The 527955-nt window shown below is 40.2% G+C and overlaps 17 protein-coding genes, 3 long non-coding RNA genes and 3 other non-coding genes across 46 annotated transcripts; 14 read left to right on the forward strand and 9 right to left on the reverse strand.

Moving 5' to 3' along the window:
• Positions 1 to 9397: 9397 nt before the first annotated feature.
• Positions 9398 to 66390, reverse strand: disc1 (DISC1 scaffold protein). 5 transcript variants are annotated; one of them, XM_077581946.1, is made up of 15 exons: positions 66115 to 66390; positions 64859 to 65026; positions 58616 to 59442; positions 57030 to 57099; positions 54915 to 55071; positions 52644 to 52728; positions 51899 to 52131; positions 49379 to 49433; positions 45082 to 45184; positions 43464 to 43652; positions 31221 to 31281; positions 24438 to 24681; positions 21356 to 21400; positions 14925 to 15049; positions 9398 to 11852 (listed from the first exon to the last, which is right to left on the reverse strand). In XM_077581946.1, the coding sequence occupies exons 2-15, from the start codon at positions 64929 to 64931 to the stop codon at positions 11663 to 11665; spliced, it is 2457 nt and encodes an 818-aa protein (XP_077438072.1). In that variant the 5' UTR covers positions 64932 to 65026; positions 66115 to 66390; the 3' UTR covers positions 9398 to 11662. The 5 variants fall into 5 exon arrangements, 3 of the variants coding, with proteins under 3 accessions (XP_077438072.1, XP_077438070.1, XP_077438071.1); XM_077581944.1 differs by having other exon boundaries at positions 14925 to 15052; XM_077581945.1 differs by lacking the exon at positions 66115 to 66390 and adding an exon at positions 65103 to 65400 and having other exon boundaries at positions 14925 to 15052.
• Positions 66391 to 67555: 1165 nt separating this feature from the next.
• On the reverse strand, positions 67556 to 83702 carry tsnax (translin-associated factor X). 3 transcript variants are annotated; one of them, XM_077581609.1, is made up of 6 exons: positions 83605 to 83702; positions 74287 to 74376; positions 74091 to 74205; positions 73523 to 73653; positions 70559 to 70668; positions 67556 to 68054 (listed from the first exon to the last, which is right to left on the reverse strand). In XM_077581609.1, the coding sequence occupies exons 3-6, from the start codon at positions 74195 to 74197 to the stop codon at positions 67677 to 67679; spliced, it is 726 nt and encodes a 241-aa protein (XP_077437735.1). In that variant the 5' UTR covers positions 74198 to 74205; positions 74287 to 74376; positions 83605 to 83702; the 3' UTR covers positions 67556 to 67676. The 3 variants fall into 3 exon arrangements, with proteins under 3 accessions (XP_077437735.1, XP_077437734.1, XP_077437736.1); XM_077581608.1 differs by lacking the exon at positions 83605 to 83702 and adding an exon at positions 74826 to 75265; XM_077581610.1 differs by lacking the exon at positions 83605 to 83702 and adding an exon at positions 74844 to 75263.
• egln1a (egl-9 family hypoxia-inducible factor 1a) lies at positions 76655 to 100375 on the forward strand. Of its 2 annotated transcripts, XM_077581605.1 has the most exons (5): positions 76656 to 77695; positions 93579 to 93698; positions 97698 to 97834; positions 99631 to 99698; positions 99827 to 100375. In XM_077581605.1, the coding sequence occupies exons 1-5, from the start codon at positions 76988 to 76990 to the stop codon at positions 99880 to 99882; spliced, it is 1089 nt and encodes a 362-aa protein (XP_077437731.1). In that variant the 5' UTR covers positions 76656 to 76987; the 3' UTR covers positions 99883 to 100375. The 2 variants fall into 2 exon arrangements, with proteins under 2 accessions (XP_077437732.1, XP_077437731.1); XM_077581606.1 differs by lacking the exon at positions 93579 to 93698 and having other exon boundaries at positions 76655 to 77695.
• Positions 100376 to 101211: 836 nt separating this feature from the next.
• On the reverse strand, positions 101212 to 109062 carry gpr137ba (G protein-coupled receptor 137Ba). The gene is made up of 7 exons (XM_077581604.1): positions 108407 to 109062; positions 106246 to 106295; positions 105942 to 106164; positions 104894 to 105040; positions 103847 to 103975; positions 103476 to 103597; positions 101212 to 101735 (listed from the first exon to the last, which is right to left on the reverse strand). The coding sequence occupies exons 1-7, from the start codon at positions 108770 to 108772 to the stop codon at positions 101621 to 101623; spliced, it is 1152 nt and encodes a 383-aa protein (XP_077437730.1). The 5' UTR covers positions 108773 to 109062; the 3' UTR covers positions 101212 to 101620.
• A 3117-nt stretch (positions 109063 to 112179) lies between these two features.
• trnaq-cug (transfer RNA glutamine (anticodon CUG)) lies at positions 112180 to 112251 on the forward strand. The gene has a single exon. It is a non-coding gene; the product is annotated as a tRNA-Gln (tRNA).
• A 2775-nt stretch (positions 112252 to 115026) lies between these two features.
• Positions 115027 to 133119, forward strand: nid1a (nidogen 1a). Its single transcript, XM_077582868.1, has 20 exons — positions 115027 to 115337; positions 116704 to 117006; positions 118201 to 118427; positions 118509 to 118834; positions 118924 to 119064; positions 121306 to 121557; positions 121708 to 121908; positions 121984 to 122220; positions 122325 to 122462; positions 123876 to 124004; positions 125242 to 125385; positions 125690 to 125809; positions 126227 to 126454; positions 127365 to 127537; positions 129111 to 129237; positions 129347 to 129518; positions 129602 to 129759; positions 129835 to 129958; positions 131984 to 132096; positions 132607 to 133119. Exons 1-20 carry the CDS (start codon positions 115134 to 115136, stop codon positions 132735 to 132737), a joined length of 3648 nt encoding a protein of 1215 aa, XP_077438994.1. The 5' UTR covers positions 115027 to 115133; the 3' UTR covers positions 132738 to 133119.
• Positions 133120 to 135231: 2112 nt separating this feature from the next.
• On the forward strand, positions 135232 to 194718 carry lyst (lysosomal trafficking regulator). The gene is given in 53 exon segments (XM_077581710.1): positions 135232 to 135653; positions 145394 to 145482; positions 149460 to 149658; positions 150490 to 150580; positions 151201 to 153295; positions 154063 to 155002; positions 155089 to 155250; positions 156938 to 157103; positions 159387 to 159595; positions 159713 to 159779; positions 159972 to 160081; positions 161128 to 161504; positions 161506 to 161730; positions 161817 to 161990; positions 162068 to 162228; positions 162703 to 162893; positions 163274 to 163519; positions 164250 to 164423; positions 164752 to 164901; positions 166163 to 166300; positions 166382 to 166580; positions 166654 to 166782; positions 168353 to 168974; positions 170314 to 170494; positions 170577 to 170746; positions 170841 to 171071; positions 171153 to 171319; positions 172143 to 172295; positions 172973 to 173164; positions 174398 to 174609; positions 174697 to 174906; positions 175939 to 176115; positions 176189 to 176265; positions 176357 to 176545; positions 177291 to 177436; positions 177513 to 177609; positions 177764 to 177825; positions 177958 to 178013; positions 178386 to 178538; positions 179987 to 180231; positions 182825 to 182891; positions 182975 to 183131; positions 183524 to 183664; positions 184526 to 184743; positions 184819 to 185049; positions 186855 to 187044; positions 187122 to 187258; positions 187348 to 187446; positions 189137 to 189273; positions 189350 to 189447; positions 189561 to 189717; positions 193194 to 193265; positions 193349 to 194718. Coding segments are annotated over 53 exon segments (11550 nt in total). The 5' UTR covers positions 135232 to 135578; the 3' UTR covers positions 193488 to 194718.
• Positions 194719 to 196438: 1720 nt separating this feature from the next.
• On the forward strand, positions 196439 to 210306 carry gng4 (G protein subunit gamma 4). Of its 2 annotated transcripts, none has more exons than XM_077582752.1 (3): positions 196439 to 196895; positions 198409 to 198515; positions 208144 to 210306. In XM_077582752.1, exons 2-3 carry the CDS (start codon positions 198417 to 198419, stop codon positions 208270 to 208272), a joined length of 228 nt encoding a protein of 75 aa, XP_077438878.1. In that variant the 5' UTR covers positions 196439 to 196895; positions 198409 to 198416; the 3' UTR covers positions 208273 to 210306. The 2 variants fall into 2 exon arrangements, with proteins under 2 accessions (XP_077438878.1, XP_077438879.1); XM_077582753.1 differs by lacking the exon at positions 196439 to 196895 and adding an exon at positions 198085 to 198324.
• A 2652-nt stretch (positions 210307 to 212958) lies between these two features.
• b3galnt2 (beta-1,3-N-acetylgalactosaminyltransferase 2) lies at positions 212959 to 226863 on the forward strand. The gene is made up of 13 exons (XM_077582717.1): positions 212959 to 213923; positions 214314 to 214440; positions 214712 to 214812; positions 220306 to 220505; positions 220587 to 220682; positions 220744 to 220854; positions 220939 to 221017; positions 221377 to 221560; positions 223568 to 223693; positions 223815 to 223974; positions 224048 to 224104; positions 225436 to 225574; positions 226045 to 226863. The coding sequence occupies exons 1-12, from the start codon at positions 213812 to 213814 to the stop codon at positions 225571 to 225573; spliced, it is 1491 nt and encodes a 496-aa protein (XP_077438843.1). The 5' UTR covers positions 212959 to 213811; the 3' UTR covers position 225574; positions 226045 to 226863.
• Positions 226864 to 230923: 4060 nt separating this feature from the next.
• On the reverse strand, positions 230924 to 240017 carry ggps1 (geranylgeranyl diphosphate synthase 1). Of its 2 annotated transcripts, none has more exons than XM_077582897.1 (4): positions 239691 to 240017; positions 238873 to 238966; positions 238537 to 238607; positions 230924 to 232794 (listed from the first exon to the last, which is right to left on the reverse strand). In XM_077582897.1, the coding sequence occupies exons 2-4, from the start codon at positions 238943 to 238945 to the stop codon at positions 231997 to 231999; spliced, it is 942 nt and encodes a 313-aa protein (XP_077439023.1). In that variant the 5' UTR covers positions 238946 to 238966; positions 239691 to 240017; the 3' UTR covers positions 230924 to 231996. The 2 variants fall into 2 exon arrangements, with proteins under 2 accessions (XP_077439023.1, XP_077439024.1); XM_077582898.1 differs by having other exon boundaries at positions 239603 to 240017.
• Positions 240018 to 240336: 319 nt separating this feature from the next.
• Positions 240337 to 295108, forward strand: arid4b (AT-rich interaction domain 4B). 2 transcript variants are annotated; one of them, XM_077581697.1, is made up of 24 exons: positions 240337 to 240546; positions 242273 to 242321; positions 259831 to 259941; positions 268325 to 268390; positions 268651 to 268741; positions 270264 to 270343; positions 271618 to 271709; positions 278053 to 278194; positions 279298 to 279377; positions 282102 to 282178; positions 282601 to 282749; positions 282830 to 282902; positions 284043 to 284137; positions 284231 to 284328; positions 284458 to 284656; positions 284746 to 284972; positions 288302 to 288484; positions 289371 to 289455; positions 289534 to 289744; positions 289822 to 291012; positions 291118 to 291228; positions 291345 to 291569; positions 292044 to 292190; positions 292905 to 295108. In XM_077581697.1, exons 2-24 carry the CDS (start codon positions 242316 to 242318, stop codon positions 293051 to 293053), a joined length of 3888 nt encoding a protein of 1295 aa, XP_077437823.1. In that variant the 5' UTR covers positions 240337 to 240546; positions 242273 to 242315; the 3' UTR covers positions 293054 to 295108. The 2 variants fall into 2 exon arrangements, with proteins under 2 accessions (XP_077437823.1, XP_077437824.1); XM_077581698.1 differs by lacking the exon at positions 288302 to 288484.
• A 257-nt stretch (positions 295109 to 295365) lies between these two features.
• On the forward strand, positions 295366 to 298613 carry LOC144061052 (uncharacterized). Its single transcript, XR_013296070.1, has 4 exons — positions 295366 to 295502; positions 295969 to 296087; positions 296531 to 296642; positions 296929 to 298613. It is a non-coding gene; the product is annotated as an uncharacterized LOC144061052 (long non-coding RNA).
• Positions 296134 to 296268, forward strand: LOC144062015 (small nucleolar RNA SNORA14). Its single transcript, XR_013296332.1, has one exon. It is a non-coding gene; the product is annotated as a small nucleolar RNA SNORA14 (small nucleolar RNA).
• On the forward strand, positions 296686 to 296817 carry LOC144062014 (small nucleolar RNA SNORA14). The gene has a single exon (XR_013296330.1). It is a non-coding gene; the product is annotated as a small nucleolar RNA SNORA14 (small nucleolar RNA).
• Positions 298614 to 304930: 6317 nt separating the features above from the next.
• LOC144061053 (uncharacterized) lies at positions 304931 to 310163 on the forward strand. The gene is made up of 4 exons (XR_013296071.1): positions 304931 to 305373; positions 308780 to 308824; positions 308899 to 309482; positions 309987 to 310163. It is a non-coding gene; the product is annotated as an uncharacterized LOC144061053 (long non-coding RNA).
• Positions 310164 to 335818: 25655 nt separating this feature from the next.
• irf2bp2a (interferon regulatory factor 2 binding protein 2a) lies at positions 335819 to 338924 on the forward strand. The gene is made up of 2 exons (XM_077582378.1): positions 335819 to 337613; positions 337823 to 338924. The coding sequence occupies exons 1-2, from the start codon at positions 336776 to 336778 to the stop codon at positions 338539 to 338541; spliced, it is 1557 nt and encodes a 518-aa protein (XP_077438504.1). The 5' UTR covers positions 335819 to 336775; the 3' UTR covers positions 338542 to 338924.
• Positions 338925 to 385258: 46334 nt separating this feature from the next.
• Positions 385259 to 403016, reverse strand: LOC144061987 (uncharacterized). Of its 2 annotated transcripts, XR_013296327.1 has the most exons (4): positions 402872 to 403016; positions 394399 to 394429; positions 390403 to 390473; positions 385259 to 386632 (listed from the first exon to the last, which is right to left on the reverse strand). It is a non-coding gene; the product is annotated as an uncharacterized LOC144061987 (long non-coding RNA). The 2 variants fall into 2 exon arrangements; XR_013296328.1 differs by lacking the exons at positions 385259 to 386632; positions 390403 to 390473 and adding an exon at positions 392778 to 393236.
• A 23914-nt stretch (positions 403017 to 426930) lies between these two features.
• eif2ak2 (eukaryotic translation initiation factor 2-alpha kinase 2) lies at positions 426931 to 433767 on the reverse strand. Its single transcript, XM_077582803.1, has 20 exons — positions 433585 to 433767; positions 433379 to 433492; positions 433112 to 433226; positions 432875 to 433020; positions 432692 to 432806; positions 432107 to 432168; positions 431883 to 432026; positions 431657 to 431780; positions 430568 to 430626; positions 430411 to 430495; positions 430227 to 430258; positions 430085 to 430121; positions 429938 to 429999; positions 429733 to 429852; positions 429530 to 429640; positions 429235 to 429439; positions 428747 to 428881; positions 428095 to 428196; positions 427903 to 427965; positions 426931 to 427781 (listed from the first exon to the last, which is right to left on the reverse strand). Exons 2-20 carry the CDS (start codon positions 433477 to 433479, stop codon positions 427656 to 427658), a joined length of 1944 nt encoding a protein of 647 aa, XP_077438929.1. The 5' UTR covers positions 433480 to 433492; positions 433585 to 433767; the 3' UTR covers positions 426931 to 427655.
• Positions 433768 to 436015: 2248 nt separating this feature from the next.
• Positions 436016 to 438973, reverse strand: gpatch11 (G patch domain containing 11). Of its 2 annotated transcripts, none has more exons than XM_077582090.1 (8): positions 438794 to 438973; positions 438270 to 438496; positions 438142 to 438183; positions 437936 to 438056; positions 437761 to 437851; positions 437500 to 437610; positions 436437 to 436518; positions 436016 to 436344 (listed from the first exon to the last, which is right to left on the reverse strand). In XM_077582090.1, exons 1-8 carry the CDS (start codon positions 438841 to 438843, stop codon positions 436289 to 436291), a joined length of 780 nt encoding a protein of 259 aa, XP_077438216.1. In that variant the 5' UTR covers positions 438844 to 438973; the 3' UTR covers positions 436016 to 436288. The 2 variants fall into 2 exon arrangements, with proteins under 2 accessions (XP_077438216.1, XP_077438217.1); XM_077582091.1 differs by having other exon boundaries at positions 438270 to 438491; positions 438794 to 438956.
• A 61-nt stretch (positions 438974 to 439034) lies between these two features.
• heatr5b (HEAT repeat containing 5B) lies at positions 439035 to 456776 on the forward strand. The gene is made up of 36 exons (XM_077582089.1): positions 439035 to 439437; positions 439642 to 439817; positions 439885 to 440096; positions 440885 to 440993; positions 441461 to 441610; positions 441848 to 442019; positions 442105 to 442262; positions 442340 to 442589; positions 443299 to 443454; positions 443585 to 443835; positions 443961 to 444072; positions 444166 to 444318; positions 444402 to 444501; positions 444608 to 444717; positions 445292 to 445455; positions 445535 to 445710; positions 445854 to 445959; positions 446055 to 446245; positions 446423 to 446582; positions 446731 to 446920; positions 447088 to 447257; positions 447410 to 447554; positions 447646 to 447825; positions 447929 to 448180; positions 449069 to 449250; positions 449343 to 449411; positions 450143 to 450322; positions 450426 to 450660; positions 450848 to 451084; positions 451325 to 451452; positions 453457 to 453598; positions 454143 to 454415; positions 454607 to 454831; positions 454913 to 455064; positions 455177 to 455390; positions 456077 to 456776. The coding sequence occupies exons 2-36, from the start codon at positions 439692 to 439694 to the stop codon at positions 456382 to 456384; spliced, it is 6138 nt and encodes a 2045-aa protein (XP_077438215.1). The 5' UTR covers positions 439035 to 439437; positions 439642 to 439691; the 3' UTR covers positions 456385 to 456776.
• A 746-nt stretch (positions 456777 to 457522) lies between these two features.
• On the forward strand, positions 457523 to 485219 carry LOC144061360 (striatin-like). 2 transcript variants are annotated; one of them, XM_077581736.1, is made up of 17 exons: positions 457523 to 457870; positions 472037 to 472140; positions 474176 to 474249; positions 476273 to 476351; positions 476877 to 477047; positions 477296 to 477425; positions 477502 to 477664; positions 478620 to 478730; positions 480113 to 480256; positions 480365 to 480501; positions 481275 to 481450; positions 481888 to 481935; positions 482018 to 482139; positions 482226 to 482393; positions 482476 to 482616; positions 483490 to 483678; positions 483772 to 485219. In XM_077581736.1, the coding sequence occupies exons 1-17, from the start codon at positions 457658 to 457660 to the stop codon at positions 483939 to 483941; spliced, it is 2340 nt and encodes a 779-aa protein (XP_077437862.1). In that variant the 5' UTR covers positions 457523 to 457657; the 3' UTR covers positions 483942 to 485219. The 2 variants fall into 2 exon arrangements, with proteins under 2 accessions (XP_077437862.1, XP_077437863.1); XM_077581737.1 differs by lacking the exon at positions 478620 to 478730 and having other exon boundaries at positions 457524 to 457870.
• Positions 485220 to 485280: 61 nt separating this feature from the next.
• Positions 485281 to 507498, reverse strand: vit (vitrin). 11 transcript variants are annotated; one of them, XM_077582537.1, is made up of 23 exons: positions 507130 to 507498; positions 503216 to 503297; positions 501825 to 501890; positions 501187 to 501343; positions 500972 to 501105; positions 500798 to 500875; positions 500428 to 500631; positions 499932 to 499970; positions 498534 to 498572; positions 498396 to 498446; positions 497994 to 498056; positions 497477 to 497539; positions 494830 to 494904; positions 494613 to 494678; positions 494221 to 494283; positions 492847 to 492909; positions 492624 to 492671; positions 491427 to 491495; positions 490421 to 490568; positions 490223 to 490326; positions 488782 to 489008; positions 487236 to 487749; positions 485281 to 487136 (listed from the first exon to the last, which is right to left on the reverse strand). In XM_077582537.1, the coding sequence occupies exons 2-23, from the start codon at positions 503247 to 503249 to the stop codon at positions 486958 to 486960; spliced, it is 2484 nt and encodes an 827-aa protein (XP_077438663.1). In that variant the 5' UTR covers positions 503250 to 503297; positions 507130 to 507498; the 3' UTR covers positions 485281 to 486957. The 11 variants fall into 11 exon arrangements, with proteins under 11 accessions (XP_077438663.1, XP_077438652.1, XP_077438653.1 ...); XM_077582526.1 differs by lacking the exon at positions 499932 to 499970; XM_077582527.1 differs by lacking the exons at positions 499932 to 499970; positions 507130 to 507498 and adding an exon at positions 506967 to 507091.
• A 720-nt stretch (positions 507499 to 508218) lies between these two features.
• Positions 508219 to 514146, reverse strand: opn6a (opsin 6, group member a). Its single transcript, XM_077581117.1, has 6 exons — positions 513928 to 514146; positions 513445 to 513650; positions 511402 to 511501; positions 510527 to 510631; positions 510228 to 510451; positions 508219 to 508828 (listed from the first exon to the last, which is right to left on the reverse strand). Exons 1-6 carry the CDS (start codon positions 514064 to 514066, stop codon positions 508358 to 508360), a joined length of 1245 nt encoding a protein of 414 aa, XP_077437243.1. The 5' UTR covers positions 514067 to 514146; the 3' UTR covers positions 508219 to 508357.
• Between the last annotated feature and the right edge of the window lie 13809 nt (positions 514147 to 527955).

The raw sequence follows: 527955 nt of genomic DNA on the forward strand, positions 1-527955 counted from the left end.
TCCTTTCCTCTGTCAGTCTCAATTTCTTCCTGTCTTTCTCTCCTCGCTTCCGCTTTTAATTCTAAATGGCACTAATGTCCTTGGGCTGCTCGTCTTCATTTATTTGTGATGCCGGCACGGGAAGGTTTTGAAATGGCCTACAGAGTTGCTCTTTAAACATTTAGTGAAGATTTGCGCTCCTCTAGGCTAACGTAATCAAAGTGTGTATTGTCAAGAAGACTAGCTTTTGCAGTGATTGTGGTTATACAGATTAACAAACTGTAAGTAAGAAGATTTATGCATTTAGTTGATGTCGTTTGACACTGGGTATTATATTTTCACTTAGCCATGACCCATTTGAGCAGGAATGAATTATGTCAGCATGTTATACACATTGTTTGTATAAATATCGGCTATCAAGTATGGAAATACTATTTTTTTGGTATTTTTTTTTAATAGGGCTGTGCAACTAATCAAAATTAAATTACAATTTCAATTGTTACACTCCACAATTACAAAATCAGCATAATTGTAAAAAAAATCAAAAAGATTATTAATACTCATTTTTACTAACCTAAAAATTTTGTTTCATCCAAAAGGAACTTGCATAATTATAGTGTTTCAAAGAGTTGTATTTGTTTTAAGATTTTATTATTTATTTATTTTTTACCTTTAATATGATCGTCCTACTGCAAAGTGCACATGCTGCACTCCAACTTAAATAAATAACACTTTTTTTTTTAATTGGTCTTAATATTTTTAAATGCTTAAACATTTTCTTTTTTTTTCTGTACCAAAAAATAAATAATCATTTGAATAATCGCGAATTCAATTATTGCCAAAATAAATGTGATTATTATTTTTTCCATATTTAAGCAGCCCTAAATTTTGGTATCTGCCTTTTTCTTAAAATGTGTCAGTAAATCAGCCATAACATTTCTAACACTCAGCAGCCAATCCAGATTTATTTAAATCGTAGTGCTTAAAATTGTGTAAATTTATCATATTATGTGCTGTTTAAATGTGGAAATGGTTCTGAAGACCTTAGGAAAAAAATAAGAAAACGCTCATACTCCTTGGTTCAAAAGGGACTTTAAAAAAACACACACAGAGCAGACGGGCTTTGATGGGCTCAAGTTTCACACTTGACTGCGGCCCGTAAAAAGCATTTTATTTCGCCGTTTAAACGCGCACGTTTAGTTAGCGACGCACAACGCTTCCCCTTGGCATATTGTGTTACTGCACTCGTAATCCGTCTTTCAGCCATTGCCTTTGATGACGGCGGCATAGATTGAGCAAACCGTTCGCTCGGCTTTGCTGCTCACTTTTATGATTTCTTTTATGAGTATGTACAGCCTAAATCACATAAATCCACCATAAGTAGAGCCACTGTTTTATGCCGTGAGAAAACACACTACAATTGTTTTGAAAGACGTCTTAACTGCAAATCACGATTTAACAGTTGATCCTGTTGAAAAGGTGAGGTATGGTTAGCATGTGTGATTAGCATGAAGCCTCACAGTCAAAAGGTTCTGGGTTCAAACCTCAGCTCAGCCTGGTCTCCTTATACTTGTGTGGGTTTCTTCTGGCTTCCTCCACGTTACGCAAAATGTCAATGAAGTCATAGTAAGGTGCGTAAGACAAAATATATTTTTTGCTAAAATTGAGGCTGGTCAACTCAAATGTGCTTAACGAGCTAATATTAGCATACAGTATGTGTACTAGGCTTATTGCCCGAAAGGATCAGACAAAATTCTTCAATAAAAACAGTTTTTTAGTTCATACTGTATCTGTTGTTGTCAAAATGTTTTGTTCTTTTTCTATCTAAACACCAGGTGATGTTATCCTATCCTAGCACGTGTACACTCATTTACACTCATGTTTTAAAAAAATAAAAAAGCTCTCTTATGAACATGTAACCTATACTATACTGAAAAAATGGTAACATAAATTAAATTTAATAGGTTTGATATCAATCCCGTTTTTTATAGATATTCAAATTAAAGTTAATTAAAAAGTACAAAGTTGATAGAATTACATTTTGTTGACAGGTTTAGATGATTTCATCCAGAAGATTAGTTTTGCTATTTAGGATGGAGGCAAAGCTCATCTGTTTTCTGAAGCTCTGCTGTGATTAGTTGTTACGACCTGAGCAACATTGATGTCATCTTCAGTCGACAGCAAGTGGCAAAATGGCCGCCCCCTGAAACTCATAAAAACGGCTGGATTTTGCTGCTTAACTCATATTCCACTAACGCAAAAATTAACCAGAATACCATAGTTAGACTAGTGGGGCTGCATAGAACATATTATTGTCCATAAAAAGTTGGGAGGTTGACTTCCCCTTTAATCACAGTTGCTGCTATCTTACATTGCCACTCGCTAAGGTCACCTAATTTGAGTACCGTACATTGATTTCTCCGCGGCGTTTTTATAATTCTTACCATCTCTACAGCAAAAATGGCAGTATGTGGTGTACGGTCGCGTTGTTTAAAATATTATTATTATTTTTCCTTATAAGGTATATCTATGAGTGTTACTCAAAACCATCAACAATCAGATGAACGTAAAGCCCATCAGGGGGGGAAAATGCTGTGAAATGTAAACCTCTGTAAATCACGATTCACAATACCAAGTTAATATAATCTGAATGGCCAATGCAAACAGTGAAGCTCTTTGAGAATCCTTCATTTCTCCACACAGGGATTTTAGCATAAAACCTACACTGATAACAGTTTTTTCAGTGAAAAAAAAAAGAACACAAGTTGTTGGTAACAGTGGCAATGTAAGATGGCTGCCCTGATATTCATTTTTGTCTATGCTGCAGGTCACTAAAAATTAATGGTATCTTGAACACACTTGTTTTAAGACATGCATTTTTTTTTTTACCAAAATCAAGAATCATTTGGAACCGGATTAGAAATGAGGAACTGGAAATGATCAAATTGAACAAAAAAATCAATCAAATTCAAATGAGCTTGGACACACTTTTGGTTGAAAACTTCTCACATCGGCATCTGTGCGTCGCAGCTAAGACTGCTAAAATGTAACGAGCCTCCCTTAGCAGAAACTCCCCATCACTCACCGCCTGCCATCATTAGGAGTCTTACCCCCCAAAAAAGGGCACCCAGCTCCATCCATCAGATGTATTGATGTTGTCTGCTCTTCCCGCGGTGTCTGTCTCCATCCCAGACAAAGTGCGGAAGACATTTCATCCTTCCACGGGTAGCCGCCGTTCCCCAGGGAGGCTGCGAGGTGAGCCGCTGCTCCTTAAATGACCGAGCACTCCCTGGAGGACGTACTAACAATATGTTTTTACTGCTTGGACATGGAAGTGATCAATTCTCTCTCCTTGGTGGCTGCAAAATGGGCCACGCCACGTTCTGCTGGACAAAAGCAGAACAAATGGCCCTTCATGCTGGAACGTTGTATGTCCAAATTCAGGTTGGGGCTCAGTTTGTGTTTTTCTTTCTTTCTTTTTTTCTTTCTTTCTTTCTTTCTTTCTTTCTTTCTTTCTTTCTTTCTTTCTTTCTTTCTTTCTTTCTTTCTTTCTTTCTTTCTTTCCTGATTTGTAAAAAGGTCCAAGTAAAATACTATAATACTAAGATATGTTATATAAAGATCAATATATTGTGATAATGCAATAAATTGCATGCTGAATCATTTTGGGATTAACTGCAGACGTCAATGTCATTGCAGTACTGTTCATTCTAACTTTTACTGTGGCAGGTTTTTATTTTTTTTAGTTTCTGGAACCCTTCTCTAACCTACCATTATTTTTTTTGCAAACATCCAGCTCAAACAGAAATCCAATGGAGTGTCCTATCGAGAAGTTCCGACTTTGACAGGATTACATCATAACTGTTGTTGTAGAGGATGAGCTTAAGCTGTTGAGTGTCTGTCTTTCACACAACCACAAACACACGTACACACTTCGCACAACCACAGTAAATACGTGCCTTTCGAGCAATTTCCTCCAAAGTGTGTTTAGAAACGTTTTAATTCCCTGTAACGAGCGATAAATATTTTTAAGTAAGGGTTTAAGCGTCTCCTAATCCCATGAACATTCTCTACCATTCAAAAATATATATGGTATTTAAAGATGCACGCTCTTGATGCTATAACCATATTAGAAAAGATGCATGAAAGGAGATGTGAGGCAAAGAGATTAGAATAGATCGAGAACGGGCAGATGGCGGCCATTCAGAGTGGCCCTTGATGAACTATTGAAAACAAAAAGGTTTACTGTAGCTGAGCGGTTGAAAGTTGGATGGCATACATGTAGACCGTTCACTTCCCCTGCTCTGAATTTAGATCGAATGAGAGAAGCCACTTCCATTAGCTGGGAAGCAAGTCGGCTGTGAGCGTTTATGAAAATTCCAAAGGGAAGAAAACTTCACCCATGTGCACAAAAATAGGGCCCTACACCGCAAAAGGGACTGTAGAAAATTTAAGAAAAAAATATAGTAAAATAAGAAAGTTATTACTTCAAATAAGCAAAATTATCTGCCAACAGAACAAGAAAATTTTACTTAAATTTACCTGTAAGATTTTGAAAAATAAGAAAATAATACTAGGCCCATATCAACCACTGCGGTCTTGAAAATACTATTTTCAGACTAAAAACAAGTAATGTCGACTTTTTTCAAGCTGTAATAAATAGAACTATTTTCTTAAAATACATGATTTTTTTTTTTTTTTTTACACATGGGCAACTTAGCCTGAGTGTCAAGCAGGGAGGTAACAGGTCACATTTTCTTTGTCAGGACCTAGCCAGGAATTGAACCCACAACCTTCAAGTCGGAGGATAGGCACTCTACCACTAGACCACTGAGCTGGTACTGAAAGAACAAAAAATGAGCTTAGTAAATATAACGAAATGAACCATATTGCAATTGTCTCTTTTCGTACTTGTATTTTTTTTTTTTTTCATTTATCTTATTACTAGATTATGCAAAATCTTAAAATAAGAAAACTCATGAAACCTAGTTCAGGGCCTTTGATGTTGGTTAGTTGTCATCTTAAAATGTGGGAAATGCTTGTTTTAATCCTCACAGTACTTAAAACTGGCTGTTAAAACTCAATGCCAAGACTGCTTGATCAAATAAGATAATTAAGTAATAAGTATCTTAAAATATAATGCAGTGTAATTGTAAACATGTGAAAGTAGTGTACCTTTGTCACCGTGGTGTTCTTTCTGACTGTCTGTTAAAAAAAAAATCCACAGAAACAGTGAGGCTGTATGAAAAATAATAAAACAAGGAGCAGCATAGTGCAGTATCCCAATTCTGTTTATTGAAACAGTAAATATTCCACATTGTCTTTTCATCTCATCTACAGTTGCTACCTCTTATCATTTTAAGATGTTGAACAAATAAAGTTGCGTCGCAGTAAAGGATCAATGTTAGCCTGCAGCTTTCCTTGGTTATTTACACAACATTGTTTTTAACTGAAAACAGGCAACAACTGTGTGCTGTTGGCTGTTGATTTAACAATAGCCTGAAAACACGAACGTCTCAAAACTGTTCTCAAAGCGGCTTACTGAGAAGACACTGTTTTCATTACAAACATTATAAACTGTCTTCTGTGAATATGAAGGAAATGTGTCATGTGACTACATCACAGCCAAAACATTAAATGGTTGACAACAGCGCCTATTGATGTGTTTTTAGCACAGTTAGTGCATTGCTATTATGCCCAGTGGAGTTGCAAATGAAAAAAAGTCAAACAGTTACATTGATTAACGCAAAGTGAAATATTTTATGATTTCTATCATCCATTTGTTGGACCTATCCCAGATGACTTTGTTATGATTTTAGATTAAAGTTAACAAAAATCCCAAATCCAACAACTCAGGAAATTGGAATATTAAATACACCAAACAATCAAAATGATTGAAATGGAGGTTTAAAGAAAGTAAGTAAAGACCATGTGTTCTCTAAAACTATACAATACGAATTTCACCAGAGGTGGCAAATCCAGGTCCAGAAAGTAAAAACCCTTCCACAGTTTGGCTTTAGTGCCAGGTGCTAGCTAGCTAGCTAGCTCCCACGGTGCTCATTTACCTGCACGGGAGCTAGCTGCTAGCTGGCATCAATGGCTAAAGCCAATCTGTGGCAGGGTTTTTACTTTCTGGACCTGGATCTGCCACCCTTGAATTTAACTTTTTGAATTGAGCCACTGAAATGAACGACGTTTTCCACAAAATTGAAATGTAATGAGAGGCACCAATATGTCAAATCTGAACGCAGACAGTTAGCTAACGAAGGAAATTCAAGAGAGGGTTTCAGGGAGGGCTCTCCAGCGCTTTATTTTATTTGACCCTCCATGGGTCAAAAGTTCACCACATTTCTCACTCACTACTGTTTTTATTGCGCTGGGGGGGTTGAAGACTCTCGGGTCGTACACCAGATGGACAAGACAGTGACTGCATGCTCTGGTGATCCTTTCTTTCCCCCACAAAGACAAGATGAGAAAGAACAATATACATGACACAAGTTACAAATCTCCCCCCAATTTTATTTTTTTTGTGTGTTGCCATTCCCTGCATCCTTAAATAATCCTTTTCGATCCAATTAATTGAAATTGGATTATTTTCTGTGGCATACCTGATGATATGCGAACGTCACGTGACCAAATCCAGAAAACAAGTGAGCCGTAATGTTGGCAAATTAATACAACAGCAGGTGGCAGTAAAGGACAAAATGGCCGACCCCTGAGATTAATTAAAATGGGTGGATTTATTTATTTATTTATTTTCTTCATTTGTATTCCACACAATATTATTTAGAATCCCGTGTTGAGACTAGTGGTGGCACATTTTTAACTTGACTCCCTCTTTAAGAATAATTGTCCTCCGTTTGTTTTGACCACAGAAGAGAGTTCCTGCTAATTCTTGTTGCCTCAGCTGTGTTTTTCCAATTGCGCCAGTGCCACTTAATAACAACTTCAATGAGAAATATGCAGATTTGGCGTGGGGACACTCTGCAATTCAATTATTGAAGATTCTTATTGATTCTGCATAAATTTTCTTCCTGCGTGATTGCACAGCGTAATTTATTCAGCAGCTTAGTGATGAAGCCGGTAGGTTTGAATTCACGTGGAAAGTGAGGTGATCAGACAACTTTCTCTGGAGAGAAATGGTCGCCACCAAAAAACTGGCTAGCATGCCGTCACTCACACAGAAATGCAGTATCTACAGTATAATTTTCAACATCCCAACTTGAAAATTACATACCTCATTTTTTCATTAAAAAAATAAATTAAAACATGAAATTACTATTTTCCTGCATTTTAATTTCCAATTGGTTCATATTAATATTGCAATATTGTATGCCAGTTTGTGTGTGCGTATTTGTTTTGTTTTTTACGTTTGTCAGTTTGCATGCTCTCCCTTTGCTTACCTGGGTTTTCTTCAGGTACTTTCCATTCACTATTGATTCACATTCACACTATATATATTTTATTCACATCTGTAAGATTATTTGTAACAAATTGATTATAGTTAAAATTAGGGATGTTTGATACTACTATTTTTTTTTTTTCAGACCAACGCCAGTACGTACTCTTTATAGATAAAAGTTCCCCAAAAAACAATGACAAATCATTTTAAAGCATGACATATATATCCTCACATAGCATTTTTCCTTAAAAATACATGAAATTAATGGCAATTTTCTATCATTTGAATTTTTAATTCCTGACCACAAGAAGGCAGCCAATACAAGGCCCGCAGAATATTGTGTTTTATTGCTATAAAAACATGGAACCTACCAAAAGAAAGATTAGAGCCTCTTCTTTCATCAGGAAAAAAAGTATATTTCTATCCGTTTCCGTTTTGCAGTAATTAGCATTAGAATATAGATACGTTTCATCATTATTCACAAATCTGTTTAAAACAGTGGGGAAAATAGCTTTTCGCAACATGGTTGACACCCTGATCGATCTCTTATACTCTGCTGCCACCTGCTGGCCGTTTTTTGTAACAACTACCATTGCTTCAAGCATTCTCTTCAGTTTAGAGACTGCGTCAAAGCCTTCTGTATGCTCTAGCATTAAAAACATATAAATATGTCGTTGGGACCATTGTAATATTTAACTATTTAACTGCCATTGACGCTTTTAGACGTCAAAAATTAATTTTAACAATTTCTATTAGCTTAACGCTTTTTTTCCACTTTTGTTAACAAAGGTATGAAAACCTAGAATTTAGAACAGATATAAAATTTGCTATTAATTGTGAGTTAACTAGTGAAGTCATGTGATTAATTACAATTGTAAAATGTAATCACATGACGCCCCTAATTTTTAAATAATCTTTTCTTTAAAAAAAAAAAATATATATATATATATATATATAAAAAATTAGGGGCGTCAGGCAATTCAAATTTGACATCGTAATTAATCACATGACTTCACTAGGTAACTAAAGATTTTATATCTGTTCTGAATGTACAATAAAAAAAAATCTAGTTTTCATACTCTTGTTAACAAAAGTGGAAAAAAACTTTAACTAATAGAAATAGTTCAAATGAATTTTTTACGTCTATAGCCGTCAATGGCAGTGTATGAGTTTTAAAATAGAACATATTAATACATTTTTGGGAGCAAATGGGTTAAAATAAGGCCTGGTATCAGTACTGGCTCATCCCTACCCATCCATCCTTTTTATGTACTGCGTACCCTCATTAGGACGGGTGAGCTGGAACCTATCTCAGATGGGTTTAGGTAAAAAAAACATCCTGGACTGGTCGCAGCCAAACAACCATTCAAAACAAAAACACATTTTCATTTTCTTAATGATTTTTCTTAATTTACACATTTCTGGTTAGTAGCACAGCTCTTGATCCTATTAGAGCGTGTATGGTACCTGCTGACGGGTCCAGCGAGTGGTGTACAAGGCAGTAATCCCATACAAAGGCAATTTCATCCCAAGTGAGTATACATATTGTCTGCTGCAAGTTGCAACCCATGTGGATTTTTTTTACCTCGAGCCATTTTATGAGACCAACTGCCTCATGGGGCTCAGTGTGGTGCCACCACGGATTCGGTTATGAGGTGGGCTCATTTCGGTGGGAAGTGTGTGTGTGTGTGCCGACTGAGTCTGTAGGCTGCCTCAAGCTGATAGATGGTGGAGTCTTCTGGCTTGGAAAGTGCTTTTCAGCCTGTCAGCAGTGTGAGGGAGAAGCACTGTGGGGGGGGGGGGGGCACCTCCCGAACACTCAGCTGTGTTTACAAGGCAAGGCTGCACACTGAGGATGAATCCGCCCTGGCCCGCAACACAAAATGTATCGGGATCTTATGGACACAAAGCAACAAGCACACCACCTTCACCGCACGCCATCCGCCACTTTGTCTTCCAATTAGCCACAGCGCCGCTGCCGAGGTGAGATAACAAAAGAAGCTTGTATCCCCTACAGACCTCACTAGAAGGACCTTTATTAGCGTATTGATAACGCCGACATGTCAACACTGCCCCCGCTTGCCTGGAAGGATGCCCACATGGTCTCCGTGAGGGGCCTTCAACAAAGTGGTTACAAAAAGAAAACAGCAGGACACATCATCAGGCAAGACGCTACATGCTGTAATTAGTGAAACAAGATGGGCAATAAATAAAAATTATGGGAATGCACAAATCCGAAACAAGATTATCCCATTAATAATCTACCCCAAAAAATATTTAGCATAAGTCATCATGCAGTCAGTTATGCAAACAGCAGGGGGGTTTTATGCAAACTGATATTTTGTCCTTACATTTTTTTTCTATGCGTGCAAGTATTTAAATAACAAAAGCATAATTAAATTATTGTATATGGTTTAGTATTAGAGCCACACTGTTGCTTACATTTTAACTTTCACTGCCATTGACGGCTATAAACGTCAACATTATATTTTAACTATTTTCATTAGTTTAACACTTTTTTTAACAAGAGTATAAAAAACCTAGAATTTTTTTATTGTAATTTAGAACATATGAAATTTCTGATTAATCGCAAGTTAACTAGTGAAGTCATGTGATTAATTACAATTAAAAACTTGAATCGCCTGACGCCCCGAATATTTAAGAATTTTTTCTCTTTTTGAAAAAAAAATCATTCACTGCCATTGACGGCTATAAACGTCCCAAAAATATTTTAACTGTTTTTAATAGTTTAAAATTTTTTCCCACTTTTGTTAACAAGAGTATGAAAACCTAGAATTTTTTCATTGTACATTTAGAACAGATGTAAAATTTGTGATTAATTATGAGTTAACTAGTGAAGTCATGCGATTAATTACAATAAAAAAAATGTAATCGCTTCTTGCCCCTAATTTTGAATAGTATATATATTTTTAATGAATTTATGGCAGTGAATGAGTTAATACTACAAGATTTAAATTGTAATTTTCATCGAAAAAAATATTACTGGTAAAATCTTTATACTGTATTATGAGAAAAGTCATATTGTATCAAATATGAGGAAAAAAATATCTAAAATAATAAAGTCATATTATATATTTATAAGAAAGAAAATTATATTTGTGTTAAGGATGCTGTCAAGTTCCACTTTAGTACAAGTTTCACAACAATAAAAATCGATGTTTTGGCACATAAACATCAACATCGTTAAATGTTACGTGTAAACACTTGTGTGTCTGTTGCTGGAAAGAACTAACAATGAAATTGATGATTTTTTTGATCGTCAACCATAAGTGTTTTTAACAATATTTAATGTCACGTCTCATACTGTAGAATTTAAGTATTTGTAAAAGTTTTGACAGTTTTGGATTTATTCTTGTTTCTAGAGATGATACCAGGTTATCGGGCCGATGCCTGGTCTTATTTTAAGGTTTTCGGTATTCGTGACGGTGGATCTTGTGGCCGTTTTAGGAACTACAAATTAGAAATCGGAGGAATAGAAAATTAACATTAATTTCATGATTTTTTTGAGGGGGGAGGGGGGGGATTTTATTTATAAAAAATATTAGTGGTATTGATACTTGGTATCAGTGACTACTGGTATCGATCTGAAAAAAGTGCAATCAAACATCCCTACTCGTAACTCTACCGTTCACATAAATGTACTCTTTTTTTTTCTTCTTTTTTTTTTTATCAGTGTAGCCCTGATACTCCTTTGTAATTTCTCCTTCAGTCACAGACCAGAAATATTGCATTTTCACAACAACAGTGTTCAAGTTAGCACCACACACACAAAATGACATAAAAAGTCACAAAACACAGAAAAAGCCACAGGACCTCAAAACCAAAGAGTTAGTTTATGTGCTTGAATCTCTGAGATTGTCTTCTTGGTCCCACATATGATCAAAAAGAGGTGCAAATTTGGGGCTTCAGCGTTTTACATTCTCTGTTTTGGTCACTGAGTATACGGGTTTTTACCTTCAATTGAAAACAATACTTGCAAAATGGTTTCATGTCTTGTTAGCTGAAGGGAAAGTCGACTGAGAAGCCGAAAGGCACATTTGAATTAACAGGTTGTATCCCTGCATGTATAAAAGAAAAATAAGTTGTTTTTGTAAGTAAAAGAAAGCCACAACTGGAGACTTGAATCAGTCCCGCAGGGGGGTCTGCTTGTAAAATGCGTTGAATGTGGCTTTACGTTAAATAGGGACGGGGTCAGTTGTACTGCAGAGCGCAGGTCAGGCTCCCAGTGTGAGTGCTCGTAAACCACAACAAGCGTCTGCTTCAAATGTCCCAGCTGTCACTGAAGTACTGGTCCTCTTCCTCTTCATCCTCCTCATCCTCCTCCTCCAAAATCCCATTTCCCGCAGGGTGGTCATCATCCTGCAATGCATGAACTTGCGTGTCCTCCCTGAGCAGGGTGAGCATGTTTTGCAAAGTGGCTTTAACTTCCTGAACGTGCCTCTCCAGCGACTGTGCGGCGGCAGTTAAGGAAGACTTACACACTTGCATTGATATCAACATAAGTGGCACAAATATCAGGACGAAACATGTAGTGCTCGATGCTTAACAATAATGCGGTGACCCGATGAAGACATCAAAGTCCAATTCGGCCGGCGAACTGATTACTGGGACAGATCATCACGCCGTAGTCGATTTAACCCCGTGCACTTGACGAGTGAATTGCGGCAATTGGCTATTCATGATCTCATCAGTGGTGCAGGGTGGCAGGCAGGACCCGAGCAAAGCTACTGTACGGCTGCATTATTCATCAGCCATCAACGGACGGGATGGAAGCCATCGTCACGGGGGACTTGTTTAACCTGCTTGGAAACCCAAATCAAGCCTGCGAGCGTCCGGCTTAAGCGTTAAATCAAAGGGGCGGTCTGATGGCAGATGGAGCCCGATGGCTCGTTTTACAGATTCAATGGACACAGATTGTCTCCATCCATAATTAAGCGGCCGTTAAAAAAAAACTGAATTCCACAGAAGGTTCGACATCGCAGTGAAGGTTGTTGAACGTGCACTTCAACCACAAAGTCTACATACACTTTAAAAACAGTTGGGTCAAAAGTAACCCAATACATCTACTACTTCCTGAATTTAACACCACTCCTTCATTTCCTGTCATTCATGAGTGGACAAGCTGATTATTCCAGGTGTGTCCGACCTCAGTAACCACGACGACAATGGCCAGACACACCTGGATTAATCAGTTTGTCCACTCATGAAAGACAGGAAACAAAGGAGTGGTGTTAAATTCAGGAAGTAGTCAAGCTATGTAAAGAGCCCGTGTCAAGGTCAATTTGACCCAACTTCCTGGGTTGTTTTATATAAATGACCCCAATGTTTGACCCAAGTAAAGGATCTGTTTAATATTTATGAGTTGTTTTACACTAAAAGATCCATTCCTTGACTCAAGGGAGAGGATCGGTCCATTTTTGACCCAACTGTTTTTAGAGTGTAGCATCCTGAGCCTATTTGATTGCTAACAGGGCACCACAAATGCCAAATATAAAAACATTTAGCTCAAAAACATGCTTTCTGAAATAACAGGCATCCATAGACAGCGATTCGGCACCGGACGAAAACAGCCCGGCCAATCAAATGTCTCTATTTGCGTGACGTCGTCTTTGTGAGCATCGTCACTATTCCGCTCTTTAAGTTATTCCTGCAACAACGACATAAGTTATTCACGACTGTGTTGGATTTTTACTCTGTCTCTGGAAAAAAAAAAAAAAAAAAAGACTTCAACGAATCGCTTTTCTGACGTCACGTCCGCTCTTTGCTCATTGGTTCATTCGACTGTCTGTTAGCTCAGGTTTGCTTTGCCTCAGAAATGCAACTGATAGGGCAGTTTCCAGGCTAATGAACCTCATTTTGCCATTGTTTTTCAGTCCAGTCAGCAAGGCAATTGTTTGGGTCATGTGTATTTTGTCAATCACACAGTTCTCATAACAATTCATACGATAAACTAATTAAAAAGGAATTTAACTGTTGAATTCTCATTCTCAGCCACATCTAATAGCTTGCAGGCATGTTTTGGCATACCAGAACTAGATCGACATCCTACTTCCGTGTCTAAGAATCATGGGAAACGTAGTCCTACTAGCCTAATGCTACGATTGCCAGTCAGACCAAACGCAAGCTTATATAGCTGTATATTTCCAATGATGCAATGCGGAACCAGCGTGAGGTCAAAGGTGCAGCCAGCTCTCAATAGCTGCTGAGACCCAGCAAAAAAGGTTGGATAATGGTGAGTGCATTGCTTTGTTTAGCGCTGTTGAACTGTCAACCAAGATAGATTTAGCTGAAGTAATAACACAACCACCGGTAATCAGATTGACTTACGGTTGAATTTGTTATAAATTTATTGTATATTTGATGTCCAGCGCCATGGTTTTTAATTTGGAAAATCTAGTCACCCTATGCTAACTGCAAAACCACTTTGCTGCCTAAACCATTGACCTAAAGAACAGTGTGTTGGAATATCTATTTTAGATCTACGGTTTATGTCACAAATGGCAATGATGAGAATGGTGGCAAACATGACAAATTTCTCTGGATCTTCGTATTTCTATGGTGCCTGTAGCATCATCATCGGTTCCTGTTCAATTTCTACAAACAAACAATAGCGTCCAGTTTCATAAGTGACCTCAAATATTCACACTCATCCTATTTCTATGAATACAAGAAGCAAAGACGAATGGCACTGAAAACAAGCAAACACAAAGTCCGAGAAGAGTTGAATCAGTCTTTGACATCTTGCTAACGGGGCAACAGGACGTACCGATCCTGATGACATGATGGAAGACTGAAATATCTGATTGAACTGATTGAGTGCAGAAAAGAACAAACAGGAAAAGTGTTTTCAACGGATCTTTGATGGAATGTACGCTGTCTTTTGTACAAAGTAAAGACATTAGTCTCATCTTCAACCCCTTATTGGACTATCAATGAATGAGGAAAACACACTAATCTACATCCAATTAGAGTTCTAATTAGCACGAAAAATGAAGCATTGTGACCTGTAATCAGCTTCAACCCTTCCATGTGACTCATTACCATGGATATTATAATGTTTTCCAAGCCAGATCCAGCAGGCAAGAACAGGTGCTGGGCGGATGGATGGTGTGTGTGTGTGTGAAAAGATGAAGTTGAAGGCTTTGCAGTCGCGAAAGTGACATTCCACTATTTGCCAAAGAGCTGCCCCTGTCTGCCTACTTTAATCTCGGTGCCCGAGAATGGCAGCCCGCAACGGCGGCCCTCCAATAACCTCACTTGGACTTTTACCGTGTTATTTTCTAGGTGGCACATCCTGCCTGTCAAGAGAAACGCGCTGATCCTCGCTCAGCTTCAATTCCGCTGAATGTCAGATACGACAGCTTGAGCTATTTATTCTCCACCAAACATTAGAGAGCTCACATTTGGTAGCGCGCAAGTTGCTAAGCCGCCAGGAAACGGTGGATCTCAAATCTAAATGTTGAAAAAAGAGAAACATTCCGACTGTACTTTTTAACATCTGTATACTTGGAGTGAAAGGATATCAGCCAGGGCCTGATCCCGGTTCAAGATGGCCGTTTGTAAGTCGTCCTCCAAGGTCATTAGTCTGTCACTGATCAGCTCGCAGCGCTCGGCGAGGTCCGCTGCCTCATCATCGCTGGACACATCCTGCTGGGAGAAGGCAACAATGGAAGAAGGAACGATGTTTGAACCAAAAAATCAATTCTTCGTCCTGCTTGATAAGGATAAAAATATTCTCATTATTTCAAGAGGGATACTTATGGAAGCGCCAATGCGGAGTAAACATTTTTGACTGTCAAACGTGTTCAAACGTATTTGCAGATACATTTAAACATATTTAAATACCTTTGAACATACCTGTAGGCTAAATGCTAAAAACATATAATTCCCGACCCCCATAATGCAACGGGGTACGGACTTGCGCAAAACCTGTGCCATTTTGAAGAATGATTCAGAATGGAAATCATGCATTGCAGACATAATAACAAAATGTTGAGGAGGCAGATCTTTTCCTCCGCGTGTTTGTTTTCTTTCGGGTAGTGAGAATGTTGGTTATCCGAATGCAGGCTGGAGATCGATGAACAGTTACTTCGAAGCTTTTATTTTTACAGAATATTCCGGGCACAAGTGAGTTACAGACAATGGGTGCAGCCTCTCACATGTGCGAAGATTACAGAGGACTTACAACATTCTTATACTATCTTGAAGGGCGGTACTACAAAGCCCCCAGCAAACAGTCCACCTGGAGTTCACCGGACATGAGATAAGACTTCAATGACATCATTCAAACACATTGACTTCAAACACAGACAACCATTGCTGTGGAATAGAGGAGGTTTTTCAGTCACGGACGGCGCCTGGCAGAAATTGCACTCACAAAGATACATCCGCAGAAAAAAGCTCTACTGAGGAAATAAGGAAATTAAAACAGTTATGACTAAATCTGGCAGAAGCTCCTCTTCAAAAACCATAAAAATGACTAATAAAAAATGTTTACTTGCTCATAACATATTGGTATATTGTAGGCCACTCGTGCGCAAGTCAACACGCTGTGGCATTATGGGAAGAAATGCTATGTTTTTAGCATTTAGGCTACAAGTTCGAACGCACTGTACTTGCAATGCATTATTTGAAAATACGTTCAAACGGGTTTGCCAATCAAAAATGTTTACTCCACATTGGCAGTTCCATGCTTCGGTAGGATACGCAATTTCCACTACACTACAGTTTTCTCACACATGTGTATGCGCATATATGCAGTACATGCAAATACAGAGGAAATGTGGTGGTGCATGTTGCTGCCTTTCATACAGCTAGCGTGGGTTGTTTATTGGCTGGAGGACGTGTCCGGCGTGTATAGTAATGACACTTTTTAGAATTAGTCTATTTCTTTGAATTCACCTGCATTTATTAAATAATACAATGCAGTACTGTTTTCATTATGAAACATAAACATGGTGGGTGTTTTGTTTTTTTGTTGAGAAGAAGAAACAATGCCTGGAAATCTCCTTTTACTGCCTGTATAGATTGACCAATCACAACATTTTCATCACTTGCACAATCTAATGCGACCAATTTAAGAACGTCTGCCAATACAAAGGATAATAACGTTCACTTTTGATTGATACTCTGAAATGTACAAACCTAACCATATTAATTAATTATTTTATAGTTTGCATTATAATTGACAGAGAACTGAGTGTAATAATTAGAATCTGTCATGTCGCTAAATGACAACCACGGTTTTTAACATACTGTTCAGCTAATACCTCTCTGATTGTGTCAGTTTGAATTTGGTACATGTAGTTGTATTTTTCAAAGAAGCTGTAATGATCCATGGTTATCCGGTACACATCGTTGAAATGTTAATAAGTAAAGTAAGATCCCACATAGAATGTAGCGTACAACTGTGAATCATAACAACAACAACAAATGTTCACATTGTGGAATAGCTAACTAATTTGCTCCCAAAAACATATAAATATGTTCTATTTTATATATTACCATACTCCCAAAGACATATTTATACGTTTTTGTTATTTATTTATTTATTATGCTAGAACATAGGCGTCAAACTCCGGACCTGGAGGGCCGCAGTCCTGCAGGTTTTGGATGTTTCCGTTCTCCAACACAGCTGATACATGAGCAGCTCATCAGCAAGCTCTGCATAAGCCTGAGAACGATCCTGCTGATTGGAATCAGCTTGTGTTGGAAGAGGGAAACCTCCAAAACCTGCAGGACTGCGGCCCTCGAGGACCGAAGTTTGACACCTGTGCGCTTGAGCATACAAAAGGCTTTGATGCAGCCTCTGAGCTGAAGAGAATGCTTGAAACAATGGTAGTTATTACAAAAACGGCCAGCAGGTGGCAGCAGAGTATAAGAGATCAACCAGGGCCATGTTGCAACAACCTCTTTTCCCCACTTTTAAACAGATTTGTGAATAATGATGAAGCTTAATTGCTTCAAAACGGTGCTAATTGCGGCAAAACGGAAACAGATAGAAATATACTTTATTTCCTGATGAAAGACGAGGCTCTAATGTTTCTTTTGGTAGGTTCCATGTTTTTATAGCTATAGAACACAATATTCTGTGGGCCTTGCAAAATCAATCAAAATCCAGTAAAACAGCCGGGAGCGAAGGGGGTTGCTTTAGTGAAAATGGCTGTGAGTGAATGAGTTAAGTAATAAAACTTCATTAATCTCTTTAGCATGGATTTGCATTTTTGTCTGGATGAATGTGCTCTAACATGAACCCCTAAGTGCTTTGATACGTTAACCAAAAGAAAAAAGGAACTTTTTTGAGCCATGTGTCCTCAATGTTTGTGGCAGGATTTACATACGCTTTGTTGCTAAATAAAACGCCAGTTATAAATGAATTATAGTGCTTTTTTTTTTGGACGAGAATATATGGTTGAGATATCTCTGGTAAGATGCCAAGGTCATAAAGTCCACAGTAAACATCAAGGTTATGCGGCACAGGTGACCTGGCCGTGCTGCGGCCGAGTGTGGAGCAGTGCATGATGGGAAAGTCAGTTTAGATGTGGGAGCAAAGTGCAGTAGGGCACTTAAGCATTGAGGGAACAGAGCTGGCCATAATTAGAGCAGCCTCTTTTGAAGACATCGTGTCCTAGTTTTTTTTTTCTTTTTTTTTTATCGGGCAAGAAGAACACGTACACACAAGAGTACACACATACACTTAAATCAAACACTGTGTTCCCGTCAAAGGAGTTACATCTGACTCATGGCTGCAGGTAGAAAATATCATCTCCCTGCAGCTCAAAGGTGTCACAACAATGAGAGGAGAGTCCATTCTCGGCATTGCGAATAAATAGCACTCCCAACATAAACAAACAACTAAAAGCCTAGAGGCACTACATGGTGATGTACCAGCCACCTCCGAAGCAATTGAGATTAACGAACAAAAACAGCCCAGGTAATGATTCCAGATAATGCCTTCAAGATAACATTCTCCTTCGTGAGGCACTTTAAGTGTATGTCAGTCCTCGCAACATATGAAACTAGGATTCATGTCCTTCATCAACAAAAGGAAAGCCAGTCGAGCTAAAGCGCCGCTTTGCTGTTTGTTTTCAGGCTGTAAAGGTTAGCAGCTTCTTTAGCAGATAAGAGCGCCGTGTTTGTGTAGCTGATTGATTCTATTCTCCAGCCTCCAGTCGCTCTTGCTGAAAGTCAATACGACCTGAGGAGAGAAAGCTCAATGTACACACTGTGACATTCTTGATAGGTTTGTTTGTCACTTTTTTCTACAAAGGAGATATTCACCCGTTCAACAGCCGTCAACGTCATGCACACAATGCACTCTTCTTGCTATTGACGAATGTGATTTCACTGTCACTGGCATGTCACACTGTATAAGTGAGACTTGCCAGCGCCGGCACTGCATAGCGGCGGCTTGATGAACATTAGTTTTAATGCTCAGGGACCCCCGGTAAACAAAGCAGGCGTAATCAAATTATGTAGAAACGCAATACTCGGAGATGCACGCAAGCCTTGTCATCGTTATCTCGGCAATCAAGACTCCAAGGCAGCACGTGACTGTTGTGCCCCTTCAGGGGGCTGCAGTCAGACACTGTAGAATGCAGAAACCTTGCACCAACATTCATAGTCAGGTTGACTTAAAAACACAAAACAATTATACATGGATACTTGACTCATTTAACCATTTTCAGCAGTTAATATTTTTGTTCAGCAGTTAAGATTTTTGTCCAGATTGAATTTGATAACTTCGTTACTTTTCATGTGCAATTAATACCTTTTAAAAGCTATTTTTTTCTACTTGCTGTCCACTGAAGATGACATCACCTGAGGAAGTAGGTAACGACCAATTATGGCTCTGATTGGTTTTGTTGACCAAACCCCAAAAAAACAGGTGAGCCATGATTGGTCGTTACCCACTTCTTCAGCACAGGTGATGTCATCGTCAGTTTTTAAAGGTATTAATTGTACATGAAAAATAATGACGTTATCAAATTCATTCTGGACAACAAATATATATTTGTTTACTGCTGCCCCACTAATCTAAACACAGCATTGTGATTAATATTGTGTTTGAAGAAAATAAGCAAAATCAACCTGCTTTTAAGTAATCCATCTCAAGGGGCGGCCATTTTGTCACTTGCCGTCGACTGAAAATGACATCACAGTTGCTCATGGCTCAGGTACCGGCCAATCACCGCTCAGCTTGCAAACATCACATGACTAAACTCAGAAAACATGTGAGCCGCGATTGGTCGTCACCTGTGGAACTGTGATGCCATTTTCAGTTGAAAGCAAGTGGCAAAATGGCCGCCCCTTGAGATAGGTAAAAAAAAAAAAAAGGATTTTGCTGCTTAATTCATATTCCACAAACCCACTATGAATAGGAATGCCATCTTTAGACTTGTGGGGTGTGTCTAGAACATATTGTTGTACAGAAATTTTTGACTTCCATTACCAAAAAGTAGTACACATTAAGTACATAATATAGAGTATACTTACGTATACATAAGTTTATTTTTCGAGTGTGCTTATTCTTGTACTAAAAGTAAACTATTTTAGTCCTCTTAAAAGTATACTTAAGTATATTATAAAATATATGAATAAATACACTTAAGCATACTTTCAAGTACACGTTATAGTATATTTAAGTACACTATTAAGTATACTTGAAAGTATACTTATGTCCACAGCAAAAAAAGCCAAGTGATTAATTGACTGGGATCGAACCAGCATACACCGGTACTTTAACCTCCAGGCTACTCAGCCACATGATCCTTAGGGCTTTATAAATAAATGTAACCTATAATGTTGGTTCCTTACCGAGTGCCTTCTAAGTACATAATAAAGCAGGGGTGCCCAAGTTCGGTCCTCGAGAGCCCCTATCCAGCCTGTTTTCCATGTTTCTCTCCACTAACACACCTGATTCATGATCAAGATCGTTATCAGGCTTCTGCAAAACTTGCTGATTAGCCGATCATTAGATTCAGCTGCGCTGCAGGAGGGAAACATGGAAAACAGGCTGGATAGGGGCACCCCTGTACTACAGTATGTGAACTTTTAGTATATGTTTTAGTATACTTACAAGTACACTTAACATTTACTTGGTGCAGTATACTTCAAATAAGTACAAGAAAAGCAAACTGGATGTATATTCTCCTAATTTTGAGCCTACTTCAAGGATACTTAAATATACTTCTTTTTGGTAAGGGTTCCCTTTTACCACAAGCAAGTACTGCTTTCAGTATCACGTGTGCGCTGGTGCTTATCCAAACTGACTTTTTTCAAGAGGCACATGTGGCTATCCAAAAGCAGGAATCTAACGATACCACGTTCATTTGTAAATAATTAAAAGTGTTTCGTTTAGATGTGTAACACCAGAATCCCATCAAAGCAAATGGTCACTTCATACTTATTGCCAGTTTGCCACCGCCGTGCAAAAACGAGGAGGGTACTAAAAGAACCTTGGGAGGATAAAAGAACAATTAGAAGACATTAGAAGGAAATTGAGTAGTGCTGAAACACACACGCGCACACACAAATCAATCTCCATTGCGGCGGCGGGGCAGCAGCTTGGCAGCAGCTAAGTGGAAATCATTTACTTAAAGTCATTACGGAAAGGAGAAAGAGGTCAGAATGTGTTCTTGGCAGAGAATTCGGCTCTGCCACAAAGCCGATGTCGTCAACACCACCAGGATCAAGTTGGCAACTCAATAGTGTTAGATTTGCATTACCTGAACTACAATTCACATTTAAAATATGAACTTGTAAAAAAATAAATGAAGAAAAGTCTTTAAATAGTAAAAGACAGAGTTCACCACAAAAAATTCACAGAGGTCATGTTTGAGTCAAGGTCAACTCGTGGATTGATTGTTCAGTGTCCCGGCACACGACCATCAATAAAAGTTTAATTAGAGTGAGAACATTCAGGCACACAGTGACGCAATTAACATTACCAACCTGTGGGTTGTTATCCTCCATGCAGAACAAAAACTCCTCCAATTTCTGCAACAAAAGGGAAACGTTTGTTGAAGCCACACGGACGTAAATCGGCTCATGAATTATTGAAAATACAATTTACGTGGCTTGCCGACTACGTGTGAGCAGCAGGGCATCGTAATGATGTCGGAATTATTCATCAGCAAATTGTGACGAGAGAACAACAGACTAAATGGCTCATCTGGACAGCAGATTCCTTTGTTAGTATTCAAAGTGAGGTAATTATCTCACGCAGGCCAACATATTGTTTGTGGCTTCGGGCTATATGCTCATACTGTATGTAAACGTATAAGCAAAGGTTCAATTATAAGTTTTAATTAAAAAGTTGTGCGACAAATACTGTACAAGTCATTAAGGTTATATTTTTGAATAAACACGAGTGAAGTTCACCTGCAGTTGGGCGGAGCTGTTTACTATGGTCACGCCAATTTATGGCATTCCATTTTAATGTGTTTATCGAGAGTAAAAACTGTAATTTTGCTGTCATCCAACCAGATGATTTCACTCATTAGATCCTATCCCACAGCAGCATAATCTGTCACATAGTGTTTTGTGGAACTAAAAAAATGAGACTAGCTTTGAAGACAGTTATTATTTTCTTGCATCCAAGCCATAATAATCTATCAGGATAAAAACAAAATGTTAAGGGCTTTGATCTAGTCATGTTGTCATTCAAGTCAAACAGCAGTAATTGAATTAAACATACATGAAATGGAGGAAGCAATTATTATTTTTTTAAATCAGCGCTACACACTTCCTAACCAGCCGTATGAAGAAAAAATTCTATTTTTTTCTTTTTACATTTTCTATATATTTTTATATTTGTTGTAAACCAAAATATTCTTCAAAAAAATGCTGATAAAAATCAATTATGTGTTTCCCACAAAAAAACGGAGGTTAGATCGGCCAAAAAATAATGAGAATGAGTATACAGCGTGCATTCACAGTCGATAACATTCTGACATGACATGTCAAGGAAGCTGAAACATACTCAACGTAAAACTAACCTAACAAAATAAAGTTGACCAAATACAGTAATACATTGACGGCAATGCAAATAAATAGCCTTAGTACTTTTACTTTGAAGTTCACCCACGTCGTGGCGTGATTGCTAGCTTGACTTCCCTTTTAGACGTTTCTTTGATTAACATTATAGTTGCGACCAACATCAACACAACGCTATCCCGGACTCGTGTTCAATCGCTAATTTAGGACGCTAAGAAACCGCCAATTAATTACGCTGTCATTGTGTGAAACGGCAGAAGTCTCCCACGTAAGCGGCTAGCGGTTAGCATGAGTGGCTAGCTGACGGCTGGTTAGTAAGTTTGACAGCTGGTACCTGACTTACACATTTGCCCTTTAAAAAAGAAAAACATTCAACTCAAAATGTCAAGTTTAGCTGTTTAGATTATAGAAACTTAACTTTAAGCCATTAATACCTTGTTATTTTACACATGAACCATGTAGAAATAAGAATGTTTTCTGCCTCATATTGCACTTAAAAATTGTGTTCCTAAATCCTAAATTTTAACATTTTGAATAGATTTTTTTTTATGGAAAAAGCGCTTTACAAAATAAATGAAGATAAAGTACTATTTATCTTCTTTTTTTTTCTTTTTTTTTTGCTGATCCGAAAAACGATCCGATCCATGACTCAAATCCGTGATCCGATCCGAACCGTGACTTTTGTGATCTGCTGCACCACTATTCTATTACAATTAAATGATCATTAAATTTATATATTTTTTAATGAATGGAAGGGTGACTCAGAGTGTGGGCTTCCATTTAGCTGCCCATCCCTGCTATAGGGTTTGCGCACGTACAACCTAAATCTTGTTTATAACTTGGGGGGCTGAGGAATGAACTGTGCACAGCTTGGTTGGCTCTCTCACCTTCGACTTCTTGGAGAAATGTTAGGAGAGGCTAGGCTTTAGCAGGGAAACAAAAGCAGAGAGAAACAAAAGGAAAGCAGAAAGTAGATTCGTGCGGTTCATATAATGCAGTCAGGCAGTGCAAGGTAAAGAGGACACTAGTGCAAAATGTAGATTTCGGGTTGTTATACGCTACAATCGGTGGAGAGTAAGAATCTGTAAAGGGATTGTCATTCATACATACTATTTCAATGGGGTAGGAGAATTTCTTTTAATGATCTGAAGTCCTGTTCCAATGCCAGTGTTGTTTTGAATAGAATCAAGTATGGATGGATGTAGCTCAACTTCTCACAGCGAATAATCAACAGTGCCTCTGCTGGTTGCAGTCAATTAGTGCACCGCCAATTTTGCCACATAGTTAATCAACGCCTTTCAGTAATCAGTTTCAGAAATTAATTGATTGTGCCCATCCCAAGCCCTCAATGGCAAAACTGACACACTTATCACATAGCCCAACAACACATGCTGAGATAGGCAATTTGAAATTCAGAACATGAGCTGCTGCTGGAAAAACTGCAAATATTGCATTTCTGGGAGGCAATGTAGCAAATATAGCCTCACCCAAAAAACAAAAAAAAAAACATGTCTGGCATGTTTTTTTCCCCTTTTTTTCTTATTTTGATAGCTGCCGGCTATGTTGACTTTGTTCTTATCTCAGACGAGACTGTCAGACTTCGTGGGTGGAGGCAAGTGTGAGGAGAGGAGTGAATGATTCGATCTCTGCCCTGGAGCAGCGGCTTCAAATCACTTGTGGAATAGTAACCACGCACGCACACGCCCACAAGCATCCTCACTAACAACACACGTGATCATGAACAAAATGGTAACATTTGTAAAATCAAGGTTTGCCTCTCAAATGTCTTTTTTAAGCGCTCATCTTAATTAGTGTTGATGTACAAAATGAACGCGTTTATATGTGAATCCATATTTGACCTTATAGAGGCAAGAATGTGTGTAAGGGACATGCAAAAGCTGAAACGTCACAAAGGGCCATGTTATGAGATGTAAATCTCATTTTACATGCGTGGGAGGAACTACATGTAAACACAGGCATGACATATATAGTTAATAATACATTGCCTCGTCAACACGACATGGAGCGGTTGTGTTACCTTGGTGAACTCTGAGTTCTGTAAATTGGCCTCGGGACACCAGCGGCCGCCTAAAGCCGTCAACATGGCGCTGTCTTCTTCCTCTTTGGCGCACACTTGAGTTAAAGCGCTGCCGGTCGTGGCGAGATGGTCGTCCGCGTCCGCTCCGCTGCAGATAGACGTCCGCAGCTGCAGGCCTCGCAAGAACAAGTGACACGCTTCCAGGTCGGCTTCCCAAATCCGCTCCAAGCCCGAGCAGCTACAGCTGACATCAAATGAAAATGTGAGACTGTGTCGTATTTTCATTCAGTAATCTTATCCAAGCATGGTACACAAGTCACAAATGGCATTATCATTATGAGAAAAGCAAATTGTATTTGTGATTAAAAATGTAAGCAAATACAGTGAAACCATTCGCGTATTCACCTTAGCACTGATTTTTTTAGGAAAGCTCACTCTTTGTTTTTTGGTGAAAAATTCACATACAGTGATACCTTGAGATACAAGATTAAATTGTTCCATGACTACACTCATAAGTCGTAACTCACAAAAAAAACATACTGCAAATCATATTTCCCGCTGAAATGAAAAAAATCTGTTCTGCTTCACCCCAAAAAAATCCAACAAAAATGTTGTTTATGTTTTCGAATAAGAAAAAACGTATCACTCTATAATTTAGTTCATAAAAACAAACAGCAGTGACATAATTGAATTTAATGTAAAGACTAAAACGGTTTTTGCCATATTTTTTTAAATTCAAATGGCCATTGTGCAGCTCCTTCTGGTGTGTGCACCTTGGCCACATGGGGGCAGTGTAATTCAGACATAAAAATATACATAGAGCCGATTAACCCTACAAAGCCAAACGTATCATTTTAAATACTCTCTTTCAGATTTTTGGAAATACTAATATGTTTGACATGTCTGTTAGTGTTTATTATTATATTTTTGACAGTAATAAATGTACAAATTTAAATTTAAAAATGAAATTTTCTCTTATATATTTCATGGTTCCAGCTTTATAGGGTTAAAACGCCTCAGTACGTCGCAGTATTATTAGCCATTCTTTGCAGAGGATCAAGAATATATAATTGTGATATTATGTCAATGTAGCTGACTACATGTGTTGCTCCACTGTTTATCTTCAAACATTTGTTGCTTTAAGGATTATGACACTATTAAGAACTGCTGCTTGTTATGAAGTGAGTTGAGTTGACTGACACTATACAGTGCTTGTATGTTGCATTTTTACTCACAAGTCAAGGCAAAACAATTGGAATAAAAAATGGCTGGTATCTAAAAACACACAGTCAAGTCAAGTAACCACAAAGTGCTTGGCCGCCGTTTGTCTTTTTAGGCAAATAAACAGTTTATGGGGGTTTTCACTGTTTGTTACTGTAGTGTACATACTGTAAGGTGTGCATTTATGGTCATGAAACAAAAGTTGTGAAGAGTGGCTGAGCCAAAATGAATATTTAAAAACAAACAAAGTGATGACAGGGAAGATTATGTTATGTCCTCGATGAGGTCAGAGTAGAAGTTCAGCTTGAGGACAAGAAGACTATTGAGTTCCAACACCCCCTTTTTTTTTACTCTCTCTCGTCCTGACCTTGTGACTTCAAACACATTGAAAAGTCATCCATAAATGAGCAACATAGTCATTGATCAACTGCTGGGGTTTCCATTGTTACAGCAGGAAATCCAATACATTCACATAATAAACATGCATCCATCCATTTTCTAGACCGCTTGTCCTCATTAGGGGGAGCTGGAGACGATCTCAGCTGACGTTAATCGACATCAACTTCCCTAACTTTGTTTCTAGGTATACGTTTTGTTACCATTTAATCTCCAGCATTACCTTGGAGTTCATGATGGTGATGTATGCAAAGCTAAATTTCCTTGAAAGAAAAAAAAACATCCACACATGATTCACCTCAGATCTCTGACCTTTTTGTGAGCTTTTTATTTATTTTTTATTGCCCTTTGTCTTTTCCTGACCTTTAGTCAATGCATCATTTCCAAAGATGTGTGGCCGCAGGTGACATTTTGGCAACCAAATGTATTGACCTTATTTCTCAATATTTTTTAATCTCACTCCAAACAGAATGGGAAAATGTCACACTCAAAGGAAAAGACGTATTACTTCAGCCATCCAAAAAAAAAAAATGTTTCTAGGATTCCATCATGTGCAGGAAACAAATGAAGGGTGACAAGATGTGGGGAGAAATGTAACTGTGATGCTCCGAGACATCATGTCAGTTGAAATGGCCTCCATTTCAATAAACCCATTTCTATTTTCAGCCCTGTCGCAAACTTTCAAAGGGAAAATGATGGGGGGGGAAAAGTCCTCCTCCAAACTAACAAACTTTTATGCTAGTTTGTATTTTACAAATAACGCCATCAAGATTATTCTACAGAGGCAATTTCTAAAGCAAAATGTGTGCGGGCAGTGTGAAATCTCTTCCCCGTATTTGGTGGGCTTGGGTAGTAATGAAGTGCCTGAAAATTGAATTCCACTTCTTTTTTTCTTTTTTTACAGCTCATCTCCAGGCTGAAAAAGGCTGCCAGCTCCGTGCCCTGCCAGTGGCCTGCCCATCAGCCCTCGCCGAACCTTCATTTTGGCACACAGGTGAGATAGAAAAACTGCTCATCCCAGCAGTCCTGCACTCAGCGATTTAGCACTCAGCACTGCTTCTTCTCAATTGTGTGAAAGTGGCCTGCACCCATTGAGCCATGCCATTGTTGCGTTTTACCTTTTTTGTATCGGTACGCACACACAAATAATTCGCTGTGGGGAATTAATTAGCAAATCTTCTCAAAATGTCAACGCTGGGTACGTCTATGACAAAATGTCCCCTCACTGTGATTGCTGCTTTGAAGGCTTTGTGCTAAATAGTCAAACAACACAACAGCCCCTGAGCATCCCTGTGAAGGTGGCGTCCTGGTGTGTATCCGTATCAACTCCTAAACAAGGGGTTAATTGGTGGCAGCAACCCAGCCCGATGTCTGACAGTGACTGGGTGTGGGCGTGTTGCTTCGTTGTCTTTGGTCCCCAACTCCTTAAATCTTTTGTTTCAGGCTCTTAAGGTTACACATATGAAAAATAAGAAACAGGCCAGAAAATAGAAACTTGTACTCACACAGTGCATTTAAATAAACAAGAGCATGTGGTTATGGCACGTAATATTTTGTTGGTGAATTATCTCAAATAAACTATTCTTATGCTGTATACTGCTACTTACAAATTTTATTTTTCCGCTTCTTTGTCACATCCTTTGAATGTTTTTCCGTCAGCTTTGACCAGTTAGCTTCAAACATAGACTGAATTACGTTTTCCTAATCAGCAGGAAAATGTCTGCTTCTTTTTTCCCCAGAAGTGTTCGGGATTGTTTGGCTCTTAATTTTTATTGATTTATTTTTGCAAAACCGTAAGCAAACAAGAAGAGAAAATGTAGGATATATTGGTGCTAACCATGTTGCTGTTAACTAACACCGTGACTGATGTTGAACGTGAACAACGCATATTTATGGCCGGTTTGCTAACGGCGGGTTAACCAGTGGTTATAATAACCAATAATGTGGTAGATGCCACGGACTTCCAACTTCCACACATCAGCGTAGTTTCCGGCCACTGATGGCCGCATTCCAACACTCGCACCTCCACCCCTGCGCCCCCGCCCCCAACCGCGCGCTCCCAGGGTGTCTCAACTCTTTGAAATGCTTCGGACAACTGAGACGGACACACTTCACACTCCGCACCCGTCGACGTGAACGCGCAAGAACTGGGACGTGGCCCACAAAGCAGGAAACGGAAACAAAGCTGATGTGTGAAAACCAGGAAGTCGGAAGTCCCGCCTCCTCCGTGGCATACACCCCATTGAATTTGAAGCCAAAGATTGTACGTATTTCTTCGCAGCAGATCAAGATTGCAATCAATGAAACATCCATCTTTTGTCCTCCACTAATCCGAGTGCCTTTCACGGGGTGTAGCAGACAAAGCAGTGATATCCAGACTTTCCTGTTGTTGACACCTTCTCGAGTTCCACTGGGAACACTGAGGCATTCAAGGTGCTTTACTGTCATATGTACAGAAATGTGTTGCCTGCATTTAAGGTGCAATATCTCTGTGGAGCAGTGGACGACTACCGTGTAGCCACTGGGGACCAAATTCAGATTTTTGTTCAAGGTGTAAACAAATAAAGACTTTCTAGCAGCAATGCTAACCACTTACATTAGCTAAAGGTACCAGACTTTGAGGGCTCTATTTTCATAGATGCTAAATGCAGAAATGCTGCCGTATCCTGATTTCCATGCATGTGCAAGCTTTTGAGCTTGTTTGGGAATTTGGCGGGATAGATGCATGAGCCCTGCATCTTATTCTTAATGAGGGAACCTGCTTATATTGTCTTGTGCCCCATGAGCAAAATTGCTCCGGTCACACGTAGATCGCTGTGAGTGCACCACATTTTAGCCAATGGAGTCATCTGTGCTCACACCCACAATGGCACAAGCAGCCCTTTTGTAAACGCACCAGCTTCCAGCGCATCTTTGACACTGCCAATAGCCGGTCTATCCTGCCTCTGACGCACCAGTCACAGAAATAGAGCCCTCGGTGTCAAGTGGGCTGTAGCACAGCACAGATTGCCAAGTGTGGGTACATCCGAAGGGCGGGTCCGGACAACCCGCAGAAGGCAGACATTTATTTTCCTTTGCTGTATCCTCAACCTTGTCCTCTCCTCGGCTGCGCAATTTTTGTGATGTTAGTTGAGAGTAGGAACATTGATCAACTGGGAAATCATTCCTTTTGACTCGGTACAGTGACCACATCACTCACACTCTGTCCTTCACCGCAACTTGTGAATCACACAATTTTTGAGTCACTATTTTACTCCCTTGCAACCTTGGGGCAAGATCCACTATTTGCCTTCAATTGTATACACACAAACAACCCATCCACAAAACATTACAACATTAGACGAGATTACAAAATTGGTGGCAGCCCTGGCAGTTGCGTTCATGCAGATCCCTGAAAACTGTGCCTTTAATAGCGCCTTTCATTTTACAAAATCCATAAAGTGCATTCAAATGTGTTAATTTGTAAGGAATGGGAGAAGGCAGACTTAATTGTGTCAACATCTCACATAGCAGCCACTGAGCAAGAGGTGCTAATAACATGGTGAGAAGCAAGGCATTGACTATGGGAGGGAGTGTGATGGATGATGCATAGCGCGGTGAAGGCTTGGTGAGGTGGACGGTTTGATTTCTGGGAGGTTTTTAAAGCAGCCATCCGAGCAACCGGGGTTGCTCTGTTCGACACAATTCACACGTGGCAGATGCTGCTGGGATGCTCCCACAGCGCCCTTAGCTTGAACTCAAAAAGCATGTTTTTTTTTACTGTTTTAATAGCCTCATTCTTTGTCATTTGCATTACAGTTATACCACAGAAATAATTAATAGAACCCAATCTTATTTGAAGATTATTATTTTGTTCAGTGTGCATTTTGTCCATGTGCATTGACATTAAATGACTGAGCGGCTCCTCTGAATACAATGTTCTTGTCCTAGTGACACATTTGCAACATCGGTGCAGCGTTGACATCCGGTTTCAGTCTTTAGTAAGGAAGAGATAATTGCCTTCTTTCAGCATCCGTCGCCACGGAGACCAGACGTCTCACCAGCATTTCTCCCTCCCCCCACCTTCCTCCCTATCCTCACTTCCCGTCACCGCAGCACTCCATCATCAGTGATGTACATTGAAGCAGACTGATAACATTTACAGTGGATGATGGATGTGCTTGCGTGTGTAGAAAGAAAGACGTGTTAATGTGCCAGACGGGAGGGAGTATTATAGGAATCCGCTGGGCCTTACCTAGAGCTCTATTGTTATTTTTGTGGCTATGTTTGCTTCACAGGACACAAATCTATCAAATTACTGGCTTGAATGAAATAAATGTTAGATTTTGTATCAAATTGGTGAAGATACCGTTTGAAAAAAAAAAGCTACTGTAAACTGCACTGAAGCAAAGGCGTCAGCTGCTAATGAAAAATTTATTTCTGAAAAACACATTTGAGCAAGAGAAAAGTGACTCAAAGTTACTGGCTGCTGCCGTTAAGCAGATGAAAGCCGTTGTCAGGGGATTTAATAATGAAAATGTATATAAAATTTTAAATGTAATAAGATCACAGTACTAGACACAAGGTCTGACAATATAATCCTAATTCTTAGCTGGTGTTACTTTATCATGCTTCGTCCATCTTGAGCAAAAAAAAAAAAAAAAATCCTACTTTAGCAATATTTTGTAATTTATTCAAAGTTATTGAAATATTCCCCAGTTTCCTCCCACGTTCCAGAAATATGCATGTTAGGTTAATGGAACACCCGCAGGTGTGAATGTAAGTGTGAATGGCTGGCTGCGAGTGTACCCCGCCTCTCGTCCAAAGTCAGCTGAGGTGACTGACCTAAATGAGGACAAGCACTATAAAAAAAAAACTGACTATTGGTGGAATCATTTTGCATCACACTGCTTAAAGACAAGAGAGAAAATTTACAGGGGGGGTGGAATTATTTACTGTAAATAAAGGTAAAGGAAATCTGTAGCAGCTGGGGTAGAAGCTGTCAAATAACCCATTTGAGATATAGAGAGAAAAGTGAGAATGGCTATGAGAAACAAATCACATGAGAGAAGGTGTGAGAACATGAGGTGGTGAGGACAATGGAGGTGAGTCCTTGGGGGAGGTTCTTCTTTTTATGCCTTTATCCCCCCCCCCCCCCCAGTTCCTGTATAAAAAGGGCTTGCTTACCTGTGCAGTCTGTCTTCCAATAGCTCAGTATACTTGATGGCATTGTCTTTCAGCTGGCTTTCTATGTGTAGAGAATACAGGAAGAAAATAGCACATTAATTTACAATTTATTTAATTCGATGACACGGTATATCTTAGCAACAAATCACAACTCTAATACAATTAACTCATTCACTGTCATTGACAATTTCAGATGTAAAAAATTCATTTGAACTATTTATGTTAGTTTAACATTTTTTCCACTTTTAACAAGAGTATGAAAACCTAGAAAAAAGTTGTTATTGTACATTTAGAACAGATAGAAAATTTAACTATTGAAGTGAATTAAAATGTTAAATTTTAATCACCTGACGACCTAATTTATAATTTTGTTATTTTTTATAATATTTTTGAAAAATCTAATTTTTAATAATCTTTTCTTTTCGTTTTTAAAATAATCTTTTTTCAAAAAAAGAAAAGATTATTAAAATTAGGGCATCAGGAGATTAAATTTTTTAATTGTAATTAATCGCATGACTTCAATAGTTAACTCATGATTAATGACAAATTTTATATCTGGTCTAAATGTACAATATTTTTTTTCAGATTCTTGTTAACAAAAGTGGGAAAAAAAATGTTAAACTAATAGAAACCGTTAAAATGAATTCTTGACGTCTCTAGCCGTCACTGGCAGTGAATGAGTTAAAACCCATTGTCCTGAAGTATATTGTGGATCATCACAGTTGCTGAGGCTATTGTTTGAGAGTGCAAAAGAAGATAATCTGTCTTTCTTTGTCTCTGGACGAGCACATACTGTACTTGAGAAAAGACAGACTCAAACTTGAGATGGCTAGAGGGCAAGAGAAGATTTGATCAGTGTCCTCATATCGCACCAGTCTTTCTGCAGGGCTTTGAACCGGACGGCGAGCGCGTGTTGTTTCCTGTAGCCCCCTGTCAGCTGTGAGCTGTGCCTGAGGACGCAGACGCAGGTTTGACCGAGCATTAGTTAGGGAGCTAGCATGAAGGCGAAGGCAGACTGAGCGTCGTTAATGAGCTCATGTATGAAACATGAAAGTATGCCCCCCTGCAGCAGCACATCTTTAAACACAATGGGAGCCATTTATATCCAATTGCTCCCTCATTTGAAGAGTTTATAGCGAAATGATTCAAGGACGGTTCGATTCTCTTATGATACGGCTCAGTTCCGGAAGGTATGATGCAATGACTTTTTTTGTTGTCACTTAACATACATTTGAATGAACTCACTGTAAAATTGTTATTTCCTTTTAAGCTATCTCTCTCTAATAAAACATGATTCGATACATATCTCAATATATTTCAAAGCGGAGAGATAGAGTTCAGTATGAGAATTTCTTTTAGAATGTCTCTCACTGTTGTATTGAGCAGAAAAATGCTGCTCAGAGATGAATGGAAACCAACTTCATTGAAGATTTGATGTTGTTCTTCCTCAGGGACTAATTCAAGACATGACATTCCACACAATTGTCAGAATTCTTAACTATCTATAAATTGTTTATTGTGCCCATGATTAAACAGGACTAATATCAAAGTGCAACTAGTTTTCTCTAGTTCATATAACTTTTGAGTAAAATGACAAGGGTATAATTACACTGTTACATGACTAATAAAAATACTGCATAAATCCTGTAGTTTACAGGCATTAGTTTGGTACAAAGTTTTCCAATTGTTTTGATGAGCTAATTTTAGCTGACAGAAGGGTCATTTTGAAGCTTAGAAACTTAACATTCCTCCATTGGTTGTCACCATTTGTCTATACTGAATATTTGTCTATAATCCTCCAAACTATAGTTTTTGTTTGGGTAGAGTGAAATTGTCAGGACATCCAATCTGTTAATTTACACTGCAGTCAAATTGACAGACATCTGATTCATATCAAATTTTCATCCATATATGGCCATGGCCTGAGGATGTAGTTTTTTTTCCCCATTCTCTCATATGATGCATATCTGAACTGGACCACTCAGCCATATATTCAATTTTCAATCAATACAAACAACCATTCACAAAGCCTTCCGGTTGTTCCATACCAAATCACCCAAAGGAATCTGAGAATTTTAACAGGACAGATTTGGATTTAATGAAACTTGGTACAGTCACGGATTATGATGGAACTTCATTAAATTATAGGTCAACTAAAGCCGCGGTTTGGGATGCACATCCTTTTTGCCAAAAAGGTTAACATTCGGTGGGCCGTAGCTCCCAAACCCTTGCTCCGATTGACCCAAGATTATAGATTTAGTGTTGTGCCATCACTATCAACAAGTGCACCAAATTACATTAAAATCTAAATTTGCTTGGTTGAGTGATTTGGCATGAAACAACCCCTATAGCTGTTTTTGTGTATGATTTTGTGGGATGAAAGAATACACACAAGCACATGGAGAACATGCAAACACACACGAGGACCTGAGCAGAGTTCAAATCCTGGACCTCTCAAATGTGATACACATGTGCTACCCACTAACACACTGTGCTGCCCCTGTTAGATATGATTAACATTTTAATTCTTTATTTCATATATTAACCATGTTGAAATGTTTTATAGATGTTTAAAGTAGGTGAAATAGTGTTGAACTCAGTATAATTTGACCTTAACCTAAACCATACACTTTGATTAGTCTAAAATTCCTTCTCAGTGTGCGAAAACACATTCTGTTCGTGAGAACAGAATCTGCCTCGAACACACACACACTGACTCTGTTGGCATCATCGCTCACGGCCACTCTAAATCTAGTTCAACTTGTTTGTGAGAGATATTGTTTTGAGAAAAAGTACCCGGAGAGTATATTTTGTCTGGAGATCGGCACAGCTGCAAATCTGTTGTATAACGTGTTTTAAAAGGCGTTTCACTTTCCAAGCTCGATACTATAAGAAGCCATCTTCCGCAAAGGAGGGGGCACAATGGGCACTCTGAAAATTCCACCTCCTACGTGATGTTCAGGGTCGTCCCGATGTCCGGAGATCTCTGTTTTAATAAATCATCTTTACAATGGTGTTTTTTCTTACATTAAAAATCTGTCTTCATATTTTTGGAACACGCAAAAGAGGACAAATATATTTAACCTCTTCACCCCACAGGAACCACGTGGTGAATATTCCCTATGTACTAATTCTAACTCTATCACTATCAGAGTGAGCTGAAGGTCAGGTACCAGCGCTTCTATTTAGATCTCACACCGAACGGCGACAAGAAACCTAATTGGTGTTCTGAATCATACCGTAGTTTGACATGCAATTTGTATTATTGTCTCGATGGCGGTTATTAGACAGTGTCAGCTCCGGTATGAGACGGGCGACAGGCAGACACAGCAGGGAGAAAGGAAAAATGGTTCAGTAACACACAAACACACACTTCTGTCCACACTTCTGTGCAAACACAACGCAGATAGCCCGGCTATTTCGAGACGCTGCATGTGTATGGAGAGGGAGAGAGCTCGCCTGAGACACTCAGCGTGGCCAAATCTCCTCATATGGTGCACGTGGACAAGGCCGTTCACTTACCACCTCTTTAATTGCTCCTGTGGTATCATATCATGTCTCCCACGTCAACTTTCATCCATGCATTCATTCATTTATTATGCAGCATGCAAATAGATAGCCACTGAATTATACATGGGGTAGGCTTTAAGCCTGACTTTGGATGAATGATGGTATGTACGAATGAGAGATGACAAAGTGGGCTTAAACAAGCGCAATAGACACATTTAGATAGGATTTATTGCAAAGGATTGAAAAAGACACAAGAAATGAAGATAGGTGATGCAGACATATTCATATTTCCTCCTATGCGAATCCTGTTATGTGCTGAGGAGAGTCAGCGCGCCATCTTGTCGCTATGCCAACCGCCAGCCAAACTCGTGAGCCTTTGTAGGTATTAGAGATGAAAGGAAGCTAATAGAAAGGGTCCAGGCATCAAGCAGCAAAAGCTACCACTGTGCGAAATGAACCCAAGCGATGGCCGATATTACCACTTCCTGTAAGTCGGCGGGAGGCAGTGTCATTTGGCAGACCATGCGAATAAAATCAGTACTAAAAAGCCATTGAAGATGAAGAGCCACCGTTGTAGTCCGTGATATATGAGGCCAAGCTCAGCCTCCCATTGTGACCGTGATCTCAGCAGGTGCTCAAAACACTGATTCCAGATCCCAAAGACTGGCTCCAAAAAGCTATCCAAAAGCCATTTTCACTGAAGCAACCCCCTTCGCTCCCGGCTGCTTTACTGGATTTTGACCGATTTTGCAAGGCGGCGGCCCACAGAATATTGTGTTCTATTGCTATAAAACATGGAACCTACCAAAAGAAAGATTAGAGTCTCTAAGTATATTTGTATCCGTTTTGCAGCAATTAGCATTAGAATATAGCTAAATTTCATCATTATTCACAAACGTGTTGAAAACACTGGGAAGAGGAGCTTGTTGCAACATGGCCCTGGCTGATCTCTTATACTTTGCTACTACCATTGCTTAAAGTGACCTATTCATGCCAGAAGCTGTATCAAAGCCTTCTCTATGCTTTAGCAAAAAAATAAAAATAAAAAAACATTTTCAAAAAATGTGTTTTTGTGAGTGCAGGACAAAGTATTAAAAACGTATTTATACGTTTTGGGGTTTGAATGAGTTCATGTTCCAAATGAGCCATTTGCCCTGACATGTTTCAATAATAATTTCTAGTTGGAGTGTCTCAGTAAAAAAATCAATTAGCAAGACGAGACAAAATTTGACGTTGATTAAGAAGTAGATTATAACGCATCGTATTTATTGAGACAAAACAAATAGAGCAGATTTATCGCACAGCGATACACAAAGTTAACAATGAATTATACGAGCATTCGAACAGCGCAGTAATTGAAAATGAATAATACAGTAATTTCCTGACTGCCTCGTAACAATACCGAACATCTGTGGGGCTTCTCTTCTATATTGTCTAACAAATTAGAGGTGTCTCTGTGCTAATGCAGCAACAACGATATGCATGTTATAAAAGCCCGCGCATAATAAGACAGAAGAGCAATTGTGTGTCTTTGTAACTGAACTGAAGGCATTGGCTGTGATGAATGTGTTTAAGCAAAACGCTGCAGGTAACACGAACGCGCTCTGCATTATGCACACGCTCGAAACGCACAGTGTGGATGTGTCTGAACGGAGCAGCCGCGCTGGCAGCGCAGGCTGGTATAGCGCACGCTCAATAAGCCATGCAGAGCACAGCAATACCCAGACAACAGCTGGCACAGAGAACATATTGTGCGACTGTATGCATGAATGCGCACGAGGAATCCAAAAGGAGTCGTTTGACAAAAATGTCTGTGTACACATGTGCATGATTGGAGGTCGTTTTTATTTTGGCAATGCACCACACTCCAACAAGGATGTTTTTAGTGAGCAGGGTGATGCAGAAAATATATAATTTCTACTTGTTGGGTCAAAATCTATACTCTCTATAGGCCTAACATTTTAAGCTCGCATAAATAACATCATCATGCTTTCTTCACCGCAATGTAAATTGCTTTCAGCAATCCCTCCCCGTTATATTCCTTGTTGTCACAAATTGGTCACTTTGCAAATCGATTGCCGCAGTTCCTTTTTTTTTTTTTTGTCTTCATCCCTAGACTCTCAACTGGTCCAGAATTTAGCTGCTGAAGTCATTACAATATCACCCCAGTCTTACAACAGCTATACTTTATTTATTTATTTTCTCTTTTTTTTTTCCCCCTCCCTTTTTTCCTAAGAGATTTAGTGGCAATCCATATAATGTATGACAGATATTGCAGTAGTAGTTGATGTTATGGATGGCCCTTGAAAGGGGGCATTGAGGGTTTGAAACATTCTAAATTGAAGCGGTAGTCAGTATAGCTGTTGTTGTTTTTTCCTAAGAAAAAAACAAAACAACAACAGCTATACTGACTACCGCTTCAATTTAGAAGAATTTTCAAGGGCCATCCATAACATCAACCACTACTACAATATCTGTCATACATTATATGGATTGCCACTAAATCTCACACACTTCCATCCACATCCTCTCTCCACCTCACTTTTTTGCCTCCCCACCTCATCACATCGCTCTTGTGGAACTCTCTACTGTCTAACCTGTGCAACACGAACTCCATTTCCCTTCTCAATTACTCCTCCAGGTCTTGTTGTTGAAAGTTAGCTTTAAAAAAATATATTATAGTGAAACCATTCTATACATCAGTTATTATTTTTTTCATTTTGAAAAAGTCTTTTTTGGCTCAGCTACAGAAATAATAGTTCCCAAAGTGAGAATATACTATATTTTTGGACTATAAGTCGCTCCTGAGTACAATTCACACCAATCAAAAAATGCATTATAAAGACGGGGGGCGGGTCGGACACAGACTGTATACGGCGCACTTATAGGTCACCTTTTTTTTGGGGGGGGGATAATATATTTTACATAAACCATGACCAAGAAAAATAAGAAGGTGATGGTAATACACCAAAAGTATTTTCCAACGGCCAAAAGAAAGTAGAAGAAGAAATAGAAGTAGTCATAGCAACGACAATAGCAATATGTTGTTACTTTGCTACAAACGAGGGAACCGTCTTCCCACTCCCTACTTTAGCATGCAGCATCCGCCACCACTATTTTTTATAGCACCAAAAGGCCTTTGGTCAGTGATGCGGGATTCTAGTTGAGGTAAGCCATTTTAAACTAAAAAGGACAACATTTTCGTAGTTAGAAGCGGAAGTGTCAAATCCAACCCGAGCTCACTCGCTGCCATCAACATGAGTAGTGATTGGGATTTGGGATGAGAGTCTGAGCTCTAATTTTAATACGTACAAGTCACACTTGACTATACATCGCAGGACCAGACAAACTATGAAAAAAAAAAAAACGGACTGCCTGTGGTCATTGTTGCATGCTGTTTGAATGTTGATAATTACTGAAACATCTATGCTAATTTCCGTCTCCAAATTAAAAACACATTTTTCATATGTGCCCTTTAAGGTGCATTCATTTGTCATTTCGCAATGAATAGTGCATTGATTCATCTTAATGACAAATTTCCGGCATAAGCAAGAAATGAGTATCAGAAGGAGTACAAATTGGTGCTGATTAAAATTAGAATTGCTCAGAGGTGATGAAGGACGACACTAGTTATTGCTATTGTTGAAGACAAGGATCTGATTTGTCAAGAGTAAGACCTCACTCGTATGATTTGCTGTTACGAATGCAGAATACAGTTCTCCATCACTCATAATTCAAGCTTGCTCTACAAATGTTCCACAGTCTACATTTTGTCTCATGCTAACTGTGAATAGCAACAACAAATGACCACAAAAGGTAGAATTCAATATACAAGATTTTACAGTTAGCTCTCCGTTTAATTAACTTGCTCACTACGCAGTGTCGTTTGAAGCGAAGACATTGATTGACACTGCGGACTTGTTTTAATAGTGATTCCTTTGGGTGCACATACATTGAGATATACAATGGAAAGTTCCATAACCCATACTCAAATCACAGGAAGAAGGAATCGGGCCAAAAAGAACTTCAGAAACAAAAGGCCGGAAACACTCTCCCGGGTCCACTTAACCACTTTAGCACTCTCAATCATACCGAGCCTTTTTTGGGGGGGGAGAAGTCCTGTCATACCTTCCATCAAGTTCTTAATAGAAGCACCCTAAAAGTGGCAGGGTAATGAATAAATCATATATGAATGCCCTCGGCGTTACTATCAGCACTCCATTAAGAGGAAAATCGCATTTGTGTAATAACTCTGAGTGGCGGTATTTGGATGTGCACTTCCATTGCTTGATACAAGAACGAGTGGCCAGAGTCCAAAAAAAAAACTGCTGCAAAGTAGAATGAAGGTGACGTGGGTGGGGGTGTAAAGAGTAAGACTGAGCACAACAAAAAGCAATTCATTGACTGTGTTACAGAATGTTCAACATTGGCAGCAGCATACTGTTTATGTCGAAACGCAAATGACTCCACTCGTACCCGAGAACACCACATGAATACTAAAAATAGCATTAAATAAGCATTACCAGAGTTAAAGAGAACGCACAGTCAGCGCTTTCACATCTCATTGTCCACACTCTTGGGGGTCATTTACCCTGCTTGTCCGGGTCTTTCAATTATTTATTTGCAAATTTAGCATCACTCGAAATCTCTCTTGGGGACAAAATTACTATCTCAGCTGGGAGTGAAACCTCTGGCTGTAATGGATTTCGTATTCATCAACACTCGTGCCAATGGCAATTAAGGACATAATGGCTCGAAAATTTCAAAAGCCCCGCCCTGAACATGAGGGGAAAGATGGTCTCAGACACTCGAAAAAGATGAAATCATTTCATAAGTGTCTTGTTTTAAAGCTTTTATCATCATCATGGTGCTTTTTTTTTTTTTTTGAAGCACTACAGTGCTTTTCAAAGGATGTACATCCAGTTTTATTGCGATGAGATGTTTCTAGGGGAGTAGGGAGTGCAATAAATACAATCAACAGGGCTTGAAGCGGTGAAAAGCCACAAAGGTCTTCTATTGACTTTCATATTAATTTTCTTCCCTTGTGTCTTCAGTCATTTTTTTTTTTAAACCAATTTTGAAAATAACAACCCCACGACTTCTCACACGCTGCTACCTGGATTTAATATTTCGTCCGGTTTTGTCATGAGGGCTCTATTTTCGTGCCCAGTGCAAATCTAGCATGAGGAGCGGTCTAAATCTGCGCAGGGGCGGGTTTGACTGGGTTTTGGAATTTTTGCAGAAACCCGCAGTTTGGCGCAGTTAAAAACAGGCGTTTTTTGCTTTGCTGTGGCCGTGAACACAGCCCACTTCATTCATCAGCAATTGAAAAAATGACGTCGTCTACGAGTATAGAGCCCTAACATTTCTATCCCCGAACAGAGGGTTGATTCCTGAGCACTAGAGGAATGAAGTGAATGAAATGAAATAATTTCCGAAGCGTCCTGCTTTAGAGCTTTTGTCATGACTTTGCCGTTTTTAAAGGATGCACTGTACATCCATTTTCATTATCATCAGATGTTTCTTGTCTTATAGGAATGCACTAAATACAATAAATTTCAAGTAAAAAAATATATATTTCCAACCCTCTCTAGCCAACGACTGCTAATGTGCTGTTTGTAGACTATCAGGTTCCAGCTTTGTGTGCGCCAGACCCTTATTACCAAGTTGGCTGACAGTTTAATGAGCCCTTAGCTTGGTGTCAGCAACACATAGAGAAATTGCTGCTGCTGCTGCTGCTGCCATATTGCGTGCGCCCACTTGAGCTTTTGAGCAAGGCGAAAAAAACAATCATTAGCTCGCCATCTCGTCCCACGTAGTGATGTGTTACGCACCTGACTCCGATTCCTTTGTCTAGCCTGAACATCCTACTTGGCTTCTTTTGTGTGGAATGTGCATTATCAGACACAACGTGTATTTAAGATGCAAGCGGTATGATGTATCGATTGCTGGGGATGTCAAATCTTTGTCCCGTGATCGATGTGGGCGTGAATGTCTTCGAGCGGCTAAAAGTATTACATCTTAATTGCCACTATTATTACGACTAAATATAATTAATGGAAATGTGAAAGAAGGACCATTTAAAAAAAAAAAAAAGGAGCCTGTAACAATGAAAGTGTGCCCCCTAGTGACGAGAGATGATGCATTCAAGAGCAGACAATGGCTCAACACTAATGGCCAGGCTGTAGTCACTAATGATCTGGATAAGAGAGGACGTTAGAAGGCTGACTGAACATGCAGGGTTGCTGCAATAGCTTCACTACCTGCACTGGTGTCTCCCCCCCTCATACTCCCACCTCACACAGTGAAGTGACCTTTATAGAGATCTGCCTGTGACTGATGGATTGGAGGAGCACTGCGGGTGGTGCCATCAAAACGCAATGCCAAGAGGCCAAACCCTTTAGTTAGCACTCCAAAAAGGCAAAGGGTTGTTTTAAGCATCATTTAGGTCTCCTGTAGCGCTGAAACGTCATATCGACAAAGTGTGACTGGAAGGTAATTGGCTAAAGTGTATTTCCCTCGTTCGCACTCCACATCCTCTTAACAGCTGCCAATTCTGATGCAAACTCATTTGATGTAGAGTCCCCAAAGACAGATGGCAAATTTTCTGTTCCTTTGCGAGAAAAGTCACCATTCTTTGATGTTCTAGAATCCCAGCATGGAGCCACATAAGAGAGGACCACTCTAAAAAGAGCGATTCATTTTGCTATTCATATTTAAAGAGGTGTTTTCATTGCCAAAGCGATGTGCCAATCAAAAATGGAACAAACGTTCAATGTTCATGAGCACTGACCTTTAATTATTATAATTGTATCATTACGGATGGATTTTAACTTATTCACTGCCATTGACGGCTGTAGATGTCAACAAGAGTATGAAAACCTAGAAGTTGTTATTGTACATTTAGAAAAGATATAAAATTTGTGATTAATCGTGAGTTAACTAGTGAAGTCATGGGATTAATTATGAAAAATTCCAAATTTTCAATAATCTTTTCTTCTTCTTCTTTTTTAAAGCAATTCTTTTTTCTTTTTCTTTTTAAATTTAATAAAAGATTATTAAAAATTAAGGGCGTCATGCGATTAAATTTTTTAATCATAATTAATAGCATGACTTCACTAGTTAACTCATGATTAATCCCAAATGTTATATCTGTTCTAAATGTACAATAATAATAAACAAATTCTAGGTTTTCATACTCTTCTTAACAAAAGTGGGGAAAATGTTAAACTAATAGAAATAGTTCAAATGAATTTTTGACCTCTATAGCCGTCAATGGCAGTGAATGAGTTAATTGTTATGCATACATATTAGTCAGAGCAATAGTTGCACACAGTACAAATTGGGTGTATTAATTATCCTATCATACAACTACTACATGATTATACTTCCCACTTTGTAACCTTAATACTGCCTATCTATCTATCTATCTATCTATAGCCAGCCATTCATCCATCTATCCATCCATGTTAAATGTAAGAGTGGGCATGCGTGTTATATGAGCATTTACTGTGATTATAAAGTCCATAGACGTGCACAGAGTAAAAATCGACAACAGAAATAAATATGTCAGTGATAAAACATGAAGTGGCACATCTGCTTCGAAGAGTTATGTTTCCGGTAGTGCACACTTTGTGTGACCACATTTATACTGTACGCATTTAGTAGTTTATTTGTGCAGATGTACAAATAAATTCTTAAATACAAATTTCTAGGGGTGTTAGAAAAAATCGATTCGGCAATATATCGTGATATAACAGTGCGCAATTCTTGAATCGATTCGATATGCGGCCGAATCGATTTTTAAACATCTTTTTTTTTTTTTATCAACAAAACGTCTTACTTAGGATTAGGATTCACGCATTAAGCATGGAAGAATGTTATATTAATGGAACATTAAGCCTTAATATTTTATTTCAGTGCTGTTCAGACATGAAACAGACTGCAACCTGTTTGTTAAATGCAGTGGCTCAGTTATAAGCCTGAATTTTCAAATAAATAAATACATTTTCAAACAAATCTTACAGTTTATGTGTACAAGTTTACAAACAAATCTTACAGTTTATGTGTACAAGTTTACTGATTAGTATTTTCTAGATTTGAGTAAAAAAAAAAAAAATCACAATAATCAATTTATAGATTCGCATCGGGATTAATCGGTATTGAGTCGAATCGTGACCTATGAATCGTGATACGAATCGAATCGAATTCGCACCCCTACAAATTCCAATAAGGAGATTATATCACAAAGGAAGGAAGAAAAGCCGACAAATAATTGGGGACTTGCAAACCTGGGATACAGTACCTTTCAAATATGCCCTCTAAAGAACAATGAGGAGCATTGTTGATGACATCATAGCAATCTGATTGGATGTTTGGTAAGTGCTTGAAGGCAATTACATCACTAGCACAGTGTTTTTCTTCACGATCTTCTTTTAGAACTCATCGGTTGAAAAATCACACTAATAGTTTACTTTGCTTTTCAGCATTGACACAGTCCATTTGAATTTTTATCAGGGTATGTTTTGACCCTTGTCTTTGTGTAGAACCACTACGCAAATGAGCAGCTGGAGGTTATGAAAGTTTGCCGTAGCCTTGTTGACTTTCAAAAGTCTTCTACGGTAACGAGCGGGCTAAATCTGCTTGATTATTGTTTCCTCAAGTTATTTCCTCTTCCTGCGACAGCCTTCCTCCTAGGGGACAAAAGTCTAATCTGAGTGCAGACAGACTCACCGTGCTGCACCTCCCTCTGCTCCAGCTCCTGTCTGAGCTGCTGCCGCTGCTCCTTCATCCTGGCCAGCTCTTGGCTGCTACCTGAGCTGAGGCTGTGCAGTCTCTTGGCCAGCGCCTCCAGCCGCTCCTGCTCCTGGTTGACCGCCTTCATCGCAGCTTTCAGCTCCTTGGCACTGCTGAAGTCGTTACCTGCAGCGGTGTGCCACAGAAACACATTATTGCCTACACCGCTCATTAATGAGTGACTTTTTACATTAATGGTGTAATTAAATGAGGTTGATGGTGCTCGTATAAGTAGAGTGAATCCCACAAGGATGAGCGGATTCCAGAGCACTGGTCATCCTTTGATGTGTTTGGATTTAGAATATATTTTCCCCATGGGAAATAATGGAAATACAATGAATGGGTTACCAGGGTCAAGCTATTACCATCATAAAACCGTTGTTAAGCGTGCAGGAAAGTAACATATAAAAAGGACCATTTAAATTAACACCTAACCTGTGATGAATGTGCACAGAGTTTATTGCTTGTGAGGTGAGTCACATTGAAAATGCACAGCATTCCATTCTTTTATTATTGTCGAATTATTGCTTTACAGTTGAGAGGTCATGGGTTCGAATACGGGCTTGTTTGCTTGTTCTTCCTGTGCTTGCATTAGTTTTTTATGGGTACCGCTGATCCTTATATCAGGCCTACTCACTCTGTAGTATAGGACAGTATAAGATTACGGTGTAAGAACAACTAAGCCCTGTCTGCCATCTAGTGGTGAAGGGTGATATTACAACTTAACCCTGGAGAACCCAAGAACCCTTTTCTTCTTTGGAAAATTATGAATTATACATTAAATGACTGCTATAAGTTCACTGAACACCAAAATATATGTTTTTACAATGTTTTTTTCAATTTATTCCCTAATTTAGGATTAGGGCGAAATTTGACTCTTTGGGATTTAGGGGTATCATTTCGAAAAATCTGAATAACAAATACTGTCAGTAAACTATTTAGAATTTAAGAAAATAATCAATCAAATACACAGGTACATTGAACAATATAATTTTTTTGTTTTATTTGTTGCATTTTAGCCATCTTGTCACCACCACTCTGGCTCATGTAAGTGCAATATTCATCCACTAGATGGCCCCATGCAGGGGTCAGAAGTGGCACTCTGGACTTTTGAAGTTAAATTTGGAAGAAAAAAAAAGGTCTTTGTTATTTGAGTAGCAGAATTTATAGGGGCCAAATTTGACCCCGTGGGTTCTCCAGGGTTAAAACTACAGTCGAACCCGGCGTACTCACAGTTGGGCAGCCGCAGATTCACAAATTCATTTATTTTTTTCTTTTGTCTTCAATATTTAAAATATATATTGAATTTCTATATGTGTTTTTTTGTAATTATTTTGGGGGACTTTGTAGGCTTTGTTTTGTTGTTTGTTTGTTTGTTTGTTTTGCGCCGCCAGTTGCCTATCCGTGGACAAAACACATATAAACCAAAGTAATCTGTTCTCATAAAATATGCTGAAATATTCCACCTCTGGATTTCTATGCAATCTCGCAGCCGTATTATTAGAGATTCCACTGTCAATTAAGGCATGACATTGGCGGGAAAAGGCGGAGTCACCTGAGATGGCGGCGAGTTTGGCTTCATGCAAAGCTAAGAGCTGAGTTTCAGTCTCACTGACTTTCCTCCTGAGGCTGCTGCCCAGCTTCTGACTCATGACCACCTAGCGAAAGGAGAAAAAAAAAACAGGCAGGGAGAGGTTAGTCACTAAAAGACACACAGATCCCAGAGGATGCACGGTTCATTTGCAGCTCTGTTCCAATGTTCTTTTCCAACTCATTTTCACAAGACGCCGCCGATTCGTTTCGGTCTTCTATACATGTTTTACATGCCTCTAACCTTTAGGAAGACAAAGACCTCTCCGTCTTTCATGAGGATGTGTGTAAATGTGAAATCTCCATAAAAGATGCCGTAGTAATGTCAGAGAGGAGAGAGACACTGAATGTCATGGGGGGATTGCGACACCACAGCTCTTGCAACCTGTGTGGCCTCCATCAGCCCCTTTCAACTTCTCTTTTTATACAGTGTGGAGTAGACAGCCAGATCCAATACCCACAATGCAATTCTCATCTTATGTGGAGCTACTCCATTCATGGCTCTAAGGGACGTGGAGCAGGATTCACCTTCATGTTTCCTTCTTGAACCTGACACAGTTTTGTGCTACCCTTTGAAAATGTTGTCAAATGGATTGGTTTTTCTGCGGCATAGCATCTCCGGGGGGGGGGGTCTTCTTCACACAGAAATGTAGAAATCTGTCAGGCTTGCATAATTCTATTTAAAGCTTTACACGAATTGGAAGCTGCTTCCAACATAAAAGCCATTTATGTAACTAGTGATTTAATTTCAAGACACATTTTAAAGCGAAAGACATTTATTTTCTTTTATTTTCTTTTTTTTCTTTTTTCTATGGAGAGCTCAGTATTGTTCATTCGATTTGACATGTCATCATTGCTCTCCTTTTTTTATTTATTATTATTTTTTTTTTAATATATATATATATATATATATATATTTATTTTATTTTTTTTTGTATGTGTGTGTGCGTGCGTGCGTGCGAGCGTGTGTGTATTCATTAGTTCACCCAAAACCTATTAAAAAAAATCCCATACTAATAATATAATATAATAATAAATTGCCAAATGCAGAAACATCAATGTAAGTTATCACGATGTGGTGGCTCTCGCTAACAGGCAGAATTAAGTAACCAGAATTAGGTTAAAAAAATGGCGAAAGACATTTCTAATGGACTGAATGACTTTTTAATTAATCGTTCTTTAACATCAGGTGTACAAAAAAAAAGTTTGAAGTGCCGGTGAAAGTCTCTGATGGTGGACTTTTAAAAATGTCCAACCATTTAATGGCGTATTTGTCACACAGAAACAATAAAATTGCCCCCACCCCACGCCACACCCACCATCCCCCCCAACCTCCAATTAGTCTTTTCAAATGTATACTGCCTCTAGTGTTTTCCACATTAAGCATTGAGATCAGTCAGTGGGAAACGCAAACCTATGAGAGGCATGCAAGGTCACTGCTCAAAGTGAAACCGCGTAGCCATAAAGCAGGACTCGACTCGGTATTCATGACAGGATGTAGATGAGGTACCACTTAACAGCAGTAAATAGGTTTTAAAATGGAGGTATTAACTCTGCCAGTAACAAAAGAACAGTTATGCACGCAGCATGACTTTTTCTCACTACTGTCACACTTGAGTGAAATTTCGGATCCGCGGTTTGCCGGTCGCCGCTTCTCGTAAATAAATAACCAGTAAAGGGAGAGGTGTGCTAAATGTCAGCGCACTATTTTTGGAAAGAAGTAGGTTTTCTTATCCAGTGAGTTGAATCAGCATGCTATGATTATTTTTTTACTTGAATGCAATTTATCAACACTTAAATTCTACACTTCATTGGGACTTGACTTAACACCACCACCACAATTCAATTAACAGGTCCTTGGGGGCTACCTGTTGCAAATAGGCAATATGGTAGGATAATTTTTGTTTCTGGCATTTTAAAGGTGAAGTCAACCCCAAAATAATTTTTTTCTTGACAATAATATGTTCTATTGCAGCCCAACTAGTCTAAATATGGTATTCTATTCTAATATTGCATTAGTGGAATATGAGTTAAGAAGCAAAATCCAGCATTTTTTAGCAATATCAGAAGGTAGCCATTTTGCCACTTGCTGTCGAGTGAAAATGACATCACAGTTGCTCAGGGCTCAGGTGAGAACCAATCACTGCTCAGCTTCAGAAAACAGGTGAGCTGTGATTGGTCGTTGCCTGAGCCCTGAGCAACTGTGATGTCATCTTCAGTCGACAAAAAGTGGAAGAATGTCAGCCCCCAGGATTTTGCTGCTTAACTCATATTCCACAAATGTAATATTAACTCATTCACTGCCATTGACGGCTATAGACGTCAAAAATTCATTTGAACTATTTCTATTAGTTTAGCATTTTTTTCCACTTTTGTTAACAAGAGTATGAAAACCTAGAAAAACAATTATTGTACATTTAGAACAGATATAAAATTTGGGATTAATCCTGAGTTAACTAGTGAAGTCATGCGATTAATTACAAATAAAAAATTAAATCGACTGACGCCCCTAATTTTTAATAATCTTTTCTTTTTTGTAATCTTCATTTTTTTTAGAGATTACAAAAAAGAACAGATTATTAAAAATTAGGGGCGTCAGGCGATTACATTTTTTAATTGTAATTAATCGCATGACATGTTTATTTTATGGGTATTTCTTTTTGGGGATTTTGCACTTTACCAACTCTGCTGTATGGATGCTGTTATACATTATTAACATTTTGAATTCTTTATTTCATACATTAACCATGTTGAAATGTTTTATAGATGTGAAGTAGGTAAAATAGTGTTGAACTCAGTATAATTTGACCTTAACCTAAGCTGGTACACATTGTTTGGTCTAGAAGTTCCTTCTCAGTGTTCTGTGCGAAAACACATTCTGTTCGAGAGAGAGAGCGCGCACTCCTACAACTATACTACATTAGGAGCTGTCGAGTTCAACTTGTTTGTGAGATTTTGTTATGGGAAGAAGTACGAGAGGTGCCCTGAAAGTATATTTTGTCTAGAGATGAATACAGCTGCAGTCTGTGTACGAAAATAATATTATGTAACATATTGAGTGAGAACCAATCTGTTCTACTCATTCTTAGTAGGAGGAGAAGGGGCGTTTTACTTCCAAAACTCGATACTATAAAAAGCCCTCTCTCCCAAGGGAGGGGGCACATGGGCACTCTTTAATTCCACCTTTTACGTGATGTTGAGTATTGCTGTGACCGGAGAATTCTCTGAAATAAATCATCCTTGCGCAGGGACTCTGTTCATGTCTTATCTCATGATTTGATTTATTGGACACGCAAAAGTATGGATTTTTAAGTATACTCCTTCAATGCTTCAAACGAAGTTTCGTTGTTCCCTTGTGACAATGACAATACATATTCTGAATCTGAATCTGACTTCACTAGTTTTTTTTATTTTTAAGAAAAGATTAAAAAAAGAAAAGATTATTAAAAATTAGGAGCGTCAGGCAATTACATTTTTTAATTGTAATTAATCGCATGACTCCACTAGTTAACTCACAATTATACACAAATTTTATATCTGTTCTAAATGTACAATAAAAAAAAACTTCTAGGATTTCATACTCTTGTTAACAAAAGTGTGTGTGTGTGTGGGGGGGGGGTTTACTAATAGAAATAGTTCAAATGAATTCATGGCAGTGAATGAGTTAATCAGAATGTCATGGTTAGACTGGTGAGGTCACATATAACATTTTATTGTGAAGAAATAATTAAGGTTCACTTCCCCTTTAAGGTTTAAGTTTCCTCACCATCTCTAATTTTTGCCTGCTAAATTTGTCTAGTTGCATACACACTCATATTTCTAAAGATTATGTTTACAAACCAACGAAATGTGATTATATATATATAGTTAGTTGTAGCGTGTCAAAAAAAAAAAAAATCCAACAGAGTCTTCCTTGTCATGTTCTACACATGTGATATAACTTAAGAGTGATTAAAAAGTTTGAGCACTCTTGACTTCTGTTTTTTTTTGGGTCACAGAAAAAGGTCTCACACAGATACAATGCATTTTTGAACAGGACACTTTCAAAACAACATCCTGTGCTGATTCTGACCCTTCCACTTCAATTGTGGAAGGTTCACTGCCTCGCCAAATAGAAATAACCGCATGAATACAAACGCTGACATTTAGCATGCAGATTTATCACGCTGAAGCTGATGCACATCCTTTCAATTTCAACATGCCACTCATTGAAATTCATACACGCTCGCTCCCCAAAAAAAAATAAAAAAATAGGGGCTTACTTTGGCTGTAGCTTCTTTGATGGATAGATTCAATGCCTGCTCCTGCTCCTGAAGCCTACAAAAGGAAACAAAATGTTACCGCACAATCAAACGGATAATTTCATTGTTTTGTTTTCTCCATCCGCAAATGATTTCGTCTTACATCTTCCCATCTGAAGGTTGAATGAAATATTCTCCTTTAAAACAGTTGGTGACTTTTAAAACTTTCTTAAAGTTCCAATAAAAGTTTGATTGCACTTTTTACCCAGCAGTGATCCCTGTAGACACTGAAGAGGAGTTTTTACACAGGAAGTTTTTGAGCACTGCCACAAAACTCATCAAGCATGTTTAATACTCTTTAGTGACTCATTCTTTCGATTTCTGTGGTGACGTACATGGACTTTCCTGACTGACCTATTACTGTAGATAAGTGTATGAGTTGCATTTTTCAGTTGATCAAGTAATAATTTAGTAGTTGTAATAAAGGAGAAAGTGTTTATATCACACAAAAAAAAGTGTTAAACAGTGGTAAGGTGTGTCTAAACCACCATTTTTATTTTTATAGGAGCAAGGCGACTATCCTTTACCAAACAGGGAAAAATAAATCTTGATGGACATGACCTGCTCTTTTTTTCCATAAATGCAAAACTGCAACACAATCATCTTGCTGACCTGAATCATCACGCAGCAAGATTTGCAGCTGAATGCCCTATCCGGGGTGGAAATTTCAATCAGTTCTGAGAATAAATGTATTCCGACTGAGGTGAGAATAAGTCAGATATCAAATTATACCAGTGATGGCGGGTCACGCCACCGGGAAGGTGATAAGTACAATTCGCATGTCTTTCTAACACGTGGCGAGACCGAGAGGCCTCGCAGAGTGCTCTCTCGTGAGCTATTATCATTAGATATGCAAAGTAATCATTTGCATTTGAGGAAATACATTAACATTCAGAGCAGTTTCAAGCAGGTGTGAGAGAGCAAGATGCTTGGAGATGTAAAGAAAGAATAGGGTTACTATACAGTCACTCTCCATCTGAAATGAAATCTATCCAATTAGATTCAAGGGTATATAAAGTGTGTCAAAAAAATGGTGTCACAAAAGATATAGCGAATTTTTATGTGTCAATGTTAATCCGCCTGGAGTCTAGCCCGCTTTCCCAGACTTCTTTTGCCATCTTCAAACACTCTTGGAAGGATTCTTCTGGCATCACATCCATCTTGATATCGTCTCCATTTTCAAAACAAGTCCCCTTAACTCATTCACTCCCAGCCATTTGCGCTGAAGCAACCCCCTTCGCTCCAGGCTGTTGTATTGGGTACCTGGTACCTGGCGATTCGATTCGTATCACGATTCATAGGTCACAATTTGATACCAATTAATCCCTATATGAATCTATAAATTGATTATTGCGATTTTTTTTTCTTCTCAAATGTAGAAAATGCTAATCAGTAAACTTGTACATGGACGTAAGAGTTGTATGAAAATGTATTTATTTATCTGAAAATTCAGGCTTATAACTGAGCCACTGCGTTTCATGTTTGAACAGCACTGAAATCAAATATTAAGGCTTAATGTTCCATTAATATAACATTCTTCCATGCTTAATGTGTGAATCCTAACCCCTAACTAAGACGTTTTGTTGAAAATTTCCATAAAAAATTGATGTTTAAAAATTTATTCGGCCGCATATCGAATCGATTCAAGAATTGCGCGCTGTAATATCGCGATATATTGCCGAATCGATTTTTTCTAACAGCCCTAGTTTTGACTGATTTTGCAAGGCCCACAGAATATTGTGTTCTATTGCTACGGAGCCAGGTCGGTTGAGTAGGGAGGTCGGTCTAGCATGACGATGTTCTGCATGAATTGGCAGATGCTCAATGCATTGTGAGCAGGCGACACGGTGAGGCAGCCAAAGTTGCCTCTTCTCGCGCACTGAACAAAGCAAATGGCATAACTTTCTGGAGATGTGCCAACTGATAATAGCCACATTTTGTAGTCTGGGTTTGAAATGTATGTTTTGTGACACCTTTCCTGGAGGTTTACTCACACTCCTCCTAAATTGTGCAGGAGTACCTACACTTTATTGAATCAAGTGTATTACGTGGATTAATGTTGAGTGTATCTATATGCGCAACACATCTGTTTTCCCCTCTTCACTTGTCTGCGCCATCATGTTATATTATAATTGATTAGCAAAAAACAACCTCATTATAAAAACACTGTCTTGTGGATATTAGATGAAAGTACCAGGGAAACAATGATTCAAGCTATATACTGACGCATAACCAACTAAGCATGGTCACATGGTGATGAAAATACAGAATGACGCAAGGGACAGTTGTCACCCAACTGATAGTTCTCTACCACCATCATCTGGTGGGTGACAGTACTGCAGGAATTGTAGTAATTTCACGGTGAGGGAAACAAACTGAACTTCGGACATTTGACTGTGAAATGCTATCACTGTTCTTTGGCATTGGTCAAAAATTCAAATGTGCAATTTAACATACCCACATATTTACATTTAATCTAACCTGATCATGGAGGGAGGCGGCGAGGCGGAGATCTGGAGGCGGTTCTCAGACATGACAAGATCCTGAAGTGTTGCGCTTATGTCTCTGAGCTGGGCCGTGGTGCAGCTCCTCAGCACGGAGCCCTCCAGCTCCTCAGTCTCCATCTGCTGCTCCTCCTGCTGGATCTGCTGCTTCAGACATCCACTGCGATCCTTTAAATCCGCCAGTCGTTGCTGCAGCTCCTCGATTTCCTCCTGCATTGCAAACATGAACAGAACTTTATCGAACCATAGACATATTTTGTTTTGTATACTCTCAATGCTGGTATTGGGTTTCATGTAAACTAATTGTGACAACAAGACATGTAAAAATAAAAAATAAAAAAAAACCATGTCTGAGGTCTGAGGAGATTTTCAGTTTTTCACATTTTGGCACATTTTTCAAATCAGAATTCAAATTTGCAAAACAGCAAGTGCATTACTCAAAAGCCATTTTCTTTCTCAAAATTCTTGGTACGTCTCTCAAAAGTAAATATTTGTCACTGAACATTTCAGTCATTTTGTACCATAAAACAGTCACATTTCTTAGTCATGTTGTCAATATAATAGTGAAATGTAAACTGCTGTTTCCGTTTTGAAGCCAAATTCAGTATTCTAAATTGTGACATAAGCAAATGGAAAAACGTCCAACATGCAAATTATGTAAATGCCACAAATCACATTTAAAAGAGCTTTTTGGCAGTCTGTCTTATTTGAACTGAAATTACCTCTACTGTTCGTTTCTCTTGCGTGAGTCTATCTCGACGGCGCGTCGAGTCTGACGGCTCTCCTGCATCGGATTCCGCTCCCAACCTGCTCAACGAAACAAAGAGTCACTCGGGGGGGTCATCTAAAAAACAGGATCAGGATGACCTCCCTGCTAAGCTTTGTTTAGCATTAGCGTGATGTGTAGTCATTTCAACACAGCATCTCTGATAGATAAGCGAAACATTATGTTTGAACTTTAAACTACATTTCAGGATGTATGCAGCAGCTCTCCTGCTAGATTTCTTTCCTGTCACCAGAATTATGTTGCACAACTCTCTTTGCTGAAGGGAAAAAGCATCTTCTTGAACATCATGAAAAAAAAGTAGGGTACATTTTGGACTACAATGTTTTTTTTATTCAAAACCACCGAGTGTGGTTTATACTGTGATGAACAACAACTGAAAACTTGACCCTGTACGTGGGTTAGGGTTGAATATCATTGTAGTGAAAAGATCACAACGTTCCTCTTTGTGAATGATAAAAGACTATTTTGATGTCTATTCTGGGAACTTCAACTTGAGAACTCTGTATGGAAAGATTCAGGAATACGGTTTCTGGAAATTTAGGGCAGCATGGTGCACAAGTGGGTCGCATGTTTGCCGCACTGTTCTGATGTTTGGGGTTCAACACTCAGCTAATGCTTACTGTGTGGAGTTTGCATGGGTTGGTTGGTTTGTTTGCATCCTTGCTATCTTAAGGGTAATTAACTCATTCACTGCCATTGACGGCTATTGACGTCAAAAATTCATTTGAACTATTTCTATTAGTTTAACATTTTTTCCACTTTTTTAAAAAGAGTATGAAAACCTAGAAAAAAATGTATTGTACATTTAGAACATATATAAAATTTATGATTAATCATGAGGTAACTATTGAAGTCATGCGATTAATTATAATTAAAAAATGTAATCGCCTGACGCCCCTAATTTTTAATGATCTTTTCTTTTTTTAATATTATCTTTAAAAAAAAATTGGGAAGTCATGGGATTAATTACAATTAAGAATTGTAATCACTTGACGCCCCTAATTTTTAATAATCTTTTCTTTTTTGTAATCTCTAAAAAAGTAAAGATTTTTTAATCGTAATTAATTGCATGACTTTATGAAATAACTCATGATTAATCACACATTTTATATCTGTTCTTAAAGTACAATAAAAAAATCTAGGCTTTCATACACTTGTAAACAAAAGTGGAAAAAAATGTTAAACTGATAGAAATAGTTAAAATGAATATTTGACGTCTATAACCGTCAATGGCAGTGAATGAGTTAAAGGCTTGTCTGTATAGGTGTGAATGTGAGTTTGAAATATTGTTTGTGCTTGAAAGTTGACATATTGTACCTTTGGGGTATGTAAACTTACCGTATGAGTACAACTGTAAATGTACAAAAGCTAAACGTCGCTTAATGACACAAAAAGTGTTCAGTACTTCTGCTTTTACCACTTTTTAAACTCTTCGTTGGGAATAGTGGATTACAAGGTAACAAGTCAGCTTGAGGCCACAGGTTTGTGCCCGCAATTAGAGACATATTCTACCATTCACAAATTTCACACTCAAGTCATTTTTTATGCACCTGGCTTGTGCACTTTCAGGATGTGACAATTCTCCTATTCAGACTTCTGACACATCCACGATGCATATAACCTGATTCGGTGCAGTCTAAGGGTGGCCCTAAAAAAATAAAGTATGCCTTTTCCAACTTAAGCACATGAGAAAATATGCCTCTAAGAGTCCCCCGAGTGCACGACAAATGATTGACACCTTGTAAGTCACACCTTCTGTCTCTGATTGGTCATTTTACCTTTGCCGCTGCGGTTTCTTATATATCAAATGAGAGGCACTAGATGGTGCCAGAGATGGCTTATTTTTTATGTTTAAGTACTACTGGAATGTCATAACATGTTAACAAAGATGGCTAAAAGTTTGTTTGTTTTTACGGTAATTTAAATTTTCCCCTTTAAGTACCGTTTACATCCTACTACTTCCTCAGTAGTTTTATACTAAATATTCTTCATTGAGGCTTTTGATTAGTCAATTAAAGAACTTGGAAAAAGTCTCCAAGTTTGAATTCAAAACTACCCAGGAAACGTTCCCTGGTTTCTGTAGAATGTCCTGAATCTATAAAAAAAAAATAAAAAATTATCTGAAATAATTACAATTCCATGGTGTAGACTGAATTGACAAAATGAGTGTTGTTATTTACATGAGACTGATCCTTGGTTGACCGACCTGTGCTGACTGCTGTCTCCCCTGTGGAGGGCGCTGTGCACCACTTCTCTGAGCCTTTGGAGGAACAAAGCCACGCTCGGCTGTCTGGATGGTAAACCGAGCTTCAGAGCTTCGCGCTCCTTGCACAGCTCCTCCAGCTTTTTCCCAAATCGCTCAGCTGAAAAGACACACACATGCCAGATCTTGAGCTTCAACAGTGAAGTCGTGCCAGAAGGTAAATGAGGACACCGCATGCAAGTTTGCTTTTGCCTAAATTTGCTGATATACTGTACTACAAGACTTTACACCTAAATTAATTAATTGGTTATTTTCTACGGAAGCGTATTGCATTCATTTGAGAAAAGAAAAAAAAACTCCTGTTTTTCTGACAAATTTTGGGGGGAAGCTTTGTTTTTTTGAGTACTTATTTTCTGAATATTATTTTCTGCTTTACTGAATATTTTTTCTGTCCAAAAATATTTTGAAAAACAGGCTGAAAAAAATATTCAGAAAAACAGGAAACAAATATTTTAAAAAAAACAGAAAAAATATATTTTAAAAAACAGAAAAAATATATTTTAAAAAACAGAAAAAATATATTTTAAAAAACAGAAAAAAATTCATTCAAAAAAACAGAAAATAAATTATTCCGAAAAACAGAGCTGGTGTTCTGTTTTTCTGAGTATTTTTAATTTTTTTTTTCCTCTGAACTCCAAGTGACTTGTTGCTAATAGCGGAAGCGGCCACTTTCCCGCATACCTCCATATGCAATAAGATGGTCATGTTTACTTACTGGCTCTCAATAAAGGAATGAATGTGTATACTGTATTGTGGTTTGTTCTCTAATCTCTGAGGGAAAACCCCTTCTTTTTTTTTTAATATTCAGAAAAACAGAAAAAAAAATATTCTGAAAAAATATTATTTTATAAAACAGGGGGAAATTACACACAGAAAAAAAATAAGAATAATATTCTGAAAAACAGGAAAAAAAAATAAACTGAATTTTTTTTTTAACTGGGCACTTTTTTTAAATAAAACAGGAAAAATTAACTCAAAAAAACAAAGCTCCCCCCAAAAATTTGTCAGAAAAACAGGAGTTTTTTTCCAAGTGAATGCAATATGCTTCCGTAATTTTCAAACTGTGCATTGAGCAATATTTCACATCTAAACAAACACCAGCCCATCCATTTGCTACACCATTTAACCATTGCACATCGACAAACATACTGCAGTGCACATACTGAAAATACACTACCGTGCAAAAACACTGGGTCAGCAATGGCTTTTCTCCACCAATGATTTGACATAGTAAAACTGCAAATGGAAAAACTGGTATCGTTAGCAGAAATGAGCAAAAATAAAGCATACCATGTTATGGAAAAAATATTATGGCATCCAACTTGACTATTACATGTACAGTACTGGTAATAATTAAACCGAATGCTTTGTGAGTCACAAAGGTATCTGCAGGATGACAAGAGCAGATGTTGGTGTAGCTATTTTAGTCACATGGTCCAAGAAATAGGTCAGAAATGAGCCCTTTCCTCCATGCGTCTCTTGGGCCATAACTTGGTTAAACAAGGTCTTTAAAATACAATTGAATCTTGTTTGATTTGAGGACCCATTAGACATATTTTATGATAAGAATTGAACTAGTGCACCACAAGGACTCCTCTTATAATATACCCGACTGCCCTAATTCAGTTTATAAATGTCATCTTGGTCTGTTTTTGTAAGTCAAAGAAGTCTGCCAACGGTTAAGTGTGTCAGGACAATATGTCCTCAGATTTGTTAGATTTTTTTTTTTTTTTAATCAAATCATGAAACAATTTCATCCAGCAAGAAATCACCATCCTTTTTTCCTCATCTTTAATAAGCACATCTAAATGTTTGGATCTAGAGTGAACACAATGTTCAGTCTGGATATTATTTATCCCTTTTAGCCAGAACATGGCCTTTTTTTCTGTGTTCTGAAATCCTTTCAGTAAATCTAATTCGAACACACAATTATAGCAGAAAGAACAAATTGTGTACACAAATATAAATATAAACAATATATTGTTACATTCTGTCCTTATAAAACCATAATCTTCCTTTAGCTTTTAGGCCTGCCTTAGTATTGACTGGAAAGTTCACCTGCATCATAGTCATCATCCACAATGGCCTTTTGCTGCAATCTCTGGAGCTTTGACATCATGGATTCAATCTGAGGAGGAAACATGAAATCAAGAAGAATAAAATTAACAAGTGGTCCAGAGGGCAATACCCTTTTCACGTTCAACGAAGGGCCAAAAAAATGGTAAAAGGCTAATGACCGGCAGATCACAATACATAATGAGGACGAAATTCTTGAGTCAATCATTTAACACTAACGGCAGATTCTCTCTCAAGAGATGGAAAGATTTGATATGATTTACTATGTAAACTACATCAGCTCAATGTCAAGTTGAAGTTCAGAACCATTGTGTCATACGATTAATTCAAGAGATTTTTAAATATGACACGTGATATTCAGGGTAGTTTTTCTTATGTTGTTCATAAGTGCAATTGTTACTGGAACAATGTTTATTTTACAATCTCATTAACATGGTAAAATTATATATTTTGACAAATGTAGCTATTTGGGGGATTAAAATTGTATCTATATATATATATATATACACACACACACTTGTTATACTTGTACATGTTTTTTATGTGAATCTGAACTATCGACAGCCGTTAGCTCTTAGTTTAGCTTAGCATGACACAGAAGCGTGACAATGACTACCCTTTTAAACTACAGAGTTGTGTTTTGTTTTCACATACCGTATACAATATCTTATTATGAACTCCTGTCAGTAATTAGAAGTTAATAAGAAGTGTTGTTTTATACAAGCCAAGTATGAACCTGGTATGAACTATGCTAGTCTGGTGCTAGCTCTAGCTAATGCTGCATTTGAGGATGGTCGGAAATCGGATTTATCCGAGTTGGTTTTCCCCAGTTCCGACTTGAAAGCGTTCGAGGCGAATGTAAACAACCAAAATGGCGGATAGTGATACATTGTTTTTTATTTTGGTCCTCAAAACTCATTTTGACCTCCAGCAAACTTGCCTTCTCGCAATTTTGCTTCATTTATTGTTTTTATGTTATTTTATAAGCATTTCATACAGTTCAGTAGTGCACTGTATAATTTCATGCAGGGAGATAGCGGCTTACTGTCACGTACGTTGTGTTACGTCAAGTTATGTCAAATATTTATGAATGAAGAAAGCTAAAGTAAATTGTGTTTTACCATTTACGGTCTGTGTTTCCAAAGGGGTCGCCATTGTAGAGTGACGTCACCTTGTAGTCCGTCGGGGTACTTTTTTTCCCCGACTTCACAAGTGAGATTTCCGAGTTCAAGGGGGCGTTCCTGTACACACTTCCTGGTTCCTAGTCGGAAAAGTCAGACTTCCGACTATCCTCGAATGCAGCATAAGACTATTATCCAAAATAGCAGTAATTTTACATTAAGTCAACAAATAAAGCCACATCGGTTCAATTTTGTGGCTATATGTTAATTTTGAAGCGTTTGCAATGAATATTGTGAAGTAAAATTACATAAGTAACTTTATTGTCAAAATATTACAGTCAGTGTAATATTTGGGTGTTTTTTGGAATTAGGCTATCCTTAAAAAGTGACTGGGCTGAGTGATTACTATTGGCTGCAAACTTCAAACCAAACTAGATATTCAATCACCTTAGTGTGCGTGCGGTTGTTTTGGAGACAGTCTTGCAGCACGTGGTCGTACTTCTTCACCAAATTGTCCCAGCCTTGGTCGGAAGCAGGCGTGCCGCTCTCATAACCCGACGTGACTGATGATGCAGAGGCGGTGTCGGAGTCAAGTGACAGTGAAGAGGTGATTTCGGAATCCAGACACTGGAAGTCGCCATTTGGCAGGTAAGACGACACCTCCCTGCTGCCCCACACCCGTTCCCCCCAAAATCGTGTCTCCTTTTCTTCATGGCTGCTCAGGACAGAGTTGGATGTGACCTGGCTGGACGGTTTTGACTCAGGTTGACCAAGAAACGATGCTGGTTTCATTTGAGAGAAGTTAGGCACTTGTGTGGATTTCGGTTCTGGGTCATGTGCTGGTGTGGCAGGGGTCGAGAGAGTCCTGAGAGACTGTTGAATGAAACTGAAGCTGGAATTGAAAGAATCTTCCGGGGCAGTTGAAAGCGGAAGTATTGGAATGTGGTTTGAAATGAGTTCACTTGATTGATTGGATGTAGCACTGACGGCACTGTCATTGATGGAGGGAGGAGGAATTTCATGAGAGTTTTTGTCAGGTTGTGCCATTTTCATTGGAGACATTCTGACAGCAGATGTTAGACTCATCCCATCGATTTGACATCCACTTTTCCCATTCATGCAAATTGCTCTATCTTCTCCTTCTTCCTCATCCTCCTCATCTTCCGGTTCCTCAGTAGGGCTCGGAGATCTGGATTGCTCCCCTCTCATGTAGCCGGGCCTCCGGTGGAGCTTCTTACAGTAAACGCTGCCAGCTGTCCCTGAGGCTCTGCCACCTGTCGACACACAGATTAACCATTAAGCTGGACAACACGGTCAAGAGGAAGATAAAGAATGGCTCGGAGACAACATTGAGGACACGCTATGCCAGGAACATGTGGCGCCATATTACTCGCGGATGGGAATTCACAACATTGTTCAAACTAAATGGGAGATTTTATGGTCAATGATGAGGCCCTTAACTCCAGTACGTTTGAAAAGAAACACACGGGCAGATGTGTGAGAGTTCCCAGGGTTCTGTTCCAGCTGTTGGGAAATACCAAAAACATACAGTCATCTCTAGTTAAGCCACGCCTGCCAGCCAGCTGAGACATTTGAATGTGTTTATTTTAAAAGCGATACAACTACAGAACAGAGGTTTTTCTATGCAGTAAAAAAACACACATTTTCCCACTTATTGTCGACTGAAAATGACATCACGCGAGCTGAGGAAATAAATAGCGACCAATCACGGCTCACCTGCTTTCTGGGTTTGGTCAGCAAACTGAGCCATGCTAGGTGGTTACCCGTTTCCTCAACACAGGTGATGTCATCTTCAGTCGACAGCAAGACCCCCCCAAAAAAATTTTAAGGTATGAATAATGAAAAAGTTATAACATACAAAATATTATTTTCTTACTGTTGAAAATGGCTAAATGAGTCAAGTATCCCTTTATTAACTCATTTACTGCCATTGACAGCTATAGACGTCAAAAATTCATTTGAACTATTTCTATTATTTTAACATTTTTTCCCTCATTTTTGTTAACAAGAGTATGAAAGCCTAGATTTTTTTTATTGTATTAGAACAGATTTAAAATTTGTGATTAATCGTGAGTTAGTGAAGTCATGCGATTAATTATGAATAAATAAAATTATCGCCTGACGGCCCTAATTTTTAATAATCTTTTCTTTAAAAAAAAAAAAAGATTACAAATTAAAAATATATATATATATATATATATATATTATTTATTTATTTATTTATTTTTTTTAAGATTAAAAATTAGGGGCAGCAGGCGATTACAATTTGTAATTGTAAATATTCGCATGACTTCACTAGTTAACTCACGATTAATACCTAATTTTATATCTGTTCTAAATGTACAAAAAAAATCTAGGCTTTCATACTCTTGTTAACAAAAATGGGAAAAAAATGTTAAACTAATAAAAAAATAGTTAAAATTCATTTTGGATGTCTATTGCTGTCAATGGCAGTGAATGAGTTAATAAAAGTCTGACAGAGGTAAGTTGATCTGTAGTGTTTTGTTGAAACTACCGCTACCACTAAACCCTTATTTACATATTATACAGACTTATTGTTTACCAAAAATAAAGGCCATGTACAAGACATTCTTAACAGTTGTAGGTCAAAAAGTTTGTCACATTGTCAAACGCAAAACGGGATTTAAAACAAATCTCGGCTTTAAATGACAAAAATTTACCGTGAAGGCAAAATATCAAAGAACTGATCAAAATGCTAAATCTCATCGTAGGTGTGATCACGTCCTTCATCCGAAGGAGGGCCGAGACGATAAATAGCCTGACTTGTCCTGACACCTGCTCCTTCCACACGATTACACGTTATGTGTAGGATTCGGACACAAGTCTAAATGGCGAGAATCAACGGGCTCTTTGTGTGCAGCTGCACTCTTTTATTTCGGACTTCTCTACCCAGTGCCCACTCTCGCACATTCTAAAGACACGGAGAGACTTTTGTGCTGGATACAGAGGGGGGGGGTAATTCTGTCATTGCAAAACCCTCCTTTAAAACTCAACTACAATTCATTTCTAGAACAGATGATCCATTTTCAAATGCCAATTTTAAGTCATATATAAGCATTTACTGTATATGTGTGCGCTTTGACTGAAACTAGAATAGCAAGTTATAGAACAACAACACCCCCCCACATGATGTCACTGCTCAACCATGTGACTGTGAGGAGCTAGCATGGGCAACAGGAAGCAGCACTTAGGGGAGAGTCGGGATATGACATTGAAATAGGAGCGCAAGTGAAAGGGTTTGAGCCCATTGTCCTCTTAAGTCCACTGGGACCTCAAACTCAAGCTCAGGTTACCCACTCTTTGTAAACGCGGCCACTGTCCCATAACCATTTACGTAATTCCACACTTAGTTCTCAAGTACAACTAGCCGCCATCTGTTGTGATATTTGTATGTATCCCCCACCCTCCCAAAAAAAAAACTGTGTCCTAAAAGGGGAAGGTCTTTTGATCGCTGCGACATAGCAAAACTTCGATTACACAAAGACGATTCTTCCCAGTAAAAAAGGGAAGGAAATGCCTCAGGGCCTCTTGTGTGTTGTCCGTCTTTGCTAAAGCCTTTTGGAGTTATGGCATTCACTGTTTCCTGCCGCTAAAAAAATGTCTGCCGGGAATCCCGACAGAAAAGTGAAAAAGGAAGACGCCCGCCAGAAGTGACTTCCTCATTAGCAGACGTCTCAGTGTAAGTGATTGCGGGTCCCAGAACGAGATGTGATCAAAAATTGCTTGTGTTTCAGACAAATGGGGCCTGATTATTTACTTTTGGAGATAAAAAAGGCCCGGTTTGCAGGCCTCAAGTTAAACACCGCGTCCCGTTGGTTGTTGAAAGTGCTTACGACCAAAGAGGGGAGGAATGCAGCCGATCTCATAAAAACACAGTCGTTTAAGGAACAAGCTCAGCAAGACACACATCAGCAGTTCAGCAAATCCACATGTCAGCAGGCTCCTGAGAAGCAGTGTGCCTCTGCAGATGTGCAACAACACCACATCACTTGTGACCCCCCCCCCCCCCCCACTGTCCGTCTGTCCGTCTGTCTAACTGTCATGGTGTGTTATGAGGCATTCCTCCAAAATCAGCTTTCCACTTCCTGTATGGTCACATGAGGGTCACAATCTGTTTTTGAGTATTGGGTGGCTAAACCACAGAAGCACACAAATATTTTTTGATGCGTTCCTGCAGTCTAATGTTGCTTGCATGACCTGATCATTGATATACGGTAGAAAGTAGGGGTGTGCCAAAAAATAGATTCTCATTTAGTACGATTCAGAATCAATTTTAAATGTCCCAAAATCGATTTTTTTTATTTTAATTATTTTATACTGTCTTCCCTTTGTTTGTGTGTGCCTTTATTGGGAGCGCTGTTCATGTTGGACCCGATTTGGCCACTTAGGGGCAGTGTGGTTCCATGCGATCTGATACACTGTTAAGTTGTAGCCACATTAAAGAGTAGAAGGGAAAAGTCACAATCAAGTTATTCCAATAAAAGGTGTTTTTTTTGCAGCGTGGAGCCATTCTTTTGAGTGATAAAAGTGCCGCGAGTAGCGCGCTAATTAGCATTAGCGAGTCAGACTGGAGTAAATCATTACGATTCCTTGAACATCAAAAAATTTAAGCAAAAATCATTGTCAATCAAATCATTTTGAATCAAAAAGCGTTCTTGAATGAAAATCGATTCTGAATCGAATCACACACCCAAAAATCGGAATCAAAGGGTCATCAAAATTATATTAGATGTTTAACAACCAAAAAATCAAGTAAAACAAATTGTTATTTTTGTAAATAAGCGAGCAAAATATTTCAATTGGATGTGGACGAAACTGTCAAAAATCCAGTTGCCGACGTGCGTCTTAACTAGATCTAATAGGAAAAATATAAATAGTGCCGTAAATAAGGGAAACCGCACTATTTATATTACATAAAATAGTTAATATGTAATTATGCATACAAAAATAAAAAGGTGCATATTGTAATGTATTCAGAATGTAGTAAAAATTGACATAGCAGTTAGCACTTTTGCCTCATATGCTTCTTCAGTTCCTTTATAAGACTCTAAATTGTCTTTTGGTAGTCTGGTGACCACTCCAGCGTGAACCCCCACCACCGCTCGTCGATAGTCAGCTGGGATAGGCTCCAATTAACTGAGACCATAACGAGGACTAGATGGATGGATGGATGGATGGAACTTTAAGGGACAGAATAAAAATGCTAGTAAATCCTGTCCTGTAATATACATAAAAAGTAATAAAATGTGGAACTATATATTAAAGATTGACAGTGAGCTCAGCCTTGTAGGTCAAAATTTAACTCATCAAAGTGTGGGAGGGGTTGTCTTTACCCTGTGACACACACTGGGATGCCTCACGGCTCATACGAAAAAACTGACACATGCATTTACTGACACATGCATTTACTCAAAAGAAGTACAAAAGTAGTAGTAGCATTTCTTTCCTTCAATGGCAGTACACATAACAACACATGCAGTACATCCATCCATCCATTTGCTGATGACCTGGATGGAGTCTCCTCTAGCCCATATCTGACTTTGCGTGAGCGGTTGGGTACACACAACACAACCATTCCCACCCACATTCACAACTAAGTAGACAATGCTGTTGTGAGATTGTTGGGTTGTTGGGTAGGGGTGGGAATCTTTCAATGTCTCACGATTCGATTCCGATTTTTGGGTCTGCGATTCGATTCAGAATCGATTTTCGGTTAAGAACGATTTTTGATTCAAAATGATTTGATTGCCAATGATTTTTGCTTCAAGCTATAGATGTGCAAGGAATTGTAATGATCTACTCCAGTCTGACTCGCTAATGCTAATTAGCGCGCTACTTACTGCACTTTTATCACTCAAAAAAATGTCTCCCCGCTGGAAAAAAACCAAACTTTTATTGGAATAACTTGATCATGACTTTTTCCTTTTATTCTCTAATGTGGCTACAACTTAACAGTGTATTAGACCGCGTGGAACCACACTGCCCCTCAGTGGCCAAACCGGGTACAACATGAACAGCGCTCCAAATAAAGGCACACACACAAAGACAAGACAGTATAAAATAATTTAAATAAAATCAATTTTGGGACATTTAAAATCGATTCTGAATCGTACTAAATGAGAATCTATTTTTTTGGGCACACCCTTAGGGGTGAGGCGGAGAAAATCCAAGCAAGCATGAGAAGAACGTGCACAAATTTAAACCCTGAATCTCAGAACATTATCTTGCCCTCATTAGGGTCACAGGTAGCCAGAACTGGAAGGTGGAAGCCGACGTCCCAAATGACTTTGGGCAAGGTACTGTGGTACACCCTGGACTGGTCGCCGATCAATCGCAGGCCACACAGAGACAAAAACAAACATTCAAACTCACATTCACAGCTGTGGACAATTTAGAGTCTTCAATCAATCTAACATGAATTTTTTGGGAATGTTAAAGGAACAGGCAAGCAGAAAATTCCAATCTCGAAACCTCAGAAATATGGGTTATATTTTATGTAACCACTAACCTTACATTATATATATGGATGGCGCTGTTACCGTTTTAACACATTTATATTTGCCCTATTCAGCCCTTTTTGTCCCTCCCCAAACCTGCTTATTGCTTTCTCCATAGCTTCAATAAGAAGGGGGGGAAAGATATTCTTACCTTCCATAAGTGCTTGGCTGGGGTGATGCAGAGAGTTGCCGTGGCATTTCAAACCCAACAATCCAGCAAACATATCTCCATGAAGAGGACGAAGAAGCCGACCGTCCCACAGCAGTGTGACGTCCAGCAACTACGCGCTGACACGGAGCATGACTGAGCTCACTTCCGCTGTGGAAAAGTCAAAGAGACTTCTTTGTTTAAAAACTAACCACTACTACACTGCGCAACTCTTTTTTTTTTCTACCGTCGTTGTTGGTTCTTTGTAAACATTTGCCCAATCGGAGAGTTTACGGAGTTTCTGATGCAAACGTGTCGTCCGGTTGCGCGCGAGCGGCAGTCAGTGCAAAGAAAAAATGGATGATCTTCTAGGAACTGCGTTCAAATATCCGACGTGGGATTGATTGACTGATGAAGAACTAAACGAGTTTTGCGTTGATTGTCGATCATGCGGATCAATGATCGGTCGATGCGCGCGCGGTCCGTTAGTCGCTGCCCTGTGTCGTGTTGGAGCTCCTACGCGGTGAGGAATTTGACTCCAACCTCCTTCAGACCGCCTCAATTCCACAGCAAGCATCCTATGAATGTTGGGAGACTCATCGCCGTATTTTACGCACACACGTTCCAACACACACAGTTACATTCATTTAAAGGGTTTTGGTGACAGTGGAAAAACGTTTTCTTTTTTTTTATGTTTGAAAAATGACATCAAGATATGTGATTTTGGCCAGTCCTTTCAATAATTTCAACCTATCAATTTAGTTTATGCACTAAAATAAAATAAAGACTATATTTATATTTTATTTTGTTCCTTGCTTTATTTTAATCTGATGAATGAAACGTTCTTAATTTACTAGTGTGCGCATGCGTCAGGTGGACGGAAAAATGCATTGAGACAAACTGCGTTGACTACATTTTATTATCAATATTAATTAATTTATATAATTATTTGTAATGCAACATTCATATATTTGTATTACTAAAAGTGATTTTATTGAATATTTTCAACATAAATACGTCATCAAATTTCCATTTCTTTGAGCGTGTGTTGGACAGGTACACTGCAAACTACCAAACAAAAATATATATATGGTTCAATAAATACCTCACTGGCACTTTCAATCAAAACTATAACTTTGAGGCAACTTTTATAAGAGCACAATTACATTGATACTTTTGGATATTACTGTTGCTCGTTCAATTCAAAAAGAGAAATTATTGTAAAGATGCATTGAATAAATAGGAATATGTATACTTGCCAGGAAGTCACTTCTCATGCAATATTCTAATTTCTTGCGATGGTTAAGTTTGGATTTTCATGGTGCTGGCGGGCACCCAAGGACTATATGAATAGCATCGTCCGTGGGATGGATGGTAATTTAAGAAAATGTTATTTCTGAAGTAGGCATACGTATCAACCACAATATTATAATCAAGTTCCACGCCCTCTCTTCCCTGCTCTGGACAAATAAGTGGTATCTCAACCCAGCACGTGCTGCATGCACTCCCTGGCCACACTATGTTAAAGGAGATGTGGGCCAGTGCCCCAAAAAAATGCACTAGCATCGCATGTGGTTACATCACCTGCTCTGTAGATTAGAAGCACTTAATGTCATTTGGCAAGCAAAGGAGCTAACTGCTTACTTAGAGGACACCTCATGACCCGAGAGGTTATCAGGTTTAAGTAGCCCAAACAGAACACATCACAACATAATTAATCCCTATATCCATTTAGTAAATGAATGGATGGACTGGTTGAAACAAATGATAGAAAGGTAAGCGTTTTATCCATTTATGAGTGAAAAAGAACATGTCAAAAAAAAAAAATTATGATTAGCCTCAGCGATTTTTTTTTTTTTAATATCCCATTATTTTAATGTTGCAATTTAAGTAAAACAGTTTCTATTGTTGAATCTCATGTTGGATAATTATCACATCTAATGAGTTTAATACATTTAAAATGTTGAAATAATTACCGTAAATCAAACCACATACAGGACAGAAACACAAAGTACTAATATTTACCAGCAGATGGCAGACTTAACCTTTTTTTTCCGCGCTGCCAGATGCACACCCAACAAATCGGCGGTAAGAAAAATATGCACAATTGGATAAAGACGAAAACCATTCAACACATTAATAAACTGTTCTTTTTTTTTTTTTTAACTCTGCAAGTTCTCAGCCGAACGCATAAAAGTGAAAAGCCCAAACATAGTCGATTGATAAAACAACAGTCATGTATGAACACAAGTGATGTGTCTCTTGAGTGAATGAGATAAGGAAGCGTTTTTTACTTATATATGTGTGTATGTATATGTTTTATATATATATATATAAATAAATAAAAATATATATTAAAAAGTATATATAAATATAAATATATATAAATATATATATATATATATATATGTGTGTATGTATGTTTTATATATATATATATATATATATATATATATATATATATATAAAATGTGTGTGTGTACATCAGGTGGCTGCCAGAAAATGGGCCTGAACAAAGGTCACATGCTCTACCTTAGATTATCTGTGTGTGATAGGGGAAGGGGAGGGCTGAGAGCGGAATAAAATAAACACACGCTATCAAAGAAACCTCAAGTCTTGCAAAGCATGGCATACTTGCTGCAAAACTTTTATCCATATAAAACAGCTGCAGTAGTCAGAATGAAAAAAAAATACAATGTCTACTATTGTAACAATACTTTATTATAGTATGAAAAAGTAAACCATGTTAAACTTGTGAAGGCCAATTATGAAAAGGTTCAAACTTTGACAAAGGTAAAATAAGAAGAAAGGTAGCAAGGACTTAGACCACAGCTTCTTCTGTGTCCATGTGAGTGTTACGGCTGGAGAAGACATCGGCCAGCATATGTTTGGGGATCTCGGAACCGCGAACACGCAGGGCGTAGCAGGCGTCCTCCACTTTGCCCAGGCTCTGACGCAGTGTGTGCAGCTTCTTGGACACCTCGTAAGGGCCCGTGTTTCCGATGTAGGAGAAACCGTCGTGGATCTGGCGCAGGAACTGGCTCAGCTGGAAGGGCGTGTCGATGTCACCGTTGCCCACGCTACTAATGCACAGGCGCATCAGCTCTCCGGTCAGGTCGGCCACACCCAGCAAGTAGTCTGCTGGCATCACCTGGAAATTCATGACCTGAGGCTTTGATGACAGGGTGTCAGCAGAGCCCTGAGGGAACAAGTGTAGAAAAAAGGGGAAAAAAAGGTAATACGTTAAATAACTAATATGTAGCATTTCACTGTTTTCACACAATTATGATATAATGATACTATCACAATTATTATTAGTATTATATTTCACCTACTCGCTGGCAAAGTTGAGATTTTTAGGCAGTGGTTAGCTTAACTACCAATTTGTCCTACCGGATCCGACTTGACTGCTTGCTTTAAGCAATGCAGCTCAGGGTTCACTTACTTTTGCACCTACATGAATTGACCAAAAACTCTTTTTAATTTACTTTTAACTACACAATTAATAAAAAAATTAATTAAAAAAAAAAAAAGAACAATGCATTGAAATGCTAAATCTACACCTGTTATTTTATATAAAATGTAATGGTTCAAATTGAACAAAATCAGGTTGAAACAATTGGAAAGTCCAAATTGCTTATATATATATATATATATATATATATAATATATATATATATATATATTATATATATATATATATATATATATATATATATATATATATATATTATATATATATATATATATATATATATATATATATATTATATATATATATATATATATATATATTAATATATATATATATATATATAATATATATATATATATATATATATTATATATTATATATATATATATATAATATATATATATATATATATATATATATATATATATATAATATATATATATATATATATATATATTATATATATATATATATATATATAATATATATATATATAGATATATAATATATATATATATATATTATATATTATATATATATATATATATATTATATATTATATATTATATATATATATATTTATAATATATATTATATATATATATTATATATAATATATATATATATTTATAATATATAATATATATTTTATAAATATATAAATATAATATAATATATATATAAAATTACCATTAATTTCATGCAATTTTAAGGAAAAATTCTATATTGTGATATTTAAGTAATTCGTTAGAATTATGTCATTGTTTTTTGGGGGGAAATATATCATAAGTCAGGGTTTTTCCTGGTTAAAATTGAGGCAGAGGTGGTATCACTCTGACCAGGATAGGTGACTACCGATACCAGGTATTATTTTTAGGTATCGGTACTCACAGCGGTGACTAATACCAACATGGGCCGCCCTCCTGCAACCATTTTACGATCCGGGACTAGAAATTATATGAATCCAAAGTTGCTATTATTTTTTTCACTAAAATCATTTAAAATTCATCCACTAGTACATATTAAATTGTAAATATAGTTCAGCGTTGTTGTAAAAAAAAAAAAAAAAACTATTATGTTCATTGTATATACTGTGTTTGTATAACTTTGACTTTCTTTGTTGCACCTTCCCCTTTATGATGCGCCAAATGTGCTCTAGAAGTGGACTGCAGGCCATTTCAAGACCCGGATCCTTTTCCTACGCAGCCATGATGTTGTCATTGGTGCTGCATGTGGTCTGGCATTATCGTGTTGAGAAATGCGAGATCTCCTCCTGAAAGTGATGATGCCTGGATGGGAGCATATGTTGTTCTCCAATCTGAATATACCTTTCTGCATTGACGATGCCTTTCCAGATGTGTTAGCTGCCCATGCCACACGGACTCATGCAACCCTATACCGTCACAGATGCAGGCTTGTAAACTTGAGTGCTGATAACAACTTGGGTTGACCTCTTTAGTCAGTATGATCTAGCGCCCCAGTTTTCCACAAAGAACTTTGAATGGTGATTCGTCTGACCACAAAACAGGTTTCCACTTTGCCGCACTCCATGGCTTCTTTTTTGTACTGTCGAGTTTCATCTGGCAACGGCGGCTGGCACGGTGGATTGTGTTCACCCACAATGTTTTCTGGAAGTATTGCTGAGCCCTTTCTGTGATTTTCCTGACAGTAAGCATTCCTGTTTGCGATGCAGTGCCGTTTAAAGGGCCCGAAGATCATGGGCATCCAGTATGATTTTTTTCGGCCTTGACCCTTACACACAGCGATTGTTCCAGATTCTCTGAATCTTTGGATGATGTTATGCACTGTAGATGATGATTACTTCAACCTTTTTGCAATTTCTCACTGGTAAACACCTTTCTGATATTTCTCCACCATCTTCGCTTCTGAGACACTGCCACTCCGAGAAGCTCGAAGAGAGAAGAGAAGTTCCCAATGGACCTCGTTAGTGGTCACTGGTCTTCCAGCTGTTTTTTTTTTATAGGTGCAATTGACTTAGCCTCTTATTGCTACCTTTCAAACTTTTTTTGAGATTTGTTGGCACCATGAAATTTACAATCAACATATTTTCCCCTTAAAATGATACATTTTCTCAGTTTAAACTTTTGACCTGTCATCTATGTTCTATTCGGAACAAAATATTGAAATTTGGCACTTGCACATAATTGCATTCAGTTTTTATCCACAATTTGTTCAATGTCCCAACTTTTTGGGAATTGTGTTTGTACCTCATCTCCTGTCGTGAACACCAGGCTGGCGTTGATCTCCTCCAGGCTGATGAGGGAGCGATGACGGATGTAGTGCTGGAAGGAGGCGGCCTCCACATACTCCTGGATTCCTTGAATGAATCAAACCCACATTGAAATTAATGACTCACACCAAGCAAAGCTAAAAGTAGCGGATATTGAGCTTTCACAATGAATCTAAAGTGCACGACAATCGTTAGAGGCGAACAAAAAAAAAAACGTTCTAATGTCTGTATCCAATTTTTTCACTGCTTTTTACACCAACTGATGGTTCTTCAAGGGTGGGGGCTAAACTGCAACATTCAAACAGGATGTTGTCGGAGGGAAGTGGCCACTGAGCTTAGTGTCATCTACAGGTTGCAACAGAAATACAGAGAAAGTGGAAGAGTGACAGAAAGGCATAAAATTGAATAGTTGGACATGTGCAAAGGTTTAACAAAGTCAAATTAAGTTCTCCTATAAAGATTATACAGTACTGCATTTTAAGATCATTCTAAAAATTTCACCCGGAGGCCCAATATCCCCAACGTTTTCTGACTATGCAATGTTGCAGAGGATTTACACACACACACACAAAAAAATGGCAGAATGCATATCAAGCCGAGTGCGAGTAAACACTACAGGCTATCTGCAGCGTATAGATCACAGATGCAGATAGTGATTCAAACCTGTTTCCTGCAACAGTCTTTTGATTTGAACAACAGTGGCCATTTTTTTGTGGCAGGCTGAGATGACCCCCTCATTTGTTTTCTGGCCCTGTATAAACAACAATCAAATAATCACAGGACGGAAGACTTTGTGTCTGAAGTTTACTTTTGGAGCGGCAATTGAACTTCAAAAGGGCCTGCTATCTCGCCCGGGCTAACCACAGCGAGCTACGCGCAGCTGGGACGAGGATGTGTTTAGTTTGTACTTGCACTGCTTGCACTTGGTGTCAAACGTACTCACAGCAATTTGTTTTGTTTGCTTTGTTTGGACAGTTTACAAATACCGGGTAAAAATTTTTTTTATGGTTGTTGAGGTAATGTTCTCTTTATTTACATGGAGTAAGGGAATAAAAAAAAATGTTGAGTATTTTTTTAATGAAGTAATTTCTACAGTTTTAAACAAGCATTACGATATAAAGGGTACAAACAAAATGGCAAGGCTTTGTTTATCCATCTAACAAACAAAGCTTGAACCCGCACCACATATCACCAGTGCGCTTAAAGTGGGAGTCAACCTTAAACATTACTTGACAATGTTATAAGTGACCTCACTAGTCTGAACATTACATTCTGATTAATATTACATTACCAAACAAAATCCACCTGTTTTTATCCAGGTCAGGGGGCGGCCATTTTGCCACTTGCTGTCGACTGAAGATGATGCCACAGTTGCTCAGGTCTCAGGTAACAACCAATCACAGCTCACCTGTTTTTCTAAAGCCCAGCTGTGATTGGTTGTTACCTGAGACCTGAGCAACTGTGATGTCATCTTCAGTCGACAGCAAGCGGCAAAATGGCCGCCCCCTGAGATGGATAAAAAACGGCTGGATTTTGCTGCTTAACTCATATTCAACAAATGTAAAATTAATCATAATGTCATGTTTATACTATTGAGGTAACATATATTATTGTCAATATTTTTTTTTGGGTGGGGATTGACTTCCCCTTTAAGAGTTGAGCCCACTAGCCTATCCGATAAAAGCCCAGGCCCATTACCCACCGGCTAGCGCAGCTTTACTTAGCGTACTTGTCACAGCCGTTACATTAACACTGCCAGGAGCTGTGACTCTGATTTGGAAAATCTGTCATAATCTGATGATGTGTACGACAATAAATGGGTTAAGTGTGCATTAAGACGGGTTCAGATCATCTCTACCAAGAAACTACAGCAGTTTATCTTTTACAACTATAATACAGAAAATAAAAAAAACAGCAGATGATCAGGAGCTTTTACAGTATAAACAATCTAAACAACTGCACGTCCAATGCTCAACAGCATATGAGTACGCCCCAAATAGATTTGTTAGAAAACCCTGAGGTTTCTTTTAGAATGAAAATTTTCTATAGAATATTGGTAGAAAATATTCTCACAATTGTGGCCCATTTTGGGGGACACAATATGCATTGTATGTCCATGTATGCTTATAAAAATGTTGTTTTTATTTAAAAAACAAATAAATAAAAAAGTCATTCACGGGGATTCTGGAAATTCCCCACCACTTGCTTATGCAGATCTTCAGCTAAAGAGTTTATCAAACTGAAAGCGTTGACCCGTTATCAGCAGCAATTTTGCCCTCAATGTCATTAAAGGCCTCTCTATGACAAAAGTGGCGCCATTACATACTGTATGCCAGGAGACTCCTTGTTCAGATTAACTGCAAATCCGTTACACTGGGCTCTAATAAAGATGATAAAAACGGAGAGGGGAAAAGACTAATTGGTGGGAACTGCCACTAGTCACGTCGCAGAGGATGCAAAATTGATTCAAGAGTGACTACAATCTAAAAATGACACCCCCCCACCCACCCGCGAGATAACAGCTCACCATCACACAAATTTGTCTCCAAACTCTGCAGACATTTTGGCTACGCTAACAAGAACGGATAGTGATGCAAGAAGTGGGAAAACAACGTTATCAGAGGGTGTTCCTGTTAATGCAGGCCTGCACCAAGGTCACGGTCTCACACGAACAGTTATGTCACCAATGTAACACACAGGAGGAGACACTGGTGTGTACAACAGGCTATTTCTCCTAAGTAACTTTCTCATGTTTTAGGGTTCCGAAGTTGATAAATAGAGTACTACTATACTATAGCACTACTTTTTAACATTTTGGATCAAGATTCAATAAAAACATGATTGCGGGGGTTATAACCTCCGCCCTCCCAAAGGAACCTCCTGCCACCCCATGTAAAGAAAACATGTCTAGAATCGCCACTGGTGTGAAGAGAAAACTCACCTGCAGTGAATGCTCTGTGGAACTGATAGATGTCCTCTCCTCGAAGCTCTTCTGCAATCTGACCAATTTTTTGCCTCACACCACAAAGTTTCCCATCGGCCTCATTTAAAATGGCCTCTGCATCTGGAACACTTCCAAATGAAAAGAGAAACCCAGAGCACAGTAAGAATGGACTGTTCATCTGCAGTTCATCTTATAAATAAACATTGGACCTTGTGCGTGGCTGCTTTAGTTTTTCCTCTCCTTGCGCAATAAAGTGAGAAGGAGAAGGTAAAAGAAATCCTCAGGGTGATTCATGAAACTCAAATCCTCACAACCTAATAAATGTGACAGATCTCTCCCCAAAAAATATTGTGAGGTGATACATTGGTTAGGTTAAGAACAACCTCCTTTTGTTAACAAAAAAGTTGGGATCTGCAACCATGTAATAAGTATTTTTTACATTCATTAAATCAGTTAGGATCATTTGACCCTGCGCCCTTGCGTGTGTTTTTTCCATTAAATGTATTCCTATTTAGAATTTACTGTGAAAATCACTAACATAGTAACAAACGTTCATCATACATACCTTGTCACTCTGTGTAAAAGAAAAATTGTCCTCTTGCTCTCAATGGTGACATCTCGACTGAGCTTAACAAGACGCTCGTATTTGTCGTGCTTGGTGTCAAGCTCCATCTGAAAGACTATAAAAGAAATATGTGTAAATAACAAATACCATACGCATCCGGGTGAGAAATGGCATTGATACAGAGGATGCAATTTACCTTTGAAGGCTGCGATGACAGGCGAAGACAGATCGGCACCTGCCTTACACTGCTGAGCTGCATTTTCATTTTTCTGTGGATGTCCTTCAGCTATAAATGATGCAGAAAAGAAACAGATGATGATGTGTTTTCTTCAATGTCAAATTCTTGTGAAATTCTCTTAAACGACTCTCAAATCTCTGTGGCTGAGCTGCAGAGCCATCTAGTCAGTTAATTTTGCTGTTGTTTTCAGCTTTAGTGTGGAAAATAATGACGTGACCTGACGTGATGCATTGTCCTGCTGATTACGTTTGACTGTTTTTAACATGTATTGCAATTGTTCTCATCGTCACACTGTAAAATAATAGCGACCGAGACGTATCAAGACAGTTGAAATACAATACTCAGTAGTTAAAGCAATATCCTTTTCACTAAGCCTAATGGAAAAATAATAAGCACACGGATGGTAAACAATGGCTAACGTAGCACCTAGAACCAGTTACACGTGCGTCTAGCGTCTCCAGACCAAAATGAGTTTATGATGATTAGTCCAAACTTACCTGCTCGCTTATTCATACCTTCAGCGTTATCGTAAAGTACAACTGAAGCTGAATTGTGATTATTTTTGGCGATCGCCTGTAGTGTACAGTGTGCTCCAAAATATATGACACGCCGCACTTACAGCTTAGCTTTACTGAAATATTTGTAAGTGGTTCAATTTGTATTCAAAGGACAGAATTAATAGCGCATTTAAACGAAGGTATGATAAATATGCACTAATTCTACGCGAAATAATTCCTATTAAGTAGTTATCTTTTCAGGCAGTCGGGCTGTCTCGTTTATTGCGGGGCTTTAGTGATGTTCGTGCGTAACCGGAAATGAAGGGAGCGGTGCATTGTGGGATATGTAGTCTTTTAGAAAAGTAGGCCGTAGTTCATTCGTCCAAGTGGCGAGTGCAACTTATTCAAGTCAAAAGTCATCTTTAAGTAGGTTACAGGTAATATTGCATCGGCGTTGGTTTATTGATTATCTCTGCCTTCCTTTCTTATAATTCAAACAGGGATTACTAAAAATAAATTGGGTTGCTATGTTGTGTTTTTGAGGCAATGACGTGGGGTGACTCATGACTGGTGGTGAGGCACTGACTCCTCTACAGTTAGATATAAAAATATGAATCCAAAATAGAAGATTAGGCTGGTTTTCATTCATGACCTTTATTGTAACATTCGTTTTCAAAGCTTAAATAAATTCCGCATTATTCAACAATGTGATAGCAAGTGTTTTTTTGTTTGTTTAATTAAAAGTTGGTCTTTTTTGGGGGGGGGGGGGGCATTTGGTCTTAATTACCCACATGTCTGCTAACTGCATGCCTGATGTTTATAACAAATGAATCCATGTAAAAATCTGTGAAGAAGTTACTGGAGCCAAACATAGTTACCGCAATACAAGTGAATTCAAGAGCGATATCATTCTTACATTACATTACATTGGACCCTAGTGCAGACAGTCTTATAAATTTAAAAAAAAATAAAATAAAACTGTTGTACTTAGCCATTGTCTCTACTCTGGACTACTATATGTGCCATTCAGTTTCTTGATCATCAGATACTCAACTTTCCACTAACCCCTCCTTCCTCCAGTGAATCCTGAAGACTGTCTACGTGCAGTTTGACTAGTGCCAACTTAATTCTGCTCGCAAGCGCGAATGATGACGTCCAAAAACCCGTTTACTTATTATAAATAAGGGTGCGTGATTGTGCCAGCTCGGATATGCATTGGACGCGTGACATTTACTGTATTGTAATATATGTCGTTGTTAAAATATATTTGTAAGAAATTGCACTCTAAAATCACACAAATGTATATGTTGTATGATATGACATAAGGGAAATGTTGACATAAATATTGTGTCGTTTAAGTGAAAGGAATTTCACAAATGCCAGTCAAGAATGAGGACGACACGCTGATGTGACGTTCAGTGTTGCTACGTTCGAGGGCGGTCCACTGGCTTATATCTCCGACGTTTCTCACTAGCTTATTGTTGTTGTTTACAGTATTCAAAATTGTGTTTACTCAACGTTGCAAGTAAGCTTCCACATTTTGATGCTTTCAAAAAAAAAATGTCCGTACAAATATGTTAATGCTAAGCTTTAATGGCGCTGTCAAGGAGGTATTAATTTAATATTGTTTAATATTTTTTTGCTGATGTTTAGTTGTCAGTTCCTTTTCGGCTTAAGACAAAGAGTCAAAAATATAAGGGTATTACATACTTCGCGTATGAAGATGAGAGTAGCCGTGACACAGATTGACCCGCACGTGTTTTCCAGCGTCATCAGCTGTCCGATAACCATGAACATAACACATGGGTTGGGGCGTGGCTTCCGCCTGACGTCAGAGCGGGCGGGCCGGGGACAGGCTGGGAACAGTGAGCGTCGCCATGCACGACCTGCGGGCCGACAGCTAGCTTGCAGAATGCCCCATGAAGACCTCGACGCAAGCCGTTTCGCTCGCTCCGGGCAACACGCTGTCGCGTGATTTCTCAGACTCAACATGTGGAGAAGTAGCGGATGTTATGGAACGAACGGCTTTTAAGTTTTATTCCAGGGTTTCGCTCGGCGTAGCGTGGCAAGAGGCGGTGGACCGCTTCCAAAGTTGTCGGTTAGCAGGGCGCGTGTGAAGGATTGGAATTAAAGGCGCCGCGCACCCGTTGTTAGCGGCAAACATGGAGAAGCAACAGACCGACTTGGAGCGAGAGCGCCAGTACTGTGAACTTTGTGGGAAAATGGAGAACCTTTTGAAGTGCGGTAGGTGTCGGAACTCCTTCTACTGCAGCAAGGAGCACCAAAAACAGCACTGGAAAGAACACAAGCGCATTTGTAAGGAGGCGGAGAAGACGCAGCCTCCCAAACAGAAGCCCGAACCCGAGCAACCGCCCGGGGATGAAAAGGCGCCGGAGAAATGCACGAAGAAGAACAGCCCCGAGCAAGCGGACACCAGTGAGCCTTCGGCACAAACTACAAACACGGAGCCGGCGCAGGCGGTTGGAGAGCAAGCGGCGGAGGAGGGTTCCAACGACACCACACCTAACGGACAAACGAGTTCATCCCCGCAGAAACTGGCCACGGAGTACGTCATCCCGTGCATGAACAAGCACGGCATCTGCGTGGTGGACAACTTCATGGGCGAGGAGACCGGCCTGAGCATCCTGGAGGACGTCAAGGCCCTGCACAAAACCGGCCGCTTCACGGACGGCCAGGTGGTCAGTCAAAAAAGTGACTCCACTAAAGACATCCGTGGGGACAAAATCACGTGGGTGGACGGGAAAGAGGCCGGCTGTGAGAAGATCCGCTTTCTCACAAGTCGCATGGACGATCTGGTCAGACATTGTAACGGCAAACTGGGCAACTACGCCATCAATGGAAGGACAAAAGTAAGTAGAGAAACAGGTGGGCACTGTCAACCATTCTCTTTTTTTTTATTGCATGCATGCTTCATACCAAGAAGTACCCGACCAAGTCAAGAAAGTCAGTACAGTTCTGACACAACCTGCAACTTCCATTGCCTCGCTCAACTTTGTCACGTTTCACTAATACCAACTGTGCAACGCAGCACTCTACAGTAGGTTCTGTCCCAGATATATATACATATATAACGTTATGTTAGGTACATATTATGCAACCTATACAATAAGACAATGAAACAGATGCACAATTTTGGTGTGCTTAACATCATTTTCTTCATGCTGAGTTGAAATCTGGGTAAGTCACTAATTTGCTTAAATGGGTCTATGTCTGTATGATTTAGAAGTAGGGGTGTTAGAAAAAATTGATTGGGGAGTGTATTGCAATATTACAGCGCACAATTCTCGAATCGATTCGAAAAACATCAATTTTTTATGGGAATATTCAACAAAACGTCTTACTTAGGGTTAAGATTCACACATTAAGCATGGAAGAATGTTATATTAATGAAATATTAAGCCTTAATATTGAATTTCAGTGCTGTTCAAACATGAAACAGACCTCTAACCTGTTTGTTAAATGCAGTGGCTCAGTTATAAGCCTGAAGTTTCAGATAAATAAATACATTTTCGGACAAATCTTACAGTGTACATGTACAAGTTTACTGATCATTATTTTCTAAATTTGAGTTTAAAAAATCGCATTAATCAATTTATAGATTCGTATCTGGATTAATCGGTATCGAATCGTGATAAAAAATCGAATCGCTAGGTACTAGGCAATTCACACCCCTATTGAGAAATGTCAAAATTTACAACTAATCCATTAACAATTTAATCGACAACTATTTTCATCATTGATCCATCCTTTAGAGATTGTTGAAATCCTCTTATTTCAGCTTCTCAACAGTAAATAATTTCTGATTTCTGCAGTGAGCATCTTTTAACTCTTTGACTGCCAGACGTTTTCAGAAAAGGGATGCCGTGGGTGCCAGCCGATTTAAGCATTTTTGACTGATCTTTCAAGGTCCACAGAAAATTATGTGTTTGGACTATGGAAACACACATACTACCAAATGAAAGATTGTACTCTCATCTTTCAGTTTGTTTCTACCTTATTCCGTTTTTCAGTAATCAACAATAGAAAATGGTTAGTTTCACCTCTGTTTTGAAAAAAAACCCCGTCTTTTAACGTCTTTGGCACTCATCCATAGGATTTTATTAAACGTTATTTAACGTTTTTGGCAGTCAAAGAGTTAAGCATCTTCCACTTTGGAAAACAATGATCACCCTTTTCTCTGTTTTCTGGTATGTTATGGAACAAACCAAATTGAGTAAATCAATTTATGTATAAAAAAACACACACACTTGAATCTATTAGTGACAATCATTATTTGGAGCCATTGTATGACTAACCTAGTTATACCCGGAGCTGCCTCAGAAGTCTAAATCAAACAAGTAGCCTATCACATGGATCAGTTCTCATGAAGTAGCTGAGTTTCAAGAGGGTTGGTGAAGACAACATGACTCCCTCTTGTGTGGTATTGCTTATTTGTCGTTTATTCCATCTTGTTTAATCGCTAAAATAGGGAAGCGCGAGTACGATAACAGGTATTGTTATCAGACTAATACTCGGCCTTATTTCAACATTTTAGGACTTGTAATGGTGGCCGGACGCCGATACTGTGCCACTGTACGATCAGGAGCTAGAAATGAGAAGAGTAGGAAAAAAATGCCATTAATTTCAGTTTTAAGGGAACATTTTGTCATGGGATATAATAGGTCTTTAAAATTGTCATGGGGGGAGGGGGGTGGGGGGATCAACTAGAGAAGCATTACAAGTAATGGGCGGGATCTGTATTAATCATCAATCAATCAAACTTTATGTAGCACTTTTCAAACCCTCCCGGCTCCCGCTAATTGACCAAAAGTATAGTGAGACACACACACATACATACATACAGGTTAAAAATAATGATGGAATGACCTAAAGACCCGATGACTTGTACTGCTCCTGCCTCAATATAAAGCATCTGAATGCTGCAGCTTCTTCATCACGTTCTTCAATTGCACTTTTTTTTTTGTTGTTGTTGATGAGAGCATAGCAACTCACAGCTTGACTACGTTGAAGTGTCCGGTTTCTATTCTGCCAAATTGTGGTTGCCTGCCACTTAAACAGTTCAGCAGCATTCTAAATAGATGCTGGAAGTCAACTCTAGTATTTTTTATTTATTTATTTATTTGACTACACTGGGCTTTTTGGTCACAAAATGAAAGGCGTTTTAGCACTACTTAACTGCTGTGAATTTCTAAAACAAGAATATGAGTCATTGGCCGGATCCATTTTTAATGCCTGTCTGCTGCTGCAGTTTGTCCTCCATGCACATACACAAAAGCTAGTTTGAATCTGTCTGCACGCTCACCAGTCTAATATGTGCAAATAAACAGCCATGCGGTATGCAGAATTCGACTTGTTTTTAACATGTTGGTCATACTTACAAACGGTTCCTTTAGAGGGATGATTTAGACAAAGAGAAAGCCCATATTCTCAAAGCTCTTCTCTGTATAATGCGCTCAGAGGCAACAAACTCGCTACCTATAAAATGTGTCCGATTCGGAATACTTGTTTAGTCGTCAGAAGGGCAATTCTTGTTTACGTTCAACCTGTCCTTCATAACATCAACGACGACCAGACCTTATGAAATAGGTTTACATTTTCCTTGAGAAATTGTAGGAAGTGTTAATCATTTGGCAACTCAAATAAACTATTTACCGTTAATTCAATTGAGTGTATACCTCATAGGCACGTAGGCAGGGTCAACCGCTTTTCCATTACAAGGCTGCAGAACGACCCCCGCCGGCCCTGCCCAAATGTGCCCCCAGCCTCACTTGGCCCGGCATAGTCTCTGCTTCTTCACCATTACAGCGGCCACCGATCAATTGAGCTGGGATCAAGTGAACTGTGCGAGTCTCCACTGCACACTCACTCGCATAAGATTTCACGAGTGGCTTTTGCGGCGCTTCGTAATATGAACGGGCGTTGCACGATGCGGCAAATTGCTGCCCCTCAAATGCACGGAAGCTTTCACACAGACCCAAAATCCGGTTGCGGGTTTTAAGTCATCAAGAGACGGACGGTCGTGGCCGCTTCAGGCCAACCAACTAAGTTCCTTGACGCTGAAAATTGCAGTGTGAGTGGATGCTGTGGAAGGCGATATGGACACTGTCACACTTTCAACCTTGTACTGATGCTAATATATATATATTTTTTGTCATGTCTTACTTGACATCCCTTTTGCGCTTTGATTAAAACTTTGCTTGCTCTGAACTCCAATGTTAAGTAGTGGTTTGTGGCACCATGACCCTGAGCCAAAATACTGAACCAGTGAGCTGCTGTCAGTGTTCCCTTTAAATAGAAATTAGCGGTGATTTGATGCAATATGTTGTTGTATGCTCTCCGTAAACACACATTTGAATACACGGCAAGCGTGTTTCGCTCCGCGTCAAGCACCGGCGAGAATGTAACTTCCTTGCCTACTGCCCCAGTTGCCCTAACAAAACACCCGGCTTGGACTGTGACCAGAGAAAATGAGCATGACTTGCATAAATGTGAAGGCCGTCCGAATCAATGGACTCAAAGGGGGCTGACATAATGTAAGCAGATTTGGCTTTGGCGAAGATAGAGGAGAAACATGCACAAAGCGTTATTTGATGTAATTGTTTCCATTTCCCCTCTTCACTCGATAACATTGTTGGGGATTGCAGTCAGCTGAGCTTGTTTATATACATGCCAAATGCGTTTGGGTTTCTCGAATGCATTGATCATTGAAGTTCATACACGAGACTTGTTTTGGGTTTGCGACTTTTCGTACTTGATTATCCTTTGACCTTCTCACTGCTGACCGTGAGCACGGACATCATGTTGAAAATGTTTAGTGCTTACTTAGCTCAGGCTATTCTCATTACAGTGTTAAGGAAAAGGGGAGGATATGCCGCACTGCACACAGGCCGGTCTCTAGTTGGCTGCAGGCTGCAAATTACGAGCTGCTGGTGATTGTTTTTTTTTGTTTTGTTTTTTTGTGATCAGCAATGAAAGGCGTTGAGTAACGTACGCTGATCACATACATTTTCACGGAAATCGTCCGGTCACGATCAGCAGCCAAATGACAGTCATAGTCAAAATAACAAATATGTCCAAATATAACTATGGCCAGCAGATGGCAGCATTGTATCTCTTTTCAATGGGCTGCCGTGTATCAAATTGAAAAGATTAAGATTCACTGATTGTCACACCCACCTAAGTGGGGCGAAATTCATTCTCCGCATTTGACCCATCCCCTGAGGGGGCGGTGAGCAGCAGCAGGAGCTGCGCTCGGGAATCATTTGGTGATCTAACCCCCCAATTTTAACCCTTCATGCTGAGTGTCAAGCACAAGGCAAATGGGTCCCATTTTTATAGTCTTTGGTATGAATGGTGAATCTTAGGAAATAGAACGTTTTCAAGAATAACATGAATAATCAAAGCGTTTGTCACATTAAATCTAATTCCCAGAGCGTTTGCCTTGAAAGATGAGTAAAATTGCTCGAAATCGGCTCGCACTGTAGGTGTTGTTTTTTGGATAACGTTTGGCAGTAAAAGAGTTAATTAGGGCTTGGTGAAAAAGTCGACCAAGTCGGATAAGTCGACTTTAAAAATAGGCCGACTTAAATTTTCTGCTTTGAAGCTCCACCAGAATCACGTTTGGGCCATCCATGTTTTATACATGGACATTTATTTATTTTTTTTCTTGCAGATGAACACGGTATTGGAGCGGCGGCTGTGATCTGATCTTTATTTCTTCTGTTAGTGCACCATCTAGTGGCCAGATGTTATTTGTCTGCTACCTACAAACTTTTCAACCTTCCAAAATATTTTCATAACTCTTCTGATGAAACATTGACTTACAGCTAGTTGAATGGTGCCTTTATCATGGCCTGAGGGGGTCCGTATCGCTGTCACTGGCACTAAGCAAGTACAACATGGGAAAAAAGTACAGACATGCAGACTACGTCACTTTACCCCCTTCTCCCATTTCTTACAAAGAATGGAAGTCGATTTGAATGTATACGTTTGATTGTGGCTGTTATGGCAGAAGCTGCAAAACAACCGAAAAGTTTTATCTGAGGAGACAAAAGGGAGGCTACCTGTCCTGGATAAAAGGACAGTCAGGAATCAACATTGGCCCGGCTATCACTGGCTGGCATGAGCTCAAAGACGACGCTATGCGCTGGTCTTCCCGGGAAATGTCGTCTTGCTGCAGGCAAAACACTGCCGCTTTTGTCCATAAGGTGCCGCCATAGTTAAACGCAGGCATGCAATTATTTCTTGTGTCCTCATTAATAGCTATCATGCAAGAAGTCTCTGGACTGCTCAATGAGTGTTGTCTGACGGTTTAAAATGTAGCCTAGCATTAGTGCTAATTGGCGTTATTCTGTACAATAGCGTTTTCAGTTATTTTACGTGCCCGTCTTTGTTTGAAATCACAGGTGCGAGTGACAAACCTAAACTTGTATCCAGTGTGACGCCGCTTTACGATAAATCTGTATTCCAACATCAGCAATAGACGAAAAAGGACAAAGCACAGAATGGCCGCATATTGAACAGTTAATAGGAGACAAAAAACACAAGTGAATACAAGAAGTTTCTTGTCTAGCCAGGCAAATTAAAATGACACTATACTACTTCTATATTATAACAAGCTAAGGCTAACATACCTTTAATGAACCTTTCATGCTTGTCAAACTTGATCATTAATACACGTGACGCCAGTACCAAAAGAAACTACCATTTCGCTGCCTCACTTCAAAACAGATGAAAGTAAGATTCTTTAGTGGCCTACCTGGTCTCTAGAATGCAACCGATTTGGGTATGCAGCCATCCTAATTCATTTCACAATGTTGTAACTGTAACAAATCAACCATCAAGGGAGAAAAAGCCTTCTCGACTCACAAAGCCTCAAAGCCTCACTTTGGTACATCAACGGATGCACGTATCACGGTCTCGACCAATCAGAGAATGCTGAAGGGCGGGAACCTCCTCTGATTCGATGTGATCTAGATAGTCTTGTACTTTTTTTTTCTCCCCCAACTTTATTGAACACTGGGGGGGAAATCTGAGAATTTTGAGCATAAAATCCTCTTTTTAGTGTACACGAATCGTTTTTGTGAGTCTTTTCCGCCGAGTTCTCGCATGCTGACCTTTGAAGATGAAGCCGTCGAACCAGTGAAGAAGACGTGCGCACGCGAACATGTGGAATACGTTCACTGAAGAAAAAATAACTGGCTTAATGACCAGTGTCCTCAGTGCAACGCTTGCAATAGGATTACAGTACAGTCCCTGACAAAAGTCTTGTCGCTTATCCATTTTGTAGAAACACCAGCTTATAACCTGACTTTTAATTAACCCATTGGTTTTGGAAATGGCTCATATAAAAGCTAAAACCCTCCCAAATGATGTTTAACTCATTCACTGCCATTGACGGTTATAGACGTCAAAAAGTCATTTGAACTATTTCTATTAGTTTAACATTTTTTCCACTTTTGTTAACAAAAGTATGAAACCTATAATGTTTTTTTTTATTGTACATTAAGATCAGATATAAAAATTGTGATTAGTCGTGAGTTAACTAGTGAAGTCATGCAATTAATTACAACTACAAAATGTAATCGCCTAATTAAAAAAAGATTATTAAAAAATTAGGGGCATCAGGCGATTAAGATGTGTAATCGCAATTCTAAATGTACAATAAAACATTTTTCTAGGTTTTCATACTCTTGTTAACAAAAGTGGAAACAATTTTAAACTATTAGAAATAGGTCAAATGAATTTATGGCAGTGAATGAGTTAATAGACAAAAATAAATTTGCTTCACTGAAGAAATTTTGATCATTTAATGAACACAGAAAGGTCAGATTTTGGCAAGACAAAAGTTTTGTCGCCTACAAAAAGTCATGTGAAAATGGAACAAATAATTGACTTCAAATACAAAAAAAAAGTTACATAACATCAGAGAATGAAGTAGTGGTGCTGTGAGATCCATATCTAATATCTTGTATGACTTCCATGAGCTTGAAGGACTGCATCCATGCGGTTCGGCAATGATTCATACAAGTCATCAGGAATAGCAAAGAAAGCAGTCTTGCATGCCTCCCAGAGTACATCAAGATTCTTTGGTTTGCTCTTCCATGCTTCCTCTTTCATTCTACCCCAGACATGCTCAATGATGTTCATGTCTGGCCAGTCTTGGAGCACCTTGAGCTTCTTGGCCTTGAGGAACTTTGATGTAGAGATGGAAGTATGCGATGGAGCGCCATCCTGCTGCAAAATTTGACCCCTTTTATGGTTGGGAATGTAAGAGGTAGCCAATACGTCTTGATATTTTAGGCTATTGCTATTGCCTTCCACCCTGCAAATCTCTTGGATGTAACCCCAGACCATGATTTTTCCGCCACCAAACTTAACTGTTTTCTGAGCAGAAGGTGGATTTCTCTGATGAATCTTCGGTTGAATGACATCACAGCCACCGCAAATATTGCAGAAGACCTCTTGGAGCCCGCATGGATCCGAGATACACCCAGAAAACAGTTAAGTGGGTTCTCTGGGGTAGAATGAAAGAGGAAGCATGGAAGAGCAAACCAAAGAATCTTGATGAACTCTGGGAGGCATGTAAGACTGCTTTCTTTGCTATTCCTGATGACTTGTATGAATCATTGCCGAACCGCATGGATGCAGTCCTTCAAGCTCATGGAAGTCATACAAGATATTAGATATGGATCTCACAGCACCACTACTTAATTCTCTGATGTTATGTAACTTTTTTTTTGTATTTGAAGTCAATTATTTGTTCCATTTTCACATGACTTTTTGTTGGCGACAAAACTTTTGTCTCACCAAAATCTGACCTTTCTGTGTTCATTAACTGATCAAAATTTCTTCAGTGAAGCAAATTTATTTTTGTCTATTAAACATCATTTGGGAGGGTTTTAGCTTTTATATGAGCCATTTCCAAAACCAATGGGTTCATTAAAAGTCAGGTTATAAGCTGGTGTTTCTACAAAATGGATAAGCGACAAGACTTTTGTCAGGGACTGTATATTGTGCAAACTAACGTGGATAAACACCACTGGATAGATACAGGGTGTAGAATTCTACATGCCCGTTCCGTTTGTTAGCCCGCTTTGACCATCATGCTTTGCATCACAATGGAAAAAAAAAAAGTCTTATTCCCACAATGGGCGAGTTTCTATGCATGCTCCACCAATGCCCAGATGATTACAAAGAGCCCAGTTTTTTTTTTTTTTTACCTGCAACTGCGCTATATCAGCTTGTATCTTCCCTTCAATGCTCGTCCATTTGGCTTTTTAAAATGTATTTTAATTATTTCTTTCATTTTAGAAAAACTACATTACCTGTAGGTTTAAAAGTGACATTTAGTGATTTTCATACCTCTAAATTAAAAATGACTCATTACTTTGTCTGGCCTGCAGGCAAAAATGCTGCAAAAATTCTCCTCCTGCAGGCACACCGCTACTGTGCTTTTCCCAGCCCTATCTGCGTAGCGATGTGTGTTCGCGCATGCGTAGTCAGTTTCCCGGTAGAAAAGTCCTTGGCGCAAATAGGCAGATCGCTACGCAGCCTTTTTACGTCGCCGTAGTATTCCTGCAGCGCATTTATGAATTCAAAACACACTTAGTGCACAACAAAGCGATAAGATGACGCCACTCTGGAGAATATAAAACTATTTTCACGCCTTTCTTTTGAGGGAAAACGCCATCTTTTGAAGGATGGGAGACCAGCGCCTTAGCTACCGGATCTTCAGCAAAGTAAGGGACAAAGAATGATTCGTACTTTTTACAAAGAATGGCGCCAAAGGAAAGATTGGCTTTGTGGATGCGCTTCGATTAACTGGCTGTTTTCACTTTACATGGTTGCTATTGCTAGCTTGATTTTGTGAGGAATTAGGCTGTTTTACAGGGAGATGTTCACTTTATTACATTCTGTCCGGGCGGGTTTGAAATGGTCTGTTTTCCGTTGTGCGGCAAATGGGAGGCAGAGTGCACTGCCATGTTTACTGCGCACTGGCTGACGGTGGCCCAGAACTTTAGCTGAGTGGCAAGTGTTGAGCTGCCGCACCGGAGGCGATGGGTACGAATCCCGCTCGAAGTAGAAAGAAAAAAAAGATATTGTGGAGCAAAAAATGGAAGACTTCAAAAGAGAGTAATGTTTTTTTTCTACCCATACGGAGGAGCCATATGTTAAAATAGTTTCAATGTATGGCATCTTGTATTTAAGTATCAAGTATCTTGAGGTCAGGCTGCGTGTCCTCTTTTTTTGGAAATGAAAATATGCTCACCCTAGGATACGTCGCCTGCCGACGCACAAATTTGTCATTGGTGTGTGCGTGGCAATTTGCGACTGCCTGCCTACCCGAACCTCGAGCTCACTGCACGTCACCGCCTCGGACATGCAGTGTTGTTAGCTAGCATACGACACAATTGGGTCCACAGTTAAACCTAAGATGGCGGGTCAACTGAAATGAATACACTCCCAAGAGAGTATTAGTTGCGCTTACACAGTTGCACTTAACTTAATGATGCAATTAATCTTTCAGTCCTAATATACCACACAAGTATTTTTTTCTTAAAGGCTTATAAAGACACTAAATACAAAATCATTACTAATAATTGAGGTATTTTATCACAAATATATGGGGCCAGTACTGGGTCCGACAGGGCCAGGGCCACCTCTCAAAAAGGGCCCAAGTGCGTCACTGAGCCCCGTTTCAGCCATGCCCAAAAGATCCAGAAAACTGAGATGGTGGAAAAAAAGAGCTTGATGCTTTTAGGGGTGGGCGATAATCATCGTCATCGATGTTATCGTCAATTTGGCTTTCACGATGTCCAATTTTACATGATCAAATTTGAATACTATCTCTAAATGTGGGGAAACGGCTCAATTGATTGGCTGCAAATATGAAAGTTCTCATTTGGCGAATCAGCGTGCATCGACGGCAGAGGAGGAAATGATACGTCTTCATTCCGCAAATTAGCGGGCATGATTCAGCCACGTGACTCGGCGGCGCCAGCCGTGAGGAAGACGGGACCGAAGTGTTCACAAGTGAGAACATGAAATCCAAGTCTTGTTTTAATGACTGATTTAATAAAAGCTTAGCAAGACTTAAGTACACGTCCCTAGCAAGGAAATTATTTGGGGTTGACAAGACCAAAATAACATCATAACGTGTGCCGGAAAACGTCTGTCGCGATAATCACAATTATCAATCTGGCTGGCGAGGTTAACGGCTTTGGGCACCAAATGGTGGAGTTAAAAGCGCTACATAAAAAGCAGTCCATTTACCATAACTGTTATTATGGAATAATAAAAGACATTTAATTGACAAAGATACTGAAAAATCCTTGAAAACACCCCAAATAGCCTGGAAAATAAATAATAAAGCTTTCATTGTTAAATGTTGCCATAGAATATCGTAAAATGTTTTGCAGAAGGTGTATGAAGCAAAATAAGATATAAACAAAAGTTGTTCAAAAACGCTGTCTATAATTATTCTGTAAAGCGTAAAGATTTACACAATTTTTTTTGTAGAATATTGTAAAAATATCGTTATCAAGTTTTAGGAACAAGAGCTGTTGTTCAAAAATGCTTTCTATAATTATTCTGTAAAGCAAATGCAGATTCACACGATTTTTTTTTGTAGAATATTGTAAACATATCATTATCAAGTTTTAGGATTTTTTTATTTTTTATTTTTTTGCCCATATTGCCCAACCATAAATGCTATATCTCAGCAATTTGGTACTACCTTGTATTTTATCTTTGCACATGGTTTTAGGGCTTATCTTCAAACTATTGTATTTAGAAACAAATCACAAGAATGACGTCACCATGAAGATTTCTCTTCTTTTTTTTTTTAAGAAGAGGTGTTGATTCATTTGTTTCCTAATATGATATAGTTTCGATAGATTCAGTGTCTGTGGGTCTGACTCCTCTGAGGAAGTTGACCGTTGACCTACATCTTAATGCTCTATAGAATGAGAAGGCTAAAGGAAGTCATGTGTTGCGCACTCCTCAAAGTGTTGGATATTCCGCTGTAGGTGGTGTGAGGTAGCTTGTCGCTACAATACTACAACGCACTCCTCATATGTCCATGGCACCACCTTTTTTTCCCGGCTTATTGTTTGCACGTCGTACAACGGTGCAAAAATATGACATCTCTAGTACAAAACTCGTACTTATGGTGATGTATAACTTGAGTGGTGAGGTGAGTTCCAATACCAAATTAATGGTCAACATTTTACCCTTAATAAGCAAGAAACACTGATTGGGGTAGCAGCCTATGAAAAATCATTGTCAAACCGCACACCTTCTATTTAAAAAAAAAAACAAAACAAACCTTTATTCAGTGGATTTGACCGCTTAGGGGGCATAGCTCAGTGGTAGAGTGGTTGGCTCCCATTCGTGAGGTTGTGGGTTCGATCCTCACCCCTAGTGACCATACATGTTGAGGTGTCTTTTGAGCATGACACTTAAGCCAGTTTCAATGTATCGTCACAAGCTTCTTACCGTTTAGGTTGTTCGTCCACACGATGGCGCGGTTTCGGAGCTTGAAACCGATCACTTTTGAAACCGGGCTCCAGAGTGAAAAGATTTCAAAACCCGTACGCGTCCGTCTGGACACCATATGTAGGATACTCCTCGAGTGATGACGTAATGGTCGCACCTCGATGACGTCGCATTTGTTAGCAGTTTGATGACGTATGAGTGCGCGCGAACCGTCAGTCTGTCAACAACAATGGCGGATAGCCGTGTGGTAGTCGTTTTGCGCAGCCTCTTTAGCTTGCTTATGCTTTTGCCGCAAAATATTTTGCTTCTTTATTCCCACGGTCAACAAGCGGGTTTTTGTTCTTGAATCACCCGCCGTTGTCACTTCTCCTGTGTTTGTCTTCTTCATGTTGTTTTGATACATGTAAAGATTGCAATGAAGTTAGGAAAAAAAGTGTCGTCTTCGCTGATTCTTCTTCTATGCTTTCCATTCTCCCTGTGGCTGCGCTACAGCGCCACTCCAGACTTGGCATAGACATGACAGCCGTTAAACGTCCTCAGCGTCTTCTTTTGGACACGCGCAAGTCTTGAAATTCTTCTGCGTGTACGAGATTTGTTTGAGGAGCGAAGCCAGCTTTGCTTCCGCCTGGACGCGGGGCTTGAATCCCAATTTGCTCCCATTGGACCTGGCAGCGCCCTGCATGGCGGCAGCCGACCATTGTAAAGGGCACCATAGGTTTAATTAAAAGCGCTATATAAAAAGCAGTCCATTTAATGTGGTCCGTAAATATTATGTTTAAAGATATAATCAACGCAATTACTCAACTGCTTGCAAACTAATATACTGATGTTATGCTTATAATTGAGCATTTTTCATCTAAAATGATGTTTGAAATAATGCTCTAAGTAAAAAAAAAAAAAAATTAAAAAAAATAAAATTAAGAGTTTAAGGGAGAATCTAGTAGATTCTTGGTTTAAAAAGTGAAAAGAATGAATAAAGAGTCATTTCTTTACGTTACAGCCTATACTGTATAAGTCATTTAAGTTTCTGTCAACCTTATTGACCTTTGACTCCAGATGGCATTCTGGATTAATCTATATTCAAGCCGTGTTCTCACCAGTGTTGGGCAAGTTACCCTAAAAAAGTCATTACAAATTACTTCTTGCAAAAAGTAATTCACTTAGCAACCCAGTTACTGCCTTGTATAAGTAATTAGTTACTCAGTTAAGTAACTGATCTTTTTCTGTTCTCTGCATTTGTACATTAGTGCACAGTAAACTGAGTTTAGACAACAGTTGTCGAGCACAGCTAATCAGTGATTGCCACCCATATCACCCACAAATTACACAAAAATCTTTTCATACTTCACATACTTGTATCATTGCTTTTTTACTTTAGGTTTGTTCTCACCTGTGCCGTGAATGTTTTGACAATGATTTTTAGAATCAGTTTGTTCTCTAAAAGTAAGAGTCGGCGTCAGTGCTTCCACACTGGCTATGATGTCGCAATGCGACAGAATGCACTTGCTGACGTCGCAGCGTGACCGACAGCTGGACTTTGTAGCACTAATAACGTGGCGCGTTGCTGTGAGCGCAGTTGCCCTTAACGCCGTTTATTCCCAATTTTCCAACACTGGATCTCACTCATCTCCCACCTGCCGACAGGAAAAAGAAGAAAGTATCAGGGGCTGGTCCCATTACAGAATGCACTCATTTGACTCGCCCTCGCACAAATCTTCATTTTTGCCAGCAGTCACTAAAAAGGGTTAAATGCAAAAATTAACTTTTATCTCCTAGGGTTTTTGGAACATTGAGCCAACTGGCTGATTACACCGTAATTTGTGTTGCCGTGTGGTGTTCGAACCTTGCTTTACCAGCTCAGTGGCCGAGTGGTTAGAGTGTCCGCCCTGAGACTGGGAGGTCGTGGGTTCGATTCCCGGCCGGGTCATACCAAAGACTATAAAAATGGGTCCGATTGCCACTCTGCTTGACACTCAGCATTAAGGGTTGGATTTGGGAGGTTAGATCACCACATGATTCCCGAGCGCGGCGCTGCTGCTGCTCACCGCTCCCTCAGGGGATGGGTCAAATGCGGAGAACAAATTTCGCCCCACTTAGATGGGTGTGACAATCAGTGGATCTTATCTTATCTTATCTTATGCATTCACTTTCAATTATATCTTTTTTTTTTAATGCATTTGAGATCCAAAATCAATCTATTCTCAAATTAGATGATATAAGACTATATTGTTGTAGAAGATAATCACATGGCTGTCTGGACTAAATATATAACTACATGACAAATTTTCCTCCCTTAATCTGACCTTTCAAACATTTCAAAACAAATGCATTTCCATGGCATGAGATTTGTGTGTTGGGTGCACTATACTGCCTATAAAGTTAGTTCTCTGGAGGGCATCATAACGGTTTTCTGTTGAATGGGCTCCCGTGTGAGTTATTAATACTACAATGGTGCTTTTACAGTCATCTCAAACTGGGAGTGACAAGAAACATCTTGAAACAAGCACATTTGGCTTTTTTTTTTTTTTTTAACTGCTCACTATCTGCCAAATTGTGCAGAATATCATCCGCTTCATGTCAGCACTCATTTTATTAGGAGACCTATGCCTAGAAAAAAAAAAGCTCACTCGCATGTCCAATTTTTGTCCGCAACTTGTAAATATTTTTTTTAATTTTTTTTTTTTAAAGTGCCCCAAAAATTGAGGCTCATCCGTCTTCCGATTGCCACTGTCTACAATTTGGTTTGGCTTGGTCAAGTGAAAATAACAGGTGGACTGAAAATCTTGTCTTGTTTTCAAGTCAAGTGTCTTGCGGTTTTGCTTCACTTCAATTCAAGTCTGCGTGGACCAGCATTGAAACGACAGCAAAAGCATACAAAGTATCTCAACCCTAAACAATATCCGCGTATAATTTAGCATGCACAACGCAATTCATCATTTGAGCTCGTTGCCAGTTCCACTGAGCACATTTTGGTCAGATATGAAAATCAGTTGATCGGTCCGTTATACTCCGTATCATATCCATGTCTAGTTTACCAACATCCTGCTCGTCTCAAATTCACGGCAGTTATTTGACTTCAACAAGGCAAAAGAAGTGCAAAGCAGCTGCGCGCGTGGAGTTCACACCTACAGTCGTAAACGTGCTCCAAGCAGCATGTGCAGAGCTCAAGTCGGGGGCGGGGGGTGGGGGGCGGGGGGCATAAAGGAGAATCAAGCAGCCCTCCTCACGCTCTGCACGTAGCATGACCATTAAAACGTCTGGAATGACGCCAGAAGTCAAAGTTTACTGCAGTTCAGATTGCGCTTCTACTTTAGCCTTAGCCATGCAAGCATGTACAAACATACAGCGTCTAAATGCCCCCCAATTAATTCCAACCCTGCTGCAAGTGTTGCACTAATGTTGCCGCGCTTTGTTTATGCAAGTGTTTGAAGAGAGTTGAGGAACCCGACGTCCTTTTTGCCACACGACTGCTCACAATAGGACAAGGGGTGAATATTTACAGTTCAGTTGACTTTCTTTATCCTCAGAAGAGAAGATCGTTGTATGCATTCAATTGTGAATTGGAAAGACGCCAGCTTTGGAACGGTGTCAATGTATACTGTATATCGACTTAAGTACTCAAGGTGATTTACAGAAAACACAAACATGGCTTGTGTAAAGCTCAGGTCGGTAGGAGAGTATAAAGAGAAAGATCTGCTCTTTGCAGTTGGAACATCTGGACCAAAAATGTCTTCGCTGGTCATAATTCACACAAAATGTGAGATCAAGCAAAATGAATGACGATTGTTCAAATTTAAATGCATTTGCACAGTCAAGCATGGATCGGTAATCCCCCTCACCTTAATAAACGTCTTACCCCTAAACGATGTCTTGCGCACGGTCAGCTAGTTTCCGAGAGACCTGCAACGACAAAACGGACACTTTTCAGCCACAAAAGCATTTGTAAGCATAAACGAATGGATGGAATTTGAAGTTAGTGAATTTGGTTTATATGTGCAGCAGAGTTTGACAAACTTGAAATGTGACTGCGACTCACCTCACTTCCACGCCTAAGACTGTAAGCCACTTTACTGTCCTGGTTTTGAGATTTGCAAACACATTCAAAATTTTAAATATCACTTTTTGTCTTGATACTGGAGATAAAAATTACTTTCTGTTCCGATACTTGCTTTTTGGCACTGTCTATTTTTTATTTTTTTTTACTCATCATCATTTTGATCTTCTTGTCTTTAGGCAATGGTAGCATGTTACCCTGGAAACGGGACCGGTTACGTGCGCCATGTGGATAACCCCAACGGCGATGGACGTTGTGTCACATGCATATATTACCTTAATAAAGATTGGAGTGCCAAGGTATGTGTGCTTAGAAAAAACTAAAACATAGCGATAGTGAGTCTAATGTTGGAAATTGGAGTGATCTACTGTATAAGATAAGCATGTCGGGGGGGGGGGGGGGGGGCTGCAGTAGAGTGCACAACATGAAGGACTTGACTGTGATTGAGATTTGTAAATGTGAACACTTTTTTTTGTGGGGGGGGGGGGTTCCAACAAATTAATTTAATATTGCAAACATACTATAGGAAGTCTAACAAAGCAACATTTTTAATAAATAAATTGAACAATATTTTGAACTGACCTGAGTCTTATCATCAAAGTTATTCCTTGTGATTACTGATGAGTGAATTAAAAATGTTTGCTTTTTAAGCATTTTGACTGATCTTTCAAGGTCCACAGAAAAAAATTGTGTTTGGACTATGGAAACACACATACTACCAAGGCTTTCCTCCAAAAAAAAACAAAAAAAAACATAGTTAACGACTTTTAACGTCATTGGCAGCCCTCCTTAGGATTTTACTAAACGTTATTAAACGTTTTTGGCAGTCAAAGAGTTAAAGGCATGTTACGCAATACTGCAGTAAGATTATTACATTGATATGTTTTATAAATTTGAGTTGTAAATTGCACAACCCGTCTTAGAATTAGATTTTAAAAACTTGACGTTCATTCCACAACTGATGAATATTTTTTTTCCCCCCTCTAATTTATTTCACACAAATAATTGACGCCCCTCCTAAAAAGCTTTGCAAATCCCTGCAGATGCCACACGAGGGCGGCAAAGTACGGATCAATTAGCCACGGCTGTAAACGGACTAAATGAAAGCTCCGTTCACTTCAAAATGGTTCCTTGGCACCAAGATGCTAAACATGGTGTTGAAGCAATTCTCTGATATTAGAGGGGGTTTTGTCCTGAGCACAAAAAAACGAAAATTGGTGACTTTTTTTTTTTTTTTTACTAGTGGATGGATGGGCTCTAAAGAAAAATTTGGTGACTAGATGAATTTGTCCTTCAGTGTTCATGTCAAACAAAATCGAGTTGAGCGAATGAGTTAATGTCGTTAGAATGTATCTGAAAGCTGCGTTGATGCTCTGAAAGTGTACATGACCCCGCCGGTGGTCATCGTGGAGGTGGTCACGCCATCGCCGCCGTCGTGTTCGCGCACAGGCTGGAATTCTTCCAATGGAAGCATGTTCTGAAACCTGGTTGGACATGGCCGTCATTCCATCAGGCCCTCTGATTGGCTGCTTTTTTGACGAGCCTCCTTTCATAGGATGTGGTTGCCAGGATACCATGGCTCCACGAGAGAAGGTCGATAATTCCCAAAATGTGCATCATGTTATGCAACACTGGAATTTAAAAAAAAAAAAAATTTATCAGTTAAATTCGATTTTTATGCTGATTAAAATTAGGATGCTGATTCCAAAATTGCATCTGTTTTTTTTTTCTAGCACGTCAAGTTTTTTTCTCCACAGTTTACCCTCCTGATAAGCAAAAATCCAATTGATTGGTTGTAGTAAGACTGTAGTAAGAAGAGCTGCTAACGATTGGACTCTACAATTACGTGGCGACTTGTTCGTGCCGTCACAATGGAAACCGTGAGGTGAGAGGTGTGTGCGGCTCACTAATATCAATATCAAAATATAGCTCAAAAACTCAAAAAAATGGAGATCAGTTACACCCAAAAATGAGCTTAAAACAGCTGTCAGACCGAACTCAACAAAATTGTGTTCCCCAAGTTTATAGTGTATCATATTCAAAATGTTTGTAGTGGCTCCCTTATACCATTTACCGTCTGTACTTTAAGTCTCAATATGTATTAGGGATGTAACGATAACGGCGATATCGTGATATCGCGATATTAAACCTTGCCACAATATATCGTCGTCGTCATGTCACAATATTTGGGTTGATTTCCATTTGTGCGGTTCTGGCACCCTCTGGTGGCTAGTTTTTTTTTAGTGCAGTTTAATTTTCACAAGGCATGTTTTGGCCCTTCGAGGTTTAAAATCCACGCTAATTGGTCAGCTGAAGGGGAAGGTCGTATGTTTGTGTGCGTGCATTAGCAAGTGCCTCAATATTAAGTCTTATTAGAGATTTTAAGTTGTTTATATGCATTGCTATAATGTACAAAAGCTCAATATTGTGATGTTTTTTTTTAGTATGAGCTCTTTTTTTTTTTTTTTTACAATATTCTGACTTTTGTTTTTTGTTTTTTGTATCGCCGACCTCCCCACAATATTGTGATGATTAGCGTATCGTGTTGTTTGGATATCGTTACATCCCTAATGATAAATGCGTCCCGCCCAAACTTTAACCCCCTCACCCAAGGATGACAAAAATGAAGTTGAGGAACAAGTCAATATGTTTTACAATTACTGTTCCCTGGCTATCGCCTGGTTCAGCTTTCGCGGACTTTTTTTGCGTGCAATTTTGCATATATTAAAAAATAAATAAAAATGTTAGCACGAGTGTATGTATTTTTTAAAATCAATAAAGTTTTGAAATTTGACTGTGTTTAAACGAGAGAAATGTGAGAGATGTTAATGGCTGTCAGTGTCAAATGCATGAAGTATGTGGTGAGGGGTTTACAGCCATGGGTTTATAGGTGACTACTTTTCACCTATTGCGAGTATTTTTTGGAACGCAACCCCAGCGATAAACGAGGTAACACTGTACACAAAGTGCCCGATGCACTGCAATATGCAGTCATTCACTGTTTTACACTCTAAATGATATTTGCGTTCTTATTCACAACAATAATAGTCAATTTTGTGTTGTTTTAGTGACTTCAGTGTAGGGCTGGGCAACAAATCGAATTCATTCGGTTAATCGTCATTTTGAAAATCGAATCGTTTAAAATTTGCTAAATCGTGAAATCGAATTTTGTCTTTTGGATTGTTAAAAGCTGTTATGTTCTTGTGTTCTGTTAGATCCAGATGTTATTGTGAATTGTAATTTTGCTAACTGAATGTTAAGTTTGTTAAAACTGATTTAAAATCAGTATGCATTACTGCACAGGAATTCTTTTTGAATAAATGAGACCTTTAAATAAACGATTTATTAGATTTAAAATCGTAATCATCCTAAATGACTGGAAAAAAATGTGAGATTTTATTTTTTGGGCCATATCGCCCAGCCCTTCTGAATTTCTTTTCAAAAAGGTTTGATGATTTAGTAAATCTGTATTTGTTTGGATGATATCATATTAGCAAATGGTGATTAAAGTTGAACTCAAAGGGTTCAGAAAAGCTGCATGATTTAAGAAGTTTATGTTTTTTTGCCACAATTTTGCTGGAAGTTCAAAATGTACAACATTGAGCTGTATTCAATGTTTTTAGGCTTCCATTGGAAGGTAGAATATCAAATCGAACCGTGAGAGTTGTCGTGAAATGAGCTGGCCGGGTTGTGGCGCGTTAAGAACTTTCCCTAACCTGCTGCACGTTGTTGCTTTGAAGCAACAACAACAAAACAGACCCCTCCCCCTGCCCTCGTTGACCCAATTGTGTTGGTTTAACCTTGTCACACCGCCGACATTCTCCCTTGGGTTCAAAAGAAAAAAGGGGGAAAAAAAAGGTCAGGCTCGCAAGCGTGCGTGTGAATAAAAGGGCCTATCATATCAGCGCCGTGCGGGACGCAACGGCACGCTTAGTTGCAGCAATCTGCTTTTTCACTCTCCAGGTCCTTTATCCAACCGCAGCACTTTTCCTGTGGGTTATTCTTCCCATCCCTCCACAGGAAAGCCACCCCACAGCCCCCCTCCCTCCCCGGTGCCGTTTCCTATCTCGAGCCCCCGGACAAGCACGTCCAGTTGAAGCCCGCGCGGGGATATCGCAGGGGGGGATCTTTTTATGAGCCCCCTTTTTAAGGCGACGTCATGCGACGTGACCTTTTCAGCGGGACAAGCGATACCGGCGGTGCCCGGCAGCGGCACGTGCCAAGCGCGGGGCTTTGACTTTTTGTCCCGACTTGTCAACATAATCGAGACGTTTGTCCCTTTTGTTGTCATCTTCCAGGAACACGGCGGCCTTCTACGAATCTTCCCAGAAGGAAAAGCCCAGTTTGCCGACATAGAGCCCAGATTTGACCGTCTGCTTTTTTTCTGGTCCGACAGACGGAACCCCCACGAGGTTCAGCCCGCTTTTGCTACCAGGTGAGCTTTCGGCCGCGGACATCCTTGCCTGTCGTCATATTTGTCTCGCCAACGCTACCCCGGTCATCAGGACCGCTTTGGAAAATGTCACTTGATTGGTCTAAAAGTGATTTAATTCTTTGACTGCCAGACGTTTTCAGAAACGGGATGTCCCCAGTGCCAGCCGATTTAAGCATTTTGACTGATCTTTCAAGGTCCACAGAAAATGATGTGTTTGGACTATGGAAACACACATACTACCAAATGAAAGATTGGACTCTCATCTTTCATCAGAAAAAAAAAGTTTGTTTCTACCTTATTCCGTTTTTCAGTAATCAACAATAGAAAATGGTTACTTTCACCTCTGTTTTGAAACAAACGTCTTTTAACGTCTTTGGCACTCCTCCCTAGGATTTTACTAAACGTTATTTAACGTTTTTGGCAGTCAAAGAGTTAATTACTACAAAATGGCAGCAACTTTTTGCGATATTCCGTGAGACTTTTTGGCTCGAGGGAGGTTGGGAAACACTCGACACTCCCACGCTGCAATTTGTAACACGTCCGGGAACACTAGACAGCCGGAGTACACTTCTTTTGTTAGTAGTGTGAGCACTTCCTGTCCAGGTTCAAGCACTTCCACAGTCCCAGTTATTAATGATAACCGCCACCTTGCCTAAACACACCCCCCCACCCCAAAAAAAAAGAGAAAGATGTGGGCTCGTATACAGTCAAAATAATGTGTCCCAAAAAAAATCTCAAAATCCTTCCCTTTCCTAAGTTGTAATAAATATTATGTCCTTACACAAATTTATTGGAGACAATTATACGCAATTTTACAGTTTTAAATTTGTGAGAATTACCTCAACTTTGAATTAAGATGTCCACCGTTATTATGACTTGAGATAGACCGATATGTTTTTTTCAGGCTATTAGTAGTCGAGGAGGCCGATAACCGATATTTGAAGCCGATGTTCATTTTCAGTAAAGAGGGGGAAAATATTTTAAAATTCTATTTTTTTTTTCAATAGAAATCTTGACTCTGTTGTAATGTCTTTAAGCATGTTTATTGAACAAATTTTCATATTTTCAAAATTTAGAAATTATATACATTTCTTAGATAATTGACATCCTTTTAAATTTCTAACAAAAAGTTCAGGGAGCTCCCAAGGTTATCAGTATGTAGCTCTCTATAGTTTTCTACAGTAAATATATATTTTTTCCCCCTCCAAAATGTAAAACGACCTGTAATCTTACTTAAACATTCTAATTTCTTTGTTTTAAAGTCTAACAAAAACAACCGGTTCAGAAAGTTCCCCGGGGTCTTTAGCATCTGAAAGTGTAAATAAATAGCTCCCTGAGATATTAAAATGGTTTTAGACCTTTTATCAGCATTCAGAAAATAATAATAATAAATTTTAAAAAAGGCCAATACTGATATTTGTCAAAATCGGCGTCGATTATCGGTCTATCTCTTATTATGGGTGGTCAAACTCCGAGGCATTTTTTTTTTTTTACTCAGATTTTTTGAGTTGAAGTCCGATTTGTACAAAGTTCCGAGACGTTCAAACTCCGAGGTTCCACCGTAATCCTACAAAGTTATGTGTCATATAATCGATGCGATCCTTCCTCTCACCGGTTATTGATAACTGCCTTGCACAATACAAATAAGCAAAGATGTGAAACAATTGTCAAAGTCAAAGGCCAAGGTGCAGTTGTGTGATCAATGTGCGTTAGAAGTGATAACCGCCACGTCGACATAAACTGTGCCCAGCATCATTTTAGCAGTGAGTCATTATTGTGGTTGTGTGTGTGTGCAGGTATGCCATCACCGTGTGGTATTTTGACGCGGACGAGCGAGCCAGAGCGAAAGAAAAGTACTTAACAGGTAGAGTTGGACGCGCACCCGCGAGCGTCTTCCCTAATGATTTTTGGCCGATGTGATCCTTCTCCAGTCTGCGAAGACTCTGAACAAAAAACGTGCTGTTTTTGTTTTTTTTTGGCCCGCGCGCGCAGGTGCGGGAGAAAAAGGAGTAAAGGTTGACCTCGGCAAGCCGTCCGATCCCAGCTAGTGCAAAAGCCCCTGCGTCCGCTCCAGGAAGAAAACAAGTGCTCCGTCCCCCGGAAAGTGGCCCTTAGAGAAGCATGCGTGTGTTTGACATGAGGCGGTGGGAACGTGGATGGCTTTTGGAAGGAAAAACAAGCCAAGTGTGTTCATATTCTGCCAACCTTGACGGCCCAGCGGACCTTGAATGTCATGAAAGGGATGGTGTGCGTGTGTGCGTGTGTTTTTTTTTTTTTACTTCCCTCTCCCGGCCGGCCCACCGTCTTTTTCAAAAGGTGAACTTTTTTGCGCCACGACTGACACTTTGACACAACTCACAGGAATCAAGCTCATCTCTCAGTGAATTCCTTCAAGGTACAGCGTTCTGCATCCACTCGGTGCGTTACGCTTTTCGCACGGAATCATTGTTTTTATGCTGCTGTCTGGAAAATGTGCTTGAGTTTGCAACAATGACAAATGAGATGGATTAAAAACACATTTATCCTGACAGAAACAAACAATGGTCTTAGTTTGAATTTCTTGCCCACAAAAAAAAAAAAAAAGCTGTTTGAATTCATACACGTGCTGAATGGCGTCACCCTTCCAAGCGGCAAATCTAGTTCTATGCTGCCCCCTGCAGGAGGTTAATGGTATCGCATTCTTGATTTTTATTATTATGTTTTTTTTTAATCTCAACATTGACCTCAATGCATTCATCTCCATATGATGGAAGTCAAATTACTCACAAAAGGTCACAAATCGAGTCAAAGCTTTACATTGAGTAGAGAACCCGTTTTGTATAACAAATGATTTTAAGTCTTTCCTTCATTTGGTGACGAATCAGCAGTCAAAAAAATGTCTTTGATAAATTACTAGATAGTGTTTAATTTTTCCATTTTTAGCACAATAAATTTTAAGGTACAATCTGTATGCATATCGCTAAACATTTTGGACTTCAGCGTTATGTTAATAGTGTCAATAAAAGGAGTGAATTTATAAAGCAAATGTGGCCTGTTTGGTCTCCTTCCTCATCCCAGTTACCAAAAAACACTGTTTAAAAACATCCTCAGTTAAAATTAATTTGATGAACTGGATTGTCGTCGTGGTGTAGAACTACATATTGATCACACTCTAATTATAGTTTCACCGTAACGAAGCTGAAAGAAGAGAAAGCTATCTTGATATAGAGAAACTCGCTAGTATCTCTAAGCGCACCTGTTGCTGTAGGTGGGCCACAGGGCACCGTGCCCACCCACCAAAACTTTTTCATGTGAAGTACTGAAAGTTTGTATGAAATGCATTTATTGGGATGCACCTGTATATTATTACATGCACAAATACTATCCACTTTTTCCTCTTTAGTCATTTGTGTCCATTTATCACACACAAAAATAAGTGTGGTTAAAAAAATAAAATCAAATTTACTACAATCTGACTGTTTTAACGATTTAAACTACTTTATCTATATTAGCAAATCTGTATGAAAAGAAACACACATACAGTACATAGGAATACAGTGCATAATGTGAAAGGTCAAGGAAATATATTAATCACATATCAATATAAACAAAAAATAAGCAAGTTTGGGCCCTGTTTGTACATGGATTGTGCAAATCATCTTCCCATAAGTGGTCCTTCATATACTGGCACGTTTCTGAGTTCTTTTCCGGAACGAATGCAAATGTATCGGGTCCAGTGTGCTTCACGAGGATAATAAGTGTGTGCAAAAAACATTTGGAGTCGAGAAAGTCATTGTGAGCTCATGATCAGTAATGGTTGAGCTCCTCTGGGGGGGGAGGCAGGTGGTAAATGTCGTCCCCTCCGACATACGCGCTGATGCTGTTGCTCTGGCTCCCCCACTCGTAACTGTCGGCCACCAAACTGGTACAAACACAAAGGTGGGAAAACTTGTGTTCTCAAGGGCTACATTTGGTTTTGTTTTGTTTAATTGTATTATCATTTGTTTCATTCGCATTAAAAGGGGCTTTGGCATTTTCAGATTCAGAAGCGACACAGAATTATCGATCTGCTCAACAAGTGCGTTTATCACCTCTTTTTGACTGGATTGATAGCACACTTTAAAACAACAACACTTAAAACCAATAAGTTTAGTGTTATCATGATGGTAACATTCTATTATGAATAAGTTATGCTCCCGCCGTTGCTAACATTGGCTTGTTGACAGTGCTAAATGCTAGCATGGTATTGCTACGTTATAGTAAAGTAGGGCAACATTTAAATCTTGCTAGCAATTTGCTCAACAGGTGCGTTCAATTTGCTCAACAGGTGCGTTTATCACCTCTTTATGACTGTGAGTACATTTAAAAATAATTTTAAAAAACTAAACCAATCATTTTTGTGTTGTCAGTATAGTAACATTCTATTGTGAAAAATTCTCCCGCTGTTGCTAACATTGACTTGTTTACAGTGCTAATGCTAGCTTAGTATTGCTACATTATAGTAAAGTAAGGCAACCTTTAAATCTTGCTAGCAATCTGCTCAACAGGTGCGTTTATCACCTTTTTTTTTTTTACTATGAATTGATAGCACATTTTTAAAAAAACATACTTAAACCAATATATTTTGTTGTCAGTATCTATAGCAACATTGTATTATGAATAAGTTATGCTCCCGCCGTTGCTAACATTGGCTTGTTGACAGTGCTAAATGCTAGCATGGTATTGCTACGTTATAGTAAAGTAGGGCAACATTTAAATCTTGCTAGCAATTTGCTCAACAGGTGCGTTCAATTTGCTCAACAGGTGCGTTTATCATCTCTTTATGACTGTGAGTACATTTAAAAATAATTTTAAAAAACTAAACCAATCATTTTTGTGTTGTCAGTATAGTAACATTCTATTGTGAAAAATTCTCCCGCTGTTGCTAACATTGACTTGTTTACAGTGCTAATGCTAGCTTAGTATTGCTACTTTATAGTAAAGTAAGGCAACATTTAAATCTTGCTAGCAATCTGCTCAACAGGTGCGTTTATCACCTTTTTTTTTTTTACTATGAATTGATAGCACATTTTTAAAAAAACATACTTAAACCAATATATTTTGTTGTCAGTATCTATAGCAACATTGTATTATGAATAAGTTATGCTCCCGCCGTTGCTAACATTGGCTTGTTGACAGTGCTAAATTCTAGCATAGTATTGCTACGTTATAGTAAAGTAAGGCAACATTTAAATCTTGCTAGCAATTAGCTCAACAGGTGCGTTTGTCACCTCTTTTTGACTGTGAGCACATTTAAAAATAACAATTTAAAAAAACTAAACCAATCATTTTTGTGTTGTCAGTATAGTAACATTCTATTGTGAAAAATGCTCCCACTGTTGCTAACATTGACTTGTTTACAGTGCTAATGCTAGCTTAGTATTGCTACATTGGTAAAGTAAGGCTATATTTAAATCTTGCTAACGTTTTTAAAACTACAAACTCCCCCTTTAAGTAAATAAGTTGAATCAATTGTATTTTCAATAAGTAATTTCAATATTTTTCATGATTTATCTACAAATAAATAGAAGCAAACAAAGAAAATATTTTAACTAACCAATTTAAGGGAGAAAACTGCTCAACTACATTTTTTTTTTTTAGAAATGATGATTGACTTTTATACCTGGCTTGGATGTTCTGAGGCATGACGCTCCACGCGAGATCGTCGTCACTGTCGTAACGTCGAGGGTTGTCGAAGAAATAAGCCCTGGAGGAGAAAACATGACTGGGAAGCCCAGAGCCGGTCTGCAAGACAAAGTTGGACCCACGTTTCTTGTTTTATTGTTGCTTCAATGAATCATCACGTACAGTGTCCTGCTCTCCTTCCAATGAACGTCACGCTGATAGAAGTTGCACTACAACTTCCTCTTATTCTGAGGATTACGCTTCCAGTATTGCACAAGGTGAAAGTGTCATCTGCTTTGCAGCAATCGACTTGTGATGTCTGGAAGATGCGAAAGGGAAGCAAATGGCACATGCCGAGCGATGACTCACCCTGTCCAGGTTGGGTTGGCGGACTCTGAAGAAGAAAACCACGAGAGAAGTGGGGAGCAGCTCCCATATGAACAAGATCACCCCGAAGACGACGTAGCCCGTGTCGCCCAGAGTGGACTGTAAATCTGCCTGAAAGAAAATACAAACAAGTAGAGAATAATTGTAAGAATTTACACTGTTTGAATTTTTGCTATATAATTTAATACAAGCAAACAGTAGGAGTGGCGTAGCTCAGGTGAAGCTGAAGGTCGTGAGTTTGTTCCTCAACCCTTGTTTAATTAAAAAAAAAAAAATAGAGTAAAATTTTGTCTAAATCTCTCCTTGCAAAATGGACTTTTGAATTTCTGAGTGAGAAATCTTTAATACGTTTTTTTTCATGGGATAGGCAAATTCTCTCACAAACTTTCTCATACAAACTTTGAGTAAATATTTTTACTCTCTTGGTCTAATACAATAGGTTAGCCTAATGCTAAAGTAAAAGCAAACGTACCATAAATTAATATGAAAAACAGTTGATCTACTTCAATTAGAATTAACGTACCAAACACAATTTTTCGTAAAAATAAACAAAAAAACACTTTCAAAAAAAAAAAAAAAACACTGATAAACATCCAATATGTGTTTTCCACAAAAATCAGTTGTCTTCCCGCCATAAACAAAATATAAATATATATATATTTAAATATTGATAAAAAAAAAAAAACTGGTATATCCGCAACTAATGAAACCGCCAGAGTTTGTTTGGGAGAAGAAAAAAAAAAGGTTATTAAATGAAATAATTGAGCGGCCGCTCAAAGTGTGGCCGTGGGCCACTGCACATCCCTGACATATATGGAAGAAAAAAAGCCTAAAGACCAATCAAAAATATTTGCTTTTTTTATATACTAATAATAATATCCTTTTCCTCTTCCAAATCAATTTCCGAAAGTAAGGATATTTGTTTCTATCTGTCAAAATATATTTTTTAAGTGAAACCGGTTGTGCCACGCACAAAAAAAGGTTGCTACAATATATCAGATGTGCTTAAAATAAAACTCAGATGCTTACCTGGTCAGAAACGTTGTACCAGTCGTAATCAAAAGAGTTGATGCTCTTATTGGAGAGTCCCAGGACCACCAAGTTGTAGCATGCCCTGGACGTGTACAGGAGGATGACGATGGCTCCGATAGCACTCACCTGGCACACCGACGTTCCCTGAGATGCCGAAAAGATTCAAAAGGACATTAGAGATAGACCGATATGCTTTTTTCAGGGCCGATACCGATTATGGAAAGTCAGGGAGGCCGATAACCGATATTTGAAGCCAATATACATTTGCAGGAAGAAAAAAAAGTCAACATTTTTAATAATAATATAATAATAAAAACTCCAGCACTTGACTGCTTAAATACCTTCAAGCACATGTTTATTAAACAGCTTTTGTGATTTGCAACATGTTTTGTTTTTTTGTCATCAGCTTTTGCACCAACTATAATGCCAATTCCCAAATAGCCACTAATTCACGGGCTAACTGTTAGCTCGCGGGATAACCATTCACCCACACGCTAACTCCGGGGTAACTCCCAAATAGCCGCTAAAAAACGGCTATTAGGTTAGCGCGCGAGCTAACCGTTGGCTCACGGGCTAACCTAATAGCCGTTAATTCGTGAGCTAGCCGATTATCTCGCGGGCTATTAGCCGCTAATTCACGAGCTAACAGTTAGCTCACGTGCTAACCTTATAGCCGTTAATTCTCAAGCTAGCTGTTTAGCTCGCAGGCTATTAGCCGCTAATTCGCGAGCTAACGGTTAGCTCGCGGGCTAACCGTTGACCAGCACGCTAACTCCCAAATAGCTGCTAATCCGCGAGCTAACCGTTAGCTCACGGGCTAACCTAATAGACGCTAATTGCTGCTTATTAGCTGATAGCACTGCCTGAGCAACCAATCAGATAGTGCTGTGGGCGGGCCAATGCTGCAGGGAGTCAACAGCCGCTGACTTAGAGCAGACATAGGAGAAAAGCGCCCATCGGAGCAAAAATAAAAAAAATTAATATATCGGCCATCAAAACAAAAAAAGAGGCCGATGCCGATATGCATAAAATGCTGGTTTCTCACCTTGGACTCCAGATAAATATTAGCCAGGGACATCTTTGCGATCTTGTAGAGACACAGCGAGAGCGAGACGGCGCACAGGACGAAGAGGGTGTCGTTGATGGCCACCCTCACCAGCACCACGATGCGGGCGTCGGCCGCCGCCGTCCTCACCAGCATGGCGCACACCAGGTTGACGGTTAAAAACAGCACGCTCATCAACAGGAAGACAAGGTACAGCGGCAGCCTGCGGGTACACGGTGACAAAAGATTTCCTTTTTTAAAAGTCCATCTCCGAATATCAGTGGCTGTAAAAGTAATTACTTACCTGTACCTCAGAAGCTCAGGTGCATATTTGGACTTGGCCTTGAACACGACCTGCCGTGAGAAAGAGTAAACAGCAAATTGTGAATGCCTCGTTTTGTTGCAATGCAAGTTCACTTCTCTATTCACATTCCAACAAGAAAAATCACCAAACAGGAAGCGAGTGCTGCTTTTTACCACACACATTTTCTACTGCTGCTAAGAATAAGCCTTAGTTAGCGGCCTGAGAAGAAGCTTTTGTTTGATATGCGAATTATGTAAGCAGATGAGGAATGAGTCAGTCCTTCACCCCTAAAAGCTGATTGGAACGGAGTGTGTTATCTCACAGGCGCCTCGGTAGGATGGCTGTCGTCAATAAATTGATGAAAATAGAACCTCGGTATTTTCAGATTTTCATCACTGAGCATGTCGACCTATACACATACTGTACGCAACATTACACATTTACAATCTAATAGGAACCTATAAATATTGCATATTTTGGATGTAACGTGCTATGGTCTCATTTTTTGTCAAATATTGTGCATGTTTTTGCCAAAACACGTGATTGGCAATCAATCAATCAACATCAAGCTATACACCAAATTTACCATTCGGTACGTACATTCATGTAATTTTAAGGTCATAGTTCAGTTCATGTTTCGTACAGTAAGGGAACTAAATGCAAAACAAGTTGATTGTCATTTAAATACATGGGAATAGATTTGATGAACTTTTTGTTTTAAAACATCTATTTAGAGACAATTGAACTAGTGATGGGAAAATGAAGCCTCATGAAGCTTCATGAAGCACTTTTAGTATTTTTATTACTCCTCTAGATGGTGCTCGTGGTTCAAATATAAAGCTAGTGCAATGAAAATGTATTACATTTCCACTGCCTTTTTAAACCAATAGTGCCATCTAGAGGAGTAATAAAAATATCACAAGTGCTTCATGAGGCTTCATTTTCCCATCACTAAATTGAACCATTATCTAATTACCGGTATTTATTTTCTTATATTTAAATGCAGTAAAAGGGATACTTGGCTCATTGAGCTATTTTCAGCAGTAAAAAGTTACTATTTTTTATTATACTTTATTATTTTTTTATGTACAATTTTTTTATGTACAATTAATACCTTGAAAAACACATTTTCCCACTCGGCACAGGCGATGCCATCTTCAGTCCACAGCAAGTGGGAAAATAAATTCATGAAAAATAATGAAGTTATCACATTCGTTATAAAAAAAATATTATCTTCTTATTGCTAAAAATGTCTCAATGAGCCAAGTATCCCTTTAATATTCAAACTGTATAGTATATAATGCAACACTGGCTTAAAAACAATAAAAGATGTGAATTTTACTTGTTACATGGTCATGCTCATAACTCAAAACATTTGTATCTTAAATCATTTTTTCCCATTGAAATGAATGGAAATGCCAATAATTCGCTCCAGCCTCCACCCCAAAAACAAATGAAATGCTTGTAATGTTTTTTTTAATGAAGATGAAGAAAAATATAGCAGTCAATAATATTGTACTTTATAAATAAATAAAAATAAATAAATATATATTTTTGACCTGTAATCATCTGATAATACACTACAAAGACAAGATATTTATTGTTGAGTTTTTGGTGGTTGTTGTTTTGTTTTTTTTTTGCATTCCTCAACATTCATCTTTTGCTGCCCCTGTCCCAAATTTTTGGGAATGTTTCGCAGGCATCAAATTCAAAATGAGAGAATAATAATCAGTTCGAACATGAAATATATTGCTTTTGTAGTATTGTAAAGGATTTGCAAATCATTGCATTCTGTTTTTATTCACATTTTACACAATGTCCCAACTTTATTGGAATTGGCGTTTGTACTAGAAGCCAGTCGTAGTAATATTTGTCATTATTCACAAAGGGAACACAAAATATGTTTTAGTGTCTGTCCACGTGTGTTACTGCACCGTTTGTGTTCAAATATTTGTTTCTTGAGGGTTATAACGCTGCAATACTGATGCTTTTCGTTCGCCTGTCTATGGTGTTTAGCATCGTTTGTTAGCATTAAGCTTTAAGACTTATGTAGGTTATAACAAAGCAATGTGGTCGTTTTTTTTGTAGTTCATTTCAGATTAATGTGCAGACATTTTGTATGCCTAATTTTGCAAATGACAGCATCATGCTTGCCACTCACCTGTGCAAAGTAGAGGTTCATGAGGCTCAGTGTGAAGAACTGCAGGCACACGGGGAAGCAGTACAGCAGCCAAAAGGGAAAAGGCCCCAAAGTGTTGGCCGTCACAAAGTTCTTGAAGTAGAAGGAGAAGAGCACCGTGCGCAGGGCCGACCACAGCAAGCACAGGAACAGGAACACGGTCTGGTAGCTGAAGCGCTTGTGCCGGTAGCGCAGCACCAACCACAGTTGGACGTAGATGAAGATGAAGAGCAGCGAGTAGAAGGCGCTGTAGACCACCGTCAGACCCAGGGTCACGTAAGGGGGCACGGCCGGCGTGAGAGTGGGCAGGGGGAACGACTCCCGAGCCTCCTCCGCCGGGGCCTCCATGAGCTGCGACTCCGCGAGGAGCAGGAGGAGGAGGAGGAGGAGCCGGCTTCCAATCGGAGACCGCGTCAAAAAGCTTCACAAGCCGGCAGAGACGAAGCGACTTAACGCGCTCGCAGTCAAGAGGAGGGAAGCGGCGGAACGAGGCTCACTTCCTGAGCCTGACACAAGCGCAGGCACATGATGGGCGGTGAGGATGGCGGCTCGCTGTCGGAGCTGCACAAGCAAGCGGCGGATAGGAAGCTGCACGGGACCCGAGCCTGCCTCCCTCCCTGCCTGGCCGGATGGCTGGCTCTCGCTGCATGGGCACGCCCCCTCTGCGGTGACGTCACGAGACGCATCAGCTGACGCACGCTTGCTGTACCTTTAACCCTGTCATGGGAGGGCCTCCCACCAACAGAAAGGGTCCCCGGAGACAAGTGCCGTTTCGCACGTACACCCAACAGCCACAACATTGGGTACAGCGATGATGATTGTTGTTAATTAAATATTGTAAGATACTTGTAAAAAGTTATGAATGTTTGACTTCCGGTTAAAATTTCAGGATGAAACTCACATGATAACCTTTACAGGTGAACAGGAGAAAATTGTGTTTGCATTCTGATAAATATTGCGCTTGTGGAATGTGAATTAAGCAGCAAAAGTCACCTGTTTCATCCATCTCAGTAGGCGGCCATTTTTCCACTTGCAAATGACGACACAGTTAGGCTCAGGAAACAACCAATCATGGCTCAGCTTGCGAAGGTCACATGACCAAACTCAGAAAACAGGTGAACCGTGATTGGTCGTTAACTGAGCCTGAGCAACTAGGGCACACCTTCTGAAATACGCTACAAACGCACACTGGTTCACTCTGAGATTGGAAAACTGCATTGCTCGAATTTGCCGTTCGGAAATTCAGAGCACCAAAAACAGAGTGACAGCGCACACTAGGTGCTCATTTTGGGTAAATGGTCCGCATGCGAGGGTTGTGGCCTAACTGTGATATAAACGTCCACCATTTGTGGACTGTGGATACTTCTCAAGTTGGTAAATTGTGAGCTTTTTTTCCTGGGAAGTTTGTGGTTGATGTCATTGTCAGTCGACAGCAAGTGGCAAAATGGCCGTCCACAGGGATGGAGAAAAATGGGTGGACTTTTGCAAGTCAAAGTGCTGTCTTTAGACTAGTGGTGGTGCATATAATATATTATTGTAAATATTTTTGACTTTACTTACTCTCTTACTTTACTTCTCTAAACTTTTGAATGCATGTCCAACTATTCAATATTTAAGTAATTTGTTTTCACAATTACAAGAAGCTGAAGTACGAAATTCACAACGAAGATTATCCAACCCCCCCTCAAAGAAATCCATTTTTATGCCTCGCTATCATTCTTCCAGTTTCGGTGTTTCTGTCGCAACCTGACGATGACACTCAGCTCGGGGGCCACGTGCATCTGACTACATCCTGTTTAAAGCCTCACAATTGTGCTGTATTGTTTATCAGTTGTTAGGCGTTTGTCTTGGTCTCATGGTGATGTCAACATATTAACGTGAATGACTGTTCAAATACCAGTATGAACTGAATCGGGGGGGGGGGGGGGCGGGAATCGGTCAATTCATGGATCGAAGACTTGTGGATTTTGCTATTCAGCTGTTATTATTACCCAAAACACATGTGATTATATGTGCCATGGAAAAAAGATCAGTATTTTCCCCATTTCATTCTCATTCAAATTGTTGTTTGTCAATTAAAAATAAAGTATATTTGAAATTGGACATCAATCTATGACAACTACGTTACAGGCAGAACAATTAAGTGCTTCCACTAGGTGGCAGTACAGGTATAATCAATCTGTTACCCGCTGCTGACAGTGTAAAGAGTGATTTATCGTTGCAAAGGCAGACTATTTGATACAGCTCTTGTAATAGATTTGATTGAGCAGGATCAAATGTATATACTTCATATGTCCCCTTGTTTGAAAATGTATTGTTCTAGCACACTGTTAACCCGAATAAGTGAGCAGAACTAAAAAAAAAAATTGAGGTAATCGGTTGTTTCACTTTTTTGTTTTGTTTTTGTTTTGCAGAACTTGAATGGTTTGATTACACCAAATATATATTTTTTAATATAAATAGTTACTTAGAAGCTTTCTGTTACAGCAACTAAATTATTTTTAGCTACTAAAATAAATTGTGAAAACATACACAAAACAAATATTACATTACATACATGTTTACTTTTTGTATGTTTTATATTTTAGTTGTAAATTTTCCCTTTTTTGAAACAAGGTTTTAATCACGAAATAACTCAATTTTATTAAGTTACAGCTAATTTATGTTTTTAAGTTACCCAAAAACTAGTATAGTTCAATTTAATCAAAACTTTTTAGTACAAATTACTCATAAAAGCATACAAAGTTTCACCAACTTAAAAAAGTTAAGTTAATAGTAGTTTTCATCAAACTTTAAAAATTATGTAACTAATCTTTTTGATTATTTTGAACGTTCGAGTTTACAGTGCAGACAGATAAGCAATGCTGTCGATGCAGCCTCAAATAAATTAAGGAAGCAAATAAATAAATAAAATAATTAAGAAAGCAATAATTCAAGCCATGTTTAGCTCCTACATTTCCTTATCTAAACTTTAACCGAATCACACATATTTGCAGACGTAAACAAATGTGAACTTTTAAAGGATATTTTTAATATGGAATGTAGTATGAAATCATAAGAAGCAGTTCTCCTCTGGACAGTGTCTCTCAAAACAGCACATTATTTTTAAGCAGAAGAAGACTCTGGATCAAATGCTGCTGTGGAGAATTGAGGCCAGCGTGAGAGTTTGTTTACTAAAAAGATGCAAGGCCAATGTGCAGAATTATTCCATCAGAAGGCTCCTTTTTATTATTAAACTTTACAGTTAATATTTAACGCACCATTTTATGTGAAAATGCATGCAAGATATTATGAACTTTGAACTTTTTGGAGCTTTTAGCCATGTTTAATTAACAACTCCGCAGTCGTCAAGATGGGAACATTTCAGGAGCTGCAGAGCTTTTCATATTAAATAAATGATAATAAATATAAATATATATATATATATATATATATATATATATATATATATATATATAAATGCCGCCTGTTTTGGTGAGAGATCTGACTGTAAACACAAGATTGTCCATTATTCAATATTTATCAGAAGACCTTATGAGGGTAAATCTCTTGCAGTAGTGTGATAAGACAATAATGTAATATCTGAGTGAGGTCTGCAAATTGGTGACAAGGGTGAGGCTGGAGGTGTTTTCACATCGCTGGGCATGTGAAAATGCTAGAGGCCAAAAAGGAGGTCATCTCTATTGACCTGCCAAGCTGCCATTCGTCACTCAACACCTTTGTAAAATTAGACATACACAGTTATGTGGGCCAACGGTTCCATGGTGTAATGGTTAGCACTCTGGACTCTGAATCCAGCGATCCGAGTTCAAATCTCGGTGGAACCTGTATTTTTTATAGTTATGTCACACTTCAAAGGAATGTACATTAGGTATAGCTGGAAACTCTAAAATTGCCCATACTAGATGTGGGTGTACCGTGAATAGTTGTATATCAACATGTGACTGACTCGTGGTCAGTCCAAGGTGTACTTTAACTCTCGTCAAACGTAATCTGGAATAAACTTTACTTCCCTGTAATAATCAACAGGAAACTGTAAAGAAAACTTCGAGATGGACGGTTAAAAAGTTTTTTGTTTTTTTCCTTCAGCAGATTACCCACAACGGCCAGAGGATGGCACTGTTAAGCTATCAAAAAAAAGAAAAGGACAAAAATCAAATAAAAGCCTTTTTTTATGTTGTTATGCTATGGTGTTATTTTGCCGATACACTGTAAAATGTAACGCTTTTAGTTTAGAAAATTGAATCTCTTTAAAATTCTGCATTCCAATATATTTTGTAGTTCGTGACAAGACTTTTCGACTTCCATCCATCTATCTATTAACATTTTCCTCATGCCTATCCTGATCAGGGTCGCTAGTTGCTGCAGCCTGTCCAAGCAGACTTCCGGTAAAAGGCAGGCTATGCCCAAATTTGGTCGCCAGTCGATCACAGGCTACCATTCGCACTCACATTCATACCATCACTGAATAGTAACTAAACCCTTGTAGCCCGCATATGGCTGTTCATTTTCAATATATTGTCATCCATTCATCAGTTTAGAAATGGAATGGAAATTGAATTTATTGTCATTGCCATGACACAAAAACAGACCAATGAAATCAATTTTACAGATTCAACCTAGAGTGGGAAGGCTGACGGGTAACCATGTAACGGTTGTAACCATTATTATTATTATTATTATTATTATTATTATTATTATTATTATTATTATTATTGTTATTATTATTATTATTTATATTTATATTTATATTTATATTTATATTTATATTTATATTTATATTAGTATTAGTATTAGTATTATTCCTTTTCTTCACTGATTGGCTGGGATACATCACGTTGTTGTAGTGCCTTACAATAACATTACTGTATCTTACCGTACTAAGTTCCTTGCCATATACAACTGGGCGAAAAACATTCATTACAACAAATTGTGGACATTAACCTTTCATAAGTCAGTCATAAGTATGTTGTTTGAGAATTTTGTAAACAGGGAATAACTAAACCAAATATACTCTGAACACTAAGAATCTCGCCTCATTTGCTTACCAAAATTGCATGCATGTAGTCAATAATTTAAAACAATATTGATAAAAGCTTTTTTTTTTTAACTCAAAGCTCTATTTTTATGTCATTCTGCCTGAGGTATACAGTACAGAAACAAAATGTGGATATAGCTGGCTCAGCTATTGACAACAAAGCAAAGAAGAATGAAGAGAGGAGGTCAAGAGGGGGACACATACAGGTTAGCTGGCTTCATTGAGACTTCTCCTCTCCGACAAGTCTCTCGAGACTCAGTGGCACATAGTTGAGTTAACAAGATCACGTGGCTGCCCATCCATGAAACAATAGAGAAAAAGTTTATTCTCAAAGCCTACATGTTAAGGATACTTGTTTCAATCCAAATGGTCGCCAGATCCTGTTGGTGGTCACTGGGCCATGCAGTGATGTCAGCGCCTCGATGGGCCTCTGGCTTGCCTCCAATTGCTCTAATATGGCTTCAGTGGAGCACCATACAGTGGATCCTTTATTTGGATTCTTCATAATCCAAACTGAAGTGGATAATTCAGCATTCAGAGGGCAAAAGATGGAGTTGAAATGAGAAAAGCCAACTTTAGTTTTTTTATTGGAAAAACAACCTTCAACCTTTTGTGGTAATTGCCCTTGTAACCTCAAACACAACAATTGTTTACAAACATTCTGAAATGTCTGTTGCAATGATTCTCAAATTGTGGTACCGCTAGTGGTATGTGGGCTCCCTCTAATGTTTTTCTTTTTTTTTTGGGTAACTCTATACATGTTATATGTAATCAAAGTGACAGTGTGTATTATTTAGTGCTATCTAGCGGTGAACTAATATAATGCAATGATTTTGAGCATGCGCACTACGGTGCCTCACAGAGACCACAATTAGCAAGCCTACCACCAATTACTGCCAATTATTCTTTGGAGTGAGCGAGTGAGCGAGCGGTAAGCAAGAGTGGCTAGCAAGAACTTCCTGGACTGGCTAACCGGAGTGGCTAGGCGGACAAGCTAGCAAATGGTAGCGAGGCATGGAAGCCAGCGGTGCGTCCTATGTAATATTAGCAATTACTAGACCTACGATTATACCAAACAATGTACATCGACGTGACAGAAGTAATCTGTATACATTTGGCATATTATAGTGCATTTTTAAAAATAGTTAATTAGTATCGGTAATCCACCACTAGATGGCACTAAATTCCACACCGTGCCATTTAATTGAATCATTTATTTTTTAATTTTCATATACATTTTCAAGTTGTACACAACATATTGGCTTATAATAATATAAAATGTGTTTCTTGAAAATAAAAACTTTATTTTTGTTGTTGAATACTATTAAGCTAAGTGATATGGCAAGAAAGGAAGCGCTTCATGTGAGACTAATTACGTTGGGGGGTTTTTTCAAACTAATGTTGAGCAATCTGCTATAAGATCGACATGAAACAGTGAAGTATCTGGCCCCCTTCTCATTTCCTTTTCTAGTATTGCTATTTGATGAAAGAAGCCCGGAGCGCCCCCCTCAGCCCAACTCAACTCCGCCCCAAGTCCTTCAAACTCTGCCTGAACTTTCCTCACTGGAGGCCGGGCGTCACTCTTCTCCGTGGACCTCCTTCGCTCCGGTCTCGGCGCTGCGGACTCGAGCACATTCAGGACTGCGCCGAAGTTCCTGTTGAACGCGAGCAATGGCTTGTCGGGAGCAAGCGTGGCTCGTCTGCGCCTATTTCATCGCAATGGTGGCGTCGGCACAAGGCTTAACGCGAGGAGACTTTTTCCCGTTCGGTCCGAGCGCTGGAGACCAACAGTTGGACGCAGGCGATGACTTCACGCACACACTTAAACTGGAGAAACCCGTGCTCTTGTATGATGGCTCTTTTAACAGCATCTTTGTAAGTAAATCCAGATTTTAGCGTTAGTGCCACATTGGGGGGAAACAGCAATGCTGTATAGCTTTTGGTTAGATTGGACTATCTTCTAAAGTCTTGCGCAATTATTCTACTCTCTTGGAGGACACACATTTTTATCAGACCGCAAAACATATATGGGTGGAAGAATAATGTCTTTCTTCGTAAATATGTATTTAGTTATCACAAAGATTGCATGAATCGTGTGGAATGCATGTGTCCTCACATTCTTCCAGCCCGAGGTTATCAACTTTACTTTTGACCTACAGCCCAAAGTACATCACATATAAGTAGGCTATATAACATTGAAGTGGGTGGGTAGTCTCTTGTAGTTGTTTCAATGTAGACTACTACCCAAAAAAAAGTAATGCTGTTTTCTGCTGTTTCCTGTCCAGTCACTGAAGTTCCATGAATGTCCCCCCAAAAATGCAACAATTCAAATGTATGAAAGCTGCGCCATTGTGTGGGACACACAAGCAACCCTTTATATTCCTCCAATCTGCTTTCAAAGAAAAGTGCTGCATCTTTGTTTTCAACTGTAATGCACAAGAGAATAATGTATTTAACCAGAGGAATTCATATACGTAGCTACAAATGTTACATATTGAATTTTTTGGCTTCCGAGTCATGTGGGAGTCTTTTTTTTTGGCATATGTTTATCTTAATTTCAGAATAAATATTGGCTTTCTTACTAAAACATAACTTGTGCGGGGTTTCCCCTCTGTTCCCTTTACATCACCCACCACAAACATTAGTCAGCTCAAATTAAGATCTTCCATGCAGCAGATGAACCAATGCTATGAACTAGTGTCTGTGTCTGTGCCCTGAAGGGGAACACGCACCTCTTTACACCTGAGAAGCTTTACCAACAACAAAATCAACACTTTTCTGCTTTTAGTGTCTCAGTAGCACTGTGATTCGATCAAAAAGCCTTAGTAAAGATCTGAATCACACTCCGACTTGAACTTATTTCCCAGCTTTATCTTCCATTTGAGCCAGGAAGTGCCTGTAATGAAGATTACTTTGGGCTCTCTGGGGCTGTTGGTCAGGGGCAAGGACAGGAAACGTAGCGTTCTTGTTCCCTCCGCCGCCCACCCCCGATCAGGAAGTGGAGGAGCCCCATGTGCCGGAGGCGTCTGCGTGTGTTTTTGACATGAGCCCGGCTCCTCTTTTTGAAGTGTGTAAAATCTTTGCCGAATGGCAACATGTTCATCGTGTGACGCATAACAGCAGCCTTGGATCGTTAGCCTAATGAGTTTGGGATTGAGATCAAAGTGGGACTGGAACAGTTCTTCACGTGTCTGTCCTAGTTCTTGTGAACAAAGTCATCCTCCTCATGTTGTCATTTCAGATCAACACCAACGGCTTCATCGCCACGGCACAGCCCAAAAGCGAGTCGACATATCTAGGCAAAATGCCCGCTCCCTTTGGAATGATCGTGGCTCTGCACGGAGATCTGGACACGAGCGATGCGGAGGGCAAGGTTTTCTTCCGCGAAGACAGCAGTCCGGACGTGCTGCGTCGGGCTGCGGAGCACATCAACAGGGCCTTCCCGGACGACCAGGAAGTCAGTCCCACCCACGTGGTGGTCGTCAGCTGGGTAGACGTCGCCCGAAAGGAGCCTGACGGCACTGGAGATAGCGTCGACAAAAAAGTGAGGTTTACAAATCCGTTAGCATATGAAAGATAGAAGATGTGTGGGTGGTTTGGGGGTGTGAACTTTGAGCCGATAGGGACGCTTAACCTCCAGTCACAATGCCAAGCACACCATGGAATCAGTCAGACCCGCTTTGAGCCTTGGGTCACTGTTAAATTCCTACTTGCTGTATTTAGTTTCACATTCATGTTTGCGTTTTCATTCTCATCTGCATCTAGTCGCTAGCAGGCTTCTTTTTGCCATACCGGAACTAGAACTTCTTCCTGTTTTTGTGTTAAAGAATCATGGGAAATGTAGTCCCACTATCCTAATACTGTGGTCGCCAGTCACATGTATGTCAATCACACAGTTGTCATAGCGATTCATACGATAAAATGAATCTAATTTGGTGAGAAATTATTGTAAATTTAATTTTTAGAGGAATCCTTGTTTTTGATTTAGAAAACTGGTCACTAAATCTAAGCAAAATTAGTTTTGGGTCCCTTTAAGTATAGTTTACAGTGTTTAGGCAGATCACGTTATACTATGCTGTGCGTTCCGACAAACCAAGGGCGCACTTGACAATTTGGGGACAAAAAGTAGACTTGACTTTAGACTAGGTAAAAGCAGGTCTAAGATGTGGCGCATGTGGCGTAACATGATTTTGCTGGATTTGATTGAGGCTCAGGCAGACAGAATAGGGCCCTTGGCCTTAGAACTACGTATAAAATAAACAACCGCATTCCTAACATTTTTTTTATTTTTATGTTACTCAGTTTTTCTTCAATCAATTCATCGTAACATTCCATGACTGAAGCAACTAAATAAAAAATGTAGTAAGGGGGGGAGCCCTCCCGATGACGCCCAAAATCCCCGGTAATCAACCAGATCACCCCACCTGCGAGTCCAGTGGAAAAGAGAGCTTCCATCAGCGTGGAAAGTCTTAAGGGATCGCATATACATATTGTCCTATTGTTGAATCATGTCAGGTCAGAAGCTTGCAAGGTGACTTGTTGCTAGGCAGATTTCATAGGGCTCAATCATAACTTCACCATTAGCCATGAAAGCAAATTGGCATATGCCAATTGCACGCCTCTCATCTGTTTAAACGGCAAAGTAGATACTGAAGGCACCTCGCAAGACACTCGCTAGTGATTTTCTTTTTTTCCCAAAAGCAATTGCTCATGTCAACACATCATTTTTCCCTAACAGAGAAACACCTTCCAACTGGCCATTGCATCAGTGGGGTCTTCTTCATATGCTATAATGCTATATGCCACAGATGGGATACAGTATACTAATACTCCCGTAGGGGAAAATAGCGTCACCTTGCACGCTGGCTTCAGTCAAGGCCTGGTTCGAGGCTTCCTGTTTTCCAGTCAGGGCCAATACTACCGCACCACCAATAATGAAGACGCATCCATTCATGCTTTAGCAGAGTAAGTCATGACGCGTCATACCGCCATTCCCTTACCGTTGCTGGTCAAGTAACGTATTAAACTGTGCTTCCATGTTTGCAGGCAGACCAACGCAGGCCTGAGGGGTGTTTGGGTGTACGAGATTGGCACGTCGCCTTATTTTACCAACGTTGTTCCAGGCGAGGTGACCCAGCTGCCCGAGCTGCCCGAGCTGCCCGCTGAGGCAACTCCTTCCCCCCCGTCCTCCGGCGACGCAGAAGAAACCCCCGACTCCAGGAGGGTAGTCTATACTAATGGACAGCAAGAAGTGTACCCTCCTTTTGAACCAGACGAGGGTCAGATCCAAGTCGAACCCGTTCAGTACCAACCCCACCAACCTGACAACCCGGAAGTGGTGGTGGTGGATGACACCGATATCAACGTAGATGGTGCGTTACAATGCTGCGCTTGTTAACGGCCTGCTGGTGTCATGAGATTGAATTGACATGACTTTCTTCTTGTGCGTCCATGTTTTTAGTGTTTGCATACAATCTTGGGACATGTGCAAACAGCAGAAATAAGTGTTCCCAATTTGCTGACTGCAAGGACCACTCTAGTGGATACTGCTGCCACTGCAGGCCTGGTTTCTACGGCAACGGGATACAATGCGTGGCAGAGGGTATGACCACATTTCTTTCATGCACGATTAGTAGAATTAGCGCTTTTAGACGGAATGAGACTTTCATTCATTCATGGGCATATGTAGCTCTGATAATGTATTTTGCCTTTTTTTTGTGATTTGTAGGGATATTCAATGCCGCTTTTCTTCCCCCAGACCGATACAAGTATAAGTATTCAACTAGTACAGATTCCACTAGTACTTCTAATATATAACATTTCCGCCAAAAAAACAATGATAGATAATTTTAAAGAAAAACCTACATATCCCAATATAGCATTTGACCTTAAAATTGCATGAAATTAATCGCAATATTCAAATTTTCTAGTTTCGGATCGTAAAATGGTCACAAGAGGTCAATACCTTAAAATAAGGTTGGCACCGGCACCAATACTGATACTTGGTATTGGTCCATGCCCATCCCTAGTAATTTGTAATTTACTTTCTAAACTAACGTCTAAATTTCTCAATCTTTCTGTCTTTTCCGTTTAAATTTAAAGTGCAGCTTTAAAGGGAAGTTAAACATCAGTTAATGTCTTGCAGTTCATCGGCTATGAAAAATCCTGCTCCAAATTTTAAAATCATAATAACAAAACACGGAATAACAGCTGAAATACATCATTTATCCTGTAGGAAATAGTTAAATCCGCCAATGTTTTTCATCGCTCTAAGGGTGGACTCACTTGCTATTGTTGGCATTAGTGAAATATTTGCTTTTATTTGAGCATTCATTGTTATATTTTTAGTCAAAATGTTGACGTTTTAGCCGGTTTAGTTTGTGGATTGAGTCAGGAAGGGCATCCGGTGCAAAAACCAAACAAATCATGCAAGTGACTCTCTGTGGTGACCCCTCACAGGACAAGACAAAAGTCAAAACAACCTCTATTTAGGTTTGTACTTGCGGAGCTGATAACATTAGCAGTACATTTAGTCTATGTCAAAAAGTTGAGCTGTATGAAAAGAAGGAGGCAGAAGTCAAGATGTCAAATACAAACGTTACTCATCATACAGGGTTTCTGCGGGTCATTAAAAAGCATTAAATACAATGTCCAGAGGCATTCAAACATTTTAAATATAAATGATGTAAAAACAAACATTGTTGTTCATGCTTTGTTTTACAGACAGCATTGCACAGAGGAGTCACTATAACACAATTTAGCAATAATAAATGTGATCAAATATATGTATTTGTGGGGACTGGTGACTACTTGTAATTTACAATGAACTCCACGAGCTTTTTTATGTTCCAAACACCAATTGCTCTGAATTTGAAAATAAAAATGTACCGTTTCTGTCACCAATGTCCAACATGAAACACCAATGCCATCTAGTGACCCAAAAATGACTGCAACACAAATCTGACTCCGTGTTTCACATTTCTTTTAACTGTATATATTTTGAACTTCAAATAACTTAATAAATTAAATAAAAATGTCTGTATCAATGAACTAAAGGTTAAAACCCCATTTGTGTTTGGTAACCATAGTTGTCCATTTTTATGTTAACTCATTCGCTGCCATTGACGGCTATAGACGTAAAAAAATATATTTGAACTATTTTTATTAGTTTAAGATTTTTTCCACTTTTGTTAACAACAGTATGAAAACCTATAAAAAAATATTTTACTATTAGAACAGATATAAAATGTGCGATAAATTGTGAGTTAACTATTGAAGTCATGCGATTAATTACAATTAACATTTTTAATTGTAATTAATCGTTTTTTTTCTTTAACTTTTGTAAGTTATAGGTTTTCATACTCTTTTTAACAAAAGTAGAAATAATGTTAAACTAATAGAAATAGTTAAAAAGATTTTTTGACGTCTATAGCCGTCAATGGCAGTGAAAGTATGAAAAACTTGAAAAAATATTTTATTGTACATTTAGAACAAATACAACGTGCGATTAATTTGCGATTAACTGTGAATTAACTATGTAAATCAAGCGATTAATTATGATTAAAAAATTGTAATCGACTGACAGCCCTATTATATAGTTTGTTTATGTGTGCGCGCGTGTGTAAGACATGGGCATTAAATTCATTTTAAGTTGCATTTAAACGGCATTAAAAAACATGAAATTAGATTTACTAATACCTGCAGAGACTCTATACTAAAAACATTAAATTTATATCAATACATCATTGCGAGACAGGATGAGGACATAAGATGATAGGACTTTCCTGGATATTCTTGCGTAGTCCACGGATTGGTGATATTGACACAACTCTTGTATTGACAGGAAAACCTCAGAGGATGAACGGTAAAGTACATGGACAGGTTTACGTGGGCAACTCTCCCACTCCAGAGAGGTTCAACAGCAACGATCTGCACTCGTATGTGGTGGTAAACGACGGACGCTCCTACGTGGCCATCAGCGACATCCCCCAGACTCTCGGACCCTCCCTGATGCCCCTGTCAGCGCTGGGTGGCGTGATCGGGTGGGCCTTTGCTCTGCAGCAGCCCGGCTTCAAGAACGGCTTCAGCATTGTCGGTGAGGGAGACATCCATCACAATGTCCGAATGTCACAATTTGTCACGCAGCTGCAGTTTTGCTCGCTCAAATTCCCAGAAATGACCTCAGCTGAGACCCGAGGCGAGGAAGCTAATCTATTACTGTGGGGGGGGGTCTGTTAACTCCTAGGGGGAGTTTTCACGCGGCAGGCTGAGGTCACCTTCCTGCCCGGGAATGAGAAGCTGACGATCCGGCAGGAGTTTAAAGGCATCGATGAACACGACCACCTGGCGGTGAGCACCACGCTAGAGGGCCGGGTTCCCGAAGTGCCTCGCGACTCCACCGTGCAAGTCGAGCCCTACTCTGAGATCTACCAGTACAGCAGCAACTGTAAGAAAAACACCCGTAGCAGAAATGTCAGCGCTAATTTAAGAAGATGTCAAGAAAATCGTTAATTCCTTTCAGTAATCACCTCATCCTCCACACGCAAGTATGTGGTCAACTTGCCCGACGGCTCCAAGGACGAAACGAGGACGTACCAGTGGCGTCAGACCATCTCCTTCCAAGGTTGTCAGCACGATGAGTCCACCAGAGACATGCGACCCACGCAGATGCTCAACGTGGACCAGGTCTTTGTCATGTACGACCCCAAAAATGAACTCATCCGCTTCGCCATGAGCAACAAAATCGGAGACATCAACGGTGAGCTCCTGGAGATTGTCGTTGTTTTTCCGGCCTAGCTCATTTCCTGCCCAATCGCAACCTACGACACAATCACTGTTCTAAAAGTGGGCTTCCTTTCTCAGGAGGACAGCCAGAAGAGAATCCATGTTTCACTGGTAGACATGGCTGCGACACCAATGCTGTTTGCCGGCCCGGGGAGGGGACGCAGTTCAAATGCCAGTGCGCTTCGGGCTTCACCGGAGATGGACGCACATGTTACGGTATGCTCAACTTTAGTATTTGCTAGATTACTTTCAAAATTTTTGTAGTACTCCATAAATTATTTAAGTTATCAGTAAGTATTTTTTTGGTATTACAATACTTCTTCTTCTTTTCCTTTTGCCTTTTCCCTTCAGGGATTTTAATTATTATCTATTATTTCTGCAATTTAAGACATCTCTAATTTAAGACATACATTTATCATGGAAAGCTTTCTATAATGGTCGCACCACGTAATAGTTTGAACTTAAATCAATGTTTTGAGGCTAACAATTAGCCATCTAAACCAAACAAGCTATCTAGCCACACTAATAAAATTATAACGAATATATATATATTTGTTGGACAAAATTATTTTTCATTATTTTTTTCAAGTCATACCACATGATGGTCAAATATGAGCAGTACATACCAGTTGCTAAAATGTTGCTAAAACTCTATTTTACATACCGGTAGTTGTACAAACATGATAGCTGCTATCATGGATTCTTGACTGTGTTGTGGATGATACAAACTGCTGTCTTTAACTCATTCCCAGCCATTTTCACTGAAGCAATCCCCTTTGCTCACGGTTCTTTTACTGGATTTTGACTGATTTCGCAAGGCTCACAGAATATTGTGTTATATTGCTATAAAACATGAAACCTATTAAGAAAGATTAGAGTATTTTCTTTCATCAAAAAAAGTATATTTCTATCTGTTTCAATTTTGCAGCAATTAGCATTAGAATATAGCTAAGTTTAATCATTATTCACAAATCTGTTTAGAACTGTGGGGAAATCAGCTTGATTTCAACATGGCCCTGGTTGATCTCTTATACTCTGCTGCCACCTGCTGGCCGTTTTTATAATAACAACTATTGCTTCATGCATTCTCTTCAGTTCAGAGGCTGCATCAAAGCCTTCTGTATGATCTAGCATAAAAACAAACAAACAATAAAACGTATAAATACGTCTTTGGGACACTTAAAACGTTGGGACGTAAATATAACATATTTGTATGTTTTGGGGAGCAAATGAGTTAAATGTATGTTTCGCACCTCATGATAATTCATAAACGGACAAACATACCTGTCAATGACCCTTATACAGCTTTTTATTTCAGGACTAGGATGGGAAATCACACATGGTAAACAATGTGTCCCATGCTTGCAAACCAGGTTCTATTAGTAGTCATTGCCCTTTCCGACCAGGGTGAGGCAGGAAGCACTCCAAGCCATACAGTACAAAGAGGAAGGATGTATTTCAGACAGATGCTATCTTGAACCATTTGTAATTATGAAATTGTTGTCATCTGTCCTCTCCAATCTAAAGTCATTTGATAATTAAAAGACACAAATTTGACAAATCCGGACTTTGGAGATTTGATCTAAGTGTCAAGTTATTAACATGATTCTTGTCTTTGATCTCCATTAGACATTGATGAGTGCAGAGAGAATTCTGAGATCTGTGGCTCACATGCTATCTGCAACAATCAGCCGGGCACCTTCCGCTGTGAATGTGTCGATGGATATCAGTTTGGCAGCGATGGGCAGACATGCGTTGGTAGGTACTCGCCAAATGAAATGACTTACACATAGGCAATGTTATTTCAAGTTAGACATTTTATTACAAAGGCTTCTTATATCCGGATTACGTGGGTATTGTAGAAGTGTTTTATTTAACAGGCCTATGTTTTCAATACTGTAACATCAGTTTTAAAATTAATATATGCACTACTTATACTTATTGTGCTTAATCATGCAAAAAAAAAAGAAGAAGCTAAAACTTGTCAAAAGGGTACAGCATTTACCATGGCAAAAAACATTGAGTCAGTTCTACAAGGTTGATCTGGATATTAATATAGATTACACCAAAATTGTCCCACCCTTCAAGAAAATGTTGTGCTTAGTTAAAAAAATACATTTAAATGCTATACATTTAATTACAATTTTGTTAAAGGGCAATTCAGCCCAAATATTTCCTTATGTTGTATTTCCCCGCTAGTTTAAACACGGCATTCTGATTAATATTCTATTTGTGGAATACGAATTAAGCAGCAAAATCCAGCCATTCTTATCCATTTCAGGGGGCGGACATTTTTTTATTTTTATGAATTGCTTTATTTAACAAATTTAAATCAAAAGCCAAACATGGCAAACCTTAAGCAAACAATCATCATCACAGTACACAACAATCTCACAATAACAGTAAAGGAAAAGGGGAAAAAAGGAAAAAAAGAAATATGCCAGGGGTCTTAAACTAAGAAATATTAAAAACACCAACATGAGAACACAAAATTAAGTTCTTGAGGGGGCGTCCATTTTGCCACTTACTGTTGACATCACAGTTGCTCCGGCTCAGGTAACGACCAATCACAGCTCACCTGTTTTCCGAGTTTGGTCATGTGACGTTCACAAGCTGAGGCGTGGTTGGTTGTTACCGAGCAACTGTGATGTCATTTTCAGTCAACCCCAAGTGGCAAAATGGCCGCCCCCTGAGATAGATAAAAACGGGTGGCTTTTGCTGCATTATTCATATTCCACAAACACAATATTAATCTGAATGCCGCGTTTAGACTAATGGGGGGGAACAATTGGGTTGACTTCCATTTTAAACATTTTTGTTAACTTTCATAGCTACTGAGTAAGACAAATTGATTAATTGCCAGTGTAAAGACAGAATTTTGGATACAACTCTCGTGATAGATGTGTGGGTGATTTGTTTGGCGATCTGCTTTGAGTCACAATTCTGCCTAAACATGTACTCCGCCGTATTTGTCTGGCCTCCTTCCCCACGTCAGCGGTGAGTCGACCCGTGGACGCGTGTGAAGAGGGCAGCCATACCTGTGACATTCCTGAGCGCGCTCAATGCAGCTACACCGGAGGTTCCTCCTATATCTGCTCCTGCCTGCCAGGGTTCACAGGAGATGGAAGAGTCTGCCAAGGTAAAACCTCAGAGACACAAATCCACTATACGGCCCTTGAATTGTTGCACCATCTGCTCAAGAGCGGGGGCGAAGTGAGCTGGGTTACATCATGTATTTGCTGGAACTGAAAAGCAAAACATCGAAAACAGATGGACATTTCAGAGTATAGCTTCTTTTTTTGGCTGCTGCTCACTAACTCTCATTGATAGTATCCGAGTCCTTGCTTGACTTTCTACTCACCGACCCAAATGATTGTCTGCGCCGCTAACCATAACAGGAGATAGCGTAGCATGATTTCTCATGGGTTTTTTTTGCCTTGAAGACATAGACGAGTGCCAGCCGGGCAGGTGCCACCAGGACGCCGTGTGCTACAACACCCAGGGATCCTTCACCTGCCAGTGTAGGCCGGGTTACTACGGCGATGGCTTTTACTGCTCCCCAGGTACGTCTCGAAGGCACGCCGCCAACTTTTTGCCTCGCTAGGCCAACGAATGACTTCAACAGCAAATGTGATTTTACACTCCTCGGTGGACTGACAGGAAACATGTGTTCCGTTATGTGCGCTAACATCCAGCTGCTCCGTTTTGGATGGCTGCCGCTGGAAAGAAGCCAGTTTGGTAATAGTGTTCATAGTTCTGCTTACAAACTAAATAGTAAAAATATACCCACGATGGATCATTCACATTCTCACCATTGTTTTATGAAACCCATCTGTATGTAGGGAATTTCTGACAGCTGGCATCTGTTTTTATTGGCCTCTGGGTAGCGATTATGACTTATGTGGGAGTTTTTGTGTAATTGAAGATAAAACAAGGGGAAAGGAAATAAAGATGCATCCGTGTTCATGAACTTCTTTCAGAGAGGACAAAAACGCAGTGTGAGACCCACAGGGAAAGTCTGCTTGGTGTGACTGAGTTCGGGCCCCGTGGCCCGCGACCTCCTGTTGGCCAGTATATCCCCACGTGTGACGAGCACGGCAACTATGAGCCCATGCAGTGCCATGGCAGCACAGGACACTGCTGGTGTGTGGACCGGAACGGACAGGAGATCCAGGGGACACGCTCTGGGCCTGGTGGTAGACCCATGTGTGAGTTCATTACACATCATGTTATATCACACGCTTTCATTCCATGCTTTTCAAGAAGTTTAAAATCTGTGTGCAGGCTTGCCATGTGAAATTATTTTACGCTTTAGCCTCAAAATGGAAAGTTTTGCTTCACTTTCAAATGCTAAAATGCAATATGATAACATGATTATGATGATTCATTATTATGAATGACAAATACTAGTACACATTCACAGTTCAGCAGTCACAAATTCCCCAAAAAATTAAGGTTTTTTTTGGGCGAGAAAGAATCATCCATTATTCGCTGAAAAATTCATATATTTGCTGTTTTTGTGCTAATCTCAAAGTAACAAAAGCATTACTTTGGCACCATCTTGTGGCATCTTGAGGCCAATGAACTATGAAGTGAATTAAGGAGTGCCATTTAGACAAAAGTAGTGCTTTGCCAAAATGTTGTGGCATCTATAAGGAATTAGAAAGCTTTTGTTGGGGGATATTTGCATATTTTGCTATTCACGCAGTCCCTATACATGATCACACTGTGTGCTTAGATGCTAAGGTTTGTGACGCTAACATTTAGCAAGATAACAAAAAAGGAGTGGGGAAATGCTGACATACAGGTACATACTGTAGATAAGGATTTTTTCCCCTGTTGGCTGCCTACTATTTCCAATGAGAATCGATAGAACACTGACATGCTAATAGTTGTTACGCTAATGTTTAGGAACTTAGCTAGCGTAGGCTATAGGAATAATGCACTGAGGCAGATTGCTAAGATTAAGGTACTTAAAAAAGAGAGAATAACTCATAGGCAGAGAAAGTACTGTGGCAGTTCGATAAGGATTCTGTGGATCCTGTGTTTCTGTACCACGTCCTAGGAGAACTGATACAATGCTAACAGTTTGTATGCTAACTTCCAATTATCCTTTAGGCATTGACCATAGTGGGGTGAGACCACCCACTGGACCCACCCCTCGACCTGATGTCCACCCCTTACCCCCTGGCACGCACCTGTTGTACGCCCAGAGTGGTAGGATAGAGCACGTTCCACTTGAAGGTTATGATATGAAGAAAGACGATGCCAAGGCTATCCTCCATCTACCTGTGAGTTAGTTACTCTTAATTTTTTATTTTGTTTTTTTCTGGAAAAAAAAAGTTACTCTTAATTAACTCCATTGTGTTTGGATTCACGTGGTCAAACTATACCAGGGGGCGGCAACCTGCGGCTCTGGAGCCACATGTGGCTCTTTAGTCCATCTCCTGAGGCTACCTTTAAAATTCCAAAAAAAAAAGAAGTAGAAATTAATATACATATATTTTTACATATTTGTTTTTCATATGAAATATTCTTTAAATAAAAATAGTCAAGGTCCAAATTTTTAAGTTGTCAGAAAAGGAGAGATGAAAGGTAGATGAAAAAGGTTTTAAAATAGCTTAAAGATGTACAAAAGTAACCATAAATTGTCCAAAAAGAAAGAGGAAAAGCAGAAAATGACCATAAAATGTCCATGAAATTGCCAAAAATGTCAGAGAATTGAATAAAAAAAAGGCAGAAAAGAAAACGTTTAAAACACAACTATAAAATGGCCGAAAACAAAAGAAGAAATCCCGAAAATGTAATTATTAAATTAAATTAAATTAAATTAAATTAAATTAAATTAAATTAAATTAAATTAAATTAAATTAAATTAAAATGTCCACAAGCTTGCCCAAAAAGTTCAAAAATTGATTTAAAAAAAAGGCTGGAAAGAATTATGTTCAAAAAGTAAACATAAAATGTCCCAAAACAAAAAAAATCTAAAAAATTACCATAAAATGTCCACAAAATTGGCCAAAATGTCAGAAAATGTATTTTAAAAATGCAGTAAAAACCCTGTCAAGCCATAAAATGTACAAAAAAGGAAAAAGAGAGGTTTATGGTAATTATTATAAATATATATTATAATTAATAAAGATGAATTAGGAAAAATTGCACACACAAAAAATACAAAAACAAAGACGAAAGGTAGAAAAAAATTAATCTCTATGTATTGCAAGCTGTATATTTTTCTGTTATGGTGCAGCTCTAATTAGCTCCTCAGTACATTAGACTCCGTTTCCTTCATTAGAACGTTCAAATGTTTTGCGGCTCCAGACAGATTCTTTTGGGTTATTTATTTGGCCTAAAATGGCTCTTTTGACAGTAAAGGCTGCTGACCCCTGACCTATACCACGACAGTTTATATGAACAGCTGCTAACAAGTGCAACGGGATTCCTGTGGACTAATGAGTTGTGTACATTTTTTCCACCGCCACAAAGCTGTTATTTTAAAGGCGTCAGGTGAGATGTCTCATAAAGTGCTTGTAAAAAGCTGCATGAGTCTTGTTGTATTCTTCCTGCTTCCAGCGCGGCTGCATGCATTCTGGGCCTGCGCTTTTTTGGAGGCACATGGTGATATTCTCCCTAATTACAAACATCAGCTCTATGGAACTGTAATCGGCATTTCTTGCGCGATCGTTTTTCAAAACAGCTGGCCTGAAGTCTGGCCCAGCTTCTTCTCAGTGTGCGGCGCTGTTTGCGTTGATTCATGTCTCGCCATTGATGTCAGAAAATACATCTGCTTCGTGTTTGTACCTGCAACCGCCGGTGTTTGAAGCTAGCACAGTTCAAAGCTGTTGTTTGGCGCCTGCTCCACAGGAGAAAGTGGTGATTGGAGTGGCCTACGACTGTGTGGACAAGATGGTCTACTGGACCGAAATCACGTCTCCATCAATCAGCAAGGCCAGCATCGAGGGGGGAGAACCTGTGGCCGTCGTTACATCAGGTAAAAACCTCCTTTCGCTTTCATCTCTCACTCATCTGGTTCACCTCTGTCAGAAATGTTTATGGTGTGGACTTGCCTTTTTTTTTTTTTTTTGGGGGGGGGGTCAAAGACTTGCAGAGCCCAGAGGGAATTGCAATCGACCACCTGGGACGAACTTTGTTCTGGACCGACTCTGTGACGGACCGCATTGAGGTGGCCTCGCTTGACGGCTCTCAACGACGTGTCATCGTAGACTCCGGTCTCGTCAACCCTCGCGCTATTATCGCCGACCCCCCCAATGGGTGCGTAGAAACTCTATAGATGGATGATGTTCCACAAACCTGTCAAATTTTAAGGCTTCAATACCACATTGTGATTGTGACAGTAATCTGTACTGGGCCGACTGGAACCGAGACGCTCCCAAGATTGAGACCTCCTACATGGACGGGTCCAACAGGCGGGTGCTTGTTAAAGACGATCTGGGCCTGCCAAACGGCTTGACCTACGACACCCAGAGCTCTCTGCTCTGTTGGGTGGATGCAGGTAAGTCGGAGGAGGTGACTCGTCGATAAAGTGACATTTGGTGAGCAGCGCTGACTGGAGTCTCTTTGCATGTAGGCACACATAAAGTGGAGTGTACCAACCCTGGCCGAGGAGACCGTAGACAGATCATGGAGGGCGTTCAGTACCCGTTTGGAGTCGCCTCATTTGGGAAGAATATTTACTACACGGATTGGCGAAGGTTTGAATCATCTGTTTCACTTTGAGGTGTAAGAGCAAAGTAACATGATCATTTTTTTTGCATACACAATATTTGACCTTGCAGTACATTGATGAATGGTCATACTGCTGCCATCATAAACGGCATTTTTTTTAAACTAACCTTTTAAGACTATTAAATGAAAATTTATAATAGTGTGTTGTATGGGCCCGCATTAGTGTAAGTCAAGGTTATTATAGTTTTTGAATTTTCAATTTAGTTTGTTTTTATTTCGTCTTGAGCTTTTATTATTTTATTTTTTTTATTGAGTAAGTTTTAATTAGTTTCCAGGGCGGTCCTGTTAGTTTTTATTAGCTTTAGTTATTTTTCAAAAAAATGATTATTTTTAGTTAGTTTCAGTATTACTTTTCGTTACTTCTGTGCAATACTGTTACTATACACCATAGTAACGCATATCTTACCTAACGTTGCATTTTGGCCGCCGTAAATGAAAAAGCAGGCGAGCCGAACCATTGGAGCCAAAATTCAAGCACGCAAAATTGTCAATCTCAAGGTGCTTTTCTATTGGCTGCTGTTAGATGATGTCACTTCTGTTTTAAACGTCCTTATTACGGTTAATATCGAAATAAATATACTTAAAATCAGATTCAAAATAGAGCTGTCAAACGATTACATTTTTTAATCAAATTAGTCACATCTTTGAATTTTGATTAATCACCATTAATCGCTTTATTAAAAAGCTTTTTTATTTGCCTGCCAAATTTAAAGAGCACCTGTTATGTGTTAATTTTTTTCATGTTATGAGGACGTCTTTGACATTTTTTGATCCCCTGCACACGCTCATCATCCTCGTTATCTAATCAGTTAATGACTTGCATCATTTAAAATGGAAAAAAATGACACCAATAGTTTGACATGAACAAATATTCTGAATGCCAAACCTAAACATTTATTAAATGCTTTATTTTAGTGCATGTTTATTGTGTTCAAACGCAACCTGTGCGAACCATCCGCTGTCAAGCGAAAGAATCATCTACGGTCAAAATGAATAGTGTGATTAATCTGCATTAATACATGATTCATGCGATCATTTTTTATTTAAATTTATTTAAATTATTTAGTTAACGCTTTAACTTTGACGCCACTAATTTAAAATCAACCCCATATGCTCAAGTATTAAATTAATTACCAAAGAGTAAAACAAAGTACATTTTCACTATAATTAGAGTTAGTTTTGTAAACGTAAAATGTAATTTCAAATAGTTTTTGTTTTTTTAAAAAGCATTTTCATTCTTAATTGATTTCATTAACGAAGATGGTTTCTGAATTTTTGTTTTAGTTATTTCGTTAGCTAAAATAACCTTGGTGTAAACACGGCACTCACAATATTGCAATTGTGGAACAAGAACGAAGCAGCAAGAAGCACCTGTTTTCTCCCCATCTCAGGGATCGGCCATTTTGCGGCCCGCTGTCAACTAAAAATATTGCTTAGGCCTCCAGGCAATGACCCAATCATGGCTTAGCTTGCAAACGTCACATGATCAAACTCAGAAAACTGGCGAGTCGTGATTGGTCGCCACCATCTAAACCCTGAGCAACTGTGATGTCAATTTCGGTCGACAAAATGCAAAATGGCCGCCCCCTGATATGGCGAAAATGGTGGATTTTGCTGTTTAATTGCTATTCCGCAAATACAACATGAAGAAGAATACCATGGGTTAACTCATGTTTTCCCATCCTCGGACACTCAACAAATTTCTGTGTTTGGGCAGTGTTAGATCGGCGGGGGTTGGGATGTCTGTTTTTGTATGTGTGTGTGTGTGTAAAGGCATCCTAAAAAGTGGCAGCTGCTTGCAATTTCTCCACCTCAGTTGGGGGAAGGTATACACTTCCACAGTTGGACATCAACAAACTCCGGCAGGCCCATCTGCCCGCACTTAGTCACTCTTGACAGACTTTACACAAAACACAGACACTGGTCACTTTGAGGAGTTTCTCGTCCGCGTGAGTATTGCATTGCTCACTTTTTTGTATGATTTACAACAGGGACGCCGTGATCGCAGTGGACCGCTATACTGGCAGGGAATCCGACGAGTTCCAGCCTCAGAAACGCTCCAAGCTATACGGGATCACCACAGCCTACGCCCAATGTCCTTCAGGTGAATGTCATGACTGCAATATGGATTCATGTTGCCATTTTTCTCTGTCCGGTGTTCAGTGATCAAAGTTCGCTTCCTGCTCGCCGTCCTCCTCAGCAGCCATCCTTAGAAATGACTTGACCCTTGTACTTTTGCTGGCTTTCCTCGAGTCAAGCCTTTAATCTATCGTTGAATGAATCCCCTTTTTTGTTAGCACTGACGCATTCCAAGTGTGTTTTCCGACCATAAAAAGTGTAGCTTCCCTCTTTGACCTAAAAGCAAGATAATTTGCGCATCCATCACTGAACACATAACAGCCCTAGGCTTCATCCTCCCTTCTAGATAAGATTGTATGTGTGAAGCCAGGGAATGTGCAAACCAGAGGGGGGGGGGGGTCCAACATCTGCTGTTAGCTATGTGTTTTCTGTAAGCGTGTATACATCCACCACGAAGAGGCCGTTTCCTGTCGCTCCCTGCTATGCTCATTTATTTTAAAAGGGCCTTCCTGCGTCTGTATGCTTCCTCCTCCAGGACAAAACTACTGCGCGGTCAACAACGGCGGCTGCACGCACCTTTGCTTAGCAACACCGAACGGTCGCTCCTGCAAGTGTCCCGACAATGCGGTTGGCGTGGGCTGTGTTGAGAGGGACAGCGGGTATTGAGACGTGGCAGCAAATTAGCGGCCACTCGGCGTTACTGTGCTGTAACTGCTGAAAATGCCACTGAGGTGAATTTACTGTGCCTTTTATTGCTCATTGCTATTCTTATCTGCATTTTTACATGATAAAATCCCAACAGAATTGTAAATATGAACACTATTATGTTGACGTTTTTTTTCCCCGAGTGCACATAAACTGAGATGAAAACTCAAGGGATTAGTAATTTAATGTGAAATACGTTATAGTAACACATGACACTATTTCCTGTTGGTTGAGGCTTGTTTGTATTAGTATTATTGCCAGATATGACTGAAGTTCCTGTACAAGTATTGTGGGATGAGTTTACATGGTGGGCAGCAACAAATAAAACGTTTTTTTTCTAACAGGTTTGTTTGCCTTGTCTGTGGCTTTAGTGTCGGGATAGTGACCTCGTGTGTTTAGTAGGGTGCATTACAACTACAATCCTTGGTCAAATGATAAAGTAGCATCGGAGAGCTCAAAATGTGTTTTCTTTGTGAATGTTTTTGTGATGATGTACAATTCCACTGTATTGTACTAGAACTGCATATATATATATATATATATATATATATATATATATATATATATATATATATATATATATATATATATATATATACAGTGTATGTATATATATATATATATATATATATATATACAGTATATATATATACTGTGTATATATATATATATATATATATATATATATATATATATATATATATATATATATATATATATATATATATAAATATACACTTTGGGATGACATTTCAGGGTTTAATTTAAAATGCACTATAATCTAAAGATTTGAATTCACATGTCCAACATGGATCAGTGCTTTAGTGCTTTCTATTCTCATAGAAAAAGCTGCCAAATTCACAAGTGTTTTGAAATTCAGTTTCCAAGGACCTCCACTTCTATGCCTTTCTGTGACTCCTCCAGTCTTTGTATCTGTTAAAATCTGCCAGTGACACTGAACTTCGTGGCTACTTTCCTCCATGAATACACTATTTGAAGCCTCCCAATGGCGAGGTAGAAGTACTGTTGATCACTTGTTACAGTGTTGCTGTGCTCTCATCAAAATGTCACAGGAAGATGAAGAAGACTCTTCAAATATAATTTCTAATTGATTTGAATCATGGATCAAACACCGGTTGTTAATTTTGTCGTTGTTGGAGAACAGCTTGTGCAAGAAAAAAAAAAATACTAGTTGAAACACTGAACAGTTAGATATTCAAAAGTTGTTAAAAATAAGTTGACCTGTAATGTACCCGAAAGCCCGTAACATTTTAGTGTACGTATAGAATGACATACACTTCTTTCTTTTTCTTTTTAAGGCAGGCATTTTATACAGGCCCTCTTTTGGATATTTACAGTGTACCTGAATACACCACATTTAAGCGTGATTTGATTTATGCGGAAATAAATCGTGCGTCATCCAATGGAAAAAACAACAATAGATACGTCATAATACAATGAACTTTTCCCTTAATGTTGTTTTAAGGAACATCACTAATTAACTCTAAAAGGCGCCCAGGCACTTTTATCAAGGTACATATGCTGTAGTATATACATCTTATTGTGATGTTAGCATTTTACTGTCCAGTAGTGTTATTAGTTGAGCTTTTTCATTCAAATTACACGGGTGAGTTGATTGTTCTTGATAATCAATTGATTTTGGAAAATACTTTAAACCTCGAGCCAAGTGGTATATTAAGATATAAAGATAATACCTGTCAGCCGTGTGTTGCCCCGTTAACGGGTGCGTTGTGCCTTACAGTCAAACCAAAGGGTTTAATTTGTTACATATATCGGCGAGCAGGAGCTTTCTTTAATTTACGGAGGAAAGTACAGGTATGGTGGAAAGAATTTCATACTATTTTGAATTAGACGTTATGCGTGGATACATGAATTCCGAACTCCGTTAGTATTTTATTGAAGGCAAATAATTCTAGACCCAACTTTAACGCTACACGAATTGTGTTGACAGCTGCCATACAAATACAAACAGTAGGATGCGACACGTCAGAGCGGAATTATATCAGCTAATATCACCAAATATTTAGACGCGTGGTATTGGAAAGTACTGCTCATTATGCCAAACGGCTCTATGGCTACTGAGACTTGTTTTATATAAATATTATGGTTGGAAATACTCTTTTTTTCTTCTTCTCCTCATTCACCGTAGTGTAGTCAAGTGAGTCAAGACATATCAGACATTGTCCATGAATAATTTTCAACGTAAATGTCAATAGATGAACGCCTCGAACAATTCTTCATCAAACAATAACTTTATTTTAATCAAATGTCTGGTTAAGTTTGTGTTTTTAGGAGCTATTTGGGATTTCAATGCAAATTTTGAGCAGTCTAAAAAGAAATCAACGGATCGCATTTATTTTGTGAACACACTTGGAGCGGAAATGAGCATCTGTAATATTTGTACCTTGTCACCAGCTCCTGTCACATACCAGCTAGGCTAGCTTGCTAGCTAGTTTAAACCCTCGTATCCGTGTTGTTTTGTTTATGCTCCGGTTTGTCGCAAATTACGGGTCCACTACGGGTACAAGTGCGCCAGCCTGCTGTAGTGTGGACATGTTTGTCAGCTAAATGTATACGGGTCATGTGGTACCTCTGCAGATGCTGAATGAAAAAGTGGGGGAAGCAGTGCAGTAAAGCATGAATCTGCTATGAACGAGAGAGATTATTTGGGGATTCGGTCAGCGCCAGTCCAAGAACTCTGGAAGAACTGGGAATGGTCGTTTCACTATTCCTGGCTCCCTCAGCACCTTGATTGGCGTTCTACCTGGAGGCGTGGACGTTATGGCCAGTCCACAGCGACTGTCCTATGCGTGGGAAAAGTATATGGACTGCAGGTTTCAAGGAGCTGATCTGCAGGTAGGTGCTGTGCAGTGCACAACACTCAACTCAACTCATCGCAGCTAGAATAGATCAGTATCTGTACTTGTGATGATGTTTTCTTTACATTTGAGCACTATTAGGGCCACTTTTCTGGATTAAAGCTTTGCAAGTATATCCAGTTATCACCACACCGTACACCATATAAATATGAATTTAAATAAAGAGCTCGTATGGTTTTGATTGCAGTATTTTCTCTTAGATTTGTAGTTCTACATAATAGTTGTTGTAATAGTTGATACAGCATTTCGTCCATGGCAGTTTTATTTATTTATTTATTTTTATTTATCCCAGCTGACTTTGAGTTAGCAGCATGTTACACCCGAGACTGGTCGCAGGTTACAAATCAATAAAAAGCAACCACGGACAGTGACGCACATATTCACACCGGGACAATTAACAGCCTTAAATTTCCCTAACATGCATGTTTTTGCCATGTGGGCGGAAACTGGAATGCCAAAAGAAACCCCCTTAAGCATAGGAGAACATGCTAACTCCAAACAGAAAGGCTGGAATGACGGTTTGAGCACCAAACTTAAGCCCATACTTTCCCCATGATCTCTTTCCTGTAGTATAATTTTCAATTTACTGTACTTCCATTTTAACTTTGCTTCTTATTTTGCTTTTTGCTCTTTCACAATGACCGATCACTGAGCACAAAATGTAAATTGTGCAATTGTAACCAGTACAGACAAATTCTGTGTGATCTCTTTCAAGTTTTTTGGCCTTAAAACAAATCACAACAGCTGAACTAGTTTAATTTGAGAATGAGAGGATTTTGTGTGTGTGTGTTTCTGTCGATTTATTTATTGTCGTATGTAATCTTGTGATCGAAAGCTAGATTAAAGTCATGCAGCGTTTGTCATGCTGTCTGATGGAGAGGACGGACTGAAACAAACTGATTCTTCATGTTGCCTGGTCGAACCTTGGCCAGTGGTACCCTAGATGTCATAAGGCTGGCACAGAGTGCGCTGATCTTAGGTTGAGGCAGGAGTCTTCAACCCTGTATTAGAAGAGATTGATTTTTAAATCGGTCAACATGCTGCATCTGTCGGTTGCCCCCTAATCGGCTATTTAGCAGCAGCCTGATCACGAGACTTGCGTTAAACCATGGATGATCTAATTTCACCACTATTTTAAGCCATTATTAATTTTTTCTCCCTCTTTTTTTTATTAAACAATTCTTTTAATCAATTATTTGACATGTTTGAACAATCATTTAAATGCGAATTTTCACATTTTATGTCAACAAGTCCTTTTACAGTAATACAATGATGTCTATGGAAGTTGATGCAAGTTAAAGGAAAAGTCAACCCAAACTTCTTTACAATAGTATGTTATAATATGAGCCACCACTCGACTAAACCCGGTATTTTGATTAATGTTTCATTTGTGGAATATGAGTTGCGCAGCAAAATCCACTTGTTTTTTAATAATAATAATAAAAAAAAAATCAACAGCAAAATGGCTTACCCCTGAGATGGATAAAATGGGCGGATTTTGCTGCGTAACTCATATTCCACAAACACAATATTAATCAGAATGCCGTGTTTAGACTAGTGAGGGTTCATAAAAAAATTAGGGGTGGGAATCTTTGAATGTTGAATGATTTGATTGACAATGATTTTTGCTTCAATCTATAGATGTGCAAGGAATTGCAATGATCTACTCCAGTCTGACTCGCTAATGCTAATTAGCGCGCTACTTGCGGCACTTTTATCCCTCAAAAGAACGGCTCCACGCTGAAAAAAAAAAACCTTATAGGAATAACTTGATCGTGACTTTTTCTTTCTACTCTCTAATGTGGCTACAACTTAACAGTGTATTAGACCGCATGGAACCACACTGCCCCTCAGTGGCCAAACCGGGTACAACATGAACAGCGCTCCAAATAAAGGCACACACAGACTAAGGCAAGACAGTCTAAAATAATTGAAATAAAATCGATTTTGGGACATTTAAAATCGATTCTGAATTGTACTAAATGAGAATCGATTTTTTTTGGCACACCCCTATACAAAATATTGTTGTAAAGAAATTGTTGTTGCATTTTTTTTATTTTGTAAACTTAAGCAAGGGATGTAGACGCAAAATTAGGTCTCTTGAGTACATACAGACTTCCTCTTTGATTCTCAATGTGGCTTAAATTCCCAGGTCAGACAAAAACAGAAGTGGCATTTATCAAAGAAAAGCTGCAATTGGACATTGACTCTATGGTCACAAACTATTATTTTAGCCTCAGAGTCTTCCGATTCAAGGCTCTCCTTATAGCGTCCATAAGCTTAAAGTAGCGTCAAATAGTGTGTTCTTCAGCAAAAGCAAATGGCCTCTCCTCTGCATAGCTGAGTGAAGGCTGCTTTCCATGTCTACGTCTCGCTGAATTTTGATTAGGAGAATCGTTTTAGTGGAATGATTCTCTGGCTGCTGGCCAAGAATGAGAATGCACGTGGGTTGTTGAGTTTCATTTTAAGTCAAGAGGATGTTTCATAAGACCAAAGGAAGGCATTTAAAGCGGAGGATTTTCAGTCATACTTAAGGATTAAAGCTTTGTTCTCTGGTCGGTCTACCTCAAAAATAGTTTTTTTAACTTGTGGAATATGCCTTTTCGCACTAAAAATGGATGACAACCACATAGCAGATCACCGTCTTTTTTTTTTGTAAATATTATTTGCAATCAGTCTCAAATCTCATGTAGACTGTTTGAACTCAATGAAGATGAATATCAGTTGATTGGGTAAAAGGTGTTGGTGGGCAAAAGCTCATCTCAGAACCGTTGCCCACATTACTTCAGTTTTTTAACCGTGACTACGTTTCCAGGAATGATTAAAATGATCACGCGCTCTGTGAAATATTAAATTTCTAATTCTATTAGTAAAATTAAATGTGTTTATTATCTCAGAATAATCAAGCAGGTTCCCGTTAATACAATGAAATATCCCACATGTTTAGAATCAATTATCTTTGGATTATTAAGAATTTGGATCATTAAGGATTGGAATAATTGAGTAAGAAAATTTATTTGCATTCATTCAAATGCATTGCAAAGTATTATTTAAACTCTTTATTAACCAATCATTGCTCTTTTATTTGATATAGTTTAATACCAATTAACATTCAAATTATATTTTTCATATCATGTGGGAATGTTGGGAGCAGAGGAATAGCGAAAAATTAAGGTTTATATGTGTAGACCTCATGTATGACTTAAATTGTTTCTTTTATAATTACACTAACTGATACATTTTTAGGAATAAGTGCAAATCAAATTGTTCCAATTGATAATTTTGTTTTAATTGCTTCAATGTAATGTCAGCGAAGGCACTCGTTTGAAATGTAATAAATGTATTAATTTATTTATCAATTTTTTTTTAAGAAACATCTTTGTCGATGGAAAACTATAAAGACAGCAATCTATCTGCAAATAGCGTGCTTTCATTTTTTTTCCCATTTTTTTTTTTTCTGGAGAGCTCAGTATTGTTCATTCGGTAATTTTACCGATTTGACATGTCATGATCATTGCTCTCTCTTTTTTTTTCTTTTTTTTTTATATATATTTTTTTCAATTAATATTTATTTTGTATGTGTAATAGCGTGCTTTCATAATGACAAAACAGGAATAGCACTGTTGACCTGTTATGAAAATGTACTTTAGCACTCTAACCCAGTCAATTCAGGTTTTCATGTTTGATTCTTTTTTTTGTTTCAAATTAATTTGAAAAAGGAATCCCGACTGTCATGACAAGTTTGCTTTATATTATTTATTTGGTTGTAACTAACATAACTATGAGATTAATTTTTCTTTTTTTTTTTCCCAGTTTAATATATTTTGTAGGAACATTATTTGGACGTACGCCGCCATTGTTATTTACGTCGCAACGCATTCAGTGCGTAGTGACGTAAAATGGCGGCAGGCTCTCTGCCGAGCAATGTGAAACGACTATAAAGAAAGTGAGGTAAGCCTCGTAGCGTTCCTAAAGAAACATTATGCGATCGGGAGAGTCCCCCTCCCCCATGCTGTGCTCTCGTCATTCACCAGACGCATTCAAGAGTTTTGATCGTCTCTTTAGGAACGCTACGGAGGCTTACCTTATTGCTTTCATGATTGGCGTTCCACATTGCTGAGAGCCTGCCGCCATTCTACGCTGTACGTCCAAATAAAGTTTCTACAAAATGTAATAAACTGGAAATTATTTTTTGAAAAATTAATGTTATTGTTATGTTAGTTACACCCAAATAAATAATATAGAGCAAACTTGTCATTAGAGTTGGGATTCCTTTTAATGAAATTTGAATTGATCAGTTCCAAGGATTGCCGTGATATAACAGTAACGTCATTGTTATACAAGTGCAAAGAGAACCTAAAAATAGTTTCATGTAAACCTTATTGTTCAGTACAAAATCTTTTTTCCATGATATCTTTGCGATATCATTAATAGCCTGAAAATTGGATTTGTACTACATTCTAATACCCAAACAAATGCAGCTTTGAACTCAAATCCAAATCCAGAGGCAAAGAATTGAAGGGGTCAGCTTTGTTTTATGTTGCTGCATTTTTGTCAAAAGAACTTACAAATGTTATGTTGAATTTCATTGTTTGGCAACCAAACTGTTTTAGTTGCACGAGTCTGTCACAGACTCAGTTCATTGACCAAGAAACTTGTCCCGATTTTCTCTAGAAGAAATTGTTCCCTCTGCTTCAGGTCTTTGCCTGCTCAATGAGGGGAAATCTACTTGAAGAAAAACATGAATTCAGACTCGGACCGTTCTGTCTTGTGATCATCACACGCCATCAATTGAAAATGGTTGGTCATCGTTTATGAATGGCGGGCTACCAGGGGTCGAAATCCCCCATTGAAATGAATGGCCGGGCGACAAGGGGTCGAAATTCCCCACAGGAATGAATGGCCCCATTCATTTCCAATGGCCGGGCTACCAGGGGTCGAAATCTCCCATAGGAAATGAATGGCCGGGCTACCAGGGGTGCAGTACCACCGGCCACCAGTTTGACTGTGATGATTTTTAGTTGGCTCTTTGTGACACTGTTTATCAAACCTTGGCAAAGTCACTTACTTTTACTGGCTCGACCACAAGACTTTTTTTCATATCTGCTTTCGTTACACACCGTTTCAACCTGCTCCAAACAACCACCTGAATAGTTGAATTATTCATCTGGTGGCTGTTGTGTTGAGGCGGATTCAGATTACAGTTGTGTCTCTGTTTTTCCACCTGGAAGTTTGTTGTTAAGACTAGTCCAGAAAGCACTGTAACATATGGACTCTGCGCTATCAAACCATGCTCAGGCTAACAAAGGGCCTGCTCTTTAGGCAGTCACTGTCCATTGACCAATAATTCTTCAATTTGGCTGCCCAAGGGGTCAACATGAAATGTGCTCTGTTGATGGAATTACTGATGAGTTAAATGACGACAATAGCTTTTGCTCCACTAGCTTTTAGCCAACAGAGAAGAGATTTTATGCAGAGCAAAAGTGACAATGGTCTTGATATTTGGTTGCTAGCAGGTGACCACAGCCTTCTTTCCAGCTAAACTGCGACCCCCGCTGTTTACCAAATGGTGTAACTGTACATTACTTAAACATTTGTGGTTGTCTGAAGCGGAGACATTTTCATTTCCTGCACAGTGTTTGAGCGTAGATAAAGGACAAACACGCTTTATTAAAGTCGCCCCTTGACATTTTACCTCAGCGTTCTCATCTGTGACTCATAGCTTATAAGGAAATGTAGAACGTTAGGGGCTCCTCATGACGCTCATCACCCAAATGTCAAATTAGATCAGTCGTGATGTCAAACTGGAAGAACGGAAAAAAACAAACATTGCGTAACTTACACTCCATCGTCCAATCTCACGAGGAAAAGATCACGTCCCTTTCACTGCCTCGCTGCTAAGTTTTATACCGGCCGCTTTATAGGAGAGTCTGGAGCAGCTTGAGTGACTCAGCCGCTACACTCCCATGACTTGGCCTCCCGTGATCACCCGTGTAAAGACGCAGGTCCCAGTAGTGGATGTGCAGCAGTACTAAATCTCCAGAAACGAAATCCAAAATTATAGCTGAAAATAGTATTGTCAAGCGATCATTTTTTTTTTTTAAACTACATTAATCACACAATTTTACGTACCGTAATTAATCGCGATTAATCACAATCTGCTTGTACTTTTTCCTTCAACGCTTGTAACAGATATTTAGTTGAGCGAAATATTTGAATTGTGTTACCCACAGATTGGAAATCTACTCAGTCCTGTTACTACGTCTTCTCTAGCCTCACGATCTACAAGTGAGTGACGGCGAACTAAAGTTAAATGCGGTATATTCGTTTTTTAATTTTTTTTATATATTTATAATATTTTCTTGAAAACTTCTTGGGTGGCCCGCCCAAATATTAACATGTTGTGGGAAACACTGTTAATGTAAAATTTTCAAATAGAAACTCTATCATCACAGTCTGTTTTAAGAGCTTTCTTTGACCCTTGAATAGAATACTTCTGTAAACTACTAATGTGAAACAAATCAACCAAAATGGACTCATCTTTTTTTTTTTTTCATTGAAACATTTCCCAGAACTTCACACTTCCTGGTTTAGTTGCGCTCACAAGCAGCACACTTTAGGGTTTATTTGCGAGGCCCCGTGGAGGGAACTTGGAACTCACTATTGTGCTCTGAGATGATACGCCGAAGACGTACAACTAATATGCTATTTGAAGTTGGCTTTTAAAGTGCACAAATTACTTGAGATTTCTCCAAAAAGCATCAAGTTAAAAATCAAAATAAAACTACCTATATGTTTTTGTCTGCCAGTGACTAAGTTTGACTGCAGGTTATAGGCCGTAACAGGAAGTAAATAAAAATGAGTTGATAATTCAATTCATGTTAATCAGTTAACGCTTTAATTTTGACAGCCCTAGTTGAAACTGACTGTACTGTAATATAGCATTTTTATGAATTCTGTGGTATTTCCTGATCAGAAATGTTTGCCCAAATAATACAAAAAACTTATTTTAATGTCAACTAGAATCTTTCGGTGAGTTATGATCAATCCAATTCCAATGCAAATTGTAAATTAAACATTATAAGCAGCACAGTCTCAAATGTCAAACACGTTTTTTTGTGTGTTTATTTTCAGAGGGTGTTCTCTTGAGTTCCAACTGATGATTTCCCAAGCTGTATGAACACTTTTGGTAATCTCTCCATTATCAAATCAGCCTGGCTGGCTGGTGCACAGAGCATTATAAAATTGGATTAAAGCCACCAGAGGGGGAAAAAAAGAAGAAGCAACTCCTGCTTGGAAATTGGCATTATCTTGCACCACTCATTTTCCTTTTCCCATTCGAGGAACCCGTGCGGCCACAACCACTACATTGACGATAGACTTAGTGCACAAGTGCATTGATGCTCCAAGGACTATTTTTCAATATAATATAATTAATATATTCATATATAATAATAATGGTAACCATCCCACCGAGCCAGCCACCTCATTTGGGTGAAATGGTCTCACCTGCATTCCCTGCTTGAGTGTGGTCTGCATCCTCATCCACATTTAACTTGGTAGACACAAAGACACATTTTCTTCAAATCTTAATTCATAATGCCAAATAACATGAAAAGCAGACTTGCTTTCACAGTTGCGACACAGGAAGGAAGTTGACACAGATTCCTTTGCAGAAATCAGTTTCTCAAATATGTCTCGCTCGTAAACAAGACATAGTTGTTTTACTCGTTTTCTTTCAACGGTGGTTTTACGTCACTGACTGTCAGTTCTGTCAGCAGTCAGTTGTATGACAAAAGAAAGGGGGGGGGGCGGTTTAACAGATCACAGTATCATATCAGAAATAGCTCTACTGTAAGAGTTACTGTCATTTCTTTCCTACTTACAATCCTATACTCCAAATGTCAAATTATTGGATTGCGATAACAAACTTTTCCAGAGCCAAACAACTACAAACATGTTCCCGATCTGCAAAAAAACAAATGTGAAGGGTACAGGATTAGAAGTGCCTTCCACCCCAATGACGAGCCATTGTACCCTAAATGTATATAATACATTTATTTTTGTATAATTTATATTTAACCCGCCATGCAAAAACATTCACATGTAAAACAACAGATACGCATCAATGCATTATAATAAGTAGGTCTGATGGCTCTAGTGAACCCGCTTCTTTCCCAGATTTAATCGCAACGCATCACTTCATACATCATTACAATTGGTAACACTGATTTTCTGTCCTTTTCTAATTGCTATAAAATCCATATATTCCGCATAGATAGGCCAATAATTTGTATCCAATGATTGAATGATCGTTTCATCCATTCAGCGGCCAAAACGCTCACAATTCTTGGCCAAAATGTGTGCCATTGTGAGGCTGAGCAATCTGTACTGGTGTGGAGACTGAACTATTTATTTACTTATTTGCCTTATGGAATTCATGGCCATCTTAATTCTTTCCCCTCCTGTTAGCAAGTTTGGTGCCTCACCAAATAACTTCATGCCGTCTGATTTATTGTCCTGCTCACTGCATTCTCTCTTCTTTGGCTTCATGACAATCCCCATCAGTCAAGGTCAGCACAGTCACTTCAGTGGTGTCAGATTCGCAAAGTGTTAGTGGATCACACGTTCTGACGCACCTTTATTAACACACTACACGAGAAGTAGGATCAGGTGACCTGTCACCATAAATTGAAATATTTTTTTATGTTGTTTTTGGGTCAACTCTGGTTGGTGAATTGCACCACGCAACAATCCTTCCTACAATAAATGGCAACCTATTCTACATGACTGTCTTTGCCTCACTGCGTATGAGTCACTACCTTGACCCTGGCATGTGCCATGACTAACCTCATTAAACCGTACTGGTGTAATAGGTCCATGCTAAACAAGAAGTTCCTGTTACATTGGTAATATAACAACATAAAACAGTGGGGTAGAAAAGAACTACACACTATTGTTTTTGTGTGATACAGAAAATGAGACTAACAATCATTTGAAAACGTTTGTGACCTATAAACTTTGCAGTTTGGTTGGAACCCCCCAAAAATCATTTCAAGATGGGAAATAACAATAAACAACTGATTTAACTCATTCACTGCCAATGACGGCCATAGACGTCAAAGATTGATTTTAACTGGGCTGGCAGTAAATGAGTTAATGTAGTTGCACAAGTGTGTTCAAAATTAACCAATCAGATTCAGCCTAATGTTAAATGGGGATAAGCACACATCCGCACATGCATAGCCCGGACGTACCAAGTTGATTGGAAATTATCGCAGGCACTTACAGGTAGCTGCCAGTTCTTGCCAGCTGTTCCTGCAGCTCCTTCAATGTTTCTGTCGGCCTCTTGGCAGCATCTCTGATCAGTTTTCATCTCGTCTTTTAAATGATGGCAGGTATGTGCTGATTTCCATTTAACTTGAGCTTAAATGTGATTGGCTACATCCCAGTTGTAAAAGAGGATGTGCAAGTGTGCACCACATTTTCTCAGTTCTTACTTCACTTTACCTACTTCATAAGTTGGGGAAAAATAATTGCCTTTGTATTATTTTTGTTTCATATCACATAAACCTGGAACAAGGACATGTAGACTTTTTACATCCACTTTATGTATTGGCCAGTGTGATACGTTTCTTTTCAATCCTGTCAAGAATAGGCACGGTTTGATTTGTGATGCTCCGCTGACTTTTTATCTGTGTGTCTGTCTCATATCAGGTCAGCCTCCAGAGTCTAGAGAATTTCCTCTGTTTCTTCCACTATGTGCAACATCACCCTCATCACACCAAAGATGCCCTGAAATTCTGGTAGGTGCCATTATTATTATGGTCATGTGTGCTTTTGCTGTAAAAATGTCGAGCTTGATGAAATAAGGGCATTATTGTTGTTGGTATTATTATTACTATTATTATTGTCTTCATTCAATTGTATGTACTTGAGTTTGAGTCACTGTGAGGTTCGGTGTCAGTACAGTGTGCAAGTGCAGCAATTCAGTGTGGGTCTGTTTATGAATCAAAAGCAATTGAGATTAACATCATTTTTGCATTGCTAGCTAGCTATTCATTTCTGTTTGAGCTCAACAGTAGAGATAAATCTAACAGTTGTCTAAATTCCTGAAATTATGTACAGGACATGAAAATGTTCTTGTTGAATGACAGATTATGGTACATTGTGGAATTCAAGTGCCTCTGAGTTATTTGTTTTGTTCAGGGTAAATCAGACAATTGATTTGTGTACGTGTATGAGAAATCTGTCTCTGTAGACATGCTGAAGAGCTGCAGGCAACTTAATATTCCACTCTGCAACATTAGACGATTTAATGTTTTTTTATGTTGTTAATGTAACACACCACAAGTCACAACAATCATCTTGTCTAATCTATTGAAATCTGAGAGTTGTATCTTGTCAGTGTTGTGGTTTAGAGTGCTGTTGAACAGCACTGCATGTGTGCATGTATGCAGCGGTTGGCCTATTATAACTTACGCAAATAGCTAACCAAAATGTTGGAAAACATCTCTCATATAGAGTAGCGACATTGTAAACTACGATAACAAATAAAGCACCATCAATCAAGAATAAGTGTTGAAATGTTAAGTACTTTATTATTATCTTTAAAAAAAAACTGAAATTGAGAAATGAAGTGTAATGTAGGCTTCATTGTAAAAGAACAGATAAGCTCTACTACAGTATATGTTGACAAATTGAATCGGCTGCAGTTGTATTTCCGATAAGCAGACATCTGGAACAATTACTAATTGCTACTCCAAAATCCTGTCATTTTCTTGTAGATAGCCATAGCAATTTAGCGCTTGTCACCATCACAGTTGTACTGGAGAATACAAATGCAGGTTTTGTGAGTGATAGTCTATTACAGAGGTCCTCCGCGGGTCATTGCATGCTCTTGAGTATTCCCAAGGCCAGTCCCCTTGCCATGTGACATCACATGCTTTCATGTGATACGCTGATCTGCTGCGAATCTGGAAGGCTTCCATTTGAAATTCCAATTTAATGGAATTTGCTCGGCAGAACAGAAAATTCAGTCAGTCGTCGTGCCAGAAGGTATGCAGATACAGCCGGCAGTCGAGCTGCAGTCAGGCTTGGAATATACACAAGATGACTGGAAGGAGACTGTCTTTCCCAGTAACATTTGGTAAGGCAATAAAAATACAGTATGTGCGCAAAGAGCTAGGTATTAGCTGCATTGTTATAAATCCGATTGTCGTGTTGGTGATTGTCAAAAACAGTTATTCTCCGATGTTACTATATTGTTGTTAAGTACTTCAATATGATTTATTACAGCAATTTGTATGACTTTAACAGAGATATTTGTTTAATTCTTGTCTGGGATTCTGTGTAGATGACTGTGTGTGTCTCGTATTGGATGGATGTCTTGTGTTGACGCCTGCCTGTTTTTTTTTTTTTTAAATTACATTTGGTGAAACAAAATAGAAATAATAAGGGTAAAATGCCACTTGTAGAGTTTTGTAAGTGGCGCGTTGATTGCTGAGTTTGGCCATGTTGGGACAACACAGTTTCTACGTGAAAGTAGCTATAAATTAGTTCTGGCTTTTAATACAGTTGTACAAAAGGGATTAAGTGGTGACCATAAAAGTACCACTCAACATGGTTTAGCTCAAAATTTTAATTTCACATTAACTGCCGTGTTTCACAGAAAATATGTTGTCTACTGCTTTCCCATAATAGGCGTGTATAACTGTTGACTGTGTGTTACACGGCAAGTCTGTTTCTGCTTGTTGTTTCCCTTTGAACCAATCCACTGTGGTAGATTATCATTTCATTGATTCCCCCATGTGATAAAGTCACAGTCAACTGTTTTACACATCCAGTACTGAGCCACTGTTACTCCCCACCAGTTTATGTAAACAAATAGAGAACCTAGAGTATGCCGCTGAGGAGTCTGTGATGATACAGAATCACTGTGTGAGTAAATGGAACACAAATTGAGCTTATTCTGTAGCTTCTGTCAAGACCTGTGATACACTGCGGTGGTACCCACAATCACAACAGCGTTATGCCAGGAGCTCACAATGCTTGGCCAATCTTACATTTTACACCACCCGGGAGGACTGCACCTGTACTGATTGAAGACGGTGAGGTTTTGTTGTCTTGCTTCGACTATATTCTGTAGCCCAATTTAGACAATAACTTACAAAAATACACAGTCAATTCTGTAGAGTAAATTTGACTCTATGTAGAGTGGGACCAAATAGACTCCGTTTTAGAGTAATATTTACACTTGGCAGAGAGTAAATTAAAGAATTGAAAAACAAACAAATAAATAAAAGTCACTCAAGGCTTGAAGAACGTACTCGCGACCTTCAGCTTGGGAGACAGCCGATCTACTCCCTGAGCCACGCAGCTCCTGCTGTGTGTTAATTTATCGCTCATGCCAGCTGGAATTTTCCTAACTCCAAGAGACCAAAAACGGTCATGGAGGGGCATAGCTCAGGTGATAGTGTGCCAGTCTCCCAAGCTTAAGGTCGGGAGTTTGTTCCTCAACGCTTGAGTGAGTTTTATTTTTTCAATTCTTTATTTTACTCTTGTCCAAGTGTAAATATTAGCCTACTCTATTACTGAGTCTATTTGGTCCCACTCTAAATACAGTCAAATTTACTCTAAATAGAGTCAAATTTTCTCTACAGAATTTACTGTGTAAGTATGCGGTTCAGAAAATAGATGGATGGACATATAGCCTTATGTTGATTTTACATTGTGGGTCTAAATGCCCAATTTTCAAGTCATCTATGACAGTGGTCCCCAACCACCGGGCCGCGGACCTGTACCGGGCCGTGGGCACCTTTGGATCGGGCCGCACAGTTAAAAGAATAAAAAAAAAACTTACTGTACTTCCGGTTAATTGATTAGCCGAGGCTTAAAAATATTTTATTCTGAAAAGTGACCAGATTCTCTCTGTTTACAACGGACTCTTGACACATGTCAAGATGCTAATTATCTCAGTCGCGTTTTGTTACCCTTGTTATGGTAGTGGACTTGCGTTTGTTGTCGTAGCCTTTTATTAATCAGCTGACGAACAGCCAAGCAAACCCCCCAACCCCAACCCACTGGGTTGCCGGTCCGCCAAAGTTGTGGACATATATGAACCGGTCCGTGGTGAAAAAAAGGTTAGGGTCCACTGATCTATGAGATCACGGAGCTGGCGAATATTTTAGAGTCTCAAGACCTATCTTGGTTTCATCAGATTTCAGGACATGGTTCCAGTAATCCGTGTCCTTAGTCTTGTCTTCAGCAAACTGTTAGCATTTTAGAAGAGGCTTCCCTCTAGGACGGGAGCCATGCAGACCAATTTGATGCAGTGTGCGGCATATGGTCTAAGCACTGACAGGCTGGATTAAAAAATGGTGTAATTCCCATGAAACACCTTGGGGTGGTCATGAAGAATGAGGAGTGCTTGAGAGGGGAGAGTCCTTGGGGCCAATTTTCAATTGTTCTTGCACTCACTATTTCCTACAGCCAACACATTTTACAAAGAGTATACGTACTGAAATAATATGGTAACTTCAGTCTGTATTGGTAACTGCCATAGTTTGTGTAATGGTCATGCTCTTCTTGATAGGGAGTGCATGTCAAATATGTCTCAATTTGATTTATTTTTATTTCTGTTCACTCATTATTTGTGATTTGGTTTGCTTTTGTGCTAACATTGCTCCAGTAGAGATTTGTAGCTTTTACTAATTAGTGAGCAGCAGATATAATGAATCCCTTATGATGATCATGCTCTCTTTCTGTTCCTTTTCGCTTTTAGCTCAGACATGAGTGGGGCCAGTAACACGCTGGCAAGGGAGTTCCTGACTGATGTACACCAACTATGCAGTGCGGTGGCACAGAGAGCGGAGGCACGGGAGGAGGATGAGGAAGAAAGTCATATGGTTGCACTAGGAGAGTACCTCGTCAGAGGGAGAGGATTTCTGTTGCTTAGCACCCTGGATTCCATCATAGACCAGGTGAGAATGTTCCTTGGTCACCACTGCTACCTTGTGTTCTTGGTGATGTAAACAAATGTGTTTGTTCATTTCGATATTACTTTTGGGTGGCACACGGTGGTAGGAAGCTGGGGGTTCGAGTCCTAGCTCCAGGAGTTTTCTGGTTCTTGGACCCCCTACATTTCAAAAATATGAATGTTAGGTTCATTAAAGGCTCTAAATTGTCATTAAGTATGAATGTTATTGTGAATGGTTGGTTGTCTATGTGCCCTGGGATTGGCTGTCAGGTTAGGCACACCCGCCACACAAATGAGGATAAGTAAAACAGAAAATGGATGGATGTTACTTTGGACATTACATTATCTGCGCCTAATCTCACCAATTTCGAAGATGTTAACATACTGAATAATATCATTATTGTGCATTTTGACCTGGGAGCTGATCATTGTTTATGGGCACTGGATGAATTTGGTTGATTGCTTTTAATTAGCACATGGAGGAGTTGGTTCTCTCTGCAGTGAGGAATGCCGTGTGCAGACATACGATCCTCCAGGTCTCGGAAGCAAGACTCTCATGTAGATGCTACATTGCTTCCCCGCTGAAGATTTACCGATTAATTTAGCCAAAAGCATAATAAGGCGGTCTCTCATCTAAAAATTCAGTATAAACAGGTTCATTTTACTTGTCAAATTAATCTAGACTCTTTGTTATGAAAATCAAGTGGATATTGGAATTGCACTCAGTGTGTGTCTTGATTGGGTGTGTCCTAATGTGACATAAGAGTGTGACCAAAAGGAGAGGAGAAGGGAGGCTTTCGAGGTAACCCCGGTGTATGTGTGTGCGCTCACTCAGGAGCTGACTTGCCGAGAGGAGCTGCTCACTTTGTTGCTGTCTCTACTCCCACTAGTGTGGAAGATCCCTGTACAGGAAGAAAAAGCACCAGGTTTGTACTCCTCATAATCAATTGTTCATGCTGTAACAAATTACAAGGTAACTAACCATTAGGAAGCTTTGTTCTGTTTACACTCATGTAAATTGTGCAACCAAAGCGTACAGCAGACTTCATTTCATATCATGTTTTCTGTGAGAGCTTTTTGTTTAATGTCATTCTTAGCGTATGCACTCTTTGAACTTAGTAGAGAAGCATAAAGTGCAGTTAGATATGGCTAGTTTTTGATTGCCATACTACAAAAATACTTGTTTCCCCCTTTTTTGACGTGTTTGTAAGGCTGTAAATCAGAACTGTGTGAAGTGAGAGGCATGAAATATTGAAGAGTGCTTACAGGAGCCTTTGACCTTTGGACGGCACTGGTATTTAGTAATGGACTGATGATCCTCTGTGGCATGGACGCTCAACATTTTTTTACTTTAATTATTTTCTTACTCACTGAATGTGTTTTAACAAGTAGGTAATAGTTTCTGAGAATTACCTGCATGTACCGGCACCACCTAGTTAAACGCTATGTAAGATGGGTAACTGTGTAATTTAAATTCTGTCTCCGAGAGGTCCATTTGTTTTGTAATTCCAGAAAGCTCACAAACGACAATTCTCTATGTCGACAGATTTCACGCTGCCGTCCTTATTAGAAGTGTTCCTCAGCCGGGAGGTAAAGGCCGCGCCTCTTAGAGCAGGACAGAAGACTGGAACAGATGAACAGGAAACTGGAAAGAGGCCGCGTGTTGGCAGTGGCACCTGGAAATCAAGGCGGTCACGTAGGACAGCCCAAAAATACAATGTAAAGGATGCTCGGCGCTCGCAAGTTTCTACCTCAGATTCAGAAGCCAATGCTGAGGACAAGGCAGGCCCAAGTGGCACACGGACCAGAAGGTCGCATGGCGCTACCATCCGTGTACATCATCTACATCATCGTTTGGAAGCCACACAGTTAACGGACACAGCAACCACCACCACAGAAACCATGAGTGTGCCATACCCCCATCCAAGAGTCCCTGGATCGCACACAATGGACAACGAAACCCTGACGGACCCAGCTGCAATGTCAATATTCAATCGCATGGAGAACTCACCCTTTGACCTCTGCTACGTGTTACTTTCATTACTGGAGAAAGTGTGTAAATTTGATATGAGCATTAGTCACAATCCTGGCTTGGCAGTCAGTGTTGTACCAACTCTGACTGAGATCCTGACTGAGTTTGGAGATTGTTGTGGTCCAGGAGGCGGTGGTGGAACAGGGGCAGAGGAGCTTGCTGGTGGGTGGACCGAAGAGCCAATTGCACTGGTCCAGAGGATGCTTCTGCGCACAATCTTGCACCTGATGTGGGTAGATGTCAGTCAAAGTGAAACCCTTCCAGATAGCCTGAGGCGCAGCCTAACCGACCTGCTACGGGCCACTCTAAAAATCCAAAGCTGCCTAGACAGACAGACAAATCCATTTGCTCCTCGGCCAAAAAAGACCCTGCAAGAAGTCCAAGAAGATTTTTCTTTTTCCCGCTTTCGCCACAGGGCACTACTGCTGCCTGAGCTTCTAGAAGGGGTATTGCAAGTCCTTCTGGGCTGCCTGCAGGCCTCAACACCCAACCCCTTCTTCTTTAGTCAAGCGCTAGACCTCATCCATGAATTTGTCCAACATCGTGGTCTGGAGCTCTTTGAGGCTACTGTACTACGTTTGGAGGAACTTGGGATGGCCAGAGATTCAGAAGTAGGAGGCGAGGCTTCAGAAAGGCTACGAGGTCTAATCGCAGGGGTCTTCAAGATTGTGAGTGCCGTCAAGAAAGCAAAGTCTGAGCAGCTGCATCAGTCTGTGTGCGCTCGACGTCGTCACCGTCGCTGTGAATATTCCCACTTCCTTCATCATCACAGAGATCTATCGGGTTTGCCTGTTTCGGCTTTTAAGATGGCTGCCAGGCGTAACCCCTTTGAAGAGGATGGCGAAGGGAAGGAAGGGTTGGAGGGTGATGCAGTGCGTTACCCTGAACGCTGCTGCTGCCTGGCTGCCTGTGCTCACCAATGTCTGCGGCTCTTGCAACGCTTGTCGCCCAGTGGACCAGCCATATTGCAGGTGCTAGCCGGGGTGCAGGCTGTTGGTATCTGCTGTTGCATGGACCCTCGCTCGGTGATACGGCCACTCTTGGACGCCTTCCAAGCACCAGGTCTACGTAGTTACCAGTCTCATGTTCTCAGTGTTCTCGGAAGACTAATTCTAGACCAGCTTGGTGGAGGACAGCCCTCGGAAAGAGCGAAGCTCGCTTCATGCAACATTTGCACTTTGGACCACAGTCAGTTGCCAGGCCTTGAGGAGACGCTACAACATGGGGAACTTTCAGCTATATCCACCAGCCTGTGCTACCGCTCTCAAGGGATTCTGCCAAGTGGAGGAGGTGCGGAGGACATGTTATGGAAGTGGGATGCCCTTGAGGCTTACCAAGAACTAGTGTTTGGAGACGACTGGCACCTGAGCCAGCTCGTAGCTGCTCACGTGTGCCACTTGACACTGCGTGGCAATGCTGTCGTGCAGTGGCAGCTCTACACGCACATCTTCAACCCTGTGCTACAGCGAGGGGTCGAGCTTGCACACCATGCCCAACAGCTTGGAGTTTCTACAGTTTGCACCCAAGTCTGCAGCTATCACTCGCAGTGCCTGCCTGTAGACATACTACTCGTATATCTGCAAGCATTACCTGCTCTTCTCAAATCCAGGTAAATTATCAGTTGGATTTTTTAATACTACTTGGGGTGTTAGGTGACTTAAGTCACACAAAGTTGTGTTATTGCGCTTAAAGTGGGAAGAAGTAAACTGTTTTAAGACCTTTAAAAAAAAGAAAAAGAATGCTTAATATTTATTTGAAAATGTGTAATGCATGAAATGATATCCTGTACTCATTCATATTACCAGATAATTAAATCCATCAGATTGTCATTAGATCGGTCCCACCTTATCATTGCTAATTGATGCTAATCCATAATTTAACAAAGCTTTGTGGATAGCAAGTGACCTGAGATACTATTGTTGGCTTATTTGACAAGAGCACAGCACTGGAGCACCAGAAGAGGCTATGTTTACCTACAGCTGCATAGAATACAGTTACAGTTTGACTTTGTTAGGATACGATGGGTAACTCATTTTTAGTTTAATTTACCATGTAACATAATTTATCGTTCATCACTGCCTGGTTACTTACTGTTTGGCATGCATTGTAATTCAAAAGTCAGATAAGGGATTAAAAAAACAGAAAGGGTTATAAAGTGAAAATTCTCAAGATCTGTTGTGTCGCAGTAAATGCAACCATTATTTTAAAATGGCACTAGCTGTTACCCTGCAAGCGATGATACATGTGACCAGGTCTACAAAAGCAAGTATTGTTTAGAAAAAAATATTTTGCCGTCTGGGAAGTGAAGCACTTATTTTTTTTAAACTGTTTTGTAAATGAACCACAACCTTCTACTCATAAATATTTCTATCACAGGGTTATTCGAGATCTTTTCATCAGCTGCAATGGCCTCAACCAGATGACAGAACTGGTGTACCTTGACCAGACGTGCTCTTTAGCTTTGAAGGTATTTGAGACCCTGATAACCAGCTTCGGACACCAGCATGCTGACGGCGCACTCCAGGAGCTGGAGATCGCTGTTGCCGAAGAGAAGCAGACAGTCTCGAACCTGGCTGAGGATCTGGCCTCTAGGGGATCTGGAGAGGGTCCTCAGAGCCTCAGCAAGTTCTACGAAGTGCTAAAGGAGGCATATCCGCGCCGCAAGAGTCGTAGCGGGCAGGGCCGTGGAGCGGGCCGTAGCCAAGCAGAGACGCACCTCCATGTCATTAACCTCTTCCTCTGTGTTGCTTTTCTGTGCGTTAGCAAAGAGGCTGACTCTGACCGGGACTCGGCTAATGATTCTGAGGACACTTCAGGATATGACAGTACGGCTAGTGAGCCCCTTGGCGGGCGCTTGGCATACCTGTCGCCAGACAGTGTGACCCTGCCATCCAAAGAACAGATACGACGGGCAGCTGATGTTTGGTCGGTGTGTCGTTGCGTCTACCTGGCCAACCCTTTGTTCCAGAGGCAGTTTATCAGACTAGGAGGCTTGGATGTTTGTTTGCGCCTTATGAGCATGGTTATTCAGAAGCTTTCCTGTAAAACCAAGGATGGCAAAGCAAAGAAGAAAAAGGAACTCAAGGTCAAAAGTAGTCCAGAGTCCACAGTCCCAGTCAGCTCGCTGGGAGTAGATGAGCTAGGTCAAGATTCAATTAAGTGTGGTCACATTGAGGGGAAAACCAGAGATCCAAGCAAGCGGCTGGAGGAAGAGTGGCAGCTACAAAGCATTCGTCTTCTTGAGGCTTTATTGGCTATTTGTCTGAACAGTGCCAACTCAGCCCTGCAGAGGACAGACTCGGAGCTTACCCATCAGGTATGAAATTCTTCTTCATCTATCAAACAAAATACAAATATTCTGGTATTGAGTATCTCAAGTATGGTATCATGTCATCTCTGTAGCTGCAGTCAGTTGGAGATACCCTGTTAGAAGTGAGAGACCAGCTATCTTGCTCAGGGGTGGTGAACTCTGACCTCGCCGTGCCACTCTTTGATTCTTTGCTGAGAGTGGCTTTGGCTGACGTGTCATCTACTCCCGATGCCCCTGAGGAGAAGCTAGACAGGGTGAGTCCTGCCTTTGGAGATGCTGTAAGTGACATTATGCATTTTTTAATGCTATACTGTTTTGTAGTGTTGTTCCGATACTGATACTGCTATCGACAGAGGCCCCGATACTGCATTAGCCCCTGGGCGTTATTTGACCATTTTTTGGCTTTTTGTTGGTTCTGACCAAGCCATTTCAAAATAAAATAACACCCAGGTGTTAAAACAGTAGTATCGCTATCGGTGAGTACTAACAAGTAACATGCCGATACCATTAATTCTGACGCTTATATAGGACTTTGGATGCAGCATCTTGTGTCTTGCTCATGCACGACATTCCCTCATGTGTGACATGTTTACTGCATGCCGACCTAAGATATCCTATTGGCCCTTGAATGCTCTGAACCAAGGGCAGGACATCTTTTTCATGTTGAGAAAAAAACAACTTGGGTATCGGTATGGTATCGGCATCGGCCGATACCGCAAAGCTGGCTATCGGTATCGGGGGCCAAAAAACGGTATCGGAACAACACTACTATATTGTATTGTAGTGATATTAGAACACTAAAGAAAATAACGGCATGAGATAATCCCGTTCCTTAATTTTTCCACTGATCAAGTTTTGCTTATCCTCAACAAAGTCGCCTTTTGGTGAGGCTATAAATACGTTTTTTAATACTTTGTCCTTTACTCCCCAAAACATATTTATACGTTTTATTTAATGTTTTTATGCTAGAGCATACAGAAGGCTTTGATGCAGCTTCTGACCTGAAGAGGTGGCTTGAAGCAATTCTAGTTATTACAAAAAAACGGCCAACAGGTGGCAGCAGAGTATAAGAGAACAGCCAGGGCCATGTTGCAACAAGCTCTTTTTGCCAGTGTTTTTAACAGGTTTGTGAATGATGATGAAACTTAAATATTATTAATATTCTAATGCTAATTGCTGCAAACAACAGATACAAATATACTTTTTTTCCTGATGAAAGAAGAGACTTTAATCTTTCTTTTGGTAGGTTCCTTGTTTTTATATCAATAGAACACAATATTCTGCGGGCCTTGCAAAATCAGTCCAAATCCTGTAAAACAGCCGGGAGTGAAGGGGGTTGCGTCAGTGAATATGGCTGTGAATGAGTTAAAATGCCTGTGTGACTCAGCCACAGGAAGGTTCATGCTTTTATATAATAGATTTTACCTAATTCTGAGGCACGTCGTCGTTTCGTATTGAGTCATGCAGAGTGTGGCTATCACATGATCCCTTTGAAATTGTTCTGTGAAGCTCAAAATCCCCAGAGTCAAATGCTTTTTGTCACATGGATCCACGCAATGTCTTGTCCTCCGACTGGCAGCTTCTTCGGTGGATCAGTTAACACTTAAGACTTGTTTACTTGAGTGCACGTGTGTGTGTGTGTGTGCGTGCGCACCTCCGTTCCCTTATGATGACAAACTATACGAAAGTAGGAACTCTGTTGCCTGAGTGCTGTGCGAGTCAGCTGATATTCACCTTATTTGTACTATAGTATTTGGCCTTTTTTTCCCCCTCATCAGTTAAATCATTTTAACTGGTTGGCATTTTGTTCACACGTGTCTTACATTTACTTTTGAGATTGCATTAATACATTAAAAATAATTTTCTCTCTCATTCTCTCTCCTCATTTCTCTTGCTTCCTCTTCCCCCTCTTTTTTTCCCCTCTCGTCGTCTTTCTGTCAGAAGTTCCAAGTGTTGGCGCAGGGGGCAACCCCAGCAGGCGATCTATCGGAGGAGGTGGACGGCGTTCAGAGCTGCGGCGTCAAGCCCCCTGGGGAGGAGGAGGAGGAGGAGGGCTACGACGCAGACAGCGAAAGCAACCCGGAGGACATGGCCAACCAGGAAGAGGGTAGGAGCTCACTGCACCTCACTGATCCTTAAGAAAGCAACACGTCATCATCAGAACATATAGCTAAGCTGGTCAAACATCATTGGTGATATTTTTTTATTTTGAAACACCCACTACAACAGTCATGGGAGTCACTTAAGGCTTCAACTATAAATCATCTATGTTTACTTTCCTTATGTACTATTTTTGCGTTTGTAATAAATGTCAGCAGATTTAGTCTTGATGGATTGAGAAGTTGTATATTTTTCCTCAACCTTGAAACCTATTTATTTTTAACCTTGGGAAACCAAAATTGTTTAGCCTACTCCATCTCCTGGTAAAAATGTTTTATGATACTTTTCCCATTAAGGACAAATAACTTTTTCTATGCATTTTTAACTGCGATGTGTAAGATAGTCAAACGTGTTTTTAATGTCATGTTCTGTATAATACAATACCACATCCTCTATGATGATATTTGGCAATAGCAAATTCTGAATACTTGCATGACATTGCAGAATTATTCCTTCACACATTTTTAACTCCTCTAGCAAGCGCGTATGCAGTATAACCTCTGCATTTCAGCTTTGTTCTAATAGGTTTCAGACACAGCCTGATTATACACATTCTCTCTTTCACCTCCTCAGAATACAGTCATTGTTTTGTGTTTTACAACTGCAGGCTAATTTGCTCATTGTACCGCATGAGCTGGATCTTGTGATTTGTTAAATCTCCATTAAATAGCTACTTCCTGGAAAACATTCCCAACCTTGGATCCAAAATACTGGCCTCATTCTAGACCAGTTGTTTTAAAATTCCTTCTTCTATAGTCTTTCCTTCTTAATTGATGTGCTATCGCTTTAGTTGTTCACTCTTGACACAATCATGAGTCAAAATGGGAAATTCATTACGCGGACGAAGTTAATGTACAGGCTATTTATTCCTTTTAAAAAAGCAACATGTTTATGGTATGGTGTCTGACCCTGGGTAATGTGTAGTGGTTTCCTTAAAAACAGACTACTCCCTAATGACTTTTTCTTTTTTCTGCTCTGCACTCTTTTTTTTCTTCTTTTTTTTAGCAGACAATGGGGAAAACACAAATTGTCACTGTCTAACACTGTAAAAAAAAAAAAAATAAATAAATTACAACAATTGCAACAAACTCATGACCTTCATCTTGGGAGACAGCCACTCTATTACCTGAGACATGCCACTCTTCTATTTGCCACTATACTGCATTGCCGGTGTGTCCAAACACAGACCAAAAACGGGTCTCTTGGAGGTACAAGGATTCCGCCTGACATCATTAATATATTAACACACAGAAGGAGCGGCATGGCTCAGCTGGTAGAGTGGCTGTCTCACAAACTGAAGGTTGTGGGTTCGTTCCTCAGCTCTTGAGTAGCTTTTTTTTATTTTTATAAATTGGTAAAAATGTGCTCAAAGCTCTCCTTGTAAAATGTACTTAGAATTTCTGAACGAAAAATTTTTACAATTTTTTTTTTTCGAGTACGTTTTTCCACAATGAAGAAGCTCCCAAATTTTAGTTTAAGGTATTCAATTTATTTAGCACTTTCCCACCTTACAAGGCCCACAAAGCATTTTACATTTTGTCTACTCATTCACCTACTGATGATGCAACATCAAGAGCAACTGGTGATTCAGTTATTGCTCAGGGATACTTTGACATGACCACAACGGCCTGGAATTGAACCCACAAGCTAAGGGTTGCGAGACAACCACTCTACCACTGATTCATGCCGCCCCTTATTTTCTTAATATTTCTTTTGAGTGTCAGAGAAAATGAACATTTTCACCAAAATTTGAAATGATATTGGACAGTTGGCATTTCATTTAGGCCCACCTTTAAACTATGGGTAACCTTTCTTTTTAAAAACAAAACAAAACAAAAAACAGAACAGTTATCTAAATTTGTATTTGCATCGAGCTCAAGCTTGAACCAGATCCTGATTTGGTTGTGCAAATGTGGAAGAAAATAAAGCAGTGTGAACTTCAGGGGATTTATCATCACTCGTTAATAAAAGGAGCTCTGACAAGGCACGTGAGAGTCTGCTGGGCTGCTCCCATGAAAGCAAAAGCAGACTCCCATGCTGCATTTTATCAGCTGCTACCAGGACATCTGCTTGGAGTCATCGCAGGCATTGCTTCTGGATCGTGAAGCTGTTTAAGCAGCCGGATGGTGTTGTTCAAGTGTGGCGTCAGTCAGCGGGAGGTTGAAAATTTGTCCATGTTTGAGTGTTTCTCCTCAGGGTCTCTCATTGATCTCATTGGCTGTTCCCTCAGGATTGAAGGTGGAGTCTGTGCAACGTGAGTTTGCGACAGTGGCAGACGGTCCCGGGCGGGGCGGGCTGCTTTTCCCGGAGATCTGTACAATCGAGTTGCAACTACTGGCCACCGGCTCCCCAGACCTGGATGTAGTGAGTCATGTGTTTCACAGCCTGCTCAGTGCAGTTCGCGCCAACCACCGCAATGCCGCTCTACTCTATGACCAGGTCAGACTAACTTTTCCCTCTATTTCGTTGAACTTTCCCACCAAAATTCCATTTTCTACCTTTTGCTCTGCTACGGGACTCTCAAGTATAACTGACGTCTTCCTTTTATGCACACAGGGAGGAGTCAAAACCATCTTGTCTGGCTTTCATAAAATCCTTAGCCAAGCGGACCATTCTCTTAAAGGTTTGTTACAAACAAAACATTTTTTAAACAATTTATTCATACCAAAAACTGTTGCTATGGATTTCCTGTATACTTTTGTGCGGCTATTAGACTTATGTCAAAGGAGTTTTGACATTTAGAGACGTTGTGAGGCGCAAAAACTCTGCTTGTGAATGAAATATTGTACAATCTTGCTAATTGGTTTGCGTTCAGACTGCCAGACTGTTATAGTGGAGCTGCTGGTTGCCATGGTGAGCCAGCGAATCACAGCAGAGGAACTGGCCCTATTGATTCGTCTCTTCCTGGACAAGTCCCCACCTACTGTAAGTAGTAAACCCTATCTGTCACATGTACACGTCTGCTGCTAGGTTGCATGTGCTTTGACAGCTTGGATAGTTCTTGAAATACATCAATGCATTCTGCTCCCGTGGGCCCTCCCCCAGTCCTCATACAATTAACACCCATGTGTGTAGAACAGATGTGCTGTTACAAATTGCCACCACAGTTATGTGCTATCAGGCAGGAGACATCATTTATTTATAGTCTCCACGAAACACATTTCGTAAAAAGAAGATTGGAATTCAGTGGCATGCTGTAGAAGCTGCAACGCTGCAGTTGTCACATAAATTTGCTTGGTAATTTGTATGCTGCTGTGCAGAATTCAAGGCTCTTGGGCTCTATATCACTTTTTTCTCTCTATTTTAGTTAGTTGTGATGTATAACACTGGTCCTACTGTTAATTTTTACTTATACGTTTGATTCTATTTTAGCTTACGCTCAGTTAAGGCTGAAAATGACTTGCTCTAAGTTACTTTATAAAGCACTCTGGCCTGTACCAGTGTCCTGAATTAAAAAAATAAAATAAAATAAACTAAATCACATTTTATTTTTCAATAAAGGAGGGTTGTGTGAATCCGCATAGGAAACTGGTGGGGTTCAGTACCTCCAGCAAGGTTAAACGGGAAGTCAACTCAAGAAGTATTTCTTGACAATAATATGTTCTATGCAGCCCCACTAGTCTAGGAATATGAGTTAAGCAGAAAAATCCAGCAGTTTTTATCAATATCAGAAGGCGGCCATTTTGTCTCTTGGTGTCGAGTGAAAATGACATCACAGTTGCTCAGGTCTCATGTAACAACCAATCCACAGCTCAGCTTCAGGAAACAGGAGAGCTGTGATTGGTCATTGCCTGAACTATGAGCAACTGTGATGTCATCTTCAGTTGACAGCAAGTGGCAAAATGGCCGCCCCATTCATGTTTCGACGAGTGAGGTCACATATAACATATTATTGTTAAGAAATGTTTAAGGTTGACTTCCACTGCTCTCAAGCATTTCTCTCCTTTCATATTCCTAATGTTGCTTCCCAGGAGATTTTACTGAAGGGCATCTTACAAATTGTTGAAGCCAACGTGAACATAGAACCCCTTCACCTGCTGGACTTTCCAATAACCCTTTGGGCCTCAACACCCGGAGGAGTGTCTCCTAGTTCTAGACCAAATGGTACCGCTGGAGGGAAAAGTGTTGGTCTGCTCTGGAAGGGCAAACTGACTCCTGGTCGCAGAGAGGGAGATGGCGAGTTCAGACCGAGTCACCTGCGTTCCTCTCCATGGCACACTGCTCCTCTCCACTTGCCCCTGGTGGGGCAGAACTGCTGGCCTCACATGGCCAGTGGCTTCAGCGCCTCCATGTGGTTGAGAGTGGTGGAGCAAGAGGAAAGAGCAGGGAACACAGACAAGGGTGAGAAACGCATCATTTAGCAAGTCATTGATACGCAGTCTGAACAATTCAGTATTTTCCTTTTCTCTTTTGCCAGAAAGGAGGAACCCTCCTGCTGCTGAAACTCACCACGGCTCGCCTCAGGCTGGAAAAAGAGTAGCAGAGGAAGGCCTCATTCATATTCTATCCATGGGCTCAAAAGCACTCATGCTCCAAGTGTGGGCGGACTTCACTACCGGCTCCCTCACATTCAGGTGAGTGTTCTAATAGACTTGGAGTTCCTATGAGGCACATTGTAGTACTTTGTAAAGTTTTAAATTTAACTACACTGCTCCCACAGGATTTGTATAGACCCAAACGACGAGATAAAAGCGGGGCTGTTGGCGCAGGCAGACTCTGTTGAGGGACTTCTCCAGTCCGGCCAATGGCAGCACCTGGGCCTCACTTACACCCAGCAGCCTGAGGGCAAGAAAAACATCCATGGCCGCGTGGTTGTCTGGGTGTGTGGCATCATGTGAGTATAAACATGTTTCGTTATAAGAATTTGTTGGTAACCAAAAGGGTTCATCATAAGCCTCCTCTCTATTTCAGGAAATGTGAAGTTTTCTTGGACTACACCTTACCCCGAAAATCCAGTTTATCTTCTGACAGCAACAAGACCTTCTGTATGTTGGGCCATTGTATCCCATCCTCTGAGGAGGTGACCAAACAATGTTTAAACTGGAGCATGGGAACGGTGCTCCTCTTCAATGGTAGGACCTTCTTTTATTCATTCGGTTTAATGTGGTTGGGTCTTTATTGGCATTGCACATGCGCAAGTCCAGAGCAACGAAATTGACTTAATAGGCACGATCTGTCCAAAAAAACATGAAGAATGATAACCAACAGAGGGCGACTGATAAGGAAGACACTAGAAAGGGGGAGGAAAAATAAACAAGGCTTTTTTCCCTGCTTCTCGTGTATTATCATGATTGATCATTTAGCAATGGAAAATTAAGCTTAATGAAGCACATTGATGTTTTTTTTTTTTTACTCCTCTAGATCACCAAGAGTTGCAGCTAAATTTGGGAGAGGACACATAGCTAAAAAAAAAGCAATACATAAGATTAAGATTTATACTGTCGTGTAAATAAAATAATAAAATATGTAGTAATTATCTTTAATGTTGAGTCATAGTCTATGTTGGATTTGTCCCTCTCTGAAATTCACTTTTTTTTTTTTTTCAGGGGCCAGAATAGGGTCCGAGGAGGCCTTCTTCCTATACACCAGCGGGCCTGACCTCACCTCAATCATGCCCTGCAATTATGGCAGACCTACAGGGTCGTTCTCCAAGTTTGTCACTCAGGAAGGACTCAAGTGTGCCGGAGTGCGGGAACTTCTGATGAAAAGCAAAGATGTCGACACAACAGCTTTGGTTGTAAGTCTTTATACTGTGAAACAACACTCAAAGCAATCTATCTGTCATTTATTGTTGAATTTGATGGTTTGTGTGGATTGTCCCTACTGACACACCGCACGCAGGAAGTCACTTTTCCTCAATGGAAAAACATGTCGTAAAAACCTCCGCTATTTCATTGAGAATGAAAACCGTTCCCTTGTAGTAATTGTTAATGGTTTTGTGGTTAATAGCTGTGGTGATTTAGAAAAGGAAAAAAACTTGAAGCCAGAGTGGAGTAAGTTAGAAATAATAGCAAGCTTTCTTCCAACAACAACCCTACATCAGTTCTAAAAAATAATGAGGGTTAGATGCACTAGTTTCAATGAAAGCCAATTTGTCATGAATCTGTTTCATTACAGGAGAGCCTGGCAGTTGTGTACGCTCCCAGCAGTCCTAGGGTCTATACTATCTATGAACCTGTAATTAGACTGAAGGGACAAGCCAAGACTGTGGTGACCCAGCGGCCTTTCAGCTCCAGAGAAGTGCAAAGTGTTTCTTTAGAGCCCAGCGCTCTCAAAGCTCTGCTGCCCACTGAAACCCAAGGCCTGCAGAGTGTCCTGCATAAGATTGGCGGGACGGGAAATGTTGTCTTCCTTTTTGCACAGGTCAGAGAAAGCCACACTTTTAATTCATTTGCTGCCATTGACGACTATAGACGTCAAAGATCCATTTTTCTGGATTGGCACTGAATGAGTTAATGAAAGCACTTTATTGTATTGATTATAGTATTTTTTTTTGAAGCGTGTTAAATAAGTGATTGTGACCCAGCATGTGGTGCATCTATTAGGGGTGTTAGGGGATCAACATTTTTAAGCGGAATTAATCGCATGACTTCAATAGTTAACTCTTGATTAATCGTAAATTTTCTATCTGTCCGAAATGTACAATTAAAAAAAATCTGCCACTAGATGGCTTACTTGCATTTGTAAGAAATTGGTGACAGTTCAGTGCATTTTTCTTTTCATAATAAGAGTTATCTCATCTTTAACATGAAGTAACGTAAATTGTAAAATACAACTTGACCCCAGTCTCCACAAATATATGCATTATCATTTAATTTGTTACTACAAAATTTTGACGTGGACGTGTCTGCTTCGTTGCGACTGGAATTCCCCCAGTACAGGCTTTCCAAGTAAAGGGCGGTCATTAATTGCACGTAAAAAAAAAAAAAATGGTGGCATTAAAGGAACTTTAAATTATCTCACACTAATTTTGACAGCCCTAATAATAATAGAAAAAAATCCTCATAAAGGTCCAATTTTCATGACAAAACATGTGATTCTGTGTCTTGATCGGGAAGAATTGTGACTGTAGCTTGGACTATCTGTTCCTTAGACGGTGGAGTTGAGCGACTGTGAGATGACCCAGGCTTTGGCCTTGCAGATACTCTTGTCTCTGTCCAAGTTCAACCAGCATCGCATCCATGAAATGGACTGTTACCATGGCTACTCGATGATACACCAAGTGCTGATCAAGTCCAAATGTATCGTTGGCTATCATATACTGAAAGTGAGTCTTGGATCTTTGTCGTGAAACGGTAACATCCACGTCGGTGAATCTGACCCTGGGATAGTTTTTGGTTACCTTACTGTTACTGAAGACTCAGCGGATATGTGCCACACTGTCACACAACACCTCTAATTGCCCTAATTGCTTTTGGTTTACAGATTATACACTGATTAATTGCATCAATGGCTCTTTATTTCACTTAAATTGCCCTATTGTTTTTCTCCCCCTCCCTGTCTGCGCTTTAAGGTTAAAAACATTTGTTCTCATTAGAGTAGGAAGCATGCCAGAAACACTGTCTAATTTGACAGCCACTTTATGTCTGGTCTAGACTCTGTTGGATGGGTGTTGCAGCGGACCAATCTTAATCCTGGCAGATGACGGTCAATTCCGTTTGGACACAGAATCCATCGCTGTGGTGCAGGATATCAGGCTGCTCTCAGACATCTTGTTGGACTGGAAAATCTGGGCGAAAGCGGAGGTAAACACTCATAAGTGCTTCCATTGTACTGTAGCACGCAGCAGATACAACACAACAAATACGTATCTAAAAAGAGAACAAAAGGAAATGTGCTATGCGTGAAAATATCACCAAATTGAGATTAATCTATGCCGGTAGCCTTTTTAAAGATGGGAGCTACTTTTGGGTACTGGTTAATTTTAAAGGCCATCAGTTATCACTATGTAGTGGTTCATTGTTACTATTACAATTATAATCTTTAGTATTATTTTTACTAGGAGTGTGCCAAAAAAATCGATTCTCATAAGAATCACGATTTTCATTTAGTATGATTCAGAATCGATTTTAAATGTCCCAAAATCGATTTTATTTGAATTATTTCATACCGTCTTGCCTTTGTCTGTGTGCGCCTTTATTTGGAGCGCTGTTCATGTTGTACCCGATTTGGCCACTGAAGAGGCAGTGTGGTCCCATGCGGTCTAATACACTGTTAAGTTGTAGCCACATTAGAGAGTAGAAGGAAAAAGTCACAATCAAGTTATTTCAATAAAAGTTGTTTTTTTGCAGTGTGGAGCCATTCTTTTGAATGATAAAAGTGCCGTGAGTAGCGCCCTAATTAGCATTAGCAAGTCAGGCTGGAGTAGATCATTACAATTCCATGCACATCTATAGATTGCAGCAAAAATCATTGTCAATCAAATCATTTTGAATCAAAAATCGTTCTTAATCAAAAATCGATTCTGAATTGAATCGCAGTCCCAAAGATCGGAATCGATTCGAATCGTGAGACATTCAAAGATTCCCACCCCTAATTTTTACCATACCTGTATAAACTAGACAAAGTGCAATTTCTGCAAAAATTGCGTGGGAATGCTAAAAGCTCATTGCTGAATGCTTATGAAGTAAATTGAAAGATAAATTATGTGAAAGTTACAAAGTTTAAATTGAATAAAGAAGACAACTTGAACTGTAACCTGGTGAATGTAGGATTTGAACCCTCGCCTCCTGTTTACCGGTCAAAGCTCTGCTAAACTTGGGCCATTGCTGCCTTAGAGGAATCTGTGACATTATATGTATTTATAGTGAACACAGGTAAGAAGCTGAAAGCTTGTGTTGAATTTGAATTTTGAATATATAACAGTAGTTAAATGCGTAATGACGTGTAATGATGTGTTCTTTTATTTCTTTTCTTCTTTTTTTTTTTTTTTTGCCTCATTCAGAAACGATGAGAAATACATCACCAAATGGTCACATTACTATAAATTGTGTTGTTTTTTGTTAGTGTGGTGTGTGGGAGACACTACTGGCTGCTTTGGAGATCCTGATTAGGGTGCACCATCCTTACCAGGTCTTAAATATCCGTCAGTTCCTGAAGGCTGAAGTGGTGGGCCGTTTCCTGCTAACCTGCCAGGTTTTACAGGTGTGTTTAAAGCACAAATTTTGTACTTATAGTGCCCTTTGATTGCACCTGACGATAACGAAGGATGCTATTTGTCTTCAGGAGCATCGGGACGAGCACCTGACGGCCATCCCACAGGAAGTCTGTTTGTCTTTCGTCAAAATAATCCAGGAAGTGCTCGGCTCGCCACCTGATCTCGACTTGCTAAAGCTGATCTCTAATTTCCTGCTGGCAGTTCACCCACCTACTAACACCTACGTCTGCCATACTCCGTCCAGCTTCTACTTCTCACTGCACATAGGTGAAGTCAACCACAATATATGCCACTTGTATTTGTTTCATTGCGCTGAGCTTGTTTTAATATCATTTGTCAGATGGGAAGCTGTACCACGACAAGGTGCAGTCTATTATGCACCTGCGGCATTCTAACAGTGGAGGGAAGTCCGCCAGCAGTTCAGTGGTTTCTCTTTCCCCGACCGTCTTTGCTGAAGCTCCCCATGAAGGTACGCATGCTTCAGTTGTATTAGTAATATTGTGAATACAACTCCAGTGGGTTGTCGGAATAGCATGTAGCAGTTTGTATAGGTTCTCTTTTGCCCGGACATGTCCACTTTCTTTCTTTTTTTAATTAAAAAAAATAATAATTTACATCCTGTCCGTTTTTGTGTGTGTTAAAAAAAAAAAAACTAAATGTATGAAAATGTCCAGTTTTCATTGCGCAACAAATGGGGGACGTGGAGTGCACCGTGGAGTGCACCGTGTTGTTACCGCGACTGTTAAACCGCGGACTGCTCCCAAATCGATCGTGAGTGGTGTAGGGAAAAAAGAAAGGCAGGTTTTGCGTGTGCATGTTATTATTGTTATACAGGAAGTCCTCGAGTTACGTCGCACGCGACCTACGACGTTTCGACTTTACGGCGCCCGTGCCTCGTCCGTAGCACTTTTTTTTTGTTTTGTTTATTTCCCACATTAATCACACCATTTTAAAGTTATTTGATGTTGACGTCCATCGAGCAGGTCGGCTCGCCATCAGGCGCGTGACAATTCCGTGTTTATAGCTCCGCTTTGCTGTCCGTCAGCAATGAATGTCCGCGCGGAAACACAAAATATAATGTTCCGGCTCTTCCTGGTCGTGCAAATTTGCATATTTGATGTAAATATTAACTAATTCACTGCCATTGACGCCTATTCATTTTAACTATTTCTGTTAGTTCAACATTTTTTCCCACTTTTGTTAACAAGAGTATGAAAACCTAGAATTATTTTATTGTACATTTAGAACAGATATAAAATTTGTGATTAATTGTGAGTTAAGTATTGAAGTCATGCGATTAATTACGATTAAAAATTTGAATTACCTGACGCACCGAATTTTTAATAATCTTTTTTTTAATGAATTTATGGCAGTGAATGAGTTAATAGTGTGATTAATGTGTGTTAATACATGATTAATGCAAACAGTATGCGTTATTATTATTATGTATGTGTTATAACTTCAGTGCTTAGGGGACCAAATTATATGATTAGTGGTGACTTGTCCATTTAACTTATTTTTTTCCGAAAACATATAAGTACGTTTTATTTCAAATGTTTTAAGTGTCCCAAAAACGTATTTATGCATTCTTTTAATGTTTTTTTATGCTAGATTATACAGAAGGCTTTGATGCAGCCTCTGAACTAAAGAGAACGGTTGAAGCAATGGTAGTTATTACAAAAGACGGCCAGCAGGTGACAGCAGAGTATAAGAGATATATTCTAATGCTAATTGCTGCCAAACAGAAACAGATAGAAATATACTTTTTTTCCTGATGAAAGAAGAGACTCTAATCTTTCTTTTGGTAGATTCCATGTTTTTACAGCAATAGAACAAAATATTCTTTGGGGCTTACAAAATCGGTCAAAATCCAGTAAAACAGTCAGGAGCGAAGGGGGTTGCTTCAGTGAAAATGGCTGGGAATGAATGAGTTAACGTACATGTGTCCTGCCCCAGTTCTATTAATTGACACACGCAACTGTCCTTTGCTGCTGCTGAGTAGAAGATAATTACAAAATGCTCACCACGTTGTCTCCCAGGCCATCTCCACGGTCCATCGCCTGAGCACGGCGGGAGTGAAGATCAGTCCTTGCGCCCGCCCAGCCTCGCACCGTCGCCCTTCTCGTCCCCTTTACTGACACCCCGCCTCACTCACAGCGGCTTGAATGAGACTAGCGACGGCGAGCGGGCGTCGCTCACCACCCAGCTGGCTCTGGGCAGTACCGAGACGCTCAAGAAGGGTGACGAGCAGCTGCTCAGCAGTTGCGAATCCGCAAAGACCATATGTGACTCGAGGGACGGCGGCAACGAAGGAGCTGCCCGCACCCCGTCCATCAGCGTGGAGGAGGAGCGAGACGAGGCCGCCGAGGTGGACAGCCTGGCGGAAGGGAGTGTGGGCGTGGCCGAGTCTGAGGACAGGTTTGACTCGGCCAGCGATGAGGCGCCTCGACGTCCTGACAGCCTGAAGGGTATCCAGTCCTTCCAGAGGAGCCACAGCAACCTGGCCAGTCTGGGATTGGCTTTCCCGGCTCCAAATGGCTCATTGGCAGTCAGTCGCTGGCCCAGTGCAGCTGATCGAAGCTCTGTACCTGAAGACTGGGAAAGTTACACCTACTCACCTGGCTATGAGAGGATGCACAGCAAAACTGATTCCAATGACCGGTATGTAGCAGTGCACATATATGTGTATAACAAAGCATATTTATTTATATAATTGTACAGTATAATGACATTGGGATTTTTTTTTTTAACTCATTCACTGCCATTGCCGGCCATAGACGTCCCAAAAAAATTTGAACTATTTCTATTAGTTTTACACTTTTTACACTTTTGTTAATAAGAGTATTACCCCCCCACACACACACACCATTTTTTTGTTGTACATTTAGACAGATATAACATTTGTGATTAATCGTGAGTTAATTATTGAAGTCATGTGATTAATTATAATTAAAAACATTTAATCACCTTGCTGATTTAAAAAAAAAAAAAAAGAAAAGAAAAGATTATTAAAAATTAAGGGCAAAATTTTTCATTATAATTAATCGCATGACTTCACTAGTCTAGTCTAAAGAAATAGCCTAGTGGCTAACCTAGTGTTTTTTAATTTTTTTAAAGGAACGACTGAAATTTAATAAAACCTGTGTAGTTGTGAGATAAAATTATTAGGGATGGGCGAGTACCGATCACAGGTATCAGTATTGGTGGCAATACCAGCCTTATTTTAAGGTAGTGGTACCGATATCAGTATGTGTAAAAATAGAAAAATATCATAGAAAAAGTGCTATATTTGGATATATAGGTCTTCGTTCGAAATGATGGGTTTGTTTGTGGAGATTTTGTTTATCAAAAGTACTAGTTACCAGTGGTATTGGTACTTGGTATCGGTATCCGTGACTGCTAAAGAGTTGAGTACTTGTACGTGTATCGGTCTGAAAAAAAGTGGTATCCAACATCCTTAATATTTATCTATCCTGACAACTGTTATTGATTATATTGTAAAGAAAAGCTAGACTCTTTCTTATGTCACGGTAAATTCAGATTCTTCTTTTTTTCTCTGCCATCAGAACTACAACACTAGCAACATGACAAAAATCTTAAAGAAAAAAATTAAACACACCTGTCGTAATACTTTCGATGCTCACAAAATTAACACGATGTCACACATGGCAATAAGATCAGAGGATTTGTTCATACTCATACTTGTGGGAAAAATGTTAAATAGAAATAGTTCAAATGAATTTTTTACGTCTATAGCCGTCAATGGCAGCGAATGAGTTAATGGGGGTTTTAGCCTCATCTAGTGTAGTTTTTGTCCGGTGAAAAATGTGCATTCATGAAAATATTTTGGTTAACAAAATTAACACAAATGCAGGATTATCATTAGCATTTATGTGACACAAACACCAAATCGTCAAATTCTGTAGTAAATAATTCCTTTTTTTTTTCTCCTTTTAACTGTATAAAACTTGAGTGGTGAATCACAAGCTGGATGTTGCAGGTCCAGTACGGAGGACTGCCTAGTCCTCATCTGCTGTGGCCTCTATGACCTTTTGAGGGGCGTCCTACTATTGCTGCCAGACCTCATGCTTGAGGAGGTGATGGACAAACTGATCCAACCCGAGGCCCTAATCGTCCTCGTCAACCACTCATCGCCCCTCATCCAACAAGGGGTCATGAAGGTTAGCCCCCCCCCCTCCCTTTTTTTTTCTTACTTAACATTTGCTAGGCCACTCCTCATGGTATCGCGTCTCTCTTTGCTAGCTGCTGGATGCATATTTCGGCAGAGCCAACAAGGAGCAGAAAGAGAAATTCCTGAAGAATCACGGTTTCTCCCTGCTGGCCAACCAGCTGTACATCCACCAGGGCAGCCAGGGGCTGATCGAGTGCTTCCTTGAGATGCTGTTTGGACGGCCGGTGGGCCTGGAAGAAGAGTATGTTTCTTTGGCAGTATCGAATGTACTAATGTCGTCCATAAAACACCAAGTGCTCTTTAAACTAATGCATTTGTACTCTGTGACTGTCTAGTCTGTATCTCGAGGAAATGGAAAGCATCTCACCTTTCACAAAGCGTTGCATCATCCCAGTGTTGGGTCTTATTGAGAACTCGCTGTGTGAGAACTCGTTGGTGCACAACATCCTGTGCATGCTACTGCAGCTCCTCAACGCCTGCCCTAAGCTGGCAGACATCCTGCTCGATCACGGGCTGCTCTACGTGCTTTTCAACACACTCTCCACCCTCAATGGCATGGAGAGCTGGTACGCCAGCTCCAACAATGAATCTCTCCCCCAAAAATCAATTCATCATTTAATAGGTTTAATTTGATATTCTTCTTGCAGCATTCCCCTGAATGATTACAAGCTCCTGGTGTGCGACATCCAGCAGCTGTTAGTAGCTGTGACGATCCACTCCTGCAGCTCTTCGGGGTCGCAGTACTTCCGCATCATTGAAGACCTCATTACCTTGCTGGGTTACATGCAGACCAGCAAGATGCGGAGAACGCAAGGTAAGGGCGGGATTCTTGAAATGCGGAGCACATGCCCACTTTCATCAGTGTTCAGTGGACGTTCCACACTGCATCAAGCTGTCGAGCCTCGCCGCACAACAAAGCAGGGCTCATTATCTACAACTGCAGGGGCGGAATATCAGTCCTCCGTTTTTGACAGTTTTCATTTCTGCTTAATTATTGTATTGCTTTTTTATGGCTATTTTCTTCACATGTTGTGTAATTGATGAATCACCCTATTGTTACTGAGGCCTTTTGAAAACGTTGAAATGTATGAAGATTTAGAATTGGAGCTGTCAAAACTAATCGATTAATCGACAAGTAATCAAAGTTAATGACAACTATTTTGATAATTGAGTGATCACTTGGAGACATTTTTTTATTTAAAATTGTCCAAATCCTCTGATTTCAGCATATCAACAGTGATTGTTCACTGATTTCTGTAGTCCTTCATGAAAAAAGAGTGATTATTTTCTGTCTTTCAGCAAAATAAGACATTTGCAAACATCTGTTTTTACTTTGGAAAACAATGACCGAACCGGGAACATAGTACAGCATTATTAATTTAATTATGTTTTTCATTTTAATGTTTTAAAATTTTTAATTATTATTTTTCCTAGTCAAAAGATTCAGTATTGACCCCCCAAAAAAACTATAATTAATTATTAATTATTATTATTAATTATTATTTAAATTGATTAATAATAATATTAATTAATTAATTTTAAATTAAAATGTTATTTCTTTAAATTATTATTCATTATAATTGTTGCTCACATTGTCATCTGTGCGTCACAATGACTGTTTTCCGCTCACTTTCTAGAGATGGCGGTCGCTTTGCAGTTCCGTGTCCTTCAGTCAGCTATTGAGTTCATAAAGACGACAGCCAATCAGGCACCTCAAAAGCTGAGCAGCTCCCACAATACGCCGAGCTCCCCGCATCACACCATTTACCAGAAACGAAAGAGCATTGCAGGTGAGTGCGGCAGACTGGAACCACAAAGTCACCCCCCCCCCCCCGCCCCATTTCTGTTTTGTTTAGTTAATCCATGTGTAGGTAAAACTCCCGGCCACGTGTTTTCACCCATCTCAACTCTTCTCTGTTCGATGATCCTGTCCTCATCCCAATTTGAAGGTTCCATTGCCTTGAAAGACTCCATTATCCCTCGCATCCCCAGGCAGCACTACTGCTCGTACGGCCAGATCCCCTTGCCCTCCCCCTTCAGCTTCCTGTCCCAGGACTCCCCCTTCCCCTCCCCCACTGGGGCTCCATCCTACATGCTCCACTGTGATGCAGGTAGCTGGGACTGCGGTCCGCAGCAGAGAACATCGTCCCACACTTGGGATGACATGTTTCCAAACGTTGCAGTCAATCTCTAATCTCCATCGCCATTTTTAATCTGCCCAGTGCCTTCAGTCGCTACTGGTGCTGCTTGTTTGTGTGCGTGTGCATGTTTCCGATGAATGAATGCTTCACTAAATCAGTGTTAAGCATTCCTGCACAGACGCTATTTTGATCACCTAATTTTCACGCTTTTCTGTGTGCAGTGATTTTCGACATACATTTGATCTGCACCTTTATAGAGCATGTGTGCATTTATTTCCTCAAGTCTCCGATTTGTGCGCTCTCACATGCTCAAATCATGCTGGCAGGCCGGCGACGCTTTTCTCTAGCGCAGACAGACTCCTTGCTGATGCGGATGCGCTCCGTAGCCAGTGACGAGCTCAACCAGATGATGCAGAGGAGGATGAGCCAGGAGAATCCCATTCGTGCCAGCGAGACCGAGTTTGTGCAGCGGCTGCAGAGGCTTGTGGTGCTTGCCGTCAACAGACTCATTTACCACGGTAGAGTGAAACTTTATTTTTCATTATCCATGCTCCTCTGGCAGGTTTATTGATATTCTTAAAGTGGAAGTCAACCTTAAACATTTCTTGACAAATATGTTTTTATATGTGACCTCACTAGTCTAAATATGACATTCTGATTAATATTAGATTTGTGGAATATGAGTTATCTTAGAGCGGCCATTTTGCCGTTTGCAGTTGCTCATGTAACAAGCAATCAGAGCTCACTGGTTTTCTCAAGCTGCACTGTGATTGGTTGTTACCTGAGACCTGAGCAACAGGTAACGACCAATCAGAGCTCACCTGTTTTCTGAAGCTGTGATTGGTTGTTACCTGAGATGAGCAACTGTGACGTCATCTTCAGTCGACAGCAAACAGCAAAATGGCCGCCCCCTGAGATGGATAAAAACGGCTAGATTTTGCTGCTTAACTCATATTCCACTAATGCAATATTAACCATACTGTATTTAGACTATTTTAGTAGGGCTGCATATAGAATATTCTGTAACAAAAAAAAGGGTTGACTTTCCCTTTAAATGGTGGTGTTAAATTTTCAAGGACATTCACTGCCATTATAGACATCAAAAAATCATTTGAACTCTTTCTATTAGTTTAACATTTTTTTTCTACTTTTGTTAACAAGAGTATTAAAACCTAGATTTTTTATTGTACATTTACAACAGATATAAAATTTGTGATTAATTGTGAGTTAACGATTGAAGTCATGCGATTAATTCCGAGTAAAAATTGTAATCGCCTGACGCCCCTAATTTTTTATAATCATCTCGTCAGGCCATTTAATTATTTTAATTGTAATTAATTGCATGACTTCAGTAGTTAACTCACGATTAATCACAAATTTTATATGTGTTATAAATGTACATTTTCATACTCTTGTTAACAAAAGTGGGAAAAAAATGTTGAACTCATAGAAATAGTTCAAATGAATTTTTGACGTTTATAGCCGTCAATGGCAGTGAATGAGTTAATTTCTATGCCTCAAAATAAAAACTGAAAATCTTTAATAAAATAATGTGTTTGGAAGAGGTGGAAGGGGAAGATATGCTAAATTGGGAAAAACTGTTAAGGTTTTAGGACACTACAATATATTTTTATTTGATAAAGTCATATAAACATTTTAACGACCCACAGGTATTTCATTACCACAGTGCTTCATTTACATAATAATCGTTGTTTTTTTTTAATGTGTAATCCGCTTGTTTTCCCTTTAAGATGTCAGCCAGGATTTGTTTGACCTGCTCAACATCCCCGACTCCCCGGACCAACAGCTTTTCACACCCGAACTGGGAGACCATTCACACGAAGAGGGCAGCGTTTCCTCCGCCCCACACTCACCTACTCCCTTCACACTGCCACCTGCCAGCAAAAAGAGTTTGCAGAAAGACATTCTCAAACTCATGATGGACGGAATCAAAATCAGTCTGGTGAGATTTAAAGCCACTTCTTTGTCATTGGGATCTTTTTATAGTCGTAGTGGATTCATTGCGATTGCCACGCGTGTGGATTCTCAGGGCAGTACCGGTCGAGGAGGCGCTCCACATCAGCAATGGCGAAGGATCCTGTGGTCGTGTCGGGACACGTTCCGGGTTCAAATCGGTCGCCTGTTGGTGCACGCACTGAGTCCTGCTCGTCCTTTGTCCGACAGGAAGGAAGCGTTGGAATTTGTGGTTGATCCAAGACATTTGGACATCCTTAAGGAGAGCCTCAGCCCTGGCCTCGAGGTACGTGGAAGTGTCTTGTTGATTTGTTGCTTTTTCTTTTTTTTTTTGTCATAGAAAAATCATGTTTGGATTCTCGAGTCACATGTTAGTTATACTGTCTGTACCTTTTTTAATAAGATCTGGTGAGATGGAATAACTCATTTATGTTTGGTATGTCTGCATGCAAATACATATTTTTTTAAATAACGTATTATGGAACTTGACATTTAAAGTCGGAACGCGTTTCAAGTCTTTCAATTTGGAGTTCACCCCAAAAAAATCTGTGTGTGGGGGGGGGGGTGGGATTTCCATGTGTGACATTGTGTTAATTTTGTGAGCATCGAAAGTATTACTACAGGTGTGTTTAATTTTTTTCTTTAATATTTTTGTCATGTTGCTAGTGTCGTAGTTCTGATGGCAGAGAAAAAAAGAAGAATCTGAATTTACCGTGACATAAGAAAGAGTCTAGCTTTTCTTTACAATATAATCGATATAAACAGTTGTCAAGATAGATAAATATTAAGGATGTTGGATACCACTTTTTTTCAGACCGATACACATACAAGTACTCAACTCTTTAGTAGTCACGGATACCGATACCAAGTACCGATACCACTAGTGACTAGTACTTTTGATAAACAAAATCTCCACAAACAAACCCATCATTTCGAACGAAGAACTATATATCCAAATATAGCACTTTTTCTATGATATTTTTCTATTTTTACACATACTGATATCGGTACCACTACCTTAAAATAAGGCTGGTATTGCCACCAATACTGATACCTGTGATCGGTACTCGCCCATCCCTATTAATTTTATCTCACAACTACACAGGTTTTATTAAATTTCAGTCGTTCCTTTAAAAAAATTAAAAAAAACACTAGGTTAGCCACTAGGCTATTTCTTTATTATTATTATTATTATTGCATGCTCTCGATCAAGCCACTCGTTTTGCTGACTTCGCAATATGTCAGTCAACCGCAAGCAGCTCGTAGTCTCTTCAAGCGCCGCATGTGACTCATATGCAAATTGTTCCGTCTCTCATAGCACGGGCCCAAGTTGTCACTGTACCTTTACGAAATGCTGCAAGACCACAAGGACAGCCTCTCCAAAGACGAGCAGAATGCCGTAGGCGTTTTCATGACCTCGCTCAAGCTTTGCGGTCACCGCTGCATCCCACCCAACGTTCCACACAAGCAGGACTTGCTCAAGGCCATTAAAGAGGCGAGCCCTTTTTAGCCTGCCTTGTTTTAGTAAGCACAAGTGTACTTGTTTACTCATAATTGACTTTGTACAGGAAAAAATCAAGTATGAAGCAGAGGAGAATACAAGCAAGGTAGCGTGGGAAAAGAAAATGACCAACACTCAAAAGAAGTGAGTAGAGCGCCCAAAAAAATATTTGAATAGGTAACTCTTTTCCTGCTTTCTATTAATGCAACTACGGATGACTTTCTCTCCTCTGCAGTCTCATCCAGAGGCTCGACGGGAAGTCCAAAGACATTTCGAAGATCGCCGCTGACATCACGCAGAATGTGTCTCTGCGGCAAGGCATGGAGAGAAAGAAAGTCATCCAGCACATCCGAGGCCTCTACAAGACGGACCTGAGCGCCAGCCGCCATTGGCAGGAGCTGGTGCAGCAACTAACGCATGACCGGTAGGCACAGACGTGCTAGAAAATAACGTTTCCATAGCAACCAAATTAAAACAGGCCAAAGTGTTTTTCCTGACTCATTTTTTGGGGAAGTTTTGTTTTTTTGTGTATTTTTTTCTGTCATAAAAAAAAAATCAGGAGAAAAAATTACTCAGGAAAAAAGAAATATTCTGAAAAACATTGTATAACATTTGTAGTAATGTCTTTTTTGACCTCTGAACTCACTAATGGCGGACACTTTCATACAATACACTTCCGTAGAAACGTAACTGTTAACTAAAATCACGCCGATCGATTGACATGTTTGTATTCCTTACATGCTCCATAAACCTATCTTATATTAGAATGATAGTATACTGTAAAAAAGCATAAAACATTACCAATACAGTGTGAGTTACTAATTACGGTACATGCCTTACCCTAACTGAGCCAGTAAGACATATAATTGAAGGTACGTTGGAGGTATGCGGGGAATTTAGCTAGTCTGCAACAAGTCACTTGGAAAAAAAACTCAGAAAAACAAAGCTGTTTAAAAATCAATTTTCCTCTTTTTTCCAATTTTTTTTTTCTGTTTTTCTGAATATTTTTTCCTCTGTTTTTTGGAGAATAAAAAATTTATGACAGAAAAAAATATTCAGTAAAACAGAAAATAAAAAAAAAGCAGAAAATAAAAAAATAAAACGCCAAGTGAATCCAATACGCTCCCATAACACCTCATATATTGACATGATTTGTTTGTCTGTCCCAGTGCGGTTTGGTATGACCAGACATCCTACCCCACGTCCTGGCAGTTGGACCCAACGGAAGGGCCGAACCGTGAGCGGCGACGACTGCAAAGATGCTACCTCACCATCCCAAACAAATATTTGCTCAAAGACAGACGCAAGCCTGAAGGTGAAAACTTCACAAGTGTGTTGAATTTCTTTCCCATTTTTCGTGGATCTCATTCTGACCCACTTGCCTTATTTAGACGCAGCGAAGCCGCCACTGTCATTCCTGTTTGAGGATAAGACGCACTCGTCTTTCTCCTCCACCGTGAAAGACAAAGCCACTAGCGAACCCATCAGGTACTGTATGTTTTCCTTTTCTCTCATCTTATTAACAGGATGACCCGAGGAGGACAATTAAATATGTAATCAAGCTGTTTTGCTTCCGGACATTGCATCACCACTTTATTCAGATGCTGTGTAGATATACGAAACATCTTTTCATTTCTCCCAGGTTTACCAGGCGCTGCATGAGCGTGGCCCCCTCCAGAGAGACAGCAGGGGAGCTGCTTCTAGGTAACGACAAAGTGTTTCTGTGCGCTCAGCTCAAGAATGCGTGTGGTCTCTGCTCACACACACGGGGGGAGTTCGTCATCGCTTGGCATTCGCCTGTTGCATCAATCTTATTGGCCTTGTGCTGTCTCACAGGGAAGTCTGGAATGTACTTTGTGGAGGACAATGCTGCAGACGCTCACGACGGCCAGGTAAGGCCTGAGGGCTGCCATCGTCTGTTGCAGACCAAAGCAGATGGCGGCAGCAATGTGTGTTTGAGGAGCTGTGTCAGGAATGAACAGAATGATGGTTGATTGTGCTTTCTGCTATTATGCAGTAGTTTAGGATATTATATTGCTATTTTAGTCGTGCAATGCCGCATTTTAACCTTGTCAGTTGAATGTCAAGCTTTGCATAGAATTCAGTTTTTTTGTTGTTTTTTTTGCTTGGGGTGAAATGTGAAGTTGAACTCAAAAGTAAGACAGCAGTGTGAACACATTGGAATTCAGAGATCGTGATATTGTGTGCAAAAAAAAAAAACTTTCACAAGACATTTTTGTAACTTGCCCGACACTGTTGAACAGAGCCTTCACGGTGAGACAGAAGCGCCGTCTTTCTCTTGGACTTATGAGGAGATCAAAGAAGTGCACAAGCGATGGTGGCAGCTGAGAGACAACGCTGTGGAGATATTCCTCACCAACGGTCGAACGCTGCTCTTAGCCTTTGACAACAACAAGGTAAAAAAAAAAAGTTATATTCTATCACACTATAAGTATAAACTTATCCCATTAAATGTAAAGATAGACCGATATGCTTCTTTTTTTTTACCGATACCGATTATCGGTAGTCAGGGAGGCCAATAACCGATATTTGGAGCCGATATACATTTGCAGGGGGAAAAAATGGTGTCCAAATTTTTAATAACAAAATAATAATTAAAACTCCAGCAGTTGACTGCTTAAATGCCTTCAAGCACATGTTTATTAAAACGTTTTTGTGATTTGCAACATGTTTTTTTGTTTGCCATCAGCTTTTGCACCAACTATAATGCCAACTCCCAAATAGCCACTAATTTGCGGGCTAACCATTCACCCTCACGCTAACCCCGGGATAACTCCCAAATAGCTGCTAAAAAACGGCTATTAGGTTAGCGCGCAAGCTAACCGTTAGCTCACAGGCTAACCTAATAGTTGTTAAAAGTTAGTGTGCGGGTGAAAGGTTAGCCCGCGAGCTAACCGGCTAGCTCGCGGGCTAACCATTCACCCGCACGCAAACTCCCAAATAGTTGCTAATCCGTGAGCTTGCCGTTAGCTTGCGGGCTAATAGCCACTAATTGCTGCTTATTGGCTGTTAGCACTGCATGAGCAACCAATCAGATGGTGCAGTGGGCGGGCCAATGCTGCAGGGAGTCGCTGACTCAGAGCAAATGGAGGAGAAAAGTGGCCATTCAGAAAATGCTGAATAGCGGCGCCGATTATCTGCCGGGCCGATTATCTGCCGGGCCGATTATCGGTCTATGCCTAATTAAATAGGATGAAAACATCCTTAGAGAGCTCTGACACGATGAATTTGAACTGTTCGGGCTTATGGCAAAAGGCAGAGTACATTTTTGGACTGGTAGTCAAGTAAACATTTATGCACGTTCACACCTACGGGCAGTCTTACGTTAACCTAACATACATGTGCTGACTTTTGTGAATAGATTGGATGAAAATGCATAGGTTGAAAAAAATGTGTAGAACAAGTGATTTTAATGGGGTTTCATTTCCAGCTCACTTCAAGCCTCTCTTCAAAAAGACAACTTAGAACCGCAAAGTTACCCCAAGATCAGCTGTGCTGACCCAAGTTCTAACTTCATTCTTAAACTATTTACATACAGTGTAAAAGTGCTTTCTCCATTGGTGGATAGTTTAATAGAGAAAGTGATTAAACCACTCAGGGGTAAAATTGGTCTTGCATCCAGCGTGTCAAGACTGTGGTCCTCAAGGAACTCAATATTTTAATAGCGGGCAGCATAGTGGACTGGTGGTTAGCACGTCTGCCTCAGTTTTTAAATTCAGGATTTGTTTGTGTGGGTTTTCTCAGGATGCTGCGGCTTTTTGTCACATCTCATAAACTAGCATGTAGGCTCCAGTTGACACCTAACGAGAACGTGATGTCACTTTGCATTTTTTCCTTTCCAAAGTTCCGGGACGACGTGTACCACAACATCCTCACGTCCGATTTGCCCAACCTGCTGGAGCACGGCAATATCACGGCACTCACGCAACTGTGGGGCTCGGGGCAGATCTCCAACTTTGAGTATCTCACACATCTCAACAAGCACGCCGGCCGCTCCTTTAACGACCTCATGCAGTACCCCGTGTTCCCTTTTATCCTGCGAGACTACACGAGTGAGACGCTGGACTTGCAGGACTCCAACATCTACAGGTCAGTGAAGTTGGGTAGGGATGAGCATCAACCCTGACTATTTCTAAAATGTACTTGTATGCATTTCCTGTCAAATGTTAGTCTTTTGGTGATAAAATACCTAATAATTCAATTGTCAACATTCAAAAACAACGCCATTATCGGTGAGAGAATACAAAGTATTGTGGTTGCTAACTATTGCTAATTGTTAACCCATTTGAACTAAGACTTTTTGTAACTACACAGACTTAATTGATTTAATGTTACTGAACACAGCCATTTAAATAAAAGGAAAAAAAGATTTTACAGCATGCATTATATAGTATTTAACTCATTCACTGCCATTGACGGCTATAAACGTCAAAAATTCATTTGAACTATTTCTATTAGTTCAACTTTTCCCCCCACTTTTATTAACAAGAGTATGAAAACCTATAAAAAGAATTAATTTTTTTCTCCCTTTCCTCTTCCGTTTTTTTTTTTTTTTAATTTTCAGACTTCGTTTTTCAAAAATGTTAGACTTTTCCGCCTTTCTGTCAAATTTCTGAATTTTTTGACAATTTTATGGACATATTATAGTCATTTTCTGCTTCTCTTCCTTTTTTGGACATTTTACCTATAAAAAAAATGTATTGTACATTTAGAACAGACATAAAATTTGTGATTAATCGTGAGTTAACAAGTGAAGTCATGCGATTAATTACAATTAAAAAAATTTAATCGCCTGACGAGAGGATTATTAAAAATTAGGGGCGTCAGGCGATTAAAAGTTTAATCGTAATTAATCGCATGACTTCAATAGTTAACTCACGATTAATGACACATTTTTTATCTGTTCTAAATGTACAATAAAAAAATTCTAAGTTTTCATACTCTTGTTGACAAAAGGTTATAATGTTTATAACCGTCAATGGCAGTGAATGAGTTAATGCTTGTTTTTTGTTTTTTTGCATGACTTTCATTTAAATATTATTATTGACTTTTTTTTTATCCCACTATAGAATATGTACTTTTTTAATACTCTGTGAAAACTGAACAAACTATTATAGTTTTATTTAGCAATGTTTTCTACATTCTTTCTCATGACCTCTCATCCTTCGTAAATAATTTATGGATTAAACTTTTAAAATATTGTCCAAACACAAAATATCTAAAACTTGTCATAAAAGAACACATTTTGAACTGAATAGCTCCAAGATTAAACTTTGTGAATATATCAATATTTAAGAATGGTAGCCTTTGTTCTTGTTTAGTTTACAATTCCCCGTGTGTAGTCATAGAATATTTAGAAACCTCTCCTGAGCTTTTGCTGCTTTGATTGTTGTTGACAATGCAGTGCAATGCTCCTGGAAAGGAAATTGCTTTTCTTGGTGGTGTTGATCAAACGTTTTCAAGGCCTTTGGAATAGGTGAAAAACACAACATAAAAATATGAATAAAAAAAAAAAGAATATTTAAATGAAACATTCATATCGAAGGTGACGTATTATGGAGACGAATTGTATCATTCATAGCTGTTTTCAATATAGTGGTCTGCAACCTGCGGCTCTGGAGCCACATGTGGCTCTTCAGTCTCTCTCTTGTAAGTCCCAATTAGTCGATTTTTTTTTTTAACATATTTATTTTTTAGATAAAATATTCTTTAAATGATTTCATGATGTAGACTTAAAATGGATGATTACACTTTTTTTTATGTCAGAAAAAGAGATTTTAACATATTTATTTTTTAGATTAAATATTCTTTAAATGAATTCATGATTTAGACTTAAAAATGAATAATTAAACTTTTTTTTTTATGCCAGAAAAAGAGATGAAAGATAGATGAAAAAGTTTTTTAAATGACCTAAAAATGCCTAAAAAGAAAGAGGAAAAACAACAATTACCATAAAATGTCCATGAAAATTCAAAAAATGAGAATTGAATTAAAAAAAGGCAGAAACATTCAAAAAAATTACCGTAAAATGACCAAAAAAAGAAAACTCAAAAATTACCATAAAATGGCCACAAAATTGCCCCCAAAAAAGGCAGAAATGTTATTTGTTAAAAAAAAGCAGTGAAGAAAACGTTTAAAAGGTGTCAAAAAACAAAAAAAGAAATCCCCAAAATAACCATGAAATGGCCACAAAATTGCAAAAAGGCACACAAAAAAAAGACAAAAGAAATTGCCATAAAATGTCCAAAAAAGGAAGAGAAGCAGAAAATTACCATTTGTCTATAAAATTGTCAAAAATCTCAAAAATTTCAGAGAGAGGCGGAAAAGTCTAACATTTATGAAAAACGAAGTCTGGAGGAAAAAAAAAAGGAAGACGAAAGGGAGAAAAAATGAATGTTTACGTATTGGATGCTTCTCTCCTATTTTTGTGTAGTAGTGCAGCTCTAATTAGTACATTATACTAATACTAACACTGTTTCCTTCATCACAATCTTCAAATATTTTGCGGCTTCAGACAAGACTTTCTGTTATTAATTCCGTAAAGGTTGCTAACGTTTGCGTTAGGGTTGATGGCATGACTCATTACAATCTTTTACCACTTTCTTGCGTGTCGTTTCTAATGTGAAACTCATTTTATGAGCAACACTGACTTTTAACTGCTTTGTGTGTTGCTGCCATGCAGGAATTTGAGCAAGCCCATTGCCGTCCAGTCCAAAGAGAAAGAAGATCGCTATGTGGATAATTTTAGAGTAAGACTTGTCCAGTGTTCATCAACGTTTATTTTGTTTTTGTTTTTTGTTTTTTTAAATGAGCGTGTGTTTTCCTTGCGTAGTATTTGGAAGAGGAGTACAGGAAGGGCATCCGGGAGGACGACCCCATGCCTCCCGTTCAGCCTTACCACTACGGCTCTCACTACTCCAACAGCGGCACCGTGCTGCACTTCTTGGTCCGAATGCCGCCTTTTACCAAGATGTTTCTAGCCTACCAGGGTGAGTCACCGCTTTTAGCCCTTGTCATCAAGGATTTCGCTCTTTTACAGCACGTGTAGTTGAAACTGCCCCCCCCCCCCCGTAAGTGTTCACGGTTCTTTAATAGCAGCGTTGATGGAATCTCACCCAGTGGTGCTTTTAGCGCCCGGTTCCAGCTGTGCGCAACCACAGCCATGAAAGCTTATTTTGTCTTTTATACTTGTCCTTCATCTCATCTTTTCCTTTCTGGATCTAATGATGTTTTTTCATTCAGCCGATCTCTCCTGTGATCCTCAGACGCCTTTATGCGACTGCAAATGTATTCAGCGGGCGATGGTGTCTGAGGTCATGAAAGGGCGCCGTTCCAATCACTGAATCGGGTTTGTAATTAGATTGTCTTTGGTCTTAATCAGATCAGAGCTTTGATATCCCGGACCGGACGTTTCACTCCATGAACACCACGTGGCGGCTCTCGTCCTACGAGTCCATGACGGATGTGAAGGAGCTTATCCCGGAGTTCTTCTATCTGCCAGAATTCCTGGTCAACAGAGAAGGTCATTATGTTTACGCTCACTTTTAACTCATTCACTGCCATTGGCGGTTATAAACGTCCCAAAAAATATTTTAACTATTTCAATTAGTTTAACTTTTTTTCTCTCTACTTTTTTTTTTCTCAATTTTTTTTTTTTTAAGGAGAGCTCAGTATTGTTCATTCGATTTGACATAATCATTGCTCTCCTTTTTAAAAAATAAAAAAATAAAAAATAATTTTTTTTTTTTTTTTCTCATTTTTCTTTCTTTTTTTAATTTTTTTTTTCTCTCTACTTTTGTTAACAAGAGTATGAAAATCTATATATTTTTTATTGTACATTTAGAACAGAAATAAAATGTTTGATTAATCCTGAGTTAACTATTAATTACGATTAAACTTTTAATCGCCTGACGCCCCTAATTTTTAATAATCTTCTCGTCAGGCGACTAAAAATTTTAATTGTAATTAATCGCATGACTTGTTAACTCACGATTAATCACAAATTGTATGTCTGTTCTAAATGTGCAATACATTTTTTATAGGTAAAATGTCCAAAAAAGGAAGAGAAGCAGAAAATAACCATAATATGTCCATAAAATTGTTAAAAATATCAGAAATTTGACAGAAAGGCGGAAAAGTCTAACATTTTTGAAAAACGAAGTCTGAAAATAAAAAAATAAAAAAAACGGAAGAGGAAAGGGAGAAAAAAATGAATTATTTTTATAGGTTTTCATACTCTTGTTAATAAAAGTGTAGGGGGGGTTAAACTAATAGAAATAGTTCAAATTAATTTTGGACGTTTATAGCCGTCAATGGCAGTGAATGAGTTAAAAGCATTTGATCTCCTCTCCTCAACGTCTTTCTTGCTCTTTCCCCTCAACAGGTTTTGATTTTGGCGTTCGTCAGAACAGCGAGAGGGTCAACCATGTGAATTTGCCTCCCTGGGCCCGGAACGACCCGCGTCTCTTCATCCTGATTCACCGTCAGGCGCTGGAGTCGGATCAGGTTTCTCAGACGCTGTGTCAGTGGATCGATCTGGTGTTTGGACTCAAACAGAAAGGAAAAGCTGCCGTCCAGGCTATCAACGTCTTCCACCCAGCTGTAAGAATACCTCATCACGTTGAATCGAAGATATGAGGACTGACGCTTACAGCAGGTTTTTATGAACCTCCACAGACGTATTTTGGAATGGACGTTTCGGCAGTCGAAGACCCAGTCCAGCGAAGAGCGCTTGAAACCATGATCAAGACGTACGGGCAGACTCCCAGGCAGCTTTTTAGCGCCTCCCACGTCGGCAGGGCCGGCCCCAAACTCATGATGGAGGGCGAGCTCCCGGCCGCCATGGGTCTCCTGGTTCAGCTCGCCTTTAGAGAAACCAGAGAGCAGGCCAAGGAGATCATCTGTCCGGTAAGCCGCCTGCCATAGATTGATTCCATTTGAATGTATTTAAATACGTTTAAATCTATTTCCAAATACGATATGTTGAAAAGTATTTGGCATAGACAAATATCGGCCAATAATCTGTGCCGATATTTGTAAAAATGCCAAATATCGGCATCGTCCTTTTTTACGAATCTGATAAAGTTGGTATATCACTGAGCGGTGAATTCTTGCGAATGTAGCAAAATTTCATCAGGATTTGTAAGATGTTCACAGACCGTTTTTACTTGTCGCAAAGACATTGCGAACATATTCAGTCCATTTTTTACCGTCTGCAAAAATCTTTTGAAACCTTTAACGAACCCTGTCGAAAACCCAAAATGAGCTAGATTCACTTTTATTTGCCGCTCAGTGAGATACAGGGATCTTTTCATTTATGGCTTTATTTAAATTTCCACTTTATAAAAAAATGAGTGCTGTCAAAGTTAAAGTGTTAACTCATTGATTAATTATATAAAAAAAAATTTTATTGCATTAATCATGTATTAACACACATTAATCACACTATTAACTTATTCACTGCCATAAATTCATTTAAAAAAAAAGATTATTAAAAATTTGGGGCGTCAGGTAATTCAAATTTTTTCGTAATTAATCACATGACTTCAATACTTAACTCACAATTAATCACAAATTTTATATCTGCTCTAAATGCACAATAAAAAAATTCTAGGTTTTCATACTCTTGTTAACAAAAGTGGGAAAAAAAAGTTTAAACTAATAGAAATAGTTAAAATTCATTTTTGACGTTCATAGCCGTCAATGGCAGTGAATGAATTAATTTTGACAGCGGATGGTTACGTTAAAGGTAGCACAAGTCAAGAAGTCATCTTTAGTTATGAAGGTTGCGTTTGAGCAATAAACATAACTCCGTCCGTCCGTCTTCTTCTGCTTATCCGGGGTCGGGTCGCGGGGGCAGCAGCTTTAGCAGGGAAGCCCAGACTTCCCTCTCCCCAGCCTTTTCAGCCAGCTCATCCGACGGGACCCCAAGGCGTTCCCAGGACAGCCGAGAGACATAGTCTTTCCAGTGTGTCCTGGGTCGTCCCCGGGGCCTCCTGCCAGTAGGACATGCCCGGAACACCTCCCCAGGGAGGCGTCCAGGAGGCATCCGAACCAGATGCCCGAGCCACCTCAACTGGTTCCTCTCAACGAGCACAGAAGTCCAATAACAAAACACCACTCGGGTTTCGATCGGGGGGGCCATAATAATAATAATAATAGTAAACATAACTATACACATTAAAGTAAAGCATTTAATAAATATTTGCGTATGACATTCAGAAAAACTACTGGGTTCATTCTTTTCTTTTCATTTTAAATTATGCAAGTAATTGAATGAAAATTTGATTCAATTCATTGGCAAATAAAAAATTCAACATGGTCAAAAAACAAAATTAATTAACAGATTAAGAGAAATTAACAGAAGAAAATAAAAAAATGTCGAAAGAATTAACACCATGATATGTGCTACATTGCAAATTTTTTTTGATAAGAAGCCTTTTTAATTAAGTGATTAATCGTGATTAATCAAAATTTTAAGATGTGATTAATCTGATTAAAAATGCAATCGTTTGACAGCTGTAAAAAAAAAAAAAAAAAAAAGCTGACACTGGGAACTCCCTACACTTTTAATTTAAAATAAATAAATACATTTAAGAAATGATGTTGAAATTTTGGAAAACTTAATTTTGACGATATTTTCTCTTTTACCGTAAAAGAATATCGGCTTTAAATTTCGAGTATCGGTCTCCTTGACTCTGTCTTTCCCACAGAGCCCACTGCCATGGATCAAAGGTCTGAAGTGGGGCGAGTACGTGGGCTCTCCCAGCGCTCCCGATCCGGTCGTGTGCTTCAGCCAGCCTCATGGCGAGAGGTTCGGATCGCTGCTGGCTCTGCCCACGCGCGCTATCTGCGGCTTGTCGCGCAAGTTCTGCCTCCTGATGATCTACAGCAAGGAGCAAGGTAGGCAGACGCGCGCCTGGCACGCGGGACGGCTCGTCCCTACAGCCGACTGATTCAATACCTTGTGCCCTGCGCAGGTGTTCGCAGCATGCACAGCACGGACATCCAGTGGTCGGCCATTTTGAGTTGGGGCTACGCAGATAACATACTGAGGCTGAAGAGCAAACAGAGCGAACCGCCCATCAACTTCATTCAGTGCTCCCCCCTGCATCAGGTAACCATAAGCTAGCAATTGCACCGTCGGCCACCGTCCAATCAGATGCCACGTTTTCGTCCATCTCACGACCCGTGCGTCTCGTCCAGGTGACCAGCTGTGCTTGGGTGCCCGATGGCTGCCAGCTATTTACGGGAAGCAAGTGTGGAGTCATCACCGCCTACAGCAACCGCTTCACTAGCGCCACGGTGGGTAACCATGGCGACGGCCCCCTCTAAGCCCTCCGCCTCCACATTATAACATTGCAGGCCCTCCTTCCTCCTCATCGTTCTTTTCTTTTCAGAGCCGTGCGGCGCTCGTACGCTCGGCCTCATTAGTCACATCACAGTTGCCCTTAAAACACATTTCCGCAGCGCACAAGTGGGATTAAAGGGTTCAAACAGGGATTCTTGTTTCCCCCTCTCTCTGATTTGTCATTTTAACACCAGCTAAACCATCGGTGGGCAAAAAGCATTGACATTAGAGTCCTTTAACTCATTCACTCGCAGCCATCTTCACTGAAGTAACCCCCTTCGCTCCCGGCTGTTTTACTGGATTTTGACTGATTTTGCAAGGCCCACAGAATATTGTGTTCTATAGCTATAAAACATGGAACCTGCCAAAAGAAAGATTAGAGTCTCTTCTTTCATCAGGAAAAAAAGTATATTTGTATCTGTTTCCGTTTTGCAACATTTTGCATTAGAATATAGCTAAGTTTCATCATTATTCACATTTCTGGCAAAAAGGAGCTTGTTGCAACATGACACTGGTTGATCTCTTATACTCTGCTGCCACCTGCTGGCCTCTGCAGTTGAGAGGCTGCATCAAAGCCTTCTGTATGCTCTATCATAAAAAAAAACATATAATTACGTTTTCGGGAGTGACGGACAAAGTATTAAAAAAAATTATTTATATATTTTGGGGTTTGAATGAGTAGAGGAAGTCAACCTTAAATATTTCTTGAAAATAATATGTTATATGTGAGCTCACTAGTCTAAACATGACATTCTGATTAATGTTACATTTATGGAATATGAGCGAAGCAGCAAAATGCAGCCGTTTTTACCCATCTTAGAAGGCAGCCATTTTGCCACTTACTATCAACTGAAGATGACATCAATGTTGCTCTTTCGAAAGCTGAGCTGTGATTGGTTGTTTTCTAAGACCTGAGCAACATTGATGTCATCTTCAGTTGATAGCAAGTGGCAAAATGGCCGCCTTCTAAGATGGATAAAAACGGCTGTATTTTGCTGCTTCGCTCATATTCCACTAACGCAATATTAAACAAAATATTGTATTTAGACTAGTGGGGCTGCATAGAACATATTCTTGTCAAGAAATTTTTGGTTGGGTTGAGTTTAACTCATTCACTGCCATTGACGGTTATAGACGTCAAAAATTAATTTGAAGTATTTCTATTAGTTTAACATTTTTTTCTACTTTTGTTAACAAGAGTGAGTATATATATATATATATATATATATATATATATATATATATATATATATATATATATATACATTTAGAACAGATATAACATTTTTGATTAATCGTGAGTTAACTCGTAAAGTCATGCAATTAATTACGATTTTAATCCCCCGAAGCTCTTAATTTTTAATTGTAATTAATCGCATGACTGTTAACAGATAACTCACGATTAATCATAAGTTTGATATCTGTTCTAAATGTCCAATAAAAATTGTTTTCTCGGTTTTCATACTCTTGTTAACAAAAGTGGAAAAAATGTTAAACTAATAAAAATAGTTCAAATGAATTTTGACGTCTATAACCGTCAATGGCAGTGAATGAGTTAATATTTGTTGCAATCATTTCCCAAAGCATTTTCTATATAATATCCCTAATGAACGTTGATCATCTCTATGGTTGTCTGTGCCGCAGTCGGAGATGGAGGTGGAGTCTCAGGTTCACCTGTACGGACACACAGGTGAAGTCACCAGCCTGTTTGTGTGCAAACCTTACAGCATCCTCATCAGCGTCAGTACAGACGGCACCTGCATCCTCTGGGACCTCAACAGGTGGGCGTGGTGCCCATCCAGGCTTAGGCCCGCCTCTTTGTATGTGCTTGCTAATTGAGATCATGTTCTGTTACAGGCTCTGTTACGTGCAAAGCCTCACCGGCCACAAAAACCCGGTGACGGCAGTTTCGGCCAGCGAGACCACAGGTGACATCGCTACAGTTTGTGACTCGGGTGAGACTTCTAGTGGTCCGCAGTTTTGCTTTTTGTTCTACATATTCGTTGAGTTCTTTTTGTTGTCGTTGCCTTAAGCGCGGTGTTCACTCTGCCGCTCGTTTTGTGTTCAGTGGGCGGAGGTAGCGACCTGCGCCTGTGGACCGTCAACGGAGACCTCATCGGTCACGTGCACTGCAGAGAGATCATTTGCTCCGTCGCCTTCTCCAATCAGCCGGAGGGCGTATCGGTCAACGTCATTGCCGGCGGGCTGGAAAATGGCGTTGTCAGGTGAGGTTTTTCGTAGGGATGGGGTATCCATTCCAATTCCCTCAATCGATTTGTTTCAATTCAATCCAATATCGATTAATGATCCAACATCAATTCTTCTTAAATATCAAGGGCATGATACAAACTCCACAAACATTAAATTCCAAAATAAATTTTGCGGAGGCAGTAACTATACTTTTATAATCACTTCAGTGTTACACAAATATTGACATCAGCAAGGATGAGATGAAAATATTTTCATCATTCTTTCTTCATTTATTTTTTTTAATTCATTTCTCATTTTCCATTTTTCCCATTACAAACAATAACAATACAAAACAAAAAGTGTACAAAATAAAAATAATAATAATAAATGAGTAAATAAATAGAGCCATCTCTCCACAAAAGAGTGATACAAGTGAAATGACACAAAAATCAATAACCTGAAATTATATCCAGTCCAAGTCGATTCAAAAGTCTACTTTTCCTTGAGTCGAACACAATTTTTTATAAATATTTTGGGGTTTACAGTGTAAAAGAAGTTTATTAATCTAGTGTTTTTTTTCTAGTTCTTAACAATGCATTTCTTAGCAGCAGTTTTTGCAAGTAATTCAAAAAGTTTTTTTTTTATAATTAGAATTCAGTTTTAGTAGAGTTACATCTCCCAACAAGCAGGTACGAGAGTCAGGTTCAAATATCTTCATAATTCTAATTCAATAATTGTAAATATAGATTTAAAAAGATTCAATTTTGTCTTGAAGTGCAACAAGTCAGGTCTTTCATAAATTTAAAGGTGCATTGTGCCGTTTAAAAAGGTCATGTTAAAGCTTTTTCTACATCATGCATGCTCCACCAATGCCCAGATGAGTACGAAGAGCCCTGTCAGCTTTTATCTGGGGCGGAGTTTTTCTTACCTCATTTGAAGTCATGTCTTCCTTTGTCAAGTGTGGCTGTCGCTTTAAGATCGTGCTCGTACTCGCACCATGAACGAGCCTGACACAGATGCTGCAGTTACGTGTTGGACCAGAGGTGGCACTCGCGAGTAAAAAATTGACAAACTGCACAAAGATCCTTTAAATTCATGTGAACAGTAAATTTCAAGAAAACAGCAAGATACAAAAAAAATGAAATTTTATTTTCTTATGAAATGATGAGAAAAAGAGAGATTAAATTAATCGATTCATGGTTTTATGAATTGATATCAGGTCCCAAAAGGAAAATCGATTTGGTATTGATTATTCGATTTTTAAAAACCCAGTCCTAGTTTTTGGTGAATACTGTATACTTTATGATTCTAAACAGCAAGATACAAAAAAATAAGTACTTAATTTTTTTTATTTTTATGAATTCCTGAAAAAAAGAGATTAAAATAATCAATTCCTGGTTTTATGAATTTATATCAGGGCCCAAAAGGAAAATTGATTTGATATTTATTATTCAATTTTTCAAAAGCCAGTACTAGTTTTTGGTAAATATTGTATAAGTTATGATTCAAAACAAGAAGATAAAAAATAAAAAATAACATAATTTTTTATTCATTTTTTTTTTTTTTAGGAATTCCTGAGAAAAAGAGATTAAAATAATCGATTCATGGTTTTATGAATTGATATCAGGTCCGAAAAGGAAAATCGATTTGATATTGATTATTTGATTTTTAAAAACCCAGTCCTAGTTTTTGGTAAATATTGTATAATTAATGATTCAAAACAGCAAGATACAAAAAAAAAAATACTTTAAATTTTTTATTTTTTTATGAATTCCTGAAAAAAAGAGATATTAAAATAATCGATTCATGGTTTTATGAATTGATATCAGGTCCCAAAAGGAAAATTGATTTGATATTGATTATTCAATTTTTCAAAAGCCAGTACTAGTTTTTGGTAAATATTGTATAAGTTATGATTCAAAACAAGAAGATAAAAAATAAACATAATTTTTTATTACATTTTTTTTTTAGGAATTCCTGAAAAAAAGAGATATTAAAATAATCGATTCATGGTTTTATGAATTGATATCAGGTCCGAAAAGGAAAATCGATTTGATATTGATTATTTGATTTTTAAAAACCCAGTCCTAGTTTTTGGTAAATATTGTATAATTAATGATTCAAAACAGCAAGATACAAAAAAAAAATTACTTTATATTTTTTATTTTTTTATGAATTCCTGAAAAAAAGAGATATTAAAATAATCGATTCATGGTTTTATGAATTGATATCAGGTCCCAAAAGGAAAATTGATTTGATATTGATTATTCAATTTTTCAAAAGCCAGTACTAGTTTTTGGTAAATATTGTATAAGTTATGATTCAAAACAAGAAGATAAAAAATAAACATAATTTTTTATTACATTTTTTTTTTAGGAATTCCTGAAAAAAAGAGATATTAAAATAATCGATTCAGGGTTTTATGAATTGATATCAGGTCCGAAAAGGAAAATCGATTTGATATTGATTATTTGATTTTTAAAAACCCAGTCCTAGTTTTTGGTAAATATTGTATAATTAATGATTCAAAACAGCAAGATACAAAAAAAAAATTACTTTAAATTTTTTATTTTTTTATGAATTCCTGAAAAAAAGAGATATTAAAATAATCGATTCATGGTTTTATGAATTGATATCAGGTCCCAAAAGGAAAATTGAATTGATATTGATTATTCAATTTTTCAAAAGCCAGTACTAGTTTTTGGTAAATATTGTATAAGTTATGATTCAAAACAAGAAGATAAAAAATAAACATAATTTTTTATTACATTTTTTTTTAGGAATTCCTGAAAAAAAGAGATATTAAAATAATCGATTCATGGTTTTATGAATTGATATCAGGTCCGAAAAGGAAAATCGATTTGATATTGATTATTTGATTTTTAAAAACCCAGTCCTAGTTTTTGGTAAATATTGTATAATTAATGATTCAAAACAGCAAGATACAAAAAAAAAAATACTTTTAAAATTTTATTTTTTTTATGAATTCCTGAAAAAAAGAGATATTAAAATAATCGATTCATGGTTTTATGAATCAATATCAGGCTTGAAAAGAAAAATCGATTCAATATCAATTATTTGATTTTTTTTTTTAAACCCAATCCTAGTTTTTCATAAACATTGTATAATTATTATTTAAAACTGCAAGATACAAAAATATTTCGGCCTTTTAAATTGTATTTTCTTATGAATTTCATTCATGGTTTTATGAACCGATATCAGGTTTGAAAAGGAAAATAGATTCAATATTGATTATTCAATTTTCTTATATATTTTTTAACCCAGTCCTATTTTTTTTGTAACCATTGTATATTTACCAGCAAAAATCATCAGTTAGCCCTTAGTGGCTGTTCACGTGACAACCTTGTCATCCTTGTCATATTTCCAAGATTGTATTTTATTTTATAACCCATATTGTCAACAGAGCGTCTTTTCAATCTCATAACCATTTCAAGAAGACATAATTGTGTCGTGTCTATCTCTCCTCACTTTCTTCCCTTTTCGTCTCTAGACTTTGGAGCACGTGGGACTTGAAACCAGTGAGAGAAATCACCTTTCCCAAATCCTGCAAACCCATCATCAGGTAGCACGTTAGGCGGCGTTGCACTTTCCTGGTATCTTCCTTTTGACGAACGAGCACCTTTTGTGTCGGTTTGTGTGCCTCAGCCTGACGTACTCGTGCGACGGCCACCACCTGTACACGGCCAACAGCGAGGGCACGGTCATGGCCTGGTGTCGGCGGGACCAGCAGCGCATGAAGCTGCCCATGTTTTACTCCTTCTTGAGTAGCTACGCCGCGGGCTGAGTGCGTGCGTGCGTGTGTGCGTGCGCGCATGTGAACAGGTGAGAGAGATGGTCGCAGGTGTATATCCTGGCGCCGCCTCAGCAAGAGAAGCTGCTCCTCCTCCCGTATATATACAGTACATAAGAGGAATGTTTGTGACCATGGCTGCAATAGACACTTTATTCCCCCCCCCCCCCATCTGTTGTTTTTTTTTGCCTGACGTTTAATTTTTTCCTGTTTAAGCTGCTAGCTCGGCAAAAAAAAAAAAAAAAAAATCTCCTCCAGGCTTTGGGCTCGTTTCAAATAAACGAGCGAGAGGACGAGCCAATGACCGCATGCCTGCCACGATGACGCTTGACTGTGCGGAGGGTGACGCGCTCCTTGGAATGTCACTTTTTATGCATTGTGGAATGGCTTTTATTTATTGGGAAATGGGAAACGACGCAGTTAACAGCATTCATTTGGGCCTTTTTTTTTTTTTGGAAAGCTTCACACGGTGGCGAAGTGTGTCATCCCCCTCACGATCCTCCTGTCTGCTCTCTGAAAGGCGACCAAACGGCTCCCTCCTTTCTCGCAGCTCTTATCATTTTACATTCCCTCACTACTTTGCTGCACTTTGGCTTCGTCCATTAGCACGGCGCTTTTTTCCGCTCGCCCGAACCGCCATTTTACATTTGACGTCGAGCCAATCGTCCGTTTCATCTGCAGAGAGCAATAACCGATTACATGCAATAGGTCATCATTTTTATTCTTGTACTTTTTTGCCTTTCGAGCCCGCTGCGGCGATGTCTTAACATTTCACTCTTGTTTACAAGAAAGGGAATATTTGTTTATAATTGAGACTTCTCCTTGTGATGCCATTTTGTGTTTCATCCTTAAGACCCGTCCTTTGTTTACTTTCTCCTTCCATGTACATTCATTTTCCACGATGAAACCTTTTATAAAAATCATCTTTTTTTTTTCTTGCGCGATGTCTGAGAGTGTGACAGAAAGCAGGAAGGATGATGTGAGATTTTTTTTGGGTTGCATTGAAACGGACAAAAAAAGTATTTTTCTCTCGATAAACTTGAGCTATGCATAAATGAAGTTTCTGATGATGTTGGATCTATTTGACCTCTTTGGCCTGATTGTGCAGTTTGGACTGAGTTTGAAAGGTCATCTTTTGTTTGTATATATGTATGTGTGAACAAACCAAGTGATGAGCATATTCTAAATATATAAATATATATATATATAAATATTTGAAGACCTGCCTTGTCTTGTGTGTCACTTTCATTGTGCATCTGGGGGAGTCAGATTAATTGACTCAAGGGCCTGACATTTAAAAACGCAAAAAATCTAAGTTGCCGGCGAAACGGGATAAAAAAAAATTTGAGCCGTCTAGTAAGGACAATTTTGTGGTATGGTATAAGCTTCTGTTTACCGTGCAGATGGTGCCGTTTTGATTCTCGGACAGTGACCTAAATATCAGCTACAGTACGTCTCAAGCTCTGATTTAAAAAAAATAAAAAAATAAATGGTGCCAAACAACTTGAACCAGCGACTCATCTTTGAGACCTTGTAATAGGACAAGCTGAAAGTCTCAGCGACAACAAAGGTCATTTGAATATTTTATGCTAAATTGTTGATATTATGATAGGATGACATGGAGCTTGTCGTAAAAAAATTGTCATACATTATGGGAGATGTAGGTTATGTGGAAAATATTTTCTTGATTACACTTGAAATTTGAACTACAGCAGTAAATTATCGTAAATATGTTGACACTGCATTTAATATGAATAACTTTTAGAGCAGGGCTGTTTTTTGCTCAAGGACATTTGATTGTTTGAACTGGACGGGTGAGCCAAGTCATTTGTCCAATAGCGAAAAGCTAAAACTGAACCAAAAAAAAAAGAAAAAAAGTCACAGTTAATGTAAAATAGCTTCATTCCAGAATACAATTATTTTTTAATTTATTTAAATTATTTTTCTAGACAAACAACCATTCTACAGTCAATTTAGACTTGAGTCTCTATTTAACCTACCAGGCACGTTTTTGGACTATGGGATGAAACCAGAGTACACCCATACAGACACAGGGAGAGCATGCAAACGCCACACGGGAAGCCTGGAGCCTGGATTCGAACCCACCACCGCTGAACTGTGGAGTGGATGTGCTCACCATCCGTCCAGTATGCCACCTTAACTAGAATTATTTCATAAACTATTATAATGTGGGAGATGAGTTTAAATGCCTGTTTATAGGTGACTTTTCGAATGAGTGATTTTCAATGTTGTAAGAATATAACAAAGTCATGTCTATTTATTTTGAGTTCATATTTGTATTTCTAATTATTTGCAAAGTAGCATATTTTGTTTAATTTGAGCTAAAAAATAAAATAAAATAATGGCCTAGTATAAAATGTTGAATGTTAAAATTAAGGAGACCAAATAAAATGATTTTCATATAATCACCTGATACCTTCTAATTTTAGATCTTCAACACGTATGAGGTGTTATTCATGGTATGACGAAAGGGTTAGGGGTTTACAAGACAAAAGGTTGGGAACCACCACAAAAAAAAAAAAAAATCGTAGTCATAGTCAAAATCTCATCAATTATTTTCTTTTCTTTCAGCCTATCGTAGAATTAGGATGAGGAATAACACACAAAATATAATTAATAAATGGTGCCAAATTAAACTTATATTCGATCCAATTTAAAGCGGGTACTTTAAATCACTCTTTTACATTGTTTTGAATAAATATGCACTCAATTCAATGTGCAAGACACTCCGCTTCAAGAAATGTATTTCACAGTTAATTTCCCGGGGACGTTAATGCCCCGTGTAAATACAGTAGCGAAGTATTTGTACTTAGTTACTTCCCACTAATGACGACCCTTATATGCAGGTTCACGTTAAACGTGTGTGTACATTTCCGGTTGTTCCGATGAAGGAGGGCGGGGCTCTGATATCAAAACTGAAGTAAAAGAGGAAAAAAATTGGGGAAGCCTGCAGCTCGTTTTCATGTCTTCTGCTGCATCGAGGAGCCATCGTTGGTGCGTTCACGGTCTACGCACAGGGTGGGAGAAAGCGCACTCCGCAGCTCCTGCCCCACACGGCGCCGTGAATTTCGTCGTCACGCGGAGGTGTCCCCCCTTTTGCTAGCATCTCTCCGAGCCCCAGCCGCGGTACTCCTCATCTTTTTCCTTGCTCCTTCCTCACACGACACACGAAGCGGATCTGCCGAGGCCACATCGCCGCGTTCCTGCCGCGGAATCCACCGCGACGAGGCTGGGGGGGTTCTCCTAGCTTTTGACATTTGACAGATCCTCTTTGTGTGTGAGCGTGCGTGAGCGTGTGTGACTGCGTGTGTGTGTCTGTGTGAGCGTGTGTGTTGGGTGGAGTCAACCCGGAATTCTCCAATTTGGAAAAAGCACAATCAGGTAAGCCTCCACATCAGTGATATTTAGGCAACATGTCCATTCCCCCCTTGCTATCTTCTCTCCAGACAGGCCTGCCGCTCGAGTCTATTGAAATGCTGCTCGTGTTTGCGGTGTTGTGTTTTGAATTCAACGAGACGGTTATCATAAATTAAGAAGGGGGAGGAAAGGCCCAGAATGGAGAGCAAATACATTGGCATCAGGGGAAGAACGAAAAAAAAAGCACCATTTTGTGTCTACGGTTGCGATAATCATGACCAGACCAAAAATATAAACACAAAAATGGATTCAACAGCACCGCACCCATGATTATAAAACGCATTTGTGATTAAGTGTCATTTCCTGGGGATGGTCTTGACCACGTCCTGGGGGGGTCAACCTTGGGCCTGCATGTCAGAGAAGCAACATGATGCAATCATCTCACACTTTTGTTAAACACAGCGACAATATGGTGTCCATGTACAGCACAGTGAATGATATACAAAAAATCTACAAAACTCTGTGCAAATGCAATTTATTACAATGTTTTTAAAAAGAGAGATATGTGGTTGCACAAGTGCACACCTTAGAATTTGGGATGTGTCTGTGTTTAGAATTAACCAATCACATTCAAATTCTTGTTTAAATTGGAGCCAGCGCACACCTACCTGCCTCTGATTAACCCCAAATTAAGTTAAGCTGTTCTAGTTTGCTTTCCCTGACATTTTAGGAGTCACATTTTACAGCACAAGCCGATGTATTGTTCAAAGGTATCAGTCAGAGAAAAAGTCTGTCATGTGCTGTAAGATGTAACAAAAATGTCAGGAAAGCCTACTAGAACATCTGAACTTTAATTGGATTTAAAATTTGTTTTAAATCAGCAGGTGTTGTTAGGGCACAAAGTTCTTAGCGTTTGCATATTTTATTACGTGTTTGTCCCTGTTACACATAGATTATTTATTATTTTGAATACAATTATAGTGGTTATAGGCCAACCGCAAATAGCAAATTTCTACAAATAATTGACCCTAAAAGTGTTCATAATCGTCCATAATAATAGTTTCAACTATAAATATACTACAAACTATTATCCCAAACCACTTTAATAGCATTTCAAAGGCTTGCAAAAATCTTTAAACATTGCTGTACCTTTAAAAATACAGTAAACAACTTACAGCTATTTGTAGCCCGCTGTCCCATACTAGCATTTAGCGCTTTGGTGTTTACCGACCCACCGCTAGATTCATGCAGTGACAACATGAACTGGTAGTCATAGATAGGCTTTGCACTGTTCCGCTGAGGTGTGGTAAAAGAGTTGACTGGTTTTGATGCCATGTTTAGTCCTAGTTTGGTGAAACTATTGTGAGCTAAAGAAGACATGACGCCGCCATCTTATCTATCCCCTCCCAGTACTGTCAGTTGGTACATTTTCTAGAAAGCCCGAACAATGAAGGTACCCTGTAGCTCTCTGCCTATACATAAACGGTTGTAAAGTGCTCATTCTCAATCCCCTAACCTCTGTTTGTGGGGTTGACAGGGAGCACCATGAAAGACGGCATCGCCAACAACAGCACAGCCAGCATCTCCCAAGCCAGGAAAGCGGTGGAGCAGCTCAAGATGGAGGCCTGCATGGATAGGATAAAGGTATGTCACTTAAGTGTTTTTCTCTTCTGTTAACACAAATGATGTCAGCTAAGACACTGAAACATGTGAAATATGTATTTGTCTGCTCCATGAATGTATAGTAGTGTTTGAATAGTGGTCATGATTGTTGCTTGCCAAGCTGTGCCTAGCCTAGCCTAGCCTAGCATAGCATAGCCTTTCAAAAACTGTGTGAAAATAATTTCCTGTTATGGGAGCACATCTTTAATTATTTTTAAGTTAAAAACAAACAAAACAATTAAATGGTTAAAAATGTTCATCTTTTCTTCAAGTTTATACAGTCATTGTTTTTTTGTCATTTGTTTACCAAACAAACCCTTTTTGTCTTGACTGTAAAACAATTAAATGCTTTTGTTAGCTGCCTGTTTAGCAGTGGGGCTAATTTTACATAACGCTGGCATTGGGCTGAAACCTCTCATGTTGTTGTTATTATTTTATTTTAACAAATCTATAATATTGGTTAATTCACACATTTAGGTGTGTGTTTTTTTTAAACACATTATAGAGTGTCGAAAATGTTTTTGTCCCTTTGATGATGCAATGTTAATGGATGAACAAACATCCTTTTTGGGGGCTTTCTGAAAAAATGATACTTTTGGAGGTGCAAGGATTCTGCCCAATACCAGCGATAGTCACCGTCCCCCAAACTGAGGCTTCTCTGGCCACGACTTAGTAGCTAGGCTTGGCGGAAATCTGCCATTACCAAACCACAGCCAAACTACACTATCAGAAACTATCAAAGCCAAAGGTAAGCAGAGCTGCATGGAGTTTTGTTAAATGTGCAGGGTAGCATTAACTGACGGTGTTAGCTTCAGATAAGTGGCACATTGACTGGCCAGTAACGTTGTTGACGCAGAGTCGGTGTTGGGGTTATTTGAGGTGAGTGGTGATGAAGTGCTGCATCCATGAGTGAAAATAAAATTGCTGATTTTTGTTGGGAGCTTAGTTCGCTTCACAGTTTGCGGTCTCTATTTTAAACTTTGAGCTCAACTTGCCCCTCCTACTTTGGGGTGTTATGACGGAAACGTGTCAGACATTTTTTAACCTGAGATCAGTTTTGAATTGTAAAACAAACAAACAACAAAATACAGAAAGGCTTCTTTACTACAATGTTAACAACGGACGTTTTAGTCCTTTGTGGATTTTAATCAGCCATCGTTTTCAAATGCTTACAATAACACTGCCATAAAAAAAAAACTCCTGTGATATTGTTTTTAAATGTGTTGGATGGAGAGACTTTAAAGTTTGTGTCATCAAGTCGTTCATTATGGTCTCCGCGTGCTCCGAGAAAGATTTCCCCACAGTGGAAGAGAGTTTGCTCGCATCAGCACGGCAGACGAGGCTGGAAGCCTGCCACGAACCTTCATCGCTACTCGTCATCTTTCATCCATGCTCAGCGCTACTAAAGCTGCTTGCGAGGAAGAAAACCTTCTGTGCATCAAAAACATACATCTTTTATCCAGCGTCTCATAAAACATCATATGTAAAAATTAAATTGCTGTGTTTATTCATAATATATATCGTAGTCTTTATTTTTAAGTCGGTCAACAGTTCCACTTGTTTTATAAAACTCTCTAGTGACATTTTTTTACTAGCAAAACCGATACCATAAGCTAATGCAACTGCTGGTCTCTCATTGTGAGAAAAAATGTCATTTTTCTACTAGCAAAACCGATACCATAAGCTAATGCGACTGCTGGTCTCTCATTAGTTGAGTAGATTTGTCAATGTAACTTCTGTGGTTAGAAGTCTATAAATGACAAAAAATAAATACTCATGCTGATAAATTATACTCCACAGTCGCCATTTTGTTGTCGCATACCCCCCCCCCCCCCCAAAAAAAAAGTTACATACACAGTGTCTCATTATGATTGATGCGTTCAATGCAGCTTGTTTTTCTTAGAGCCAATGCATAAGATGCTTGGCGGAATACACCGCCGTCATCCACAACCCGTGGCATTGGCTGGGCGTATAGCGCAAGGCTCGCACATTGCATTTGAACCTCCTCATGAAAATTCATGAAGTATCTCCATACATTCACCCTCACATCCACCCTTTCATTCTTGCTTCAATCCAATCACACGCAGCTGGATTCAATGTCTATGGGACTCCATTTTTATTTTCAATTATGTTCTCTGTGATTATTGTACCGGCCATTTTTAGCAGAGCCGTAAATAGAGAGAGTTTGGCCAATTCGGTTTCAGAGCTACTACGCTGTGATTGGTCAACTGCTGGTCACATGACATACGGAGGCCATATTGTTAAACTGCTGCTGGAATAGGTGTTTCCACTTTCATGTTCCAAATCATGCCTTGTTGCCAGAGGAGGAAATTGTGGGAAGTGGAAGTCAAATGAGAGGACTGCAAAACAAATAACACTTTATTATTGTGCAAAGTAAAAAAAAAAAAAAAAGAACACAACTTTTATCAAGAGTTCTTATTGAAAATAAAATTGATTTGAATTATAAGCCTGTGCAAAGTGAATGGACTTAAAATAAAATGATTAGAGATTTTAACTATTGGTAAAACTAGGCCCATAATATGGAAATGAGTTATTATGAATTTTGTGTTCTAAATATTGTGCATGCACAATTGAAAGCCATTGATAAAAAATAAAAATAAAATATGACATTTGGTTGTCAGTTACACTGTTTAAATTTAGGACCATATATTCATGACGACAAGCAAATTACAGAGGAACCTGTTATAATACATTCATTGGTACCACGAAAAATTAGCTTTATCAAGTGTCTTGCTTGTTATATCAGGAGCCACAGGCAGGAGATAAAGCAAATACATGTTATCAGATCTCTTATTTGAACATATTATCTGTTAAGTATGAACACACTGATACATTTCCAGCATTCACAATGTTGAAAATCAAAATCCATTAAACTAAAAAATAGACCACATAGTAATAGCCTGTATCATACATGCAGTGTATTCCTTATATTATCGACTTGTCAAATGCATCAAAGGTTAAAAAATAAAACGAAGGGAAAATATAAAAGAAACTGTACACTTAGTATGTAAAATAACGTTATTTTTGTGTGCAAAACGATAGGCATGCTCATGCGCTACACCCCGCCCTGTGGCCTGGCCGAGGGTAACAACATGGCGTCCGTGTTTTCAGTTGGCCAGACTCTCTCTATATACGGCTGTGATTCTTAATGTTGTACAGCTCCCTCTAGTGGTACGTGAAAGAGTCACTGCCTCCGTACAGTTCCGCTATGTATAACTTTCAACACATTTGCATGTAATGTTTGAGATTTGTTTGGTTTGAAATATTTAGGGACATTTTGGTTAATTATGTGCTATAGCAGTGGCTGTCAAGCTTTTTACACCAAGTACCAACTAAAAAAATGCCTAATGGCCAAAAATGGAAGACAATGTAAGTATTCTTCAAAAATGAGTATATTTAATATCATATTTATCTTAATTAAATTTGAATAAATATCCATCCATCTATTGTTGATACTGCTTATTTCAGCTTCACACTTCCGATTATTTATTTTTAATCTCTTTACTCTTTTGTCCTCTTTTTTTTTTTAACTCCCACATACATTTATACCGTTCCAATTTCAACATTCTCATGTTTTCCTTGTTAAACATACTTACAGTTTTCCCACAATTTAACTTTATTTATTCATTTAAAAAATCTCATTCATTTTTGATAAATAAATAAACATTAAATGCATATGATGTCAATTTAAATGCAACTTAGGCAGTGATTCTTTTGGATACTAGAGGGAGCCCATGTACCGCAAGTGGTACTAATAGCACACTATGAGAATTTCTGCGAGAATTTTTTATTGAATAATTACTTCCATTTTTTTTTGAACCCTTTTCTTCTTTGGAAAATTATGAATTATACATTAAATGACTGCTATAAGTTCACTGAACACCAAAATATGTTTTTTCAATTTTAACCCTTTTTTTTTTTACTAGCTCAGAGTTGCTAATTTATCAAAAATATATATATAAAACATACTACTAGGCATTCTGCAACATGATATGAAATAGATTAACAAAAAAAAAACACAATTTTACCATCTGATGGTTTGCTGAGAAGATGGTTTTGTTTGGATTGATTTCCAGCTCAACAAAACAGCATGTTGCCAGCCATCTTGTCACCACCACTCTGGCTCATGTAAGTGCAATATTCATCCACTAGATGGCCCCATGCAGGGGTCAGAAGTGGCACTCTGGACTTTTGAAGTTAAATTTGTAAAAAAAAAAGAAAAAAAAAAGGTCTTTGTTATTTGAGTAGCAGAATTTATAGGGGCCAAATTTGACCCCGTGGGTTCTCCAGGGTTTTAAGGTACCGTTTAGCACAGTGTAAAGTTCAAACTGGGCACAATGTTACAGTGGCTTACAGAAACATATTTACAAATACAACCTGCTATGGTTATACTTGGGGATGTAAGTATTTTGTATTTGCTGTAAAAAGTAGAATCTAACAACAGGTAAAGTGACAAGTGTTCTATTCCCTGAGGTTTCCAATGGAGAAAAAAAGAAGAAGACACAATCAGTGACGATGGGCTATTTTCATTTCCATCACATCTCCAGTTTGCATTTTTCTCATCTAATAGCTTGTGAAGTGGAGGGCATGCATGAATGAAGGCAGAATAAAGAGCGGAGGCAGAGGAGGAAGCATTGTTGGCCACGTCGGCTGGTTTCCTTAGATTTAATTAAGGGACGTGAGGAAGCCCAAGTGTGTCTCAGTGACAAGAGCGGGCGCCTCATTGAGGGACCTTCTCATTAATCGCTCAATCAGCCAAAGGAACGTCAACTGTGTTAATTAGAAGGACACTTTCTGCATCGCAGGGCTGCAGTGTAATTACCAGCCAGTCTGGACTTGAAACACACACACACATTTCTCCTCCTCAGCAAAAAAAAAAACTACCTAAATTTGCACTATTATTCACTTTGACTATCAGAGTAATTATGCACTTTATTTGCGTCGTAATGAAAGTCTTGGTTAATATTCCCTCTTTATAGAGGCGTGATACTGCCGGGATAACTAAATTAGGTCATCCAGGGCAATGTTTCCCAACCGTTATTGAACCGAGGCACATATTTACAGCCAATCACAGGGCACGTATAGAAAAACAACCATTCACACTCACATTCACACCTATGGGCTATTTAGAGTCTACAACTCAATCCTCATTAAGTTACTTTGTTTTTAGACAACTTTATCCTCTGGGAAAATAATGATTTATACTTTAAATAGCTTTTATTAAAATATGACTTGACTGTGTAATATTACTGCTATATTCTCATATGTACTGCACAAGTTTCTTCTATAGGAATTATGAAGGGGCGAGTACCGATACCATGTATTGATATTGGCTGATACCAGTCCTTATTTCAAGATATCGGTAATCGCTGCGTTGGGCAATACCAATATCCCTCTTGTGGCCAATTTATGATCAGGAATTAGAAATGAGAATAAAAAAATGCAACTAATTTCATGCAGTTTTAAGGAAAAAATTATATATTGGGATATGAAGCCTTGTTTCTTTTGGAAATTTTAATGTATAAAAAGAACTAGTGGTATGGATGACTTTTTGAGTCGAGTAGTCGTACTTGTATTGGTATATGGACCATCCCTATATTCATATAATTCTCATAAAACTTCATTTCTCATACTGTTTCAACATTATTCTTGTATTACAATTTTTTTATTAGATTTTTAGAGAACTTTAGTCTCTGAAAAATTGCTTTATTCTTGTCAAATGACATTTCTGGAATACTACGCCTGTGTTCTTGTATAACAATAATAATTAAAAAAAAAAATGATAGATGATAGATGTATGTCATAAAGTAGTGGTTCTCTCCTGTGAAATATTTTTTTGAACACGCTGGGGGTGGGGTCGAGTGCTGTGCTATCATCATTGTCAGAATGATAAATCAATTTGTATATATGTGGTCTCTTGAACTATTTGGAAATATAAAGAGATAACTAATACATAAATAAAGAAATAATTTAAAGATTTGTGCACATACAGATTATCAACATAAAGCGTCATCTTTTTTGATCATAGTAAAGCTCTGTTCTAAAATAACAAAAACAAATTTTAAATAAAGTTTTCAAGTGATTGACAGGTCATTCTTGGTGGCATAATGAGTTGGCTCAAACCATTCTGCTGGGTTTTTAGGACATAACTTGAATAGCCTACTGACTATAAAATTAATTTTATGAACTTTTATATTTTTTAGAAATATTTACATATATTTTAAAATCTTACCTACCCCTTTGAGTGCCTTCGCGTACCCCTATTTGAGAACCACTGTCCTAAAGTATCGATGTTTGAAATTGTAAATAATAATAAAATTGTAGATAATAGTAGTAGTAATTATAAATAATGAATATTTTATGTGTTTTTATAATACATTTTGCTGTGCTTGGTCTGATATAACCCTTTTCCGTCACCGACCCTTGTATGGTTTTCTTGTATTAAGATTACAACTTTATTCTTGAAGAACTGTGAATTTAATCATGTTGCTACTTCATGTTTAGTCACCAATTTCCTTTCATAATACTCTTTTTTTATTCATATAAACATTGCATTTTTTTTATTGTACAGTATTCTCATAAAATATTACTTTTACTTACTTTCTTATGACTTTCATCTGGAAATTTTTTAAGTATTTTTTTTTTTTAAAACAACTGCAAATGATGACCTTATTTTCGTTTTTAAAAAATCAAAAAAAAAAAATTCTTTATAATATTATTCCAGTTTTCAAGGTAAACACACACTGAATATTAGCAGCCTGCAACATCACATGCGAGGTCTGCAGGCTGGTCCAGTATTATGGCAACTAAAATATGTTGGCCAGTTCCCCATCCCATTGATGAAGTTGTTATTTTAAAGGTGACATATTGTTGCTTTTAAGTCCATAACGTATTACAATGGCACATAACACAAGCCGCCCTATTATCCCGAGTAGTGCCATTTGCACTAAGGTTGTAAACACTCTGATTAGTTGACATTTAATAGCTGTATTGATCTTCCTCTCTGCTGTGTCTCAGGAAATACAAAGACGGGGGAAGAAAAAAAAATCCCAGCCGGGCTCGCATTTAGTGCAAATTGTTTTGGAAAGTTGTGACTTGTCACGTCCAGCAAAGAAAATGTCACCTGTTCTCTGCAGTAGGGAGCCGACCGGGGGGGTGTTGCAATGACCATATCGACGTCTCATCTTGCTCTGAGTCAGTGCAAAAGTCAGCAGGGCTCTAAAGCAGAGGTAGTGTGTCACCCGCATAAATAAAAACAAAGATGAATCAACAAGAAGGGAAAATGGATTCAATGTGGCTGCTTTCAGTGCATTACGTATTATTCATCATCCCTAAGATGTGGTATCGTGATGTCGAAAACGCCATCATGTTGTGTGATGGTAAAAATAGTCGCGTAATAATCATCCGTGCTGAAGTGCGCTCGCGCTGTTTTCACATGTTGCATTGAGCCTATCCGACAGGACATCAGATGTGTGCATCCTCCATGTAGATATCGGAGTCTTCGTCGTCTCGCTGATGCAGCTGCTCCTCTTTTCTCCATTTTCCCGACCCACCCCCCACCCCCATCACCCCCTTCCATAACATGCCACTCAGATCCTGAGTGGAAACCTGCATGTGCATCCACTCTCCGCACGCTATAGCTTTCCAATGTTTCGTCACTTTCCCACAGTGAGAAGCTCACAATGCAACACCTGAGTTGCCTAATATGGTGGTTAAAACTGTAAATTAACACTTGATTAACCTAGATTGTATTTTATTTATTTTGATGTATTTTTCTTAGGTTGCTAAATAGGATAACATCTTACATAAAAAAAAGCAGATATAGTATAATGAATGAAAAAAAAACTTTAAATAAACTAATGCTATATAAGTTACAAAATATTAGAATTTTGAGTAATTTTATCAAAAAAAAAACTTTACTTTTACTCTCTTATATTTAGAGATTTTCTATACCATTTTTTTCAGGCCGATACCAGTACAAGTATTCAACTCTTGCATAGTCACCGATGTAACCCCCCCCCCGACATTTTATACATAAAATTTCCTCCAAAAATATGACAGATCATTTTGAAGAGCTATACCAGTACATCCCAATATAGCATTTTTGCTTAGAATTGCATAAAATTAATGGCAATTTTACATTCTTCTTATTTCTAGTTCGTAACCGTAAAAGGGCCACAATAACAGATACTGGTATGTGAGTACCAACACCTTGAAATAAGGCAACCCATCACCCAACTCTAGTTATATTGATCCCCATTCAGCTAACAACTTTTTTTTTAAACTATTATTCAATATATTTTATATAATGTCATGTAAACAAACTATCATGCAATGTATTTGTTTTGGTTCATCAGAGAGATTTCTGTCACATGACTTTTTCACCAAGCCAGTGTAAGCAGCAGGCATGTGTGAATATGAATATGTCACAGCCAAAACAACTATGGAGCACCACAGCTGTGTCTTTTTGTGTTTTGTTGAGTGAACTACTTACTACTTGCCTACTGCATCCAGATCATTACTTGCACGGTAAAATTTAAACCTTAACACAGGCTGACAAAGCGTTGGTATTTATTCACTCATGACGTATGTGGGATTTTTCTATACTGTACTATTCACTCGTTAGTCATTTATCACGTCTTTCATTATCATTGTTGATCAATGTAAGATTTGAAAATGCCTTGAGTGATTTATTTATTCCCCCGCCCCCACACACACAGTTTTCATCTCTATCCATTCGTCTCCAACTCCCGCGGCATGACCTGTCAATCAATCGTTCTTTACGACAGACGGATATGAAATTGGCCCCATGGCAGGAGGCCCCTACACGCTCCTATCTCTTGTATCGAAGAGAAGAGCTAGTGCACATCTACCAGAGTCCACGGGTAAAGATTTTTCACCCAGGGCAGAAACCGAGATGAATATCTAATAAAAACAAATCAAAAATCAAAGTTGCTCTAAAAACTAACTGTTTAAAGGAACAAAATGGACAACGAAATAAAAACGTTAAATGTCAATTTTTTCTTGAGCCCGACTGATATGCATTTTTTAGGTCGATGCCGATACCGATTTTTGGCAGAAAAAAATTACCAATTAATCTGTCAATTAAAAAAAAAATTTATATTTAATGCATAAGATTATTGTATTCGTTATTTGAAGGAAAAACTTTCCCCGGAGGCGATGCTAACTTCCTGTTAGCATTTAAATGGGATCCTCCCTTTGCTTTTAGCATTAGTGTTAGGCTAGCAATGTTTTAACAACGAAGCACGTTTTGTATTTAAATATGCAGTGGATGTATTTCTTATCGTTGAGTGTTAAGTTTTACAGTTAACTCCAACTGGGGTGTCATTAAACAGCTAAAAGGACACTTAGGGACAACAGAATAACCAGAATAATACGCTTACACACTTGTAATTGCTAATGCTACGCAAGCAAAATGGTGCATTCAGGGTACTTTCGCAGCGTCGGAAACTTCAGTTTTCTGAGATTATAACGTTTTAAGGGGAAAATAATCGGCCATTTGGCCCAATTGGTCGATTGTTTTTGGCCGGGCCCTAATTTTTCCCACGTTCCTTCTTGTCTTCAACAGGTGTCCAAAGCCGCGGCGGACCTGATGGCCTACTGCGACGCCCACATACGCGAGGACCCGCTCATCGTGCCTGTGCCGGCCTCCGAGAACCCGTTCCGGGAGAAGAAGTTCTTCTGCGCCATCCTCTGATGAGCCGCATGCCGAGCGCCGCGGGCTGCGGGCGCGGCGTCGCCTGCCTTCTTTGTCTTCACCACACCTGAAGCGACTTGCCACGGGCGTCCATTCCGGTTTCGCCGGGTGGACCCCTGGTGTTGGTCGGCTCCGTCCTGGCGGCTGAGGGGTGCTACAGGGGGGCAGTCTTGTTCAATAGGTTTGTTATTGCTTTGTTATTAGAGAACAGCCTTGCTCAGTGCTTCATGAGGTGAGAGGTGTTTTTCTTTTTCTTTTTTTAATATCCTTTTCTTTAATCGTGCTCGATCCGATCTTGCCTCAGGAAACAAACGTGTGCCCAGTAAACATCTTTTCACCTGCCATCGTCTTGAAACGTCAGTGCCTTTCAGTGTGCGAGCTTTCAAGTCTTTTCTGCAGCACTGAAAGCACCGGTAAAACATGACACCTGGCTCATTTCACTAATGAACTGCTGGATGAGAGTCTACTGTATAAGACTGGAGTGTTTTAGCGAGAAGCAAGCGAGCTAATCTGTTTGTTCAAGCGACACAACTTGTAGGCGCTGATCACTGTGCAAGCCTTTTAGTCCAAATGAAGTAATAAACCTTCCCTAGCGCGCCCTGATGCATTTTACCTTCGCCGTTTCTTTCCATTGACGCTTCAATCAGTCTCTCATCACATCCTGCCGCTTCCGATTGGAATGCTTTCCAATTGCTGATTGCAGGACGTCAAGTGTTTTCTGGGCATGTTTCCTGGCTCTTTGTTTTGCGAACGGACAGGCCTTTGACGTCAAAGGGGAAGTCAATCCAAAAATTGTCTTTACAGTACAATAGTATGTTCTGTGTAGCACCACTAGTCTAAACGCGATATTCAGATTTTTCTGTTTATATCCATCTCATGGAGCGGCCATTTTGTCACTTACTGTCCACTGAATATGACATCACAGTTGCTCAGGGCTCAAGTAACGACCAATCATGGCTCATTTTGCTAACGTCACATGACCACACACACAAAAAAAAGGTGAGCCGTGATTGGTTGTTACCTCAGCAACTGTGATGTCATTTTCAGTGGACAACAAGTGGCAAAATGGACGCCCCCTTAGTACATGTTCCACAAACGCGATTGATCAGAATGCTGTAGGAATGCATAGAACATGTTATTATCAAGAAAATGATTTGGTTGACTTCCCTTTTAAAGCCAAATGGAAGCCTGCATGTTCCTGTGCTCCGGTATTGACCACCGCCTCTGTTTACAAGCAGCTGCGAGTCTTTTTTTCCCTGTGTACAGTATGTTTCAGTGCCAATCCTTGTGAAAGAAAGCAGTGTCATGGTCACACTGCGCAAACGCACACTTCCTTTTTGTTTGTTTGGAAGAAAAAGCACACTGTCTCCTTTACATGGTATTTAAATAGCATTTACAAATTTTTATGATGAATTGTCAATGATTGTTGATTAATATTGTTATTATCAGTAGTATTAGTGAATATTTGTTGCACAGCACTGACTGCTACATGTGTAGTGTGTGCCACTAAGCTTGTACGATACCTACAGTGGTTCATTATTTACAAATCATGCAGTTATTCATAATCTGTGAGTATTTTTAAAATACACAAAGGGTGTTAAATCTGTGAAATGTGAGGTACTTTCCTCTTGGTACTTGAAGAGTTATCGTATTACTGATCAAACTTACGGGAATGATGAAACGTCCACCGTTTTCAGGTTATTATTCTTTACTTATGAAATAATGAGACTAGCCTTGGGGTGTCCTCACCGACCTGGTGAGGATGGTGCCAAATTTGAAACCATAAATATAACAGCTAAGGATGGATTTTGCATGGTTGTATGATCAAAACTAGAGAGAACTGTAATGATATTTGACTTTACCAGGAGGCTACTCTGCACATGAAATCACACCTGAGGTCCGATATGTTGACGATGTGCAGCTGTATTCTTAAATGGTATTGTTTTTTGTAAAAAGAAAAAAAAATGCATTTAATTAGAAAGCTTTGTAAATCCTTTGATGGATAAATGAATTAAAGAAATGTATCAAATGGGACTTGTGCATTTTATTTAATGGCCACAAGTGGGCAACCCCACTAATGACTAAAGATTCCTAATTCTATAGTTAAGACTGATAGAAGCCTTTGTGTAAAAACAAGACATCTCGGAATTTAGCGGCTTTTGCTACCAGTGATTGTGATTTTCTAGCAATGTTGGAGAAATGATCACTTGTAAATGTAAACAACGATCCAATCCAAAGATTGTGTCAATGAATCAATTTATCTCCCCGAGGCTTATTTGCACACAGCACAAGCATGATAACTCGCTAATGATGGAGACGAATTGGAAAAAAAGCAGTCTCGTGGATGAAACATTTCCCCCAAAGAATTTATAGCTTGCTGATGTCAGCAATAAAGTCTTGATTTGTTCCCACTATTTCTGTCACTCCTCCCGTGTTGATTTATTATCTCAGAAGTCACAAGTGTTTTATCAAGCAGTGAACCAAGAGCTGCTGTTGATCGTGACAGTGCAGATACGTTTACAACATGGGACCGCCAAGGTTGAACGCGTTCTATTGCGGGACACTGCTCCACCATTTATTCAGATTTTGAAAAATAAGTATGAGAAATAATTATATTCATCTGTTCCGGACAGAGGTGGTAAATCCAGGTCCAGAAAGTAAAATCCGTGCCAGAGTTTGGCTTTAGCCCCAGGTGCTAGCTAGCTAGCTATCTAGCTCCCATAGTGCTCATTTGCCTGCTACGGAGCTAGCTAGCTACAACTATTGCCACCTTAAACATTTTTAGCGTTGAAATGGAAATGAAGCCTATTCTCTACTTTGCTGAAGGTATGGCAAGATAAATGTTCTGTCATGATGTCAGTTACTACACTTTTGAAGTTTTGTAAGACTTCAAGAAATATATTTTTCCAAATGATTGCATTCCGTGTTGTAAGGAACAGGATGTGAATGATAGTGTCCTTGAATATGAATCATGAATAATATTGTATTGGCATGTTGTTACATGCAGTTCAAAGTTAGACAATAGGGGTCTTATCTTATTTCTGCAGCACTTCGATTGAACTGAGGATCCTGAATAGCACTCTCTCTCTATATATATATATTTACTCTATTTACTCTCTACTTTGCTGAAGTATGGCAAGATAAATGTTTATCTTGCCATACTTCAGCAAAGTAGAGAATAGGCTTAATTTCCATTTCAACGCTAAAAATGTTTAAGATGGCAATAGTTGTAGCTAGCTAGCTCCCTAGCAGACAAATGAGCACTATGGGAGCTAGCAAGGGAGCTAGCTAGCTAGCTAGGTAGCTAGCACCTGGGGCTAAAGCCAAACTCTGGCACGGATTTTATTTTCTGGACCTGGATTTTCCACCTCTGTCCAGAACAGATTCATATAATTATTTCTCATACTTATTTTTCAAAATCTGAATAAATGGTGGAGCAGTGTCCCGCAATAGAACGCGTTCAACCTTGGCGGTTATATATATGAGAAAGAGAGATGGAATTGTAGCTTGGAATATAATCAGAAGAGTATGACTATAAAATTTAGTTAAAGGTGTTAAAGGTGAGACCACTATCAGCAAACTTGACTAAGACATGTTCAAGACAGAGTTGAATGTGGAATGAACTATTCTAAAGAAAAATATGCAGCATAGAGAAAAGTAAATCACTGTAATGTTTATATTTATGAATATGAAAGTAATTACACAATACGCATGGAAGTAATCATCCCCAGGGCAGTAGGTTATCACCCTTAGAATTGGTGCCAGCTCATTATTTTTCAAATCGTGCAGCAAGCCCTCAAAGTGTATTCAAATTCCATGAAATAGCAATGATTTCTGATAAGATGAATCATATACGCTTCCTGCAGGGTGTTTTTTCAACTTCTTGCCCATTTCTACGTACTGAGATCAGATAAGAAAAGCTCCCCGCCTGCATTTCCCATTACACGAGTGCTGTGGTCTTGAAAATAACATTTGCACCTCCAATCAAGTGAGCGAAGAGCATTCCAGCGTGGAGGCAGACGCCCATGGTGGCCCTCGCCTCCGCTCCGGGACAGCAGCTGGCAGTCAGTCAGGAGGTATTTGTTTCAAACATCCCTGTCTACGCACAACATGTTCCGTGTGCAGCGTTCTGTGACCATCCTTTATAAAGGCACGGCTTGTCATGCGGGTTTTCATGACGAGGAATTGATTTGTTTATAAGGGGATTCTGGAGTTGTGCAAATATTGCCTAAAACGTCTAATACATAATAGAAAGCATGAAAAGAAAAAAAAGAAGTCATTTTTGTGTGGCACTATATTTTAATCATCTTTCAAAGATGACCTTTTAAAGACGCCAGCTTACTGATGCCCATTGAATTGTGGGCCTTTAGGATCATCTGTGTTCCTTTGCTTGTTAGCATTAAAAAAAAAACTCACAAAAAGGAATGAAAATAAAATACGCTAACCTTTAAATGAACTTAATTTGACCATCTCTTACTGGCCAATGTTTCACTAATTGCACAATTTCCCATTCTTCTGCTGACCAAGTTAGGTATGGTTTTTATCTCATGATGAAAAAATATAAACAGCATGAGAAGAAGATTGTGTAAATGCCAATATTCTAATTGAACCAGGAAATATATTGGTCATGAATCAAACACTTGTTGGAGAACAGGTAGTTGTAAAAAAAAATAATTGGTTATTCCATTTGTAACTTTATATCACAAGTTTGATTACATTCACTTTAAGGTGGATTAATTTGGATTTTGCTTAAACAAGAGATATGTAAAGATAAATAAATAATAAACTTGTTCAATACATAGCTAGCTTGTTACCCAGCTAGCTCACTCGGCAGTTGTGTTAGTTTTCCATGACTACACATTGATAAAGGAACTAAGTACAAATAGTTACTATGCACACAATTTATCTGTACTTTACTTGAGTATTAATTTTTCCAACGAATTCGGGCTTTTCTCACTGATACTTTTGAACACATATACGTATCTGTTCCTTCTACTCATGACGAATGTGTTGCCAAAAGACCATCATCCTCTGCTGTTCAATCTATCTAGTGTGAACCCCTCAACCAACAAAAACATAAGGTAAGGTGGGTTTTTTTCAGTTATTAGCTAAGTTCACATTTTGTATTGTTAGTCAGGTCATGCTTGTGCTTTGCTTATCTAAAAAATAATAATAATAATTTTAATAAAATATATATTAGTATTTTTATTTTATAATTTTATTATAGTTTCTATTGGTTAATATTCGCCGCCATATACCATATTTATTTTATTTGTATTTTTTGCTACGCATGTAGTTTCACTGCGTACTCCAAGTTCCAGAGTGCACTTCGGCAAAGCTCCTCGCCTCCCATTGGTGCAGCTCTCAGCAGCAGAGGCGGACATGAGGCGGTGCTGAGAAGTATTTCGAGAGAGAGCTGCGGAACTCAAATGAAGCTCCCATTCCAAACGGGCTTCAGTGCGACCAGTGCCGCCTGGGAAAAGCCTCTTCTTCTCCGCTCCGGCTCGACGCTACTTCGGGTGAATGAAGCGTTCCGTCCATGCGGAGGCTAGCGCTGGTTCTTCTGCCCTGTGCTCTCGCCGTACTGGTGCACTTGTGGTCGGCTCAACAACGGTGCTCCACGCCGCTGGAAGACGACGACACACACTCGGGTACTTTGACGCTCGGCGGCGGGGTTTCAACCCCGTGAGCCCGGCAACTTTTTGGGCACAGGCACGCGCTTGGCTAACTTTGCTCTTGCCGACTTGCTTCGTCGGTTGTTGTTGTTGTTGTTTTGTGTCGTTAATAAGGGAAATTCATTTTGCGCTTATGCTATAATATACAGTTAAGGACATAAGCTCACATCATAGTGGGTTGTTTTAAGTTGCAAAAATTGTGACAGCTGAGCGATGTGGGGCGTTGCGTTGCAGCATCTCTCATTCGGTCGCTTCATGTCAAATCATGACAGACTTGGAAATTTGCACTCAGAATTCTGTCTGTTGAATGATAGTTTCTCCGCTGTACGCACGCTGCTCATTCTGGATGTTCTGTGTCCAATGCAGATGGGGTGGTACCGTCCTATGAAGTTCTGGTGGGAGTTCTATCAGCCAGACAGCATTACAAACTGCGACAAGCCATAAGGGACACCTGGCTGGGCTACTTGCACCAACAACCTCACTTCAAGCACAGGTCAGCAAGGTCCAGCTCCAACTTGTGTTTTTATTTTCTCCTGGGTAGGATAATGAAAGTGAAAACAAAGCCTGCAGCAGCTGGCAACAAATAACCAAACATCTTTTCTTTACCTGACCAGTGGGCAATATTGTCCACATCCGTTACTCTCTGAAACCAAGATCACAGATGCAACACGGTGACACTTGCAGCAACCCTTTAGTAACCATGGTCACTGGGAGTGGATTGATGGAAAAGATTTTGGAAAATAATTGTATGTTCTTGTTTTCAGAGTGGGGGTGAAGTTTATCGTGGGCAAACATGGATGTCCCATCCCAGAGGAGGACAGAGAAGATCCTTACTCCTGCTCCCTACTCAACATCACCCAGCCAGGTAGCAAAAACATTCCATGTTTCTCAAATTTGTAAGCTTTAAATACCCGAGGTGCTCAGGGTGCAATCTATTGTTTGCACAACCAATTGTCAGTATTGAGCGATTACTTGAGTCGAAAGAAGCAAAAGAATGCGCATTCTGAATAGAGGTAAAACATATTTTATTCCACCTCGCTTGCAGCTCAAGGACACTTTAGTTTTCTTCTCCATAGCCACAGTCAAAGAATGAAATCCGCAGTCAATGTCGCCGCTTAGGCTTTGGTTGCACTAGAACACATCTTGTGAAATATAGTAATTGTACAGACTCAACATCAGTTGGAAGGTAATTGTTTATGTCCCTCAGGTTCACTGAGGCGCACCACTACTTAGCGTCATGAAAACATAATTACGGCTCATCAGAGTAGGCTTTGTCGGCCTTATGGGTCATGGCAGAGACGTCTCATTTGTCCAAGCCTCTTCCCCAAGCTGTGATAATATCGTGAAATGACATTCGATTCTATGCTTTGATGCTCCGAAGCACAAGAGTAAAGGACATTGCTCGGTTTGTAAATCCAGTTCAATATTTGGCTTAATATCTTAGATCAGTAAGCAGACTAATAAAAGCTGATTGAAGATGTCGGTTTGTGCTGCATTAATCACAAGGATTTTGGTCATATAATTAGCCGACTTGCAGGAGTTGTGTTGCTGGGGCAGAGAGACAGCATTAATGTTTTTTCAGCCACTTAGCATCAAGGTAAAGTTTGTAGAGACCAAACTTTTAGGTAGCCTGCAAATTAAATTTGCCCATCATTTTTTATATATATATATATATATATATATATATATATATATATATCGGCCCAACATTTTAATTGCAGTAATACTTACGCCACACTAGTCTAAACACGGCAGTCTAATTAATATTGTGTTTGTTGAATATGAGTTAAGCAACAAAATCCACCTGTTTTTATCCATCTCGGGGTGGCCATTTTGTCACTTGCTGTCGACTGAAAATGACATCACAATTGCTCAGGTAACGACCAATCACAGCTCAGCTTCAGAACGTCGCATGACCAAAATCCCAAAACAACTGTGATGTCACTTTCAGTCGACAGCAAGTGACAAAATGGCCGCCCCGTGAGATGGTGTATTTTGCTGCTTAAGTCATATTCCACAACCACAATATTAATCAGAATGATGTTTTGAATAGTGGGGCCGCATGCATATTATAGTAAAAAAAATATTTGGGTTGACCTTCCCATTAAATGTATGTTATGGAACTTCTTAAGGAATGTACTGAAGCAGGAGTCAGTGTATCATGAGCCACTGTGCATTGACATATCGGCTCGAGGAATTTGGCTATTTTCTGCATTCTCTTGAAACAGAGCCGATGTTAGGAGCACGCAACCTGCTTCAAGGAGAAAAGAAAATGGACTATGGCTCAGTGGTCCAAAGTCCTATTTTCAGGTGTGCAAGTAAATTTTGCATCTGGGATTCAAGGACCCAGATTCTGGAGGAAGAGTCGAGGGGAACGTGATCTTAAATTGCTACATGTCAAGTGGAAAGTTTCCTCTGTCAGTGAGAGTTGGGCTGCCATGTCGTCTACAGGTGTTGGTCCAAACTGTTTTCTGAACAACACAAGAAATTTTTGAGCACTTACTGCTTCCTTCTACTGACAAGCTTTATGGAGATGCTAATGTCATATACCAGCAGAACTTGGCACCTGACCTCAACCCCACTGAGAATTTATGGGGTACTGCCAGGAGGAAGCTGTGAAACACTAAACCCAATACCGAATTGAAGGCCGCTGTCAAAGCAACCTGAGCTTCAGTAAAACCCAGTTGTGCTTTTCTAGGACCTGCTGAGGCAACTCAAGGATTTTAATATCGGCAAGGACAATCCTGGTTTGAGGCTTGTTATTAAATTAATTCTCCCCTTTAGCATTTTATTCTGGTATAACTCCCTCACCACCCCAAAAAAAATCTCCCGTACATCAAAACAGGCTGGCAAAAATAATTGGTTCACCCCAAGCTCACTTATCCAAATTATACGCCTGCTGTGAGATTGGGAAGGTCACCCTCCTCACTTCTCCACCACCCACTGCTGTCAGGTAAAGTTACACTGGCCCAAAAAACATTTACAAAAAAAAAAAGTATTCTCCCTGGCAAAACCACAAATATATATATATCTATATATGGTGGTCACTATTTTCAGTCTATTAATAAAACTCATATAGCTATCTATGGGAATTTTAATTAGCACTAATGCTATTCCTGCAAGCCTGTGATAAACTCGGGGTTAATAGCATACAGAACAACTAATGGAGGTGTTAAACAACAGGAGTTACCTTTGAACAATTGTGTGGGGGAGGGGGGGCACAAGTTCATTTTCTTTCCTTTTCATTTTGCACATTAATTGAATAAATTAATATATAGTCATAATCAACTAGAAAACATTTGCATGTTATGTTACTCAGACCAAACTTTAGTGATTAGCTGCTTTGTGACATAATTCCATCACCATGCTAACGTGCGCACGCAATAATCCTACTTGGTATTGTGCATAATAAATATTTTGTAGATAATTGATCACAAAACAAAATATCAAGCTGAAAGAATATTTCAGAGCTGGCATTGGCACCCGCGAATATCTAAAAACGATGGATGGAGTTATTTTGTTCCTTGCTTTACTCAGCGGGACACTGAAGAACTCAGCAATCATTCTTGCAATCATTTTCAGCTCGGGTCTGTCAAAGCGAAATTTGGGAAAACAGTCATCTTGCCACATTCCTGCAAGGCCAATTATGGATCCCATCACACTGTTTGTGCCTTTTGCAGCTAGTTTTGATAACAGTAAATTGCCTTCTCAATAACAGTCATAAAAGTCTCTTTCAGGTTTTGGCCACAGATCCTATCTGTTAGCTGCAAATGTCAAGAAGCTCGTCTGTAATTGTGCCCTGTCTGACCACCCATGACTTTTCTTGGAAACCACTTGTCCGAAGCAATAACTGCCGTTTATCAAGATCAACAGAAACATATACTGTAACTGTGTTTCAATTAATTTGTGAATACCCGGTGTCGTGTTGTGGATGTGACACATATACAGAAGGCTTTAAATGATTATATTCAGGACTGAGGACAGCAGCAATATTTGCTGGGCGTCTATCTTACCAAGGTCTGCTTCCTTTTGTGTGGATCCTCAATGCACCACACCACTTCTTTTGGCGATGTGACCATCTCTGGCAGAGTTTTACACCCAAGTCGCAAACTATTCAGGCACACATTAGTGTCAAAAGTATTTCTAATTTCTATGTCTTTAAAGTAGTCCTTCTCAAATACAGAGTGGGCGCGGTGTGATGTCGGTGGGGGGCATGTGTGACCTGTTTTTGTTGCCCCTACAATAATAAAGTGTAATTTCACATCCACTACAGTAGGTGGCAGGGACACTCCTTGTCAGATTGCACAATGAGTATTGGCTCTTGTGCAGAAGTGTACTTAGAACTATTTTATAGACAAATGATACTATTTATACAGGGGGCGTGAATTTTTTTTTCCTGGGATACAGACCAAAAAAATAATTGAGAAGCACTGCTTAAAGCACTTAAAACGAAAAATAAATCTGAAGTTTAGCAAGTGTTTGAAGCAGCTGAAAAACAAAATATTGTTTTTAGCCTTACAAATGAGCTTTTTATCTAACACTGTGCTGTTGACTTTTATGACCTTTTTTTTAACTCATATATATATTTTTTTACAAGTCTGCACAATCTTCTACTGGTGCGTTTTCTATTTTCAAACAGCACTTTATGTTTCTTCTTTCTTATGTCCTTGAAATCACATCTGCCTTTTTAGATAAATATTTTATTCATTGTACTTGGATAGGGCCATGCTGAAAAGAAACAAAAGGTGCTTCAATAATAAAGTTAAGATATTGCAAGAAGAAAGTTACAGAATTAGAAGAAAAAATATGTTTTTTAGGAAAATAACACTATATTTCAAGCTGAATATACTACCTGCATTATTTTAAGGATGTTGTCAAGTTATACTTTGAACAACAGCAAAGTCAGTGATAGTGTAAGGCATTTGTTTGTGAGAAAGAACTCAAGACACAAATTTCCTTTTTTGGGAGTTTGTTCCCTCATCAAGAAAAATTTTAAGCAAATATTTAATGTTATTAGCCTATTGATATATGGCAGTGACTGTTGTGTTTACATTTCTGTCGCAATTTTGACACTTGTTAAAGTCAGACAATACGTAAATACAGACGCTCCCCAACTTACGAACGAGTTACGTTCCGAGCGATCGATCGTAAGGTGAATTTGTTCGTAAGTTGCTTCAGTGCTATATTTATAAACTAAATAATAATAATAATATAAATAAAGTGAAGTTTAACTTACTTTTGGAAGATGTACTCGATGCTTAAGGATTTGATGGAGGAGGAAGAGGAGGATTTTATATCATGAGAGGTTCTTCGTCGTCGCTGGAATGGGCTTCAAAAGTTACTTCCTCCTCCGTAACTTCAATGTAGGAAGAAGTTGAGGGTCGCGGAGAAGAAGATGAGGGTTGATGAGTATCTTCCTTGGAGGATTTACTAGAAACTGGCCGAAAGAAGCGATCTAACTACGATTGCACAGTTTTCTTCTTTTTTCATCATAAATGATGCGGTAGCACTGTATGGCATCATTCAATTGATTTGCAACCTTTGTGCAACGTTCAATATTTGGGTCTTGCTTCTCGAAGAGTGCGATGGCTTTATCTATGAGCGACAGGCGTTTCTTCTTCTTCCTCCTCATCCTCATCGACACGTTGCTGAGCCTCCAATGCTGGGTGAGCTCTCACAGCGCCAAGCGTCGGTATTAGCGGCGGAAAGAAGCACTACAGTACTCGGAAAAAGGTGCGCAATACAAAATCTAACTTACAGCATCTCTTTCCGAACATTTTTTGACATGCGCGCAGACATGTTCGTATGTACCGTTGTTCGTAACTCGAATGTTCGTAAGTAGGGGAGCGTCTGTAAATACTTAGTTCCTTAGTTTGGGGAATGTTTTCATGCCATGTTACTATTTTTTTTTTTTCAGTGTGTGGCCTTTTTGGATATGGCAAAAGATCCTCCTGTGATATTCTGATTAAAAAGTGACAAGGATGTCCCAAAGGACGCAAAGAAAATCCATCCTGTCATTGTGCACACACAGGCGCACGCACATCTTTGACTTTTATTCAACACTTAACTACATTTGTTCAACTCAACATAACAATAGCCCGCTTCCCATTAATAACCTCAATCTTTTAATTGATCTCCGGTATATCAATGTGACTCTTTTTACTATTCAGCATTAACTACATCCCCACGCAATTTGAGTCTGAATTTTTCAAAGTGAAATCACTTTGCCAGTCTTGACCAGGGGCATTCTGTCTTCTTCTGTCACTTGGGATTTCCTTAAAAAAAAAAAAAGAGGGGAGGTCAGTAAGTTGGCATTGTAATAACGCTCACGTAGTGTTTTCTGTGTTGGCTGACTCAGCGGCAGGACAGGATGCTGAGAACGAAATTGTGATGGCGCCCGACCCCACGGTGCTCGTCCCCTCTGACGTGTCCGCCGTTGCCCTGGATTTTAAGGTGCTCCACCCGGTGGTGATCACCAGGCTGGGGGTTTTCCCCCGAAGCAGCCGGCCTGAGCTGAAGAGCAATGTGACTGTGAAGCTCCTGCAGTTGGATCAGGAGGTGTGGCTTCTTTTTTGCCGCTCCATTTACAACCTACAGGTGAAAATAGCCTCCTAATGAGCAGCGTTGTCTTTTTCGCAGGAGGCGATCGTAACGGCTCGCTTCAGCACCATCAGCACAGGGACCCTCGTAAGCGGAATATGGTACAAACCAGTGGAGCAGTTCATCTTGCCCAAGGTATGTTATGAAATTTTTAGCAAGACAGGCCATGAGAAAACAAAGTGCGTTTGTTATCCAGGGTTTTGAGGGGACGCTAGTATGGGAGAGCTCAGACTCGGACGTACTGACCACGGTCAACTCATCCTGTGCGCAGCTCAATGATGGAGGAGGCGTACTCAAGTTCTCCTCTGTAAGTAAAACAGTCAGGTAGGGTTCGAGATGAAAAAGTGAGATAAGATAACGTCCCGTTTGTTGTTTTTTTTTGAAACTACAGATTGCAGAAGGCATACTGCCCCACAGAAGTGCTCTTGGATTTCCTGGTTTGGCTGGAGGATTCACCTTTACTATTTACGGTTGGTCCCAATTCCCCAGTGTTAACATTTCAGAACCTTGTTTTCTCAGGCAGGTGTAGAGATTCTGTTCTTTCAGCCGCAGGGCGCTTACCTTCTCACCCACTTCTCATCTTGTTGTGCTCTATTATTGATTTCACATTTGAGTTGTGCTCCGAACCGTTTCGAGCTACTTTGGGGGAAGCTATTTTAGATTTGCAGTTAAATAATACCTTGCAACAAAACAAGCAATCCACTTCACTGTTATATTTGTTTTCTCTCTCCAGCAGCCATCAACTTTGTTTAAAAAGTTTAGTCAGAAACGGCGCCTTTTGAAATTATACTGTACCACCCAAGCCCTCTCTCTACCTGCTATGTGCCAGACAGGAACAATCTGTCTGAGCAGCTGCGGGGCCGTCCAGCCAGGATGGAGCGCCACGCCTCGGGGCTGAGGCAGGAGGACGCCGCCTTGAAGCAAGAGAGCCTCAGGCACGGCGACATGGTGTTCGTAGACGTGGTGGACACTTACAGGAACGTGCCTTCCAAACTGCTTCAGTTCTACAAATGGTACGCCAAGTGCTAATGACTCTTTCCGTCTCCAAATTGCCCGGGTCCTCCAAGGAAATCAGCCATCTAAAATGAAAGTGTGTCATTGCCTCGCAAGCGTCACACTGTCAGAGACATACTTGCAATCAGCGTGACTATGTGTCATCAATTATCCAGACATAAGCTAAACACTCACACATTGGGGCCTAATCAATCAAAGATAGAAATGTGCAGCTTGTTAGGCTATTCATTTAATCCAAATATAACTTCTGCTACAGGAATCGCATCTGCCACAAAGATACACTAATTACATCATATCACTTGTCACCCCTGTGTTCCTCACCACTGTGATGTTTTAAACAGAAATTGATTGTCCTACACGTAGCTCTGTCTTGATTTGTAAAGATTTTAAGACAATCTTTCCCAAATGCTGCACATAAAGATTTCCTACATCCCACTGGCAGCAATGCAATTTTTACTCTTTCAATTACATGTGATTATTTTCCATTACGGTGTGAATGGTTATTTTTCTACGTGCCCTTATGTGCTGGAGACCAGGGTGTGCTTTGTCTTTTGTCCAATGTCTGCTGGAATAGGCTCCAGCTCACCAACAACCTAACACTGGTCTGTATTTTAAAAAAAAAATACAAATAAAAAGTTGCCAAAAACATTTTCTAGGGCAGTTTTGGATGTAGAATCCAAATATCTAATTAGTTTTTCTCTATATGCTATTTTTATTTTTTTATTAATTTGACATTTAAAAAATAAGAATAACCATAAATAGGCATTCAGGAAGTACTAGTGGTACTGGATTTGCTACTTTGTATCGGTAGTCGATGACAACTCAAATGTCGAGTACTCGTACTGTTAAAAAGAAAGTGATATTGAACATCCCTAATATCAATAATACAATAATGGAATGTCTGTTATTTTGTCAAAACAAAGCAGGAAAAAAAAATTCACATGCAAGTAGCTGCAATTTAAACAAAAAAATGCTTGCCCACTGAACTGCCTAAGCTACCAACTCAACCTTGGAAAGTCTAGGATGCATATAACAGATTGTACAGATTGTATTGTGGTCTCCAACCAGTAGAGGATAAGCTTACCTTTAGTTGGTCCTTGAAAGCTCTTGATAAACGTTCACTTGTTTAAAAGCCACTGGCTGTGATTTAAAAAATAAAAAAAAACTCCAAATATCGTTGCAGCAAAGTGAGGTGAAATCTTCTCTCATCGTACTCTATGAATCCCTTGGCAGTTCAGGTTTTGTTCTTGGAACCTAACTAAAAGTTAGCGGTGTGCTGTGTTCCCTTTAAGCTGTGTGGCTGCGCCCCCCCCCCCCCCCCCAAAAAAAAACCAGATTAGCACATAGAGTGTAACACAAAACTGGAGCATATGGGGGCAAAATGAATGTTACTGCTTACTTCAGTGCGAAAAACGGATCTATAAATATAATTGCCACTCTTTGTTGTTTTTTGGTGCTGACCAATGAAATGAGCACAAGCATTGTAGAAAATGGATAGATGAGTGACCAGTGCGATGGACTTAGCCATAGTATAATATATATAATATATACAAGCAGTAAGGTCAAAAGCTCTAAATTCCTTTATGTCAGAACGTTCTTTCATTTTTATTTTACTGAAATCTCGTCAAATCAATATGCCTACCAATTTGTTCCTTGAAAGTTTTTGTGCACATTTTTGCCTTTTGGGCCTTGACTGAGATTTTCAAACTTAATGTCACGCTCTACTATGAAGCCTTCAGAAGGATGCAGTTCTGCATGTTAGTTCCAGTTCCCCCTTGTGTGTCCTGAATCATCATCTCAAATTTCCCTACCGTGGGACTAAAAGAGATTATCTATAAATCTACTGGCTCTTATCTTTTTCCTCGATACCATCGCATTTGTATTGGCAAGGCACACTTTGGGCTCTAGCCTAATGTTTTAAGCATCTGTGTGCAATGTTTTTTTTATAGTTCCACTATTATTCAAAATACATCCACTTGTAAATACACTAATTCCCAATTTGACAGGTCTGTGGGGAATATTGACTTCAGTCTGCTCCTGAAGACTGATGACGATTGTTACATCGATGTGGACTCAGTATTAATGAAGATCGAGCACAAGGCTCTCCAGCGCAGCCATTTCTGGTGGGGAAAGTAAGTACAGACTGGTGACATGCTCGGCACCGTTTCGTGCTGTGTTTGTGCTCAATCGCTAAAGATCATCGATGGGTGAACGTGAGATGCGGTTTTGTGCTAACACACCATCTTGACCCAGTTTCAGACAGAGCTGGGCGGTGGATCGCATCGGAAAGTGGCAAGAGCTGGAGTATGCCAGTCCCGCCTACCCGGCCTTTGCGTGCGGATCTGGCTATGTGGTGTCACGTGACCTAGTGCAGTGGCTCGCCAGTAATGCAGAGAGTCTAAAGGCTTACCAGGTAGCCCGTTGAGCGCCAAACACTTTGCTGGAACTCACGTATGAAAGGTGAGCTAGTAAATGTGTCGTCATAGGGAGAAGATGTGAGCATGGGCATATGGATGGCAGCTGTGGGACCACAGAAGTATCAGGTAAAGTCTGCAATTAGTTATAAATTGGAAGCTAGCGAAGGTCGGCTCATCTCTTTCAGTTTGTGCTCGTTACTAAAAAAATAGTAACTAGTTACTTCATTTTAAAAGTAACTCAATTACTCTGATGATTACTTAAACCAAAAAGTAATGTGTTACAATTAAAAGTAACTCTTTAGGTATTTTTTTTTAAGAGTATACACTGTTACTTTATGCTCAACTAAAATAAAGTAGTGAGCGTATTTCCACGTCGAAAAACTCGTCTTACGCTCGCCTCGACTCTCCATGACTGAATCCGATACCAGCCCACAATGCATATCTTCTTCGTTGGCACGGCATTGTAAACAGGAAGTTGTAAAGTACAGTAGTCTATTCTGAACCGCTGTCACACAATTAAGTTAATAAATTAAATGTATCAAGTAACTGACTAACACACCATATTGTAACTATAACTCAGTTACTGGATTTTAAAAAAAAAGTAATGCGTTAGAGTATTAGTTATTGTATGAAGTAACTAAGTTACAGTAATACATTACTAGTAACTAGTTACTGCCCAACACTGCTCACTTTCATGAGTTCTCACCAGATAATCCTTTCATGAGAACACAGAATATAAAGTGGACAATACATACTGTATTTTTCGTTCATTTTAAATTAGACAGATTAGGTCATGGAAATTTATTTTGCATTCAAACACGTCCTCTGAGCTCGACTGTATAAAGAGAGTAGAGGAAGGCAATTTGAAAATAAATTGAGTCACGATTTATTTTCTGAATCATGTCCAGAATGTAATTATGATTATCTAGCAGTGCACAAAATGCAACCAAATTGGGTTTGTTAGCATTTAAGTGCACATGACTTGAGGATTACGTCCTTGGGGGGGATGTAATTACTCGAATGCCACTCAGTGGAGCGCAGACAACAATCCAAATTAGGATCTGCACTGAATTGTACACCTTCAAAAATACTCAGCGTCCGCATTGATTATTCACGTAGAAATTGAGGAAAATAGGGCAAAATTCCCTATCAAAATAAGTACACAAATATTTAATAGTTTCGTCCTTGGCCCACCACAAAGTTTAGTGACGATTGTTTTGTTTTTGTCTTTGAATAATGCTAGAACAAATAAAGGGCTTTGAAAACGCCACCCCTCCTCGGTGGAGGTAATGTCATGCAGACATTCAAACAAGTCCTGATGTTTGCCACCTAAACACACGCAGCCTGTCATGGTGTTGTTTCATCCCCGCAACATGGAAGCTTGTTTGCGGCGTGTTCACCGGGCAAAATAAACAGTTGGCGACGGCCCGTGTTAACACAGCTCCTCTCCTGGCCAGGACCCCAGCTGGCTGTGTGAAAAAGAATGCTACCTGGACATGCTGTCGTCCCCTCAGCACACGGCAGAGGAGCTGCGTGTCCTGTGGGACAGGAAGAGGACGTGCGGTGACCCCTGCGGATGTCCCTGGGGACAATAAGGTCTGGATCGCACTCCACATGCAGCACTGCAAACGTGTGACATTCACTGCTAGCTTCTGCGCTTTCGTCATACCTCCAATTGTGATTCAGTTGTTTGAAAGTTGACACCGTAATGTTCATTGAGGGTTTTAATGAATGATCATTTCTGATATTTGACACAAACTTTTTTAAGGAATGAGAAGATGATGGCTTTTCTTTGCTTTTCCCCCTGTCATTACCGTCCTGCCACCCGGTTGTCATTGTACAAGATAGTGACGTTGCCTTATTGTATTTGTAATAGCATCATAGATTCTACATCTACATATCATTGTACAATTTGCGACCCAAACTTTTGGAACTTGACTCCTTTACAGGACATAAAGAAAATGTCAAAGAGATGAAAATGTTTCTTGTGTACTTTGGGCGAAGATGCACATTTATATTCTTGTTGGATCTCCATTTATTTGGTGTCATTTTATTTTGCGTTCCAGCTCAACAACTGTGAAGGTCCACTGTCAGCAGATGCGCCATTTTGCTACTGAAGTCCATTTTTGGATCTAAAAAGGAATAGGAAATCATTCTGAAGCAGAGTGCTGGTTGTTTTCCTAAGACATCAATCATGAACCTGTGGAATATTTTTTTTTTGGGGGGGCGGCATATACAGTTTGGTTCAAATGTAGTTTGACAGTGCAAGTGAGCTCATGGCCTCTACAAAATGTTCATAAATAACAAGCATGCTTAACATTTAACTGCTATTAGATGAAATGTCTTTGTTTTGTTTTGGATGTTGCCTTGAATATCCGCTCGTTCAATTAGGCTGACATTTAAACAAACTCTTGTCCCTTGAGATTCAACCTCCTTTCATAGCGAGATAGAAAAGTCCCATCTGCATGCGTTCTAGTCGCCTGCTTGGATAAAGAAACACTCCACCCCCCCCCCCCCCCCCCATCATCATTTTGTTGTCTCCTTGGTGAAGTGAGGGAGAAACGAGGGAATAACATGCAGATGAAAGCTCTCATTTGTGCTTGAGTGCTTCTTCAGGAGATGAACTTATTTAATTTGCCTAAACGCCAGCCAACACTGATGTAAAAGGTTTAAATTACCAACACTCTTTTAATGTGTCCACCTACACGCTTCGCTAATGTGTCTATTCACAAGTCTAATTCAGCCTTTTTCGCTGTGCCTGCCGTCTCATGAATAGATCATTTTTAAAAAGTGTTACATTCACAGTGTTGTTTGCTATGTGATGAACTGACTCATTTACAGGTGAAGGAGAGAGTCTGGAAAAAAAGGAGTTGGACTGTGAACAACATGTCAAATGGGAAGATTGTCATTATCAACAATCTCTTTTTCTCACACAAATCAGTAATTGCCTGTGAAGCCAATTGATACAACCATGAGAACCAAAAAGACTCCATCAAAAAGAAGCAAAGTAACACAAGTTAATACTGAAATGGAGACACATAAATGGTTAAGGGTTCACTTAGGGTGTAGCGGTTCACTCATCTTGAGGTTTTCTTTGCAGGCATCGTGGGTTCGAGGTAGGCTCTAGCTCCCCGCGTCCTTGGACAGAACAAGCGTTATTAAAGCTGCAAATGGTTGATGACAAGTTCAGGGGTGTATTCAACCTCTCAAAAAGTCAAGTAGAATAGAGTCCAGTTCACACACGACCCTAATTAGGAGAATAAAATGGATGGTGGATGGTTTCTGTTTTGGTGCGGGGATGTGACATTTAACTTTTATGTATCAAAGATAGCAATGGCCAAACGGCACCATCGTTTTTAGTAATCATTTTTAACCCTATAAAGCCTGAACCATGAGATTTATGAGAAAATCCTGATTCTTTGTAAATAGAGTATTTATTGGTCCTTTTGAACAAACAAGCAAACAATTTTTTGAAAATCAACTTTCACATGTAACTTTGGATTTGTATCATATTTGATACATCTGGTCACAATGCTTTAAATTCGTACATTTATAACTGTCAAAAAATATTATAATAAACAGAGATATCACACATATTAGTATTTCCAAAAATCAGAAAGAACATTTCCCACTATTAATAAGGTGTCTCCTTTCTCAATTGGGGCGATCTTGCAAGGTTGCTGGAAAAGCCATCAGATGGGGTATACTGCCTCCTAATGGATTATCCGTGCAATGCATGTCAGATCATATATGTCAGAGTTTTAATGGGACACAAAATATTGTACTCATGAAATAGAGGGCTCAAAATGTCTTGTATTTAATATGATACGTTTGGCTTCATAGGGTTAAAATTGTGAAGAGACTTTCTGGACGTACAGCAGTCTGTACTATTGATAAATTGGTAAATAATTGATTATTTTCATTTACAATGATTACGTTTACATGCAAGCAATAACCCTTTATAATATTGCCAATATTCGGGTTTTGTAAGGCCATGTAAACGCGCAAATCCCCGAATATGCCCTGGGTTACTCCTTTCATAACCGGAATTCTTGCTCATATAAACGCATTCGGAATATCTCGAACGATCAGGGCAATGTTTTTCGCTGTGTGCATGCGCGCCATTTTCTTCTTCGTCTTCTTTGCTGATTTGATTCACAAGGAATCTTGGTCTATGTACGACTTGTATGCGCAGCTCCGTCCTACTTGCTAAAGCATATCTTGATTTCTCTACTGCGTTTTCACATTATTTTGTGTCTCTACGGCAAAAACGCCACAGTTTGTGCCCATATTTATATACATACAATAAGTATATAAGTCTGTGCTTCTGACATGTAACCCACCGGAAATACTCAAGCCATTGTCAACAAACATGACGCTTGCAGCAAAAAAACACACTTCTGGAGCGAAGAGGAAATCCAACTACTTTATTTAGCGTGGTGAGTGAATGATATAAATATGTCTTTTATTGAACGTATAGTAAGTTAAAGGCGGAAATTACGTTATTTACGTAATGGGGTAAATGCCACGCACTTCAGACTTCCGGGTTTCACACAGCGTCGTTTACGGCCACTGATGGCAGCGTTCCAACACTCGCACCCCCACCCCTGCGCTCCCGACCACCGGCGGGCTCTGAAATGCTTCGAACAACAGACAGACACACTCGCACCCGTCAACGGGAACGCGCAGCCGAGGGGCACAAAAGCCGAAGCGCAAGAAGTGTGACGCGGCCCAAACGTCGCAAACAGGAAAGGGAAACAAAGCTGATGTGTGAAAACCAGGAAGTCGCAAGTCCCGCCTCCTCCGCGGCATATACCCCATTACTTTGTGCGCGCGTCGCAGTCCGAACGGGTTATTCCAATCGAGCACAAATGAGCATGTAAACGGGAGTAAGTCTTTCCGCCACGCATGTAAACGTAGTCACGGTTCTATTTTTCAGTTTTCTAATACAGCCTTGTTGCTCTTTGACCTATCCAAATTGAACAATGCCTTCCTCTTCCAAGCCCGATTGAATACCCATAAAGCGTGTTTATTGACTTCCATTTACATCACCATTTGAACAACTTTTGTACTCATGCAGAACGTTCCGCACTGCTGTCAGTCATCCTCATCCATCCAAATGCGGAGCTCTCCAGGAGGAGGAAATCGTTTATTCATGACACCAAAAGCAGCCTTGCTGACCGTTTATGACTCACAGGAATGAGGAGGTAATATTAGACACGCAATCACAACTTTCATTCCCACTCTCCTCTCCATGCTTTCTCCGAACCTCAGGTCACACATGAAATAATCCATAAAAGACTTCATCGCTCGTCAATGCAATGCTTCTCTAGAGTGAATCACGTTGTTTCATAAGCCCACTCGACTCCTACCGCAGTCATATGGAAGAGCTCCTACGACCGAGTGTGTGCGGTTGTGTGATAATTGACTCGCTGAGTGACAGACGTAAAGAGGATCTCAAATGAGCTCGCGCAGCGCACGTCTGCAGTCACACCCAACTCCCAAACACTTTTCCCGTATGATAAATGAAGGCTGAAAACAGCGAATACTTAATTATTCCTTCTTATCCCAAATGGGATGCGACGAGGCAGACGGGAGGCTTCGGGGACGAGTGAATGCTGGTGAAAAATATGCGCGGGCACATGTTGCTCTGGGTGCATTGACATGAATATTAAGCAGGCTGTTTTAATATCTATACATCAAGTGTGGTCAAGTCACGTGTCGCAGCACGTTATCAAACCTCACAGCTGTCTTCTGATGCCTATTGATGCATTCAAATACACTTATATATACTTTTATGTCATTATGATCAGTGATACTTTATCACTAAATTAAGTAGAACGTATTGTAGTCACACGTGGAATGATTCTGTAATATACTTTTTCTTGGAGCACGCAAACATTTTTGGTCACAAATTTAATTCTTACCTTTTTCATGTATTTGTTGTATTATTTATTACAGGTAATTATACAATACAAAAAAATGTACTGTATTATATAAACAACATACCATAGCTTTTTAAAAAAATTATTTTTACTTGTAATATTTACCATATTTCAATTTGGACATTTTTGGCTATTTTCTAACATCCCAAACTTAAAAGAGTGACATGTCCTAATTTAAAAGTCCTCTAAAAAGTCCACCCAAATATCAACATGAATGTGGGAAGTGCTTCTCAATTATTTGATGAAAATATTTTGCACCTCGCAACTCTCCGCTGCGACTATAAAGAGAATCATGTTTGTAAAACTGCTAAGCTTCCACGTGTGTCAATGAGTGAGTGCCACGGCCACCTACTGTAGTGAATGTGCAATTGCACCTTTTTTTGTATGTGTGTGTATGTGGGGGGTGGGGGGTGGGGTATTGGGGTCACATTCGAAGATCCACCACCTCTAATTTGATAATACAGGATATTTTTATATTACCATCGTAAGTGTATGTGAACATGTGAATATAAAAATGAAAAGTAAATAGTCATTTTACTCTATATTCTATTACATTCTACTAAAAAAAAAACACTTAATCCGGGACTTTTATCATCAATGTAATTTGCAATTAACATATATAAAAGTATGAAAAGAAAAAGAATACTTATAAAAAAAAAATCTCCATCCCTGTTAAGCAGTCTGATCATAAATAAACCAAATCTTGGAAGGGGTGGGCGGGGCTGATGGGTTTATCGGTTCCCACACAAACAACAGCATGCTTGCTCTCACTCGAGGGAGTGGAGAGAATCCATCTCCGCATCCATGACACAATAAATATGATTGGTGTGGGCTTTTGATGAGTGATTGTGATGGACTCAAGTCACCTCTTCTGCTGCTGCGTCATAATGTATTTGCATTTGATCACACTTGCTCAGAGGAGCAAAACAAAATGCCTTTTAGATATCAATGCACACAATTTTGAGAATTCTACCCTGTAGACAAGAAGAGGGCTCACCACCGAAGAGAATGTCAGCTTTAATAAGACATGAAACAGACACAGGCAGGGGTTGAAGGAGTTCAGGCTTCAGTTGCAGCAAAACAGCAGCCATGTCCATAGCAACCAGCCTGGAATTCACTCAAGGTTTTCTGATTCGGCTGCTGCTGCTGGAAGTAAAAAAAATAAAATAAATGTAATAAAACCCGTGTGCAGTGCAGCAACGCATTCACGATCATAGTGATGAAAAGTTATTTTTTACAGAATTTTAGTGTTTTGTAGTTTGTGTGATGGCTTTAATGAAAAACATGTATTTCGCCGCTTATCCTCATTAGGGTGACACCCTGTAGATGGCGCTATTTCTCTGCTCACAGGTTTTAGAGGAAAGCTGAATTGACAACTGAAGACAGTAAGACCTCAAATCTTGACACATTGTTGAAGATTTTTGTATTTAATAGATATAAATGTGAATTTGTGCCATAGTGCAATGGATAAAAACTGAGAAAAGCATACAAACATCCTGAAATGGAATCGCAATATGTTGCATAACAAGTCGACGATTTGAGGTTTTCTCTGAGCGGTGGCGGCTCGATGAATGAGAGCCACGTGTCTCTTAAGCACTCCAAACATCTACATGCTTTAAAGATGGACTTCAGCAAAACACTCAGTTGGTTAAAAAGCAAATGGCGTTCCATTTATATAGCGCCGTTCTGACTTCAAGGTACTCAAAAGGCTTTTAAAACGTCACCTCATTCACGCAATGATGATAGCGTACGTGGCCGTGGTTGGAAATTAAATGTCTGCAGCACACAAAGACCCTGAGCCAGGCCTGGAATATTTCACATTTACAAGCAAACACTACAATTTCCTGCGGAGTGGCATCGTGATAGTCACCCCTGGCCTGAAAACCCGATTCAAGTGTTTATTAAAACATGAACAGCGGCAGCGTGATCCGAACACATTTCCGACACAGCGAGGACAAAGGCAGGACGCGGGTTGGAGTTTCTTCGTCTTGTTTTTTTGCGATAACATGAGCATTTTCTTGAATGTAAGGCGTGCAGGTTGTCAGGTGCGGTGAGTGACCAGGGGGTGTGTGGTCAGTGGTTCCGGCCGACGTGCTGCTCGGTATTGGACTCGGTTTCGGCCTCTTGATGCATGCGGCTGAGGAGTTCCACCAGGCTTTCCAGCTGCGGGTTCCCCCCAAACTCCCGGATCAGACGGTAAGACTCGGCCTCCAGCTCCCGCAGAGTCTGACGGGTGTATGCGAACGAGCCCACCTTCTCCAGATAGTCCACGCAGTAGCGCTTGATGTCCAGGTTGTCTGTGCGCTGCCTGAGGATGTTCTGCACCTGGGTGCTCTCCGGGCGCGACCAGATGGCGTGAATGGTGGGGAAGGAGAACTTGCCCTCCGTCAGGTCCTCGCAGAAACTCTTGTTCTCGCTGTACTCGCGCGAGCTCAGGTTGGCGTAGTCGTCGCGGATCTGGAAGAAGAGGCCCAGCGTGTCCAGGAGGGGCTTCAGGTCCTGCTTCCAGTCCGAGAAGAGCTGCATCAGGCCCACGGCCAGGCCGAAGAGACCCCCGGTTTTCTGCAGCACCATGTCGCGGTACTCGTTCTCGGTGGGGCAGGTGTACGTGTCCCTCCAGTGGATGTCCAGGCCCTGGCCGCGGTGCAGCTCCAGCAGCTGCCGGGTGAACACGCGCACGGCTTCGGGGTTGTTCAGCGTCAACACCTTCTCCAAACCCAGGAAGTACACGTAGTTGGCAGAGTTGATGACCGAGGGAATGCCGTAGATGCTGTGGGCCACGGGGAAGCCGCGCCGCAGATTGGAGCTGTCCTCGATGTCGTCTATGAGCAAGCTGGCGTTGTGCAACATCTCGGTCACTTGGATGATCACCTGAATTAGGAATACAAGGCAAACTCGAGTAAGTGACGGCTTCATTCATGCGGACTTGGCGCATAGAGGCACATTGTTGATGCGCTACAACTTGTATACAGCAGAGGGCGCCATGTTTACATGTTCTCTCACTCAAGGGCTGACACGTCAAATGGTGACTGAATGAATTACACGTCGACACGTCAGTAAATGAATGCCGACTAAACACCTCATCACCTCCTAAAAAAAACATTTTATTTAGCATTAGAAGACAAAAGGTGTCAGAAAAATATAAACATGAGAGTGAGAATTCTGCAGTATGTTCTGTATGCTCCCACTAGTCTAAACACGGTATTCAGATTAATGTTTTCATATGTGTAAACATTAATTAAGCGGAAAAACCCACCTGTTTTGATTTTGTTTTTTTTATATCCATCTCATTTGGCCTTGAACTGACACACAGGTGGCTGAAAATGACATCACAGTGCCTAAAGGGCTAGCAAACGTCACATGACCAAACCCAGAAAACGGGTGTGATGTCATTTTTAGTGACAGTAAGCAGCTATACAATACAAAATGGCCACCCTGTGTGATGGTTAAAAACTGTGACAACAAATAGCTTCACCTGACCATAAACCAAAATAAAAGTTTTCCTCATAATCAGTCATTTTTTTTTAACATTTAAAAGCACAACTGTATCAGACTAACATAATTGGCCATACAAATCACCTTACAAAAAAAAAAAACACGGTTTAATCCATAAAAAGTTTCTCTGGAAATGTCTACACTGACGTTAAATTACTAAAATGAAACACTATCTTCTCCTCTGAGAGGATAACGACACAAAGTAGTAAGTCAACTGCTGGCTTTGTGATTTGATGGCTGGTGGTGGGAATGAGAGCTGTTTGCACAAAGAGAGGCTCAGTGGGTCAGGCAGCTGGCCACGACCGCCTAAAACACAACCTCTCACTAACCCTGAAACCCTAGTGAGCCACTTTACACATTACTGTATGCTCTTGGACTGGGGTTCTCAAAGTTTTGGGCCCAGGGACACCTTAGATGCAGGGAAGAGAACGTTTCCAAGTCCTCCCTCACTCTTAACGCCACTTCAACATAACCATTAGGGGTGGGAATCTTTGAATGTCTCACGATTCGATTCCGATTTTTGGGCCTGCGATTCGATTCGGAATCAATTTTCGATTAAGAACTATTTTTGATTCAAAATGATTTGATTGACAATGATTTTTGCTTCAATTTATAGATGTTCAAGGAATCGTAATGATCTACTCCAGTCTGACTCGCTAATGCTAATTAGCACGCTACTCGCGGCATTTTTATCACTCGGCTCCACGCTGCAAAAAACAACTTTTATTGGAATAACGTGATTGTGACTTTTTCCTTCTACTCTCTAATGTGGTTACAACTTAACAGTGTATCAGATCGCGTGGAACCACACTGCCCCTAAGTGGCCAAATCGGGTACAACGTGAACAGCGCTCCCAATAAAGGCACACACAAACAAAGGGGAAGACAGTGTAAAATAATTGAAATAAAATCGATTTTGGGACATTTAAATCGATTCTGAATCGTACTAAATCAGAATCGCGATTCTTATGAGAATCTATTTTTTGGGCACACCCCTAATAACCATGTGTTTTTTTCTTTCAACCTTTATATTAGAAAAGAGTAAGAAAGCACTAGAAATGCTCAATACATGCGGGGATGTCACCTTTATGTGCTATCTCACAATCATTTCAGAGCTTTTAACTGGCTCAATTTGGTTTAGTAGGGTTTTATTGGCACAACTGTATCTATATGGAGGTATGCCTCCCTTTAAAAAAAAATGATACATTGTTTTTGTTATAAATTATTTTGCAGACAATAGTTTGACAACCACTTCTCTAGTATAACTTAAAACTGAACATGTTGAATTGTCAATCACACCATTGGTGTAATCTTTGAGTGACAGTCAGTTGCCTCCAATTAGTCAAGTGACATTGGCTTAGAAATGGCAAATACCGCCTATGCCGTCACAGCAAATTCAAAATTTCCATCAATAACGGTTCTAAGATAAGAGCGGCAGCAACAATTGCTATGGAATGTGCTTAGTCAGACTGCCATTGCCAAAGTGTTGCGTGCCTTGACTGATTCGCAAGTCGTCATTGATTAGCGCCACACTTTGCCGACTGTGGACGTCACAGTTTGCAAAAGCCACAAACAGTGATCTATTAACAATGCAGACAATGTCTTCGCCTCAAACAAATGCATTCAAGGCAATTTAGTTTGGGGCAGTCAGTCGTGAGCAGGCTGTTTTTTTTTTGTCATTTAGGGAGGCTGCACAAGCAGAGTCGTACCAGACGAGGCAGCGGATGGAACGCATCATGCCCTTCGCCTCGGACCGAGACAGTACAGGAGGTCCTGTGTTCTGTTCATACAACAATCAAATACAAAAACAACACCAACTCCCTACTCGTGCTGCTTGATGGCATAATCTTATGCCACTACGCAAACTAGTTTTGTGCGATTTTGTATGCGAACAGCCATAACGAAATGACTGACCACTATATTCTGGGAAAGAATAAACTAGCGGTTTGGTCCATTTCAGGGCCCACTGCAATACAATCGGACTCAAGTCGAGTGGAACTTGCAATGTTCCACTCGACTGAGTAAAAACGGATATTTTTTGTTATTGAAGCATCCAGCATTTAGGAGTAGCCACACGTTATGCGACTGCCATTCACTTCTGAGTGATGTCTTACAGAGGCTCCGACTCAAAACAGCATAAATGATGGCGTAATTGGTAGTTTGATGTATGCTATAGAAAATATTGATTCTGAAAGGAAAGGTTTTCTGTTTGGAATGGATTCATTTGTTGAGCACTGTACACGGGCCATTGAAATACACAACATTGTGACGCTAATAACCATTCTGCAATGCCAGCGAGAACAGAACAAGGGGCGCAAGAAGCACATATTACACATTATGTACCGTCGATGTCCAAATGAATGACACAGTACACCGATGTCACTCCCTTCATCTATCTGAAGGCACACTTGTTTCCATGGCGGCGCCTTCTTGGCAGCAAAGCGCTAATGATGCCGAGAGGAGTGCTCTCAGTCTGCGTGATGGGTTCAGCAGGAGTTTACCGAGCGCCACGCAAAGAGAGAGGGGGGGGGGGGGGCGTGCTGTGCCATAATTCCCCGAAATTGGAATTATAAGGCTTGTGGCAGAGGACTAAAGTCAGATTTGTTTATAATATGAACGTGTGGAGGTCACATGGAGTGCAAACAGAAAAGGATGTATGAAGTGGGACACACATTAGGTTACATATGAGGCAGCATGATGTGAGTTTCTCCATCTAATAAAATTATAATAATAAAAAATTATTTTACCAACATTCCAGGACAACTGTGCGCGCAAATATGCAAAACCGCAGTTCAGTGTGCTATGATCAACTGCTTTCATGTTTTTCTCTTTATTTTTGTCGGGCCACCGCAGAACTAAAAGAGGTAGTAACGTATGGTGATGGACCACAAATTGGAATATGCTGCTAAATTACACACACACGTTTCTGTCATGGCTGCTCGGGACAACATGGCGAAAGGGGCAAGCCAATGTAAAAAAAAAAAGAGAAAAGAAACCAGTCAGCTGTTAAGTCTTAACAAGTTCACATTTGTTTGTTTTTAAGTTTTATTAGATAACATTTAACTTCTACATTTATATGACCATTAAAGAGTTGTTTGGGGAGGGCGGGAATTGAAAAACAAAAACAAATGTTATTAACACTGTTTAACTCATTCACTGCCATTGACGGCTATAGACGTCAAAAATTCATTTTAACTATTTCTATTAGTTTCATTTTTTTTTCATTTTTGTGAACAAGAGTATGAAAACCTAGAATTTTATTATTGTACATTTAGAACAGATACAAAATTTATGATTAATCGTAAATTAACTATTGAAGTCATGCCATTAATTACGATTACAATTTTAAATCGCCTGATGCTCCAAATTTTTTATCTTTTCTTTTTCTTTTGAATTAATTCACTGCCATTAACGGTTATAAACGTAAAAAAAATCATTTGAACTATTTCTATTAGTTTAACATTTTTTTCCACTTTTGTTAACAAGCGTATGAAAACCTAGATTTTTTTATTATACATTTAGAACAAATGTCAAATTTGTGATCAATCCTGAGTTAACTAGTAAAGTCATGCAATTAATTACGATTACAAATTCTAATCGCCTGAGGCCCTTATTTTTTTTTTTAATCTTTTCTTTTTTTTCAAAAAAGAAAAAAGAAGACAAGATTATTGAAAATTGGGGCGTCAGGTGCTTAAAATTCATTGTAACTAATCCCTCATTAACTCACGATTTAAAAAATAAATAAAAGATTATTAAAAATTAGGCGTCAATGGAAGTGAATGAGTTAACAAGTTAAGCTATTTTCAAATCCAAACAAAGGAGAGGTTGACCACCCCACACTAACTGTGTTTGATATGTGAGGGACTTGCTAGTGTAAATAAATGTAAGGCAAGTCCTCACAACAGAAACAATACATTCAAAGCTCAAGCGCACCCCCTGTTGGACGGATGGGAAACTGACGTACATGAAGATTTTATGAGGTCAAAAAAACTGTTTTGAACCGCAAGCTTAACCGTGTCTGACAAGCAGCTCACTTCTGTCCGCTGTAAGACTAAGAGAGTAGATCTCGACGTTTGTGTCACGTTTCACTGGCAGTGGGCTGAGCACTCGTTTTTAATTACTGCCACTGCAAAGATGATAGCAAAATGGTTGTGCTAAATAAAAACGAATAAATCCTAAGTAGCTCATCCAAATGTAATTTAAAGAAAAACAGAAGCGTCTGATTGACTTGCAAGCCTTGAGATCACATTGAAGCGAGTCATTACCAGTAATTCATTATCCAAAATACATTCACAAAGTACTGTGATTCTCCTTTCCTTAAATGTCGTCCCTAAATTGTATACAACTTACAACAGCTGTAAGTTAAGAGACGTGTCTTGTAAGTGTGTTTGAACCCAACCTTGAAAGACAACAAAAGCAACATTTTCATAATTTGTTAAAGGATTATCTTGTGCCATAATGTCAGACGGCTGTTCATAAAGACCTCTTTGGTGCTTTAGCTGGTGGGTTGTGTCAGGTTTAATATAAAAATAAACCCAAATATTGACACTGTGGCTCGATTTCCAGCAACCCTGCTGTAGTTGTTATCCACAAAACATGCACTAATCAGCCTCTGGGCAATTCAAAGCGAGTCAAGGGTAGAATAAATCTGACTTTGCCGGCTGATTGTGGCATGTGACGCATTTAACTGTGAAGCTAGCATTGATTCTTACTTTAATTAACATAACCAAATGTGTCCAATAAGTAATAAGATAGAGTTGTGTTTCTTTCTTAGGTTGAGCCTTTGTATGTCACCGCTCACACTGCTACTTGTCCTACAGAAATGACTCTCATGATGTTAACGGATTTGGGCTGAGAGGAAGTTTATGACCAAATATAAACTGCTTCTCAATTGTGCAACCGCACCATCTGCATTGCTCTTGGTCGTCACTGACACATACAGTACGAGTATGGCTCCGTATTATGCGTCTGGGTTTATGGTAGCCAGCATATGGTGGGCTTTTGTACTGCCAACATAACATAACATGATTATTTGGACTATTTTATGGATATTTAAAAGATGTCTTGTCGTTTGGGCAATTACTATTTATATCTAAGTATTTTTGTTCCAATTACTCACCTGCAGTTTGTCTTCTGGAACATTGAGCCAGTGATTGAATGCTTGAGCAAGTTTTGTCCGCACTTGTTTTCCTGAGGAGACAATAATGAAAACTGGATTGATTATTTGAATCTCTTTGATATGAATGTCAACCAGCTAAGAAAACGGGGGGCGACCAGTGTTTATTAACTGGTAGGTGGTAGCAGCAGGACCCCGAAAAAAAAAACAATATTAGATGAATAATATCATTTTATACAGAATTGATCTGACTGAACATTATGATCCAGGGCTCACTTAATATATTAAAGCTCCAACACACAGTGACGGTTGTGTTCTTGAAGATGGACAGGAACTCACCTGGCAGTTGTAACAAGTATTTGTATGGCTCCAGGAGAATTCGCTCTGAGGCCGCTTCTGGATCACCGTCCATCACTTCAAAAGTATTTGAAGTCTTGTTGTGAGAAGAAAAAGAGAAATATATTCATGAAAATGGGGGGGGGGGGGTCAAATGTGCATTAACCTGAATGATGGTGCTCTTGTTGAGCATCTAGCGTATTTGAGCCATTACAGCATAATGATTACACAACATGTGAACACCACTGATATTTTATTTATTTATAATTTAGTAGGCCTACTTACACTCACCACATACTCATAATCAGAACAAATTACAAAAAAATTGATTGATTGGATACTTGGAGAAATGCAACGAATGGATAATAACTGATCACGACTGGATGTGTTTTGTCAACAAGCAAGAATGCATCAAGAAAAGCAGTACAGTTCTAGCGCACGAAATACTCGAAACAGTTTAAGCCTCAAATGATTTAATAGAAATACGATAAGAAAATAAAAATGACTCGATTAGTCATTTACCATCAGTGGATGATCAGAGTACAAAATTAAAACCATTATAAAGACAGCCAGCAGTACATAATATTTTCCTTGTGTAATGATTATTTCGAGAAAGGCAAAATGGGTTACATATATGGAAGCGTCTGAATTCAGAATCTCGTTCAAGACTAGAGTATTTTGAACATACTTCCTATTTAAAATTCATAATTAGGTTTTTACGGCTTATACTGACCTGTTCAGAGTTCCAGGTGAGCTAGAGCGTTGAAAAGTCACGACTGTAATTTAAAAAGTGTAGCCGTGTAGTCTTCAGCTCTACCTACCTTGGTTGTCTCTGTGATATCCGAATGGTGACTAGCCGTTCCTGTTAGCCGCACGGCTAGTTGACTTGTGTTAGCATGCTAACACAGACGAGCCGCCAACGCGCATTTCTGTGTGGTTTTAAAAGCAATACTTTGGTCGAATGGGGTATAGACGACAGAATTGCCAAGTTCGGTAAATGATATCAGTGTAGTAATCCACAATACTAGCCAACTAATGGGATGTTGTGCTGTGCTTGTTCCGGAACTAGTGGGTAGATACCGCCTGCTGTCAGAATAGTTAGCTTGCTGAAGCTACATTTATATTCGCGTCGAACTCAATGTGTATTGTTTATACACCACACCATTGCCCGATAGCGACATCTGGACTGAAAGAATAACGAATCGGGACACATGTTACATTAAAACGAACGCACCCATTTATTATAAACATGGGTGTTGTAGTTTTCTTTATTTTCTGTATTGAATCGAGTAACCAGTAGGTACGTTTATTTCGTATGGATTGCCTTGGATATTTTTTTCCTCCACTATAAACCAATCATTGAGAAGTAAGGCGTTTCCTATGGCGTTATTATCCAATTGGATTGCGCAGGAATGGCAGGGCGGTGATCAACGTGCCCGTCAATCATACTCAGAAGGCTGGGGGTGGGGGGATCTGAGAAAGAGGCAGGCTGGAGAAGCTTCTCAACAAGGCAAACAGCAGTGCTCTGCGAAAACGACTTTATCTAGCCGTGTTCAACATCAACCTGGGGCCGACGAGCGACGGCGAAACCTCCCCTAGTCACCACTTAAATGTTCCTATGGATTACTAGCACACTTTCGTCGAAAAACGGACGCGATTCTCAACTTGACAGCCCAGGTAAGTAAGACTGCTGTTGTTCGACAAAAGCCATGGCTTATTTTGAACATCTTTGACTAGCTCGCTGCCCTGCTTTCAATTCTAACTAGCCAGACTGCGTGTTCGCTAACTTGTTTACTGGTGATGCAGTGTGTCTTTGCACGATCTACAAGGGAATGAATGAATCCACCGGGATAATGGCCGAAAAACAACTCTGGTCAGCTCGATCGCAAAGTTATGCAGTAAACAAACAACCTTAAGGCGAGTGAGACGGTTCTTTCGGTGTTGAATAGTTCCAAGGCTGCCGGGGGGAGCAACCAGCGTTTTGTGTTGTTGAGCGGAGGAATCCTCGTCGTCGAGCGTAGTCTCATAGGCGTCAAAGTGATTTTACACGACAACACTAAGGGCGAAGCTTGGCGTCGATGCAATGATTAAACGACATTTTTTCCCCCCGTCGTGGCTGTCAGTTGCAGTGCCACACCAGTTCTTCCGAAGTCGTGACAGAATGGGCCACCTTGTATTTAGAGAAAAACGAAAGTCCCCTCTCACGATGATGTTTCTCCCCTTTGGAATTTTTCCTGTTTAGCCGTGTCCTTGGTGGTATTTTGACAAAGAGAGCTCGATGTTTCCTTAGAAGATATTCGAGGCTGACCGGTCGGTCACTCACTCACTCACTCACTCGCTCACTCACTTGTATCGGCACTAGGAGCTGCTTGTCTGGGGCGGATGACTCCATGTCCTCGGCGTATGTCGGATAAAAACGGCGACCTCGGTTCCCTCTTCTAACAATACGACATTAATGTTATTAGCGCTACTATGTCAAGTCGCCATTAGGCTGACCTTGTTGCGAACCGTTTGTAGGGCTTGCTCCTTTGTCAGCAAGCGAGTAGTGTGCAGACATGTCGCTCGAAGAAAAAAAACAAGAGCTCATTCCGCGAAAGTGACTTTTTAATTGGACGCCTGGCCGCTCACACTTTGACCAACTTGACGCCTTTAGCGTCTCTTTTTCAACACGACACGGCTTTAAATGTTCGGCTCGGTGACAAGCGAGTGTTATCACTGCTCTATTTTCGCTATCGAGCGACTCGCCGAGTCGGCGGAGGAAGGAAACGCGAAGCGCCACCGAGCAGTTTGCATTTAAAAGCGATATCATTCGTGTTGGTGTTTAAAGGCTCTCCGCCTGATAAGTGCCGGGTGGATTGGATGCGCTGCTTGCGTACACGTCCAAATGAAGCGCTGTGGTTGTTTGTATCCGACTGTCAGCCACAGAAATGGCGTCATCCGCTGCTCTAGTGTTGGGAGTCGGTGCGGTGCAGGCAGACTGCACGCTGCCCCCACCGTGTGTGTGTGTGTGAGAGAGCATACAGAGTGTGTTTGTTTGACCCAAAACTACAGTACTACATCGCCGTTGCATTTGCGCAGACCAATAAGGTTATATGTGCCCTTCGCTCCACAAGGCAAACTGACGGATTATAACACACAAACAGTCCATTACATAAACGGCTTTAGGCAACTCGGTATGAGAGTGATCATCCTGCCACGGCTTACTTTGCAACACGGATACACAGTATTGTTGGGAACGTGTGTGTTTTTGTATTTGGAGCCGAACCGCTAATCTGAAGGAAAATGTGCACGCGAGGTGTTGGGATGTTTGCATGCTGCCCAGGTTTTTGCCAAGCAAAAGAATGATGTCATCACAAAACTCGCTGAAGTTGACATGCCTAATGTCGTTTTGAATCCTTTTCAGCCTCGGATCCGCTACTCTGGTCACTTAAAGGACTCTGAGAGAGATGAAGGTAGGCTCTTTTCACTTTTTCATGCATGGTTCTTTCACTTGAATGCCATTTGATTTCTGTTTTTGATTGCATTCTCAGTCTTTTGTACGTGTTTTAACTAATGGGAAAATCAGGGATTGTACACGCGAGTTGTTAGGGTAGAACCTTCAAAGTCATTCTCATTCTGTGATGTTGTTACCCCTGCCCTGCAATTCGCCCAAAGTCAACTGGGGTGGGCTCCAGTTTGACCCTAATGAGGACAAGCGATTGGTAGGACGGATAAACTTAACCTCAAATTGGAACATTTCATTTATCCTGTTGTATATTTGTGTTGCACACCTAAGAGAGCCAGAGGTGAGCTGAGTTTTGGGTGTCTTGCGCAAAGGCACATCAGCAGTAGTCGGGGAGCAGACTAGAATCTCTTTCACGAGCTGCAATTTGCTTTTGTCTGCAGCGGGACTTGAAATGTGATACACCAGTACTGGTTTCCAAAGCTCAAGTCCCAAATGAACTGAACTGTCATTTATTAAATGACATTTTAACATTGTTAACGCTCATACGAGTATGAGCAGAAGTTAACAAGGCTGTTATGAATGCGTTAGTAACAATAGAGCACTCTTGAAATACCCTCTTTAATGACTGAGGGGGGAGGTGTTAAATGTCATGTCACTAATGTACCTCATGCATTTCATATTTTAATAATAATTGTGACAAGTTTAAATGGCATCAACCGCCAATATGATGTTAAAAGTTTAAAGATCTGCTCAGTCATCCACATAGATACTGAAAAAACATTGACACCACTTAAATTTTAATATTTTTTAAATGTGTGGCCTCTTACTTCACAAAACGTAATTGGATTTTACAAGCCTTTACATGTTAAAAGTTGAGGTTTCACTTTTGCAGATCTGTTATACAGTAAAGGCATCATTTGAATTTTCACTAAATGGCATTGTAAAAAAATGAAATGCGTGTGTTTGTTTAGTGTGGTCATGCTTTTTAAAGCGACACTATCGAGTGATATGTTTACTTAAAAGAAAAGTCAAGTCAAAAATTGTCAATATGTTCTATGCGCCCCCCCCCCCCCCCTAGTCTAAACACAAGATTCGGATTAACATTGCATTTGTGCGAAGGAAGTTTCCAAATCTACCAGATTTTATTCATGTCAGAGGGCGGCCATTTTGCCACGTGCTGTCAACCGAATAATGACATCACAGTTGCTCAGGAAGCAACCAATTGCAGCTCAGCTTGACCTTCACATGACCAAACTCAGAAAAGAGGTGAGCCACGATTGGTTACCTGAGCTTTGAGCAACTGTGATGTCATTTTCAGTCGACAGCAAGTGGCAAAATGGCCAACACCTGACATGGATAAAATGTGGTGGATGGATCTGGACGCTTATTTCATATTCCACAAATGCAATATTAGTCAGAATTGCATGTTTAGGCTAGTGGGGTGCATAGAACATATTATTGTAAATTACATTTTTGAATTGACTTCCCCTTTAACTCTTTCACTGCCACTGACGTTTAAAGACGTCAAGTAAAAACCTACGGAGGGCTGCCAATGACGTCAAAAGACGTCATCCAATTTTTTATTTATTTTTTTGAAACGGGTGGGGGGAAGCCTTCCGCATCTGTGGTGAAAGTTTCAATTAGGTCTGTTGTGCCTAAGGACTATTTTTGGCCCCTAGAGGGCAGCGATGACTGTCTTTTGACAAGATCGGGTGGGCGTCAGTAGAGGCGGAGCTAGAGCGTCGAGCAGGAGATCAGAATGGAAAACAAAGGAAAAATGGCGACCGGTTGCGAGGAGCTCACGCCCGAGCCGTTTTTTTCAAAGACCAAAAGCATCGACCAACGCTAAAAGAGTACATTGATGACAACGATGATCATCATCGATGATGATGATGAGGGTGATGACTCCGTGGATGGAAAGCATTGACGCGGCAGTAGGAGACGGGGGGGGGGGGGGGGGGTCTAGATGGCTGAAGAGGAAGTGGTGCCCGTTTGCAAAGCAGCTCTACACTTACAAGACGAAAGGCATCGACCAACGCTAAAAAAGCACATTGATGACGACGATGATCATCATCGATGATGATGATGGTGAATCCGAGCTTGACGGTGAAATTGGAACCGCTGACGCGGCAGCTATGACGGCGTCATAAACGCGCAGCACAACCGAACACGCACAGGCGGACGTTCGATCGGACGACGAAGAGTGCCCCGAGTCCAATGCATATTCATCGGAGGAGTGTGTACAGTCTGCTACTTGCTATTTATTCCCCGGAAAAAAAGGCGGTCAAGAAAGTGTAACGTTTGCACGCGAAACGGACAAAGTGAAAGTAAACTGTTGTGCGAGTCCAGCGGCGTCTCCTTGCACGCAGGAGAGCGTTACAAAAAGAAAAACTGTATTTGAAACATCCACATAATTGTAAGTAGTACCACAGTTACACACATTTGTAAATAGTTTGCGAAATTGTTTTGTCAAATTGTTACACTGTTGAATGGAAATAAAAGTATTTTGTAATCAAAAAACACTTTTTCATTGTTGGTGAAAGCGTTTTACAGAAGTAAAGCACCATTTAGGTGTTTGTGGCATCATTCGTGGACAAAAAGAAGTGTAGAATTCACTAGAGTGCATGAAATAACATCGTTTCACAAAAAGCTCCTTTTCTCCGTTTTTTGTTTCAAAACAGAGAATTTCGGTGAAAGTAACCATTTTCTATTGTTGATTACTGAAGAACGGAATAAGGTAGAAACAAACTTTTTTTCTGATGAAAGATGAGAGTCCAATCTTTCATTTGGTAGTATGTGTCTTTCCATAGTCCAAACACAACATTTTCTGTGGACCTTTAAAGATCACTCAAAATGCTTAAATCGGCTGGCACTGGGAACAACCCGTTTCTGAAAACGTCTGGCAGTGAAAGAGTTAAGGCCTACATGAGTTTGGCGTTGAGAGAGTTTTTAAATAGGAATGAACTCTTCTAAGTCCAAGGCGATTGGATTATACTGTACCTAGTAAAACATAACAAACTAGCAAATTTCACAGTGTTGTTAAATCCCCAAAACGTGTGTGTTGCCGTTTTGGGGGTGCGTTCTGATGCAACACACGCTGATACACATAGACACAAATAATTTGTGCACAAACCTGACAGATGTAGTGTGGTACTGTATACATGTCAAGCCAGTTGGTTTTCATTTTTTGGGGGGAGACAACACAGATTTTGCTAGTTGTAAGATGGGTAAGGAATGTCTTCAGCTTTGATCTCCCCTGGAAAGAGACCTCAAGTGTTGACATTTGTTAAATGTGATTATTTTGTGCATGAAAACCATCAATTCATGTTGATTTAAGGGTAATGTTGCAGTGAAAAGCACCATTTAGGGAAAATACATAATTCAATTTGGCATACAAATAATTTTTTTTTCCATTCATATTTTCCTGGAGTGTCTCGCCCTGATTTTTATTTTTAATTTTTAATACAAGACTATAATGCATGCTCCACTGCACTTTTTCCCCCCGGCTAATACCTGTAGGTGTTACATCTAAGCATGGTGTGTAATTCCTATTTGAGGGTTAGTCAGCATAAAATTCTGATCTACTCAACAACTAGGTCTTTAATTACTTTACAAAACTTAATTAAAAACTCACTCCCTTTCCCACGCTGTAAACTGCAGCTGATGACTGGATGTTGTCTGTTGTTTACCCTCATCTCGCTAATCTGAGCAGCTCTACTACCTTGAAACGGCATGGGAATGTAAATGCATCTCCCCCGTGGTATTTCAGCAGCCTCTCGCCAACCATTCCGACAAAGGCAAATAACGTAGCAGCTGAGTGATTGCATTGCATAAGCAGTTATTCCGTTGATATTTGCTAAACGGAGGTCTTGGGAGGATTTCTGACATCTCCCGTCATGCTGTTGATAACGGTTGTAACTACAAGGTTTTGTTTAACTTTTTCCCAACTTGGTAGAATCATAGTCTTAATTTACTTAATTTAATGAATGATCAGTTGTATAGTTGCTTCAGTTATAGTTGAACATTTTCATAAGAAAATAAAAAAATACTTTTGGTAAGCCGTCTAATACATACGGATGAGCGTTCATACTGCTGACATATTGCACACATATCCAGTTTATATCCACATACGAAAGACACCTACGATGGATTTGAAAATTCGGAATTGTCCTGTCCACACTGCACGAAAAAATCGGATACGTGTCAGATATTGGGCAAAAAAAAAATCGTAATTGGGCTGCAAGTGTGAACCTAATTGTAAGCCTAATCAACCCTTTGTATCCACCTGTTGCCATTCATACAACAAAATAAGTTGTCTGTCATTGTCAAAGTGTGGTGGTATGCAAAATCATTGAATTAGGGCTGCAATAACTTGTTGGGAAAAAAAGCAATAATTGATGAGAGTAGCTTTCTGTGTAAACCATAGGTGTCAAACTCCGGTCCTCGAGGGCCGCAGTCCTGCAGGTTTTGGAGGTTTCCCTCTTCCAACACAAGCTGATTCCAATCAGCAGGATCGTTATCAGGCTTATGCAGACCTTGCTGATGAGCTGATCATATGTCAGCTGTGTTGGAGAAGGGAAACAGCCAAAACCTGCAGTTTTCCGGCCCACGAGGACCGGAGTATGACACCTATGGTGTAAACAGTCAGTTTTGTGTGGGGAGTAAAAGAGACATGAGGTGTTCGCTTCAGTTAGTTTTTCGTCAATGAGCACAGTGAAATGCAATCTTTCACCAATGGCTGTGCAAGTAAGTCTCATTCATTCTCTGCAAAATCTAAAAGGAAAAAAAAAATTGGAGCAGCAGATTGAGCATACCCTCAGAGATTCATAATGAGGTTTTATGGAGACTCGTGTACATTATTCACTCATGTTAGAACTTGCAAAATGATCATTTGCACTTTGCCGTTCCGCTCATGCTTATGCTTGAGCCAGCGTGATGATTAGAAACAAGGCAGAGTTCGTTAAATATTAATTAGAGTGAGTGAAAACAAGTATTATTTTAGTTGATTTATTTAAATCCCCGTCGTCAAATACAGTCATTCATAAAATATATGTCATGTCTAATGTTTAGCTTCCTCTTTGCGGCTTTGCAGGAGGAGCACAAAAGACGCGCTAGCCCCTATTTTAATTGTTATTTGATGTTTTTTTTAGTTTGGACATTTCTCAAGGCACTTCTGCTGAAACACCGGTCACTAGGTTTGTCGTACACAAAGAGGTGATTCACAGCAGGATTATTATATGTGCTAGCTAGAATAAGAGAGAGTGTAAATCTTTCCTCCTTCTTGCCTCTCATGGACTTACTTTGTTCTACTTAGTGTAAAAGCATCACCAATGTAGCAAAATACTTCTATTTCAGTCAGAATACTGCAGTTAATTACTGCGAGCGAGCGCTGGTAGTGTAGTGGTACATGCTGCTGCCGTTTGTGAAGATGATACCGAATGGGTTTAAATCCTAGTTGACGCCCCCAAATCCAGCCATTTCTTGTCCTAAACCCAGATTTAAAAAATAAAAATGACCACACAAAAAAATGGGTGAGTTGCATAAGAAATGGCATCCAGTGTAATAACTTTGGCAAACAAATAATGCAAGTGACTCACTGTGGTGATAGCCAAGTCGCAACAACAAAAACCCTTGTAGAGTGAGAAATGGTTTTGAAAATTAGTGACTTGGAGAAATATGCATTTTTTTCTATCTTTCTATCTTATTTGTGTTAATTTTTGTTTTGATTTTATCTGCATGAATCAGACAAATTATCATCAGGACGGATTTATACCGCAAGGTTCAAGTGATACAATTCAGATTACAGCTGTCACTATAAAAACAATTTTTAGAATAGATTAATCTATCAATTATTCCATCAATTAATTGAATAATCAGATTAAAAATTATATATTTTTCATTAAAGTATATCACGTTTTTTTTTTTTTGTTAACTCTTTGACTGCCTGACGTTTTCAGAAACGGGATGTCGCCAGTGCCAGCCGATTTAAGCATTTTGACTGATCTTTCAAGGCCCACAGAAAATGTTGTGTTTGGACTATGGAAACACAGATACTACCAAATGAAAGATTGAACTCTCATCTTTCATCAGAAAAAAAGAGCTTTTTGTGAAACGATGTTATTTCATGCACTCTAGTGAATTGTACACTTCTTTTTGTCCATGAATGATGCCACAAACACCTAAACAGTGCTTTACTTCTGTAAAACGCTTTCACCAGCAATGAAAAAGTGTTTTTAGTTTGCAAAATACGTTTATTTCCATTCAACAGTGTAACAATTTGACAAAACAATTTCGCAAACTATTTACAAATGTGTGCAACTGTGGTACTATTTACAATTATGTGGATGTTTCAAATACAGTTTTTCTTTTTGTAACGCTCTCCTGCGTGCAAGGAGAGGGAGCAGGATTCGCACAACAGATTACTTTCATTGTCCCTTTCGCGTGCAGACGTTACACTTTCTTGACGGCCTTTTTTTCCGGGGAATAGCAAGTAGCAGACTGTACCCACTCCTCCGATGAATATGCATTGGACTCGGGGCACTCTTCGTCGTCCGATTGAACGTCCGCCTGAGCGTCCGCCTGAGCGTGCTCGGTTGTGCTCCGCGTTTTCCGGTGTCAGCATCGCTAGCCCGTGAACCTTTATAACGTCGTCATAGCCGCCGCGTCAACGCTTCCAACTTCGCCGTCAACCTCGGAGTCACCATCATCATCATCGATGATGATCATCGTCGTCATCAATGTGCTCTTTAGCGTTGAAAATTCCCAACTGTGAGCTGCTTGCAACATTGTCCGCTTCCTCCTCAATCTAACTCCGCCTAACGTATTCTACTGCCACGTCAATGCTTCCAACCACGGAGTCACCATCATCATCATCATCGATGATGATCATCGACGTCATCAATGTGCTCTTTATCGTTGGTCGATGCTTTTCGTCTTTGAAAAAAACGGCTCTAGCGTGAGCTGCTTGCAACCGCCATTATGGCTTCTTCAACCATTGTCCCCTCAACACTCTAGCCCCGCCTCACGTCTTCTGCTGACACCCACCCGATCTTGTCAAAAGAGAGTCATCGCTGCCCTCTAGGGGCCAAAAATAGTCATTAGGATCACTAGACCTGCTTGAAACTTTCAGCACAGCTCCACAAGGCTTCCCTGCACCCGTTTAAAAAATAAAAATAAAAGAAATGGGTGGACGTCTTTTAACGTCTTTGGCGCTCCTCCGTAGGTTTTTGCAGAACGTCATTTAACGTCTTTGGCAGTAAAAGAGTTAATGTGGTATTGTTTATTGATTTAAGCAATATCACACGAGAGGGTTTCATGTACTCACTAACCTTTTTTGAAACTGATTACTGGTTCAGTCATTGTTTTCCAAAGTAAAATCAGATGTTTCCAAATCTCTTACATAAAGCAGATGTTTCCAAATGTCTTACATACTACAGAAATCCGAGAATAATTGCGGTTGAGAGGCTGGAATCGGAGGGTTGAGACAATTTGAAGTTAAACAATGCTTTTAACAACAGTGCCTCTGAATGATTATTAAAATAGTTGTTGATTAATTTGATACTCAATTTGATTACTTGTTGATTAATCCATTTTGACACCTAATTCAGATTGTATTCTTTTAATATCGATATGTGTCATTATAGCGTATTGTGAAAAGTCACATGGAGTTGGATATCCTCAAATCAGAAATAGGCCGCTTCCATATGGGGGTAAATAATCCAGTATTTAGCTGTTTCAGATCACCTTTTTTTTTTATCATTAACGTGAGCCCTTTTAGTAATATATTTTTTTAGCCTGTTTCATGAGTTCAGTTAGTGTATACTAACAGAAATGGGTCACTTGAAATATACAGTCTAAAAAAATAATCGAATATAGCACTTGGTCAAAGCAGTGCAAATCCAGCCTGAGGCTATGCCTCAATTATCAATGTTTTTTTTAATGCTTAACTCATTGACTGCCAGACGTTTTCAGAAACGGGATGTCGCCAGTGCCAGCCAATTTAAGCATTTTGACTGAACTTTCAAGGTCCACAGAAAATGTTGTGTTTGGACTATGGAAACACACATACTACCAAATGAAAGATTGGACTCTCATCTTTCATCAGAAAAAAAAGTTTGTTTCTACCTTATTCCGTTCTTCGGTAATCAACAATAGAAAATGGTTAGTTTCACCGAAATGCTCTGTTTTGAAACAAAAAGCGGAGAAAAAGAGCTTTTTGTGAAACGATGTTATTTCATGCACTCTAGTGAATTCTACACTTCTTTTTGTCCATGAATGATGCCACAAACACCTAAATAGTGCTTTACTTCTGTAATACACCACCACCAACAATGAAAAAGTGTTTTTAGATTGCAAAATACGTTTATTTCCATTCAACAGTGTAACAATTTGACAAAACAATTTCGCAAACTATTTACAAATGTGTGCAACTGTGGTACTATTTACAATTATGTGGATGTTTCAAATACAGTTTTTCTTTTTGTAACACTGCCCTGCGTGCAAGGAGACGGAGCAGGATTTGCACAACAGATACGTTTCACTTCGATTGTCCGTTTCGCGTGCAGACGTTACACTTTCTTGACTGCCTTTTTTTCCGGGGAATAGCAAGTAGCAGACTGCACCCACTCCTCCGATGAATATGCATTGGACTCGGGGCACTCTTCGTCGTCCGATTGAACGTCCGCCTGAGCGTGCTCGCTTGTGCTCCGCGTTTTCCGGTGTTAGCATCGCTTGCCCGTGAACCTTTATGACGTCGTCATAGCCGCCGCGTCAGCGCTTCCAACTTCGGCGTCAACCTTGGAGTCACCATCATCATCATCGATGATGATCATCGTCGTCATCAATGTACTCTTTAGCGTTGGTCGATGCCTTTCGTCTTTGAAAAAAATTCCCAAGTGTGAGCCGCTTGCAACCGGTCGCCATTGTTCGCTTCTTCAGCCATCTAGCTCCGTCTCACATCTTCTACTGCCGCGTCAATGCTTCCAACCTCGGAGTCACCATCATCATCATCGATGATGATCATCGTCGTCATCAATGTGCTCTTTAGCGTTGGTCGATGCTTTTCGTCTTTGAAAAAAATTCCCAAGTGTGAGCTGCTTGCAACTGGTCGCTATGTTCTCTTCCCTTCCCCAGCCATTGTCCCCTCTAGCTCCGCCTCACGTCTTCTACTGACGCTTACCCAATCTTGTCAAAAGAGAGTCATTGCTGCCATCTAGGGGCCAAGAATAGTCATTAGGCTAACTAGATCTGCTTGAAACTTTCACCACAGCTGGCCAAGGCTTTCCTCCACCTGTTTCCCCCCCAAAAATAAAATAAAATTGGAGAACGTCTTTTAACGTCCTTGGCGGCCCGCCGTAGGTTTTTACTAAACGCCATTTAACGTTTTTGGCAGTCAAAGAGTTAAAATGGCAACAGAGACTAGCGACTGTAATACATGAATTAAATTAATCCTCCGTGTGTAAATTGAGAATATTTATGTGTTTTTAATTCAGCAGTCATTGTAGTTTGAAATGTATCGCTCCTGAAACCTGCATCCCTCCTCGCATGGTTGGCAGCTTGACCGCAGGGGAAGGCTTGACGTCGGAAGTGAAGTCTTTTGTCAGGCCATCTGGCGTGCTGCATTATATTATTGTGTGTTGGCTCATAATCTGATCAGTGTGTCATCACCTCATCAATCTGTAAATATTGTTAATTCGATTGTAATGATAACACGAACACAATCATTGACAACATGGCATTTTACGTCTAGATTTGGAATCTATGTGACGTAATCCAATTTGCCCTCATTCACGTCTGGTGATGTGGATTGACTCAAATATTGATACAGCAGACGAGATCCGATGTCAGTGTAGAATGTGTGATAGATGGCAGACAAACAAGCGTGCAAAGAGATGACTCGTGTTAAAGTCAAAACAACTGTACTCGTTCTTGAATTGAATAGCAACGCAAAGAGAGAGAGAGTGAGAAGGATTATTTATATTAGCGCAGTCGAGCACTTGGCTATTTGTAACGCGGCCTAACAGTCAGCAGGAACAGGTGGAACTCCTCCCTGATCATGCAATTAGATCATATTTTGCTTTCCGTTACTAAAGGCAAGTGAAGTCAATTTTATCTAAAGATGGTATGAAAAGCAGCAGCTCATTTCCATTCCGGTGCTTATTAAATCCTCCAAGCTATAAGAATCAGTACTGACAAGGTACGACACTTATTTCGCTGTTGCCAGAATTCATCATACACTATGCCTTCTCGGGGAAGAATGATTTTCTGAAGGTGCCGTAGTGTTTGTTGCAGCGGCAATGTCTGATATGACAGGATTAAATACTGAATAGGTGCAATTACAAATGCCTGTTTTTGTGAGCCAGACAAGCATATTAAAATGATTTATTGTGCTGTGTGTGGGTACCATTACTACTGTTGGTCTGATTCTCCTTTCAGTCATCACAATTTATTTTCTTGCAAATGTGGTTTAAACAAGGTTATACTATACATCATTTTTCTCAGCACGGTTTGGCTTCTCAGGTGCTAAAGATCACTTCATGCCAGGTCCCATTTCTGTGTGTTTAATCAAGCCTGAGTGCCTGCAGATTGTTTTCCACATTATTCGTAAAGGACCAAAAGGTTTGACTGGATTGCAACTGTTTGCTGTACTCTGACTTTAGCATTCAGAGGGTAGCATACTCAAAACTTCCTTACGGCAAGAAAAAGTGTTTGCGGACATTAAAACGGTTGGCAAGCGTGTTTGCGACCTTGAACGAACCCTGACACCCTTCAGTGGGATGTGGGCTTTAGGTCACTCTTTTTATTTTTCTAGGATCTCGGGGTGTTAGAAAAAATCGATTCGGCAATATATCGCGATATTACAGCGCGCAATTCTCGAATCGATTCGACATACGGCCGAATCGATTTTTAAACATCAATTTTTTATGGGAATATTTAACAAAACGTCTAATTTAGGGTTAGGATTCACACATTAAGCATGGAAGAATGTTATATTAATGGAACATTGAGCCTTAATATTTTATTTCAGTGCTGTTGAAACATGAAACAGACTGCACCCTGTTTATTAAATGCAGTGGCCTGAATTTTCAGATAAATAAATGCATTTTCATACAAATCCTACAGTGTACATGTACAAGTTTACTGATTAGTATTTTCTAAATTTGAGTTAAAAAAAATCACAATAATCAATTTATAGATTCTTATTGGGATTAATCGGTATCGAATCGTGACCTATGAATCGTGTTACAAATCGAATCGCCAGGTACGAGGCAATTCACACCCTTACTAGGATCTAATAGTAACCTGGATTACAAGAGAAAATAGCTAATAACGAAAACGGCATACTTCCTTCTCCAATATCATAGGTCAGAGTGGGTCTTATAGTTTGAGTTTTTGTTGTGTTGTCTTGGCTAAATGAAAGTCCTATTTAAAGAATCCAATCTTTTCTTCTTTTTAACGTTGATTACAGTATGTTATGTCACTGACAGACGCCCGCTTTGCCGACGAATGATCAGAAACTTAACAAAACGACTAAGCACTGACTGAAGTGGGTTTTTGTCCGTCAACTACCGATGGATCTCTCAGTCCGTCACTGGCAGATTCCCACTTTGTTGGCGAGTGACGAATGACGGCATGACGGAATGCTTACCTCTGTCTGTCGGGTTCTAAAATAGTGCCGGAAGCGTGATTGACTCTTTTACCGGCCAACAACGTCAATTGACGTCAACTACTTTTTTTCTCTATTGGCAGTACAAGGTCTTGTGCAGCGTTGGTTTGTGCTAACACCCACTAACTTTGGCAAACAGATAGCAGCATTGTATCTCTTTTCAATCGGCTCCCGGGCATCAAATGACATAAAAACATGACGAATCTTAGGAAATAGAATGTTTGATCAAAGCGTTTGTCACATTAAATCTAATTCACAGAGCATCACTAAACAAAAAATATTAGTGTCAAAGTCACTGTTGTGCAGAAAATGTATCTTCACCCAAAAAATTTTCTCCTCAATTTTTCCATTTTCGCGTGATGTCACTCAAATGACCTATTACTAAAGAATAGAATAAGTCAAGTCGTCTTTATTTATATAGCACTTTAGAGGTCGAAACATACTTTTTTCTAATGAAAGAATGGAATCCAATCTTTCATATGGTACTATCCACCATGTTTATGCAGTCATAGCACACAATATTCTGTTTGTCCTGAAAGATGAGTGAAAATGCTCGAAATTGTCTGGCACTGTAGGGTTTTTTTTGGGGGGGGGGATACGTTCGGCAATAAAAGTGTTAAAATAGAATAAAGGTCTGACGGTCTGATGATTACAGTTTGGTTTGGTTTGGAAAAAATGACGGCCTGACGAAGACAGAAGGGGGTACCCAGGGTGCTGACGGATGACAGATTAGCAAAATTTTTATAAATGGCCCTCCTCTACTGGAGAAAAGAATATACATCCTATGTTTCAATCTCATTTTGTTATTGTTATCCTGTTTTATCCTGAGGAGTTTTGGTGGCTACAGTTGTGAAGATCCCAAACTGCTAAAGTATATGTTGGGAACCAGGAAAGTGAACCAGCCAGCGGGAATGTCCACCGTGCCATGTAAACCTGATGTTGGATAGAGTGTTTGGTGCTAAGGGGCAGACAGATGTGATGTTTGATTGAGCAGTGAGGGTAAAAGGTACTGGGGTGCACCCTGTTTTGCCGTGCATGTGTGTCCACCTTTACAGTCGAGATGCGATCTGTCAACCTGTGAATAAATGTTTTCTTTTTCTTTTCTGTGAATAAGATGGGTCTTTTAGTTGATGAAAAGGAATATTGGCTGAGGCTGGACCTTGTTGTTTTCATTTTTTTTCCTGATTTTCAGGGTCTGCTGCCTTTAGAATTTAGGTCGGTGAATAATTAACTTGCAAAGCACAAATCAAAGCTTTCGCTAATAGATACTGTCAGTAGTAAGTGTGGTCACATTCACCATGCGCTCGTTAAACAGATTTTCAATGAATGTTTTTTTTCTCTCCGCAGAATAACAGATTATTATACAAGACAGTTTTCAACTCATTTGCTTGTTTGTTGCTTTTGAGATGAATGTGACTGGAAAAGCACACAAATATCAAGCGATCAAACCTGTGACTGACAATCATATACTGACACACTGTAAAAAATAAAAATAAAAATACATATATTTTGACATACAAGGAAATAATTCCACTTAAAGAAATGATTCCTAGTCTATATATTTATTAAATTAATTTCAGCCCATAATGAGCAGTTAGATGGTGACCAAACCAATATTTTATCAAGCATGAATATTGACTTGGTTATGTGCAAAATGGACCCGCTTCATTGTTCCGTCTCAGCATACAGCTTAGAAATGTGACATGTTGTCGTGAATGTATCTACGGAGACAACAGCTTGTTGCCTGACAACCTGCAGCAGAAATAAGAGGACAATAGGGAAGAAAGTCTTTGCGTGTCTCACTTACGGTCAGAGGAATTAAGATTGGATTTATCGGGCATTTCATTCATTCTATTTGAGTTATGTCTCATTTGCACATGATTATTTTTGCTGACCGTTTCCGCATGTCACCTGTGTAATAATGATGTCCAGGTCCTTCACCTCTTTGTTATTGTCACAATTCTAGAATTCAGACTCTGTATTAAGTACCTTGTTACATATACTGAAATTATGCCACAGGGGAAAAAATCAGCAGCTCAACTATAAAACAAAACAAACAAAAATAAAATGATTATCTCACAGTTGCTGCGATTTGAAACTTGTTTAAAATGTGAAAATTGCTTCACAGAAGAATGATTTTTGTCACAAACGTAGAAAACCATCACATATTTTATTTGTTTCCTCTTATTGTTTTGGCAGTTCATCAGTTCCCTCAGTTAAAAAAAAAAAAGTTGAAATTGTTCAGTCACTGGCGTGGAGTCTGCTTAAGTTGTACCGTAATGGTATATCATTTATTATTGAATCCACTTTTAATTCCGCTTTGAAGTAATTCCATAAAACTTTTGATCCTTTTTAGTTTAAAGCAAACTCGAGGCATCTTTTTAATTTTTTGAGAATGACTCCATTGGCAGGAAGTCGGCAACAGAAAACGGAAGTGGCCAAAGATTGCTTTCCGTATGTTCTGGTTTTAACATTATTAATTAAAGTTTAAGGTAGAAATGTTTGTGGTTGACTTTCGAGTTAGGCAGTTATACGACCCCCCCCCCCCCCCCCCAGCCCAAATGGTAACTTAAATCAAACGATTTCTGTAACGGTCAATGAGATTTCTGCACCTGTCAGCAAGTATTTTGGCCCACACCTCATGAGAAAACTGCTCAATTTGTCTCAGGTTTGACTTCTAGCGCAGGTGTTCAATGGTAATTATTTCAGCACAGCACACAGAATGGTCAGACATTTTGCTTTTGCTTTAAACCATTGGGCGTTTTGGGCCATTATGCTATTGGGAGATCCATGACATGCGACTGAGACCAAGCTCATCCAAAATGCCATTATTTCATCGTACCCTGCACACATGTAGCGAAGCTGCCGCAGAACCTAACCAAGCCAGTTTTGTCACCATGTGCCCAAAAGACATTCTCCCCTTTTTGCAAAATTCCCGTCTTGCTTTCTTTATGATTTGCTTTCATCAGTGCTGTCCCTCCTTAGTTGTCTCTCATATTGTCCACTTTCTGGACAACTCACTGGACAACTCTATGGTTACAATTCATATAGTTTACCTCTTCAATTTATTTTTTCATCATTCACTTTCTTGTTGTGGAACATCCAGGGAGGTTGGCTACAGTCACATAAAACATCTGCGTATGTGTACAACTGTAGTTACAGGAAGATAAAGATGCCTTAAGATATTCTTGTAGCTTTGATATTTAATGTGCTTCTTTATATATTTTTTTCTAATCTCTTGACACAACGCTCTTCTTAGCTTTTCATGGTTGGTGTTTATGATACATTCAATTTTGCCCAGGCCTGTTTTAAGATTATTATTATTTTTATTTTTTTTTAAATTGTCCCACACTTAAATTTGCATTATTTCAGCAGCAATAGTGGATGTAGGAAATAAAGAAAAATACCATGCAAGAGAAGACATTTGTACGTGTGAATCACATTGCACAAAATAAAAACCTGAACTATTGTTCGTGCCGATCCATCAAATCCAATCTATCCAACTATCCAATGTTCCGGTTGTATAGTCTGACAACTGCAGGCGGGAAAGAGCAGCGGAATCTCTCCTTCGCACAGGGCAGGTGTAAAAGTCTTGAGAGTGCAGAGTGTCTTGAAGGGGGTGTAACGGGTTGTCTAGCATGGTTGACCGCTTAGCCATCATCCTCCTGTCCCCTACTGTGTCAGTTGAGTCCAAGGGGGCAACCCAGGACAGTGCTGACCCTCTTCATCCTCATCCTTTTGTCCCAAGCAGATATGCTTTTTAATTATTATTTAAAATGGGTGTGCGTTCTTAAAGTGACAGTGACATATTTTTAGATTATGGTTAACTTCCACATTTCTTGACCGATTCCAGTCATTTCAATTTTAAACTGTTCAGCTCATTTACATTTTTTAAAATACATTTTCAGGGACAGTGAGATACTTTTAGTTGATGTTGATTATGGTTAACTTCCACATTTCTTCACCGATTCCAGTTGTTTAAATTTTAAACTGTTCAGCTCATTTACAAGAGTCAGCAGTCCCATTCAAAATTACCGCGGGAATTTTTCTAGTTATTATTTTCCTCCATTTTACCCCAAGAGACTGGCCACGATTTTGAGTGACCAGTCCATTAACCCATTTTGATTATATGTAGACTGCAAATGGAACCAACGTCAATCAACATCAGTAGCAGAACGATGTGTTGGGCAGGAATGATCAGGAGTTGGGCTGGGCCAGGATGGAATGGCGGGCCGAAGTCAAAATGCCAGGGACGTTTTTTTAAAATATTATTATTATTTTAAATATATACCAGTCCAGTCCTGACTGTCGGGAATTCGTAGACAAGCCCAACCACAGGAACAGTTGTTCATGCTATGCTTGACAGTAACACGCCGCCAACGTAGTAAGAAGGCCAACTTCAAAATAAACCTTACCTTACCAAATATATGGAGATCAATGCCTTGAAAGACTTTTATTTTGAGGTTGCTCCTGGTAGCTTGTTACGGCTGACTTGACTTGTCTTGTCAGTGTTTGGGGTGCCGTCCGTCACACTGTTTGTATCTAGCTATCTATCTAGCTAATCTATCTAGCTAGCTAGCTAGCTATTTAAGCTAATTTAGCTAGCTATTTTAGCAAATCTAGATAGATAGCTAATCTAGCTAGATAGCTAGCTAAACTAACTAAACCAGCTGGTCGTTCATTATTAAGTGCAAATTAATGTGTTTTTTTTGTCTTCTGTATTTATAATTGTTCTTTAATAACCAAGCAAAAATATATATTTTTTATTTTTATCTGAATACCTGTTCATTCAATCAAATTTTCAGTAGAATATCCGAATATCAAAATATTTGATAGCTACAGCCCTAGTTTGCAGCAACTTTGGCTTATATTCAGAGGTGCTGATGTGAACTGAAAATCTTAGAAGGCACACCTAATTCAAATGTGTCACCAAGCATTTTGTGTTTTCATTCTTGGGGGAGCGGAGCTGTAACTGGGCTCGGGCAGTGTTGTCATTCACGAATGTACTGAATGGAATCATTGGTTCCTTTCTCAGTTCAGTTGAGCTCATCGACGAGCGTGTGCTGCATGAAAAACGACGCCGCAAATGGCCAAAATATGTGTTCATGTGAAACCGCTTCAACTCGATACTACAGTTTCCTTATTATCCAGGCCTTTTCAATTATTGTTTAGTTAGGTGAAAAAGACCTGCAGCTGCAGAGCTCCCCAGGTTACAATAAACTCAAACTATATCAAGACTTACTGCGTGTAGCAGATAAGGCAGGCAGCAGTAGTAATGGGCAGACGCTCCAATGAAAATTCTCTGTAGACGGCACAACTACTTATGTACAATAATACAACAGCGAATGCACAAATGCACATTCATTTGTATGGCCTTGTTTGTATTAAAAGCTCTCAGAATGAGTGGAAGAAGTCCATGCCCCTCTATCAGTATTCAGCCACCCACACCCCCTCTCTCGCCAAACAGTGGCGGCCACAAGCATCATCTTCCTTCACCCACTCATAGTGTTTTCTCTGCATCGACCTTTCAATGTAGGAAATAATCATGTAGTGATGACTGAGTGCTAGTGAGTTGCTTTACGATGATCTGCTCTCTTTGTATTATCAAAGCAGCAATGTAGTGGCCTTTTTACTTGCTCCTTCAGTGGCTTCTATTCAAATACCCACAACAGATGGTATGCATTTTCCGCGGATGATTCACCGAGCTGCGACGGGTTTTGTGTTGCTGCCCTTGGCTAAGCAAAGCATGTGCGCATGCACTTTAAGAATACACCTGTATGTTAATAATAAACTGAATATTAAAAAAAAGTGTTTATTTACCTTTACCCCCCTCCCCTGTGTTTTTTGCCAGACTCTGGAGGAGCCCCCTTACTTGACAGTAGGGACCGATGTGAGTGCCAAGTACCGAGGGGCTTTTTGCGAGGCCAAAATTAAGACAGCCAAACGTCTGGTCAAGGCTAAGGTAAGCCACCTTTCAACGTGCTTCTGATAAGAAGTTATACTTTTCTTGCTGCACATAAACGCATTCACTGCCAATGACGGCTATAGACGTCAAAAATTCATTTGAACTATTTCTATTAGTTTAACATTTTTTCCCCACTTTTGTCAACTAGTGTATGAAATCCTAGAATTTTTGATTGTACATTTAGAAAAGATATAATATTTGTGATTAACAGTGAGTTAACTACTGAAGTCATACGATTAATTATGATTACAAATTGTAATCCAAAATTAATTAATTAATTAATTTAAAAAATGTTTTGTTAAACCGCGTCAGGCGATTACATTTTTTAATATTAATTAATCGCTTGACTTCACTAGATAACTCACGATTAATCACAAATGTTATATCTGTTCTAAATGTACAATTTAAAAAATCATGGTTTTCATACTCTTGTAAACAGAAGGGGGGGGGGATGTTAAACTAATAGAAATAGTACAAATGCTTTTTTTTTTACGTTTATAACCGTCGATGGCAGTGAATGAGTTAATGATGATTCAATGGTCAAAACACTGCTGGATAACCTTGTTAGTTTTTGACGATTATGGTGAGGTTTTCATATTGGACTAACGAAGAGTGATTAAAGCTATTATGCTGAATGTGGTGAAGCACCACCTGGGGCTGCTCGTGGTGTTCATCTAGTTGGAGCAAAGTCCCGGGGCCCAGCTCAGACAGATGCATGGTCTCGTCTAGGCCACCAGGTACCCATTAAGGCCTCAGGCATCCATTTTACCCGCACCTTCCTCATAGTGTGACAGCTCCAATGTTGTTCCCCCATTGGGTTGAGTTCATGCTTTGCTGATGAAGGCTTTGCAAGATGTGCACTGTACTGTATCACTCCCCCAGTAGGGCTGAGCATCTGGTTAATATAATTGAGGAGGGGCTGCTCACGTGTCAGTCTAACAATGGAGGCATAATGGATTATACTACTGGGCAGGACTACAACTACAGTAATCCAGACTAGGGCCCAACCAATATGTTTTTTTTTTAGGCCGATGCTGATAGTGATTTTTGCCAGAAAACAAACAAACTGATTGCTGATTATTTGGCTGATTAATTAAATAAATAAATAATGAACTTTTTTCTGTTTTTTAATTTTTTTTATATTTTCGATTTTCCCAGTTCTCTTAAGGGATTGTATCCCAGTTCCCCTCTGTTTTTGTGGAAAACATAATGAATGTTTATGAGCCTTTTTGAGGCTTGTTAAAAAAAAAAAAGTTGGATTTTTTGTGTGTGTGTGGGGCAGAATATTTGATCAGTGTTTGACGGGCCTTAATCGGCCAGCCAATTAATCGGTCGGGCCCTAACCCAGAGTAGATTGCTGTCGATATTACATTGTGATAGTAATCATCCAATTCTGTATTCATACACACAAAGACACACAAACTGGGTGAAATCAATGATGATCCCTTTATGATGCAGATCGGACTGAAAATACAAAATGTTGCCTAAGCTTAAATTTGGATGTTCATTCATTCGATCAAAGACATTTGTTCAGAATGCCTGTCCTTAAGACACCCCGATTCTTGTGGTCACAAACAACACTGTCTTGTCAAATGAACCGATTGAGGCAGTAACAGTTTACAGTATATGTGAGGGCTTGGCTGAATGCAGTGTTGTGTATATAAAGTCAACATGTTTCATTAACATGTAAGTATGGATCTGAATGTTTTATTCTAATGAGTTCCAACTTTACTCATTAATCTCTATCTGCTTGTGTGACAAGCTGATGGTTGCAACAGCTGGCACAAGGTCCTTTAAGTGATTTGAATGATAGATTTGTGTGACATTCATTTTTATGGTGCTGCGCTGCACTTGAAGACTTGTAAAAAGTCAATTATCCCCATACTGATGTTACCTACTGTGAAATGACAAGTACACTACACAGTCGCACATGATGAGCAAGGTCTGACTTTAAGGCACTGCAGAACCTAGGGGCCACATTTTTTACGTTACGGTTTGAGCCATTTTCAGTGGGCATGTCATGGAATATTAATGCAGTGAAATGATATACCTTATATTAACTCATTCACTGCCATTGACAACTATAGACGTCAAAAATTCATTTGAACTATTTCTACTAAACATTTTTTTTCACTTTTGTTAACAAGAGTATGAAAACCTAGATTTTTTTATTGTACATTTATAACAGATATAAAATTTGTGATTAATGGTGAGTTAACTAGTGATTTCATGCCATTAATTACGATTAAAATTTTTAATCGCCTGACGGCCCTAATTTTTAGTAATCTTTTTTTTTTATCACGTCAGGCGATTCAATTTTTTAATTGTAATTAATCGCATGACTTCAATAGTTAACTCACGATTAATTACCAATGTTATATTTGTTATAAATGTACATTAAACATTTTTTCTAGGTTGTTATACTCTTTTTAGCAAAAGTGGAAAACATGTTATTGCAATAGTTAAAATGAATTTTTGACATCAATAGCCGTCAATTGCAGTAAATGAGTTAACTTGGACTACAAGTCTCCATTTTTTTTTCAGTTTGTCTCTTGTATATATTAAAAGTAGAGCTTGAACTGGCATCCAAAATCCGACTTTCTGTGCATTACTGCCACCATCTTTCCCTTAGCAGCAATGCACCAAAAGTATTTGCCAGGACAGTAGAAGAAGAAATGGAGGAAGCAATACTAGTAGTCATGCAATACCGCCGGTGGCCACTGGCCACCTTATTTATAGCATGCTAAAGGGAGTGGCAGTAATGCACCAAGCCATTGCCAACCACCCAAACAAAGTAGAAGAAGGAATAGAAGAATAGTAGTCATGGCAACGAATATGTGACATAAACCGGTAGCTAGTTTAGCATGCGGCTTCCTTACGCCACAATAAAGATTTACAGAAGCAAAAGGCGCAATAACTGATCAAGATTCTACCTTTGGCCACAATGCAACGCGGGATTCTAGCTAAGGTAAGCCAAAACAAAAACATTTCTGTACCTAGAAGTGTAAGTTTCGTTCAACCGGAATTTTTTGCAGCCATCAACATGGGGTGCGTTCAAAAATTCACACTGATTCCATTAAACCATTCGGGCATAGCTAGCTAAGTGTGACTTTCACACATTCCAGTATTAAAAACTCTATTATCATCAATTAACATTAGTAAGTCCATATCACGGATTGTTTGCAGTTAATGACGAGAAGTCGAGAGGAAACACGCATGCAGTCGAATGTGCACACATGAAGCAGTTCACTCAGCATTCAATGTTCCCACAGCTGATCCCACTTGCACTTTTGTTCAGAGCTGCCATACAGACTCAATATTAAAAAGCCTTTGTGATAAGTCTTTTCGTGATTTAAAACAGACAAAAGAAGACGAGATCAAGATACATTATTTTATTTGAAAATCTTTTCCGCTAATGTGACCTATTTAGTAGGGGTGGGAATCTTTAATTGTCTCACGATTTGATTCAATTCCGATTTTTGGGCCTGCAATTCAATTCAGAATCGATTTTCGAACGATTTTTGATTCAAAATGATTTGCTTGCCAATGATTTTTGCTTCAATTTATAGATGTGCAAGGAATCGTAATGATCTACTCCAGTCTGACTCGCTAATGCTAATTAGCGCGCTACCCGCGGCACTTTTATCACTCAAAAGAACGTCTCCACGCTGCAAAAAAAAACTACTTTTATTGGAATAACTTGATCGTGACTTTTTCCTTCTACTCTCTAATGTGGCTACAACTTAACAGTGTATTAGACCGCGTGATCAAAATGGCCAAACAACATGAACAGCGCTCCAAATAAAGTCACACACAGACAAAGGCAATAAAGTATAAAATAATTTAAATAAAATCGATTTTGGGACATTTAAAATCCATTCTGAATCGTACTAAATGAGAATACTTATACAAAGATTATTATAGAATACAAATCTACTATTTAGTAACCTAGGTTACTATAATTATACATTTACAGACAAACATGTCATTACCCAACATATGGAAAATCAAATTAGATCATATTGGTAACTACTGTGCCCCATATAGCACTTTATCTACACCATATGTTGACCAAAACACTTTACCAACCTTTTTTAAAAAAGAAAATCAGAGCGTACCAAGACGGCATGTGGGCGACGAGCTAAATCAGCCGCGTCAACCTATGGAAAGAGTTCCTTTTAAGTTTAAAATGACTTTTAACTCTTTGACTGCCAAAAACGTTAAATAACGTTTAGTAAAATCCTAGGGAGGAGTGCCAAAGACGTTAAAAGACGTTTGTTTCAAAACAGAGGTGAAACTAACCATTTTCTATTGTTGATTACTGAAAAACGGAATAAGGTAGAAACAAACTTTTTTTTCTGATGAAAGATGAGAGTCATTTGGTAGTATGCGTGTTTCCATAGTCCAAACACATAATTTTCTGTGGACCTTGAAAGATCAATCTGGCGTCCCTTTTCTGAAAACGTCTGGCAGTCAAAGAGTTAAATTTTCTTACACTGGCCAATGTCAGAATACCCCACCCCCCACCCACCCCCTTTTGTAAAGTTTTAAATGCGTCCATTTTCGGTCAACGGCGAATTCATGACAAAGGTGCTCATACACTGCCCAGAGTGATTGCTTAACAGTTTGATATAATGGGCCATGGTCTAAACATTTCCATTCATTTTTCCATTCACGAGCAAACATTTCCGGATGTTGGTTTCGAAGAGCAAAACGACGACCCATAAGTTTTGTCCATACATATAAAAAAAAAAAAAGAACCTTGATTTAAATATCAAACAAACTAGCATATTTGTTAATTAGCAGTGTCTGACTTGGCTAGAGTTCCGGAAAAGGCAAAGGTCTCACTAGGAAGTAATACCGGCTTGTGAGACGAGTCGGGTGTTATTGATATTCTGTCTGTAGAGAAGGGGAGACCTCGTGCCCTTGCAGGTGCTAAAGAGACTTCCCATATTGCAGGTGAAGGAATGTGGTTCTCTCCATATCTGATGAAACGCAGCCGCTGGAAGCTTTTCATTCCTTCTTTTCTTGCTTCTTATTACATGACTGCGCTTCAACATCATCTGTTACTTTAATTTATTGTCTTGATCCTTCCCTCCCAGACAGACTTTTTTTTTTCCCCGAGGTTACACTTGAAATGGGCCAGGAATATTGTGAATTTGCTACCTGCAGGCTTTTTGGGACACGTTACACTTACAACTGTTAAGAGATTCCAAAGCAATTGTGTGGGTACATTTTCATGGGTCGGTATATCTTAGGTAAGCATTGCATTTTTTCAGTTGTTCTTTTATCTGCCCGACTGTATTGGTATTACATTGCCGGTTTCCTTTTTGTAACTCGGCTCTGCGTTATTATTAGTATTACAGTATGAAATGTTTTCAGCACATTACTGAGCTTGATGAAATTTGTTGTGACAGAAAAACAAACATCAATAGCTATTTATGGGGTTTCTTTGACAATGTAAATATAGGCCAAAACTGGGTTTCCACTGGTCATTAAAAAAGTAATGAAATGGATTTTGGTCAAATTAAAACCTTAGGATGGCATTAACTCTTTGACTGCCAAAAACGTTAAATAACGTTTAGTAAAATCCTATGGAGGAGTGCCATAGACGTTAAAAGACGTTTTTTTCAAAACAGAGGTGAAACTAACCATTTTCTATTGTTGATTACTGAAAAACGGAATAAGGTAGAAACTTTTTTTTCTGATGAAAGAGTCCAATCTTTCATTTGGTAGTATGTGTGTTTCCATAGTCCAAACACATAATTTTCTGTGGACCCTGAAAGATCAGTCAAAAATGCTTAAATTGGCTGGCACCCACGGCATCCCTTTTCTGAAAACGTCTGGCAGTCAAAGAGCTAACTTTTACCAAAAAAACGTTTAATGATGTTTACTAAAATCCAAATGAATGCCGCCAAATACGTTATTTGACATTTACTGCGCCCCCCCCCCCCCCCATTCAATGGGCAGTGGAAGTTGTTGCGCAGCGCTGCCTACTCAATGGATTTGTGAAATCACAAACACCAGCAGATGGCAGCATTGTATTTCTTTTCAATCTTCTGCCGGTTTATGCAATTGCAGTGAAACACAACTAATATGATGTAATAGAACGTTTTCAAGGATGACGTGAATGATCAAAGCCTTTGTCACATTACTCACCAAACAAAAAATATTAGTGTCAAAGTCACTGTTGTGCAGAAAATGTATCTTTTCACAAAAAGCTTATTTTCTCCTTATCTTTTCAATTTTCGCTCAATGTCACTCAAATGACCTATTTTCAAATGGTGATTACTAGAGAACGGAACAAGGTAGGAACATACTTTTTCTAATGAAAGAATGGAACGTGATATTTCATTTGGTACCCAGCATGTTTGTGTAGTCCAAGTACACAATATTCTGTTTGCCTTGAAAGATGAGTTAAAATGCTCGAAATCAGCTGGCACTTGTCAGGGTTGTTTCTTGGAGCACGTTTGGCAGTAAGAGAGTTAAAAAGCATTAAATACGATGTCCAGAGGCATTAAAAGATTTAATACTATTGTTTTAAAAACGTTGCTGTTAAGGCCTTATTTTACAGACAACATTGTGCAGTCACTATAACACAATTAAGCAATAGAAGTGATAAAAGTAAAATATATGTATTCGTGGGGACTGGTGACTTGTAATTTACAATGAACAAAATGGTCTGAAGTCTAGTCCAATTTGCTACATGTTCTATATACCAATTGCGCTGAATTTGAAATAGGGGTGTTAAAAAAAAATAATCGATTCGGTAATATATCGCTATCTTACAGCGCGCAATTCTCGAATCGATTCAATATGCGGCCAAATCGATGTTTAAACATCATTTTTTTATGGAAATATTCAACAAAATGTCTTAGGGTTAGGATTCACACGTTAAGCATGGAAGAATGTTAAATTAATGGAACATTAAGCCTTAATATTTTATTTCAATGCTGTTCAAACATGAAACGGATTGTTTGCTAAATACAGTGGCTCACAGTAATAAGCATGAAGTTTCAGATAAATAATTACATTTTCATACAAATCTTACTGTGTACATTAGTAAAAAAGTAAAAAAAAAATTGCAATAATCAATTTATTGATTCATATCGGGATTAATCGGTATCGAATCGTGACCTATGTCATCGTAATGTTTTACTCCAATCTGACTTGCTGATGCTAATTAGTGCGCTACTCGCGGCACGGCACCTTTGTCACTCAAAAGAACGGCTCCACACTGCAAAAAAAAACAACTTTTATTGGAATAACTTCGTGACTCTTTCCTTCTGCTCTCTAACGTGGCTACAACTTAACAGTGTATCAGACCGCGTGGAACCACACTGCCCCTAAGTGGCCAAATCGATTACAACATGAACAGCGCTCCCAATAAAGGCACACATAAGCAAAGGGAAGACAGTATAAAATAATTTAAATCTATTTTGGGACATTTAAAATCGATTCTGAATCGTACTAAACGAGAATCGCGATTCTTATGAGAATCTACGAGGCAATTCACACCCCTAATTTGAAAAGACAATGTACTATTCCTGTCACCAATGTCAAACATGAAACACTAAAGACATCTAGTGGCAGACAATTACCTATCTATGACTCAATATTTGGTTGATTGTTGCACCACAGTAGAATTGAACATTGGCATAAATTATAGGAAAAATAATTAGTTCAGGAAAACTACATACAGTATTATTTATTGTGGTCAAGAAAAAAATTATTTGAGTAGTTGGTCCAAAGAGTTTTAGAAGTTTCATTCAGGTCATATCAATAATTAGATCTTATGAATTTGTGTTGCGCTTGAACTATATTTATTATATATAATTAGTAATGATTCAGATGAGTATCAACTGTATCATTATTTCTAGTCAGTTTGTATGAGTCTGTCCAACAGATTTTTTATTTTTTTTTGCTGCTGGCAGCTTTTCCATTTTCACAGTGTGCTGGTTTTGCACCTTTTGGTCTCAGTGTTACCAGATGCATGCATGATCAGATTATGATCTACTGTGGCTTACTTAGCAGAGGCTGCAGATGCAATGACTGTTGTGTATTTGTGTGTGTGTGTGTGTGGGCGGGGGGGGGGGGCGGGGGCGCTGACATTCAGTGCTAAAATCTGCAACAGTTGGCGCCTGGCAGATGTGTCCGTGACGTACAAATTGTCCACAGGGGGGGTCAGCGATAGCACAAAATTCTCACACTCGCACGGTCTGTAAAATGACGCTCTCTTCTTAAATATAACTCCGCTGTTGTTGTATCCAAGTAACATGACGGGAATTTTGACAATGAAAGAATGTTCCGATTTGACTATTCAGAATTGAATCTCCATTCATTTCGCTGACTGTCCTCTTTTCCTCCTCCTCCTCCTCAGGTGACCTTTAAATCAGATTTATCCACTGCCGAGGTCCACGATGAAAGCATCAAAGGACCTCTAAAGGTGAGATGAAGAAGTTGGCAGTCTCAAAACATCATGCATCGCTTTCTCATTTGTAGCTTTTATTTGGATTCAAATGACATGGCATTATTCACTATTCAAATTTCCGGAGCAGAGCCTGGCTTGATTTAATTTCAGTCAATTATAATAATTGTAGCACTTTTTAATAGCTTCCCGTTACTTTCAAACACATGATGACATTTCCCATTAAAACACAAAAAGTTTTTTTCAGTTCAGTGTTTTTTGTTTTTTTTTTCCTCCAGGTGGGTGCGATTGTAGAAGTGAAGAATCAGGATGGAGTTTACCAGGAGGCCGCAATCAATAAGCTGACCGACGCGAGTATTTACACAGTTGGTGAGTCATTACCATGAAATATATTCAAAGTGGAGCATGCGGTTCATATAGACCTAAAAAAAGTTAGTATTTTCCATTCATTTTTGTTCAGACCGAGACCAGTGCAAATATGGAAATGTTGAGTAGTCACCGATACCAAGTACCGACACCACTATTACTTTTGATACATAAAATTTCCCCCACAAAACAATGACAGTACATTTGAAAGAAAGACTATATATCCCAATATAGCATTTTCTTTCAAATTGCATTAAATTAATGGCAATTTTCTATCCTTTTATTTTCTTGTTCCTTGATAATAAAATGGCCGCAATTACGAGTATCGATACCTTGAAATACATCCGTGTGTCGGTCCGAAATGATACCTGGTGCTCCCCCGTCCCTACGTAATGCTGTAGTACAATTCAATATTTTGCAGTATTAATAATGTGTCCCATACTACAAGGAACCATATTTGTTCACTTTAAGTGTGTTCACAATAGATCTCTCACATCATAGTGTGATGCAATATGTTTGTGAAGCAAAAAAAAAAAAAGTGAAATAAATCAAATACCCGATGAATAAAAAATGCATATTATATACACAATGCTACATCACTGCAATGAAATATAATTTTAAAAAGGAACAAAAGTAAAAACAACTATGTATACTGACTTTTTACTAGGGGTGTGCCCAAAAATTGATTTTCATAAGAATTGCGATTCACATTTAATACGATTCAGAATGGATTTTAAATGTCCCAAAATCGATTTTATTTAAATTATTTTATACTTTATTGCCTTTGTCTGTGTGTGCCTTTATTTGGAGCGCTGTTCATGTTGTACCCGGTTAGGCCACTGAGGGGCAGTGTGGTTCCACGCGGTCTAATACACTGTTAAGTTGTAGCCACATTAGAGAGTAGAAGGAAAAAGTCACGATCAAGTTATTCCAATAAAAGTAGTTTTTTTGCAGTGTGGAGCCGTTCTTTTAAATGATAAAAGTGTTGCGAGTAGCGCGCTAATTAGCGAGTCGGACTGGAGTAGATCATTACGATTCCTTGAACATCTATAAATTGAAGCAAAAATCATTGTCAATCAAATCATTTTGAATCAAAAATCATTCTTAATCGAAAATCAATTTTGAATCGAATCGCACACCCACAAATCGGAATCGAATCCAATCGTGAGACATTAGAAGATTCCCCCCTACTGCCTAGTACCTGGCGATTCGATCCGTATCACAATTCATAGGTCACGATTCGATACCGATTAATCCCGATATGAATCAATGAATTGATTATTGCAATTTCAAAAATCATTGTCAATCAAATCATTTTGAATCAAAAATCGTTCTTAATCGAAAATTGATTCTGAATCGAATCGTGAGACATTCAAAGATAACAAACCCCTAATGCTTAGATTGTTTGATTGATACTATGGGAGAAGAGTTGCATATGTCACTGATGCAGACAGTTGCTATTGAACATACCTGTCATGTATTGATGGTGCGTGATTCCTGTTTTTTTCCATTGTCACCCCTACAGTGTTTGATGATGGCGACGAAAAAACCTTAAGGCGTTCCTCCCTTTGCCTTAAGGGTGCCCGTCACTTTGCGGAGAGTGAGGCAAGTAACATCAACCCTCTTAGGACTTTTATGTATTGTACATTTATTGTTTTTTCTTCTCAATTGCTGCATCCCTTTACTTACTTTCTTCCTTCCCAGTACTTAAATACACAGCACAAATGTAATGTTTAAACCCATCCCTAAACTGCTGTTGATGTTCAGCTCAGTGATATCAAAGCAAATATGTCAAACAAGAACACGGTACTGAGTAAGCCATGTGATCCTGCTGTGCTTACACACAGTTGTGTGCATAAATAAAGCCATGTTATGCAGCGTGCCATCATTTTTATGTACTCAATATTTTTTAAATACTTCAATTAGGGCTGGGCGATATGGCCCAAAAATAAAACCTCGATTTTTGCAGTCATTCACGACGATAACGATTTTAATGACTTAAAAAAAAAAAATCAACAAACATTTATTTAAAGGTTTCATTTATCCCAAAAATATTCCTGTGCAAAATGTTCAGACAACAATAATGTATGCTGATTCTAAATCTGTTTTAACATAAACTTAGCATTCAGTTTGTGCTTAAATGCCACAATGAAGTAGTTGGTAGCTCTTGTAAACCAGCCATCCAGCATTCTGCTACTTGTGCAAAATGACAACTTACAATACCATTTGGATGTAACAGAACATAAGAACAGCTTTTAATGAGCCAGAAGATAAAACTCGATTTCACGATTTAGCAAATTTTCAACAATTCGATTTTTAAAATGACGATGTATCGAATTAATTGGATTTATTGCCCAGCCCTAACTTTCAATACTGAAAATTATTGTCCCCCTTTTCATCTCTTAATGTGTCCTCAGTTTAGGACAGTCCTAACATGAGCTGTTTTGAGGTGACGATTGGCACACAATGAACTAAGACTCTTTGTATTTCTCTTATTATTCATCTCAGCAAATGTTTATTGAAATACAAATTTTGTCTAAATCTCTCCTATAGTCGCTCATAGGACTGTCATAAACCAAAGAGCCTTATACCCCCCCCCCCCTCTCCCCGTTGACCTATGACTTCATAAAATATGTATACAAGAGAGCTGGATTTTGACATTATGTGTATATAGCCCCCCCCCCCCCCCAACAAAAAACGGTAAAGTTCTAACCGATTCACGGCGATTCACAGTATCAATTTTGGACGACGGTAGATGCTGATTCACCAAGCCTGCCATGATGTAATGACTTAATTTAGTTCATGCCAAAGTCAAATCTTGTAGGTAACAACTGTGCTCGAGTCTGCCTAATTATCCCTAATGTTTGTCACCTGTGCAGACACTTGACAGACTCCCTCTCACCAATCCCGAGCACTTCGGCACACCTGTCATCGGCAAAAAGGGTAACCGGGGCCGACGATCCAACCCGATGTGAGTAAAAGTCGTTTCCTCGTTTGACATCATGTCCGTCATTCAAACGGTGACGGGAGTGCCATGCAGATGGAAATGATGAGCAACGTTCCCTGCCAACACGCATTCTTCAGAAAGAGGCGCCCCCGTTCTTTGTATCGTGATAGCAAAGACTTGCTCTCATTTCCATTTCTTTCTAAAAAAGCTCCTGAGGCCTACATCAGGAAACCCCACTCGCTTTTGAGCGGGTGTGTTATGTTCTGATACGTTCGCTCCAGACGGCACTTTTCACGTGGGAATAGAAACCGCTTTGGGGGTTTTGGCAATGGACATCACCGCGATTATAAGGAGGACGCACTACTTAATAATCTCATCCTGACACCACTGCTAATGGCATTGATGCAATATTGACTTGGAAGAGTCCCAGCTGCACTTTAGCACCACTGGCTTGTCTTTTTTTTCGCTAAAATCTTTTTACCAGCATTAACTCATTCACTGCCATTGACGGCTATAGACGTCAAAAACTCATTTGAACTATTTCTATTAGTTTAAAATTTTTTCCCACTTTTGTTAACCTAGAATTTTTTTATTGTATTAGAACAGATATAACATTTGTGATTAATCGTGAGTTAACTAGTGAAGTCATGCGATTAATTACGATTAAAAATGGTAATCGTCTGATGCCCCCAATTTTTAATAATCTGTTCTTTAAAAAAAAAAAAAATGAAAAATTGGGGGGGTGGGGGAATTAAAATTATTTAATTTTAAAATATTTTTATTAAAGAAAAGATGATTAAAAATTAGGGGTGTCAGGTGATTAATTTTTTAAATCGCATTACTCCACTAGTTAACTCACGATTAATCACAAATTTTATATCTGTTCTAAATGTACAAAAAAAGATTTTTTCTAGGTTTTTATACTCTTGTTAACAAAAGTGGGGAAAAATAAATAAATTCATAGAAATAGTTCAAATGAATTTTTGACATATATAGCTGTCAATAGTAGTGAATGAGTGCCTGAAAAGAAATTACTGACAAAGCTAGAAAAAAACATGAATAGTTTTAAGATATTGTCTCAGATGACATGGCGCGCACATCCAAACATGGTCAGCATCTACATTTATTTTCATGGAGCTTTACATGATTTGTTTTTTTTTTGACACGAGGGCTAAATATTTGTTAACTGAAATACATTTCATGTTGTTTGTTTAATAATGCTGTTGCTCGGCAACTAATGGATATCTGGTGAGGTCGGCTGCAGACTATTACCCCACAAGTGATGTTTTTTTTTTTTTTTACATTTATGTGCATATGTGCTGGTGAAATAAAATGACGAAAATGTGTGACTGACGATGGTGATGTTGCTAAAAATGACTTTACATAAATGAGTAGACCCCAACAGATATCTTGCATAACATTTTTTTTTTTAAATGTCTGTTACTGCTTTGGTCCATTACACGTCCGAAAATTGTTTTCCAAAATAAAAGCAGATGTTTGTAAAAGTGTTATTTTGATTCAACACAATGCCAATCGGTCTGCTTTTATAGAAGATTAAAGAAGTGAGAATATTTTCTGGTGGGAGGCTTAATTTATGAGGATTTTCACAATTTTAACTCATTCACTGCCGTTGACGGCTTTAGACGTCAAAAATTCATTTGAACTATTTCTATTAGTTTAACATTTCTCCCACTTTTGAGAGTATGAAAACCTAGAATGTTTTTATTGCATTAGAACAGATATAAAATTTGTGATTAATCGTGAGATAACAAGTGAAGCCCCTAATTTTTTAACAGTCTTTACTTAAAAAAAAGACATTTGAATTATTTTATTCATTTAAAAAAAAAAAAGAAGAAAATATTTTTAAAAATTAGGGGCGTCAGGCAATTAATTTTCTTCGCTAGTTATCTCACGATTAATCACAAATTTTATATCTGCTCTAAATGTACAAAAACATTTTTTTAGTTTTTCAGAGTTAACAAAAGTGGAAAAAACTGTTAAACTAATAGAAATAGTTCAAATGAATTTATGACGTCTATAGCCGTTAATGGCAGTGAATGAGTTAAATCTCTGGATGATTAATCAATTACCAAAAAAGAGTTATTGATTATTTGATAATCAGAAATTGTTTTTTTTTAATTATATTAAAAAAAAACTGTTTATGGTTTTCAATTGATCAATCGTTGCACCTCTACAATCAATATTTTCTGTAACGTACTACGAAATACTCAGTTATTTTGTAACTTTTTATTTGGATTAAAATATATATATATATAATTCAGCCAATTAAGGATGTTTGATATCACTTTTTTTCATAACAATACTAGTATGAGTACTCAACTTTTGAGTAGTCACAAATACCAATACCAAGTGCTGATACCACCAGTAATTTAGATGCATACAATTTTCCCCCCAAACCAATGACAGATCAATTTAAAGACAGATAAATCACAACATAGTATTTTTCCTTAAATTTGTATGAATTTAATGTCAATTTTCTATTCTTCTAATTCCTGATCATAAAATGGCCACAAGTACCAATACCTGGCCTGATACCGATACCTAATATCAGTACTCGCCCATCCTTACAGCAAAACAATCAAGAGGCAAACCAAAACAAATGGCATACAGTAGACAATATTCAAATCTTACAACCATAATTGTCAATAGTACACAGTATCAATTTTTAGAAATGATTCATAAGTCATCAATAGTTTAAATATGGTTCTCGTGCTCACTTGGATCAAAATATTACTGTTCACTCATTTATGTTGAGTACTGTACTACAGTAGTCCCAATAAGACAATTTATTTACTGTTCCACAGGTGTGATTATTTATTTATTTATTTTTTACAGAAGACACTGTTGGCTAAGCTTCCCTAGCAACAGATGACACAGGAACCGTAGTTTCCCGTCCTTGAGTCGCAAGTGTTTTGTTTACGGCTTTTGATGATGCGGCGTTGGAGTAGAAGTCGTAATAGCAGCCAGGCACATTTATTGCGCTTAAGCCACGCCAGACTGCGTGCGTGCGTTTATATCTGGTGTGTACACACAGATTAGCCGAGTGGGCCGAGTGGTGCGTAACAAAAGGGCGGAGGATCTGTTTGCTTGCTGGTGCTGCTTGTGTGATCACATTTAGAGGCACGTCGGTCGGGGGCTGAAAGAGCTGGCTCATCGATACAAAAATACTAATGGCTGAACAGTCAGGAGTTATGTTCGGCTAAATACTGCTGAAAGGCTTTAACTGAGGAGTTAGATTAGCTCTCGTACCACCACTGCAATTGTTGAAGTTGTTTTCATTGCATCATCACTTTGTTTGGTTTGTTACACAAGAACCACCTCATTCCCAAGAAGAACTGTTGATCCATGTAAAAAGTGCAGATTATTTTTAGGGCCCTGTAGTATAGTTCACAATATATTAACACCATTTAAAAAAAAAATAAAATACGGTAGTACAGAAAAAGAAGCACTGTGGATAAAAAATGGCCATCATATCTGCCTCACAGTTCTCAGGTTCAGTGTTCGAATCCCAGGTCTGGCCTTCCCCTGTGGAAGTTCCCATGTTCTCCCCCAGCTTGCGCATATTTTCTCCATGTTACTCTGGCTTTTTTCAACATTCCAAAAACAAGCATGTTAGTTTAATCAGGGATGTCAAACTCATTTTCGTGGCGGGCCACATTGTGATTATGGTTTCCTTCTGGGGGGTTGGCATGTGAAAATCACATACAGTGGTGGAACCTCAATCGAACTTAATTAGTTCCATGGGGCCGGTTTGTAACCTGAAATGTTCATAAATGGAGGCTATACTTCCTATTGAAATGAATGGAAAGGCTTTCAATCTGTTCCAGCACCAAAAAAACGAAGTTACACTCGGCTACTATGATTTTTGGTTTTTGGTTTTGCCAGTGTGTGGCTAAAAATGAATATAATGGAATATAGAAATAAGTGAAAACACGCTACAGTATTCTAAAGAAATAAAACACAAGCTTTTGTTTTTCTTTTCTTTTTTTTGTCTGCCCCAACCGATGGCTCTCCCGCCCCCTATCCCCTATGGGGTGCATAAAAATTGGAAGGGAGTTGTAGGGCGAAGACGGTGTCTCCACCCTACCTAATCCCCCACCCCCCACCCCATGAATTTGTCGCAGAGACATTCACAAATTGAGTTTACACTCTTAACTCATTCACTGCCATTGACGGTTATATACGTCAAATATTAATTTTAACTATTTCTTTTTTCTTCTTCATTTTAACTATTTTATTAGTTTAACATTTTTCCCACTTTTGTTAACAAGAGTATGAAAACCTAGAATTGTTATTATTGTACATTTAGAACAGATATAAAATTTGTGATTAACTCTTTGACTGCCAAAAACGTTAAATAACGTTTAGTAAAATCCTATGGAGGAGTGCCAAAGACGCTAAAAGACGTTTTTTTAAACAGAGGTGAAACTAACCATTTTCTATTGTTGATTACTGAAAAACGGAATAAGGTAGAAACAAACTTTTTTTTCTGATGAAAGATGAGAGTCCAATCTTTCATTTGGTAGTATGTGTGTTTCCATAGTCCAAACACAAAATTTTCTGTGGACCTTGAAAGATCAGTCAAAAATGCTTAAATCGGCTGGCACCCACGGCATCCCTTTTCTGAAAACGTCTGGCAGTCAAAGAGTTAATCGTGAGTTAACTCGAGAAGTCATGCAATTAATTACGATTAAAAATTTCAATCGCCGGACGCTTCTAATTTTTTAATAATCTTTTCTTTCTTTTTTAAATCGCATCAGGCGATTACATTTTTTTATTGTAATTAATCTCATGACTTCAATAGTTAACTCACGATAAATCATACATTTTATACCTGTTCTAAATGTACAATAAAAATGTTTTCTAGGTTTTCATACTCTTGTTAACAAAAGTGAAAAAAAATGTTAATTTAGAATTTTTGATGCCAAAAGCCGTTAATGGCAGTGAATGAGTTTAATATGTCGTATAACAATTTTATCCTATTATTATGTACAAACACATTTTCCCACTGCAGTGGATTATTAGATACACGACCATTTAAAAATAATTTGGGGTCACCCAGACATTTTATTTCATGAAAACACACCATAGTACTGTTCAAAAAGTTTCAGGGACCCTTAGATAAATTTCTTTATTTAAAAAAAAAAAAAGCTGAGTTATTACCTCATCACAAGGTCTAGAATGTATTTCTGATTGTCATCGTCACTGGATTAAAAAATCATTTCTTTTCTTTTTAAAATAATTTCTAAGTAACCTCTGACTTTTGAACGGCATATTGTTACAATAGATATAAGGAGTCATGGAAAATTGTGGCACGCCAATATTTTGGTATACAACTACAATATTGATCAATTTATGTTAAGAAAGGATCTGGGTGGAAAATGTTTGTAATATCTGTTAAAAGTGAAGGAAAATGGTCGTTTCGGTCAAGATTTTTTGCCAAAATGAAACGAAAAATCCCATTTAACAAGAACCAAAGTAGACGTGCTTTATTTGCTTTAGTGGGCCACTTAAACTAATGAGGTGAGCCAGATCTGGTGCTGGGCCTAGATTGGACACAAATTGTGCACTGGTGTAAAAGTGAGTGTGAGTCGTGATTGGGCCCAGTGATTGACTGATGAACATGTTTTCTTGGGGGAATTTCTTATACATCACAAGTACTAGTGGTATTGATACTTTGTATCAGTGACTACTCAAAAGTTCAGTACTCGTACTAGTCTCGGTCTGAGAAAAAGTGATATTGAACATCCTTAGTATTAGGGGTGGGAATCTTTGAATGTCTCACGATGCGATTCGATTCCGATTTTTGGGTCTGCGAATTCGATTCAGAATCGATTTTCGATTATGACCGATTTTTGCTTCAAACTGATTTGATTGCCAATGATTTTTGCTTCAATTTATAGATGTGCAAGGAATTGTAACAATCTACTCCAGTCAGACTCGCTAATGCTAATTAGCGCGCTACTCGCGGCACTTTTATCACTCAAAAGAACGGCTCCACGCAAAAAAAAAAAAAAAAACTTTTATTGGAATAACTTGAATCGTGACCTTTTTCCTTCTACTCTCTAATGTGGCTACAACTTAACAGTGTATTAGACTGCGTGGAACCACACTGCCCCTAAGTGGCCAAATCGGGTACAACATGAACAGCGCTCCCAATAAAGGCACACACAAACAAAGCGAAGACAGTATAAACTATTTTAAATAAAATCGATTTTGGGACATTTCAAATCGATTCTGAATCGTCCTAAATGAGAATCGAGATTCTTATGAGAATAGATTTTTTTTGCACACCCCTACTTAAGTGGTCTTTTTGTGTGTGTGTGTGTGTGTGTGTGTCACACAGCCAAGAGGAAGACTTGTCGTCGTCCTCCAGTGAAGAAGAGGAGAGTGACCAACGGCAGAATGAAGATCTGTTTGGCAAAGTGGTCTGCGTGGGGGGAGTGGCCATGGGGGATAAAAAGAAAACCACGTGGTATCCCGCACTGGTGAGCTCATAATCGTCGGCGTCCTCTGCTCCATCACTGTCTTCTCATCTTTCATCAACCCTCTTATTTAGTTGTTTGCCTTTTTGATTGTTCACATCCCAAAACAAGACCACCCTTTTTTTTTTTTGCACTTACAAGTTGCAGTATTTGTCCTTTGTTCACATGAAGAAAAAAAAATAACTGATGATATTGCAGTCCTAAATTGTGTGGAAAAAAAACAAACACTGCACAAACTGTATTGTTTTAGACAGTTCATTTCCACCCACGTTTGACTCTTGTGCAGCATAAGCTGACAGTGAAACGGTGACAGGCCTTCTTTGTTTGTGTAAGTTGAAGTGGGAGAATGGGAGAGGCTAGCAAAAAGCGTCCCCTTTAACTGTGCACTCAGCAGAGCCCCGCCCACAGTGTTTGTTGTTGTTGGCCTGCTGTTGACCGAGCTCTGTGCTGCCTCCTTGCGACAGCCGAGAACTACACTCTACTTTGTTCTCATATTGCAACCGCACACGCAGCAGGTGAGGTGAGAGCACACTGGTAAATGTTATTTGCAAACAGGAGGGAAACAATATGTGATCATGAAATAGAATGAGATGTGCACTGATTTGCATGCTTGCTCCGTATTGCATCAAAACCTGAGGAATGTTTTATTCCCAAACAAACATTGGGATTCTGTGCGGGGTGTTGTCATGAATACCGGCAGCGGCAGGCAGGCAGGCAGAAAAGTGCGATGAAATCCAATTTCCATAAAGGCAGTGCTGCCTCCTTTGGGTTTGACAGTGGAACAACTCCCACTGTTATGCGCCTCGGCCGAAGTCTAGAGCGGCGCCACACGCTGCGAGCGGCGCACAGCCTTTGAACAACCTTTTAAAGCGCACTCTGCATCGCCATCGCTCGCTCGTCTCGCAAGACAGCGGAGTTTGGAATCCATCAAGCACACGGCCTTCACGGACACATTTTTTTGTTATGTTGTGACAATGCCAGATTCTTTCACTTCCTTATCTCGTACACACACACACACACACACACACACACACACACACACACGGTCACACTCTGTCTGCTACCTCATCTGACCTCCGGATTGTCTCTTGTTTCTGCACACTCAGGTCACCTCCCCCGACTGCCATGATGACATCACAATGAAAAAGGAAAGCTTATTCGTCCGCTCTTTCAAGGATGGAAAATTGTGAGTCTGAATTATTAACGGCGTTACCGTGAATATTTTGACTAGTGGAATATCTGAATGCGATAGTGATATGTTTGCCACATTTGAATCCGGCATTAATGAATCATTTTGATGCTGTTTTAAACCATCCATGTTATATTAATAGAGTGCGCATGCAACAGAAAATGCAACATTTTGAGAGCAGCTTGAGGACAAACAATCATTACTCTGCATTTATTATGGGTATAGCTTACTTAGATGCAATTTGTTTAGATATGGTGGCAGATGCAATTGCGCTCTCGTTTTTCCAAATTTGTGTCTGCTCGGGATGTAACAATATCCCAAAGTCACAATATAATATTATCATGTTAAGAACCTCACAATATGATAATTAACATGAGATTGTGGGGAGGTTGGCAATATAATCCCAATAAAAAATAAATAAATAAAAAAAAAAAAAAAAAAAAAGGCAATATAAAAAGAAGTTTATGATACAGTATAAAATTTGTGATATTGTGTAAAAAAAGAAAAGAAAGCTCATACTGAAAAAACATTATTGTTTTGTACATAACGACAAATGACAAAAAAAATTCGAGATCATTTTTTTCTAGTAGTAGTTTATGAATCCGACAACCGATATTTGGAGAAGATAATCACTTTCACTAAAAATAGGAAAATATTAGAATCAAAATGTGAACAACAAAAATACAAACTAAATTTTTAACTGTGTTGACCTTTATTGAGCAACTTGTCAGATTTGCTAAATGTTTGCCTTTTTTCTTAGTCAATAGAAATCGTTGTTTTAAAATTTGAACAAAGTTTAGGGAGCTTCTAGGGTCATTAGCATTCTTAAAAAGTTCAATGAAAACATGTAAATAGCTCTCTATTGTCATCTACAGTATAAATATAGTTTTCCCACATTTCAAAATACCTCAAAAATGTTACAATTTTCACTCACTGGCATTTCAGTTTTAATGTAAAAAAAAAAAAAAACTGAAGGTGCAATAGTCAACAAAAAGTCAACTGAAAATGTTAAATAAATAGCACTGTAGCACTGTTTTTAAATTGATTTATTATTTTTTCCGTGAGATTTAAAAAAAAAAGAAAAAAAGGCAAGATGCCGATATTTGTCAAAATGCTGGATTATTAGAATGCTAATTAGCTGAGGTCATAATGCATAGTTCCAGCAGTACAGTACGGGTATCATGAAGTCAGTGTAAATAAATGACCTACAATCATTCATAACACTGCATACATTGTGATTGTGTCCATTTGTGGAGGAACTCAAACGTTACCTTCCCCTTCATTTGGTGATTAGCGTGTCTTCAACGTAGGTGTCCAGAACATGCCTGATTAAAATTAAAATGCACTTAATAAACTAACCACCAGAGGGTGCTGGAACTGCACAAAATGAATACAACCTTTCATTTTTGAACAGATGTCATGTCAGGGTATTAAAAGCAGCACGATGACGATCAATTTTGCGGTATTGCCGTTATTTTTACATTCAAGTGTCTAGTTTGTAAATGAATTCAAATGACCCTGAGTAATTTTCTTAAAGGTTGTAAAATGGGAAAGTTGGGGTTGTTTGTTTGTTCTGCTACTTTACTTGAATTTCATTGTCCAAAGGGCAGCCAGGTTTCCTTATCACAAGCCTTGCATCTGCAGGCTACAATACTCCTCCCGTGTAGTCATCACCCAATAATTATAGCACAGAAAGTGTGAAAAGACCTCTTATCGCGTGTGCGGTTAATAGTCAGGTGAAGGGTAGAGCCGATTAGAGGGAAGATAAATCACAGATGAAATGCCTGTTTTATTCTTGTCGGGTATTATTACACCGCGCACACAGTAGCTGTTCCACTTCCTGTCGCTATTAGATATTACCCACTGAAATCAGCCCAGTGTATCAAGGGGCTGGATTCCAGAAATAATAATGCGAGAAGACGGAAAATCTATCTCTGTATTAATGAGATTTTCAAGGGTTGTTTCCTTCCAATCTGCCTGCTTTTTATGTGGAAGGAATAACAAGATGATGAAAGTGGTGATCGTGAAAGTTTGAGCTGTCAGCCACGTGTCTTTTATTTTCGTATGCTTGCGTCTTGATTTGCTCCTAGCGTTTTTGTTATTTATTTTCTGTGCAAAGAACCCTTTGTTAAACTAAGCACAATGTTTGCACCAGTTGATGCAACCCACACATCCTTTATAATGAACTATATTTGCTTTCCACACGTTCGCCAATGTTTCCAATGTTTTTTTTGTTTTGTTTTTGCGTAATCATTTATACACAAGCCTCTTGTCGTCGATTATTCCAAAAGCGGTGCTAACTGCGTGTCATGTATGTGCGTTGTTTGCTGACGAGAGTTCACATCCATAAGCCTGCTGACCTCTTCGATGCAGCTCATAGGTCTGTGCGGAGCTCCTCCCTCCCCACAGAGTTTGGATCGCTGGCGATAAACATGCTTTTCAGAAACAATGGCTTTTGAAAATATTTTTAGGGAAAGCAAGGTCACACATGCAGAGGGCAGATGGGGTGGACGAGGAGGGGGGCGGGGTTCACAGAGTGGTTATTCATAGTTTGTCAGATTGTTACCTTAGCAACAATGGAAACCGTTTGGTACCCTAAATTACTGCACTTGTAAAAAAAAAAAAATGCTTTTTTACTTTATTTGAAGCTGCTTGGATTTTTGATTGCTCGTCTCATAATCATGCAACTGCTAATCAGCGACCCCCCCACCCCTCACACAGTTACATGGTGCTACGGAAGGACGTTCGGGAGATCGACAAAGATTGTCCCCCTAAGGCAGATGCGGGGCTGAAGCCAGGTGAGTTTAATTTCGGTGTACTATTTATGAGACCATAAATCACAAACATTTAAGGGATGACAGCAGACTTTCCGTACGAGCTACGGATAAAGTATTATTTAATTCCTCACAAGCGTTTTTGGACAACAATCTGATCTGATTGTCTCCTTTACAAAAATGGAAAACAATCTGCAAAGGTGGTTTGATGCTTCTTACTCCCCCTGGTGACGTTTGACAGTATTGTTCTGCTTTGCAGTATATTTTGCTGTTAAACGACCTTTTTAATGTTGCCCTGTTTGTGGTTCAAAAAAGCCACAACCTCAGCCACACTTGTGGGGAGTTAAATCAAGGCTGAACAATGTGCTTGATTTTGAACATCTTGTTCCAATTAATTTGTTGATACAAAAAGCCAATCCAACAATTCATGTGTGTGTGTTGAACAGTGCTGGATGCGGCGTTGGAGTTCCAGCAACAGTTGGTCATTCCCAGTACCTGGAAGACTGAAGTGAAAGAGGAAAGCTCCAGCAGTGAGGTGGATGATGATGACGAAGAGGAAGAACAGGAGGAAGATGCCAGCGGCGAAGAAGAAGAGGTAAAAGCGACCGTGCTTGTTTTTCCACAAACTTCCAAGTGGACATCAGCCTCAAAACAGTTTGCTCTGCTCGGCTTTAGGAGGAAGTGGAGCCATATCCCGAAGAGAGAGAGAACTTTCTTCAGCAGCTCTACAAGTTCATGGAAGACAGAAGTGAGTTGAACTCGGTTGGAGGTTACTTTCTTCTGGCCATGGCTGAACAATTTTGAAAAACAAAATATATTTTCCCCCCCTCAATATTGCGATTGTGATTTAATATACGATTATTTTTTATGGACCTCTTGCAAGAAATTAACCTGTAAATTAATCTATTACAATACACAATGAAAGAATTATTATATGCTAATGTTTTGGTCTTCTAGGCTACCTTTACGCTAAAATAAAGGTAAATGAACCCTGAATTAATAATAGATACTTAATCTATTTCAATTAGGTTTGCTAACCTAAACACGTGGACTTGAAGTCTTCAAAACGTCCACTATGACAACTTAACAAAATTCCACTTTACAAAAGTCAATAAACCACAAATAATGCAAACAAATCAGCGGCTTTAGCAACCTTTCATGAAACAATGAAGCTTGAAAGCCTACCGACCAACCAAAATGAAGCAGATGTTTTTATTTATTTGTTTTCACAGAACTGCAGCCTTTGTGATTTGAAAATTGCATTCTACTAAATTGCAAAGTCATTTTGAATTTAATTGTTGAGCCATAGTCAGGGACACAAGTCAAATCTGTGCAAATTAATAACGTCTTTTAACCCCTGCCTCATTTTCACGTTGTCAACCCCTCTTTTTAATTAGAAGATTAACTCATTCACTCCCAGCCATTTTCACTGAACCCCTTTCGCTCCCGGCTGCTTTACTAGATTTTGACAGATTTTGCAAGGCCCATAGAATATTGTGTTCTATTGCTAATAAAACATGGAACCTACCAAAATAAATATTAGAGTCTCTTCTTTCATCAGGAAAAAAAAAGTATATTTCTATCTGTTTCCGTTTTTGCAGCAATTAGCATTAGAATATAGCTAAGTGGCGGCCGTGGCTCAGGGTGACGGACGTTCATTTTTTTTCGTTCATTCTTTGAGACAATTAAAACATTAAAAATAGAACGTATTTATACGTTTTTGGGAGCAAATGAGTTAAAAGTGGAGTTAACTCAAATGGACATTGTACCTCAAGTCACTATTTGTGTATTACAAACTTATATATAACATATTTTCTTGTAAAAGCTCAAGCGCTTGTATGTTAGAGGTTGTTCATAATTTAATATGTACTCCAAATCTGCTCCACAGGAACGCCCATTAACAAGCGGCCTGTTCTGGGTTACCGGAATCTCAACTTGTTCAAGCTCTATCGACTGGTGAACAAACTAGGAGGTTTCGACAATGTGAGTGAGGGCCACGTCGACCGCAGTGACTGTTTATTGTTCTCTTGTGGGCTAAATACAGATGTACAATCTGTTCTCGCCAATGTTACACAGATTGAAAGTGGCGCTGTTTGGAAGCAAATCTACCAGGACCTCGGAATCCCTGTGCTCAATTCCGCTGCTGGCTACAACGTCAAATGCGCTTACCGCAAGTACGTACGAGCGCTGCATTCACAACTCCGCCGGCCAAATGCTGCTCGTTCCTTAGATGCGCTCAGCAGTTTTTTCACCAGTTCGGGACAATCTCTTTGCATCTGACACGAATTGTGCTTTCATGCCAGGTATCTTTATGGCTTTGAGGAATACTGCACTTCCACCGCCATCACATTCAAGATGGACCTCCCTTTGAAGCAGGCCCCCAAGGGAGAGGTGACATCGGTGGTCGAGGGAGGAATGGCAGCCCCCACATCAAGCAGCCCCGAAGAGCAGAAAGACCACGGGGAGGGACAACCAATCGGCACACAAGCTGTGGTCTGCAAGGTGCAGTCACACTTAAGAATGGCTTCCAAATCAATAGTCACATTTCATATAGCAAGTGCTTTTATATTAAAAGCATCCCTTTCCCTCAGGAGGAGAAACTTGAGTCGGTTGCCAACAAAAGTCAGTGCACATCTGTAAAAGCTGAGGGAAAGGACAGCAATGGAAGCAACACCTATGATGACGATGAGGAGGAGGAGGATGAAGACAGTAGCCCCCACACAGAAGACGCAGATGAAGGCTCTTCAACGTCTCGCCTCGGAGCCGAGAGCATAAAACAGGAGGAGGACGAGGACCAGGAGAGCAAGGACAACTCTGGGTAGGTGCTTTGAAGGGATGACTCCTCAAGTTAGGGTGGTTATAAAAAATATAAAAAAAATATCGTGGGTGGAATAGTCTCATTAGTCATTGACTTCCTTCAAAATATTAGCAATGTGTTTTTGATAAAGACCAAAGATAATGTTTTTCCGCGGTGGCAGCACCTGAAGCCATCATCCAGACCTTGTGTTAGCACCAGTTCCCAGTATATCCACAATCCACCTTGGCTTGCTAACTAGTGGAGAGAGAGGAAGGCTCCCTTCTCTTCGTCCAACTAAGCTCTTACCCACTGTGCTTTTATGATTAGTTATGGCTTAGTCTTCATCAGCTGGCAAAGGCAGCAAATCCTGACAAGTACTTTTTCACCTGGCATGCGTCACACTGCGCTCTCTTGCTGTCTCTCTCCTGCTCAACAAATGACACGGCCTCTTGACTTCCACCCTGCCCTGATAGCGACAAAGCTCTCTTTTTCTGACTACCTCATATTCAGCTTTATTAAATGTTCCGTGTGAGTGTGTGCGAGTGTGATTGTTGTCGCTGACGCTTTAGACCGCTAGACATGATGCTTTCTGTGTCGTTTTTTGGTCATTAACATGTTGGCTGTTTTTGTTAGATGTGGTTTATAAATTGAGGTGATGCATTTTTGAGGCCTGACGCGGTTGTTGATCTCATACTTGGTCAAGTTTCATTGCCACAAACCAGTGTTAACTTATTTTTAATAAACTGCCTGCTCAGTTGTATTGCAGTGCATTATGACACAAAGATAAAATGTCATGATGTCTTCAGTGTACTTTTTATCATCCATGATTGTGCTGATTTGTCATCCGCTGAAACAGGGAACTTGAAGTGCTTTTTTGGGAAGGATCATCCGTCCTTTATTATTTAGAATTTTGTTTGTACACAACATTGGACAGTAGCGAGGTTAGCCTTTATTACAGCAATTTCTGAACTATAAGCCGCTACTTGTTTCACTTGCATTTGACCCTGCGGCTAATACAAAGGTGCGGCTTATCCATCAGATCACATGGGGGGGCACTATAGAGGAAGCGCAAGAACGTCAGGCAGAGCAAAACAAACCAAGTGAGCCCAAATATAGTAGGAGAGACAAAACGAGAGCGAGACAATTTGCGCCCTCATTGTGGAAAAGAAAGTAGCGGGAACCCGGTGCTATAACATTAAAACACCTGCGGCTTACAGACGGGTGCAGCTTGTATGTGTAACAAACTCGAGTGTTCCCCAAATTTAGCCAGTGTGGCTTACAGTCAGCTGTGCCTTGTCGTCCAGAAATTACTGTAGGTAGTTAATGCGAAAAATCTCATCTAAAATCTAGTCTTAATTTATAATCTTTCTTGACATTTTAACATTTACCTGCAAATCATGTGATCTCAAAATCCCTTTTAACAGGCCTGTTAAACTGTTTGTGTTAAGTTTTTACAGGCCGCCCATTTTTCTTGAAAATGATTTGTGTCCAGCCTTCAATTATTGTGCATTATTCTGCAAACTTATGAAAGTAAATGGAACAAGATGCGATTTCATCTAAGGTTGGGCAAATTGGGCCGATACCTGGCCTTATTTCAAGGTATCGGGACTCGCGACAGGAACTAGAAATTAGAAGAAAAGGATATTAACATTAATTTCATGCAATTTTTAAGAAAAATGCTATATATAGTAGGGGTGGGAATCTTTAAATGTCTCACGATTCGATTCCAATTTTTTTGGCCTGCGATAAGATTCAGAATCGATTTTTGATTCTGAACGATTTTTTAATTCAGAATGACTTGATTGACAATGATTTTTGCTTCAATCTATAGATGTGCAAGGAATTGTAATAATCTACTCCAGTCTGACTCGCTAATACTAATTAGCGCGCTACTCGTGGCACTTTTATTACTCAAAAGAACGGCTTCACACTGCAAAAAAAAATACTTTTATTGGAATAACTTGATGGTGACTTTTTCCTTCTACTCTAATGTGGCTACAACTTAACAGTGTATTAGTCTGCGTGGCACCACAACTGCCCCTCAGTGGCTAAACCGGGTACAACATGAACAGTGCTCCAAATAAAGGCACACACAGACAAAGGCAAAGACAGTATAAAATAAAAATTGATTTTGGGACATTTAAAATCGATTCTGAATCGTAGTAAATCGATAGATCTTATGAAAATCGATTTTTGGGCACACCCCTAATATATATGTCTTTCTTTGAAATGATCTGTCATGAAAATTGGATGTATCAAAAGTACTAGTGCTATATATATATATATATATATATATATATATATATATATATATATATATATATATATATATATATATATATATATAGGTCTTTCTTTAAATTTATCTGTCATGAAAAAGTACTAGTGGTATTGTCAATTGGTATTGGTGACTACTCAAGAGTTGAAAAAAGTGGTATTGAGCATTCCTAATTTCGTCTTAAATTACACATCCCAACAATGTTCCGTTTCTCCTCTCCAATAGTTCACTAACCCAGTTATTGCTCTGGCCTGAGCTTTTTTATTTATTTATTTTTTTTAAAATTCAAAATAGAGAAAAAAAGCAGAACAATCTCAAAATTATTGGGACCAAATGATACTATCAATTTATCAAATATTTCCTAACAAAGTAAGTTTTTTTTTTCCTGGGTTTAAATCCTTTTCAGTTCAGTATTTAAAGAGCGTACGCAGCTTCTTTCCTTGTACCACTTGGTGCACAGATAAGCACATTTTAATTGTACTATATTGAAAATGAGCTTCTAGCGGCAATCATTCGCTCTGAGGACTTTTTGGAGGGTTGTCAGAGCTGCTCTTCATGGCAGATAACAAAATTGAATGTTGCAGTCACGCTTCAGGTTGCTGTGTTGCCTGCCAATTTGTGCTTTGCTGTGCTAACCTGCGGCCCCTGAGGTCCCTGTGGCCCCTGCAGTCATAGCCACTTAACCGGCACTCCTTCACTGCCAGTAGACCCTCCAGCTTTGACGGCTCCTGACTGTTTCTCACTAGCTCCTCCTTGTGGCTGTTGTGTTCTCTACAGCGTGTGAATGGCAATCCCAAGTTTGCTGTGTGCATCTAGGGCTGGATAGTTAGGATTGTGGACATTCTATGAATGAAGTTTTATGTTTGAAATATTCAAGTGCTGTAGTTTGGAAGGCTTAACATGTATTATTTAGTGTGTTGTACTGTAGATGAGGAATAGGAAGCTTATGAGACCTGCCAATTGGATAGTTTAGTGTCTGAAGATTTGCACCAAAGTGGGAGTCTGTGTGGGATTGTGTGGTTTTCTCTGGAGCAGACTAGGGACAGGAAGTGCTGAACTGTTTTTCTTGCAGGGATGACAACAGTCAGGAGGGGGAGGAAGGGGAAGAGTTTGAGTGTTACCCCCCGGGGATGAAGGTGCAGGTGAGGTATGGGCGAGGCCGCAGTCTGAAGACGTACGAGGCCACTGTGAAAGAGGCAGACGTGGAGGGGGGAGAGGTGCTCTACCTGGTGCACTACTGTGGCTGGAACATCAGGTAAGACAGGACGTGGGGACAGTCACCTAACTTTTATATTCACCCTCAAACAAAATCACATCTTAACCTTCAAATTGGCCCGTGGGGTTACCACTTCATGGATATCCCTGCAGCATTGACTAATGCACTCCTCCTCACAATTCTGCTTCATCTGATCTTGTCTCTTGGTCAGAGCTCACTGAGCCCTCTAGTGGCAGAAACAGAATTGGGCACGGGGTGGATGTGGAACCTTCCTCAGCTCCTCTTAGTGATTGAACCCCCTGTCTGTCCACCACCCCCCGGCTGTCTGAACGGACATGCTGAGCTTCTATCTGTTTCATGCTTGGATTGAACACAAAGTGGTTCTAGTCAAATTCCTGTAGATCCTGCAGTACTGAGTTAGGCTAATCTCAGCAAGGCCAAGCATAGTGCCGTTTGTTATGCTCACCTCTACCTCCCTCCCCCCCTCCCCAGTGGGCTCGGGTTAATGCAGTGTCAACTAGAGCGTTAGGGCAACTAGCAAAAAAACAACAAAAACACATTTCATTGTCTCATTGTTGTCGTGTGATCCTGTGGTAATCTCACGACAATGGTTGTTCTCTGCATCGTGTATGTGTGTGATGTTGTGAGATGTCGTGCATTTTTTTCATTCTTGTCATATGACCCAATTAGCACCCTGTGTTCTGTCGGTTGTGGTGGTTGGTGTAAATCTGTTTCTCTCCTCATCGTAAGGATTGGATGTATTCCTTTGTACTGAAGGCTTTTTGTATCACAGCAATGTTTCGGGCCAGACAGCGGAGGTGGCTGTGTGGTGGGTGGTGGTGGTGTGATGTTTTATTGAGCTACTTTCTAGGATGTGATTGACGAAAACTGCCTTTTTGTGTGTTTTTTTTTACTTGCTCTTTAGATATGATGAATGGATCAAAGCAGACAAGATTGTTCGCCCAGCCAATAAGAATGTACCGAAAATAAAGCACCGTAAAAAAATAAAGGTACAACTTTGCATCGCTTTTTATTTTGGGGCTTGATGACATGAAGTACATCCCTGATTTTATATTCCATTTTGACAGAACAAAGCTGAGCGGGAGCGAGACCGGTTGGAGAGGCTGAATGACCGAGACGTCCTCGGTCCTTCGCCCAACAATAACCGCGTCCCTCGCTCTAAGTGTGACCTTGGTCAAGATGTCTTTTCCAAGCTGGAACAGGGCGAGGACCAAGGGGCTCAGCAGCACTCGCCAGCCAAGTCCATAGAGATTACTTCCATCCTCAATGGTCTGCAAGGTAACGACACGAGCAATTCAAAACTCCTTCAGTTGCACACGTACATAATGAAACAAGCCTTTTCTTACCCATCTCAGCCTCTGAATTGTCCTCAGACGAGAGTGACCATGAGAGTGAGGAAGAGCATAACAAAGAAGACCGCGATGCTTGCAAAGGCGCATCGGAGCTTCAAAAAACCTCCGAATGGCGAGACAGTGGTACCCCACCGAATGGATCCAAACCTTCTGCAGTCTCAGGGAAGAACCTTGAGATAATCAGCGGTGAAGTAGGGAAGCGCAAACCAGATTTGATCGGGGAAGCAAGTACTAGGAAGAGGAAATCGGAAGGTGCAGTAGAGAGGACCCCCAAAAAACAGTCCAAAGCTAAGAGGGCCACAAGGAGTGCGGACTGGTTGCCTGCAGGCTCGTCCAGGAAACTGGAGGACAGGAGTGCTGGTGCCATGGAAGACAGAGGGGCCTCATCTAGCAACAGTTCGGACGATGAGGGAGCAGGTTCCCAGGCTGAGGGCAGTGAACGGGGCCACCCAAAAAGCAAAGGTTCCACTTCCAAGAAGCACAATGGGACAAAAGAGAAGAGCAAATCCAGCAGGCAAGCGGGATTCTGGGACATTCCTGAAAAGAGGGCCAAGATGTCTGGGAATGGAGAGGATAAGCCGGCTGTTCGCTCCAAAGGCCAAAAAGACGTGTGGTCCAGCATTCAAGCGCAGTGGCCGAAGAAGACCCTGAAAGAGTTATTCTCTGATTCCGACACAGAGGCTGCTAATTCTCCTCCTCCGCCCGTACCTTCCAGCCTGGAGGATACGAGCGTTGAGCAGGAAGCAGGACCCGAGGACGACGCCTCGGAGGAGCACATTGAAAATGACAAACTGCAAGAGTTCCCTAGCAGTGGCAGTAACTCTTTACTAAACACACCGCCCACCACGCCGGAATCCCCCTCAGGAAGAGGCAGTACATTGGAAGACTGCGGCCAGGCAGCACCGCCTTCTCCACCGGCGCCGCCCACACCACCTGGTCTGCCTCCAGTGTCCACTTCTGCAAGTCTCCTGCCAGGGCTGGCACAGGAGGAAGTGGCATGCCGGCGAAGCGAGAGCGACAGCAGCACGGTAGAGGTGGAGAGTCTGGGCGGGGAGTTACCAGATCTCCCGCGAGATGAAGGCACTGGCTCGCCACCAAAAGTGTTTGATGCCCCGCTCTCCTCCAACAGCAGCAGCAGCTGCAGCTTGGAACTGAGCAGCAGCAGCCAGCATGAGAGCGAGCAGAAGTCCAAAGGTACAAAAAGCGTACTTTTCCCTGATAATCGAGCACAATCATAAGTACAAGCCCTTTGGCTGGCGCATTGACCTTATTTTTTTTTTATACGCTTTGTCATTGTAGCATCTGTGAGTCAGAAACGGCAGAAAGAATCACAGACAGGCGGAGTCTCAAAGAAACACAAGCCAAGCCGCAAGAGCCTCGGTGTGCCTCCCAAAAAGAATAGGAAAACAGGTAAACAGAACTTGACACAGACTAGCTAAAACAAGTCCCTTTTACGTATTCATTAGCCTGCAGCACACGTCATGTCAGGTGAAGTAGATCTCAGACTTTGTTCTTTTATCCTTCAGCCAACAGCAGTGACAGTGAAGACCAATCTCTTGTGGAAGGCTCTGCCAAACCAGCTGCCACCAAGAATGACACATCGGACGTCAAGGTTGCCGTTTCGCCCAAGTGTCGCGGCCGGTCTCCCCCGTCAAGCCATAAGTACCACAAGCAGGGTGACGGCGACCACTCGCAGCACCGGGAAAACCTTGGAAGATCGCCACGGGTTTACAAGTGGAGCTTCCAGATGTGTAAGTGTGGCCAAGACCATTAAGCTAACCCTCATCGACTGCAGTGTCATATGCTGACTAGCTTGAACTCATCTACCGAATTGTTAATTTAATTTACTGTATCTGTTTAACGGAACTCTTGTTAGATTAGTAGGCCTTTGTGTCACTGGGACATGTCCTCCTGGCTTGGCATCTTCCTATCTATCTACACTCTGGCACACATATCTAGGTAAAACCAGTTAAGGCCGTCAGGTCACACATGAGCTCAGCACCTATTTTGGACAGATTATACTTTCTTCCGCATCCATCTGAAAAAGCTGTGTATTTGATCTTTGCGGCGTCCAGTAAATAGTTTAACAGAAAATATGCAGTCTTCTGCTTGCTGTTATTAGCATAGCAAACATTAAGGATAAAATAACAAGTGAACGTTACCTTCCATTGGTGCAGTGACCCGGATAGTCGTGACACTAATAATTCAATTGTATTTACTACTAGCTGACCTGGAGAAAATGAGCAGTCTGGAGAGGATCTCATTCCTTCAGGATAAGCTTCAGGATATCAGGAACCACTACCTCTCGCTCAAGTCCGAGGTGGCCTCCATCGACAGAAGACGAAAGCGCATGAAGAAAAAGGAACTGGAAAGTGAGTTGCATGTTGATGTCACTTCAAGGTGAACCAGCCTAATTAGTAGGGGTGTGCTAAAAAATCGATTCTCATTTAGTACAATTCAGAATTGATTGTAAATATCCCAAAATCTATATATATATAGATATATTATACTGTCGTCCCTTTGTTTGTGCGTGCCTTTATTGGGAGTACTGTTCATGTTGTACCCGATTTGGCCACTTAGGGGCAGTGTGGTTCCACGTGGTCTGATACACTGTTAAGTTGTAGCCACATTAGAGAGTAGAAGGAAAAAGTCACGGTCAAGTTATTCCAAAAAAAGTTGTTGTTTTTTAAGCGTGGAGCTGTTCTTTCGAGTGATAAAAGTGCCGCGAGTAGATCACTAATTAACATTAGCGAGTCAGACTGGAGTAGATCATTACGATTCCTTGAACATCTAAATTGAAGCAAAAATCATTGCCAATCAAATCATTTTGAAGCAAAAATCGTGATTAATCGAAAATCGATTCTGAATCGAATCGCACACCCAATAATCTGAATTGAATCGAATCGTGAGGCATTCAAAGATTCCCACCCCTACTAATTAGCCAACAATTAGAAGGAAGTGCAGAAACAACTCGCTCACGGACATAGATTCACAAAATAGAGACCCCCTACCTATTTGGATACAAGCCAGTAAACATTTCAGTTTTACATATGTACCCTTTACCAAATCCTCTTCCTGGTCCGCAGGCACTGTGGCCGCATCGTCCTCATCATCATCCTCTTCACCGTCCTCGAGCTCACTAACAGCAGCAGTCATGCTGACGCTGGCCGACCAACCGGTGTCTTCATCCTCCTCCTCTTCACAGAACTCTGGGCTATCAGTGGAGTGCAGGTGACAGGATGTAGCAGCAAGGAGCCGCCGCACTAAGCACTTAACCAGCACCCTGGGGCCACTGCCCCCATTCCCTTCACACAGGATGGACAAGTCAAGCTACATACTGTAACAACTGGGGCACAATACCAGACCAGAGACAAAAAAATACAACAAGAAACAAGCACTATTTTCTATTGACAACTGTTTTCTTGGCAAGCTAATGGCACTTAAGTGCACTTTCATGACGATTGCATGGGTGGGGGGTTTGGAGGGTGAAATTTGTCGAAACAGATCCACAATTGTCTTTTGTGCTCTACTTAATTCTAATTGACCATTTATAAGAATGCATTTTTACAAGCAATAGCTGTTTCCATTTGATAAGAAATGCATTGGTAACTGATGTTTTCCATTCGACTCCTTCCTGTGCTCTGCCCTCGTAGCTCAACATGCTGCCACCTGAGCTCACTGTTAATTGCGAAAATGCGGACGGGCATTGCCACATTGGCATTAAGGGCAAAGTAAATGTGTAACTTAACCACGTTCCCTGTCCGCCACCATCACACAAGAAAGGCCTTCGTATGGTGAAAACTCAGTTGACAAAGCTCCGACCTTCTTCAGGCATGCATGCACATGTTTGCATTGAGTCTTGGAAGTCACTGGTAGCCACAGTGGATGGATTATGGTATGATACTGTAGTGCCTTTTAGTTCTTTTCCATGTGGCACTTGGAGGAAGGACAGAACGTTTTCCTGCTCGTCCTCTCAAATCAGATGGTTGCCTGAAATTATATATCCCTTACAAAAGACTTAAGAATGATGTGTAACTGAGTTGTGTGTGTGTGTGTGTGTGTGTGTGTGTGTGTGTGTGTGTGTGTGTGTGTGTGTGTGCGCGTGTGCGTGCGTGCGTGCGCATGTATGTATGTGAAGGATAGTGAATAATGGATAGTGATGGCTTTTATCAGAATATGGTAATATTTAATTGTAGAACTATACTGGATCATCTGTAATGAAATTACTACTGAATACTTATCCAGCTTGGGTATAAACCGTGCAATGATGCTGAACGCAATGGTCACATTACTTCACTTCATCTGCCTTTTTTTTTTTTTTAGCGCTTTGTTCATGCCTCCATTTTGAACTGCAGTAGTTGTCAAGTCTTGTCTCGACTGAAGACTTGATGCATGACCCCAACTAGGATCATTGACTCTAAAACAGCCATAAGAGGTATTCACAGCCGAAATGTGTACAGTGTTCCAAACGTGAAGTTGTTTTATGTTAAATGTGCTTTGTTTTCATGAAGTTCAGCAAAGCATAGCTTCCCCTCTACTATCATCCATAGATCATATCCACTGTCCTATTTTTTTTCATACTCACCCTTACCAAAAAAATACCCATTTCCCATGTACTATGACCAGAATAAAGGTAAAGATATTGTAAATGTGCATTTATATTATACAGTGATGTATATGAATACATTTTCTCCAGTGTTTCCTTTGTATAGACCTCTACTCAATGATAACCTGAAGTTACATTTTGTTTAGCACTTGTATGTAATTGTATGCTTTTGTTATAGATTTGTATATTGAGAAGTGTTTTGAGTCAAGCTATTTAATATCTTGCACTGTTAATAATGTACTTTTCTGTACAGACAGTTTTATGCTTTTAACTGTACTTTGTGTAAATATTGAGTCACAGCATGCATGTTCTCTTTAGTCCTCATACACCTGTTCTTGTGAGAAGAGGTTTTTTTTTGGTCGATTTTGTTCTGAGTTTTATTCATTTAAATTGTTGCTTCCCCTTATTGTTTTCCCTTTTTTATTTCGTGTTTTACTTTGTATTCAATTTCTGTTTTAATTAGTTTGTGCTTGTAAGAGAAGAATGGTGGTTTTTAATGAGGCTGACTGACCTATTTTTCAAACTGTATGGAAAATGGTTAGGGTGATAGATTATTGATAAAAGAGCTTGTTGAAATAGTATTTATTAGGTTTATTCAATGACGGTCATTGTGTAATTTATTGTAAAAATGCAAAGCAAAAGCCTCTGTTTGAAATAAATGCCATAGTTTGTGAAGTATCCACATTGCCTGTTTGTATATGTGTTTCTTTCCAATATTTTCTGTATTCTGAGGCTATTATCGTACAACCTATCTAACAGTATTTGGTTTAACACTAAATTGTACTCTTCAATCTTCTGTAAAAAAAAACAAAAAGTTGTCTCAAGTTGGCAATGGGAGAGGGTTTACGTATATACTAGAATCTGATTGGTCTTGAATGTGTCAATCATATCCAAAACCAATGAGATTGTATTTGCACGCTATTTAATTGCACCAGCCAATCATTGACTTGGAATGTATCACGTTGCTCAAAACGTCACTATAAGGTGCTATGGCTAGCTTATTTAGTTCAGTGACCGCTGCGTAGCTGAACTCGTCAGACTACGTACAAAATGGACAGAATTTACGGTGTGGAGAACGGTGAGATGACTCTTTTAATTGCCTGCCGTGTCAAACCCTTTAACAAATTATTTTATAAAGGAAAAAACACGTTAAATATTGGCCAGGTTGAAGCACGTTACGTTAGCTTACACGTGGCTCACTAAACGCACGTTGGCGACCACTTTTGAATCCTTGTTTAACAGTGAATATGTTATACTAATACTATTAAAGTACACGCCATTAGGTAAAAGCATAGTCAAATAATCCTGTTTCTGTAATACTCTGACTTTATAAATTTACTTTGTCGCGTGCTTCATTTTAGTGGCGTGAAACTGCATTACATCATACGCTAGTCATCGAAGCTGCAAATGTGCAAAATGAAAACCTCGCTTTTAATTAAGTTCCGTGCACCTAATGTTATGACGTATGTTTATGTAAAAATAACGAGTCATTATTGTGTATAAAGGCACGGCCGTCTAAAGTACATATTTCTGACCTCGAGCAGGCAAATATGACCCGAACACTCGCACTGAAGTACACGTGGTCAACCACAGCAGCGACATCTTGGCTTCAAGCAGACGCCACCTCCTCATGTTCCCAACCAACCGTCTCAACACTGACAAGGTGAGCACATCTTTAACATAGACATATGATAAGCTCATTATTTCTCCTGCATCTTTTATAAACCCCCCAGTTGCCATCTGTGGCCTCTGGGACAAGAAAAGTTGCTAGATCAAACTTAGAACATCCAAAACCGTGAGCCACTTGTGTGATGCTCTTGGTTATTTCACCTCTAAGACACAATTCTGTGTGATTAATCTTTATATGTTTGTTAGTCTCCTATTGTGTAGTCCATTTATCCTCAATATTTAACTCCATCTTCTTATGGCTGTGTATATGAAAACAATGAATGGCATGCAAACCTCTGCCAGTGCCAAATAGCAGCTTCAAGACCCAAATGTTGTGACACGTATGTTACATTTAACCAGAATGTGTTAACATTTAACAATCAAATCCAGTTGGTTTTCATGGCTGTCTGTAATGTAAATGTTTCTCACTTGTAACAGGTAAAGATGACCTGAACACTGACAATGTAGGTCAACCTCAGCAACATTTGATCCGCTTCAAGCAGGCATCCATCTCCATATGTTGCCCACCTACCATCCAAGCACTGACCAGGTGAGTGTGTCTGTTTGCACTATTGTCACGTTTTTAGTTCTCCTAGCATCTTTAGTAAACCCCCCGGTTGCTATTTGTGGCCTCTGGGACAAGAAAAGGTGCAAGATCAATCTTAGAACATCCAAAACCGAGAGCCACTTTTATGACACTTGGTTATTTCACCTCTAAGACAAAATTATGTGCAATTCATCTTACTGATTAGGTTTAATGAGTGTGGTGATGAATGAGCAAAGTGATGCCTTGATACTCTACAGCCTGTGGATGACATTTACCATTTGCTTTTCAGTGTGGCTTTTTGGAGAGAAGACAACAGACGTTGGCAAATTGTGCACTCTGGTAGGTAGGACTCCAGGTCAAATGCAGTGGGAATGTGGGAGGTAGGCATCAACATGCTCCTCAAGCCTTTGGGATGACCAGAAGCAGCTCTGTCTTTTTTTTTCCCCAAATCTTTCTGGGGAAAATGGCTAACGATATGCAGTTTCTGGGTCTTTTAGTATGACCCAGAAACCAACGGACAGAACCTTCAACGCAAGACTCCAGATTCCCACGTCCAAATCAGAGAGCGGAGGTCATGTTGATGGCATTCTTTGAGTCCATCAGGAGTTTCTGGTTCTTTCCTGGCAGAAGACCATTCTTTGAGGGACTTGTTTTGCCACTGGAAGAGGCCAAGGCCACTGTGACTTTGCTTATATGGGTGGCAGAATTGTGTGTGTGTGTGTGTGGGGGGGGGGGGGGGGGTGTAACTTTTTGAAGGGTGTAATTTGGCATTTCTCAGATTTTGTAATTTTTAATATACACAATATAATTTGTGCAAAGTCTTATTTTTGTCACACATAATGACTTAAAAGTTACATTAGGTTTCTTTTATTGACATTTTATTTATTTATTAAATCTACCTTAATCCCCAAAATAAAACCAACATGTTCTGGACTATTAGTTGGCACATCCTTCTCAGTCATCTTCACCTTAAGCCACGGTTTGCTAAGTGACGGTATGTTTTTCTACCTATAGATGGCAGTAGCGACGCGCAGTAGAGCTGCTGCTCTTTCTCCATGGAAAAAGGAGAGCCATTTTGCTTAAGGAGCGGAAATGTTCCCGGCGATTTCGACATCAGAACGCTAGAGCAGAGAGGAAGCTAATGCTGGTTCATCTAATTGGACCCATTTGTCTTGATACCGTGTGCTTGGGTGAACGGGGTCATAAGTGTTTTCAGTGGAATAGGAGCATGTCCGCAACGTGTCTCCAAACAGAGCGGTAATTATTTTCCTCCCGTCTGCAGCTGTTTTTGCCTCTGCTCTCAGTCTTGACGTTGCCAGGAAACGGGAGGGAAGGGTAGACCTGGTTTCTCCACTGAAAATACACCGAGGAGAGTGAAAAGTCAATGCAAGATGCTCTACTTTCCATGAGCTCATGCCTACTTAATGTCTTGTGAGCACGTGCACTGCAGAAGTGACTTGTTTTTGTTTGTATGTCCTTTTGAAAATAAAATCTGGACTGCAGCGCTCCAATTAGAATGGAATTTGCTGGCACTCTGTCTGGAACACTTTCTCCACACAAGTTCGCTTCCTTTGTAAACACTGGCCACTTATTCTAGTATGTTGGCGGGGTAAAGCTGAAGTCCAACTGCCATCAATGTTGAGTAGGACATTCTATAATAGATGAGCCTTCAACTAAAAATGTGGGAAGTTAAGTTCAAGGAGCAAAAAAAAACAATTGTATAAATGAAATATTTACATAATTGCATATAAACGCCAAATTTGCTATCACAAGAAATTTGACTATTACAGAAGCAATAAAAAATGCATGTTGGTATCATTGACATTATCTTGGATGAAAAATCTTCACAATGGTATGTTCTATGCAGCACAACTAGTCTTTAAAAACAGCATTTTGATTAATATTGTCTGGGGTATATGAGTTCAGTCCCTTCAATGAATTGAGCTGCTGAAATAAATGACCTTTTGTATAACATTCAAATTTATTTGTACTATGTGAGGTGTTCGCTACACTGTAGTGTTGTTTTAGCTTGTCATACAGTAATGCACATTTAGTTTCTTAGTGTTCCCCACGCTTGCAGCTCAAAAGAGTTCATTTAATTTGGTTACTCCCCGAATCCACATGTATTACCATAACTTAGAAATATAGCAATAGTAACACAAACTACTTGAATTTTGTTCAGACATGAACACAAAATTCATATGCTATATTTTATTCTGTGTAGTACTGAATTTCTATACTTTAACTACCAAAAATGAAATTATTGTGCATCTACCTTCTGTTAAAAAAAAAAAAGTTCAAACATTTATACATATTTTATCATGTGCAGGAAAACACTGCCTCGTGCTTTTTGCACAAAACGTCCATATTTCATACTGCACTCCAAATGAACAGCAGGACAACCAAAGCAAAGTATTTGTATTTGTACGGTGTAATTCAATTACCATGATGACTTCACTTATCTGTGAAGGTGTGTTCATGTCCCATGCATGAATCCGTCATGCTTCTCTTAGTGCTATTAAAATAGCCCAATAGGTGGTGCCGTTTGTAATAATTAGGTTGCATTCACGGCGTCGTTTGTGCAACACTGGAATATTATGAGTCAGCGCTTCAATGTTGAGCTGGAGAGAAAAGGCGCAACGCCCCTCATGTGCAGTAGGGGGCACTGTGGCTCCGAGCAAGCCGCCTCACACCACACGCCCCACTTCTCGGAGGTGTGAATGAAGGATGAGATCACAGCAGCTCAGTTTTTGACAGATTTAAAAACGTCTGCGGCATGCGTTCATGTATTTGTGATACTTTTACTTAAGTGCGCACGATAACTCTTTCCAAATCGAGGAAGTAAGCTGTCAATGACTGTTATGTCAAAATCCCTGCACTGAAAACAAAGCCTGATTTAAAACCAAAAAACCTTTTGAATATGTGTGTTCATGGGGCTAGTAGGAGGGATTTTTAAGATGGGCAAAACATGACTGGAGAACCTGTCACCAAACGATGGTCAGCAGTAATTAATGTTGCTCTGCTGTTTGGCCGTGTGAATGTCAGGTCGTGATCTTGTGCACCGAATGCCTCACATAGCTCGGATTGGATATCTGACAGGTGGGGATGACTGGTAGCGCAGGAGCAGCTGTGTTTGGGAGTCGAGCGGCCAGAAATAGCTCGCTAGTATGTGGTTGCCATGGCAGCTTCAGCACTAGTCTGAGGAGCTTTCAGTAAGATAGTGTTGATCTCTATGAGGCCCTCCGGCATATGTGCCGTTGAGCGTTTTAACACCCGATGCCCAGAGTCGCTCTGTCTGTGGCTGATGTCATGCATGTAGGGGCTCATCAAATATACACAGTCACGGAGGGAAACATTAGAAGAGTGCCAGAAGCTATAATAATAAACACTAGTTGGGCCCATTACCCAACACCTCCGTCCGTGTCATTCACCAAGCCAGGGCGAAGATGTCCTAAAAATAAAGCAGCACTGTACGTGCTATGAGTATTAACTTCCACACAGATGACCCATTTTCCATCTCGGAGGGGCGAAGGATGGGTGGAAAATGAGAGAGGGAGTGGAGCCAATCACGTGAATCCAAAGCAGGCTACAAATCCTTGCGGATTTCTATTCTACTAAAGCCTTTCTGTCATGTGTTTTATGCTCTCCTTGTGGTCATCAGGAGCACCTTTCCAACTGACTGTGGAGTGTGTGTGTGTGTGTGTGGGGGGGGGCATTTCCTTTTGCTATAAACAATCCTGACATGGCATGGGAGATGATGTAGACTTTGTAGAATTTTCCGCTTTTGGAAGTAAAATTGGAATTCTCCTTCACGTGGAAAGTCTGCAAAATGAGCGCATTGGCGACATAATTGTGGCATTCAGTTGCTCGACTCTGCCAACAGACCAGGACAGTAGCTTGGTTTACACGCAGACTTTTTTCATTTGGTTTTGAAATCATTCCGATTGAAGGTCAATTGTTTATATGTGACGTGATCTACGTAGTGTACACATGTGCATTTAATCAGGCTAACCGTTTTAAATCGTCTGACGTGTCCAGATTGATGTGAACATAATACGATTTATCAAGATGGCTGTTAATCACCTATTTAGCATGATAGTTGCTATTGATGTTACACCTTTTATTATAGCGTTTGTGTTAAAAAAAAAAAACAGCACTCCTTAGCAGACCAGACCAGATTGTAAGTCACCCTATTTTCAAGTGGATAAAGCCTGCGCAGACTAAGCGCAGCCTGACGAAATTCCTATTCCTCATTTGTTTACATGACGAAAAATTACTTTTGATTGGTATGGCAAAAGTTGCATTCCACCGCTGTGAAACTGGATACAATTGCATTCCATTTCAGCCACTTTATTCCGATTGAGGTGCTTATGTGGAGCATTTTTGTTGTTTGGGATTCTAGCCCGATTCTAATCAGAATACAAGGCTCCTTAGCCTTTTTTTTTTCTTCATTCCGTTTTAAATCATTCGCAATTAAGATTGTTGGTGAACTGTTTACATGTGATGTGATGTATTCCGATCTGCTGTTTACATGGGCCACTACATTAATCAGAAACAGCCATCACGTAATTTATCAAGGTGGAGTTCATTTATCTATTTAGCACAGTAGTAGCGATTGTTTTAGCACAAAATCAAGGGAGTGCAAGTAGTTCAAAACAAATTTTCACACTGCAGACGAGTTCTAGTAGGACGCTGTATGTTAAAAAGGCCAGTTTTAACTGTGTTTGTGAGGTTGTGACGCCCTCTGTTGGTCAGTCTATCGGCACCAATCAGTTTCAATTCTAGTTAGGCATGTCCTTGGCCACCTATGCTTGTTAAAGACCCACGAGACTCAACAGACAGACAAAGTTGGTCGCTAAACGTTCAAGCTCCGCGACAAATTCTCATTTCTCAATGTGTGCGTGCATTAACGGGTACGTGCCTCAATGTAACGTATTAGTAATTCCAAGTCATATATATTCATTTAAGTTAATGGTACTTGTACTATTTTTGGACTTTATGTATCGCCAAGTAGCCCAGCTAAGTAGCATTGTATTATAGCCATACAATGGCTCCTGTTTCATTTGTATTGTATTGAATTTGCTTTGCACAGACCACACACACATAAAACCCCCACCCTCACCCCACAATTAAACAACAGAAAGTGATAAACTGGTCTGATCACTGGCTCACCTGGACAAGCTATGTTCTAACCGGACATAATACAGCAGTTATCAACCTCATAATTCAGTTACTACCAGCAAATATTGTTCATTTTAAAGCGCATAAGCGACAACGTCACTACGCATTTAAATGAAGTTTACCACTCGACACTAATCTCGTCCTGTTGTGCCAAAAGCCGCTGATGCTGTTTAGCTAGTAATGTTCTCCTCATAGACTGCCACTATCGTATGTCATGTTTCATCTGTGTAAGCGCACACAGTTAGCACACCATATGCTTGATTGCGTACTTTTTAAAAGGCTGATCAATACTGTATCTGCTGTTACAGCTACAAAGTGGCCATTTTGCAGGACCTCTGTGTCGGCGGCTAATATTCTGCAGGCCTTCCTCCATTTGTGGTTATGGCCCAGCTTCCATTCAAGCCCTCTTGTTTACATTCTCTGCCGAGCTGCATGGCGGGGGCCGCGTGCACCCAACCACCTCCTAACGTCATCCTGCCCAACCTCCGCCTTTCTCCTCATCACCAGATTCCCGATAAGACTGAAATTCAATCGCGCTTGCTCTGCCTGAGAGGCGTAAGTGCATCACATGACTTGGGAATCCATGTTTACGTGGGGCGGTGTTTTGGTCTGGCGGCGAGATCCTCTCAGAGGCTGCCAAATTTGTAATGCTACATGACAAAGAGGAGCATTTTCCTTCCTGTCTTCCATCATCAACATTATCTGTGCAATATGCGGCGGAATATGCAAAAGATGTCAGAGCAGCAGGGTGAAGCAAGGGTTAACTGTGCAGACTGATTTTTTTTTTCCCCCGCTTCCTCTGCCTGTGATCTGCCCTCCTGTCTCTCTCTGGCACAGCAGAGCTTTGAATAGCATGAGAGAGTCAGACAGGCTTGTTTTGCATACTGTCGCTCTCCTGCATTGACTTGTAGCAAATCCCTGCCCTCGGGAGGCATGTCAGAGGGGATTAATGGGAGGGCCCGGGCCTCACAGAGTTCCCCATTGTAACGGCGGCACAGCCCCGCACTGTATTTTCATCGTGCCGATTGAAAAAAGAGCGAGCAGGTGGGGTGGTGCTGCTGGTGAAGGAGGGGTCGAGTGTGTGTGTGTATAGTGTGCATACAGTGGTGTGATTTCTCACCATCCTGATTCTTTTGAGCAAAAGGGAGGGCAGGAGGTAAATAATGTATTTGGAGCAGCAGGATGGTGGAGGTGGAGGAGGTGGGGGCTTGACCGCACTCGGGGCATGCAAGGGAAGGCAAGCAGCCACGCACAGGAAGCAGGAGAGGCGGGGGGTGTAAGCAAGGGGGGAAGTCGGTTGGGGGGTGCTGGGGTTACAGCAACCCGGCTGTGGTCCTCTGGGGAATGTGGGGCCTCAGCAAGAATGCAGCAATCCTCCACTTCCGCTCGTCTGTTTTACCAAAACAAATAATGTGCTGCTGCTGCTGCTGCTTCCTGCCATTCTTAGTGAAAGATTACGAATATGTTTACATGAGTGAGTTTAGAATAGGATGAATGTAAATAATGCACCCGGTCAGCTATTGACAATAACATATGTAGTAAAAGTCATTTTTGTTTACTTCTGCTTGTGTATTTCCAGTGGGTTGCGCGCCAGACGCACCGACTTCCGACACCGACACGCATATATGTGTGTATAATCATACACATTATGGTATTTTCACTGTAGAGACAGAAAATAATGTGAAAACGCTACAGAGAAATCAATGTATTGAGGTTAGGCTTCGCTTAGCAAGTGGCAATGTAAGATGGCCGCCACGCATACAATTAGTTCCTGTACTCAAAAGACCAAAATTGATTTCGACTAGAGCAGGGGTCAGCAACCTTTGTTGTCAAAAGAGCCATTTTAGGCCAAATAACAAAAAAAGTCTGTCTGGAGCTGCAAAAATTTTTTTTTCCATATTTCATATATTTCTAGACATTTCTGCCTTTCCGTCAATTTTTGGGGGGGCAATTTTATGGACATAAATTGGTAACTTTCTGCCTCTCTTCTTCCTTTTTTGCACATTTTGTGGCTACATTTTGTGGGAAAAAATCTGCCTTTTTTGCTCTAAATTTTCAGACATTTTTGGCAATTTGGTGAATACTTTATGGTAATTATCTGTCTTTTGTTTTTGGGCATTTTATATGTACTTTTTGAACATTTTCTTTTCTGCCTTTTTAAAAAAAAAAAATTCTATTGCATATTTGGCAATTTTATAGACATTTCATTGTAATTTTCTGATTTTCTTCTTTATTTTTGGACATTTTCAGGTTTGGAAACAGTTAATGACTAAACGTAGTCTATGTCGCTTTGTTTGCCGGACGTTTCTCTGCTTCACAGGGCGCTATAGTCCTCTGTTAATGGGACGATTGGAAGAGAAGATTAGTGGTTAACAGACTAGACTCATTCACTGTACAATAAAAAAAAATCTAGGTTTTCATACTCTTGTTAACAAAAGTGGGAAAAATGTTAAACTAATAGAAATAGTTTTAATGAATTTTTGACGTTTATAGCTGTCAATGGCAATGAATGAATTAAAAGAAAGAAAACATTATTTAAAAAATTGGGGGCGTGAGGCGATTAAAATTTGTAATCCTAATTAATTGCATGAATTCACTAGTTAACTCACAATTAATCACACATTTGATATCTGTTCTAAATGTACAATAAAAAAATTAATGAATTTTTGACGTGTATAGCCGTCAATGGCAGTGAATGAGTTAAAAGTCGAATCTGAGTTTGCTCAAATATATCCCTGCGTATATCTTCACACTTTACTGGTATCAAGATCTTTACCTCATTTATGAGCTTTTTTTTTTTTTTAAACTTAAGATCCGTTTTGTGTTTTTTATTTTTTTCAGGCTCCAAAATTTGTTCTTTTGTAAACAAATGTCCATGCGTCTCACTTTTTTTAAAATTTTTATTCCATGTTCAGTTAAAAGGCCCTTAATAGTAATGTAGTGATGCTTTGATCCAACCAAGCCTTCAACTTGTCGTCCTTCAATCAGCAGGACCGCCGTCTTAAAAAGTCGAAGCCACTTTTCTAGTTGCCGAACATGTCTCCATGCAATAATCTGGGATGAAATGCTCTTTGAAATCATTTCTGTTTCAGGCTGGATGTCACTCCCCTCCTCCGCCTGCGTTTGACTGTGATGAAACTTGCGCTATTATACCATCATCTCCTTATCTCCGTGTGTCACTCTCCCTCGGCTCGTCTCTCTTTCACCCACACCAGCTTTGTTTTTACGGGAGCGATGAAGGAGACCGTAACCTTGGAACGCGAATGAAACGTTCCCCCACTCCCACTGCTTCGATAATTCTGGGGGGGGGGAGGAATCAAGTGGAGGAAAGCCACTTTTCTTCTCCTTTTTTGCTGGAGATGTAACCTTGGAGGAACTTGTTGCTTTGTATTGTCTTCCCGTGCTGCCTGGCAAACTGCAACCCACTCGCTAGTTCACCTAGGAACTACAAAGCGGGTTGGACGCCTTGCATCTTGTGGAAGCGCAGCCTTTGAAGACTTTAGCTTTGAGCCGTGTGCCTCATCAATTCCCCGCGCGAAAGCTCCATTTGAATGTGAGGCCAGCACGCAACCAGGGGGCGGCTTATCGGCCCCCACTCGTTTCATGTTATTCATTCATGCGCGCTGTTTATAGGACGGCCGTGCAGGATTCTGCTTGCTTATGTAACATAAGGATGATATGTGTGTCACAAGGGGTATGAAAGCACTGGTTGTTGTTTTTTTCTCTCTGGAACCTCCTGCATCAATGTTAAATGAAATCAATTTGACTATTAGTTTGTGGGTCATTCTGGGTGACGCTAATACATGTCGTAACGGAAGCAGAGCGCAGAAGCGGAGTGAAATAGATATGCCCCGCCCCTCCTGTGTGTCGTTCCCAGTGAGTGGTACTTAACACAGAAAATTCCTGATTTATTTGTCATTTGGGGCCTTGGATTTGTCACATTAAATCTGCTTTTCTCAACAAACTGGGGATGGAGATTACAGGCTCTCGTAGGCAGTGAGATAATAACAAGTCAAGCTTTGCCCCTCAAATGAAAGTCGTCAAGAGGATGATGCGGAGAATAGAGAGGGACATCGTGTGCTACATCTCATTCTCATGCTATAACTATACGGCACTTCGTGGGACCCTTTGTGTCCTGCTGGAAATATGATTTCATTTGGAGCCCCGATCCAATTGAAATGGCGGTCAGGCTTGCGATTGTTCAGTGAACCTAAGCTGCTCTTTCCGATCCTTCAGCCCCGCTTCTCACTCGCCACCAAAATCCCCCTCGGGGCGTCAGGCAGCGACATTGGCAGCGTGCGTGCACAAGTTGAAGAAACATTTTCAGCCCTCATTCCATCACATTTCTGTCCCCACTGTTTGATATTTTTTTCTATTGACAGTAACATGTTCCCAGTGGGGTTGGAGAACATGAATATCCACCATTTGACCTATTTTACAGCACGCTTTGATCTGCTTCCTTCTTTGCTTGCGGTCTATTTGCGGAATCTGTGATGATTGCACGCCGACGATATGAGCAACCCGTGCTTGTTTTCAAAGCAACGCGTTTATTCGCATATAGCTTTTTTTTTTCTTTGCAAATATATCCACATCTTGTTTTTTTTCCCTGACATGAAAAATGCAATAAAGGGGGTCCTCAGTTAGAGGTTTCTGATTTATGTTTTGAGATTACAAACTCCGTTCCGCTCAGTTGTAGTCATACTTTGGAAGTCAACCTTAAACATTTATTGACAATATATTATATGTGACCTCATTAGTCTAAACATGCCATTCTGATTAAAATTTCATTTGTGGAATATAAGTTATGAAGCAGTATCCAGCTGTTTTTATCCATCTCAGGAGGCAGCCATTTTGCCACTTTCTGTCGACTAAAAATGACATCACAGTTGCTCAGGGCTAGGGCAACGACCAATCAGAGCTCACCTGTTTTCTGAAGCTGCGCTGTGATTAGTTGTTACCTGAGCAACTATGATGTCATTTTCACTCGACAGCAAGTGCCAAAATGGCCGCCCCCTGAGATGGATAAAAACGTCTGGATTTTGCTGCTTAACTCATATTCCACAAACGCAATATTAACTAGAATACCATATTTAGACTAGTGGGGTTGCATAAAACATTTATTGTAAAAAAAATATATAAAAAAAATAAAATGTTCTGGGTTGAAATCCCTTTTAATATTTTTCATACAAGTATTTACTGGAATTATAATAAAAGTGTTGCTCCTTTGCCTTCATTATTGACAACTCACTGGCAGGTTCCGACTTGTGTACAAATTGGGATTATGTTGCTGCTTCAGACCGAGCACATTTCATGAATGGAACCTCCAAAGACGAACGTAATATGTTGAATTGGTAATTACACCTTTACTTCTCAAGAAGTGGTTCAAAGAAGGAAAAAATACATTATTAAATATGTGTACATTCACTGCCACTGACGTCTATAGAAGTCAAAAATTCATTTGAACTGTTTCCATTAGTTTCACTTCCCCCCCCCCCCCCCCACTTTTGTTAACAAGAGTATGAAAACCTATAAAAATAAAAAAATAAAAATTATTGTACATTTAGAACAGATATAAAAATTGTGATTACTTGTGAGTTAACGATTGGAAAAAAAAGATTATTAAAAATTAGGGGTGTCAGACGATTACATTTTTTTATTTTAATTAATTGCATGACTTCAATAGTTAACTTACAATTAATCACAAATTTTATATCTGTTCTAAATGTACAATAAAAAAATTCTAGGTTTTTATACTCTTGTTAACAAATGTGGAAAAAATGTAAAACTAATAGAAATAGTTCAAATGAATTTTTGACGTCAATAGCCGTCAATGGCAGTGAATGAGTTAAAAGTTTCTCATCTATCGATTACCAAAAACAAAACGAAAAGACCCAAGAAAAAACAATATCTAATTGTGCAAAACACACACAATGAGGATTTGAACTGAGTTTTGATTGGCTGCACTCCATGTTATATAACTTTTGGAGGATGCTCTTCATAAGCGCTTCACTGTTTAGCTTCATTCATAAAGGCCGCATTCTTTCAGCTTTTAATTTACACACACACACTCTGGTGATTAATGAGTCGGTCATTTCTAAAGTGTATTCTGCGGCCAACAGCTTTTCTAATTGAAAAAGTTGAGACCGCACACTTGCTGCCAATTCAATATGCCCGTGTAATTATAAATGCATGAAACAATTAACACAAGTCATTACACATGGGATTGTGCGAGGTTGTCAGCTGGAAAAGATTCCACTTGGTTTCAATGCAGACGGAGTTAGTGTAGAGATGCTCAATGAAGGCTTTTAGTCCAGCTGATGATGCTAAGTGAGAGCAAGGCATCTCTCGATGAAGCTCGGTGAAAGCCCACCAACCCCCCCACCCCCACCACGCACACTATTCTTCCATTGGGACAACATTTTTGACATCCATTAGGAGGTTTCCCATCATTGAGCCAGGCACGGAAAGGAGAGCTAATGATGTAATTCCCTCAGAGAGCACATTAAAATGTCAAAGTGCAAAGAGCTGACATCATCCATTTAGCACACATTTTCCAATAATATACATTTGTCTTTTCCTCTTCCGTGCAAAGTGGGCCTCTGCACATACGCTGACGCCTGTTCATGCTGTAGCATGAAGTGCATTAAGAAAGATATAATTGCATCAAACCATGTCTTCCCCTGCAGCGGTTAATAGTTGAGCGATGTTTTAACATGGCTACCTGTGTCATTTTACACTTGCGCTAATTTGTCTCATCTGTGCAGCACATTCAATATATGTATATATATATATATATATATATATATATATATATATATATATATATATATATATATTTAGAGAGAGATATAGATAGTCTGTTCTCTAAGGCAACAACAGAAATGCTTTCCAGGGAAAATGCATGATATGAATTATATTTCCACAAGGGAGACCTGACAGCTTTTTCTTTTCCATCCCAGCGAGTGGGCAGGCTTTCACTTCAATAATGGATGCTGGAAGACGGAGTAAGTAGACGTGAACTGGAAGCAGAGAAGGGGGCTACGCCTCACTCAATAATGAATCAATTGATCCCCTGCAGATGATGGATACGGTTGCTATGACGACAGATGCAGTGTTACTCAGGGCGCGGAGACAAGAGGTCTGCTTCCCAGAACTGAGCACTCAGCTTGTGAGTGCTTAGAATTGGAATTGTCAGCGCAGGATGCCATGGATGAATGACAAATATATTGGAAGGTAGCTTTATTCGGCTGAGCGGATGCTCAATCACAGTGACGAATTAGTGTGCAAAATCCATCAGTCGACCTTCAGAAATTTCCCAAATCAAATCAGCTGTACCCATTTTAGATAGAAGCAGTGGATTATAATAAGCGCTCATTCTGGATGTTCTTTTTGAATCCCAATACACACTTGACTTTCATGTGCATGGCGCTTCTAAAAAAAAAAAAAGTGTTTGCCACGTCTGCGTGTGTGTGTGTGTGTGTTCTGTTGCCATGGCAACATGGCTACTTCTGTTCCAGCTGGGACCATGTTGCCAAGTAACAGCTGAGATATGAAGAGAGGAGGCGAGAAGCGTGGGCACTGAAGGAAGTGAGTAGGAATATGGCGAGCCAAGGATAGGACGGCTTGTACAAAGATGGCGAACAAAAGGGGAGCGAGCTCAAGGTGAAAATAGCGCATTGGATAATAACAAAAAAAAGTGTGTTACAACTATTGCCTTATATTGAAAATGTATTTGGTTTCCCTCTTTCTCTTGATACTAGTGAGCAGTGACCTTTTTTTACACGAAAAAAAAAAAAAAAAACATGCACGTGGCTCCAAACCACAACAGTCATCTATGTTAGGTGTGCACCCGTTGCTAGGCAGATTTCAAAGGGCTCAATTATAACTCCTCTTAAAGGCTTCCTCCAATTACCCATTTCGAGGTATTGATGGAGGAGCCGAGTAATTGAGTAAAGTTTGATAAATATTTGGTGTTCTCATCTTTGTGTATAGTCTTGTATTTGCCAAAATAGTCGTCACCGATACCAGTACAGATACCATTAGTACTGTTAATACATAAAATGTCCCTAAAAAAATGAATGGCAAATAAGTTTAAAGAAAGACCTATATAGCATTTTCGCTTAACATTATATGAAATTAATGGCAATTTTCTATTCTTCTGATTAGAAGACATAGATGGAAACACTATTGTGTTCAAACAGCAACCACCTGCCCACGATGCAGTCAACTCCACTGGTCAGGTATGGAAAAATATAAACGAGCGTCGTCTAATTCTTTCCCCTGAAATTCCAAGTAATAATTGCAGTGGTGTTGTGTATGGCCGCGCTGACCCCGCCTCCAGCAGCAGCACAGCGAGGGCACCGTGCTTGCCCGTGATTCATGAGCAAACAGAGAAATATCGAGAACACTTCGGCGTTGAAGCCCCCTGGCTCAAAATGTGAGCGCGTCCTTGTCGTCCAGGAGGCTCCGGAATGCAGCTGCACTCAGCGGCCCCATGTTGAGTCAGCACAGTTTTAGCACATGAACAAGGAAGGTTGGCGTGAACGTTCCCAAGGTTTTTCACCGTTGTTTATGTTGGACTTGTGGCTCGCGTCCATTAAAGTCGGCTCGACCTGTATTTTTAGCAGCTGGTCATGTTTGTCAGATTCTTTGAAGGACGGGCTACACCCAGTGAGTCACATCATGAAAGATTAACAAAAGTGTGACGGTATGCTTTTACTGGGCACATGTACAAAGACTCATTAATTGTCAACACTTGATTATGTCACCCCAGCACATTGTGTTAGCGCGCCGGCTCAAACGCTTCCTCTGGTGCTCATTAATAACACACATTTTTGTCCCTTACCACCCGAGCGTGCTGATTTGTTGCCATGGAAACGCAGGCCATGACGTGCGTTGCCGCTCCGCGTGGGACTAATTGTCATCCCCCAAACATGCTCGCAGGCTCAAGTCACCGCGCTTGCTCGCCGTCTTTGTTATATGATCCTCATGCTCCAGTACTCCTCCACAATAAAAAAGCCAACACAAAGCCCACTGAAATCCAGTGCGTGAGTGACATAGCAGAAAACAACATGGGGAGGGGGAAAAAAAACAACGTCTATTGAATTTCCTGCAACCTTTACCCTGCTGTTTGATCCAAACAAAACAGCGGCCTGGGAAATGAGAAATTTGACACCTGGAGCTTGTGCTCAGGAAAAGAAGTTGCATGCCAAAGCTCAAAACGCCGGAATTACAGGTGGCCAAAGCAGAAAAACAAAAACAATGGAGCCCAGGCTTTATATAACCGGGCTTGCCTGTGGCGATTGTGCAACGCGCTGCAGTTGTCTGGGCTGATGTAAACAGAGCTTTCGTGCCTCTGGAGGCTCAGCCATGTTCCTTGATGCAGCAGTTATGGGCACATGCCCTACTTTCATAAATCAGAGCCGGGTAAAAAGGAAATAGTGTGAGAGGAAGAGAGGAGGGACGAGCGGCGTGAGGGGATGCCGAGTGGGGGTGGGCGGCTTTGCGGCTGAACAAGGCTCATATTGATGTTCCAAACACAGCTGCAGGCGTCAGCTGACTAGCTGGCCTGAAGCGCTGCCTCCCGCCTTTATCAGCTTACACTGTGACCTTTCTCTCTCTACTGGAATAGATCACCCCACCCTCGCTTTTCTCCGTGGGTTATCTGACCCTTTGCCGCTCACTGTCCACATCCCCCGATGAGTTCAGGCCCTGTCCTCATTGACATCGGATTTCTGAATGTTGTTTGTTTTTAGGGTGCCTTACGCAACACTGATCAAGTGAAAACAGGATTGTTTTTTTTTCTTTTGGTAAACATGGGGAAATGATTAAAAAACGAGGGATGCACCGATACCACTTTTTTTCTAGACCTCTTGCAACTGTGATGAAAATGCAATTCATTTATAAATGTCAGGCCGGTGATGTGGTATCAGTGTGTGTAGCACTGATAGCCGATACTGTTATCTGAATTTCTGCATCCCAACTAAAAACAATTTAATTTGCATGTGAGGCCAGTTGTTTGTAATGCGACTACCGACTGCATACTAACAGCTTGTGTATTCCATTCGTCAGCGTATTTTTGAGCTCCGAATTTGCCATGCAACACCAATGAACCAGTAGTCGCGGTGTCGTAAAAGTAGTAACCACACATGTTCTTCTGTTGTTATTTCTGTTGACGTACTCTCTCATCAACACTGACGGCCATTTTACAGTGTTTACAGGGAAACTATTTTGGTGCCATTGTGAGATCCCATTTTTATATGTTTGCGCTTTGTCATGTCAACAAATGTCCAAAAGAGCCGTTTTATTCTTATACATTATAATCTGTCACAAGGTCGTGAGGCTATGTTTGCGTAGTTAAAACTGGATTTACGGGGATATACTTTTTTTGGGATTTTCAAAAAGTTGCACAGCAAACGCCAACCCTGTCGCCTTCATGTTCTCACAGGCCTACAAAAATGATTGAATACTGTTGGTAATGGCAACGCATCAAAACCCCAACTCGATCCAAACAGTCTTACGAAATAGCCTTTGTTGGTGTACATGTGACTTTAGTTCTGACATAAGTAACCCGGTTAAATACAGTAGCGATGTTGTAAACATAGACGTCAATGGAGAAAGATTATGTAATTAGCCCAAACACATCAACCATAACAAATGAACAGCTGATACATTTTAAGGCTGCTTTTATCACGGTGGAAACGTTCCAGAACCACCTGCAATAGTTGGAGGGAGACAATATATCAAGACCATATACTGTAAAAAAATTAATTAAAAAAATTAATAGATAAATAAATAAATCAAATAGTTTTGCCATTTCCCACATCTTATAAACATATTTAAAAACAGGTTTAGAAAATGCAGGGATGGATGGATAAACAAAGTCGCTCCGGAGTCACACTAGGCCAAAAATGCATAATTAGGTAGAGAAAAAAATATACTGAGTATAAGTAGCATTTTTTGCGGGTAATTAATTTTACATACTTCTTGACCAAAAACAGACATTACGTCATCTTGGAAGGCAAGTTATAACATTGATAAAATACTAGAGAACAGGCTGAATAGGTGTAAGATATGCTAACACAATGAAGGTTCACTACTTGCAGCTTGTAGTCTGTAGTCTTTGGGGGGGGGGGGGGGGCATTTGAGGTAAATATTTAATTGTTATGGCGTAGGAGATGTCTGTGCGTAAGTCTAGAGTGCCCTATTGAAATGATATACCCCGGTATGGTTTTTCATGTATAAGTCGCTCCGGAGTATAAATCGCTATGAAAAACCTATGAAAAAAAGTGTGACTTATAGTCCGGGAAATATGGATGTAATAATGACACTGAATACTACTTGAGTGAAGGCTCTATGTATAATCGTCTATGCTGGCGGCTGTTTGCCAGAAATGTACCTTTGCTTCCTTTTCTAAACGATTGGATCGAAAGTCACCGTAGTATTTCAGAATGACTTTGGAAAAACAACCTGGAAGGAAAAAGGCCCACGATCAGCACGTGCGTTTGTGTTTGCTTTACGGCAAATCACTGGAGATTTGCAGGCTGCCATGAAAAGATTCTGAGCATTGTCGAAAGAACATCAGGTTGTATCATTTCATGTGTATGAACTACATATGCATTCTCATTCAAACCCAAAAACTTTTTTTTTTTTTTTTTTATGCAAGCGCATGCAGAAGGCTTTGATGCAGCTTCTAACATAAAGAGGTGGCTTAAAGCAATGGTAGTTATTACAAAAAACGCCCAGCAGGTGGCAGCAGAGTATAAGAGACCAGCCAGGGCCATGTTGCAACACAAGCTGTTTTTGCCAGTGTTTTCACAAGGAATGTGAATAATGATTAAACTTAGCTATATTCTAATGCTAATTGCTGCAAAATGGAATGCAAATATCATTTTTTTCCTGATAAAAAAAGAGACTCCAATCTTTTTTATGGTAGGTTCTATATTTTTATAGCAATAGAACGCAATAGTCTGTGGGCCTTCCAAAATCAGTCAAAATCCAGTAAAATGGGCAGGAGCGAAGGGGGTTGCTTCAGTGAAAATGGCTGGGAGTGAATGAGTTAAATTAAGATGCATCAACTGGCGGCATGGTTTGAGTCTGTAACTGTCATGAAAATGGACTACCGCTAATTCCGGTGTAAACGAAACACAAGTTCCAGTCACACCATCCCATTCAAATTATGATTTGATTTTTATTTGCCACGCCCACTCTATTGCTCAAAAATCCACAATGCGGCAGGGGTGTTGAGTTTGTCGCTTTGTGTCCAACTGGCCTACAATGGCTGCCTCCCTCTTTTTAGTGCATCAGCACTTTCGGTTGTCTCGGCTTTCAAGCCTCGCCCTGAGATCTTGCACAACTCACCGTCAAGTCAGTCTTCCTTCGCACGTCCACACCCAACGGCGAGACGGATCAGGAGGGAGTCATGACGCTCGCTTTGTGCGTACTTGAGCGGGATTATCAGGCCGCGCCGGGTGCTCGCCAGAGACAAAAACGACACGGCTCGCTTAAGTCGACAAGTTTGGACATATTTAGCAATCTCGAAGTTAGCAGCAGCTTCAGAGCGGAGATGGAAGCGGCAGCTGTTGCGAGAGGGTTCTGTCCCCGCGGGGCGAATATCAACAGAGGTAACTGTCAATCACTGCCCTGAAGGTCTCTGGGGCTTTTTCGCAGGGAAAAAAAACAAACACACTTCCCCCTTGATGACGCTTTTCAAGTGTTACTGGATAGTGTCTTCATGGAAGCAGTCCTCCCACACACACGCCACCTCACACCCCCATACCCCCCCCCAACGATTTGCAGGAAACACTCATCCCTCTCTGGCGATGTTGCCCGCGGCCGCTCACAAATCCTGGACTCCTTTCTGGGAAATGAAAGGCTTAGAAGACACACACATCCACACACTAGGGTAAAAGCAGGCTTGGGGGGTGGAGGGGTGGAGTGTGAATGCAAAACACAGATTGCCAAGTATATCTCCAGTGCTCTTTTTGACAGCGAAGAGGCCGGATTGAGTGTCTGCCTCTTGTGGGCGGCAAATAAGGAACATACTCTACCCTCGCTCACCCCACCGTCTCGCTAACTGCGCGAGACAATTTGAGACGTTGCGGTATCCGGGCAGACCTCAGCCATGGCCAAAACATCAGAGGAATGGCGAGTGAGCGCTTGGCGGCGGAGGACGTTCGAGTGGGAGAAAATAAGAGGGAAGGCAAGAGAAAGAATAGAAGCGTTAAAAGGCAGCCAAGCTTCAAATGTCAGTCAGCTCGGTGTCGGACAATGCAAGGCAGCTGTTGCTCGCCTTTGAACTGCAGCTGTCCGCCTTCCGTTAGCCGGGCGAGCGCATGTGGCCGCGTTTGAACACGGGGTTGTTAAAATGTATCCGTGTGCAGGCTGCAACATTCGCATGTAACACGTGGGGGTCGTTGGGAGTTGCGGAGAGACACATGAGTTGGTGGCGAGCGCGGTCCGGATTTAGAAAGCCTGCAGGGCGCCAAAAAGGAGGCGCGTCGGAGCAAGGCCCGGTCGCTGCTGTCTGAGGGCCACGTGGGGGGTGGGAAATATGAAGGTTACAACTCAAGGACTTTAAGCGAGACCGTCTTTTGATTGTGATTGCCTTTCTCTGAGGCTTTTGACCAAAATGGCCGCCAACAGCCCCCACCCCTACTACACTCTTTATGGGAGTCATCTGATTGTCACAGAACATCTCATCCTCATCTTGCTTTTTGATCTGATGCGAGACAACGCGCCATTAAGGCCTGGCCTGATTTTCGAAAGCGCAGCTCAATTACTGGAGGGGGCGATTCATTATCATATCAGAGAGCGCAGACGTGACTTTGCAAATAAAAGGACACATTACATTTCTTCCCATACACACACATCACACCTCAATTATTCATATAACGTAAGACGGCACCTTGATTTCCATTGGCGTCGGCGAATTAGCATTTCGGAGCGCTCCGTCCAGCACATCAGCTTGCAACTGTTTCACTCGGGCCCATGCGCGGCATTTTATTATTCCAGATCAAATAGCCGACAGCAGACCTCAACGTCAAAATGCCTTCAGTGTCACTTTTTCATGCTGTAGCATTTTGTCACCCAAGTTAAGTGTGTGCCACCCCGGGTGCCTCGTCAGCATCTGCTGGGCTACACAAAGCAGGCCTCTTCAATTATGTATAAGAAGGCAAAACACACACATGTGGTCCCACTTTGCATGTGTGATACAGATAGCGCTCGCCACCACCCTGTGTGTGTTCTACTAAACTGGAGACAGATGACAACATTCTCCAGAAAATGGTTTTCCTTGGCTCTGGCATTTTAGCACAAAAGCACCCTCACCCCCCACAATGAACATAAAAGACCCTCAGCGTGTGTGGTGCTAACGTCCAAACGAGACCATTTTTAACCAGAGACAAATGAAATAATGAAAGTATTGTTTTGATCTTTTTTGTTTTTGCGTGTTAGAGCTTGAAAACACAAACACTTGAAAACGCTTGCTTTGTATACATTCTCGGCACGACATAGTTCTACTCCGTATTGATACTTTCAGTTGTCAAACAGAGGTTGTTCTGATCACAGTCAACGTGTTAAAAGGTGTTTCATTTAAAAAATAAAAAATAAAAAAAAGAAGGAAAAAAGTTCATACTTCTGTATTTCAGGAAGAAAAACCCCACAGTTTGGCTTTAGCTACAGATGCTAGCTAGCGAGCTCCCTAGCTAGCTCCCCGGGTGCTCGGATACCTGCTAGGGTGCTAGCTAGCTAGCACAAGGAGCTAAAGCCTAACCGTGGCAGGGTTTTTACTTTCTGGACCTGGATTTGCTACCTCTGCTGAATTTACAATGTCCTAATTCATGTGTATTTTGCACTAAAATGTCATACGTTTATCTGTATATTATTTTGATAATGTAGTCAGTAGTTGGAATGTATTATGGGTAGCATAAGCGGTGTTCAATCTGAGAAATAATTGTTGAAGAAAGCCAGCCTGAATATCCTAACTGTTCCTCCTGTGTTTTTCTTTTTCATACACCTGAAAAAGAAACGGCTGTAAATTTAATTGTGCTTAGAAAGCTGTTTTGGAGGTGTTTTATGCTTCCTGAAATTTGCTAGCATCGAGCACCGCGTATTAGCATAGCAATGCTGCTAACAATTGAATGAATGAATGAAAAGGTCAGGAAAATGCCTTTGTTTATCTTTGTAACAACGATGGTTAGCATTTTTGCCTGTTCTCTGCCGCTAGTCATTTCGTGATGTGTTTATCAGTAAAAGCTAATGCATGTTTTATTTCTGTTCATTTGTAGTTTCACTCAACATTTTCACCGAGCTTATGCTACAGTTGTTCAAGACGTCAAGATGACTGTGATAAAGGACCAAGACACTCAGTGAGTTTGACCTGTGGTAACCTACAAACTGTAGTCAACATGTCGTGATAACAGTGAGGAGGTACTACATCGTTATATGAAAACGGAGCACATGTACTTTCATGGTCAGTGTAACTTTATAGCCATGCTCAGGTACAATGGTGATAATTGTGTGTATATAACCACAATACTAAATCATTTGTTGCACTACTTGTATTGCCCAATTACCTAAATCAGTTTTTTTTTTTTTTAATACTATTTACATGTGTTACAAGCGGCAGTGACGGCACAAAAGTAAACAATAACAGATAAATAATGCAGTAAGAATAGGAAATGTTACACACTGTTTAGTTGATCTAGGATGACAACCACTCATTTAAATGTAGGTAACCTCATTAATATTCAGATTTTTTTTCAAGTTCAACACACATTTGTGCCACATATGTTGTTGAAATGGTCTGATTCCGAGTATTTGGGGGGGGGGGGTCTATTTATGCTGCCATGACACATTTTGCAAATTTGCAATTGTGCCACTGGAGAGCAAAAAAAAAACTGAATTGTGTCACTATGTAGTGAAAATCCAGCCTTTGATTCAAAAAGATTATTGAAAGCAGTTGTTGAGTATGCGACGCGTTTCTTGTAAAATGTTATTCTGTGCTTGCTTGCACGGCAACGCACTTTCAGTTGCGCTTGTAGGTTGGCGTGTGCATGAGAAACTTTTCAAAAAAAGAGAAGAAGCAAAACAGTTTTTATTAGATCATTGTCATAAAAAAAACATCCCCTTCTTTGTATAAAGGCATCGCGTGCAACGAGGGCAGAACGCGCTGCCTTGTAACCCTCAGCTGGAGTAAAATGGGATTTTCCTTGAATAATATATCAGCCCTTTCATTCAACCTGCGCCTTACTATTTTTTTTACATGCATGAGTAAATTCCTGTGCGTGCCTGCCTATGCCGGAGCTGCGCATCGCCTCTGTTATTGTGCATGCACAATTTGCGCATGCGTGTGCGCGCGTCAGCGACCGACTTTGTGTGCATTCCATGGTAAATAGATCTGGCTGCTCTCTAGACTGGATGGAAAAGGGCCTGGGGCGAGCAGTGTACAATGCATCAGCAGATGGGAGAGCCCATGTTGCCATCACACGGCATTCCTCATCACTGGGCATGCTCAGTGGGCCTCGCTCCCCTGCCCCCTTTTTTCCTCCCAGGGCCTGTTTGAACCAGTCAGTCGGAGGTGGCGTTGGTGGTGGAGGTGGAGCGGCTGCACTGGCTTCTCTTGTTTCTCATTTGACCTTCAAAACGACAGGCGTGGGGGGAACGTGGCTCGACGGTGGAGAGGGAGGGAGGGAGGGAGGGGTGTTTTTCTAAAAGCTCTTTGGCTGATATGTCACTCATTATTTCCACTCGGCGCTTTTGCCCTGTCACAGCCCTGTGAGAAGCAGCCAGCAACTCGCTAGTGCTTTGCACGCTCACTGAGGCCTCATTATGCTCACTTGTCACACCAGAGAATATAATTCACGAAAAAGGAATACTCGCAGGCAGTAAGGTTAGCTCATCAGATCTGCACTGAAATACACAAAGAGAAGGTTTATAAGTTTGTTATTGTGATCTGTTTGGCATTGTGGCGAAGAAGTGCACATGCGGCGTCATACTGAAAGCCGTTTGCTTGCTCATATATTGGGCAAACAAAAACATCTGCATAAAAAGGCATGAGATCGTCTGAAAAAGAGGAACAAACAATGTTTATTTAGACAAAGTTCGAAGAAAAGGGAAGTGAAATTGTTTGTCACCGGAGCAACAGTTGCATACATTGTGCAAGCGATGACAAAATCACAACATGGAGTTTCACGTGTCACCCTGAAGCAACGGCGCAATGTTACTACTTTTACACCGTAGTCTGTCAATTTGTGCACGCATGCAGTTTTTCTGTTGGCCGTTAACCCGTTAGCAAGCAGCCTTCCTCTTGTTTCTCTCCAATGTGTCACGTTGATTAGTGTTTATTTATTTATATAAAAATATCCCAAACTAAGTTGAAAATGAATCGGCCCAAATTTTGTAGTTATTTAACCCAAGATCTCGGGTCACATTAAATCAATAACCCACAAAGTAACCCAATTTTTATGGGTTGTTTTGTAGGTTATTCATTTGACCCAACTTTTTGGGTTGGTCGAATAACCCAGTTGTTTTGAGTGCAAAATGAACCAACTCATTTTTGGGGGGTTGCTTTGTGAGTTATTCGTGTGACGCAAAATTTGGGGTTAATTTTGGCAAAAATTAACCAAACTATTTTTTTTTTTTACTTATTTAACCCCAAAAGCTCGGTCAAGTTAAATTAATAACCCACAAACAACCCAGTTTTTTGGGGGGTTGTTTTGTGGGGGAGGAGTTTCCACCCAACTAATGGGCTCTTCGCATAAATCCACTACTTCCTGAACTCAGTACCACTCCTTCGTTTCCTGTCTTTCATGATTGGACAAACTGATTAATCCAGGTGTGCCCGACCTCAGTAACCACAACGACAATGTCCAATCATGAAAGACAGGAAACGAAGGAGTAGTACTGAGTTCAGGAAGTAGTGGATTTGTGCAAAGAACCCATTGATTGTTAATTTATTAACCTTATTGAGTTGGGTCAAAAATTAACCAACCCCAATTTTAACCTGGTTTTTAACCCTAAAAATTCTGTCAAATTAAATTATTAACCCACAGCGCAACCCAATATTTGGGTTGGTTTGTGGGTTATTCGTTGGACCCAATTTTTTGGATAATTGAATTACAGTAATTTCTGGACTACAAGCCGCTACTTTTTTCACTTGCATTCGACCCTGCAAGAGCGTCAGGCAGAGCAAAATAAACCAAGTGACCCAAAATACAGTAGGAGAGACAGAACAAGAGCGAGACAATTTGCACCCTCATTATAAAACAGAAAGTAGCGGGAACCCGATGCAGTAACAAAACACCTGCGGCTTAAAGTCATGTGCGGCTTCTATGTGTAACAAACTTGAGAGTTCCCCAAATTAAGCTAGTGCAGTTTATAGTCCTGAAATGACTGTACTCAACAAGCTGGGTTGGTCGCTTTTTGACCCAATTTGGCTTATTTGACCCAACTGCTTTTAGAATGTCAATTGTAGATCCCAAGATGTGTAAGGCTCATTTTCACAACATTTGGTACACTATGGTCAAAGACGGTGTTACCCAACATTTTGTTGAGCTGAGTCACATATTTTACAAGAGCAAAAAATCTCAGACATACCACCAAGTGAAAATGTCACAAAAAGTCGACGTACATATAATTGTCATATAGTGAAAGATTGTCATGGACAAGTACTCCACATCAGTCCACCCTTTCATGCTAATGCTAATGCTAACGCTATACGTTTACTGGAATCACTGATTTAATGGAATGGCTTTATTTGTCATCGCAAATACACAGAAATACAGAGCAACAAATTGATTGAATGAAATCCAATAAAAGAATGCCGCTGCATTGAATAATAATGACTAATAATGGTTCAGGTTTCATATTTACCACAACGAGACGGGCAAAATATGAGAAAAAGTTCTCACTATGGTAATTGTTGTGGTTGAGTGTACCGTGGGCTGAAGTGAGCAACACTGTTACTCGGTGACTCATTTGTGTGTAATGTCGGTTGTACCTAAATGATATTTGATGTTTGCATCCAATGTATTTAACACATAATATTTTATGCCTGCTCACGTCACAATGAGTACTTCCCACATGGGTCACTGCACGCTAAGATAACACGTAATGCCCCACATGGCTGTGAAGCATCCTACACGCTGACAACGCAGAACGAACGTCTCCGTGACTCATATGGCAGGATCCGAATCCCTCGGGCTTGCGCATTCCGTCTTTGTGTCCTGCAACCGCTGCGTTCCGCTCCGACCGTTATTGGTCACCGTCTTTGACCGACGCCGAGCACGGGCCGACTTCCCGTTCGAGCCGTGCGAGCGTCAAGCCAATCAGCTGTGAAGACCGTGACACTCCTCGCAGCTATTTACTAGCCGACAGCCCGGTTTAAAAAAAAAAAAAAAAAAAAAAAAAAGGCTGAAGGCGAGCTTAGCCTGCTGAGTAATCACACACACAAGTGACCTATAAACACGCCGACCCCTTACGTTTGTGAAAGTCTACCTTCCCTCTTAAACGTGTTTTTATTTGGCAAAGGAACAGTTGCGTGTACGTGTGCGGTTAACTTGCGCTGGCTGACATTTTTTGCGTTTCCACTAAGAGCAGGAATGTGCCGCTTTGCAACTTTTCAAGATAACAAAAGCAGCATGAGGCGGTTGAGTGTAAACTTTGGATGAGGTCACGCCCCGCCAACGCAGCACACTGTGACATGAGAGGGGATTTTGTTCTGGATTCTCCCCTGGTGGGCGTCACGCCTTTCACTGTTTTTTTCTCTCTCTCTCTCTAGCTCTCTCTCTCTCTCTCTCGCTCTCTCTAGCTCTCTCTCTCTCTCTCTCTCTCTATCTCTAGCTTGCCTTATTTGCTCTGTGAGCGTTTTGGATACAATTACAGGTCGCCAAAACAGCCAGCTAGCATCTGTTATTATATGGTCGGAGTAAAGTGCAGACTGTATTTGACAACAACGAGAATAGACAACACAGAGGCCAGCCCGTGCCGGCTTTCTCTTGAGAATTCGCAAATGTACTCTCGTCTCGGGGACAAAATATAAGCAGAGCTTTGCAGGGCCACTTGAATTCACTGCGGGCGTTACATGAGTACTAATGCCTGATTCAACACCGGCGCTGGCAAACATGCTTGACATTCAGTGTTTACTCCGCTCAATGAAAGCTTCTAGTCAGACCGTCTGATAGTTTGGCCCGGAATTAGATTCGGGAAGTCATGAGATTTCCAGGTGGCTGAGCTTTCCTGGAATTGTTAAGCCGAATCACAGAAATACCCCCCCACCCCCACCCCCCGTCTTACAAGCAGCGTATTTAGAAAAGCAGAACCTGTAAATAAATAAATGTGTTTTGTTTGTGATGTTTACTTATATCTTATTTTGAAACCTGTGCTTTTAATTTGAAAGGTCCGTTTCCTGTTTTTAGTCCTTCGTTTGTCATTCAGTTCGTAACGTGCAGTAGTAAATGACGGAATGTCTATTTTGATTCGTTCCAATTCAAATTCATGCTGATACGTTCATATCTGTGTTTAATATAAAAAAAAACTGTCTTTGTGCATCTTATATGTTCGTTTTGGCTGATGTTTGAACTTATTAGCAGTTGATAGCTAACTGGTAGAGTGTGTGGCTGTTAGTAACTTGCTAATATGAGTAACAATACAATAAGCTTTCATCCAAAACAGCCTGTAAACATTTATATATTTGAGTTTATTTGCATTAGGAGCGTAATTTGCTGTTGTATGATAGAAGCACTCAGATAGTTACTTTAAATGCAATTGTTTTCTTTCCTTCATTTCTCCAGATACTGTAAATCTGCACTTGCAAATACGTCTGCATTCGGAGTTGATTAAACGGTTGAGTTCAACTGAAGACTTGCATTCTCTCTTACGCCTCAACAAAATGTGTAAATTATGGACTCTAATAGTGAAAGTGAAAGTAGCGCGTGTGCGTACGAGCATGTTTTCCGCGAGAAAAGGCGCTCCGGTGCCAACATTTGGTGCACAGAGATGCATGAATAATGAATCTGTCGTGAACTCCTGCTGAACTCTCCTCACCAGACCCGCAGATCAGAGCCACATGATATGCAACACGCACACACATACGCACACTCTGTGACCTCCACAAAGCTCCAACCGCACCGGGATACGTGTGTGTGTGTGTGTGTGTGTGTGTGTGTCTGTGTGTGTCTGCCATGTGAATCATTACACACTGCTGCACCTGGCTGCAGTCAGAGGACTTTCCTCTGATAACCCTGACGGCTGTCGAAGGGGAGGTGGCGGGAACGCGGCGAGCCAGAGTGGAAAGACAAACAAAGCCGCGCTGGGGCGGTTGACGCTCCCGCCCACTCCCGCCCCTTTTGGGTGCCCGAGTGTGTGTGTGTAAGCAGTTCAATGTTTAACCCTTGTGTCAACAGCCAGCATGTGCCACAACAGCATTCCTGCGAGGCGTTTGTCTTGTGACAGAGCGCTTTCATAATGGCGGCGCTGGCGCGGCATTGTTCTGTAGCGGTGTCGGATGACTTGTGGCCTGATGAGTTTCGTGTTTGTGCACGCTGGGAGTTAATCAACACAGAGTTGGGTTGTTCACTTATTGTCCAAACCGCTTCCTTCTCCACGCTGTCAATGTTTAACCCTTTGCATACTCCTCATTTTCCATGCTCATGTTTGTGCTGTGGGTCTTTTTTTTATATATTATTTTTTAACCTTGTCTAAGAATATCCTCATAATCACCCATATTTATGAAGCTAAGAACTACTTCTTGGTACATATAATACATATGTTTGAGTAAAATAATGGTATTCAATCATGGTTTTCTTGCGCCCTTGCAAGAACACATGTTCTGGGGCGGCATGGCTCTGTGGTAGAGTGGTTGCCGCCCATCAATGAGGTTGTGGGTTCGATCCTCAACCATGGTGATCATGTCAAAGTGTCCTTGAGCAAGACACTGAACCCCGATTTGCTCGCAGTGGACCTGGCAGCGCCCGACATGGCAGCACCCGACCACTGGTGTATGAGTGTGCGCGCGAATGTGTGATTTTACGTCTTAAAAGTAAATACTTTTTTTTTTGTCAAAAAAAGTTTTGTAAAACAGTAAAATGTTCTTTCAATACTTCAAATATTTCTTGTTTTAAGCAATAGGAGAGCAAAAAAATGTGTTATTTTATTCATGAGATTTTTTTCAAATTAATCGGACAATTAATTGCTTATCGGACTTTTATTCTGCCAAGTATCGGCACCAGCATCTGGGCAAAAGACAAAAACCACACATCACTTGGGTCCTAGTTATGAGTTATAATTACCAAGTAATGATATTTATGTATGTGAAGACGCTAATCATCATCATAATTAGGAAGCAGAAAAGACGATATTAGTAAGCAACATTTTATTTCATTTTGAAATGGTTACTTCTACAATATTCCTGGGAAATCGCAGTGTCCCTTCACTGGTGAGATATTTTTAGAACAGGCCCCGCGGGAAACTCATGCAAATTACTGATCTTTTCAAAACATTAATAAACAGAAAAGGATATCCAATTTATATCCACATACAAAAGAAGCATATGTAGGATTAGAAAAGAAGAATTTGAAGACAAATAAGCACACGGTTCTGAATCTAGAAATACATGAATGGAATCTACTGTGTCCGTTTCAAGATTGCCACCATTCTCCTCTCAGTGGTAAATCTAAAGTCCACTTTCCACGTGTTCTATTTGACCTTGAACAACCTCCGTGTACATAAATGTGGTAGCAGCGTGTACAAAAGGATTTTTTTTAATCTTGTAACTTTTGTACGTTTTGGCGTTAGGAAAAGTCATCAGTGATAAAGAATGACACTTTCGGTATTTTTATTTATTGTCAAAACAGTCATTTTGACTTAAAACAGTCAGCAACAAAGGCTTTTTGTGGTGACCTTTATTCGCCTTGTTGTTAGTTATGTGAGTTATTTTTCATCAGGGTGATGAATGGCATTTGTCATGTGAAGAATGAAAGCCAACACAAGACGTCACAGCGCCTCGGGAAGGAGGAAGATATGAGCTCAGTCAAGCCGTCCCACAAGTCCACGAGTGCATGTGATACTAATAAAAGTGCAGAGTTGGGAAAGAGTGGCGTGTTTTCCCCTCAGGGCAACCTCGGGTGGAGCCAGACCTGTCAGTCAGCGAGAAACCATTTCCTCCTCCTCAATGGCGTCTGACTCCGCCCTGCGATTGTGTGGCAATGCTGCGTAGGTGAACTTTGTTCCTGCTTTGTTGAGTGAGCGCTTTCGTTTGATTTGAATAGAACGAGGCCGGGTTACACATCTGCAGTTCCGTAGAGTCATGCGGATCCAATCACTAAGCGGGGGAAGGGTTCGAGGGGGCGTAACAGCCTTTCAAATGTTACTACAGTTAAACGGCCGCCGTCTGAGGGTATGTTTGCACGACGCCCACCAGGATGCGTTTGAAAGGATTAAAACAATACGCATTCACATAGACCTAAAAGCGCTTGTCCTTTTGTGTCCTGCCAAACTATTTATTTGAATTCCATTTGTCGAAGTATATGACGGGACTTAAATGTTGAGGTTCTGCGCTCACAGTGTTTGAATTCTCCACGTGTTTGCGTTGGTTTTCTCCGGGTTCACTGAAAACTCTTAAATAGGTGTGAATGGGAGTAGGAATGGTTCTTTATATGTGCCCTGTGATTGGCTGGTGACCAGGCCAGTGTGTATCCGGCCTTTTCACACTGCACTTATAATTGTGCTGGACAGCAATCCTATCCATATTTGGTTGCTAAGACACCGAAAAGGAAGTAGCCTTTTGCTGATGGTTTGGGCAAAAGAGTGACAACAAACAGCCCCAGCTTTACTTACAGTATTTTATTTTAAGCTAGCATTTCAATTGTTCAAAATGCTAAAATCACATCTCTACTTTCTTCTAGCGTGGTGGTGATTGTGCAATGCTATAGATTGATATTGCAATGCAAGCTATGCTCATGATACTGAAATATATGTAATGCTAAAATATATAATTTTATTTTTGCTATCTATGTTTTTGTTTTTGCAACGGTCAGCAGTTTTTTTTTTTTTTGCAGCTAGTGGTCAAGATTTGTGTATCTTCACGTGAGAGAGGAGCAGAATAAACATCGGCGGGTTAGTTAATGCAGGCCAGAAGAGGTGTGTTGGGTTTGCGATGTTGACTTTGAACTCTCAGGAGGTTGGTTGCTTAAAAAGTTGATTTTAGGTTTCCGAAATAGAGTACAGTAGGCCTATATTGATTACAGCATGCTTGCCGTTGCCAAAATACCGCAACAACGTAGCATGTGCTACTCTGCGATGACCATGCCTACTTCGCGGTTTCGCAACTGCTCACTTTACCGTAGAAGCGGGACAACGGTAACATTTTTGTTGTCGGACAAGTGAACACGTGTAACCATTTCAAAATGGTACACCGAAAAAGGCTCTTAAAATGTCATCACGTAAATGACGCAAAATGACAGTTGTCATTTATGGTGTTCAGTTCAGTCTGGTGTAAACAGCCTGCGTTGAAACCAGTGTGACGACTATGGCGCTGTTATGCACAGCGTGTTCTATTAATGTCCCCACAAAGTCAGATCGCCGCGATAAGACACGCCCATCTCAACGTAACGTTTGGAACTTTGACTTGTTATTCTCCTTACAAGCTCTCACGTTGTCTCTTGCCATCAATGACACGCTTACCGTCGTTACCAGCGAGTACAAACAAGCTCGGTTTATATCACCTTGGGCTTATCGGGCCCCTTCAAGGGCACTGAACTTTCCCACAGCGCTCCCTCCGCTCCCCGACCATCCCCTCGGGACCCAACTGTTGCGTCAAGGCTTCTTATTTATTCCATGCGCTTCCCACAGGATGACAACAACAGCACATTCGCTGGGCTTGCGTTGGTGACTAAACCATACACCATGTGCTGGAATAACGAATGCACGTATGACAGCATGTACCTTTTGTCGGTGCAGCCCAACCGGTTTGTCATAAACAAGCCCACAGTATGAGCTGATGCGACCTTTAGCGCTGACGCAAACATGACTCAACCCTTTTGAGTGCAGTCAGTGAAAAACTGTTCTTGGAATTTAAACATGTCAGCGCTTGATCATTGTTGCAGTACAGCGCAAGACTTTTGTGAAATGTCATGTATGCAAGATGTGATTATGTCTAATGAAAAATAGAGAGTATGTATTACAATTACATTTAGGTATAATACAGTTATATCCTTAAAAGGGAAGTCAACCCCAAAATTTTTGACTCAAAACACAGCATTCTGATTAATATTGTGTTTGGGGAATATGAATAAAGCTGTATTAATCTGCAATATTCATCAGAATGTTGTGTTTATATTAGTGGCGACACATACAACCTATGATTGTAAAGATTTTTAGTTTGACTTTGATGTTAAAAGTAAAAGTTTAGATTTTCCAAATTTAAGGTCTTAAAATCAATAACTCTCAACCTTATATCTGCTTAGAAGTTCTAAATGTGCTACGGGAAAAAAAAGCCTCAAGTGTTTGAACGTATTTCAATCCAAATTCTTCATCCTCATTCTTCATGCTATATAAGCTAATTAGGTGCCATTTTGAACACGCACCAACATTAACATATTTGATTAGTCACTCGCTATATGTTGTGTTTTTTTAGTTATTTCATTTCATTCCTCATTCATGTGAGTCAAAATCAAAATTTCACCACTAAATAATTGTTTCAGTTGATGGGTTGTATCATGTTCAATCTGACCATTAGCATCATTCTTCTTCTACTATTGTTTGTTTTGCTCTCTGGCACCCCCTACAGTTGATTAGCACATCTATAGCAGGGAAATTTGGGTAGAATAGTCGTGGTGTGGAGTAACGAAAATTGTTTATTTCTCTTAAAAGCGTTTCTATCTTCATTTCTTCATTGGTCATCGTAACCTGCTTAAGGTTGTTGTATACATATCTTCACAGTGAGGTTAGATATGTTGTCTGAGGATATACTTTATAATAGTCCCAGAATTGCCCCCTCCCCCATATCACTGCAGTGATGTTTTAACTTATCGTGAACGTCCTTGAAATCAGAAACACAGATGTGCTTGTCATTCCAACGTTTTCCATCTCCGCAAGCTATTTCCTAAAACGAGCCTCTGAAGTGGTGGAAAGAGTGCGTGCCCAGATGCCCAGACTGTGTGGTTAAGGGGCTTTTATCACACAGACAGGGCTGGGTGGGTGTGGGGGGGCTGGGGGACAAACACTCATCTGCTGCCCTCCCATCTTTCACATCCGATGTGTGTGCGGGGGTAGGAGGCCGACTGTGACAGGCAACGCTACCCAGCCGCTCAAGACACCCACCAGGCTCGCAAAACCGCAGGCAGATAATGAATGGCACACCATGATGACAACTTGCACTTTTATGGAAAGGGGAGGAAGGACATCTCTGGCACAGGCACTCGCTGTGCGTGATGATGAAACCACCCCCGTAAAACAGACAATCACACAGAGGGCACTCGTGTGTACGGGAGTTATGACCAGGACCAAAAAAGGCTCGTTTCCAAGCGGATGATTGAAACCTCAAGATTGACTTTCATCATGCAGACTTACTATTTATTGAAACTATACTTTTTATGAATGAAATATTTTCTGTTTCAATGATTTAATCAGGGCTTCATATTTCTAATACCTTAACATTTTAACGAAAATGTCCTTAATAATAATAAAATATGTACACAAATGTCACAAATGATAGCAATTTTTCCATAGTTAGCATGCCGCTTCCTGTTTCATGCTCTTATTCTGAAAGGCACCAATCTCCGGTAGTGGATTGCCACTGACTCGGCGACAGATACACTAATTAGTAAACACTAATAACGCATCCGGTGCAACAGGTAATGGCTAATTCTAAAATGGCACTTGCAGTAGATTTTAAAGAAAATGTCCTTAATAATAATAAAATATGTACACAAATGATTGCAACTTTTTCATAGTTAGCATACCACTTCCTGTTTCATGTTCTTATTTTGAAAGGCACCAATCTCCGGTAGTGGATTGCCACTGACTCGGCGACAGATACACTAATTAGTAAACACTAATAACGCATCCGGTGCAACAGGTAATGGCTAATTCTAAAATGGCACTTGCAGTACACTTGTTTGTCACACCTCACTATGTCATTGATGTACGCGGCTGAACCAAAGTTAGAACACGCTCGATTCCACTGAGTCGCACCCTCTGCAGGTATGCCACTCCACCGCCAGTGTGACATCACTAAGTACATGAACTGGACCACTTGAATAACAAACAAATGAACACAACAGTAATAAATGCTTAAAGCACTTAAATTACAGCGATCCAATCATGATTAGCGTTGGGTCCTTTACAACAGTATAGTTGGCATGGCGACAATTTCCAGAATACATGTGCAGACCCAACCAAAACACAAATTGAAGGAATAACAGCTGGGGGGCCGCAACTAAGCGGTAAGCAGGCCGGACGCGGCCTATTGAACTTCAATTCTTCACCATTCCATGACTTTAACATGCTTGTGAAGTCCTTGGAGACTCTTTTGTGTTCAAGGGATACATAAATAAATTTGACTTGACCTGCAGAGTTTAGTTTCCTGTCCCCCTGTGCACAAAGCAAGGCCCTGAAAGGCATGCTGGGATGACTCGGGTGCGGAGGAACTCAAACTCAACTGCAGTGAAACACACAGTACGTTTTTGACTATGTGACTGCAAATACATTTAAATGTATGTAAATATGGTAGAACATATTTGCAAGTCCATTTTAATGTGTTTGCAAGTACATTTAAATATACTTACAAATATGTTTAAACATATTTGCAAGCACGTTCAAACGTATTTGTAGAGGCTAAATGCTAAAACCTTTTTTTTTTAACACCGCGGGGTAACATTTTTATTTTATTTTGTTTTTTTTAGCATTTGGCCTACTTTATGCCAATACATTTGAAAATTAAGTAAGTAAACATTGTTTATTTGTCATTTTTATGTTTCATTATTATGCTTGCTGTGCATGATTTCCAGTCAACATTTTTTTCCCATAATGCCACGGCGTATTGATTTGCGTACTTGCATAGCCAGTGGCATTACGGGGGAAAACGGAAATAATGCACTGCAGGGATCATACTAAATCGTAAAAAAAATATGAGTAAAGAATGTTTACTTAATTTTCAAACATACTGTATTGGTATAATATAGGCCAAATGCTACAAAAAAATAATAGATTTGTTTTAGTTTAGCATTTAGCTTACAAGTATGTTGGAAAGTACTTGCAAATACGTTCAAACATATTTGCCAGTGAAATATGTTTACTCCACATTGGCAGTTCCTCGCTGAGAATGGGAGTCCAACATTAGTGACCTCTGATGTCATGAATATTATTTTTTTGTTTTAATATGAGAAATGAAAAACATGCGCAAACACGAATCAAAACATTTTCTTCCATGGCATTTTATACTTATACATATTTTGCATTCCATCCCACCTGTTAGTCTCTTGCAACGGTTACTCATTGCTGTGAAGCATGCCTCGAAAACTAAAAAGCACTGACAATAAATATGATAAAAAATATTTTAAAACAAAATACAGTTATCATAGAGAACATAAATGGTGTCATGAATGTACCTTAAATGTTACTACAAATCACTTGTATACAAGCTGTTGGTTCGTATTATCTTAGAACAGCTTCATATGGTCCCCATCTTTTACAAGTGGACACTGTGCATAATTAGACATGCAAACAAATAATTGTGTGATTGGCCTCGTAAAGAAAGCGTCTTTCAAATATGCAACAGCGACTTGATTTGTGTTTGACTTTGTCTTGACTTTGCCATTCAATGTAGCGCACCCCCAATTCACACCCTGACAGTGACTTGACGTCAGCAAGCAGTAGTTTAGTTACACCCTGAATCTGTTTATCCTCAAAAGATTAAGAAAAAAAACTTGCTTCATTATTAATTCGACCATAAATTAAATTAACCAACTGAAGGCAGCCCCACAATCTCATTTACTTGCTACATACGCACTCATGCTATCCAGGAACATTTTACACATCAGCTCTATCGCCTCATTTGCTTTCATCTTCTCCCAACCCTGAAATACCCTCTAAATAAAAATGTCATAAATATGCATGTCCACGCATATTTTTATGTTTTATTTACCAGGGGTTTATGCAACTGTTTGGTTAAGCAAATGAATACATGCAAAGGAGCTTGCACAAATCACGAGGGTCCTCCAGCTAATAACAGTAAAGGACAGTGGGAATGTCAAAACATTAAAAGAAAAAAAGAAAAAAGCGTACACGCACACACAAACGGCAAAGCTTATTAATGCAAAGCTCGGCACCAGGAAAGCGGGCAAGGCATGTTAGCTACCTCGCCAAGGATGTCAGGCACCGTATTCCAGTGACTGCTTGGCAGCTCAAAAATAGACGGGAGCTACGGTCATAAATAAGCCTGCAATGGAAAAGTTTTATTTTGGCTCAGAGCGTTACATAAAGCATGAAATGCTCCTCGTTGTATTTCTTTTTCTTTCGCGTAGAAAACAAAGCAATAAAATATTTTTGGGGCATTTTTAAAATAACTTTTTTATATTCCAGGGATATTTGTTCTCACAGTAAGAACTGAAAGGCTACCCATATTTTGCTACAGGGTTGTCATTTTGTGACAGGATAAGCTCAATACTAAAGTAGGGAGACCAGATGTCCTGTGTTTTTCTGGGACAGCCTCATTTTGAACCTTGTCCCGATGTATTTATTATTGGTCCAGTCAGCAAGCCATGTGTTTGGGCCATGTTTATGTCAATCACACAGTTGTCATATCATGCGATGAACCAATTAAAAACTAATTGAACTGTTATATCGCTAGCAGGCGTGTTTTCGTCATACCGGAACTACTACTTCCTGCTTCCGTTTCTAAGAATCTTGGGAAATGTAGCCCTACTAGCAGAGGTGGCAAATCCAGGTCCAGAAAGTAAAAAGCCTGCCACAGTTTGGCTTTAGCCTCAGGTGCTAGCTAGCTAGCCATCTCCCCAGGTGTTTGTTGACCTGCTAGGGAGCTAGCTAGCTAGCACGAGTGGCTAAAGCCAAACTGTGGCAGGGCATTTTACTTTCTGGACCTGGATTTGCCATCTCTGCCTACTAGCATAATGAAGCGGTCGCCGGTCAATGTTTCGTGATGTTGAGCTGTCAAACGAGATAACATTTAGCATTAGCTAAAGTAATAACACAACCAGATTGACTAGCAATTAAGTTTGTTATAAATAGATCTTGGCGAGAATTTATTGTATATTTGATTTTCAGCGAAATTGTAGTGTCCTGGTTTTTCATTTTGAAGATCTGGTCACCACACCAGATACTGAAGTTGTCTTGGAAAACGGCTGGTGACGTTATTTGTTATGCGAGCCGACGTGAAGCAGCCAGTAGTGGATTGAGCAACAAGAAGCCTGGGCCGGGGGAAGGGAAGGGAAGGGGCGTTCACGTCTTTCTATTTGTGACTGAAAATATTCGGGGGGTTTCCGCAAGACAGGAAATGATGCAGTTGGCTCACAAAGCAAGCGAGCTTCCAGAAGGCAACAGAAGGCCTTCCTGTACCTGCTTACCTAAAGTGCATGTGCACTCGAGCCGCGCCGTCAAAAGCATGTATGAAAATGGATGCAGGCGGAACGTTCATTTAGATTCCCCCCCCGAGGACTTGTAAAATATACCCAGTGGCCCGCCTCCTGACTAGGCCAGCAGATTAAAGGGGATGTATTGCCGCCTTGTTTTTTTTCTAAATGGATACACATGTGGCACATCTGTGTCCAAGCCTGACTCATTACTCACTTTTTTTTTTTTTATGTTCCATTCTCCGCAGCCATGGCAACAACTGCGTGTTTGGCAGCGGGCTTTTGAAGGCAGTGGAAAAAGAGAGAGAGAGCCTTGGGAGAGAGCATAAAGGGAGTGTTGGAGAGAGAGAGAGAGAGAGAGGGAGGGCAGGCGGGTAGGGCGAGCAGGCTCTCTCAGTAGTTGGCCTACATCCAGTGTAATCATGCCATGGAGCCCAAATGAGGCCTTTGGCAGCACACCAGGTTTCTGAGAACAAAGATGTGAGCTTCTAATGTTGGCGGTGGGGCCTGCTTGGCATCCTTTGCCATTTCCCAGCAGCCCTTGCCTTGGCCGACTGCCAGGAATCCCCCCACACACACCCCTCCTTCATCCCTTTTCCACCCACCACCCCACCGCGCCCCACCTCCTGCGGGGACTGCAAAGAGGATCAGAATAAAGAGGGAGGCTTGTTTTTCTCTGCCTCTTGCTCCGGCCCAATGACATCACCTCTGCAGCCCCCAGATTCCACTCGACCGGCACATTTTTCCTTCCCTTTTGCAGACGGACCCTCCATTTTATTTGAATTCCTCCATTTTGTACAGTCGCTCACGTGCAGCGGTGCACTTCCTTGTTTATGACAAGAATCTAAACTGTAGGAATCTTCCTATTTACACAGATACACGTAATTTGACCTGGAAACATTTCAGGCCAGGTCAAGCTGGGGAATTTGGGAAAAGATTTCTGATATTCTGATATTTACTATGTGAAGTAATGAGATTATATTCTTACTGCTGAAAATATCGCACAAACTTTCGTTACCACGCTCATAATTCAAAATAAAATAGCACTGAGATATTGTACTGAATAAAAACGGAGTAATTAAATAATTCAATAGAATTTAAAAAAAAAAAAAGCATTTTTGTCACTTTTCATTTTTTGTTTCACTTCAATTGACATGGTACAGCTCATTCTGGTGTTTGTACCCCGGCCACCTGGGGGCAGTATAATACCAAAACAGGGACGCACAAGTTCAGAGAGCTAAATGAAATATAATTAATATATTGTTATAATTTGTGTCCACTGTTTTTGTTCAAACATCATTTGCTAAAAGGGTTATTCTACCCTACAATGTCGATGCTATTCATTAGCCTATGTAGCCGGTTTGCCTTCTTTGTTAGCATTAAGCTAAACAGATTTAATAAGGAAAATCTATGTGGTTGTTTTAAATACACAACTTGTATTTCTCTTTTGTTTTACATTTAAAGTAACAATAAATAGCTTGAGACCTTTTTTCAAAGGATTGTTCACTAGCTTACAAACTGCTGCTTGTTCATTAGACAGCAACAAGCTAAAACTTCATTTTTACATTCATTTAAGACGACTGTCACAAGCTAACCTGCAATTTGGACTGTTTCCAACTTGCCAGAATTTTGCAGCCCTAATCAGGATCCCGCTGGCTAATAATAGAACATGGGAGGAATAACAGATCAATACGCAAAATATGAGACATGTCACAACAATAAATCGAGTGTTGGCCTCGCACCGTCCTGTTCTAACCTCCTTTTATGTCTGTGTAACATTTCATAGTTTGGTGCTCGCCTCAGCAGCTAAACAGGTTATATAACACGAGGCTGGTGGGGGGAGAAAAAGCAAAACAAACTAAAAAAAAAACTAAAAAAAACAAAACACCGAAGGCATCTTGTGCGCTCTACTTTTTACGGCAGAAAACTTCAGAGAGAATATAAAATGATCCGTTGCCATGAATAAAAGATTGCCGTTCTAATATTCAACAGACTGGGGAAGTGCAAGAGTACAAAAATAATGTCATCTCATCAGGCGTGTGATGCTGTCACATGCCGGGTATTCCCCGGCCGTCACTCTCATTGGCGGTTTCACGTCTCACTTTCCATACTGCTGAAAAGCAGCATTCTGCAGCGGCTCCATCTGCTTGAGCGGCTCCACTGAAACTAGACAGCCGCCAGCCGGGTCACACGCTGGTGATTTTTACTGTATACACGCCGCATATTGCCACTCCAGCCATCTGTGCATGTCTGGCTTCCTCATTGCCGCCTTTGTACGTCTCATTTCTGCTTTCGCTTTACAGCCACTGCGGTGTTTTTTTTTTTCTTTTTACATCAATGGGTCTCTCAAATATGGAATCAGATCGTTTGAGGTTTAATAGAATCCCAGCATGTGGCGGTCTTGTGTAACGACGTGCAGCTATTTGCTTGCGCAAACGTTTGCTCGAGTGGAAGTGAAGGTCTCAAAGCATTAGGCAACTCTTTCCCACCCATCTTAAAGGAAGATTTGTTTATTTACCCCCCCTCCTCCCACCCATAGCAGTCATTTCCTAACTGTGCCGCAAAGCCCAACAACACTTCCTACTGTTGTTCGCCCAACAAGGCCTCGGATCGAGAGAATGCGAGGATGGGGAAACGTTCTTTTGACTGTAGTTTACCATCAAAAATAACTCGCGGGACTCTCACAGGCGTGTTCGTTCACATGTTGGCGTCTTTACAAAGCCAATCATCTAAGATCATATGGTAAGAGCATAATTATAGTGCGACATAGCTTCTTGATTTGGTTGGTGGAAAGCCTTTGAAGGAAGCCAGCGTGCATGATTCACGGCTCCAGGTCGCCAGCCAAGTGGCCTCACGTCCCATACATGGGTGAGGCGGATGAGGGTACGTGACTAAACATCCCCCCCTCCCCCCTCCCAACCCAACGTCACATGGACTTGCACAAACACATCCTGCTTTGTGTCTGCAGGTTTCAGACGCATTGCCTCACCCAAAGCCCGAGGCGAAAAGCTGCAATGAGTTGGAATGAGCCCAGATGAGAGGGAGGAATCTCAACTACTGAGACACTCCTCCGCTTCAAACCTGCACTTTTACTTCAGGGGATTTTGGCACGCTTGCAATATACGACGACACGTCTCTGATATATATTTTTTCTTCCACTGAGTAAAACCGCCAAATAACAGTGCAGTGAATCACCTAGCTTGATCGCTGTGGCCAATATTCCGATTTTTTTTTTAAAGCACACGTGTGAATGGCTGATTCATGTTAATCTGTGTTGTGAAATGTGGGCACATTCTCTGAGTGTGTTGCAATACAACAACAACGCTATTATCATTTTGCACTTTATTCTTATGCACAGCAGAGTGGGTGACGCTGTTGTACAGGCTCACATTAGTGTTTTTAAGGACGTGAGTGTGTATTAAACCGCATTCGAGTTAACAGCAATGTCTGGAAATCCCCACCTCATGACACAAGAGCTTCCTGGTTAATGGCTAATGGAGGCTCCTTCTCTTTTCTCCGCATGGCCGCAGCACAAACTGAGCATGTGCATGCCAAAAATCTAGAAATTCAGCTTTTTTTATATCACAATTATTCATAAAGAGGAAAAACAGGCTTTTTTTTGTGGGCTCATTGAGTGCACAGAGCAGTAGTAGTAGCAGCACATGGTGGCGTAGAGGCGCTTCGCATGAAGAAAAACAAGCTTCAACTCAGCTCAGAAGCGGATAAAGCTCTGAAAATAGGACAAAGCAGCAGTCAACTGGAGGAGCTGAAGAGCCGCTCTGCTGAGTGTGTGTGAGTGTTATTTTCCATCCCCTGGCGCTCTGCTGCTAGTCTGCAGACACTTTTTTTTTTGCACAATTTTGCAGACCTGCTGAGGGGGGAAAAAAAGAAAAAGTGATCTGCTCATAGTTATTTCATAACAGGAAGACAAATGGTTAAATTTTTCGATTCTCTTTGTTTTGTTGTGTTGTGAAATTGTTTGTAAAAAGGGCAGGGTGAGTGGCAAGAGGCTGCAGTAAAGTGAGGGGGAGAGGGGGGGCGCGTGCGGAGGGGTTCTGTCGAAGAAATCAAGTCAATAGAAGTGGAAGCGGGCGTGGTGACGTCACTGGTCCACATTGAGCCAGTAGTACATTGAGTCAGCGGCGCTAGATAGACGAGCGCCCGACTAAAGTACACACCGACATGAACTTCTCCCTGTGAAACTCCACCGTCGTCACTCGCTCAGCCGGGAAAGGACCACTTTTCGGCTCCTTTTTGGCCGCACGGAACTTGCTTTTTAGCCGCTTTCGCGAGGGGGGAGAAAGAGAGAGGAGAGGAGAGGAAGAAGCTCATTTTGGGTTTGTTTTCAGGGGGTCGACGACGAGCGCCATGTCGTCCGCGGCGGTCGCTGCTTCTTCCAGGAGGCAGTCGTGTTATTTGTGCGACCTGCCCCGCATGCCCTGGGCCATGATTTGGGATTTTACCGAACCCGTGTGCAGGGGATGTGTCAACTACGAGGGAGCGGACCGCATCGAGTTTGTCATCGAGACCGCCCGCCAGCTGAAGCGGGCTCACGGCTTCCAGGAGGGCAGGTCTCCCGGGCCCGTCAAGTCGCAGCTCTCCGGCAAGGAGATGCAGGCGATCAACCACGCCGCGGCGGCGGGGGACCCCGGCTCGCGGCCGCCACAGCCGCTGGATCGCTACCCGCTCTCCTCCGACCGCCCCCCCAGGCTGGGCTCCGAGTACCAGTCTGGACGGCAGGCGAACGGCATCCCCGTCCCCAATGGATTTCCTAAGCCCGACGAGCCGCCGGAGCTCAACCGCCAGAGTCCCAACCCGCGCCGGAATAGCGCGGTGCCCCCGAATCTTGTGCCTTTGGTGAACGGGAGCATGGCTCCCGTGCACGCCGTCAACGGCAGACCGGGCCAGATGGGGCTTTCCTCCTCGCTGGCGGCCGGTAGCCCCGCCGAGCTGGGCAAGAGACCCGCCTCGGTGTCCAGCAGCGAGCACGAGCGCGACGGCAAGGAGAAGCACCGAGCGGACAGTCTGACGCCGGAGATCTCGGAGGGCCACAAAGGCAGAGCGGAGCCCGACTGGATGGGCAAGGGCAAGACGGTGCGGGACCTGATGGCTCTGCACACGTTCGACGGTCGCTTCAAGAAGGACCATGCGGCCATGCAACAAAGGGTGATGGGCTACGACGGCAGCGCCTCGGCTTCCAAATCAGGTAGGCGGCAGCAGCACCTTTTATTTATTTCGTTATTTATTTATTTATTCATGTTATTACAATACTATAGTATAGTGTTTTGTTTGTACTGTGTCACCCCACAGAGGGAAATATGCTACATACATGTTCTCCACTCTGCCTGCATACGTGTGTCCTTGTCTGAGCCCAGCAACTCATCCACACTGTGTTTAACCCTTTCCCACCTCTAGACAGAGGAAAACACCCCCGAAGCATGAAGAGAAAAGCGTCACCCGAACCGGAGGGAGAGGGCACGGCCGCCAAGCTGAACGGAGAAGCGCAGCAGTGGTTACCTCCGCCTTCCGACGGACACAAAATGCCACCGGTCCCCCCTCCCAGCTTCGCCAACCCCCCTTCCACGATATCCCCCCACTCCCGCACCACCCCGCCGGAGGCAGCCCAGAACGGCCAGTCCCCCATGGCGGCGCTCATCATGGCGGCGGACAACGCAGGCGGGAACAGTTCTCCCAAGGACGCCAACCAGGTCCACTCCACCACCCGCAGGAACAGCAGCAGTCCCCTGTCGCCCTCCTCCATGAGTCAGAGGAGGCTGGCGCAGAGAGATGCATCAGGTGCAGGTACCCCCCACGTGCCAGGCATGGACCAAGTGCACCCCCAAAGCATTCCGGACTCCTCGGTACCGGGCAGCATACCCCTGTGCTGCACGCTGTGCCACGAGCGTTTAGAGGACACCCACTTTGTTCAGTGCCCGTCTGTGCCCTCTCACAAGTTCTGCTTCCCCTGCTCGAGGGAGAGCATAAAGCAGCAAGGCGCCACGGGTGAAGTGTACTGTCCGAGCGGAGAGAAGTGTCCCCTGGTGGGGTCCAACGTACCGTGGGCTTTCATGCAGGGGGAAATCGCCACCATCCTGGCGGGAGACGTCAAAGTAAAAAAGGAGAGGGACCCTTGATTTGGTTCCGAGCCGAAAAAATGAGTATAAATATATAAATATCACATACATACCATTCAAACAAACTAACAGACTTGTACATATTGGACCCAAGGGAAGAGTATACTTCGTAAACATGGTTGTATAATTTTTGATTTTTGAATACATTGTGTTTCTATATTTTTGAAGATAAAGGTATGTACTCATTATAATGGACTACGTTCCTCTTTGTTGATGTTTAACAAAATTCTCGATGTACTTCTAGGTCTGGTGGCAGTTCCTGTTTAACGTAGAATGTGACTAATGCTACTCTACGAGCACTTGGCAAAACTGAAATGCTTTTAGCTGTACTTGTATGCACTTGTTTAAAAATTGCCAAATACAATTTCTTGATCTTGTATGAACCGATTGTCTGAGCTTGCTTCATTCGAGTGGTTGAGGGGCCGGCGCGCCAGGCAGGGCTCCTTTCTGCTTGTTGTGACGCCTCGGGACGACGTAAGTAGGCTAGCGGGCTGCACAAAGGCGCCCTGTCTCTGCGCACATGACTCGTAAAAAATGAAAGCGCGCTTGGTAATAACAGGCACGTTGCCCCCCCCTAACCCCCCAAATTGCTTCCATTTGCACAGGACTAACTGACTGCTGCCTACTGAAATATGTGCCGAGTCATGTTCAGTCAGATGGAATCTGTTGAGTCAGTAATGTTGGAACGTTGCACCATTATCAGCCATGATGATGTGGCAATGCGAGTTCTGGTGTGAATCACTCGGAATTGCGTCCGAATCCATCACGAGCTGCGGCTGGTATGCAGATTGTGCCTAACATTAGAAGCCTTTTGTTTTGTTCCAATCACAAGTGGCCAATAAAAACATCAGTGCAGACTGCAAAGCATGAATTGGGAGCATTCGTAGTGCAGCAAAACACATTTCCCACATTCTGTATACATCACACACTGACTGCAATGTTCAGCCATGATAAGAGCAGGAATATGCTACAGTAGGCAGTGTGTGCCCCCCCATACTGACTGCACCCCTTCACATGCAAATATGGCAGATACACAAAAGAGGTGCCGTAAAATGTAAACAGCAGGTCAGTGTGTGTGCGCGTGTGATGGCAACAGGGCGTCCCTACCCCGTCCCTGCATAACGCGAGCAGCCTATGAGGTCCTTAAATGACAAAAGGTAGTTAGTGTGCCGTCAAACGACAAGCGGTGTTGACTGGTTTGGCGCCTACAGACAAAGAAGTCTCACTCGCATGTAGCTGACGCTGCAGCAAACAGACACTTGGCAGGGCTGGGTGGGGGTGCTGCGTGTGTGTTGATGTAGTAGGAAGTTGCGTAATTATTTGAGACACAATCTGCTTCCTGCTCATGTTTTATTGAGCTGGGCCGAAAAACTAAAGCGGTTCGGTTCTTAACTTCACTTCCTGGCACGATTCATATCAAATGTTTTCCTCCTTCCCGGTGAACTAATTACAAAAGCTAATTGAAGCTAACGTCCTATAACCCCAAAAAGCAGATAAAACATTTTATGATACACGATATGTGCCATTTCAAAGCCCGCGGTTTGTTTATAGCCCCTTTCCGTTTACTGGTATTCTTATCAGCCGCTTATCACTTGGACTTTAAAACCAGAAACGCAGCTTAGTTTGATAAAGGTCAGCGCTTGAGTTAGTCACACTCGCGCCATTTTCCAGCCAATGTGCACTTTATTTTATGAATCAGGACTTTGACCCACTTGTGCTTCATAATGAAATGGCCGGCAAAGATAGCGATTGTGTTTGTGGTCATTTGCACATTAGCACACAATGGAACTTTTGTAACCACCGCCGTTAAGCGTTATCGCAACCGGACCGATGCGTGTTTGTTCACTAAAATAGCATGCGCTGTGACAAATGTGGCGATAACGTATCTACGGTAAGTGTCTGTGCCATAACGCAGTGACTAGTGATGAGTGGGTGGCAGATACGCGACAATGTAAGAGGCAAGTCAGTAAACAGACACCCAATTTTTTTTTTTAACTATTATGATTTTGTTTTTGTTTATACTACCAAGGCATGCTGGGACAATTTTAAGTTAATGTGTTACTTAGTTTCAGGGAGTTTTAATGTTTAATCTGCCGATGAGACCTAGCTTAGATGCTAAACTAAGTGCTAGCGAAACTGACGTCTCTCCGGCAAATTCATTTATTCCGTTTTACTGCGTTATGACAAATTTGTATGTATGTATGTCGTGAAATATCTCATATATTGCATTCTTTATCTCTGTGGCGTTTTGTTTAATCAATGGTTGTAAAATCCCTCATTACCTGTTTGATTGATATATGTGACAGGGCCCTGTTCATCAGGCTAAGTGAGAGGCAATAACAGATTGGCCAGTGTGTTGCCTCACCGCCTCGCCGCTTAATGGTTAACTAAACTGTAGGTCGGCATGCCACCTTACGCAAAGATGTTGATGGGGTAATGAGGCCACAACTTGGGTAGGTCACAGTTCATATTTGTTGTCTCTGGAACAACACTTCGAGCTAGGAGTGCACTGACTGACTTGAATAGGCAAACTGGATGTGTTTGCTTTATTCATATGTGATGATAACTTGTATTGAATTTTATACAAACACGAGCTACTTATATTTTGAAATATTCCTGTCTAATAGCTCTCAATGATGCACAGTCGTTTTTGTTTGGCTTAGCTTGTGTAACAAGGTAAAACGATTCGTTTGTGCGAAACTCACAATGTCATCCGAGCCTTGCATTTATGTTTTGCGTTGAATTCAGCATAATTGATAGTTTCATGGTAAATTTTGACCTTGTGTGAGTCATCCAACCGGGTTCAGTTTGAATTTGCATTCATCATCCGTCATCTGCTCAAAACATCATGTTCATAATATCAGGTTGTCCGTGCTGTGGCCCGTCTCCAAAATACGTAATGAAAGGGGGGGATTTTGGTCTAAAGCGGACGCAAATGTTTTGAAGGTCATTCCTGACTGACAATGGAGTCAATCACTAAAACATGATGTTACAAGATGTGTTTTCATTGGTTGTTCGGATGCACACTTTGACGGCGTATGCAGTAAAAGGAGAATGTATTTATCTTTAAAAGTAAAACTCAATTGGCGATATGGGCTTGAATGTGTATAAATCCTTGTTGGATTCATAATTCATCTGCATTTCCATCCATTGAATTACTTTGGAAGTGCTCAAGCGGGTTAATGGGTAGTGGGTGGGAGGGAGGTATGGCCCATGTGGGAGACAGTGAAGTATTACATGTTGCCAGCTGTTTTACTAACCCATCTATGTTTAGCACAATTATGTGCCAAACGGAGAATCTGGACCACATTTTCCCGCTCCGTGTATAACCGATCCGCTTGGTTTAATTTTAGACCTGTCAGGGAAAACAAGGTCACAGCAAATGTTGTATTGAGGACACACTCACATCGGCCTCTTTTTTTCATCAATCAAAGTTTCCCTTTGGAGTTGGGCTCAGCCTCCTGCGAGGCCCGTAATGAAGGCTTCTTGTCGAGGCGCTGGAAAGGAAGGGGGGGGGGGGGGAGGAGGGAGAAGTTGGAGCTGCAACCGGCAATTAGGAGGAGCATGGCTGGATCTGTAAAACGTCCCTTCGGATTCTTGGCTGGCTTTTCAATTGGCTGGTCCGGCCATAAAAGCCAACCGCGTTAAGTTGATTACAATGCCGAGAGCCAAACGGGCCCTCTCTCTCTCTCTAGGGTTCAGTGAGTTTTGCTTAAGCTGAGGTCATACAAATCTATATTTTTACTCGCGTTGTGCAAACATGTCGGCTTTATCTTTACGCTTCTGTGTGACTGGTAGTCACTCTCCGACTTTACATTCTTACTGTTCTCTCTTTCTGTTGCCGTGTTGCTATGAATCAAGTCTGTGAAATGGAAATGAGGACTCTCTCTCGCTCTCTTCCTCTACCTCCCTCCCTCCCGCCCTCCCTCTCTTTCCAGACATCAAACCAAGCTATGCCTCAATGTTTTTCTCAGATCTTGGAGTGCTGCCAAATCTTGTAAGTGGAGCAGCTGAGAGAGGGAGGGAGGCAGGAGAGGAAGAAGGAAAGAGGACAAAAAAAATATGAGGGGGAGCGGATGAAAAATGAACATGGGAAAGAGGCGAAGTGAGAGACGAGGACAAAGAATGGGACGCTTCCAAGAGCGTTTGGGCTTTCGAGCACGGTGCCATCTCTTCTTTTTCTGCTGAGCAACAAGCTCAGACGCCTGGCTCGGGATCAGCTGATAAGATGGCGTACTGCTACTACGCTGCATGAAAATCAGCATGCCTTATCTAATGTGCCTATTTTCTCTATCCGATTCTCTGTATGTTCAGTAGCCACAGAAGATTTGCGCTCCAGCCGCCCTTGTAGCAAACACCCCACCCACCCAATGTATGCATTTGGCCTGTGTTTCCCCGTCTCACATGCCAGACTAAAGTTAGATTTACCGCCCAGCATGAGCCAGGCTAAAAGTAAACATGTGAGCAGCTAGCACAGCTTTGCTCCGCAAGGATCTTCAGCTCCCCGCAATGCGACTTTTTTTTCTTCTAATGAGAAACACAGGGCCTCATTCACCAACAAAGTTTGTTTGTAAGAAAAGGACTCTGGATTCACTAAGAGTTCACAAATCCCAGAATTTGAGTGCTTATCTAATGTTTGCACTAAATGCAACATTCTTTTTCAACATCCTCTTCATTCTTATGTTCTTCATTGGAAAACGGGGCTAACTCCAGTGACGACATTTACATGGAGTCTATATTCAGGTCAAAATTACGGAGACGTTTGGGATAACCCGACAGTTGTGCATATCCCGATATAAATGAACAACGTCATTATGCAAATAGACGTCATTTCTGCTTTTAACTTTCTCGACAATCACATCATGAAGTAGTTCGGTTTCCTGCGTCGCCATGTTTGTTTACCTGTTTTCTGGTGGGTTGTGCCCCAGATTCACAGACGTATATACTCGCATTTATGTGTGTATGTATACACACCGTGATATGTTCGTCTGAGAGACAAACAAATAACGTGAAAGCGCCGCAGCAAAATCAATGTATTCAAGTCAGGCTTGCTTAGCAAATGGCAACGTAAGATGGCCGCAGCGCATACGATTAGTTCCTGTACTGGAAAGAAGGGGTACCACAGGGGTCTTATTCTGGTTTTTAAAAATCTGAGTAAGCGTATATATTCGGGCTTTTGTGTGTTGGCCTATCAAAACCGGAGTTTTGAAAGAGTTATTGACTGCATGTAAACATAGTCAATGACGGGAAACACAATAAACAACAGAAGTAGTTTTTCTTGTTACTGCATATAGTTTATAGCCTAAATATTTTTGGTGCTGGTTCTGTGCTGGTTGGGATCTGCCTTGTGTGTGTCTGTGAAGGTCTACATCTCTTTGTATCTCCGAGCAGAAGAAGCACACAAAGTCCATTTAAGGTCAACACGGGCTGAGGAGACCCAGGCGGCGTCAAGTAGTTTGTTCCAGCTTCAGCGCCGTGATGTAGTAAAAAGCCTTAACTATCTGAATGCAAACGTCGCCGGCGTGTATCTGACGAGGGAGCGGCCCGCTGGGCTGATGAATGGCTGGCGTTCTGGGGTGTGTCAGCAGATCTGCGGTGATGTATTATGGGATGCTCACAGCAGCTCATTTCCTCCCCGTCCTTGTCTGTTCTAGCCTCGCTCCCGCTTAGGGCCTCGGCCTCACATAATTATTGCCCTTTCAAGTCGGGCTGCGGCGCGGCGAGTGCGCGTCTGCGTGCTACGGAAATCAACCTCCGCCACAACCGCACAATTACGCTCTGGAGTTGTGTGGAATCAAAAAGCACACAACTTTGCTTGCTGAGAGATCCTTCTTTCATCTCCATGTTGTCAGCAGATAAGAGCGTCACTCTTAAATATTTTGTCACTTTCATTTGGATCTGTTGCATAAACTGTGTGTGACTCGCTGTATTTTCTCAGTATGTTACATAACTGAGTACGGAAGCTATTTCTCCTCGGAGCGCTAATGCTGTTGTCAATCAAGTCTTCGTAGTGGCATCCACTGCAGAGGCAAGGAGAGCATGTCTTGTTTGGGCCGCTGCTAGCAAATATTTTTTAAATTTAGATATCCTACTGAGAATTCTTTCGAACAACCGGGAATTCCGATAAAAATAGAAATGATATATTTTTGCTTGGTTAATGTTATTGGTTTTCATTTTTAGATATATTTTTTTAAACTTAAACTTAATAAGCTAAGTGACATTTCAGACAAATCTCCTACCAAAGATTTTGCTCTATGAGACGAAGTGTCGTCAGAACCACAGTAGCGATTTTGTTGGCTAAAACTGCACATTTGAGTACGCCTGTTTTGTTAGCAACGGCAACTGTGCTAGGCTGTCAGCATCAAAGTGTGCGTCTATTAAACTTTCTTTTAAAATTAATCTGATGGATCTTTCCAGCGCTGCTAGCCGCTAAGGCTGCTAGCCGCTAACGCTGGAGCAACCGCTAAACGCTAGCAGCTAGCCCTATACAGTAAAATGTCAACGTACTTTTTAGCCCACTTAATTGGCGATTGAACGTGATTTAAGGCCACAGTTGTGTTGTTGACGTCAGTAGCAACAATTTGTGAATTAGGTCAACCGTTACGCCGCGACACACTGCCAGGAACAACAACTTCAAAATAAAAGCGTTCCAAGGCAATGATCTGCATATATTATTATATTGAACAATTTTCCTGACAGTGTTCACTTAAATAAGCACGTATCCGAGGCACTTTTGAACCGAGGTACTCGAATTACTCAAGGACTGTTTCAGCCCTAATGTCTTGTCTGCACTCCTCACGCTTTTGTCTTTCATTTTGGCAAACTATTTCCTCGATAAGTGAGTCTGCCGCCTCTCAGCCACGGAACATTTGGAGAGGGCAAGCGCGGCCTGCGTTTGACAGGTGGCCGCTATTATTGGAGTTGGTGACTTCGAGTGTGTTACACAACTGTCGCTAGGGCCGCTTTATTTAGAGCGCTTGCATTGCTTTGCCGATTAGCTGATAACTCCGTTGATGCATTTGGCAACAGGTGGGAGAATGGAGGCGGAGGATCTGTGTAGCAACGGAATAACCCAATGCAGTTGTGTCCCATCATCATAGAAAAAGTTGGCTAATGACAGGTTGTGTGGGATATACTGTAGTGTATACACAGCTCTGTAATGATATAATCACAAGGCAGAAAGGGCAGCCGCTCCCCTCCCTTGTCCTCCTCTTTGGCTGGAATGTGCAGGGGGAGAAAAATGATCCAATGTCATCCGGAGTGATGGAAGCTTCGCCGTTGAGCCAGAGGGATATGTTCAGCGGGGGGAGGAAGGGTGGGAGTGGGGGGGGGGTATATTTCTGTTTCAGTGTGAGTTGGAGTAAGTCTGGGCACTGAGCCAAGCATGCTGATGGAAAGGAAGGGAGGGGCTGAGTGCGGTGGTGGTGTTAGGGGGGGCTTGGGGGGGAGAGAGAAAGGAGGGAATCAGAGACCTTTTTGGGCTGTCAGCTTCACGAGCACACAGCTGCTTCTGGAAAATTCTGCACCCCGCCCCACTAAACCATCAGGCATGACATGAATAACAAGAGTGGCCCAGCCGTCCGCTGCGGATAGTTTTTCTTTTGACGCGGGCCTAACGGAGCGCTCCGAACGCACTGGCCTTGCACATAGTGGAAAAATCAACAATGAAGGGGAAACCGGGGCACAATGTGGAAATGAAATCCAGGCTTTAGAGGGCTTTGTCTGGACAAGGACGCCGTCCACACAGACCCCGAGGGCTTTGGAAAAGGCCGTGTAGCAAAATGCCAACTGATGTGTTTTGATGGGGTTACTTGTTCACCAGCCAGTCACTAATTGGAGACTACCAAGCCACTAAATGACTTTCACCCAGCGTGGGGCTTTTGCAAATTTCCTCTCTGTATTTATGCTCTCCTGCCAAGGCGGCAGGCAGCAGCAGTGAGACAAAGCCGGCGCTTCCAAACAGCACGTCGCTTCCATCATGACCAGTAACCACTTGCCTGGGGTCTAAGTACAGCCTTTGCGTCGGTGTGTGAGTGAGATGAGATAATGCTAGCCTTTATTGGCCCATGCGGTTGTTAGCCGTGCCTGCCCGGTGTTGACATTTCCCTCCCTGGCTTGTCTGAACACATCGAGCAATGGCGGCTCCTGTCAGGCTGCTTTTACGGCCGATAGAGAGATGAGTCACACGCACTCATCTCGCCTCCGCCTCTGCCTGGCAGCGCTCTTCCCCTTAACCCCCGCCATTCCCGCTCTCCAGGCCTTATGTGTACATGCGGCACATGGCAGATTATATAAATAGCAGGGAACGCGTGGCTCGTCGCTGACGCCTGACATTTTCATGCCCCAGCAAGCCGCTCATACAGTTGGCGCTTGGCACGCATTCCTCTCCTGGGTTTATCCATCTGTTGGTGTTGAGCCTGGCCCCGCCCGCCCGCGTCCGGCCGGTTGTATGTTCTTGCAACGTAACACGAGCATCACCTTTCGCTCGATTCATCTTTACATGCGAGCGCCGCGTGACGCAAACCTCGCCCCTCCCTCGGGCGATGTTTTTCTCTGCCGCGTTCTCTTTCACTCCCTACCAACCATCTCACCCAACACCTCAACCGCAAATTAAGCCGTAATAATCATAATTATAATGGCCATAACCACGCTTTTGGTTTCATTTGTTCTTATAATAGTCTTCAGCCCATAAATATTCTGAAGAGATGAAGCGATGCTGGCTTTGTGTCGAGCTGGAAGGCACAATGCGAGCTCCGTGTGCAGGCAGGGTGCTTCCTGGATGCCCGCCAACTTCCAGTAGCACAGCACTGCAGCGTGTCAATATGCCCGTTGCCACGGAAACAAGGAGTGCACATACTGTCACGTTGGCAACCGAAAGCCTTCTCGTTCCTCTTCACTGCCTTTCTTTACAAAGAGCCGGCAAAGTTGTACGACTACTGTCGATGTATCACCGCCTTCCCACACACAAAGAGATGCCTGCACCATTCAGTCACTTTGTGACTGGGGCAGGGCATGACCTCACCTGCACAATTGTGTTTGTTGAATTAGAGATTTCAGAACGTGGAAATGCCAATGGGGAGTAAACATTTTTAACTGGAAAATACATTTAAACATATTTGCAAATGCATTTAAACATATCTGCAAGTATGTTGAATATACTTACAAGTACATGTAGGCTAATTGCTAAAAACTTAGCATTTTTTCCCATAACGCTACAGCGTATTGACTTGCGCATGCACATACCCCCGTGGCATTATGGGAAAAAAATGCTGAATGTAAATCATGCACTGCAAACATAATTAAACCCTAAAAAAATATGTACAGTGTTTTCTTTCTTAATTTCCAGACATATTAGTAAAATCTATTCAATACATTATGGGGAAAATGCTATGTTTTTAGCATTTGTTAAATTGTACTTCATTGTGGGAATGCTGAAACACACATTTTTTTTTGCCGTGGAACAACTCCCACATAATACTTCCGATTTACACCGTTCAAATTTCAACTTGCTTCAAAAATTCACGCCTCCCGGGGTATATATCGTCTGATTCCACACTACTTACAGTATTGGCACAATTTAATGTTAAATATAAACTTTTCCACATTCATTTTCAATGGGACTGACATTGAACTTTTTCTAAGTACCACTTTCCACGCCCACTCCCATACATACAACTGATCATCATTGCCAGGTGTCAGATACTGCTCGGTGGCGCAGTTGGCAAAGTGCAATGTCCTCTCACCAGGAGGTTGCAGGTTAGAGTCCCACCACCGACTGTACATTGCAAAAATATCCATGGCGGAGAACCTGGGTTCAAACTCCGCTTGGACCACATTTTAGTACATTCGATGGTTCGATGCTAACTGACTATCATATCAGGAAATGGATAATTTCTCTGAAAATATTATATGCCACTTTAGATAGATTGCACTTCATGTTTAAAAATATATATATATATTTTGTCATTTAACTACAAGTAAAAAAATTGTAATTTTGACATAATGTATCTTTCAATTTATAAGCACATGCATTCTAATTTAAGCATTCAGCTTTTCAGCATTCCCACGCAATTTCTGCAGAAATTGCACTTTGTCTAGTTTACATAGCGCTTTTCCGCCTTACAAGGCCCTCTAAGCGCTTTACGACTACTAATTTACCTTATGTAAATTAGTAGTCAGTATCTTGCTCAAGGATACTTCAAAGTGGTCACAATCGCATGGGCTCAAACCCACAACCTCTGAGTTACGAGACGACCACTCTACCACTGAGCCACGCCGCCCCATTTAGCCTACAAGTATGTTCAAATGTGTTATAAACTAGAGTGCAAATGCGTTCCAACAAGTTTGCCAGTCAAAATTTGTTTGAATAAACAGAGTGATTTTAAAAGAGAATATTGCAAAAAGAATTATCTCCAAAACATCCTTTTTTTTCTGATCAATCTATAACGCCCTTGCCGGTGTGTGAATCGCTGCGTCCTCGCACATGTTATCAGCATAGTGATTGCATCCTGCGGCAAGCAACTTGGCCGTGAGTTATTACTGGCAGGTCTATAGCCCTGCGTCGGGCGTTGAGAAAGAACAACCTCAGCTGTCGTGCAGTGCAGCGCCTCTGTTGCAAAGTCACAACTTGCAACATAAGTCATGCGTTTGAGACACAAAGTGCCGCAGCAAGCTCATCAGTCTTCCCTAAGCTGCGACCTTCATCAGAGGTGGCGCCTCTTTTGCTCATAGGCTAAAACTTCACTCAAAGAAATGTTTGGATGCGGCACATGAGTGACTTTATTTGATGCTTATATTTGGTAATAGAAGCTGTCAAGTGACTTATTTGTGGCCATTTTTTTAAACGGAGGCAATGATTGATCCGCTAACCAGCAAATGGCCCAGTAACAACTCGACAAATAGGACTACAATGAGTTTTCACTTTTTCAGCGTCTCACTGTGGTAACACCACATGGTACAAACAGTAAGTCACAACAACAATAGATAGAGAAATATTGCCGTATTTTTTGGACCAAAAGAGGCACTTAAAATCCTGTAGTTTTCTCCAATATCAACAGTACGCCTTGTTTTGCGCTGCACCTTATGTTTGGATAGATAACAGCTTTTCAGTTTGTCATCTTTAATTCAAATTCCGTTCACATTCTCATCCACATCTAATCGCTAGCAGGCGTCTATGTTTTTGTCTTACTGGAACAAGAATTACTTCCTGCTTCCGTGTCTAACAATCATGGTAGCCTAAATGTCCTACTAGCTTATTGCCGCGGTCAGACCAATGCAAGCTGAGCGTTTCCAATGTTACGATGTAGGATCGCTGCGAGGTGAACAACACAGCTGGCTTCCAACAGCTGCCATGACAGAGCAAAAAAGGTTGGATAATAGAGAGTGACTTCTATTGTTTACAGTTGTTGAATTGTCAACCAAGATAGTATTTAGCATTATAGTTGTTGAACTGTTAACCAAGATAGCATTTAACATTAGCCAAAGTTAGCAAGCAAAACACGCGGCGCATATTTCATGTTCGGCCTGAACCAAGCATAATAGCGCTAAATTAAACAATTAAACATGCGGTCAAATTAGTATGAACCATTAACATACAGTGCTTCACAAAGATAATGCGCCTTTATAACCCGGTATGTCTTATAAATGAAAATGTTTTAAAATAGTGTACAATACAATACAATACAATACAAAAGTACAGTATGAACCAGGACTGGTCGCTGCTTGCTAGCTTAATTTTTGGATGTAAGCATTCTCCCTCCCTGCCCTGCAATGACAGATAATACAGTCCAACTATCTCACAACAGGAAGTATCAGAAGTAATTGTATTAACAGTTCACAGAGAGGTTTATGGTTTATATTTGTCATTTAATCTAGTCCACTCAATTCACTTATTTTCGGTGTATCTGAAGGACAGTTAAAGGTTGTCCCTGTCAACAGACATCTTATCCACGTCTGGCTCCATCTAAGCTCGTATCACTGGAGGTGAAAGGTTCTGCGTTAACTATATTTAGACCCTAAATCCTCTCCACAACTTTGTTTGTGCCTTGAGTGGTGTTGGAGCAGCTGCACGGGTGTCACAGCTTGCCCGGGGATGCAGATCAAAGTGCTGATACGGTTTGTTATTTTGGGTTCTGTGCTGCCCCGAGGACCCAAGAATTTTTGGGAGGATGGCAAGATGGTCAGAGGGATAAGTGGTGCTGCGGCCAAGGGGATCTTAGCTCAAAGGTCCCCCCAGCAATGCAACATGAGCCCTACTGCCACATGGCATTGTGGGAATTCGGAGGGGGAAGAGAACTGCAGATATTGTCAGGCACAGACATGAGCGAGCGCACAGATTGGGCCGGATTAGCTCCTCAGATCATTACTGCTATTTCAGATGGACTCTTCAGTTTTGACACATTGCTCCACTTTATCTTCATTATCAAAGTTCAGTTTTGCCTTGTTAAATGGTCACATGACCTCAGCTCAAAGACCAATTAGGAGCTGTTCTGGTGTCTATGAGCATATCATAAGACCTTTCTATGATGGAATTTAAGAGCATTGCTTATTTAATTATGATTGTACACCCCGAAGTGAAAATGTCTAAATTGAGCCCGATTATTCACTTTCCCTGCACAGCCACGCGACTCGTTAGTGTTACAAGGTCTCAGGTGCGAATAGGGAGCAGGTGTGTTAAATTTGATATGACAGCTCTCACACTCTCATACTGGTCACTCAAAGTTCAACTTGGCACCTCTTTTCAGTCTTTCAAAGTGTCGTTTATCTGCCTAAGTCACTTTTGTGAGATAAACTCTACATAATATATACTATAAATTATACATCTTCAGATTTCTTGGGATGACATTTGAAGCAACTGACCAGTACATGAGGCCATTCGGAAATCTATCAAGCACATATAGGACGCCATGATTATGTATATATTTCCAGCAGCTGTACTAGCAATATGTCAGTATCATACTACAATGAGTTCATGGGGTCATTCGGAATGAGTCTTCCTTTACAAACTGTCAACGGGTTTCTACTTTCTCCCCATAACGGAAGTCATAGCACTTCTGCTAAAAAAAAAACACACAACAAACAGCTGCTACCTGCCACAAATGTTAATGTCAAACATTATATTACCATTAACTCTCTGTGCTGCTGCTAAATGTTATCATAGATCTTCAGCCAGACAAAACACTCCCATTTCCATTCAAGTCACATGAGGCGGTAATAGCAGACAAAGGAGAAAGATGCCATGTCATTCACTTAATTACACTTCCCCCTCCAGGCACACACCTTGAAAACCACTTGATTAATTTGTTTGCCGCTTACGGAAAATGATCAAGGATTCCCCGTCTTCTTGTTCCAAAGTTGCCCGTGTACACTGTGACACGGTATTAATTAAGAGGGATATGTAGAGATTGCGCCATAAATCATTGCGCTCATATTTTCATGCTCGGTCTACTGCTTGAATTCGTTACTTGTTCCTGTCATAACATTGAGGCTGTCAACGAGAAGACAGACGACATCGAAAGGCAACTGCTGTATTGTCATATTGCTCTCTGGAGAGTTTGACAATAGAGGCAATAGAGCGAAGGATAACTGAGTTGTTCTCATTGCCGCCGCCGCGCTTGACATCTGCGACATAAAGCAGGCAGTAACACGGGTTGCGATATAAAATGCAAATTTCAATCTTTCACTAAATCTTTAAAAAGTCACTTGACATTATCTCCACAGCAAGAAGTAGAATACATAATGATGTCGCTTTTGGATTCAGTTTCTGCATTAATGCAAGGATGTTAACAAGTACACCCACCTGTCTGTCCGTCTATTTCTTCTCTAGTTCTATTTCATCCAAGAAAAACCCATCAGAGCACCAGAAAGCACAGTGGCATGTTTGATGGGTCTTCTGCCTCACAGCAGGACATACTTGCTTCGAATCTATAGGCTTGGGTCTTGAATTTGCTCTCTCAGTTGTCCAAATGTCTGCAGGGCTATTGAGGCTATGGCAGGCAAATCAGAATTTTTCTTTACAATATGTTCTATGCATGCGCCTCACGAGTCTAAACACGGCATTTAGATTAATATTCTTTTTTTTTTTAATTTAGTATTATTATTTCTTAAAATTTGTATTATTATTTTTTTAAACACTGCTTTTAATTAAATCCTTTCAAAAATTGTACGGTGTCCCTGAGTGTCTAAAAAGGCACTTATAAATATAATGCATTATTATTATTATTATTATTATTGTGTTGTTGCGGCAAAATCCACCTATTTTTTAATCCATCTCAGGAGGCGGCCATTTTGCCACTCACTGTCGTCTGAAAATGACATCACAGTTGCTCAGGTAAAGACCAATCATGGCTCAGCTTGAGAACATCACATGACAACCCAGAAAACAGGTGCACCGTCATTGGTCGTTACCAGAGCCCCATTTGACATCAAGAATCAAAATGGCCGCCCCATGAGATTTTGATGCGTAATTCGGATTCCACAAACAAAATATTAATCAAAACGATGTGTTTAGATTAGTGAAAGAGCATAGAAGGAACATATTATTGTATTATTGACTCGACTTCCCCTTTAACTGTGACTGCAAATAGACTTCTCGTATCTATTAGCATCATTAGCGTAACGTCGTCTCAGTTCATCCAATCAAATTGCCTTACTATGTCTTTGTTTAGAATTCACCCACTGTGTAGAAACTGTAATCAGACTGTTGTGTTATTTTTTGTTCCTGATCATGTCCAACACCAAATAGCTACTCTCAGACTCCGTCCTCTGCAGGCCCACACAGAGCGTCTTTTAGCAGAGAAAGGAAGGTCAGTGCTCTGTGTCGTCACACTTCCAACTCACAGGACAAATCCTGGGAGCCGAATCTGCGAGAGAAACAAGTGTCCTTTGTTTGGGGTAAAACAAGATGACATTTGTTGTTGCACTCTGGGCTGTGATGTCACCGTCATGGTTCCTCATTTCTGTCACTTCTGAGCGGCGTGGTCAGGAGATGCATACCAACTTGAGGCTCCGCTCGGCCTCGGAGCCACTCCCACGCGCTCTCCTACGCGGACAAATACACAAGCGTGTGTATTCATGGCGTTTCACAAAAATAGATCAGTTGCTCCATTGTTTTCTGAAGCCAGTGAAGCGATGGGCGGGGCTACATCTGTACCAGGCCTTTACAAACAATCTGTTACAAAAAAAAATAGAAGAATGGAATAGAAACCAGACCTCTGCCAAGGTTGAGCTATTAACTAATGTGTGATTGTTGTTGTTGTACTTTTCATATTTGCCTTTTTACACATGGCGAATGAGTGCATAACACAGCCAACCTTTGATGATGTACAGTCAACACCCAAGCTGTTTACTTGTCACTCGAGCTTCAAGTTTACTGTAAAATTGTCAACAAAAGAGAATAATTTTTTTTTCACAATGGTTGCAAGCTAAACGAGCCAACGCAGCTCTCATCAATAGATAGCAGCTAGCAATGCATGTCGACCCTGCAATATTAATATCCAAACAACAAACATAACATGCACTTTGCCGTCTAATTACCTCAGTGTGGGCCAGATGTCATTTGAATGGGGCTCTGCAGTTGTGATGCTAAAGAGTGAGGAAGCACGCACACCTGTTACCTGGGATTAAAAATTCAAATACATCGTGATCAAAGTGGGATTACTCCGCTAAGCCTGATGAATATGAATGTTGGACTAAATCCAACGCTCTTACCCTTCTTAGAGTTTGGGAAAGCCGTTTGTACAAGGGAATCATTTTTATTTGATATTTTTGCTGACCTTAGTTTCGTGGTTGTTGTCTTTGATTTATTTCACACATCCAAAGAAAGATACTCAGTGGCCGGAAGGCATTATCCCTTTTAAAAAATATAACATGTATGCTATTTTTGTCTGTTTACTTTTTTATTTTCCCCCCAGAAATTTGATAATTTTGTCGTGCAAATTTTCTTCAAAATGTGCAAAGAAATGAAATGTCTTTAGAAATACAAAACTTTCAAATTATTTGTAACTTAAATAATTGAAAACACAGTGTAAAAGTCCAGGCATTGTACCAGCAAACTGGCCTCCATGCTGCTTATGTCTTCCGGTGACCTGCTTCCACTTTTAATGCCAAGAATGTTACAGGCATGTGCTTTTCATTTCTATCCAAGCTAATTGACAAAAGTAGTTTGCTAATTATTGTATTTGTAAACATCAAAGTGTTTAGCCTTCTATATTTGAAAGGAAAGGTTAGAGGTACTGTAAAAGGTCTTTTCCAACAGGGTCAACGGTGCTGATGAATAATGACGGCCAAGAATCTTGACCTCTGTGTGACAGTAGCAGCTGCATGTGGCGGGACCAAAAATACGACTTGAGTGCGCGTCTGAGCGAGTGCGCCAAAGCAATGTGTGACACCGCACAATATTAGCCTAGCTAGCTAGTGTTAGCTTGGTCGCTGTTGATGGTAATAACTTTTTGGGGTTAACTTCTGACTACATATTCAATTTATTATTAAAAATAGTAGTAGTAACTTCATCCTTTTCTGTTCTATATAATTTCCACATTCACAGAAATAGCTATCACCGCTTTGTGCCGCTTTAAGCAAGCATTGCGTTTTCCAAATGTTCTCTTTCAGTGAGCTGTCATCTGACTAGATATCTGTTGATGGAGAGTTGTGCTTCTTTTCACATGATGCAATGTAAGAATTATACAAGTGTCATGACTTGTTCCTTGTTTATTATATACTCCAATGGTTACCAGTTGGGGCGCATAAACAGCTGACATGATTCAGGAGGCTGCATGACCTCTTTATTTATTGCGACTTCTTTGGTGTTGGCTCATGAGTGTGTGCGTGTGTGTGGTTACAGGCCAAGAGTGTTAATGTAAGTGTGAGTCAGCATGGAGGAATTGCAGGCGAAAGCTGCATCGTGATTATACAACGAGAATGAGGTAATGCCACATTCTTGTTAACTCCTAAGTCACTAGCCGGGTTTACATGGAGCCATATATTCTGATTAGAATGAATTCGATTGACCAAACGGAATGAAAAGTTTCCAATATCAACACCTCAATCAGAATGAAAAGACTGAATCTGAATGGAATTTTATGAGGGTGGTATGTTCATTTTGTCAAACCGAACGAGCAGCATGTAAACAGTTCAGAACCATTTGCAAGCACTCTTCAAAGCTGTTACTCATTCTCAAAATAATTGGCCTAGCAGAAAACATACCTGGTTAATGACTTACACGGTTTGCTTACACCATTTACCAATTCGAGGTTGTTCAAATTCCAAAGCAAACTCCCTGATCCACTCTCTATATTGTTAAGTTTAGTTTTCTTTTGGGTCGCACCAACCTTTGGTTGTAACTGCAAGAAGCCACCAACTTTTGAAGTGGTATTAAAATACCAGAAATACTGTTTATTTGTCTTTCTTTTCATTGTGGCCCTAATAATTCCCACATAAAGAAAATTCATAGTTATGATAAAGTAAAGTATTCTTCTGGGATAAATTAGTTCATACATTTGTAAATTACAATAAATTGTTATCATTGTGTTATGGGTTAGATCAGGGGTGCTCAAGTTCGGTCCTCAAGAGCCCCTATTCAGCCTGTTTTCCATGTTCCCCTCTTGCAGCACAGCTGAATCTAATGATCAGCTAATCAGCAAGCTTTGCAGAAGCCTGATAACGATCCTGATCATGAATCAGGTGTGTTAGTGGAGAGAAACATGGAAAACAGGCCGGATAGGGGCTCTCGAGGACCAAACTTGAGCACCCCTGGGTTAGATCATGGGATCACTGTTATGGATGTATTATGCATATGCAGTTACTATGCCCTTTATGGTGAGGTATTATTCGTAGGCGAGTCAGGCAATCATTGTATTACACAGTTACTATGTCGCGTATGATAATGCAATGGTGGTGTTTTAGCCGTATTAGCCTCTCGTGTGCCAAGTTGTATGCAGTTACTATGTTCCGTATGATGGTGATAATGTGGTCAGTTGCTATACAGTTTCTATGTGCCTTTCTTAGTTTGGCCAGTCACTCTCATTTTATCCTATAGTCCTTTTTTCTGTGCATTATCCTTGCGAAATGTCGAACGTCTCTTAACCAAGGTTTTCTCTTCCTACTTTCTTCATACCCAAATCATCTTCTTGACCAAACTACAGCAAAAGGTTGTATCAGCGAACGCGGTAATTTGAGTAAATTGGGCATGGGAGAGGAACAAAGACGTACGCACGGAGGATCTGAATTGGGGCGGGGGTTCGAGATTGAGGCAGTACCTGAGGCGTGCTATACCAATACATCATTATTCCGAGAGGAGCTTTGATGTTTGGGCTGGGTGGATCTCGGTGAGCAGGCAAGAGGCAGTTCTAATTAAAAGAGTAACAATGCAAGCTCAGAGACCCTGAAGAAACGAACGCTTTGAAGAGTCACTGAATGCCCCACAGCTGGCTGCCCACAGATAAGAGCCGATACCCGGCTGATGGACTCTTTAGTGTGCCGTCATAAAAATGTGTGTTTTGATGCCATAACGTTTCTCTTGATGTGGTTGAGCATGCGACAAGCTGTCTGTGTCCTACTTTTTGGGCTCTTTGGTGGCATGGAAGGACAGATTGAGATGGGCCGCTGGTGCTAGGAGGCCAGGCGAAGACAGGAAAACCCACCGTGTGTTCTGGCGTTGACAGGTAGACAGACACAACTTTTTTCTTTTTTTTTAAATGAATTTATAACTAGAGCAGAGGGGCACCTTTGGCGTCTCATTAAGGTGAAGAACATGAACTGTTAAATGGTTACATTGTTATGTTTTCCCCAAGATAAAACACGACCACATAGATAGCGAGTGCCGCACTCCGACTTGTCTGCCAAGCATGTTTATGTCTGCGCTCATATTGACTGAGGCTTATTGCAGTGAGAGGCACAAGTGGGCTGCTGCAGAGACAGAAGAGCGATGCTGTGAGACGGTGGCATCTCAAAGAGAGAATAGTCTAATTTTAACTTGGAGACAGAGGGGCTCGTGAAATGGCTCCCCGCTTGACTACAGCTCAATTATTCATCAACACAAGAAGACTCTCAACTAAAAAGCCTGACACGATATTCAACCCCCTCCCAATCCGTCCTTTTCTCCCATGCTGTTTCATTCAGACACACAACACCCTCCCTCATACACACGCACACACAGCTAGCCCACTCTACCCCGGTCGTGAACTGTAACAGTGCCCTCCAGAAATACAGGCTCGGCTTTGTAAAGAAGAAAAATAAATAAAAATACACATAATGATGAGAAGCTTTACTATGCTGAGGAATTTTAGTTTATATTTTGAAAAATAAAGTTTTACGTAAGCGATTCATTGCATTGGAAATCACATTGACCATCAAATTTTCCACTTAGTTTTATTCCCACAAAAGGCGCAAATTTCAGTTCATGTCCATGTCTCGTCTAGTTTAGCATATTTAGGAATTTCGTAGACCGCACTACACCTTAATAGACGTTCTGATGCATTTGATTGATTGCATGACACTGGCGCATCTGGCAATTTGGTGACTAGATGTACGCAAGATTTTAGACTACTTAAAACCAGGTCTAACTTGTGGCACAGGTGGTGAAACACAATTTTGGGCAAGGCTGACAGTGCAGCACTAGCCTGGAAACCCAGACTCAACGTTGCATACCAGCAATTGAGTCTGGTCATAGTCGCATCACGCGCATTTTCCGAGGCAGGGCAAACCTGAGCAATCAGACAGTGGAATGAACCAGTCAGCGAAAAGCAGGCGGGACATCAGAAAAGTGACATGTGGAATATGGAGGACCAAAACTGCCCAAATAAAAAAAGAAAAGAATAAAAATAAGTTAATAAAAGTGAAAATAAAAATGGATAGAAAAAATATACATAAAAAATTTTATTTGAAAAAATATATATAAAAAATATGTATAACTGTAATATAAATATATAAATAATAATAAAAAGAAATAAAAACAACAAAATAATAACTGTTCCTTACAAATTTCATGCTGACATTATCTAGCAGCATGAAATAAATAAATATGAGAGCAGTTTTTGTTTATTGATTGATATTTAAATCTATTTATTTATATATTGATTTAAAAACATAAATTTAATTCTATTTATTTACACATTTATTTTTCAATTTATATTGATTTTTTATCTTGGTTTTTTTATTTTTGTATTCACTATTACAATATTTTATATATATATAGTTTTATTTATTTATTTCCATTTATAGAATTGAAAAATTTATATCCATTTTCATTCTCACTTTTATTTATTTATTTATTTATTTATTTTGTCAGTTTGGGTCCTCCATTAGGTGGAAGTTGTGGGACGCAAGGCAAACACGTCTTCTTTTGAAATAAATGCTACCAGTGCCGTCAGCTGCTGATAGCTACTGATAGCTGATAGGCATTTTGAATGTTATGTGGATAGACTTCCTCCACCAAAGAGTGACACAGCACCACAAATAACGGAATAAATAAATTAATGAATTAATTCCCTCCCACAATGGTGCACAACAAGGCAAAAGCACCCTTTCCTTTTCTATCTGCGCTAGTCTAGCAAAATATCAAAAGATCCGCAACTAATCTGTGTTGACCCTCTTGTAACTGTCGCTGCTGATCCCGGGCAGTCCGACTGGCCATTCGGCCCCAAGCCGTATGAGCGATGTGCACATGCAGCACTTTGAGTGGCCTGTAATGCGTTTACGGCTGTGACAGTGACTGTGTGGCCCAAGGTAAGCTTGGAAACGTCAGGTTATCTTGCTCCTGCTGTGATAATGACGCCATTTTAAGAGCGATCCGGGCGAGCTGACAAATTGGTGCTGAGGCCGCCGCGTTTTCTTGTTGACTAGCAACTGTGTGCGGCGCACGCACACACACACCACAAAGCAGTCGTGTCTGTTGCGGCTGCGACAACATGACAATGACCGTCTATTTATGGTTCATTTTGATCGCTAATATAAAACCGAGGCTTTGTGTGAATTTGTCGACACTGCATGTTTATTTTCTGACAAATTCTCGCATGAATCGACAGTGAAGAAAACACGGTGGATCGCTACGTTGCGCGACAATAAAGTACTTGCCTTGACATTTTTTAGGTTTTTTTATGATGGAAACGGAGACTTATCATTGATTTGCTTTCCACAACATGTAATCCTGCTGAATCGTGTAGCGTGTTGGCTCTGATGTGGACAGCCTGGCTGGATTTACTATTGGCTACATCTATCAGTGACAGGCAGCAGGTGCTGTAGATCATGTAGAGAGGAAGATAAGGACTTGCCATTGACACTCAGGTATGGTGGCGCTTGTAGATAACGGAGCATCGCAGCATCTGAGTCAAGAACGAACAGAAAAAAAAAACTGGGAACTGTTACTCACAAACACTTGCTGCGGACGTGGGCGTGAATTTAAAATCGCGTTGCACTCCTGGGAGACACATCAGATTTAGACAGGATGTCAGAAAGGCTGGGGAACACTTACGCCTGACATTTGACAAAATCCTCCCCCAAACATCAATTGTTGAGGCTGGTAGCTTAGCAACCAGGCAAGTGGGCCTGTCAAGTGTTGATTTCCCCACAGTCTGATGCAAAACTCTACATTAATCTGTTGTTTTTGCAAAACAAAAGCAATGAATACAATCTTGACTCAACATGATGTTTATAAAATGACAGTTTGCCCCTAAACATTTCACATCCCTTCAGTTAATCTGTTCTCAGTGGAAGTCAACCTTAAACATTTCTTGACTCTTTGACTGCCAGACGTTTTCAAAAACGGGTTGTCCCCAGTGCCAGCCGAATTAAGCATTTTGACTGATCTTTCAAGGTCCACAGAAAATGTTGTGTTTGGACTATGGAAACACACATAGTACCAAATGAAAGATTGGACTCTCAACTTTCATCAGGAAAAAAAGTTTGTTTCTACCTTATTTCGTTTTTCAGTAATCAACAATAGAAAATGGTTAGTTTCACCTCTATTTTGAAACAAACGTCTTTTAACGTCTTTGGCACTCCCCCATAGGATTTTACTAAACGTTATTTAACGTTTTTGGCAGTCAAAGAGTTAACAATAATATGTTATATGTGATCTCACTAGTCTAAACATGACAGCATGAAAATCCCTCACCTTTTCGGCAAAATTCCCCAAAATAGGTCACCTACGTGAGTCGTGCATATCCGATGAGCAAATATTGCCAGGGGGGGGTTAAGTGTATCACTAAACTCAGGGTGGGATCGATACGATTCACATTAAATCAGACGGAGCCATGTTCCAAAGCGCATCTTCAGTTGTGACTAAATGTGTTGTTAATTTTCTACGGCGCACTTGAACGCAGCGGCGTACGCACCACCAGTGTACTGACGTCACTCACTCGCGCTGGATTTCATTCACGCTACTTTCCGGGTTTGGGTGGAAGCAAGCGAGATTTGACCGCCGCCAAGCCAAACGAGAGTGAAGCTTCGCGGTTCCTAGCATGCTTCGGTTGAGCGTGGTGGCCCACCCGGTGCGTGGACTTCTTGGCGCTGAGGCCGAGCGGTGGCTGGGATGTTCCCGCCATTGGCTCGCCATTTGCGGGGAGCCCCCGCCACGTCACCCGCCTCTCTCTTCGGCGCGGACACAGCAGAGGTGTCTTCATCCACCGATTCGAATCATGTTGTAAGGTGTGTGGCTTCACCATCGTTGCAATATATTATAGAGTTTTAGAACAATACTTACCACGTACGTATACCATATTCATAATTTCATATGTAACGATAAAATTGCTAAATCGAATTGTGGCCAACATAAAAATTGCTTCTCACCTTTTTCACCCTTGACCCGTTTTCATGCCTGAATATTACAATTGTGATTTATGCAGCAAAATCCAGCCATTTTTATTTATCTCTTTTTTGTCACTTGCTGTCAACTGAAGATGACATCACAGCTCACCTGTTTTCTGAAGCTGAGCTGTGATTGGTTGGTTGAGTGGTCATTTTCACTCGAGAGCAAGTGGCAAAATAGCCGCCTTCTGATATAGATAACGAATGCTGGATTTTGCGTTTTAACTCATATTCCACTGACACAATATTAACCAAAATACCATATTTAGACCACTGGGGCTGCATAGAACATATTATTGTGAATAATTTTTGGGTGGGTTGACTTCCCCTCTAATGTTCCTTGTTTTTTTTGTATCTCTCTTCATTAAAACTGTATTGTTACAGTGTTGATCCTGCTGATCCACTAATCCAGCCTTGTTCCTTCTGTGAGGCTGAGGGATTCAAACTATTCAGGTGAACAAAGCAGAAGTTCTGGCAGAACCAGCAGTACTAGAATATTACGTGGCCAGTGAGAGGATGAATGCTTGCCTGTCTATTGTAACAAACAGATAGCACTAAGAAGAGATAACGCAGCATTCTCAATCACTACGTTTACATGCAGTCAACATGCGGGGTCAAAATTCTGGTTTCTGAAACATTCGGGATAACCCATTTACACGTGTGAGCAGACAGACTTACTCATGTAGACATATCACGATCTGATAGAAACTGGACTGTGGTGCTTGGTCATGAGAACTTGACATTCTCCCATATTTAATCCTTTGGAAAAGTACCAGACCAAGCGTTCCAGTTGTAATGTTTCACTGGACTGTTGCGAAAGATCACTGAATTGGCTAATCCGGACACTATCCAATAATACTAAACAGACAAGATATAAAAGATAAAGAAGTCGTAACAGATTGAGGCCATGGACACAGGACTTATTTTGTAACATGGTGTTTGTGGGTAATGTTTACTTGTTACTCTATTGGAGTGTATGGCATTGTGATGGAGATGCATCATGGGAAATGTAGAGTTTGCTCCCTTCTTTCCAGCCTCGCGCATCTGTTATCTGTCTGATTGCCTGGAAAACATGCGTAATGGCGGGCAAAGTGCTGCCAGCTCCCTTCAGCTTCTCAGCCTCATTCGCCACCTACAAAAGTGTGTGATCTTCTGACTGCAAAATGCCACACGCACATGCAAATGACGTGTTTCTTGCCTTAGAGATATCAATGTTTTTAGTTCTACTGAATCCGCTTTGATGTCTCGCTTCAGTTTTCAGCGCTAGAGGAGTTCATGCTGAGTTTCTCAAGTTTGTTTTTCGTGTGTCGAATCATATGTGATGGTTTGGCAAAAAAATAAATAAATAAATACATCTCTCGGAGCCATGCATCATCGCTTTAGAAGCTGAACGCAGCAGTGCCAGGCAAGCTAAGTATTTGGCTGCAGGCGGTGAAGGCAAGAAAGTTTTTTTTTTTTTAATTTTTATTTATTCTATTTGCGTGGTGAAATAAGCAAATTCAAAAGACATTGCATTAATTATTCACCCTTCTTGCTCCAGACTGATATTCTGATTATGGCTGGAGGTGTTCACACACTATTGGTGTGATTGCATAGGAGGCACGACGAGAGTTTTCAACGTGAATATGTTGTGGGCTATCAAAAAACAAACAACCTCTAATATGAAATAGAAGGAAATCACTATAGTGTCATTGATGTCCATTGTATCCAATGATAGAGTTAAACTAGGATGAGTTACACAGTTAGCATAGCGATTCATACGATAAACCCATTTAAAGGGAATTTAAGTGTACTGTACTTACAACTAACTTCATATTTACGTTCTCATTCACATCTGCATCTAATTGGTAGAAGTCGTGTTTTCGTGACACCAGAAAGAGAACTACTTCCTGCCTCCGGGTCTAAGAATCATGGGAAATGTAGTCCTACTGGCTGCAGTAAAGCTGAGCTTTTCTGGCGGAATGTTTCCAATACGGGACCGGCGCTAGATAAACTACACAGCCGGCTTCAAAAAGCTGCCAATCGAGACCAAGCAAAAAAAAAAGGTGGATAATGCTAAGTGCGTTGAGTTGTTTAGCACTGTTGAACTGTCAACCAAGATAGCATTTAGCATTAGCCTAAAAGAAATAGCGCCTCCCACGCAACCCACCCTTGGTGATGTTGTCGAAGATTGACTTGCGATTAGATTTGAGAAATTATTATACGATTGATTTTCACCTACATTGTATTATCACGATTTAGAATTTTTTAAATCGGGTCACCCTAGGATAGACTTTTACTTGAGAAATGTTTGTGGCATTGGCAGTTTGTGTAAAGGTGAGAAGGTGTGCCACTTTCTGTCTGATGAATAAATGTTGGTTTTAGCTCGTGAAAGGTACAGTTGACTGAAATTATAAAGCAATTATACAATTATAAATGTTTTCAGCCTTTACTGCCGCACCACAAAATAACCATAATTGTGTGCTCACATGAATAGGATATGATGCAACAGCTCTGACACAGTATCTGCCAACATGTGATGGACCAAATTCAAACACCACATGGGGCTTATCTTTTATCCAGAGATGTGTTATTTCTTCAGTTCTGGGCAAAAAAAAAACAACAACCCACTTTTTTTCCCCCCATGGTGAGATATTGCAGCAGCACTTCAAGCAGCGTCATTGCAAGTCTTTGCTGTAGTGTAGAAGTCAAAATGAAGTGTCGTGAGTCTTGGCAGGCCCGAACAGAAGAGGAGTTCACTGTGAAAACTGGCATGTTGACGCTTTCATGCCGCTGTCACGCTGTTCACAAGGTGCCCCGGAGGGGTGTCACAACGCATTCTTCTCACTTAGCTCACTTAGTAGAGCATGTCCTTGTCCGCAGTCAGACGGCTTTCCCCTCCTGCCATCTGTGCCTACTATTATAGTCGCATGCAATAGTTATTCTAGTCAGCCAGGTTTCAAGCTACTCTCAGCCCACTGCATGCATTACTATTTTACACTATGGCCACGAAGAACAGAAAAGGAAATAATCTCCTCCGAAACACCTTGAGCAACTGCACAAAAAGATTTGTTGGCTCTCTTAATGGCCATAGAAGTGTAAAAATAGAGAAACCTTTTGACATCCTTTGACTGAATTTGGTGCGCTCAGTAGTCGACTTGTGGCTGTTGTGATGGTACGTCGTGTGATTAATTTTTTATTGTAATCTCTTCATGCTATGTTCAGCTAAAAAAAAAAAAAAGAATATGTGGTGTTCCACAGGGTTCAATTCTGGGGCCTCTGCTGTTTTCATTGTATATGTTCATTAAACCCTACATCTGTCTTGAATTATCAACTTATGTTAAAATTCCAAATTGTATTTCCTCAAATGCATTTAACGAGGCTCCACAGTAAAGTAAAATGATCTAATCAGTGGAGGCAATGACCATGTCGATGAAGGTCATGTGATTGCTAAACCCTATATATAGGGAAACTGCTTGTTGGCTGAGTGCTTCATAAAAGCGTATGCTGTGATTAGGAGTGGGCAATGATTTCATTGTGTCTTAACAAAACAGCAGGAGACGCTAATTGAATAAGAGAAGTAGAGCAAGCCTTTGCCGCAGTTTACATAACGCTTGATGATGGTGGAAGTGTTCTTAATGTTGTGGAGAATATGTCTCTTCATGAATATTATTTAGTTACAAATAATTGAGCCGACATTCTTTTTATTGTAGAAAAGTCAAACTACTTGATAGATGGGAAAATAATTGTTTTGCAATTGGCTGGCGACCAGTCCAAGCTGCACAGCTCCAACTTCCCTTTGACCTGAACAAGAACACAAGCAAGAGAAAATGGATGGATGGATGGAGGGACATGCATGCAACGAAAGTATCTGCGGTTTGCACTCATCGACTAAACATCCTGAGTGTGGTTGCAATGAAGAAATCTCATCTGGAAAACATAGAAAACAAAAAACAAGTGGGAGCAGCTGATGCTGCACAACCACCGACCTCATAATAACCATAATGAACAGGTCATTTGTATTGTTCTGACATGGAAAATGTGCCTTGTTTTGAATGTTCAGTTAAGTCTTCTTTCAGTTCCTAGTTAAGAAAGAGGAAGTCCTTATTTAGGCCTACACGGGCTGAATGAGGTTTTGCTGCTTGTTTCGAGCGGTGTGACATTTTTAGTAGCACAACATTCATCATGTTGTGGTTTCCTCACCGGTGTGCTTCTACCGCCCAACTTCTAACAGCCTCAAACGTGGTTGTGTACGCCCCACATGGTTAGCAGCACGTGGTTTTGATCTTAACCAGGCCTACCTGCTTGTTTTGAAAAAAAATGCACATTCATCAGATGAAAAGAATGAGCAGTGTGAAATGCTTGGCCGTCCGATAAATGTTAATGCTTTCGCATGAAGTTGCGTTGATGCTGTGTTCATGACGTCACATCTTGGTAATATTTAGGTTTAGTTTGACTTTTGAAGTGGTTCCACGTGACGTTATATCATGTGAGTCAGAGGATGCAGGTTACCCAAACAATCAAATGGCTTTTGTAATTGTTCACCACACATTTTGAAACCCTAACCGTCAAGAAGCAATTTTTGTGTAAAACTGCTGTGCCACAGCTGCTCTGCTGGACCACCAAATAAGGCTGTTATTCGAAGAGTGCCGGAGATGAAAGCGAAACATATACAGAGTACAGCGAACCTCATTGTAATCAAGACTAAAAAGGCGCCGTTCAAATGCAATATACAGTATGATGAGCTGAGTGCACAAATCAGACGTAATGCATTACATGCGCTTCAGATAAGATGGACATCATCTGCTTCCTTCCATTTGGAGTCCAGGCACTCTGCACCGCAGTGTGGGAAACCATTAGTTATTGGTGGGAGTGTCTTAGCTAATAAATAAACTGACTTCCTCTTTTGCATCCCGTTCATGTGTACAACCTTTTCTTTGTTCGTGCAAATATTAAGGGAACTTTGTACTTAACTGAAGGAATTACCATTGATTGTAATCTTTTGCGTGTTCAAATAATTCCAAGATGAGATTCTGGTGAAGAGGGTCCTTGCAAGGAGAATTTATTACAGAGATCTCTGGTCACACAATTGCATATCACCTAAGCAGTGTCATCCAATGTGTGTGTCTTCTTTTGCCCACACAGCCTCTTTATTCAAAACATGAGAGAACGCCTCTGTCATCCCGTGAGGTACAGAATGAGTTTGCATTTTCCCAGTAAACTAGATCGTCCTTGAACTTTTGAAAACCGGATTTCTGACGAACAGCAACTAGACTTCTTAGATAAACATAGAAACATTTTAACTTTCTCATGTCTGGGAAAACAGTAGAAAAGATAGCAAGAATGTCAAAAGCATTACTCACACAGGTTATATCAGGTCAACATAATTACACCTTCATCAACACATCTATAATGAAATGTAAAACAGGTAAAATGTAAATTAAAACAATGAAAATGTTAATAATGTCAACATAACCCAGCTAGATAGATAGATAGATAGATAGATAGATAGATAGATAGATAGATAGATAGATAGATAGATAGAGCAGCTAGCTAGCAAGATAGATAGAGCAGCTAGCTAGCAAGATAGATAGAGCAGCTAGCTAGCAAGATAGATCGAGCAGCTAGCTAGCAAGATCGATCGAGCAGCTAGCTAGCAAGATCGATCGAGCAGCTAGCTAGCAAGATAGATCGAGCGAGCAGCTAGCAAAATAGATAGATTCCATGAAAGTTTGTGGAATGTTGGAAATTGTTTTATCCTATTCAGAATCCCCCTTTGGACTTGAAAGAGCGCCTTTATATGATTACGACATGTACAATCAGATTCAAAAGTTTTGTTCAAAACTGTACTTTGCCAAGAATATTTTGTGTTAATATGCAGACCTCCACAGTCCTTCTACCTTGCTGGAGGTCCGCACTCTAGTGGGTTCTACTGTGTTTGTTTGGAAAAAACACAGGGGTTGTCCACTGTAATGTTAAGTGGTTTTAACGTAAACATGAACAAGCACATGAGGGACAATATAGACAAAGTGTCCATGAGTGGCTGTTTTTGTCCATCTGACGTGTGTCACCTTGGAGGTGGCAGTTGACAGCTGTTCGTTGCATAAGCCAGACTTAATTGGTGGAGAAAATTAGCCTGACCTTGACTGTGGCGGCGCGGACCAACGAGCGTCACCGCCTGCCACTTGAAATGACATTGTCGTAATTTTCAACAGCAGCGAGCAAACACTCCGAGCATTAATTATACGGCGGAACGTGTCTCGATGTGCTAGACACACGCTGAATACTTATATAAGCTGTCATTCCAGTCTCCATAGTAACTCGCGGCATTCGACTCACGCCTCTTCCGATCCGCCACCCCTAAAGTGGGCTGTTTCCATGGAAACCGGGGAATTGCCTTTGATGATGGCTCTCATGAATTTACACCCGCTGATAAAGCTGGCTTCTCCGAGTCTCAGAGAAGGAGGACGGGTGGGTGGATTCCGTGTTGGGGAAATTGAAGGAGAAAGCCAAAGCAAATGACATTTGTGTCACGTACACTTGGAGTGGTTTACCTGGCAGCAGAGAAGGCAGCAGCAGGAATGTTGTGCACCAGATGAGGCCAACAAGACGCCGCTCTGGGCCACATCAGGCCGGGCGTGATTCATATGCCTCATGTTGCTTCAAGTGTCATCACATGTTTGTGCCTCTGCTGGTAAGAGCACCGCATCAAGGGAGGCCATCTGCTATTTTTTAATCGATTTAAAAGTAACTCTATTTTAAAATACTTATAAATAAACTACATCAATCTGATTGGCCGGATCGGCTGATATTTAGCATTTAATGCGAAATCCGTGATCAGCTGTAATAATTTGCTTAATTTGCCCGATTGATCAAAGATGTCATTGATCTGCTTAGCAAAATAAGACAATACCGGTTATATTCAATGTTTATCCTTTTTCTTTTTTTTTAAATGGAGAAGGGGGGGTAATTTCTATTTTTTTCCAAGCATTTAATTGGCGTCAACTATATGTGGGTTTTTCGCTTATTACAGACGCTCCCCTACTTACGAACATTCGAGTTACGAACAACGGTACATATGAACATGTCTGCGCGCATGCGCGCATGTCAAAAAATGTCCGGAAAGAGATGTTGTAAGTTAGATTTTTTATTGCGCACCTTTTTCCGAGTACTGTAGTGCTTCTTTCCGCCGCTAATACCGACGCTTGGCGCTGTGAGAGCTCACCCAGCATTGGAGGCTCAGCAACATGTCGAGGAGGAGGAAGAAGAAGAAACGCCTGTCGCTCATAGATAAAGCCATCGCACTCTTCGAGCAGCAAGACCCAAATATTGAACGTTGCACAAAGGTTGCAAATCAATTGAATGATGCCATACAGTGCTACCGCATCATTTATGATGAAAAAAGAAGAAAACTGTGCAATCGTCGTTAGATCGCTTCTTTCGGCCAGTTTCTAGTAAATCCTCCAAGGAAGATACTCATCAACCCTCATCTTCTTCTCCGCGACCCTCAACTTCTTCCTACATTGAAGTTACGGAGGAGGAAGTAACTTTTGAAGCCCATTCCAGCGACGACGAAGAACCTCTCATGATATAAAATCCTCCTCTTCCTCCTCCTCCTCCATCAAATCCTTAAGCATCGAGTACATCTTCCAAAAGTAAGTTAAACTTCATTTTATTTATCTTATTACGTACATGTACATACTGTGTGTGTCTCTCGCTCTCTCTCTCTAACATACGTAGTACAGTACTGTATGTATTCTCTTTAAACATAAATTATAATACAAAATATTGCACTGAAGCAACTTACGAACAAATTCACCTTACGAACGATCGCTCGGAACGTAACTCGTTCGTAAGTTGGGGAGCGTCTGTATATCACTGCTCGATCGAATTGGTTATCGTTTTTTCCAAACTCACTGATCTCTGATCAGACATCGCCCAAAAAATCCTGATCATGTAAAGTCTACTTATAAATCATTTATGTATTGTATTTTTTTCTTTCTTAATTTTTTGTGTTTTCGGAATTTTTACAACAAATGTCAATGAGAGAGGACAGCATTTATTTAGCATGAGGTTTTAATTAGATCAGCTTCTTGAGGCACGCAGGAATCGTATCAACTGAATTCACCAGTAACTCTTGCAATACATAACTTTGGTATTTTTATTCTGTATTAGAAGTTTTTGGTTTGGTAATTTCAAAGAATGAATGGGCCGACAATCCAAAAAGTCATCTCACGCCACATCATTACTCAAATTCTCACACATGAATGAATAACCACAAAAATTGAAGCAAAAGAACACATCTATATTTTAAGTTTAATAATTTAATTTAGAACTGGAGCTATATAGGGACCTCACAACCCTGGCCACGTTGGGGTAGTAGCGCATAGGACAAGAAACCTTTAAAATATAAATATTTATCCAGGCCTTATGTGTCTCCAAAGTTTCAAGAATTTTCATGGATGAACCCTTAAAAATAGCATCATTTTTCTTGGTAAACAGTGCATCGCCACGGCAACAGCGTGTGACGAAATGAAAAAGCTTTCAATAACTTTTCATCTTAAACGTCTTTAGATGAGACACCCAAAGTTGGAAGATGATTGTCTATATTCTGTAGGAGGAGTTTGATAAAATATGACCTCTATAAAGGGCCAAAAATGGTGCCAATTTCAAAATATTTGCAAAATGGCGGACTTTCTGTTAGGTTTAGCATTTGGCTATAAAATACTTTTCGTTCATGGTTAGGGTCTCTTTTCATTGCGCTACGACTTTTTCATTTTGACCTTGCACTCATATCAGAGCACATCTGTCTTGCACAGGGAGCTAACAGTTTGTGGTTAGAGTTGACTGTTATTCACCGATATTGTGTAACATCCTGAAACAACCAGACTTCATCATGGCAATTCTAACTGAAACTGACCCCGAATAGAACCGGCCTCCCGACAGCTGTAATGATCTCGCACTTGGAACCCGAATGTATATCTGCAGCCTGTGGACTGATGCTGCCAGCATGATGTAAGTCTGTGGAGATTGGAGAAGATGGCTTTGGTGTTAAAAAAGTGAACAAACATCAAAGATGTATAGAAGTGAACACGCTGTGGGGAGGTGTGTGTGCGGGAGTTCCCATGCAGTTTAATTAATGTCTTTCCTTATTCCGCACCGCACACAAAGCGCTCACGCATGTTCAGAAGCATCAGATCTTCCTCCAGTGTTTCAACCTGAATTTCCCTTTTGGTGACTTTGAAGTTAAAGGGCATTCTTGGCTTTGAATGGATAGACATCAGAAAACCTTGTGAACTGTGTAATTTCCCCTTTAAAGGACCTGTGCCCCTACATGCCTCTCGTTGAGGGGGGATATTTTGGGCTTGCACACTTTCATTCTACAATCACAGCCCCAAGATCATCCCTCTTCGATGCCAAATAACCACACAGGAACTGTTTGTGGTAATGAATCCAGATCAAAGGTTGAGGATGATTAAAACAAGAAAACTGAAGTCACGGGTCCCAAAGGAAAATATAAAATTCCATCTGGAAGGAAGCAGAACTCAATTTGGTCCACTGATGCTGGTCCAGTGACATTTTAACACTGCGACGAGACACTTTATAATTATTATTTAAAAATAAAATAAAAAGCTTTCCCAGGAGGCCTCTGTCACGCCTTTGAGTCAAGAGTACCGATAAATGTTATTAGCTTGTCATTTGATTTGAATTTCACAGAAAGTGTGAGGGGTGGGGGTTGGTCTCAAATTAGACCATTTTGAAGGGTACTTTAGAACATGAAAGTATAATCATTTTTATTCTAAAGTAGCAGTTACAAAATCAAAGGATTTGTGTTCACTGGCTTAATATTAGTACAGCAGTCTGGACACCTTTCATCATGCTAGTTAACCAAGAGTTGTTGTTTTTTTAGCATGTGCTGTTCATTCATTGGCAATATGTATTCCAATTGACCTCAAACAAGTTGTCAAGCATATTTTTACTTGGGGTGTGAGACAAAATATTGATTTTCTGATATGTCATATCCTGTGATACACCAGCATCAAATATGGATATTGTTCGGGAAGTAGCACTGGGAAAGACTTCCTGGGTCAATACTTCACAATTCTATTTTAAATAAATAAGTTTCTTTTGCGCTAATCATACTCTGAAAATATTAGAACAGAACTTTCGATATTTTGGATTATATGAATGTCATAAGCGTATACGCGTTGCCACATTCATTTGCATATGCATATGCATATTCATATTATAGTCCAAATTATTGCGAGTTTCGTTTTAATATAGCCTATCAATACCCATGTGCACATTAAATTTGGTGACAATCGGTCCCGTTTTTTAGACTTTAAGTGACGCAATGTTTTTTTCTCTACGAGGCAAATTGGAGGGGCAACCTTACCACGTGAATAGAATAAAAAAATTGTGCAAGTTTCTTTCTAATATAGTCAGACTATGCCTAAACATGTCCACATAAGGGAATCAGATTCCATTGATATTTGCACTTTTAATGTTTATAAACACTGCCTAATAGAAAGGGAGAAAGTGAATTAAATTTAATGTTCGGTACAATACAACAATGTAAACATATCACTAAGATTTCTGCACGGAATATGCCCAACATTTTATTCTGCTGTTACTATTGGCTCATCTCGTGTGCTCTAAATAATATGTTGCGGCAGTGATACACAATGACCGTTTCCACTCAAAATCGCACTGTCACTTAGTGGATCTACTCTACCTCCACTAAAGTCACAACCTGGCAATAGCGAGATAAACATTGTGATTCACTCAAGGGAGTTCGCCACAATATCAACCTGATACTTCTCCACGGTGACTTGCTCGGGAAAGGTGGAATATTCTGTACAATACTTCAAGCTGATTGGACGATGCGGCATTGTGCACGTTTGTTTTGACCAATCACGGCCACAGATGAAAATGTTGTCTTTGTCCTCGTTGAAGGGGGGAAAAAAACACAAACATATATGGTTTGAGAGTCATAACGGCCCTCTGAGGAGAATCTCACATGGAGTTGCGGCCTGCGACAAAAATCTCGTATGTCGCCCGGTGCTGTAGTTGTGCTCATGAATACTGTACGTTAATGTGAGAAAGCAGTGTACTTGCACAGATGGCCGTAATGGATCACATCAGCGTGGCTTCCTCCTTTCTGCTGCATAATCCTCATCAATTAGCCCTATTGTCAGGCAGCTTTTCTTATTGCCGATATTGATGGCTGAACGGGTGACAGCGCCGAATGTTGGCCTATTTCCCTTCCGAACGATGACTCACCCGTCAGGGAGGAAAAATCTTTTATTGTTGGAGGTTTGCGCTCAGCTCGATTGGGATGATTTATTTATAAAGCTGCAGGCATTCACGGCTAAACCCTGCCGATGTGTACTGTCATGAATTAAAACCCAGTTGCATCACGCTGGTTCCCACCAGTTATTACCAAAGGCACACCCAGCAGGATTTTAAAAGAGCTGCATTGTGGGAAAGATGCCAAAAGGAAGCTTACCTGACCCTGTCCTGCTTTTAGCCTTTGAATGAGGTTTTGTTATGAGCTGCGATTACTCTCATGGTATCAGTGACAGGAACTGGATCCAGCCACATGAGATGTTCTAAGGCAGATGTGCTTCTGTCACCAACGCATACAAGGACACGGTGACTGGTTCACACACAAAGAGGATGTCACAGCTCAATGGAATAACACTGGCACTTCCTGTGCTAAATTGAAACTTTGAAATATAATATGCACCGATACTTGTGATTCCTTTGTTATGATACAGACGTAGATAACGCTAGTAAAAGTGAACGTTTTAATTTTGATTATATCTATTCACTCTTTGTCACTTTTGATTAATATTTTATAGCTGTGATGCAAGTAAGACTAGCAAAACTGCAGTCAGTCATAGAATGATGAAATTTGCTTATGCCGAGGCTAGGCTGATCAGATTTTCAAAATTAGATACCGGGACACTACAATTTTGCCGAAAATCAAATATACAATAAATTCTCACCAGGAACTATTTGCAACAATTTAATTGATAATCATTTTGGTGACCGGTGGTTGTGTTATTCTTTTAGCTAATGCTAAATGCTAACGTGGTTGACAGTTCAACAGAATATAAAATAATTTCTCCAATAATATAAACTAGTCACCACTCTATCTTTGTTGACGTCGCAGGGGGTGAGAGGGTGGGCGCAGTATGTCTTTCGCTAAAGCTAAATGCTATCTTGGTTGACAGTTCCACAGTGCTAAACAATTCCATGCACTCACGATTATCCAAACTTTTTTGTTTGTTCCGGGCTAGCTGACAATACCGTTCACCTCGCGACGGTTCCTCGTTGTAAAAGGAAATGCGCCGCCAGAAAAGCTCAGCCTGTGTTGGGTCTAACTGGCGATTGCAACATTAGGCTAGTTGGACTACATTTCCCATGATTCTTAGACACAGAAACAGGAAGTAGTTCGTAGTTAGCTGTTAGATTAGTCGTATGAATGGCTGAGAACTGTTTGATTGACATAAACATGGACCAAACCAAACAATTAGCTTGCTGACTTGACTACAAAAACAAAAACAAACTGAAATGAGAGCTGCGTAAAAGTGTGACAAAACGATTGGGCTGGTGAAATCCACTGGGATTTGAGACAATAGGCTCAAAATCGGGACTGTCCTGGTTACTCGGGACATCTGGCCACCCTAATCAAGACCAGCATGCTGTTGTTGCCCCTGCCTTAAAACACACTCTGTTGTTTTTGTTTTTGGTTAAGGGTAAGTGGAGCATTACTGCCTGCAGGTTAATTCTCTCTTATTTTGATTTGAGCTCACTCAAACTTTTCCCATGATGCCGTCTGAACAACATCTTGGAACCAGCTCACATAGCAATTGTTTGATGCTGAATTTCTGCAAATTGGAGGGGAAACACATGGAGCCCGCCAAGCGTCGAATGAATGCTTTAAATACAGAATTTAAAAAGACTGTTGTCTGAATTCACTAGTAATCCTTGCCAAGACCTACACGTGTGAATTAATGACTTCACTGTAACCTGTGCCATAAATTGTCGCTTTTCATCGCATGCAATCTTGATCCTTTGGATTGAGGCAATCATGTCGACTTTTGCGGTTGAATGTGGGCAGCGGCACTCCTCCTGTTGTATATTCAAATCCCGGCCCTCCGCTCTGTGCGAGCGAGCGGGAATGAATTTGAATAATGTATTGCAACGGGGGCGAGGGCGCAAGGCCTCCGAGGTCGTAAATTGTGCAGCTACATCAGCTCAGCTCGCCGGAACGGGAGGCAGCACAGGGTTGTTTATAAAATGTCCTTGGAAAAATGAGTCTAATCCCCAGCCAAAGCGTAAGCCATGGGGAGAGCATTAGATAACCCACAAGCTGCAGAGTAATGAGAGTAATGAGCGAGATGGAGAAGCGGAGCCAGCTCGGAGAGAATGCATCCATTTATTGGCTGTATGCTGTGATTGCGCGGACCATTTGAGACAAACTGGAGCCTGACACAGTGCCGGAGTCCATTTGGTTTGATCAGCAGCAATAAGTGCTACCCACAGCCAGTAAATGCAGCCGGCTGCCCACAACCATGCACCATGCGCATGATTGAAGCCCTTCCTATTATGTCTGTTTATCAACTGATTGGCCTTTGTGCCTGAAAGCATTGACTGAATAGGTCAAAGTCAAGACAGGTATCAGATTTCCCACTCTTGTAGTCCATATAACAAGAAGTAATGAAAAAAAACCACACACAACTCTATCACCTTCCTGAGTGACAAAATGACGGTGTCACAATATCTGTCACATCTGATGGTGTTATCCGATTCGCACTTGTAACCCAGCCAGTGTTTCCTTATGTTGCAAGTAAATCATCAGTACTTGAGTTCAGACCATTAGCTCGCGTGTTGCAAGTTGTTACGACGCCGAAAACAAGTGTACCAGGCTCAAAGGCACCTCAACAGGTTTCGGGAAGCTTATCCCGTAGAGGGTCACAGCGGGGCCAGGAGCTTATCCCCGCTGACATAAGGTGAAAGGTGGACTACTCGCCAGTCAATCACAGGGCGATTGTACAAAGCGCATTGAGGAGGAATTGATACCACGTGTGTCTGTTAATCACTACGCTAGCCGTGGGCCCTGCGACTGAGCTGTCCTTCCTGTTGAAGCCTAAGTCTTTGAAATGGATTGTTTGTATGTCATTATTCTGTTGCTATGTGCAGACGTTTTTTCCAGGTCCATACTGTGCCCCCTTTTAAAGCAGCACAGATTGGGTCTTGATTTTTCCCTCCCCCTCCCTCATGCCTTTTCCTCATGTCAGGTTCTCCGTTTTGTCTGCGGCTGAAGAGTTTGTAATTGATATGCTACTGTAGTGCACTACCTTAGATGCCAATACGTGGTCAGTAGGTGAGCCTTGTGGGCAGTCTGAAAAAAATATGACAGGGCGGCTCACAACATATCACAAGAGATGATTTCACAAGTAAAACCTTTCATCTTCAGACAGAGTAGGCCGATTGTCTGTCAGGTTCTTTCATTTTTAGGTGCTATTCATACTAACACTTTTGACGTTTCAGAATGTAAACTGCAATCAATTGTAAATGCATAATTGGAGGCTTGGTAATTAAGTGCTGCCAGCATTTCATCCACGAGGCAAATGCATGAAGTGCATCTTTTATGTCTGATTTAGACAAATAAAACATTTGACATGAAACAGGATGTGGTGTGAGTGTATTGTTATATATACTTGTTATGTTTACCTGATGGCGGAGCTCTCGGGTGAATTTTCCAAGTATGATATTGCTGACCAGATGTCCCGTTTTGACCGAGACGGTCCCGTTTTAAGCCTTGGGGCCCGCGTCATTTTTCACCGACCTCATTGTTTTTTTCCCGGCTTCCCGTTTTTTGGACTTAATTATCTCAATCACACAACCATACAGATAAACCCATTAATGGGGAGTTTAAATGTTAAATTCCTTCCTATTTACTTCCAAATTTCCGTTTACGTTACCATTCGTTGCATTGCCCGGTGTCGGTACCAGATGTGATAGACTGAAATGGTAAAAACGTGAATTTACCTAAGAATATAAAAGCAAGATATATTCAATAAATAATAAAATAGGTTGAATAAATGATAAATACACAAATTAATTTACTGAGACAAATATTGCCAATTTAGATTGCTAATGGATTCCTATTATCATTAAGACAAAGTGAAGTTCAAAGTGAACACGTCTGACTGCGCATTTTGTTAGCGCTGCTGTACGGCAAGCGCTAAGGTGCTTTCATCTATTTTATTATTTCTTCAATCTTAAAGTATCCTGCTTTTATATTCTTAGATTTATTTACGATTTTAGTTCATACATTTTGTTATTTAAATGACATCTTTAGTATTTTCTTTCCAATGTTTTGACGTCAAACGGATCATTTCCAGCCAATCCTGCAGCGTGACGTCTTCAGTAGGCGACCCCAATACAACTTGGCAGCCCAATCACATTTGGTACCAACACCGGAACTAGAACTACTTCCTGCTTTTGTATCTAAGAATCATGGGAAATGTAGTTATCCGCTGCAGTCGTCACTCACTGGTCAGACAACGCAAACTGAGTTATCTAGCGGTATATTTCCAATGCTACAATGCGTGACCGGCGCAAAACAAACGGCAAACCCAGCTTCTTATAGCTGTCGGGACGTTGCAAAAAAGGTTGGCTAATGGTGAGTGCATTGACTTCTTTAGCGCTGTTGAACTGTCAATCACGATAGCATTTAGCAAGTAGAAATTTCACAGCCGAGCTCAAGCCACCTATTTAATTATGTGTGCCACAGAGGCCTAATGTAACAATAACGTGCTTGTTTATTTGAGTTTAAATTGTGCGAATTAATAGAACACAACACTTGGATGTATTGTGTGTCTCTTTTGTAAGGGTAGCAAACAAAGGCTCCCTCCCTTTAGACTCAGGAATGCACAAAAGCTCCTTTTCATGACTCATTAGCAGCAAAGCAGACTTGTTTTTGTCAAAAATGAAAATGGGGGGCGTGCCGATGTGTGTGTTTGATCTTTTTTGGGGGGAATATAGGTGAGATGTAGGGCTGGCTGTGTGCTTTGTTATTGTACCCAGTGGTGCTGCTGCGTGCACCCCCCCCCCCCAAGCATGTTCTAGTGGAAGCCCACCGCATAAAACCTGGGTGACAGAGCAGGTAATATGGGGCCCTGAATGCAATGAGTCAGCACTTTAGCCTCCATTTAATTTCACTGGAATGCCGCACCAACGCACCCCTCCCCCTACTGCACAGCTTCCTCCCTGCCCCCACCCCTCCCCCCCTCTGTCTCCTCATACCTCCACTCCTCTCCTCTCTCTGCAGCAGACTTAACCCTTTTCTGCCTCTTGGCGATAAAATCCAAAAGCATAGCTGTGCTTTAAATCCACGCAAGCGCCTCTTTTTTTTCTTGTATTGTTCCTTTCCCCATCCCCCCCCCCTCCGCATTGCAGAAGATTAGTCAAATTTGAATGCCTCCGCCTGTCATTGATGTTGTTGTTGTGCAGCAGCGTTACGAGTAGAAGCGGCGGGGGCCAGAGAGAGAATGTAGGCCACACATTCCTTCGCAAGGAGCTGTCTGAGCACAAGCAAACACGAGTGCACAATCAGAGCAGGATTTCCGCCATTCCACTATGCGGCCCAGACCACGCGCACTTTTTCCTCCCCTCGGATCCTGTGGACGTGAACCGCTCGCACCCTCGCCGTCCCGTAAAAAAAAAGGCTTGCTCGCGATTGTTCTTTGTTCTCGGAATGCTGATGATCTTTCCGCACCAGATGCTGTGTCATGCCTGAGTTGGTGCCAGTTGGTTGGATGTGCCGCAACACACTAGGTTGTACGCATTTTCCTGTTTGCACACGAGCAAGGCTCCTTCCTAACCCAAGACGTAATTACGGTTTCAAGCTGCCTCGGTTGCGTTAATTATTTGACTGATGTTTCCTGGGAATGATGGATGACATTATCCAGACCTCCTCTCCCCGCTCTCCCTTTCTTCTTCCTCCTCCCTAAACCCAACTCCGTTCTTTTTTGTCTCGTTCAGCTGCAATACAATAACAGTGTTTGAGTGCAATAGTCCAGACACGACTTTGGTTTAAATAAGCACCCCCGGGGCCATGTAATAACCCAGCATCCCCCTGTCCCTGTCTCCCCGTGCGGAGGCCCACTCCAGAACACATTCCTCCTCATGCGACCTGCCAGACGCTCAGCCAAGCAGCCAGCCAGCCAAACCACCACTGGAAAAATACAGAGCATGGAACTGTGATTCAGAGCCCTGATATAGAATTTCACCTCCTCCCCTTTCCTCCGTCCAACAGCTGGTTTCCTGGAAGCAGACTCGTGCGGTGGGAGTTCGGTCGGGGGGGATCGGCTCGGCTCCTTCAAAGGCCTCTCTGTTCCCATCTGTGGCTCGGCACCGCGCTCTTGCAACATCCTCGTCGGAGGAAAACATGCATTGTTGAAAAAATAATAATAATAAGGCTGGATCAAATGCAGGTCAGCTTCTAAAGTCTTGGTTAAAGGTCTCAGTGCCGCCTTTATTCTTGGGAATCTGGTGGTCAGCGTAAGAGTAGTATATTGTTACTTAAAAAACAAACATCAGATTCACTTTATAAATCAACAAAACAATTACTGTTCACATGGACCTGCAAAAATAGATTTTTATTTTTTGGAGACTGGTTGAAGAAACTTGCTGGTGCACCAATTTGCTTTGCTGGATCTTTTTGAAAGCTAGCTTTGGAATGCCTTTCTGCACATCTACAGTGTACAGGTTAAATATTTTACATTAATTCAAGCTCTGAATGATTTATACTTTGACTGAATTTTTAGTTAATTTAAATTCCCATTTGTTTGTGTTGTTGAGCTGGAAATGATTAAAGAAATAGACATAAAACGTTGTGAAAAATGACTATTAACATTTGGATTTCAAAACTAGCCACACTCTCAGTAGCCCCTTGGTTACGCCCCCCCCCCCCCCCAAAAAAAAAGAAAGAAAGGAAAATATATATACAGTATATATTACAAACCCCCCAAAAATATTCCAAAAAATACTGATAAAGATTCATATGTTACCCTTGAGAAACAGTGGAAATGGGGAGAAAAAAATCCTGAAAAAATGGGACAAATCTCAAATATGAAAAATATACCACCACCAACAAAAAATACAAAAGAAAAAGATTAGCCAAATTTGCAAATCAATAGATGCCAAATTGCGTAGTTATAAGTTGTAATATCACCAATCAACACTAGATGGCAGATATGTCTTAGTTGCGCTTACACCAGGTCTTATACTACGTGAGTCGGCCCAAAATAGTTTTGCTGATTTGGAATGATATGCAAGACAAATGTACCTAAAAAATATTAACATTTTGAGTGATTCATTTTTGTGAAAATAAAAATACAAAAATAGTTCTTGCATTTAGCATTGGTTTCTTGTTCAACAGTTATGTGCCATCCTTGAATGGTAGTTTTTACGCGAGAGAGCCATTTGTTTATTTTTCTTATTTTGTTGCATCAAACCCTTTGTTGTTGGGTTAGGATAGTGGATCTTTAAAAAAAAAATGTTGTCATACATTTGGGTAGGAACTGCTTGGTCTACAAAAGAAAAAAAATCGGTCCAATAAGATCAGGGCTATAAATGTCAATGCTGTCTTTTCAGGCTCACAGTTTTGATCAGTTGTTTAATAAGTGATTTAGTTCTAAAAGAATAGAGGTGGTTGCCCATTTAATGCAGGCTGCTTAACAAGTTCTAACACTTGTAGAGCCCTTCACCTACTTTTTGAGAGCATGTCAACTAAGTCATATGTCTCTGCGGCCTTTCCTGTCTGCACAATGACCCTGGAGTATAGAAGAATAGGAGCAGGACTCGCTCCCCCCTGTGCATGAACAGCCTAATTTAAGAAAGCGTGTCAGCGTGAACCTTTGTGACAATGCTGGACTCAGAATAGCCATTGTTCCCTTGATAGAGTCACTCCACTTGGTTTTTGAAGAGCGTTAAGTATAACCTCCAGCTTGCACACATATTTACATGTGCCCCCACTCTGTGAATGCGCGACCGTTCACTCCCACCCCCGCACATGCAACATAGCGACAGATTAAGAAATGGAAGTGGGAAAAGCATGAGCTCACACATGCTCTGGCTCATTAGCTGCGTTTAATATCGTTTGCCTGGAAATCCATCTGTTCCGAGTGGATGGTGCCAAATATTATGAGATGCTGGCAGACATGTTTGTTCTGTTTTATAATGTTGAAAATGATTGTTGGGTAATGTTATTGTCTGAAAATTCGGCTCATACAAAATGTTCCGTGGCTCTGTTATGCAAGCGTGAATATTTGGAGACAAATGAATATTGAAAGAACATGTTTGTTTGCTTGTTTAGTTTCATTGAGCATGTAATGGTATTTAGAAGGGCTGCACATGAACCGGTGGCGACTCGAATTGAGATGCGAATTGGCTGTTAAAAACAATCAGGATTTTCGGATTCCGGTGGGAATTAATCATAACATTAGCATATTGTCTCGTGTGCTAGCATCACAGGTGTGACGTATGTATAACAAAAATGCAAAAAAAAAAAAAACGCAAAAAAAAAAAACACAAAAAAAAACCCCAGAGGGCAGGTTGCAAATTTTTTGGAGACAAACCCACACAGGTGTTAGCCTAGCGCTAGCCTAGCTGCTACAAAAAACACAGCATGGATGGATTTTAAACTTCACCAAAAAGGAGAAAAAGTGTACGGCGAAGGATCCTGGAGGTTAAAGTAAGTTATTTTTAAACTAAAAAGGAAAGCCGTAGGTGACGTGGCTATGTTAGCGTGTCGGACGCATATTTACACATTGATTTATAATAATAAAAATAAAAAAAGGGAATATGTGAGTAGGGAATATGGTAAAGCGCATTGGACAACATATGTTGTAAATAAAGGCCTATATTTAAAAAAAAAAATTGGGACTATGACGTGTTTTTCGGCAAAAGTACAATTAGTAATCCATTCGAATGGATTTGGCATTCAGTGGTTCAATTATAAGTGAATATGCAAATGCACATGTGGTGAAGGAGTCCAGTGCTTAGACACACAGTACAGTATTTAGGCTCCAAAGTGATAAAATGACATCTATCCATCTATTTTCTGTACTGCTTTTGCTAGCTAAATAGTTATCTGAATATTTGGCTCGTCCCTTTCTGAGTTTATTTCTTAAGTTTGTTAACTATTTAAAAGTATTGTGTAATTACATTTAGATGTTAAAGTCTCAAACGTGTGTTTGCAGTTCCACACACGTCTATGCGGCTTCAGACTATTTGTACCTCACTGCAGCAGCATGTGTGTGAGACAGATTCAACCCCCACCCCCGACCAGGAGGGTTTTGGGGATTAACTTTCCACTTCCTTGATCCACTTTTCCACAGAGCCAGCAGGTCTGCAAATGTGTGACGTGGCTGTGTGAGACAAAAATGGAGGTCAAATAACACACAATCCCACAGGGATGTTTTTTGTCCTTTACTTTTGCTGATGATTTCATCCTTTGATCCACTCTTCTCCACTCTAAAATCTTGATATAAGTAAGCATGCCACTAGTATTAAAAGTACAGTGGTGACTTGAAGTACGGGTTTAATTAGCTTCCTGACCGCGTTTGTTACTCGCAACACTCATGCACCAAATCATTGTTGTGTGTTGAAATGAATAGAAATACCATCAATCTGTTCTAGCCTCCTAAAAACACAAGAATGTTTGTAATGTGTTTTTAGTGTGTGTTAGTGTGTGTGTGTGTGTGGGGGGGGAGTACTCTTAAGTACTGTTATTATAAACACATACGGAGGTGGACTTGACTTTTTTGTATATACGTTTTGCATAATTTTAGTGGCTTCTCTCATGCCCAGTGACGATCCTTGACATTGTGGAAAAAATAAAACTGATTTGCTTGAGCTTGGCGAGAAGTCAAAGCGGTCAAAATACGTTTATAAGGAACGGCAGGCACACCTCCACGAGCGGGGATCACAGTTTTGTGAAGTGGAACATGGAGACTGCCCTCTACCCTAATCGCAGGCGTTCGTGTGTGACCACCAGGTTAACCAAGTGCAGTACGAAAAGGCCTTTAGACAGTTTGTGCATGATGATTAGTTAATTGTGCGGTTCCTTCTGGTGTGTGCACGCTGCGTTATGATATTACGTATACGGTACATCCATATATACATAAAGAAAACAGTCATAACTGCTCGGTAAGCTGCAGTATCCTCGTCGTTTTTCACAGACGATGAAGAATTTTTGCCTGAGTATTGCTAAATATGTCTAAATTTTCTGCGCCACTGTCTGTGTTCAGTACTTTGCTTAAAAGGGTTATAGCGTCAGAGGTGGGCATTTCCGTCGGCCCGACAACATAAGTGCCCACCTCTGTATTGCGCCACTACATGACGCTCGGGTAAGGTACCAATGTATGTTTATTATGTGACAGACATGTACGTGTACAGTCATCCACTAAAACGACTCTGATGTATTACATAAGTTAATACCGCATGAGGTCTTTCAACGTGCACTCCATTCCAAAGCTCCATAATTGCTTCCTCCTCTTGCCTGTTTGAGACTCAAAGATTACGCTATGCAGCTGTAAATGATTTCTTTTCACAGCTGCAAACTAAAATTAGCTTGAATGAGCACAATGGTTTTCTGCTGCCATTCTACCTGCAAGTCCCACTTAATGAATTTCACTTTGTGGCGAAGTACAGCTCACATTTCAGAGAGCATGGTGTGATTTTCGCCCAGCGTCGTTCAAACCTCAGGGCAGAGATTTCAAGTTGCCGAGTTCTCCCGCTGACGAGATTGAAAGGCTCCAGCCGGGGAAGGGGAGAGGTATTCCTTTGAAGAGTGGCTCAGATATTAAATAATTGAGTTATAGGAGATTAAAGTTTCACAAGCTAATTTGGCTTTCCTGTCACTCTGGGGCTTGAAGTGTCTGCAGCCTGCAGACAACTGGTGAATAAGAGTGACTCATTTCCTGTGTGTGGCTGGGCTGGAGAAACCCTATATCTGTGGCGGACTCAAACAGGAAGTTCATCCAGGGCACACGCTCCGTCTCTGACTCACAGTGAGCGTGACGCCATCTTAGCTGTCCGAATTTTCAGGAATCCAATCTACCATGTGCTCGAGCAACAAAGTACGGAGAGGTTTCACTTCCCCTCATTGCTCCACCCCTCCAAATAAACACCGACTGGAGTTGCTGACAGTTTAACTGTTATGTGGAAAGAAGTTCATCTGCGGATGCAAGATGTTGGTTGTGCAAGCCCGGATTTCTGTCTTATTCAGACGGGAGGGTTTCAGGTTCCCTCACTGCATGCGCCGCGAGATAGCCCGGGGGTGAAAGCTGTGTTATTTTTGTCTGGAATACGCCTCTCAAATGACATTGAAACCTCATTTTCAAACACCTTGGGAATGACACTGCCAAAGTCATCAAGTAATTGATATGTATGAGGACATATCAACACGAGCGAGCCGTCTTTGAGGACAAACAACAGACTTGGTGCCTGGTTTGCCGGAGAGGGCCAGATGTGTGTTCCGCAATGACTCAAATCCCTGCGGTGATAGTGAAAAAGAAGCAGGCCATCTATCTGCGGTTGTAGATTGGCTGCAGGCTGTAGATTTGTTGTCTGCAATCTTTGACCTTGCAAAGTAGTCAAGACGAATCAGACTTAAAGTAGACGTGGACCAGCTGAGGCCTGAACTGACTCGCTGGCTTTGAAATATGAGACGCAATCGTCCACGTGGCCCTGAGCTGACAACGCTTTTGTTGGATGACCAAAGCATGAAATACTCTCAAGGATTTTCTGATTGGCTCTATTTGACTTTATTGTTAACAAATTTACAATGATATTTTTCAGTATTTTTGTCTATACTATACTGTACTGTATGTGCCCTTTGATTGAGTGGTGACGACCCTGAACAGCGTAAGAGATCCATTTTCCATTCCTTTTAAGAATTGGATAGGCATGAACTTGAAACTTTATTTTGAAATACATTCATGTTTAACCAAGGAAGAATTTGAATGTTGTTTGTGTTCTTTTGTTAACAGCACTTCTCCCAAGCCCCCTGCCCAGACGCTGATTGTTAGACTAAAACGCTGGAAACTATTTGAATGATTGCCAAGCAGGCACACATTTTCTTGGCAAATCGCCTCTTGATTCAAGTTTGTTGTGATAAATTTATGTGTGGTTCAGAATGATATGCAATGTTATGGAAATGCATTATTGTAAATTGGGCCCTGGAGAGGAACACAATTTCCTAATCTGGCTCTTGATCTGAAAAACAACAACCCGACAACAACAAACAAACTGCACTGTCCTGTGGTGAGCTAAGATTAAAATGTACCATGACTAAGATAAAATGCAAGCTATGCTATTTTAAATGTATCTTGACTAAGCTAAAATTTAAGCTAAGCTAAAATGTATCATGACTAAACTAAATGAAAGCTATGCTGAAATGTACCATAACAAAGCTAAAATGTAAGCTAAGCTAAAACGTACCATGTCAAAGCTAAAATATATTACTAAGCTAAAATGTAAGCTAAAAAAATCATTGTTTACTTTAGGCCAATGAACTTTTAATGGATTTATTTATAGCAGGGCAGTGTTTGGTATCGGGATACCGATCTAGCCTTGGAATATTCGTGTAACACTTCTATCACCTGGGCCAGTAAAATGTTTAGACGTCTTGAAGTCTTGGAGCTCGCATTTGGGCGTTGTTGCTATGTTGTGGAGGAAAACAGGACGCTCGTTGTCATGCGGGTTCGAGGCCTGCTGGGACATCGAGCCAACATGGCGGTGAGATCACTTTACGGAGGACTATGTTTAAGCATAAGCCGTCGCAGGCTTTTGACGCCACGCTGAAACAACATCTCATCACAGTGCAGGACATACACATGAAGCTAGTACAGAATCTGTTGCTAAATTATTTATTACTAGCTGCTGTCAGCTGTGTCATATACCAAAAAAAAAACCTAACATTCATCACAGTTCATCAAGTTTATGTGTGTGTGTGGTGGGGTGAGGCAGAATGTGAAAGTCATTAACTGTCACATACACCATTTCCTCTTTGCCTGCCAAATAAAGCAAAGGAAAGTTTCCTTTTTCTGATTTAAAGGTCATCAACTAATTTCATTAAAAATAAAATAAAACCTTCCTTTGGGCATGAATTGAATGCAACGACAAATGAAAAAAAGATTTTCCACATACAAACATACAGACATACGTACATTTGACACCAAATATTTTATACATTAGGGGTCGAACTGAATCACTTGGAAATATATCGAGATATGCATCGTATCGCCTTTTATTGCAGAGATATATATTTTATGTAACATGACAACAAAAGTCATTGCATCATACTATCTTGAACTGAGCCGTACCGTATCGAACCGAATCAAATCATTCCACTCTAAATCGAAACATCCTTGAATTGTTTCGCATGACACATATCGAAAACCGTATTGAATCATCTTTTGTGGAGAGATGCACACCCCTACCATTATATACAAATAAGCTAAAAATGTGCAATGTAAAATCTTGTATTTACATTTTTTGAGGTATAAACAAGTGTGAATTACTGTATGCAGCTGAGTTTTCTTAACTGGGCACATTCAAGACGATAAACTGTGCTGGCTAATACCATTCACCAAGGGAACATTAGCATCAGCTCCAGATAAACACACAGTATTATGACTAAAACAACCATCCCGACAACAAACACAGGGGTGGCCCTCAACGGGGATCCCCGGCCCCTCACCTGCATCCCCCTTCTGTTCATCTTAATCCAACCTTACAGCTCTAATGTACCTGACACACAAAAAAGGGCCTAGCGGGTGTTTTCACCAAAACACTTAAAGCAACCCGTCACTTTACCTCTTTTGCTTTTACTCCGCTAAGATAAAGTCTTCAACGCCTCGAGGGACGACCGCTACAATGGAGCCTGCACATGAAAGAAAGCGCCGTGCCGACAGGTGAAAAAAAGGAGCGCAAACATAACCCGGCAGGGAGTTTTTCCACGAGGCAGTTAAACAAAAGGCCTGCAGCAACACCGATCACGCCCTCCCTCCCTCCAATCGGATGACCCGGCATGCCGCAGTCCTGTCTGCATCTGTTGTCTTGTGCAGACGAGCAGGCAGGATTCGGTGGGCAGGGTGTGTCTCCTCGCCAAGGAAACAGGTGGGCAGGGTACATGCGGGGGTGGAAGGTGGAAGGGGGTGTGGAGAACAGGTGGTGCTGTGCCACCGGGCCACCCTCGGCGCTCGCTTGATGTGACGAAACAGGTCTTGAAAGAAAAAATGCAGCTGCTACATAAATTCAAATAGGTCAGGATCGTATTTGGGGGGGGGGAAATGGTTGGATTTTCCTCTTTCAAGTTTGCTCAAGTAAATCTGGCAGTTCAAAGTAGACCATGTTATTTGATATATATCAATTCTGGACAGCTCCAGATGACGCATTTAGCACAGTTGTGTGCTGTTATATTGCTTTTTGTATGTTTTTAATGGTTTCTATAATTGCGACGTGTTGTTGGTACGGTCATATTTTTGGGGTAACAAAATACGCAACTATTCCAGCCCACTTTCTCTATCCTTGTTGACAATTGGTATTCCACGTTATCCTTTCTTCTTTGTGGAACTTAATGGTGAGTGACACCCTCACAATCAGTTATGATGTCACACTACTGTATTTACTGCACGTAGCTGACATCGCTATGGCCAAGGAAAATTACTGAACTGAGCTGTTCACTGGGTGGAAATGAGAGCAGCCAACGGTGAACCAATGGCTCAACCTAAGTAGTTGGAAAAAAAAAAAGATAAGACATACATTACTTACAGCTTAGAACGCATGGCCTGTTTTTAAGTGTCCTAGAATGAATTTTTGGACACTAAGCAGCTTAATATAGACTCCTTCACATTCACTTTTCTGGCTGCCAGGTCAAGACAAGCAAAAGCAAAAATATTGCTAAGTTCAGGAGAAGGCTAAACAAGGCAGTGGCTGTCATAAGCTATCAAAGTCTAATAAGGCATAACCCAGTAGTGGGTGGGCGAGGGAAGCCGCTGTTTTCCTCCGATTTCCATTTATAGACTGCACCAATGAGCCCCCTGGGAGATTGCTTGCCATGACTCATGTCTCTAGTGCTTCTAGTCCAGACTGCACCACCACTTCTTCATTATCCCTAAGCACCGCTGCCTTTTCTTGCTCTGCGACAGTCCTAATTTGACTCACCTTTCTTTTTCTTTGGTCTACACTTGTGTGCCAGGGCATTTCATTCATGCATAATAAAGATTTTTTTATTATTATTATATATTTTTTTTAAACATCCACGTGGATGAGGGGACAAGCGGGGAGTGAATGGGAGGAGTGAAGAACAAAGGTCACATGATGATGAAAGCGTTGTGTGCACTGAATCACTGCCGTGTAAATAGTAGCTAGAATACAGACAGCGGCCATTTCTCAGAATTGTTGTTGTGGTGCAACGTCAACATGGGGGTGGGGATGTGAGAGGTAGTGGGTGTCTCTGTCTGTTTTTTTTTTTTTTTTTTTTAAGCCTTTAGGCTCCATCACGTGGTGAGCTTGTCCTCCTCCTCCCTCAGACCCCAACCTCCCCCTCTCTTTGGTTTTATTCCAGTCACGGCTCAACCAACCCCCCTCCCCACACTCCACCGCCCCCCTCTGCTCAACCTCATTCCGCCCCTCTGTGCTCTGTCAGGTCACCCGCCTTGTTTGTTCAGATGGAACACAAGAGGAAATGAAAGCAATAAGTCTACTGTTAACCCGTTCGTGGGACTGTGCTGTGCTTTCCTACACTCTTTCACCTCGTTCTTTCTTTGCTTGATGATCATTTATTATTACCACGATACTGGGTCACATTTTTTATTTCTCTAACACAGCGGAAGGAAATAATAGACTGAAAGCAGGATTTGGATGAAAATACAGACAACTAAGAGCATGTGCTACACTGGAAACTGCGATCCACAGTTAAAGATGAATGAGTTGATTAATGTTTTTTTTTTAAATGTAATTTTTAATGTGATGACAGAATCACTCTCTAAATGTTTTAACATGCTGTTTTTGTTATGTCAAGCAGCATAATGCTGCCCAGAGGAACTGTGTCGTAGTTGAGGTCTTGCTGTAACTTCCTGTAGCTGACATCATGTTGTACTTCATTGCTGCCGATTGACAGAAAACTAGTATAGGCTGAATCAACAGTGCCTCTGCTGGTTGGAGCCAAATAGTGCACTCCATTATGCCTCAACTGCTTCGAAGCGCGATTAATCAACAATCACTTCCACATAATCGACAGTATTTCAGCAAACTGATTAATCTATTATTATATTCAAATATATTTGTGGTTTCAGGAAATATAAGTACTTAGTAGTAGCAGTGAATTGACAAATACTGTGCAGTAATAGAGAAGCAGTGAAGTGTCAGCTGAAATAAATTTGATAGTATTTTGAATGCAACATGATAAAATAGTATGATTTGAGTCAAAATATGAGTTTAAATGTAGATTTTCTTCGCTGATTGTCTGAAAGCACTTGGTCCATTTTAACATCAGTTTAACGCTCCGTTTGGCACACTTACTTTAGAATGTTTTTACATTTTAGATATTTGTTTGTAAATGAACTTCAACTCATCAACTCATTTTAGGTATTTAAAAATATATATATATATATATATATATATATATATATATATATATATATATATATATATATATATATATATATATATATATATATATATATATATATATATATATATATATATATATATATATATATATATATTGTTTTGTTTGTGACCCGAATAACCAGGCAAGGCATTTTTTTTCTTTCCAATGACAATTTCTTAGTCTGGCCATTAAAGGGTTAAGTTACCAAATGTGGTTTCTTGAATTAATATAGCTGCCCATTATCCTCATGATTTAGATCATTTTAAAAGTAAGTAGTGAATTATTTGATGTATGGTGCCCAGACGGATTAACCAGGACAGTCCCATTTAAGCTTTGTGTCCAAAGTCCCAATGGATTTAGCCAGCCCCATTGTTTTGTCTCACTTTAAAGCAAGTGCTGTGCTTTTTTTTTTTTTGCTTTTTTTTTAATAGTCCAATCAACAAGCCGATTGTTTGAGCCAAGTGTATGTCAATCTCGCCGTTCTCATAGCGACTCATATGATAAACTAATTAAAAAGGAGATTGATGGTTAAATTCCTTACTTTTTACTTTCACATTCATGTTTCCGTCATACCGGAGTCCAGGACTAGAACCACGTCCTGCTTTCGTGTCTTAGAATTATGGGAAATTTAGCCAATTTCCAATGTTACAATATGGGACCACGAGGTAAAACACCAGGACCGAGAAAACAAAACAAAACCGGTTACCTAATACTGCTGTTGTCACCCAAGATAGCATTTAGCATTAGCCAAAAATAATAACACATGTCCTTTTATGTTGACTCAAACACAAATGAAACAACTTGAGATTGCTCTGAGAAACATTATGCGATCGGGAGTCACCCTCCCCCACGTTGTGCTCTCGTCATTCACCAGACGCATTCAGTTTTGATCGTCCCTTTAGGAACGCTACGAGACTTACCTTGCTTTCTTTATAGGCGTTTCACATTGTAAATAAAGTTTCTACAAAATGTATTAAACTGGATTTTTTTTTTTTTAAATGAATCTCGTAGTTATGTTAGTAACAACCAAATAAATAATATAGAGCAAACTTGTCATTACAGTTGGGGTTTATTTTAAATCCGGTATGATAGTGTAGTGTATGTTTGTGTGTGAGAGAGAGAGAGAGAGAGAGCTCTCACTCACTTGTTTACTCTTTAGGCTGCCACGTTTTTACTTGGTTACTATGCAACCACATGAGAACAACATGCACACCACAGTAGCTGAATCGCCATTTTGGATTAAAGCTCTCTGCAATAATAATAAACAGCCTGTGGCAGCGAGACGCTGTTTTCCAGCAGCTTGCCGGTGCCAAAATTCAGAATGAACTGGAATAGCATTTAGTGCAGTGGAAAAGCATCAGACGTCCAAACCCACATACCTTCGCCACTTTGAAGGGCCTGTAATCCCTCAGCAGTTCACTGGCTCCCAGAAACACAGCAGAGCGAGACGCTGCCAAAGACATTATTGCACAGTTATTGCATTGCCTTCATATGAACTGGAGTATACTCCGCTCACTGTGTTGAAATGAGTCTCTCAGGGGACCGAAATGTAATTGCATGAGTTGAAAATTGCTGCTTTCTTTTTTTCAACCTCAACTTGGCCACAACCGTTTTTTTGTGTTTGCTGGAAGCCCAGCCATGTCTTTACATGGGGAAGATTAGGGGAAAAAACAGCTGCATTGGATTTTTACTGTGCTGGAGGAGGAATGGCTCATGCTTATTTTGAAGAGGCTCCAAAGATTATTTGGTGGGATTTGAGAGGAGCTCAAGTGAACTTTAGCCTCTCTCAGAGGAAGGGTAGGGAAACAGAGACACTGCCGCTGCCAGAGTTATTTGAGGCTGAGTACAATTTAGAAGGAAGCAAGCCGCTGCGGTCACATTAGCATCGTGCGCATCGCTCATTTATTCAGGTGTTTCATCTCAAGCCGCCGCGCTTACTTTCCTCCAATCAACTTCTGTTGGCCTCTCTCAGTGAAAGCATATGGGAGGGGATCTTGTGCAAACCGGCCAGGCTTGGCTTTCTGCTGACTCGCCGGTTGCTCCGTTAGCGTGACATGTCATCATCGTGGCCTCCATGAGCACGAGGCCCGCTTTCTTGGAAAACTCTTGACTATTTTTCCTGGCAGCGAGCCATATCAAACAGAATGGTGAAAGAGTGTGTGTTGTAATTGAATCCAATGAGCAGGATAAACACGGCAAAGAGAGCGGAGAGTCATGGGAGTTCTCGGGCCCCTCGGGCGCTGCTCCACCCACACGGCGTGTTTATGGGTACCACACGCTGCTGCCACCTCCTCTACACGTGTACTGCAAAGTACACAGGACGAACAAGTCGCACTGTGTTACGCTGTCATACACGCACGAGATGGGTTGAGCAGAAGTGCTTGAAATAAGACACATATTCCATTGCCCACGTTTTCATTTTTGCTATCGCCTTTATTGGCTATACCAATATTTGACAATTGCACCGTTTTTGTTCCAGCACGACTGTTGCACTAGTTCAACAGAGCAATGATTGTTCCTTTGACATCACGAATGTTCTAGATGATTGGACAAACATTCTCACAGACGCACTCTAAAATCTCGGCAATCTCTTCCCAGAAAAGTGGAAGCTGTTATAATTGCAAAGCGGAAAAAAGACTGCTGACATGTGTAGTTCTAAGAATCATTAAATAGGCATATCAGACTCTTCAATAATCATTTTCTTTTGAAAATAATGTGTTTACAGTTTTTTGTGTCAATTTTTTTCCACAGATATTTTGCACCTGAGTATAAAAAAATGTGGGTGTTCAACTGCATACGCTGTGATCATTTGTACAAATACTATGTAGAACTAGACATTTGCAATTTATGGAAAATTTGGGTGTGAAGGCTGAATAAAAAAACAATGAAGCATGGGGAATAATGTGGAATTATTATTTTTTGGGGAATTATGTGTTATGAAATTGAATGATATTGAATGAGCTGAATATGTTTAAGTATTTTGAATCTTGGGCTTTAGAAAATGTGAATTTTGTGAATGTGAATAATAAATGGTCTTGACATGTTGAAGTTGGAATGGTTTGAATCGGTCAAGTATTGTTCAGTGAGGAATGAATAAAGTAGAATATGTCATAAATTGTTGTTTTGTTTTTTGTGAAAAAAATGGGAATTTTGGGTACGTGCAAAACTTTGACATGGTGAATTGAATGAGCTGAACAACTTTGGAATGAGAAAAAATAGTAGCCCCAATGGTGTAAATTTTTGGAATACGTTGGAATTGGAGTGATGGGAACCGGATGAATTTTGTGAACAGAGATCCATGTCAAAAAAGTGGGAGGAATAAAAATAGGATTAACTTTATGTGTGAAAGCCTTCAGCCTTCAATAAGTCACATTTTAGTGTAATATGTATTTAACATTCATAAAAGAGAGTATAAAATTGATGAGTCCACCACTTTACCCTGTTTATGGGAAGTGGTGCTGCCACAGATTTAAAACCTGGTGGAAGAAATCCCTTTGGGCCCTACCACTTCAAAACCACAAATTAAGAAAACTATTTTCATTTATCTATTCCATGACAACTGCCATTGCTTTCATTAGAACGGTCATCACTTTTCTCCACGATGGCAATCCTGATACGTTCTTGATTCGAAATACTAAATATGTTTGCAAAGCTTCCAACTGATGAATGCAAAGTTGAGAAAGTACTGCTTTATTTATGTGCACTTTTTCCATATATTAGTTGATGAGTCATGTTGGTGGGTTGAGTGCAAATAAGAGGACCCAGCACAGATGACGTAAATGGTCGTAGTTGATTGCTGTGGTTTTCTTTTCCAGCTATTGATCTTCATGTCAACAGTATCAGATAGAGTAGATACCCTGTGTCCTCAGAGGATAGAGAAGGTGGGTTCAGAGGTCATAATCCTGCCTTAGGAAAGACAGGGGGTCATTTTAGTCATCTATGGCCACATGCGTGATGCCATTGGGCCCTGGGCTGTATCCAGGTTGGACTTGAGTCTCTGTGATCAATCGTCCTGGCCTGTTTTGACGTGGCCCGCATGACACAGACCGTGATGTGCGAGTCAAGACTGATTGCAGGTCCAGGTCAGGCCAGGCATGATGCAGGCCCATGAAAACAGAGTATGCCTAGGACCGCCCTGGCTCAGGCCCTGGGGACCCCTGGCCCCTGCACACTTCCTGCCTCTGCCATTTTACCAGCAATCCCTGATCAAAGGCTATTAAAAAAAAAGCGGGGGTGGAAGACAGGGAGTGAAAAGGGTGAGGGTGATTGACATGCATGTTGGTATGGAATGGGGGACAAACCCCTCTTTATCTGACAGCTGCTCAGGCCCGGGCACCTGTGTGCCTGCTGCCTCCCAGGCACGCCAAGCTCCACCCAAGTGCTGCCAGTGCCAGACCCCCATGAAAGGTTACCATGGCAACACCCTCCCGCTCCTAGCTGGAAATAAACAACCTTTCAACCCCATCCAAGGAGGGTAGATGATCTGTGGTCAGGCTAAGGTTGCACTGGCACCGCTGACATATATCTTTTTATCTCCACTGGCTAGTTGCCATTTCATTCGTACATATCTGTTTGTGGAAGCACATTTCAGATTATTGGAGGTGTGCAAATTGAAAAGGCAAAAAGGACATAACCCGCATACTATAGGCATGAGGCAGTACAGAAATCAGACATGACCTCTGCTTTAGAGCAATTACACAGACCAGATTAAAAATCAGCTATCACTGAGCAGATGTCCCCGCTCTTTCTCTCGGTGAGAATGTGCGTGTGTGCCGGGGGGGATCTTATTACCCCTCACCTTTTGGATTGGATATGTCCTCTCTGTTTAGAGTCCACACACAGCGAGTAGAAGACAGGGCCTGTGGTTTTAAGCGGAACTGACATCCTATTCATTTGAGCTGGTCAGGGTCTAGTGTCTACCGTCTTAGCTTACAAGGCTGATAGCGCTCGCAAATGATACTGGCACGGCTCCAGCAAAGACCACTGCAGTGGATAGCTTCAGCAAGCTCGCACCGCTCACCCTGCACCAAACCCTCAGGAGCATATCAATACGCGAACAACGTGCTTCTGCACATTTACACACGGGGCGTCCAAATGCTTTTTACAACTGTTGTGAGGCGAACGCTTTGTAGACGGGCGCGGTAAAAACCTCTTTGTTCTCTCATCTCGTTGTCATGGGTGGCCACTTAGCGAGCGGCGGTGATGCTGCAGGATGAGGAGGCAGTTGCCATGGTAAACACGCTCGCAGCAGAAGGGACGCATTGTGTGGGTGACACAATTGTCTTCATTCATTTTCTTGTCGGCAACGCACAGACACTCACGCAGTCACGAAGACAGAATTATTTACAGTGTGTGAGCATGACAAATACAATTACCTTGTCTCACTGGATGGATGCGTCTGCACACCTAAAAGACAAAATGAGCAAAGCAAGTGGACTTAGTGGGACACACGTTCAGTCCAAGATGGTGCCTTTTTTAAGGCGTTACTCTTTATTGGCCATTATTCAATTAAGTGGAATGGTTTTAAATCTTGTATCACGATTTCTCCCCATTATTTTGTCTCACTTTTAAGCAGGTCCTGTCCCGGCATCTCGTTTTTTCATTTGTCTAGTTAGCAAGTCAATTGTTTGGGCCATGTTTATGTCAATCACACAGTTGTCATACCGATAACCCAATTATAAAGGAATTTAACTGTAAAATGTCTTCCTATTTACTTTCACATTCACGTTTGCGTTCTCCTTCGCATGTAATTGCTTAAAGGCATCCTATGTTATCGTCATACCGGAACGAGAACTACTTCCTGCTTCCGTGTCTAGCAATCATGAGAAATGTAGTCCTACTAGCCTAATGCTGCATTTACTTACAAATGTACTTACGAACGCAAACTCAGCGCTCCTGGCGGCGCTTTCTCAATGACTACGTTTACATGCAGACAATATTCGGGTTAAGGTAAGAATTCGGGTTTCTGGAACAATCGGAATAACACGTTTACATGTGCAAATTGACAGAGTTACCCCCGTATACATGGTGTTTGGAATAACCCGACGTCATTTCCGTTTCTAACTTTAAACGTCAATAAAATACATATTCATGTCACTCACCACGCTAAATAAAGTAGTCCGTTTCCTACCCGCTCCAGAAGTGTAGTTCTTGTCGGTACACGCCAGGAGCACGGACTTACTCGTTTGTCTAAAGCGGAACTGTGTGTGTGTCATCTAATGTTCCTACACGGATGTGCATTGTTTAACACTAAGCATTACGAGTGGTGTCGCGTCTGTCTTACATGAATCGTTACTGCATGTAAACGTAGTCCGTGTTACAACGTGGGACCGCGGGGTTAACGACACAGCTAGCTTCCGAGAGCTGCCAGGACCAAGCAAAAATGGTTGGATAATGGTGAGTTCATTGGTTTGGTTAATTCTGTTGAACTGTCAGCAAAGCTAGTATTTAGCATTAGCTAAAGTGATAACACAAAACCTGAATAAGACCACTGGGTTACCCCGTTTCTAACCTGAATAGCAGGTCATATAAATGCGTTTGGAATACTTTTTTTTTTTTCCTGCACATGCTCTATCCACAAGGAATGTTGGTCTTTTGAGTTCAGGAAGTACTTGTGTGCTAACCCACTGGAAATACACAAGCAGAGATAAACAAACATCAGCGAATTCTGGATGCAGCGCAGCAACACCCATTTACAGCAAAAAGGGAACCAACTACTTTATTAGTGTGGTGAGGGACGATGACAGCTATTCGCGTCATGATGCTGTCGGTGTGTCGCGGTTTGAAGGGAACCAATCACATTATCATTCCATTTCTACAAGAGTAACTCATTGTACTGACACGTTAACGGGTTATTCCGAATCTTTCAGAAACCGGAATTTGGACCATAGTTAACCTGAATATTGACGGAATGTAATTATAGTAGTGGTACTCGTGGGTCGCAGTGAGCATATGGTGCGGTTTATGATAAATGAGTCTGTGACAAAACAAGGCCATGACGGGAAGCTATTTCTGTTACGCACCTCAAGGGACAAAATGATATTCACCTGTAACATATTTATTATGTGTAAATGTGGTCATAAAAATGCAGTTTTAACACTTTTCTAGCACTCTGACTTTATTCTCATATAGCCTTTTACAGCTCCGTGAAAGCTGAATAATCTGCCTTAGCGCGTAGCTTGATCTGCATAGGCCATTAATATTCCAATCAGGTCCTCGATCAGATAAAGAAGAAAACACAGACTCCCCTTTATCTCTCCACACACCAGCTGTGCAGAGCTGTGAAACATTCTCACGCGCGGTAAACGAAGCACTGCAGACATTCATAGATTGGTACATGCGGGCAAACTTATATAAGTATGCAGGCAGTCGGCTGCATCAATTTTTCATTGCATTGCATGATTTAAAATGTGCGCAGCCTCTCTCACTCTCTCTCTTTCTGCACACTTTTGGAAAAGAGAACGTGGGGAGGAAGTGAACGCCTGCAGTGATCACCTCCTGCAGTCAGGTGCTTGTTGATATGCTGTTGGCACCCTCAACAGTCCCTCCTTTCATATCCCACTCATCCCCCTCCTCCGTCATCACGCAGCGCCTCATTTTCTCGGAGCCTTTCTGCCACTCAAGCTGCACAGCATCCTTGTGTTGAAAACAGCAATGAAGTAGGAGTTCTTGCGCCATTCCTGAGGGCTTTACTTGCTCCTAGTCCCACTGAAGCAACTAGTGTAGTAAGACAAGCGCAGAATGGACAAGAAAATCTGGAAGTCTCAGATAGAGAAGCATTTTCAGTCGTGGTGATACACGCATGGACATTTAAATGTTGTTGATGTTGTTTATTTGGAGGGCTGCATGAGAGCGTCCGGCTCCGGAGGGGCAGTAAGCCATGCTAATTACATGCTACTCGTCACAGTTGCTTTGGCTCCTCATGCTGACTGCCATTTGCAAAAAGTGAACAGCTTGTGTGTTATCTCCAAAATGATTCACCCATCAGTTCACATGGACACAACACTCCCTGAACATGGGCACTTACCTCATACTCATGCAATTGCACCCGGCAACATGTACTCAGTTGTACAGTATTTACATCTGTGGTATGCTTATTTTTTTTAAATGTTTTTTTTAAACTGCTAATACAAAATGAATTTGAACAATTAGTTGGATAAAATGGCTAAATTGACAACGCTACTAAACAATGCTACCTTGTTACCTTGGCAATCAGGAAGCGACAAAATCCAATTAATGTAGCGCTATGAACCATAGCAACGTGCTAAACGCACCATGGCAACGCCACAAGGTCGTCATTTGATCATCAGAAATGTAATAAACAATGACTGCAAAATTACCTTAGTGCAGAAACAAAAAAAAAAACAATTCATGCATTAGGACAAGTGGGCTGGGTTGTGAAATGATTCATCGTGCACACTCATCAACAGCAGACTGTTCTGTCTCCTTATTCAGGAATAATGATAATGCTGATGAGAGCGGCATTATGGGGAATTTATATTTTGCTGTCTAAACGTCTTTCATGCTTGGGACAAAGCACTTTGCATTTCAAAGAGTATTGTTGTTATTAGCATTGTGTATGTACAGTGTGTTGCCATTTGCCAATTAGGAAATGCTAATTGTGAAGCTTAGGGGGGGGGGGAAAATAACAAAGCTGGTTCCATTTGATTATTTTGTTTTTGTCATAGCTCCTCTTTGTCAGTATTGAGTATTTTCGTTTTAACATTTCGGAGTTGGCCTATACAGGTTGATGTGAATTCTAGTCACATTGTGCTAGCGATGAATGCTCCATATGAATAGGATTCATTGTATTTTTATGGAGGAATCACATTTCAAAGCAGGCTCCCGTCTCTCAGTTGCCATGGAAACTATCTAACAGAGTTAGTGAATGGATGGGTAGGCAGACTGACTAATGGAGAGAAAATGTAAGCACCTTACTTCTAAAATTCAACATTTCAAAAAGTAGACAGAATCAACATTAAATCATTTGTCGCAGGAACATGATATTAGCGTTTGAGTTTGATCAACTAAAGACGTTTTATTTGTCACTGGCCTTATCGTGTGTTCCGTAGCATAGTGTGTTACTCTTACAAGACAAATACATCGTAGCCAGGGGAAAAAAAAGAAGTAGTGGGGGGTGGGGGAGTAGTAATAATCAATGGCGTAGGTTTTCAATGCCGTGGGGTGAGGTTCATTGCTGGTGAAAATGACAGCTGTGCAAACAATACGGCGATAAAGTGACCAGTTGTGCGACAATTATAATACAATGACAGTCGTGCAGATGATCCGGATAATTGCCAAAAGCCTTCTCTGTTCCAGTACAATAATTTTACCAGTAGATGGTTTGAATTGTTGTATTTCTATTTTTATTTTTTTTTTGTGGGTTATTGTGTAATCTCAGGTGAGGCTGGCTGCTGGCTGCCTCACTTTTCGTCTCACCCATGCATTTGAATAGGAAATATGGAAATTCAGCAACAATGGCATATTATTAGACTAAAAAATAACAAAAATTTAATAGAATTATACATGGTCATTATTTTTATTATTTTACTCCGCAAAATATATTTTGGGCAATTCTATGCTTCCAACCTTAGTACATATTTAATGTTTGTCAGGATAATGGGCAAATTTTCTCACAGATAGACTCCAAAATATTGTAAAAAGTCTTCCCATCAAAACATGTGATGTGTCGTGGTGGATATAAAGTGGGAAGCAATATGTCACGATGCACATTTTATAACAGTATGTCCGCTGACGCTTTGTTGGCCACTATAGGCTGTTGTTGCTATTGTGCTATTCTGAGCAGGTCTTAGCAGTGCGGCAGGGAGACGGTTAAATCTTGTGGCGAGAAAATGAGATTGCCTGTGTGCAGCCGGTGTGATTGAGACGTCCTTGCGATTGGAACACACACTCCACCCCCACCGTGTCTCGAGACGGAGCATGGTTGTGGCTAGTAACCATGGCGACAGCTGGTCTTACCTGCTTAAAAGGGGAAAGAGGGCAGCTCGTGACTTTGCGCTTGGGTTACTTGCCACGTCGGACGGAGGGAGGTTGCATGAGCGGATGGGGGGAGGGGAGGGGGGCTCACACAAAGGCCGTACTGTTTTCACGCATGTCCATTCATTGCTCAAACAACCACGAGGAAGCAGGATCAATAGTTGCTTGATTAGAGTCACTAAATATTATTACTTGCCTTCCAAAATTAGCTTTTTATGACCCTTTGGGCCGTCTCATTTATAAACACACATCCGTAAAGAATCATTACCCAGCTCCACACAGCATGAATAACCTATATCCCTGTGACATATTTACCACAGCCTCATTCTGCAATCACACAGCGTACACAGTAGACGGTGCTCTCCCCTGACGTCAGCTTTCATTAATCATAAGCACACAAAACATCATCGGACAAAATGACTATGACCTCCATAGCTTAAGTTTTCACTCATTAGGCTTGTTAATTTATGACTTATCCGTTGGTATATCCGCAGTACAGTACATAGCAAGTGTGACCCCCTTGAGTCTTTATTTACACAATGACTTAATATTGGATGGCTGATTTTCACAGAGATGTAATTAATTTTTGACACGATATGCCATTTGTTTGACAATAGCAATTATATCTTAATGAGGCAAAACGCTTAAGACTATGTAGATGGGGCACTCAATTGTTTTTAAGCCTCTGTAAAAGCCAATAATGACAGTATACACATTCTTCTCTGTTTACATTCCGCAGACCTTTACAGTTTTTGGGAGCAAGATTTGTGCATTTTCCCCTCGTGTGGTTCACATTCACTAGAGCGCAGTGAAAGCACCACGCAAACTGTACAGTCACCCCCTGTTGAGCAGCTGTGCAAATGGCCCCTGGTCTCCCCTAGGAACAGGCCGACACATTCCAGAGACGCATCAATGGGATTCGTTGTTGTGATGGAGCGAGGCTGGCACTGGTCAGATTTGGAAAGTCTGTTGCTATGGTGACCGCGGGAAGGGCCAAGAGCAGCTTTAGCCAGTCAGCTGATGTCCTTTGGGTAAATCCTTTCAAACATGATTTGCTTGCCTCTATATTTATTTATTTCTCTGTCAGCCCGGGGAGAGTCACCCACGCCGCTCTCATAAAGTGCATGCGCCATTTTGAAAGGGCGAGTGAGGGCACATGTCTGGAGATGCATAATAAATAATGTATATCCACTGGCCACATTACATTTGTCTCAAACAAGCACAATAAAACATTATAGAGAAAAGAAAAATGGCACATTCTGATGAAGTTCAAGTTGGAGAAGGGGCAGAAGGAATTCAAGTTGATCAACTTCAGCCCACTACCTCCAGAAGAGTGACAAGTGCATAACATTTGTGATCAATTAAAAAATTAAGACATTTTTGTGTGGAGTGTTCACAAACCTAGCAACCCACCAATATGCTACGAGGTTGAGAGCTAGCAGACCTCCATGAAGGAAGTACACTGGAACCTCGGAGTTTAAACGTCTCGGAACTCGTACAAATCGGACTTCAACCCGAAAATCTGAGTAAATCATTTTGTTAAACTTTGAACTCATTCTCGTAGTTCGAACACCCAAGCAAAGCAAGCTAAGCCAAACGTACCTTGAAAACGGGTAGCCGAGCGAGTGAAGCCGGGCGATGCCGAATGCTCACGTTGCGGTCGTTGAGACGATGCGCTGCTCATTTCCAATCAAAGCGTGAATACTCCCGGAGTTGCTCCATACATTCGCGAGCGCATTTGGATTTTTTTTTCAGGATAATTTTGTTCGCCATAGGCTCAAAGAAAGACAACAGTGTTAGTGGCAGCAACAAAAAACGTACAGTGCTACGAACAACAGTGGAATTAGGAAGGAGATTATCGCGCCATTTCAACAACCGTGATACTTCCGTAAATACTGGCACGAGGACCCCCCTTAGCTGTTCAACAACGTGCCTGAAGTTATACAACGCACGCAAGGACCTCTTAGTAGTCTCAACAATATACCCAATGTAAAATACACAAACTCAGCACTGAACTAAAGCAAGCATCATCATAGCATTTTTCATCCACTGATGCCATCACACCACAACAAAAAAAGGTAAGGTATTTTGTATTGTTTAAATCCTGTACAGGGTGTAAATGTAAGAAACATGAATAGAAATTAAAATAGGAATTTTCTGTTTTTGGAGCTTGGGAACGGATTAATTGCATTTGCATTCTATTTCTTATGGGAAAAAATGTTTTGGAGGTTGAACAATTTGGACTTTGAACACTTCGCAGGAACGAATTATGTTCAAACTCCGAGGTACCACTGTATAATGTAGAGACCTCCAAACATGATTATGTTTGGAATTTGTTTTTTGATAAAATGGAGAAAAGTAGAACAACCTGCGAGCTTTGCACCTCAAATATGCGAGAGAGACACTACAACAATGACATCGTACTTCATCCATCACTCACACAACAACCAGCTAAACTATCTTCGACTTCACTTTTTAGCCAGCCAGTAGCTGGTCAAAAACGAATTAAGATTCATGTTGGCAAGGCAATAAAGTAAAAGACATTTAGAGACTGGTTTAGGTAATATGTAAATAACTGTAAATAACCTATAAATGTAAATAACGTATGTAAATAACTGTAAAAGCACAGATAGCATTCATGCTACATGCTAATGCTGGGCGAAAAGTAGCTAATGTGCGACAATAATAATAACAACGTGTGACTGATTTATGACTAAGTTCACCCAAGTAATGACTTGACTTCACTTGTGTGACATTTAGCAGGGACTTTTTTTGCCACAGTAATTTGAAGGTTAAAGACTTGTAACTAATTAACTGCTGACTTGCTATGTGACATACTAAACCTCTTACTAAACTTGGCTTTCTGAATCTTTTTTTTTTTTTTGTAATATTCAGGATATTTTTGAGTTCATATTCTGTTGAAAGGTTGATTTTTTTATTTTATTTTTTTGTGAGTTACTGCTCTACATCTCTACTTTACGTTCTTCTAAGAGGCCCTTTGTTTCCAAGCTGACTTTTGCTGCGGGTTAAGCTCCACATTAAGCAGGTCACATGCTGACTGTCTGTGGATCAGGCCAGTATGAACCGTGGTCACGGTGACCTGGTTGAGCAGCTAGAAGGGGACAACGTGATCTTTTCTTTCTTTTCTTCTTTTTTTTCCCCTCTCACTATATTTTTTTATCACGGAAGAGCGCTTGCAACAGTATACGCAGCTTAAACGGAGCGAGACAAAGAGTCAGGGCATGGTCACGTATCACTGGAGACAAAAGTGGGCGTGTATCGTCAAGTTACTGTTTTCCCGTTGCTGCTTTGTGTAAGTCATTTGTGTTAATTATACACCACGTGGTCTGACCTCACCGCAACTGAAATGGGACTGATTTAATGCAGCTTTCTTTTTTTTTTTTTTGTGTGTGTGTGTGTGTGTTTTTTTTTATCTTCAAGAAGTCATTTTTAGAATACCTGTCACTGTTTGCGCTCACGTCATGCGTATGCGGTGATGAAGTACGAAAATCCTGCTGAGCTTGTTTGAATGTTTGAGCAATGGTGCATGTGATGCTCATTTGCATGGCGCCTGCGAAACTCAGGTTAGTATTGGTGCGGTCGGTCATCTGCCAGCGTCACTGTTGACTCTGTCAACATGCTGGGGGAGAAGGTGTGTCTGTGTGGTTTGAGTTATAAACGAAGGTTAATGTTGTCGTCACAATATGATGCCACTGCCTGTGGACGTTTTGGGAACATTCATTTATTTCAATTCAAATACCTCGAAGAAATTTTAACTAGGGCAGTTAAGAGTTAAACTAGGCGAGTGTTGTGTGTATTTGTCTCCACTGCAACTAATCCGGCTTAGTTTACCTTGCTCTACTGCAGGTCGTGGGAAAGAATGCAGGTCCTTTACTGTAGTTGTATTTTTTCTGGACCGGCTCATTGTATGTCAAGGTGTCGCCGCTTCTCGTGACAGTCACACCTCCCAGGTGTCACCTTTCTTGGTGATTGCGTCGATACTGTAACGGGAAAAGACTCCAAACAAACTGGAACTAGATGACCTCATTTGCTTGAGAAGAAAACCACAGTGGTTTCACTTTAATATGAGTCATCATTGTGTTCTAAAACAATAATTAGTACGGCATTTCAAATTATGCTGCTGTAACTTCACATTGTTAAATATGGCAGCCGAAACAAGCGTTCCCAGGGAGCACAGAACTCAATCAAGGACTGTTAAAGACTGGGGGGGATCCTTTATGCACACATTCAGCCTGAGCTGCACCAAGAACTAATCTTCTTGATTTCCACAAGATAAGTCTTGTGGAAATCAGTTAAGTAGTTTTTGTGTAATCCTGCACACAAACAAACAGATTAACACATAAATAAACTAGAATGGCACTCAGAATACAGAACTTCTCCAAAGCCGGAAAATCGTAAACATGACTGTGTTATTTGAAAAATTACGTCAGCTCAAGCTTTTCCACTCCAGTCCTGTAGATGGCAGTAATATGCATTACAAAGTAAGACTCAAGAGTCACACAGAACAAGCCTGATCACTGCGGCTCCATCTGGTAGGACAGTAGGACACTATGTACTTTACTTGGTCCAAATTACAATGCAAGTGGAAAGTAAAAACAAAACAAATTTGGCATAATGCAAAGCAACAAACAACGATTCATGTAAAGTATAAATTCCTGTGGTGGTGCATTCCTGTGGACAACTTTTCTTCGTTGACTTTTATTTTTTGCAATGAAAAAAAATCCTGGCTCCACGCCACAATGTTTTTTTTCACCGTTGACCCGTGTCACACACCTACTCATTGCTGGAGTAGTATTAAGCATAGTAGGGCCCTCCACATAAATGAGTACAATCCCTTTGGAAATTCAAGTAAAAAAAAATTAAATAAATTTTTAGTAACCATGACAGCAATTTTCTGAATACGCAATTTTACCAACAGTATTTCTCCAGCTCCCTCTAGTGGTAGATGAACGATTTACTGCCTACGTAGAGTTTAGTTGTATTTAACTTTTATGATCTATGCATTTAATCATTAAGAATTGTTGTTTTAAAACATGTATTAGTTTTTATTTTGTTTTATTTACTTTTATTTGGCATACGCTTTAATCAAATTATTATTTTGTAACTTTTCAAAATTTTCCTATATTTCAGTGCACCGTTAATGTTGAAACTGCATAGTTTTACAGTGCTTACAATGATATCAATGCAATAAAACTTCTGTCTCGCTTTTTTGGTCTTTTGTTTTTTTTAATTACTAATGGGCCTACTGCCCTTCTGTAATAAAATGTGAGTCATGGTGGTGGTGTAAAAAGTTTGAGAATTTACGCAAATCTTGTATAGCAAGAAATATATTATTATTATTATTATTATTATTATTAGAGGTGTTAGAAAAAAATTGATTCGGCAATATATCGCGATATTACAGCGCGCGATTCTTGAATCGATTTGATATGCGATATCGATTTTTAAACATTCATTTTTTATGGGAATATTCAACAAAGCATCTTACTTAGGGTTAGGATTCACACATTAAGCATGGAAGAATGTTATATTAATGGAGCATTAAGCTATAATATTTAATTTCAGTGCTGTTCAAACATGAAACAGATGGCAACCTGCTTGTTAAATGCAGTGGCTCAGTTATAAGCCTGAATTTTCAGATAAATAAATACATTTTCATACAAATATTACAGTGAACATGTAGAAGTTTACTGATTAGTATTTTCTAAATTTGAGTTTTAAAAAAAATCGCAATAATCAATTTATAGATTCGTATCGGGACTAATCGGTATCGAATCGAATCGTGACCTATGAATCGTGATAAGAATCGAATCACCAGGTACTAGGCCATTCACACCCCTAATTCTTCTTATTATTATTATTATCATGATGGATGGCGGATTACCGATACCAGCATCAGTCACCCTCTTGTGGCTGTTTTACGATCAGGAAGTAGAAATGAAAGATTCAAAGAATAGAAAATTGACATTAATTCCATGCAATTTTAAGGAAGAATGCTATATTGGGATATATAGTTCTTTCTTTAAACATATCTGTCATTGTTTTTGCGGAAATATTACGTATCAAAAGTACTAGTGGTGGCGATACAGCCTTCAAAATGCTCAATATAAAAACTAATGTAAATGGGAATAATAATAATAATAAAAAAATCATTTACAGCTTCCAGATACCTGTTTATCAAATGAAAATTCACTTTGATTCCAAAATTTGCTTTGCATATGTCATATATTGGGCTTGACGGTACATAATATAGAACACAGCAGTTCATATGACTTCACTCCAACAAAGCCACCAGATGACAAAATGCTGACCACTCGGCTGAGGTTTGGTCAGCCTCTGCCGCATTTTGGGCCCATTTAAAGTAATGTTTCTCAGCCATACGCAGCTGCTTTCCATCTAGTGGCATTTTCCTTGTGTCCCCAATGACAACAGCACCCGCTTTCTCCCCCTCTGGCGCCCCCCCCCCCCCATTCAACCACCACTATCCCTTCTTTCTTCACGTCAATCCTTGGCAGGCAAGTTTACACTCTGATTTTCAAAGCCACCCTGTTCTCCGTCAAATGTTGCGTGGCAACATCAAACGCTCCGTCGGACAGAGCCTGCCTGGGATTCCAGCGTGGTGGGCGGATAATTGGAGGCAGGCCTCAGCGGATCTGGCAGATGTGTGATGAGTTTTTACTGGAGCGCTTGTGTATGTGTGAGTGTGTGTGTGTTGCGCGTGTGTGTGTGTGTGTGTGTGTGTTTCTTTTTTGGTAGGGAGTTGTGTGTGTAGGGGTGGGAAGCAGGTTTAGAAGGAAAACATAAGGGTTTTCTTTGTTGTTGTCCCCTGATCCCTCCCTAAAGCTGGCCACAGGAGTGTTTTGTTGGCCCTGCGGCCAAGCCGGGGCCGACTGTGGCAGTAAACATCGCATGCAGTCACGATATCTGGACCCGCCATGTGGAATTTGATGTCTACGGTCTGACTCACAAAGACTTTTAGCTACCGACTAATTCCTGTCTGCCTTTTTTTGTATCTGTTGCCATCTTTTCTGTGACTTTAGCAAGAAGCTTAGTGCTCGTTTTACTCGACTTGAGGTTAACCACAAATTTGGATGGAGGTCAGCGCAGTTGCTGTCAAAAACGTACCAAAACTTTTGCGGAACTGCCGCTTGTGGCCACCCCCGCTGCAAGAATGCTGAACTTAGATTCTTAGCTTTCCTGTCCATCCATCATTGAGCGAGCATAACAGCAACCTAGACCAGTTCCTCCCAAGCTGAGGGTGGGCTTGCATTGAGTGCAAAGAGGTAGTGGGGGTGTTGGGCTCAGGAAATTGTTTGACAGAGAGGGAAATGGACAAAGGAAAAAAGACATCCAGACAGTTCCAGGAAAAAAAAAAAAGAATTAAACACAGCCCTCCCATGTTTTTGTTAGCATCCCTCGGGCACATGCAGACAGTATTAAGTCAGATTTTTATTTTTTTTACACAGGAAAGCGGTGCAGATGTTCCCGAGAGCTGGCTCGCAGTTTCCCTGTTTTCCTTCTGCTCGTCTGTTCCCAGCTCTCCAGTGTTGCCAAGGTGCTCCCTTACTCGGCGCTGGCGCTTTTGTTTTTCCTATAAGAGCGAGTGCTCCAACAGGAGGGTCATCTCCAGGCCAGCTCCAAATGAGAAATAGTTGGCCGGCTGCCCTGGCGGCCGCTCAAATCCGCCCTTTTGAAAAGATTACTGTGCTGCTGCCGCCGCCGCCGCCTCCCGCGGGCCTTGCCAGATCTGCTGAAGGGAGAGGAATGTGTCGGAGGAGGGAGGGAGCCACAAAGTAGGGGGGCACATTTCATCCGACCTCTTTCCGAAAGTTTTTCTCATTACTTTTCTTCTTTCTTTCCGCCACGCATTTTTCAATTTGGGGCTGCACACAGCAGACCCGATTACAAAATAAAATCCAACTGGGTTTTTCCACTCAGAGTTGACCTGAGCTACTTGCCTCCTTGGGTTGTCCTCGGCCTGCTTGTTTTTGTTTCTTAGGGACTGGTGACGAATGATGGATTGGTCGTGTACACGCCTGTGGTTGGACTGCCGCAGGCGATCTCTCCGGAGCTGTTTTGCCTGATAGGCTGCTAACTGGGGAGACTCCAAAGCAGGAGCAATAAAGCTGATTTGTGGGGGCATTGCGAGAAGCCCCAGACACTTAGGAGAGGTGTGCATGTCTCCTCTGTCCTGTCACAATCAATACTAGCCCACCACCTCTGGGCCTCTCTGTCTCCACCATTTTCCCTCTTAAATAATGTATCACACATGCACACAAATACCTCCCATTCACACAGCAGGCCTGATTAGCATTAGCCATGGCTGTGCGCTCACAACGAGTATGTTTACATGCAGTCAATCGTCCTTTTAAAACTAGCCTATTGGCGATATTTGGGTTTTGAAAGACCGTGTAAACACTCTCAAAAACCTGAATATTTGCTTATTCTGTTTTTTTAAACCGGTTACCCCTTTCTGTACCTGGAATTCTTGTTCATATAAATGCATTTGGAATATCATTTTCTTCTTCTTTACTTATTTCTATTTGCAAGGAATACTCTTTTGAGTACAGGAACTACCAGGGGTGCACCGATCACAATTTTCTGACCGATCTCCGATCTTTTAAAAAGTCTGATTTACCAATCCCGATTGTTGCCGATCTCGATTTTTTTCATAACAAGCAGCATACACCTTCAGAGTTCCAATCTTATTTTATTGGAAAACATTAAACAATATCTGTGAAATAATACAAACGGGTTGTTTTAACTGCAAATGAAGTAGTTCCCTGAAATAAAAATGAAAAGCCCATTAGTCATCTAAGCAGAAGAGGGCATTGGCTGACTTTTTCAGACCTCTGAGGAGGGAGATGAGATCGGTTTATATTTAAGGGATCGGCCGGTCACCCAAAAACTAAGCAAATTGGGGCCGATAAATCGCCCGGCCGATCGATCGGTGCACCCCTAGGAACGACTTCTATGCGTGGCAGCCATCTTACGTTGCCACCTGCTAAGCAAGCCTACCTCGAAATGCATTAAATTCTCCGCAGTGTTTTACACGTTATTTTCTCTACGGTGAGAATACGCGTATATAAATCCGTGCTTCTGGCATGCAACCTAGCGAGATTACTCAAGCAGATGTAAACAAACGTGATGACTCGGCAAAGAACAGCGAAGAGGAACCTGACTACATTGTTTAGCATCGTGAGTGACATAAATAGAATGTCCTTTATTGAACGTAGAAAGTTTTTTAAAAAAATTGCGTAATGACATCCATATGTCGTGGCTTCGATCGCTTTTTCCAATTGATCACAATGAAAGTATATGGGAGTAACTCACGCATGTAAACGGGTTATTCCGAATGTTTCAGAAACCCAAATTTTGAGCTTAACCCGAATATCATATAAACATAGTTAAATGCAGCGTCCACATCCTCCATCACTAGTCTTTATCCTCAACCCGCCGCCAATGGTAATGCCTGACCTAATTGAAAAATCTCACATTGAATTTTTCTGCCTCAGATTACACACTCGCCTAGTTTCAGATGGGATTAACCTCAGAGAAGAACTATATTTAGATGAAAGGGAATTGCATGAGCTACAGTTGACGTTCGTAAAAGCTCACCCTGAGGGGACACGTGTTATATTTATGAAAAACTGTTGGCATTGTGTATATAATGGTATGTTAACAAGGTGTAGCACAAAAGAAACGCCTTTTTGCTGTTTTGCCAACATGTTCCTGCTCAGATATCATTAACGGCCGATTGCTATGGAGCAATGAGGCCTTGGTGGGTGGTCTTTTATCTGAGAGTCAGGAAACAGAACCAGACCCATAAACACTCGACTCACCGCAGAGGAAGCCCCCGTGAGTGCCGACCCCACCCAAAGTGTCTGTAAACATGCGCCTTTTCCCCAAAATGAATGGAGAAGATAAAAACGGAAACCTCAGGCAAATTTCGGGCTTCTCGCAGATTTTATGAGAGCAGCTGATGCGCAGACGGCCAAATTGTGGTGAAAACAACAAAGCGGGGTTGGTTTAATTTGTTCCAGGAAAGATGGACGTGCGTGCAGGCAGAGCGGCGCTATCAGTGAGTCTGCTCCACGCTGACACTAAAAGAATGGCGGCATGTGTTCCTGAGTCACATCGTCTGCTTAGCAACAAGCACGCCGGAGAGAGCAGCACAAAGCGATGTGATTGGGGGAGACAAGGACCCTCAGGACATCAAGCACTAATTGCAAAGCTGTTTTCGCCTCCATTTTACAAACGTTCACTTCGCCAGAAAAAAGGGTTGCGTAACAGGGTTTTACACCAGGACCCTTCCTCCTCTGCCTCGCACTTCATTTCCATTTTTCATGCACACCCTCATCATCTTCCTAGCAACGCCATCTTGTCTTGTCAGAGGGTTGTTGTCATACAACCACAAGTGAATGTTTGAAAGAGTCACATCATTTGCAATAAAACGTATTAGAGCTTGCACATTGTATGGCTTTATTTCTGATTATAGTCTCAGAATTTATGATTTTTTTTTCTCTTTTGTATGTTCGAATGTGCAAATCTCAGAGGCAGCTGATTTTGAGGGTTCATATTCAAATCAAGGTTCATTTAATTAAAACTGAAACTACATTTTACGTTTATAAGAGTAACTTATAATTACAGCGAAAATGTTAATTGATTTAAAAACTGATTTTAAGTGTATTTATTTTGATATTAACAATAACAAGGATGTTCGAAAGTGTCGCAGCAAAGTGATGTCATCTAGCAGCAGCCAATAGAAAAAAGCCTCCAGATGAGCTGCTCCTTGGCGACAATTTTTGACTTTTGGCTCCAATGCCTTTTGCCATTTAACTCGCAATGATAAGTAAGAAGTTTGTTCCTTTTTTGGTTCGTATATGAAAAAAAAAATATTGGTATATAAAAAAAATTGTACACTGTATAGCCAGGTTTAATACTTCCTAACAGGAATTCAAGCCACAAATCCACTTTAGAAGTTTGCAACTTGGCAAACCAGGCATCCTACGAGCTTTTATTATGCGCAGTACTTACTGTAACTGAGAGTATGTGGACAGTTATACACAAGTTGAGTTGAGTATTTGATTTGTTGATGTTGTTGTTGTTTTTAATGTTTTTAAAATAATACCGTTTTTTTGTGTTTAGTTTTTGTTTGTTTTTTAAATCCTGCACACAAATAATACACAATATATATTTTTTAACTATGCAATTCTAAATACTAATACTAAACTAAAACTCAACATTTGTGAAAAAAAATAAAACTAATGAAAACTAACAAAGCCACCCTGAAAATTTATTTAAACTAACTAAATAAATAAAAAACATGAACATTCCAAATCGACATGGTGTCCATAAAGTCTCTTCACAATTTATTACAGGAGTAATAACAAGGCAGTTGTTGAGATATTCTAGTGAGATTAATTTTATTTTTATTTTTTTTATTTTTTTTATTTTTTTAATTTTTTTTAATTTAATATATATATTTTTTTAACTTTTTTTTTTTTGAACAATTAAAAGACCCCTGTATGGGCACCATTATTTGTACGAAGCCATGTTCGCTGTAGGATAGAGACAGAGTCAACTCCAGTTTCCCATCTAGGAACACAGTAACTGAAATTTTAATGTGAATATAAACCTTAATAAACACTGATTAAAGTAAAACAAATCTGGTTAACATATCTCATCAACTGCCTTTCTAATATATATATATATTAAATTGTAAATTGTTGGGTTTATGGACACCCTTTATAATAACCCTGATTGAGATACACAAGGCACTCCGTGCCTACTCAATACATAATTAAAAAAATGAGAAAAAGAAACTTGTTGGCATGAGTAAGTAACTGTAAACAAACACATGCAGACCAACATTTACTTTTAATTTGCTTGCCCTCCAGGGCAAAATGAACACACACAAAGTTTTAACTTTCTGTCGTGGGCAGGGAAGTCTTGTCCTAAATAGTTAACACACGTAACAGTGAGAGCTGGTGATCTCACCATCTAAATGAGAGTGAACATGAAGTATTTGTCGCCACGGGGGCCACAAATGTATTTTATGTGTGGGGGACATCCTCGCGTGGGTGGGACATGAGTGAGAATTAGACATAGCTATTGTGTGACTTTTTTTGTTCAGCAGAGTTTCCACACCAACCCCAAAGGAAACAAAGAGGACTTATGTAATGTCGGTGTTACTCAACTCTGATTACAGTCTGTCATGTGAACACCAGGAAAAGAGTTGCGCTGTGTGCCAAGATGTGAGTGCATGCGACCATCTGCTTTTACTTCCTGCAGTCTCACTGATATAGAAAACTGTCCATGTAGTCTATTCGTCTCTTTTTTCATTCACTTTGTGCAGGCATGCATGCATGTTCTTGTGCGCGCACATCAGCCGTACACACTTGTAATGTGCTCTTAACATGTTCAGATGACTAGAGCTGCCGTCCGCAATCAACCTCAAATTGACGCCCAGTGCGCCGACTATGTTCTGATGTTTGTGTGCCTGCTTAGCCAGGGTTGAAGGGAGGATAGTCCAGAAATAGAAGCGTTTCATGAAAACATCAGAATGGGGAATCATTCTACTGTAAAGGCTAGTTTCATAATCGCCCCCGGAGAAACTGAGGCTTGTCTGTTCCATTTGAGCTCCCTTTTGCACCAATTCACTTCTGCAGCTCAAACGTATTTAACCTAACGTCAGCTCGGACTATTCAAGCCCTCTTGTCCAAGTCTTTTTCCCTGTCGGGTCACGTTGTGCTTTTACTATGGGAAGTGCTGTTAACATCAGTGATACGAGGATGACTGTGTGAACGAGGTGCGGCTCTATTGAGATCATCCACAAAAGTCTACACCAACATTTTTTTTTCACCCCAGGAATTAATCCATCTAGAGTCAGTCTATTTAGGAAGATTGCAGGACAGGGCATGTTTGTATAAAAAAAAAAATAGATGACACAATCCATCATAACAACAGTAAGTTCACTAACTTTCTGATATTTTTACAGTTTTTCATCAGTTGTAGGTTTCCAAGATCATATGCCTTCTAGGATGGCCCTATGTTCCTGTCTTAAGACCCACTTTTGAATTGTGTTTTTTTTTTAATTAATTAAAAAAAAATCATTTATTTTATTTTACTTATTGTTTGACTGTTTTTTTTTTTTATAGTTGGTTTTACTAGATTTTATTGGTATGATAGTGTGGGGATGTGCAGCACTTTTATTTTTACGTTTATAAAATGTGCTATAGAATTAAAGTGGATTGGATGTTCCCAGGATACTGTGCTGCCATAGAGTGTTTGGTGGTCTGTTCTTCCGAGGATCCTTTGCCCCCTCGTAGTGTCCAATACTCTGAGAATGACATACTACCAGGCAGGGTTTTACATTTGGGAGTCCTGTTCCAATGATATTTTATCCTAAAGACCTTTGGTCAGACACTCCCAGGTTCCTTTTGTTCCCTGATTCTTGTGTTCCCAAGCAGGGCTGCATTTCCCAAGGTCCCAGTGGGAGGTTCCATGATCCTCAGTTCCCCTTTTCACATGCTGGGCTCTATGTTGTCAAAGTAGTATTTTCACAGGCTCTAAGACATTGGCTAATGGAAACATGTTCCTGTCCAAATGTGATGGTTCAGAGTTGTTATGCCTCCAGCAAGGCTAAGCAAATAAAGACTTACCCACAATATGGTCTCAGGGTATTATGAAAACTGTTCACGCTGCAGTGTTACGATATGAGTACTACCATAGACCACGTCTCATAAGAATTCCTAAACACTATGGCACATACTGGGCTTGATTCCCCAAGTGCAAAATTTAATCACGTATTTCAGTCCACAAGAGAGCAACTGCTTTTGACGCTCAGCAATTTACACACTGCCTTATTATTACAGAGCCGGCCAGTAAATTCCACCAGCGTGTCTCTCCCGAGCTAACATAATGCCCTTTTCACATTATACACATTATGAACATGCAAACTGTCCATCCTCAATGTCAGCAGTACTGTTAAAGCTGCACACCCTAAGCAGAAAATGTAGACCAATGGACACGTATAATGGTATAAACTCAACCATCAGGAAACAATGACACTGGGATGTTAAGACATTTCATGGTCTGAAACTAACCTTAGAGTCATTTTAAAGACAGATTGAATTCATTCATAATGCCAAATCCGGACCTGTCTCCACCCACCATTTACCCAAACAACCTGCCAAATCAGGCCAGCCTCTGCCAGAGCACCGAATCGATGCATTTTGCGATCAATAGTCTTTTTGGAGCCGCAGCTGAGTGGTGAACAAAGCAGATTAGCTGTGTCTCACCACAGCATGTCCCTTCAGGCCGAAGAGCGCCTCACAAAAGGTCACCCATCACAAGGTCACTTCCTCTATGTAGACCTGCTGATTGTTGGCCCCTCAGCACATCTGATTAATAGATTCAGACTCTGGGAAACATTGATCAGCACCCCCCACTTGCTCAGATCGATTATGAATCTCATTGATTTTTAGTAGTGCTTAACTCCGATATGGAATCACGCTAGCATTACTGCTGCTTTCTCGGTATTTGAAGAACCTCCTGCTAAAGACGGACAAAAAAGATCGTACGCTTACTCCCTTAATGTAGGAGAACCTTTGTAATGTTTACTAAAATTTAGTTGGGTTTGATTTTGAAATGTTCAAGTGTGCCAGTGGGTGCCCTGTAAAGGCTTACGGTTCACCGAGTTCAGTGTGTGACTATTTGCGTGGTGTGAATCAAGCACAGTCATGTTTTCCAAAGCTACAACATGCCTGTAGGGTCACAGCTCGGGTCACTTTTGTTGCTATTTTACTCACAAGCATGTCTGACAACTTGCCAAAAGACACTCAGGACTCTGTGAGTTCAGCAAGGGAATGAATGAGGTGTATTCATGCCCTAAGGCTCCTTCAGTTTGGCTACCTGGGATCCTGTAAATCTTTTCAGCAAGTAATGTGCTTACACTGATTAACAAGACTGTTCACTGGAGTGTACGTAGGATTACCTAACTGATTTTCCCCCCCCCCATGAAATGCAACAAAGACTGTAATGTGACTACATCTACATGCAGTCAATAACCCTTTCAAACCATATTGCCAATATTTGGGTTTTGAAAGGCCATGTAAACGCACAAAAACCTGAATATGCACCTTTTTTTTCTTCTTTTTGTTTTTAAAAAGACCCCTGACTTACTCCTTTTCTAACCAGAATATTTGGTCATAGAAACGCAATCGAGGTACCTCCTTTAAACAAGACTTTGGTTTGTATTCTATTCACAAGGAATCTTGGTCTACAGGAACTACTTGCGTGTGTGGCGGCCATTTTATGTTGCCACTCGCTAAACAAGCCTAACTTGAATACATTGATTTCTCCATAGTGTGTTGATGTTGTTTTCTGTGTCTACAGCGATAACGCTACAGTTTGTATATATACACACACATATATGCGTGTACTTAAGTCCATGCGTCTGTCCCGCAACTTACCGGAAATACATAAGCAGAGGTAAAAATGGCGACGCAGCAGTGAAACAAGCTTATGGAGCGAGGAAGAAACCGACATACATGAATATGATAGCCGTTTCTCAATATTAAGAAGGGAATTCGCCAAATACATATATTTTCCCAGTCAAGTCTTCACAAATAACTAACTGATGCATCCTGTTTAATAGGGGTGGCAATCTTTGACTGTTTCACAATTCAATTTGATTCCGATTTTTGGGTCCGCGATTCGATTCAAAATAGATTTTTGATTCAGAACGATTTTTGATTCAAAATGATTTGATTGACAATGATTTTTGCTTCAATGTAAAGATGTGCAAAGAATTGTCATGATCTACTCCAGTCTGACTCGCTAAAGCTAATTAGCGCACTACTCGCGGCACTTCTATCACTCAAAAGAACGGCTATTCATACAAAACGCTTCAGGAATGTATACAGAGAAGCATCTTAACATAACTCACCGGCATATGCTCTTCCTACGCTGCAAAACCCCCCAACTTTAATTGGAATAACTTGATTGTGACTTTCTCCTTCTACTCCCTAATGTGGCTACAACTCAACAGTGTATCAGAACACGCAGAAGCACACTGCCTCTAAGTGGCCAAATTGGGTACAACATGAACAGCGCTTTTAAGGCACATACAAACAAGGGCAAGACAGTATAAAATAATTTAAATAAAATAAATAAAATATTTTGTTACATTTAAAATCAATTCTGAATCGTACTAAATGAGAATCGCTATTCTTATGAGAATCTTTTTCTTTTTTTGGGCACACCCTTACTTTTTAAGCTAGCAAACAAGAATAGCATCTCGGTATTTAGTGCGCTCTTGGATTCTTTCGTTTTGAATGGGACTTGGGCCAGAACTGATCACAAGATCACAAGGATGTAAGAACTGCTAATGTCTTAGAAAGTTAAAAGCGGAAATGACACGGTTTAGATTGGGATATGTGTGTGGGAGTAGCTCTGTCGGGTTACCCAACTGTTTCAGAATGATTCAAGAAACCAGAATTTTGACCTCAACACAAATACTGACTGCATGTAAAGGCGGTGCTGTGTAAGCGGGATAAATGATGGCGGACATTTACGGGAAATGGACAAGATAAATATGGGCTCCATGTGAAATCAGAGATGACTGTGTTTACTTTGGGGGGGAAATGAGACCTTGCCATGTGAGACTCCCCTGCTTAAAAGATGAATGGCCTGCTCTTTCGACATGTCCAGAGAGAGATATATGCCTCCGCCACATGAATGGAAGGCTCTCTGTGTTATAGTCTGGACTGAGAACCAGTACTAATAAGGGGAGTACTGTTCCGGTTAGTTTTGCACAAAGGCCACCTATGCCTGGGAGGCCCCCGATGAGTTGAAGGCGGGAGTGGAGTCGAGGCCAGGGGACTATGTGATGACTAAGAGGCTGTGAACGACACTGTACTCGACTGTGTGATGAATGGATGCAGCCAGCATCTTCACAGATTGGCCTTCACCCTGCACGTTGAGATCATCAGCCTCCCACCCCCTCGTCTTCCATTACCGCGTGCTGCAGCCGGGACGGATCTAAAAACGAGATGCATACTTCAGCATACAGACGATTCCCTTAAGTAACTTTAACTGTCATTTGGGTATCGTTTTTACAGAGCCTGCAGACTGCGGGTATCGATCCGAAGCCTTATTCCTTGTATGCTGGCTCAGGGTTTATTTGCAGCTGCTGTTACTGGAAATGAATCCCTTGTGCGATCTGGATTGAGCTGATCTAATTAAACCCTGTGAATAATTGATCCGACTGTGAAACTCAACCCTGTCACATGGGTGTGATGACATCATCATTTAAGGTTGGAAATGGACTCCTGTGCAGCTGTATTGCCTCGGGTTGTTTGCTCCACTATCGCGTCGCCGTATCTGATTACCTACCGCCTGTGAAGGACAAAAAGTAGAGCATAAGGACAGAAGGGGCGATGACGTTGGCGTTATTATGCTCAGCAAGACTGTACAGACAACAGACTTACTGATAGCACTCATGAGATTGTCACATGATTGTGCTCTGTAACTCCTAAAGTAGAGAGCAATAAAACAAACGGTTGTGACACTTATTTTTAGGCTTCTTGATTTAACCTAGGAAAACAACCTTTAAATCCACCCTCTTATTTCTCCCTCTTTCAGGGTTAAAAGACCTGTGTTGCATTGTGTGGTACAAAGGCAATACTTCATGTGAACCAGATGGACTCAGTGTGGGTCGATTATCTCCCTGGCCATGAAATAAGGTGCAAATAGGAGCCATCTTTGACCCTGGCCTTGGAGGAAGCTTAGATTGTAATATCTAATGAAACCCCTCCAGAGAAGTCTACTCATGCCGCTCGCCACCTTTTCATCCTGATCGGCACCACAAATGAGAACAGGAGGCTGTTGAACATCGAACATCTTGTGCGAATTAGAGTGGAAGCCTTAGGCAGGGACGGGGGGAGGGTAATCTCGACGTCTCCCTTTTCTTTCTCACGAAGGAAGGAAAGGGTGTGGGCTCCTCTGCCTTCTGCTGACTCTCATGCTGCAAACATTTTGCTGCGTTTGCCACTCCGGATCTGCTCACGGTGAACTCACTGGTCTGATGAAATCGGTTGTTGTTCACCACGTGGACCAACAGTCATCGTGTGTCACTGTGCAATCGCTCGTTTCGTAAGTGGTGTCGTGGCTTTCTGCCTGTGGAAAGCCTTTGAACTCATCACTTGAGTGTGACTCAATGTGTCCACATGCAGCTTTGCTTGACATGCCTTGTCTCTGCACGAAACGCCCGAGCCTTCAGATGAAGCAGATTTTTTTATTTAGTTATCTTTCTACTAAATTTGTTGTCCATCCCAGTTTGTTTTAAGCTTAAGGATTGTTGTTTTTTAGAGTTGAGAAAGTGTCTTCTGTCTGGAAATTATACAAGCAAGTGGCAAAAGACTGTGCCCCCCAAAAAAGATCCAAAATGGATGGCCATCGGGAATTTCGGGGGTCGAGTTTCCTGAACGGCAGGTCCATTTTTTGGGCAGGTTGCACCTCTCCCAAACCCTCCCTTCGACGAACAGTAATCGGCGCATGTCGTCCGCACCAAATTTTGGTCCCAGTCCGGCCATGATGCTGATGACTTCTAATGTAACACAACTAAAAAAATCCCAACATATGTGAAAATAATTTTTGGACATTTCAGTTTTTGTCCAACGTTTTGCAAGGAGTACACAATACGATATAAAATCAAACTGACCATTGTTGGCAAAAAAGTAATATAACCATAATTTATGACATGCTTTGATTGCTATTAGATGTTACAAAGTGCTAGTCTAGTGGTTCTTAACCTTGTTGGAGGTACTGAACCCCTCCAGTATATTCACCGAACCCTTCTTTATTGAAAAAGATTATTCTCTCTCTTACAAATTCAAGATATAGGTATAGGATTTACTGTTTAATGAACAGGAAAAACAGCTTCTTCATCAAAGTCAGAAAGTGTTGTATTCCCCATCTCCATGCAGCTTCGGAAGTGTACCTTGAGTTTTGTTAGATAGCTAATTTTGCTGGACTAGAATTGCTCAACGTAGCTTTGTAAATCATGCCGTTAGGGCGCTGACTCCCATCACTCAACTCAACTCTATAGAGCACTTTAAAACAACCATCACTGTTTTCATAAGATGGAACCCAGGGGCAACAGATACAATGAAAACACAGAGGCCCCAGAATTGAACCCTGTGGAACACCATATGTTCATATTTGTCTGACACCCCCGCCCCCCCCCCCCCAACACACACACACACACACACACACACATAGTATGCCGTATAATAAAGAAATCACATGATGTACCATCACAAAAGGCACAAGTCAACTACTAAGCGGAAATTCCCTGCAGCCTCAATTAGTTTTTGGCTTACAGAAACAAAACATTACGTCAGCTATGGGATGTTGCGCTAGATCCACATTGATGTCCGCTGTTACTGGTATATAATCAAGTTTTCAGAACTCCACAAAATATAGCCAGCCATTGCCGTATTCATGGATACAACTTAACAAAAGCCGAAAAATAAACAGCTTGTCTCCAAATTGTCTTCCTGCTACCTCCTCAGTGTCAAGTGCCAAAAAATAAAGCTTAACTTAATTTGCCCTTTGTGGTACGGCTTGGCATCAGCAAAAAGCCATGCCCATACATTTCTCTGTGAAATGGGTCCTCGGAGCTTGGTGCTGGAAATGAGGGGATCCTGTCAGTTAATTAGACAAGGGTGGTGATGACTCCCCACAGATCAAGTCTGCTTGGAAATGCTTCCCCATCCGCCGAGACCACCATGAGTAGAGAGCTGAGCCTTTCAAGAGGAATGAAATCCTTTGAGCAGCAACGCTGACATACCTCGACCTCCCTGGAAAGGTTATGTGGTGTTGCCATGGTAACACAGGACACCAGCAGTATGTTAAAAAGGTAGCCTGAAGGGAGTGGAGGTGGGCGAGTATAAAACTGAAACTGTGGCAGTGGGATTCTGTGGGTGAGTGAGGCTGCGTGTTGAATATTAATATTCTCTTTAAATGAAGTAGGAGTATGCACGCTACCATCTTCTCCTCCACTCTGATGCTCCATGCCCATTAACATTTGTAAAAGCTGGATAAGGAGGATATTTTTAGACATGTACTCATTAGTGCTGAGAGATCATTTGTAATGAAGGACAAGAGGGGAAAGGGGGCCAATATCCCTCTGAACGATGGCGTCGATATTCAAATACCTGATGAGTGAGTGAGTGTGAAGAAGTAGTGGAAAGAGTAGGGTGAAATGTTAGAGGCAGGCTAATCAAAGAGTTTAAGGGGAGTGATGCAATAAAATTGTAAGGGGCAATGAAGGTCACATGAATTATACAGCACATTATGCATGATTTAAAAGCTTGCTGTTCTGCTTTTACAATAACAATATGACATGTACGGCTGATTATGTGCACTGCAGTCTTGCCATACCAGAGAACTATTTTCCCTTGGTAGAGGTCAGACCTGTTGTTCCTACTACTCTGTATTTTCCAATAATTCATATCTAAGAATGACAACAGCAACTACCATTCACAATCAGTTAATGGAGTCTTCAAATGATATACAGTACCGGTGGTCAACATGTTTCCTTTTAGGGTCATACGTGTTTGCACTGAATAATGGAATTCTGATGAAATTTGCGACATGAGGGAAAGTATGATGGTCCTTTTCCAAGTAGGAGGGTTAGATTGGACAAGAATATGGTGCCACTGTCTGACAGTGAAGACACCAGTACAGAAGGAAGGAGGCACCCTGTCCCTATCATCCAAAAGACTTATGTTGTATGGGAGCATGATACAACAGTGCCCCCGAGAGGTCGCAGTACACTATCTAGAAAGCGTATAGTGCTGTTTGCCCTGCTGTTTTAAGACTGGATTCTCTTCTATGCTTCAGATTGAATACTATTTGCAATATGTGTTGAGTGATACTAATGTCCTAATTCAGTGATTCTCAACGAGGGTGCATTAGTGTACCGTTAAAGGTCATCACGTGTGACACATGAAATTATTTGTTGTCAATTATTTGAACAAAAGCTAAATAAAAAAATCGAATTACATTTTTTAAATTGATCTATGCCAATTACAAATACAACAGGCGTGCAGGGAGATTTTTGCCAATCTGAAATGTGCCTTGGCTCAATAAACATTCTGAAACATCACAGGTGTTGCCAAATCTTTAATCAGTCAGTTGGTCTATTCAACCCATTAAGGCCTAAAGCGCCTGGCAAAACAGGCCTCTAAAACCAATGGGTGACTTTTGCGTTACCCCCTGAAAACGGAAGTTTTTCTGGATATTCAAAAATATAAAAAAAATAATTGATATCTCAGCTTCTGAAGCAGATAGAAACATAATTCCAAAAATATTTCAGAGTTTACACCTAGCTGTGCCGTTCACAAAAACACAAGTTATTATTATTATGAACCGCATCTGCGGATAAATACCTCCATATATATTTACCTTCAACACTGGAGCACAGTTGTAATAACCTCGGGGGATCGAGTGGTAATTATTCATCGTCCATTTCGTTACAAAGCCGCCAACATTTTCAACATCCTCATTGTCAACAAGCATATTTCTTAACAGTATGTCACTGGCATCCCGTTACACTGATTCGAATTTCTCCCGCGCCGTCGTCAATTGCATCATTTATCTCATAACTCCCGCGAATCTGCGTCAACCATAAATGCTTGAATAAAATTCCAGGGCATGCTACAAGGCCCATGTCACCCTCTCGTGTATATTTTGATTCATTTCATCGGCTAAGAGACCAAGAATTGGTCAAAACAAAACAAAATGACTTAACCGCTCTCCCGGCTTTAAGAGAGAAGCGTGGTCAAGCGCTCCCGGCCTTAATGGGTTAAAGGGCAACAAGTAGTCAGTTACTGGTAACTGAGATGTTTGGTGACATGTACCGCACTGAATGTGGACCAGAGGTATTGAAGGGAGAGCATTGTCTCGAGAGATTAGAGAGAAAATTATAGACAAACATTTTCAAAGTAAAGGCTATAAGGCAAGACAGCTTTATTAGCACATTAAATAAAAGACATAAAAGAATGTACATTTATACACATTTACAAAAAAAAACATTTAAAGACATTGAAAAAGCAAAGACCCTAGGGTAACATATACAGACTAATTAAAAGGGGTCCAAGGATTGACCCTTGAGGGACCCCACGTCATAGCCATGTGATCAGATTTTAAACTTACAATCTTCACAAAATAACTTCTTTCCTCCAGGTGGGACCTGCTGCACCATTTTAGGACTGTACCAATCAATCCTACCCTTTTCTAGCCTGTTTCACAGTATACAGAGTATTATGATCAACTATCAAATGCAGTCCATCAAGACTAGCACCAGCCACCTTGCCTACATCAAGTACTATGACGAGGTTGGTCAGTTTGCGTTTTATCTTCTTTCTTTTTTTTAACATTCTGAGTTGATTAAAAAAAAAACACGTTCTCAACAATTTTAGTTAAGAAGGGAAGTTTTGAAATGGGTCTAATATTTGTTAACAAGGAAGCATTCAGAGTGGCTTGACGCCAGCTACTCTCAGGGGTTTAGCAAACTCGCCTGACTCAAGTGAACACTAAGCAGTTGATTTTTTTTCTCGAACTCAGGAACACAGTTTTCACAATAGTTAAATGGGGGGGGGAGTCAGATGGTATTGAGTCAAGACAGCTGCTTTAGCTGCTGAACCAAATCAACTGTATCAAATTCTGAGATGGTAATTGAGTTATGCTGTATCATTTTGTGAATTTGCTGGTTTGTGCTAATGTTTGACCTGCTTGAATGTACCTGTTCACCAAAATAATAGGCAAATTTATCTGTTGAGAGAAAATCTGGCGCTATTTGATTTGATCAACCACAGCAAATAAAGTGTGTGTATTGTTGAGGTTCTTCCGGATGATTAAATCAAAAAGTGTTGTCTCGCCTTTATTAACTCTTTCTTAAAGATATTGTTTGTAGAGGTCAAAGTGAACTTGTGGTTTAGTTCTCCTCTTACGCTGTCCTGCATTTTGACTTTGATTAAAGACCATCTTAAACTACTACTACAGTTGCACATATTACTCAGAAATTTAAGATCCACAGGACTGTAGCCAACTTCCCTGTACGTGGCCAGGAGGAAAATAATGACAAATTGAAGAGACAGATAATATAAGTAATATTGTGAGGAATAGGCAGTTCAGAAAATGGATGGATGGATGGGTGTTTATAAAAGTATTGATTTACTCCACTAAAGACCATATAATATTCTATATGAAACAAATGTAACTTCTGCAGCCATTAATATGGCTTTGTGGTTAAAAGATCCTTCTACTTTTAAACTTAGCACATTAAGTCAAGTTCACATATTCAAACTAAACAACCCACCTCGTAGAGTTGTCTACCTTTAGACATATAAACATACATGAGCAATTGAAAAAATGCATTGATCTGTGAAAAGTAACACATTATGCACTTAAGTTACAGTAACATAATGGCTGACAGATTATTTTTTACAGTGTGACAGACCACTGCTAGTTCCTTCCATTCCAATGCTCAACCTTTATTTTGTGTCATAGCCCGCGTCTCAGATCACATTGTTTTGCTTGTTGAAAAAAAAGCCTTTGTGAAAGCATCATCATCACAGAGATAGAGAAGGGAGATAGAGAGAGAGAGAATAAAGTCATGTGATGTCATGATGTACAAGCAGAAAGACGGCATTATTAATGTTCTCTGTAAAAACAGAAAATATATGATGATGTGCACATCATGTCTTTATAGAGAAATAAAAGTGCTCATGGACCACAACGGGGAGGGGGAAAAAAAGCAACACAGACGACAGTATGGCAAATGTGATTCTGACCATAGAGTTGATTTCTGGGAAAGTGGCTCAGGGTTAACAAGTACAAAGGCAGATGGCCACGTGGTGCCCTTTGAGGCTTCAAAATCAATTTATGAGATGGCCCTCTGAGAACATTGCAACTCATTTTGGGTCTGATAGGGATAGGTGACAAGATGCAGGTTTCAGCTGCAACCCATTAAAAAAATCAAGTCAAATTTGAGAGACAATATCACCGTAGATCCAAAGTAGCTATGTTTTTTTTTTGTTGTTGTTTACATGACAAATGTAACTCTAGGTTTCAAATTCTATTACATTTGACCGGGTTGGTCAATTGTTGAGGCTAAACCGCACACGGCCAGGAAGATTAAACAGCTGAAACACATGACACACAGGCTGATATCAGCGAGCTCGCCCGCTTTTAATGTCTCTGGCAGGCTGAGTGAAGCCAAGTTGGACACGAATGATTTGGAGCAGCATCCAGAAGGGGTGGGCGTGCACATGGCTGGAAAGGCAGCGTAGATAAAACAAACCCCAAAAAGCTCCTGGCAGCTGAATAAAACAGGCCCAAAGGATGTCTGTCATAGCATGGTGTCCAAGCCCTTCTATCTGTCCCTGGCTTTGTTCACGGCCTGGTTTCACCACCGCTTTCATCTCCCTCCCTGCTGCTCCCTTAGGTGGCTGTGTCATTTCTACTGACAAAAGGAGGAAAACATGAATCCACAAGAAAATATATAAATTACTGTCGATGCATTTCATCTTTTGATTTGTTTGATGAATGTGACTGCATCCATAATTTGTCTGTGCACACTTGTTAACAGGGCTTGGGTTCAATTAATCAGCCTTGCCTATAGAGAATTGTGTCTATTGTCACGTATCATTAAAATGTCAGCTGATATCACCATGATATTATATCACCATGCGTCTTTTTTCTTTCTTTCAGCATGTCCAATTAGTCCAATCATGTCTGACTTGCAAAATGGCAAAAGAGACTAGGAAGTTGTGGTGTGATTATTATTATTATTTTTTTTCAATAAATTATTGCAGCGCATACACAGCAATAGTCATTTAAAATGATTATGGGGTAGATGCCACAGACTTCCGGGTTCCATACACATCAGCGTCGTTTCCGGCCACTGGCCGCGTTCCAACACTTGCAGCCCCACCCCTGCGCCCCCCAACCGCTTGTCCATTGGCAGGAGCGCGCAGGCCGCAGGGCGTATTAACTTTCTAAAATGTTTCGGACAACTGAGACAGACACTGCACACTCGCACCCGTCGACGGGAACTTGCAACTGAGGGGCACAAAGGCGAAGCGCAAGAACTGGGACGCGGCCCACACGTTGGAAAGCAAACAAAGGTTTTTTCTTCTTCTTTTCTTTTTTTATATGTGAAAACCAGGAAGTCGGAAGTCCCGCCTCCTCCGTGGCATATACCCCATTCTACTGTTATCCGCAAGCGGGTGCTAGCGGTCTTAGAAATGATTACCACCACTTGTTTACGGCAGTAACCACGTTTTACGACAGTCAGATGTGACTAAAGCAGTTCCACTGTTGTTGCCCTGCGAGTCTGTTAATAAACCCAGTTGTTGAACCTCCATGAATATGAAAATTCATGACAGAAGTTGACATTAAAAAAGAAACAACTTAATGTACACTGAAAGTGAAATGTGGAAATGAAACACTCATCACCACCACAAGTAATTATGCTGACTCATTGCTAGGTTAGTGTCAGCTACATTACAAACCTTTACGTCATGGAACTGGCACAACAGCACAGCTGTCAGAAAGTTTTTATTTTTTATTTTACTGTATTTTTGTTTGTTAGATTTTTTTTGCAAAAAGTGGCTTTCAGATGCTTCTCATGACACACTGTCCTGCCCGTTTGCTCCCTGTCGAACTACTGAACTCCAGATGGAGCAGACTGTCTCACTCATTAAAGATTTACTAGCGGAGTCTGCTGCTGTACCCTTGACCTTCCGTACAGCGACTGCACAAAGTGTGTGTGTGTGTGTGGGGGGGGGGGGGGGGTGTCCAGGAAGTCCAATAACGACTTTGCTGCGTTTGCCACTTGACAGCGCTGGCAGGCTGTCAGCAGAGAGAATGCAATATCATTTGTAGTAAATTACAGGCCTTGTAAGTCAAGTTTGCACTGACAGCTCCCTTGGACGTCTCAAAGAAAACACCTCTACCGTGAAAATTGCTAGCTTTGGGATTACAACACCAACAAAAGTACTTCAAGCTTTATAAAATACACTTTACCACAAATCCACCAAAATCGTGTTACATCACCTGCACCACAACTTAGGCTTGGTTCACCTGATCTAAAGTCGAATCTACAGTACATTCTATGAGATGATGCGCCCGTCTACAAAAAATAAGGCCCCAAGGTCCGTGATTTGAGAGTAGAAGTAGTAGTACCGGGAATGTAATGGCTGACTGTCCACCGTAAAAAGCAATTGCTGCCTACAGTGAGGCACAGCATGTGGTCATGCTCCAGTTAGTCACCACAGGTCAAGTGTTCTAAAAAAATAAAAAATACTTGTGAAATAAATGCATACACATTGCATAATCAGACAGGTTGTGTATCTGAAATTGTCTCAGTGATTTTGATGCATGCTGGTGACAGAGCAACACAAAGTAGAGTAAATTATCACTAGCACGCTTGAGAAGTTACATACACACAGCGCTTTGCCATGACCCTCGTGATTTGTGTGTTGCTGAGTGAGTCCATTTTACCTCCCGGCTACATGGTCCAGACTAGATCTAGATCACTGCCTCAGTGCTTGTGCTGCTCTCAGAGGAAGTGACCTCAATACATCCAATAACCCTGCTCTCATGTGCGCAACAATATTGGAGAAACAGCAAGTTCTTTTTTTTTTTTTTACCTTACTTGCTGCTTATGAAGCGACATTGTTTTGTACCGGTGTTAAAATCAGATATGTAACAAATAAAATATCTGCTGCTAAATATTTTTAGGTACAGCATTCCAAAAAGATTCTAGATTTTTTTGGTACTATTTGTCATTCACTGTAATGATGATTCACTCTCACCTGCATATGTTATCGGGTGACACATTACTGAGTCAAAACAAATCATAAAACCTTACTTACTAGATACATATGGCTCACACTAACTTGCCACGCTGACGCTGTGATTGAGTAACTGTAATTTAAGAGCTTTTCCAGAATAAGAACGCTGTTTTAATAAGAAATATTGATAATACTGTTAGCAGGAAGCTACTTTAGTTTATTAATCTGTGATTTCCTCATTCTAAGAGAGGAGCATTCCTTAGCCAGGTGACTTTGTGGGATCCTGCATTTGGCACCCGCCTGCTAGACGAAAAAGGATCCAACATGTGCCGTAAGGATGATTACATGTCACAGAGCCCTGGGTTTTGGTTCCCAGACTGGGAATGTGAGCCTCTCGCCCACAAGCTCAGTAGCCGCCAGTGTGTCAACACAGAGCCACAGCGCCCCCTTTTGGTTGTATTAAAACAGACATCGATAAAAAGTGATGATTCTTATATATATATATATATATATATATATATATATATATATATATATATATATATATATATTTATTTATTTATTTTAAGTAAAACTTTAGTTAATTAAGCTCATCACTCATTTAATACACTCTATTTTTTAACAAGACCAAATGAGACTCTCATATCCTAGAATCAAAGTACAGTATTGCTCAAACTACTTTTTCATGATGTGTGCATTTTAGAGCATTTATAAGAAATGTTGCAACCTATAACCTTTACCAATTAACCAAAAAAAAGAAACAAGTCTGTTTGGATAAAATACAGCACATGTAAAATATTCAATAGACTATGTTAAGTGTATGAAATCCTAAGAAACTTTATAAGAAAGCATCTTATGGAAGAACACACGACACCAAACCTTAACAATAATAAAACCATAAACTAACAAATTAAGGTTGCAACTTGCGAACATGCACGTGTCTCGTGGGCCAGTCTAAGAAAAAAGCCACAATATAACAAAAATACAAAAATATTCACACATGAGTATTGCCACAGGTAAAGATTTGTTGATTGTATTGCATCAGTAAAATTTCCACCAACATTAATAACAATGGAAACAATACATATAATAGTAAGGATAGCGCATACAAACACTGGTAATAGACAATATGTACCAACAATGTTAAGAATATGACAAACAAAAGTTGACACTAGCAAAACAGGCTAAATCTGATGTTATAAAGGTATGAATCTAAAAAGTATATAGTCATTGCTTTATTGGAATATTTTGTGAATTGTGTATTCATTAGTTCACCTAAAACCTATTAAAAAATCCCATACCGTTCACCTAAACCGAACACTTCAGAACCCAGCCAGACCCGTGAGGCCGTCAGGAGACCTGAGGAAGGACCAAAGAAAAGAAAGGAAAGTGAAATCCAGCACCGACCAGACAACACCCACCACCCAACGGGCCACCAACCAGAGTCCTTCACCAACCCCAGAAACATCCAAATTCCAACAAATCAGGGAGACCTCAAGAGACCAAATGAGAGACTAAGGAAACTGTGTGGACTTCCAATGTCCTCCCCATGCCTGCGTGGCTTTTCTCTGAGTACTTCTGTTTCCTCTCACATTCCAAAAAAACATGCTTGGTAGGTTAATTGAACACTCTGAATTGTCCATAAGCATAAATGGTTGTTCGTCTATGTGTGCCCTGCGATTGGCCGGCAACCATTTCTGGGTGTACCGTGCCTTTTGCCTGAAGAAGGATGGATGAATGAATTAGACAGTCTTTCTCTCTTTAGCAAGTTTAAGTGCATTAGCACACTCCTCAAGGTTGGTCTGGAGTTGTTTGGCTTCAGGTCGATCTTCTGGCCTCAAGCAAAGCATTGACTTGATCATTGTTTGCTGCAATAAATAAATAAAACAGAAAATGTGCATAAGTTGATTAAGCCAAGATTCTCAGTCATTCAAGTTGTTCCTGCGAGACACGCATTCTTGCAAGTAAAATGTCAAAATGTTGATGTACCTCTGTGGGGAAATGGTATGAAAACTCTGGAGGGAGTTTCTGGTTTCTGACATCATCCCAAAGCTGGTTTACAGGGAATGACAAAATAGAGTAAGAACATGTCGAATGAGGTTAAATGAAAACCATACTATCTATGAAGACAATTGTCACTGTCACATTTTATGACCACGGCTCAATAGTAGCTTAACTTACCTTCTCTCTTTCAGTGCCAGTGATCATGCACCAGAGAAGTTCAAAATAAATCAGACCCAGAGCAAATATGTCCACTTTTTGATCATAAGTAATCTTCTGTTTCTGCAAAAAATATAGAATGCAGTAGTCAGACAGTAAAAAAAAAAAAAAAGGGGGAAACAAAGTGAACAACGCACTAGTGAGCTTGAGTCCCACTTGATATTATGATTTTCACTGTCATAACGGCCTTCTGAGGATGATCACAATGTGACCCCCGATCAAAATAAATTTTAATTTGTGTAACACAAATTCTTTCACATTTCTAATTGCAAATTTTTATTTTTTTGCTATTTGTTAAAAGTTAATAGATAGATAGATAGATTTTCATTGATTAAAATAAATATCACAGCAGCAACCAGAAGAGCGTGCACTTAATTTTTCCCAACTACTTTCCTGGCAAAAGAGACAGAAAAAAGAGAGAGAAAAAACACAAAAAAACAATGGAGTGGAATAAAATCATTAGAGGAATAAGGTTCAAGTTTGTTGTTGGAATGTTTCAGACAAAACAAAACTACAAAGTAAATACTACGATGAAATCCCTATAAATATGATGATTGTGATAATGATGATATCTCTCCTATTGACAAAATTGGATGTATGCAGATTTTCTCACCTGCTCAGGCGCCATATAAGATGGAGTTCCCTTGTACACGCTTCTGTCTTTATTGTCAGAAATAGTATCAACAGTAACTAGGCCAAAATCCCCAATCTTCACTGTTTTATCCAGCCCAAACAGGATGTTGGCAGGCTAAGGATTCAGAAAAAGACAAATACAGTTGAAAATCTCCTCAGTGCAACATTGGAGCAGGTATTTGCCTGACTTGCATGTCCTATTGAAGCATTCTTGCTTTTTTTGTAGTCCAACAAAAAGATTTTTAAGAACAAGAATGAAGCCTTGCTAAAAAATGATGGTACCCAAAATTTTATATTTTAGTCAAAAGACCTTCAAGAGACTGTAATCAAGCAAATTTACATTTGTCTTATTTCAGTTATTACAATGACCATTGTGGGTTTTTTCTTTCACAGAAGGGTACCAACAATTTCATTCTCACGTAATACCTTACATTGACTCTGTAACCACAGGAAATAAACTTAACTCGCCTTCAAATCTCTGTGCATTAACTTTTTGGCATGAATGCATTCCACTCCTGAGACTATTTGCTGCACAATTTCAAAACTGCGTTCACGTCTTTCTGAAGACTTCACATTCTGAGTGTTCATCTCATCAATCCACTTTCGGAGGGTTTTAGTGTCACACAACTCCATCTGAATATAGAGGAACCTTGTAGATGAATTTGCGACAGACCTGCAAAAGAGAAAAAGAAAAAATGATTCAATTCCTTGTGTGAGTCGTTAATATATTCTGCAGAGCAAAACAATCTTTCTGAAGACTCACTTGGCAAAACTGCCACATTTGCTAGCAGTATCTTCCATCCAACATGTGTAGTACCTTACAATGTTGATGTGCTGAAGCTGTGATAAAGCCAAAATCTCCCTTAAAGATTTTCTGATGAAAAAGATGACAGCTGTTGAAGATGCACTGCACATGCAACATTAGCAGAATGTGTGCATTAACTATTTCTGTGAACAGAGACTTACTCTTTACAGCCAGTAATCTTCACAGCATAGTTCTTTCCCTCAAGCTTGTGTTTTGCCTTGAAAACACGGCCAAATGCTCCTTTACTTATGTATTCTATACAGTCAAAGTCCTCTTCAAACCTGTCAAATGGAACAGGAAACTGATGCTATCTGTATCTAACCTTGTCACAGGTAAAATCATTCATGTAAAACTCACATACTGTACCTTGAACTGGCTAACTGTTGACTATTATCTTCACGTTCTTTGACATCTCCACTCTTTACATCCTTAATGAACACATTTATAGAATGAAGACGAAACAAAAAAAAAAGTATTAAACATGAAGTTTGAATTACATTACATTTATTTTACCTGTTGTTGATAAGCATTTGGGAAATTCGCTGCAATTCTAAGGAGACAAAAAAAGAAAAAACAGCAGGGAAAAAAAACCTTAATGGTGTCTTGTGCAAATATGTTGTAGTTTGATCCAAGTTGAACTCAGATGGTGACTTACTTTCTTTTGGGTTTGCAGTCTGGACTTGGACCCTTGGGTGGAGAAAAGTAAACAACATACAATACAGTTCTTCAGATTAGACTCACTTGACCTATCAAATTTTGTTTTTAAAGAAAACGGTCTGAAATATTTGACTTTCCCTGATGCAGTATACATAACATTTATTGTATTGCTAATAACGCACCTGATCTTTGGGAGAAGACTCAGCAAAATCTACTGAAACACTGGGGGAGGAACTCGTGCTTTTTGATGATGCATTAGGGGATCCCCTTTAAAAATGAAAAGACAAAAATGTTCTGTGAAACAAAAAGACAAATTTGAGGTACCATTCAGCAACTTACTCCAAGTTTGGAGGGGACATCATGCTGGCACTTCTGGTGTTTGCAGAGGACTGCAAGCCCTTTTAGGAAAAAAGTAATAATAATGAAATAAAGTAAGTCATTATCAGTTTAGGCCAGCACTTCTCAATTATTTCTGCCCCCCCCCCCCCTCGCCTCCCTACATAGGTTTGCAGGAGTACCCGTTGTGAACAGCTAAGGTGTCAATCTGCTTAGCTGTTTGAGTCACAAATTGTCAAATAAAAAGGCTATTGTAAAGATATTTTACAGCTATTCTGACCTATTGATGACAATTATTAGTGAAGATTTTGAGGTTTAAGATCTGGAGATCGAAATGAGATCCATCATATGCCTCTCAATCCAGCCCAAATGTACAAACAAATTATTGTTGATGCTACTTCTTTTCACACCTGTTGGCAATATATGTGTAGGTTAATTCATTCACTGCCATTGACGACTATAGACGTCAAAAATTCATTTAAACTATTTCTATTAGTTTAACATTTTTTCCACTTTTGTTAACAAGAGTATGAAAACCTAGAAAAAAAATATTGTACATTTAGAACAGATATAAAATTTGTGATTAATCGTGAGTTAACTAGTGAAGTCTTGTGATTAATTACGAAAAATTTGAATCGCATGACGCCCCTAATTTTTTATAATATTTTCTTCTTTGAAAAAAAAAGTAATTTTAATTATCATTATTATTATTTTTTAATAATCTTTTCTTTTTTAAAAAAGAAAGAAAAGTTTATTAAAAATGAGGGGCATCAGGCGATTAATTTTTTAAATCATAATTAATCACATGACTTCACTAGTTAACGATTAATCACAAATTTGATATCTGTTCTAAATGTACAATTATTTCCCCCCCTAGGTTTTCATACTCTTGTTAACAAAAGTCGGAAAAAATGTTAAACTAATACGTCTATAGCCGTCAATGGCAGTGAATGAGTTAAAAAGCACAATACCTTCAATCAAATGAACTTTCAAAGTCTTTTTTCGCTGAGAACTTCCAATATAATATAAGTACAGTTTCAATTATGATTTCAGAAAAACAACAACACAAGAGCAGAAGCCAGTAAACAATACCTCATTGTCTTCTTTTTTAAGGGCATAAAGAGCCAACTGAGCAGCATTTTGCTTGGCTTCCTTGATAGTCTTTCCCACACCCACTGGGTAGTCCTTGCAATTGATCACTAATTTGTACGAAAATCTGTGGAGACAGCGAGTGACAACATTTGAATTTATTAGTGTCGAAATTAAATTGAGATTCTAGCTTGCATATTCTAAAGCGCCTATGGAGGATTGGCCTTACTTCTGGTTATGAGCTGGGCCACTTCTCTCCACTTCGATAAAATTATGAGTGCGAAGTGTTTTCTGACAGTAACTGTTGATAATTCCGATAAAATTGTCCTCGACTAAGCTATCATCTTCGGTCTTTGAACTTGGTGTCTTGTCACTGTGGTAAAAAGTCAAATAAAGTTTAATTCATCAAATGAAATCAGGCATGTCCACTGATTTCAAAGACAATGTGCTCACCAGCTCTCTGACATGTCCTCCTTTTGTTGATTTGAAAAATCAGACGATTTCTCACCTTCACTCTGAAAATAAATACAGTATTTTTGATAGATTGGTTGGAATGGAGTAGGCCTACTTGCCTTTTGTGGCAAAATGGTCATAATAAAAAAATAACTCTCTCTCTAATTCTCGTGAGATTCTGCAATTTCCTTGGTAGACAGTCTGGAACATTGGGCAAATGCACAGATATTTTGGGAATAGGTGCACAAATAATAAAAAAAAGGCATCATTGCCAAAATTATTAAGTAATGTGATACTTATCCAGTACAATTTGAAACAAATCTTCTAGAGAGAGAGTGGGCAAGGTGAGAGTATATGTTAGCCGCTGATCAGTGGGTGCACAATTCTAACAAGGACTCGAACAAATGTCCAACAGATATCAAAACACTTGAGGGGAAATTAATGACAGAATGGGTGATACTTTTAATTTTATTTTATATTGATGAAAGTAGGAAAAATGGCTGCACTAGAAACTCCACTTTTTTTCATCCTTTGGAAAAGGGCTGGTGTTGGAACAACACTAGGGGTGTGTATCTGTGCACTTACCTGCGACACTTCATATATGGCATGATATGCAAGCTTAGCAGCTTCCTCCTTAGCTTCCTTCTTTGTTGTCCCAGTGGCTTCTGGATATTCAATCTTCCCAACCAAAAATCTACAACTTAGGGAAAACAAAACATTACATTAACAACTCTGTGTTAAGAATTTGGCCGCATTATTGAGTCTTACTGAAATGACTTGTGTGATCCAGGTTTTGTGAACTCGACAAATTTGACTTGCATCTTGATTTTCTGACCATACTTATAAAGCCAGGACACGTGATCTTTGGTTGTTTGACTGACTGGCTCAATAGAAGCCTCTGATGCATGCTCCTCCTGTCAACATAGAAAATACTCTCCATTTAATACAACAATACCAAAATACATCAAATAAATCCCAACAATAATGTATGCAATTTACATTTACCTTTTCCATTAAGCTTTTTAAAGCATATTTGGCAGCTTTCTGTTTGGCCTCCTTCTTAGTATTTCCCACACCCTCTGGAAATGCTTCATCGTTAATAACAACTCTTATGGCAAAGCTGTGATTAAAAAACAATAACAAACATTTAACACAACCACTACACTGTATAGTTGAAAACCTTGAGTCACGAGATCACTTTTCAGTAATGGACAAACTAATAAAACCCACGTACTGTATGTAATCCACTCGACTGTAATTTTTTCAACTCACGTTTTACTGTGGTCCGGGCCATCGATGTCTTCATACTTCAGTTCTGAACATGTTTTCTGAGTGTAATGGTTCAATTTAGCTACGTAATTTTCGGCATCCATCACAAAACACTACCTAAAATCAAATGGAGCATTGTAAACACAAATTAATGACATAATAGTGTCATAGGCTATTCAAATTCGCATAGATTGTATATAAAAACACACAGTCACCGACGTTGCTCTTGATCCGTCGCTGTCGCTGAAGCTTATGATAGGTTTCGGTTTCGATTGCTTGAAATGAAAACTTCTTGCTTCTGCGTGGCACTTTCCATTTCCGTGTTGTTCAAAAACACAGAATTCCCTAAAACACATAAGAAGTCGGTTAACTCCATGTTCCGTTCGCAACTACAATGAAGGGGCATGTTGGTCACAACGGGATGTTGTAAATCAGTGGACCCCAACCACCGGGCCGCGGGTCATTTGGTACCGGGCCGTGAGTCATTTGGTACCGAAAGAAAAAAAATTGCATTATTTTTATTTTTTTCGAAAATGATGTTTTATTTTGAAAAGTGACCGGATTCTGTCTGTTACATCCGTCTCACTTGACAACTCTGTTGTTGGTGCGACGTTACGGACACCGTTAATAAAGTTGCACATGATTACACAGTAGATTTACGTTCATTATTATTATAGAGAAAATACCACAGTTTTTTTCTTGTCATTTTATTTTGTTTTTATCAGCTAAACCTTTAGATTGCGCCGTGAAAATATTGTCAGACATTAAACCGGTCCGTGGTACAGAAAAGGTTGGGGACCACTGTTGTAAATGATCGATAGGCTAAATTTAGGAAAACTAGTTTAGACGATATATGGGATCACTTCTGACAGCCCCCTATCATGTAGACATGTAATGCTGTAGGGGAGCGGGGTAGAGTCGTGTCAGAATAACCCAACCCTGACTATATGGTCATCTAATGACATGACTTTTAACACCTTATCCTGCAGCTGGACACGTCCAGAAATGTTTTAGTGGGGGTCAATCGCAGTTCAAATATGTATCATGAAGGTAGAGTACACCGACCCTCTGCACCTGTGCTCTCTGATCTTGGTGGGATTTTAGCTCTATCACTAAAAGCACACGCAGTTAAAATAGGACCTTAAACGTTACACCAGGTTGCACAACACAATGACGTGATGTAGATGAAATGTCCACGTGATTGTCCGAACGCAGAAGATTGGGATTTCTGAAAATGGTCCAATTTTTTTTTTAATGCTTATTTTCATAATCATTTACAGTTTGCATTTCTCTCCCCAATAAAACTGTACCTAATCCTCTCCTATGATGTTTCACAAGGCGGGAGAATAAAAAAGAGAGATCCTCAACCATTCCTCTTCACGCACTTTCTCTAATTCATCCAGCGACCTGGGTCGTCTGACTCGTCTCCTCGATCTGTACTTTCCTCGTATGCCCCCTCCACAGGTTTTCAACGGGATTGAGGTCTGGGGAACAAGATGGCTATATGGGAGGATCTTTATTATGTGTCTGGTAAACAATTTGTATAATGTTCAGTTGTTCTTCTCCACTTCAGTGCATTCAGAGAGAGATGCGTTTTAGTAAAAGACTGATGCTTTAGTGAAAAAAGCAAACACTCAAATCTAATAACATCTATCTGAATCACTTGATCTCTTTACAGTGGGTCTTTGAATGTCTAACACCTGTAAAATTACTAACACAAATATTTAATAAGGGTTTTCTTAAGGTTTTATTTTTTTTACCAATTAACTCAATGTTGAAAATCAGTATTTTGAAAATCAGTATTTCATAATTAACATTTACCTGCTGAATCATTGCACTCATTAATAATGCAAATATTAGACTTATTCACATCCATTATTAAGGATTGTAATAGTTTTTCTACCACATTTATTGAAAATCTGTATTTTTATAAATATTGACATTTACCTTCTGAATCTTTGTATTTGTTAATGTTGCAATTTATATGCAGAAAAAATGCCATATTTAAAGTTTTTGCCATACAAAAAACAAACAGTATTTTCTGCCGGGTTTAATCCAGGTAATCACAGATTGAGCCATTATTTTTTATTGAATATAATAGACCTGCATTAACTTGCGTTATCGTTTAATATTTAGAGCAACATTCTCATAGCCATCAAGCTGTATGTGCGAAATATTATAGCAAGAATGACTCACAAGTAGGCATACACAATCACTATTTATCCAATAGTATACAGAAATCCAATTAATTGGAAATGTCTCATAAATATGTGATCTCACAATTGTAATGTTGTGTAAAGGAATATAACGAGAACCATTTTTACTGCTGCATACTTGCCGAAAGCAGACTACAGTATTTCCTCTCTCTAATGGACTGGGGTGGAGTGGTGGTGGGTATATACTATTGGGTGGGTATATTCGCTTATATTCCATCCGTCCATCTTCTATCTACAGTATCTATCCATCTATCTATCCATCCATCCATCCTTCCATCCATCCATCCGCCATGTAGCAGTGGTTAGGGAGGGACCACTGCATTTAAGTGGTCATAATGATGTGGTAGAAATGTTAATACGTCATATATTTTAGATCAGTAAACTATAGAAATACCAATTCACTAAAATAATTTACAAACATACATTACATTGCATATCATATGAATGTTATGCAAATTAAATTTAATGAAAATACTGAGACATTTACAAGAAAGTATGGTACTGCTTATCGTTTCTCTATTTAAATAAATCCTTGTTAAAGAGAGAAGTAAAAAAAAAAAAAAAGTATAATATACTGTATAAGAGGATCAGCTTCCCTCCATACATCATTACTTTGACTGCCTGTTGTTATTGCCACTTTTACAATGTAGAAGACTCCAGGTTTGAAACTATTGCACACTATATGTAAAGATTAAGTTCATTCATGCTCTGCTGCTGTATCCCCAGGACAGTTCGAGGACAGGTCTTCCTCATCTGGAAAGAGGAAGATATTTAACTTTATCAACAAAAACAATAAAACAAAAATGTTTAGAAAAAAGTAATGTTATGAATATGATCAAGCTTACCATTATAGGCCGTTCCACACCATATGCAGTAAAAATGGATCCCTCTTAAATAGGATGTCAATATTTGCAGTTGATCAAAGGACTGTAAGAGACAGATTACACGGGATAGATAACCAACTGAATTCCATTAGCTGCAATCTATGACAGTAACGGTATATTATTAACAAGAGCTGTATGTTCAGACAGTTTGGGAAACAAAGGGGCACCTCTCCACCGCATACTACTGTGGACTGCCGCACACTTGCGGTTCTACACCTGTGGATTCAATCACATATTTGAGATTATTTTTTTTTAAAGTTCAATATTTTGGGTTGTCCCCCCCATTTCCCACCATTTTTTGTGTGTTTTTTGGGGGGCAGAAATTGGCATACGTTAAAAGCAAATGTTAATCAGCGGGAATAGAAAAATAAATAAAAAATTTGAGTAAAAAAACAAACAAAAAAACAATGCATTTCACAGGGCGTCAAATTCGTCAGTTACATGTATTTTCTATTTGCATATATTTGCTATTCGTGGGCTGGCCGGGTCCCTATCTCCTGCGCCGGTCCACTGTATAAACATATACAACATAATCCGTAATACCAAATTGACTGTAGACTATTGGTTTAAACAATATACAGGGTGTCCATAAAGTCTCTTTACCATTTCAAAAATTTATTAAAAATGCAATTGATTAGATATTTTATTTAAATTTGTTCTATTGTATTCAGCGTTTATTTAAGTTTTTTTTTTACCTCTTTTAATACACTTCTACATGGGCACCATTAATTGCACGAAGCACATCAAGACAGTACTCGATTTCTTGCCATGTTCGCTGTAGCGTAGCCTCATCAATTGTGGCAATGGCATCAGTAATCCTTTGCTTAAGGTCAGTATTAATAAACACTGTGTGTTTTTTTAAACACTGAATACAATAGAACAAATCTGAATAAAATATCTAATCAATTGCATTTTTAATATTTTTTTTAAATGGTAAAGAGACTTTATGGACACCCTGTATATATATATTTTTTTATTTTATTTTATTATTATTATTTTATTTTTTTAAATAATAAAAACTAACTGTTAATTCCAAAATCTCATCTTCCTCCTTTTCTTCTTCCTGAAGATGGTCTATCTCCTCTTCAGTCTCAACTTTAGGCCAGTACCATTCCTCCCTGGGGACTGTGATGCCCTGAAATGAAAGAAAAAAAACCCACACACATTTAGACACAAACAAAAACTCAAGTGCTATTCATAGTAACTTCCAGTGAATGTACAGTGCACATCATTTTCTGTCTGTGATGTCCAGATTATCCAGAGCTAGAACCAATTATTCTCCAACCTTCTGAGAATCCAACTGCTCACAGGCTCGTTGACTTCGTCTAAGGTCACCTTCAATATTTCGCTCCTCTCTCTCTGTCCTTACTCTTGACCTTGAAAGGAGACAGTGTTAGCAGTCAGATGATGAAACACTGGCATCGTAGGATGGATGAGTGCTCAGAGCAATTAGTCTTCACCTAAAATCTTCCAGAGATTTGGTCTCATTTTGTTGTTTGGCCTGTACTTTCTTTCGATACTGCTCCAGTTCTTCCTCAGCTTTTCTCTTCTTTGCCTCTTCCATTCCGATGCCACCTCTGTCTGGTTCAATAAAGGACAAAAGCAGTTAGAGATCATACAATAATTTAAGTTATTATAACACACAAATAAAATAATGCCTTCTTACCAGTTTTAATATTCAATGGAATTGGATCAACTCTGCCAGCCCCTAAATTGGTAAACAATATTATTATCAACACATGCACAAAATACAGCAGCAGATCAATTTTCAGTAAGTCAAATATGAAAACTTACCTTCTTTTCCAAGGCCTTGCCCAGATTTGTAACCCATTTTCTGCAGAAGTGCAAATCCCTTATTGTTATTACTGATGGAGTTCTGTAAAGCTGTTTCACGGCTTTCCTTCTCTTGCTCCTTGAAGGTTTTTTGACGGTTTTTTATGTTGTTCTCTTTGTGCTTTTCTTCCCGTTTCATTGTCTCCTTTACTCTCCTCACCATGCTGACACCTGGCTTGACATCTTGTCTGATACAGAAGAAAAAGTCGTTATTGTATAAACAAAATGGCACTTATAGTAATTGGGTGATGAAAAAATCCCATTGTATTTAAGGATAAAGATTTAAGATAATATTATATATGATGATTCTGAATGGGCTTCTTTTAGTTGTTTACCGTGCTGGATGTTATTGGACATTATTTTACTATAGGCAAAACACGGGGGAAAAAATAAAAATACATGATTTTACAGCGTGTAAGGCAGCCCAAAACACAACAGTGATGTACAAACACGTTTATGCAAATGCCGTCCAAAACAACACTTACATTTGACTGATGAAAGCTTCGGACATATAATCATCTTCCTCATCAGACATTATTAAAGTTTAAGAAAAAAAATAATACGTAATCCCAGGATGCTTTATTATTACCCCACTGGCACCGTGCGAAGAGATTGTTGTGTTTTGGCAGTGGTTCCCGGTTCCGCAAATGTTTGGTTCTTCGACAATAACCTCCGACTAACAACAAATGAAACCATACTATTTAATTACTTCCATGTAGATGCTAGGAAGTAGTGGACTGGTGTTTTGTAATAGCTTTAAAACATATCATTTAATGGTAAAGTAATTAAAATGATTACTTTCAAATTATTCAAGTTTACTCTGAGGAAGAGTTACCTGCCAGTTTATTTTTTTGTTTCACCGGACAAGTGTTAGTGTAACACCATTAATACTGTCGTAATTCTCGCCAGGATATGAGAATATGGATTAACAACCTGCTTGTTTGAGTTTGGTGGTGTGTGAAGTTGCTGTCTGAAACAACCAAATGTAATGAGATACAAGGGGGTATCATTAGTGTATTGATGAAGTGTGGCTTTTGATCGTTAGGATTTGCTAGTTTAAGGTTGCTAACAGCTGGAGGAAGCTGTCAACACTCAAGAGAAGAGGAACATCGGAACGAGAAGACATACGGTAAAACGCCTTGCATTTCCTGTGTCATTTAGAACGATCTTTATCATTATGCGTGCTTATTACTGTTTACATAACAAACATACACATACACACACACACACACAATAAAGTAGTTATGCTAATGCAGTGCTACAGTTTGTTGTTGTTTTTTGCTAGATGTTTTAAAGAGGGACTAGTTTCTGATATCATGAATCAATAATACAGAGCGGACTGTCGATTAAGAAATTGTGAGGGCATCTGTGAAAATCCTCGCCATGGAGCTGGCTCACAGTCTCCTGCTCAACGAGGAAGCGTTAGCGCAGATCACTGAAGCAAAGAGGCCTGTCTTCATCTTCGAATGGCTCCGTTTCTTGGATAAGGTCCTTGTGGCCGCAAATAAGGTGACTGAAACGTATTTATCGCTGTGTGCTGCACAAGATGGTAGCTAAAGACTTGTATTTACGGCAGGTGGATGTGAAGGAGAAGCAGAAAAAGCTGGTGGAACAACTGACAGGACTGATCAGTAGTGCTCCCGGTCCACCAACAAGAAAGCTGCTTGCCAAAAACCTTGCCACACTCTACAGCATTGGCGACACATTCACGGTTTTCCAGACGCTGGATAAATGCAATGATATCATCAAAAGCAAGGACGACACCCCTGCATACCTGCCAACAAAACTGTAAGATAAAATTTAATGGATATTGTGTTATTTATTTATTAGTGTATGTATTTATTTATTTTAAATATATTGTCATGACAGGTTTTCATCCGTTTACTTTCAACATTCTAGCAATGTAGTATACAGTATTTCTCTTTTCAGAGGATTTAGTCATTAAGCCAAATGTTACTCTGATGATTCATGTTTTAATGGAGGGATTAAGCATACAAGTGGATCTGTGGAAGGCATTAATGCATCCTGATAATAACTACGTTTCAATATCAGACCCATTTTTATACTGTATGTAGAGCTGCTGAGAATGGTCTGGATGAGGGACAGATATTTGACTGGGGAAAATTAACAAGAAATTAACTGAATCCTCAAAATTTTTCCTATTCGGTTTTTATGGCATATAAAAATCTATTATTAATGATTTTAACCCCGCAAAGTTAAGTTGTGCTATTGGGGGTCTCGTGGCTTTAGTTCAATGTATTTGCTTGTACATTCCATTTAGTCCCAAGTGTTTAAGGAAAAAACATTGAATACCAATCTGATAAATCTCATTGACTGAATTCTTAACAAGTCAATTCATCATTTATTATTCCCATCCCTCTTAATCTATACTCCAGTCTTTAAATAATGGCAAGTAATGTTTCAGGTTATCATAAACGTATTGAATAATTATGCCCCATCCATGAAAAAGTTTAAGTTATGTGGTAAATATGAGAATACAATATCTATTGTTACCTTATTATTACAGGAACCTAATCTTTGTTTTTAAAATTGTTTTTATTGTTTGTTTTTCTTAGTGCTGCAGTGGCATGTGTTGGTGCTTTTTATGAGAAGATGGGCAGGATGCTTGGAAGCTCCTTTCCAGACACCATCAATAATCTTTTAAAGGCATTAAAGAGTGCAGAGGTATGACATTATTACACAATCTTAATTTTTTTAACTACTTAATACAGTACAGTACAGTACACATACTCTGTAAATTCATCATGTTGTGTTGAATTTACTTAACATTTAGGTTAATTATCTTAACTCTTTGACTGCCAGACGTTTTCAGAAACGGGTTGTCGCCAGTGCCAGCCGATTTTAAGCATTTTGACTGATCTTTCAAGGTCCATAGAAAATTATGTGTTTGGACTATGGAAACACACATACTACCAAATGAAAGATTGGACTCTCATCTTTCATCAGAAAAAAAAGTTTGTTTCTACCTTATTCCGTTTTTCAGTAATCAACAATAGAAAATAGTTAGTTTCACCTCTGTTTTGAAACAAACGTCTTTTAACGTCTTTGGCACTCCTCCATAGGATTTTACTAAACGTTACTTAACGTTTTTGGCAGTCAAAGAGTTAATTCTATCCTCACTATATATGTAGTCCCAAGGCAGAGGAGAAATACTCATCAGTTTGCAGAAGGTGCTCAGTGGACTAGGTGGAGCCGCAGCTTCATGCCATAGAGATATCTACAAGAATGCCCGCTCGTTACTCACCGACAGGTCAATGGCTGTGCGCTGTGCAGTCGCAAAGGTAGGTCACATTGTCATCACTGTAAAATGCAAGCAGAAAAATACCCTTATGTTTAGTGTATGTTTGCCAAACTGCACTGTGAAAAACTCCTATTGGGAATTATGCTTTCCCGCAAAAAAAACAAACAAACAAAGACAAAGGGCATGGTTTTGCAGTGGAGAAAAAAAAAATGCATAAGATGTTGTCTGATGAAATATCACTAACATGACTCCATCTTGATTCCATTTACCTTATCAGTGCTTGTTCGAGCTGCAAAATGAGGCAGTATTCATGTGGACTACGGAACTGGAGAACATGGCCACACTGTGTTTCAAGGCTCTGGAGGGTTCGAACTATGGTGTTCGGGTTTCTGTGGCCAAGCTTCTAGGGACTGTCATGGCTACGGCTCTGATGCCTAAACAAGCTGCTGGTTAGATTTGAAATCTGTAGCTACTATAGTTTCATATTAATATAACAATAAACCCACAATTCTTTTTTGTTTTTTTTTTACCCAGTGATGCGTCAGAATGTGAAACGGGCAACACTTGAGGAAGTTTTGGAGTTAATGGCCACAGGTTTTCTGCGTGGTGGATCTGGTTTCTTGAAGAGTGGAGGGGAAATGTTGAAGGGAGGCGGTTCTGTCAGCAGAGAAGTCCGGGTGGGCGTTACACAGGTGAGCCAAATTCACTCTACAAAACACAATTTGGCACATTTTACTGCACCTTACATATAAATCCTTCTTCTTCTTAGGCTTATGTTGTATTTGTGACCACGCTTGGTGGTCAGTGGCTGGAGCGGAACTTTGCCACATTCCTCTCCCATGTTTTGGACCTTGTGTCCCATCCACGGGCTACACAGACACATGTGGAAGCTGTGTACTCACGGCGTTGTGTCTCCTTTATGCTACGTGCCACCCTGGGCGGCTTACTTGGCGAGAAGGCGCAGATAGCAGCTGGCAAAGAAATCTGCCAAGCCATCGGCAAGCAAATGAGGGCTGTGGGTAAGGAGGAATGAAAGATGGGGGGAATGAAGAGGTATCATGGTTCAGATCATCACAGAGTAGTATTTATCAAATGTCAGCCATTTTCCTTTCAACTGCTATTTGGTTGCATACAGTCTGATTTTTCTTATCAATTCTGAATGTGCCATTGGTAATACTTTCTGCACTTGCTTTTTATTTTCTTATCCGCCTCATATTATAATCATTTTTTTGGGGACAAATATTGAACATCTGAATTTGCTTTTACCTTGACATACCTTACATAGTCGTCTGCTGTGATCTTTGATTGTAGTATATTACACAGCATCACTGAGCAAAAATTAGTTGTATCAGCCAACAAAATTTGCACACTCATAGTAGGAACAAGCCACTTCTGCTCAAAATTTAAGTTGGCCCAATCAAATTTCATTGGCTTATCTTCCTACACACGCACACACTTGCACAGTCAACGAAAGAGGGACTTAATTTAAGTCTATATTGTGTCTATATAAAAAAAAATAACGCTACAGTTCTGGAAGCAACTTCTAATCTATTCCTTAAGTATTAAAAGACTTAAGACTTAAAAAAAAACCACCACTAAAACCCACACCACTAACAAAGCTGAAGAAAATGGATTGATGGATATCACTGAAAGGCACATTATCGATTTATGAAGGTTGCCTTATCCAAAAATCAATTAATTGTTTTTCTCTGGCCCTTCTTATTCCAGAGGCAGTTGTCAATGACCTCAATGGAGAAAACAAGACTGGCGCAGCTGATGTTTCAGCCAGCCAGCATGTTATGGTGTGTGCCCTAAAAGAGTTGGGCAGCCTTGTTCAGAGCTTGAGTGCAACAGCTTCGCCTCTCATACAGGAGCCTTCCATTGGTAAGACCTGCTTGTTTTATGATACTTTTACTGCAGCCCTTTCCTAATCAATGGAAATGTGGTTGTGATCTTGAATACACCATTCACAACCTTACCAAAGTATCTTTGTTTTTAATGTCGTCTTTCTCAGGACTTCTTGAAACAGTAACCTCAGTGCTGCTACACCCGAGCATGGCTGCTCGTTTGGCCGCTGCTTGGTGCCTGCGCTGTGTTGCTGTGGCACTGCCCTATCAGTTGACCCCACTGCTAGACCGCTGTGCTGAGAGAATTAACAATCTCAAGAGTTCACCTGAGGCCGTTAGCGGATACAGCTTTGCGATGGCGGCTCTCCTTGGGGGTGTACACCAATCCCCTCTGGGAATCCCCCACTCTAAGGGCAAGGTATGTAAACACATTACTGTGAAACAGCAATTTATACATGCTCATCTCTGGCTTTCATAATTCATTTTTTTTGTACTAGCACTATACTGTATGTAAATTTGGAGTTTAATGTTGTTTCGCTGTAGTTGGTGGTAAGCATAGCTGAAGACCTTCTTCGAACAGCAGCTCAGAACAGTCGACTCTCCTTGCAGCGTACACAAGCTGGATGGCTGCTGCTTGGCGCACTCATGACCTTGGGTGAGCTACTCACAAATCATTTCTCAACTGTGATTGTTAACTCTTCTCTCTCCAACACAATTTTCCCTTTGATTGACATGTATGCATGCAAAGGTCCGTCCCTGGTGCGTTATCACCTTCCCAAGATGCTGCTGCTGTGGAGGAATGTGTTTCCTCGGTCCCAGAAGGAGCTGGAGGCGGAAAAGGCGAGGGGAGACTCCTTTACTTGGCAGGTCACTCTCGAAGGCAGAGCTGGAGCACTATGTGGTAAACTAATATTCTACTCCGTATTTATAAACGTGCGCTAAATGTCAACATGCTCACTTCTGATTCTATCCCTTATTGTTTAGCTATGCGTAGTTTTGTGGCTCACTGTCCGGAGCTCCTTACAGAGGATGTCATTCGTAGACTGATGACACCCATTGAATGTGCTATGACGATGATCTCTCAGTGAGTATGATGCCTCCATTGTGTTCCTTTTTTTTTTTTAGATACAGGAAAGATGTAAAGTGTGTTTTAAATACGTAGATGTCATAACTTAATGTCTGCTCCTCAGCGTCCCTGCCATCATCAAAGTTCATGGGGCACACCTGAAAGCAAGTGCAGCAATGGTGAGACTCAGGCTGTACGACATCTTGGCTCTATTGCCTCCTAAAACGTATGAAGGTAAGACATTTGGATTAAAAAATAAAAAATAAAAGTAAACAACATGGTTCTCAAATAAATAGACCAATGACTCACAATCTGGAAGTGCAATGATTATAATGGAAGCAGTCTAAGCAATAGTTTGATGTTGCAGGATGTCAAGTGTAGGTTTGATGAGAAGTACATGCCTGAGCAGCAATAATTTCTGCATAAATGTTTCAAAAGCACAATTTAGTTTTTATAGGATCATTTACTGTACATTTACCGACCCATTTTGGCAGCTTTAACCCCCCCCCCCCCCCCGAATTCTGTGATGTAATTTTTTTTAGAATCACTGAACACACATTAGTTTGAATGTCACTGGAAACAAATGTTGCAAAACAGTTTTTCATATAATTGTGTTTTTTTTTAAGAACGATTTTTACTGTAAATTTGAGCTTGCAAGTATTTTGTTGTCCACTATACATCATCTATTTTTTTTTACTACTTCAGTTTCCACTATAGACTTTTAGCTGGAAGTGCTAAAGACACATTTGCATCACAGACTCTCTGAGAACAAATTTAAATGTTTTAATGTATTGCTGTGCTCTTGCAGGCAGCTTCAATGCCCTCCTCAGGGAGCTGGTAGCAGAATTCACTTTGACTGACAACTCGTCCAACACCACCACTTCTTTGTTGCGCTCTCTCTGTCACTATGATGACAGTGTGCTCATGGGCTCGTGGCTGCAAGAAACTGACCACAAGTCTATAGAGGACCAGGTAAAATAACCTGTAATTTCGATCATGTACATCATCCTCATTGTCTATTGTTTTCCAAACTATGATCGTTGCTTAACAGCTGCAGCCTAACAGTGCATCTGGCAGCGGCGCTTTGGAGCATGATCCCTCGTCTATATATCTGCGAGTGCCTGTAGGTGAAGCCATCCCAGGTCCTCTCCCTTTGGGCGTATCAGTCATTGATGCCTCTGTGGCTCTGTTTGGTGTAGTTTTCCCCCACGTGTCTTTCAAACACAGGTGAGCTATTGAATCATGAGCATACTTGTATCTCACATTAAACCTCAAAACATTTCTGATTTTGGTTAATCAGGGATTATGTTCACTTCTGTTGTCCAAAAAGTAGTTCAATTTATTAGTTTGGTCTTGTCTGCATAATTTAGGTTGCAGATGCTAGACCACTTTGCGGAATGTATCAAGCAGGCTAAAGGAGTTCGGCAGCAAGCTGTCCAGCTTAACATCTTCACTGCTGTGCTGAGTGCTCTCAAGGTGAGAATCAGTCAATCCCTTTATAAGAAAAGGCTGTTGTGATTCTTTATTCAGTTAATATATGTGGAGAAACTTCATCCCTGTCTTACTCTTAGGGTTTGGCAGAGAACAAGAGTACTTTGGGCCCAGAGGAGGTCCGCAAGTCAGCCCTGGCCCTGGTGATGGGAGCACTTGACAATCCCAATCCGATTTTGCGCTGTGCTGCCGGTGAGGCCCTCGGCAGAATGGCTCAGGTAGTGGGGGAGGCTACTTTCATTGCAAGGATGGCACAGACCAGCTTTGACAAGTAAGCATTTTCCTCCATCTCTAAGTTAGACTGAGTCAGCATACCAGCAGCATAATATTTAGTGAGGGGGAAACACAATTTTAATTTTTGAAATATTGATTTCAAGCACAAATTGTTTAGCTGAATCTGGACATTAATCAGGTGATTTATATACTGTATTCTTTCCTCTGTTTACAGGCTGAAGTCAGCACGTGATGTAGTGTCAAGGACGGGTCATTCACTGGCTCTCGGCTGTCTACATCGATATGTAGGAGGAATTGGCTCTGGTCAGCACTTAAAGACTAGTGTTAGTATTCTGCTGGCGCTGGCCCAGGATGGATCCTCTCATGAAGTCCAGGTATAGTATGGCAACAATTAAACAGAAAAATATTTAGCAATTCCCCTGGATTTTTAGTAGTAGTATGTTTTTTTCATTCATTCATCAGTTACCTTCATTTTATCTCTTCACTTAAATAATCCAGTGTTTTTTGTTTTGTTTTTGACAGACATGGTCTCTGCACTCTTTGGCTCTTATTGTGGACTCAAGTGGTCCTATGTATAGAGGTTACGTGGAACCTACCTTGTCTCTGGTCCTTACCTTGCTCCTCACTGTGCCCCCATCACACACAGAGGTGCATCAGTGTTTGGGACGCTGCTTGGGAGCTCTTATCACTACTGTTGGACCAGAATTACAAGGTACGGTAAATCCATTGGAGATAAAATTTGAAAGAAGTCTTGATTTAATACCAAATATTACCAATGTCATGGAATTGTACACCACTTCCTTTACCAATAGGTGGCAGTATTATCAATTTGAATGCCATTAACAATTGTTAACTACACTCTGCCGATATATTATGAAGGAAACGGTGCCACCATCTCCACCATCCGCTCGTCTTGCCTGGTTGGCTGTGCCATAATGCAGGATCACTCTGACTCGCTGGTGCAGGCAGCTGCCATCTCGTGCCTGCAACAGCTGCACATGTTTGCTCCTCGCCATGTCAACCTCTCTAGTTTGGTGCCGTGTCTTTGTGTAAGACCATTTGGAATTTATTCATTTTTCACTTTGTATGGATGTTGTTTATTTTGTTTTTTTTGTGGGGTCCCTTCATTAGTTTATAGCAACATATATTTTACACTGTTGTGTTGATATAATTTTGTCTCATGGATGGGATTTTTTTCCAGGTGCACTTATGCAGCTCTCACCTGTTGCTACGCCGCGCTGCTGTAGCCTGCTTGAGACAACTTGCTCAGAGAGAGGCCTCCGAGGTCTGTGAGTACGCCATGAGCCTTGCAAAGAAGGCAGGAAATGGCAAATACACTGTAATAAGTGAGTGCAAACTTGGACACTAATAAAAAAAAGTGCTGTGCTGGCAAAATTTCTAATGAGACACTGGTGTTTTACTTTGTTGCTGATTCAGATCTGAACATAACAGAGACGGGTCTTGAGGGGGCACTATTCGGCATGCTGGATCACGAAACAGACAGGAAGCTGTGTTCTGATATTCATGACACATTGGGCCACATGCTGTCATCACTTGCTGTGGAAAAGCTTTCTCATTGGCTTAAATTATGCAAGGATGTCCTTGCAGCAACAACAGGTGACTGCAAAAAAGAAAAGAAAAACTGATTATCATTTTCTCTCAAGAAACCAAGACAGGATTCTTTTTTACATTTCTAATATAAGGCCGTCTTTTCTGTCAGATGTAGGAGGAGCTGTTACATTTGAAGTGGAAAAAGATGAAGACTCTGAGAAAAAAGACGAGATGGACGACGACATAATGTTTACAGGTTTAGGCGACGATGACAAATCCAAGCCCTCGGTCGCACCTCGCTGGGTGACGCGTGTATTTGCTGCAGATTGCTTGTGCCGCATTATTTTGCTGTGTGAAAACGCAGACAAAGCACACTTTGACCTGGCAACTGCCCGTTCTACACAAGCAAAAAACCCTAAAGGTATAATGTTACTTGCAAAACACTTGACACATATTATCAAACAAAAAAATGCTGTTGGTATTTTTGGGTATCATTTTTCTGTCAGCAAGTTTATGCTAAAAATAAATGAACAGGACTATTTTCGCAAAACGTGGTTGAAGGGTGCTGCATGGGCCATTCTCTTGTGTTTTGTTTTAATATGATAGATTCTAATTTACTTGGATACAGCTGTACTGCTGCGTCTGGAGAGGTGCTTTTAAAAATACCTTTAATAGTTTCAGAGGTGGAAAAATAGAAACATATTTCAGTATGATGAAGTGTATTTCAGCTCCACCACAAATTATTACCAAAACAGTAAACTGATTGTTTAATTATTGCCTTTCTGACAGTGTACCTTTCCTTGTAACCTTTTTGGACTAATTCTTTTAATGTCAGTTGTTTCTCAAATGTTAATTTTTTTTTCGATATGGCTTTTTCTTGCAGCTTTTTTGGGATCTTTACTTCATTTTGTCAGACCGTTTCTATGTTAGTGATTTTGTGATAAAAAAAAAAAAGTGGAGGTAATCAGGCTTAGGTGTATTGAGTGAAAATGAAGTCAGCTTTCCAAAAAATGTGACAAGCCTCAGTTAATTCATGATTTAACAAGGAGGCAACTACCTTTTTCACAAAAAGAGCCAGGAAAGTTTTATCCCTTAAAAGTAAAATTTCCACTTAAAAGCTACTTTTTATGTCCACTTGGGTTATCTGGTTGATTTCATTGATAAAGTTGCTGACATGAGACTTTGATTTACATTTATTTAACAGCTAACAATTGTCACTGTTGCACAACCGTCTGCTCAATATTATTATTCATATAATTTGCATTCCTCACATAATCTTTCAATTTCCTCACCATCTCTTTTTGTCTAGGAGATCTGCTTGTGCTTCATTTGTCTGACCTCATCCGGATGGCTTTCATGGCTGCCACGGACCACAGTAACCAGTTGAGAATGGCTGGTCTGCAGGCCCTGGAAGACATCATTAAAAAGTTTGCGTGTGTTCCCGAGCCCGAGTTCCCAGGACATGTTATCTTGGAACAATATCAGGCCAATGTGAGTCAATAACTTTGTAGGTATAGAGTTATAATGTAATGGCCAGAATAATTGAATGTCCAATAAATGAACCGTCGATTTTATGTGTTAAGGTTGGAGCTGCACTCAGACCTGCTTTTTCACCTGATACACCATCTGACATAACAGCTAAAGCATGCCAGGTAAGAAACATTGTCATAAAAAAGAAGAAATGCATTCATAATTTGCTTTTCATTTCCCTTTGCTCTACTTTGTTTAAATTATGCTATAGCTTTAACGCAGGTGTTTATAGTATAAATAATCACAATGATCACTCTTTAGGCCACTGCAACCAAATGTGTTTTTACTGCATTATGCATCCTTCTGATGAACTTATATCTGTCACAGTCAACTGTCGTAATACAGTGTTTCCCACACCATGTTAATACTTGGGTGGGCCACCCAAGTAAATTGGCCACCTCCTAAGAAGTTTTCAAGAAAATTCATTAAAAATATATATATTTTTAAAACGTGTCGGGACAGGATATACCGCATGTAACGTTAGTTTGCCATCACTTACTTGTGGATCGTGAGCCTAGAGGAGACGTAGTAACAGTAATGAAACCCACCTCCCATCCCCACCACCGGAGTCCACCCACCCAAGTAGATTTCAAATCTGTGGGAAACACATAATTCACCTCAGAGGTTGGTAGTCTTCGAGTATACTGTACATGTACTGTGATATTTTTTAAATAATAATGCTTGTTTGATATGTACCGTATGCATATTTGATCATCTATGGATATTAATTCTACCGGAAATTCTGTTTATTTGAAACCTATTTGAATAAGATATCAGCAGATCCATAATAAGAGAGCAAGACGTGTAACTGAAGTCGAGGTCCCTTTTTCTCCCTGGATGTGTTTGTCCATAGGTGTGTAGCACTTGGATTGGCAGCGGTGTAGTAAGTGACTTGAACGACCTCCGGCGAGTCCACAACCTGCTCGTGTCATCACTGGACAAGGTGCAAGCTGGGAAGGGTTCATCCAGTCAGCTGTACAGTGAGAGTGCCACCACCATGGAGAAGCTGGCTGTACTTAAAGCATGGGCGGAGGTGAGACCCAAGACTCTCCTGCTCTGTCCATAACACTGATGTGCTGAGCTTTAAATCGTGTAAGTAATTTTTTTTATTGTATTATTATGGCTATTATTAACAGGTTTATGTGGTAGCGATGAAGATAAAGAAAGAGGCAGAATCAAAGCCTGTCAAACCGGTTCGAAGCGGAGATGAGGATGAGGATGATCTGGGTGCAAATGTGCTTCCACCTGACAGTCTCATCACTTTAGTGCAGCCTGAGCTGCCCTCACTTAGTCGACTGTGGTTGGCCATGCTCCGAGACTATGCCCTGCTCACGCTGCCTGCAGAGTTTTCCAGTCAGCTGCCCCCTGATGGTACAACACAACTGTGTCTTTTGATGAATAGCGCAATGAAATGTTTGAGACATTGACGTCTGTTTGATGCCTGGTTCCCATCCCTTCTTACAGCAGTTTATTTGTCTCTGTTCTATTTTTGGGCTTGCTTTTAAGGAGAGTTACTCCAATACTAACGCTTAAAATGGAATCCGCACTGTGTGTTCAGGTGGAGCATTTTATACTCCAGAGACAATAGACACAGCAAGGCTCCATTACCGCAACTCGTGGGCTCCTGTACTGCATGCTGTGGCCTTGTGGCTAAGCAGCACTGGCTTTGGAGCTTGTGAAGAAAAAGGAGCGGTTTCTCCAGTGCTCTCCAAGGCTCCTGCTCTTCATACAGGATCCTCGCCACCTGTTAAAACTTTTGAAGAGTCCGTCAAAGACAGGATGCACCTAATGTTAGGTAAAGATACAGAGACATTAAATGTAGTTTAAAGTATTCATCTTATTTTGATTTTTTATTCTTTAGTTCCTCATAATCCCTTTTAACCAGACAAAAAAATATTTTGTTATTCAGCACTCACATTTTTTTTAAACACAAGGGGGTACAGTTTTTTTTTCTCCTGTCACTGCAGCTGCCAACAGTGAAAAAAGGAAAAGAATCGTGTGAACATGCCCTAAGCCCAGTTTTTCTGTCTCTCAGGTGTCAGTATAGAATTTCTTTGCTTTCCCCGGCCTGAGGAACCCATTGAGCATGTCATGTCCTGCCTGCACGCTTTGTCCACTCTGCTTGAGTCTCCCTGTGCAAAGACCCACATAGCAGAAGACCAGGTAAGGGCATCTTTGTCATTGATGGAAGATTAAAAAACAAACAAAAAACAATGAGCAAAAAATATTATGGCAGGAGCAGAAAATGTTTTTCATTAAAGTGGGTTTAGATTGTGGATTACTTGTAGGTTGGCATTCTTGTAGAGGGCAGTGACAGTCGTATCACATTAGTGTTAATTTTATCCACCTTTTTTAAATTTAGTCTTAGTTTTAGTCCGGTTTCAATCACACTTGTTACTTTTTATCATAGTTAGTCAACCTCATCCCGTTTTTATTTAGTCCACTTTTAGTCGACTATAAATTTAGTATTTTTAACTTTATTTTAGTCCAAGAAACCAAAATTGTATTCATTTAGTTTTAGTCAACAAAAACTGTCAACGTTTTAGTCATGTTTTAGGGCAGTCAGGGCAATCATTTTTTACCCCGTAATATTTTTTTGTCAGCAGATTATGTTGAACATTTTGGATCTAAAACTATTTCACATACAACTTTTTTCTCATCTTTTTGATAAAAAACAACTTCACACACAATTACAGTACATCAACAAGTGGCTACTATGGCTCCATGCTATGAGCTAGCAATTTAGCAAGCATTAGTTAGCGGTCAGATTAACATTATTGTTGGAACGTTATAGCCGTTTGATTAATGTTATGTTATTTTATAACTAGGGGTGTCGGGCGATTAAAATTTTTAATCTGAGTTAATCGCATGACTTCAATAGTTAACTCACGATTAATCACAAATAAGTTTTCATACGCTTAGCACAAACGTGGGAACAAAATTTTAAACTAATAGAAATATGGCTGCATATTTTCATCACTGATACAGTAATTTCATAATAATTCATAAAATTTTGTTAAAATTAAAAAACTGTACTGTAAAAAAACAAATGTGATATTGATTTGTGTTGAGGTCATTTTTTCTGCCACTAGATGGCATAATTGTATTTGTAGGACGGTGACAGCTCAGTGCATTTTTACTTTCATATTAAGAGCTATCTAATCTTTATCATGAAGTAACTTGGCAAAATTCTGCACATTTTTAAAATTGTAAAATACAACTTGACCCCAGTCACCACAAATATATGCATTAATATTAAATTTATTACTGCAAAATTTTGACGTGGCTGTGTCTGCTGAGTTGGTACTGGAACTCCCCCAGTACAGGCTTTCAAAGTAAGGAACGGTCGTTAATCACACGTTAAAAAAAATTGTGCAGTTAAAGGAACTTTAAATTAACTAAAAATTAACACACTCATTTTGCCACCCCTATTTATAACTATAATTTACTTCTTTTTTGGGGAGGGGGGCTTTCACCGTGAATCCACCTCCTGTCTGTCTCGTGTGTTTGTGCATGTTGCACTCGCTAACTGCATGACAGTGTCACAGTGACAGATTAGCAGAGACAAGATTTTACAAAATCATATAATTTTCATCTCGTTTTTGTTCGTGAACTAAAATGTGCATAGATTTTAGTCCAGTTTTTATTAAGTGAAGTACATTTTCGTCTCGTCTTCATTAGTCGACGAAAATGCATACTGATAGTGATTTAGTCCCAGTAATTGTTAATTGAGGATTTTAGTTTAGTTTTAGTCCGGTGAAAAATGTGTGTTGACGAAATTATTTTTGTTTAGTTTTCGTTGACGAAATTGACACTATATCACATTTGGATTCATTTTAAAGCCCCGTGCCCCTTTATTTAAAAGTTAATAAAGGTCAAATAATTTAGTATTTATATTGTAAGAGAAATGAAAGCAGCAACTTCAGTCTAGTTGTTTCATTGTTGTAGTTCAAGTGACACATTTACCAGGAATGCTTCAGCGCAAACATCTAGTAAATGCAACATGGGCATGTGATATTTACTGCCTTTACAAGGTGACAAAGGCCACTTGAGTGTTCTATCATACAACCGAACTATAACGTATCGGTTGATTTGGTCAGGTTTACCTTTTGAAATTGTGAAGGCCATATAAAAACGGAGTGTCATTACGTGTTTCCTATCTTCTAGCTGCTGGTAGTGGAGCTCCTGAATGTACTTCACAGACTTTTGTTGACCCGCGACCCTCCTGCAGTCCAGCTGCAGGTGACTGCTGTAGTTCAGGAGACCATAAGAGCTGCACTGGACCATCTTCAGCAACAAAATGTCAAAGGTCATGAGCTAACACATTGCACAAGTTAATTCACTTGTCAACATAACACACTGTTTAAAAGTTCTTGTTTTTACTGAAAATGTGATCAAACTACTGCAAGTGTTGATTTGAATTATTTGGTTGTAGGTTTAGGGAGCATAGTGGGTTAGTGGTTAGCAGATCTGTCTCACATTTCTTAGGTTGGGGGTTTGAATTATGGCTCTGGCCTTCCTGTGTGATGTTTATATATTCTCCTTGTGCTTGCATTGGTTTCCCTTTGATACTCTGCATTAAAAAAAAAACGTGCCTTTTTATTGGTTCATTGAATTTTTTAAATTGTCCAAAGGTGACAATGTGAGTATCAGTGGTTGTTTGTCAAGGTTTGCCCTGCAACTGGGCAACCAGGCCAGAGTGTACTCGCCTCGCCTCTTGCCTGAGGTCAGCTGTGACCCTAATAAGCGGTATAGAAAATTGAAGGATGCGTTATTGGTTTGCATTCTACTGACAGAGCAGTAATATGATGTGTCAGTTTCACTGATCTAGGTCATGATCGTATGTTACACAGGCAAAGAGGAGGAAGGCCAGAGAGATTTTCAACTCACCCGAGGGGAAGGGGGTGAGACGGGCGAGCTCGTTCCTGGCACGTCTCTGGTGTTTGCTGCAATGGAGCTGCTGGTTTTCATCCTGGTCCGCCACTTACCACAGCTCAATACACGTGTGAAGGAGTCACCCAGCCATGTGCCGATCAGGCCTCAACGACTACTTGAGGATAGTGCACGCCTGGTGGCAAACACCGTTTCCATTCTGGCTGAACTGCCCTCGCTCTGCTCCCCTGCTGGTAAGACAACACATAAAAAACAATGCTAAGTTTGTTTCACTAAAGGATCTATACTTTATTTTTTCATATTTACAATATACACTTTTCTTGCTAATACAGTTTTTTTGCTTCTTAGATATTGGCATAAAACTGACTTTATTTGTTGTTTTTATTCACCATGAAAATGATGTTCTCGTGGTTTCTGTTCACAGGAAGCATGACCATCCTACCTACGGTTCTCTTCCTAATCACCGGGGTGCTGAGAGAAACTGCAGTTAAGACTGCTGACAATTCCGTGCCTACACCTGTGTCAGCTGCACTGCAGGCTATCAAGACCATCATCACGTCCCCGTTGGCTCGAGTGGAAAGCCTCCAGACACAGTGGACTGCCCTTGTGAGAAGCACCCTGGCTTCTGTACTTGAAGACTCACAGCCAGGTTTGTACATACTTACTCGTACTAAATGATGAGCATTGAGCAACATGCCATATGTCAAATAAAATTTGTGTTCTTCTTCAGATGAGTCCAGACCTGATTTGGATGACATCAATATGTTGACAGCAATAACACTCTTCCTACTGTCTGCTAGTAATGAACTTGTTGGAGTTACTGTCCTGCAAAATGGCTGCATGGAATGTTTTCGAAATGCCCTCAACTCTTGTGATCCTAGGGTAAAGTGCCCGAACCTCAAAAGAGTCATCATTACACATTCTAAATCCTGGATGTTTGTGTGGCTTGTTCTCTTTAGTTATTTTCCTTTCTTTTTTGTTTGCCTTGTTGCAGGTTCAGACACGGTGTTACCAGCTGCTTTTGTCAGTGTTTCAACATCCCAACCGTCATCTTTCTACCCCGTACATTCACGCTCTCGCTCCTCTCATGGTGGAGAAGCTAAAGGCAGTGGAGCGCAGTCGGCCAAGGACTGCCGCTGAGCTGCAGGCGGTGCAAGAGGGCATCAGGGTCCTGGAGAACCTTGTTGGCATGGGTGAAGAGCAAAACCGTGAGTATCTCTTTGCTTAATGGATCACTAATGTGTTTTTCCATTAAAGTGTTTAGTTCAGTGGCTGTAAAAGTGCGCTGTCAGTTATCAGAGCATCAAAGGCTATTTTTAGAACGCTTACTTTAGCTTACTGGAAATGTTGTTACTGTGTTCTATTAATATTCGTACAAATCTTTTTATGTTCTTTGACAGGTGTATAACAAAGTTGCATATACCATTTTACAGAGTCATTAATTATATAATATGTGGTAAATAATGGCATTACCCCCCTAAAATTTGAGACAGTGCAAGTGATTTTTCATCTTCTTGCACATGCGCGACCAGTAGTACATTTGCTGATTTTATTATTATTATTATTATTGTATATTTTTGTTACTGACACACTTCTTACTGACGCACATTTATCAATAATATAGTTAAAATTATTGGAAATGTGAATATTTATTTCACAAGTCAATTTCCACGTGTGCCAAAATTTACAACTTTCACCTCTCAAATTTCAGATTGCTCCTAATAAAAACATAAGTTAGTAAAACAGTGAAAAACACAATGATCAACAATGGGCACCTAAATTTACATTGTAATTACTCAATAATCGACTCCACTAGCAGATTATGGTCTGTGTAATCTAACTTCTTTTAATTATTGTTGTTGTATTATCTCATTGTTTTTCATATGTCCAATAGGAGTCCAGTTGGTGGCTCTTCTTGTTCCAACCCTTATCTCATACCTTTTGGATGAAAATGCCATTCCTTCTGCATCCCAAGTATCCAAAGGCCTGCATGACTTTGCCCTTCAGAACTTAATGCGCATTGGCCCTCTATATCCAGCTGCCTTCAAGATGGTCATCGGTGCAGCGCCCGATCTTAAAACCCGTCTAGAATCTGCTGTTCGGGCAAACCAGGCCAGCAACAAAGCTAAAGATGCAGCACGTCAAGCTCAGCCAACAGTCCAAGTTGCACCAACCATCAAACTCAAAACTAGCTTTTTCTAAAAAACAAAACAAAAAACTGCAAATGTTCTCACACAGACTTGTTTGCTTTGATTTGTGTCAACAGAATGTCAGCTTCAAGTAAAACTTCTTCATTGTATTTATTTTAAATCTCAAGTGTGTTAAACAAATGAGAGATCCTTGTGAAGTCCTTAAAATGCTTTTGAATGTTCAATGAAAATTTTAAATCCACCAGTGTATTATCTTCTGGTTTGACGCCAATTTGCGTTAAGACATGAGCTACTATTGCCCGAACTACTTTCTTTTTCCCCTTAATCCCACTTTTGTATTTTTACATCACCTTAAGCCTTTCAATAATAGTTTCCATCAAATGTGTTGAATTACATTCCAATGCCGTGTTTTAGTTGTGAATACACTGAGCACTGAAGCATCAGGCTTTTTGGACTAATTGTGTAATTATATGACTTGCATTGAATGTGATTGTGAAGTCTATATCATACAAATGTTTATAAAAAGCCTATATCAAAACTTTGATCAAAATTAGCTGTCACACTTAATTTGAAGATTTGTTAACACCTTCATATTAAAGATCAAGGGGGTCACCAAAATGGTGAGAGGCGCAGCAGCTAGCCTGTAGACCAGTTTGAAAAATAGTGATTTTAACTGAACATTTCAAAATGTAAACACTTGCAGAGGTTTATAGAAATAAAGTATTGCTTATTAATATTTGTTTCTAAACGTCCTACTCCTATCCCTCCCTTATAGGTCAGTGGTGGAAGTCTATCCTTTGTAGGTGACTGCACAGGCCCCAAATTGTAATAATTACTGCATGTGACAAGCCATTAACATCATCAGTGTCTTCACATAGATGAATATAAATTATTAATAGAGTAATAATAACATACAATTAAAGGTAAGATATGCTAGTGTATATCAAACTGGTAACCTTTTGCATTAATCAGTAACCAAGATCATCCTCATTATTATTTTATGTATTTATTTATTTATTTTAGAGGATGAGGGGTTGAAACTGAAATGCTTTTATTTTCAAGATCATTCCCATACTGCTCAAGGGACGTTTGGGTTTACTTGCTGGCTAGAATAATGTAATGTAGAGAGTCTGAACCCCCTCCCAGCTAACATGTGGGCGGGGCCTTGGCGCCGACGTCATTCAATGACAGCTAGCTGTCAGAAAGTGAGTTCATTCCCCGGACTCGAGAAGACGGTACGCCGTCGAAAGCTCGGTGCCCGTTTGCGTACATTTAGCGACAAGAAACGCTGAGACAGAGGACAAAGCATTCCACCGAGCCCGGCCATGGACGAACAGGCGGGCCCCGGCGTGTTCTTCAACAATAATAACAACTCGGTTTTACCCGGCACTGGTAAAGGTCCGCTGCCTGATGGCGACGTAGGGGAGGCGGCTCGGGCGCAGTACAGTATCCCGGGGATCTTACACTTCCTGCAGCACGAATGGGCCCGTTTCGAAGTAGAGAGGGCACAATGGGACGTGGAGCGTGCCGAATTACAGGTGACGATCACATTTTTGAACATACACGTCTATTTTCATGTGACAATATCGAGACATAGCGAGATTCCATTCCAGTGCATCTTGTTTGAGCTGATAGTCATCGTAATTGGGCTAGCTTGTTAGCTTTAGCGTAGAAGCTAAACGCTCTAACGCCCCCCACTGACCCGACGGAACAGCGGCTGTTTTCGACCTAGTTACTGAACCCACATTGAACTTGCCGTGTTGGATGACTGCGTTTATTTTTGCTTGTGTTCGATAGTGGACTTTAGTAATGATTTATTGATTTACTGTTACAAAGGGGGATAGTTGTTAGCTAGCTGCTGTATACTAACAGCCACGGCTAACTTGACTGAACGCTGTGTACTTTGTTTTTTTGTTTTGTTTACGCTAACGAAATATCGAGAAGAAGCTTTACTAAACTAAAGTTGTTTGTGTGGTGATGATGACAAAATATGCAGTTGATCATTTGTTCTGTTAATAGCTGTCTCCTCCAAAATACTACATACCAGACTATGGAGTCAGAATGTATTGTTATGCATTGGATTGCATCGTATGGCTGCCACTGCCACTCCCAGGAACAAGGCTTTAAGATGAATTTCAACTACTGTAGTATGCATTTCCAATTCCACTCTCAGTCACTTTAAATATAGACCATAAACTGAATTCTGAGACCTGGCTAAAAATATGGCTGTGGCTATCGCCCTTTCCAACCATATGTTTTTATATTTCTTCTGACAATGTTTGGTTTCTCGTGATGATTTGTGAAACATGATGTTAATAGTATACCACTTGGTTACTCTGCTTTTAGGTATCTTTTGATGCCTAGCAGTGACAACATATAAATAGCATCCAATTTGAGAGCAAACCACATAATTGACTTCCTGCAGTCAGTTGGCCAGTATGTAGGTTTCATTTCGTGATTAAATTTAAGCTTCATGACAAAAGTTTTGTTTTCGTGTTTATTTCTGTTATTTTGAGCCTGGATGTGGAGTTGCACTTAGGTTGTTTCTAGGGTTGAAGAGTACCAATACCTAGCATCGGTTTTGGACGATAAGAGCCTTATTTTAAAGTATCGGTATAACAAAAGCAGCCCATAAGAGCATTGGCTGCCCTCTTGTGGCTGTTTTTCAACCACAAACTAGAAATTAGAATAATCGGAATTTGGGACGTATAGGTATTTCTTTAAATTGATGTCATTGTTTTTTGGAGGAAGTTTTATCCATCAAAAGTACTAGCAGTATCGATATGAGGTAGGGCTCCCCAGGACATAAATACTTGTGCTGGTATTGGTCTGGTATTGAACATCCCAAATTTTTAGCTTACCTGTTCAACAACAGTCACATCAACACCACTGACCTCCTTCCTGCTGGACATGTATGACTCCATCTCTCGACCGATTTAAGCTGGCAAAAATCTGCAAAGACGCAGCTTTGTTGTCTTGTGGTAGCATTTTAACTGAAATTATGCTGCTCTCTGTGTGGCCACTGTTGTTTAACTTCCTGCCTGCCTGCAGCAGCAATTCTAGCAAAGCACGGAGAGGTTTCTGAATGGCTTGTTGGGTGGTTTGTTTGTGGCGGCAAACTGCAGCGCAAACAATCCGCCAAAACCTTTTTTTCTTTTTTGTGGCGTCTTTAAAGACTGGTTGATATTTTGGGCATCGTTTCAATGTCTGCTTTGTGCAGTGCAGCATACTAGACTTAACACTTTTGTATTTCTCTAACAATTTTATTCTATTTTTATGTAGAGCTTATTTGCCATTCACATGTCCGTTCTCTAACACTTAAGTTATACAGTGAAGTTTGTGCCTCTCGCAGCTGGCTTTCGATCAAGAGGTGTTCGCCAGTCAATCACTGGCATCCTGCTTTTTGTTTTGATTTTTCAAATAATTTTCCTGACAACCAGGAAAGATATGATCACGATCATATCAAATGTGACAACCTTGTTCTGTCGCTGAGCTACTGTATATCCATCTGCTCTCATGTACACTTTTACAAGTGAACCGTGTTGAAATTATTTCATCTCAAGACCCAAATTACAAATTTGGTTACCCTGGCTGGACCTAAGCTTACTAAAATATATCATGTAATGCCTAACATTGACGTATACTGTACAACAATTGAGAAATGTATTAGCATTCCTGTCATTGCTTGTTTCAACATTTAACTGACGCCATTTGACAACACGACAGGTCTTATTTTACTTTGTTTGGGGAGAAGGCAAGCCCCACAGCTTGCAAGAATGTTGCCCAGCAAGCCTGTTAGCTCCTGTGAAGAGCCACTCCTCTCAAGCTGGGCAGCCCTGAAACCGACTGTACTGTACTGTACTGTACATGTCAGCCACTCAAGTTACTGTGCTGATGCAGACAGAACGCAGAGGCTTCTCCTGGCCAAGCTCTCAGCTTATGGAGCGGCGATGGCTTGAGTGTGTTTGTGTGTGCGCGCGTGGGCATGTCAATTTTTTTTGGGTGTGTGTCAGGGTTCGTTAAAGGTTGCAAAGTGCCGATGATCAATGCGCAATGCGTCTGTCAATTCACATGTTTATGGAGCTTTCTGCGTTCTTCATCAATGTACGAGTTTGGTTTGGTCTGGCCAACCGTTGCTTTCGGATAGTTTGGTCTGGTTGTTGTTAGTGTTGTTCCGATACCATTTTTTGGCCCCCGATACCCAGCTTTGCAGTATCAGCCGATGCCGATACCATAACGATACCTACGTTTTTTTTTTCTCAACATGAAAAAGCTGCCCTGTCATTGGTTCAGAGCATTCAAGGGCCAATAGGATATGTTAGCTCGGCATGCAGTGAACATGTCACACATCAGTGAATGTCGTGCATGAGCAAGACACAAAATGCTGCATCCTAGCGTCAGAATTAATGGTATCGGAATGTTACTTGTTAGTACTCACCAATACCGATACCACTGTTTTAATGCAGAATCGGTAATACCAGTATCGGAACAACAAGTTGTGTTATGCTCAAGAAGACCGACATGTGACTTACATTGTAGTGGCCAAACACGGTTCCAGGCGGCGCAGATTTTTTAATTATTTCCGTCCAGGCCCAGTGTTTTATATTATTTTATTACTCTTTGATTCATTTTATTGATTTTTTTGAATATATGAAATATGTGTTTTATTTTTATTTTTTAAATAAGTGAAAATTGCCATTGATTTCATGTAATTTGAAGGAAAAGTTCTATATCAAAATATAAAATTGTGTCCATAACGCACAACAGCAAGACAACACAGATGGAATGATGGGCACGTAAGCATTAAAGAAAACAAAATCACCTCTCTGTAAAAATGTTTTCTCATGTACGATGTGCTGACACCAAAGTCCCGATAAACATTGCTAACAAAAGTCAACAAGTGAAGCTGGTCGACTTGCGTAGTATGTGTTTTGTAATGCTTATGTGTGGGGGTGAGAAAATGACGCAGCTGATGAAAAGATGCTCCGGTTTTGTCTGTATGCAGTTGAAGCACCAATCTTGAGGAATAGAAATAAGAATAGATTTTTAAATTTTGTTTGTTAATAATAATAATGCATCAGATTTATATAGCGCTTTTCTAGACACTCAAAACGCTTTACAGTGGATACATTATTCATGCACTCACACATTCACACTGGTGGTGGTAAGCTACTTTAGTAGCCACAGCTGCCCTGGGGCAGGCTGACGGAAGGGTGGCTGCCAGTGTGCGCCTACAGCCCCGCCCGCCGACCACCACCAAACATTCGCAACATTCATACACCAGTGTGAGTAGCACTGGAGGGGATGCATGTGAAGTGCCTTGCTCAATGACCCGACGACACACGACTTGGGGAGAGTGGTGATCGAACAGCCTACCTTCTGGTTACTGGACGGCCGTCTCTACTCTCTACCCCTGAGTCACGGCCGCCACTGTTACTTACGTACCATAGCTCAAGTGTTTGAAATGGCTTTAGATCAGATTTGATGTGTGGGCTTTCGTATGACAGCGTCTCTGGCACAGTTTCTTTTTTTTGGGGGGGGGGGGGGCTTATGTGTATAGCATGTGCTTGGAAAAAAAAAGGTTTGAAATATTGAAATGTGTATAGAAATTTTAGAGATGTCTGTCCTGCAACAGAGGTACACTCAGTTGTGCTATAAAAACGTTAAAAGGTGACATTTAAGTCCGTTGATGAAGACTGAAGGGAAACATTATTTTAGCCACATCACTCATTCTTAACTTGATAAAATGGGATACAGAATTTTCATTAATATTGTCAATGTATTTAAATCATATCACCAAGGGCCTTGACATCTTCTTTTGATCTTTGGGCAGAAAATAAACTCATGTGCAAGGATGACCTCTGCAGCCTTCTAGTTATGAGGAAATCCCTGCTCCATGCTATATCTCTTTGCCTGAAGAATCTGTTGGCTGCCATAATTTGACACCCAGAAAAGGTTGAAAGTGACTCACAGTGTTAGATGGCTCCCTGTGAGTCTAGTGTGAAATATGGGCCCACTTTGAAATGTTTATTCTCCCCCCCGCCACCACACAAAAAAAGAAAGAAACAACAACAACTCAAGCAACAGTGTTTATGATTGTAAATTGTCAGTAACATCTGCAGTTAATTGTAGATGAGCTTAGTATCAGTGAGCTTTGATAAAATGCCTTATTGCAGTATTCTAAAGTTGACTTGCTCTAAAGACTAGGGATGTAACGATATCCAAACGTCACGATACGATGTTATCACGATACGATAATTATCACGATATTGTGGGGATGTTGGCGATACAAAAAAATAGGTCACAATATTGTTAAAAAAAAAACTCACACTGAAACCCCCCACACACTATTGTTATTGTACATTACAGCAATAAAAAATATTATAAAATATATATTGCATATATAAATATAATATATATTGAGGCACTTACTTGCTAATGCAAGCACACATTGAGTTCCCACACATATTGACTCTGTTCACAAGCATATTACGTTCCCCTTCATCTGACCATTAGCATGGATTTTAAACATAGAAGGGCCAAAACGTACCTTGTTAAAATTAAACTGCACTAAAAAACTAGCCAGCAGAGGGTGCTAGAACTGCACAAATGGAAATCAACCTGACTTTTTTTAGCAGATGTGCTGCTTTTAATATCGTGACATGACGACGATGATATATTGTGGCAGTTTTAATATTGCGATATCACAATATTGTCGTTTTCGTTAAATCCCTACTAAAGACAAAGCAAGCCAGTTTTTCTCAATAGCGCAAGAAAAAGAACCACTGTGCCAACTGCCAAGTTCAAACACAGACTTCTTGCACTTACTCCGGCACGACATTCTGAAATGGCTTGTCACTGGTGTTCCTTGTTCAACTCAATACTTTTGTCCACTGCGCTTTTCAGTACATGCATGAGCTTGGGAAAGTACAAACAAAGCAAAATTTCAAGAGTTGAGAGAGATTATCCAAAGTCAGACTACTTGTGTTCTTTCTCACGTAAGCAGACTGCAAACTCATAGCTTTAACAAGACCATCATTAGAGGTACCACAAAGAAGTCGTCGCAGAGACAAATAGCCACTGTGGACAGATAACAGTCAGTCCTATAAAATATGATTTTTAAAGCCTGTTTCTCCAAGCTTTACTATACCCATTTGGCACAGTTTCTGTTATAAAATGTAATAAATTATTCCCTTGCCAAGGGTTACTAGTGACAACAGTGAATCCCAAGGTCCCCTTGTGCTAAAAAATGATGAGTCAACCTCTACATTGGTGGCTACTTTAGAGTGAAATGTACGTGTTTGTATGTGTATGTGTGTCTCTTGAAGCTGTCTGACATGCTGAAAGCTCTTCCACATAGTGATGGGCTTCTCTTTCCGGTCGGGCCACACCTTCACAAAAGCTTCCACGTTCTCACTCTCTGGTCATCAGTTGCACTTGATTGTAAAACTATGCAAGAAATGTAAAATGTATAGACAGTTAAGTTAAGCATAGGCTTTGTTTTGTACCATCTTGATGTGTCAATCGATTAATTGATTCAAATTAATTGAAATTAACCATTTTATCCATCGTATAATCGTTAAGAGCCATAGTTTAACTTAAAATACAGTAGTCGGAATCCTCAGATTTTAGCCTCTTAACAGTAATTAGGTGATTTCTGTAGTCCTTCATGAAAGGTTATTGATGACTTTATTCCATCAAAAATAATTTTGTAAAACAAATTCACATTAAAAAACAAAGATGTTTTGTATTTGATTACACATTATGTGTAATTCTTCTTGTGTATTTAGTTTTACAGTAAGCAGTGTCATTAAATAGGGACGGCAGAACCACATACACTACGCACTTGCTACACAAACGACATTGTGCATTTAGGGTACTTTCACAACGTCTGGACTGGAACTTGTAAATGCACTTGCACCGTTCTGCACATATTCAAAATATTATTCTCCTAATTTCTAAAATGAATACAAATTAATAGAATTTGTAGTTGTTTAGCTTTCACCTATATTTCCACTGATCTTTACATATTTTTAAGTTTTCGCTGTGGTATCATTTCAGTATTGGTATCAAGGCACTTACTGTATCTGCAATCCTGCATTATCGAAGTCAAAATGGCATCGTTGACCATTAGTCTTGAATGTAGTGCAGCTTCTGACACTACCAACCTTTTTAATGGATTTTAAGAGCTTCCACCCCTGGCAGACAGACCCAAGATGTTGTATGGAGAACCTGGCTGCAATATTGGTAGAAAATTACATTTACCTATAAACAGAAATAAACTTTGAATCCTCCTTCCACCGTACTCTACATTATGAATGTTGCTTTTTGCTTTCTTTCCATACAATCCCGTTGTAACGGAAAAGAGGGCAGTTCCCTGCAGACTAATCAGAACATGCTTCAAAAGTGTGTCTGGATCCACCATCCACAAAAGTATCAAAGCATTACCACCACTTTGACTGACAAGGGCTCAGTTTACCCCGACACACCTGGTACAATCCATGTTGCCAGGCATTTATGACCTTTTACTTTAACACGAACAAAGGCAAGCCAATACATCCACACTAAACACAGTTGGGTCAAAAATAGACAAATCCACAACAGTACTTGGGTCAACCAACTTTGTAAACTAACTTTTTTTATTTATTTAATTAGGTCATTTTGTATTCAACAACCCAAAACTGGGTTTGGTCCAATTGACCCGAGTAGTGAATTGGTCAATTTTAGACCCAACTGCTTTTAGAGTGTCCTACAGACACACATACATTTAGTTAAAATTGTCTGTGCACATACCCTGGGCCTTATGTAACATGAATGCAGCAAAAGTTGGATGAGAATCCTCGTACCAGAGAAAGCTGACATAAGGACAAGAGCATGTCTGTGTCTTGGTGTGGGACTCGAGCAGAGCGCTTATGTGCAGCTGCTGACGACAAGAGAATATTTTTAAGTCCAAAATTTGTTGCCAGGGTTCCTCAGAGTGAAGAAAAGGAGGGACTTCTCCTCCTTCTCCGAAAAGTTTGAACATCACTAGTCAAGCTAGTTACCGGTGGTTACGTTTGCTGCTAAATGCTACCTTGGTTGACAGTTCAACAGCTGTAAACAGTCAATCCACTCACCAGACAAGGCAACTTTCTCGCTCTCTGTTCGTTTTCAGCCATGTCACCAATCCCTATATTGATGATTTAAATTATGATGAGTGCCAATTGCATAGACTATTTAATAAAATCAGAGAAAAACTTTATTTGCATATTAATTTGGAACTTTTTATTGCAGTTTTAGTTTATTCTCATTTTACTTTATCACTAATTTATTTTCTGGTAGTTCTTTACAGTTATATTTAGTTGAGTTTTCACGAATTTAAGTAATTTTTTGTTTTGTGAGCTTGTGGCATTTTTTTTTTTTTTTTTGCCGGCAAAATTACTTTATAAACCTCGCACATAGCAATGGTATTAGCATGCTACTGTTCTCTAGAGAGAATGTAGCTGTCAATGTGTTGTGCGGAAATCTGAATTCCCCAAAATACATTAAAATTGATTTCTGGCATATTCGAACCAGACTCATTAACTTTTTAGTGGACTAAAGTAATCCAAATGGCTTGTTTTGTTTTATTCCCAAAAGAAACATTCCTGATAAATCCCAGCTGGAGTTATTGTATTTACTACTATTTGGTCTGATGGATGCCTTGCACCTGTTTTGCTTCTGGAGTTATGCAGCTTTGTTGCCTTGTTGCTGCCAGTGTGATGGAATGTGTGGAATGTACTTGGCGAGTTATCAGGCCGACATCATGTTGATCTTGGTGTTGTGGTGGATAGCTGTGAGTTAACTGTGCTCAATGAAAGAAAGCTTGTGTGCATTGTAAATAAGGGATTTACACCAGTCCCATTTCCTCCTACAGTTTCAATGGGTCACAATGTGTTGACGCCCCAAGGCCATATGAGTAGCCTCTTGAAAAGTCCTTATTGTCAGTCTCACTGATGACTGGAACTGAAACTCGTTTGGGTTTCAGTGGTGTCAAAAGTAGGGATGTCCCGATCACACTTTTTTGGACCAGAGTCCAAGTCACCTCATTTTGAGATGTCCCGATCCGATATTTCGGCATTTTATTGAGGAACATTTTTTGTGTGTTTTTTGTTGGTGTTTTGTGTGTGTCTACCCCAACACCTTTTTATATGGTGAGTGGACAGTGGTTAAACATTTAACATCCCTTTTTTGGCACATCTATGAGTTACTCAAAGGGATATTATTAACCAGTATATAAATTTTTCACAAGAGCTTTATTTTTGAGAACCCAGTGAAGCCGTTTTAAAGCATGCTACTTAACACAAATTGATGGGCTAACCTAATGTTGTTTTACTTTAGGAAGAAAAAAATACAGTATTATATGTGCGTGAAACAAGCTAACTTCACAACAAACAAAAGGCTGCATTTCAAGAGCAAGCAAGCAAAATATATTAATTTTTACCTGAGTAAGACTTTGGGTCTGGACTCAACTCCAGATTTAATAAAAAGCTATTAAAAAAATAACCTCATATATTTATCCGAATCCTTATCGGGAGACAACGTCCGATTCCGATCGAGTCAGCAACCACGTGATCGGGCCCGATTTCTGATCACATGATCGGATCGGGACATCCCTAGTCAAAAGTAATCAATTAATCAACGATTTTAATCATCATGTAGTCGTTTAGATCCACTGTTTAACTTGAAATTGCCCAATTTCTCTAACTTGAGCCTCTCAAAAGCAATTCTTATCTGATTTATGTAGTCTTTAACTCTTTGGAAAACACTGACCGAACCAGTGATTGTTGGTGAGTACATCAATCCCTAGTTGTTGTTTAGTTGTTGTTTTTTTCCTAATCACTAAAGAATACCAAATAAACAACAATCATTGGTTAATAAATAATCGAGGGGAAAGTGTTTTTGTCATTCACTTTAATGCAATCTAAAATTTTATCTGATATAATAGTCAAGTCTAAAAAAAATTATAGTGACAGCCCTAATAATGACTAATATGCTAGAGTCCCACATTAGGATTGACATGCAAAAGTGCAGAATCCTGTTCTTACCTTGTCTTAACAGAATTGTCTGTCTTGTGCTTATTGTCCTCTGTAGCCATTAGCCTTTCACCTGTACACACCATCCTTTGCCCATTTCTGAAAACCCCCCCCAAAAAAAAAAAACACACTCTAGATGGATGCCCCGTTCTACATGTCCCTCACTCGGACACACTGGGGAGCTCTTATCCCACAGCCCAATAATGCAGTCAGTGTGAGGCCAGGATTAAAAGCTTCCTGTGTCTCTTTACAGCCTTAGTTGACTCATTACATTCTTTCTAAGGTTAATGTTTGATCAGGGTGTAGATGGCAAGCCAGACATTCACAGAGCTTCACTCTTCTCACTCTCTGGCACAACAGAACACTAGAGGTCTTCGGGCAAGTGCTTCATGTTGATAAGGAAGTGGACGGTTGATATTGTGTCTCCCTTTTTTTGGAATCATCTCACATATTAAGAATGACATGACATTTGGTGAAAATAGTTCCACAATCAGCTAAAATAAAATAAAAAATAAAGTGTGGGTTTTGAACACCTCGGTTTCTTTTGATATTGTTACACTTTTGTGAGGCAGTTGTGTTTACTGATATTTGAGTTGAAGCCTGAGAGCATTATTTTTGGCGCCTTACACTTCTAAATTATTCACTCTTCCTTTTCCATATACACTAAAATCCTAATAATAGCAATGTGACAAGATTTCCCCTAAATCACAGTCTGTCAAAATGCAATGTCTGGTTGGAATGGCCACTTCTACCTCTATGTGGGTGTATCATTTTAATACATGTATTTTCCACTAGTTGCACCTGCTTGCGAAATCAACCTTTCGAAGTTCAATTACGACATGAAAATTCAGTGATGCCCGATTGAAAGCTATAAAAGATACAAGTGCATCGAATTATATACCGAATGGAATCATCCACTTTAAAATATATGAAAATACACATCAAATAATCTTTGATTGGTGGTGTATCTTTGAAGGAAATGGCATATTTACAGTAATGAAAAGTTAATTCATATGTACGTAAAATAACAACAAGAAACTCAATGCGTTATACCGTATCAAACTAAGCCGTATCATATTTAAGTGAATTGTAATCCTACTAAATCTCACTGAACCGAATCAAATCATTCTACTTAGTTTAAAATCTAACTGTATATCGTGATATGCTCTGAATCTGTTTTTTTATTTTTATTGGGGAGATATTCATCCCTTCAAGCTACTGAATCTTTGGTTTTTGCTCTCCCAAGAAAAGGAAAACTGATAGCTATGACATTAGGAAGCTATTTTTTTCTATCTTCTAAAAATTACAATCGAAACAAAGAAGGAAGTCGTGGCGACATACAAGGATGGTGTTCTTTTGTTAGCTAATAGCATCTTTCTCAATGCCCCAAAGTACTTAATAAACTTGCACACACAAAGACAAGTTTAAAACAATTAAAAAATCAAGCCTTGCAGCAAGGCAGTGCAGTCCCTCTGTGGAAGATAATAATGGCTAGCTTACCAGCAGTCTTAAGTCACTGTGTGCCCAGGATCCTCATTCAGCCATGGTACAAGAGCTCACTGGTAGTGTTAATGAAGCTTCAAGATTTAAAAAGATCCTGTTGTCTCACTGTGTCATTACATATTGTTTACATTCTCCGTGGTTACTTCCATCATTGTGGGATGTGATGTCATGCTGATTAGGGCATCTAAGATCACTCTTCGACAAAGACACAGGAATTGTGCTATCCGTTTCACACAACTCATGTAAACCCAACAACACAGGTGCTTTAATACATCATCCCTGAACACAGCATTGTTTACATTTCCTATGACTGCTTGACGAGCAGCCAGAGGTGCAGGCTTTTCCTAGTAGTGTCTTACAGTCACTACCACAATGAATATTATTTTATATCCGGCGTCAACAACATGTGATGCAAAACCCAAACCAGATAAACAGAAACTCATACATCAAATGATTTCTAGGGTTGGGCATTGAGAATCGAGTGGAACCGGGACTAACATTCCGATTCTCCTGGAATCGTTCAGATTGTAAAATGTTGGTGCTAAATTTTGATAACCTAGTTTGCCGCATGAAAGTCACCGAACACAAACAAAGAAGAACCAATAGGAAATATGTGTGTGTTTGTGTGCGGCGCTCACTAACTGGCGCGTTGGACGCGAACGGACCAGCAGGAAGTGTGTGCTTGATTCTTGAGAGATGTGATAGTGGATACATCGCGGCACAAATAAAAATTTGTGTCTGAACTTTGCAATAATAATAAGAAAAATAATAACTACTAAATAAATAAATTATAAAGCCAGTTTTCTGCTTATTGCAATACATCATTAAATAACAAAGAATGTTGCCTCTAACTTCAGTTTAAAACACTTAGCCTGGTGCCACACCGACCGCACGAAAGTCTGAATTGTAAAAGCCAATAGCCAATGCCAATATTGAGGCAACAAGTTAAACTAGAACTAAAACAGTGTGTTAACGCAAATGCAAATGCCCAGGTCATATTTATCTTATAGTATACACTAGACTGGCAAGCCACACCCACTTTCTTGTCTGGACAGGCGTCCATAGACAGCGATTCGGCACCGGCCCAAAACAGGCCGGCCAATCAAATTTGTCTATTTGCGTGACGTTGCCTTCGCTAACGCTGTTCGAATATCAAAACAGAGTGACTCATGGCACCATGAACCTTCAGGTTTTTCCCGCAACAACGTAAGTCATTCTTCACTACTGTCTCTCTTCAGCTAGTAGCCATGTTGGATTTTTACTCCCTCTCTCACAAAAAAAAATAAAAAATCAACGAGTCGCTTTTCTGACCTCACGTCCGCAACATATGTTTATGTAGACTGCCCCTCAAATGCGACTTTTGACTGGCTTAATGATGTTGAAAATGAACCAGTCAGAACATTAAGATGATTGTTGTCAGTGCAGGATGCATTTGAATGCTTGCAACTCATTGTGAAGTAAGCAAATGTGATGAATACAGAATTTTAGACTGCAGATGTGAGTGGTGGATTTGATTTTTTTCTCCTGAAGAGCAGTGGTTGGTAGGCGTGGTAAGTCTAACTTTAGCATTATTTTAGGAAAACTAACTTTCTGATTGAACAGTGCAGTTATGAGTTTGTATGCAAAGAGCTGTGGATGTTTAGAATGCTGCTTCCAATGTGCGGCAGACTGAAGTGCAGTCATGACTCATTGTTGCGGGCTACAGCAGCTCCGCTTGCTGTCCGTGTGAGCTCGTCATCCAGCCCACTCAAACTCTCACCATTCTCTGCATATACATTCCAATGCTGGAATTCTATTTTCTTCCCTCTGAGAAGCTAGCACAAAGTTAACAAAAAAAGTAACAAGTTCCTATGATGCCATTGCTTGTTCCTGCCAATTTTTCCTCCAGTATCCAAAATAAGCTTCATTACCATGTCATCTTTTTTTTCTTGAACAGGTAACTGCACCTCAACCTAAGTCCACATTGCAAAATCTTGCCTATGAAAAATGTTGAATGTCTGGCACAAGCCTCATGTTTGTGAAAACAACAGTATATGTTTTTTTGAGGAAATTTTAACACGGGTTAGTTAACAAGCTGATTTTTATACATGTTGCGCTGGTCATATAGGAGTTATGCTTCATCAGTGCAGGCTAGAGATGGACATTTGACTAAATTCAATGAAAGTTTATAGAAAATGATCAGCATTAGACATAAATTTAGACAGCATTATAAACATAATCGATGAATTATCAATGAATGTAATCAAATTAATTAAATTACCACAAGATGGTTTTTGCTCTTGTGAACGCACAAAACCGAGTGCTAAGGGGTGAGGCTGTGAGCTAGTTTTGAGATGGGCTAACTTAAAGGAAGCCATCCATCCATCATTTATCTGTACTCCATCTCCAAATCTATTTCATCTACTTAATCATACCAGTCTTAACTTTTAAGCAATTTTTGAATTTACAACAGTTCTGTGAGGACATTTGTTGTAAATATGGGCAAAAGTTATTGTGACTTTCTGCTTTTCACACCAAGCCACTCTCATGATTTGTTTGACACAGTTTTAGCAAGGCTTCCCATTTTGTATTTCAATATTGTGGCAAACGGGCCTCCTTTGAACACTCATTTTTTCCCACCGAAGTAATCACATAAACACCTTAAACAGGCCAAAAGAAGCATAATTACCACCCAGTGTTAAGAGGCACTCATGGTTTCTCCAAAGATCAAATTTAATATATAACATGGGACTTCACAGATACGCATACTGTATGTCAGTAACCCGATAAATTTATGCATGTCAACGTCATCAGTATAGCAGCTCAAGCTGCCTGCATGCTTAAGAGACAGTTTGTGTAGAGTGAAAATATTTTTTGAGAACAGTGTGGCGGGTTGTTGTGTAGGAGTGTTAGTAGGTTAGATTAAAATAGAATGCAACAGTTTTTCTTACAATTTCCCTTCCTGCCACGCATATTGATTTGACATAATCCTATTTCAGTCTCAACAAAAGTAGCGACTCTCTGATGTGCTGTAGCCTTGCGAAGGTTAACATCAAGTCTTTTTTCTTATTTCAAGAAAGAACATTTTATCACGAGGATGCCAGCAAACCAAGGCTTTGTATGTTTTTCTATACTTCTTTATGATTTCATTTATTTTTGTATTTACAGGCACAAATCGCTTTCCTACAAGGAGAGAGGAAAGGCCAGGAAAATCTCAAGAAAGATCTTGTGAGGAGGATCAAAATGTTGGAATATGCACTGAAGCAAGAGAGGTGAGTGCCATCCCGACTGCGATTTCAGGCCTCCCACTAACGTTTGCATCTTTTCTTTGCTCCGAAAATACATTTCTGCTCAGAGAAATGTGAGAAAGATGTGGTAGAAATCATCAGTCAACATCTCCGGAGGTGTCATGCATTCGAGTGTTTTCATCAGTAAGATGTATTCGTGACAAGAATGCTCGCATTTTAAGAGAGCATACAGTCACAAGCCATTCACATTGCACATATACAAATACAATGTCAGCAGAAACAGCAGTGGTGTGAGAGTCTTCTGGGTCTGGTTGTCTGATGTCTTAGGGAACATGTTGGCAAAAAAAAAAAAGGAAAAGCCACGTTGGCATGTCTTCATATAAACACGCTAAAAATGAGGACAAGAATGGAGAATTCTTTCTCCAGCCAAAATGAGGCCAACGCCATTCGCCATAGCTTTCTCTTGTTGGAAAGATTTTCATTGTTTTCATTCTCTCATGCTCATCACCATCTCACTTGTAAAAAAATTGTGTTCCAGGGAACTTTTTTTTGCCATACTAGAATGTGTAAATTATACATCCACTACAATAGGTGGCAGTAGCGCTCTAATTCTTAGTGTGTGCAAGGAGTATTAGCTCATCTGCAGAGGCCTATTTACAGCAATTTTATAGACAAATGATTATTGGTCGCGGCAGAGAGTTGGAGAGGCGCAAAATATTGTCGCCTTCCTGGGGGCGTGCAACAAAAGGCCTAGTTAGAAGACATTAGGCAGTCCCCTTGGTGTTGCCCAGGCCACAATTTTGATCTGAACTCATTCACTGCCATTGACGGCTATAGATGTCAAAAATTCATTTTTAACTATTTCTATTAGTTTAACATTTTTTCCACTTTTGCTAACAAGAGTATGAAAACCTAGAAAAAATATATATTGTAAATTTAGAACAGATTAATCGTTAGTTAACTAGTGAAGTCATGTGATTGATTACAATTGAAAAAATTGAATTGCCTGACGGGCCTAATTAAAAAAAACAAATATTAAATATAAAAGGGCATTTAATCGTAATTAATCGCATGATAATTTGATATGTTACAGATGTACAATAAAAAAAATTCTAGGTTTTCATAAAAAATTAAATTAAATGAAAAAAATGTTAAACTAAAAGAAATACTTCACATGAATTTTTGACGTCTATAGTCGTCAATGGCAGAGAATGAGTTAAAGAATGTAGTCACAAGTGGTCCAGATCGCCTCAAATTGTTGTTTTGGTCATCCAATCCTCTCCTACCCGTCTGTCTACTGAATGTCTTAAGCTGTCAAGTTTTGATCAGTCTATGTGGATTCTACCATCTTCCTAAGTGTGAACAGTTTGAATACAGCAAAGGACGAGAGCGGCGCTGCTTTCCTCAACAAGATCAGGTGTCAGTTACACCTTGCCTTCCCTTCCGCTCCAGTGTGAGGAACTTCATTGGGCAATCTTTCAAGCGTGAGATTGTCCTCTAGCTCTTTTTCATGCGTTTTTATCTACTTTTCCCTTGCGAGAGAGCACACGACTGCCTCAGGAGCAACGCTTGTAACCCAGAATTACTACCACTTCCCGCTGGTTGCTAAGCAACCATTCGCATCACCAAGAACATCTAAAAAGTAGTGTGAGATTTTTATGAGGGGAGCATCCTCTCGATGCGGGCTGAAGTCACGAGCTTGGAGCATGTGTGAATTGAAAGATCTTAGAGAACTCTTTGTACCGAGCCTCATCTGCTGATACATTTGCATCTAGTGGTGATAATCATTTTTTTTTTTTATCACTTTCTAAATGTATCATACTGCAATACTAGCAAATTGAATGAATTAAGAGTGACAACAATGTGATAACAAGTAGCATTGTCTTTTTTTGTACATACTACAGAATTTGAAATTAAGGCTAAATTATATTTATTTGATAGTCTGAAAAATGAAAATGCAGAGTTAAGGTTTGTCACTTTTCATTGAGTTTTTATGCAAATTTGTCTAATCAACCATGTTTGTTTACCCGTACACCTCCTCTATTTGTTTTACTTTCAGAGCAAAGTACCATAAGTTAAAATATGGGACAGACTTAAGTCAAGGTGACATAAAACCTCCAAGCTACGATTCCGGTAAGTTCGCAGTCACGTCCACCTGCTCTTCTGAATCACCGTTATTGTTGTGTTCGCATACCTTTCATGACATCACCTTGACAGCACGTCAAGGCTTCATTCATGTCAGATCTTGTTTGTCTCCATAGTTTCCTTCCGTGTTCTTTCTTGACTAAGGAAATGGTGCATTATGCATGTCATCGTTAATACAATGCTTGATGTAAATACTATTTATTAACTACTATTTTGCAAAGGAGTATTTTGAATTTATGACCTGCTCTTTTCAACACACATTTAAAGCTATATAATAATGCTTTTCACTTCTAGGGCTGGATATTGCCAACAACCTCACGATACAATGCGTATCATAATACAGGGATCATGATACAATACGTATCAAGATACATGTCCTTCAAGGAAATACGTATCCCGATATTTTCTGTTACTTAACATATATTTTTATGAAAACAGTCATCTATACACAAATTATATTTTTAGTATACCTCATGGCATTTTTTTCTTCTTATTCCAATTTTAGCAGCGCTTCCGGCTTACCGTCAGTGCCGTGCCTTGTCGAAATGTGTGCGCACTGCACAGCAAGGAACAGCTTTCATAGATACGCCGGGAAACTTTATAAATCAATGTGCAGTTTTGATTTCTGACACCTTCAACACCTACAGTATATTCTGGTATCAGTTTTTAAAGCACCCCCTTAGCAGTGTAAAACAAATTGCAAAGAAATTCTATTTAAATGTTGTTTTGCTATTCAGATTTAGAAGTAACAATCAAAAGCAACTTCAAAAAGTGGTCTACACCCTGGAATGGTTACCATCCAAATCGCAGGTGACATAAAGACAAACAACCAGTCCCATTCTCATTCTCACCTATGAAGAATTTAAAGTCTTCAATAAACCTAACATGCATGTTTTTGGAATGTGGGAGGAAGCAACGAAGGAATGTGGGAGGGAAGAAAACCCAGACAAATTCAGGGAGAACATGCAGACTCCGCATAAGAAGGCGGGTGCAGAAATGAGATGTTATTCCAGAACCGCAATACTGTGAGGCAGATTAGCTAACCTTGATTTCGCCGGCATTTCAATTAGACTTTTTTCCGCAAAGTAGCTGAAAGGTTAAATTCCAAATCACTCTTTAACGTTGGCGTGCTAATTAAACTGCAATAGCACTTAAAGCTTTGTTTTCTCCAGTGTAAACACAAAAAGTAATGTCGTACGGGCGGATCTTTTGATTGCTCTCTCATGTTCAAGTCCTTTGCCATCCTAAAGTCATGTTTTGATAATTCCATCTCCTATTTCCTCATCTATTTTCACGAGGACTGTTCAAAGCTCCCAATTCCTTGAAGTGTTGATGCAGGCGGGAGATGAGGGAAGAGGTGTTAGGCGGTGGAGGTGGGTGGCGAGGGTTGAGGCGAGTGGGAAGTGTTGCTCATATGGTGACACAGCTGCCCATCGCTCACCTTCCTGACATGTGACCCACTTCTTCAGCAACTTGCATTATTTGGCACCACGACCCCAGCCACTGTAGCACACCTGTGTCAGCCATCCAAATGTCATTAACATGCGTCTGGGCCACGCTAGAGTCCCAGCTGACGCAGAAGTGGAGTGTGAACGCAGTTGAATATCACACTGAGCTTTGAGTCCTATCATTGTATTTAATAGCGCGACATAGTGAATGTGCGCTGCACAAGCACATCATTGCACTATGGCATAAAACAAAGGCCTACTTAAAAAAATAAAATGCAATGTTGGCCATACTGTGCTTAGTCTTCAAGTCTTCAAATATCAAAGATGCTTGTACAAGCATCAATATCAACAAGTAGATATTAATTAAAACAATACAGTCTCAAGTTAATCAATATTTCAATTCTATATAATTCCATTAGTTAGTTGATAAATTCTGTTGACATACTGAAGATCTGATAGCTGAAAATGTATAGTTGCTAGAATGCGGTGAACAATGTTGTGGTGGAGTTTATAGAGTAAATATTTTGAGTTGTGCTGATTTGTGTCCTTGTCTTCTCCTCCAGACGATACCAATGAGAACGACACTTCTGCATCTCTGAACAATCAGCTGTCCTGGAAACAAGGCCGGCAGCTCCTCAGGCAGTAAGAACACCTCCATATATATTTTCATAATCATTTATTTGACTACAAAACATGACTCATAATTTGGATTACCTGTCTGTGCGGAATTTTTCCTGGTGCATGTGTATGGCTGACTTGATGCAAATTACAATTGGCGCATGATGGTGTACAAGATGGTGTCTTTGTCAGCAGCAATGAGGCCCAAAAATGTGGACAGGAGCTCCCCCACATGGGCAAGATCAGCCATTACCTGCAGTTTTTTTTTTTTTTTTAAGAACATTCACATACACACACATATATATATATATATATATATATATATATTTAATATAAACCGATATAACCAAAATTACATTAGAAAATTACATTGCACAGACATTGCATTGTCATCTTGCCTAAGATGGTGTTAATCAGATTTGTGCTCAACGAGGCACATTAGACAGTAGCAAGAATCTTGTTCATCAATGTCCTTGCAGTATTTTTTTGTTGTCAACATTCTTGTTCCCCCATGAAAAGTGTTATGTATGCACTATTGTTATTTTCTAGGTACCTTCAGGAGGTTGGCTACACTGACACCATCTTAGATGTGAAGTCACAGCGCGTCCGAGCATTACTAGGACTAGCCAGTGATGGAAGTGGGAAGACGGTTGAACGTATGAGTACGGAGCCTTTGGTAAATGGGACAGACACGTCAACAAAGGGCATGGGGACTAGAGGGTAAGTTTAAGTCAGACCCGTATCCATTACAGCAATCCCGCATCCATTCATATTAAGCCAGTGTCCCTCCCCACCATCTAATTCCTCTTGTTTCTCATGAGAAGCTGCTATAGATATTCAGTAGTATTAGTTGTAGCCTCAGTTACATTAATGGTATAAACATGGTTTCTGATAACTTCATTGTAAATCACATTACAAGCAGTCAAAGTCTTAAGACAGTTATGTGTTTATGGATTCATTCATAACAGGAAAACGGAGCTCTCTGACACAAGCGCCGTACTCGAGGCCTTCAATTTCATCGAGAATGCGGAGTTCAGTGATGAAGACGATGAAGAGGATAGTGAGGGGAAGGAGAGGACTAATGTGGAGTCCAGAACGGTAAACGAATAGCCTCTCTTCGCTTGCTAAGAAAGCATATCTTGACAGAATTGATCTTTCTGCATGTTCCCTCCAGATCATTCGGAAGAAGCCGTCGTCATCAACGCCGCTAGCCAGTATGGACATTAGTGAAGACCCAGACACAGAAGACGCACTTAAGGGCTTTGACTTCTTATCAAGTCCTGACGAGATGGACATCTCACCAGAGTGCAGAGGGACAGGGGATGGCACTGACTGGGGTGAGTCTACTGAAGCTGGCAGCATAATCAACAAAATGAAGCACATCAACATAAAGGTCTGCTAATGGAATGCTAATTGCTTCAATTTATTGACTATAACGATGCGACTATTCTCTTAGTTTGTTAGTTTTTCCCCTAACACTTTTCATTCATCTGTCTTGTGTACATAAATCACAACCAATGGAATTAATCTCATATTGTGTGATGTCATCCGCTCTGTGTTCCCGTAGCCAGTTTGTGACTAGAATGTGTCTGACATCCTGTGTGTTTAATCAGTCTAACGTTTACGTCTTCCACTTGTCCTCAGATTAAAGCCAGAACAAAATGGGCTCAATATAATTCTGAGCTGTTTCTTTGTATAAGGACTCCTGGGCTTTGCCAGTGTTCTAGATTTCTTGGCATTTCATCTTTGCTTGCAACCAAAACCGATCTTTGTGGCCTTTAAAGGCGAGTTATAAGGCATCTAAATTTAGTATGTTTATATTTATACTGTAGTTGCGGACATATATGTAAACACTGAACAGTCTGCAACTAGTGGTCTGCAATGTTTATTTTGTCATTTCTGATCTTCAGAGACACACAGTGAAAAGTTCAATGGAAATGTAGAGTTAATCTCAACAAAACGCAAATTCTTAGTTTGAAGTGTGTGTGCACGTTGCGTCTTCTAAATCCTACACACTGGTTCTTTAACTTATGGGCATCCAATAATAAAATGATACGTTTGTGACAAAGGTATTTTATGATAGAAAAGTCCAAATATCCAAATAAAATAAAAAAACACAGCATGCAAAGAATCCTCCACATGCTGTCTACTGTGAATGTTGAGAAACCTCCAGAGTAGAAGAGAGACTGGAGAGACAGCTCTGTAAATCCTCCACCCTGCCAGGCCCTTTGGGGCTCACCACTTGGCAGTTCCTCAACAGCCTCTCGGTTTGGTTTTGTCCCCCCTGTGTAGACAAGGACGAGCACGGTCCCATTTCTGAGGCCTGGGACGTGGACCCGGGCTTGATAACCAAACTCAAGGAGCAGTACAGAAAGGAGCGCAAGGGGAAAAAGGGGGTGAAGAGTAAGTCCTGCCAGGCATCGCTGCCTCCCTTCTTCTCTCTTTGTAGAGCCTCACTTTCTTGAGTTCAGTCCAAAAGCTCCAATCGAATGCCCTTTACTTGGCTTTGCTCTGACCTATTCTTGTCTGTCATTTCATCCTGATTGGTTTCTGTTCTCTGTGCTGCACATTCCAAATTTGTCTCCTTCCCTTTTACTCGCTCACTGCATGTTTTTCTGTTCCACTCGAATGTCACATATAATATGAAAGGTGGTCCATCTGAGTATCAAATCATCTCCACAGTCTGTGTCAGAACTGCTTTCTGCATCGCCATTACCATCATCGCGTTCTGTCCGCTTTGATTATCTTGTACTGTTGCAGCGCTTCACAATTGTCTCACTTTGGTCCTCATTGTCTATTTCACTCTGCAGTTTTTTGCTAGCTGTGATTGAATAAGAAAGAAATTAAGGCCAATCACGTTCTACCTCATTTCATTCAATACTACTTTTATTCCTTCTCTGGTTTTTAGTACCGATTAGTTTCAGTCTTCACTCTGTAGCAGAGGACAAGTAAGACTAAGAAAATGCAATTTGAAGCTGTAGGTCTGGATTCAGACTTCGTGCTGTGTTGTATTGTGCTTTTTTAAATTTTTCTTTACAATTTAAAAGTTTTCAGGATGTTTTGATAACATGTCTTTGGACTCAAAATCATGAATGATCAAAATCAAGAATTATCACATTTTACACAAACTATTTCTTGTCTTGCTGAAATTAGCCTGTTTTGAGTTTCACCCTACCCCATATACTGCAGGGCCAATGGCGGTCATGGATTCCGTTACCATGACGACCAGGAAAGAAGCTAGTTGGTTGAACGATGCTAGCTGCTTCTACTTGCGGCAGTGCAGCACAAGTGTGGAAAAAATTGCCACCGCACAGAGAATAAATGAATAGTTTAGTTACTGTGTAACTGTTAATTAGCCCGACTTTTACAAAAAAGTCATCTGGCAGAAATTGAAACTCAAAGACTCATTTTCAGAAATTGGCAGCTAGTTAAAGATTTAATTGGTTATTTAATTTAAACACTTGATGCTTATGCAGGCTCTCCTGAGTACAAGCAATTTAAAAGCAATTTTTTTTATAGCATATCCCCATTAATTGAAATGTATACGGTACCAATTTTGTTTTTGACTCCCATTCACACAAGTCTACATTTAATGACAAAAGTAACTCAACCACCTTTCTTCCTTTTGAATTAAGGACTGTGTTGCTGACTTCCATTCTTTCTCTCCTGCATCCCTTATTTTTATTGCCTTCCAATTCTGCATTTCCTTCCTTTTCATGTTTTATTTCTTTACACTCTGTGTTTTCACTCATGTCTTAACATTCTTGATGGGATGCTTTAAACAGGACCCAACCGGTCCAAGCTCCAAGACATGCTGGCTAATCTGAGGGATGCCGAGGACGTGTCCCACATGCAGCCTCCATCCACCGGCCAATCCCGACCCAATGTGGTACGCTTCAACGAGCACGACGGCGGCCGAACAGATGAAGGTCAGCGAGTCTTAATAAGTATTTTAGTTTCTACATGTCAGTCATGTATCAGCCTGCCTGTAATTGTCTTCACCATTGTGATGACTCTAGCTCTGGGTTTATTTCTAGTGGAGGCGCTGACCTTCCCGCCCACCTCAGGGAAGTCGTTCATTATGGGCTCAGATGAGGCCATGGAGAGTGAGCTGGGCTTGGGCGAGCTGGCCGGGCTCACTGTAGCCAACGAGGCCGACAGCCTGGCGTACGAAGTGAGTAGGAGGGAGCCAAAAATCCCACAAGGCCATCATTCTGGCCAGAACTATTTCTGAGTATGTGATGATTGGAGTTTAGAGCGTAAGACACTGGCCGTGTTCCTCTAATGTACAGCGATACATCGAATAGCAAAATTTCGCAAACATGTCAAGCTTCTATTTTTGCTCGCAGAGAAATAGCTTTGATGGTTCATATGTGGAAATGCTCAGAAAGTTGATGTTCTTATGCTTAATGAATACCTTTATACATTTTCCCCAGATTCTCTACCTTTGTCTTTTTGCATTCTATTTAAAGAAATATAGCTGCTGTGCTTTTCCTCTGACACTCATGGCATGTTTGTGCAGCAATTTCGGAATTGTTGATAGATTTGCGAGTTAATTTAATACTAATTGACTCATCTAGTACAGTCGTATGACTCTGCATCCTACCAGCTTTATCCCATGTCATGTCATGGCTCAGTGGTAGAGTAGTCGTCTCCCATTCGTAAGGTTGTGGGTTCGATCCTCACCCCTGGTGACCATGTCAAAGTGTCCTTGAGCAAGTCACTGAACCCCGATTTGCTCCCTATGGACCTGGCAGCACTCGACCATTGATGTGTGAATGGGTGAATGTGAGGCATTGTAAAGCACTTTTGGCATTATATGGTATAGTTAAAGCGCTATATAAAAAGCAGTCCATTTACCAAGTTTACACGAGCTTGAACAAGATCCCTTTTTTTTTTATTCATTGAATTTTTACACTACATCCTGACTGGAGACTCTTTCCTCAGATTGGCAACAATAAAGATGCCATGCGAAAAACCTGGAATCCTAAATTTACCTTGCGGAGCCATTTTGACGGGATTCGAGCCCTAACGTTCCATCCCGTGGAGCCCGTCCTGGTCACTGCCTCAGAGGATCACACGCTCAAGATGTGGAATCTTCAAAAGACGACTCCTGCCAAAAAGTAAGAGAACATGACATGCTGGAGAAAGTCACTCGTGAATATGTGAAGATGGTTTGTTTCCACCGGGTTGACTCAGTCATCTGCAGGGAATTGTTCTCACTCATGAAAGTGAATTCGCAGCACAGCTCTGCCACACGCCCACACACAGTCGACTGGGAGTCATTCAGAGTAAACACTTCAGGATCAGTGCAGCTTGTTAATCTTCAGTTTTAGAAAGTCAAGAGATCATCGATTCTCAGGAACATTCTGGATGTTTTGTCAGGAGCATTCAGAAGAACACCAATGTTTTCTTTATATTTTAAATTTATGTTTTTCAATCATATTTTCTTTGAATGTGTCACTTTTTTTTTCTATTTCAGTTTTTTAATGACTCATACAAGTGAATGTCACAAAAATAATTTGGTGTATGGTGACCAATAAATATATATTTTTTTTAGGAGTACATCTTTAGACGTGGAGCCAATGTACACGTTCAGGGCCCACAGGTACAAACAGTGCTCTCAATCAAAAATGTGTTTTTAGTGTTGACAAACATTTTAATAGCTGATCATACTGTACCACACAAAGGGGGGCTGTGTTGAGTGTGGTCATGAGCAGCTCTGGGGAGCAGTGTTTCAGCGGAGGAGTGGACGGCACCATCCAATGCTGGAACACGCCCAATCCCAACATCGACCCCTACGATTCCTATGGTAACGCCGGCATGAATTTTAAAATGAAATAGATACATTCGCCAATTGAGCTTCAGTGGATTTAATGAGCTTGCGGTGCATGACAGACTCTTCAGTGCTACGCGGGGAGCTTTGCGGACACACAGACTCCGTTTGGGGCTTAGTGTACAGCAGTACACACCAGCGCCTCCTCTCCTGCTCGGCTGATGGGACCGTGAGACTGTGGGATGCCAACAGCACTTCCCCCGCCCTCGCAGTATTCAACGAAAATAAAAGTAATCATTCCACTCCCGTAACTGCGAGTCATCAGTTACTGTCTGCTTTTGTGTAACCCGCGGGTGCTTATGTTTGCATCAGAGATGGGAGTTCCCTCATCGGTGGACCTGGTCTGCAGTGAACCGGCTCACCTGGTCACATCCTTCACCAACGGGGAGATCGGCCTCTTCAACATGGAGACGAGTCAACTCGTCCTCAGCTTGGAGTCCAATTCGGAGCAAGGTCTGTTTGGAAATGGTGTTAAAGCTGAACATCATTTTTATCCACAGAAGATACGTATGTTGAGTTTCTCATCTTGAAAGACCATTTTTTTCTATCTATTTGATACTTTTTCATATTAAAGTGTAGTTAATATCTCAACGTGCCAAAAGTGATGCTTAAATAATGCTGAACATGGGACATTTTACACCTTTTGTTTTCACATGCATGTACATTTGATTTGACCATTGTATTGACCACGAAGAGTTTAGTTCAGGGGGTAACGGAGTCATTTTTTGGCAGCCCAAGTTGTAGTTACGGCTTCCCTCAGAGGGCCGTCATATGTTGTTGTATTTTACGCAAAACGAAATGAATGTTTAGTCATCTACAACAAATTGATGGCTTACTGGTTTTGAAATTAAAAGTCAAGGATAATCGTTTTTTTTTTCAATTTCCTGTATTAAAATAAAAGAAGCAAAATCTCAACATAATTATTTATTGCATATGACAATTTGAAATTTTGGTACAGCAAGGATCATCGAAGTTGACACATGGTTTGCTTTCGCGAGGCCACATAGAAAGATGTGGCGGCCCGGATCTGGCCCCCGGGCCTTGAGTTTAACACCTGTAGTTTAGTTCAACAACTATTATATAAAATTGTACAATTTATTAATAGTGCGATTAATCTGCATTAATTCTTGATAAATTAATCAGTTAACGCTTTAACTTTGACAGCACTCATTTAAAATAAAACGTATTTATAAGTTTTTGGGAGCAAATGAGTTAAGTATCTGTATTTGGTATCAGCGATTAGTGAAGGGTTGAGTACTCGCAATGCTATCTATCTGGCCGGAAAAAAGTGGTATAAAACACCACCATTTGCATTTCCACAACTAGGTCCTCCCATTCACATCAACAAGATCCTCAGCCACCCAACGCTGCCCATCACCATCACAGCACAGGAGGACAGACACATCAAGTTCTACGACAACAACACTGGCAAACTGATCCACTCGATGGTAGCCCACCTGGATGCCGTCACCAGCTTAGCTGTGGACCCCAACGGACTGTATCTCATGTCAGGCAGTAAGTGTCTCAACTGGCGGTTAACAGAAATAATCACGTTTACAGATTGCAGGACAGTATTGAGTCGTTTTGATTCTGACAACTTTTGTCCAGGTCACGACTGCTCCATCCGCCTGTGGAACCTGGAGAGCAAAACGTGCATCCAAGAGTTCACGGCTCACCGAAAGAAATTTGAAGAGTCCATTCACGATGTGGCTTTTCATCCGTCAAAATGCTACATCGCCAGCGCCGGGGCGGACGCTCTCGCCAAGGTGTTCGTATGACGCAGTGCGGCGTCTCTCCCCGTAGCCCCCTCCCCCGACTCCGCCTCCACTGATCAGGGACCAATTGAGGCACAGGAGGGGAACAGACCTTCAGGCACGGGTCCAATCCCACCCCCCACTGGTTTCCTATCGGACCGGCAGACCCTGTAGCTGCTAACAGGCCGGGGATCTCCACGTGAAGGTCGGGCTGGGAGAACTGTCCTCCTGCCCCCCCACTACCCCCTCATTAGCATCCAGGCAGGCCTGGGTGTGACCGCTCACAGCGCCCTACAGCTACTCAGAATTCACCTCCGCAACCAGGAGGCTCAGGACAAGTGAGAGGTATAAAGAAACACGGTTCCGAACCGCATTTTTGCTCCCCGACGTCAGCCCGCACCCCTCAGGCCTTCTCCTGCCCATCAACGGACCCCCTACAAAGATCAGGTTTTGTGTTGTCGGGCCACGTTCACTTCCCCTTCGCTTCCCGGACTGACTCCGCTTGCTGGCCTGCCTTGATTTTCCTTGTTGACAAATGTGCCTTTGCTTTAAAAGGCCTTGGAAATGTTCTTTTAACAAGCTTGTTTTGGGGGAGTGGGGAGGGAGGGACCGGCAGAGAAACGGATCTGGTTGACACAGTGTTGCTGATTTTAATATTGGATGTAAAATGACAAATGCTTATAATAAACAAAATATATATTCAGTCTTAAAATTAACTGTGCAGTGTGAATTTGAGTGCTCCTTTTTGATAAATGTATTTGGGGAATCAGTTGTGTGCTTTTCCAGGCAAAGATGATAGTGTGACGCAGAGCAGATACACGATATGGTCTGCTTGGTAGATTATTGTACACTTGACAAGTAAGATTAGCCTACAAATATTTGTGTCTAAAGTAAACCTTTTTGGTTATACTATTATAATTCAAAGTTGGTTATCGGTGTCCATTTTAGGAATAACTAATTGATTTTGGCCAGTTTGCTCTTGTTCCAATTGAATGGCTTGTACTGTTTGTAGTTCCCCCTCCCTACCGGAAATGCTTGATTACGACGTGATGTGTCATGTCCATTTATTGGCAGTAGTCCAGTGTTTAGCAGGAACTTAGTGCAGTACTTTAGGACTCTTTGACGTAACACGTTCGCCATCTAACACGGAGTGAGCTGACATTTCCTGCATATTCTAATCCTACTGTAAAATGTGAGGAGACCTTCCTAGGGTTTGAATCAGTGCAGCGTCCAACGAGCCATTTTCTCATTCACTGGTTTGTAAATCAAAGCAATGCTCAAAATAAAACCTGCTGTAAACTATTCACTTGGCTCCGATGTCAGTCATTTTCATACACGTTTGTCAAACACATTCCCGAAACAGTTCTTAGAAATTGTTTTTGTTTTCTTTATTTTATCAAAACTTGCAAACAGAAAAAAGATCATTGTTAGCGCAAATGCTTTTGTATGAATATGTACAAATAGGGAGACAATCATAAATACTCTTTAAACAAAAGATGTTTAAAAGCGAGCACACTGTTAAGGAAATAAATCATGCAGTGCACGTAAGCCACATTCCAACGACCAATACATGGAACATTCTGCGAAAAGAATCGACACACTGTCCCGACTAACAAATTTCTGTTCAGAAGAAAATTCACCTCTTCAGAGAAAGCGCAAAGAAGCCACAAGAGGAAGTGCCAGTATTCTTTCGCAAGAACCACATCCCAAGAAGATACTTTAACTTTACATTTTGGTACCACATTCAAATAATATACCAACCAGTTATGAACAGTTGTCATTACAATACTACCCAGACTATACAGGTGCATCTCAATACATTGCCGAAGTTAATTTCTAAAAGTGAAACTCACTTTGATAGATCCACTACGCAGAAATATTTTATTAACCTATCTTACTAATAGATTTTTAATATTGTATATGCATTATACAGGAATTACCCTTATGGTTTTTGTATTACTTTTTTCTGTTTAAATCGGAAGTTAAGGCCAAAATTTTACTTACAATGCAGCCACACTAGTCTAAACATGGCATTCTGATTAATATTGCATCTTTTGAATACAAATTAGGAAGGGAAATCCACCAGTTTTTATCCATCTCAGGGGGCGGCCATTTTGTCACTTGCTGTCGACTCAAAATAACATCACAGTTGCTCAGGGCTCCGATAATGACCAATCACGGCTCAGCTGGCAAACATCACATGACTAAACTCAGAAAACGAGTGAGCCATGATTGGTCATTACCTTAACGCTGAGCAACTGTGATGTCATTGTCAGCCAACAGCAAGTGACAAAATGGCCGCCCCCTGTGACAGGTGGAATTTGCTTCTTCATATTTCACAAACGCAATATTAATCAAAATACCATGTTTAGACTAGTGGGAGCGACACAACATAATGTAAAGAACATTTTGGGTCGACTTCACTTTAATGAATGAATTTACACGTGAATTTCACTTATTTCACTTCAACTTATTGAAACTTGTATCTATCATTTACGTAGTCTTGTATGGATTATTTCATTAAATCTGTAGTTTTGAGTGTATATATAAGAAGCGGCCATTAGCTTGTAAATAATGGTGGGGACTGAAAGATTAGCATGAATGCTAGCATAAGCACGCACAAAAAAATATATATGAAAGCTTCATTTTGATGGCAAAGATGTTGAGGTGACCCATAATGGTGATAATTCTTTTACGGTAATCTAAGGTACGTCCCACAAAATTCTGCTGTAATCTTTATTCGATAAAATATATTGATAAGCAGTAAAAACCTTTATGTTGGGTGATACTGTTCATTAAAGGTGGTACATTATTTGGAACCATTAAAGGGATTAGCAAAGTGCTGCTTTCTTCATGCAGCCAAAAACAAGCAGCATATAATGTACATCTCATCATTATTAGCACCACTGGTAGATTTGCATGGGAACAAATACACTAATTCTCACAAATTTGTTCTCACTCCCATCTGCTCAAATGTGGCACATGTGGCCAACAGAAAGAGTCTATTTAAAGTCATTGTCCGCCCCAGCGATGCCCGTCCTCAGTTTCTGGGCTGTGAATTGAACTCTTGGCAGATGTTTTGGATGATCTTGGGCACAAATTTATACAGGTTGTCAAATTCATCCACAAAGAAGGAGTGCTCCTTGTCCGGGTCGGTGGCGATGTACTCCAGCTCGTCCTGGGCGGCCCAGGCGATGCCGATGGAGTAGGCGATCACGCCTGGAACACAGGTAGGAGGAACAGTTACACACAATATCAAATACACGATGAATGATATCAGGACAAGTCAGTCTTAACAGACTTCCAACATGTCTTCACCTTGGCTATGCACAGCGAGTGCAGGTGCTCTGACGTCATCATAGGAGCGTCCGTCTGTGATAACAATCATAATTTTGCGTTTGTTGGGCTTGGACTTGCTGAAAAGTTGCTGGGCGGCGAAAGTGATGGCAGCTCCCGTGCTGGTGCCGCCGCTCCAGTAGTCGATGCGTTTGATGGCGTTGAGCAGCTCGGCCTTGGCGTTGTGCTGGCCGAAGGCGAACTCCAGTCGCTGCTCGTAGGTGTACTGCACGGCGCCAACTCGCGTGTCCGTGTCGGAGATCTCAAACTCTCGCGTGATGTTGGCCACGAATTGCAGCACCGTGCGGAAGTTGCCCGTGCCCACGCTGCTGGAGCCGTCGATGACGAAGGCGATGTCGTTGGCGTTGAGGCAGGTTTTGCTGCAAAACAGTCGGTCTGTGTCGCATACTCGCTTCACCAGAGGCTGCACGGTTTTCCTCAGGGCGAACCAGCTGGACACGGGCAAGGAGTAGAAGCCGTTTGTGCGGCACACGGCCTGCGGGAGCGCAAGAAACAAACGTTTCATGTAAAAGTTCGGACACAACTTTTTGACTATCTGTATTTTCCAATATTTTAATTCACAAATGTACTTTGCATGAAATCTGGGCCTGTTCTAGTTAAACAAAGCTGATATATATGTAGAGGTGCAACGATTAACTATTCAATTATCTAATAAATCGATAAATTCCAAAATAAACATTTGCAATTTAATATGGAGAACAATGATTTACATTTTTCCCCCCATTTTCTGACATTTACGGAGCAAACGCAGCTGACTCATCATAGTTTGTTCATGCAATTTCACCCAACTTTGGGTTGTTTTGTATCAAAACAACATTCTGGGTTGAAAAAAAAAAGAAAAGAAAATAAAAAAATGGGTTTCTTTATACAAAACAAACCAGAAAGTTGGGTCAAATTGACCCAAATAGTAAGTTGTCATTTTTTTTTTACCAAACTTGGGTTATTTTTTTACCCAGCTGTTTACAAAAACTGTCCCAACTTCGGGTTTTATTGTACAAAAAAATATATAAATAAAAAGGTTTTACACAAGCAACCCAAGAAGTTGGGTCAAATTGATCCAAGTTAGTAGGTCAGTCCAATTATTATTATTATTATTTTATTTTTTACCCATATTGACTTGTCTTTGACCTAGTAGTTGCCACTTGCCACCCTTGAACCTGTGGTTCAAATATTGGACCCACCCACTAACTTGACTCAATTTTATCCTTACTTTGGGGTGCTTTGTACAAAATAAATAAATAAATAAATAAAAGGTTTTGCACAAAACAACCCAAAAAGTTTGGTCAAATCGACCCAAGGCTTTTTTTTTTTTGTCCTTAACGCTTACAACCATTAAGTTATGAATATGAAAGCAGAACATTTGACTGTTTTACAATATTTTGTCATTAAGTATTTGTATAACAGTGGGGGGGTATCGGCAAAAATCTACCGATTTTTGGGTGGTGGTTGGGTGGCCTTTGGTTTAAATGTTTGCTGTATTTGTTTTATGTTGCTATTTTGGTCCCACCTTGTCCACAAAATTGGCCTCCACGAGGTTTTGCTTCTCGTTGTCGTCGGCGCCCTCGATGGTGACAAAAAAGATGTTGATACCGGACTCCCTCGCCAGCCGAGACGCCTCCTCCACCTTGTCCGTAGGCCAGCCGTCTACCAGCACCACGGCAACGTTTGGAGCGCCTCCTCGGTTCCCGTTGGCGTCACTAAAGTAGTGCTTGTTGATGTAGGACAGGGCTTTACCTGTTTGGACACCAGGGGGCAGCAACGTGAAGGAACAGTAGGCCAACAGCCACGCTGCCATTTTGTATAGCGCTCGTCCTTTTGGGTCAGGGGTGAGCTGGAGCCTATCCCAACTAACTTTTGGGCGACAGGTAAGCAGAGCTACACCATGCGAGTTGCTAACCACTTATAGGATTCACACCTATGGAGGCTTTAATTTGTGTTTTTTTGGAATGTAGGACGAAGCTCCACAGTCCACACAACACAGTGGCAGATACACAAACCACAACACGCTACTGCCTGGCATATTGTGACATAAGTAATTCAATAAAAGCTTTTTCAGGTACTGTATAAGTATATATGTCAGTTTATACTAATTATTGGGTTTTTCTTAACTGCGAGACAGACGTGTAACTAGCTAGCACTTGTGATAGTACATTTAAAACTAAACCGTATATGAGCACAGATAAATGTGCAAAGAATGAAAATAACTACAGATTTATGGTGAATAATAATAATAGTAATATTAATGAACAAAAACAATATATCAATGTATCAAATACTAGATGCTTTGAGAACCTGCATGTTCTAAATTTACAGTGATTCCAAACACTCACTTTATCAAACACTTGAGGTTTTAGTCTTGCCTGTGTTTCCTGACCACGCATGCACCCGCTGTATTTGACACAATAAAACTATACTCAGCATATGTAGCCTATTTCTTATAAGTCCATGCGAGTATGTCTATAAAGTATATAGCACCGGCTTTATATAGTGTTATCCTGTCATTAACCATGGAATAGGCTGCATACTGGTCTAAAAATGGTGGAACACGAGATGCTTTGTTAGTGACTTTTATAACTTGTCACACTTTTGCATGATTTCAGAGTGAGCAAACAAACAATGCTATTTGTATCCGTGTGCAATATTTAAAGCGAGGCAAAAAGCCGCATGCGGTAGTAGACACAACTTGTGCTGAGTGAAAGCCCCCACGAGTCCGCCCTCCCGCCTAACCCTCGCCCTCCTCCAAACAATTTCTGTCTGGTCTGAGCCAAAGAAAAACACTGTTTACAGATGCAGGACTATAATTTAACTAACAGTATATGGCAGCCAATTTAGATCTAATTCTATCCTTGCAGTTGAAAAATGTGCCTGGCTCATGAAGCAAACAATAACAGAATCGCTTTCCCTTTCACACTTTGTGTGGAGCAGCTACGGCACGGCACGGCACTCACCCACATTGGAGAGGCCTCCCTTTTGCGCAATCTTGCCGATGCTCGTCTTCACATCTCTGGAGTTGGAGTAACTCTTGAGGCTGATCTCTGTCACGGCGTCGTCCCTGCGCAACAGGCAACATTAGTTTTTTTTCCAGCCTCCATCTGAATTAAAAAAAAACATTTCTATCACAGGAGAGAGGAGAACTAACCACTAACCCGTATTGAATGACGCCCATCATGGGTCCAGCCACGCCAATGTTGATGACCTGAGCCACCTCAGCCAGGAAGTCCTTCTGGATCTTAAAACGCCGCTTCCCGATGCTCCAGCTACCGTCCATCAAGAAGACCAGGTCCACCTTACAGTCTGTGGAAGCACCACGACAATTCTTAGGTAATCGAAAAATGAAAATTGGGCCTTCTCGTTCTTCAAATGCATGAACAGAAACAAAAACACAGTCCAAAATGGAAAACATGTTACATTAAATACATAAAATGCTGCATTTTCATGACCGGTGCAAATCCAGTGTGTCACTCATGGCCCCTTAAAGTGGCTACTTTTAATGCGGTACACTAAGTCTTAATATGGCGTTCACACACATCTGTGGTGTGAAGTTGGTGCTTGAAGACCGTACCCCCGCTCACAATTTTGTGTGCCACCCTCATAGCTGTCAGTGATATGAATACAATAATTCAGAGGGTTTGATGGCCCAAATTATGAAATATATTGTGTTAGAGCAGTTGTCTACCCTGTGGTGTTAATACGTGGTTTGAGCAGCCGCAAGGTTTTCGATTGACTTTCCAACCACCAAATTGTCACTTCGCAAAGCCCATATCCAAGACACTCCTTCCGCTGTGCTGACCCGCCCAATTTGGCGGTGGCACTTTCCGCCAAATTGGCGTACACACAACAGGCCTTGAGCTGATATGAAAATGAAGTTACGCCGGCTTTTGTGCCACGGCGCAGATGCGATGTCTACGAAAATAGAGGCCATAATGTTTTTAATGGAAACATTATATCCATCCACTTTCTATATCATCTTATCCTTATAAGAGTTGGGGGGGTGAGCTGGCTCTTAGTCCATCTGTTTAGCTAAACACATGTGTGCTATTTGGAGAACATAGAGTACAATTGAAAAAAACACAATACAACAAAAAAACGTTTTAAACCCTGCTTCGTGAATTTATATGGGCTGTTAAATTGTCCCCACCCCTCATTCAGTACCTGGGTCTCCCTGTGACACAGGCTCGGCGGGTGCTCTGGGGGCAGGTGCCTGCTCTCTCATACTGAAGCCTGCAATTAAAAGTCAGCCTTTAGCAAATATCCACCACTATTGCATAGAAGGCTTTTTTAATAAAATAAAAACGAAAATGCTTTTTAAAAAAACGGAAAAACTAACTGAAACTACATTTGATGTCTTTCGTAATTAATTTAATACATGAGACTTTGGGGATGATTTTAAATGTGATTTTAAGTATTTTTATTTCAATATTAACCTAATTAAAGATGTTTGAAAGTGTGTCACACAGAAGTGATGTCATCTATCAGCAGCCAAAAGAAAAGCACCTTCAGATGACGTTGCTCCTAGGCGACAAATTTGCCTGCTTGAATTTTGGCTCCGATGGTTCAGCTCGCCTGCTTTTTCATTTAACTCAGCCAAAATGCAACGTTAGGTAAGAAATGTGTACAAGTAATACACTTTTTTTAAACAAAAAAACGAAAACTAATACTGAAACTAACTAAAACTAAGCATAAAAAAATTAAAATAAACTAAAACTAATAAAAATTAACAGAACCACCCTGCAAACTAATTAAAAAAAAAATTAAAAAAAATAAAAAATAAAAAAATAACTAAAATGAAAATTCCAAAACTATAATAACCCTGCAAGCATGTTAAAAAAAAAATAGCTCACTAGTGATGGGACATTGTCATTGACATTGTCAAATGTAAACACTTTCAACATTGTTGATAGTTGTAGAACATATTCAAAAAAAAAGGTGGTCAAAAAAACTAACTATCAACTAATTTCCCGTTTGGGAATAAGGCTGATTTCCAGATGCGCTGGCCCTTCTTTCCCAAAGCATGGAAATATGTTGATCAGAAAGAAAAAAACAAGTCATAACATGAAGCAAAAAGTTAATTTTGTCATGGAAATTTCCCAAATAACAGCAGCTGTCTACTTTCCTGTGTGTGTGTTGGGTAAACATGAAACCAATCAGGGGCCTTTGATCCACAAGCCATCATGCTGTTTGACATTATCGCAACATCCCTTCAATTACAGTCCAGCCACAAAGCCAGATGCTTTTCCCTTGAATAACCTCAGCTTGGTTTGTACTCACGGTCTACCCAGGGGACTGACTTGGTGCCAAGACAACGTCACTCAGAGTCAGAAAAAAAAGAAGTATTGATACAGATCTCACCTGATTGATAAAGGTTTGCATCAGGCCTCCATTCATCCACTGTCTCCACTGCACAGATGATATCACACAAGCGAGTCACTATCAGCAATACTCACAACAGCTTGGCATGAATATATGTCACATGTCAATTAAGATGATCTTTATGGTTGTCATGTGTTTTGTCCAAGCTGATGCCTGGCTGGATACAAGCAGGTGTTTTGCAGCCATTCTGACCGCAGCTCACCTCTCGTATTGGTTGTATCCAGCGGCGCTTGGCGGTTGCCATCCAAGTCGCTGGATCGAGACACTAAAAGGAACACATGTTCAGTCATCACACAAGCGTGGCACGCATCTCATGCCAAACACAAACACAGCGGCGAGTCGGCCCACTCCCACTGGCTTCGGCTCTCATCTGGTAGAATGCGTGGCGGAATTGTAGCGGTGCATGCCGGGAAGGAATTTCCTTTCTTTTAAGATTTATTTTCTGGGTGTCATCAAACAGATGGCGCTACAACCTGTAATCGGGAAGCAAGGGCTGTTTGCACGACTGTTTGGGCCTTGCCAATGAGCCGTATCTGAGCCTATAAACAAATGAAATGTTTGCTCTCAAAAGTACTTCAGACAAATTGAATTGGGAAATTGAATTTTTTGACCTTACGCAGAGAGCTACAGAAATATGTAGGTGCATTCAAAACACGTCTGGTGATGCTAAGTTGTCATTTTTGCCATTTTTAACCTTTCCAAAAATATGTGTGTGTATGTGGGGGGGGGGTATTGCCATCTGATGACAATAACTGTTAATCACATGTACAGTACTGACAAGGCAACACGTTAAGTGCCAGGAAAACCTCGTCAGGTGATGATGACCAATGTAACATGTAGTTTAGTAAATAGTCTGTTAGCACTCAAAAATGACATTTTATTAGGTAGCTCTGTATTAGTAACTCCATATGTGCAATTATACAAGGAGTCTGCCTCTTCCATTTATCATACAAATACATAAAGGGGAAGTTAACCCAAAACGTTTCTTTACAATTGGTTCTATGCATCCCCACTAGTCTAAAAACGGTATTCTGTTTCTGCAATAAGCAGCAAAAGCCACCTGTTTTTATCCATCTCAGGGGGCAGCCATTTTGCCATTTGTTGTCAACTGAAAATGACATCACAGTTGCCCAGGGCTCAGGTAATGACCAACCGCGAGTCACCTGCTTTCTCAAGCTGATATTATCTTCAGTTGACAACAAGTGGCAAAATGGCCGCCCCCTGGCTTTAGATGGATAAAAACGGGTGGATTTTGCTGCTTAATTCATGTTCCACAAAGACAATATTAATCAGAATGCTGTGTTTGGACTAGTGGGCACACGCACAACATATTGTAAAGAAAATTTGCTGGTTTAATCCCTTTTAATGGGATCCAATCCAAAGATAATAATGTTCAGGTAGCGTCTACCTAATGGGGATGTTGGCTGTTTCCCTTTTCAAAAATGGATTAAAGTATCATAAATGTAAACGTTTAGAAAATGGATAGATTAGTTGGACAATTACAAGAGAGAAATGTGCTCAAAACCGACCCCCAAGACTTGTTAGTACCCTGTAAATAGAAGAGAAATACACTTACGGTATGATCCAAAGTTATAATACCAGCGCTCAAAGTCTGAGATATCGGGCCTGTGATCCTGAGCTAGAGGAGGATGGTTTGAAACCTATTAGTATTCCCAAAATGAACTTCAGAGGGAAAGCACTTGTTTCCATGGCTGCGATTGGTTAATAGGCCAAATCCCAGACCAGTGGAAACGCCGACATTGTGTAGAATCACACCTCGCATGCTCAAAGTGTGATCTGCTAAATACCTCACTCTTTCACGTGTCACAATACACTTCTGTACTTAGAGCATGCACTTCAACACATTCACTCATGTACAACTGTATCAGTCATGATGCTGTCTGCACATGCAGCATGCCTTGATACAAGCAGGTCGCTGTCCCACACACAATTATGTGCCGGGCGTACCTGTCATCTCAGGTGTGTCCGTTTCACTCCATGAGTATCCTGAGTCTGGCGCTGCATAAATATCATCTAAATATACAGCAGAGGGTTGCAAGTAAGGTGCTTGTCCCTTTACAAATCATTACCAACCGGCACTATAGTGAAGAAAATTCAACAGTTTAAGTCCATCTGCAGCTTTATTAAGACCAGAAGACCGATGTTCTGGTCTTTGTTGTGGTACCTGATGATCGTCTGGCTCCAGGGAACCAATCAGGACGAGGGAAGGACGGAGGGGCCCAGTCCCTCCTTGGGAAAACTGTGCAGGGGAAGACGAGAAGGCGTGAGGGACAGCATACTTGTGACCTCCACTAAAGCTGCCGCTGCATTAGCGGAGTGTGCACAAGATGTTCAGCCTTGAGTCAGATACGAAACATACCGTAGTAACTCAAACAGCTGAGCCACTAAGGTTGTTTGCACTACACTAGATAGAGGAAGGTATGGCGAACACACACAACAAGCATGCGTCCATTCGCTATACTTACCAAATTTTGTGTCTCCACCAATCAATTCCATTCTGCCCTCAATGACTACATCATTGTGTAATGTGTCTGTAATGTACTTGTTCCTCAGTTTAGGTTTGGTTCTTATTACTGTGCTGTCATTGCTAGCAGCGTAATATTAAGTAATTGGAAACATACAGTAAGAAAAAGTTGGTTAACCCTTGCATGGCTACAGAACACAACAAGAGCAGAATGCCACATTAGTTTGAACGGGCTTAAGCCACTTTAGTGCACCCTCCCTGCAATAGCTTACACAAGCGCGCCCAGCCCGGCCTCAGGGTTCTCATCCTGTGGCAACGAGCGGGCCGGCTCTGTGTTGACTGCCCAGCCACCCGCTCACTGGAGCGTGGAAGTATTATTGTAAAGTTGGGACAGTGTAGACGAAAAGAAGCCAAGATTAACTTAATCTCATGCTGGTCAAAGGCCCAGTGGTGTACAGCAGACAGCAGTGTTATTGTTTTGCTGTGAAAGTGATGCAGTAAAGGGATCGAGATGAGTTCGCCTATTATAACAACACCAGCGGTCACAAGGTCATAGGGTGCCACGTTTTGTGTATGTGTGAATATGTGTAGCTTTTTTTTTTATTTATTTTTTTTATAAATCACATTCCATTTATATGGAAGCGTGGAACTGCCAATGTGGAGTAAACAGTTTTGACTGGGCTATGTCATTTGAATGTGCTGCAAAGTGGTTCAAATGTATAGATAATGTTGTTTGAACATATTGGTAATATGTAAATAGAAAAAAAAAAACATGACATTTTTTCCCATAATACCAAAGGGTAATAATGACTTCAGAGGTGGACAGGATGAAGATCACTAGCAGTGGAAAATAAGTAATTTAAACATTTGGTTCGAAATTTCATAAACCTTTAACCGAATTTCCAATGTTTGTGAGCTCCGCCCTGCCCACCTGTGAAGTAGCTGTAGGGCAAGTCAATAGCCTATGGCATTATGGGAATTTCTTTTTAATGTTTTCAGTATTTAGCCTAAGTTTTACAATACCTTCAAACAACTTTATCAACTCGTTCAAACCACTTGCAGTACATTCCAATGACTTTACAAATACATTTGAATGGCTTTTGCAGTACTTTCGACAGACATAGTGCAGTCAAAACTATTTAGTCCTCATTGGCAATTCCCCGCTTCCCTACCTTTACAAAGCCAGGTAATCATTAAAGACTTAAAGGAAGCTTACATTTTATGGCAGCACAACTTCTTATTGCTGCGTAACAATAAATTGTTACTTTATGTACTGTATTTTACATAATGATGAAAATTATTTCAATATTTTTTTTCTAGATTTTGAATTGAGTATTTGGTTTAACTACATACATCATTAAGCTCAACTGTAACATTTTAAAACGGTCAATGGCCTGTCCGTCTGTCTGTTGGAGTTGATAAGAAAAGTTATTGGTGTGTGTGTGTGGGGGGGTCATAAATCATCACTATCTAAGGGCGTCATCCTCTCTCCTGGAGAAAGAAAGTGATGCCTCACATCTTGCTGACCTCCACCTCTGACCTTTGAACTCAGCCTTAACGAATATGCCTCACGGGCGTCAATAAAATGTCATTTTATTAAACACAACTCAGCTTTAACTGACATCAATGCTCCTAATAGACTTCACAAGCAGATAAATGTACAGATGTCACATTTTATTATCATTAAGATGGACCTAATTGTAGGGATCAATGATGTTCGATTTCACACTTAGCAAAAACAGAGGCACTTCCACTTAATATAGCATGAGAGTAAAACCACATTGTATGCGAAACTGGATCTCCCTCTGCAAGCATTTACAAGGAAGGGGACGAGTTCAGGTCAGATGGACTCTTTTGCAGGATATGATTACTGTACTGAGAGAGCCTTTCTCATCACAGTCTTATCTTCAGTGCAGATATGGCACGAGATGAATGCTTTTTATCTCCATGTCACTCATCTCAGAGGCACTTAAAGTTCATTTTTCATGTCTCCACCTTAGACTAAACCACAGCATCCCATCCGAAGACGTATATGCATGCCATAGAGCAGTTAACATTTATCTAGATTTAAAATCTTCTGGAATATAATGACAAAAGTATCCTACCGTACAGTAAGAAAAGCATTTTCCAACTTTATACGACACATACGGTATGATATGTCTATGTAATGTACATTTATGTTTTCCACCCAATTCTGTTGGTTTATGGCATCATAAGTGCTGTTTACCCCTTTGACTGTTACTGTCAATCTCTAGGTGCAGACAGGAAGTTGCCCAAAACAAATAGATAAAAACATAGCCTTCTAGGCCACCTATATTTGCACCGCTGGTACTCTTGAGTTACTTACCAGGATTTGATTGGCTCATGGTTGGAGTCCGCTCCCTTGGGGTCGGCTGACCTCTGTTAAAAGCTGCTTGGAGCAGTAAGAAGCATACAGAAAAAAATCAAGAAGACGACATTGAGAGTAAGGAGAAGATAAAGGAATGGGGAACGGGAAGCACAGGATGAAGGCTCCATCCACAACTTCAGCTAATTTGTTTTCCTGCTGTCATCCAAAATAATATTCATCATATGTCATAGACTCGTTTTAAACTTGAGAGGTGAAAAGCTGAATTTGAGGATGCGGCTGATGACAGAATGGGAAAGGAATGTGAGCTTGATTGGGCAGATTAGTGGCAGCCCAGGGTGAGGATAGCAGAGCATTACGGGTGTGGACATCAGGGTCACTCTTAAAAACATCTCCAACATTCTTGTGCCAACACCATTTACCTTTACGTACATTCCATATTGGTTCCACCATGTCTGCCTGTACATGTGCGCATATGTACAGAGTGTGTACTACTATTGTCTACAGTCAAGCTAACCTGAACCAACTGGAGAGGCTGACTGTCTCCTCATAGGCGAACCTGCCTCTGGTCTGCGCAGACCTGAGAGCAGACACGAACAGCATGAGATCATATGAAATTACACTTGAAAACTGTAATAAAAGTAACATGTAATTTACTCTCTGGGGCTCATAACAAAATCTTTTTATATTGATTTGTAATGCATGATACTTACTAGTTAAGTAAGAAGCAAGTTGAAAACAGTTATTGAGTGGTATTGAAGAAACACAACAAAAACATTGTGGCCAAACTAAGGTTCAGCAGATGTGTTGAAAACGGCAGCAGAAGTTCACGCAAGATTTATGTCTTACATGAGTTAGTATGAAGGGGAAAGGAAACAAATGCATCATCAGGGTTATTCAAAAGTTGCCTTTACAGTACCTGCGTTGGCACGCTGTGGGTATCTATTCGGATAGGCGCTTCCACGGAATACTTTAAAGAAACATCATGGTATAGTCAAAGAGTTGCCACATGCAGCATAAAGGATTTTCCAAGAGCTGTGGAGAGTCAGTTGTCTACCTTGGCTTGGGCTCTTGCCTTGAGCACTCTGTGATTGCCCTACATCAGTGTTGGAATAACAAATATATTTAGGCAAAAATCACTGTCATTGCATCAGCATCCATCACCAACCAGGTTATTATCATCTCAAATCCACAAGTGATGCTATACTGTATTACAATTGAGTTATCTACTAGACTACGCAGGCCTTTTTCACATGATAAAGAACAACTGTGACTCAAAGCTTTTTATCTTGCCTTTTAACTTAAGGCCGTGCACGAATCGGTGGTGACTCAAATTGAGATGTGAGTCGTCCATTAAAACCGATTTCGAGTGAAAATGAATCATATCATTTAGTCTTGTGTAGTAGTGTCACAGGTATGAGCTGAGTGCACAGCATTGTGGGATATGTGTTCTTTGAAAACGAACACCTGGAAACGTTTGCGCATGTGAAACGTTTGCGCATGTATGGGAATGTTTAGCTGGCTAATGAGCATTATATTAAGCTGTTACACAATCAGTCAATGAAGCCCATCTAGGCATCTTGTATCAATGCCTTTGTTATTACTTTGCTGTTGGCCTCTGACGCTGTCTAGTATGACGGGAGTTTGCAAACTTGGACGCTGGATCACAGAGATGAACCCCGCTAGTTTAGCTTAGCTTAGCGCTAGCTAGCTGGTACGACAGACATGATGACACGGATGGATTTAACATTTTACTGAAAGCGGAAAAAAAAACCTGGGTTCTGCTGTTGACCAGTGTATTATGAAGGACCTAGAGATTAAAGTGATACTTGACTCATTTAGTCATTTTTAGTAGTAAAAAGTCAATATTTTGTCCAGAATGAATTTGATAATTATTTTTCATGTATAATTAATACCTTTAAAAACACATTTTTCAATTTGATGTTGACTGAAAATGACATTGCGCGTGCTGAGGAAATATAAAACAACCAATCATGGCTCACCTGTTTTCTGGGTTTGTCCTGTGATGTTAGTAAACTGAGCCATGATTGGTCGTTACCTGTTTCCTGAGCACGCGTGATGTCATCTTGACAGCAAGTGGCAAAATACGTTTTTAAAGGTATTCATTTTTTATGAAAAATAATGAAGTAAATTCGGTAGTGAAATGGTAAACGAACAGCGTCTATCCCATCTGACATTTTCCAAACCACAAGGCCACTGTGCTGCTCTCAAGTCATTGTCAACTACCCACAAAATATGACTTTTTACTCTTACATTTAAAATAAAAGATTTTGTTTGAGTCAGTTGTTCGACATTGTGAAAAAGGCTTTTGCTGAAGATTGCCACTAACAAACAAACAATGCTTGCCAAGTTGCCATCGATTATTTTACAGTGCAGAAATGAGCTATACATTCCTTCATGCCACCATTATGTAGCGTTACTTTGCTTCACTCACTTGTACTGGCAGCTGATACAGAGGCAAGATATGGGTGACCTAAATAGAATAATTACAAATGGGGCAAGAAGAGAAAACATTATGAATCGAAAAGAGAATTGTTTAGCGAGGTTTTCTGGCACACGTTAGTTGAGCACACGGCGGCTTTGTGCACTCACTGTGGCTGCTTTTGTTCTCAAGTCTTTCATAATGTTTACATGTATTAGAGGTGGTGAGAGGTGCGATCGAATGAGCATTTAAGTCAGTTAGTCAAATGAGCAGCACAAGTGTGTGGCAGTGCAGCAGCCAGCTGTCATGACAACACTTGTAATGAGCTGCTGCCATCACATAAACGGAGGCCTGTTTTGGCAAAAAAAGAAAAGAAAAGAAAAAGCCTATGGTGACACTCTGCAGTTCAGATGTTAGTTAGGCGGCACTATGGATCTTCTGTGCGGATTGGATCACAAGGAATATCAACACAATCCGTCACACACAGACGATGTTTCATCTAGGTCACCTGCATCTCTGAGTTTGTGAATGGCAGCTCGGGTTTTGAGAGTGGTAGGCGGCGGTGGAGGAAGAGGCGTAGTGGTGGTAGTGGGGCTTTGGGTGGTGGGGACGATGGTGGTAGGTTCAGGTGTTGTGGTGGTGGTGGTGGTGGTGGGTTGAGGTGCTGTTGTCGGAAGCGTGGTGGTAACCGCAGGGGCTTTGTCCTTTTGACCTGAGAAGAGATGACAAATGAAGGCCGTCGTATACAAGATGGATGGGCACAAAGGAAGAGGGTCAACTATTGCTGCTCATTCTTGACATTCTTCGAAAAGATTGATAACATTATGACTTCCAATTGAACTTGATTGTGTGTAAATGTAAAGCATCCTTCTACTTACTTGTCTTCACATAGGTTGGTCTTGAAGGAACAAAGTCGAGGGTAGATGGGTAGATCACGCCCTTTTTGGGCTTCCCCTCTAAAAAAATAAAATAAAATAAAAAACAGCAAAGCAAATCAGTTGAGATTTGCCTCTTACATTGTGTTACAAAACCTTCAGCGCCATTATGAATACCTGTGACAACGAAGGATTCTCTCCATTTAGGAAGAGACAGAGAGCGCACGCCGTTGGAGTTGCTGCCTTTATATATGTTCTGGCCTGCCATTTTCCTCACAATCACTTTTCCTCCTGAATTGGTGATTATACCACTGTTGGCGTATATACATGTTGTTGTTTTTTTAGCTTCCTCTGTGAACCCTAATCACCATCATCATTAGTGCAGCTTCTACCTGTGGATGGCGGCATTGCATATGCTGGAGATGGAGGCGAACACACCGGTGCCGTACACCTGCTGCTTGGTCTCCCGACAGTGCGAGGGGCATTTGACTATGAATTCCGGGAGGCTAATCTTGCCGGCTCTGACGTCGCACTCGATGGCTGGAACCACTATGAACAGAGGAGACGTGTGCATCGTAGTTACCTGTTGTTTTGACAACATTGCAGTCGCTAAAACGATGAGCCGATTATTCATGAAGTAGAAACGCTAATTAAGCAGATTGTTATCAACAATTCTTACAATCAATTCATTGTTACAGTATTATTCAAAACAATGTCATTGAGGATTTGTTGCTTGGGCTTAGCTTGTATTATAATTTACTCTACTGGATGACATTACTTTTGTTTTAAATTGCCATTTCTAAATGTAGTATGAGTAGTGGTGGTCCCAAAATGCACTACCCTCCACACCTGCTGTCACAAATCAATGCAACAGTTTCATGGCAACTTGGCCAATAAATCAATCTCATACAGTGTCAGCGTTTATATTATGAAGTGATTTATGGAGTAAGCGGTTTGTCAGTGAGGTGGAAGAGCAGGAAGACATTGCAACTCACGTAGAAATTACGATTTGTGTGTCAATGATAGCTACCTTGCTTTGGTTTCTTGCTCTTTGACCCATTCGGCTTGGCCCGACAAGTGCACGACAGAAGGAGCGCTGTGTGTGAAATAAAGGAAGATTCTGATGACAACATGAAACAGGGTATTTTTGTTTACTCTACATAGTGGAGGTGCCAACAGACTATGGCGGCAACAGTATTTAGTATTTTGCAATTAGGGAGCATTTAGTTGAAGGTGGCAACACATGCTCTATCAAACATACTAAAAGCATATGGAAATACAGAAATTTACTAAACATGAAATGCAATAAAAGCACAAGCGTTATCAACAAATTAAAACAGCAAACTACTCTTTTTTTTTTTTTAAGCCTATCTAAGATATCCTGTCTTATGGCATGCTACGCTGCAGAACACAAGATGGCGACCAGCTAGCTTGTTGAACAGAAACATGCAGGCTCCCATTAATTACAACAACTGCTGTCAGTTCAGCCTATTGATGAGTTTCCATTTTTTAACATTCTTTAAATGTATTTCTACGCCTGTCTTCCGAAATCTGTACTTATTTGAAACCAGTCAGTGGTGCAAAAAAGGTTCGGTGCCGCTGAAATGCACAAAAAAAAATATATATCAATGATGTCATCGACTTTGACTTGATTTTAATTACATTAGCATCGACTACAAAAAAATGGAATGTTTATATATATTTTAAAGTGTAACTGCACATCCACTACTGTAGGCGGCAGTGGTGTTCACATTGTCAGTGAGTGTGCAAGGAGTATTAGCTCCTCTGCAGAGTTTTACTCAGAATAATCTCATACAAATGATACAATACGTATATAGTCATGACACGAATATGTTCTTCTTCCCGTGGGGGTATAACAAAAATCTAAATAATTAAGAAGCACTGCTATAAGGTCAATGATAACAGGTAGCGCATGGTCGACTGTGTCTGACCATTCTTTCCTTTCATACTTCCTTCACTTGAAAACAAATCTATTGGATTGGAATTTGTCTTGAAATTGTCAGATTTTTGCTCATGGTCCATTTTGTCATATAAATGTATTTAAAACCTCAGCCAGATGAACTTGAAATGATGCAGGCCCCTCAATTGAGCAGAAATAGAAATACAAAAGGATCATTGAATCTAAAAGCATAAGCATATGTGTGTTTTTGGACTGAAAAACTTGCAACATTTCTTCAGTTCAAAAGGAAAAGAATGAAAAAAGGTTTTTGCGAGACCTTGTAATATTAACTCAACTTACAGTAAAATGCTAGTGTGGGGATTTTTGTGTGTTTTGGCATTAGTTTCGGGTGTTAATGGGTTTTCCAATCCGGGTAAAACTGCTTTTGTAGATGTATTTCGGTTTAGAATGTTGCTCCATACGTTCTTAACATTAAGTGCAAGAAAACTGATGTATCTCACCAAGGCAGATGACAGTTACTGATGTCCTGATCATGGTTGGGTATGTGTTGGTTCCGTGGGCCAGATGTCCTTGTGTAAACTCCTTGAAAAGTGAGCAAAAACAGAACTTTACTGCAGTAACAATGACTGTCGACTGAGTAAACGTCTCCCACTGAGCAGCCCTACTTGACGTGTACCTGGACTAAAAGCTGTATGACTTACAGAATCAACCACACAGGACGATCAAATACGACAAGAGTTCTGCTTCACTGTATTGACAGACAAAAAAGAGGCTCCACACCTCACAGCTGCCACTTGATACCAACTTGTTTGTAACAATAGTATACAAATGACATGAGACTCAATTTGAGAGTAGTACTAACAAAGTTAGATTAAACAGAAGACGCCCATAATCAGATGGCCTCTTTGTTCAACGACCACATGAAGCTGAGTTCCAGTCAGACAAACATTTATTTTTGTCTGCCGTAAAACCAGAGCAGAAATGGGATTCCGCACTGCAGTATTGATACTAGCCTTGATAAGCAGCCACAAACGGCCTTTGAGCTACTTTCCCTGCTTTTCACCTACAGACTCCTGGATGAACTCACTGTTGGCGTTCCCCGTTAAGGCTGGAATGCTGTACCTCCCACGAGGGCGGATTCTCGTCACACACATGTCAATGTGAAGGAGTGTCGAGCGCTAATGTGACCATCTCAGGACCAAAGTCACACTGAGGTGAACTGCTTTTAAAACATCTTTTAAAAGGTTGAAGTCACATAAAAAAAAATTCTATGTTCTCCCTCTAATGTGTTTGTGGAATATCAATTAAACTGCAAAATCGACCCGTTTTTATTCATCTCAGGGGGCGGCCATTTTGGCCATTTGTTGTTGACTGAAAATGACACCACAGTTGCTCAGACCAATCATGGCTCACCTGTTTTCTGAGTTTGGTCGTGTGATGTTCGCAAACTGAGACATGATTGGTCGTTACCTGAGCAACTGTGATGTCATTTTCAATCAACAGCAAATGGGCAAAATGGCCACCCACTGAGACGGATAAAAATGGGTGGATTTTGCTGCTTAATTCATATTCCACAAACACAATATTAATCAGAATACAGTGTTTAGACTAGTGGGGGCACTTACAACATATTATTGTAAAAAAAAAAGACTTGACTATAAATATTACTTAGATATGTTTAAAGGAAATTAACTCAAGTGAGTCAGTGACAGTAACCTGAATTCCATCCACCCCCTTTGAATCTGCATAGTTTTTGCCGAGGGCTTTATTACTGTTTAACTTCATATTCAGTGCATTCAACAGCGGTAAGACATGCCTGATGCAGCCCAACATTTTGATCTCACATTCATGAGCACTGACTTCGTTTTTCCACTGCACTGCATTTTGACATGGAAATCTGCTGACTTCTTCTGCATCGTCAGGAATAACCATTCCCCTCATGGATGAGGGGAGCTGAGCAAGCTGGGGCAGATAACGCACACCTCTGCTTACTAAAAGGCAAGCCTGCATTTAGGGATGTTAGAAAAAAATCGATTCAGCAATATATCGTGATATTACAACGCGCAATTCTCGAATCGATTCGATATGCTGCCGAATCGATTTTTAAATATCAATTTTTTTATGGGAATATTCAACAAAACGTCTTACTTAAGGTTAGGATTCACACATTAAGCATGGAAAATTGTTATATTAATGGAACATTAAGCCTTAATATTTTATTTCAGTGCTGTTGAAACATGAAACAGACTGCAACCTGTTTGTTAAATGCAGTGGCTCAGTTATAAGCCTGAATTTTCGGATAAATAAATACATTTTCATACAAATCTTACAGTGTACATGTATAAGTTTACTTTGCATACCAAAAGAAGAAATAAATGACAATAAAGTAAAATAAATAACTTGACTAATACCGTGGGGAGTTTCCTGTACAATAAAGGAACATAATCTCACTCTATCTCTGTGACACACTTTCAAGAAGAAGAGAAAGAAAATCCAGTGAGCAATGAAAATTCACATACTTGGACCACCATAAATCACAAACTAGATGACTTATACACATTGGACCTGTTACCTAGCCTTGTTAAGCTTTTAATAGGTTTGTGCTCACAGGCTATTCTAGTAGTCATCCCTGCTATCCATCTATCCATCCATTCACAGACGGAACAGAAACGGAACAGAAATGAAAGATTAACATCCCAATCCATGGCAGAAGGTGAAAGGTTCCGCGCAATGGTTCTCACTCATTTTGTAGTAAACCTGTCAGCTCAGACAGGCCACATAGTTGGAGGAATTATAGCACAATTCACATCAGGGTAACCCCCATTGCCACAAAGTGGATTAAGAGCGCAAAACAGACTTGGGCTCTCTTCCCAGGCTTTTTTGCATACTGCATGACGCACAGGAATAAAAACTTTCATTTGATGCATTATCAGCGGGAATCGGCTCGTGCTTGATAAGGGACACCTGGCAGGGGAACTCAGGTGTAAAGACGCTGCCAACAGGAAGCAGGGCAGCTGCATGAGCCTGTTTTCAAAGAGCAACCCAGTCAAAAGGTTATCAGTCTGCATTGTACATAGTGGAGATGTTTGAAATGTTTTTTTATACATAGTGCCCCGCTTTTTCTTTTTTTTTTCATGCATGACGTTGCCAGTCTAAATAAGAGTTATTTAAGTGCCATGGTAACTTAACACATAATTGAATATTCATCCTAGTTGGAGATAACAGAGATACACACCCACACCATGCAGGGATGTGCAAGCAGTGCTAAATCCCAGCATTCGCTGGTGTCACGCTTGTATTGTATGCATGTGCCAAGTGCTGTATCAACAAGCCAAGTGAGAGCATCATAGGATCACGTCTCTATAATAGACATACTTTATTTAGGTCAGCCATTTGTCATTGGTTAAAAGGCTTTTACATTTTCAACACAAAGTTGTTTTTGTTTTTTTTCATGCATATACATGTTTTTTGAGCATATGTTTTTGTCGTCTTTATACACCACCACAATGGTTTTGTAAATTAAAAAAATGATAAAGGTGCAGAATTTCAGGTGTAATTTAAGAGCTTTCACATAAATATGTAATTGAACATAGTACACGTAATTATAGCAATTTCACCCAATTAGTACTTTTTCAGGGCTTAATCATACATCCTGACATGCGCTATGCTGCCATGATTTGTACTTTTATTCGAGGGAAACAAAAAAAAAAGACCAAGTGTGGGCCAACCTAATCTACGAGGTCATCTGTAAAGCCTCTAGTGCCCATGGGCCCTGTTTGGTGATCAGACCCAGTACAGCTTGGAATACTTTAATACCTGGCACTGCTTTCCGTGCAAGCCACAGCTTGCTCCAGTCAGCTCCTGGACATTTTGTTTACACGCCAACTTTTCCTTGATCAAACTTGGCAGACATGTCATATATAGTGCAGTGCAAGAAAAATGTGCAGTGCCTGAAAAGGGAAAAAAAATCCTTCTCAGAATTGAGACTTTCGATATAAAGGTTGATAGGGTAAATAATAATAATCACCACTCATGAGCAGTAATAATCTCTCTTGGACAACCTAATTCATTCCTTTTAAAAATGATTGAGAAAAATAGGAGGAACCTTGCTTAAAATAAGTAAATAAATAAATACATAAAATGTTGCGAACATTGAATAAACATCATGCATGACGTTAAAATGTAAAAGAAAATGTTTTTTGGAGGGAAGTTAAACAGATTGAAAAAATGTTGGTAAAAGTTAATACAGACCGAATCACCGCCGTTCCACACTCCGCTCGAACACGAGTCAATTACGCACAGAAAGAAAGTAGATCCTTCATTTACGCAGCAGCCAAGAGGCAACACGTTGAGGAACTGCTTGTTTGCGCTCCAAATCTGCCCTCATCCCCCAAATCATTAAAAATAAACTTACCCGATGTGTTCAAATAATCCCACAACAGCGCACGCGTTGCGAATGTAAATCCTTGCGCGCTAGTCAGACGCCTCCAAGTCCATTCAAGTGAGTGAAGCCTCCACCTGGACTTTTTTACTCGTGCATGATCGGAGCTGCTCATTAAAAGTGGAGAAGTGGATGGGGCCAAACTTTCTACTCATTTGCCCGTCCCACTTGAGACACGCAAAATTCTCGCTCACGCACAAAGAGGATGCGTCGTTGACCTTGCAGACGTGCAGCATGTCAGCGCACCGCGAGCATCATCTTGCGAACTCGGAAGTCTGGTTTTACTTGAGTTTTTTCTGATGCGCATAACAAACCATATTTGGATCATAATGTGCCCTGCGTCCTGGTCTACTCTCACCACGGTCGTTACGCCTCCTCTCCCCCTCACACACCAATCAACACCTGCTTGACAGACGCACACTTCACTTCATGTACACACCGTTTACTGTGGTCAGATGACACGTGTCATGTCCACCTAAAACACACACACAGTGCTGGGGTGTGCCATATTAACAGCAAAAGCCTCTTGGGACAGGAGACAAGCGGTATGTGAATGGTTGGATTCAAAATAATGATAATAACATTAATAATATGTAGCACTGCACCAAGAGCTCTTTCTAATATTTTCGTGACCTCATTTAGCTACACGAGTCAAGATATGGGGAGAATGATTACCATTACATTATATGATAGTTTTCAGTTCTGAGCATGAGACTGGACACTTTTATACAAAGACAGTGTTAATAAAAGCTTCTATTTCTACCCACACAGTCTGGCATCCCTCTGAGAATGCGGGATGTAGGAAGTACGTTAGCATAAGGAGCCGGGGGCACCATGTGCGTGAGTGCCATCACATACTTAGGATGAGTTGGAGACAGTTTCCAGATGTGTTGGTGCCACTGAGCAACTTTTAAACGGTTTAGACCGGTGAACATTGTAGTCCGACAAAGTTTTGTGCTTACAATTTTATGGGAACAATATGGTCATTTTCAGTTCTTACTAGCATGTACAAATCCAAATTAGAGGCGAATGCTAGTTAGAATGATTAAAGACAACACAACGTGACCCTTCAGACAGAAAATAATTTATTGAAAGTAGTAGCACATTTTACATCCTTTATTAAGATGAGTAAGAGCAAAAAATAGAAAATGTTTAATCCCTCATAATTCAAGTGTGGTTTCAAGTAGAATGACTCAGTCTTTTAAAGTCGGTCACAGCAATACTCTGATGTTTCAATATGAGAGGGCAGATTAATATGGAAGATCTCTTGTGTGTGAGATGGGGGAGTAGGTGGAGGACTATTGACCCCCGAGTCACTGTCATGATTGTATTGCATCATTTCCTTTACTGTGTATTTGGCTTCCAGTACCTGGACAGGAAGTGGTGCGGATGGGGGCTTCGCCTCCGCCTTAAGCTTGATGTTTTTAAAGCGTTGCAGACGGATCACATCCCTGTTTTCCCCTAAGCACGGCAGGAGGGTGCACACGTCCTTGCGGAATTTGGAGCTCATGCCGAAATAGATGAGCGGGTTGTAGAAACTGGCCGACTTGGCGAAGAGGCGGGTGATGATGCTGGTTGTGCTTGGCACATGGAAGCCCCAGGCTGACCACATGGACACGACTGCGTACGGTGACCAGGCCATGATGAAAGCTGTGCAAATTACAATGGAAATCTGGAGAGAGGAACATGAGGTCACAATAGTCAGGATTACAAGAAGACGATGACAAAACATTGATTGTAAAATTTACAGTAAGATAGATGAAGTCATTTCCAGAAAAAAAATGTGTGTGAATGCTGAAGTACTGAATGGGGAAAAAACATAGAAACGAATGGTAATGAATGATTTGGACTAATATTAAATACTATTGTACAATATAGAATGATCTTGAACACTAGTGGTGAAATCCATTCATTGAATGATGTGGAATGATATTGATTATAATTATATGAAATTAGGTGAAATGATTAGGTGAAAATGTGTGATTTTTGGTATGTGGGAATTGAAGTGAATTGAATTATATGGAATTAGGTGAAATTATATTAAAATGAATGGATTTTAAATAGGAATAATAAAACCTAAACTTTAACCCTAACCCGAATCCTTCCCTCGAAATGATTGAGGAATTCTAATGGTCAAAAATGTGCACTATTTAGTGAGAAATGTGGCATGTTTGTTATGTGGTAATTGAATGTGTAAAAAATGAATGAGACGAACATTTTGAATTTCAAATGGGAGTGAATTGTTGAATGCCTCATTGGAAATGAAAGGGGAGTTTTGGGGTGAAACATTTTGAATTCTGGAAAAATAATAGCCCACAAAGCGTGAATTTTTGAAACAAGATGAAGTTGGACTGCTTTTAATTAGTCGTGAAATGTAGAAGTAGTTGAATGACGAAATGAAGAAAATATAATTTGTGTGAATGATTTTAGCATGCTTTTAGCATTCACACAATGAAGTGAGTACCAGGTAACTCCCTCTCTAATGGCCAGCAGGGGGAGACTGTATAGGACAATTGAGTGAAAGAACACTCAGGCCATGTCCACACAAACGTGCATCCATTTTGTATACTGCTTACACTTAATATGTTACTATGTAACCTGGAGCCTAACTCAACTGACTTTGGGCAAAATGCCAATCACACGGCACAAACAAACATTCTCATTCACAATCACACCTTTTGAACACATGAGGATTCTTGAAGCATGTTTTTTGAATGTGTGAGAAAACCCACACAAGCACGGGGAGAACATGCAAACGTGACACAAGAAGGCCGGAGGCAGATGTGATAACCATCCACATAAACAATTGTGTCGCAAAATGTAAGTAGATTTTGGGAGTTAAAAACTGGTTTGTATTATTTGTATAATGTTACAACTATGTTCAAGGTTAACATTCGGGCCTAAGATATAGTTCACATATGAATCCAATTTTCCATGCTTCCACCATTGTTTTTCTTTTAAAAATGTCTGTCTCTTATGCTTAAAGTCTTACGTGCTTCTAAATTATTTTCAGTTAAGTACACCTCTGCAGAACATTCTATCCTTATTAACATAAAAAAAAAAATGCATACCCTTGTAACGTCTCGCTCCACCTTCCTTTGGCGGCCGGTGAGGTAACCTTCGGCTGACATGGCGTTAGTGCTTTTGACAGTGTTGATGATGGAAATGTAGCAGGAGAGCATGATCATGACAGGGATGAAGAAGCAGAAGATGAGAATGGAGATGATGTAAGACTTGTGGATAGTGGAATAATTGGCTTTGGACCAGTCCACCTCACAGGTTCCATATCCTCGATCTGAAACGTCATACGTGTCATTTTGATCATACCAAGTCCACGATCTTTGAAGTTAAGTATCCTGCTTCTACAGACCTGTGTAACTGCCCCAGCCCAACAATGGCGCAATGGACCAAAACGCTGCTCCGGTCCAGATGCAGATCAGTGATATTGCAATGGTGTTCATGCTGATGCAGCAACCTATAAAAAAAAGATGAACCATATTAATAATGCAATGAATTATCACTTGACCTTTCCTCCACGTATGTAAGACTGAAGGTAAATCAGATAAATGACAAATAACAGACTTAACGAGGACGAATTCTTGCTTTGTTTTTCAATTCCAGAAAGTGACAATAAGCGAGCAAGTAGTTTCTTTCTCATGATAACAACCTCTGCAAACACAGGAACATGAAAAAAGACCTCTATTGACTTGGTACGCGCAGCTTTGTGTTCTTAGGAAGAAAACCACTTCTCCATTCTAGGCTCACTTATCATAAGTCAATAAGCCACTGATATACAGTAAAGTTTGCAGTACCTTTGTTGATGTTGCTTTGTTGCTATGTGTTACAAGGCAGCGGCTCGGCGAGTACAGTTTCAACCCAAAAGCAAGAAAATGCTTGGGAACTACACTCACAGTTATGCACATTAAATGTTAGCCCACATATACCACAGATGTAACCACCAATTTTAAAGGACAGATTTGTCTTTTATGAACGACCATAAACGTGCTGCACGATTAAAACATTCGCCGGCATCACATAAACTCGAAAATAGAAACTGTCACTTTAAGGAACTTAATTACATGTTGGCATGTGGAATCACAGGGGACAAGTGGTGGTTGTTTCCACTGCTGAAGTTGGTATTAAGGCTTTATTAGCCCCCCTGTCTCAGGCAGGCACTAGTGGAATGTGAAGATTGCACTGTGGACATGGGTGAGAAGCTAGTTTGGTGTGGGAGCAGAATCAGACCTTTGTTGGGGTGGCATCCCTTGATGTATCTGGTGACACTGATTACGGTCAAAGTGTTGATGCTCGCCAGTCCAAACAGCAATGTGAAGAAACCGTCCACCTGGCAAAGATGGGTAGATGAATGAATTTTTGTGATGATTTTGTGGGCGCGATACAAAATACCAAAGAAGATCCAGTAGATGGTGCTGTGGTGAAAAAAGCTCGAAGCTGATGACCGGTGATGAAGACGAAATAAAAATTGCATTCCTGATGCTCTTCACGAATTGCATTTTTAGTATATTTAATTGTTACTCAAAAGCATATAACTGATAAAAAAGTGATGACGCCTACAGTGACACTGGAGTAAAGTGTATATTCTTTGTTTGTCATTTATATACCTTTCTTTTTGTAACAAGACTTAAGAACGGTGCTTGTTTTTTATTTGACTCACCAAAAAGCCATATAAAACGTAAAACGTTATGTGCATAGCAGGGCCCGACTGATATAGTTTGGATTTTTGGAGGACGATGCTGATTCCGATATTTGGAAGAATAAAATTTTGATAAACGATTAATTCTAAAAATGTATACTGGATAAAAGATTTTTTTTTGGTTCCCTCAATGCTTACAACTAGGGACGGGCGAGTGCCAATACCAAGTATCTTTATCGGTGCCGATCACGAGCCTTATGTTAAGGTACTCACAACGGTGACCTCTTGAATGTCTTTTTTAAATCGTCCGATTTTTGTTGATTTTAATTAAAGAGCTAATATCATCAGGTTAAATCGGTCAATTAATCGGTTGGGGCTTAATAGTTGGTCCCGTCACTGCTGTCGGAACTGAAAATTCTGGCATGAAAATACCAAATGGTCATTACAGCTGTTTGAAGTCAAAAATGACTTTGGAGGCATACTTTTCTAAAAATATGTCAAATTAAAATTCTTAAATAATTGTTTTAGTGCAGTTTTTGCAACATATCTTCAGTGTGTGTCTTCAGTTTTGCTGTCTCAGTGTAGTTTGAGTTTTGATTTTTTTTAAATTTCTATCAGTCCATTGTTTGGAAAGACAACTGTTTGATTATCTTTTAATCCCAGCTCTGCTTAAAAAGAATGATACTACTTTGAGTCTGTCTGGCTTTGGCTGTGCACCCCCGGCGCTCCCTGCTGTGCCATGCAGGTGACGTGAACCGTTTGAGGGTTCTTACTTGATCCCTTTCTTGATCTTTCTTACTTCTAATCCTATTACTGTCCGTGATCACGTTTCCTTCACCCTCACATTGTGCACATCCGACATGTCTGATTTCACGTGTGACATTAAGTCATTGAAATCTTATTAGGTCGCTGCAGTATTCAAATTGTGTATGCACCCTGATTGTAGAATGACAGAAATAAATCAGGTCGCACTCGCAAGCGTTCATGTCCCATCACGCTCCTTGTTGTAACCGACTAATGCCTCTCACATGCCTGTGTCTTTCACCTTTTTTATTCCCGTCGCTGAGCCTTGTCCTCTCGCACTCTCAGTGAAACAAAGAACGAGGCTCAGCAATACAAATTTTTCTCCGTCACAGTTGAATGTATACCAGATGAGATCACGCCATATGATTCCAGGGCTTCATGCTTCAGCGTGTCCTAGATATGCTATATTGACTGATCCCCAGACATAATAATGACTTAATTGCAAATAATGTCTAGGAATGCTATGCAACAAATCCTCAGCATCTTTGATGTGTTTTTCCCATTTGGTTGTTAACAGTTGACATTGTGGCCGGAGAGTTCCCTCGTGTACAAGCCTCCACGTTTGGTAATCTTATTACAGATTTAACCTTCAGCACACATGCATGCAGCTACAGTACGTGCGTAATCCCTTTCACGCACACACGTTCACCTGTGTGGCCAGTGCCACTCTACTCAAAGACCGATTCCTTTAATTTACTTCATTAGTTGGGATTGGTGAAATGAAGAAAGCAGATGCATGCACGTGTCACCACTTAAGAACATGATCGTGTAAGTGAGCTCAATTAACAGAGGTAACAAATGACTTTTTGTTTTGGGAGTGATCCTTTTACCTGACAAGTCCAAATCCAGGAGATTAGAAAACCATCATCCTTGAAGATATTGAATATTTCCAGAATTCCTCGGGAGTAACCAAATACTGAGATGCTAGCATCCGAAATGGCAAGATTTAAAGTGAGGAAATCTGTCGGCTGTAGAGATGCCCGTTGTCGGTACAGGACAAACATCACAAGGCTGTTTCCAAACCAGGACAGCCATCCTGTCAAAGGAAAAATTGGAATCATATGATTATTGGTGGAGTCGCATTGCACAGTGGAGTTAAAGATCATTCATTAAAATGTACAAAAACCTTCTTACGGCACTCTGATTTTAAGATTAAAGTCACCTTTATATCACAATGCCCCATTGGAGAAGACAGCAAATCGCATCTTATTGCTGTATCTTTCAAATGCACGCAAAATTTACGACACTACTCATTGGAAACCAAATTCTCAAAATCAAATTTTAAGCACTGTATTAAGTAACAAGTGACCTACCTAAGACCAGCAGGTAGATTCCAATGATGGTCTCTCCATGTTCGGACAGCGGAGGCTCTGAATGCAGATTACTCAGGTTGTTATTCCTCCATGGAATATTGACAACCTTCATCGGAAAACCCTTCAGTGTTATTTCCATGGCCTGAGCGTCGATGCCAAGGCATGAATTCTAGCTGCGCTCTCTTCTCCTTCTACCGGACACTACTGTGATCCTCCAGTCGAGACGACCGCTCAGTTGGTTTTAAATCCAGCTTAGACGCGGCCACTAATACCTCAGCGCTCACTGTCCCCATCATTGTAAAGCTAATCCTAGTTATTTGTTAATAAAACTAAGCAGATAGACGTTTTGGGGGGAAATCCACGTCGAGTGGGAATAATGGTCTGGACAATCACCAGGATTCTTTTTACAGACAATATTATATGTCAAACGTTCTCAGAGTAGAGGAAACAAGTGAAAGGATTCTAGTCACCATTATTCTGCATCCAGAATGTTCTTCTTGGGAAAAAAAGAGTTTTCATTTTTGGAATATATCAGCAATTATTTATTCACGTTGTTTGAAACAAAGATCAAAATAACAAGCAAATAGAATTATGGATGGAGAGATGAATTATGACCCACATTTGGAAAGGTAGCGACTCATGGTGTCCTTGAGCAAGGCACCCGACCTCTTAGTCTCCTTGCATGCCTGCATGTGTCTGGTTGGGTTCACTGTGTGGTGTGCAACAATATCCAATTTACTTAATTTATAATGTTGTGAAGGCTGAAAGCCTATTCTAATCTATTTTTCATTCCGCCCAATATTTTGACATGCATCTCCTTCCGCAAAATGCATTACATTGACATCATTCAAATTTTAACATATTCAAAAAATTCACACCATGGGCGCTAGTACTTTTCTTATTCTAATTATGCACAATTTTCCCAAAATTCAACATTTTCTCCCAAAAATTCCCCATTCATTGCCAATGAGGAAGAGATTCCCACACATTTTATTTGTTCCCAATGACACATTCATTATTAAACATTTACATAATTTCCATTTGAAATTTAAACCATTAAGCTTGAGAACAGTTTTTAACTTCACTGACCAAAATTGTTACCATTAAAATACCCACAAAAACAATTACTTTCTCATTCCCATTTCCCAATGACACTTTTAACAGGTTTGCGTTCCCCATTTGAAATTCAAAATGTTCATCTTATTCAATTTACATGCCAAAAATTATGATTTACCAAAAGTTCAACATTTTCCCAAATAAAGTTTTTACCCCCAAAAAATCACTATGTATTCTCAGAGACACATTCAACAAAACAGATTCACGTTCGCATACCAAATTGTAAATCTCCAGCTCATTCAATTCTTGTTGGAAATTATTTTCAATATGCCAAAATGTTCACGTTCATTTATTCCCAATGACACATAAAAAAAAAAACATTCTATATCTTTCAATTGTATTCATTTTTTTTTCAACATTCAAAATCATTCCACTTTTCAATCGTTTTTCATTCAGCATTTCAGCCTTCACACACAGTTTCTCGAGCTAGAAATTTCAAATGTCTAATTAAATTTACAATAAATACAATAGGCGGCACGGTGGATGACTGGTTAGTACGTCCGCCTCCCAGTGCACAGGACGCGAGATCGAGTCTGTGTTTCGGCCTTCCTGGGTGGAGTTTCCATGTTCTCCCTGTGCTTGCATGGGTTTTCTCCGGGTACTCCGGTTTCCTCCCACATTCCAAAGACATGCATGTCAGGTTAATTGGACTCTCCAAGTTGTCCGTGATTGTGGATGTTTTTTTGTCTTCTATGAATGATTGCGATTGGCTGGCAACCAGTTCAGGGTGTACCCCGCCTACTGCCCAAAGCCAGCTGGGATAGGCTCCAGCACCCCCGTGAATTTTGTGAGGACAAGCGGTTAAGAAGATGGATAAATACAATATAGACTTTATTTCTAAGACGTGATGGAGTTAAGAGTGGAACTTTGTGATCTGTGTGTGTATTTAATAGAGTTGGAGCCAGCAGCAAAGACAGAAAAATTAACTCAGTACCTGCCAAACCTAACTTCCCAACATAACGTGCAGGTTATTTGGATTAACCAGGAGGAGCAATATCAGTGATTAAACTCTTAAGACAAATCCATGCAAGCAGCTTCCCTCTGTTTGAAGTCCTACTACACTACAAGGACGCCATCCTGCAGCTGGCCCTGCTGGCTCTGCTCTCGGACGTGACAGCGGTGTAGGATCCTCTCATGTTACTCGAGACGAGCAAGCAGCTGTTCCCTCAGCTGAACCCACACGACCACGCAACAACACAGATTCTAAAGAGGGGTACTGGAAAAAAAACATCTTGTCACTTTACATCATCCGAACAAGGAGGAATTCATTAACAGAACTGCTGAACAAAGGTCCCGCACTGTGTTGTGTGGTCTGGCAGTAATTTCAGTCCTGTCCAAGCCATTAGGAAAAGCCTTTTTTTTTCATAGCATAGAGCACATCTGTTTTCCTCAAGAGAGGTGAAATCATTTCCACTCGACAATGTTAATGTGTCCGATGGCTTACGTCGCACTTGTGTGGCTGCCAGAAAAGAGGAATGTAATGCTCACAGATCATCAAATTGATTAGCTGCATCAGAAAAGAGAAACCATACAGTAGGGGGTGGTTTTGGTCATTTCTCAAACTTCCCCGCCACCTCCTGCTCCCTTCTCATAGTCGCAAAAGAGGTAACCCGAGGTGCCCGCCCCAGTCGCTCTGTGTTGAAGTCACAGTGTGCACCTTGTTCCACTCTCCTGACCGCCACAGAGTCACTCTGGCCCTCAGGATGTGGACGGGAAGGCCGCTGCTGCTGCCAGACGCCTCGGAGCTTCCGAAGTCCCCTCCATCAAATCCTTTCTTTGAGCTGCTGGGCCGTCGGGCCGAGAAAGAGAGAGAGATGGAGCTAAGAGGAAAGTGAACCTCTGACCCGAGCTGTCACCCATCCAGCAGCAAACACAAGAGCCCAGTCATCACTCGGCCCACGCCTTCAACCGAGAGACGTAGCGTGACAAACAAGCTCTGCACTGAGCAGTGTGTGTGTGTGAAGCGCCACAGAACCACAGAATTTGTCTGATTCCTTGGAGGAACGAGCCTTCCAGTTAAAATAATGTTATATACTCTCTCGGGATGCTCTGTGGTGCGAAGGGGGTTTTTTTTGGTGGGGGAGGGGGAGGAATGGTAAAATTGTTACTGGATGTTGTTAAAGATGCTAACACTAACCCTAACCTGTTGGAGAGATGCTGGTTCTGGTCCTGTGAGGCTCTTGAGCAAGGCACTTACACTTAAACAGCTCAGGGACAGCTTTGTATGAGGCAGTTTTTATTGACTTAATCATTGTCAAAGTAAAATTACTTATTTAAAAAAAAAAAAACGTTTTAATCAAAAAGGCACATATTTTGTTGATGGACATTTTGATTCATAGTTCTAATAAAATGTCTTGTGTCAGTGTTAAAACAATACATGATTTATTTTAATTTGGGTCCACTATTTGAAGGGAAGCCAACTCTAGCCTAAATACGGTATTCTAAAATCCACCTGTTTTTAGTCATCTCAGGGGGCGGCCATTTTGCCACTTGCTGTCGACTGAAAATGGCATTCCAGTTGCTCAGGACTCAAGTAACGACCAATCACGGCTCAGCTTGCAAATGTCACATGACCAAACTCAGAAAACAGGTGAGCCATGATTGGTTGAACCCTGAGCAACTGTGCTGTAATTTCACTTGACAGCAAGTGGCAAAATGGCCGCTCCCTGGGATGGGGGGAAAAAGCTGGTGTTCCACAAATGCAATAGAAATCGAATGCTGTGTTTACACTAGTGGGGGCGCATAGAACATACAGCATTAATGTAAAGACATTTTTTTTGGGTTGACTTCCCCTTTAAAGACTCTAAATTGTCCACTGGCATGAATGTGAGTATGACTTGTTAGTTTTTCTGTGTCTTGCAATTGGCTGACGACCAGTCCATGGTGTGCCCCATTTCTCACTCAAAGTCAGCTATAGACAGGCTTCATCTAATCATACCAGATACTTACGTCTATGTGACAGTATAAATAGCAATTACGTGTCAGTGAAAGTGCGTGTTGCATGTCGGTGCTGAGGGACAGCTGCGACCGAGATTACACTGCCGCTGAACTACAAGGTCGAAGTTCAACAGGGAAAACAGCAATCAGCAGGTGCTGCACATGACTGAAGTATTCTATGCTCTCTGTGTTGTCAGTAGAGAAGACATAGTAATGTTAAAGATCAGGAATATTTTTCGTCTGGATACCAAAAGTGTGCACCAACAGTGAGCCACTGTAACTTTGGGTTGAACATGATTACATTCTCTCTGGTTTACTCTGTCCCCTGAAGTCCGGGATGTGACGTTAAACACAATTTTCCAAATGGAAAATCACAGACATAGATACTATTATGGAGGTGTGTCAAAGGGGTGCAAACTGTGAGGTCAACAAAGTCTCTCTTCACACTGGGACATAGACTCGCTCAAGAGAGCAATACAGAATCTCCTTGAAAAGGTTTACACACTTTTTTTTTTTTATCCTTGTCTCCAAACGAGGCTGGCCCGACACAGAAAGTGCTTGTTCCGAGTCTCCACACAGTGGTATGTCTGTCAATTTGGGGTTGGCCCTTGTACGATGTTGGTAAGGTGTCATTTCATGTCTTTCACAGCATCAAAATAGAATGGCACTCAATGAGTAGCAGATCTCCGCTGAGGTTGAACTGTCAACAAAAGTGACAAAGTGTTTGTTTGCCCATCCATTAGTACAAATGCAGACCACTTCCTGGTTCATTGAGGTTGGGTATAGGACCACACCATTTCTTTGTTAACTCTAGTGGGTTGGAACTCTGCTGACTCCCGGCCAATCGGAGCGGTTCCCCTCTTTCTCTTTCAAATCACAGCGGTCAAGGTGCACACAATGCTTGACATTGCCAATGCAGAAATGGACTTGTTGGGGTCCGAGCATGAGCTTGACGCAAATGCCCACTTTATCATTGTCTTGTTAGGTTACCTTCTGGTTCATGGGGAATGAGGTAAGAGAATGGAAAGGAAACTGTCCCATTATTAACTGGCAAAAATACAAAATAAAATCTTCTCATGATAGTGAAAATTGCAAGGCTGTAGTATCTCTGAATTTGTTAATTAGCAGGCTACTTCCAATATTATCGAGAATGATGTCAATAAGGAAGACACTAGCAATGGCCAAAGGACTTTACCATTTGGATCTATTCTATTCATACATAGTAATGAAAAAAAATGAAACTCAACCTCATTTTTATCTTGATTTATGATTTTAATTGGTTTCAAGAAAACTGGCTACGTAGTATGTACAGAATGTATCCTAAACTAACAATAATCAAAATATCAGTTGCACTTTCATTTGTGCTTTTGCCCTTGAGGAAAATGTGATGATGAACAGAAGTGAAAACAGCCTGGAAATGGTGCTATATTAGCGGTAATTCTTCCTTCCGCACACGGTTCTGAGCGGGTGGTGGACTCATTTCAACAAACATCCAGCTGGCCTATAGGTGAGGATGGCAAAAGGCCAATAACAAAAACCAATAAACCACAACTTCCTGACCCTGGCATGTTCACACCTCAAAGAAGCCGTGGAGTCGTGTCAGATGTTGATGGTGGGCGCCGTCATCACATTTTTGTCATTCACGTTACAGCCGTGCTTGACAAGGTTTCTCCCCAAATGCCTTGCAGTTGATGCAATCAGGATATTACACCGAACATGATATGTTCAGCTCAGCTCCTTTCAAGCTCCCCTTCCGTGCGCGAGGCTCACAGTTCAGGCAATGGCTCAACCTCAAATACAAACAGGCGATTGTTTTTCACTTGCCGGTAAACGTCGAAGCCGCTGCTTTCACGTACTTGAAACTGTGAGCACTGCAGTGTTGGCGGCAGACTAAGTTGCTTGAAATTGCAGGCATTAAAGAAGCACTTTGTGTTTTTGCTTGTACCTGAGACAAATGGGCCTATACTGTTGTCTGGAAATTACTCCTCAGTGGGGAAAGAAAAAGAGAATTGTTAAGAATGTCTCATGTGTGGAGCCCAAGAGGTGAGGTGTGTTGCTTCTGTGGGCCAAAACCACATACAAACATTTATTTGGGCAAGTTTGAAAATTCTCGTCTGTGTATTTTCTTAAGCAGGTTACTTATGTAAGGAGGTCTAATTAGGGGTGGAAAACGTACCTTTCCCCCAGATGTCTGCACACGGCTATTGACACGAGGGGATATTTCACCAAAATATGGAGAGATTTCCTTGCGGAAATGGGATTTTGGGACTAAAACACTCACTACTCAGATGTGGCTGTTTTGCATGTAGCAATATGAACGTCTTGGTCATCCTAGCTGCTAATAACGAAAGCTTTATGAAGAGACGCTGTCCTCTGGATCCTCTTCTCAGACCGTCTGTGGATTGAGGAGATTAGTGACCTGGCTCTTCTACAGCTGCGTGAGCCTGATCGCACCTTGTGACCCCTGCGTTCTTGTGATCACGGTCGCTCAAAGTAATATGTTGTGACACAAGGCTGCCTCTGTCTGCGGTGCGAAAGATTCACCAAGTAAGACCCCTCCAGTCAGGTTCAAAGTCACATCCCGCAAGCATTTCCAATCCGTTTTTAAATCCCCGGCCCCCGTCAACAACACCTCGGATGGCCTGACGTCCCATTGGGGTCGTTGAGCTGACCCGTGTGTGATGGGTGGTTGGAGGGCTACTCCCTCACTTAAATAACGTCGACACAAAGGTGACATACTGACTGCAAGTGTTGACCCATGAGACATGCCTGCGCCTATTTAAGAAGACAACACTTAGTCGCCCTTTAGACCTTTACGTGTATGTGGCCCCTTCAAGATCCTAGTTAAGCCTCCGGATAATTTTTCACTTAACAAATTCCACATAGGGCTTCACAGTGAGCCATGGTTCACACATCTGCCCCGCGGTCAGAGGTTCCAGGAATGAACCTCAGTTTGGACCTTTCGGTGCAGAACTTGCATATTATCTATGTGCTTGTATCGATTTTCTCTGGGAACTTCCATCTTCCAACACATTACAAAATCGTGTATGTATATATGAAGGGATGGTGTTCGTTACTATTGTTAACGTTTGGTAGTAATAATCTTCAGAGGTGGGCATTCTGCCAATACAGATGGAAGGTCCATCAATGTTGGACGCCCGTTTTGTTGATGACAACAAATTGACGGATTAAGTATTGACGAGAGAAGGTTTTCGTGTGTCAATGTAATTGTCAGTAATCGGGTCAGTACCGACTGACAGACTCCCATTTCGCATTTATTGGTACAGCGCAGCCGTATGCCACACACTGTGGCATTTTCGTCGCAGAGACGGAAAATAATGTCTTAGCGAGTGGCAAAGTAAGATGGCTGCCAGAGGCTTCACTTCTCCACAACTTCAGGTTGGGATACTCCCCGAGCCATGCACATACCTGTCAACTTGTACGTTTTATACGTATTTTATACGTTTTTTTACCATTTCAAATCATGTACGCCGTACACCGACTTTTGTACGGGGGAAAAAAAAATGCGCTGACATGCGCATGCGTAGATATACATAGAGTAAATATCGTGGAAGCAAGCATGGAGGAGCCACCTAGTAAGAAACGAAGAACTCAAGGATCGGGTCGACACCAGAAAGAATGGGAGTTACTTCAAGGTGAATATGCTGGCTGGATTAAAGCATCGTTAAGAGGCACTCAATTCTCATTCTGTGTCCCTTGCAATAAAGACGTGAAAGTTGCTGCGAGTGGATTTTACGATCTGAAGAGCCACTTTAAAACTGCCGGACACGTGGAGAATGTGAAAAAAACCAATTCACATGTCCCATTAACCAAGCACTTCGTCTCTACCGCAAATCCTGCAGCATCCCCACAAAACGACAAATGCGGAAATTCTCTTCTGCCATTTTCTTGCTGAGCACAACATTGCTTTCACAGCTGCGGACCACTTCTCGGATTTGGTGAAAGTTATGTTTCCGGATTCACAGACAGCTAAGGTAATTTATTATTATTATTATTATTATCATTCATATCTACAATGAATCAGCATTTATGGCACCGTGTCAAAAATTAAAAATTTATATTTTAATATTATATTTTTGCAGGAGTTTGCATGTCGGAGGACCAAGGCGACGATGATTGTTAAGGAGACCAAGACACCAATGAGGAGGATGAAATCAGGCAAAGCATCACACCAGCCATGCAAGCAACTTTTTTTTCCTCTGTTCGCTCCTTCTACGAGGCTGTTGTAACTAAAATGATACAAAAATTTCCATTTGAGAATACAATACTGAGTGACTTGGTGGTGTTGGACCCAAGAAAGAGAGAGATGTTGGATTACACAAGTATTGTTAAGCTTGCAAACAGGTTTACACCAGACTTTGATCAGGAACAATTAAAAGATGAATGGGAAGACTATCAACTAATACCTAATGATCTTCTCCCTCAGAAAAGTCAGGATGGACAACCAATTCGTCCAGAGACATTTTGGCCTCATGTGTTCAAAATGAAAACTGGTTTGGGGCTGGATCGCTTTCCACTGATGAGAAAGATGTATCTAATTTTACTCAGCCTTCCTCACAGTAATGCTGATAGCGAGCGGGTTTTCAGCCATGTGAGGAAAATTCATACAGAGTACAGAAAGACAATGGGAACAGACACTCTTACTTCTTTATTACAGATGAAATTGAACTGTGGCAACTGTTGCTCACAAGTGAGACCCTCATTAGAGCAGATCAAGTCTGCTAAATCATGCACATTGGCTTACAATAGGAAGCACTGAAGGCACAGTTTATTGCATTGTAAACTTTTTAAATTGAATAAAAGACTTTGTATGCAAATTACCTTTGTTATTTCTATTACACTGTCTGGTTACCGCGAGTAAACATGCGTCGTACGGTGTTTGTAAGGTTTTTTTGGGGTTTGTAAGGGGAATCATAAGCATCTATAAGGGCAGTTATCGGCAGAGGTTGACAGGTATGCATGCAGCTTCTACTGTGTGTTAGTATAACACTCGTGTCAGTTGGAATCTCGAAACTCAAGTGGTAGAGTGGCAGTCTACTCTTTATTTTTATTTTTTTTAATTAACTGTCAAAATTTTGTAAAAAATTCTCCTTGCAAAATTTACTTAGAATTTCTGAGTTAAAATAAAATCTTAATTTTTTTTTTTTCATGGGATAGGCAAATTCTCTTGTACACACTAAAAATACTTTTGAGTAAAATTTACTCTGAATATTTTACTCTCTTCCAAGTGTAAATTTTTGCTCTGTTTAGAGTGGGACCAAATAGACTCTGTAACTCTTCTTGTCAATAGTTTTTGAAAGAAAATACAATGTTTTCTACTTCTATTGCGGTGAAGTGTTGTTAATAGGCCAAAGATTCTCATTACTGCCTCCTATAGTCTGGGAGGACATAGACTACAGCAGGGGCAAAGCCACGCAGAGTATGAAAGGCTGCAATCCACCTAAAATAAAAAATAAAATAAAAGAAGAAAAAGAAGAACTGCATTTCTATACTCTTTTTGAGCTGGTCATATCACTTAATAACTTTTTTTTTTTTTTTAATCACCATTCACTAGTTCATAATAATAATAATGATGATAATAATGTATACTATAGATACGCATATATCAATCATATGCAGATATTTCTACTGGTTGGTTACTGAGTGACAAGGACCTTTGACTTCATGGAGATTGAACTGGGAGCAACATCATGAGTTTATTAAATATTTGATTGTGATTTTCTTCGCAACACAGGGGATCAGTTGGCATAATGTATGACATTTTGCGGTAACAAAGCGCGCAATGAACGAGTTTTCTTACATGTAAAATGTCACATCGTCACATGAAGTCACACCCATTATCGCTGTAAATTTACACTCACATACAAATTCCACTAAAAGAAAATGAATAAACCAAGGACCCTGTGTAGACTTGATCATGTGTGCATATATGCCTCATAAACTATTCAACTTTTGTGTTACATATATTGAAGGTATAAATCTAATTTCATATGTCACAGCAGAGTATGCCAACATGTTCAGATCTGCAAGGCCCTAAGCCTGAAAACCGCCTCAGTCCTTTCAGGCCTAACCCTAATGCCAAGGAAGGAATGTGAGGTTTGCTTGACTCTCTCGATACTTGCCAAAACAGATATTCACAATCTTAGCTGCATCATATCCTGTACATTTAAAATATATGAGAGCTTTAAGGTGTATATAAAAACAGCAAAATTGCAAACAGGCTTCGGATTCTCGGGAATGACATGTCATGGTTATGCTTTCCTGACAATAAACTCCTAATTACTCTAGCGGCGTGTGAGCTTAGTTGAGTACGTGTCAACACCTTTCAGTGATCTGAGAGCTGTAAAAGTGTAAAGAGGGCCGCCTCTTTCACATCAAGAGTTCACTGAAGTGCAGCTCAAGTTCATCATTGCCGCCAACTTCCTACAATACAATTACCTCGCTGTCTTTTATTCGAAGCCACACCGTCACAACTAGATGGCGCTCTTTTCATTTTACAGGCACGTTTATTTCTGCACCCATTGTACGATTGCTGCACATTTAACCCGACAGAGGTCAAGAGGTAGAGCTTGACCTTGCACGAATAACGAATAGACGGACAGCAAATCGATAATACAAAAGCGCTTTGACTTTCCATGGAGCGTCTTGGCTGCACATGAGCTGAAGGAATGCACGTCGAGGTAGCCTGCAGCGCGACATGACAGTGCCCCATTCCCCTTTGTATCAAGGCCTCGTCCTAACACGTCCCCGTCTCTGACCAATTTCAAATGTGGATCTTCAGCGTCAAACGGAAAGGAGAGAATGCATACAAAACAGGTCTTCAAAAAAAGAGCGTCTCAAAAGGTCAACACTTGCAATGACTTGGCTCCGCATAATCTCTCAGACGTTACCAAGATTATGGCTTTGCAAGGATGTGGGGGCACGACAGTGAGTTTGATGCAGCTCTGCGGTTTTGATTGGAGAGAAAATACGTATACTTAGCTCGCTTTACGCCAAAGAATGGCGATAAATTATACATTCTTTCGAAAAGAATTTGGCTAAAGTCCCAATCACAATCCTCAGTGGACTCAAGTAAGCACCATGCTGTATTCCAGCAGCCATTTAGATGCATGCAATATGTACCCTAAAGAGTACAACAATGTAATTTCGGACAAAACATAATAGAAACTCTAAATATTAACAGTACAAAATATGTATCCGTTTGAATACATTCATGTGTTGCTATTGCTCTTCAGAAAAATACCAATGGAAATCACAAAATGGATAATTGTGTGTCAGTATTAAGATAGTTTGACTTTTTAGCCCGTGCATGTAAAATATATTATACGTACAAAAATGAAACATCTCATTATTTCTTGATAATTGCTCGTTGTTTTTGTTTTGTTCTCACTTTTGGTGCATTTTGTCAAAATCAAATCATCTTTTTAGACATTTGTTTTGAAATGTAATATTGTTAAATAAGTTTGAAATCATATTAAAGTGTTTTTTGTTCCATAGTTTGGCGTATATTATTTAAAATAGGGATGGGCAAGTACTGATACCAGGTATCGGTATCAGGCTGCTACTCTCATTTTAAGCTACTTGCAACGATCGACCAACCTCTTGTGGCTATTTTGCAATCAGGAAACAAAATTAGGAGAATAGAAAATTGCCATAATTTCATGCAATTTTAAGGAAAAATGCTATATTCAGATATAGAGATATTTCTTTCTCACACGCACGACAAACTGCAAGCTGATCTAATGAGCTATAAATGACCTCCAACAATCCAAACATTCAATTAGAATGTTCCGTGTGACATCTTAGTTGGTTGTCAAAGGAATCAGTTTGATGTTACACTTCTGATGAAAGCTGTTCAAGATGAATGAATATGACATTATTATTGTTTTGTCGAATGACTTAGCATCTTGGGGCCCTCATGCACCTTGTAAAAATGTGTTGCTTTACAAGTTATTAGCGTTTACTCACCACACCACAGACGTCAACATTTAAAAGACACTTGTGTGGTTAGCATAATCAGTAGCAACAGTGACACAGTAGCGTGCAATCCATTCTTAAATTCCTTTCTGTGTTAATGAGAACCGTATGACTATTCACATTTCTTTTTGATGATGATTGTATTAATTAAACACAGAGAGTTCCACATGGCGGGACATTTGTTGTATTTGTTTTCATGCAGACATTTGGATGAAAACATCAATATCAGCGCTGAGAGCTGGCTTGGCTTGGCAAAAATGAAAAGGAAGCATGCTGAGCTTGTCTCTGCGGGTTAGCAGACATAGAATGACAACAGATACAAACCACAACATGTTGGTTTCGAGCTGAGGTTTCTCAGGGGAATATGCAATGCTCATGTACATGTAGCAGTCAATTCATTTATATCAAAACAATAATTATATCAAAAGTGGGGCTTACGTTTAACCCTCTAGGACAAGTGCAAAGTTGAAAGCTCATAGGTGCATATCTGTATAGCAACACTCCATTTTCCACTCACACACCCACAGATATGACCATAAATAAACACAGTAAGAAAAACAAATGTGCTCATAAAAGACAGATGTTGCCATTGGATACACGATTAGGCTTGGCCTTTAGGCTCCCATGAGGCGGAACGATAACAGTCCCAAGGTAAATGAACGGACATATTAGATGTGCAAGCTGCTTGGAACAGTAGCAGCCAGTTGTGGAAAATGGATACAAGTGGGTCCTAAAGGCGCTTTTCTGTGCTAAGCCTGAATCACATCTCTAATAGGGAAGTCAAGCCAAATATGTTCTTTACAATAATGTGCTCCCACTAGTCTAAACACAACATTCTGATTAATGATTTGTTTGGGTAATATGAAATACGCAGCAAAATGTACCTGTTTTTACCCATTACAGGGGGCGGCCATTTTGTCACTTGCTGTCTAGTCACAGTTGCTCAGAGCTCAGGTAACGACCAATCACGGTAACTCTGCTTTCTTCCTTTACTGTGAGGCAATCTGCAGCTCAGTTTTTTCTCTCTCATTTATTTAATTCGTTTGTAAAAGAAAAAGACAATATAAAACAATATTCTTGATTGTTGAATGAAAAGGAGCAGAAAGAAGTTCAAGTCTTATTGTATCTGCCCCGTTTTGCCCCAGAGTTCATTTACAAGGTAAAGGAATTAAAACACAAAACAGCTTTAAAAAAAAAAAATGCAAAATACAAAATACACTTGTGGAGTTAATCTTTATCCCACCAACTTTTTTTGCCATTTTCCGTGATATCATGATGATGATTGTTCGGGCCTCCACTTTTTTTTTTTTTGGGGTGTAACTTCAAGGACATATTTTCCCACTGTATTTAATGCCTTCAAAAATAATCCCTGCAGCTCTAAAAGTGTTAAAGAGACGCACGTGCAGCACATTTCAACAAAACCCTCCCATCCGCATATCATTCTTAAGGATCCACTTGAAGAACCACTCCCAGACTGTTTGTTCAAGCAGAGAGGGGTTCTTGCTGTGTTGACTATTATTCTACTGTCTACAGGGTGGGCTCTTTCACTTGGCGGTATCAAATGATCACCTATTCTGTTTTCCCTCGAGTGGATGTTGTGGTCAAAGCATCAATGAAGCACTGTGGAGGTGGAAGCCTCTGACACGCAACCCTGAAGTTAGGCTGTCAGTCACTCAGGAGGCATATGGACAAAAGTATAAGGACACCTGGAAGGGAATATAATCAATACAAATCAGACGTTGTCATTTATTTTTTAAAAACAAAAGGCCAAACAACCAATCTGCGTCCTCTAATTAGCATCACAAGTCTCTTCAAACTTGTAATCAGTCACTGGCCTATTTAAAAGGTGACAAGTAGTCACTGTGCTGTTAGGTAACATGGTGAGCATCACTGATGCTAAAAAGGGACCAGAGGACGTGAAGGAGAAAGTTGTTTCAGGTGATTAGAAAGAGCATCAATCAATTCTTTGCAGGAATG

This window comes from Vanacampus margaritifer, chromosome 12 (assembly GCF_051991255.1).
Source record: "Vanacampus margaritifer isolate UIUO_Vmar chromosome 12, RoL_Vmar_1.0, whole genome shotgun sequence".
Classification (NCBI taxonomy): domain Eukaryota; kingdom Metazoa; phylum Chordata; class Actinopteri; order Syngnathiformes; family Syngnathidae; genus Vanacampus; species Vanacampus margaritifer.

Excerpts from the sequence above, each read along its gene's own strand:
- disc1 (XM_077581944.1), bottom strand. The coding sequence starts at position 64,931 with ATGTTTGCTGGATTGTTGGGTTTGAAATGCCACGGCAACTCTCTGCAT. Across the intron at positions 55,072-57,029 it reads GGATGATGACTATGATGCAG|CTGAGCGATTTGGGAAAAAG; the intron begins GTGAACTTTCCA and ends GTGTCTTTTCAG. Across the intron at positions 45,185-49,378 it reads TCAAAGAAGCTACAGCCAAA|GTGGTCATGAGTCAGAAGCT; the intron begins GTAAGCCCCTAT and ends TCCTTTCGCTAG.
- tsnax (XM_077581608.1), bottom strand. Across the intron at positions 74,206-74,286 it reads TGTCATCGCAGCCTTCAAAG|TCTTTCAGATGGAGCTTGAC; the intron begins GTAAATTGCATC and ends TTTCTTTTATAG. Across the intron at positions 70,669-73,522 it reads CCACAGAGCATTCACTGCAG|GAATCCAGGAGTATGTGGAG; the intron begins GTGAGTTTTCTC and ends GATTCATTCAAG.
- egln1a (XM_077581605.1), top strand. The coding sequence starts at position 76,988 with ATGGAGAAGCAACAGACCGACTTGGAGCGAGAGCGCCAGTACTGTGAA. Across the intron at positions 77,696-93,578 it reads CCATCAATGGAAGGACAAAA|GCAATGGTAGCATGTTACCC; the intron begins GTAAGTAGAGAA and ends TCTTGTCTTTAG. Across the intron at positions 99,699-99,826 it reads GAAAGAAAAGTACTTAACAG|GTGCGGGAGAAAAAGGAGTA; the intron begins GTAGAGTTGGAC and ends CCGCGCGCGCAG.
- gpr137ba (XM_077581604.1), bottom strand. The coding sequence starts at position 108,772 with ATGGAGGCCCCGGCGGAGGAGGCTCGGGAGTCGTTCCCCCTGCCCACT. Across the intron at positions 106,296-108,406 it reads TGAACCTCTACTTTGCACAG|GTCGTGTTCAAGGCCAAGTC; the intron begins GTGAGTGGCAAG and ends TTCTCACGGCAG. Across the intron at positions 103,976-104,893 it reads GGTACAACGTTTCTGACCAG|GCAGATTTACAGTCCACTCT; the intron begins GTAAGCATCTGA and ends ATTTTCTTTCAG.
- nid1a (XM_077582868.1), top strand. The coding sequence starts at position 115,134 with ATGGCTTGTCGGGAGCAAGCGTGGCTCGTCTGCGCCTATTTCATCGCA. Across the intron at positions 118,835-118,923 it reads CACCGATATCAACGTAGATG|TGTTTGCATACAATCTTGGG; the intron begins GTGCGTTACAAT and ends CCATGTTTTTAG. Across the intron at positions 129,519-129,601 it reads ATCGCCGACCCCCCCAATGG|TAATCTGTACTGGGCCGACT; the intron begins GTGCGTAGAAAC and ends TGATTGTGACAG.
- gng4 (XM_077582752.1), top strand. The coding sequence starts at position 198,417 with ATGAAAGACGGCATCGCCAACAACAGCACAGCCAGCATCTCCCAAGCC. Across the intron at positions 198,516-208,143 it reads CCTGCATGGATAGGATAAAG|GTGTCCAAAGCCGCGGCGGA; the intron begins GTATGTCACTTA and ends TGTCTTCAACAG.
- b3galnt2 (XM_077582717.1), top strand. The coding sequence starts at position 213,812 with ATGCGGAGGCTAGCGCTGGTTCTTCTGCCCTGTGCTCTCGCCGTACTG. Across the intron at positions 214,441-214,711 it reads CAACCTCACTTCAAGCACAG|AGTGGGGGTGAAGTTTATCG; the intron begins GTCAGCAAGGTC and ends TCTTGTTTTCAG. Across the intron at positions 221,018-221,376 it reads ATTCACCTTTACTATTTACG|ACAGGAACAATCTGTCTGAG; the intron begins GTTGGTCCCAAT and ends GCTATGTGCCAG.
- ggps1 (XM_077582897.1), bottom strand. The coding sequence starts at position 238,945 with ATGGACGGTGATCCAGAAGCGGCCTCAGAGCGAATTCTCCTGGAGCCA. Across the intron at positions 238,608-238,872 it reads ATACTTGTTACAACTGCCAG|GAAAACAAGTGCGGACAAAA; the intron begins GTGAGTTCCTGT and ends TTGTCTCCTCAG. Across the intron at positions 232,795-238,536 it reads TTCCAGAAGACAAACTGCAG|GTGATCATCCAAGTGACCGA; the intron begins GTGAGTAATTGG and ends TTCCTAATTCAG.
- arid4b (XM_077581697.1), top strand. Across the intron at positions 268,391-268,650 it reads GCATCAAAGGACCTCTAAAG|GTGGGTGCGATTGTAGAAGT; the intron begins GTGAGATGAAGA and ends TTTTTCCTCCAG. Across the intron at positions 271,710-278,052 it reads GGCCGACGATCCAACCCGAT|CCAAGAGGAAGACTTGTCGT; the intron begins GTGAGTAAAAGT and ends TGTGTCACACAG.
- irf2bp2a (XM_077582378.1), top strand. The coding sequence starts at position 336,776 with ATGTCGTCCGCGGCGGTCGCTGCTTCTTCCAGGAGGCAGTCGTGTTAT. Across the intron at positions 337,614-337,822 it reads CGCCTCGGCTTCCAAATCAG|ACAGAGGAAAACACCCCCGA; the intron begins GTAGGCGGCAGC and ends TCCCACCTCTAG.
- eif2ak2 (XM_077582803.1), bottom strand. The coding sequence starts at position 433,479 with ATGGATGCCGAAAATTACGTAGCTAAATTGAACCATTACACTCAGAAA. Across the intron at positions 433,021-433,111 it reads TAAAAAGCTTAATGGAAAAG|GAGGAGCATGCATCAGAGGC; the intron begins GTAAATGTAAAT and ends CTATGTTGACAG. Across the intron at positions 427,782-427,902 it reads CATACCATTTCCCCACAGAG|CAAACAATGATCAAGTCAAT; the intron begins GTACATCAACAT and ends TATTTATTGCAG.
- gpatch11 (XM_077582090.1), bottom strand. The coding sequence starts at position 438,843 with ATGTCTGATGAGGAAGATGATTATATGTCCGAAGCTTTCATCAGTCAA. Across the intron at positions 438,497-438,793 it reads GAAGCTTTCATCAGTCAAAT|ACAAGATGTCAAGCCAGGTG; the intron begins GTAAGTGTTGTT and ends CTTCTGTATCAG. Across the intron at positions 438,184-438,269 it reads GCAAGGCCTTGGAAAAGAAG|GGGCTGGCAGAGTTGATCCA; the intron begins GTAAGTTTTCAT and ends TTACCAATTTAG.
- heatr5b (XM_077582089.1), top strand. The coding sequence starts at position 439,692 with ATGGAGCTGGCTCACAGTCTCCTGCTCAACGAGGAAGCGTTAGCGCAG. Across the intron at positions 442,263-442,339 it reads TCCGGGTGGGCGTTACACAG|GCTTATGTTGTATTTGTGAC; the intron begins GTGAGCCAAATT and ends TCTTCTTCTTAG. Across the intron at positions 444,319-444,401 it reads CAGAGCTGGAGCACTATGTG|CTATGCGTAGTTTTGTGGCT; the intron begins GTAAACTAATAT and ends CTTATTGTTTAG.
- LOC144061360 (XM_077581736.1), top strand. The coding sequence starts at position 457,658 with ATGGACGAACAGGCGGGCCCCGGCGTGTTCTTCAACAATAATAACAAC. Across the intron at positions 472,141-474,175 it reads TATGCACTGAAGCAAGAGAG|AGCAAAGTACCATAAGTTAA; the intron begins GTGAGTGCCATC and ends TTTTACTTTCAG. Across the intron at positions 481,451-481,887 it reads AAGACGACTCCTGCCAAAAA|GAGTACATCTTTAGACGTGG; the intron begins GTAAGAGAACAT and ends TATTTTTTTTAG.
- vit (XM_077582537.1), bottom strand. The coding sequence starts at position 503,249 with ATGATCAGGACATCAGTAACTGTCATCTGCCTTG. Across the intron at positions 500,632-500,797 it reads ACCAACCTATGTGAAGACAA|GTCAAAAGGACAAAGCCCCT; the intron begins GTAAGTAGAAGG and ends ATCTCTTCTCAG. Across the intron at positions 499,971-500,427 it reads TCACAAACTCAGAGATGCAG|GTCACCCATATCTTGCCTCT; the intron begins GTGACCTAGATG and ends TATTCTATTTAG.
- opn6a (XM_077581117.1), bottom strand. The coding sequence starts at position 514,066 with ATGGAAATAACACTGAAGGGTTTTCCGATGAAGGTTGTCAATATTCCA. Across the intron at positions 513,651-513,927 it reads AATCTACCTGCTGGTCTTAG|GATGGCTGTCCTGGTTTGGA; the intron begins GTAGGTCACTTG and ends TTCCTTTGACAG. Across the intron at positions 510,452-510,526 it reads GGGCTGGGGCAGTTACACAG|ATCGAGGATATGGAACCTGT; the intron begins GTCTGTAGAAGC and ends ATGACGTTTCAG.